This window comes from Ambystoma mexicanum, chromosome 7p (assembly GCF_040938575.1).
Source record: "Ambystoma mexicanum isolate Mex_15411 chromosome 7p, UKY_AmexF1_1, whole genome shotgun sequence".
NCBI classification, from domain to species: domain Eukaryota; kingdom Metazoa; phylum Chordata; class Amphibia; order Caudata; family Ambystomatidae; genus Ambystoma; species Ambystoma mexicanum.
The window spans coordinates 314,880,882-315,457,597 of NC_090939.1; positions in this window are offsets into that span (position 1 = coordinate 314,880,882).

Consider the following 576,716-nt stretch of genomic DNA (forward strand, 5'->3'; position numbering starts at 1 on the left):
AGGGGACTACCCTGCACCCCCGGACATGTCCCACAGGCAGCCCGTCCACCATGGCCATGCCCCCTAGCCAGGCCACGTGTCACGTTGCCCTAGTGATCACCAACTCATGTCCCCCTGCACCCCCCTCCCCATCAGTGAGGGGCACCTGCCAGCAGGCCCCCACACATGTCCCACTCATGTTCCCCTGCACCCCCACCCCCCATCAGTGAGGGGCACCTGCCAGCAGGCCCCCACATATGTCCCACTCATGTCCCCCTGCACCACCTCACCATCAGTGAGGGGCACCTGCCAGCAGGCCCCCACACATGTCCCCCTGCACCCCCACCCCCAATCAGTGAGGGGCACCTGCAAGCAGGCCCCCACACATGTCCCCCTGCACCCCCACCCCCCATCAGTGAGGGGCACCTGCCAGCAGGCCCCCACACATGTTTCCCTGCACCCCCAGCCCCCATCAGTGAGGGGCACCTGACAGCAGGCCCCCACACATGTCCCACTCATGTCCCCCTGCACCCACACCCAGATCAGTGAGGGGCACCTGCCAGCAGGCCCCCACACATGTCCCACTCATGTCCCCCTGTAACCCCACCCCCATCAGTGAGAGGCACCTGCCAGCAGGCCCCCACACATGTCCCCCCCTACATGAAATAAAGATGCACAATCATGGCCCACTTCTACACCAAAATACCACAGCACGGCACCCCATTACTGAGATGCAATGATTTCCCAATCAAACCCACACTGACATGCCCATCTCAAGACACAAACCAACAGTCAACTATGTACATCAACACATGTCCGTCACACACACACACTCGTTGGCATTGATTGTGTAAACCCACATTTTCACATGCATTCACCCAATGAGCAAATCCCACACATGGAACTAAAATATGAAAATGTATTATGTACAAAAATAAATCAATAAAATGAAAGCAAGCATAACAAAATAGCAAACATGAAATGAAAGGCATGTGCAAAAGAAGAGTAAATGAAAAGTATAACCAATACAAAGAAATCCTAAAGAAAAATAGTCCAAACTCTCCCTCCACCAACGCAAATCCAAAGGAAACGTTAAAAAAAATCCATTGATCCACAGTGAAATCAAAAGAAAAAGTTCAAAATAATCCATTGTCCAACTATGTACAATCTATTGTCCAAAAGAAAAATCCATTAATCCATGTCCAAAATCAAAATCAATCCAACGTCCAACTATGTACAATCAACTTTCCAAGGGTCCATGAGCCCAACGAAACACATGAAACCTGTCTAATAACCTACCTAACAAAAAAACTATTTACAAAAGTGTGGGGCATAGTCCAAAAGCCCCAAAATAAAGAAAAAAAAGGAAACCTAACACTATAAACTATTTACAATTGCGACGGGTAAGTCCTGCGGCTCACTCAGTGATGTTTTCGGCCAGGGCATCATCGAACTCCATGTCTATTTGCTGGAGACGAGCTTCTGTCCTGGCCCCGAGGTCTCGCAGGGAGGCACTCATGGCCTGTTCCAACCCCCACTCTGCCCGCCTTTATGCCCGACGCATGGAGAACTCCGCCCTGACCATGGTGAGCCGCGCCTCTTCTGCCCACCGCCACTCCGCACCTATACGCTGGCCCAAACGCAGCCACACAGAAGACACATCCATTCCAGGGTTCTCCTGCCCTCTGGCCGATGCCTGCCCCCCTGATGTCGATGGCCCCGAGCCATCATTGCTCCCACCGAGAGCCTCCTCCTGCTGCTGCTGCTGCTACTGCCCATGTGCCCTGTCCGATGATGCCTGCACATCCTCCATCAGCTGGTCTCCAGTTGTGGTGTCCACCCCTGCTGGACCGCCGACTCCCGACTGTGGCAGGGATGGGATCTCCACCAAGCTGGCTGTGTTGGTCAGGCCATGTCCACAGGTGGCCCTGATGGAATCTGGGCCGGAAGACAGCAGTGAGAACGACTGGCTCATATTCTCCACAGAGGAGGAGAGGTCCGCCAGAGTGCGCGTCACATGTAGGAACCCACCAACCAGGGCCCCACCCAACAATGCCACGTCGTGATGCTGCTGTTTGTGATGGTGTGCATTCTCTGCCCAGAAAGAACGCACGTCATCACGAATGTCACGCGTGCGCAACGCGACACCAATCAGGACGGAGCCCATGCGTTCATTGGACCCCTCTTCGCAGGTAGTGGAGAGGCAGATGACATGGCACTCTCCTCTACCTGCGGACGGGCCTGGGATGGGGCATTCCTGCTGGTGCATGGTGGTGCAGTCACAGGGCCAAGGACAGGGACATGCACAGGCCCCTCCGCGGTGACCTGTGCTGGCTCCTGACCCTGGCCCTGGACTGCACCACTTGCACCAGTGGTATTACCCCCACCAGGCCCCATGTGCGGCTCAGTAGCGAGCTCCTCCTCCTCTGTAGAGACCACCAACCTGGATGTCTCCGTACCGTCTTCCGACATTGCAAGCCCCTGTGGGGGCTCACCCGGCCCTTCCGCCACAGCCTTAGTGGCAGATGCGGCACCAGCCCCCTCGCTCTCAGATGATGGCAAGTCCTGGGAGGGTGGCTGGGCCTTCCGTCACCGCCCAGTGGAGGCATCCCCGCCACTTGGCTCCACAGCGCCGTCTCCGCCCTCTTCTTCACTTGACGCTGCGTAGAGGGAGACATAGAACACAAGCATCAGGGTACAGTACAATATTCACCTAGACAGGAAGCAATAATACATGAGTGGCAGTGTCTAATGTCACTTCCATCCTGTCCCTACACAACACATCGGTCAATGCACGCAACACACATGCATAAACAGGCACGGCGCCTGCAATTAACATCAGCATCCATGTACAAGGGCCTCTATTAATCCAAATGCTGCCTTCAAACTCACATGCACCATCGCTTACACTGATCCCATGCACACACATCACCGGAGGGTCATGCATCATACCTTGTACACCACAGACACATTGGATAGACACAGTGCATACAACGGTGACCGCACTGCATGAGTGAATGTACACATTATCACGGACATGTGTCATGAATCCATGGCATTTCAAAGTCACAGACACACTTCTCAGACACACACACATGTGCACCATACATGTACATGACAGCAGCACCCATCCCTCACACCTCCACCATGTGCAAGAACAGACAATGGCATGCTTTCATGTGTGCATTTGCCATACAGCTCCCCATGCTGCATTGGAACTCATGCACCAACCATGTGGTTCGCACATTACTGGTCTCACATGCATGAACATGATGTCCCTGCACACACACATCCATACATGGCCCATGTCACACATACAGGCAAGTATCAGACTACCAGCACACTGCAACATGCCTTGTCTCACACAACAATGCTTGTCCACTTACCGTTCAACTCCAGGTGGGTCTTCCTAAAAAGGATCTGGGCGTGGAGCGCTGGGCACACGCGCAGGGCATACGTGTTCCAGGGCCCTCATCTGGATGTCCCTCATACTGACCCGGCCCCCCTCCGTGAGGCGCCGGGCCTTGTGGGGGGTCCTGGACCTGAAGTCCTCCCAGCACTTCTTGACCTGCTTGATGGCAACCAATATGTCGTCCCAGATCCTCTCCCATCCTTCCTTGTTGGCGCATGATGTTCCGGAGAGGGCATCATACTGCCCCAGGACATGCTTCACCAGGACACCAACTTCCTTCACACTGAAGCTGGTGGCCCTCTGCCTCTCTGGCTGGGGGTCGCCAGTGGTCTCAGATGGTGTTTGCCCCGACATGGCGACCCCCGAGGCAGGCGTGGGTGGGCAACTGGCTCCTGGGTATGGGCTGTGGAGCAATGGTATCCCAGTCGGGAGTCTTCTGTTCCAGCAGGGATGGGCACAGCAACTGGAACCCTGGCTGATGTGCAGGCACCAAATACCAGGGCACGTGGGCAGCAGGCAGGCAGGCAGGCAGGCAGCAGCAGATGGCAGGTGGGAGCGTGCTCGGGGCTCTGGGGGGCAATAATTCGGCCTTCTGGCAGGAGCGTGGTCTTCCATGTGTTGTTGCGTGGCCAGCTTGATACGGAGTGATTTTGCAAGTGAAAATCTTGCACGTCAGCGTGTAATTCGAGGAAAGGCCCTTCGCGCGTAAGCGCGTCAGCACACGTACGCGGTTTCATTGGACCAAAGGCCCTTAGCGCGTAAGCGCTTCTGTGATGTGACTCGCACAGGCTTTTCCCTCGTGACGTGGGCATAGTGGTTTAGTGCGTGTGAAAAAAATGCACGTCCGCGTGTGAATGTGTGTAATCCGAGGAAAGGGCCTACACGCGTAAGTGACTTGACGCGCACGGGCGTTTCCATCAACACCGGTGCATGTTCATCGTACACGTCCAAAAATTGCACGTCCGAGTGTTAGCTTTTGTAATTGGAGGAAAGGGCCTTAGCGCGTACACGCGTAAGTGAAGCTGTACGTGTGGGCCGCTTTAAAAGGTACGTGTAGGACCCCATTCCCTTGTACGTGCTTTTCGATTGCGAGCAAGTGGGTGAATTCTGAACTTCTTGTCAGTCCACACACGATTACTTCACAGCGTTTCAAGTTCGTACTCCCTGTTACCTCTGACAGCGTTCTTTATTTTCTTTGGGCCTGTTTCCTCAAACAGCGTTCACTTCTTCTTTTGTCCTGTCTCCTCAGACAGAGTACAAATCTTCTTTTGGCGGGGGTGTTGCCTACGCGCACACGCACATTTTTTTCACGTTATTTTTCCAGGCAGACGGTGAGTCGCGCACGCATTTACCAACTGTGCTTGCCCTGTGTGTCGCGTACCCCTTCAGAGGTCATTGTAGGCTGCATGTAACATGCGTTTGCTTATTTTTGTGTTTCTGGGTGCCACAGCGTAGTGCGGGTTCATTTTTCCACACACATGGTCTACGAGGGGTTGTGTGCACGTTACGTTTTGTTTTCGGGGTGCCTGTGTGTTGCGTGACCCGTCATTTTCCCCCAGGGGTCACAGACAGCCTTGCTAGAGGACTAGTGTACGAATTCCATCTAGTATCCTACCCTTTTCACCCCCAATTGCCCAGGACAATTGTTTACTGCAACTCCCATTCACACAACAACAGTGCCATGGTTGGGAGGCGACCAAGCAGTGAGGGAGGCAAAGGTGGCCGACCTCCAAAAGGTGGTAGTGGTGGGTGCAGTAGGGGACGTGGCCAGGATTTACAGGGTGCCCCTAGAGCCCCATGTGTGGAGGACCAATCAGGGACACCCATGCTCCCCCCCATGGTTGAGGGAAACGTGGCTGACACCATCCAAGCTCAGCCCTTGTTGGACCAGCCCATTGTGGCAGCTGACCCGGCACAGGATGACTCCCAGGCTGACTTCCAGGTCAGCAAGTCTAAACCACGTGTGCCGGTGCAAGTTGGTGTCACCAGGCCACGTGGATCTGGGGCAGCGATGCCATCTGCTGCCCCAAGTAGGCAGGGTGGGGAGGCTACAGGGGCAGCTTCAGCTCTATCCATCCCAGCTCTGAGTCTCCCAGCCGGGACAGTGTCGGTCCTGGTCCATCAAACTTACGTTGCCCCTGCCAACATCACACTTCAGACAATGCCTGCACCAAGACCTATGGTCATTGTGCATTCGCACACTCCTGGTACCCAGTCCACCGGCGCTTCTGCCCCTACTGACCAGAGTGGCACAAGCCACTCAGGCTCTGCTCCACCTTTGAAGAAGAGGAAGAAGGGTGCTCTGGCACTACAGGCTGAGACCCCAGACACGGCTACACAGTCGGCACGTCAAGGAATCCTAGCTTTAATGACCCCGAACTTGATGCACTTGTGACCTATGTGTCAGCACATAGCCTGTAAGAGGATTCAATTCAACACTACAGCTAAGTCAACGCCTAGTCTATAATACTGAATGAAAACCCTTATTGATATATCTTTATGTCCAGTTCATGCGTTCTGGATGACTAGCCCTATCTAACACCCCTCTCTCAGAATCCCCCTGACCCTACTGAGCCAAGAAGTAGTTCTGTTTTGCAAGTTAAAAGGTTTATTTGAGAAGTAAAGCAATATATATCTATCACACTTTTTAATAATTAATAATTGAATATCACACTTAATCTGATATGATAAAGATTAACAACGGAGAATCTGGCACTAGCACACTTCTTTATAATCAATGATGAGTGGTTATAGGATCGATAAGATAGCAACAATACTTTTATGGTTTCCAATGGATGCAATGTGGAATGAAATGCAGTACAGAAAATAACTTGATAGGATTTCAGCAAAAGACAATGGGCCTCATTACGACCCTGGCGGAGTGGGTTTACACCAGCGTTATTCGCGGCGGACCCGTCCGCCCTACTACGAGTTCCCGTAGCGCCATGGAGCGTTTTCCGCCTGGTTTTTCCGGGCGGAGAAATCCATGGCGCTACGGGACCTTGTTGTTAATTACGCCACCATATTTTGAGGTGGCGTAATTAACGCCTTCCCCACTCCCATTATACCCTATGGGGCAAAAATGGGAATGGGGAAGGGTAAAATGGGGGATGGGGATTTACCGCCCCGCCAAGGTCGGAATGGGGCGGAAAATCCGCCAACCCCCATGGCGCTATCGGCAGCTTTCCGCCGTGCTCCATGGTGCATTTTGCACCGCGATTTCCGCCAGGGTCGTAATGAGGGCCAATGTAATCACTTTCTTGGACAATTCACCCCCCCCCTTTTATGCAATGCAAGGAAATGGAAGGAAGGCACACAGTTCTCAGAAATGCAATTAAATGTGATTCAGTTCACCCCAGCAAGCTTAGGTTACAGATCGGAGTTTTAAACACAAGCCCAAAATGCTTTTATATGTGCTGGCAATGAAGTGAAAAATATACTAAAATGCTTTTAATTCCCTCTAGGAGGTTCAGGGTGAGTGAAATCAAGTTAATATTAGTCCAGGCTCACCTTAGCAAGGATCTAGGAGTAACTAGCAGGTTAAATGAATTTTTGGCAAATGAAAGCAAGAAGCTTCTGTTTTCACACGTGGAGAAATTTTGCAAATCGTGGCAAAATTCGGGCGTGCGTTTTACGCGATTGCGGCAAAACTATAGCACAAACGGTCACGGAGATATGAGCGATTAAATAAAGGTCGTTTTTCAGATTTGAAATTTTAAAGTTCAAAAAGACAAGTGCAGCTTGCAACTAGAAAATGATAAGTGACAGCTTTACAAATGACAGGTGACAGTTAGGAGACAGTTCTACTTAGATTAAAATAGGATTGAATTATATTATTTTAACTAAGAGATTGGTTCTGCACAGTCGGCTAGGTACTCACAATATATTTTTTAAAATATACCTCGCCACGGATCTGGTCAGGTTTTGGACTGGACTCCGGTCTGGTCTGGGTCTCTTCACAGTGATCTGGGTCAGCTCTGCTCTGCTGGTCTGGTCTGGGTTTCTGGTTCTGGATATTGATAGATTTGAAGTCTGGATCTTTCTGCACAGCTTTCTCTAGAGATTGATGGAGGTAAAGTATGGATTTTCCAGCAGAGCGTCCCGCAGCAAATGGATTTGAAGGTCCCTATCTGTCCTGTCTGTCTGCTTTTATCTGTTTTTAAAATGGGTGTGTGTGCAGCATCACTAGACCCTACCCCTCTCCACTTATCATTGGCCAAGCTTTCATTTCTCCCCTGATTGGGGAAGCTAAGTTGTGTCAGAGTGATGTCATTTTACAGCCTGCAGAAAGTCCACTCCTCCTGTCAACTTGCACACAAATCTAGATTTGAACCAAATACATATTTGCAGAGGTACATATTGTTTTAAAATCATATGCACCCATCATGCATTACAGGAGGTATACCCTGTCCAAATCTGCTCTTCCTGAGAGCTTGCATTCAGAAATGGCAATATTTTGCACTTTTTAACTGGTTTGCAATACCGGACATTACCCCAAATTTACACACATGTGCGCAAGGAGTATGGACATTAGTTGATGAAGTGTCAGATTTTTCACATGCACACATTTTGAGTAATATCCTCTTTTCCGCTAAAACCCCCCTGAACATACCACCGGGTCCTAACACGTCTTAAAATGTGGGCAGAAAAATCACAAGAATTATGGTGTCATTTAAATAATTTTCACAAGTCCGTACTATGAGTTATTCATCTTTTTAGAGTTATGTTCTGGCCCCAAAGGGGTGTGGTTTCCCCCCAGCACAAGGTTGAATTTCTGGTTTTTCCAGTTCTGCCAAGCCAGCTTGCTCTCACAGGCAGTGCCCCTCCCCTGTCCTTCCAGGAGGAAGCTCCATTTACGACTCCCGCCAATAAAACATTTGCCTGAGTCAGGACAGGGCTTTGTTCAGAGCTCCTGTATTCTGTGGGGGCTCCCCTTAATTCAATTATCAGAGAGATGGCATATCCTTAGTGTGGCCAGCAAAAGGCAGATAGGCCTGGGAACACAGCAGTGACTCAAGTTTCACACCTGATGGGGGGTAGTTGCCAGACAAAATTGGAATCTCTTTAAGCCAGTTTTTAGCTACATGTCATTTCTGTTCCCCAGTTTTCTGCATTCAAATAAAACGAAACATTTTTACATATGCAGCTAGAATGCTGATTCTAAGTTTAAACTATGATATTTAAACAATTGCAACCTATGTGACACTCAGAAATAGGTCATTCATTTCTTTTAAACATTTAGATTTTTAGTGTCTTTCAGTCCACATTTACTTAAACTGCTGAAATCCACAGCTTAGCCAGTCTTGTTATTAACATTGTTTTGGGCTCTTCATCTTCCCAGATTTAGTATGCACACATACTTCATTCTGCCAGATGTCCGCTGGTGTTCAGTGAGATTTTTGGATGTGTTGCAATGTTTGAAAATAGGCATTTTGAGCTGGCATTCAGAGAAACAAAAGGTGATTTCTAAAGTGCTTTCTAGCGAACAGGCACTGCTGTTCTTCTCTTTGGCACCCCATTTCACTCATGGCTCTTCTGACCCAGCACACCCGCACCTGGGGTGGCAAGTCAGGCGACCATTTTGGTGTGCGCACAAGCTGCGCGGTTTTCGTGGATTCTGGCGCACATGTGGGCTTTTTCGGCCATCTTGGATTTCCTAAGCCCACAGCACCAAATGTTGTAGCCTAATAGTCCAAACGTGGGTCAGAACACCCAACAAACCCCCCCGCCCGACGGCACTTGGATTGAGTCGAGGGGATGTCGGGTGCACAAGGGTTTTGACCCACGCACTGGTATGTCTGCATAATCTTCTTCCAATAGATGGCACAGTTCAGCATCTTTTCCTCCATCCGGTACTGGTTGATCGGTTCTCCTCACCGGTCCTGATGGGAATATTGGGCGGTACCGCGGGCCCATTGGATCTTCATTCCCGTCTCCGGATCATCCTCCTTGGCCCGTCTCCAGGTTTTCTTTCTCCTAGGACGACAAAGGAAGAGCGGCAATACCTATTCATGGACATTTCCACCACTGTTGAGATAGTGGGGCAGCATATGCATTTCATCATAACGAAACATTACATTCTTATTTTTTAAAAAAACAGTATAACTAAGAGACAGTTTCATGCAAATCACAATATGTTAGAGACTAGATGTGGTATGTTTTATGATTGGAACTGAATTAGTCTGAGACAGTACCCGCTAGGATTCCAGAGGATTCCTCCAGTTGTTGCAGAGTGTGCCTGGGATGGCAACATTTCAACTGGTTTATGTGGACCCACTTGTCTTCCCCCGCTGCCAAAGGACCTTTGGGGATGTGGATTTTGTAGGCCACCGGGGAGATCTTGTCGATGATCTCAAAGGGTCCCTTCCATGTAGGCAAAAATTTTCCCTGTTTGGCCTGGTTCCTTTGGAAATTGTATAGATAGACCCGGTCCCCCACCTGATATTCCTTCCTGGAAGTCTTCAGGTCATAGAGGGTCTTCATGCTATCAGCTGATCTTTCTAGATTCCGCTGAGCATAAGCAAAAGCATGTTGGAGGTGTTTCCTTAAATTCTCCACATACTCATGAGTAGTGGAGGCATTTATCAGGGTCTGCTCTTGGGTCCTGTAGAGCAAATGCTGAGGAAGCACCATCTTGCGCCCAGTCATCAACTCAAATGGTGACATTTTGGTTGCAGATGAAGGGGTAGATCTGATGGCCATTAGGACCAGAGGTAATCGGATATCCCAACTTGGCCCAGAATCTGCCACAAACTTCTTTAATATGCTCACAATGGTTCGGTTATATCTCTCTACTGCCCCAGAAGAAGCTGGTCTATAAGCAATATGCAGCTTTCTCTTGACCCCCAGTATCTCCCACATCTTTGTCATCACTTCACTGGTGAAGTGGCTACCTCTGTCTGACTCAATCCTTTGAGGTAGACCAAAACGGGAAAAGATGTGGTTAATCATCAAGGCAGCTGCCGTTTCTGCCTTGCAATTTGGGGCTGGGAGACATTCCACCCACTTGGTAAACAAGCATGTCACAGTCAACATGTACTTATTCCCCCTAGCGGAGCGAATCACAGGGCCTACAAAGTCAATTTGTAAATCTGACCATGGCAGTGTCATCCCCCTCTTTTGGAGAGGTGCACGGTGCGTGAGGGATGATGGCTGAAATTGTGCACACACAAGACACCCCTTCAAGTATTGGTTGAGGTCCTGCCCCATGTGTGGCCAGTATGCAACCTCTCTTAAGATTTCCAATGTTATGTGAAACCCCCTATGACCGGCAGTAGCCGCATCATGGGCGTGACTTAACATCAGGCTTCGGAATGAGGTAGGAACCACCCACTGGTCATGGCCAGCTTTGGATTTCCTTACCAACAAACCGTCTTGGATCCGGAACATTTTTGGACATTTCATCAACACTCTTAGGTCCTCTTTCCCAGTGTAATCGGTATCCGTCAGGGGAAAGTTCTCAGGGTCCTCAAGGTGCTGGTAAAATTTACCAATTATTGGATCCCCCTTCTGAGCGGTAATCAAATCAGCATCAGGGGTTTCCTTACTCCATTGTGCAATTGAAAGGTCGTTGTGAGCATTTATCTGGGACCTAGTGATGGCAGTGACCTGGATTTCCCCCAACAGGGACTCAATCTCAATTAGATCCCCTTGGATGGCCCCGGTTTTGGCCAGCTGATCAGCTAAGTCATTTCCAGTTTTGTCTGGTCCCTCTACTTTGGAATGACCCTTGATCTTCTTCCAATAGATGGTCATTCCTTTCGAGGTGACCAGATCATCAATGTTTTGGATCAACTTCCCATGTTTCAAGGGTTTGTTGTTAGCACATAACATGCCTCTGGTTTTCCAATTACCAGGTGCTCCACGAACCCGTTCCGTACATAATCCGAATCTGTGATTATGACCAGTTCGTGGAGTTGATGCTGGACAGCAGTGAGGATGGCCTGATGCACAGCCATCAATTCTGCCACCTGACTACTTCGGGGACCAATTTTGTATCCAGCGGAGGGTTCTGGGGACTCATTCACCCATGCATTCCCTACGCCGGCCACCAGTTCTTTCTCCCCGTCGTTGTCAACATGGTAAGAGCATCCATCCACATACACAGTGGGCATTCCCTCACACTTGTCTTCTTCAAAGACTTTGTGTGGGGAATTAAGGTATGCCTCCGTGTTGTCCTTGATTTTTAGACTTTCGTCCTCGAGGCAGTTTTCTCTGGCACAATCATGCAAGTCAGCCAGACCTTGCGCGAGGGGACTCTTCTTGTTTTGGCCATATCTGACCTCCACAGGAAAGCCTTGCATTGACAGAATCCAGGAAGTAATTCGGGAATTACTCACATTTCCCGCCCGGATTCTGTCACTTTGGAGATATTGCAGAGGCTGGTGTGGAGTCTCCACTATGATGTGTTCCCCCTGGATAAACGGGCGATAATTCTTCAATGCCCACACCGTTGCCAGGAGTGCCTTCTCACAATCGTTGAATTTTTCCTCCACAGAGGATAAAGTTTTGCTCGCATAGGAGATTACTTTATTGACCTTGTCATGCTGTTGGTATAATACTGCCGTCAAGCACGTATTAGAGAACCCCGTCTCCAGAAAGAACTCCTTGTTTATGACAGGGTAAGCTAGGCAAGGCGCTTGTGAGAGGCTTCTTTTGAGTTGTCTTACTGCCTCCGCTTGTTCTGGACCCCATTCCCACTTGACCCCCCCCTTCAAGAGATGAATAAGGGGTCTGGTGATCTCTGCGTAGCCCTCAATGAACTTTCTGCTGTAATTAGTCAGTCCAAGGAGGCTCCTTAGTTCCCGCAGAGTTGTGGGGTCTTTCAATTTTTGAAGTGCTTCCACTTTCTTTTCCTGGGAACAGAGACCCTGAGGAGTAATCTCATGCCCCAAGAAATTAACACGGGTTCTGCACCACTGTGCTTTTTGAAAGGAAAGTTTTGCTCCGGCGGCCCTCAACTGTGTCAGAACATAACAGATCTCCGCTATGTGTTCCTCCACAGTTGAGCTTTTGATGAGGACATCATCTACATAAGCCAGGTTACCCCTCGCACCCAAGTCGGGCAAGGCCTTGTGTAGAAAAATGTTGAATTCATTGCCGGAGTTGAGGTATCCGAAGGGAGTCCGGGTCCATGTATACTGCTGGCCCCCAAAGGTAAAAGCCAGTTTGTATTGGTCCTCCCTACTGACCGGCACGGTCCAGGATCCATTGGTCAGGTCTATTGCAGTGAATACCTGTGACCCCTGAATCTGGGCCAGCCCTTGGTCAATGTAGGGAAGAGGCCATCGGGAAGTATCGACCCGTTTGTTGAGCTCCCTGAGGTCGGCGCAGAGTCTCCACTGGCCGTTTGGCTTTAATATTCCCAGCACCGGATTATTGAAGGTGCTGTGGACTGGACGGATTATTCCCCGGGACTCAAGGTTCTTAATTATTTCAGTAAGGGACTCCATTGATGCGAGAGGCAAGCGATATTGCTTCACAAACACGGGAGTCATGCCAGGGTCCGTGGGGATTGTTGTTGTGTGGATGTCAGTGCGACCACAGTCATATGAGTCTACCGCAAAGAGATCTTGGAAATCCAAGAAAACTTGTTTCAACTTTTGCTTTTGTTCCAGAGTCACACAGGCATCAGCTAGGTTGACTCTCTCTTCCACCATCTGCCTGAAGCCTGGAAAGACTTCTGGTTTGGCTATTTCAGCGGCCTCCTCCAGCTGGGTGGAGAAGTCCGTGGTCAGAGTGCTGATTTGGACTGGAGGCTTCAGGTGGGAAAGGCAGCCCTCATGGACCTGGAAAATCACCTCATCCCTCCTGAAGTCACAAGTCACATCTTCCTTACCATAGGGGCAGGAAGTGTACACCAGGAAGTTCCCCCCGTGCCGGGTAAAAATCCTGTCTGGTGTTGTATTGTCATCACTGTCACTGCCAAAGCAGTCCTTGGGGATTGGCCCTAACAGTTCATTAGGGGATTGTTGTTGTGTGGATGTCAGTGCGACCACAGTCATATGAGTCTACCGCAAAGAGATCTTGGAAATCCAAGAAAACTTGTTTCAACTTTTGCTTTTGTTCCAGAGTCACACAGGCATCAGCTAGGTTGACTCTCTCTTCCACCATCTGCCTGAAGCCTGGAAAGACTTCTGGTTTGGCTATTTCAGCGGCCTCCTCCAGCTGGGTGGAGAAGTCCGTGGTCAGAGTGCTGATTTGGACTGGAGGCTTCAGGTGGGAAAGGCAGCCCTCATGGACCTGGAAAATCACCTCATCCCTCCTGAAGTCACAAGTCACATCTTCCTTACCATAGGGGCAGGAAGTGTACACCAGGAAGTTCCCCCCGTGCCTGGTAAAAATCCTGTCTGGTGTTGTATTGTCATCACTGTCACTGCCAAAGCAGTCCTTGGGGATTGGCCCTAACAGTTCATTACCTAAATCTATGGAAAAATGTCGGTCATCAACTGCCATTCCAATAATGGTGCCTGCGGCTAGAGTAATACTCTTTAAGTCGCTGTTATCCACCTCTATTGGAATGGTGTCATGTTCTATGTTGACTAATGGAGTTGGGTTTACCCCCAACCCTTGCTGTTGGAGAGAAGCGTTTAGATGTATGTAAGCATCAGGGTTTTTCAAATGTTGTCCTCTTTTAACTTTCACTTCCAGGGAGAATTGTCGGGTCCTTTCTGGGATGGTGACTTCCTCTTTGATCTGAATTTCAACTGCATAAGGTAGCAATTGAGCTGACCTAAATGCTTTTTCTGGATCATCAAAGCCCATGGGATTATCCGCTAATCGGGACCAAGCTTTGAAGTTTATTAGGTCCAAACTAATGGCAAAGCGATTGAGAATGTCACTGCCTAAGTAAAATGCGGCAGGGACGTCTCGCACGACCCAACAATTGTGGACTATGCTCTTGTTGCCAATGGAGATTTTGAGCATACACCTGCTTGGCAGGAGATGTTTGGAATTAGGTGCTTCCAGGTCCATTTCCCATTTGTCTATCAGTTTGAATGTGGGAATGGCTGGATCTTTTGGGAGTTGGCGGAACATGGCTTCGCTGATGAAGCTCTTACCGTTGTTCACACACACTCGAGCGAGAACAGAGTCCTTCCCATCATTTAATTGGACAGGGATGAACAACTGCTCTCCAATTTGCTGAATATCAGCCAGGCTCTGATTGTGGATTAGTAAAGAATTTCAGAGTATTTCCTTCCAGCGTGGAATACCACCTTAAACTGGAAGGAAGGTTGATTTTCAGAAATAGAGAGGACCCTCCATCACCAGTCTGTTGTCCTACTGCTATTTCTGTCACATCTGGAATTTGGCTATTCTGGAAGTGAAATTCTACTTGGTCAGGTTTTTGTTCAACCATGTGGCAGGTGCCGTTTAAACTAACATGGTTGACACTCTGTTTTAATTTTATTGGTCGGCTAGTCTGGGTCCAGAGGACCTTGTTTACACAATCTATTAGGGGTGACAACCTTCTCAGGAGGTCATTCCCCAGTAAACAAGGGGTGCCCTCTGGAGTCACAACTATGACTGGGTGTTTCAACTTGTGTCGCCCAATTTTAATGTCCAAGTCTGCCGTCCCCTCGACGGGAATATCCTTCCCGTCAAAGTTCTGGAGTTGTCCAGGAAGTGAGGTGAGAGGAATTTGGTAATTCTCTCCCCTTCCTGCATTCAGTTCATCAAAGGCCCTTCTGGACAGAAGGGTAGCTTGAGATCCCGTGTCCACCAGTGCCAAAATTGTACCCTGCCCCTGTACTTGTACCGGGGCATAGTCTCTTCCCTCCTTCTCCTCAAGGGGGCACAGATAATGCACATTTTTGGACAACTGGTGGGCTAACTTTCTGGTTTTGTACATTGCAAGAAAAGAAATTTGGGCAGAATTCTGTGGAGAGCCATGGGAATCTGAAAGAAAAATTTGGCAACTGGAGATCAGAGCCATTGTGGGTTCCCCTGGCTCCAGTTCTGGGCCGCCCCCCCCTTTTTGGAGCAGACAACAGGATGGGTTTGAACCAGGGGATTTTCTTGCTGTTGGTTCTGGGATGAGATGGTGGGCGGCGGTAGCTCAGTCTCCACATCTCCCCAGTCTGGATTTGCATCCCTAGGGACCCATTTTTCTTTGGGAGGAGTTCCCCCCTCTCTGAAGGAGAAGATCCTTTTCCCAGGATCCTCTGAGGATCCCTCTCCCTCAAATAGGAAGATCTGTACCTCCTCCTCAAACTGAGTCTGTTTGGGTCTTTTGTTTCTCCTACCACCCCTCTGCTCCTTAGGAGGCAGACTTTCAGGGGCAGGAGATTTTGTTTCCGGTTCCTGGGTTTCCAGGGGCTGTTCACAAGTGAGGAAGGAAGCTTCCTCCAAGGCTTTACACCCCCCTTCCCTTTGTGCCTCCTCCCTGGGAACCGGTGAGTTATCGGGGTGCTGCCCCCGTCATTGTTCTGGAGCACCAGGTCCCGAGTTGGGTGCGTTCTGCGCCGGCACGCCCATCTGAGGGTTCTGCTGAGCCCTCAGTATGTGACCCAGATCCCGCGCCATGTTTTGAACCTGCCGCTCTAACTGGGAAACCCGCTCAGGCTGATACGGGGCCCTGTTTTCTCCCCTGGGCTGATCCCGGAAAGGGTAGCTATCCCTTCTTTGGTAGTACCCCTGGTTGGGAAGATTTGGGTACCCCTCCACCCTTGGCCTCCCCTCTCCCGGATTAGGTTGTCTGGGCTCAGGGAATTGGGGAAAGAAGGATGGATGATTTTGGGGCTGGAAATTGGGTGGATACCTGGGGAAAAAGTTCTGCCCAGGATTTGGAGAATTTCTGCCCTCCGGTGGGAAGTTAGGAGGGAAGTTCCCTGGGTTAGGTGCTTGGCTGGATCCCCCCCCTTGGGCTGGAGGAGTCCACACATAACCCAGGATGGGTCGATTTCCCTTGTAACAGGGACTTACATAATCAGGAGAGCGAGGGACCCCATTTGTGGGGCTGCCTCCTCGGCTCCCTGTCTGTGACTGACCCGAGGACCTCCTGGGCCTAGCATTATTAGGTGCAGGTAGGTTTTTAGGCCCCCCCATCTCCAAATCCAAAACGGGGGTGACCTTTACCTCTGCCACCTTGGCAGCAGCAGGGGTGCTGTTGGCTTTGGGGTTTTTCTGGGCATTACTTTTGCTATCTACCGGTTTCTGCACCTCATAGATCCGGGTAGCCTGTTCAATGACCCAGTCTAAAGATCTTTTCTCGTGAAAATCCCTCACGAGCTGGGTCATTATGTATTTGGGCAAGGCATGAAAAAATGTATTAATGAATTCTCTACTGTCTGTGCGCACCCTTCTGGTGGTCTGCGCAAAAGCACGTTTCAGTTCTTGCACAAATTCTTGTGGGGCCTGATCCTCCCCACATTGCAAATTGTAGGCTGCCTTGCGAGCCTCTTGAGGATTTCTATGAATGGAAAAATGTTTCAAGATGGCCGCCTTATAGGTGGACCATCTTAAATGATTTTGGTCCTCCAGCCCCGCAAAGAAACTGGAGTATTCCGGGGAGAAGTTCCACTTTACATATTGAATACAGCCTTGGCTGTCCTTCAAATGGAAAGTCTCAATCATTTGCTCAAACAACTCTAAGTGCTCCCAAACAGAATACTTAGCGTTCTTATGGTAAGGCGTGATGACGCTCCTGATCGCCTTAATCTGCTTTAAGGGGTCCTTAAGCAAGGCCCTTTTTGCCTTATTGGCCTTTTTGGTTCGGGTAACCCTTGTCCATTCATCCTCTGACTCAGAGGCACTGCTCCCAGAGGTTCCTGTCTGTTCTTCCAGGTTTTCCCGGATTCTGCGAGCCTGGGAATGGCTGGCAGAATGTGGGGACCTGGTCTCCTGTTTCCTGTGGTGCTCAGAGGAGTCCTCAGATCCCTCCTTGCTGCCAGGATTTGCTGGGTACCCCCCCACTGACCTAACTGGGCAGAGGTTTTCAGGATGCCCTTAAGGGGTCTACTCTCCTGGGGTTCCCCACTGAACTGTATTGTACTTGGGTGCCCATACCCGGATGCCCACCCCTCCATTCTTGAGTGGTACTGGCCTATGAGCCCCATACTTTTAGCTGGATAGTAATCTGCCATCCCTGTGGCCCTGTGCTCATGTGCGCCAGGGGACATGGGGGTGGTAGAGTCCAGGGACTGGGAGAGATGAAGGCCCCTGGTGTTAGGGCTCCTGAGGTTATGGTCAGGAGTCTCTCTTTCCCAGCTGACCTCATCTCTATCCGCCCCTGCTCCCTGTTGCAATGCAAGAGCCTGCATTTGTGCTTTCAGTTCCTCAGTCAAGGCCTTACTAGACTCTATCAGTCTCTCCTGCATCGCTACCTGTTGTTGGAGCCTATCATTGTGTTGACAGAGGGCCTCATTTTCCCTCTGTGCTTCCTGGTTGGTCCTGGAGAACTGGGCCAGTCTTTGCTGCAGGAGGTTTACCTCCTGAGTCCCATCCCTACTAGCCTGCTCCTTTCTTGCCAGAGCATCTTCCACCCTTCTGGTGTGCTCTACCAAGTTCTGGTTTTCTTTTTGGAGGTCACCCAGCCCCTGGAGGGCCAGGTGATTTTCTTCAATTTCCTTTTTTAAGTGGCAGACTTCCTGGCCTAAAGTGTCTCTTTCCTGACTGAGAGCCTGCATCTGTGCTGCCAGGTCGTCCCTCTGTCGTTGAAAGGCACCAGCTTTTTGGCGCTCCTCATCAAACTCTGCCTGGGTATCCAGGTCTTTCAGAATCAGTTTATTGCTCTCCTCTTTCTCTCTATCTAGCTGGCTTTGCAGGGTGACTACCTGCTCCGCGCATGCCCTGTTGAAATTGATCTGTTGCTCCAACTTTTTCTGGTTCTGCAGTAAGGAGTCCAAACTGTCTTGGTGTTCCTTCTGCAGGGCCAGAAATCTGGTATCCTGGTCTGTCTTTTCCTGTTGTAGGATGCCCATATCCTCTTTTATTTTAATGATATATTGCCTACTATCATTTTCTGACTCCTGGCTCCTCTGCAGCCTCTGCTCAGAAGAGGCCAGATCAGATCGGGCCTTCTCTACTGCCATCTGTTGCCTATTTGCCAGATCTTGGCTTTCAGTGCATTTATCCTGCATGTCTCCCATATATAGGTACAGGTATGCTGCTATCCTGGCAATCTTATTGTGTTCATCTTTGGCTTTAGGAGCCATATATAGTTCACTCAGGGCCACATGTAATGGACCCTGATCTCTCCATAGGTCTGACCCTGTTTCAGTGACCTGTCGCGTGATGGCCTGCAACCAGGCATCCTGGCCCTGTTCAGTCCATTCACCTCTCACAAATAGTTTATGTAAGAGGTGCTCTCTGGCTATTTTCATGTCTACTAAGGTCGTCATTCTAGAGATTGGTCTCTGTCCTGACTTAGAGAAGTTTGTATTTTATTTTTGCAAAACAGACCTTTTCCTAAGAGCGTTCCTTTGAGGAGTGCTTTACAGCGTAACACAGCGTGGTGATCCGACCGGATATGTGTATCTGGTCAGCTGGCACGCTGTATTAATCTGCACAAATGGTAGATCTAACCCAAACATCCCGGACGAGCCCCCAATTTGTAAGAGGATTCAATTCAACACTACAGCTAAGTCAACGCCTAGTCTATAATACTGAATGAAAACCCTTATTGATATATCTTTATGTCCAGTTCATGCGTTCTGGATGACTACCCCTATATAACACCCCTCTCTCAGAATCCCCCTGACCCTACTGAGCCAAGAAGTAGTTCTGTTTTTCAAGTTAAAAGGTTTATTTGAGAAGTAAAGCAATATATATCTATCACACTTTTTAATAATTAATAATTGAATATCACACTTAATCTGATATGATAAAGATTAACAACGGAGAATCTGGCACTAGCACACTTCTTTATAATCAATGATGAGTGGTTATAGGATGGATAAGATAGCAACAATACTTTTATGGTTTCCAATGGATGCAATGTGGAATGAAATGCAGTACAGAAAATAACTTGATAGGATTTCAGCAAAAGACAATGTAATCACTTTCTTGGACAATTCACCCCCCCCCCTTTTATGCAATGCAAAGAAATGGAAGGAAGGCACACAGTTCTCAGAAATGCAATTAAATGTGATTCAGTTCACCCCAGCAAGCTTAGGTTACAGATCGGAGTTTTAAACACAAGCCCAAAATGCTTTTATATGTGCTGGCAATGAAGTGAAAAATATACTAAAATGCTTTTAATTCCCTCTAGGAGGTTCAGGGTGATGAAATCAAGTTCATATTAGTCCAGGCTCACCTTAGCAAGGATCTAGGAGTAACTAGCAGGTTAAACAAATTTTTGGCAAATGAAAGCAAGAAGCTTCTGTTTTCACACGTGGAGAAATTTTGCAAATCGCGGCAAAATTCGCGCGTGCGTTTTACGCGATTGCGGCAAAACTATAGGGGGTAGGTTCGTAGGAAAGCCACGATTCTAAGCTTTCTGAGGAAAGTTACTGCAAGTCTCTAGCACAAACGGTCACGGAGATATGAGCGATTAAATAAAGGTCGTTTTTCAGATTTGAAATTTTAAAGTTCAAAAAGACAAGTGCAGCTTGCAACTAGAAAATGACAAGTGACAGCTTTACAAATGACAGGTGACAGTTAGGAGACAGTTCTACTTAGATTAAAATAGGATTGAATTATATTATTTTAACTAAGAGATTGGTTCTGCACAGTCGGCTAGGTACTCACAATATATTTTTTAAAATATACCTCGCCACGGATCTGGTCAGGTTTTGGACTGGACTCCGGTCTGGTCTGGGTCTCTTCACAGTGATCTGGGTCAGCTCTGCTCTGCTGGTCTGGTCTGGGTTTCTGGTTCTGGATATTGATAGATTTGAAGTCTGGATCTTTCTGCACAGCTTTCTCTAGAGATTGATGGAGGTAAAGTATGGATTTTCCAGCAGAGCGTCCCACAGAAAATGGATTCGAAGGTCCCTATCTGTCCTGTCTGTCTGCTTTTATCTGTTTTTAAAATGGGTGTGTGTGCAGCATCACTAGACCCTACCCCTCTCCACTTATCATTGGCCAAGCTTTCATTTCTCCCCTGATTGGGGAAGCTAAGTTGTGTCAGAGTGATGTCATTTTACAGCCTGCAGAAAGTCCACTCCTCCTGTCAACTTGCACACAAATCTAGATTTGAACCAAATACATATTTGCAGAGGTACATATTGTTTTAAAATCATATGCACCCATCATGCCTTACAGGAGCTATACCCTGTCCAAATCTGCTCTTCCTGAGAGCTTGCATTCAGAAATGGCAATATTTTGCACTTTTTAACTGGTTTGCAATACCGGACATTACCCCAAATTTACACACATGTGCGCAAGGAGTATGGACATTAGTTGATGAAGTGTCAGATTTTTCACATGCACACATTTTGAGTAATATCCTCTTTTCCGCTAAAACCCCCCTGAACATACCACCGGGTCCTAACACGTCTTAAAATGTGGGCAGAAAAATCACAAGAATTATGGTGTCATTTAAATAATTTTCACAAGTCCGTACTATGAGTTATTCATCTTTTTAGAGTTATGTTCTGGCCCCAAAGGGGTGTGGTTTCCCCCCAGCACAAGGTTGAATTTCTGGTTTTTCCAGTTCTGCCAAGCCAGCTTGCTCTCACAGGCAGTGCCCCTCCCCTGTCCTTCCAGGAGGAAGCTCCATTTACGACTCCCGCCAATAAAACATTTGCCTGAGTCAGGACAGGGCTTTGTTCAGAGCTCCTGTATTCTGTGGGGGCTCCCCTTAATTCAATTATCAGAGAGATGGCATATCCTTAGTGTGGCCAGCAAAAGGCAGATAGGCCTGGGAACACAGCTGTGACTCAAGTTTCACACCTGATGGGGGGTAGTTGCCAAACAAAATTGGAATCTCTTTAAGCCAGTTTTTAGCTACATGTCATTTCTGTTCCCCAGTTTTCTGCATTCAAATAAAACGAAACATTTTTACATATGCAGCTAGAATGCTGATTCTAAGTTTAAACTATGATATTTAAACAATTGCAACCTATGTGACACTCAGAAATAGGTCACTCATTTCTTTTAAACATTTAGATTTTTAGTGTCTTTCAGTCCACATTTACTTAAACTGCTGAAATCCACAGCTCAGCCAGTCTTGTTATAAACATTGTTTTGGGCTCTTCATCTTCCCAGATTTAGAATGCACACATACTTCATTCTGCCAGATGTCCGCTGGTGTTCAGTGAGATTTTTGGATGTGTTGCAATGTTTGAAAATAGGCATTTTGAGCTGGCATTCAGAGAAACAAAAGGTGATTTCTAAAGTGCTTTCTAGCGAACAGGCACTGCTGTTCTTCTCTTTGGCACCCCATTTCACTCATGGCTCTTCTGACCCAGCACACCCGCACCTGGGGTGGCAAGTCAGGCGACCATTTTGGTGTGCGCACAAGCTGCGCGGTTTTCGTGGATTCTGGCGCACATGTGGGCTTTTTCGGCCATCTTGGATTTCCTAAGCCCACAGCACCAAATGTTGTAGCCTAATAGTCCAAACGTGGGTCAGAACACCCAACAAGCCTCAAACTGGTGGTGACTGCGGGGTGCAAGACCACACCTGGTCAATGTAGGGCACACTGGCAGACCATCACGGACCACATAAGTGCCTTGGATTTGTGAGGCGTACAGCTGATGATTGCTACAAGCGGTGGAATGACCTGAAACTTAGAGCAAAGAACAAGCTGGCCTCAAATCATGCCGCTACTCTGGTGACTGGCAGTGGGTCTCTACCAGAGGACAACAAACTCACTGAACATGAGTCTGTTGCTGGGACCTTCGTCACAGAGGAACAGATCCAAGGTGTGGGAGAGCTACCTGATTACGAGGCATTGTCCGGTGAGTGCCCATGCATGTGTGTGTAATCCATGTGTATGTTGTTTGGGAGACGGGTTCTGATTGAGTGCCAGGTGAGGGTGTGTACTCCTGAGTGTTATGGGTCACCCATGTGCTTCCTCCAATACATTCACGTGCCTTTGATTTGGGTATGACAGTATCCCTTCTGCCCACAGTAGCCAATTAGCCCCACATTACTGCTGTTGCACTTGAACTATCATCTTGCAACAACATTGCTCTGTTTTTTTCTGTGTTCATACAGGCTGATTGTTTAGATCATCCAATTTCTCATATGCTTTTTTCATCCCTAATGCTACATATGTGACACGCTTCTGTCATTGTTTACACCCCACATTGTGCCACTTTAGTTACCTGGTCATGTGAATGATTAAACCATTCAGGGCGAGGGAGAATTGGCCTGCTGAAATTCATATTTAGGGCCTGTTTGCATGTGGAACATGATAGTTGTTTCCTGTCATGTTGAAGTGACCAACCATTGATGTGTACATCTGCCTAAAATCACTGTCTAATTGTACACTGGATGTGTTGCAGTGTGCGGCACATGCATATTTTGCAACACTATTCTGCATTAATCTTCTCATCATGTCCATGTGACATGGATGTGTGACAGTACTCATTCACTGACATATCGCTGTAGTTGTCTAATTTACCATGGCTATGCTACATGACATCTGTGTGCTGGCATGTGTCATGTATGTGTATTGGACATACCACTCACAGGCTGATGTGTGATGCCAGTGCTACACAACATGCTGCGAATGTATTGCTTTTCCATCTTGGTGTCCTCATTGTCTGCCTTTTTGACTCCCTTCAAAATCATTGACAGTGCATGCATGCCAGGGTTATAGTCATGTGGGACATGTGTAAACCATGTACAGGATCTCTGTCTTGTCAAGTCTATGTGTGTGCTATGGTGCTCATGCCTGTTTCCATTTCTTGTGTTTCATGTTTTTGCAGGTGACGATGCACTTGATGCTGGTGAGGTTCAGGAGATGGTGCAGACCCAGGAGGATTCTCAGCCACGACCAGGCACCAGTGGGGGACGTGGTGTGGTGGTGGGTGAAAACACTTTGGTACTGCAGACCATACTGTTGAAGGGTGCCTCTGGGTGCAGCTCCCCAGACCTCTATTCAGGTGCTGAGTCGGATGATGAGACTTATGTGCTGTCGCAGGTCAGTGCTTCTGGCAGGGATTCTGTTCTGTCCAACCCACCTGCACCATGGTTAAAGCCCTCTATGGGGATGTCAGTGTTGGTAGGTCCGCCTTTGGCGGTTACAGATGCAGGGTCACACTCCACAGAATCTGATCCTGTTCCTTGGCCAGCGGATCAGAGGGGGAATGCCGTCCTGCAGCCTCAGGCAGTGCCAGCACAGCAAGGTGCAGATCACCTTGCCCCGAACAGGTGTGGTGCCAGCCTACACGGTGGCCGTGTGCCACCAGGCAATACTGTATGGGAAAACTCCATGTACGGCATTGCAACCCAACAGGCAGCATCAGTAGAAATGATGGCTCAGACAATGGAGAGGGTGGCCACTTCCATTATCCCCCATAAAAATGCAGATGGAGCAACAACAGCAGGCAACAGACTCCATTTGCCAATCACACAGGGAAGACATGTTGGCGTCCAACAGGGACCGACGGCGGCACTGGAGACTCTGCGTGAATCCATATCAATAGAGTCACAGGGCCACAGGGAAGCCCTGAGGGTGGAACTCCACAACCTCAGACAGAGTCTGCTTGAACTTGAGGCTTCCCGAAATAGTTAGGGCAGAACAGCAGCTGGAGCAGCTCACATGCTCGCTCTCAGCTGAGCTGCAGGCAACACGTGAGGAGATCCGGGCATCCTGCGAGGCCATGCGTGCAGGAGTGCAGGCAACCCATGATGTGCTGCATGGGGATCTCCACACTTTAATCCTCCAGAATCAGACCTTCCAGACCTGCATGCTTGCTGCCATGGAAGAGCATACCAGGGCTTTGCGTGGGCTGCCTCCCATAGTGCCACCACCTCCTGATGCAGCAGCAGAGGGTGAAGAGAGCAACAGCAGTTCTCCCACAATGGCATAGCCGTGCAGGCCATGAGCCCATGGAGGTATTTTTTTTCTCGCAACATGAATGCAGGTGAGTGTTGGTGTGCATCCTGTCCTCGAACCTCCTGGGTGGCCCCCCCCGACCCCCACATGGCCATTTTTTTTTTTTTTACAGTGTGTTGCCTTGTGTGGCTCCCGTGGCATCCACTGTATTCCGGCTGGGCACATGCAGGCTTGTCCTGAGTTTGGGTTAGATGCTTGGGTTCGTGACACTCACACCCCTCCTGCTTCCCATTTCCATGGGCTTGCAAAGGGTATGACCAAGTGACAGTGACTTATACAGTGACATTGGGCTCCCATGAGCTGTGTGGGCAGTCTGTAGTCAATACTGTGTGTACATCCATAGTGGGTATTGTTGTTGTATTGTACAATGCATGGTGTATTGATATGTGCTTGTGCATCCATATCTTCCTCCTAATTTGCAGGTTCCTTCCTCATGTCTTTACAAGGCCGTCTCCTTTGCAGATGGAATTCATGTTGTATGCAGTACACTGACACATTTGCGTGGCAGCAACACTCTACAGTTGGAAGGGGTCGATGGGCTGCCTTATTCAGGTTGTAAGACTACCACTACTTTCACTTAGTACTGTCATGTTTTTGCAATGTTTCATGGTGTGTTGCTGTATTGTGTTGGTGGTAAGTATTTGTTCATGTGTGCTGTTTGTTATTGATTGGGAGCATATTGTTTGTGGGCAGTTTCCATTTGGGACAGTGCACTTTGTGACACTTGTGTCAGGTCTTGTGCATTGCTTTGTTTGCTTTCACATTGCATGGCATGCTATGGTGTGTTGGGTGGCGGAGCTGGGGAGGGGTTGGGTGATATGGTGCTATTTTCATGTTGTATTTTGCAAGGGGGTAGTCATTCATGCAGCATAAATGTGTGTATTTTTTGTGACAAAGCATTGGTTGTCTTTCGGCAGGTAGGGATACACACAATGTAACAATTCCAGGTGACAAATCTCAGGCTGGTATGGTTGTGACAGTTGACTGTCCCTTATGTCATCATCATTAATAGTCAGCTGGTATGTGCCAGGGCTGTGTGCACTCCACAGGGGTGTGATTTTAGGTGAAGTAATTAGCCACCAGCTGCGCACGGGCTGCCTCACCACGTGCCCTTTCCCCTCCCATGTGCAGCGGCCATGCTTGTGGTTGGGGAGGTGGGGGCACCACCAGAGCGTTCAAGGGAGCGAAAACATGATTTGAGCACTCCGAATGTGCGCTCCACCATGCCCCGGGTTGCAATATGGGCTGTGTTGTATCTTACCTCGGGTGGTGTGGTGGGGTTCCGAATTTGGCGTCATCATGTGGGTGCTCAGAGGGTAGGCACTGTCCCTTGGGGAGGTGATGATGGGTATCATTAGTGGGGTTGGGACATTACTCAGTACCTGACATGCATGCATGTGCAGGGGCATTTATACTCACCAAGCAGCCATGTATCGCCATGCCGCCCAGCTTCTAGGTCCCGGTTTAGGGTTGACATTCTGTAAATGAAACTATCATGGGTGGACCCTGGATAGTTGGCATATACTGAGGTGATGATTCCCTTGGCATCACATACTACCTGCACATTGATGGAATGCAAGTGCTTGCGGTTTCTGTAGATGTGCTCAGTTGCCCTGGGGGGACGAAGAGCCACATGGGTGCAGTCAATGGCACCTAGCACTTTGGGGAAGTGTGACACCCCGTAAAAATCCTGAACGACAGCCTGCCTTTCTGCAGGTGTTCTGGGCAGGTATATGTGCCTGCGGATGTGCAGTCATGATGGCCAACACCTGGTGCAGGCAGCGTGACTGCGTGGCCTGTGAGACCCCCCCCACTATGGCAGTTGTCTGCTGAAATGAACCAGTGGCCAAGAAGTGCAGCACATTGAGCACCTTTTCCAAGGGGCTCAGTGTTTGGGAGCACAGGGTGGGTGTTGTGAGATCATCCTCCCACTCACTCACCAGGTCGAGTATTATGTGAGTTGGAAACCTGTACCTCCCATACACCTGGTCATCAGGCATCCCAAAAAGGCTGGTTCTGGGTGTAAAAATTCTGGGCCTGTCTATCCTCCTCCTCCTCCTGCGGTATCCCACGACCACTGCTGCGAGGAACGGTATATTCATCTTGGTGTCTGAGCTTGTTTGTTGTTTGCGCGCACTTTTATGCTGCGCGAGTGCACATACGCCTGCTTCCTGCTGGCATACGTGTTTTCGGATTAGCACGTCTTTTTTGGCGCACGCGTTTGCCCCATTCGATTCCATGAATACGTGTTGTAGGCGCGCATGTGGGCGTTCCGCGCATTTGCCTCCTGTACTTCCCCCGTGACGCCCACATTTTCACGCGTTGTTCCCCATTCCGCGTGTTACGCCCCGTGTTATGCCTACTTTTTTTGTGTGCACTTCGCTATGTGCGCTTTTGCTGTGCGCGTAGCGCACGCTGTTTGAAGACGCGTGCGCCACGCATGATTTTAGCGCACATCCATGGATTTACACGCGCACGGACTTCCATGAATCGCTGTACGTGGGTTTTGCTGAGATTTTTGCACTTGCGCTGCGATTCGCACGCTTGCGCGGGAATTGTCAACGCACATTAATTCCATGAATCGGCCTCATTATATGATATTTTATTTATATCGCACTCGTAGACATGTGTTTCAGAGCGTGATCAGGCAAAGGGAGGGTAAACAGGGAAGAACAAAAACAACGATTTTACTAGGCCCATTGATATTGAGAACGTGCAAGTGCATGGGAAAGGGAGAAGGGGGAAAGTGCTTCGAAGGGGGGAGAGGTGGTAAGTGCGGAAACAGAGGGCAGAACAGAATAAATAAACAAATAAAATAAATAAATAAGGTGGAAGGGCAGCCAGCAAGTGGCAAGTGCTAGAGAAGCAGATAGGGTATATCTGATAAGTCTGATAAGTGCAGAAGAGAAGTGCGTGGGGGACCGTATGGGTAGAGATACAGACCCCAGTGCAAGGGGAGGCCCGGGGAAGTGCAGTAGAGTGGCAGGGTGAGCAGGTACCTGGGCCAGAAAGGACAGAGGGTGGACAGGTGCACAGTGCCGAGAAAGCTAACAGATCAGTAGGGGAGAAGACGAGCAAAGGCAGAAGCGAAGAGGAAAGTATTGAGGTGCTTCCAGAACAGAGATGGTTCTCCTCAAGTTTCAAGGTGGCAGGGAGGGAGGCCCCAGGTGAAGAACGAGATCTACCCCCATCTCGTTTCTTTGAAAAACGACTGACCATGTGGGAGTTAGAAGTAGAGGAGAGAAGAGCTCGAGAGGGGAGGTATTTAGGGAGGGATAGTTAAAGGTATTTTTGACCCAGGCCCCAGAAAGCCTTGTAGACAATGCAGAGGGTTTTAAATGTAATCCTTGCATCCATTGGGAGCAAATGAAGGGATTTCAGAGCTGGAGAAATCAGAGATGAGGGAAGGGGAGGAGGTGGCTGATGGAAGCCTGGAAATGAGTTGGGTGTCATAAGCATAGCAGTGGAAATTAGAGCAGAAAATGGAAATGCAGTAGGCAAGAGCTGCCAGGTATTGGTTGAAAAGCCAGGGTGAGAGGTTAGACCCTTGGGGAACACCAAAGGTAGAAAGGGAGATAGAAGATAGGAAGGACCCATGTTGTACCTGGGAGGCTCGATCAGAGAGGAACGTGGTCACCCAGGCCAAAGCCTGATTGGTGATAACCAGGTTGCCACGGAGACGGTTGAGCAGGTTGTTATGGTTGACCGTGTTGAAGGCGGAGGAGAGATCAAGTAGGATGAGGACAGACAAAATGTTAGAGTCAAGGTTGGAGAGCAGATCTTCACAGATGTTCAGGAGAGCAATTACCATGCTTCTGGCAGCTCTGAAGCCAGATTGGTGATCATGGAAAGAACTCACAGAATCGAAGTGAAAGTTAAGCTGAGAGATGGGCAGCTGTTCCAGGACTTTACCCAAAAAGGGAGTAATCAAAATTGGGCGATAGTTAGCCAGACAAGAAGGATCAGCTGTGGGTTTCTTAAGGAGAGGATGCACAAGGGAGTGCTTCAAAGGGGAGGGGAGAGATCCAGAGGCAAAGGAGAGGTTGCAGAAATTGGCAAGGGCCGGAGCAAGGGTGTCGATGTGGTCCTTAATGGTTTTAGAGGAACAGGGATGGGCCTGTTTTGATGAGGCTTTCATAGATCGGACTTGTCTAGCAACCTCATCAGGAGAGAAAAGAGGAAAGGAGGATAAAGGGGTTGGGGGGTGTAGCTGAAGGAGGATCAGCAGGTGGAGAAGGAGGGGGGATACTGGGGGAGCAGAGGAGAGGGTGGACAAGATGTCCTGGGTTTTAGAAATAAAGTGAGAGGCAAGGGCATTGCAAATATCCTGGGAGGCGAGAGGAGGGGTCGAGGCTGCAGCAGGGTTGGAAAGCTCCTTACAGATTTTAAAGAGTTTGGCTGAGTTGTTAGATGCTGCAGAGTCATGGGCTTGAATGTGGGCTCTTTTCTTGGTGTGGACAGAAAGTCGGTATTGCCTTTGGAGCAGGTGGCAGGTCAGATCAGTTTGTCAGAGGATGAACAAGAAGCCCTCCATTTTCTCTCAGCCGCCCTACACTTATGTTTAATTGTAGCTAGGTCAGAGTCATACCAAGAATTGCACTTGGCTTTGGACTTCAAGCGGATCCTCATGACAGGGGCAAGAGCATCAAAAGTAGCAGAAATAGAGCAGTACAGCAGGGACAGGGCTGTGTCAGGGTGTGAGTCAGCGCAGGGTGGAGGGGGGAGAAAGTGGCAGCAGAAACCTCAACTGACACATGCTTCATGGGCCGGATGTCTAAGAAGGTGGAAGGCAGTCTTGGGGTAGGCTTGGCAAGAGGGGAGGAGATGGTAATATGAGAGGAGAGGAGGCAGTTATCACTCCATGAAAGAGGAGTGGTAAGGGGAATAGAGAGAGGGAGACCGGAGGAGATCAAGACATCAAGTATGTGACCAGCAGAGTGAGTCGGGCCAGAGGGAAGGATAGAAAGGGAGAGTGATTCACAGAGGTGGCGAAAGAGCGCAGAAGAGGAACAGGGAAAATCAAGATGGATGTTGAGGTCACCAAGGAGGAGGAGTTGAGTGGTTGAGGCCAAAAGGGAGTAGGAGAGGTCTGCTCACTCTGAGAGAAAAGAGGTGTTTTGACCAGGGGGCCGGTAGAGAGTGGCAACAGTAAGAGAGTGGCTAGGAGAGAGACAGAGAGGCTACAGACAAGGCATTCGAAGGGGGAGTAAGTCTGAGTGGGGATGATAGGGACAGGAATCCACGCAGGGAAGATCAGGGCCACACCCCCTATGGGCCAGGAAGATCTGGGGGCAGAGAGGATCCTGTAGCCATCAGGAGGAGGGTGTCCAAGCTTGTGACAGAGCTGGCCGTAAACCATGTCTCAGTAAGACCGAGGACATCAAGGTCAAGTTCTTCCAGGAGGTGGCAGATGTCAGAGGAGTGTTTCACAGCAGAGCGAGAGATGAGAGTGGCAAGATGAAGAAGGTTGGGGTACAAATCAGGGGTATGCCTGCGGAGGTGAAGAGGGAGCTTGAGGTAAGGAAGAGGAGGAAGGAAAAGAGGGCAAGGTAGCAACGGGAGGACAGTAGCGGACAGCTGGAGATGAGAGAAAGTTGATGAGGTGAGGGAACCACCTATCAAAGAGGAGGAAATTGGCCTGAGGGCCTTGAACCATGACAGTACCATTTAGGTAGACATTAATGATGACTTCTAAGGAGTCAAAGGAATCCATGAGGACTTCCCAGTGGGTGCCACCATTAATGGGAGAGGAGGAGACATGACAGGAGATAGCATTGAGATCATATGAGGGGTCCAGAGATCTGGTGAAGGAACAACAAAGAGGATGTCAGTGAGGGTTTGTCTCGCAGAGGCGCTGGAATAAGTATCAGCAATGGGGAGACCTGGGTTGGAGGCCAGGATATCCTTTTTACATTTCTCTTACAAGACTTAATGAGAAGGGAAGGATAGTTGATAGAGAAGCAGTTGGAGTAGATCGGAGAAACAGATACCGTCATGCGCAGCTAGAGGAGGACGCAGGAGGAGGGTAGGGAATAGTCATTGGGCTAGCACGTTTTAATTTAGGGCCAACGTTAAATGAAAAACACGCCCAAATTTAACTTTAAAAAACACATCCAAATTTGACTTTCCCAAAACACACCCAATTTTGACTTTCCCAAACACACCGAAATATGACTTTCCCAAACACACCCAAATTTGACTTTCAAAAACACACCAAAATTTGACTTTCCCAAAACACAGCCAAATGCGACTTTGCCAAACACGCCCATGTTTGACTTTCAAAAACATACCCAAATTTGACTTTCAATAACACACACAAATTTGACTACCCCAAAACACACCCACATTTGACTTTCAAAAACACACCCAAGTTTGACTTTAGAAGGAAAATGCTAAGGCACATAGGTAAAAGAAATGTGGTATGAGTTAGAGGTAAGTCCTGGCACGAGATCAGTAGAGGGCATAACAGTGAGACCAGTTAGAACAGGTAGAGGGGAGAGTGAAGGACCATGAAGGGAAAAGAAAGGGTAATAGAAGGAAGGGAACTAACCCATGGAGAGGAAGGTAATAGAGTCTTGGTAGTCCAGTTGCATTGCCAAGTGAGCTGACAGCCCCTGGGAGGGCACAGGTTGTGGTAGTAGATGTAGATTCATGTAGCGCCCCAGTAGCGGACAGGGAGCACACAGTAGACTTAGAAATGGCCTTTGAACAAAGGGCCAGATCCTGCCTTCTGGTCTGACCAATTGTGGGATGAATGAGAGATAAGCCAATGGTCAGGGGGGCAGGTAAGGCTACAGAAACAGCTTGGAGCTGGTTGATGAGTGCTGTAGTGATGGCCAAAGGAACAGATGCCCAGCAGATTTAGAGGCAGGCGCAGTGATTGTTTGGCAAAATACAAGTGTTTCAACACACGTGCTTCTGCTGTGCAGGCAGCTGCATTTAGAAATGTGTGCACCAAAAACAAACAAATCTTGGCGCTAACACACAGAGAACAATGGTGAAATACACCTTGAGGAGTCTGAAGGTAAAATAAAGATTTAAAATGTGCCAGGCCCCTATTTCTTTTACAACAAATCATGGATGCACAGGCAGAGCTTTGTCAGGTAGGAACTTTCTGTTCTGGCAAGTGAATAAGAGGCAACCATACTCTGCACAGGCTACATATAATGCAGTCTACATAGTTATGTTGTTCACAGGTTAAAATGAGATGGGTGAAATTAGCTCATGGCAAAAAGTGGATAACGAAAAGGTAATGCAAGAAAAAGAAGCAGGTGTCTTAATTGTTTCGCAACCTTTAATTTGTTTAATAAAATTGGGCAAACTTACCTTGGCCATGGTAAAAGCTAGATTCAAGTCAGGGAAAAGAGCATCTTAGAGCATCTTTAAGAAACTCAATGGTGCATGCTACTAAATGCAGTGTTTTTGAGCGGAGAACTAAACACAACATGATCCATGAATAACAACACAAGCGTACAAGCATTTCATTTGAAATTAAGTACATACTACCTGGATTTGCACTTAATTAGGATACATCATTTCTGCAGAGATCTGCACAGTAGGACAAACACGTTCAATAAAAATGTCTGTTCTTAGAAAATTATCTTTTGTAAGCACCCACAAACTATAAAATGTTCGATTACAATGTCTGTGATAAATTGACTTCTATCCTGCAGGAGTACACAGATGAGATGAGGCTAAAGCGTCTACTCAGCCATCACACTTCTACAAAGCAAGAGCCAACACAATCATTAAGGTAATACAGGCATTGTTGGGAGATATGCCGCCTTCACCTTTAACGTGTGCCAAGAGAGGACTATACTCTCAAGAGGAGTGTGAATTTGGTTCAGTGACAAACCAAACAGCGAAGCATAACAGTCCAGAATAAAGGAAAATCCAATCAAGGATCTATACAAATATATGGTTTAATTAAATACACCTTGTACAATAATCACTAACTAAAAAACACTACAAAAAACTCACCGATGAGGGAAGAATACAGAATAAGCAAATTATAACAAGATGCAGCACTCTAAGTAATGAATAAGTGGTTTAAGGAAAGCAATAACCACAATTTTCCTTAAAAGCATATGTTCTGGTATAAAACAATCCAAACCAGTCCCTAGGGCCCACGAATTGATCAAGGGGGCAGTTAGCAGTCATTAGTACGGTGTTGCAGTTCGTGGTGGTCCGGCAGCACCAAACCAGACGTCTTGGTGCTGTGTGAGCAACATGCATATTGGGAGAATGCAAAAGGCAGCAAATGTGGGCCCGGGCAGTTCATATGTGTCGAATGGATCTTGAAACACAGCTCAAAGCCGTTCAACAATGAAAAACTCTAGGATCCCAGCTGCCTTGGAGCTCAGGGTGCTTTTGAGTTCCAATTCAAGTGTTCAGGGACAAGATGAGTGCTTTACTCAAGCTCCCAAACACAGGGGAGGCTACTACCCAATTGCGGGTGTCCTTTGACACTCTGAGGCCATGAGTACCAGTGTGGCAGTCCCGGAGGCAGGTCTTACTCCAGCGGCAGGTAACATCTCAAGTTCCTGTGAGCCCCACTCAAGTATCTCAGAAACTAGATGGATCCTTGTTCTAGGGCTCTAAAACACAGGGGTGGCTGGTATACAACTGGAGGGGGCTTCAACACTGTGAGGTCCTGGTTAGTGCTGTGGCTGGCACAGAGGAAGGTCTTGTTCCGGCAGCAGGTTCACCTTCAATGGTCCCTGCGTATGGTTAGGGGACTGAGCTCACCTATGCCTTGGAAGACCTGTCTTCACATCACAACTGGAGGTATCTCCCAGCAGGGTTCAAACTAAATCTTCTTCTACTTGAAGAATGAAAGATGATTAAAAAAAGAAAAGTGGTGTGAGAGCCCTTTTTTAAAGATAAAAGTCCACAGGTGATTGCACTAAAGTTAGCCTGCTTTAGGAGTCCAATCCCTGTTCTTGAAAGCAGTGGACGTTGCCCTTCTGACATCACACACAAACTACTTTGTGTAAGAATAAGTGGGAGGACTTGAAAGAAAGGCAGAGAGAGATAAGATGGTGGAATCTTCCCTCAACTGTACAGAGCTCTCGCTGTCTAAACTAACCCAACCCCTTCCATTGTCAATAGGATCAAAGGCCTTTAGATATGCAGCACCCTGTTGAGAGGCCAGGCCTTCTGTGTATGGGTGCACCTTTTTATTTGTGTTTGCCAGGGCACTTTCTGTGGAGTGGCTGTCCCTTGGAAAGGGTGTTACCTGCTCTTATAAAGGAGAATAAAAGGGAAAAGGGCCATTCAGTTTCCTGCCCTGTCACATGGCAGGATCAGCTTGTCTTGCTGGAATACACATCACTTTCCACAGCTGAGTTAGCTCAAAGGAGCTGATATATGTGTGATATGAAATTGGATGTGGCTGCAATGATGATGATGCCGTAGCTTTTTAAAGTTTACCCTGCCACCAGCAAGGGCTATTTATAATCATATTGTTGTGGATTACCATCTACACAGGCTGCGCTTGGTAACCATCTGAAAACCACTGAATGTGGTGGGTTTGAACAGAATGGATGGGGAAGTAGTCACAAATATGTTCAGCTGGTTTATTAGTTCAAAGAACAAGGTTGTACATTCACAGGTAAAGTATCTCACATTCAATGTGTTGATTAAATCAAAACTTAAATAAAGTAAACGTCTGTGTGTACAACGTTGTGTTTATACAATTGTAAAAGAAAGTGTTTATACTTAAGACACAGTATATTTCCATGTAATGTCAAAACACATTATTTGAAACAGGCTATCTGCCAGGTAGCAATAATCAACTTGTATACAATTGCGAAAAAGTGCTTTGTACTAAAGAAGTGCCATAATCGCATGTAAGTCCTGCCATGTGATGCCAAATGATACCAAGTATTTTATACTAAAGAAATGCCTGCCATGTAATGCCAAATGATAACAAGTATTTTATACTAAAGAAATGCCAACACGTGTTTCAACCAAAAAGGCCGTTCTCAGGGCATACAAATACATTTGCCGTTTGAACTGATATATAGTTATTGAACCTTGGCTATTATTAAATGAAAACAACCAAAGTAGGGGGGTAGTAGGTCAAAAAAGCACGAAGAAACAGGAGAGAGGTGAAAAATAGAAACATAACGTTAGAATGATACGTGCAGTTGGTTATTCTAATTACTGCTATATAGATAGATGAATCAATTCATACCTTGATTGTGATTGTGATTTACTAATTCTTGATTGTGCTTTTGATAGTTGGGGAATTTGTAATTCCTACATGCTTGGCTGGACAGGTCTGTAAGCTGTAAAGCCATAAAGTAAAATGGCGCATATTTAGCTTAAAATTCTGCACTGGTAGTTTATTGTGCAGTAATAACATATAATTTGTAAAAAGTATAGAGGTTATAATTACCAGTCTTGCAATCAAGTCGTAGTTGTTGCTCGACTGGTGTGCCGCTAAAGCAGTACAAATGAAGTATAACGTACGTATTTAACGTGCTTTCCCTTTAATACCGGCCGTGATCTACAAAATGAACATGACAGCGTGTTTAGACGATTGGAAATATAAAAATGCTGCATCAACTTCGCATGTGAGAAAAGTAAGGGGCAGCTCTGGCTTACCGACGTTTGCTCCAAATGTTAGTGTGCACAATGGCGGGTTGTTTCTCCAATACTGAAGGCATCGGCAAAGTCTGGGGGTTACTATAGTAACCTCCACGGATTAGGTCAGGTGATGTAATCACATGACCCAGTTGCTTGGAAACTCCTTCCAAGCCGGAAATACTAGAAATAGACATTTGTAGAGCGCTTGCTTTACAGAGATGCACTCATTTAGTAGAACTACATTCGCCAATAGTGTTTCAACAGCTTGATTAAGTACAGATATTTGGTGATTGGTGCTAAATACCAACACGGCATAAAAAATGGAAACGGACATTGTCCGCACAGTTTAGGTGCAGGAACTACGGTAATAAGGCTTAGTGTATGCCTTGCAGGGATGCACTCATTCAGTGAAACTACATTCGCCAATACTTATTCAAAAACTGTATTAGGTTCAGATATTTGGTTATTGGTACGAAATATCAACACGGCATAAAAAGTCAAAATGGATATTGTCCGCACAGTTAAAGTGCAGAAACTGCGATAATAAGGCTTGATGTATGCCTATATTTGAAAACCTTGGCGGTTCAATGTAGGAATATATGGTAATTTTACATGCAGCATATGAATGATTTAATGAGCGTATATTGATAATAGAGTAGTCAACATTTTTTTAGGCCATTGTGTAATGTGAGGTATGGGAAGGCAATTAATTGCCAGTTGAGAGATGATGGTCGGTGGAATCTCAAATAGGTTCACTAGACTATGTATAGGCACCTCGGGCATAGCCGGTAAACCCTCTCATTGTTCATGGGCTGAATAGCGTATGTTTAGCATTAAATTAAAAATGTTGTCAAAGTTGCCACTAGGTTCCCATGGTAACATGACCAATTAAGGCTGAAATAATGAAGCATGGCCACTGTGGCTAAATAATCGGAGCAAAAGCAAATGCAAAGGTCAAATTAATCAGGCTACATCTGAGTATTTTTGTTCCATGCTAAGCACTACTTGTCTGTGGTTAGACCCTGTTTAGCGAATATAGTTCGGTAGTTAGAAAGGAAAATTCATACACTTATGGGATAAGTAAAAGAGAGTATCATATGCGATGGGGTTGTTGAAACTACTGTAAAATGTAAGCCTATTGGAAGTAATGCTTGAGAGTTGGGACATTGAATGGTATACAACACAAATGAACGACAATATTGGAAAGAAATGGCAAAATATGCTTGCAATTGGTAAGTGATAGTTGTCGTGCAAATGATAATCACAACGTATGAGCTAAGCTTGTAACGGATATGCACATATGATCGTTGATGTCTGTTACCTATAGGAACCCATGGTATCCGAACAATATGTCAACAGTTGGATTTTCACAAATTATAGAAACACATTGAGTTCATGGTCTTGGTTCAAGCCAAGTGACAGACAACGTAGTTTACAAATTATTCTTGCTTCCTGCTGTCGTAGGGTCAATTCTCTGTTACCACCTCTCTGATGTTGTTTGATGTGTTTAAGTGCAATGAATTTGATATCTTTGATGTTATGCAGTTGATGATGCTTCTGCCAGTGGGAAGCCAATGGGAGTCTGATATCCTGACTGCTGAGGTTGTTAAGGTGTTCTCGAATCCTAAAGCGAACTTCTCTAATCGTACTGCCAATATAGATTTTCTGACATACACATAGAATACCATAGATGACATATTTTGTATGGCAATTGATAAAGTCAAGTATTTTGGTTTGAAGTCCATTATGACAGCTGAAAGTTTTTGTAGGTGCTAAGGCATGATGACAAATATTACATGTCCCACACTTATAGAAGCCTGCTGGTTTTGTACTTGTAGTGAGCCAATTATCCTGTCCAATTGGGTCAGGTTTAAGGAAAGAGGGACTAAGGATATTCCTCAGGGTATTTGCCTTGGTAAAAATAATACTTGGTCGATCAGTAATGTACGATGTCAAATCAGGATCTAAATGCAAAATGTGCCAATGTTTTTGCAGTATATACTGTATAAATTTGTGATCACTGGAATATTTGGTGATAAAGTTAACATGCTTAGGATATTGCTCACTGGGCAGTTTTATCTTCTCTGTCAGTAACTGCGGTCTTGGTATTTTCTTGACTGCATCAGTGGTTTTCCTAATTAGTTGAATTGGATACCCTCTTTCCCGAAATCTGGTTCCAATAGACTTACATTCTGATTGGAACGTTTCATCTTGACTGCAATTTCTCTTGGCTCTTAACATTTCACCTCTAGGTATGTTTTGAATAACACTGTGTCTGTGGCTACTGGTGGCATGCAATATAGAGTTCACTGCAGTGGCTTTCCTAAACGTGCAGGTTTCGATGTTATCAGACACAATATTGATTTTAAGATCTAGAAAAGTAATTTCTGCTCCGTCCATGTATCCTGTAAACTTAATATCAAAAGTGTTGTCATTGAGATACAGCATGAATGCTACAAAATCTTCTTTACTACCTTCCCAAATGGCCAGGACATCATCAATATACCTTTTCCACCTGATAATGTGGTGCTTGAAAGGGTTATTCTGAAAAATATCTTTCCTCAAAAAAGGCCATAAATAAGTTGGCCAAAGAGGGCGCATATTTTGCCCCCATTGCAATCCCTTTGATTTGCGAATAATAGTCACCATTGAAAAGAAACTGGTTGTGCGTAAGAGTGAATTCCAAAAAACTTTTAATCATCTGTACATGTGTATAATGGGAAGCAGAATAAGTTCTGAAACTGAAGTCAATCGTTTCCAGGGCCAGTTGGTGTTGGATTGAAGTATATAGTGCTGCCACATCTAAAGTCACTAAATAGTATGTGGGTTTCCAAGTAATCCCTTGTAGTATTTGCAACGTGTGCGTTGTGTCTTTTAGATATGCTGGGATCTCAGGTACCAAGTGTTTAATACTGCTGTCTATATAATCAGCAAGTGCTTCGGTAACTCCTCCCTGTCCACTCATAATTGGTCGAACTGTTGGGAGAGTCAGAAACGGTTTATGAACCTTGGGTAAGAAGTAGATCGTTGGCATAAGTGGTTTGGAAATCGATAGAAACGCCTTTTCATCATCTGAAAGTAATCCTTGGTTGTACCAGAATTGAAGTAAGGTTTGTCATTCTTGTAAAGTTAATAATGTAGGGTTAGTAGTGAGTTTCTCATAACATCCCGGCGTAGTTAGATGTTCCATTGCCATTTTAATGTAATCTGATTTATTGAGAATGACAATGTGTCCACCCTTGTCGGCTTATTTGATAATGATTGAACTGTCTTTACATATGTCTTGTAATGCCTGTCGTTCCATTTTGGTTAAATTCTGTTTCCTATTGCAGCAATTCTGTTGGAATCCATCTAAGTGTTTGTGAATTTCCTTGGTAATTGACTTGTAAAAGGTATCAATGACATTGTCTCCAGCGATAGGGGGCATGAATTTCGATCTGTTCTTGTGTTCCTTGATATCCATGTTTCGTTGATGGATACCGAGTTCTACTTGGATATCACTAACGGTTTTTTATTCCTCTCCCATGAGGTTGGAAAGTAAATGAATGTTTTCTATTTCTTGTATACTTTTGGAACTGGTGGCTGGGAGTTGTTCCAAAGGTCTGTACGTTTCAACTTTGTTATGAAAGACATTTTTCAATTTGAGTTTTCTTGAAAATTTGTAAAGATCAATTTGGAGTTCAGTCATATCAGATGTGGCATATGGTGCGAAAGAAAGCCCATGATTAAGTACAGATAGTTGTTGAGATGAGAGGTGTTTATCAGACAAATTGATGACTAGACTTTTAGTATGGACTTCGGTTTGGTTTTCTTGAAGCTGGATCTGGTGAGTCTTTTGTTTGTATCTCTCCCGTCCTCTCCTCCTTGCTCCTCTTCCTCTTCCTCCTCTGAGGTTGTTGGAGATGGAAGATTTTTGCGTCCTAAAGGGACATTTTTTTGGAATCAAACTTGTTTGTTTTGGAAATTGTATGTTGATTGGTTACCTTTCTTGTATCTTTTAATTTCTGCCAGGAAGCCTCGTCTAAGATGACGAGACCCTTCTGCAATTTTATAGAGACAAAAAGGACTACCTAAATGACAGAGTGTATACCTACCAACCTAAATATGATGGGGGTCTATCACAAATAGCCACGCCTACAACGTCACCTGTCACATCTGACACAGACTCAGAAATTGAAACTACTATCAACCCTAACAATGAGGAAGAACAGACAAATGCAGAAGGGTCTCGTCATCTTAGACGAGGCTTCCTAGCAGAAATTAAAAGATACAAGAAAGGTAACCAATCAACATACAATTTCCAAAACAAACAAGTTCGATTCCAAAAAAATGTAAGGCTATTGGACACAGATTTCGGGAAAGAGGGTATCCAATTCAACTAATTAGGAAAACCACTGATGCAGTCAAGAAAATACCGAGACCGCAGTTACTGACAGAGAAGATAAAACTGCCCAGTGAGCAATATCCTGAGCATGTTAACTTTATCACCAAATATTCCAGTGATCACAAATTTATACAGTATATACTGCAAAAACATTGGCACATTTTGCATTTAGATCCTGATTTGACATCGTACATTACTGATCGACCAAGTATTATTTTTACCAAGGCAAATACCCTGAGGAATATCCTTAGTCCCTCTTTCCTTAAACCTGACCCAATTGGACAGGATAATTGGCTCACTACAAGTACAAAACCAGCAGGCTTCTATAAGTGTGGGACATGTAATTTTTGTCATCATGCCTTAGCACCTACAAAAACTTTCAGCTGTCATAATGGACTTCAAACCAAAATACTTGACTTTATCAATTGCCGTACAAAATATGTCATCTATGGTATTCTATGTGTATGTCAGAAAATCTATATTGGCAGTACGATTAGTTCGCTTTAGGATTCGAGAACACCTTAACAACCTCAGCAGTCAGGATATCAGACTCCCATTGGCTTCCCACTGGCAGAAGCATCATCAACTGGATAACATCAAAGATATCAAATTCATTGGACTTAAACACATCAAACAACATCAGAGAGGTGGTAACAGAGAATTGACCCTACGACAGCAGGAAGCAAGAATGATTTGTAAACTACGTTGTCTGTCACTTGGCTTGAACCAAGACCATGAACTCAATGTGTTTCTATAATTTGTGAAAATCCAACTGTTGACATATTGTTCGGATACCATGGGTTCCTACAGGTAACAGACATCAACGATCATATGTGCATATCCGTTACAAGCTTAGCTCATACGTTGTGATTATCAGTTGCACGACAACTATCACTTAGCAATTGCAAGCATATTTTGCCATTTCTTTCCAATATTGTCGTTCATTTGTGTTGTATACCATTCAATGTCCCAACTCTCAAGCATTACTTCCAATAGGCTTACATTTTACAGTAGTTTCAACAACCCCATCGCATATGATACTCTCTTTTACTTATCCCATAAGTGTATGAATTTTCCTTTCTAACTACCGAACTATATTCGCTAAACAGGGTCTAACCACAGACAAGTAGTGCTTAGCATGGAACAAAAATACTCAGATATAGCCTGATTAATTTGACCTTTGCATTTGCTTTTGCTCCGATTATTTAGCCACAGTGGCCATGCTTCATTAGTTCAGCCTTAATTGGTCATGTTACCATGGGAACCTAGTGGCAACTTTGACAACATTTGTAATTTAATGCTAAACATACGCTATTCAGCCCATGAGCAATGAGAGGGTTTACCGGCTATGCCCGAGGTGCCTATACATAGTCTAGTGAACCTATTTGAGATTCCACCGACCATCATCTCTCAACTGGCAATTAATTGCCGTCCCACACCTCAAATTACACAATGGCCTAAAAAAATGTTGACTACTCTCGTATCAATATACGCTCATTAAATCATTCATATGCTGCATGTAAAATTACCATATATTCCTACATTGAACCGCCAGGTTTTCAAATATAGGCATACATCAAGCCTTATTATCGCAGTTTCTGCACTTTAACTGTGCGGACAATATCCATTTCGACTTTTTATGCCGTTTTGATATTTAGTACCAATAACCAAATATCTGAACCTAATACAGTTTTTGAATAAGTATTGGCGAATGTAGTTTCACTGAATGAGTGCATCCCTGCAAGGCATACACCAAGCCTTATTACTGTAGTTCCTGCACCTAAACTGTGCGGACAATGTCCGTTTCCATTTTTTATGCCGTGTTGGTATTTAGCACCAATCACCAAATATCTGTACTTAATCAAGCTGTTGAAACACTATTGGCGAATGAAGTTCTACTAAATGAGTGCATCTCTGTAAAGCAAGCGCTCTACAAATGTCTATTTCTAGTATTTCCGGCTTGGAAGGAGTTTCCAAGCAACTGGGTCATGTGAATACATCACCTGACCTAATCCGTGGAGGTTACTATAGTAACCCCCAGACTTTGCCGATGCCTTCAGTATTGGAGAAACAACCCGCCATTGTGCACACTAACATTTGGAGCAAACGCCGGTAAGCCAGAGCTGCCCCTTACTTTTCTCACATGCGAAGTTGATGCAGCATTTTTATATTTCCAATCGTCTAAACACGCTGTCATGTTCATTTTGTAGATCACGGCCGGTATTAAAGGGAAAGCACGTTAAATACGTGCGCTATACTTCATTTGTACTGCATTAGCGGCACACCAGTCGAGCAACAACTACGACTTGATTGCAAGACTGGTAATTATAACCTCTATACTTTTTACAAATTATATGTTATTACTGCACAATAAACTACCAGTGCAGAATTTTAAGCTAAATATGCGCCATTTTACTTTATGGCTTTACAGCTTACAGACCTGTCCAGCCAAGCATGTAGGAATTACAAATTCCCCAACTATCAAAAGCACAATCAAGAATTAGTAAATCACAATCACAATCAAGGTATGAATTGATTCATCTATCTATATATCAATAATTAGAATAACCAACTGCACATATCATTCTAACGTTATGTTTCTATTTTTCTCCTCTCTCCTGTTTCTTCGTGCTTTTTTGACCTACTACCCCCCTACTTTGGTTGTTTTCATTTAATAATAGCCAAAGTTCAATAACTATATATCAGTTCAAACGGCAAATGTATTTGTATGCCCTGAGGACGGCCTTTTTGGTTGAAACACGTGTTGGCATTTCTTTAGTATAACATACTTGTTATCATTTGGCATTACATGGCAGGCATTTCTTTAGTATAAAATACTTGGTATCATTTGGCATCACATGGCAGGGCTTACATGCGATTATGGCACTTCTTTAGTACAAAGCACTTTTTCGCAATTGTATACAAGTTGATTATTGCTACCTGGCAGATAGCCTGTTTCAAATAATGTGTTTTGACATTACATGGAAATATACTGTGTCTTAAGTATAAACACTTACTTTTACAATTGTATAAACACAATGGTGTACACACAGACGTTTACTTTATTTAAGTTTTGATTTAATCAACACATTGAATGTGAGATACTTTACCTGTGAATGTACAACCTTGTTCTTTGAACTAATAAACCAGCGGAACATATTTGTGACTACTTCCCCATCCATTCTGTTCAAACTCACCACATTCAGTGGTTTTCAGATGGTTACCAAGCGCAGCCTGTGTAGATGGTAATCCACAACAATTTGACTTACTTTAAGGTGATAGTGGTAGATCACCTTACCACCTACACGACAGCAGCTCAACCACTACTTAACTTCCTTTCACATAATTCCAGTTGTGCGCATTCCTGATTAGGGCTTTCCTTCCACATATCCTTTTTTCTATTTATAATCATTATAGTTTTAGTACATAGATGAAAACCCTAAATGCAGGTCCTGTGCTGCAGAGACGTGACTGTCACCTTCTCTGTGCCACTGGTAGATCGGGTGCTGCAGATCAGCATACTGATGCAGCAGGGCACAGATACACACTATGCTTTTTGATAAACAACAAAGGTGAGGCTTGATTTGCCCATGATCTAACTCAATAATCTCAGGTAGAATAACACATAGTTTTACAATGCACATGGCCTCTCCATGTTCCTTTTCACCCTTGTGCTGCCTCCCTAGCCCATCATCACTGGGAGTGTAGAGGAGTGCCACAAAGGAGTAGTATATAACATACCAAAATAACACGTTGCATCTTCTCTCACCCCACATCAACCCATAAAATAGACCAAAATAAATGTCTGCCAGAAAATATGTAGTGTCCTAAGGCTGTAATGTTAGAGCAGTTAATTGTGCATTTGATCATTTTCTAACATGGCATTATAGTGGGAGGAAACAACATTCAGAAATGGAAATAGTTGCTAATGGGTTTCAATGGAAATCCACATACACAACAAAATGGATGGAGGCTCTGGGGTTCACTGTGACAAAAAAGCCTTAGTTTAAAAGTCTATTCAGTTTGATAGCAGTAAAACACAGGAGATTTAATGTCTTTGCTGGTAATTTTATGTATTATATACCATTGTGTAAACCTCACCAACATAGAGCTCACACTTATGATAATGTCTCTTGGATTTTAAATTAAACTTTGGTTCTCACCAAGTCCATTCTAAACTCCTGCGGTTTGGCAAGTTTATATGACAGTTTATATGACACGAGAAAAGGTTTCCCAAAACGGCTTTGGTTAAAGTGAATATTGTCTTGAACACTGAATGCAGAGAAACAAAGAGGATTTGTACATTGATAAAGGCCTAAATTACATGTTAAGCGAATTGTAAATCAGTCATGTTATTAGAAACAATCTTACAGGGATTGGTGTTGAGTTGATTTATTCAAATGCTCCAAATAGCAGATCCCATCTACATATCATTGGAACACTAGAAAGTGCATTGCTGCAGCAGCCAAAATTGCCCTTGTATGTGCTATGTTGACTTTTTCCTTTAGGGAGGGCACATCAATTCTAGACTTTTCACACAATCCTGATGACTCAATAATTATTTCTAAAAGTCCAAGTTAAGCAAAGAAATTTGCTGCAGAAAACTAGAGAATCTGTTGGAGGTAGGTTCTGACTAATCATTTCTCTGGCTCGATGGGTTGTCAATACATTACACTCAGTAGTGATGTGTTATCTGGGATCATGTACTCCAGTTAAACAACCTATTTATAGTGAGACCACTCCCTAATAGCGCTGACAATTAATAACTGTATCCTCAGCCATTGGTCTGCACCAAGCCTTACACACAGTTGGGATGATCAATTTTTCCAATTTACCTTCAGGCTAATTTCTTGCAGTGAATTTGACTTTAAGCATTACCATGGTGTGCAAGTAAATGATCATAAAATGATGACTACAGAGTTTGACATGGTATTTACAAGGGTTAGCCAGTTTGAAACTTGTATCTTTGTCTTTGATCTTGATGAATGTATTTCTCCTAGTCTCATTGTCATGATGAGCGTTAGTTTAGACCAAAACTCCATGCTGTCAATGAGCCTTTCATCCATCTCTTTCACAATTATATCTGAGAACCTGGGATTCAATCCCTAGCAAGCCTTGCTCCTTTAGAACACCTTCTCAATATTGCCTCGGGTCTTAGACCTTACTTCCAAAAAAGCAATGGCTCTCCCATCATCCCCCTTATAAAAGGCAGCTGAATAATTAGGATCCATTCCCACAACATGCACTGCTCTTCCTTGCAGTATCTCTTGCATTTTGGTCTAGGTCTTTGGACTACAACACATCAGCATGCAACGTGTCTGCTGGGAGTATTTTACTAAACAATGTCTGTGAATTAGGATTGTAATTCCCAGTAGGCTCTGGTGTGCCTTTGAAACTCATCTATGAACTGTGAGGGTTATTACTTCATATTTCAATATACAGCTACTCTCTTCTCAGTCTCTTCATTAAGTATTTCTGCGATATTAGACTTCAGTTACCTGTTTGGACTTCTCTCAGTCTCATCATACCTGTACTTTGGGAGGTTGAACGTCAACTCCCAACATACAAGTTCCCTATCAGTCTCCTTTCCAATTGTGGCTGAGAACATGGATTTCAAGTTTCATGATTCTCTGGTGTCCCTATCCATCTGCAGAAATGCTGAAAGCATGGAATTCTTCCCCTAATAAGCACAGTGTTTTATTTCAGGTCATTCAATTATGACTGGAAACCTGGACTTAAATTATCAACAATGTCCAGTGTTCTTGTGACCTTCTTTCTCATTGTTTTACACTTGCTTTCGCAGTCATTCCAGTCTTTCTTTATACTTAATAGGAAACTTAGCTACCAGTTCTTGCCATTAGCACTTATACAAACCATAATTTGCTCAATACATATGTAGAACATTCACACCTAGTTTTTATAAGCATCTTTGCTTCTCCAATTCAATCTTCTCTGTTATAGTAGAATCAAGTTCCCGTTTTCCAGTTACTTAGAACACACTTTTGTCTCCACTTGAGGTTTGGGGGGCTCTCCACCTATGTTTGTCCTTTCAGAATGTTCTCACTTCTCTAGACTCTCCAGAAGTCTGCTATACTTGGTTATACCTACTCAATCCTCAACTTTTTAAGGTGTATTTCTTCATTTCTGATTATGAGTCATCTCCAAATACCCTTTTTTGAGGTTAGATTCTCACTCATTTTCTTCTTCTGAACTTGACTTCCTCAGAGAGTACCATATGCTCATTTGTTTTCGGTGAAGTCTTTCTCAATCGTGACTCTGTATCTTAAAATAATGCTTGCCATTTTGGAACATTTCTGATTTTGAAGCATTGGCCATTAAACAAATAAGCAAAACAGTGAAGATGTCCCAGCACATTACAATGTTGTGCCTTATGTATGAGCTACATGTGTTGCCCTAACTTGAAAACCTGCCTAAGTAATAATTATGATGCTGGAAATGCATCGGAGGGACAGGGCCTCCACACCCTTGTCCTTTACTGCCTTTTTATTGTGTGTTCTGTCGTGTTTTCCGTGCAGGAGTTCATGTGGGACTCCTGGCGGAGCAGCTCTCTCTTTTGGTTTTGGTGAACACACCCATGGGATATTTAAGAACTAGTTTGCTTCGATAAATTGCGCAAACATCAGAAATTGTTAGAGCTCTAACAATTTCTGATGCGTGTGCAATTTATGGAACCAAACAAGTTCTTAAAAATCCCATTAACGTAGACATCTGGCAGGGTGTCTACAAACTTGCTCCCAATTGCAGCCCCTATTTTAGTCTATCTTTTCCTGTCAGGGTGCCTAATCTCAATCATCCAATTCTGCCAACATTCTATAAAAACGCCCATGGGATACCCTTATGGCACCCATGGGTAGGGGTACAACCCTGTGCCCCTAGTGTATGTTTCTGGGCACCTCTGTGTGACCCACAGAGCAGGGTACTGGCTGGTGGCAGCTCCGTGCTGAGTTGACTGGTGCCCTGAGAGTCCTCCATGTTGGGATGCCCAGGCCCTGTCATTGGAATTGGTAGATTCCTGATGGAGACAAGATGGCCCCCATGGCCTCTTGCCTTCCATTGCCTGTTACCTTGATCTTCCCGAAGTCCCTGTAAACCTTGACTGTGTCCCTTCCCCCTGACTGGCTATTGGATGGAAGTTCCATATATGGTAGCGTGGGGAAGTGCTGGCCAGACTGGCTGGAGCCTTCCCAATGACCGTATGTTGTGAGTACGCCTATGGGTGGGACCTGGGTGAATGGAGTGTGTGACGAATACGCATTCTGTGTTGTGGGTGTCGAGTATCTGGTGTTTGACACAATGACTGAGACAGCCCTCCCGAAACTGGTATGAATGATGTGTGGAGTGTTGAATGGTTGTGTACTTGTCCCAATACACATAACTTGTTGTGAGTGTCTGGAGAGAAGTGAATGGCCTGAATGCACTGTGTGCCTGATTGGCTGCCTGCCTGCATGAATGCCCTTCGCCGTGATTTGATGCTTGAGTATGACCCAGCGGAATGAATGGGACATCAACAGTATATCTGGGGACCTCTCACTGCTAGGAATCGTGTTCAGAAGCTGAAGTCCACTGCGACGAGTAACTGGAGTAAACCTGAATCTTATCCTTGAAGCCCTGCTGGACAAGAAGAATTGCTGTTGCTCTTTTCACAATCTGAAAGCTGCTGTGTCTCCAAGGACTGACCCAGAGAGGACCTGGTAAGGCGCTGTCTTCCCGAGCTACAAGGGACCATCGTGCACCAGCTGATCTTTGCCAAAACTCCCTGGTAGACAGACCTTTGACAGGCTGCCGACCCGAGAAGGGGACTGCCGCGGAATCCCAAAGAGAAGCGCCCGGACTGTTGTCCGCCACTGTTGAAAACCGCCGTCGCCGACCGGAGCCGACGTGCTACCATTTGCCTAAGAACTTTCGAATCCAAGGACGCTCTCACCCGCATCATCGCTGCTGTATCCCGCTGGAGAAGGCCTTACCGTCGACGTGCCGAGGAGCATCCGCCAGTGGGTTTCACACCACCCAAAGACCACAGAGACGCCGAAGACTCGACGCCCTTGCTGGGCCACAGTTCTTCAAACTCTTTGCGGGCCAGATCTATCGACACCAAGTACCCCGCACTACTGTTCCTTGCAGGACGTTTACGCTTCCCTGTCAACGAGCACAACTAGGAACAAAGCTGCCACTTCACCACCGTAGTTCACTCTGTTCTCCGTCGGACGTTCAACGACCCGTAACTCCTGCCTTAAAGGGAGGACACTCAAGAAGGACCGTCGATTCCCCAACGAGGAACGCTACAACGCCAGGTACTTTGGTGTTGCAGAACTATTGGGAAGTCTCTTGTGAACAATATATGGACTGGGCTCGTATCTTTATTCTAGAGGTTGCCCAGGTGGGGGGATCTCCACAGAGAACTGTGTTTAATGGTAGTGACTAGCATTGTGCCATTTGTTCTCACCAACTGCTTTCCTCTTACCTCTATTGTTGATTTCCTTTACAAACGGATTGTGTGCCATTTAACTGTACAGTTGATGCACTTTAAAGAGATCTAATAGTAATTGTGGTACCATGTAGAACTGTATATTTGCCGTTATAGATAATCAAGCACAAAGTGCGTTATCGTTATATTGTATGTAACCTTGACTATTAATTATATAAAGACTGTGTTTTAACCAATACAGTGTGCAGACATTCCTTTGTGGGTGCTTGGGGACTACACTGTACTTAGGGACCAGCCTGTATCACCTCCTGAGGAGCTAGGCCTTGATTGCTTGACCACGTACCAAAAAAAAAAAAAATAATAGAGAATCTTGGCTGGGGTCCTCTGTGCCTCTCCTCTACCATGTAAGAGGATTCAATTCAACACTACAGCTAAGTCAATGCCTAGTCTGGGATACTGAATGGAAACCCTTATTGATATATCTTTATGTCCAGTTCATGCGTTCTGGATGACTACCCCTATATAACACCCCTCTCTTGGAATCCCCCTGACCCCCCTGAGCCAAGAAGCAGTTCTGTTTTGCAAGTTTAAAAGGTTTATTTGATAATTTAAACAATATATATATATATCACGCTTTATAATAAATTAATAATTGAATATCACACTGAATCTGAGCAGTAATCAATAATGGATAGTCTGGCACTAGCACACTTGTGAATAGGAACAGAAGAATAAGGTGGTAAAGCTTTATATAAGTTCAGATGGATGTAATGTTGAATGAAAATGCAATACAGAAAATACTCAATATGATTTCAACAAACAATGTAATCACTTTTCTCTGGCAATCCCCTCCCCCCTTTATGCAATGCAAGGAAATGGAAGGAAAGCACACAGTTCTCATAAATGCAATCAAATGTAATTCAGTTCACCCCAGCAAGCTTAGACTACAGAAGTTCGAAACACAGGCCAAAAATGCTTTTATATGTGCTGGCAATGAAGTGAAAAATATGCTAAAATGCTTTGAATTCCCTCTAGAGGTTCAGGTTGAGGATTAGTTGGTTTAAATTAGTTCAGGATTACTTTAGCAATGTTCTAGGAATGATTGGCAGGTTGCAAACGACTCTCTAACAGTTCTAGCAAGAAGCTGCTGTTTTCACACGTGGAGGAATTTTCAAATCGCGGTAAAATTCGCGCGTGCGTTTTTCGCGATTGCGGCAAAATTATCGGTGTTAGGAATGCGATTCTAGGTTCGTTGAAATGCCAAGATTCCCAGCTTTCAGAGGAAAGTTACTGCAAGTCTCTAGGACAAACGGTCACGGAGATATGTGCGATTAAATAAAGGTAGTTTTTCGGATTTGGAATGTTAAAATTCAAAGTTACAAGTGACAGCTAGCAACTAGAAAATGACAGGTGACAGTTAGGAGGCAGTTCTGGTTAGATTAAAATAGATTGAATTATATTATTTTAACTAAGAGATTGGTTCTACACAGTTCTGCTAGGTACTCACAATATATTTTTGAAATAAATGGGCCTCGCCACGGATCTGGTCAGGTTTTAGACTGGACTCTGGTCTGGTCTCGGCACTTCACAGTGATCTGGGTCAGCTCTCTGGTTCTGCTAACAGTGGTCTGGGTCAGCTCTGCTCTCTCTGGGTACAGCACTGCTTCTGGATCTTTCTGCACAGCTTTCTCTGGAGATTGATGGATTTGAAGTCTGGATCTCTGGATGTGGTATGGTCCGGCAGCATGCTCCGCAGCAAATGGAATTGAATGTCCCTCTCTGTCCTGACTGTCTGCTTTTATGTGTTTTGAAAATGGGTGTGTGTGCAGCATCACTAGGCTCTACCCCTCTCCACTTGTCATTGGCCACTTCATCCTCTTCCCCTTGATTGGGGGAATGAAATGAAGTGTCATCATGATGAGGTCTGTTTATGATACAGAGAACCCACCCCTGTCAAATTACACACAATCTATATTTTGACCAAAAAGACATATTTGCACAGGTACACATTTGTTTAAAATTACATGCACCCATCACATATCACAGGAGGTATACCCTGTCCAAATCTGCTCTTCCTGGGAGCTTGCATTCAGAAATGGCAACATTTGCACTTTTTAACTGGTTTCGTAATATCGGACATTACCCCAAATTTAGACACATGTGCGCAAGGAGTATGGACATTACTTGATGCAGTGTCAGATTTTTAACATGCATACATTTTAAGTAATACCCTCTTAACTGCTAGCTTGCCCCCAGATCATGCCACCGGTTCTAAAAACCTCTTAAAATGTGGGCAGAAAAATCACAAGAATTATGGTATCATTTAAATAATTTTCACAAGTCCGCACTATGAATGATCCATCTTTTTAGAGTTATGTTCTGGCCCCAAAGGGGTGTGGTTTCCCCCCAGCACAAGGTTGAATTTCTGGTTTTTCCAGTTCTGCCAAGCCAGCTTGCTCTCACAGGCAGTGCTCCTCCCCTTTCCTTCCAGGAGGAAGCCACTTTTACGCCCCCATAATAAAACATTTGCCTGAGTCAGGACAGGGCTTTGTTCAATTTCCTGCAGAGCCCAGGTAATTCAATCAGAGAAGTGTCATATCCCTTTTGGTGGGAGCAGCAAAAGGCAGATAGGCCTGGGAACACAGCTGTTGTGCAAGTCTCATCTCCTGTCGGGGGTAGCTGGTGGGCAGAATTCAGTTCCTTAAGCCAGGCCCCAGCTAATGTCACTTTTAGTTACCCAGTTTTCTGCATTCAAATAAAATTAACCATTTTTACATATGCAGCTAGAATGCTGATTCTAAGTTTAAAACTATGACATTTAAACAATTGCACCCTATGTGACACTCAAAAGTAGGTCACTCATTTCTTTTAAACATTTAGATTTTCAGTCCAAATTTACTTAAACTGCTGAAATCCATAGCTCAGCCAGTCTTGTTATAAACCTTCAAATCACTTCAGAATATAACTTTACATTGTATCCACCCCTCAGTAAGTTTTTCTTTGGCCTGCTTTGGGTTCATTTATTCAGTTTTACACAAAAAAAAAGTCTGGTGTTTAAACGCCGTTAAAACGCCGGCTTTCTGATAGTGGTGAGTACTGGTAATGCACCCATTTTTGGGATTTAAGAAAATGAATTCCCCAAAATTCTAGGTTGCTTTTGGCAATCAGCATTGCCATTCCCAATGGTTTCAGACTACGGTGTGGGTAGTCCAATGGTGGTTTTAGGCAGTGCCCTTCTGTGCCCATAACATCGGCAAAAATGAGCGGCAGCCTATTCTGCATGCATTTCCCTGTGCATTTTCTGGGAAGCTCTGGCCATCATGATGTTTTCCATGTCAGTATTGCACAGTTTTGAGGTAGGGCTTGGATGCATGGATAAAAACATCCCACAAGCCCCCCTCTTGCGATGGCCATTCTGTTTCACTGATGGGACTCGCAAGACCTGGGATGTTTCCTCATCTTCTTCCAACAGATGGCACAGTTCAGCATCTTTTCCTCCATCCAGTCGGATCGATCGGTTCTCCTCGCCGGTCCTGATGGGAATATTGGGCGGTACCCTGGGCCCCTCGGATCGTCCTCCCAGTCTCCGGATCATCCTCCTTGGCCAGTCTACAGGTTTTCTTTCTCCTAGGACGACAAAGGAAGAGCGGCAATACCTATTCATAGACATTTTTCCCCCACCATTGATATAGTGGGGTGGCATATAAATTTATAGTCAAAACATATGAACATGCACATTTCTTTTTGCATTCAAAAACCAAAACACCCACATTGAGAAACTCAGAATTTGATAGGTGATATGTAGGATATTTTAAGTTAGAACTGAATTAATCTGAGACAGTACCCTCTAGGATTCCAGAGGATTCCTCCAGTTGTTGCAGAGTGTGCCTGGGATGGCAACACTTCCACTGGTTAATGTGGACCCACTTGTCTTCCCCCTCTGCCGAACCGCCTTTGGGGATGCGGATCTTGTAGGCCACAGGGGAGATTTTGTCTATAATCTCAAAGGGTCCCTTCCACGTAGGCAAACATTTTCGCTGTTTTGCCTGGTTTCTTTGGAAGTTGTATAGATAGACCCGGTCCCCCACCTGATATTCCTTCCTGGAAGTCTTCAGGTCATAGTGGGTCTTCATGCTATCAGCTGATCTTTCTAGATTCCGCTGAGCATAGGCAAAAGCATGTTGAAGGTGTTTCCTTAAATTCTCCACATACTCATGAGTTGTGGAGGCATTTATTAGTGTCTGCTCTTGGGTCCTGTAGAGCAAATGCTGAGGAAGCATCATCTTGCGTCCAGTCATCAACTCGAATGGTGACATTTTGGTTGCAGATGAAGGGGTAGATCTGATGGCCATTAGGACCAGAGGTAATCGGATATCCCAACTTGGCCCAGAATCTGCCACAAACTTTTTTAGTATGCTCACAATGGTTCGGTTATATCTCTCTACTGCCCCAGAAGAAGCTGGCCGGTAAGCAATATGCAACTTCCTTTTGACCCCCAGTATCTCCCACATCTTTGTCATTACTTCACTGGTGAAGTGGCTACCCCTGTCTGACTCAATCCTTTGAGGTAGACCAAAACGGGAAAAGATGTGGTTAATCATCAGGGCAGCTGCAGTTTCTGCCTTGCAATTTGGGGCTGGGAGACATTCCACCCACTTGGTAAACAAGCATGTCACAGTCAACATGTACTTATTCCCCATAGCAGAGCGAATCACGGGGCCTACAAAGTCGATTTGTAAATCTGACCATGGCAGTGTCATCCCCCTCTTTTGGAGAGGCGCACGGTGCGTGAGGGATGATGGCTGAAATTGTGCACACACAAGACACCCCTTCAAGTATTGGTCGAGGTCCTGCCCCATGTGTGGCCAGTATGCAACCTCTCTTAAGATTTCCAATGTTGTGTGAAACCCCCTATGACCGGCGGTGGCCGCATCATGGGTGTGACTTAACATCATGCTTCGGAATGAGGTAGGAACCACCCACTGATCGTGGCCAGCTTTGGATTTCCTTACCAGCAAACCGTCTTGGATTCGGAACATTTTTGGACATTTCATCAACACTCTTAGGTCCTCTTTCCCAATGCAATCGGTATCCGTCAGGGGAAAGTTCTCAGGGTCCTCAATGTGCTGGTAAAATTTACCAATTATTGGATCCCCCTTCTGAGCGGTAATCAAATCAGCATCAGGGGTCTCCTTGCTCCATTGGGCAGTTGACAGATCATTGTGAGCATTTGTCTGGGACCTAGTGATAGCAGTGACCTGGATTTCCCGCAACAGGGACTCTATTTCTATTAGATCCCCTTGGATGGCCCCGGTTTTGGCCAGCTGATCAGGTAAGTCATTTCCAGTTTTGTCTGGTCCCTCTACTTTGGAATGACCCTTGATCTTTTTCCAATAGATGGTCATCTCATTCGAGGTCACCAGATCATCAATGTTTTGGATCAACTTCCCATGTTTCAAGGGTTTGTTATTAGCACATAACATGCCTCTGGTTTTCCAATTAACCAGGTGCTCCACGAACCCGTTCCGTACATAATCAGAATCTGTGATTATGACCAGTTCGTGGAGTTGATGTTGGACAGCAGTGAGGATGGCTTGATGCACAGCCATCAATTCTGCCACCTGACTACTTCGGGGACCAATTTTGTATCCAGCGGAGGGTTCTGGGAACTCCTTCACCCATGCATTCCCTACGCCAGCCACCAGTTCTTTCTCCCCGTCGTTGTCAACATGGTACGAGCATCCATCCACATAGACAGTGGGCATTCCCTCACACTTGTCTTCTTCGAAGACTTTGTGTGGGGAATTAAGGTATGCCTCCGTGTTGTCCTTGATTTTTAGACTTTCGTTCTCGAGACAGTTTTCTCTGCAACAATCATGCAATTCAGCCAGACCTTGCGCGAGGGGACTCTTCTTGTTTTGGCCATATCTGACCTCCACAGGAAAGCCTTGCATTGATAGAATCCAGGAAGTAATTCGGGAATTACTCACATTTCCGGCCCGGATTCTGTCACTTTGGAGATATTGCAGAGGCTGGTGTGGAGTCTCCACTATGATGTGTTCCCCATGGATAAACGGGCGGTAATTCTTCAATGCAGACACCGTCGCCAGGAGTGCCTTCTCACAATCGTTGAATTTTTCCTCCACAGAGGATAAAGTTTTGCTTGCATAGGAGATTACTTTATTGACCTTGTCATGCTTTTGGTATAATACTGCCGTCAAGCACGTATTAGAGAACCCCGTCTCCAGGAAGAACTCCTTGTTTCTGACAGGGTAAGCTAGGCAGGGCGCTTGTGAGAGGCTTCTTTTGAGTTGTTTTACTGCCTCGGCTTGTTCTGGACCCCATTCCCACTTGACCCCCCCTTCAGGAGATGAATCAGGGGTCTGGTGATCTCTGCGTAGCCCTCAATGAACTTTCTGCTGTAATTAGTCAGTCCAAGGAGGCTCCTTAGTTCCCGCAGAGTTGTGGGGTCTTTCAGTTTCTGAAGTGCTTCCACTTTCTTTTCCTGGGGACAGAGACCCTGAGGAGTAATCTCATGCCCCAAGAAATTAACACGGTTTCTACACCACTGTGCTTTCTGAAAGGAAAGTTTTGCTCCGGCGGCCCTCAACTGTGTCAGAACATAACGGATCTCCGCTATGTGTTCCTCCACAGATGAACTTTTGATGAGGACATCATCTACATAAACCAGGTTACCCCTCGCACCCAGGTCGGGCATGGCCTTATGTAGGAAAATATTGAACTCATTACCGGAGTTAAGGTATCCGAAAGGAGTCCGGGTCCATGTGTATTGCTGGCCCCCAAAGGTAAAAGCCAGCTTGTATTGGTCCTCCCTACTGACAGGCACAGTCCAGTATCCATTGGTCAGGGCTATTGCAGTGAATACCTGTGACCCCTGGATCTGGGCCAGCCCTTGGTCAATGTAGGGCAGAGGCCATTGGGAAGTATGGACCCGTTTGTTGAGCTCCCTGAGGTCGGCGCAGAGTCTCCACTGGCCGTTTGGCTTCAATATTCCCAGCACCGGATTATTGAAGGTGCTGTGGACTGGGCGGATTATTCCCCGGGACTCAAGGTTCTTAATTATTTCAGTAAGGGACTCCATTGATGCGAGAGGCAAGCAATATTGCTTCACAAACACAGGAGTCATGCCAGGGACCGTGGGGATTGTTGTTGTGTGGATGTCGGTGCGGCCACAGTCATCTGAGTCTACCGCAAAGAGATCTTGGAAATCCAAGAAAACTTGTTTCAACTTTTGCTTTTGTTCCAGAGTCACACAGGCATCAGCTAGGTTGACTCTCTCTTCCACCATCTGCCTGAAGCCTGGAAAGACTTCTGGTTTGGCTATTTCAGCGGCCTCCTCCAGCTGGGTGGAGAAGTCCCTGGTCAGAGTGCTGATTTGGACCGGAGGCTTCAGGTGGGAAAGGCAGCACTCATGGACCTGGAAAATCACCTCATCCCTCCTGAAGTCACAAGTCACATCTTCCTTACAATAAGGGCAAGAAGTGTACACCAGGAAGTTCCCCCCATGCCGGGTAAAAATCCTGTCTGGTGTTGTATTGTCATCACTGTCACTGTCAAAGCAGTCCTTGGGGATTGGCCCTAACAGTTCATTACCTAAATCTATGGAAAAATGTCGGTCATCAACCGCCATTCCAATAATGGTGCCTGCGGCTAGAGTAATACTCTTCAAGACCCTGTTATCAACCTCTATTAGAATGGTGTCATGTTCTATGTTGACTAATGGAGTTGGGTTTACCCCCAACCCTTGCTGTTGGAGAGAAGCGTTTAGATGTATGTAAGCATCAGGGCTTTGCAAATATTGTCCTCTTTTAACTTTCACTTCCAGGGAGAATTGTCGGGTCCTTTCTGGGATGGTGACTTCCTCTTTGATCTGAATTTCAACTGCATAAGGTAGCAATTGAGCAGACCTAAATGCTTTTTCTGTATCATTAAAGCCCATGGGATTATCCGCTAATCGGGACCAAGCTTTGAAGTTTATTAGGTCCAAACTAATGGCAAAGCGATTGAGAATGTCACTGCCTAAGTAAAAATCGGCAGTGACGTCTCGCACAACCCAACAATTGTGGACTATGCTCTTGTTGCCAATGGAGATTTTGAGCATACACCTGCTTGGCAGGAGATGTTTGGAATTGGGTGCTTCCAAGTCCATTTCCCATTTGTCTATCAGTTTGAATGTGGGAATGGCTGGATCTTTTGGGAGTTGGCGGAACATGGCTTCGCTGATGAAGCTCTTACCGTTGTTCACACACACTCGAGCGAGAACAGAGTCCTTCCCATCATTTAACTGAACAGGGATGAACAACTGCTCTCCAATTTGCTGAATATCAGCCAGGCTCTGAGCTGATTTCACATCTTTCTGGACTATAGGAGTGGGAGTTTCTGGTTGTGGATTAGTAAAGAATTTCAGGGTGTTTCCTTCCAGTGTGGAATACCACCTTAAACTGGAAGGAAGGTTGATTTTCAGAAATAGAGAGGACCCCCCATCACCAGTCTGTTGTCCTACTGCTATTACTGTCACGTCTGGAATTTGGTTGTTCTGGAAGTGAAATTCTACTTGGTCAGATTTTTGTTCAACCATGTGGCAGGTGCCGTTTAAACTAACATGGTTGACACTCTGTTTTAATTTTATTGGTCGGCTAGTCTGGGTCCAGAGGACCTTGTTTACACAATCTATTAGGGGTGACAACCTTCTCAGGAGGTCATTCCCCAGTAAACAAGGGGTGCCCTCTGGAGTCACAACTATGACTGGGTGTTTCAACTTGTGTCGCCCAATTTTAATGTCCAAGTCTGCCGTCCCCTCGACAGGAATTTCCTTCCCGTCAAAGTTCTTGAGTTGTCCAGGAAGTGAGGTGAGAGGAATTTGGTAATTCCCTCCCCTTCCTGCATTCAGTTCATCAAAGGCCCTTCTGGACAGAAGGGTAGCTTGAGATCCAGTGTCCACCAGTGCCAAAATTGTACTCTGCCCCTGTACTTGTACCGGGGCATAGTATCTTCCCTCCTTCTCCTCAAGGGGGCACAGATAATGCACATTTTTGGACAACTAGTGGGCTAACTTTCTGGTTTTGGACATCGCTAGCGAAAAGATTTGGGCAGAATTCTGTGGAGAGCCTTGGGAATCTGAAAGAAAAAGTTGGCAACTGGAGATCAGAGCCATTGTGGGTTCCCCTGGCTCCGGTTCCGGGCCGCCCCCCCCCCCTTTTTGGAGGCAGTCACCAAGATGGGTTTGAACCAGGGGATTTTCTTGCTGTTGGTTCTGGGATGAGATGGTGGGCGGCGGTAGCTCAGTTTCCACATCTCCCCAGTCTGGATTTGCATCCCTAGGGACCCATTTTTCTTTGGGAGGAGTTCCCCCCTCTCTGAAGGAGAAGATCCTTTTCCCAGGATCCTCTGAGGATCCCTCTCCCTCAAATTGGAAGATCTGTACCTCCTCCTCAAACTGTGTCTGTTTGGGTCTTTTGTTTCTCATACCCCCCCTCTGCCCCTTAGGAGGCAGACTTTCAGGGGCAAGAGATTTTGTTTCCGGTTCCTGGGTTTCCAGGGGCTGTTTACAAGTGAGGAAGGAAGCTTCCTCCAAGGCTTTACACCCCCCTTCCCTTTGTGCCTCCTCCCTGGGAACCGGTGAGTTATCGGGGTGCTGCCCCCGTCATTGTTCTGGGGCACCAGGTCCAGAGTTGGGTGCGTTCTGCGCCGGCATGCTGATCTGAGGGTTCTGCTGAGCCCTCAGTATGTGACCCAGATCCCGCGCCATGTTTTGAACCTGGCGCTCTAACTGGGAAACCCGCTCAGGCTGATACGGGGCCCTGTTTTCTGCCCTGGGCTGATCCCGGGAAGGGTAGCTATCCCATCTTTGGTAGTACCCCTGGTTGGGAAGATTTGGATACCCCTCCACCCTTGCCCTCCCCTCTCCCGTATTCGGTTGTCTGGGCTCAGGGAATTGGGGAAAGAAGGGTGGAGGATTTTGGGGCTGGAAGTTGGGTGGATACCTGGGGAAGAAGTTCTGCCCAGGGTTTGGTGAGTTTCTGCCCTCCTGTGAGAAGTTGGGAGGGAAGTTCTCTGGGTTAGGTGCTTGGCTGGATCCCCCCCCTTGGGCTGGAGGAGTCCACACATAACCCAGGATGGGTCTGTTTCCCTTGTAACGGGGGCTTACATAATCAGGAGAGCGAGGGACCCCATTTATGGGGCTGCCTCCCTGGCTCCCTGTCTGTGACTGGCCCGAGGACCTTCTGGGCCTAGCATTATTAGGTGCAGGTAGGTTTTTAGGCCCCCCCATCTCCAACTCTAAAACGGGGGTGACCTTTACCTCTGCCACCTTGGCAGCAGCAGGGGTGTTGTTGACTTTGGGGTTTTTGGGCGCATTATTTTTATTTTCTATTGGCTTCTGCACCTCAAAGATCCGGGTCGCCTGTTCAATGACCCAGTCTAAAGATCTTTTCTCGTGAAAATCCCTCACGAGCTGGGTCATTATGTATTTGGGCAAGGCATGGAAAAACGTATTAATAAATCCTCTGCTATACGTGCGCACCCTTCTTGTGGTCTGTGCAAAAGCACGCTTTAACTCCTGCACAAATTCTTGTGGGGCCTGATCCTCCCCACATTGTAAATTGTAGGCTGCCTTGCGAGCCTCTTGAGGATTTCTATGAGTAGAAAAATGTTTCAAGATGGCCACCTTTTAGGTGGACCATCTTAAATGATTTTGGTCCTCCAGCCCCGCAAAGAAACTGGAGTATTCCGGGGAGAAGGTCCACTTTACATATTGAATACAGCTTTGGCTGTCCTTCAAATGGAAAGTCTCCATCATTTGCTGAAACAACTCTAAGTGCTCCCAAACAGAATACTTGGCGTTCTTATGATAAGGCGTGATGACGCTCCTGATTGCCTTAATCTGCTTTAAGGGGTCCTTAAGCAAGGCCCTTTTTGTCTTATTGGCCCTTTTGGTCCGGGTAACCCTGGTCCATTCATCTTCTGACTCAGAGGCACTGCTCCCAGAGGTTCCCGTCTGTTCTTCCAGGTTTTCCCGGATTCTGCGAGCCTGGGAATGGCTGGCAGAATGTGGGGACCTGGTCTCCTGTGTCCTGTACCGCTCAGAGGAGTCTTCAGATCCCTCCTTGCTGCCAGGATTTGATGGGTACCCCACCACTGACCTAACTGGGCAGAGGTTTTCAGGATGCCCTTAATGGGCCTACTCTCCTGGGGTTCCCCATCAAATTGCACTGTGCTTGGGTGCCCATACCCGGATGCCCGCCCCTCCATTCCTGGGTGGTACTGGCCTATGAGCCCCATGCTTCTGGCTGGATAGTAATCTGCCATCCCTGTGGCCCTGTGCTCATGTGCGCCAGGGGACATGGGGGTGGCAGAGTCCAGGGACTGAGAGAGATAAAGGCCTCTGGTACTAGGGCTCCTGAGGTTATGCTCATGAGTCTCCCTCTCCCAGCGAACCTGGTCTCTATCCGCCCCTGCTCCCTGTTGCAATGCAAGAGCCTGCGCTATCAGTTCCTCAGTTAAGGCCTTACTCGACTCTATCAGTCTCTCCTGCATCACTACCTGTTGCTGGAGCCTATCATTGTGCTGGCAGAGGGCCTCATTCTCTCTCTGCGTTTCCTGATTGGTCCTGGAGCACTGGGCCAGTCTTTGCTGCAGGAGGATTACCTCCTGCGTCCCATCCCTACTGGCCTGCTCCTTTCTTGCCAGAGCATCCTCCACCCTCCTGGTGTGTTCTAACAAGTTCTGGTGTTCTTTTTGGAGGTCACCCAGCCCCTGGAGGGCCAAGTGATTTTCTTCTGTTTTTCTTTTTAATTGGCAGACTTCCTGGCCTAAGGCGTCTCTTTCCTGGCTAAGAGCCTGCATTTGTGCCGCCAGGTCGTCCCTCTGCCTTTGAAAGGCACCATCTTTCTGGCGTTCTTCATCAAACTCTGCCTGGGTATCCAGGTCTTTCAAAATCAGCTTGTTGCTCTCTGCCTTCATTCTATCTAGATGACTTTGCAGGGAGGCTACCTGCTCCATGCATGCCATGTTAAAGTCTAATTGTTGCTCCAGCTTTTTCTGGCTCTGCAGTAAGGAGTCCAAACTGTCTTGGTGCTCCTTCTGCAGGGCCAGAAATCTAGTATCCTGGTCAGCCTTTTCCAGTTGCAGTATATCCATGTCCTCTTTTATTTTAATGATATACTGCCTACTATCATTTTCTGACTCCTGTCTCCTCTGCAGCCTCTGCTCAGAAGAGTCCAGATCAGATTGGGCCTTCTGTAATGCCAGCAGTTGCCTACTCGCCAGATCTTGGCCTTCAGCACATTTGTCCTGCATGGCTCCCATATGTAAATATAAATATGCCGCTACCCTGGTAATCTTGTTGTGCTCATCCTTGGCCTTAGAGGACGTATATAGGGCCTCATTACGACCCAGGCGGTAAGTTACCGCCTGGGCCGTGACTTTACCACCATGGCGTAAACTACGTTTACGCCATGGTGGTTGGCGGACTTACCGCCCCATTCCGACCTAGGCGGGGCGGTAAGTCCCCAATCCCCATTTACCCTTCCCCATTCCCATTTTTGCCCCATAGGGCATAATGGGAGTGGGGAAGGCGTTAATTACGCCACCGTAAATTACGGTGGCGTAATTAACTCCATGGTCCCTTAGCGCCATGGATTTTAACACCTGCTAAAAGCAGGTGTTAAAAGCACCATGGCGCTAGGGGACCTCGTAATCAGGCGGTAAGGGTCGGCGCTGTTAACGCTGCCGTAAACCCCTTACCGCCTGAGTTGTAATGAGGCCCATAGTTCACTCAGGGCCACATGTAAGGGACCCTGGTCTCTCCATGTATCTGACCCTGTTTCCGTGATCTGGGGTGCGATTGCTTGCAACCAGACCGTCTGGTCCTGTTGAGTCCACTCACCTCTCACAAATAACTTATGTAAGAAGTGCTCTCTGGCTATTTTCATATCTACCAAGGACGTCATTCTGGAATTTGAGTTCCTTCCTGGCTTACAGAAGTTTGTATTTTATTTTTGCAAAACAGACCTTTTCCTTAGAGCGTTCCTTTGAGGAGTGCTTTACAGCGTAACACAGCGTGGTGATCCGACCGGATATGTGTATCTGGTCAGCTGGCACGCTGTATTAATCTGCACAAATGGTAGATCTAACCCAAATGTCCCGCTCGAGCCCCCAATTTGTAAGAGGATTCAATTCAACACTACAGCTAAGTCAATGCCTAGTCTGGGATACTGAATGGAAACCCTTATTGATATATCTTTATGTCCAGTTCATGCGTTCTGGATGACTACCCCTATATAACACCCCTCTCTTGGAATCCCCCTGACCCCCCTGAGCCAAGAAGCAGTTCTGTTTTGCAAGTTTAAAAGGTTTATTTGATAATTTAAACAATATATATATATCACGCTTTATAATAAATTAATAATTGAATATCACACTGAATCTGAGCAGTAATCAATAATGGATTGTCTGGCACTAGCACACTTGTGAATGGGAACAGAAGAATAAGGTGGTAGAGGATGCTTTATATAAGTTCAGATGGATGTAATGTTGAGTGAAAACGCAATACAGAAAATGCTCAATATGATTTCAACAAACAATGTAATCACTTTTCTCTGGCAATCCCCTCCCCCCTTTATGCAATCCAAGGAAATGGAAAGAAAGCACACAGTTCTCAGAAATGCAATCAAATGTAATTCAGTTCACCCCAGCAAGCTTAGACTACAGAAGTTCGAAACACAGGCCCAAAATGCTTTTATATGTGCTGGCAATGAAGTGAAAAATATGCTAAAATGCTTTGAATTCCCTCTAGAGGTTCAGGTTGAGGATTAGTTGGTTTAAATTAGTTCAGGCTTACTTTAGCAATGTTCTAGGAATGATTGGCAGGTTGCAAATGACTCTCTAACAGTTCTAGCAAGAAGCTGCTGTTTTCACACGTGGAGGAATTTTCAAATCGCGGTGAAATTCGCGCGTGCGTTTTTCACGATTGCGGCAAAATTATCGGGGTTAGGAATGCGACTCTAGGTTCATTGAAAAGCCAAGATTCCCAGCTTTCAGAGGAAAGTTACTGCAAGTCTCTAGGACGAACGGTCACGGAGATATGTGCGATTAAATAAAGGTAGTTTTTCGGATTTGGAATGTTAAAATTCAAAGTGACAAGTGACCGCTAGTCACTAGAAAATGACAGGTGACAGTTAGGAGGCAGTTCTGGTTAGATTAGAATAGATTGAATTATATTATTTTAACTAAGAGATTGGTTCTACACAGTTCTGCTAGGTACTCACAATATATTTTTGAAATAAATGGGCCTCGCCACGGATCTGGTCAGGTTTTAGACTGGACTCTGGTCTGGTCTCGGCACTTCACAGTGATCTGGGTCAGCTCTCTGGTTCTGCTAACAGTGGTCTGGGTCAGCTCTGCTCTCTCTGGGTACAGCACTGCTTCTGGATCTTTCTGCACAGCTTTCTCTGGAGATTGATGGATTTGAAGTCTGGATCTCTGGATGTGGTATGGTCCGGCAGCATGCTCCGCAGCAAATGGAATTGAATGTCCCTCTCTGTCCTGACTGTCTGCTTTTATGTGATTTGAAAATGGGTGTGTGTGCAGCATCACTAGGCTCTACCCCTCTCCACTTGTCATTGGCCACTTCATCCTCTTCCCCTTGATTGGGGGAATGAAATGAAGTGTCATCATGATGAGGTCTGTTTATGATACAGCGAACCCACCCCTGTCAAATTACACACAATCTATATTTTGACCCAAAAGACATATATGCACAGGTACACATTTGTTTAAAATTACATGCACCCATCACATATCACAGGAGGTATACCCTGTCCAAATCTGCTCTTCCTGGGAGCTTGCATTCAGAAATGGCAACATTTGCACTTTTTAACTGGTTTCGTAATATCAGACATTACCCCAAATTTATACACATGTGCGCAAGGAGTATGGACATTACTTGATGAAGTGTCAGATTTTTAACATGCATACATTTTAAGTAATACCCTCTTAACTGCTAGCTTGCCCCCAGATCATGCCACCGGTTCTAAAAACCTCTTAAAATGTGGGCAGAAAAATCACAAGAATTATGGTATCATTTAAATAATTTTCACAAGTCAGCTCTATGAATGATCCATCTTTTTAGAGTTATGTTCTGGCCCCAAAGGGGTGTGGTTTCTCCCCAGCACAAGGTTGAATTTCTGTTTTTTCCAGTTCTGCCAAGCCAGCTTGCTCTCACAGGCAGTGCTCCTCCCCTTTCCTTCCAGGAGGAAGCCACTTTTATGGCCCCCCATAATAAAACATTTGCCTGAGTCAGGACAGGGCTTTGTTCAATTTCCTGCAGAGCCCAGGTAATTCAATCAGAGAAGTGTCATATCCCTTTTGGTGGGAGCAGCAAAAGGCAGATAGGCCTGGGAACACAGCTGTTGTGCAAGTCTCATCTCCTGTCGGGGGTAGCTGGTGGGCAGGATTCAGTTCCTTAAGCCAGGCCCCAGCTAATGTCACTTTTAGTTACCCAGTTTTCTGCATTCAAATAAAATTAACCATTTTTACATATGCAGCTAGAATGCTGATTCTAAGTTTAAAACTATGACATTTAAACAATTGCAACCTATGTGACACTCAAAAGTAGGTCACTCATTTCTTTTAAACATTTAGATTTTCAGTCCAAATTTACTTAAACTGCTGAAATCCACAGCTCAGCCAGTCTTGTTATAAACCTTCAAATCACTTCAGAATATAACTTTACATTGTATCCACCCCTCAGTAAGTTTTTCTTTGGCCTGCTTTGGGTTCATTTATTCAGTTTTACACAAAAAAAAAAGTCTGGTGTTGTTTTAAAACGCCGGCTTTCTGATAGTGGTGAGTACTGGTAATGCACCCATTTTTGGGATTTAAGAAAATGAATTCCCCAAAATTCTAGGTTGCTTTTGGCAATCAGCATTGCCATTCCCAATGGTTTCAGACTACGGTGTGGGTAGTCCAATGGTGGTTTTAGGCAGTGCCCTTCTGTGCCCATAACATCGGCAAAAATGAGCGGCAGCCTATTCTGCATGCATTTCCCTGTGCATTTTCTGGGAAGCTCTGGCCATCATGATGTTTTCCATGTCAGTACTGCACAGTTTTGAGGTAGTTTGTAGAGATGTGGTCTTTGCTGCCTCTTAAAATTTGACAAAACCATGGCGTAAAATGAGTATTTTTATGAATCCCAAATTCACACTCTACTATGCCTGCTTCTTGTTTTACATCACAGTTCATTTATTTTTTAGCACTTTTTAATTGTTTCATGATATGGTTTGTACATTTTATTATATCTTACATAGATGATTGTTTTCTGATGATAAATGTTGTGGGATTCATGTTTGCTGCACATGCTTGTACATGGACGGTATTTGGGAGCAGCTAGGGGTTGCAGCTGCGACCCCTGCCCTGCCTTGCCTTGCCCTGAGCCCTGCCTTTTCCTGTTGAAAAGAACAAACTATTAAAAAAAAGCACATGCTCCATGCCTGAGTGGGTCCGGGGCACATCACCGGCATCACTGTGTCTCGTGCTTTTGAAGGTTTTGTAAGGGTTGCTTAGCAAACATGAGCTCATCCGTGATTTCTTTCACCCAGCCTGAGCCTCGCTAATTCTGAAGCTGGGGACGGAGCAGGTCTGCTGGAGCCCACCAACACGGTCCACCAAGGAAGTAGCTTCTATTGTCCTGCCCGATTTCTGTCTTTCCAAATAAGGCAATTATGTAAGTGTGTCGTTCATCAGTTGGATCAGTGCACCCAGATCTCGTACACACATACAGAAAGTAAGGTGAGAAAAAAAACACGGCATGAGCCACCCAAAGTGGGAGGGGCCGGGGGGGACTCACTTTACTTTGCAACAAATGCACAGGCACCGAGAACCAGCCTGAGCTCACACAAGCATGGAAATAGCCCTGTCCAGCCAACTCACAAATGGATGCTCCTGGGGTCATGCAGCTTGGCAGATGGTTCAGTAACTGCCAGGGATGAGCTGAACATGAATAGTTTTGTAATGGAAGGTAAGCATTTCCCTGTGTATTTACGTTTCCCTCATCGCAACTTCAGAAATGCGCAACAATTAAAAGAAGGTTTCCATTTGCCCAACAGGTTAGAAAACATAATTCTTTAAATGGCACACAACACAACTCAGTAGCACTGGACCACCATTTATAAACCTTGGTCGAATTAAAGGTACTCAAATTCAGCAGGGATTTAAATCTGAGAGATGGCTGGGTTCGATTTCACCGGCTCGGTATATGTGTATCCAATAATTTACTGAACAACTAGTATGCAATGTTTCGAACAAAGTGTATACACTAATTTTAACAACACAGCAAACGTTATTGAATGCAACTCCCTAATGTGCAGACAGTTCCGAAATAGTATGTAAGCACAGCATCAATTTCTGTTAGCCTTACTGGAAGTTATTGCACAGCGAGCAATCTTTTGCACTTTTCCACTCATAGGGCTTTTGTTTATTCAGTATCTTGACAGGGAGATCCGCTGGATTCAGCTCAACCCGAGAAGCCCAGCATTGCACTTTCATGAGTGTACGCATGATCCTGGTGTCACACTGGCCAGCCGATCAATGGCACTCGAAAGCAGTGTCACTTACTTTGAACCACGGAAGCGGCCGGGTGACCCCACTTCGCCTGAACGGCATCTCGTTGCCCAGAACCAGACCACGAAGTGAACATCAACTGGAAGCCCATGGTCCCCCACAGGGAAAGGCCAGTATCTCACCTACCACAGTAAGGTATTTGCTCCATGATCAAAAGACCTGCAATGCTGGGATGATGTTGTTGGAAGCATGTGAATGGGAGTGTGTGCCATGTGCTGCTGGGGAACAGTGCAGTCAATCATAGTTAACATATTATTATTTTTTTTATTTAGTGTGTTACAGTTTAAGAAAAACTTTCACATTTATCTAACATCAGTTACAGAAAAAAAAACATATTCCACAAGACCTTTAATTATCATTCTTTCAATATCAAATCTTAACATTTTATAACCATTTATTTAAAATAAACGACTCCAAAAGCTATAAATATACACTTCACATAAGCCTCCGTTATCTATTTTTCTATAAAGAGGATCTTTAAAAAAGTAGTTACTGCTAAAACAATGTTCATATATTTGCCACTAAAAATATAGGTTCCACCAAGCGTCTCAATCTATAGGTTTATATTGGTCTATAATTTTCCCCAACATCAATTTTCTTAATTCTTCTATCTTTTGACAGTGTAGTAGCATATGTCTTAGCATCTTTTGTGTCTACCTCCTCAAAATATCTAGTCACAGGTTTCTTTATCCAACTTTGCGTGTCAACCCAAAACATCCTTAGCAGTGTATAGATCAAAATGGACTCTCATAAATTAATGTCTAAAGTTTGCATTTGGGAATCTCCAAAATTAATTAGGTAACTGCTTCAGGGCTTTATTTACACATAAAAAGTTGTAGAAAACACTATATTAGGAAGATTGGTTTCTTGTACAAATCCATTACCATACCCAGGCTTTCCTTTTCACTGCATCTGGACTATTCAAAAGTAGATCTTTACTTATCCCTGCGTCAGGCATATAGTTCAAGGATTCTCTTAGTCCATTCAAAAGGAAGGAATCGCCTTTGGTTTTTAGAGCCTTCGCTAGTACCAGGTGGGCCTCATCACGAGTTTGGCGGTAACCCTTAAATCTGGCGGTAACACTATTACCGCCACATTTAAGGGTCCGCCAAATCACGGGCTTGGCGGACTTTCCCAGCTGGGGCAAATCGCAGTGATTTTGCCGATTTTTTGCGCTACTACCGCCAGTGGTAATACTGACAGCGATAATAGCGCCTATCATTCCCCATTGGGCCCAATAAGGAATGGGAAATTCCTGAATGGGCCCAATGGGGAATGGGGACTTACCGTTCTGCCAAACCTGTGATCCGGCGCTAATAGTTCCAGGGGGTTTGGCAATAGGGCTAATAGCACTGACGGTAATACCGCCAGGGTCAGCGCCCAACGCGTGATGAGGCCAATGTTTTTATCACCTATCAGGCATTTTCTGTTGAGCGAAGACACTCCATTTAATCATGCCATTTATAGATAGCAAACCTAAAGTATGATTTGTACTGGAGTACTTCTAGGAGGGCCTAACACCCTTTTCCAATGCATCCCCTCTAATATATTCCATAGTAGCGGAGGACCACTTAAATCTCTCCGCACCATAAACCAGACATGCGATCACCTTCTTTTTGTAAAAATGGATTAAGGCCACAATCGAGAATCTTCCATATTTTCTTAATAATCCTACTCGGTCAGCTGCCAACAAGTTTGACTTTCTTCTAAGATCCAATGTCATTGCACAGTTTCTTGCTTCGTCGCTCATATAAAACCCAAGTAGCAGTAGTTAGTTACAACTTGCAAAAGACCTTGAGCCAAGCTCCATGCTTGCACATGCTTTCTTTCAGCTTTAGATGATTTGAAAACCATGAAACTGAATTTAGAAATATTGTGCATATTTTTGCAGCAGGGCATTTAGTGATCTCTGTAATCCTATTGGAGTCTGATTGTCATCCGTGTATAGTAGTTATTGAATTGGGTGTCCTTGTACTGGTAAGATCCACCCACTCTTGGAGCCTCTTCAAAACCAAAGATGCAAATATCTTTCCCATAGCCTCTAGAAGGGTAATAGGACAATCTTTCTTAGGGTTTGTCCTATCGCCCTTCTTGCATATTGGCACAACTATGGCTGACTTTCAAGAAATAGGTATCAGATGATCTTTCTTTATCCATTCAAATATAGTATATAGCACACTTGCCCAAGCTTTTGGGGATACCAGTACTACATGAGAAGCCAGGAGGGCAAGGTGCCCTGGAGTTGCTACTTTTCTTTTTAGTACCATGTATGCTTTTTCTTGAATGTAAAAATGCTCATAATTGACTGCAAAGTGGGAGTTACCAGCCCTGGAATCCATTACTTCTGATGTCTCACGTCTGCAACTTTCTTCCCTTTTCCGCTCACTAGCATTTAATTTCCTTATGTAACCTACTCCATTTTCGATCTGCACTGAATGTGACTTTCGCTTCCTGCATTTCAATTCTTTCATTGTTGCCACAGCATAATTCAGCTGCTATCTTCATGTCGCAGAAAGTAAATGCTTTTATTCCAGATCATTGATACAGCTTTTCCGGATCCTCCTTTATTTCGTTTAATTTGTTTGGCACTCAAACCATGGAGGGGTGGCTAAATAACAGTGCCACTGAACAGAAGGCAGACAATGCTGCAAATCAGAGCACAGTAGGTCTTCTATTTCTAATAATGTGGCAACTGATTGTAAGAGACATTATAATGAGGGCAGAAACGAATTAGATTCCATTGAGTTCAACAAGGGTGAAGCCAAAACTCCATTTACTACCAAATGGACTGTGGAAACTTTCAACGGTTGGCTATTTAAAAAGGATATTCTCAGGATTTTGAAGCAGAATCTATTGCTACTTCAGCCAAGCTTGTCTGTCAGCTTTATACTGAAGTGTGTACAGTGTCAGGTACTGAGTACCAGTCACAAAGCCTGATTTCATTCCGGTCTGGCATCCACCAGCACCTCAATAGTCCTCTCTTTAGCCGCAAACTCAACATAATGCATAACAAGATTTCCTCACTGCTAATAATGTTTTTGTAAGCATTATTAAACTTCTGAAACGTGCCGGAAAAGACAGTGCTATGCATAAAGCACCAATTTCTCACAGTATCAGGTAATAAAATTGAGGCAAAAATGACTGCGGTAAAAAAAATTGCGGCAAAAATGCTGTGGTTTGACCCGGTAAAGGTGTACCCCATTATACCATTTAAGGGGAGCAGTGGTTGCAGAGGTGTCCCCCGCATCCTTTACATGATTGTGGCGCAAAAAAACTGGCATTTTTTCCACAATATTTTGTATTCACTGCCATTTTTGCAGTGATTTTAAGACATGTCACCATTTCTCACTATGATCTCTTAATTTGTGCTCTTCTGGAGTTAACATCAACTATCCTGATACTCTATAATTTAAAGTATGGTTCAATATTCAGATCCATTTTGCTCGTCGTGGCAGAGAAGTACTCGGACTGTTACCCGCCAACACATTCCAAGTCATTACTGATGAAAATGGCAAACAATATGCCAACCTCACCTTCAATGAATTAAGAAAAACATACCATTCAATTTTCGAAAGACACCACAGTGATCTTCATGCTATTCCACATCAAGCTGACTGTCCAGTATAATCTCTTATTCAATATATGTCGAATCCACCTCCAGATGCACCATGTTTCTTTGTGACACACCGTTGTCTTAAAAAAGACAAGCTTGCGGCAGAACAAATCTGGTACACAAATCGGGATTTAGGCAAAAATACTCCTGGAAACATCATGCCCAAAATAGGTCAATGTCCACACCTGAATGCCATAAATACTTATCAGTCTATTTGTGCAACAGCAATTCAGCTTCTTTCAAATGCCGGACTAGAAACCTAACAAAGTATGTCTGTTACTGGACAATGCAATGCTGCCTCCTTTGAAAGCTATTGACAATCACAAGCCAGCAAAAGAATGCATTGGTCATCCTTCCTGCACCATAGCAAAGTAAAACAAAAAAATCTCCTATCTGTCAATCTGCTTTGCCTTCTCCTTCCAACTTTGTACCCTGTCCCTCCTCTCCTTCGTCTGTCCCCTTTTCAAATTCCATTTCTGACACTAATAGCTGTCCTCAATTTGCAAATTGTTCCTTCACTTTTCTAGGAAATGTTCAATTAAAATCAAACTAAAAGACGTTGCTGTTGTACATCTTTCCATATGTCTATTTACTTTATATTTCCCTTATGTTCATATGGACCTTTTGTGAAAAGGAATAGCTGCATCATTTGTTCTCTGTTGTTTAATTTTACTTCCACATATTTAATACAGTATTTCCACATTGTTCACCTCTAAATCTTTGCAATATAATGTAACATTGTTTCCACTAGACAAATTGTTCCCTCCTTTTTTCTTACATATGCAATACATATTTTGTTCTTTAATTTAATTTCAAGCGTTCATGTTTAAAAAAGAAAAAAACAACTTGTACTTCTCTCATTTACATTGTATAGGAATACCATAGAAATGATTCAGCACATTTCCCATTGTATTCCCATACAATGTATGCAGTAGGCACTCACCCAACATGGAAGCTATTGTAAAACAGTGCTTATTGGAATTGCATCATTCCAGTGTGAAGAAAAAAACTCCAGCTTCCAAATGTGATGACAACGGAAGATCATACATGGTAAACTGATTTTCTCAATTACCACCACGATACACAAGCTATTAGTATCCCAGGAAATACACCAAGGACTCAGTAATGCCCACCTGGCTCGGGGTTTATTGCTTAATTACACTCCCTTCTAAATAAAAATCTATGGGCCATTCACTACCACCCCCCACCCCACAAATATCATTTGGTATAAAAATGACCTGGGATTGACTAAGAATCCTTATGAAATGTTCTATCCAGGCCAATTCTGCCACTGGATTTATTTGCAGTCCTTGCTCAGGAACACCGACTGCCTTAATCAACTTCCAGAAGTCACATGACCACTTTGTCTATAATGCCCTCAGCATCACTTACACATCATTCTGGGCTAAAGATGATTTATATCCTTCGAGCCAATGTCAGTGTTCTAACTTTAATTTTCTAGTTTCCTTACAGTATATAAATCCCCAGAGATCTTTCAATTTCCTAATACCTGCTCTCAATGTTCACTTGTGTTGTTGTACCATACGGTCAATTCTATGTGTTTGCTTAGAGTATGGTTTGACCAACCTGTCTTTTACAGGTGCAAATGTGTTCAATGTCTGGACAAAATCCCAAACAGCCTCCATTCCATGTTCATTTATACCGTGAATTTAGTTAGCAAAAAAAGTGTTCAATTTCACCACGTCTTCCTCTTTCCAAAAAAAAACATCTTCCTCCATTCATTCACTGCTAAAATATTTCATTCAAATCAGGGGCTTCGGACTGAAGTATCCTTATCAATGTAAATGTAGCTGGAGAGAAAGGAGGAGAGAGGGCCTGGGAATATGCTGAGTGAGGGGAATATTTCAGCAAAGAGGCCGAACCATGAATAACTTCCCAAGTGTTTCGAGTGAGGCAGAGACTGTGCACTGCATGAGACAGGTTGGGGCACTGGGCCCAAAGGAAGGAGGCATGCTGGGAGACATAGGGCAATGAGATTGGCAGGAGAGCCAGGCACAACTAACAGTCAAAGGCAGGCACTGAAAGGTCAGAGCGAGAGTGGTGGGGGATTTAAGTACACAGAGTGGTACTCCTGAGTGAGTGCAAGGTGGAAGTCACGGGGTGAGATGACTTTTGCCACATTACCTGTTGTTATGAGTGTTTATATCTTGAACGTACATTTTCAGAATCCACAGGTGATTTTTTTTTGCTGTTTGCTGAATTGCAAATTGGTGTTTGTCATCTTCCATTCAAGGTGGGGGTAATAATGCCACAATTGCACATTTTCTGGCTAGCATATTTCTATAAGCGTTTATATATTTGTGTGAGTACTTTACTATGGGTTGTGTATTTTTCAACTCTTTAAAAACAGAGTATTGTTGAAAGCCGAATGTGGGGATGAGAAGGGTAAGGAAGAGAGGACAAGTGAGTCATGACAATATGTGCAGGTTAATAATAATAATAATAATAATAATAATTAGGCTTTTATATAGCGCTACAAACCCTCAGGTATCTGAGCGCTGCTTATTATTACCCACGGTGTGTGGTGCTCATTTATCGACCTCGGAAGGATGAAAGGCTGAGTTTGGCCCCGCCGGGATTCGAACCTGCGTTAACAGGCTCTGCACGGGTGTCAAAGCGGGCGCTCTACTCGCTGTGCCACTTGACCGGCTTGTGGCAAGAGAGGTTAAAGTCCTGGAATGGAGGGGTCATTTTCTCTGGTTATGGCTCATTTTTAGGGCACAAATGGAGAATACATGTGGGTGGACAGTGTCCACCCACTTTTTTCAGAGGGTGAATCTAACCACAGGTATGTGTTTTTGAGGCCAGCATTAAAAAAATGGTGAGGCCAGCATTTAAAAAAATTGTGATCACTCAAATGTTTGTCTACTAGGATTTCACACCAGGTTCTCATGTTTCCAGTGCAGATGCTAACCCACAAGACCACATAAAAGTGTTATCAAAGCACACATCTCTTTTTTGGATTTTGTTTTCTTTTGAATATTTCCTTATGAATTGTTGGGTTTAAAAGGTGGGCACCTTCTATACTTTGCCTGCATAGTTATTGTAATTTGTCCTCTGTCAGTTTATTTTTCCAGTGTTGATTACTTTTTCTGAAAGGCAAATACTCATTTGTCTTGTGCACTTTCTTCTAAAGGGAAAAGTCAATTGAACTAAATTTGTGTATTTTACTTTAAGATAAGTTCACTTACTGTGCATATATTAATGGGTGGCAGCTTTTGATTTTTACTTCAGGGGCAGAGATTCCCACACTGAGTGATGCAAGGGAGCTGTACCCATCCCCAGGTCGAAACAACATATTTTACAAAACATTTTATAGCAGCAATAGAAACAAGTCATTTGATTTAAACCCTCTGACCCATCCAGTTGTGACACAATATGTTGTAGAATCAATTGTGCAGTTAAAAAGAAAGATTTATGAGGATATCTACCCACCAACCTCACAAGTTCTTTAAAAAATGTATATCACTACTGTTATCAGGTTGTAGAGGCGGTCCCAAGCACGACCAAGACTTAAAGCACCCATGTTGGAGTGCCAGGAATGCTCACACCGAGATACGTGACGTACGATAAGCAAAGAAACCAGCATAGAGCTGCAGTAGGCCTCTACCCGGTACCGATCAAACCTACAGCACCCGTTGAAATATCAACACCAAAGAAACCTTGGACAGTAAGGTACCCATTGAGAAAACCATATCGACATGTGAGACAAAATGACGATTGTCAAAACGTGATGCCTGAAGAAGCCACAAAAGTCCTAAAAGAGGATGAATGGTGCCATCACAAGAACTCGGACTGACTCGAAGATAAAGAAAACGACGACCTGTGACATCCTGAGTTGAAGTTAAAAGGACGATATCAAGTATAAGAAGCTTATGCCATAAAAGCGATGAATATATGCAACCAGTTTACACATGTACATATGCTTGGAAATGCAAGAAAGCTGAGGAAATTTTGCGGCTTGCTATGCTTAGTATGAAATTAGATGCGGCAAGTGCCACATATACATATGTACCTCAAAAGGAGCACTTTATATAACATATATGTCCACTTTTCAAAAAGGCAGAATCAACCGCAAGTTACCAGAGGCCCCAGGAGCGAAGGCCCTCAAACACGGGAATCGAAAGCCAAGGACAGAAACAAAATTCAAAGGCATAAGGCTCGTGCAAAGAAACCAAGGTCACCTTAAACTGTCACAGGCTAATACCATTTATGACACAAAGAGCGGAGTATCCTGTTCAAAGGAGTCGAGATAAGCAGCAGAAGGCATTTGGTGGACAGAAAGCTAAAATCAAATGCACAAATTACATGGAGACGGAGACGATTTCACGGTGCCTAAGACACATGACCTGCCAAGCAAGAAGAGTTGGGGCCTTCACACCTACACGCAGCCTTAAGCCATGCACAGATATCTGAGTTCTCCCAGACAGAGAGTCAGCATCGAGGCCTACACATTAGAAACTAATTGACACATGGCCAGTGGGTCAGTGATGGATGGTGGTAATGGTTGGTGGGTGGCTAGGGGAACTACAGGCACCCTCCACCTGCCCGTCCATTCTGCATGCTGCTAGTCAAAGTGGAAAAGTACAAGGTGACGTGGCATCAACCCAATCACAATGCATCAAGTAATCTAGGATCCTAAAGCCTGTAGAACCAATGAGCCGTTGTACTCTTTGTGACGTTTACAGTAGTCATTCTGAAGGAAGGGCTTAGAGGCCCCACCTGACGCTAGTTACCCAATCCTCTCTTCCCGTTACCATATACAGATATAGTACCTATAGTAAAGTTGCCTTGCTACAACAATAGAATTGCATACAACAATTTTAGCGTTTCACGTCAGTGATCACGAGTTTTTAGTATAAAGCATGTCATTTTTGTGAAGTTCTTTGGAGTTGAAGTGAGAAGGAAGATCGCACCACTGCTGATATTCATAACTCCCCATTTTTTGTACTTGTCATTAAACAGACTCCCTTTGCCAAACCATTGAGTTGTCATTATTGATTTTATGCTTGAGTATGAATCTGCATCCCCATCCATCTCACGGGTGCTGCTATTCCATCTTAAAGTGCTGTTTGGGAATCCCCCGTCCTATGGGCCGGCTGGGGTCCCTCCTGCACACTTGGTAGCAGAGACTGATGGTTATCGATTATCGATTAGATAAGACACCCATTGACCGTCGACATAAAGTAACTCTAGGTCCTCGGCAATATCACGAGTCCTTTGCCATCCGGCGAAGTAGACTGTGAAGTTCCCCGTAGATAGTGGGTAGAGTAAAGAACAAAACCGGCAGGTGTAGGCCTGAAGGGACCTGTACTTTCCCCGACAGACCCCTTCCCACTTCTACCGGCAGCTGAGCGGGCGAACGGCAGGAGAGGCGGTGACGAAGGCGGTGATCCCAAGCATCCAGAGAAGAAACATGCGAACAGTGTGTGAAAAAGACCAAATACTTTGGCAAAAGTGCATGCATTCGAACAAGTAAGGGAAGGTAACGGAGGGAGGTGGGAAAACAAAATTATAGTTAGAAGTAGAGTAGAATATATATATATATATATGGGGAAGGAAACAGAGACTCAAGGGGTGACCAAGTAGTGGATAAGAATCGGGGAGGACACCCGAGAAGAGGGGGATACCAGGAGGATACCTGCGAAAAGTGGATAAGAATACAGAGGAGGACACCTGAGAAGAGGGGGATACCAGGAGGATACCTGAGAAAAGAGGGGAATACCGGGGAGGACAACCGAGAAGAGAAAGTATAAGCCCAAATTCCTACGCTTAATATAGTGGTGAGAAGAAGCCTGCATCCATAGCCCTGAATAAAACGGGAATAAATAGGAGACCACAGCGGTTTAAGATGCTGTGAAAGGGATGGGCTTACACCACATGTCAGGGTAAGTTTAAGGGCAGAATTCTGTGTAGCCAGCTGGAGTTTGTCTAGTCCGTTAACGTCTGTCTGTTGTGTTTTGTGTTGTGACGTCATAGGATGACATTTTTCCTTTAAGCAACAAGCATAAAAAATTATTTGATTAAGTAACTGAGATATTGTGGAATACACATTGATATTTGTTGGTTGAAAAAAGAAGCATTATTTTTGTTGGAAAAAATGGGATTGGAGCTTGCGACAATTGGTGCTCGCTCATATTGTTGCAGTTGTTTAAGAAAACAGAAAGGCATAACAAGTGTTATATGAAGGAAAGGGGAACAGATTTAAGATTGGGGGATATGACTCAATTAGTACACCTGTGCATACAGTTGCCAAAACATGCACCCATAATGAAAAAGTACAGTGTGGAATAGGTCAAAGGAACCGCGAACAATATGTTTATGCATTGGCTCCAGGGTGGATTGTTGTCTAAAGCGGTCCTACAACACATGATGACATATTTGCACGACACATATAAAGGTAAAAAGTTAGATAAACGCCTAGCTAGTTTAGAGCTTTGGAAAATGTATCAAGAAGATCAAGAGGAAGAGCCACCGTTAGATTGGATACTTAACATATGTACAGAGGGGGGTGAGACGTCTTCTGCGCCACCTGCCCCTTCCGAACCAAAAATCTCCTGATACAGAGAGAGAAGGCAAGAGATGGAAAGGAAATGAGGATAGAACTGATGAGATAGCATTGGCACAGAACGAATGGATGGGAGGTCAGATTCTATAAAAACTCAATGGTAAAATCATTGATGACGCGAATCGAAAAGAGAAGTTAGACAATGTACAGATAACGGAGAAGGAACAGGAAAAAGGATTGAGAAAAAAAAAACTTGGGGAAAAACGATAGGTAGAGACGAGAGCAGCTATATTACGAAGAGCAAGAAAGACAACGAGATCATAAACAGAGAGCATCTAATGATCAAGGCAGGCATGAACAAAGGCGAATGACAACAAGATCATAAACAGAGAGCATCTAATGATCAAGACAGGCATGAACAAAGGCGAATAGTAGATGAGCAAAAGATACAGGAGATACGAATAAAGAGACAAAGGGATGAGGAAATACGAAGGGAAAATGAATGTAGAAATGCAAAGAAAGAGGAAGAGGATAGAGTTAGAGAAGAAGTGAGGAAGCGCAGAGAATTCAGTGACAACATAGAACGTAAGCAAAGACAGAGAGCACGCAACCTTCAATATCTGGAAAGAGAGGTTCAAAACCTGATCCAGTAGTAGACTGGGAAGACATTGAAGAATTTTTTCCTGAGTACGATTCAGTACCAGGCACGTCTAGGGCAGATATCGAGGATGACTTTGACACCAGAAGCATCGGAGAGACGATCGATAGAATATATGATGAGATGGGGCAAGAACAAGTACCCCAAGGGGGAGTGAAGGACGAGCGCCTGGAGAGCACTCAGCTTTATGATGCTGAGGACGTCTCCCTAAATAGTAAGAATAGAGAGCTATCCCTAGATAGGTTGGAAATCAGTAAGAACAAGTAGGATGTGAACTACAGGCACCCTCCACAAGTTGGGCACAGATAATGTCAGACGCAGAAAGAGAGGAATATGAGGAAAAGGAAAACGAGAGAAGACACGAAAGACGCTTTTCAAGGGGAAAGGGAATAAGCTGGTCGGATTCTAGTGTGTCTGCACTGAGGGCATCGGAATCAGCCACACAGTCAGGCCGACGCAAAGTAATATTGTATGGTCAGAGGGGGGTGTCTCCACCACCCTATGTGAGCAGACTGAGGATATTACCAGGTAGGAGGTGATGCGAGAATATCACTCCTGCAGTGGATAGAAAAACAATGAGAGAAGAGAGAGAGGACTATGCATCCCAATTTCTGATGATTGAGAAAGGAGGAGCGAGAACACAGTATATTCCATGGCCACAGATGGATTGGGAAAACCTGAAAATCAAGCTTCCAATGCTGACTTCGGGAGCCAGAAAATGGATACATGAGTTAGAGAAAATGACGGGAGGGAAAACGCTGGCTAATAGGGATATGAAGGGTCTTTTAATCGCCATACTTGGTGATCAAGCTGACGATGTGTGGACATGTGCAGGTTACCCTAGCGTGACTACAGTCAATACCGTACATGACAGGGCACCGTTTAACAATTGTAGAGCCGCAGTATGGAGAGCATTACGATCGCTCTATCCAGATACTTCTGACATAGGAGCTATAATGTCACGGAAAATGAAAGAGTCAGAAGACCCTTTGCTTTTCATTCAGAATTTCCAAAATGCTTGGGTATTTGAAACGCAGGAATCTTGGGGGAAATCTTTACCCATGTTCTACCATATATTATGCCAGGGCTGCCAGATCAGGTACAGAAGCAGCTCAAGAAATTAGTAGGAATCAAGACCAAACCATGGTCTGTAATACAGTTGACCATAGCTCACTACTGCAGGCTGCTGCAAGAGTAGAATCGCAAAAAAGAAGCTGCACGAAAAGGTGAAGAGGCGAAATTAGTGCAGAAGAAATTGTCAAAGTATGCCATGGAAGGGGCAATGATAACTAACAGAGACAGATCAAACATGCAGCAGGCCAATAATCAAACAGCAGGGGAATCAGGGCAATAATGGGTTTTACCCCAGAGGAAGAGGCTTTTGAGGAAGAGGATGGCAGAGCAGTCAGGGAGGTTTCCAAAACATGCAACATGGAAGCCAGGATATGTCAAATGGGCAAATGATCAGACAACCGCCAATATGTTGGGTGTGTGGGATGACAGGGCACCTAGCACGTACATGCAGAAGTCAAGGCATGGTACAACATGACCAAGGAACTAGAGCAGGTTTGGTGAACCCACCTGTGTTATTACAACAGGGAGGAAATGGATTTGCGAAGAATCACATGGTGCAACCTCAAACGCCAAGAGCACAGCAGAGCTCGCAACCTCAGAATTTGATAAGTTGTCCACAGGGACAGTCCCAACAGTCACCGATGCAAATGTCACAAACAACAAATATAGTTCAGGCTGTGAACAATGGAATGATAGTTAACACTGGTGATGGGGAAGACCATTCACACAAAATGGGACAAGATTGTGTATGGACTAGGACAGCTCACTGGGAGACCTGATGTGTTCTATCCTATCAGTGACACCTGACCCTCACCAGGAACCAAGGGTGGATGTTCTTATAGGGGGTAAAGAATATTCCTTCTTAGTTGACACGGGTGTGACACGCTCGTGTATATGTGAAGGCAAGTTTTCCTTGTCCGGCGATGCTATACACACTCAGGGCTTCACAGGAGCAACAAGTTGTGTTCCTTTTACAGACACACTTCCAGTCTCTATTGGAGAATGTGACATGAATGTGCCACTGTTATATTCAAGGCAAACCCAAATATATTGGTCCGAGACTTAATGACAAAGTTAAACATGACAATCTCGTTCACAGAGAAGGGCATAGTATTCTCGACTCCAGGAATGCACTGTTTGAACATATGCAAGATAATTAGAGCGTACGCAGGACACATAGCCATGAGAGCTATCCCATTGGAGCCAGAAATATTTGCATATGGAGTACTGGTGTTGATGGCATGCCTACGAGGCCTTGCAGACAAAATCATGAGGACCCCAGATGAGTTTTTATTTAGACCAAGAATACCTATGCACGAGGAGAAGGGACAAGTATTTCCCTTCATGATGCACACAGCCATAGTGCGAGGAAAAATGGCTTTGATCGATGGTTGTGATGATGAAGGCCGACAATGGTGCACAGTGATCGCCATTGAAGAAGGGTACAGGATGACTGACATCATGGATGACGATCTGTTCGACGAACAAACAGACGCTGAGGAAATAACAGTTGAAGTGAATCTCACTTTTTGGGTGAACATGATCAAAAGAGAAGTGTTACAGAGAATGATGTTGGCACAGAACCGTCCTGAATATTTTGAGGTCGATATGGCCCAGGTGCCTGTTTCCGGATGGACCACAGGCCCCTATGACATAGGCTTATTGAAAGGAGTAAGAAAAGCTCAAAATTAAACTGAAACTAGGAGCCATTTCAGCTATGACGGAACAGGGCATCTTAGTAACGTCAGAGTCATCATGCAATACCTCAGTTTACCCTGTCAAGAAATCAAAAGGAGGGTCCTGGAGGCTAATTCAAGATCTACGCCCAATAAATGACATTGTAGAAGCCAAGTTCCCTTTAGTCCCGAACCCGGCCACAATCCTATGTAATGTATCTGTTGAGGCAAAATATTTCACAGTGATTGACTTGAAAAATGCATTTTTCTCAATCCCATTGCATATAGACTCACAAGATCTGACATCATTTACCTTCAGGCAGATGCTTCTGAAAAGCACGAGGTTATCCCAGGGGTACTGTGAGTTTCCCTCAATGTTCACTAGAGTCCTACAGATGGACTCAAGCAATAACGCATTAGAGAGTGTTGTCTTGCAATATGTAGATGACATCTTAATTTGCAACACCACGGAGGAAAAGTGCAGACACGATTCCATTCAGCTATTGACTATATTGGCTGAGAAAGGATATAAAGTTGACAAAGAAAAGTTACAATATTGTCAGCAAGAAGTGCTGTATATAGCCCAATTGATCTCACATGTGGGGAAAAAAGTTACCCCGGAAAGGGGTGAAGCCACACTGAACACAGCCAAGCCACACACGATAAAGCAGATGCAGAGCTTCCTAGGTCTTTGCAATTATGTAAGAGCTTGGGTCTTTGACTACAGCTCATATACGAAGCCCTTGTTACAGGCCCTAAAGAAGGCACAGGTGATGAAAGAAAAATCGTATGGTCCAAGACCATGGAGAAAGGGTTTACTGAACTCAAGAAAGCCATTTGCTCGGCACCAGTTTTAGGGATTTACAACTATGCAGAGTAATTCTACCTGTTCTCACACATGAATGGAGCATCATGATGGCAGTACTCACACAGAGAACCACATTGGGGTACAGGTCCCTGGCATACTACAGTGGGAATTTGGACCCAGTGATGAGAGGCCACTTCCCGTGTGAACAAAGTTTAGCTTCTGCAGCGTTTGCCATAGATAAAGCGACAACCATTGTGATGGGATGCACAATGGCGTTGTGCGTCGAGCATGCAATATTTGCCATTCTAGAGAAGCCAAAGGGCTCGTTGACATCTCAGAGAGCTCCTGCTTATGAAGTAATCATATTGAATCCGTCAATTAAGATCGTTCGATGCAAGATAGTGAACCCAGCTATGTTTATAGCAGAACCAGTCACTGAAGGAGAGCCAATACATGACTGCGCAAACTATGAAGAATTTTATGATGAGATTCCCAGAGTGAAAGAAAATGCATTGGCAGGAGGAGAAATTGTCTTCGTTGACGGTTCCTCGTGGATCGATCAAAACGATGGGCAAAGATATACAGGCGCGGCTGTGATGAAGCACACAGCAGATGGAGAGTTTCAAGTGCTCCTTAGTGCATGATTACCATCTCATTATTCAGCACAAGCTGCAGAACTATCGGCGTTGATACTCACGATTGAGAATCATGCAGACCAGGAAGTGATGGTGTAAGTGATTCTGCCTATGTGACATCAATAATGCATGCAAGCCTAGCGTGCTGGAAGAGGAGGGGTTACCTCCGAGCGGACGGCACGCCAGTGCAGCACGCAACCTTATTGGACAGGCTGATTAAGGCACTACAGCTCCTAGTGGGCATAGCGGTCGTGAAGGGGACAGATTTTATCTCACGAGGAAATCAAGCAGCAGACACAGAGGCCAAGCGTATGGCGTCCAAGGGTTAACCCATAATGGCCATAGAAATAACTGATGTAAATGTGAAGATGATTGTTGCACAAAGTGAACCTGAAAGCTATAATAATATGGGACAGACCTAGTTAATGGAATTCCAAAGGGAGGCACCGCAGGAAGAGAAGAATCTCTGGAAACAGCAAGGCTGTTTTTTAAATCCCTCTGAAAGCTTGTGGTGACAAGACAGCAATGGTAAACCAGTAATGCCTATAGCCCTGTTAAAATTAGCACTGGAGCAGTTACACTATCCAGCACATATGACAAAAGAGAATCTTGCGACAACGCTCGCTAAAGACTGGTTTATACCAAATTTAGCAGAGCACGTTACATTTTTTACGATGAACTGTATGATCTGCCCGCAGTTCACGGCTGGGCACACACTAAAAATAATTAGAAGAGTCATCCCAAGTCCCAATGGACCTTTTCAGCACTTGCATGTCGATTACGTCAATATGATTCAAGTATGTAACGGGTATAGGTATCTAATTGTTGTGGTGTGTCCATTCTCTAGATGGATAGAAGCAGGTCCATGCACACACCCAGACTCTACCTGTGTGGCCACATTTCTAGTGAGAGAGGTATTTCCCAGGTGGGGAGTATGTAAAGTCCTGAGATCAGATAATGGGGCTCACTTTGTCAACAAAGTTTTTGAACAAATTAGCTTGTTGCTTGGTATAAAGCACAAGTTCTCGTCGGTGTATCATCCACAAGGTAATGGGATCTGAGAGAAGCTCAACTGCTTGCTAAAGGAAAACATAGCCAAGTTGAAGTTTACTCTAAAGAAAGGATGGCTGCACTGCCTCCCACTGGCACTGTATGCACTCAGAAACCAACCTGGTCCCGACCACCACCTTATGCCGCATGAAATAGCAACAGGAAGAAGGCTGCGCTCTCCTCCGAGACCCCGAAGCATAGCTAGGTGTGATGCTCAGCCGACAAGTGAAATCTTAGGGTCTGAAATGAAAAATTACTTGAACTGCATGACATCTTGTCTTACTGTAATTACAGGCCAGCTGCAGCAACGACGAAAAGGGTGCAGGGCAGCACAGAGCACAGAAGGAGATGCTACTGCAGACACAGCTCCGAATGTGTGTGTTCCTTCAATCTTCCCTGGAGACACCATCCTGGTGAGGAGTCACACAAGGAAAAAGTGGGACGAGCCAAGGTTCAATGGACCGTTCACAGTTGAAGACATTACTCCATCTGCAGTCAAGCTACAAGGAAGAAGAGCTTGTATCTTCCTGGGCGATATGAAGCCATACGTCAGAAAATTCCCCCTGACTGCACCCCACCGTGAAGAGGCTACAGACAACGGGGAAGAACCACTGCACATGCAGACAAGATCAATGACAAGGAAGAAGGCAGCATGACCAGCAGCAAAGTAGAGACAAAGAACTTTTGTTATGTTATGTTACGCAACTCATCCGCTCTACGCAACTCATCCGCTCAATGCAATTCATCCGCATTATGCATTCATGTGCTCTACGCACTCGTCATGTACTCTACGCACTCGTTTTGTGCACATTTCTGGCTTGAAAATGGACATTCCTCTGAGCAAAAAGAGAAGAGGATAAGGACATAAAAAATATGGACACTCTGTGTATCCTAGTTGCAGGGTGAAGGAGAGAAGTGCATATGCAAGCCACAACATAGGTTATTGACTTTGAACTTTAGACTGAGTCACACTGAAGCCCTGATAAGTAAAGAATATGTCAAATTTCAATCGCAGACACACGAGATGGAAGAAAATACAGTATGCAGACTCTTTCAAGACAGGAGCATTGTTTGGACTCAAAAATGGCGTCCCATAGTCGTGACATCACTAAAGACTTTTTGAACTAATTTCACCTAGTCTTGAGGTCACACCCATCACTAGTGGCAAGGCTCACTAGCATCCCGACATTTTTGCAAGATACTGAAAACAGCAAGATAATAAGAAGGCTGCTCACCGTGATTGCTGAGCAGTTCTTCTGACTACCAGAATAGAGAGAGGAAAAAACAAATGTCCCAAGCGGAAGAAGAAACGAATACACTCATCAACGTGATATTTTTTTGTCTAATTGAAGAGCACCCAAACTTTGTCGGATTTCTTCAAGATCTGGCAAACACAGAACGCTTGAGCATAATCTTGAATGGCATCATCACCCAGGTCACTTAATATAACATATATGTCCATTTTGCAAAAAGGCAGAACCAACCGCAAGTTACCAGAGGACGCAGGAGTAAAGGCCCTCAAACACGGGAATCGAAAGCCAAGGACAGAAATGAAACTCAGAGGCATGATGCCCATGCAAAGAAACCAAGGTCATCTTAAGCTGACACAGGCTAATACAATTTATGACACCAAGAGCAGAGTATTCTGTTCAAAGGAGTTGAGATAAGCAGCAGAAGGCATTTGGTGGACAGAAAGCTAAAATCAAATACACGAATTACATGGAGATGGAGACGATTTCATGGTGCCTAAGACACGTGACTTGCCAAGCAAGAAGAGTTGGGGCCTTCCACCTATGCGCAGCCTTGAGCCATGTAAGTGATTTCAATCCGGCACACACCCAAGTCTATGCCTAGCGCCCAACTGAAATCCTTATTTATTTTTGTCTAAAAGTTCTTTATTCTGAATGATGTACCACTCATATCACGCCCCTCTCCTGGAACCCCCCCCTGTCACACTGAACCAGGAATCAGGCTGGTTTGCAAAGTTAAAATATTTATTCACGTATTTACAATTTAATCACACTATGTTTTAATATGTACTCAACAATCACCAATGGGGTGATCTAACACTGAATAATCTTTTTCATATACCAGGAGTAATAGTGAGCAAAACAATTCAGCACAGACATAATACTTTTGTGTGTGTGTGTGTAGATCAAATAGCACTGTGGTAAAAGGTTCCCCTTGCACATCCCTCAACCCCCCAATAGGCAATGTAAAGAGATAGGAGGAGAGAGCAGGTATCCAGGAATGGCAGAATTCAAACAAAATAACAATCCCACTTTCCCCCAGCAAACACAAGAGAAAAAAGAATTGACTGTCAAGCTGTCTGAATGGCTTTTAAAGTTATCTTGAAAATGGATTGGGCAAAAACACTAATATGGTCAAAATTTCTAAAATTGCTATCAATTCTTATGGGAGCCACTTTGGATGGTTGCACACAAATGCAAGCAATGATGTAATACCAAGAAACAGTTTGAAATCTTAAAATTCAAGTCGGGAGCAATCAAAAGCTGTTTTACACGTGTCAGAATTTGAAATTCGTGGTAAATATTTCACTATGGAATAATAGCGATAACGGGAGAACCATATGGAATTAGGATACAGTTTTAGATGTGATTTACAGCTGTGAATGTTAGCTACAACCAAATTTTGTTTCTAGCATGAAAACCGAGGAAGTTATGGACGTTTTAGTGGAGGTCGTTTTTTTTTAGATGGGTGCAAGAATGGAAAACGGGAATGCGCTTTTAAAATGGCAAATGGGATTTCTTACACTAGAGGATGGCTATGAACAAAACAAATCCCCACAAGAACACAGGCACTTGATCAGAATGACTGCCTGCCCAGGACTCGCCTTCTTCAGATGAGAAAAGATCAGCACAAATATAGTTTTAGCAATACTAGTAAAGGAAGAAGATAGGAGGGATAGGATAGAGAGTTTATACAATTCAAAAGTACTCCTAACAATGCGGTTCTGAAGACACGATAGGATGGATTTAAGATAGGGATTAACTAGACAAGGTACATATGCTAGTGTCACAGTTCTATCTATAGATACTCACTAGATATGTTTTAAACAGAATCGTCAGGATTCTGGTCCATCAAGATCTGGTCATGGAAGGGAATCTGGTTCTGGGACAGACAGCTGGGCACACTGCACTGGACTAGGTCTGCAATCGGCAAGGTGCTCTGGTCACAGCACAGCACAGTACTGGATTGGATCTGCCCTTTTTGGTTCTAATGATAATTCTATTTGCAGGCAAGCAGTACAGCACAGCCCGGCTGTATTTTGATGCTTCCCCTTAGGTTTATGGGGTTGGTTCTGGTTCTGGAAATTGAGGCCTCTGCAGCAAGGTGCTCTGCCAGCATTCAGATAGTGGGTTAATCTGTTTGTCTTTATCTGCCCTCTGCTGTCTCTATTTATGCTATAATAAAGGGTGTGTGGGTGCTGGTTTAGCCTAAGCTCGCCCCTTTGACAGGGATTGGTCAGAATCTCCTCTCTGCCTTGATAGGAGGAGAAAAACCATGTGTCACCTCTATGGTGTGGGTTTATGAGGCTTAGAGTCCACCCATAGCCTCTTGAACACAAAATCTACTTTTGACACAATACATATTTACACATGTACAACCTCTATAACAACCACATACACAGATTACATATTTTGAACAGCAGTTACTCCTCCAAACCCCGTAGCTGTGGGATCTTGTGTCTGCTTTTCACATAATTTTGCCCTTTTCATCTGGAACACAATGTCCAATTTATCAGCAAATTTCTACAAGTGTGCACGCATAACATGGGCATACATGTATAAAGTTTCATACTTCTAGCAGAAATACATTTGCTGTAAAATCACATTTTCTGCTGTTTCCTTCCAAATTATGTCACTCGATCTTGCCACCTCTTGAAATGTGCAGCCACAATTTAGATTTACAATTCTGTTACTTTTGTGTTTTTGACAATTTTAAGTGGCAAGTTACAAGTCTTTAAACCAAATGTTCTTTGTGAATGTTCAGCCACAGATGGCTGTTTGGGTCCGCCTCTTTTTCTCTCCCTTTAGTCCAGAAGCATCTCCTCCCTGTTGGCTCTTGGCAGAGTCCATTTATGACGGTCCTCACACTTAGCATTTCCTGCATTGAAGCTGTTCATTGTTTCCTTCCCCACTGCAGACCGAATTCTTCCCCAGCACTAAAATTATCGCTTTATTGTGATTTCCTGGTGGAGGGAGCTGGAGGGAGAGGCCTTGCCTCTGTGAGGAAAGCTGTTATTCTGGTTTGGTAGCTTTAGCCAGCTTATATTAACTGTTAATTCTGTTGAATTTTCCCTTAACATACAACAAACTTGTGGGATCACATCACAGCTAAATACTTATTCAAGATTTTAAACCATGGAATCAAAACAATTACAAGATGGGTTACTCTCAATAATAGGCCTCTTAGATTGCAAACATTTGATTTCAGTTTATACATGTTTAAAGTTTAATCCGGCAGGCTACTGACAGCTGTCATTCAGGTGGCCCAGTGACACATTTCAGGAGTGAGGTCTCTGTTCCACCACTGACGACATGCATGGCAGATTGGGCAGCCATCTTTTTGAGCTTTTCAAAGTGCGATTATCAGAGGTTTGGCATGCAAAAGGGTTTTGCAGCCATTTTATTATTTTTGGCACCATCAGAACACAGTGATGCCGCATGGCAGAGCAAAAGTGGGTCAAAACATTCCACAGCCATGCACAGATATCCGAGTTCTCCCAGAGAGGCAGCATTGAGGCCTACAAATTAGAAACTAATTGACACATGGCCAGTGGGTCAGTGATAGATGGTGGTACTGGTTGGTGGGAGGCTAGGGGAACTGACAGGCACCCTGCACCTGGCCGACCATTCTGCATGCTGTTAGGCAAAGTGGAAAAGTACAAGGTGACCTGGTATCAACCCAATCACAATGCACCAAGTAATCTAGGATCCTATAGCCTGTAGAACCAATGAGACATCGTACTCTGTGTGACGTTTACAGTAGTCATTCTGAAGGAAGGGCTTAGATGGCCCATCTGATGCTAGTTACCCAATCCCCTCTCCCTGTTACCATATACAGATATAGTACCTATAGTAAAGTTAACTTCCTATAACCAATAGAATTGCATGCTTCATTTCTAGCGTTTCAGGTCAGTGATGATGAGTTTTTAGTATAAAGGATGTCATTTTTGTGAAGTTCGTTTGAGTAGAAGCGAGAAGGAAGATCGCGCCACTGCTGATATTCATAACTTCCCATTTTTTGTACTTGTCATTAAACAGACTCCCTTTGCCAAGCCATTCAGTTGTCATTATTGATTTGATGCTTGAGTACGAATCTGCATCCCCATCCATCTCATGGGTGCTGCTATTCCATCTTAAAGTGCTGTTTGGGAAAACCCCAGTCCTATCGGCCGGCTGGCGACCCTCCTGCCGAAGGTTTACTAGTGGTCCATGACATATCTCTGCTGCTTCTAAGTACAGTAATAATAAGTGTAATGTTAATAAGAAATGCAACCCCCATAGCCAACACATTACCAAATGCTGTGGTATGCACACTTAAGGATGCATAGTTGGCGGGATAGCTCAGTGAGTCAAGTGCTCCCTGCTGGGTCATATGTGTGTTCTTCCAGTCATAGGATTGAATCCTAGCATACTCTACTCAACCATATATGCCACTGACCATATGGCTCTGACATGTATGGTTAATAACATACAAAGTCAGTGGCAGATATGAGTATAATGTTGTTGTGTCAGCCTCTTTGGCGGCCTGATGATTAACCATGAATGTATTCCCTTTCAGTTTGTGTATGAACGTTTGATTTAAAATGTGATTGATTATATTGCCTCTACAAACTTGACCTTGATATTAGGATGAAAGTCTTTCTCTAAGCAAAAAAATAAATAAACGGTTATTTGTTACATAATACAGTGTGTGGGGTTGTGTATAAGTTGTCAGTTCCTCTGACTTTACCCCATAACATGTGTATGAGCCATTACCTGATATTGGGTGGCTTTTACTGCACATTTAAGTATTAAGGATGCACTTTGCATTTGAAAGAAGCACCTGGATAAATAAAGCTCTAACTTACATATTTTGACCATACATCGGCTGTAAGTCTATAACAGACATCGGGTGGCAGTACCCTCAAAGGCTACAACAGCCACTCTGTATTATGGTAGCACCACGGAAATGTGATGCTTTACTTGGTATATGATTACCTGACCTGCCATGTGCAGAATAATTGGTGTAAGTTGGCAATACATTGCCATGTAAGGCTAAAGTAGCATATGCATGGCAGTTCCTTGGCTTATGTTGGTTCTTCTGTGTCTACCCCTGTCATAACATGACCCCCCCAAGGCATAATAAGGCAGCTCCATTCTTAAAATATGGTTGGTATCTAAAAAGTCTTATGTCTGCTTTAGTACTTCTTTGGTATTTCAAGAAATGTAAGCTTGCATTTGCTTTTATAACCATCCGTCACTTTAGGTGCTAACAACGGGGTTACATGTCATGTGATGTCATTGAGATCAAAGTTCACATGACATCACTTTGTGTGATATCATCAGGTGTGTGATGTAACTTCCACTAGCCCTGACCACTGCACCTAGCAATGGTCTGACAGCAAAGTCTTAACCTGGAGAAAAAAAACTTTGTCAAAAGTCAATGCATAAAAAATAATAAATCAGGATTTTAAAGATGTATCTTATCATTGCAACTACATGAATCAGAGATCAAACCACAAGCCTGCCACTCATATATATTCCGAGGTCGGACGTTTAAGCTTCACAGTAACTGCAATGATCCATGCAAAATATTATCATCAAACTAAACATCCTTGGGTAAAATATGTAATGCAATTTGATATATTAAAATTGTAACTGAATCGGTAATTCCGCCCATGTGACATACAAATGTAGCTGATGACTTCTCAGGGGTACGTTTTCGGTAGGTTTAATTAGATTTATTCATTAGGTAAATGTCAAGGATTTATTGCATTTGTTTCCACTAAGTATGTCTCAAAGCACATTCATATTGCATTCCACTTGTAAAAATAGCTGTTTCATGCTGTGAGTGAGTCATTTATTTCTGGCTTCGGGCTTGGATGGAAAACAGATAATAAACAACTCTTTCGTAATTATTAAAAATCGGTCTTCAGCACAACAAAGAAATACCTTCTCCCAAATCAGCCTATTTTTCTTTCAGTATCAGGCCAGGATCTTTAAGTTTAAGCATTCACTTGTCAAATGGATTCTATTGCCTTTGAATGCCTGTGCTGTAACTTAACGTTAAACAACATCAGTACAGAGAAGCACGCGGTAGGGAGTTATTTAATGATCAATTTGCGACACCTTTATAGTTGAATAACTAAATAATTGGAGGCATTATCAGGGTTATGTAGCACTCAACACACCTATAGCACATATATTTTGCCAAGTGAAGTTTGTCTCAGACAGGTTCAGTCACAGAACAATTCATGAAATTAATTAACAATTTAAGAGGTTTTGAGGGGATTCATGGATATGAAAATGACGCGTTCGGAGAAGCATGAGCAGCAACTGGGAATGACCTCACGATTTAAAAAGCAACCAAGAAAATAGGGAAGCCCAGCAACCCTTGGGGGGGGTGTTAAAATAAGGAACATGGCCTGCGCCCAACCGAGGGAACATAGGTGTCTGCGCTACTATTCATGTGTAATGTAAAACACGCAAAGTCAGCATCCTCCCCCGAAAGTCTTGTCTGCACGAATTAACGAGAGCCAGTGGCAGAGGATAGCTTTGGTACCTCGAATTTGAGTATTGTTAGAACAGTTTGGTGCAAAGGAATGGATTCCTTGCACATCGACTGCACCCTGCAATTTAGACAGAGGAGAGGGCATGAGATGTTACATGAGACCATCCTACATGATATCAGAGTCGAGTTTTAGGTGGACCGCAGCCATCATAACAGTTCATCAGCAGCCAAAGTTCAGGGAGGAAGGCCTCTCACCCAACCAGCAGACAAAGCCAGCAGAGCAGCACCAACACTGCCAAAGGGCCACCACACTGCCACTCCCCACACTGACCAGGACACATACCTCCATCTTTACAGCATGGCCCACCATGCCACCAGACATTGGCGAGCCAAGGAACAGCAGCAGTCCCACCACAAGCTCCTCAAACTCCACACGGACACACACAGTTTCACTGAGGACCAGAAAGAGAGAAGGTGGCATCAAGTAGGCCCACAAGACCGCAAGCCTCTGGTACAAAGCCACACCAGGTGCAAAAGCTGTGATCAGAGCTCATATCCTTGCCTGACCAAAATGGGGTGGAAGAGCCAATGGCGATCCCCAAGCAGGTGCCAACACCGGTAACACCCGTCAATATTTCATAACATGACAGCTTCCTTTGGAAAGACCTGATAAGGGGAGGAAGTGTTATTCTCTTGCTGTCATACTGTGGCAGATATAGCTGGGCATTACATGGAAATAAAGAATATACCATTATGGTAAATTGATGAGTAGCAGAGAAAAAAGTTGACAGGAATGAGCAAATATTTAAAGTAGACGTGTCAAGACAAAACTGTCTGGTGATTTCTGTAGGATATTTCTCACCTATGTGAGAACTCTTAAGACTGGCAAAAAACATAAGGATTCACTGCACCATAGCACCCTGACAAGTTGCTCTATGATCTGTCTCCCCTTTATTATTCTTGGTTCCAATGGTGAATCCTCCAAGCTATCTATCTTCCATCTTTCATAACATTATTAAGCTTGATATACACTCGTTCCTCTCAGTCTTCTAATCTCCATCGACGTTTATGATTTTAAGCTAAGTAGCTAAGATTTGTTTTGGTTGTTTTGATAGTACCACTAAATTCTGCCTGCTAAAGATTAGCCATTAAATAACAGCAAAGAAGATGGCAAAAAGAAAAGGAGTATCTTTGAAAGAGCAATACTTTGAACTCCTTCAGTCATTTATGGTCACTTCTACTCCCACTCATTCATGAAACCCAGGAGAAAAAGCACCACTTGATTTTTGGTGTTATGTTCGTATAGCTTCAATAGGAAATCGTTATCAAGCATTAGCACATGTGGGAGAGATGCCAGCCAATCATCTGGCTAGGAACACTCGCTTTATTATGCAAGCCCGCAATATATGCCAGCTGCTTCTCCCACTTGCTGACATTCACCTTTGTCGGCTTGGTCCCCTCTGTAGTTGTCACGACCCCTGTACTCCTCCCCATTTTTCCTCAGATAGGCCCCTCACTTTCCAACTTCTGGGAACTACTTACCTGACCTCACCCACCATTGTGTCCGTATGTACCTCCATCTCCCCCATATACCAGCAGGTTAAGAGAAAGGAAACTCACCCTTGGGCTCCCTTCACATTTTCCCATGTGTCCATCTCATGTGTATTTTTTTTTGGGAGGGACTATCGCTTGGACGGTCTGTGCAGAGTTGTTCTCACTCTCTACAGCAAGCTATAAGCGCTCTGAACTTTTGGGCTGTAATGGCCCCAAGTCAATGGTGAAGGCCAGCACAATGTGGCTAATACTACTGAAATATCACTTGAAAAAGAATTTGTTTGGACCCTTTTGTGAGTAGTCCTTTCCACAGTCCTCCAATTGTGAGGTGAAGACAGATAGTCTAAGGCAGAGGCAAGCTCTCCTCCCGAAACATCCCCAGGGCACATTGGGGGTTACCTTCTGCTGGAGCAAGAACCATCTCTCTACTAAACACAATACATTGTAACCAGGACATCACTGTGGTGAAAAACCTCTATTGGTGTGTGCCAGTCTCCCCTGTGATTACGAGCCTGAAAATAAGGTCTGTTATGGCCCTTGAGAACCTGGATTGGAATCCACAGCTTCTGAGAGCCAAGACCGCCAGGATCGCTGCACTATTGATGTCAAACCACTGTGACCCGTGATTTGTGCATGTTCAGCCCTGTTCACACCTCCAGAGCTGCCTTTGGCACTCACTCACCCTGGAACTGCAGTCCGGCACATTTGAATATGTTTGCTGCTGCACCAAGCCAGCTGAAGCATGTGTTTTCCTCGGCTAGAAAAACAAAGCATTGATGCACCTACATCACTAGAACTGCTTGTTGATCCTCCAGCCTCTTCATCACCAATCCAGTTGACGTTCAAACTGACACTGGCCTTCTTCCCAAACTATATCCTCCGAACACTGCATTGAACCAACGGTGCACAGGAATCCCGTCAATAGCTCACCTTTTAAAAAACCTCAACTGTCAAACTGAACCTTATGGCCTTCACGATTCACCTAGCACTTTCCTGACTTCAAACTGCAAACAAACTTCAGTTTGACTCAGAATAAAAATCTGCTTGCTGTCTGGACAACTACACAGCTGCATCTGAGCATGAATTGAACCACCAGCACAATGCTAAGAAGCCTGGAGTGTAGTTTTGGAATTGCCAAGGACCACACAGGTGTTGTGGACTAATAGCTACTCCCTCGCCCCCGCCAATCCGGTCCATTTCTAGACCAAAGAGAGTTTCCAGGGCACATTACTCTCTTTCGCATACAAGATGATATCCTTTTTCAAGAACATTGTGTTTCTATCTGCCTGTGCCCCACTGTTTCCTTAACCAGAGTGTTGCATCTTTCTATCTCTGCATAGTCTGTGTTCTGTGTACAGGGGTTTTTTTTAGTTGTGTCTATGTGGTTGTAATTGCATATGGTGTGTTTAATTAAATTAAATATGTTTGTCTAGAATCTTTATTGGACACTCCTTTATTTTGGACTGTTGGACTTTGCTGTTTGGATTGCTAATATTTCACATTCAAAGCCCTCATGAGATTGTAGCTGTCCATTTTACCATAAAAGGCAAGGGAGGTATTACACTAAACTGTGAGTTTTTTACATTTATAATTGGGTTCACTCTTGGTTTGTAAACGTGTGAGTGCAGAATAGGCACGTTAGCCTCTTCTCATCCTTCTACCCTTGCAGGGAAGAAGTAAACTTGTCACAGTGTTCACGTGGTATTAGCCCTGCGAGGTGTATGGTCTGCTCACAGCTGTCACACCAATGTAAGTATTATGCTTTGTCTGAAGGAAGGGACCGCTTTTCTAATTTGAAACAGATTTGTTTCATTAATGTGATGTCGTTTTTAGAAAATAATGTCTTCATTTGTATTTTTTTGATTTAAGGTGATCCTTACATTGAATATTTTTTTAGCTTTGGCTATTAGATGGCACATTAGCACCATCTGTAATCCAAACCTGTTGGCATAGGAGAACAGTTGATGCAAAATGGGATTTGAGGATGTCACACAGCCTGTACATGTTTGTTGACATTAACCGATCATTGACCATTCATCACCACAGTATTTCCTATGTCCATTACCACCCACTACCAGCCAATTTTTGCCTCAAACATACACCCTGGGATTTCTTTGCACTAACAATGTTGCACAGTAACTTTACCCAAATTACATACCTCTGCCCATCATTATCAGAAATTACTTGAAAACTAACACACATTTCTTTGATTTAGTGTTTGTCTTTTTTTATAGATCAAATGCGGGAGTGATTCTTATGTCTTTAACTGGATTGTATAACCTATTAGGATCCTTCAGGAACTGTTGGCATATTCAAGTTTGAGTTAATGTTGCAATTTGTTAAAAGCTGTTGGTTTCAAATACTGTGCCAGTCTTTGGGAACCCAGAAGTGGCACATAGAATTCGGTAATGTTCTTTCAGAATAGAGACAGTCTTCACATTGCAGCAAAAACAAGTTTGTTTTTACTCAAAACCAGTTTTTATCAATTGAAAGCAGCCATGTGCAAACGGCATAAGTATTTTGTTTCCAATGACTGCCAGATGATGAATCTGATAGAGGGATTCCCTTCACCACTCCCAGGGGATTCATGGATTGAAGTTAAATTTGGTGATCTATGATTTGGGAGACACAAGCCAGCAACTTGCCAGCAGCCATGAAGTTTTGTGTGTTGGTGGTGGGCGGGATTGGGGCAAGCGGATCAACTAAATTACAAAATATAATCCACAGCAAATTGATCTCAAGGGCCACAAGCAACAAACATGTATTTAGCACATATAATTAAAAAGAGCCTACTTGAGGCTATAAAGGGTTTTTTAGCATGTGTCACCAAAATGCAAATAATGCAATTAATTATCTTGGTCCACCATGCTGACACATCATATTATACAATCATATCATGTTATTGCGGGGTGCTGAATACACAGTGAGAGGGTTAGTAGTTGAAAGTGACTTATAGTGTAGAATTCATTGCAATACACATATCAAGTCGACACATTTTGTGTTTCCAGCATGATCATAATCTCTACTGTTGTTGTAGTAGTTTTCATGCTTTCCTCAGGACTGGTAAAGAGGCAAGGGGTTCTTGGTGTTATCTTGCTCATCCAACCTTTTCTAAGCTAACAATCAAAGGATTTAAAAAATGAGAACTGGATGTATCTACATATGTGTCTTTATTCAGTAAAACATTGTAGATGTCATTCATACCTGTTTTTATTTAATCAGTGTCTCGGGCCAAAATTTCTTGCATAGGATGCCTTCTGTGCACCTTAAATTGCTTTCTTTTCCTCGTCAAGAATGAATCACAATGTTGTGATTAGGATAACTTGTGTTATTGACATCTTGCAGTAGGTCTGAAAAACATAATGGCAAAAGTTCAGGACCATAGAATCACCTATTTATTTTGTCCAAAACCTATCTGATTATCCACCATTTTGTTAAGCTGGTGTCTTATGGTGTCTGCTTTCTTAGTAACTGTCACTCGTTTTGTATTCGTCTAAAGTTGTTTATTAGCTCGATTTATCAAAGGTTGCTATTGCTTTCTTTTCCACGCTGTGCCTAACATAATATCTTCTCCTGGTGTGCGTGGTGAATATATCAATGTTGCTATGAGACAATAGCCATTATCGTTTTGCGTGTCTCACGGCTACAAAAAATCCTGTTGCTTGTGGATGTACTACAAGGTGGATTATTTTGCTTGTGCATGATTGCCCTAAGCTATGTTGGCCCTATCCAATTAAGTTATTTAATGAGGATATTGCGTGGACACTTAATATTTCTGTTGCTCGTATCTGGGAGGGAGTGAAGGCGCTGTGTAACACTATCCGGGTACCGCACATGCGTACTCGCGAGCAAGGGCTCAATATCATTACAGAAAACTGATTGGGTGCACGTACACGCTACGTGCCTTGCTAGGCTCCGTGTCGGAGCTAATTTGAGTACTGCTCATGCGTACTCGCAAACCGCTGCACGGTTTCTCTTTGATATCTAATTGGGTGCACGTACGCTGTATGTTGCTAAGCAGCGCTGCGTTGCTGTTTGAATATTTAATGACTAAAAGCCAGCTTTGGCGTTAGTGTTGCATTGCTAAATCCGCACAAGTGTGCTTGATGTCAACTGAGGGCTACTTGCATTGATGAAAGGGTTGCAACTAATGACGCTTATGATTTCATAATGTGATGACGAATTTACTGTTTTAACCAGCCTATGAGTTCAATATATAGCCCCATATGTCTAAATGCAGGGTAGATTGTACATGATTGACTAGCTTCAACAGTTCATTATATAAAAACCTTTATAGCCTCAAGTAGGCTATTTTTAATGATATGTGCTAAATACATTTTTGTGATTTTTGTGTAACAAAACAGTGGTGATCTTCTGATTGTAAAAGACAGATTAATTTGGTAATCTGTTGATGTAGTGGCCAATATCCTGTAAGTGTTAAAGGGAGGGGTAGCCTAGGTCCTTTCTATATACATTTTGTGTAAACCCTCATGACACAGGCTCCCCGTAAACAAAAAAAAGGGTCCCTCTACCCCATACCATAATCTCAGTTTTTTGGACAACCGTACGGTTGATGGGTGAAATTATATCTAACTGGGCAAATGGTGGATGTTAATGTGATATAATTCTCAGACGATTTATATCGCCAATTATAAAACAAGCCATCACCATTGGGACAAACTGCACCAACAGTGGCAGAAGTCAAAGACGCATCAACCTCAGATACAGACATACTATTACAAAAAAAGAAAAAAACTAGTATGCACAGAGTCCCACAAATTACTAATGCTTGAATACCTGAAAGCAGGGGTAATCCCAGAAGGACTACAAGTGAAGAATATACTGCATGTCTTCCTTGAAAATCCCAGACTCCAGACAAAATTCAGTGGAGTAGGGAATAAGTAATCCAGGGACGGGGTTTTCTAGTAATGGACACGGCGGAAGAAGAAGCAAAGAAACAAGCACAGGAACTGAAAGCACTTGAAGAAAAGATTATCAGCTAATCGATCATTCCAAACATAAAAATCCAACTGGAAAAAATAGAAGAAGAAATCAAAAAGTTCAAAGAGTTCACACTAGACAAGAAGATCTGGAAACTTAAGAAGGACATTCAAAATTATAAAGAGGAAAGAACTTACCCGTACTTTGTCCCAGGTTTTTACCAACAATAAAACCTCAGTAATAACAATAGAGGAGCAACACAAAACCAACAGAGATTCCCCAAGAAATTTGTTTCATTCTCAAATTCTTCCAACAGCAGTGACTTGGACTCTACGAACAGTGGTCCACAAACATCAACAGGAGGAAAACAGAGAGGTCAGTTTTTTCAAGGGCGAGTCAAACAAGGGAGAACACGCCACTAGGGATATCATGGAATTAGAACAAGACAGTGGGCACCTCCACCACAACAATAGACTTGGTGATACCCATCTTCATCACTGTATTAAGTAAAGGATTGAGTTTTGTATCCAAAAATAAAGCAGACCGCTATATCACTGAAGTTGAAGTAAGGACATTTTTTAGAATTATACACCTATGCTACTTTTTCTGTGATTCCACACAAGAAAAACCAAAGCATTTTACAACGACTGGACTAAAACCTAAATCGACCTTTACACCGGTAACATCAATGGTGTGCCCAGAGATCTTATGCTTCAAAACAAAATTTTAAAAGAAATTGATTCCATCTTTAAAACCAAGAATCATTACAGAGACAATCATACAAGACACAAAAGAAAGGCTTTGAACAATTTGGAAAATCATGAAGACTTCCTGGTGAAGCCAGCGGAAAAAGGAGGAGGAATAGTGCTAAGGGTTAAACAGCTGTATGAAGCTGAATTACAGAAACACCTTAATGACGTACGTTTCTATTACAAACTAGATGTGAGTCCAACAATACGCATAGCAGTGGAGATCAAAAGCCTGATGCTGTTTGCAGAGACACAAGGGTGGATAGATGAAGACGAAAGGTCTTTTCTCATCAAAGAACATCCTGTGACACCTACTTTTTATTGTATCCCAAAAATGCACAAACACGAGACCCTACCACCAGGGAGACCAATTGTATCAGGGATAGGCTCACTTCTAGAGCCCTTATCCGTGTACACAGATGTATTTTTACAGCCATTTGTAAGGAAAATGAAGTCCTACATTCAAGATACGACAGCGATGATACACCATCTCTAGCAACCATCAGTTGGAACACAACGACATTCTGGTCACCTTAGATGTCAAATCGATTTATACAAGCATTCCACAGGAGGAATGCATAGATGTACTGAACATCTACTTGGATAGAAGAATGGATCAGTCTATCCCCATATAATTGATCTTGGAGTGAATTCCCCTTGCACATACCAAAAACTTCTTCATGTACCAGGGACAATACTATCAACAAATACGTGGAACAAGCATGGGGTCAACATTCGCACCGGATGTAGGAAATGTATATATGGACAGCCTAGAAACTGTTCACATTTACAATGACAATAACAGGTGCAAAACACAGTTGGTCGGCTGGGTCCGGTACATTGATGATATTTTTACAGTATGGAGAGGAAAAGAAATTCAACTACAAGAGTTCCTAATATGGCTAAACAGTGTAGATCCATGCATCAAGTTCACTATGCACTGGTACAAGACTCATATACCATTCCTGGACCTGGATAGCCAGACAAAAGGGAACAGCATTTTTGCTACTACATTATACAGGAAACCAACAGATAAAAAGACATTGCTGAACTTCAATCGTTTCCATCCACAAGCATTGAACGAACTTGCCATTCGGACAATTTTTAAGGTTAAGGAGAAATTGTACAACATTACCAGAATATGACTGCAATGGAAAGGAACTAGAGAACCTCCTTAAAGCGCGTGCATATCCCTCGCAAATCATCCGAAAAGCACGCAAAACAGCGAGAAATACCAACAGAGACACATGCCTAACCAAAAACCAAAGGGAAGAACATAAAGAGAAAATGACGGGTGTAACCACTTTTAAACCATTCAGTAAAGACAGGAGAGTCATCCTCACTAACTGGAGTCTTTTACAAACAGACACCTTTCAACCAAAAAAACCTCGCTTTGCCTTTAAGTGTAGCCTAAATCTGAAAGACTGATTAGTCCATACATATCCAAGCACAGCAATAAAAAAAAGACACAAACCAATCAATGGAACCTCCCACCGGCAATAGGACACTTCAGATGTGGGAAGCGCTCGGTCTGCAGTTTGACACAGGACCAAAAAGAAATCCCCCTAAACGGGATAATGTGGAAATACAAAACCTTCAGGAATTGTCTAACGAAGTGGAACATTTACACCATAAAATGTTAGTGTAACTTGCTTTACATAGCAAAAAGCAAATGTGAAATAAGGCAACGTATTTGTGAGCACAGATTGTGTCCAAAGAACTCAATAGAGGACAAACCCAGGGTTGCACATTTTGTGAAAAAGAAACATAAATGCACAGAACTACGTTGGTTCATCATTCACACTGTCAGCGCAAAGGCAAGAGTAGGAGACCGCAATCTTGCTTTGAGGAAACTGGAACAAAAATGGATCCACCGGTTGGATACGGTAAAAAGTTGACTTAATGTTTCCATAGAGTGGAATTTGGTTTTTTAACAACTCGCAAAAGTATATTCAAATAATCACAGCATATTAGTACCGCATGTAATATCAAAAAATGGTAGTAGTGTACAATATTACATACTAAGTAACTACATGTACTATCACATATGACTTGACAATAAGAACAACATGAGTCGTTTGTCTGTCCACACCAAATCAACTTGTGATGTGTTGAAAGTGTAAAGTATAGTGTCTAGAACCACACAATTGTATGTATAAATACATGTCAAGCTCAATTAAGGTGACTGTGGACAAAAATGTACAAAGTACTTCTAAGCCAACTGTAGACCTAGCAGGGACCTCATTTGCTGTATTCTTGACGAAATTTGCATAACTAAATGTCTAACCGACACTAATATAATGAATTATTCAAATGACATCGACCTAAAAGGTGAAAACAGAGTTTATATTGTGGGTAAACAACTGAATAATGCTACAGTTTGCAATGCAACATGCATGTACAAAGATTAATTAAGTCAACTGTGAATGTAACAACAAAACGTATTCAATGTTTCGATCAAAATCTGTATAACTTCATGTTAAACTGGTTTCTAAAATCTATGCAACAAACCATCCCATGCGAGACATGGCTATGAGATGCATACAATGAACTGTTGAAGCTAGTTAATGAAGCACAATCTACCCTGCATTTAGACATATGGGGCCATTTATTCAACTCACAGGCTGGATTAAAACAGTAAATTCCGTCATCACATTACAAAATCATAAGAGTCATTAGTTGCAACCAGGTCATCAATACAAGTACCCCTCAGTTGACATTGAGCACACTTGTGCGGATTTAGCAATGCAACACTATCGCCGAAGATGGCTTTTGATCATTAAATATTCAAACAGCAACGCAGTGCTGCTTAGCGACATAGAGCGTACGTGCATCCGATTATATTTCAAAGAGAAACTGTGCAGCGTTTCGTGAGTACGCATGAGCAGTACTCAAATTAGCTACGACACGGTGCCTAGCAACAAACACAGCGTGTACGTACACCCAATCAGTTTTCTGGAATGCTCGCGAGTATGCATGCGTGGTACCCGGATAGTGTTACACGGTGCCTTCAAGTGGATAGGGCCAACATAGTTTAGGGCAATCATGCACAAGCAAAATAATCCACCTTGTAGTACATCCACAAGCAAGAGCATTTTTTGTAGCCACGAGACACGCAAAACGATAATGGCCATTGTCTCATAGCGACATTGATCTAGTCACCACATACACCAGGAGTAGATGTTTTATTAGGCACATCGTGGACAAGAAAGCAATAGCAATCTTTGATAAATCGAGCTAATAAACAACTTTAGACAAATATAAAACGAGTGTCAGTTACTAAGAGAGTGTCAGGAAACCATAAGACACCAGCTTGGAAAAAATAAATAGGTGATTCTATGGTCCTGAACTTTTGCCATTATGTTTTGCAGATCTACTGCAAGATGGCAATAATACGAGTTATCCTAATCACAACATTGTGATTCGTTCTTGACGAGGAATAGAAAGCAATTTAAGGTGCACAGAAGGCACCCTATGCAAGACATTTTGGCCCGAGACACTGATTAAATAAAAACAGGTATGAATGACACCCATGTTTTAGTGAATCAAGACACATATGTAGATACAACCAGTTCTAATTTTTAAAATCCTTATATATTTAGCTTAGAAAAGGTTGGATGAGCAAGTTAGCACCAAGAGCCCCTTGCCTCTTTATCAGTCGCGATTAAAGCATGAAAACTACTACAACAACATTAGAGATTATGATCATGCTGGAAACACAACATGAGTCGACTTGATATGTGTATTGCAATGAATTCTACGCTATAAGTCACTTTCAACTACTAACCCTCTCACTCTGTATTCAGCACCCTGCAGTAACATTATATGATTGTATAATATGATGTGTCAGCGTGGTGGACCAAGATAATTGATTGCATTTTGGTGATACATGCTAAAAAACCTTTATAGCCTCAAGCAGGCTCTTTTTAATGATATGTGCTAAATACATTTTTGTGATTTTTGTGTAACAAAACAGTGGTGATCTTCTGAATATAAAATACAGATTCATTTGGTAATCTGTTTGATGTGGTGGACAATATACCTCTAAGTGTTAAAGGGAGGGGTAGCTTAGTTCCTTTCTGTATACATTGTGTGTAAACCCTCATGACACAGGCTCCCCGTAAACAAAAAAGAGGGTCCCTCTAACCCATATTTTAATCTCAGCCATACAACAATGGTAAACATATTCTTTCAGTGGTTGCTAGCAAACTGCAAAATATTTCAGTGGTTGCTGGCAAACCGCAAAATCTGAAACCTGGTCTCCAATATGGATTTTGTAAATTGAATTTAAAAGGTTCTATTAAAAGTATAACTTGCGAATGGTTGCATAGTCCTCTTGTGGTATGTTTGTTGCTGTAGCCCAAATACAGCAAATGTTAAGCGCAGCGGTGTGTTGATCAGCAACAATCATCAAAACATATTTTAGGTTGTGCACCTTACAACCATCTTGTATTGTGAACGGGGATGTCCCAACTAAGGGCCTGATTTACAAAGCGTTTTCCAATGGTGATTTCACATTCAAAAACGCTTTAGTAAATTAGGCCCTATTTTCTAAGAGGAAAATGTAGAGAATAGCTTTACAATCCATGTAAACACATCTTAATGTGTTCGAAGTTGCTGGTGTGCATGCCAATCTTCAGAGGCTGCCGTCTACCTGCAGGAGCTACTTCCTAGATACCTTTGTGGTTAGTGGCCTGGTAAAGCCAAGTGGACATTGACTATATTATCATTGTCCAAGTGCTAGGTTGAAAAAAGCCTAAGAGCACCCAATAGTTAATTCAATCATGGGAATCAGTTTAGAAAACAGACTTTTATGTTTTGCAAACAAGAAGCAAGTTGCATTTGAGTGGAACTCGTGGGCAATGAATGCACTTCAGAGCAAAATCCTATAATAAATCATTGTGTTACTTTTTCTAGATGTTCCTTAGCTGTAGTGCACTGATTGATAGCTGTTGTTTCCTGTGCCCTGGAGACTGTGTGGTACTCTGGATTCTTTCTTTTCTGGTTCCCTGGCAAATAAAGGGGCATTGCACACTAAACAATTGGATTTTTAGACATTTTGCTTGTGCAAAGATAAGGGGTGCAGTCACTACAGACGTGGTTGTTTGAAGACCATCAAAAAACTGCTGTCTACGGCACTTGGGGCATCATTGTATGGTTCATAATGCTATTGTTAGCACTATTGTCCTAAAAATAGAACAATATTAATCCAAGGTGGCTCATGTATACTGTGTTTCCCTGCAGGCCTTTCTGGTCTTCTAGAACTACATTGTGCTGCCCATATGTATGCACTCTCTTCATCCGCATTTACTTTTTTGAATTTTTAGAGGCTCTCTGGGAATTTTAAAGATGTATCTAATATGTGGGGAAAGATCTAAAAAAAGGCATTTACAAGAAACTTATTGCTTGGGTTGCTTTATAGTTCTCTTGGGTGCAGCTTTGAAGGCCTTAAGACTTCCGCCCAAACCTCCAAGATGTAGTGCCAGGTAGTTTCTCTAGATATGTATGATTACTGTTGCTCATTATCATCTCACACATGAATGGAGCTAAGGAAACCAATTAGGAAAGGGGTAAGAACGAACACCGGAGCCGAGTACTTCAATTAGGGAAAAGGAAACACCTCAGTAGTATGAGGGAATCCTGTAGCATGTAGCATTGCCAGTGCTAGGGAAAGTAGAGAATTAGGACATCAGGGGTACACAAGTACAAGTATTACTTACTAATCAGAGTTATAAAAAATGCCTTATTTAAGAGTCGAAGTGAAGGCAGGGAATGCACATTCACAGTCAGGAAGGTGATCATTAGGAGAGAAGACATGATCAAGGAGACTGAGAAAGTTGCAAGCCTCTTGGTGGGAATATCCCAAATAGTAACATAGAATAGAAGCAAAAGAAAACAGATTGCTGCAAGCCTGTTGAGTGCTAATCCATACTCAAGCTGAGACCAGAGCCAAAGTCAAACGGTAGCATGCTTTCTAGGGGGGTATCTCACATTCTGCAAGGAGCCAGTAAGCCTGGGAGAAATCAAGAATCATTTAAGGCTGTATGCCGTGAGGAAACACTCAGCTGGAGGGTGATAAAACCAGAGCCTGACAAAAGCACTGAAAAGTGGGACAAACTGCTTGCTGGTACTTTCACGGTAAGGTCTAGCATGGGGAGATCCAGTACGTGTTGCTAGGAGTGTTGCTAGGAGTATCGTATCATTAGCACAGAGAAGAATTGTAAAACCTGAACAAAAATCAAAAAGTGTACTGGCCATTATATCACTGAGACTATGAGTTTGAACCAAGAGGTAGGTTTGGTGGTATGGCCCTGAGACTGTGTATATATCATTTTAGGGAAATCCTGACCAGGACAAGGGACCTTTTGATAGATCATTACATCCTGTTGAGTTATCCAACTTGATAGTTTCAAAACAGAGGTCCTTATTGAGTGTAAGAATACATCCCCTCTCTTACATTTCTGGAGATTGCAACCAGATGAACAAGCTAGGTAAACTAACAACACCATTAATTGGCAAACTGGGAAGCTGGGGGAATTCTCTGTGAATCTGTTAGGCTAGAAACTCTGCCACCTTCTTGTTGAAAGGCCTTCCTATCCTCTGTTCAATCAGACTGACACATAAATGCTTTCCTAATTTGTTTCAGAGACATTCCCTTACCTTGGTAGATGTTCTCCAAATCCAACCTATGGCATGTTGGTGATAAGGAAAAGTGTTCACTCGCATAGTGTGTCATTTGTCTTGTTGGTCTTAACTTGTCACAGAGCATAACTACTTTTCCTGAATCCCAACTACTGCAGCCAATTATCCTAAACTATTTAGTGGAGTCTAGCCACAGGAGCAGTGAGTGCCTTGCTGGGATTGTTTGTAGGTAATGGGTTGACATGCTGCATTTTACAGCAAATATTTCAAAATCATTGTCAAGCTAAAGGTATATCATTGGCAATCAGTTATGTTAGGGTGGGGGACACATGAGACATTCCAATGGATGTTACGTCACCAAATGTACAATGGAGCCTATAGCAATACAAACTAATGTTGTCTATATCCACAGACAAACCATGATTCCTGTCCCAAGAAACACTGTCAGCAATGCCCTCTAAAATGCATTGTAATTTTTCCATAGTATTGCCTTGTAAAGCAAATGATCATGCTACTAGTACCCGAAAATATATGTCAGCATTGCCCTGTAAATCACATTTTCATATTCCCAGTGGGGGTGTACCGAACTTTGGCTTCTTAAAAAATAGTTTCTTGCTATTCGGCTCTTGCCCGAATACTTTGACATTCTCATTTGAATACAATGCAACATGAACTCAGAAAGGCAAATATAGACTTCAGTTTGCAAAACTGAATAGAATTAGACTAGACACATTCAAAGTACACAGCTGAAAAATATCTGAAATTGTAATCTGCTCTTTAGGGCATGTTTTGTTACAGATTCTTAGACAAAAAATGTGCTTATCTTTTATACTTGGCCTGCAACAATACAGGAACATCTTTTCTTTTGGCGAATGTCTATATGCAATGTGCACTTTTTTCAGTTGGAAAAAACAAAATGAAAGAAATGTGCATAGATACTTTCAGTCCCTCTCCTGACACTTCCCGTTGCATACGTCATAGTCCCACCTTTTCTTTTTTTAAGGACTTGAGTCCTGAGTTTACCATTATCTGATATTTTATCAGGAAATTATAAGTTGCATATGTTTGTGTATTGACGAGAAAGAGTGGCTAGGATAAGTGAAAACTGAATAGCATTTGTTTGGTTGGGGTAAATCGTTGTGAGATGAGTTCTCGCATTTCAGATTTCCTCTTGACTTGTGACCTGCATGAGCCGACATTAACCATTTTATACATTTCTGTGTGCGCTGCAAAGAAGTTTCGAAACCCGACCACATCGACTTTGCAAATGAATAGAGAATGCAAAGCATCTGATTCACAAAGGCAGTCCTTTTGCATTTGTGAAGCCTCCTACTTTCACTGGCACTGAATATGCAACAATCTTCTGTACATATGGTCCCTTCATTTCGGTTAAATCTGCTTTATTTCTGGCTTTTATACTTTAAATAAAGATGCTACATAAATTACAATGAAGAGAAATAAAAATATAAAATGCATTTAAAATGGTGCTTTATTTGTTTTTTTAATAAGTGTGTTTTTTGAAGTGCCAAGGCCTTTTTTGGTGATTTCGGTATTTCACCATGCAAAGCCTTCTAACATTTTCTCCTTCATTAACCCCTTAAGTGCCAAGGACGAGCTATCTCGTCCTTGGCACTGGGGAGGTAATACCAAGGACGAGATACCTCGTCCTTGGCACTAAAGCAACTATTCGGCTTCATATTCGGCTTCAGCCGTATAGTTTTCAAACTATTCGGTATTCGGACGAATACTAAATATGCTATTCGGTACAGCCTTAAATCCCAGTCATACCTTCTGATTAGGGAGTATGAACCACATTTACTACATAAAAGAAGACAGATGCCTCCCTATCAAAATAACATAGTACAGTGTAAATTCTCAGAACAAGAAATAGGAAACAACAGACACAGAGGAGCCTGACCACTGTTTGCATTCATGCAGCTCAAAGGATATATTTGGATCAATTGTACCAGAAGAGCACAAAATGGAGCACCAATAGTTTAGTATATGGTCATAAGAGCAACATTAATGTACAAAGATATTTTTCAATGTGTATTAATTATATTAATTAGTAGGAAGAAGCATTACAAAAGGATACCAATTTTAGGATTAAAACATATGTTTACTCGCATAAAAATGCCTCCACTGGCATTGGGAATTCATGTTGTACGCCCTAAAAAGATTTACTGCTAAATTTAACAAATAGTGAGTAAAATATTTCCAGTTTAAAATATTTTCTGGAGCAATGCATGCTTCCTGTGCTCAATAATGATAACACGTGGCTGGCAAACTATTTTAATGTTGTCTGTGCCCACTATATGCTAGAATCTCACTATATAACACATTAACATGCAGGCTCTGACACATAGATGCCAGGACTGTCACTGTAAAATGTTATTCCTGTTCTTATTATTTCCAATGTGTTTTAGTTTTGCCACTCCAAGAGTACGTGTTCAACCTGGCTTTGGCCGATCTATGTCAATATACCACCATCAAAACTCATGCCCATATTGGCTATGCTCAAAATAAATGCCATTACTGCTATGCACAATGATTTTCAGATGGCCTTTGCCTAGTATATGCTAGTGTGCCATTGTAGAAAAACTGCCAAGCAGTATATGGCTAGCATATACTGAAATGCCATGATAAAACACATTTCCATGCTGTCAGCTGTCTCATTGATGAACTCCTCTGTAGTATTGCCTCACATAAGGTCACTGGTGAAGAGGCTAGTGAAAGCAAATCCAGGCCATCATACACTCTCACACATATGCATGCATACAAAGTAGTGCATACACACGCTGACACAGTAATGTACACTAATTGAAACTCCTCCTCTTTTGTTCTCCCTCTCTATATTTTTATTTTTTATTTGTATTTATTAATTTTTTAGAAAGCGCCACTTTTGTGCATAGGCATCAGAGCGCTACAGTGTAACAACAGTGATAAATAAAACATAAAAACAGACAAGAAAAAGATGAATCAATCAAATTACAAGCCTTAGATTTGTATTCTCATCTTGTTACAGATATTCAGAAAAGAAGGAAGATTGTTCTGACCACAACCAATAATAATGCATTCTGGGCCGTTAATTGAGGCCCTCGCCTTGATTTGGACTATTTGGAAAAATCTTATGTCCATAGTTCTAAAAGAACTTTTGCCGATTGTGGATCTTAACCATGCCAGGACTTTATTTAACAAAGCTTCTCTTGGCTCTGTTTTATCCAATTTGTGAACAATCACAATGGCCATATTTCATCGGCCGGTAGTCAGACCATTCAGGAATGGATCAGTAATGCGTAGGTTCCTAGTGGATGGGGCACATGGCAGGTTCTCTTGGTTTCCTCACTCCCTCCAGTTTGGTTGTGACTGCAGTTTTTGTTATTTTGCTTCTTTTATAATTTCTAACTCCATTTTGTTTGTTTGTTTGTTTGTTTGTTTGTTTTGTTTTATTTGCTTATAGCAGAACCCGAGGGTATCTGGGTACTCTACTTATAGAACAACATGGTTACAGAAATAGTGGGAAGTACAGTGACATTTACAGTACTAGACAAGATAATGTATAGAAATATACAAAATAAAGAGATCTACAGTGATATTTAAAGTAATAGGCATAACAGTATACCGGGATATACAAAGTAAAGAGAACTACTGTATGCACAATGTTCCTGAGATACATAGCTTAGAATAGTATAGCACTAAGCCACAAACGCAGTGGGCGAGGCAAACTTAATCCAAGGGCATAGTCAGAAAGGAAAAAAGGGTCCTGGAGTCGTGATTAGAGCATAGTGAGAGTTAGTTAGTTTGTGAGAACAGCCAGGTTTTTACTTTGTTCCAGAATAAGCAGAATATTGGGTCAGTCCTTAACACTGGAGGTAGCTTGTTCGCGGTCTTGGCTGCGAGCACCGGAATGCTGGAACCTCCTTCCTTGGACAGTTTGAATTTAGGAATGTTGAGACAGTGGGTGTAGCTGGCTGTGGTGGGTCTAGTGGATTCATTCCTGGAAAATGTTTCCGTCAGATACTTGGGGGCTGAGTTGTTTAGGCACTTGTGAGTGATCATGAGCGTTCTGAGGGTGATTCTATCTTGGATAGGGAGCCATTTAGTGCTGCATCGGATTTGTGAAATATGATTGGAGCACAGAATGTTTAGGGCAGTTTTGAGGGTATTATTTTGCAGTACTTGTAGTTTGTGCAGGTTCCTTTGGCTACTGCCAAGGTATAGAGTGTTGCAATAGTCCAATCTGGACAATAGCAGGGCTTTTGCAAGGGTGATGCAGCTGCTAGTGGGCAAGAAATGTCTGCATGCATTTATCAGGCTGCTGTGGATGAGGTGGTGTTAACTTTTCTTTGTAGGGTTAGTGCAGAATCTAGATAGGAGCCTAGGGTTTTGGCTTCCTTGTCGACTTTGATGAGACTACCATCAATATTGAAGGCAGCGTATTTGGGGCCAAGCTTGTTGAGTCTCAACTTCGATCCAATGAGAAGTAACTTGGTTTATTGTAAATGTTGTTTAGGAGAGTGGAATCTGTTTGATAGTCACCTGATAACGTGATGAGTATTTGCGTATCATCTGCGTAGTTTGTGTAGGATACACCAAGGTCATCTAGAAGGTTGAATAGGAGTTTAGTGAATATATTATAGAGGGAGGGGGAGACACATGAGCCTTGTGGGACTCCACATGTGATAGGGGCAGGGTCAGCTGAGACAGTAGGGAAGAAAATCCTCATGGATATGTCCGAGAGGGAGGAATTGACTCAAGCTGAAGCTTTGTTGTAGAAGGAGGCCACTGTTGTAAGATAATTGGTTAAGATATTGTGGTCGACTAAATCGAACACTGCCGACAGGTCCAGTAGGATGAGTAGAGCAGGCTTTCCATTGTCCCCAGCCTTGGCAATTTGGATTTTCAGAACCAAGAGAGATGTTTCTGTCCCGTGTCTAGGACAGAATCAAGATTGTCTGAGGCATAGGAGGTTATTAGTCTTGAGGTGATTCTGAATCTGGACGTATGCTGCCTTATTTAAGATTTTTAGGAGAAAAGCACTCTGGTGATTGGTCTTTAGTTGGTGGGAATGTTGGGGTCGAGGTTTGGTTTTTTGAGAAGGGGCATGACCCAGGCATCCTTGAAATCTTTGGCAACGGTGCAGGAGGCAAAAGAGGCATTTATAAAGGACGTGATGAAGGGGGCAAATTCTTTGGCTCCTTCTTTTATGATTGAAGCTGGACATATGTCTGCTTGGCACTTGGATGGCTTGATATTTCTAATGATGGACTCCACTTCTGAGGTAGTGACAGTGGAAAATGAAACACTTTGGATTTGATTAGTGGGCGAGGGGTGCTGGGGGCTCAGATCATGTAGTGTACTGACTGAGTTGCCAGCTTTGGCAGTGGTCAGCAGGCTTGATTTTTCTGCTTCAAATTTGGATTGAAGTAGTGCAATTTCATTAGGTAGGGCCTTTTGGATGTTTTCACACCAAAGGATGTCTTTTTTTCAGGAATCTGGCGGGGAGATTACAATTCTTTGAGGATAGTGAAGAACTCCTTGGTACTGGATTTGGTATTAAAGATTCTGTTGTTGAAATGTTCCCTTTTGGTTTCCAGAATAGCAGTTTTGTACGTAGTGGAAGCAGTTGTGAATGTATCCTTGTTCTGTGCTGAAGTAGTTTTTTTTTCCAGGACGCCTCTACATCTCTTTTAGATTTACGTAGGGTTTTCAGTTCAGCAGAAAACCATTTCTTAAGGTGTGCCAGAGGTTTGTCTTTCCTTAATTTGAGAGGGGTTAGTTGGTCTAGGGCCATAAGTAGATTCTGATTGTATAGTTCTACCATTGTTGTAGGGTCTAGGTCAGATGCCAGCTGTTGATGGATGATAGGTTGAAGTAGGGGGAGTATACTTTATAAGGAGATAAGGCAGTTATTTCTAGTTAAGGCTGGTGTGGCTTGGAAATCCTTAGGTGACAATTTTTGAGTCATGGATTTCGAAGGAAATTACTTTGTGATCAGACCATGTACATGACGTATTGGAGAGGATTTTGGTGTTGCAGTTAAGGTCTGCTACCCAATCTAAGATTCTGCCTTTGCTGTGTGTGGGGTCGGATATGTGCAGTGAGAAGCCTAGTTCTACGAAGGTATTTTGGATGACTAGGGCATTAGTATCTAGTTTGTCGTGTAAGCCGAGATTCAAGTCGCCTAGAAGCAGAATCTGTGATCCAGGTTTCGTGTTTTGAGTGAGGAGGCATGTTAGATATTCCTCAAAGGAGGATAGTTGCCCAGGCGGTCTGTATAGGATGTGGATGAGGAGTATCCGCTCTGATGAGAGGGAGTGTTTTACAGAGAGTAGTTCTCCTGAGGGGAGAGGTGTGGTGTCACTTTCCCTGATGGCCAGCTAGTTTTTGGCAATGATAGCTACCCGACCTCCTCTTTTGGTAGTTCTATCAGCTCTGATGATATTGTACTCGTCAGGGACTGGTTGCATAAGAGCAGGGCCTGCAGCTGGGTGTAGCCACATTTCTGTGACTGCTAAGAAGTCCTGTTTATTGGCGATGATGAGGTTTGAGAGGTCTAAGGCATGGGCAATTAGAGATCTAGCATTGATAAGGGCTCCTTTAATGGTGGTGGCTTCTGGTTGTGCTGGGGCTGAGGGAGCATTGGGCATAGGGATTTGTGGTACGTGAGGTGAGAGAGTGTGCAAGTCTTTACTGGTTGTATTAATGCTATTAAGCTGTGAAGCGCTGTTGAGCAAGAGGGTCTTATGTTGTGCGCTGGGTGTTGTAATGGAGCAGGAGCCTAGTATTTTGTTCCTGCGGGTGATGGAACAGGGTAGATTTGTGATGTTGTGTGCTAAGGTGTGTGTGCTTAGTGTGTGCTAAATAAACAAACAAACAAATATCAACTGTACATTAAGGGACTCACTACGAGTTAGATGGATTTTTGATCATGAAAACCATTCCACCGGTGGTAATCTATTAGAAATACATGACATCATCGGGGAGCTGCATTTCACCACTTCGGCTTCCCCATTGCATAACCCCAGGCCTTACTGCCTAAAGCATGCTGAGATTCTGGCAGAATTATGCGCAAACGTGGCAATATTCATCTCCTTGGCCCATCATTCCTCCAGCAGGTGAGATCTCTCGCAAATAAACAGCACTCTATAGGCTCAAGGGCATATGAATGTACTGGTTACCCAGACCTCTTACATGCTCCCTGATGCCCTCCTGCCATCTGGAAATTGCGTCCCCTCTCTATGCCTACCAATGCCAATGTCCCAGACAATTGCCATCCTAGCAGCAACATTACAGCCTCCTGGCATGGGTCTGAATCGGTCCCAGGCATTGTTATCCAGGACGTTAATTGGGCTCCCATGACATCTCTGGCAGCCTACTCCTCCCAGGCATGCCACTGCACTTCTGCCTACTTAACACACATTCTTTTCAGCAGCACGGGGTGGAAATTGCTTATCTTCTGACAGACATCACTCCTGAACTCCTTGCTGTAACAAAGTCATGGTTAAATGAAGCGACTCCCGCTGATGGCACGCTGGCCATCCCCCCGACTATTACATCTATCGAGCTGATCATCCTGTCCAGAGAGGCAGTGGATTAGCCATTGTGGGGCCAGATTACAGAAACTTTGCATAGATGCAAGTGCAAAGTTTGCACGGTATTAGCACTAGGGCAAAGATTTCCCTATTTTTTAAAACACTTGGACATATTAGAAAACTACTGCACCACGACAAGTGCAGTTTGTCATGGTATAAGCACCAGGGCAAAAAATTGCACTTGGGCAAAAAAGATACATTTTGACTCCATTATTGCACCAGGGCAAACTTTGCCCTGATTCTAATACAGAATGGTATTAGCACTAGGGCAAACTTTGACCTGGTGAAAAAACACATTGGACATGTATCTTTTTTGCACTAGGGCAATTTTTGCCCTGGTGCTTATACCATGCCAAACTGCATTTGTCATGGTCAAATAGTTTTCTAATATGTCAAAGTGTTTTTAGAAATAGGGCAAACTTTGCCCTAATGCTAATACCGTGCAAACTTTACACTTGTACCATGCAAAGTTTCTGTAATCTGGCCCCTGAAAAAGTTAAACTTCCACTTGATCTCTCACGAGTCCCCAGAAGGCTGTGAATATGGCAAAAATGAAAATCAATGAGAACATAACCCTAATCATATTAGTAATGTATACACCACCCAGAGTTATGCCTCTATTTGAGGAACAATTCCTCAGTCTGCTGAACAATGTCACCAAAGTTAACATCCCCATGATTGTTCTAGGAAACCTTAATTTATGGGTCGATGATCCACAAGGCAAGCAAGCGACCTCCCTCCTTGCTGCCTTGGGCATCATTGGATTCTCACAATGGGTGAAAGGGCATACTCATTCTGGGGGACACATGATTGACTGGGTATTGATACACCGCTTATCTATTACAAATGCCACCGTCCTCCACTCTCCCTAGTCCGACCATTGCATAGTGAACACCATAGTCCATCTTCCAGCTCACCCGATGAGACTGGACGCTGTACCCAGACACCTTAAGAAAACCAGAGATCTTAAAAACATTAGACCTCAGAAACTATCCAATGTGCTTATGGCTAGGTTATCCCCCCTTGTGTCCTTTAGTAACTCCACTGACCTTTCCTCGCATGTAACAACCACCCTGGACTTCGCCATCGAGTCCCTTGCGACAATGAGAACCAAGATGATGAAGTGTGAAACCGTTAGGAACTGCTGGTTTAACAAAATTATCCTAAAACTCAGACACTTGAAGAGGACTGCGGGAAGGGAATGATGGAAACACCCTTCCCCTCAAACGCTCCTTCTATACAATAAATCTGTTAAAAAATGTAAGGCAGCCATTGTTGATGCAAAATTCACCCGCTTTAACAACAGGTTAGCCAACGCAAAACGTAGCTCCAGGGAACACTTTACTCTCCTGAGAGAATTCAAAGGCAAACCTGTCAGAAAATCAGTCCTAACAAAAACTCAGCCTGATGCCAGGAAATTCATGATGAATTTTCTTCTAAAATCGTCGGACATCAACAAGCAATCCTTGCCCAAAAAGGGACTCTTATAAACACAGGGAATTCCCATTGTCCCCCTCCCATCTCCCCCTTTTCCCAAGGTAAGAACATCCATTAAATCTGGATTAAAACAATTCACTGAAGCAGAAATTCGGAAAATAATAGCAGGTATGAAACATACCTCCTGTCTTGGCGATAGCTGCCCTTCTAGCATTTACAATGGCTGCATGGATATGTTGGTCCCATGGGTTACCAAATTGGTTAATCTCTCTTTCTCCGAAGGCAATTTCCCCCTCCTACTAAAGGAGGTGTGGATTATGCTCTTACTGAAAAAGAGCAATCTAGATCCTTTGTTGGACAAAAACTACAACCCAATAACAAACGTGCCCTTCCTCTTAAAGATCATGAACCGTGTGGTATTTAAACAACTCCAAGAATGCACTGAATTTATTGAAGGCAGTAACATCGTTGTCCCACGGCAGTCAGGGTTAAGAGCCAGACATGGCACTGAGACTGCCATGCTAGATCTTAAGTCCAATCTCACCAGAGTTCTGGGCAGTGGTCAGCCTTCCCTCGTTATGCTGCTGGATCTCTCAGCTGCCGTTGATCTGGTCAACAACATCTGGAACAGGCTGCATGCTCTAGCACAACAGTGCAGTGGATTGAATCCTTCTAGGTCCCCGGAATGTGAGAGTTGCAATTGATGACATTAGTTCCTCCCCAACTGACTAAACTTGTGGGGTCCCACATGGGTTTTGTATCTCTCCCACATTATTCAATATTTGCATCACACCCTCTTGGATGACCTGGGTGTACAATATACCAACTATGCCAATGTCACTCAATGTCGTCCTCGAGCTCTCGGGCACCTACACACAGGGCTCTCTGGTCATTATTTCCATTTATGAGTCAATCAGTTTTTGATTGTCGCCCTAGGGTTACGATTGAAAAAGTGTGCCAACCACTACAAGAGTCTCACCATTGCTGGAGGCAGAATTACAGTGGCCAAGAGCATGAAGACGCTGGACATCCTTCTTGCTGCCGAGCTCACGATGAGACCTCAAGTCATAAATATTCAGGCCACCTGTGGGTACATCACCATATGCTCCACCACATTTGTCCTTACATCTCCTTTAGCAGCAGATCTCTGTTAGCCATCTGAAATCCTGTTTGTTCTACTGCTTGGCACCTCTCAAGCCACCTTCAAAGCACTTTGTTACCCAAAACGGTGCTGTCCATGTGATTCATGGTTTTTCGCGTCAAGACCACATTACCAATGAAAGGAGGGACCTTCATAGGCTCCCCATAAAGCATCAAATTGCACACATGCTCATGGACTACAAATGCTGGAATAACAAGGCACCCAAATACTGCACAGACCACCTCAAGGTTAGCCAACCAATTCATACACTATAGTCCCAAGACCAGTTCAAGCTGCCGCAACCTAGGTTCAAGTTGGCCAGATTTGGCAGTACTAGATTTGATCTCGACCTGGAATGGTCTCCACCCTGGACCTAGCTGCTCCATCCCCCGTGACCCCACCTCTGCTTCTGTTGTTTGTCTGGTCTTTGTTTTTTGTGTGCCCTGAAGCCCATGGGCATGCTGAAGCCCATGGGCATGTGGTGCATTATAAAAAATGTCATTTAAATAAATAAATAGGTATCAGTACTGCTGTCAGTAATTCTGGAAATCTGCCCTCTTTAGAGTTAGCAACATGTCCAGTGTTATGTTTTATTTTATTTTATCTTATTGTATTTAGCCGAAATGTAACTTTTAACGATTACATAAACAACAAATCAGGCAATACAGTTATACCTACATTTCATTCAACATATTACATCAACAAACTTCACTTAACTCTACTTCAGTTTCTAAAACAATTATACCCTAATAAAACCCAATTCATTCAACAATCTTAAAATTCCCAAGGATAATGAAGTTTCATTCCCTGCCGACAGTCTCCACCAAAGGTCCACAGTATCTAGCCAATCATTGTTTCACACAAAACGAGAAAGATGTTTTAATCTCGCAGACTTTGTAGCTACACAAACCATTAATAAGTGTTTCAGATCTTGCACCAACAATTTCTCACATAAATAAGAATTTCTGTCCAGAGACAATTCTTTTCTCTGAATTTCTGTATCTCTCTTCTTTCCACTAGACTTAAGCAAAATCTCAAAAATTCTGTTCTCCATTTCGCATTTGTGAATCGATGTAGATACGGTAATGCAAAGCCTCTTGGTATGTCTAGAACAGGGAAGGATCTATAAAATGCTGACCCACTGAATTTGCTTTGGTAGCTATCCAGGTCACCAAGTCCTTTTTTACTTTCATAGGATATTCAATTAAATCATCCTCAGAGTGCCCACATATGTTTAATATTTTAACGACATTATGTTGCAGAGTGGACAGAATGACACAATTTCCTCGGCCAAGATGAACCTCTATATCCATATACAGTGAGTTAATCTTTGGTTTCACAATCAATCTATAAAGTGACACCCTCCTCCAATTAAAATATGCTTGTAGTGATTGCAAACCTAGCTCATAGCGTAAATGCGTTGTTGAGAGTGGCATGGTGATATTCAGCGCATTCTTCCTTATACAACCCTCTATTGTTGACCAATTCACCTTCCTATCACACGGTTCAACATCTTACCATATAGTAGGATAGGTTTTACTTTCCTTTTATAGAACTTTATCAAACGAAGTAATGAACATCTACAATAGGAGAACACAATATTTTTCATCTGACATGTTGACTGTGATGCTTTTTTCCAATATCCATCTCTAAAGATTGTATCAATGGACTAGCTCTTAGATGGAAACCCAGATATAAGATGTCCTTATAAACTGATAATCTTTGATCCCTTAGCACCTGAATCTAGGAACTTTCTTTAGAGGGTTAGTAGCTGGAATTTTGCTAAGTTCACTTTTAGATAATTCAACACTACATAGTGTTCCAAAGCAGTCATTATGCGCTGGAGGCCTATCGGTGTATAATCCAATAACACCATATCATCAGCATAGGCCATCTAGTTGATTACACATGTACCAATTCTGGGACTAGCTAGAGAATGGGGTGCTAGGGTTTCTGTAAGATCAGATAAAAAAATGTTGAAGATACAGGGAACTAGACTACATCCCTGCCTCATGCCCTTCTCTATTTGTATCTGAGATGACAAATTCCCTTGCATATCGAGACTGACTTGAATGCTTGTGTTCTCATCAAGATGAATGATAATGGCGAGCAGGCCTTCCTGAACCCCAGCATTGCAATTTAGACCACAGTCCACCACTATTGACTATGTTAAATGCTTTAGATAACTCAATCCAGGCTCCATCTACTAAAGGACCATTCTATGACCAGGTTTTATCGGTAATGATGTTCAACATCAATCCATTTAATGTTGTGAATAGGCCCTTTTGAAACCCAATTTGGTGTTTTGATAAAATACAGTTTTTATCTGCCCAATCCTCCAGTTCTTTCAGGATTATGCCTGAGAAGATCTCACTCTCACCATCTAGGATGGCGATAGGGCAAATGGTGACTGTATCATCTTATCGCCCTTCTTATAAATAGGAATTATTAGAGCTTGTCTAGAAGAGTCTGGGCATCTTCTGGCCGTCAGGATACCCTTGTACAACTGAAGCAAAATGTGGGTCCATGTTGCTAAATGGTTCTTTAGGATCATATTGGACAAACCATTCGGCTCTGATGCCTTTGAGTTGGAAGAATGAACTATGAGGCTTTCAATAGTGTCCCACTCTACCGGTAGAGTCAACTGGACTGCATTGCATGATTTTACAGTCCCTGGATTAAATTCCCTGAACACTTTTCTAAAATAATTCACCCAGTTACTTTCTGATACCACATTACTCTCCATGCATCCCTGAGAGGACTGATGGCGATTAATTATACTCCTGAAGTTTTTCGCATTTCCAAGACACATGGCCTCCAGCATCAATTAGCCATCGCAAAGATTATGCCTAAATCCTTGAGATCTAGACCAGTTACTATATTTGTTTCTTAAATCCTTTTTTATTAAAAATGGAGGACGAGAGGTGTTGGTAACTAAGTGCCTGAATCACATTTCTCATTGCTCTTTTACAGATCACAGTCTCCTAATTGAAGCTGTGCATATCTGTGCTGGAATCTCTCCCCTTCCTTACTCCTGGGGGATCTAAATCCAAGAGAAACTCAACAAAGCCTGCTGTCCTACATAACTTTACCAGTTCAGGGTCAGGTGTAAACCTTAACAACTTAGATCATGTTGTATTCACATTAACCCCTTCTTTAGCAAAGCTAGACAATCTGTTCTTGCTGGAATTTTCCACTATCACTGTAAACCCACTTTGCTCTGCTTTTTCCATTTTAAATACAATGATAATGGATAATGGTCACTGGTTCCCATCTCTCTTATTCTCATTGTTTCACAGCAGTTAAAGATGTCTATAGAAAGTATTAGGTAATCCAGTATTGAACTAGCTTTGTCATTCTTCCACAAGCTCATAGGGACCAGATCTCCATCAACATTCCCATTAGCCAGTCGTAAAATCCAGTCAACAAAGAATTGTGCACATATTTCACCATTGCGTTTCCCTCGAGAATTGTTGTTAGTCCTGCCTGGATTTTGGAGACAATAAGAATTTAAATCCCCTGCCATCAGGATGCCATCCTTGCCAAATCTGGCATTCCCCTCTCTGAGTAATATACCTAGTTCTTCCAGAAACACAGACAGGTTTGAGTGTGCAGGGTTACAGTAAAGATTGAAAATTACTATTGAAATGGTTGCTTCCCCCACTTTAAAGGAGATGCTTACAACCGGAATTCCCTGTAAATGAATACTATTGATTTCAGATTTTAACATTGTTGAATTACGAATCCCTATCAAGAGGCCTCCTGACGGTCTACCACCATTTAGGCATGTGGCCAGTTGTGTTATTATCGTAAAACCATACACGTTAAAGTTTCCCTGCAACCAAGTCTCTTGAAAATGAATCAAGTCATGTTCCTGGAAAATAAACTCACTCATCATCTTACCCCTAAAAGAGCTGGAACCCTGCATATTCCAAATTATGAGGTCAAATTGCTCCTTTACTAAAGCAATTTCTCACTCACATTCAATTGATGAAATCCTTGAGTCAATATATCTGGTAGCAGAGGCCCAAATTTTCATTTTCTCCTCTACAGTTGAATTACCCCCCCTCCCCACCCAGATCTCACTTGCTATCACTGATAGCATTTTTACTGACAGTCCCTTTCCTCAAAATTGAGGCAGAACTCTCTCGACTTATCTCCACACCTTTTTGTATATAGAGTTCTGGTATAGAGGAAGAAACCACAATTCCCAGGTTTTTAAATTCCAATACACACTTCAACATTGCATTTGCACACATTCTAGTTTTCATGCCTAGTTCAACAATATGTGTAACATCGTCATATGGGAAGCAGATATAATCAATATCATAGGTACAGACCAGAAATAAATCAGGAATTTCCCTCACAATTGATAAAATAACAGCCCAATGTAATACTCTATGGCTTTGCTAATATTCAGTTGTTTTAGTCATACTGTTGGCATAGCAAAAGGCTTAGGATGAGAAGCCTTCCCATCCTCCACACTCTCTACACAAGCTTCTGTTAAAGAATTGTCATCTAATTTCCTTTGATCACAGCCCGTTTGTTGGATGCGGGTCTCAGATAACACTTCCACTCCTAGTGTATCTAGGTTAACCTCCAAGGATGGGGCCACGTGAACGTTCAAATAATTACTCAAGGGAGCTGGTGACACATTAGGGGACTTTGATGGCACGTTCTACTTTTCTCCTTATCCTTTCTCCTTTTCGGAGTCATTGTTGGAAATATATTTCAGGCTCTTACCTCCTCTACAAAAAATGGGGGCCCACCGGATTGGCTGGATTATCAGCAAGGAAGGCTTCTCTGTTTGCATGTCCACACTATTTTTTGTGACCAGTGGTAACTCAATCGTAGACCTGGAATACTGCCAACAATATTGTAGAAATGCTTCTTATTTCAATTCTTGAAACATATGTTTCTATCAATGTACACCACCATTATTGATAGTGGAAACTGATAATGTGCATTAGTGGTTAAAATTCACAACATTTTCATTCTAACCACTGAATATATTACCTGTTTGTGCCCTGCAACTCCTTAGAATAGACCAATATAAAAACATTTCACACTGCACTGAATAGATGCAGCTATTGGAAATAGAAATAAATGTGGGGCCCATTTGCAATTGTTTCTTCCATTTCCCTATGCCCCCCCACCACCTTCAAAATGCTTTGGTCAAATTAAGAGAAATGTCCACAACAGGGAAATGCCATGGATCCTTTATAATGTATACCTCCACCTTCAGAGGTAGAGGGTAAAATGTGGATTTCTTTTTAGGCCGTCCAACTGAAGATACCAGTGTAGGCTTGTCCCTGTTCTTCTCTGAATTGGCATGGCTGAAAAACTGCTTGTATTTGGCAAATACTGCCTTTCTTACCAGCACATTCCAAGTGATCAGCTAAAATTAATTGATGATTAGCTAGTATCGTATTCATATTATCTGAATCACAGTTGTATGTGAAAGCTGCACAGCTTCCTGAACCTCCCATGTACAATATATGGAGCTCACCATGGTCATACACAATGGGACTCATTATAAGGCTGGCAGCACCGGCCCCCTTCATTCCCGGAGCGCCGATTACAAGCTTCCCATCACGGGACCCGGATCGCACGCCTGGTAAAACCAGGCGTGCTTTCCGGGTCCCGCGAGGGGAAGAGGGAGGCAATAACGGGACACTTATAATGTGCCCGTTGTTACCTCCATCCCGATTCCCATTTGAGCCCTTAAAGGGCTCAAATGGGAATGGGGAATGTTTCCTGCAAGGAGGATTTACCGGGTCCTCCTATGTTGGAATGACCCGATAAGTCCCCATTGCAGGAACCCGGAAAAGGAGACCGGTTTGGAGCTCCATGGCTACCTCCAAACTCGTAATGAGGCCCAATGTTTCCTTTGCATGCATTTCAAAACGGTAACTTCACCTTCTTCGTTGGCAAGAATTTAACGTGCACGCCATGGAGTGCAAGATGAACCACAAGGATTGGGTATGCCTATCACCTTCATATAGTGACCACATATGTCGTGTTACCAAATGGTCTATTATCACATGCAGTGCCTGCAGGTACTTTTTTATGGCGTGCTTCTGCAAACAGCTTTTCACCCCAGTTTGTCAAAATACATATAAGTACAGTAAAATGAAACTATTATCCAGTATGATTGTACATATTGATCGCGTACAGCACTAAACTGTTCGTAAATTCATTAGATTATAAATATCATTCATTATTCAGTCTATAATTCATATTAATATCATATAAAATACAATTTGTATGTAATGTCACCTTGCCCTCAATGAGCACCGGGGTAATATGGATAGTATAGCTTCTCAAAATGTCATTAAGGCGATTGCAGGGAGTTCTGAAAAGTCTGGTCCTACTTATAATGTCTACACAATTACCTTTGAACTGGTGTTCCATCAACTGCACAGTTTCTGCCCTGATTACTAACACGCTATTGCTTTCTCAGATCATGCCTCACCTGGAGCTTTCCTAAACCCCTCGGTTCCTCTTCTGATCACTGAATAACTAACATTGTGTCGCCTCCTTCCATGCCACTTCTTTTCACGCACTACACTTGGCGACAATTGTCTTGGCATTCTTCACATTGTAACTGTTCTTCATTCTTGTAGTTCTGCCCACATTGCAAGCCACGGTCCACCTTGTTGTTAATAACCCCCAATTCAATAGAGTTCATAGTTTATTGAGTTGCAGGTAAACGTTATTTTGGTCGCTCTGTCGGGAAAAAATAAAAATGTAACTGGCAACAGAGGTATGCTTGTTCAAGCACATGATCCTCTAATATGCCATATTGTAAGACGGACACAAACATAAGCAGATTCGCTTTTCAATATATAATACAATGTTAGTCTGATCCCCAGCCACTTGACGTCCATATTCAACTTTCGCTTCTCTATTATTCTGATTGGACTGAATCTAGGACTGAATCTATTTTATTTATTTTATTTTATTTTATTTTGCAGTTACATTTATTAATTTATTGAACATTTGTAAGGCACCTATACAGCACAACGTGTTTCGAGGTGCCACAAGACAAGACAAGCAAGAGTGGGGGGGTAGGGGAGGAGAAATCAACAATAATGGTCCTACTAGGCCGTGTGACATGTGGATCGTGCAAGTGCAGCAAAAAGAGGTACAGGGGGAAGGGGAGGGATGATATAGGGAGAGCGAGAAGTGCAGGAAGGAGTGGGCGCAGCGGGCTGCGCAAGTGCTAAGGGGGGGTCCAAGAGAGCAAGTGCCAGGGGAAAGATGGGTGGGGGTCAACTAGTGCGAGGACAGGGGTGAACCAGACTCAGTAAGCCAGTTAGGGAAGGAAGGCCAAGGGCAAGTGCTGGTGAAGAGGGCAAGACTGGTCAAAGGAGGGATTGGCCACAGTAATACTCATAAGGGGCACATGAACCATTCACAGAAGCAGATGGAGTTAGCAAGGGAGGGGAGAAGGAAGGAGGAGGCGAAGAGGAAGGTCTTGAGAAGCTTTTGGAATTGAGCGAGATATGGCTCAAGACGGAGATGGGCAGGACGGCTGTTCCAGAGGGAGGCTCCTGCTGAAGAAAGACATTGACATCCCACTCTCTCATTAGAGAAACATCAGATCTGCAGGGAGTTGGAGCTAGAGATTCAAAAGGACTCTAATAGGGAGGTATTTAGGGAGAGAAAGTTGGATGTAGTGAGATCCCAGGCCCCATAAACAGGATCGGACTGGCCTATAGGGCAATAGGCCCATCGCTGAACCAAAAAACGCAAAATGCTGGATTTTTGTCATCAAAATGGGCCACTTTTATGGCCTATGTGGGCCAGTTTCATGAGTTACCTCACTATGCGGCTATTTGTTTTGACCAGTGTTGCTGAATAAATATTCTTTAAAATGCACAATTTGCTTCAGATTTGATCAAACTTCACCCCCCCCCCTTGGGTACTATTCAACCAGTGCCACAAAAGGAATGAATAGCGATTTGAAACTGTGACCACTTTTTCATTGGTGCCTGAGACAATTTTATGGCCCAATCCGGCTCTGCCCTGAAAGCCTTGTGGATGATGCAGAGTCTTGAATTTGATCCTTTCAACAACCGGGAGCCAGTGGAGAAATTGCAGTTCTATTCTGGATAAATTGAAGAGGGCGTAGAGAGGAAAGAAGAAGAATGAGGAAGAGGATGTTACAATAGTCCAGTCTGGAGAGAACCAGAGCTCTGGAGACATTAAGTTTCTGGAGGAAGGTGAGGATAGGGAGAATGCCTATGATGAGGTGAAGCTGATAGTGGGCCTTCTTGACAAGGTCAGCAATATGAGGTGAGAAGGAGATAGAGGAATTGAATATGACATCCAGATGTTTTGCCTCACAAAAGGGTGAAAGGAGGGGGCTAAATGAGGGCAGCCAGAGAGTAGAAGGAAAGGAGGGGGCATGAGTCTCAATGAGAAGGATCTCATTCTTACTGGTATTAAGGCCGTGATTGTTAGCAGCACACTGTGCCTGAATAGCAGCTCACAAAGCACGTGGGCATCTAGGCACTGTTGAATACAGTAGACAGAGTGGAGCTGTTACATACAGTGAATTTCAGAGTACAGCTATTCGTAGAGCAAAAGTGAGGGCAGTTAGTTAAACAGGTGGGTTTTGAGCTTTTTCCAGAAAAAATGAAAGGAAGGCTCCTCCCCGAGTGTAAGTGGGAGATTGTTCCAAAGTGTGGCAGAGCGGACAGTGAAACTCGAACCACCCACTCTCTTGCGTTTGAATCTCAGCATGCTGAGGCAGTGGTTAGAAGAAGATCGTAGGGGTCTGCTAGCCACGTATTTCTTGACATTCTTGGTGAAGTATGATGGTCCACTGCTGGAAAGGTATCAGTGAGTTATGGCAAGAATTTTGAAAGACATTCTTTCATGGACAGGAAGCCAGTGGACAGATCTTCTTGCCTCCAAGATATGATTGCGCTTGCGCAAGGTTAGGGTGGCACAAAGAGCATTGATTTGCAGAACTTTTAGTTTGGATAGATTTTCCTCAGAGGTGCCAAAGAGAAAGGCATTGCAGTAGTCGGGCTTTGACAGGACTAGGACCTGTGCGATTGTGGGATGATTTTCAGTGGAGAGGTAAGGTTTTATTGTGGTGATGTGTTTTGTGGTGTGGGATGAGTTTGAGGTGACGTGGTTGACGTGGCGTGTCATGGTGAGAGAAGCGTCAAGATAGACACCCATTGTTTTTACGAAGTGGCAACCGGGATATTGTGGCCATCAATGTTAAAGTGGGTGAAGGCTACGTCAAGCTTGGTGAGATGGGCAGGGGGTACAATGATCAGTAGTTTTCTCATCGTTCAGGCAAAGGTTATGTGAGGCCATCCAGATTTGAATATTTGCATATATGCTGTTTGCTTTGGCAGCGTCCTGAGTGTGATTCCCGGAAAGGGGAATGAGGATTTTTGTATCGTCAGCATAGTTAGTGTAGGTGATGCACAGAGAGTCAAGATGGTTGAATGTGGGCTTAGTATAAACATTATAGATGGTGGGATGAATAAAGGACCCTTGTGGGACACCACAGGAAATGGGAGTGGGTGGAGCAGCAGCATCCCCATCAAAGACTCTGGAGTATCTGTTAGCAAGGAAGGCTGAGATTCATTTGGCTATTTTGGGGGAGAAATAGGCGAACGAGGTGAGATGGAGGCAGAGGGCATGTTGGTCGGTGAGGTCAAAAGCGGCTGGGAGCTCAAGGAGGTAGAGGAGAGAGAGGTTTCCAGCATCCATGGCACCATCATATTGATTTTTAAGGCCAATGAGGGCTGTTTCAGTAGAATGTTTGGGTTGGAAACCGGATTGCCAGGGGCTCAGGATGTGATATGTTTTGAGGAAGTCCTGGATTTGAAGGTAGGCAGCTTTGTCCATGATTTACAGTAGAAAGGGGACAGTGGTAAAGGGCCGGTAAATGGTGGTGGCAGCTGGGTGTAAAATGAGTTTCTAGAGCAGAGGTTAGACCATTGATTCCGTCCATTTATTAGGTCTGACAAATATAGCTGTCCTCTTGCCCTCTTCTGCTCTCTTCCTCCATTTTCTCTTGTACCCCTTATGTATTTAGAGCATTCATTTTTCAGGCATTCAGGTCATTTCTCCCTCTAGTACATTACAATGATCAGAATTGCTGGAAAACCTATCCATCACTTTGGCTTTGTCTAAGATGGGCTATAGTTATGAGAAATGTGCCTAGTCAGTGGTGGCTGGGTATTTGCTTGCTGACATTGTCAGCTTGTTTGGTAGCATTTCATCAATCTACATTTTCCCTGTGTTTTGTAGAAAATTAATATCACTCGAGTTTGTTTTGTTATTTAATGTTCTGTTTGGGGGATTCTGCTGCTCTGAAGATCTGAAAGAGAAATGGGTGTCTTAGGATAGATACGGTAGAGAGGGAATATGTAAGTTAATGTTGCTGGTGTGTTTATGCTTTCAGCTGGCTCTGAGCTCTGTGTGCTGCTCTATTTCCAGGTGTTCTGTGTCGAGAGCATCAAGGCATTTGTGTACCAACGGGCACGTTGCATTTCCATGCTGTGATGAGGTATTGCCAGGACAGTGACATGTAAGTTGATTGTAGCGGTGCAGAGTTCTGCTGTTTGATGTCTGTTGGGTGGGTTATTTAATGGTCATGTGTGAGTGGCTTAATTTGTATATATGTAGTGTGTTTCTGCATAGAGGTTGACAAGATTAGTGCAGGGAAGTTAGAAGAGAGCTAGGTGGCCAACTGGGAGCATTTATCTGGTGTATCCAGAACAATGTCTCAGAAGTGGTGCATCTCAGTAAAGGTAGTTGTGAGGAGATGTATTGAGGCACCTTAGAGTAGGTTGGTATCTCTGGTAGAGGCTGGTCCTTTCACCGAGTGGAGGAATACAGGAAAGAGAGGGAAACATAGGGAGCATGCAGCAGCCAGTACTAAAAAGACAGCAGGTGAGAATAGTTACTAAGGACATTCAAAGAAGGGTTTCTAGAAATGGAAGGATCCTGATGGAGTTCATTAAAACATTCAGCATTTTATGAGGGCAATGTGTGATATCTAGGAGCAAGTCAGGTGATTTACATTTGGCAGAGGAGTGTAAAACACTCTAGGGCATTAATTACGTTGGGCACCAATGAGCAAAATCACAGTGCGGCACCAGGGAGCAAAACCCCAGCATGTAAAAATGCAGTGTGACACAGAGGAGCACAATTACAGTGGGACACAAGGGACCAAAACCAAGTAGGAAGAATCAGAGTGGGGTACCTGCGACCAGTATAGTATAGCAAAATAAGGGGGAGTGGGAAACCCATTTGCGAGGTTAGCGAGGGGCAGAAGCAAACAAGACATATATAGATAGGCATAGCATGACCTAGTAAAGGCATAAAGAGGCAAAATAAAACATTATAATTTGTGGCAAAGTACCTTTCGTATCCCCCTGTGCCTTCCTTCTGTCTGCCTCCTGCCCGACCACCCTCCCCTTCCCCTGAATGGGCTTCCCTCCACCTACCCACCCGCACCCCCTCTGGTGCTCTCTGTATCAACTATCTTTTCTAACTGCATTTCTATTGACTATCCTATGCCTCTCACTAGGTTTGGCAGAAGGAATCTCAAAAGGGACATCCTGGTCTCCAACCCAGTCTGCCCTATCACTGATACCTATACGAGTGCTTCCCCCAGACAGACCCTTACTGGCACTCTCTTTGTTGTTCCCTCTCAAGGCCTATGGACCCTGCCATAGGGTCTCTGTTCTCTCTCATTTTTCCTCTTCTCCCATTAATGGTGGCACCCAGTGGGAGACCCTCCTGGCTTCCTTCCACACCTTTAAGACCATAATTAATGTCTACTTAAATGACACTGTCTTGGTCCATGACCCTCAGGCCAATCTCCTTCTCTTTGATAGATGGTTCCTGTGCCTTATCAACTTCCTTTCCTCTCTTGCCCTTCTTACCCCTCTCTGTCTCCTCTGCTGCCTCCTTCCTCTGCCACTTCTTTGGCACCCCATGCTGCTTCTCCGGCCACCCTGTAGAACTCTCTTCTACCTCTTCTCCCTCTCTGACTATCCTGTCTTCTCTTCCTTCCTCCTCTGCCCATCCTCAGGCACCTCCAATACTTCCCCAGGGTATACCTCTGGCCTGCACCCCTCCCCCGGAAGTCCTTCAAATGTGGCAACCTGCTCCACATCGCTACTCTCAACTCTCGTTCAGCTGTCAAACACTCAACTGACATCTGCCTTTTCCAGGAAGAGCATGATTTGGATGTGCTCAGTCTCACCAAGACTTGGTTCATGGCCAGCTCTGTCACAAGTTTCAACACTCTCCTTCCCGATGGCTACAAAATCCTCTATATACCCAGAACCAACCGTCCCGGTGGTAGTGTAGCCTTGATTTACCCTGAGTGGATCCCTGCTTCTATAATTCCAATGCAGCACTCCTCCTCCTTTGAATGCCTGGTCTGCAGGCTCTCTATCTCTCATGACCTCTCTCTCACTGTGACCACTCTCTACAGGCCACCTGGTCAGGTTACCCTCTTCTTCTCTGAGTGGGCTGACCTCTACTCCTTGCCTCTACCTCTCAACTTCTCCTCCTTAGAGATTTGAACATCCACCTTGATGCTACCAGCCCTTGTTCAGGACCCTTTCACAACCTCTGTGATTCTTTCTCTCTCTCTGTTCTTCCCTCTGGCCCGACTAACTCTATAGGGCACACCCTGGATGTTCTGATCGCCTCAGACCTCCCTTTCTCTAACCTCTCACCACCCCTCTCTCTTGGAGTGATCACTGTCTCCTTTCTTCCCACCTCTCTCTCTCTCTCTCTTCCCCGCAGGTCTAGCCAACTTCGGCACTGCCACCTACCTTCTCGGTCATCCTCCCATAAAGTGTGTGGCAGTTGAGGCTTTGGCTGATATTTTCTCTCCTCCTCCTGCACCTTTGGCTGACTCACACCTTGACACAGCCCTCTCTAACCTTCACCACTTTATCGCTAACATTCTGAATGTTCTTGCCCCTGTCATGAGCATCCGCTTGAAGCCCAGAATTGTGTGTAAGTAAGCAGTACAGACACTCTGTCCTCTCTCCATCCAAGCCTAAATCTCTTTGGCATCTAACAAATCAGTCAAACTCTTCAAAATCTGCAAGTAGCTGGCCAATCCTATTGCAGTCTCTACCTCTCCTGTACCCTCCAAGGCCCTCTGCACAGCCTTGGCCTCTCCTATCACTACTAAAACTCAGGACATCCTTTCCACCCTCTCTTCCTCTACCTCCTCTTCCTCCTCCTCTGGCCCACATGAGGTCATTTCTACTCCTCCCTTTCTCTGTTTACCCCTGACAAAGTTTCTAGACAAGTCTGATTCATGAAAGTCTTGTCAAAGCAGGTTCTCCCCCTGCTCATCCAGAATCATCAACAACCACATCGACACCCTTGCTGCAGCTTTGGCCGATTTCTACAAACACTCCTTTGCCACTGGAGCAATTTCCCCTCCCATCTTGATGACTCTCTTGTGCACCCCTTCTAAAGAAGCCCTTATCCGATCCTTCCTCTACAGCTAACTATCGCTTGATCTCCATCACTCCTTTCCTGAGCAAACACTTGGAAAAGCTGGCCATTTTCCAGCCTAATCTACATACTGAATCTGTTTATTGCCTCCATGACCACTAGTCTGGCTTCAGAGCAGCTATAAGCATGGAAATTGCTCTGCTGAACACCTGGGAGGACTTGACTCTAATCTCCCTTCTGTCCTCATTCTTCTCGACCAATTCCCTGCTTTTGACACATTCAACCATGTCATCCTGCTCAATCGCCTTTGTGACAACCTTGGTACTACGGACCAGGCCCCGGCCTGGTTGACCTCCTTTCTCACCACTCAACCCTCAGATCCACTGAGGTCTTTCCTCTCTTGTATCACTCTCTCTACTTGTGGTGTTCCCCAGTAGTCTGACCTCTCTCCCTGACTTTTCAACCACTACCTGGCACCTCTTGCCCACCGCATTGCTACTTTCTGCTCCAATTTTCAATGATATGCAGATGACACTCAGCTCACTTTCAGGCTCTGCTCTGTCACCTCTGCTTCTTCTCTCATATCATACGGTCTGATTGCAATTCAGGAATGGTGTGCCACCAATTATCTCTGCCTTAATGCCACTAAGAGTGAGATCCTCCTCATTGGCACACCCGCTCCCTCCTTGTGTTGCTCTCTCTGGCCACCTACTCTGGGCCCTCTTCCTGCTCCTTCCTGTGAAGCTAAGAACCTTGGTGTCATCTTTGACTCCACACTCTCCTTCTCTCCTCACATCTCTGATGTCTCTAAGAAGTCAAACTGTCAGCTGCACCTGCTCAGAGGTATTCGCCCTTTTCTCCTTTCCCCCAGAAGCTCACTGTCTCCAGAGCTCTGGTCTTCTCTAGGCTGGACTGTTGCAATATCCTCTTTTTAAATCTTCCTACCTCTACTCTTCTAACTTTACAACTTATCCAGAACAGGACTTTGTGACTTGTCCTTGGTCTCAAGCCCAGGAATCGTATCTCTCCAGCTCTGAAATCTCTTCACTGGCTCTCCATGGCTACAAGGATCACGTTCAAAGCCATCTGCATCATCCACAAGGCTTTCTGGGTTCTGTGACCGCTCTACCTCCAACTTTATCTTGCAAAACATCTTCCTTTTCAAGCTCTTGGCTCATCCACCTCCAACTCTCTGAGGGTCAGATGCTTCTCTAAGCAGAGAGTTGGGGGCAGATATATCTCCTTGGGTGGGGCCTCCCTCTGGAACATCCTCCCTGCATCTCTTAAACTTGAGCAGGACCACCTCTGGTACCTGAAGCAACTCAAGACCTTCCTTTTTGCGTCCGCTTTCTCTCTTGATCTCCCCTGCTGATTCACCTGTCCGGTCTGCGCACTGGTCACCAGGTCACCCTCTTAACTTGGGCCCAGGCTCCTGCATGTCCAGTTGCAATCGCACTGCCTCCCAGCTCCCCAGCACTTAAGGGTCTGTATCTCCAACCCTAAAGTCCCTTCTCTCTGCAGTTATGAGTCACCCGCTGGCTGCACTTGTGAGTTAACTGCACTTACTCTTTCCGCTACCCCTGGCACTTCTCCCATTCCCTCTTCCCTGCTCTTGCACAATCTGAATGACACAAGGCCTAGCAAGATCGTTATTGTGTCCTCCCTTTGTTTCCCCCTCCCTGTCTTGTTGCACTTACAAACACTTGTGTACAGGCACGTTATAAATACCACATCATATCATATCATAGTTGCCAGTTCTGGTTCTTACAGTGCCACTGTTAATCTCTCTGAGTCTCTGTCTCTATCTCTGTCTCCATCACCCTCTCTTTCTCTCTTGTTTGGAATGTTATTAGAAGTATTTAATAGGACATCTTAGTAGCTCTTGACATAGCCATCTTCAGCATCTGCAGATTCTGACAATCACAACAGGTCTTTGGAATTTGAAAGTAGGTGGGTAACAGATTCTGTAGACCTGCTATTGTCTTTTTGATATCTTCTGTCGAGTGAGTAGCTGAAGAGTGACTCAGGTAAATGAAAACAAGACATCTTGGAACTTACAGCACCCAAACACAGCACATATCTTAATGGCCCGAGTCCATTCCATAGCGTGAACTGCTACCGCCCAGCCTACCTCTATTTCAGGAAGTGGGCTGCAAGTTACTAAGATCAGGGTGCAGCTGATGTTACTATATTCTGATTTTGCTCTGTCATGTTGTTAAGAAGAGTATGCTAGCCCTGTATATATATATTCTGAAGAAGACAAAAAATCCGTCTTCTAAGAAATGCGCTAGTGTAATCCACAACTTCCGCAATACCTGCACTTTAGTTTTTGATCTTGTCATGCTCATCAGAATCTCCACTCCTGGCCCTGAGAAATAAAGATTTAGGGCCTGATTCACAGAAGTGTTTTATTATGGTGTAGTAATAATATTATCCAAATAAAAAATAAAGAGTTATTACCCCCAAATTACCCAAAAAGCTACTTATCCTTCTCCAATCTGCTGTTTGTTGTCCCCTTTTAAACTACAAACATTAGTTTAGTTTAGTTTATTTGTTACGCGCGCCTAACCCTGTGGTAACTGGGCGCTTGAGCTTCAGTCAAAGTTCCAGATACATACATATAATACAGAAAGTTCCAGATACATACATATAATGCAGACAGCAGTGCTTGCCTACCATAGGTTACAGGTTAAGGAGACAAGCATATTTTATACAAGTATGTTCGAAGAGTAGTCGCCGGTGGTTACAATTTGGTTGATAGTGCAAGGAAAAAAAAACATTGAAGCTAAAAAAAGAAAACGTTGAAGCAGTGTGACTAGGATATCTAGTGGGATGATCAGGGATGGGCCCAGAGCTTGTTAGTGTTTCTTATCAAAGAGCCAGTTCTTCACTTTAGCTCTGAAAGACCAGAAGGAGTGTTCAGCTCTGATCAAAAGAGGGAGGGAGTTCCAACATTTGGAGGCCAAGACTGGGAATCTGGCTCCTCTCGCCATTTTTGGTTTGTACCATTTTGGATATTGAGGCAGTGGGAGTAGAAGGATCTAGTAGGTCTGGCCGGTTTGTTTCTAGAAAATTTGTCTGACAAGTATTTCGGGATGGAGTTGGTCAGACATTTATACGTGATAACTAGGGTGCAGAGCGTGATTCTGTAACGCACCGGAAGCCAAAGGGCATCCCGCCTTTGGCTTGAAATATGATTAGACCAAGGGATGTTTAACGCTGATCTCAAGGCGTTATTCTGTAGGACCTGTAGTCTATTGAGATTCCTCTCTGTGGAGCCTAAGATAAGAGTGTTACAGTAGTCTAGCTTTGATAGGACTAAAGCCCTGGCTAAAGTGATGCAGCTGTTGGGGGACAGGTAGGATTTACAGGCATTAGTCAGTTTGTTGGTATAGGCAGGTATTGAGGCAGTGGCACTCACTTGCTTTTTAAGTGAGCGAGCGGAGTCTAGATATACTCCTAAAGTTTTGACCTCCTTTGCAACTTTGATGGGGTTCCCGTCAATGCTGAAGGACATGTACTGAGTGTGTAGTTTGTTAAGACGTGCATGGGATACAATGATCAGGAGCTCAGTCGTCTCATTGTTAAGACACAAACTGTGCGCCGCCATCCATGCTTGAATTTCCAAGTAGATATCATTTATCAATTTGGAGTAATTTTCGTAGTCCCCGGACAGCGTGATGTGAACCTGGGTCTCGTCGTCTGCGTAGTTCGTATAGGTGACACCCATGTTGTCAAGACGATCGAAGAGAAGCTTTGTGAATATGTTATAGAGCGTTGGGGAGATGCAGGAGCCTTGAGGTACACCGCAGTAAATGGGGATTGGCTCTGATGATGGTGCGAAGACCCTAGTGGTTCGGTTAAAAAGGAAGGAGTGGATCCAGTCCAAAGCATTTGGGGAGAAGGCGGCAGCTGGGGATAGGTGTTCTGTGAGGATCTAGTGATTGACAAGATCAAATGCTGCAGAGAGGTCCAGCAGCAGAAGGATGACCAGTTTGCCCTTATCTTTGCCTTCATCCATTTGGATTGGAAGTCCAGGAAGGCTATTTCGGGACCATGTCTCGGTCTGAAGCCAGATTGACGGATACCTAGCAGATTATTGTCCTCCAGATGTTTTTGGATCTGGAGGTAGGCCACTCTGTCCAATGTTTTTAGGAGAAACGGGGCAGTGGGAATGGGCCTGTAATTGGTTGGTATGTTGGGGTCTAACTTCGTTTTTTTTAGGAGGGGCATGACCCAAGCCCCCTTGAGGTTGTTGGGGACCAAACTAGTGTTGAATGAGGCGTTGATCAAAGTGGCAATGAATGGGGCCAAGTCTTTGGCACCTTCCTTAATGATTGGGGCCGGTGACTGAGGAGAAGGGAGAACAAGTTGGGGGGTTAGGGTCCCTTGTGGTGTTTGTGTTAGATATATTGGCCAGACTAGATTTTTTTGTTTCTTTTTTTGTTTGTTGCATTGTCATTTTGTCAGAGAGGGACGTCTGAATTTTGCCACACAAGACTGCATCTTTGACGCATGTTTCTGTTGTTGGAGCTGGGGTTTATAGTTCCCTGAGGATGCTGAAAAGCTCTTTGGTGCCAGATTTGGCATTGTGGATTCTATTATTGTACGTCTCTTTTTTGGTGTTGAGGATGGGTGATTTGTAGGAGGTGGCTGCAAAGGCAAACGCTACCTTGTTAGAAATGATGAGCGATTTTCTCTGCAAGGTTTCAGCGGCTCTTTTGGCTTTGCAGAGGGTTTTTAGTTCAGTGGTGAACCTTTTATTATGGTGGGCTGCTGGTTTAGGTTTTTTTAGTTTGATTGGGACAGTGTTATTAATGGCAAGTTGTAGGGTATCATTGTATAAAACAACTAGTTTAGCTGGGTTTAGGTCATTGTAACTAGGAGGATCTAGGATAGCGTGGGGCAGAGGGTGTACGTTTTGAAGCGTTATGTTCCAGTTGTTTCTAGAGGGAATTTGAGGGGCAATGGTGTATCCAGAATTGGTGGGAGCATTTTCCTGAAAGGAGAATGAGATGCAGTGATGGTCTGACCATGCTGTAGGTTTGTTCTGGTTGATTGTGGTGGAGCAGTTAAGATCTGCCAGCCAGTCCGGTGCTCTGCCCTTGTTGTGCGTTGGTTCCAGAATACAGTGTTTGAAGCCCAGCTGGGGTATGGAGTTTTCTAGCAAGGTGGCATTAATGTCATTAGGGTCGTACAGGCCTAACTTGAAGTCTCCAAGCAGGATAATCGGAGAACCTGGTTTGGTGTTTAGGGTTAGGAGGTCTGTGATGTCTTCTTCAAAGGATGAGATGGGATACGCAGGACGATATATTGGATGCAGTAAGATTCTTTGAGTTGCTGAGATAGGGAGTTTAGCTGATAGGATTTCTGCTGATGGGAGGCAAGAATGGGAAGCAGCTCTGAGGCCAAGGTGGTTTTTGGCTATGAAGGCAACACCCCCTCCTTTGCCATTGTCTCTATCTGACCTAATGATAGTGTAACTCTCAGGGAGAGCTGGAGATAGGGCAGGGCATGTGGCCTGGTGCAACCAGGTTTCAGTAATGGCGAGGAAGTCTAGGTCGTTGGTGGAGATTAGATCATGAATGTCGAGTGCATGTGCAAACATCAACCGTGCATTGATGAGGGCTCCTTTGATGGTGGGAGAGATTAGATGAGAGGCTGCCGAGTGCTGGGGTGTGAGTGGCGATATCCTGGGGTTATCATTCGGTTCACTTGTTGCAGACATCCTGGTGTTGGGTATAGTGGGGGTGCTCATGGTAGGGGGGGCAAGTAGTAGGCCTAGTCTTGCGGTTAAGGAAGCAAGATACTAGTCTCTTGTTTCTAGAGCCTACTGGTCAAGGTATCAGTGGACTGGGAGGCAAAGCAAAGTGTTGGAACTTTCCACTGGATTAAGGAGGCTGCCGTTATTGTTCATGCAATAGGTAGTCGTAATGGCTTTGAATGATGTATGTGAGAGAAGGGGAGGTAAAAAGTTTGTAGGTGCGATGGAGTAGAACAGAGGGAGAAGAGAAGCCATAGTGAGTGTGACTCTGCGTAGAGAGGCCATGGAAGCATGTGAAGTTAAACTTGATAACACAGCTAAATTTCACAACTAGTTATCACAACAGTAGACTATCACGTTACGGCTGACTATCATAGTTGAGAAGCACTTGTTAAATGGCACTGCTAAAAGATATCTCAAATGGAAGGGTTGAATAACACTGCTAAATTACACAACTGTATATCACAGCTAAACAGCGCAGTTGTCACAGCCTAGTGACACTGCTAAATAACACAGTAGAAGGGTGTGGCTAGAATAGCACAGATGAAGGTTACAGTTGATTAACACTGTTAAATGACACAGCTAGATGGCACTATTAAAGATTTCACAAATGGAAGGGTTGAATAACACTGCTAAATATCACAATTGTAAATCCCAGCTAAACATCATGGTTGTCGCAGCCTAGTGACACTGCTAGATAACACTGCAACATGGCATTGCTCAATATCACAAACGGAATATGTTACTTTGAGGGGCAGATTGTAATTGAAAGGCACAATGTCTAAGCACGCAAGGCGTGTCAGGATAGGTGCGCTTGTTGAGGCATATTGCAAATAGAGAGCAGATCTCGGGTATTATAGAAAAGGCAGAGTTACAGTGTCAGGCTAGTTAGGCCTTGGGACATGTGGTGGTATCAAGATGATAGCTGAAGACAGTATGACTTGAAACGCGCCAATTTGCTAGAGGTGCAATGGTTGTTTTGTTGGCAGATTATACCTGAAGCGTCATACATGCAACATGTTGAGCCAGGCAATTTACGGGTCAACATAGCGCACTGTCTCTGGGAAAGTGAGTCAGGCCAAGTCAATCAGGGTGTACCCAGAGTACCAGGCGCAGTGCTTATGGTGCGGGGGGGGGGGGTGTTTAGTGATAATAGGTGAGAATGTAGTTATTCCTGGTGAGCTTTCCCTGAGGGATTGTAGACATGGCGCTGCGATCAAGCTCCAGGGCGGCCATGCAAGGGGCAGAGTTGGGGGTCCAGCGGCCGTGGGTCGGCCCGGACAGGCAAAGACAGGCTTGTGCCTTTAGTAGAGTGCCTTCAGTGGGTGGGCTGGCTTGCGCCTTCCGGCAGGGCCGTTCCACAAAACTTCTGCGGACGCACCAATGAGCAACTGGAGGGTTGTTAGGCAGCCATTTTAGGCAGATTTACATGATAATGCACATGGCTAATGGCGAAATGAAGCAAAGAAGGGGCAATCAATGCCTGTAGATCGTAGCAGCCAGAGTGAATGGCCTTTCTGGCGGCAAGGAACAGTGCGGAGCTGCATAGACAAACCGATACACACTCCCTTTGGCTTATCTGCTTACCCAGGTCTCAATGTCTTGCAGCAGCTGGAGATATCAGTGGTGGGGATGGGCTCCTGCCCACCCGAGGTTCGAGGGATGAAGACACAGACACAGACAGGCTTATGCCTTTAGTAGAGTGCCTTCAGTGGGAGGGCTGGCCTGCGCCTTCCGGCTGGGCCGTTCCACAGAAGTGCTGCGGTTGCACCTATGAGCAGCTGGAGGGTTGCTGGGCAAGGGATAAATTAAAAATGCCAGCAGCAATTTTAGGTGGCTTTACGTGATAATACACTTGGCTAATGGCAAAATGAAGCATAGCCTGTAGATTGTGGCAGAAGGAGTAAATGGCCTTCCTGGTGGTAAGGAACAGTGTGGAGCTGCGTATCCAAATTGATACACACTTGCTTCTGCTTATCTGCTTACCCAGGTCTCGATGTTGTGCAGCAGCTGGAGATATCAGTGGTGGGGATGGCTCCTGTCCACCCGAGGTTCGAGTGCGCTGCTTAGCTCCAGTGAATATACAAAATTGCCCGGATCTTCAACAAATGGCCCATACAACTCTTAGCCTGTCTCCGAGCATGTCATATCTTTGAGATTCACATATGTTCGTTTTTAATAGGTTCTGAGCTCAGATTAACCACAACCTCGTTTTGGGCTGGGGCAGCAGTTCTGGCAGATTGGGAGCTCAGCCTCAGGGACCATGAAAGTGGATGGACTGTGGATGTAGGCCTCTTCTCCCTCGAGTACGGATGGCACCACTACCTTAAATTCTGCAATAAAATCAACACTTGTCGGCAGTCCATGGACGATCGTGCAATACCTCACTAGGCCTCCACACCTCTGGACATGCGGAATACAAACCACCTTTCAAATACACTGTTTCTTCCTTCCTTCTTTTAATTAGATGTAAGTGGATGCTAGCATTCAGATAGCTGCATGTCAGACGGTGTGCTGGCTCTGAGTGCAGGCAGTATGATGTGACATCTCAAATGCCATACACTATTGCAGGTCAGTACAAGGCATGTTATTTTATGTGACAACTGTAAAGCATTTAACTGGCATCGCTAGGGCCTTGAAGCGTTGTGGGTTCTCTTGGAATATGGCGAACAGGTGTCTGAATATGACATGGTAATCTGTACATTGCGTAGCAGGCAAACACATAATAAGCTGTGTGTTATATTGAAGCAAAATAACCATTGCTTTGACAGTGATGACTAATTTATTATTATTATTATTATTATTATTAATATTATTATTATTATTATTATTATTATTATTATTATTATTTTTACTGTATGATCTAAAGAGCATTTGCGGTTTGTAAAAACAGATATACACTGTTAAAATAATGTCTTAAAACTTATAAATTGACAAAATGTCATCCAAAATTTCACATGTAAATACCATTCGAGCAAATCACCTGATCTAATGAAATGTCTTAGTATATGTAATAGTTCAAATGTCTTATTACAAACAAAGTGCAACATCGTGTATTTCCATAATTTAACAGCTTTTGGTAATAAGAATGCGCCCAAAAGAACTCAGTTGTCATCATAGTTCCCTTTGCCAAATACTGCCCCAATGTCATTTACCTGCCTTCATCCAATGAATCACAGTGCATGTCTAGATATTCTACAGTTCCGAATTCTTTCTCCGTTGTGCACTATCGCCAAAACCTAATCTGTTTTCCTAAATTCTTACTTGTGCCCACATCTTCACAGAATTTAACAGATTAAACCCCAATTGGATACAAATGCTTCTTTTTGTTTATCTGCAAAACAAATTAGATATGGCTGCAGACAACTTCCGATTAAAGGCCCCAATGCAGTCCTTTTTCTTAAGGCATCGAATTAATACTGTTAAAAGCAGAGACCAATCGACCACCCAAAAAACATCACTTTCTAGTATTGTAGCTTTATCATTAAACATATATATTTTGGGCAGGGAGTACTGTGTGTTTGATTATGCCAGTGAATTATATGACATTGCAGGAAATAACTAACTTATTTGGCAGAGATAGTGTAACGTTATCTATACCAGTTGTTATGCATCAGGTGGCGAGTACTATTTAATATACGAGATCCGGAAAAAGTCTAACAGTTTAATATGCAATAATTGTGTAATTGTACTTTTTGACACTTACACAGAAAATTATAAGAACAGTGTTTAATTGTTTTTGTATAACTATTGGAAGCTTCCATATGTTATATATTGTTTTAAGAGCTCCTTCGTGTATTTTTCAAGGATATTGCAAACTGCAAGGCGTTACATGGCTTTATTTTGCCAGGGAACTCAAAGGGGTCTAACAAAATGTGTTTTCCATACATTTCAGGATATTTCATTGCAATTATGCATCAGTGTTAGAGCTCCACCAATACGCAGATGCTGGTCTGTTTTAATTGCTTGCAGATTAGTCTCCTTTTATTTTTCAGTTCTTCTGTATTTTTCTACCACTTCTCACTTTGTGGCTTTCCTTTTATCCATTTGTACTGCATTTGTTTACCAGCATGTTTCGTTTCTTTGCAGTTTTTTGTCTCTATTGAATTTTAAATCTTTTTCGCCTATACTGGGCCTCTTCTCTCACTTCAATTATTTCAGTTCCTCTTTTCTTTTTCTATTACATTCTTTCAATAATGTTATTTAAATATCTACCTTTCCCCAAACAACAGATCCTCTTTTGCTAACAAACCCTGAGCCTTGAGAATGATCTCAATGAATCATTTTGTGAGAGATGGCAAATGCCAGTTTTGCGCATGCTGGAGCTTTGCTGGGGGCGTGCCACAATTGCTGGTGCGCTGCATAAGTTAAAGAGTGAGTAGTGGCTAAACAACCTACTCAACCCCCACACTTCTACAAACTGTTAGGTCTGATATCAGATTTCTGCACTCTAAAATAGCCCTTCCCCTAGAAGTGAATGCACGTTGTCAGTAAACCAGGTTCATTTCACAAAAGCTGCTGGATAGAGGTTAGACAACTCCTTAGAGTCAAACTAACCTCAGTCTCCCTGAACCATAGAACAGGTACAGTATATATATATATATATATATATATATATATATATACATTTCCAGAACAGTTAACACACTCCCACATTTCCCTCTTGTTCCCTTACAAGTCATCACCCAAAATCCAAATGGTTTAACCCTGTACAAAGACATATAATATCCACAATCTCATTGACTGCCTTCACTGTGGGACCATCCCATTTAGACATACAGTTTCATGACATTGCAAATACAAGCCCAAACCTCTTCTTGGGTTTCTTCCTGCAAGACACACAACCCTAACATGGCATTCAATACAGTTTTGCTTCCACTTGGACACAGGCCAGGAAGGCTAAATCTGAGGCACATGGTTAATGTATGGGCACTTCACTATATGAGGCTATAGAGAGGTAAAACAAAAGGCTCCTTTGATTTCTCCAAACATTGGGACACCCTGGATATGATAATGCACTGTTTCAATTCACCTGGCCTCTGGCCCCATTATACTCATCTTCCTGCTAATGTACTTGACCCTCTCATAGACCAGAGTTCATCTTAGCTTCCAATTACCCTTCTTCAGTTTTAGCCACTAACCCCAGATTGCTCCTGCCAGGTGGCAAATGCTTCTGTGCCCACTCAAATCAATTTTCAAGCTTTAAAACCCTGGGCCTATGCTCTATATTCTATTTTAGCTCCAAATAGCCACTCTCATGTTCTCACAGCTGATACTCTGTCAACCAATAATTTCTTCCTTGGACAGCCGTCTTACAAACAAGTATGTGTGCATGTTTATTTTTAGATATGTGGGTTTAAAACTATCACATCTCCCATTCAAGAACCTTTTCCAGTCTGTATGAAGCTCTAAGCTTTAAATCTCATCACGCTAAATTGCACAATGTGCTCCCATATTATGTTCACACAATCTTAATTTTGTTTCTACCTGTATGCAAATCTAAAATGTATCAAACTAGACACAAGAGTAACACTAAAAATAACCTTTAACAGCCCTTAATTAACTGTTCTAGGTACATGGAAAACGACAATGTGGTAACAATATTACATCCATTCTGAAAATAAATATGGTGCACAGAACATGAATCTCTCCTTCTTATTGAGATAGAATCCATCTACCCCAAAATTCCCCCCTTTAGTTAATTCATTAGCTAATACATTTCCTGGATCCAAATCTGAACCCCCAATTAATTCAACATTTACAGTTTGAGTACCCACATGACATGAAATGGCAGTGGCTCTAGTCTTGGATGGGTTGGTAGACTTTATATGAGCAGTTCTAGGCATGATAAAGGAACAGCATCTAGAAAATATTTGATAGACGCAAGAAATACATTGTACAAAAATGATGATTGGCATCAGGATCTTCATTGCAAGGCTGATCTATGATGAAATCCACGCGACCCAAGACTCAATCCACAAGTATGATTTGATGCCAGACTCACTTTCCATGGCCTGTTTCAGTTTTTTCTTGCAATGTGGTTGTGCTCTAGCACCTTGAAGCATCTCTTGAGCTAGATGGTATTACCAATACAGATCTCAGACCAAATAACCAAACAGACTCAAAGAATATGCCAAAATACTACTTTATTATCACTTCAATAAAGCAGTGGAAACTGGCAGACATCAGACTGATGTTCGCACACTCACACACACACACTTCATTATACAGAGGTTATATACCCCAATATGCGTCATTTATGACATCACCCTGTCGGGGGGAAATTTTCCCGGGGTCGGCTGGGCCGTCCGCGGACCTCCGGGCAGGGAGGCCCCAACTCCTCCCGTATATCCCAAAAAATGAGTATGAGGCACACGCAAGAAGCAAGGTGATTCTGCTGTTTATTAAACAAAACGGCAGGGATGGGTCAAGGATCGTACGCGTCCGTCCTGACACTCTCTCCTCAATCGTGGGGCTCGCAGGCCCTTTTTACCTTAGTATGACGCGCTACTTGCATCACCTGGGAAAGTTAGCAAAAAACCTATCGCCACTCTGGATTGGTTCCTCGAGTGGTAGGGTTAGTATAGCATACGTATAGAGAGCGTTGTTAGTGGTTGAGGGTCAGTCAGGTGGTATACTTGGGTTGTCCCTTCAATTTGATGAAAATTGTTACATGAAGACCCCTGAGGATTGGCTAATGTTAATGGCGTCAGTGATAAGAGCCCCATGTTCTGATTGGTCCACTCGCGAGCCCCCCAGTCTGGGACCATTGCTGTTCCCAGCTCGCGGTGCACCTGTCATTTGCAACAATGTATCACTATGGGTATGTGCAGACAATGTGAGGATTTATTCATATGCTGGAAGGTAGACTACTCCCACCGCCGCAGATGTCCATTGAGTCGCTTAATTGTATCTGCCTGTGTCTTGAAATGTGGGATCCAGGCACCTCCCTCCTCCTGGGCCTGGCAACCTGTCAGGTTTGGCTTGGTCACGTGAGGAGAGACCGTGGTTGAGGCAGAATTCTGCACATTTAATATTGCATTTACCACTGTGTGCCTGGCTTAATTTGCAGGTGTGACCTTGGCATCGGCTTGCGGCATGCGAGTTTGCAACATTGTGCCCTTGACTGTCTGCTCTCGCCGGGCTCATTCTGCAGGGTCAGCAACTGTACTCTTGCTCGTTCAATATTCAGGGAGGCTTTGCTTGCGGCCTACTTGGGCCTGGTGCATAGGTGGAGACGTTTGATGCACAGCGCTTTAGGTTATGGTATCATATTGCTTTATCCCCAGTATCATGTCTTCGTTATATTTCTCATTGCAATGCATGGGTTTAGAAGAAGCGTGAGCAAGCATTTTAGATGAGTTCATTGTGCGTCTTGCGTTTCTGCATTTTGAAAAACCTATGTGAAAAATAATAAAGATGCGCGTCAGTGGGTGTGTCCGTCACCTACGTCATAGCACTGAATATGTTCTTCGTGTGGATTGGTGTGGGAGTGTCCAGTGTGCATGTTTGCACGGGTCTGCTGACCATTGGCTAGGTTGTCATGGCATCTCTAGCGATGTGTTCATTTACTGTTGAATGGTTCAGTCGAGTTCATCCATGCCGCAGGTGTCGGCATGGGCAGGGCAGGCTGGTGGGCAGGCTGGTGGGCACATCCGTATGTTCCTGTACCAGGGTATCTGGTCATCTGGTAGATGGGCAAACTCCTCTCGTGGCGGGTGTCTGGGCCGCGATCCTCTAGGCCAGGGGTGTGAGGGGATTGGTGGGAGCCTTTTGTACCATTCTCCCACTTCAGTCCCCCCTCTGGTCGACTTGTTGACCACAAACATATCCTTTTCCTTATCTCCTTTCACTCTCCATATTTTAGTTACTCCTCCCAAATGTCCATAGTGGTTGACATGGTCTTCAAATGACCAATACATATATACACAGGTTCCTCCAGGTGTGCAGTATACCCATTTCCCTATGTAGCTCCTTGGGTTTCTTGGGTTTTCGAGCTTCACAGATGGTGGGTCCAGGTGGTTGGTGATGATCTGTTTGCGCAGTTTTTCTCTCTCTTTTATTATTGTGCCTGTGTGCTGGCCATCATCTGCCGGCATCAAGGGGTGCATACCAACCATTTCGATCATTTCATCTGTGTTGCGTGCCTTCCGGGCCTTCCAAAATCTAATTATGATCAGTGCAGCTCCAGCCAGTATTATGCATCCAACTATAATCTTCAGTCCGTCCGACAGCCAAGATGGCATCCATGACCATAATAGTGAAAACCAGCTGTCATCCTTCTTCACTCCTTTACTTTCATCCATCATTTTGGAGTGCATCTGGGCCAGTTGTGATACTGCTTCTGTCAGTGTACCATTGTCAGCATCGTTAGCAGGAATGAATGTGCAGCATGATTGTCCTATCTTTGCGCAAACTCCTCCTTCCATTGCTGTGAGGAGGTCCAGTACATATCTGTTCTGTAGTGCTACCATCCTCACTGCTCGCAGTTCCTCTTTTATTGCGTTGAATCCATTTACTGTAGAATTAATTGTCATCATTAGTTCCCATCGAGTTATCTGGAGCCATTTTGCGTTTGCGTAAGCTTGTAGTCCCGGATGTATTATTGAGGAAAAGAACATTGCTGCTCTGCTGAATAGTCTGTGTTCTGGTGGGATTGAAGTGAGTGCTGTTTCCGACCTTCCCCATAGGTAGTTTCCTGTCAGAGGTTCTCCTTGTCTTTTCTTTCTATTCAGGACAGTGTTGTTGCTGTTGTTTTGGTTCTCTGGCCCCTTCTGAGGTTGTAAAAATCTCTTCTTCCTCTTGTTTCCTTCATCCATTTTAGGGAAGTTCGCCACGTTCACATGTTTCTGGGGCACCACTAGTGATGGTACATTAACGTGTACCATTGTGCAAACACCATTCCACAGAGGGGGCAGTGTGTGGTATGCCTTGTCTCCGCAGGCCCAGTAATGGTCCATTAATACTGCTGTTCCTGCTCCCCCCTCAGGTAACTCCATCACGCTTGCACAGTTGGTGTTGTATCCCACGTCCACTTCTCCTCTATGTTGGTACCATACTTTAGGTGCAGACAACGGCAGTATTGTTATTGGGTCTTCATCCTTCTCTATCCACGTTAGCATGGGTACGTACTTGACCCAAGTCATCCAACATCTGTCATTGTGTTCAGCAATAGTTGTAATATTTTCTCTCGTTACCATGTTGCTGCCAACCACTCCTGTGTCCCATTTGTTGTCCAGGTACACCTTGCCTGTTATTGTTATCAGTGGTATTTCCCAACATCCATGTTTACCAGGAACTTCAGTGGCGTACCAATCACATGGTAGGTATTGTAGTGTTACTTTCCTTGTTTCTCCTTTTTCAGGGACACTTGTCATGTATCTGAATGCTTCAGAATGCAAACTGGGCTTGTGGTAACTCAAATAAGTCTTGAGGAAGTTGTTTTCGTATGGATATGTGTCTCGCGTTTTCCATACCAGGTGCACCACTGTCCCTTGAAATCTCCCTCTCGTTTGGAACAGTGCCAAGGATACTATACATTGTGCTGTCTTTTCATCTATTTCCGTGGCAACGAAAGTTCGAGAAGTGCTCATGGCGTATGGGATCAATGAGCAGACGTAGCAGCTGTCTTCTGTTGTCTGCTTACCTATTTGGGTCATGTGTTGGTACCACATGTTGTTCGAGACGTGTGCTGAATCTTGTATGTAGTTCTCAATACCTTTATTGTCTGAGTATGTGCTGCGTTTAACTCTATTTCCCTTGTGTGGAATTTTGCTAGTACCACCTGACGTAACACCTGTTGCAGCCGTGGGTGGGGGTATATTAGGTTTGGGTGCAGCCAAAATATTGATAGCATAACTTTTCTGCCATACAGAGGCAGCCAAAAACCTGGTGATCATCAAAATCCCTATCATCTTTATTACAGAGGCTAGTCTCACCGGCATTTTGCTCTTACCTTGCTGCAGTCCGGCAGCTTATTCTTGCAACGTTAAAGTTGCCCGCCTGAAAATTCTCAATATGCTTGTTATTAGTGTTAGTTGTTGTTTTCAAGCTCTCCCTATCAAGTAGTCATTCAGTGCCCAGGCGAAGAGCTGTTCCCACGCCAATCTAAGCGATCTATCTCTTAGGGCAGGCAAGTGTTGGTGAAGATGGGGCATTGATTGTTCTATGGCCAAGAGAAATGCTGTGTAGTAGACACGCACCCTCCTTCTTTTCAGGTACTTTGGCCTTTTTATGTGATAGACAAATTGGTGTGATAGCTCTTCAGGGTAGTTATCCTCTGGGGGTAGCATATACTCCTGGGCAATGAACTTTGTTAGTTATCTGTTTTCTTTAGCAATACAATAATATGCGGTACCTGCATGTGCGAGAAAGAAAAAAGAGTACATTCAAGTGTTTACATGTGTATATGTGCAAAACAATGTCCTTCAGTTGGGTTATTACTGCAGTGGGTAGGGGGTCGATGGACAGAGGTTTTGGGGCTCAACTGGCGGAAGTCTGTTTACTCTTTGATCGTGTGACCATGGGGTGGGCGGTATGGGAATTACCCCTTTCTATGTCAGTAGTTGTCTCTGGGGAATCTGGGGGGTGGTAGGGTATGGAGACACTTAGGTCATCAGCTGTGGTAGAAGTCTCTTCCTCCGTGGGTGACGCTGTTGCTGTGCTTCTAATGGCCCTGTCGGTGACGCTAGGGCGGGTCTGGAGTTTGCAGATCTTTACGTCGTGTAGGTGATTCCAAGGACGTTTGTCCTGCAACTTTACCGCTCTCGTAGATACCCCCTCTACCAGGTGGGGGCCAGTGAAGCGTGGGCTGTTCCACTTTCTATTGAAATTGCGGAGTAGCACGTGGTCACCTTTAGCAATTTTGCACAGTTTTTCCTTTTCCAATTCTTTATCCGCGTCTTCTTGTTGATCACTCTTAGACCCGCCTCGCGTGCGCTCGAGCTGTTGAGACACAAACACTACACTAGTAATCAAAGAAGACACATATTGGTACATTTCATCACCAAGAACAGTTGCAGTGTTTTCATAATCTGTGAATGCTCTTGATGTTGGCGTTAGAGGAAGGCGCATTTGACGTCCGGTCACCACCCCTTGAGGAGTGAGGTGGTGGTCGGAGCCTGGTCTATTCCTCAGCTCAAATAGAGCTAGCGGAAGGCAATACAACCAACTCTTCTTTGTAGTTTGCTGTATCTTTGCAATTGCCTCCTTCAGTAGGCCATTCAGGCATTCGCATAGACCGTTGGCCTGCGTGTGATATGCACATGCAAATGTATGCTTGATGTTCAGTAAGGATGTGATGTGCTGGAACATTTCATTAGCGAAATGCGGACCATTATCCGACCGCAGTACCTCGCACACTCCCCACCTGGGGAAAACCTCCCTCACTAGAAATTTAGCTGCTCTGAATGCATCTGGGTGTGAGCAGGGTCCTGCCTCAATCCACCTGGAGAATGGGCATACTACTACAATCATATACCTATTTCCTTGACATACGTTGATCATATCAACATAATCAATATGGATGTGTAGGAAGGGTCCCTCTGGCCGGGGTATAGTACCTTTTATCACTTTCAGCGTGTGACCGGCCATGAACTGTTGACATGTCAGACAATTGCTGATAAAATTTGTCACATGGGAATTTAACTCGGGACAGAACCAATCTTCCCTAATTCGTGCTGCAATAACTTCCTTGCCTGTGTGGGCTGGGTGGTGGAGTTGGCTCAGTGCGGTGTTCAATAGTGCCAATGGCATTACCATCTTTCCAGTGTTACCCTGGCGCCATAGTGCGTAAGTTGTTGACATTGTACATCCTCTTTTTACCCATATTTCTTTTTCTGCCATTGGTGCAGCCGCTTGTAGCTCCATTATCTGTGTGGCTGGGAGATGGGTGTACCCCTCTCTTATCAACATCTCCTTAGCTATCCCCCTCCCTCTCCCTCTCTCTAACTCTGGGGGGTTCCATATCTCACCAAAATATGCAGCATACTTCGCATGTGCGCCTGCTGCTGCATTTCCTTTTGAGATATGATCTTCTCCATTAGTGTGTGCGGTACATTTGACCAAAGCTAACTCTTGGGGGTCATTTATTACTTCAATTAGTTCAGCTAATAAGAGAGCATGTTGCACTGGGGTGTCGTCAGCTCTCCTAAACCCTCTTCTCCTCCATTTGGACAATCCTGAGTGGACAGTAGACGTGACATATGCGCTGTCAGAATATATAGTCACTCTTTTGTCAAAGCTTTCCTTCAATGCCAAGGTCAGTGCAACCAATTCAGCTGCTTGAGCGGAGTAATGCTGTGGTAATTGTACGCATTTCACCGCCACACACACTGGTTCCTCTGTCATTTTTACCACTGCTGCCCCAGTTCTCCTTATCCCATCACTTTGGTCTATTGTTGATGACCCATCAATGAAAAAGAGCTCTCCTCCATCTAGTGCGTCCTCTTCAACTTTTCTAGTACATGAGTACATTTCGGTAGTCTGTGTACAATCATGTGCATAGTTTCCTTCCTCAATTACTTCTGCTATAAAACTTGCAGGATTAACTGTGCTGCATCTAACAATTGATAATTCTGGTCTAGATAAGATGATCTCATAACCCAACGCCCTCTGAGTGGTTAGTGTGGACTTAGGCTTGTTCAATATTGCAAATAGTGCATGTTCCACAAATAGTGTGGTTGGGCACCCCATTGTTATTGATGATGCTTTCTCTACCGCAAAGGCAGCTGCGGCGAGACCTTGTTCGCAAGGGAAATGTCCTAACATCACAGGATCCAAGTGGCCACTGTAAAACGCTACTGGTTTGTAACCCATGCTTGTTTTTTGAGCCAACACTGCTTTCATTACTGCTGAGTCGCAATGTGAAAATATAAAGAATTGTCGTTCATAATCTGGGGTGGCCAGTACCGGAGCAGTTGATATTGCATCTTTTAGTTCATCAAAGGCCTCTTTCATTTCCATTGTCCACCCCAATTTTTTCTCCCCTTTGTTAGCTTCTTTTAATGCCTCAAGTAGGGGTCCTATGTATGAGCTGTAATCAAATACCCAGGCTCTACAGTAGTTGCACAGTCCCAGGAACTGCTGCAGTTCCCTCACTGTTTGGGGCAGCAGCGTTTTTGAAATGGCCTGTGCTCTTTGTGGTGCAATCTTTCTTCCGTATTGGGATATGAGCTGACCAATGTAAAGTACCTGTTCCTGACAGTACTGTAACTTTTCCTTGAATACCTTGTAACCCTTTTCAGCCAATATTGTCAGCATCTTCAATGAGTCCTCTCTGCATCTTTTTTCGCTTGTGCTGCAAATTATTATGTCATCAACATACTGCAACACTGTGCTTTCCACTTCAATGTTACCCAAGTCTATCTGTATTACTCTGTTGAAAATTGAGGGTGACTCGAAGTACCCTTGTGGCAATCTGGTGTGTTTCCATTTTGTGTTTCTGTACGTGAAGCTCATCAGATCTTGTGAGTCTGGGTGCAGGGGTATTGAGAAAAAGGCATTTTTGAGGTCTATCACTGTAAATCGTGATGCTTCTGCTGGAATGCCACACAATATTGTGGCCGGGTTTGCTGCTATGGGGTATTCTGCTTCCACTATGTTGTTCAAGGGCCTGAGGTCCTGGATGAAGCGCCAAGACCCCCCTTTAGCTTTGCGCACTGGGTATACAGCTGTGTTACATGGTGATTCTGATGGTACCAATATGCCATTATTTATAAGGGCCGTTATTGTTTCATATATGCCCTCATCTGCCTCTTTTGATAGTGGGTACTGCTTCACTCTGGGGAGTATTGCACCTTTTTTCAATTTTATTCTTACTCCCCCTATACTTTTTATGCACCCCACGTCATAGGGACTAGTAGTCCATAATGATGTTGGTACCTTTGCCATATCCTCCTCAAAGAAGGGAACTGGGGTGGATGTGGGTGCTTCAAGTGCCATCGCGATTTTCTGTGCCACTTGTTTGTATGTCACTCTTAGCCATATTTCTACACTCATCATAAATACCATTTCACCTTCTTCCTTTTCTTCTGAGAAGAGCTTCCCGTCTGACACCTGGGTGAGCCTACATCCCTCTGCTAGGGCTATCACTGCCCTCCATGCTCTTCCTTCTCTGTCTTGGGCATGTACTGCGATGTAATCAGTAGTTGCTATAATGCTCTCTATGTTCACTGAAATCACCTTTCCTTCTGGTTCATTGGCTGGTGTTTCTGGTCTAAACAAATAGGCTGCTGGCCTCCTCCAGATCTTTCCTCATATCCCTGGCATCCATGCAAATGCCATGTCTGTCCCGTACTGGAACAGTTCACCATCTACTGGCTCAGCCCTGATCACTGTCTGTCCACAGTATGCTTGCATAATTTGTCGTGCAGTGAGCATGTTTATTCCTGGAGTGGAGCAAATTATGCCATCCTCCGTAAAGGAGATTGTCATATTCAACCTGCTCATTATGTCTCTCTCCAGTATGTTTACTGGTGGGGCCCTAGAATATAAAAGCGGGACTGACATGTCATAATCCCCTATTGATAAGGGAATGTTATCAGTAAAGGGAACCAACCCCCTAGCCCCAGAGAATCCTTGGGTGTTCATGGCTTCACCTGACATCTTAAATTTACCTTCCCTTATGCAAGACCGGGTCGCCCCGGTGTCAACAAGGAATGATAATTTTTTGTCACCTATCGTTACCTCTATGCGTGGTTCCTCCGCACTATTAGGTGTTACCGACAGGATGGGACACACCAAGGCCGTCTGTGGGCTGTCCTATTGTGGGTATAATGACTGTCCACTTCCTGTGTAGGGGTTGTGTCCCAGGACCGTCACCCTTCCCAGTTGTGTTTGCTGTAGTTGTGTATTGGTAGAGGTTATGTTATTGTCTTGAATTTGGGAGGTTGCTGTACTTGCTGCACTTGGGGTTGTTGTGTTATCGCTACCTGTTGTTGTGGCAGTGAATATGCCTGTGGCTGTTGATGTGTTACTAGTTGTTGCTGCACATTTCCCGGTTGCAGTGCCTGCTGTTGTTGGATGTCCTGTTGTTCCCTTGTAGGCCCTTGTTGTCCTTGTTCTCCCCATGATGGTGTGCCTGTTTTCACTCTACATGTGCGTGACATGTGCCCTACTAATCCACAAATCCAACATACCGGTAGTTCCCTGTTCTGCCATGGAAAGCTTCCTGAATTGTCCTGGTATACTGGTTGCCCGGTGGGGTAGAAATTTCTGAATCCTCCCCCTTGCTGTTGTGTGTTATAGCCGTATCCCCTCCCCCTCATCATTCCTCCCCTTGCCCTGTTGTAATTATAATATCCAGCTCCTGGCGTTGAGTATCCTCCTCCCATGTTAGTCGTGTATGGTTGGGGTGGTGGCAGTTGTTGTGCTACAATCTGTGATGATTGTATTTTGGAGGGATCTTGTGCAGCCACTACTTGTGTGGGGTTTTGAGTCATTGTTGCAGGTGTAGTTATTAGTGCACCTTCCATCGTGTATTTAGTAAGTTTTTTCTGTACCAATTTAGCCTCTTCCGCTTTCTATCCTCTTCCTTTTGTTTCATCTTTTCTTGCCATGTCCTACAATGATGCACTATCGTCAGTTGTATTTCTGGCCATGCTTTTGCTTCCATCCCCACTACTTTCTTCAGTTGTTTCTGAACCGCTTCTGGGAGCCCTTGTACTAGTATATGATAGAATATTGCAGGTGTTTTGTCCCATTGTTCTCTAGTTTCCATACGCCACTTCTCTTGAATTTCCTGGATATAATCAACAGGATCTTCATTCTCACGCATCTTGCGTGAGGTTATTGCTCCTATGTCTGATGTGTCTGGGTACTGTACCCTCAGCGCTTCCATAATGCATGTCTGCAGTTTGCGAATGGTGCCCCATCGTGTGATGTGTTTGTTATTGTGACCCCGGGGAAGCCTGCTCTCTTCCAGATGTCATCTGCTGCATCCCCCAATATTGATATTAAAAGGCTCTTTACAGCCCCCACTGCCAGTTTCTGTCCTGAGGTGTGTTTTTCCATTTCATATATCCACTTTCCCGCACCTCCACTTAATGATGGGAGCCTGCACTTTATATTTTCCTTGTCTGCATGCTTCCAGGGGACGTATTGTGGTCTAACCCCTCCCCTCTCCAGAAGTGGCATTAAGTTGTGTCCTGGTTTGCCCCCTGGGTTCCACAGAATCGAATCCGTACACCCCTCCTCTTCTTCCCTGTCTTCTACATCGTCAATGGGGTCCATATTTCCCCTGCTCATAACTGTTTCTCCTCCATCTCTTCCCCTTCTTTTATCATTTCCTTTATTTAATGTGGGCGTGTGTATTCGTTCTCCCTGCCTGCGTCCAGGGAGGTCTCTAAGCCTGCCTGCATAGGGTGTCAGTTCGTGGGGGAAGGGTGCGAGTTTAGGTGGGCATGTTGCACGTAATGAGCGTGAGGTAGTGGAGCATGTTGGACGGGGTGGTGAGGGTGTAGCTGCACGTGCCTGCCTTTCCGCCATTCCGTGCTCTTCCTCCTCACTTCCCTCCAGTTCTTCCTGTCTCCTGCAGATCCATGGTGATTCTCTATTTGTCCGGGTGATGTATAATTTATCTAAACTTTCCCTTTCACTGTTTCTTCCTTCCTTCTCCATTCCCTCTCCTTCCTCACTGCAAAAGTCATTCAGGAATGGCAACCCCCAATCTGTCTTTTTCCCCCTAATCGTTACTGTTTTTAAGTCTATTAGATCCGCTCCTCCCTTTTCTTCTTTACCAATTGCTCCCCTTTGTGCTGACGTTGTTGCTACTTCTGTGTCTCTGTATATATACCTCCTTACTTCACTCTCCCCTCTCCTATCTTCTCTTTTCCCTTCATTTTTCTCTGCTATTTCTCTACCAATTTTCTCTCTTTTCTTTTTCAATTCCTCCATTACTTCACTACTCATCTTTTCCATCATCCTTTCTTCTTCTTTCTTCCTTTCCCATCTCGCTCTTTCCCGCTCTAATATACCCTCTATCATCCTCCCCTCTTCGTATTTCCTTGTTGTTTCTGATAGTAATCTCCTCTTCCATATTTCCATTTCTTTTTCTTTCTCTTCTTCCTCTCTTTTCTTGTCACACAGTGCTGCTCTGGATACCCTTTCTGCTACTGCCTTCACCCTTTCTGCTTCCCTCTTTTGCTCCTCAGTTCGTTCCCTCATTTTTTCCAACTCATTCTTGCTTTCTTTCCTTTCCCGTGCTCTCTCTCTTTCCTCTCTCTCGAGCTGCTTGATCAGTGCATTCTGCTCATCCCTTAATTCTGCTAATCGTTCCTCCAAAATCTCTTCCTTTTGTCGTAACAGCTCTTCCCCCTTTCTTTTCTCCTCTTCCCCTTTCCTTTCACTCTTCCTGGTGTTATCCTCGTCCATTTTCCTTACTACCTCCTCCTCTTCTTCTGTTAATGAACCTCGTAATTTTAATAATACCTGCGCAGCTACCCACTCATCCTGTCCTATTCCTGCGATCTGCTCTTCGCCAATCCCCCCTTCCCCTGCGGGCATTTTCGTACGAGCTGATCCCGTCGTACTAGTCTGCTCCCTTCCCGTGTGGCTACCTGTGGCTGTATATGGTGGCGGGCTGTATGCCGGGTTCGAGTACCCCTCAGCCGCCCTTAATTGAACCATGTCTCGTAGCTCTGTTAAAGGATGTAACCCCCTTCCTCCTTTTTCACTACCTTCGCTAGGGGTATATCGTCGCTCTGTTCCTTTTTTATTTCCTTTTCGTTTATGTTGTTACTCTTCTCTCCTCCCTCTTGTCCGTTCCCCGTGTTCTGTGTGCCTTCACTCTCTTTTTCCCCATTCTCTCCTTCCTCCTTAATCTTCTCCTCTTCCGTTTTTTCCCCCATAATGAACATTCCGTTTGGTCCTGGTCGGGACCCTTGGAACATCCTCCATAAATTAAACACCTCTACGTGGTGTATCAACTTCTTCCCCTTGTATGTGTTATGCAGGTGGGTTAATAGTGAATGTTGGGTATATGGATCGAAACTGCCATTAGGCGGCCATGGTGTCGTCATTTTGTTGTCCGTCCCCTGTGTCCATTCTATGTTGTACTTGATCAGTTTCTCCCTATGGGGTGACAGTGTTTTACATATGTGCTGTAGCGGGGTAGTGAGGGTGTTCCCCCACCCTCCCGATCCTGTCCCGTATGACATAGTAGCGCTTCACTTGTTATCCTTCCCCTATTTGGTAGCGGTTATCTTGCTAACAGTGTACACTATACAGTCTTAGATCTTTACCTGGCCCCGTAATTTTGGGGACTTGCGATTGTCAGCTAAGGAAAAATAGTAAAATATAGCATTTGCATTTGTATATTCTTTTCTTTCTTTTCTTCCTTTACCGAACACCTTTACGGCCCCCTGCGGCCGAGGCGCACGTAGCCCCCTGCGGCTGCGTGCCCCGTGTGACGTTCTTATACAGCCGTCCCACTTTCTCTTACCCCTCCTCCTCTTTCTTCACTTGCCGTGGCCAGCGTTCCCCGTGCGCAGCCACGTCCCCCTTTTCACCTTCCCCCCGATCAACTCGTTTCCGTTTATCTCCGTCGCCACTCCCTTACCATAATTCTCTTCCCCACCACTCTCCGAAAGAAAAATGCCTCGTGTTCGAGATATCCTATGAAAGCCCTACTGGTGACGTCACTGATCTCTTCAAAACTACTGGTAAGTTCTTCACATGTTTTTAAAAGTTCAAAATACGCTTGCAATCTACCCCCGTTAACCCCACAAGTGTCTTCCTGTCACGCCTGGAACAAGGTAGTCAACAATATAATCGAACTGCGCACACTGCGTCGCCTCGCGTGTGATACCCCCCTCATCAGGAGGGCTTAACCAGCCAATTATCTTCGTTATTAGGCAACCAGCTAGCTACCGCCTACAGGGAAACGTCATCTATCTATCGAGTTTCCTGCTCGATCAATAGGGATCCTCATCTACTCATTGATCAATAATCACCAAATCGTAGGAAACCGCACACACACACCTTTACACGTGGTCGCGACCTAGGCCAATCAGTGTCTACGAGCGGCCGCACGTGATGTTTTCGTGCCCCGCCCCCTCCTATTTCGTAACGTAGCGGACTGCTCTCGCACTTGTCCAGCTATCATTCACTTTACCGTCAACACTAATTTATCAAACCTTCGCCGCGCACCTGTGTAACACCTCCCGCCTCCCGTATTCAATTCCTCCCCCCTCCCTCACAATTTCACATTGCTTGTTGTGCGTGGCATACTCACCAAGTTCTCTTGATGCGTGGTCGCTCGACTGCGTGCACCCCTCCAAGCGGCTCGCCACCTCCCCTCGTCTGGACCACGTCTGGACACTCGCCAACCGCGGGCGGGATACTTCTCAATCGGCTCCCGAAGGCCAATATCCGGATTGCGCTGTCCGGTCTTCTCGCAGTTCCGCGATGGTCCTGTAGTCCTCAAAAGGGGGCAGCGGCAGAGGGGGCCGCGCCGCCGGGCCTCCTCGCAACGGGAGTACTCGGAAAAATAAAATAAAAGCAGATCTTAAACAGATCTCAGCAGTGCCTCCAACTTGTCGGGGGGAAATTCTCCCGGGGTCGGCTGGGCTGTCCGCGGACCTCCGGGCAGGGAGGCCCCAACTCCTCCCGTATATCCCAAAAAATGAGTATGAGGCACACGCAAGAAGCAAGGTGATTCTGCTGTTTATTAAACAAAACGGCAGGGATGGGTCAAGGATCGTACGCGTCCGTCCTGACACTCTCTCCTCAATCGTGGGGCTCGCAGGCCCTTTTTACCTTAGTATGACGCGCTACTTGCGTCACCTGGGAAAGTTAGCAAAAAACCTATCGCCACTCTGGATTGGTTCCTCGAGTGGTAGGGTTAGTATAGAATACGTATAGAGAGCGTTGTTAGTGGTTGAGGGTCAGTCAGGTGGTATACTTGGGTTGTCCCTTTAATTTGATATATGAAAATTGTTACATGAAGACCCCTGAGGATTGGCTAATGTTAATGGCGTCAGTGATAAGAGCCCCATGTTCTGATTGGTCCACTCGCGAGCCCCCCAGTCTGGGACCATCGCTGTTCCCAGCTCGCGGTGCACCTGTCATTTGCAACAATGTATCACTATGGGTATGTGCAGACAATGTGAGGATTTATTCATATGCTGGAAGGTAGTCTACTCCCACCGCCGCAGATGTCTATTGAGTCGCTTAATTGTATCTGCCTGTGTCTTGAAACGTGGGATCCAGGTGCCTCCCTCCTCCTGGGCCTGGCACCCTGTCAGGTTCGGCTTGGTCACGTGAGGAGAGACCGTGGTTGAGGCAGAATTCTGCACATTTAATATTGCATTTTCCACTGTGTGCCTGGCTTAATTTGCAGGTGTGACCTTGGCGTTGGCTTGCGGCATGCGAGTTTGCAACATTGTGCCCTTGACTGCCTGCTCTCGCCGGGCTCATTCTGCAGGGTCAGCAACTGTACTCTTGCTCGTTCAATGTTCAGGGAGGCTTTGCTTGCGGCCTACTTGGGCCTGGTGCATAGGTGGAGACGTTTGATGCACGGCGCTTTATGTAATGGTATCATATTGCTTTATCCCCAGTATCATGTCTTTGTTATATTTCTCATTGCAATGCATGGGTTTAGAAGAAGCGTGAGCAATCATTTTAGATGAGTTCATTGTGCGTCTTGCGTTTCTGCATTTTGAAAAACCTATGTGAAAAATAATAAAGATGCGCGCCAGTGGGTGTGTCCGTCACCTACGTCATAGCACTGAATATGTTCTTCGTGTGGATTGGTGTGGGAGTGTCCAGTGTGCATGTTTGCACAGGTGTGCTGACCATTGGCTAGGTTGTCATGGCATCTCTAGCGATGTGTTCATTTACTGTTGAATGGTTCAGTCGAGTTCATCCATGCCGCAGGTGTCGGCATAGGCAGGCCAGGCTGGTGGGCAGGCTGGTGGGCACATCCGTATGTTCCTGTACCAGGGTATCTGGTCATCTGGTAGATGGGCAAACTCCTCTCGTGGCGGGTGTCTGGGCCGCGATCCTCTAGGCCAGGGGTGTGAGGGGATTGGTGGGAGCCTTTTGTTCCATTCTCCCACTTCAACCCTATGGGGCAAACTGTAAAACCAATTGAAGGGAGGGATTGGTTAGGGGAACATATGTGCATATGGTATACCTAAGGGTTAGTTCATCATTGGTTGCCACTTATCTGTAAGGCACACCTTGAACTACCTCTAAATATGTATAATATTGATTATAGCAGAGAAAATTTGCAACAGATTGGCCTATGCAACATTGTATAGCAGGTTAACCCATAGACCTTCTGATTGGTTCATATTCTCACACAACCATAGACTTTCGGCCCGGTTAGAAGCACATGAATGAAACGAAACCCAGGTGCTCGAGTCATGTCAGATTACTCCCAACTAGTCCATCATCTTTTATCTCTTATGTCTTATCAGTCCAGCCATAAGCCAACGTTTCCCATCTGTAGTTGACTTTGTAGGCTGCTCTCTGTTTCTGGACATTCCAGGGAGTGTAAGCACATCACTATCTTCATTTGAAGCTTAATGAATACCTCTCATTTTGGACTTCTGATTCACATGTGAAGAGATCACAGATGTGTCCATTTCAACATTTTATTTACTGCTATTTGATTTAATTATACTGAGTGTTCCTGCTCCTTTTGGCCTCTAGAGACTTTCTCACTCCATCTTGTATAGACGTTATGTACTTTTAATTGTCCAGGGGTTTGCTCTTGCCCATGTTTTAATCTAAGAGAAACATGTCTTATGCAGATGGCTTATTCATCAACCTACCTTTATGTTGTGCAACAATTCCTCAACATAGCATCCTTAATCCCAGGCCAACATTGAGTCCTCTTTATTTTGCACACAAAATTGTTTCTCCAACATCTCCTGACTACTAATTTTGCTACAAACTCTGTGACCATAGTAGTGCGGAGGTCAAGGATGTAGTGAATCTGTAATTTCATAAGCCTCAAAGCACATATTTCTTTATTGGTGGCACCGAATGCCAACTCTGAAGAGTTTACCAATAAAAGCAGTTCAAATCGGGTAATCTGGAGCCATTTTGCATTTTGCACACGATTTGAGCATTTGACCCTAGTAGAAAGTTCCATCTACATAGGCTCAGAAAAATGTGATGTACTGTTCTCATCCAGAAAACCAAAGAATGCAAGCAGCAGATGGGGCCAGGTAGCTACAAATGCAGTTTGTTTATATTATTATTATAATAATAATTATTATTATCATACTTTCAAACATCAAGTTCTTTTCCGGAACCACATAGATGGGCATATGCAGTGTAGTCAAACTGCACATACCCCCCAGGCTGGAGGCAATTGTCCATACCAAACATTCTTGGCAACAAAGCCATGGGTGTTTACAACCTTATCAAAATTTGGTTTATTATATATTTCCACTTATTCTGTTTACACATCTCTTAGCGACCGTGACCATACTTCGTTAAACTCTATACCCCTATATCACTCATGAATATTTACATTAGTTATTTCTGATCCATTAGAACAGAAAACTAAAGAAAAAAGAAAGCCAAAACAAAAAATCCTAGTATACATTTTACACTTGATATTTCTCTTAACACTAATGAGGGGATATATTCAGAATTGTCATCTGTCTTGTACTGGTCGACTGGAGTGAAAGGACATTTCTTAGGTCATACTTAACTTACATTTGTACCCTTCTCTTGTGTCAGTGGAGGGATTCTGGTGTCTCGCCCCACGTCGCTTAGGTGGAGCCAACTCCGATGTCCCTCCGCTTTGACTGCCGTCCGAGTGGCAAAAATCCCTTTGTAGGGCTGGTGAAATCTCCTCTTACTCCATCGTCACACAAAAGTCTGAATTTTGTTGTAGTTGACTGTTGATGAATAAACTCAATCTGTAAAGATATATTTCTGACAGTTTTGGTTAAGAGCCTAAGGTACTCCCTAAACGTTTTGCCCATAATCTAAAATTATAATAACAATGATACCTGGTGTTATCTCTTGTGAATTTGCAGGCCAAAAGTGGTATTCACCATGTCCAGTCTTGAATCCCAGAGACCCATTCTGCGCAACCATAACTCCATAAAAGAACAGAGCTGCAAGCACAGAAGCACTGTTGTTTTTACTGGGTAGCACCCTGGAGTTGAGCATACAATGCTGTCCTCTGTGACTTCAATGGTCATATTTAGTTTGCATTGAATGTCTTTGCCCAAAAGATTCACTTGTGTATCCATACAATATAACAAGGGAGCATATACATTTTGATCACCCACCTCGATAGGTAGATCCTCCATGTATAGATTTGACAGGACTGTCCCAGAAAATCCCTGTGTGTCCATGATTTTATCTGACAAGGTAAACTCACCTTCCTTGATACAAGATTGTGTAGCCACCTTTCCATCTATTTATATATAAAAATGAAAATGTTTGGATTTGTGGGTGTGTGGCTTTGGATGTGTTCCCTATGCAATTCTGCACCTTTTTACCAATCTGCACCAAAGTTTGCACAGTCACCTATTACGATCCTCCGGACATTACTGGCTACATGGCATCTGGGCACCCCACCCCTTTACCCGGATTTCAGTAAAAGTGAACATGTGCGTGTGGGTGTCTGGGTTTTTGGCTTCCCGTTTGTTCCCTATACAATTCCACACTGTTTACCAATATGCACCCAATGTTGCATAGTTTTCTATTAGGATACTCTTGATAATATTGCTACATGACATTGTGACACCCTACCCCATTCTCTGGATTTCATCACAAGTCAAACATTTTTTGTGGGTTTGTGGCTTGGTAGAGCATTGTTCCTTATACAATTCCACACTGTTTCACCAATCTGCACCACATTGTGCATAGTTACCTATTAGGACCATCCAGACATTACTAGCTATATGACATTTGCACACCCCACCCCTTTCACTGGATTTCAGCAAAAGTCTAAATTTGTTTGTGGGTGTGTGGCCTGCCGACACAGCCATAAACCATGTTCACCGGGAAGTGAAACAAAAAATGTATGATAGTTGCATGGACTGAGAGATGAAGATGATGGCAGGTAGCATTCTAGAGGTTTCCAAATTTGTGCCCCATCAGGTGAAATTACTTTTCCAGAGGGTTTTCGCGGGATGATGCCTGCCAACGAAGCCATAAACCATGTTCACCGGGAAGGAAAGCAAAAATGTTTGCCACACCAGGTGAAATCACTTTTCCAGAGAATTTTTGCGAGATGGTATCTGCCGACAAAGGCGACAAAGCTGTAAAACCATATCCACTGGGAAGCGAAGCAAAACATTTAATTTCTAAACAAGCTTGACAATGAACATGTACTTTAGTAATATTGAAATTTAGGGCCATGGTTGGTTGCACCATCGCCATCATGTCACCCATTATGCTGCTCAGGAATCTCCATGTTGTTCTCACAGAATAATAACCCGGGCAACGCCAGTTGTATCAGCTAGCCCTAAATGAAAAAAGTTTGATCTCCTATTGTTACCCCTGTCTTGGGTTCCTTTTCCGGATCAGCAGTAACAGATAGGACTGAACACGCTAGAGATTGTTGTGGGCTTTCCTAATCTGGATACACATTGGCACCCGGGAGCGGGAAAAGATTCCCTTCCAAAACACTTGCTCCATAGTAGTGCACAATTGTTCTTCGAGGTAATTGATTCTTATCCCATGTCTGCACCAATGCCTGTGCTGGCATGAACAACTGAGGTATATAGTTCTGGGTAACGTCAGTCACTGGGTTCTGACCAACCTGAACCTGCTGTGGTGGCACAGATTCTGGGGCATATGGCATGGTTGAGTGCTGCATCTGTTGCAATGGATCTTATGGAAACCTACCTGCAAGGCACTTGGATTAGCACATGCTTGCTATAAATGCAAAGTAACATAACATAACATAACATGCATCGAACAAATACAGACGTCTTCCCCCCAACAATCTCTTGACAAATGTCTCATTTTTCTGAAAGAGCAATATAGTACTCCATGCAACATCTCATCGGCCCAATCAACTGAGGCCTCATCCAGCCAAACCTGCCAAATGCACCACCTCCTCTTGTAAATGTTCCTCTTCGCCTTATGATTTCTCCCATCTGCCTTAAATCAGGAGCATAGATTGTAAGAGGATTCAATTCAATAGTACAGCTAAGTCAATGCCTAGTCTGGGATACTGAATGGAAACCCTTATTGATATATCTATATGTCCAGTTCATGAGTTCTGGATGACTACCCCTATATAACACCCCTCTCTTAGAATCCCCCTGACTCCACTGAGCCAAGAAGTAGTTCGGTTTTGCAAGTTTAAAACGTTTATTTGAGAAATAAAACAAAATATAGATACCACGCTTTTATAATAAATTAATAATCGATATCGCCCTTATAAATATAATGTTAATCAACAATGGGTAATCTGACACTAGCACACTTCTTTACAATCAATGAGGAGTGGGTATAGGATGGATAAAGTAGCAAAAATACTTTTATGATTTCAAGGGAAAAGCAATGAGGAATAAAATGCAGTACAGAAATACTTGATATGATTTTAGCAAAAGATAAGATAATCACTTTTTCTCTGGCAATTCACCCCCCTCCCCTATGCAATGTAAGAAATGGAAGGAGATGGAAAGAGGAGCACACAATTCTCAGGAATGCAATCAAATACAATACGAAATTCAATTCCCACCCCAGCAAGCTTAGAGAAAACAGGTATGAGTTTTAAAACACAGGCCCAAGTGCTTTGAATGTGGTGGCAGTGAAGTGAGAAATATGCTGAAAATGCTTTTAGTTCCCTTTAGGAGGTTCAGGGTGAGTGAGACCTACTCGGGATGAGCTCAGGCACACTTTAGTAATGATTAAGGGATGGTTATTAAGAGGCAAACAAATTTTTAGCAAAGGAAAGCAAAAAGCTGCTATCTTTTTACAGGTAAAGAAATCAGGCCAAATCGCAAATCGCGGCAAAATTCGCAAGTGCGTGAATCGTGATTACGGCAAAAGTATAAGGAGTAGTTGGTTCTAGGTTCGTTTGAAAGCTGAGATTCTAAGCTTTCAGAGGAAAGTTGAACCAAGTTCCTAGGACAAACGGTTCCAGAGATATGAACGATTTTGTAAAGGTCGTTTTTCGGATTTAAAGTAAACTCAAAATGACAGGTGACAGCTTGCAGCTGCAGAATTGACAGGTGACAGTTGTGCAGCTTTAATAATGACAGATGACACGATTTCTAGGAGGCAGTTCTACTTAGGTTAAAATAGTTTGGATTAGATTATTTTAACTAAGAGATTGGTTCTGCACAGTTCTGCTAGGTACTCACAAGATATTTTGTGCAGGAATGGGCCTCGCCACGGATCTGGTCAGGTTTTGGACTGGACTCCGGTTCTGGTCTCAGCACTTCACAGTGATCTGGGTCAGCTCTCTGGTTCTGCTCACAGCGGTCTGGGTCACTCTGGATCTCTGGTCTGGTTTCTGGGTCTCTCTGCTTTCTCTGGGTACAGCACTGCTTCTGGATCTTTCTGGCGCAGGGTTTCAGGCCAGAATCAACAGCTCAGCCCGGCTGTGAATAGTGTGCAAATGATTTTGAGACCTGCTGACAAATACTTTTGCTTGCAGTGGGTCTTCTTGGTTCAAAGTTCTGTAGTCTCTGTTTAGCTTGGAAGTCTAAGTGTTGGATCTCTGGATGTGAAGTCGTCGGTCAGCATGCTCCGCAGCAAATGGAATTGAATGTGTCTACCTGTCCCAGCAGTCTCTTTTTATGTGTTTTGAAAATGGGTGTGTGCCTGGGCCTAGCTAAGCCTGCCCCTCTCTATTTGTCATTGGCCCAATTATCCCCTCTCCCATGATTGGGGGAAGGAAATATATTGTCAGCATGATGAAGTCTGTTTATGGGTCAGAGGATCCTCCCCTGGTCAGTTTGCCCACAAATCTATATTTGATTCAAATACATCCTTCCCAGATATACAATTTGTTGAAATTACATGTGCACATTATATATTCCTTATGGTCCATGCGTGTCCGCCTCTGATCTTCCTGGGGGCTTGCATTAAAAAATGACAACATTTTGCGCTTTTTAACTGGTTTTGCAATATCGGACATTTACCCAAAATTACACACATGTGCGCAAGGAGTATGGACATTAATTGATGAAGTGTCCGATTTTTAACATGCAGACATTTGGAGTGAGACCCTATTTTCCGCTAGCAACCCCCCAGAATACACCACAGGGTCCTAACGCCTCTCAAAATGTTCACAGAAAAATCACAAACATAATGATATTACTTGTATAATTCTGACAAGTCTGCACTATGAGTTATCTATCTTTTTAAAATTATGCTCTGGTCAAAAAGGGGTGTGGCTTCCCACATCACAGGGTGGAATAACTGGTTTATCCACTTCCCCCAAGCTCAGCTGCTAGCAGAGGCACTGCCCCTCCCAGTTTCCTCTAAGAGGAAGCCACTTTTACGACGCCCCCAATATAACATTTGCCTGAGTCCAGGACAGGCCTTTGTTCAACTCCCTGTAGTCCCCAGCTGCTCCACCCCTAATCTAATCAGAGAGGTGACAACTCCTTTTGGCCAGGGGCAGCAGGATGCAGCTAGGCCTCGGAAGAGTGGCTGAACAGGTTTCTCCTGTCGGGGGTAGTTGTCAAGCAGAATCCAGTTTCACTAAGCCAGGTTTCAGCTAAATGTCACTTTTTGTTCCCAGTTTAAATCACTTACAATTTTTACATATACATTAAATAATTAATTCCTTCAAGTCATTTCAGAATATAGGTGGGTTTTAGGCTCTAGGAGTGGAACCTGCCAGTGCTAAACTCCAAATGTGTTGTGATTGCGGTTTTGGGCAAGATCACAGGAGCGGTTTTGGGGTTTAGCCTAAGCCCCAGTTTGGTAAATTGGAAAGAAGAGGTTTGTTGCTCCCGGCTATCTTGCTTGTAGTTTGTGAAATAATTATTTCTGACACTTTGGTTAGTACGAATTAATTCGTTTATTGTTCGTTGTTTTTCTAGGTGATTTTTCCTTGAATACATGTGTTTATGAGAAACACTATTTGGAACTTGACGAGCAAGTTGGGTCAGCCGACACGTGTTTCGACCTTACGGTCGTTCTCAAGGCTGAACAATATTCAATTAGTGACAAGGTAGTGACATATTACATGATTTTCAGCAGTGGTGTTTAAGGTGATGTGCAAACATAGTGATGGGTAGTGACATGACATCGAAACACATTGATGTGTCAATATAAAGAAAGTTTGAAAACGGAAGAAAAGGAGGGAGGAAGAGACGAGAGAAGTAAGTAGCTGGTTAAAACTGTGCTAATGAGAAAATAGATTGAGGTGGTTGCCTCTTACCCAGTTGCGGTTTGCTGTGTGCCCTCAGTAGGGTTCTGTAATATAAACTGTCCTTTACGGCAGTCCTGGCTCCTGTTGGGCCCTGGGGGAGAAAGAATATGGGGGGGAGGGGTTGGTGGGAACTTGCAAAATGATCCCTCCAGGTGCATCAATGGTACCATTTGTCTAGTTTGAGAATTGTTAGCTGTGGTCATTGCACATGAACACGGTGGAAAACATCAAGGGCCTTTCTTGAAACGCCCTTGTGTGTTCCCACCGTGTATGCGTGTTGGCGGTGGTAATAGCAGTATCTTCAAAATATGTAAAAATCAAATGGTTGGCCCCAGGCAGTGAATTGCTGAGGTTGTTGAAATAGATGGTCCGGGATGTACATCAGGGGCTCTTTTAAGAAGTGCTCCTGTGTGTACCCCGCCATATAGAGCATTGGATTACATTTCCTAGTATTGGAAAGTGAGAAAGGAAATTTATTGAATTAGGCGCTTGTTGCTAACCATTGCCCATGGGTGGGCAAGGAAGCTTGCTGTCCCTGAGATGGGCTGGGAGGCTTACCTGTATATTCTGTCTGGCGTCCCAGGCGGCGCTCTGCTGCTTCTGCACACCGCGCTGGGTGCCGCCATTAAGAGCTGTTCATTTTCTGTTGACTCACATGGGTCTCGGGCCGCGCATGCGCAAAGGTATAGTGTCTTAGCGCTAGTCCCGGCGCATGCGCGTCGTATTGTGCGACTTGCGCATGCGCCGCGGATCAGCGAAAGACACTCACCGGGTAATTGCTTGTGACTTGGAATGAAGATCGGGGGTGGGTGGTCCTGGCCAATGGCTGCGAGGCAGAAAGGGATCTAAGGGGAACCTGAGTTAATGAAGCGGTTATGTGTTAAGTAGTCTGCGGGGGTCAAGGGAGTGCGAGCCCATATAGGGTCAATTAAAATAAAGGTGTAGGTGGCATGGTCTCATGTTGGGCCATGTTATACCCAACCTGAGGTCACGGTTCCCTGTGGGGATTGAAGATTAGGAGGAAAGGTAGAAAATGTAGAAAAAGGATGGAAGAGGAAGTTTACAGAAAGACATTTAAATCATGGTCTTTATTAAGGCCATTTTTCACACATCTGAAATGACAAATTAAACGTGCTTCCTCTTGTCTCAGTTTTCGGATTCTGTCTCCTCCTCTTGGGCCCAGTCGGACCGTCTTGAGTCCGATGAACCTTATGTCACTCTTGTTTTCCATTTGGTGGTTCCTCTGCCAGTGGTTTGCCAATGGCAGTTTGGGGTCTTGCGAATGTATGCTGTTCATGTGCTCTCTAATCCTGAAGCGTGTCTCACGGATGGTGCTGCCTATGTATATTTTATTGCAAACACAGATAATTGCATATATTACAAATTTGCTTCTACAATTAATGTGCTCAGTGATGTTGAAGATTGGGCAGCCTGAGAATTTTGCACATTTGGTCTGTGTCGCATGCTTACACATTGAGCATGTCCCGCATTTCGTGAAGCCAACTGGTGTCTTTTTACTGAGCCAGTCCTGTGCCACAATCTGTTTGTCTGCAAGAAAGGAGGGGCTCAGTAAGGTCCTTAGGGTTGGTGCTCTGCTGTATGACATGCTGGGATAAGTTTCTAGTTGCGGTTTGATATGTTCGTCCATGAGGAGTAGTCCCCAATGTTTCTTCAAAATTTTCTGTAATGCATAACTGTCTTTGTTGTATCTCGTTACGAATCTGATTGTTGGATTGTCATCATGTCTTCTGGGTTTGGGTGAGAGCAATGTTGATCTTTCTAGTTGGCAGGCTTGTTTTCTTGCTTCTGCTAGGTTCACATGGGAATAGCCCCGACTACTGAATCTTTGATCCAGCAGGTTGCATTTTTCTACGAACGATTTATCTGTGTTGCAGTTCCTTCTTGCCCGAATGTATTCTCCTTTCAGAATGTTGCGAATGACACTTTTTCTGTGGCAACTTTGTGCATGCAGGGTGGAATTTACTTCCGTTGGTTTGCGGTAAGTTCTGGTAATGATTTTGTTCTCTTCTATTTCAATCTTGAGGTCCAGGAAGTCAATTTGAACATTGCTGATGTGGCTGGTTAGTTCTATACCAAAGTCGTTGGTATTGAGATAGCCCATATATTCACTAAGTTCATCTTTAGTTCCCTTCCAAATTAAGATAATATCATCTATGAATCTGGCCCAATTGACAATGAGCCTGGTGAATTTGTCTTCTTTCATTGCATGTTTGAGTTCATAGGAGTGCATAAAGCAGTTTGCTAGCGCAGGAGCATAGCTGGCTCCCATTGCGATCCCTTTGATCTGCTTGAAATATTCTCCATTGAATATGAATATATTGTTCTTGAGAGAGAAGTTAAGGAAGGCTTTGGTCATTTCTACCTGGTCTAGGTGTGAGGCTGATTCATGTTTGAGTAGAAACCCCATGCTGGTTATTGCCAATTCATGGTCAATTGATGTGTACAGGGCTTTGACATCAAGCGTAGCCATTAGGAAATGCGGTTCCCATTTGATTTTGGCAAGGATCTCTAAGGTGTGCATAGTGTCTCTCAGGTAGCTCGGTATTTTTACGACCAGCGGTTGTATAACATTATTGATGTATCTGGCTAATGTTTCCGTAATTCCTCCTATACCACTCAGAATTGGTCTGCCCTCTGGAATAGCGTTGAAAGCTTTGTGGACTTTTGGCAGAAAATAGATGGTTGGCATAATGGGGTGGTCTGTCCTAAGGTAGTTGTATTCCTCATCTGTTATCAGCCCCGTTGTTTTGTAACTAGTTAGTAGTTCCTGGTGTTCTTTCAGAATTTTCGCCTGTGGGTTGTTTTCCAATTTGACATAATTGCCGGGTGTTTCCAGGTGGTTGAGTGCCATTTTGATGTAATCCGATTTATCCATTATTACTATATTTCCACCTTTATCGGCTTCCTTGATTATAATGTTAGTTTCCTCTCGTAGATTTTTGAGTATGATCTGTTCTTCCTTAGTTAGGTTGCCCTTGGTCTCTGTTTCATGGGTCCGTTGGTCTTCCAATTTGTGTAAATCCATGGTTACAGCTTGATGAAAAGTGTCGATATAGTTTTCTGCATAGAGTTGCGGCGTGAATCTAGATTTGGTTTTTAATTCCGGAATCTTCATTGCTATATTCTGGATGCCTAATTCTTGTAAGCATTCTTGCTTGCTTTTGTCGTTTTCAGCCAGTGTGCTGAGGAGATGAATGTCTTCAACATCCCCGATGGTGAGTGGGCTTGGTTTAGGTATTATTTCCGGTGGTTTGTATACCGATGTTTTAGTAGCAAAGAATTTCTTAAGTTTAAGGCGTCTCGTGAATTTAAATAGATCAATTTGTATGTCTACGAAGTTGTTCCTGCTGGATGGTGAAAATGAAAGGCCTTTGTTGAGCACTTTCTTTTCAGGATTTGTGAATTCTCTATTGGACAAGTTCATGATTAGATTTTGTTCTGTCTCTGTCCCACAGTTTTCTGTGACTGGGATCTGGTCTGTCTTTGCTCTATTTCTTCTTCCAGCTGTCTTGCGTCTTCTGACTCTTCTTCCTCCTCTGCTTCTTCTTGTCGGGTTCCTGTATTTATCAAAGGTTTTGCGAAGGATACCGTTTTTTTGTTGTTTTTGGGTTGTGGTTTCAGACGACTTGCTTTCTTGTGAAGTTTGATTTGATCTAAAAAACTACGTTTGGTTGGTGGTATCTCTGTTGTTTCCCCACACTGATCAGGTGTTTCATCTGGTTCACTGTCAATTTCGGAGCTAGCCCCTGAGCTGTTTGGGGTGCTTTCTTTGGATTTAGGTTGTTGTTGGTTCTGGTCGTATTTAGGTTGATAGGTGAAGACTCTGTCTTCTCTATAGTCTTTGTCATCCCTGAAAAATTTGTGGAGTTTTCTCATTTTTACTTCATCTTGGTGTGTTTTCAGAATTCTATACATAGTTTTGTAATTTTTCTCTTTGGTAGTTTTTGGAGCGTCATAATCTTCTATTTCTTTCTTTAGTTCTTCAAGTTGAATCACAACCCTATCATGTTTTCTTTTGGCGTGTTCTATTAGTAATTCTATCATTCTTGTTGATCCAAGTATCAGGTTCCGTTCCCATTCATCTGCTAGATCTGAGTCCAGTGGGTCGTCAAAGTCCGGGAAAATAAGGATCCTCAGGCCTCTCGGTATTCTCTTCTGTTCCGCGTATTCCTGCATTGTTGTTTTTTCCCAGAATTTGTTGATTTCCTTTTTTGATAGTTTCTCAAGCCTCATGAATTTTTGTTTGAGGTCCTCTTGTAGGTTGTTGTCTCTAAATGCGTTGTCTGTCGATCCTCGAGGGGCAAAGAGTGCCCTGATGTCCTCATTCCTTGACATCATGTATTCTGCCATTCCTTCGTTTTATTTTCCTGTTACAATTATTGGAAAATTCCAGGTGCTTGAGCATAGGCTGGTTCCCTAGTGTGAAGATGAGGTGGGTTTTAGGCTCTAGGAGTGGAACCTGCCAGTGCTAAACTCCAAATGTGTTGTGATTGCGGTTTTGGGCAAGATCACAGGAGCGGTTTTGGGGTTTAGCCTAAGCCCCAGTTTGGTAAATTGGAAAGAAGAGGTTTGTTGCTCCCGGCTATCTTGCTTGTAGTTTGTGAAATAATTATTTCTGACACTTTGGTTAGTACGAATTAATTCGTTTATTGTTCGTTGTTTTTCTAGGTGATTTTTCCTTGAATACATGTGTTTATGAGAAACACTATTTGGAACTTGACGAGCAAGTTGGGTCAGCCGACACGTGTTTCGACCTTACGGTCGTTCTCAAGGCTGAACAATATTCAATTAGTGACAAGGTAGTGACATATTACATGATTTTCAGCAGTGGTGTTTAAGGTGATGTGCAAACATAGTGATGGGTAGTGACATGACATCGAAACACATTGATGTGTCAATATAAAGAAAGTTTGAAAACGGAAGAAAAGGAGGGAGGAAGAGACGAGAGAAGTAAGTAGCTGGTTAAAACTGTGCTAATGAGAAAATAGATTGAGGTGGTTGCCTCTTACCCAGTTGCGGTTTGCTGTGTGCCCTCAGTAGGGTTCTGTAATATAAACTGTCCTTTACGGCAGTCCTGGCTCCTGTTGGGCCCTGGGGGAGAAAGAATATGGGGGGGAGGGGTTGGTGGGAACTTGCAAAATGATGCCTCCAGGTGCATCAATGGTACCATTTGTCTAGTTTGAGAATTGTTAGCTGTGGTCATTGCACATGAACACGGTGGAAAACATCAAGGGCCTTTCTTGAAACGCCCTTGTGTGTTCCCACCGTGTATGCGTGTTGGCGGTGGTAATAGCAGTATCTTCAAAATATGTAAAAATCAAATGGTTGGCCCCAGGCAGTGAATTGCTGAGGTTGTTGAAATAGATGGTCCGGGATGTACATCAGGGGCTCTTTTAAGAAGTGCTCCTGTGTGTACCCAGCCATATAGAGCATTGGATTACATTTCCTAGTATTGGAAAGTGAGAAAGGAAATTTATTGAATTAGGCGCTTGTTGCTAACCATTGCCCATGGGTGGGCAAGGAAGCTTGCTGTCCCTGAGATGGGCTGGGAGGCTTACCTGTATATTCTGTCTGGCGTCCCAGGCGGCGCTCTGCTGCTTCTGCACACCGCGCTGGGTGCCGCCATTAAGAGCTGTTCGTTTTCTGTTGACTCACATGGGTCTCGGGCCGCGCATGCGCAAAGGTATAGTGTCTTAGCGCTAGTCCCGGCGCATGCGCGCCGTATTGTGCGACTTGCGCATGCGCCGCGGATCAGCGAAAGACACTCACCGGGTAATTGCTTGTGACTTGGAATGAAGATCGGGGGTGGGTGGTCCTGGCCAATGGCTGCGAGGCAGAAAGGGATCTAAGGGGAACCTGAGTTAATGAAGCGGTTATGTGTTAAGTAGTCTGCGGGGGTCAAGGGAGTGCGAGCCCATATAGGGTCAATTAAAATAAAGGTGTAGGTGGCATGGTCTCATGTTGGGCCATGTTATACCCAACCTGAGGTCACGGTTCCCTGTGGGGATTGAAGATTAGGAGGAAAGGTAGAAAATGTAGAAAAAGGATGGAAGAGGAAGTTTACAGAAAGACATTTAAATCATGGTCTTTATTAAGGCCATTTTTCACACATCTGAAATGACAAATTAAACGTGCTTCCTCTTGTCTCAGTTTTCGGATTCTGTCTCCTCCTCTTGGGCCCAGTCGGACCGTCTTGAGTCCGATGAACCTTATGTCACTCTTGTTTTCCATTTGGTGGTTCCTCTGCCAGTGGTTTGCCAATGGCAGTTTGGGGTCTTGCGAATGTATGCTGTTCATGTGCTCTCTAATCCTGAAGCGTGTCTCACGGATGGTGCTGCCTATGTATATTTTATTGCAAACACAGATAATTGCATATATTACAAATTTGCTTCTACAATTAATGTGCTCAGTGATGTTGAAGATTGGGCAGCCTGAGAATTTTGCACATTTGGTCTGTGTCGCATGCTTACACATTGAGCATGTCCCGCATTTCGTGAAGCCAACTGGTGTCTTTTTACTGAGCCAGTCCTGTGCCACAATCTGTTTGTCTGCAAGAAAGGAGGGGCTCAGTAAGGTCCTTAGGGTTGGTGCTCTGCTGTATGACATGCTGGGATAAGTTTCTAGTTGCGGTTTGATATGTTCGTCCATGAGGAGTAGTCCCCAATGTTTCTTCAAAATTTTCTGTAATGCATAACTGTCTTTGTTGTATCTCGTTACGAATCTGATTGTTGGATTGTCATCATGTCTTCTGGGTTTGGGTGAGAGCAATGTTGATCTTTCTAGTTGGCAGGCTTGTTTTCTTGCTTCTGCTAGGTTCACATGGGAATAGCCCCGACTACTGAATCTTTGATCCAGCAGGTTGCATTCTTCTACGAACGATTTATCTGTGTTGCAGTTCCTTCTTGCCCGAATGTATTCTCCTTTCGGAATGTTGCGAATGACACTTTTTCTGTGGCAACTTTGTGCATGCAGGGTGGAATTTACTTCCGTTGGTTTGCGGTAAGTTCTGGTAATGATTTTGTTCTCTTCTATTTCAATCTTGAGGTCCAGGAAGTCAATTTGAACATTGCTGATGTGGCTGGTTAGTTCTATACCAAAGTCGTTGGTATTGAGATAGCCCATATATTCATTAAGTTCATCTTTAGTTCCCTTCCAAATTAAGATAATATCATCTATGAATCTGGCCCAATTGACAATGAGCCTGGTGAATTTGTCTTCTTTCATTGCATGTTTGAGTTCATAGGAGTGCATAAAGCAGTTTGCTAGCGCAGGAGCATAGCTGGCTCCCATTGCGATCCCTTTGATCTGCTTGAAATATTCTCCATTGAATATGAATATATTGTTCTTGAGAGAGAAGTTAAGGAAGGCTTTGGTCATTTCTACCTGGTCTAGGTGTGAGGCTGATTCATGTTTGAGTAGAAACCCCATGCTGGTTATTGCCAATTCATGGTCAATTGATGTGTACAGGGCTTTGACATCAAGCGTAGCCATTAGGAAATGCGGTTCCCATTTGATTTTGGCAAGGATCTCTAAGGTGTGCATAGTGTCTCTCAGGTAGCTCGGTATTTTTACGACCAGCGGTTGTATAACATTATTGATGTATCTGGCTAATGTTTCCGTAATTCCTCCTATACCACTCAGAATTGGTCTGCCCTCTGGAATAGCGTTGAAAGCTTTGTGGACTTTTGGCAGAAAATAGATGGTTGGCATAATGGGGTGGTCTGTCCTAAGGTAGTTGTATTCCTCATCTGTTATCAGCCCCGTTGTTTTGTAACTAGTTAGTAGTTCCTGGTGTTCTTTCAGAATTTTCGCCTGTGGGTTGTTTTCCAATTTGACATAATTGCCGGGTGTTTCCAGGTGGTTGAGTGCCATTTTGATGTAATCCGATTTATCCATTATTACTATATTTCCACCTTTATCGGCTTCCTTGATTATAATGTTAGTTTCCTCTCGTAGATTTTTGAGTATGATCTGTTCTTCCTTAGTTAGGTTGCCCTTGGTCTCTGTTTCATGGGTCCGTTGGTCTTCCAATTTGTGTAAATCCATGGTTACAGCTTGATGAAAAGTGTCGATATAGTTTTCTGCATAGAGTTGCGGCGTGAATCTAGATTTGGTTTTTAATTCCGGAATCTTCGTTGCTATATTCTGGATGCCTAATTCTTGTAAGCATTCTTGCTTGCTTTTGTCGTTTTCAGCCAGTGTGCTGAGGAGATGAATGTCTTCAACATCCCCGATGGTGAGTGGGCTTGGTTTAGGTATTATTTCCGGTGGTTTGTATACCGATGTTTTAGTAGCAAAGAATTTCTTAAGTTTAAGGCATCTCGTGAATTTAAATAGATCAATTTGTATGTCTACGAAGTTGTTCCTGCTGGATGGTGAAAATGAAAGGCCTTTGTTGAGCACTTTCTTTTCAGGATTTGTGAATTCTCTATTGGACAAGTTCATGATTAGATTTTGTTCTGTCTCTGTCCCACAGTTTTCTGTGACTGGGATCTGGTCTGTCTTTGCTCTATTTCTTCTTCCAGCTGTCTTGCGTCTTCTGACTCTTCTTCCTCCTCTGCTTCTTCTTGTCGGGTTCCTGTATTTATCAAAGGTTTTTCGAAGGATACCGTTTTTTTGTTGTTTTTGGGTTGTGGTTTCAGACGACTTGCTTTCTTGTGAAGTTTGATTTGATCTAAAAAACTACGTTTGGTTGGTGGTATCTCTGTTGTTTCCCCACACAGATCAGGTGTTTCATCTGGTTCACTGTCAATTTCGGAGCTAGCCCCTGAGCTGTTTGGGGTGCTTTCTTTGGATTTAGGTTGTTGTTGGTTCTGGTCGTATTTAGGTTGATAGGTGAAGACTCTGTCTTCTCTATAGTCTTTGTCATCCCTGAAAAATTTGTGGAGTTTTCTCATTTTTACTTCATCTTGGTGTGTTTTCAGAATTCTATACATAGTTTTGTAATTTTTCTCTTTGGTAGTTTTTGGAGCGTCATAATCTTCTATTTCTTTCTTTAGTTCTTCAAGTTGAATCACAACCCTATCATGTTTTCTTTTGGCGTGTTCTATTAGTAATTCTATCATTCTTGTTGATCCAAGTATCAGGTTCCGTTCCCATTCATCTGCTAGATCTGAGTCCAGTGGGTCGTCAAAGTCCGGGAAAATAAGGATCCTCAGGCCTCTCGGTATTCTCTTCTGTTCCGCGTATTCCTGCATTGTTGTTTTTTCCCAGAATTTGTTGATTTCCTTTTTTGATAGTTTCTCAAGCCTCATGAATTTTTGTTTGAGGTCCTCTTGTAGGTTGTTGTCTCTAAATGCGTTGTCTGTCGATCCTCGAGGGGCAAAGAGTGCCCTGATGTCCTCATTCCTTGACATCATGTATTCTGCCATTCCTTCGTTTTATTTTCCTGTTACAATTATTGGAAAATTCCAGGTGCTTGAGCATAGGCTGGTTCCCTAGTGTGAAGATGAGGTGGGTTTTAGGCTCTAGGAGTGGAACCTGCCAGTGCTAAACTCCAGATGTGTTGTGATTGCGGTTTTGGGCAAGATCACAGGAGCGGTTTTGGGGTTTAGCCTAAGCCCCAGTTTGGTAAATTGGAAAGAAGAGGTTTGTTGCTCCCGGCTATCTTGCTTGTAGTTTGTGAAATAATTATTTCTGACACTTTGGTTAGTACGAATTAATTCGTTTATTGTTCGTTGTTTTTCTAGGTGATTTTTCCTTGAATACATGTGTTTATGAGAAACACTATTTGGAACTTGACGAGCAAGTTGGGTCAGCCGACACGGGTTTCGACCTTACGGTCGTTCTCAAGGCTGAACAATATTCAATTAGTGACAAGGTAGTGACATATTACATGATTTTCAGCAGTGGTGTTTAAGGTGATGTGCAAACATAGTGATGGGTAGTGACATGACATCGAAACACATTGATGTGTCAATATAAAGAAAGTTTGAAAACGGAAGAAAAGGAGGGAGGAAGAGACGAGAGAAGTAAGTAGCTGGTTAAAACTGTGCTAATGAGAAAATAGATTGAGGTGGTTGCCTCTTACCCAGTTGCGGTTTGCTGTGTGCCCTCAGTAGGGTTCTGTAATATAAACTGTCCTTTACGGCAGTCCTGGCTCCTGTTGGGCCCTGGGGGAGAAAGACAACGCATTTAGAGACAACAACCTACAAGAGGACCTCAAACAAAAATTCATGAGGCTTGAGAAACTATCAAAAAAGGAAATCAACAAATTCTGGGAAAAAACAACAATGCAGGAATACGCGGAACAGAAGAGAATACCGAGAGGCCTCAGGATCCTTATTTTCCCGGACTTTGACGACCCACTGGACTCAGATCTAGCAGATGAATGGGAACGGAACCTGATACTTGGATCAACAAGAATGATAGAATTACTAATAGAACACGCCAAAAGAAAACATGATAGGGTTGTGATTCAACTTGAAGAACTAAAGAAAGAAATAGAAGATTATGACGCTCCAAAAACTACCAAAGAGAAAAATTACAAAACTATGTATAGAATTCTGAAAACACACCAAGATGAAGTAAAAATGAGAAAACTCCACAAATTTTTCAGGGATGACAAAGACTATAGAGAAGACAGAGTCTTCACCTATCAACCTAAATACGACCAGAACCAACAACAACCTAAATCCAAAGAAAGCACCCCAAACAGCTCAGGGGCTAGCTCCGAAATTGACAGTGAACCAGATGAAACACCTGATCTGTGTGGGGAAACAACAGAGATACCACCAACCAAACGTAGTTTTTTAGATCAAATCAAACTTCACAAGAAAGCAAGTCGTCTGAAACCACAACCCAAAAACAACAAAAAAAGGGTATCCTTCGCAAAACCTTTGATAAATACAGGAACCCGACAAGAAGAAGCAGAGGAGGAAGAAGAGTCAGAAGACGCAAGACAGCTGGAAGAAGAAATAGAGCAAAGACAGACCAGATCCCAGTCACAGAAAACTGTGGGACAGAGACAGAACAAAATCTAATCATGAACTTGTCCAATAGAGAATTCACAAATCCTGAAAAGAAAGTGCTCAACAAAGGCCTTTCATTTTCACCATCCAGCAGGAACAACTTCGTAGACATACAAATTGATCTATTTAAATTCACGAGACGCCTTAAACTTAAGAAATTCTTTGCTACTAAAACATCGGTATACAAACCACCGGAAATAATACCTAAACCAAGCCCACTCACCATCGGGGATGTTGAAGACATTCATCTCCTCAGCACACTGGCTGAAAACGACAAAAGCAAGCAAGAATGCTTACAAGAATTAGGCATCCAGAATATAGCAACGAAGATTCCGGAATTAAAAACCAAATCTAGATTCACGCCGCAACTCTATGCAGAAAACTATATCGACACTTTTCATCAAGCTGTAACCATGGATTTACACAAATTGGAAGACCAACGGACCCATGAAACAGAGACCAAGGGCAACCTAACTAAGGAAGAACAGATCATACTCAAAAATCTACGAGAGGAAACTAACATTATAATCAAGGAAGCCGATAAAGGTGGAAATATAGTAATAATGGATAAATCGGATTACATCAAAATGGCACTCAACCACCTGGAAACACCCGGCAATTATGTCAAATTGGAAAACAACCCACAGGTGAAAATTCTGAAAGAACACCAGGAACTACTAACTAGTTACAAAACAACGGGGCTGATAACAGATGAGGAATACAACTACCTTAGGACAGACCACCCCATTATGCCAACCATCTATTTTCTGCCAAAAGTCCACAAAGCTTTCAACGCTATTCCAGAGGGCAGACCAATTCTGAGTGGTATAGGAGGAATTACGGAAACATTAGCCAGATACATCAATAATGTTATACAACCGCTGGTCGTAAAAATACCGAGCTACCTGAGAGACACTATGCACACCTTAGAGATCCTTGCCAAAATCAAATGGGAACCGCATTTCCTAATGGCTACGCTTGATGTCAAAGCCCTGTACACATCAATTGACCATGAATTGGCAATAACCAGCATGGGGTTTCTACTCAAACATGAATCAGCCTCACACCTAGACCAGGTAGAAATGACCAAAGCCTTCCTTAACTTCTCTCTCAAGAACAATATATTCATATTCAATGGAGAATATTTCAAGCAGATCAAAGGGATCGCAATGGGAGCCAGCTATGCTCCTGCGCTAGCAAACTGCTTTATGCACTCCTATGAACTCAAACATGCAATGAAAGAAGACAAATTCACCAGGCTCATTGTCAATTGGGCCAGATTCATAGATGATATTATCTTAATTTGGAAGGGAACTAAAGATGAACTTAATGAATATATGGGCTATCTCAATACCAGCGACTTTGGTATAGAACTAACCAGCCACATCAGCAATGTTCAAATTGACTTCCTGGACCTCAAGATTGAAATAGAAGAGAACAAAATCATTACCAGAACTTACCGCAAACCAACGGAAGTAAATTCCACCCTGCATGCACAAAGTTGCCACAGAAAAAGTGTCATTCGCAACATTCCGAAAGGAGAATACATTCGGGCAAGAAGGAACTGCAACACAGATAAATCGTTCGTAGAAGAATGCAACCTGCTGGATCAAAGATTCAGTAGTCGGGGCTATTCCCATGTGAACCTAGCAGAAGCAAGAAAACAAGCCTGCCAACTAGAAAGATCAACATTGCTCTCACCCAAACCCAGAAGACATGATGACAATCCAACAATCAGATTCGTAACGAGATACAACAAAGACAGTTATGCATTACAGAAAATTTTGAAGAAACATTGGGGACTACTCCTCATGGACGAACATATCAAACCGCAACTAGAAACTTATCCCAGCATGTCATACAGCAGAGCACCAACCCTAAGGACCTTACTGAGCCCCTCCTTTCTTGCAGACAAACAGATTGTGGCACAGGACTGGCTCAGTAAAAAGACACCAGTTGGCTTCACGAAATGCGGGACATGCTCAATGTGTAAGCATGCGACACAGACCAAATGTGCAAAATTCTCAGGCTGCCCAATCTTCAACATCACTGAGCACATTAATTGTAGAAGCAAATTTGTAATATATGCAATTATCTGTGTTTGCAATAAAATATACATAGGCAGCACCATCCGTGAGACACGCTTCAGGATTAGAGAGCACATGAACAGCATACATTCGCAAGACCCCAAACTGCCATTGGCAAACCACTGGCAGAGGAACCACCAAATGGAAAACAAGAGTGACATAAGGTTCATCGGACTCAAGACGGTCCGACTGGGCCCAAGAGGAGGAGACAGAATCCGAAAACTGAGACAAGAGGAAGCACGTTTAATTTGTCATTTCAGATGTGTGAAAAATGGCCTTAATAAAGACCATGATTTAAATGTCTTTCTGTAAACTTCCTCTTCCATCCTTTTTCTACATTTTCTACCTTTCCTCCTAATCTTCAATCCCCACAGGGAACCGTGACCTCAGGTTGGGTATAACATGGCCCAACATGAGACCATGCCACCTACACCTTTATTTTAATTGACCCTATATGGGCTCGCACTCCCTTGACCCCCGCAGACTACTTAACACATAACCGCTTCATTAACTCAGGTTCCCCTTAGATCCCTTTCTGCCTCGCAGCCATTGGCCAGGACCACCCACCCCCGATCTTCATTCCAAGTCACAAGCAATTACCCGGTGAGTGTCTTTCGCTGATCCGCGGCGCATGCGCAAGTCGCACAATACGACGCGCATGCGCCGGGACTAGCGCTAAGACACTATACCTTTGCGCATGCGCGGCCCGAGACCCATGTGAGTCAACAGAAAACGAACAGCTCTTAATGGCGGCACCCAGCGCGGTGTGCAGAAGCAGCAGAGCGCCGCCTGGGACGCCAGACAGAATATACAGGTAAGCCTCCCAGCCCATCTCAGGGACAGCAAGCTTCCTTGCCCACCCATGGGCAATGGTTAGCAACAAGCGCCTAATTCAATAAATTTCCTTTCTCACTTTCCAATACTAGGAAATGTAATCCAATGCTCTATATGGCTGGGTACACACAGGAGCACTTCTTAAAAGAGCCCCTGATGTACATCCCGGACCATCTATTTCAACAACCTCAGCAATTCACTGCCTGGGGCCAACCATTTGATTTTTACATATTTTGAAGATACTGCTATTACCACCGCCAACACGCATACACGGTGGGAACACACAAGGGCGTTTCAAAAAAGGCCCTTGATGTTTTCCACCGTGTTCATGTGCAATGACCACAGCTAACAATTCTCAAACTAGACAAATGGTACCATTGATGCACCTGGAGGGATCATTTTGCAAGTTCCCACCAACCCCTCCCCCCCATATTCTTTCTCCCCCAGGGCCCAACAGGAGCCAGGACTGCCGTAAAGGACAGTTTATATTACAGAACCCTACTGAGGGCACACAGCAAACCGCAACTGGGTAAGAGGCAACCACCTCAATCTATTTTCTCATTAGCACAGTTTTAACCAGCTACTTACTTCTCTCGTCTCTTCCTCCCTCCTTTTCTTCCGTTTTCAAACTTTCTTTATATTGACACATCAATGTGTTTCGATGTCATGTCACTACCCATCACTATGTTTGCACATCACCTTAAACACCACTGCTGAAAATCATGTAATATGTCACTACCTTGTCACTAATTGAATATTGTTCAGCCTTGAGAACGACCGTAAGGTCGAAACCCGTGTCGGCTGACCCAACTTGCTCGTCAAGTTCCAAATAGTGTTTCTCATAAACACATGTATTCAAGGAAAAATCACCTAGAAAAACAACGAACAATAAACGAATTAATTCGTACTAACCAAAGTGTCAGAAATAATTATTTCACAAACTACAAGCAAGATAGCCGGGAGCAACAAACCTCTTCTTTCCAATTTACCAAACTGGGGCTTAGGCTAAACCCCAAAACCGCTCCTGTGATCTTGCCCAAAACCGCAATCACAACACATCTGGAGTTTAGCACTGGCAGGTTCCACTCCTAGAGCCTAAAACCCACCTCATCTTCACACTAGGGAACCAGCCTATGCTCAAGCACCTGGAATTTTCCAATAATTGTAACAGGAAAATAAAACGAAGGAATGGCAGAATACATGATGTCAAGGAATGAGGACATCAGGGCACTCTTTGCCCCTCGAGGATCGACAGACAACGCATTTAGAGACAACAACCTACAAGAGGACCTCAAACAAAAATTCATGAGGCTTGAGAAACTATCAAAAAAGGAAATCAACAAATTCTGGGAAAAAACAACAATGCAGGAATACGCGGAACAGAAGAGAATACCGAGAGGCCTGAGGATCCTTATTTTCCCGGACTTTGACGACCCACTGGACTCAGATCTAGCAGATGAATGGGAACGGAACCTGATACTTGGATCAACAAGAATGATAGAATTACTAATAGAACACGCCAAAAGAAAACATGATAGGGTTGTGATTCAACTTGAAGAACTAAAGAAAGAAATAGAAGATTATGACGCTCCAAAAACTACCAAAGAGAAAAATTACAAAACTATGTATAGAATTCTGAAAACACACCAAGATGAAGTAAAAATGAGAAAACTCCACAAATTTTTCAGGGATGACAAAGACTATAGAGAAGACAGAGTCTTCACCTATCAACCTAAATACGACCAGAACCAACAACAACCTAAATCCAAAGAAAGCACCCCAAACAGCTCAGGGGCTAGCTCCGAAATTGACAGTGAACCAGATGAAACACCTGATCTGTGTGGGGAAACAACAGAGATACCACCAACCAAACGTAGTTTTTTAGATCAAATCAAACTTCACAAGAAAGCAAGTCGTCTGAAACCACAACCCAAAAACAACAAAAAAACGGTATCCTTCGCAAAACCTTTGATAAATACAGGAACCCGACAAGAAGAAGCAGAGGAGGAAGAAGAGTCAGAAGACGCAAGACAGCTGGAAGAAGAAATAGAGCAAAGACAGACCAGATCCCAGTCACAGAAAACTGTGGGACAGAGACAGAACAAAATCTAATCATGAACTTGTCCAATAGAGAATTCACAAATCCTGAAAAGAAAGTGCTCAACAAAGGCCTTTCATTTTCACCATCCAGCAGGAACAACTTCGTAGACATACAAATTGATCTATTTAAATTCACGAGACGCCTTAAACTTAAGAAATTCTTTGCTACTAAAACATCGGTATACAAACCACCGGAAATAATACCTAAACCAAGCCCACTCACCATCGGGGATGTTGAAGACATTCATCTCCTCAGCACGCTGGCTGAAAACGACAAAAGCAAGCAAGAATGCTTACAAGAATTAGGCATCCAGAATATAGCAATGAAGATTCCGGAATTAAAAACCAAATCTAGATTCACGCCGCAACTCTATGCAGAAAACTATATCGGCACTTTTCATCAAGCTGTAACCATGGATTTACACAAATTGGAAGACCAACGGACCCATGAAACAGAGACCAAGGGCAACCTAACTAAGGAAGAACAGATCATACTCAAAAATCTACGAGAGGAAACTAACATTATAATCAAGGAAGCCGATAAAGGTGGAAATATAGTAATAATGGATAAATCGGATTACATCAAAATGGCACTCAACCACCTGGAAACACCCGGCAATTATGTCAAATTGGAAAACAACCCACAGGCGAAAATTCTGAAAGAACACCAGGAACTACTAACTAGTTACAAAACAACGGGGCTGATAACAGATGAGGAATACAACTACCTTAGGACAGACCACCCCATTATGCCAACCATCTATTTTCTGCCAAAAGTCCACAAAGCTTTCAACGCTATTCCAGAGGGCAGACCAATTCTGAGTGGTATAGGAGGAATTACGGAAACATTAGCCAGATACATCAATAATGTTATACAACCGCTGGTCGTAAAAATACCGAGCTACCTGAGAGACACTATGCACACCTTAGAGATCCTTGCCAAAATCAAATGGGAACCGCATTTCCTAATGGCTACGCTTGATGTCAAAGCCCTGTACACATCAATTGACCATGAATTGGCAATAACCAGCATGGGGTTTCTACTCAAACATGAATCAGCCTCACACCTAGACCAGGTAGAAATGACCAAAGCCTTCCTTAACTTCTCTCTCAAGAACAATATATTCATATTCAATGGAGAATATTTCAAGCAGATCAAAGGGATCGCAATGGGAGCCAGCTATGCTCCTGCGCTAGCAAACTGCTTTATGCACTCCTATGAACTCAAATATGCAATGAAAGAAGACAAATTCACCAGGCTCATTGTCAATTGGGCCAGATTCATAGATGATATTATCTTAATTTGGAAGGGAACTAAAGATGAACTTAATGAATATATGGGCTATCTCAATACCAACGACTTTGGTATAGAACTAACCAGCCACATCAGCAATGTTCAAATTGACTTCCTGGACCTCAAGATTGAAATAGAAGAGAACAAAATCATTACCAGAACTTACCGCAAACCAACGGAAGTAAATTCCACCCTGCATGCACAAAGTTGCCACAGAAAAAGTGTCATTCGCAACATTCCGAAAGGAGAATACATTCGGGCAAGAAGGAACTGCAACACAGATAAATCGTTCGTAGAAGAATGCAACCTGCTGGATCAAAGATTCAGTAGTCAGGGCTATTCCCATGTGAACCTAACAGAAGCAAGAAAACAAGCCTGCCAACTAGAAAGATCAACATTGCTCTCACCCAAACCCAGAAGACATGATGACAATCCAACAATCAGATTCGTAACGAGATACAACAAAGACAGTTATGCATTACAGAAAATTTTGAAGAAACATTGGGGACTACTCCTCATGGACGAACATATCAAACCGCAACTAGAAACTTATCCCAGCATGTCATACAGCAGAGCACCAACCCTAAGGACCTTACTGAGCCCCTCCTTTCTTGCAGACAAACAGATTGTGGCACAGGACTGGCTCAGTAAAAAGACACCAGTTGGCTTCACGAAATGCGGGACATGCTCAATGTGTAAGCATGCGACACAGACCAAATGTGCAAAATTCTCAGGCTGCCCAATCTTCAACATCACTGAGCACATTAATTGTAGAAGCAAATTTGTAATATATGCAATTATCTGTGTTTGCAATAAAATATACATAGGCAGCACCATCCGTGAGACACGCTTCAGGATTAGAGAGCACATGAACAGCATACATTCGCAAGACCCCAAACTGCCATTGGCAAACCACTGGCAGAGGAACCACCAAATGGAAAACAAGAGTGACATAAGGTTCATCGGACTCAAGACGGTCCGACTGGGCCCAAGAGCAGGAGACAGAATCCGAAAACTGAGACAAGAGGAAGCACGTTTAATTTGTCATTTCAGATGTGTGAAAAATGGCCTTAATAAAGACCATGATTTAAATGTCTTTCTGTAAACTTCCTCTTCCCTCCTTTTTCTACATTTTCTACCTTTCCTCCTAATCTTCAATCCCCACAGGGAACCGTGACCTCGGGTTGGGTATAACATGGCCCAACATGAGACCATGCCACCTACACCTTTATTTTAATTGACCCTATATGGGCTCGCACTCCCTTGACCCCCGCAGACTACTTAACACATAACCGCTTCATTAACTCAGGTTCCCCTTAGATCCCTTTCTGCCTCGCAGCCATTGGCCAGGACCACCCACCCCCGATCTTCATTCCAAGTCACAAGCAATTACCCGGTGAGTGTCTTTCGCTGATCCGCGGCGCATGCGCAAGTCGCACAATACGACGCGCATGCGCCGGGACTAGCGCTAAGACACTATACCTTTGCGCATGCGCGGCCCGAGACCCATGTGAGTCAACAGAAAACGAACAGCTCTTAATGGCGGCACCCAGCGCGGTGTGCAGAAGCAGCAGAGCGCCACCTGGGACGCCAGACAGAATATACAGGTAAGCCTCCCAGCCCATCTCAGGGACAGCAAGCTTCCTTGCCCACCCATGGGCAATGGTTAGCAACAAGCGCCTAATTCAATACATTTCCTTTCTCACTTTCCAATACTAGGAAATGTAATCCAATGCTCTATATGGCTGGGTACACACAGGAGCACTTCTTAAAAGAGCCCCTGATGTACATCCCGGACCATCTATTTCAACAACCTCAGCAATTCACTGCCTGGGGCCAACCATTTGATTTTTACATATTTTGAAGATACTGCTATTACCACCGCCAACACGCATACACGGTGGGAACACACAAGGGCGTTTCAAGAAAGGCCCTTGATGTTTTCCACCGTGTTCATGTGCAATGACCACAGCTAACAATTCTCAAACTAGACAAATGGTACCATTGATGCACCTGGAGGGATCATTTTGCAAGTTCCCACCAACCCCTCCCCCCCATATTCTTTCTCCCCCAGGGCCCAACAGGAGCCAGGACTGCCGTAAAGGACAGTTTATATTACAGAACCCTACTGAGGGCACACAGCAAACCGCAACTGGGTAAGAGGCAACCACCTCAATCTATTTTCTCATTAGCACAGTTTTAACCAGCTACTTACTTCTCTCGTCTCTTCCTCCCTCCTTTTCTTCCGTTTTCAAACTTTCTTTATATTGACACATCAATGTGTTTCGATGTCATGTCACTACCCATCACTATGTTTGCACATCACCTTAAACACCACTGCTGAAAATCATGTAATATGTCACTACCTTGTCACTAATTGAATATTGTTCAGCCTTGAGAACGACCGTAAGGTCGAAACACGTGTCGGCTGACCCAACTTGCTCGTCAAGTTCCAAATAGTGTTTCTCATAAACACATGTATTCAAGGAAAAATCACCTAGAAAAACAACAAACAATAAACGAATTAATTCGTACTAACCAAAGTGTCAGAAATAATTATTTCACAAACTACAAGCAAGATAGCCGGGAGCAACAAACCTCTTCTTTCCCATTTCAGAATATAGTTTTACATTGTATCCACCTCTTAGCAAGTCTTTCCTTTGTCTGGTTTTGTTTCATTTGTTCAGTTTTACACAAAAGTCTGGTGGTTTTAAAACGCCGGCTCTCTGATAGTGGTGAGTACTGGTAATGCAACCATTTTTGGGATTAAGAAAATGAATTCCCCACAGTTCTGAGTTGCTTTTTTTGGCAATCAGCATTGCCATTCCCAATGGTTTCAGGCTACTGTGTGTGTAGCCCAATGGTGGTTTTAGGCAGTGCCCTCCTGTGCTCACAACATAGGCAAAAATGGGTGGCAGCCTATTCTTAATGTTTTCCCTGTGCACTCTCTGGGGAGTTCTGGCCATCATGATTTTTTCCATGCCAGTACTGCACAGTTTTATTGTAAGGCTTGGATGCATGGGTAAAAACATCCCATAAGATACACAACCCTGCTGTCCCTCCACAGAGCCAATAATCATCGCTCCTTCCAGATGAATTATAGCTAATTTCTTTTGGACAAGCTAAGCTTCCACTTTTGTGCCTGTTCAGCATTCTCCTTTTCTTTTTCCAATCTTCTTTTATGATAATGAATAATATGCACATGTATTTCCAGCCACCCCTTGACCTCTATCTCTACAACATTATCCAAATCATGCTAAACCTCTTTAGAAAACCTCTGTTTCAACATTACTATGTTCTTATCCCATGCTTCTCCTGTTTCTGCACTCCACAATTCTTGAATGTCTGAATATTCATGGTAGGAGCATCTTCCAATTTCGTGGTTCTAGCTAAAATGGAATTAATGTCGGGCATATCAGGGTACATCACCCATAGTGCCTTCCACTCATCCACCATCCAATTATTTAAAGACAATGCATTATATTCATTTGATTCCAGTTTAATTCAGGGGTACCCTGCTTGTCTCCACAGAATTTCTGATTGTTCCCCAATTAAAGCTGAAAATAAACTTGTTATGTCCCCAATAGCTATCATGACCCCAGCAGTATTTTTTCGAAATCATGAATCCACTTACCTGCTCTGGCAGTGAGAGAGGGCAGTGTCTTCTTAAACTATCCCAGTCCATGAAGCAACAGAAATTGAGTTGCTCCTATTTTTCCTGTTGTTCCACTTTTACTTAAAACTGCCATGCAGCGACCACGGCATGTCCTAAGAGCCCATGGTGTGGATTCTGTGACAGCTGCTTCAGGGAATACCAGGCTGCTGTGCCTTGAGCTCCTTCTCCAGTCACATCTTCACAATCCTCATATTCTTCCACTATTGCTGCATCCCTCTCTCTTCTTTCTTCAAATCCTAGACCTAACGGTGCACTATTCTCATCACAGTCAACCTGAACACTGTTGATGGAAGATGTATGAAGTCTTGTCCGTACCTCCATTTCTCCAATCCAACCTCTCCTTCCTATCAATTCCCTTTTTCGCTGCCTTGCTGTTGTAGTCACAGTACCTCCTCCACTCTTTTTGGCTCTGTTTCCTCTAAAGTTCTTCATCTCGGTGTTTCAAGTTCCCTTCTCAACACATCTTCTATTCCCGCAGTTGCAGTTGAAGGCCCTTCCATTCCTCTTTCATGGGTCCTACACATCGAGAATGTTGATCTTCTCTCTACTTCCACTCTTAGTCTTTCGACTAAACTTTCAGTTGGTGGCATATCCCCTTGCCATTTTCTTCAATCTGTCTTATCTTTAATCCCCCTGACCCCCATTTGGGGCATAACCTTCTCCTTTTGTTCTAGCTGTAACCTCTCAGCTAACTGGGCTAAGGTGTCATTCATCCTCTATCCCCTACTCTGAATATTTGAAGAAGTTGGGTCTTGCCTTCATCTATCCATAGCCACTGGAGTAGTTGCTGGGGCCTCATATTCTGGACTGGCGTTTCCTTCAGCGGGCGCCTAGGGATAACACCCAAATGTTTGTGGTGTGTAGGGACCTCAGTGCCAACCATGGTGAACCTCATTTCCATATCCCATGGGTCATCTTTTTCTGATCATATAGGTTCCATAACTCTAAAATATTACATTGCTTTTCTAATTTAGAACTATTATACTGTGTAGCTAAAAAGGTATGCATATTTTCTAACACCTCTTTATGAAATGTCCCTTTGTCTGGCCATGATTTAACCATGTTCTCTCTAGTTTCTTGTGCCCATTCCCTGTGGTACTTTAGAATTGTATTTGTATGCCCTGGAAGCACCTGGCTTAAGTGATCGAGCAGAGTCTCCATAAATGAATCTGGATACAACAATCATTTTCTACCAAACCTTGACATCTGAACTTGCAGCACAATACCTCTAATCAAAACCCCCCAGCACAAAGCCAATTCTTTCCTCCCAATTGCTTTAAATACCCCCACAATCATTATATTATTTTAGCCCCACAACATTTTTTCCACTAACCTTTCCAATTCCTTTACAAGATAATCATACACAAAAGACAGGATGTTACTACACCACCATGACCTAACCATTCTCTTTATCTCTTCATCTCTTTTCAAGTCCTCCCCAGTACAGCACTGTTGTTTTCTGACTATAATAAGATTCCCATAACTACTGACTATACCAAGAAAAGAAAATAATAAACAAAGAAAAGGTCAAAAGAATGGAAAAAAAGACTTATGACATATAACAATTCATTCACTGCAACCAAACACTCCTCTCACAAAACCACCATATCTGACTCCATACATGCACATCCCCAATTATCATTTCACAAAAAAAAACAATACATAACCCTATCAAAACCCAACTTGGTTTCCCACCAAAGAGCACTCATATAAACTAGATGCCCTCCAAAGTTCTCCCAAAGTGATTCTCCTCTCAATCGTCTTGCACAGCTGGGCCACAACACTACACATTAGGGAGCATACAGGCTTTTAATCAATATGATGCCTGAAAAACACTCCTCTTAGTGTGCACAATAACTGGTCCCCTCAGAAAAGTGGTGCAGCCAATATGTGCATCCAGGAAACTCCCAACCTCTTGGGGGTGGGGGCGACAGATCACTTCAGGCTGTTCACCAAATGTCAGGGCTGACTTCAGATAGCCCACCTCTCAAGATGTGAATGCACGATGTCATTAAACAAAGTTTATTTCACAATGGCTGATGGGGAGAGTCTAGCCAACTCTTTGGAGTTGAACTAACCCGAGAGTCCCTGAACCATGAAATTGACACAGTATATAGATATTTCCAGAACAGTTAACATACTCCCACATTTCCCTTATGTTGCCTAACAAGTCATCATCAAATTACAAATGGTTCAGCCCTCTGCAAGGAAACCTAATGCTCACAATATCATTGGCTGCCTTCACTGTGGACCATCCCTGTTAGACATACAATGTCATGAGATTGCAAATACAAGCCCAAACCTCTTTGTGGGTTTCTACCTGCAAGATACACAACCATACAATGGCATACAATACAGTTTTGCTTCCACTTGGTCATAGACCTGTAGCTAAATCTGGCATGCATGATTTCTGTAAGGGCACTTCACTTTATTTGGCTAAAAAGAACTAACAAAATGATCATTTAATTGAGTCCTAACTCATTTCTCCAAACACCCTGACACCCTGGATACGTATTCTTGGTGTCCTTTCACAACCTTTAATTATGTGTGACCACCATTTCAATTCTTCTGGCCTCTGGTCCCATCATACTCTTTTTCCTGCTAGCCTACTTGACACCCTCATAGCCCACCGGTCATCTTAGCTTCATTAGCTTCCAATTACCTGCTACAGTTTTAGCCACTAACCCCAGATTGATCCTACAAGGTGGCAGATACTTCTCCTGCCACTCAAAACTATTTCTGAGCTTCAGAACCCTGGGCCTATGTTCTTCATTCTATTTCAGCTCCAAACAGCCCCTCTCATTTTGTCATAGCTGTCCACCTGTCAACCGATACTTTCCTCCTTGGGCAGCCAGTCTTCCAAACAAGCATGTGTGTATGTTTATTTTTACATATGTGTGTTCAAAACTACTGCAAGTCCCATTCAAGAGCCTTTTCCACTTCGTGTGCATTAAATCTCATCCTGCTAAGTTGCACGATGTGCTCCCATATTAAGTTCACACAATCTTTATTATGTTGCTACATGTGTACACATCTAAAATGTATCTCACTAAACAAAAAAATAACACTAAAAGTAACCATTAAGAACCCTTAGTTAGCTATTAAAGATACATGCAAAACTACAATGTTGTAACAATATTCCATCCATCGTTAACATTAATGTGGTGCACACAATATGAATCTACCATTCTTATTGAGATAAAATTCATCTACCCCAACAAAATCAACAGAGATCCCAATCTTAAAGGTAAAACAGTCACAGCTAAGAGATATACCCCTTTGCATTTTGTGGTAGCGTGGGCCGAGGAAAGGCTGTAATCCCCGAAGTTTTGCGAATATTATCTAGTAGCAGCCCAAAGAGCAAAATAACCTGGTCCAAAATAAAAGGAATGTGCAATCAAGGTTCTATAAAAATATATTTACTTTAATCAAACAGAATGATGTACAAATAACTTTAAACACAATATAAAAACCTGCCCCTGTAAGAGAACACAGAATTTGAAATAGACAGAAAGATTTAGCAATCTGGGTAATGAAAGTGGGGTGACAAGGCAATAAGGGACCACAGTGAAATTAAAAGCATTTGACTTCCAATGGAAAATGGTGTAAAGTGACCTAACCAGTCTCTAGGGCCAAAGATGAACCAGGGGCAGTTATGGGTCGATAGTACATTTCTGCTACTCCAAGGAGGTTCAAAATCACTGAACCAGGCATCAAGCTGTTGTACTGACTGATCAAACCAAGCTTGGGAGCATTGAGTCATGTTGGTCCAAGCAGCGAGCTGGCACTGAGTCGGTTCAAATGAGGTAGCTCAGAGCAATTTGAAGGCAGCGTTCAATCGATGCAGATCAGAACGCTCACCAGCTTCAGTTTGTGCTGGTTCGAGATGTTAGCCGCTGTTTGGGGTCAGTGAGGGATGCTCCAGGATTATGAGTCGAAGTCCAGTGAATTTTTTGAAACTGTGATCCTGATTTTCTGGTGTGCGGTTCAATGAAGCAGAGATTTGAGGTCGAGCCAGATTGAGTCGTTTGGTCACTACTAGTTAGGATCAGTGATTGACACTCCAGAAGTCCAGCAGTGAGTAGTTGATTCGATCTGAGCATGTGCTGGCTCTGCAGGGTACAATGTAACATCAAGCTGGTTCAAAGATGCATGCATGCTTGTTCACAGGGTTTGGTTGAGTGCAGAAGGTTGCACCGGTGCATATTGTAGTTTGAATGTGGCAAACAATGTTTAAAAGCGATTTGATCAATTGCAGGTGGTCAAAAACAGGGGTCCCTGCCATCTTGGCTCTCATGATGCTTTAAGAATTTATCCAGGGGCTCAAGGTCAAGAGACGTCCTTGATTTAATTGCTCACAAACAGAGGGAAGGGTGGCAAAAATCAGCAGAAGTACTTTAGCTCAAGTAAAGTCCTGGGTACCGATGTAGCTGCCAGAGAGGAAGGCTTTGATACAGCAGCGTTTCACTCCTAATATGCCTTGGGGATGGTTGGGGAGCAGAGCTTGCCTCTTCATTGGACACTCAAACTTCACCTCACTTTTGGAGAGCTTGGAAAGGTCAAATCTCCCAAAGAGGTTCATTGAATTATTCCTTTATTCTTGAAGCACAATAGTGAATGAAAGAAAGAGTGTGGGACTTCATCTTTAGTAGGTGAACATCCACAGGTGATTTGGCTAAAGGAAGCCTGCTTTAAGATGTGCAGTTCCTGTGCTTGATGCAAATGTTCTTCACCTTCTGACATTTCCAAAGTGCTTTGTGCTAATCTAAGTGGGGGAGACAAGACGCAAAGAGGGATAAAGAGAGATGCAAAATGGTGGAATCTTTCTCCAACTACGCCAAGCTCCTTCTAACTACACTAACTGTACCCCCTTAACTGGTCCATTGCAACAAATGCCATTTTGGTTTGGTGGTCCCTGTTGTGAAGTTAGTGCTTTTGGGATGGTGCTCTTTAATTCCTGTTTCCCAGGACAGCTCCTGCTGGGAGGCTGCCCTGCTTGAGAGAGGTGTTACTAGACCTCAAAAAGGTACAAAAGGGGTGCACTGCAATTCAGTCTCTTGTTCTGGGTGTTGGCAGGGCACGGCTGTCTGAACAGAAAACACACAATCCTTTTAAAGATGGCCTTGGCTCACATGTATGATATCAATCCACCATACCCTAAACTCAGGTATGTCTTTATGTTTAAAGATGAAACTTCCGCCAGAATAGTAATTCCTCATAACTATGTGGTTTTGGAAAAGCGGTGCAGACTTTAAATGCACATGGATGTTCTCACCTATTAGATATTTATGACTTATGGTCTGAATACAATTTTATAAGTCTTCAGGAGACATGGATAATGGATCTAACAATAGTGGACAACTTCTCTATATGCCCCAACAGGTTGAGGACACAAGCCCCACCCATTTGGTGGTTTATTATGTGCAATAATACATAATAAGGCTATAACAATTAAAAAGGTGAATGTTGAAATAAATTATGTTCTTGGTGTGAAATTGTCAAGGCAGGATGAACAAACCATGCATACTAGGTTTTGGTTTGGTTAATGTTTATTTTAACCAAGGGGACACACAAGTGGGTAGTTTCTTGACTGCAGTATCTGTGGTTCCAACTTCTTTTATACCTGATGAGGGAGGCTATTTTATTATACTAGGTGACATGAATAGTAGTAGTATAATAATAGGGGCTGGAGTAATCAGAGAAAGAGGGTTATTGATCATGGATGAGTTGGAATGCTGGGACATGAAGATGGTTAATGGGAACATCAGGGGTGTAATTTCCCCCAGCCATACACAGTGAAATAAAAAGATGACTTCAACATTAGATCATATATTCATTTCAGAAGATATGTTTGATCTATGTATGTCCTTTCAAGTCTTACATGAGCATGAGTGCCATGATCGTAGTCCATTCGCATTGCAGTTCTCTTGGTCCACTCGGAAATCTGAAAGTAATCCATTACCTTGTAGTGTGGACATAAGAGAATGGGATCTTGCTGTTATGTGGAAGCCATCATGCCCTATGTGATTCAATTAGCTTGTTGATATGTATTATACTGGAGGCTGGCTTGAAAAGGCCTCCCTGTTAGATTTTGTTCCGCAGTTACAAATGTTTTTGAAAAACATTTGGGTCTAGTTTAAATATCTTCAAAGACAAGGGGTACTAGTTAGCCCCCGTGCATACATTTGATAAACTGACGCAACTAAAGAAAATTGAACTGAAGAAAACAATGAAGGCTTTGAAAAAAAAATGATGGTAAAGAAGTGTGGATTTTTATTAAAAAATGTAAACAACAGTATAGAAACTGGTCTAAAGCCCATCAACACTTGAAATTGCGCAAAGATGCTGATGCCATGTTATGTACACTATAACAACGTACTGGTGCACAGTTCTGGTCTTTAATTAAATGATTAACTCCCCAAATATCCTTGCAATCCCAACCAATCTCTCAGGATGTCTGGGAAAGTTATTTTACAAAGCAATATTTATCTATAGACACATTGAATCAGACCTATTCGCAGAATTTAGTTGCTGTGAAAGATAATTAGGCATGGTTTTGCTTGGAAATCAACAGTGACACCATTGATAATGCTATTAGGAAATGAAAAATCTCTAAAGCCCCGGGGCCTGATGGATTATTAAATGCCGCCTTAAAGTCATTGCCTGAATTGTGGGTGAAAGTTTTATACTAATTATTTTATAATATTATGCACTCAGACTTTATACCTTCATCGTGGAAAGGCACTCTCATAGTATTAATTCATAAAAAGGGATACAGAGCAATATTTGCGACATTCCTTTTAAAACAAATACAGAATTGGGTCTCAGCCACGCAAGTTATGGATATTCATCAGTTTGGTTTTAAGAAGGGGTAAGCACCCCCTTGAATTGCTTTACAATCCAGCTGCTGGCGAAACAAGCCAACATAGCTAAGAGGCAATTATATATAGCTTTCTTAGATATTTCAAATGCATTTAATTGCTGAAAGAGACCAGTCCTTTTGGAGAAAAAAAAAATCGAAATTGGAGTTTCCGGGGGCTCTTTTAAATATGTTGAAAGATTTACATACAAATACGAGACAAAAATAAGATTAGGCCAGGGGGCGATAGTTCACATTTGGGTTAAGTACCAATATGGGCCTACGTCAAGCTGTGTTTTTCCCCCTTAATTATTAGTTTACATATCTCAGATTTGACAATGGTTTTAAAGTCTATTTGTATGCATCCCTCTAAAAAAGGTACGGTGGACATCCGTTATCTGCTATATCCAGATGACATTGTGTTATTTGATTAAATGCCAATAGGATTACAACATTCACGAACAGCTGTCTGCAAGTACTGCAAGGGACTTGACCTGTTCCTGAACATTGATACATCTAAAATGATGATCTTGAATAGCAGGGTGACAAAAAAGGGTTGAGAACAAATGGTTCCAAGTCATTTATAAATGGGCAAGCTCTGGAGAAGGTTGAGAGTTTCAAATACCTGGTGGTGTTGTTTATTGCTAACAATACAATACAGATTTTAGCTACCTCTACCAAGACATTAATAGGGTCAACCATACTTCATATCTATCAAGTGGATCGCAATTCTGGGTGTTTCTCTTTGATCCCAGTTCATAGATATTATCAGCAGAAAATAACTTCTAAACGATTGTATGGTGTGGAGACAGCATGAACATCAGGCGATTGGAATAAGGTGGAGGCAAACGTTTGGAAAAAGGTGTTGGGCCTCCCACAGGTGGTCCCCCTACCGGCAAATACACATATAGTAGGCCTTTTGTCACTTCACTCATAGGTGGACTGGAGTAGATTACAATTATATAGAAGCGTATTAGCTCCTCCGGCTGACTCCTTATATATGGCTTTGAATGGAGTACTAAAGAGTAAAACAGGTACTGTATTGAATTTATGGAGAGAAACATGTTTATCAATCTTGAGGGATATTTGGTCAACAGAGGAAGAGCTGATATTTCGCCCACCTTGCACTAAGGCCAAACTTTTTAATTACGATTTGATCAATAACAGAGAGCTTTGATCTAATGTTAACATTTATAAGCACTGTGAGTATGATATTAAACCTTTTAATGTTTTACAATTGTTTTTAGCCAAATATCGCTCTAAAAGTCTTAGACATATGATCTTGTGGGTGAAGCTGAACTTATTTCCAACCAATGCTATTAGAGGTGCTACACTACAAATTCACACACAAGATAGACTTTGTTGCTTCGGCCAAAATGCAGTGTAAACATTGGAGCATTTATTTTCTGACTGCAACAAATTGGCTGAAATTCAAACATATGTGTTTTGTAAGTTTAACTTGACTTGCCAAGAAATATGTTGAGCACTTACAGGACTACCTGGGGTTATTCCAATATTGGGATTATAAGCAGCAGGCCAAACACCAGACCTGGTGCGCACTAGGGTACAATTTCTCTAGTTTAGCCGTATTTCATCGGTGGTATTCTATTGGTGGTATTTCTCCCTAGTTTTGTACACGACAACTAGAACACACAATAAATAGAGCAAAGCTGATCTATTTATCTTTCTGATTTAAGAATGGAAGCGCAGATTTCAAATCCTTGTTTCCCTTTGCAGTGATAACAGATTCTATTCTTCAGGCTAAAACATAACTAGGAGCACATTTCACAGCAACTGTGTCCCCCAAAATAAAGCCCTTTCTTCCACAATAGATTTCAAATACACTTCTAGTGTTGCAGTTCAAAACACTGTTATCTAATGGCCTTTAATTGTAAACAAGTTACACACACCTCACTTGTACTTTATTCTCACCTAAAGAATGCTTGAAATATTTACACCACTGGATTTAGCAAGGAATAGGTTCAGCCATGCCCTTGGACTCAGAAGAGCTGTCTCCCCATCAGCGCACCCTCTTTCCTCTGCAGCCAGACAAACCTAGCAAAACCCCCACCAGATCCTCAGTCAGTAAGGGCAGCAGGTCCTCTGAGAAACATCCTACCAACTCTCTCTAAACTTCCCTTTTAAGACCTCTCTCTGTGATCTGCCCCTTGATGTATGTTTTTCTATAGGAAGTGCAAGAATTACCTACCCCTGACTGTGATGTCACATGCCAATCAGACACCACTTCCTCTGACCAAACCTCTAGAATCTTCCAGAGAACACATGTTGTGCCTGTTACGTTTGCACAGAGATTCAGGTCAGCAAATAAATGCCAAAGACAACATTTTTCTATGCTGGCTTCCTGCAGCAGAACATTAACAAAGGAGCTACTTTGAGCAACGTGGCTTTTCACATTCCTCAGTCCACACCTTCATCGTAGAAGCAGATTTAGTCTTGCATTTTTCAAGCAACGCCACACAGCCTATGCTTGCAATCTCATGCAATGGGCCAATTTGTAGCAATAATGTGCATCAATGTTTTGCATCAATAAACTATGAACTGAGTTGCCTTCAATATCAGTAAGGAATTAGTAGGTTAGGGTATTAATGGTCAGTAATTATTAGTCATATGCTTCATTGCAACTCAGTCCATGCTATACCATGGTGTGGTACTGTGCTATGGTATGGCCACCATGCAAATCTAGGTTCAAACCCCCTTTTTTATTGTCGTATATGTAATCACAGTGCTGACTCACACCACATGCACATCAGAGTCTCACACCAGAGTCTCACACTTCTTGCTGTCAGAGTCTGAGTTTTAGATAAAATTCTTACCCAGCTAAAATTCAGAGCCCCATTTCCCTACACATGGCACAGTTTAATCTGTAATTCAAAAACGTGGCTATGCATTGCTGAAACAAGATTTAGAAAATTGGTATTTAATGATAATGTAAAATGTTAACTATGAAGGATGATAATTGTCACTGATTTTTATATGTGTGAAAAGTTTACAATAAGCTGTAACACACTAAATAAATAAATGATTAAATGCTGCCTCAGCTGAACTGACTTGGTTGTCACAGCAGCTGTCAAAAAGGCTTCTGTGACCTCTGAATGGGTTCTGTGCCACTGAAGAGCAGTGCTGCATATCAGGACATTGATGCACCAGAGCACTTGTCTCTCTGCTTTTAGCATGGAGCTTATGATAGAGAGAGATCTGGTTAGCAGATCACCCTTTTTCAGATTGAATACTTGCATAATTGTATTAATTAATACAAATAAAAAAGCCAGGGATTCTGCATCCTGGCCAGATTGGCAAGTCCTTAAATGGGGCATTTTGATGTCAAAAAGCATCTATAGTTAAGCATTAGCACTCCCGTCAGACTGCCATGTTAGGCATTAAGTATGCCAGTAAGATACTTCAGTGAGTTTAGCACTTGCCGCTGCGGTCTGCGTGTGATTGGCAGGCCACAGGTTCAAATCATGACAAGGACAGTACAGCCTTTCTTCCTTCTGAGGTTGATAAATGAGTACCAACTTTGTTTGTGTGATAATTGAATGTAAATATGTTCAATATACAGCACTTTGGCAAAAGTGCAATATAAATAACAAATCATTATGATTAAGTACCCAGAAGCCGAATTTAAATGTCCCTATGTGAAGCAATGGCTTTTATGATCGGTTTTGGGCACCTAATGGCAAACATTACCCCCCTGCCAGTAGTGGTAAGCTTTTTAGCCCCTTCTCCCATCCCCTCCCCGTTGCTGATGGGCATCTCAGAAAAGAAACACAGACAGAAAAGAGGAAACGCCTCTCAATGTGCCATGTTACTATGGGATGCCTCTGCCAAGTCAGACAATGGATGGCCAGAGACACCCACCATTGTGTCGAGGCACCGAGACAGAATTGTGCAAGCGTCTGCCCGAAAGAAAAAGGGGCAGTCACCGGCGCTGCATGAAGGCTTTGAAGATGCTAGGCCAAAGGGTGTGTGAAGAGTGAGGGTGTTGGGTTAGGCTTGTAGGCACAGGACGAGTTCTGGGTTGCATAACCAAGTGAGTGAAACATTCTGTCTACACTAATAGAGATTATTGCCTAGAATTTCTTGAACTTGATTGGGTCAGCAACTACGTACTTTTGGAAAAGAGAGCTAATATGTTAATCCTGCTAATAGTTGGGTGGGTTTGATTTTAAAAGCTAGATCTAAGGATACATATATTGAGTAATAGGCTACAAACCACAAGAGGGTAATTACTGTGTCCCGTGAGTTATAAGTGTGCAATAATTTAGTAATCAGGTGCATTGACGCTTATTCTCGGTATTATTCTGATATATGACAGCACAGTTATTGTCCATGTGGACAGCAGGTGACTGTGAAGAGCTTGGAATTAATAGGAGAGCTTTAATAGCACGATTCGGTGGAGGCTGTGTCCAGTGTCCCTACTTTGCTTAGACAATCACGCTACTTTCACGCCTGTGGTGCACTGTGTTTTAATGGTCTGTATATTGTGCTTGATATTGGATTGGCAATGTAGTATAAGAACAATATACATCCCTCTCATACATATCCTTTTGAGAATGTTCTTGATCTTGATCATTGGATTGGTTCCTATTTTGCATCTAGGCATCACGTATAATCGCAAAATCACCACTCAGAGTGAACTAAACCATGCCAAGTAACTGCAGAGAAGCCAGTTGTAATATCTATTTGCTTTGACACTCAATGTTATGATACGCTAAGGTGACACATTTCCATTAATATATGCAGCAAAACAATAATTTATACAGGCACATTTTTCATGAAAATGACTAAAACGCACACAGAAAATCGGATGGTCTCACGGTTTGCTTGCAAACCTCACCGGTGTATGTATAATTGGCCTACTTCTCTTAGAATTCCAAAAAATAATATTACACATTTTGAGGGATTTGTATAGAAAACTAACAACTCTTGCAATATTATCAAACCCCCAAAACATGCGTTCCTTTGTAATGCATGACCACACGTATACCATAATATGACACATATGTGTGTGGCCTGTGTTCCAATTCAACAAGAACGAGAATTCAAAATTGGCAAAAGAACATTGCAAACTATATTATATGCATGAATGGCAAGGATGATAGAATGTGAGCACCATATTGTATTGGCTTGTTTCCAATGATAAATCTTTCTATTATAAGGATTAAGAATGGATATTTTAATGAGCATCACAAGATCAAAATGTCATGTTCAGATATGGTGGAAGTTATGTATTAGACTCATGCATTACTAAGAATAGGGATATTTAGAATCAGTCTCTGTTGTTTTCTGTAGCCTTTCTATGAAGGGCCAGGACGCCATCCTTAAAAACATGATAGAGACATGCTAGAATATGGTAGAATGTCTTTTAATGGTACATAGCAGATTGGTAATCCTGCCCTTCAGCTTTAACGTGCATGGTTGGGATGTAGTGTGTGATTGTTTTTTTCCAGTCTCTAGTGAGTGGTGAATGCCTCCCAAAGCAAATAATTACCTCAGATAAAAGTGTGTGGCACTGGAGCTGCAATTTCTGTAAAGTGGCTGCAAACATTTGGAAGGAAGGCCAACTGAATGCACATTTTGCGAAGTGTGTCTGCGCCGTGGTATACTCTGACATGACATAGCATGATCTGGTTTAATATTGTATAATAAAGCCTAAAAGGGCATAAGTCACAACAGAGCATAAAAAGAGATCTAAAAGGGCACATGGTGCTTTCCGACACACCTCCCAGGACCCTCTGCAGACCGTTACCATGGTCATCCTCTCACTCAGCATGTGTCTGAAATAGTCCAAAGGTGTATGTGGACCTTAGATGGAACCAGCCACCTGTTAGTCCATGGAAGGAATGTTTTGCTCTCATATGTTATGGCATTTTGGAATCTTGACTGATTTGATTGGCCAGTGAAAATTGGAACCTTTGTGTGTGTCTGTGTGTGATAGTGGATGACTTCAGGCCATGAAAGACTCTGATCCAGCTATTACATGTAGTTGGCTGTATTCCTATTGTAAGGGAGAGCAGGTATTTGGTAGGAAGGTTGACAGAGGTAAGGCATGGACTGCAGGAAAACCAGGAATCCTAAACCCAGGGATAGAAAGACTAACAGACTTACCTGAGGCACATAGATCACTAGGAGGGGTCACAGACACAGGCACTCTACAGCATCACACACATAATTTAATCACTCAGGGCACAACTCACTACCAAGCAGATAGGGAAAACAGGGCTTGTTCCTAAACAGAAAAGAAGTGTGTCAGGCCAGGAGAATTGAGCAAGAAGCATAGTGGTCAGACTGCCATGAATGTGATTGTGGGATATAATGACCCGCTCAGCTGTGCTTTACCACATCGCTATGCTGCATTTTGTGCAAGAAACAGCAAATGGCTGTGCTGACTCATGTGCATGCCAGGATCTCAAAATTGCGTTTTTACACCACCAAAATAATGGCTGCATCACTCTGCCACACACATTTCAGGCAGGGTGGAACAGAGTACACACTAAAGGAATGTGCCAGCGTGCTCTGCAACATTTAACATGGAATTAAGTGAAATAGGCAGCATTCCCTTTAAAATTACACCTTTTTCAACCTTTAAAAGTGCTGCTTGACGCTAAACTCATCTATTCCTTATGAAACCACTGTGATTTAAAAGGCCCTGCAATGCCTAGAATCATCCGTTGTGTCTCAGCAAAACCAGGCCTAATTCCTGAACTACAGCCCCTGTCAAAAGTAACTTTGAAAAATTAACCAAAGGCTCTGCTTCACTCGCACGGGAAAGTGCATGCATTTCTCCACAATGTATCAAACATTAGCTGTCTTCAAAAGAACTTCAACTATCTGAACCTGGTCAGTTTCATGTATCATTTTCAGATAAAAATCATGCTTCCAGGAAATTGACTTTGGCTGCAAGGCAGTATTGCAAAGGCAGATGGGGCTGCCAAAACTGAAAGAAATGTTACCAGTTTTGAACACATGTGGTAAAATGGGTTTTGCTGACTGAAGAAAAAATTGCTTATTTAAAAGTAAATTGTTAATGAAAGCCTGCTTACTTAGCAATGTAAGGGGATTATGTTTCTGGCTGGTGATAATATACACATAGGCTATTTTTATTCCACAGGTTTGTTAAATCAAGACTCAGAAATCAGGCAATAAAGACTTTTAAATCAACAGGGCTGAGTTGGCAACTCTAAAAACCTGTCCTTCCAGTTGATAGCCCTGTAACTTCCTTTAGAATTACAGGCACACCATAAACTTCCAGCACAGGAAACAAACTAATTGCCAGCTTTTAAAAACATTGAATGGACCAGGACAAAGGAAGTTCACATGCTGATCAGACATTCATCTGTGCACCAGGCTGGGACAATAGCAGGCTGGGACACTCACCTGTCAAGTGTGAAGGGGCCATAAAATCTTCAATTAAGACTGGAAATCCCACTTTGCCATGGAGGAAGTGACAGTTGGTGTCAATTGGAGGAAAGCAAATAAATGATCAAGTGACAATGGACTTCCTTTTTGTTTCAAAGGCTATTTTATAAGTGCACTTTAAAGCCTTTTAACTCTGCAGCAAGAATTAGTAAAAATGTGAAAACTTTGTAGTTTTAAATCTAATTTTATGTTGTTTCTGTTAAAACTGGGTACAACTCAGTACAGCATGGGGAACAGAAGTTATAAAATATGACAGATTACGAGGATAGTATTAATGTTGCAAATACCAAATTTTGTACATGCATCCCTGGGGACAATTCACATCTGTGTATAAAATTGGGGAATTTTAGGCCAAAACTTTCATGTTTAAAATTACCAAAATGTATCAGAAAGGTGAAGCGATGTCCCACAGGCTTGAGGGTTGGATTGATATTTGACGCACAATATATGTAATCTGTTTATCTGATTTACTAAGAGGTTGCAACTGCATAAATATGTGTTTGTGGCAAAATTAGATTGTGGTTCTAGTAGCTAGGGGAGGTTTCTAGATACTTTAAAAATCACCTCATAAACATGACATCCTGTTCCTGAAATCCAATCAGCGAAGAGCTAGGCAGAGACTTATACTCTTGCCCAATCCTGTTATTAGAGGTAGGCGTAGTGAATCCTGTCCCTGTCATATACTGTAATGATGTCATCTGGCATTATAAATAAGGGCCCCTGATGAGGCTCAAGACTGATTCCTGACTCTCTTCCTGAATTTATGTGTGGCGTCCAGTTCCTGTTTCCTTCATCCTGTTTTGATCCTTATTCCAGATTTTCTTTGCAAAGCCAAGGCCTATGCATTGCTAACACCATTCTCAGCAAGGCCTCAATCTGAAACCTTCATTCTAAAATCCCATTACCCAAATTGTGGGAAGCTTCCTAATCCAGCTTAGCTTGGTGCCACTACATGCATGCCTGCTGCGAACCTGCCATCCCGCTAATTTGTAGTATCCAGTAACCAGATGTGCCAGTCCAGTGAAGTCCGGTGACCAGAATTGCCCACTAAAGTGGACTGTAAGTATCAATAGTAACTATATAAAACCATAGCATACCTTGCCTTGCCTTGTCCTATCCCAATCTCTAAACCATCCTATCTTTAACGTAATAACTTGTAACATTGTCAGAATCCTTAGCAACCCTGTCATTGATTTCTAGTGCAAGCGCTATCTATTTAGTAATTCTTGTGATTTAAATCCTAAGCTATCAATCCTATTTCGAGTGATCGGACTGGTTCCACCAGGGAGCGGGGTGGGGAACTATGGTTGAACTCATCGAACAACCCTGGAGCTAACTATATCCCTCTTTGGTATTCTAGCCTGAATGTTCTAGAATAGAGTAAAACTGTTCTTGTCCAAACTGATTTTCTTTTCTGTTTCACTACCCGATTTTTCTAAAAAAGCCTCTTATTCTACATTACCTATCTCCCTCAGTTTAATAGCTAGAGACTTCATTTCACTTCCAGATTGTACCTAAGATCTATTGCTACACCCCAACCAAATAACCGCACACCAAACCCTTTGGTTAATTTCAGGCGGGAATTACAAAAATGTGCTAAATTTCCAACGTTTCTTTTTGATTGCAAACTGTTTTAAATCTGCCATTCAATTTCAAATGATGTGCTTATGCACAAACTATTGCTTGTGATTGTTAGTAACTTTCCAGTGTGGCTCCCGTAAAGATTTGTACTGATTTAAGGATTTTTGCACACATTCATTGTTTTATTCAGCCATTTCCGAGGGTCATTTTAACATTGCAAGAGTTGAAATCTGTTTTTCTCTCTTGTTTGGGGAGGGAAGGTTGGATTTGAATTCTGTTTCTTATTCCTCATTCCTGACTATACGCTGCTTCTTTATATCTATTTAGAATTGGTTATTTGTGGGTTGAGGAATAATGCAGGGGGAAATTCTAACTTGAGTGCTATCTTTCCAAAAATTCTAAAGTATCTCTATTTTCTGGTGTTTTCTATCTGTGTTGCTAAAGGGTTAATTTAAATGCATTGTTCACATTCCTATTTGTTATTGTCACCCCATTGGTGATTGCTGCCCCATATATTAAAAAGTATATGATTTTCTTGAATTTCTAAATAAATAAATAAATAAATATTGCCTTTACCAACCAGCTAGGTTCCTGATCCATCGTGACCTGGGGTATTTGAATAAGGGGGATGATATGAATGGTGTATCTCTCAAATATTGAACCTATGTATATATATGTATAACAAAATAGGCAATTCAGTTGTGCGCTGCATACTAAGCTGAGACCAGGGTGTATCGCCTGATTGAAATACTTAACATGATGCACAAATAGGAGGGTGTGGCTGGACGGGAGGAGAGACAAGCCAAGCCCAATCTCTGTTCTGTTCCTCAACCAGGAAAGAAGGACGGTGCAGGGAAATGACGTGAAGAATGTGCCTATAGATAGTACCATAAAAATGAGAACCTTCATCATTTTGGCCAGAGAATGATGAGGAAGATTACACGAGACAATGAGCTTGGAAAGCATCACACAAGGAGAAGCAGGTGTTCACAAAGAGAGAAATAACAACATGATAAGCGGTGGGAGAGAGGGAGTAAGAAATGCACGTTCCCTCTATGGATAAAACGCAGTGGGATAAATGCAGATGACAATGCATAATAAATAGGAAGCACATGAAGGTCATTTCCTAGATCAGTGCAATATGTATGTTAATTGAATGTGCAAAACATGATTGTTAAACAGGAACATCATTTCACCAAAATGCAGGAGTTAGCGGAAGTGACATCACACAATGCTTGACCTCTGATGACATCACAGGAAGTGATGGAGCACAAACTTTCGCCCCTTTACAAAACTGGAAGTGGCATCACATAACATTGGTTCTCAGTTCACTATGAAAAACATGGTTACAGTATCACTGTAAAGTGATTCACATGCATACAATAATGGATCATTAATGTCAGTGCTTATAGTCCCATGTTACCAAATTACAGTGAATGCAAGCAGACGTCCAAGGCCAAACAATAACGATGTGTTATTACATTGCACTTAAGTTCAAGAACTTCATATAGATCAAATATGCATACAATATCAACCACCCTGTTGTGGTACTCATTTATCAACCTCAGTAGGAAGAAAGGCTGAGTTCACCTTGCCGGTAGTCAAACCTGCAACCTGCAGGTCACGCACACATTGTAGCAGCGAGCGCTCATCCCACTGAGCTATCTTACCGGCTACAGTTACCAGAAAACCAGACACTCCAGAAACAAAGAGCCACATGCTGCTGAACACAGCCGAGGAGTACTTTTTTTTGCATTTCTTTTTAGGGGTAGCAAGGGAGGCCCCAATGGTAGCAAGGGAGACTTCAGGGGTTGCAGTTTCAACCCCTGGTGACCCCAAAATATCGTCCTTGTTGTTAAATAATGCAGATAAAATGAATTTGTCTGAACCGGTGGCATGTGACAGAACATGTCAGCAATGGTGCGGGGAGAGCACTTGCCTGCAAGATGGATGTTGGTGTGAACGACTAATGGAGCGAGCAAACTTCTTTTGGGAGGGTTTTGGTGGGAACCGGAATGCCTGTTGTGGTAGGGACAAAAAAGGTGTTTAAAAATGCTGGAAAATAAACTGTTCATTCAATGATTATTGTACGGTGTTGGCACGGTGTAAATAGTACCATGAGAGGTTTAAGTCAAAGAAAAACGGCCACTGCAATGCTAAACTCAAAGTACTCATTTCCGAACAGTGTTGTTTTAAGATGTAGCAAACATTAAATACTTGCTTTTCAATTAGATTACATATTTCCGTTTAGTGTGGACGGGCTGTGCCATCCACACATGAAAGCAGCCATGGCCGACTAACCTTTTATATATTTATTTTTAAAAGCGGTCTTCTAATGATTTATAGCCGGCTAGACTTAGCATGATAATTTCTTTAACACCTCTGTGGCTCTGATTCATACTCTCCAGGACTATAGTGCAATTCGCACTTGTAATGAGCCAAATCTGCTTCCCTAAAATGCCCCCAAACTATTTCCTTTAAAAAGTACTTTATTGTACGTTTTCTTTTTGCTGTCCACTCTTGGGCACTCCATTGAACTGATGTTACACAAGAAATGGCTTACATAGTTGATTCCCAAGGAAAGCGTTTTTACTCATGCAAGCTACAGAACTGTTTTACCCCGGGGTTCATGTCTAACTTCAAGACAATATGGGATGCAATCATTTGTATTCATTCTTATCATCGCATTAATCCTCACTCTGAGGTCAGTAGAATTCAAACTTTCACATTTTTTAAAACCTAGTGTGTCCTAATTGTTTTTTTTTCCCCAGTCACTTTATGTCTAGGTTGCTTTGTTCACCACGTCATTGTTGTTTTTCTCCTAAAGAAGACGCCAAACCTATCAAAGAAATTGTAACATGCATATACGCAATTACCACTCCTATGACCACCTAGCCAGTCACCAATGGGGTCCACATGCTTGAAATCACAGTGGTGACACCTGGGGCTACTCCCTTGGCTCTTAGGGGGAACCGTTTATCCGAAGTTCGGGCATCAAGTTAATGCCAGAGGAAAAGGTTGTGTACGGAGAGTGCGGATTTGTCCCATGATATTGGCGATGCTAATTTAACAACAGTTGAGGTTGCTAACTTTGAAAACTTACTAATAAATACAAAGGAAATGTATGTGCCTTCCCTTGCCATAACATCCCTCCCTGATACTAAGGGGACTGAGATTAACCCAGAGTCCCGCATTTTTTCTACAGCATCACTGTCCCTCGACCCGGAGGGTAACCCACAGAAGCAGAGCACCACTGAACAATGGTTGTTGGTTAAGGCCAATATAATTAAAGAACTGAACCAGTGCAATAACTTCTCTGAGTTTTATACTTGGATGGACTCGCTGGATAAATGCGTAGAGAATGAATTATTAATTATGGATAAATTATGCTAAACAGATCCTTTAATCACACCAACGACGCATCGGCATCCAGATCTATTGAATATCTGTGGTCAGTTAGTTTTCCAACCGGGGAAATTGGACCGGGACTCACAAACCATACAGTCAACATCTTATGGCTTGGGCTCTGTTATTGGCTCCCATTCAATGGATGGGCCTTTTGTCCCTCCCTCTGATGTAGTTGAGAAGTTGGGCGGCTGTAATTCTCTACCATTGGCGGATGTAAGGAAGTTCAAGCCAGGCCCAACGTTTTTGTGTTGTTCTGTGAAAGTTTGTACTCTTTCATCTATCTATAAACATGTATGAGTAAGGAAATCATCAATGCCAGTACTTAAGGATAAGATTTTAAGGATAGAATCCACAATTGTGTCCTCCTTTTTTTTTTCATGAATCGCGTCACCTTTAGAGGAACCACATTACAATGTAATTTTTACTACATTTTTTTCTCACGTTACCTTAAGACCAGAATTGGCACTCAGGTCCATATGTACAATTAGGTAAGCTTCATCATTTACCTCTTTGAAATCCAACATTAACTTATTCAACTACTCTCACACTGACGCACGCACGCATGACGTCACCATGTTTACATGAGTGATGTCATGTCACGTTAGAACGTAATGACGTCACAACGCAGCGCCGCTATTTAGCCGGCATTTTTTGTGAGCCATATCCACACACGGATACGGCAGCTGCAGGATCTTCTTCCACTTTACTCATCCTCTAGAGGTTAGCATGAATCCATTATAGACCTGGATACCCTCTAATTATGCCCTTTTTACTCTAGGCAACTAGTTACACTTCCACATACGCTAACATTATTATTTGTGATTCTCTTAGATCACTAGTGGCTGAGTTGACAGCCACAGACACACGAGACATACTGCTTATTCTACCTGCCTTTCAGATGATCCCTTACCTTCATTTAACCACCTTCTGGGTTCTAACTAACCCACACAAAGGGTAAGATGTGATAACCTCCTCCCAACTTTTTTTAACACAACGAAACCCGTCTCTATACATAGATGTTTTATCGTATGTTATATGTCAAACATCAAAATGAGGACTCTCACTACAATGTACAATCTAGAGCAATGAACAATGAGTATGTATACATTTAATTTGGTTCAATATAACAGTGAACGCTGTGCAGTACCCCCAACTTTTGACTAAATCCAAGGACACAAGTAATGATCATGACGCCCGCTAGATAGGGGTTTCAATTGAGGTTTAATTGTTTATTAGTTTAGGAAATGAATCCAATATATGTATTTATGACACTAAGGTACTTTAAAACTCTGTAACCAATGAGATGGCATTATTTTTACTTTAAGAAATGTAAATTATTTGGACACACCACCACATTATAAGTAATTATATGTTTTTCTGTAATCTTTATTTAGATGTGATTAACTGAACAATTGAATGCCCCTGAAGAAGAGATGTTTTTCTCGAAACGGCCCCTTGCAAAATAAAAACTACACTTGAAGAAAAACTGTTTTCTAAAGAAGAATTATTATCCAAAATCAAGTTTTGATGTTTACTATCTCTGACCAAAATCTGTTGGTTTGAACAAAAAAGACTACATGCCTAGAGTATGCTCATAAGCAAACCTTAACTGTTTGGCTCACCTATTGAGCTTGTGAAAGTGTGCAGGGGATGGGAGTTCCTTCATTTAGGAACTTATTTCATTCTAAGATTTTAAGGATGACAGGACGTTTATTTTTACCAACATTGAGAAGCAATGTGTGAAAGAACAGAGCGAAGCACTGAGGAATAATGGCTTGGCTTTATCAAAGAACTGAGCTGGGAGTGATTAGACTTTCAGACTTGAAAATCTTACGCAGGCTTGAGATTGATGAGTGGTGCACTCAGGAAAACAGGGACTGTGTTTTGGTAGGATGCAGGGCCAGCCACCTGCCAGTTTTCCGAGTAATTGCAAATACTTGCACAGGGTTTCCTTGAATTTAAGCCTCACAGTGGATTAGCCTTGGGCAATAAATTCCCTGTTAGGAACGATTGGTATTACGATGAATTGGGACTGCACTGGTATTCCTTGTATGCATTGTTTAAGAAATTCTACATTGTAAGCTGTGTCTTGTTATAGCACTCTGATCCCTGCGGGACACAGCGCTTTATAAATAAATACATTATATAATAAATAAAAGCTCTGAGCAGCATTTCATTTTGTCAAAGCTACTTAAAGGTGTGACTTGATATTTGTTTGTATTTAAAAAGAGAGACTATTCTGTGTCAACATAGCTGATGTTATGCAATGTCCACATTTTCTGTTGATATATGTACATATATGTTTTATGTTTGCAAAAAATGGCCATATTGGGCCTTCCTTTAGTTGAGTTATAACTGACACCAACTGCTAGAGTTACCTTTCTCGTTTAAACCACATTGGTACTTGCTAGAAACACACATTATACCGGAATTTGCAGACAGTTTCCCTAACAGGCTGTGGAAGCAGTTAAAGAAGAGCTTTTGGGGCTACTGAAGAGCTGAAACGAAACAACAGCTACACAGGCGGCTGGAAGAGATGGACAACATGATGAACCCGAGTGCGGTAGATAAAGAAGCCCACTTCCACTTTTCATGTCGTCCTTTGTACTGTCTTCTCTGTTTTCTTGTTATTTGTCTGCACCCTTTAGCCTCCGGGTCACGTGGTGCACAATATAAATTGATTAAAGTAAAGTAAAGTTCAATGCCACAAAAGATATAATAGTCCATTTTGATAGTTACTAGGCTGAGTTAGCGGAAATTACTTTAAATCTAAGGAGGCAGACGTGCAAGAGGCACATGAGTGCACTGCTTGCTGGGTATCCAGAGGAAAGTACATTTTATTGAATGTGGGTTGGGCTTTTGAAAATGTCTAGGGAAAGGTCGCCCTGCAGCACTTGGATAGCGGGACAAAAAGCATGCCAGTTGGCTGGAGGAAGGGAACTAGGTATTTTGAGTGAGCCTCTACAGCTAGCAACAAGAAGCAGGTAGGGCACCATAGTTCAGTGCAACATGAAGGTAAGGGGATTGTGTGAGTGACATGCCAAGTTGCTAGAGCCATCCGGTGGTCAATGCGGTGAATCTCCCATTTATTGTAGATATTAGATGCAAGATAGATTGAATGGGCAGCCAAAAGGCTGCTGCAGTTTATCGCCTTGGGCCTTCTAGTCACTGTGCCCAGTTTAGAGGGACTGGCTTCTTTGTCTGGCTTGTAAAGAGTTGGGAAGAAGCTCTTCAGGTAAAGGGAAGGGATCGGATAGAGGCAGGAGGTTCTCAGTGGACATTAGAGGTGCTGATAGTTGCTGAGTCCCCATTTGCCTGGAGGCAGTTGATTGGCTGGTGGGATGAAGGTTGTAATGACTCTACCATCTCTTAGTTGCCTCCCTTTGTAGATGGCATGACTTTGTTCAGATAACAGTTAGCATACATATCAAATCATTAATTTATATTTTGATGTGTTTTACATTGTTGAAAGCCAATACAAAGAGAAACACTCCTGCTTCGCTCTCATTGTCTATCAGATGCCCGTGGGAAACATTTGATGGACTATATCCCTGTAGTTGATACCTAATTATCTATAATTCTATAGATCTCCATCATCTATGTGACTGGATTTGTAGAAACATGGCTTTGATAGATGCAACAGTGACTCTAACTAAAGTATGCCGGGATAACGTTCAACAAAGTGGGTAATCATATGTGGAAATGAGTCTGGCAACAATATAAACACCTATGTTCTTAATCACTTAGACTGAGGCAGGGCAAACACAGAGTCCAGGGATAAATCTGAGAATGCCAGGCAGTACCACTTTGCCCCTTCAAACCGGAACTCCATCGTAAAAGCATTTGTCTTGAAGCTATTTATGCCATTAAAAAGTTAATGGCCAACGTATGTTTGTTAAACCTGGATTTGGATGCATCCGTTTGTAAGACCACAAAATGAGGCTTACTACAAAGAAATGGAAAATAGCCAGTCACGAGGTCCAAAAATGCATTTATTCACAAAACGTGCTGGGGTCTCAATGCCCCACGAAGCATGCGTACAGACACTGTGGCAGGAGAGAGCCCTGAACAACCAAAAGTACACACATATATACAAGACAGAATTACATTTGCATACTTGACCAGCCCACTCCTGTGACAGGGTCCATAGGGTTCATAACCTTTCCACATTGGTGATATTACTAAAGCAACAAGACAGCATTTTCCCTGTACTTCTATTGACAATTTACTGTCTGGGAGCAGGGCAAAAACAGTCCGTGGGGGCATATCGTGTTCCCTGGCACAAGGTAACGTTTGCTGTACAGTTTATCTGTATTGTTCCAGGGGCCTAAGGTCAGTCTGCCCTGAAGCCTGTGAATAGGGTTTTTCTCTAAAGGAGCAAATAGCAGCTGCACATTAGTACTATTTATAGGACAGTGGGGGAAACATGGTTGATACAGACAGGCACCTAACTTATGAATTAGCAATGCTTCTTCAGACACTTCAAGGTTCTACAGTGTAAGACAAACAAAACGGCTCAGCAGAATGTGCAGTACTTGTTGCCAATTAGCACAGGGTTCATGCTGTGGCCTTCCACCACATCCAAGTGGAAAAGGCAGAATGAACAGGGATTTGAACTAAACATTGTACCCAAGAATGAAACAAAATGGCAGCGTGGCCACCATTAGAGTGGCAGTAAGTATGTAACATGATGCGAATGTGCTTAGGCCAACAAGCATACGAGTAAGGCACTGAAACTAAATACATTTTCACAAACCCTCCTTTTGGCCTAAGCCAAGAGCATCATGCAAACATGGCATCCTCAGACAACCATGCCGCTGAATCGTCATCAGAGCACCCTGAGTCATCACTATAAAAGACATTGATGGCCATAAACTCTTTTATAGCAACCTCCTGCATGGCCAGTGCATTGATGACATGTTTTGGTAACTCTGGGTTTGGTTTCAATTTGACCAATGAACGTGCACAGCAATCCACTTTCATGGATCCCAGGACAGGTAGACATTGAATGCAGCAGCAACAGAATAGAACTATACCAAGGATAATAGCCAGGACAGAGAATATCTTCCGACCCCAAGTTCGTAGTAGACTCCCAAACCATGTACTAAGGTCCCAATCCCCTCAGGGAAGTGTGTACCTCTGAACCCAAAATGTGCAATCTCTTTATCTCTTGGAAAATGTTGAGGGCGGAATCAGGTGCATAAACGCAACACACGGACCCAACCATTTTGCATACACCACCACGGTCAGCCAGGATGACATCCAACACATCCTGTTCTGAAGGGCTACTAGTCTTATCGCCTTTTGCTCTAAGGTCATATTGAACATAATGTCGATAGTTTCATTGATAGTTTTCTCCAAAATCCTAGCTAGCTTTCTAATGTCTTGGGAGTTAATTATTTGTCCCCAGAATGAAATTAAAGATTTTGCCACGTCCCCCAGTATCTGCAGGCGGGTGTCACCTTCAATTTCCCTTCTAGGACAAGTTTTCAGGATGTCAGCAGTGGAAGTCAGAAAAACCCAAGGCAAGAGTATTCAAAGATAACATGTACCCTGCCAATCTTTTGGCAACCAAGGATAAGCTTCACTGTCACAGACAAAATAGATTGAGCTCCCTTCATACAGAGGCCTTTCCTCCTTTACTAGAACAGCTGTTTTCATGCATCTGTCAAATGAGCACCTAGGTCAGGAACTTTCTTTTCATATACAGAATGGGACAGAATCAGGGTCATGATTAATGGTATATGATGGTGCAGCAACTTACTTATTGCCCACTGGAGTCATTTTAAAAGAGATCAGGTAAGGTTTGGAATATTTGTCAGAGTGTTTGATGCTGGCAGTATTCAGTGTACTTTTGTTTGCAAATACCAAACATCCAAGAGGCAATAATACTAATCGGTCAAATTCATTTATGTTTGTTTGTTTGTTTGTTTTATTATTTATAATGCACACCAGAACCAGGGGTATCACGGTGCAAGAGTTACAAGGGTATGCAAAGCTTAGTTACAGTATGTCATAAGGTGAATTACATTGCATACAAAAATAGGCAAGTCTAGTTACATAGGGTCATAAAGTAAAATACAATACAATACTTGTAAAGAAAGATATACAGATATTTACAGATATTACACAGGTATTATACACAGGATAGGGTTTCAGTCATGGGCTAGCATATAAGGAATATTAGTTACATTTCACTTGCAGAAACATATGTCATCACAAGGTGGTGGATGCAACGCAAGTTAGTGGTCATTAGATTTTATTCACAAGATCCTATTCGATCTGAAATTCTGGTAAGATTGGTCTTCTCTCAGTGTGGGGGGCAAGGAATTCCAGAGTTTAGCCGCTTAAACAGGGAACCTGTTGCCTCCAATCGTGGATAGTTTGAATCTGGGGATAGACAAGCAATCCCTGTTGGCTGATCTGGTTGGTCTCAGATATGTTCGTTTGTGGAATCTCTCAGTCAGGATGATAGATGAAGCATTGTTGAGTGATTTGTGGGTGAGTGACACAGTTTTTAGTAGAATTTTGTCCTTGGTCCGAAGCCAGTTCTGTTGTTGTTTACTCACTGAGATACGCTCTCTTCTAGAAATGCCTAAGACCGCTCTAAGGGCATTGTTTTGTAGGGTTTGTATTCTACTAATGATACATTTGTTAGATCCTATGTATAGGGCATTGAAGTAATCCAAACGGGACAAAATCAGGGCTCTAGCCAGGATAGTACAGCAGTTGTTGGAGAGAAATGGCTTGTCCGTTCTTATATTTACACGTGTATGCGGTGGAGGATGCTAACGTGTTGACTTGTTTAGAAAATGACAAGGTGGAGTCGAGGTAAAAACCTCATGTTTTTTACCTCCTGGGCTACCCTGATAAGATTGCCGTCAACTATGAAGGAGGAATAGTCAGGATTTAATTTTTTAGGTTAGTGGGGATAACCAAGATGATGAGTTCTGTTTTGTCATCATTCAGGCATAGACCGTGCGTAGCCATCCATGCCTGGATGATGAGGTATACTCTATTAACCAAGGCCAAATCTTTGTCATAATCCCCAGAAAGTGGGAGGAGGATCTGAGTATCATCTGCATAATTAGTGTAGGTGATACTAAGATGGTCCAGATCATCGAAAAGGGGCTTGGTAAAAATATCGTACTATGTGGGTGAGACGCAGGATCCCTGGTGCACACCGCAGGTAATAGGTATGGGAGCTGCCGCTGATGATGGCGAGAAGACCCTCATTGTTCTGCCACTTGGGAAGGGTCTAATCCAGGTTATGGCATCTTTGGAGAAATGTGCTGCTGTGTCAAGATGGCTACATAAGACCGTATGGTCCACCAAATCGAAGGCAGCTGAGAGGTCAAGGAGGAGAAGCAGAGCTGATTTCCCCTTATCTCTAAGCTCATCGATTTGGGTCTTGAGATCGATGAGGGCAGTCTCCGTTCCATGTTGTGGGTGGAAACGCGACTGTCTAGCTACTAGCCGGTGATGAGATTCCAAGTATTTTTGTATTTGCGTATAAACCACTTTGTCTAAAACTTTTAGAAGAAATGGGACTATGGTGATTGGCCTATAGTTTATTGGTATCAAGGGATCTAGGGTAGGTTTTTTTTTAATAGTGGGAGTACCCAGTACTCTTTGAAGTTAGCGGGAATGGTACCAGTGGTAAAGGAGGCGTTGATAAGCTTGGAGATGAAGGGTGATAGGTCTCGAGCCGCATCCTTGATAAGCTGGGCTGGGCAGAGGTCACCCTGGCAGTTGTATGGTTTAAGAGACAGAATCATTCTTTCCACCTCGATGATCGATACTTTAGCAAAGTTCAATCAGGTTGGTTGGACTTCAGCGGTGTTAGCAACTATTTTGGATGGGAGTGGGAAATTTAAGGATGCTTTTTTTGGGATATTTTGTTTTGAAGGGTGGATGCTTTGTTAGCAAGTTTGTGTTGGATATCTGAGCTCCATTATTTATCTTTAGTGCATGTGTCCGGTATGGCGATGGGAGTCTCTAATTCTTTGAGAATAATGAATAATTCTTTCATGTTCGAGTTAGCTTGAGAGATACGAGTGTCATAGGATTCCCTTTTAGTAAGGCAGATTTCTTTTTTATAAAGGGATGAAAGCTTGGCGAGTTTAAGTTTGTTGGCTTCTGATGGTATTAGTTTCCATGAAGCCTCACTGTTACTTTTTTGTTGCCTTAAGTGTTTTAGGAATGGTGTGAACCAATTGTTTAAGTGGTTTTTAGGTTTGCTTGGTCTAAGTTTGAGGGTAGTGATTTGGTCTAGGGAGGAAGCCATAATTTTATTGTATTCTTCGACCAAGGCTTCAGGGTCTGTCCATCAGGGAGTGAGTTAAGGGTGGGGAGAATAGCAGGGATAAGCCTGTCCACTGTGATACACTTTTTATTTCTAGTTAGTGTGGGTGGAACCATGGGGGCAGGTGTGGAGAGAGGTCTGTTGGTAGAGAGCGTAAATGAGATTAAGTAATGGTCAGTCCAGGCGAAAGGTGAGATGGAGAATATATTGGCCTAGCAGTTGTAATCCGCCACCCAATTCTGCCTTTGTTGTGGGTAGGGGATTTGCTTCTTTGGGTTAGGCCAAGTTCTGTTAAGATGTTCGTCGTTGCCTAGGCAGGATAATCTGTGGGATCAGTGAATCTCAAGTTGAGGTTGCCTAGTAATAGCACTTGCATTGTACTTTTAAGGTTATTAGCAAGTATAGTATGGATATCTTCCTCAAATGTCCCAATTGGACCTGGAGAGCGGTAGATCAGGTGTATATTAAGGGTCTGGGAGTTGATGATAGGTACTTTGACTGAAAGAGCTTCACACAATTGTATGTCATGATGGGGGGCCAGTCTCATAGAGAGCCTGCATTTGCAGATAATGGCAATACCTCTGCCTCTAGTCCCTAGTCTGTCTTGTCTTAAAATGGTATAGCCATCAGGAACTGCTAGCATGAGAATGGGGCCTGCTGCAGCATGCAGCCATGTCTCAGTGATGGCAAGGAAGTCTAAGTTGTAACTCTAGATCAGATCAGCAATCTCTGTGGCATGTGCTACTAAAGACCTGGAATTTAATAGAGCTCCTTTAATAAATGGGCTCGTGAGAGTTGTAGTAAATTGGTGGGTAGTTGAATGGTCTTTACGTTTGGTGTGCTGGACCGTGCACATTTTAGTGTTGGGGGGATGTTTATTGCTAACTTGGTACTTGTGGGAGTTAGGCCCGGCAGGATCTTCGGGGTCCTCTTCCCTATAGGGGTGGGCAGCGAGCTGATGGGGGGGCTCATATATTTTGGCTAGTGTAGCTCTGAGATGAGCATTCCCAGACTCTGTTGTGCAAGGATAACTCTGGTTACGGTATTGGAGGTCATTCAAAGCTGTGGTGTTATTGGACTTTGTATGGTAAGTCATGATTGATGGGTCCCCAAGGGCCAGTGTGGGTAGTCTAACAGAGCACAGTTTAAAGGTCAATGGCCCTCATTACGACCCTGGCGGAATTCGGAAAACGATGGCGGAAATGCAATACCGCCATCGAATAGCGCTCGGTGCGACTATGACCCGTCACCGCAAAGTACGATGCCATTAGCGACACCGTAGTGAACGCCAACGCTAACTGCACCAAGCACGCGCGCGCCATGCCAAACCGTAAACACCACCATGGCGCAACGGTACGCCAATTCCGACCCTAGCGGACATGTACCTAACGCCATCAAGCATGGCGGAATGCACCATTCCGCCATGGTGAGAAGTACGGCATCGCGAATCAACCGTAAACGGCCCCACTGAGTGCCCGTACACCGCTCCCTGCCCACAAAGTACAACTCCCCGTAGGTGCAACGAAGCCACAATGCCACCAGTGAAATGTACAAGTCACCCATGCATGCCAACGAACAATAGAAACACAACAGGGGCCAATGGGAGCTGCAGGGCACAGATGGCACGAATACAGAAGCCATCCCAATGGACATGACCACAGTCCCCCACCAAGAAACGCACGCAAACACAGGCACCTGTGACCAGCAATATTCCGAAAATCACATCATTCCACCAGTCCACCTGGCTGACCGGCATCTGTTACACAAAACCCAATCCCCCGCCCCTGAGCATGACAACATTCAAACTGTCATATTGGCAGCCCCCATCCCTGACCTCACGGGCTTCGTAGGCAAACGCGCCCAGTTCAGTACCACGCAACTAAACTCCGAAGCTGGAACCCAGTGCAGATCTCCTCACAATACATCGCCCCCCAAATAGGCATATGCCACATCACTTGCAAAGAAGAACGCTACACGGGCCAAATCAGAATAGAAATTTAATGCACATCAAAATCACCAAGCCCATACAGCCATCAGGCCATGAACTCCAAAACACATTTCACCATTGTGGGCTGCATCCGCAAGAAATGACCAGCCACTACTTGTGTGACGCCCTGTTCCCTCATGGTACACAGAGCCACATTCACGTACGAAAAGGCAACATGGAAGCGCACAGAACCGCAGGGCCGTCCCAATGGGGAGGCACTAGTCCAGCTGAAAGGCCGAAATGTTGCTCCGAGCCACCAGTACTGCGTAAGGGCATGTGGCCCATTGGCGATCGTCCCATAAGATCGTAATGCTGCTCCACTGATTAACACGAAGCAGCAGGTGTCGGGAGTAAAACCCATCTGCAGGAGTGGCATACAGATGGCAGTGGCAAAAGGGGAGGAGATACCTGTCAACCAAAAGAAAAGAAAAAGAACAGAATGGCCATCAGTACTACATTCCAACAACTCACTGCAATGATCACACTAAATCCACAGCCACATGCATGCTAGCCCACTCCAAAGGTCCATCACCACCCAAAAACCACTTGCGACTCATAACTATCTATATCGAGGTGTAAACACCATCACAAACGAGTGTACCTGTGCATGCGCCTGTGAAAACAGAATCCATCTGATGGGATTGGTAACGTGCATGGACACAAGTGTCTGAGGGCGCGTCGAGACAGGGAGGGCTCAACAAGGCCAGATAGACGATGGTCCCACTATGGCAGCCCTGCATCACATAGCGTAGGGGAGGCGGATAGATCCCAAGAAGCCCTGTACATGGCAAACTCTGTATCAAATCACCTGCCCATGCATCCATTCATCATTCCCTCATCCCGGGATTAAAACGCCTGAATATTTACTCACATAACATTAGAAATATCCATTGAGTCTGTGCGTTATGCAGCCTGCAAAATCCACAGTGCCCCAGCCCGTAATTCCAGTGTAGTGAAGTAACATGTATTTGGGAACGTCCTGCCTTATCGTCCACTACGCTATTGCGCATCCCATACTATTCATATCAATCATTGCATTCTCGCCATGGCCCCTGTCCCAAGGACATTGAACAATAGAACGTTATATTTGCAGTCAGACCTGTGGGCATCTCCTCGCCGCTAGCTGAAAACCGAAAGCGCCGCCCTTCGAATTCCTCATTTGCAACATCACGTCGAAGAGGCATCTGTGGCCGTTTGAAAACACTAATTAATCCATCGAGTGCGGCTGTGTGTGAAAATGGCAACTGCCTTCACCCACGAATGGGACGCCCCGCCCGTCGTTGCAACTCGGTACAGTGATGAATGAGGGCCCACCGTTACTCGAGTACTACGTTCCACTGACCCTTCACAACTCTGTTCGCGACTGCACAGATAGTATGTGAAACAATGGGACCACAGCAGAATGAACATATCAACCAATGTTACACGGCCATCGGGTACAAATATATGATTGCAATAGCAAGATGCCATTCCACGAATTGCAGCGTTGTGCGCGGGACGTGCTCGGCCAAAGGGGAGAGCAGTTTGCACAGGTGGAATGAATCACCACAGGTGGAGGCCATTGAGCCTGAAAACACATAAATTGCACAGCCAGTCTCCTCCCACAACCACACCGAAATGCTACCGGCAGGACTCGCGATGTTGGCCCTGGGGGACCTGATAGCACTGCAAGTACTCCAACTCCAAGAAGAAGACGAACACCAACTACAACCGGCCGCACGGAGGAGACGCAGGAGGAGGAGGAGGCCAAGGCAGGGCCAGCAAGGGCCGCCAGCACAGCCACTACCACCACGCAGGCAGCCCGCAATCCCACGCCTCCGAGCACATCCGTTCAACCTCACTGATGAGCAGATCCACACCCTCTACCGTCTGGACCGGGACACCATAGCCGCCATTGTGGACATGACACAGGCTGACCTTGTCAACATGATAGATAGCCCAACCGCCATCCCACCCCTACTGAAGGTGGTGTCTGTACTCCACTTCCTGGCCACAGGCACCTACCAGCACACAGTCGGACAGTTGCATGGCATTTCTCAGCCACTGTTCTCACGGACACTATTGCAAGTGCTCGATGCCCTCCTGCAGCACGCAGACGACTACATCTCCCTACCATGCTCAGAGCAGGAAATTACCAACACAAAAGTGGGATTCCATGCACTTGCCGGCATACCGGGTTGCATTGGTGCCATCGACTGCACCCATGTGGAATTGGTCGTCCCACATGCCATGGAGGCCCAGTACCGCAACCGAAAACAATTTCATTCTCTGAATGTACAAATGGTGTGTGACTCCAACAGGATCATTACACATTGTTGTGCCCGATTCCCTGGATCAACCCATGATTCTATGGTCTTGAGGAACTCTACAATACCACGCTACATGGAGCGACACGCAGGGAACAGATCCTGGCTACTCGGTGAGTCTCATTACATGCATGATAATGTGGGGTATGTGATTCGGCAATGACCTGGCAGGAAGGGGGGGGGGTGTGCGTACGTAGCAATGGCATTCCACATCATACGTTTCTCGTCCACATACAGGTGATGCTGGATATCCACTGAAGAGATGGCTCCTCACACCAGTCCGGAACCCACGGGACCAGCATGAGGAGGACTACAACCATGCCCACTCACGTACCCGTGTAGTCATTGAACAGCCATTCGGCCTACTGAAGGGTCGTTTCCGCTGCCTCAGCAGGTCTGGTGGGGCACTCCTGTACCGCCATGAGAAGGTTGCAAAGATGGTGATGGCATGTGTCATGCTCCACAACATGTGCGTACGTAGAAATGTGCCCATGCCCCCTGACGCAGAACTGCAAGCACCTGATGATGGTCATGATGAGGGTGGGGATGTGGCAGCACCTCAAGGAGTCTGCGAGGCACCAGAGGCCCGTGACATTCGTCAGCATCTCATTGATGTATGCTTCTAGCACTCACGCCTGGTGGCTGATACATGGACACGGGACTCGTGGCACTGTGTGTGTCTGGGACATGCACAATATGGACTGTACGCCTATGATGGCCTAGTACACAAAGATCAATGTCCACACATCTCATTGGTTGATCGTGCACTTTTTATGGCATATGTGATATCATGTTGTACACCCTATCGACCCGCCACCCAAGTGAGCCCAACACACCCCCTCCACCCTCCCACCTCCCCCCCGAACACCAGTGTCCAAAGATGCTCATTGTCAGTGGGCAGTCGCTATTGCAAGCCCCCTCTGCGGGTATCAGGGGCACCCCTGCCTGTGGAGTGCAGGTTCCTCCCAGATCTACGTTGGGGGCTGCCCTGGACGGAACTTGCAACGGATGATGTCTCTGCCTGCTCACGTCCATGCATGTCCCTAAGGGTTTGCGAGAGCTCAGTGAGCACACGGCGCACTGCGGCAAGTTCGGCACATACCTCCTTGGACGTCGCATGCAGTTCCCCCCTCAGGCTCTCGGTGCTTCTCTCCATTTGTGCCCTTAGTGTCTCTGTACCTCTCTCCATTTCTGCCCTAAGTGTCTCAGTTGATGTTTCTATGTCTGCCTTAGTGCCCCCACATTCATCGGCATGGTCCTTGAGGAGCGTGGCCAGTTGCTGCTGTTGCACGATTAACTGGTCGAGGGACTGTTGCCTCTGCTGGGCCATGGCCATTTGCGGGGGTGTCACAGAGGGGCTGTTGTCCTCATGTTGCCTTGCCACAGGGCTTGTGGGGGATGGCCAGTCGTCGTCTTGTGGGTGCCCCTGCGTGGTATCCTCATGTTGTACGGGATGGGACAGACAGGGGGATTGGGACAGGTCATGGATGGATCTGACTTCGACATCCCCGTCTTCTGTGTCGGAGCATGCTGCCATCAATGGGGTGTCACCTATGGTGCTGCTGCCACCGGAGGCAGTGCCTTCTGTGGCATCCGTTGGGGGGACCTGTGGTGGTGGTGTTGTGGGCATGCTGGCTGCTGGGGTGCCTGTTGATGTTCCCTCCTCTGTGCTGCCACCTGATTTGTGCTGCTGCCGTGTCTTGATGCGTGCAGCTGAGGTGGAGGGTCTTTGGCCGTTGGTCTTGGCCCTCTTTGCAGGTGTGCTGGTAGGGGTGTCCTGAAGCTCGTCGTTTGGATCGGACCCTGTGGTGGAGTAAAGGAGGGCGAGGGTTATTGATGGGTCTGTGGGAATTGGAATGGCATTGTATCACATGCATTGGGGTGGTACCTGAGGGTGATTTGGGTCGGGGCCTTGGAGGTGCTTTCATTTGTGTGTGGAGTGAGGGTGCAGTTGTTTGGCAGCCTGCAGTTAGGGTGTGCCTGCTGCACGTGTAGTGCGTGTTTTAGGGGTTTTTAATTATTTATGTATTTATTGTGGGTTTTGACGTGCGCTATCAGGCCGATGTGTGTGGCCGTTCTCCTGGACATGTGTTTCTGTTGCACTATGTGGACGCATGGTACTTCACATGGATGGACTTTGTGGATTTGGCATTGTTTTATTTGGCCCACCTACCTGAATCTTCGGATGTCTGCACTCCTTTCTCCATCCCTCCGACTCCCTCTATGCTCTCCATTCCGATGGTGGAGGCACAGATTTCTTCCCAGGGGGTCAACTTGATGGGTGATTCAGGACCTCCCCCGGTGGCTGTGGCAATGTTGCGGTTGGCAGAGAGTATGCTGCGGACGCGTATCCGCAGGTCGTCCCATCGCTTACGGCATTGCTGTGGGGTGCGGGGTGCGGTCCCCACCGCACTTACCCGCTGTGCCACCAGAGCCCATATGGCCTTCTTGTTTGCAAGTGCCGTCCTGGTCATTTGCGTGCAGAAGACGACGGCAGCATTCTCCTGGAGGGTCTCTGTTAGCACGGTGAGTTCCTCACGGGAGAAGTGGACCTGCCGCTTGCGGTCGCACGCTTTCTTCGCTACTTTTCCCATTTTTCTTGGTTTCGCTAGGGTGGATGACGGGTTGGGGTGTGTCTCAGGGTAGTGATTTTAGTGGTTGTGTGGTTTTAGTGGTTTTATAGGTGTACGGCGGGATGTTTCCCGTTCCGGGCCCATGTTTTAACTTCCGTTTCCGTATATTTCCGGTCACCGTACTTTCCGGTAGGCGCACACTGCGGTGTCCGCTGTGATGGGTGGCGGTATTGCACCTAGGGCGCCGTACGGCGGCGGTGTGGGCCGTTTTGGGTTCATTTCCGCCATCGCGGACTTTGCACTTCCGTCATGCCGTGGTGCTCGTGCCCGATGGGTCGGAATGGGCCGCACTTTGCTCCTTCGTGCAATGGCGGAAACGCTATTTACGCTGTGGCGGTCCGGTCAGTCACTTTCCGCCAGGGTCGTAATGAGGGCCAATGTGATTAGTGTATTGCAAACTATGTTGTTGGTAGCAATAGTGGGCATGCTGAGGCTAAGTGAGAGTGTCCAGTTTCAGAGTACTCTAAGTCATGCTTCTGGGGTGGCCTAGTGGATGTACAGATTTGGTAAATCTATAGTTATCATAGCTGCATGACTGGACTAGATAGATGTTCACAAGGGCAGACAGAGTGGTGTAGCTAAGTGGTGGAGCAAATAGATGTATTCAGGTGGTCACAATCATGGTGAGCATGCAGTAATGGGCGTAGGGTGGTGATGGACAGTGAAGCGCAAAGATAGCAAATATTTGTACAATTGTAGGATAAATGCCATAGTTTCAAGTGGGAGACTGTTTCATGTACTTCATAAATGGGAGTGGTAATAGGCAGACTGTTGAAGTTAAGGACGCAGGCAGCATTTGCAGTAGTACGGTCTCGACTCGTAGCTAGTAGTCTTTGTGCATTAAGAGTTTAGAGTAAATGCTTGAACAAGGTATACAGACACAATGGTGATATTGGAGTACTGAGCTGAACCCGATCAGATAGCACAGGTAATGTGAGCGGCAATTGAGGTTGGGCTACAAGCAATGAGCCAGTTTGGATGGCATGGGCAGGTAATTTGGACACAATCAAACGGGTGGAGAATAGGCAATAGACAGCAAGTAGATTCACGCAGATAGTAACTGCTCATTCAAGAGGCAGGTAGGAACCGTTCGGATGGGAGATAAGGTAGTGAGTAACAGCGAGGTGCAAGTGGGCACAGAGTGCTGGATGAGTGTGCATGAGGCACTATGATCACATTAGAGTGGCGTTGTCTCCCAAACATACGATGCATATATAGGCGTTCAACAGTGTTTTGTAGATCAATGTTACTGGCTAGTCAGCTTTACATTTAGCACTAAACGGCTGGCATGTAATACAAGGAAATGCAATTTGAGTAGTGTTAGAGCATTTAGTTTGAGATTGTATGGTGTCTTACCGTGCAGAAAGTTGAGGCCAAGGTTCAGGGACCTATGAGGTCTGCCTGGTCCACTGGCATGTGGCTATGGAACTGAATTTCGTCATGGTGTCGGGCCGTAGCCATCTGTCCATCCCTGGACAGGCCCAGCACAGGCGCCTTGTATGTGGTGACTTTGGTGGGTGCTGGCTTCCACCTGCCGGTCCACCCTACTGGCAGAAATAACTGCTGCCATCTGATTGGGTTGACGTGACTATTGTGAGGCCGAGCCATGTGTCGGCCATTTTAGAAATGGTCTTCGCCTTTGTGTGCCGGGGGAGACGATGGGCCAAAATGCATGAATATGTGTGCGCCGGCAGATAGTAATATATTTCTACTCTTGCAATGAAATAAGGGGCAGGGAGAGCCCTTGATCGGCGATGGCTGCTTGAGCATTGCACGTGCTTGAGATGCCACAAATGGGCTTCCCTGGCGTTGGTGATATGCGTCAGATGATCAGGGTGAGCTGCTCCTGTGGCTCAACTGCTGAGAGGAGCCTTCCTGGCTAGCAGGGCTGGATAGTGAGGCCAGGACAGGCACCTTGTATGTGGTAGCTTTATATTAGTTCCATCAAAATTACTGGTGGCACTGTCATTCCATTGTCAAAAGAACAGTGCCCTAAATACAGCATAACAGGCAGTAGACAGAGGGAGAGGATGGATATACCAACCTATCTCCTTCTCACCATGCTGTGGCAAGTATGTGCAGACCCAGCAATTTGTTTCATTCAGAATGGCATGAGTTTGCATTCATAATCATTGTGAGGTTGTTGTTATGATAACCCTCTCTATGTTTCAGATCACGTGGACGAAGAGTGTTTGCGTACACATGTAAGGGAGACATTGTAGATGCACTGACAGTTGGCCACAGAGTATTAAGTGGATGAGCACCAGTATCAATGTGACCATAATACAGGTTACCACCAAAATGATTATCCATTTTGTCCTCCGGGACGATGGATCTCGATATACAGGCCCATCAAACTGTAAATGTACCATGTCCTCAATTAAGCGAGCAGCCTCAAATGCGGGCATAGTTCTTCAACATCTGTTAAGAAGCTTCACTGGTAGGCTTGTAAGTTTGTCTGTTGGTGGCACCACGCCATGTGGCCAATCTTGATTGTAGTCTTCTTGCTGCTCCCTGCCCCTTAACTTGTCCAGAGGGGAATGATGAGGGAATGGTGTTGGTATCTTCGTTGGTGCAGCAATCTTACCACACTGTCCTAATCTATTACAAAACGTAATGTCAATCCCTGAACTAAATCCGGTTTCGTGGTCAAAGTTTGTACCTCAAAGCTCCAGGTACTGAATGGTCAATAAACAAAGGTGCATCTGAAGAAACAATGTTAGACAATTCAGAAGAAGAGGAAAGATCTTTTCCCCAGGCCCCACGGACTCAGGAAGTGGTTTTGTATACACTTGACATTGATCAAAACAGGCACATGATGATAAGTATCCTTCTTGTCGCTCTGATCGAGAAGCAAAGGCAGTGGCACTCATTTCACGTGTGTTCCGTGTATCCAATGTTTCTTGCAAAACACACAAACCGCTTTCTGCGTAGCCAGAATCACTTCATAGGGCCCCTTCCAGTGTGGGGCAAGGCACGTTATCCTCTCAAAATTCTTCAATGAAACATACTCTCCAGGCTGAATTCGATGGCCTGGGTCTGAGTATTTCTCAGGAAGGGCAGCTCGAACCTGTTGGTGAATCAAACGAATGTTTTGAGTGAACTGTTCACAATAATCAGACATTATAGACAGGATACTCAATGGCAGCCAACTTTCTAGGTCTTGGTGCATTCCCTACATTTGCAGGCCTTCCCATAACGATTTTGTATGGGGAAAGTTCTGTCTTTGACTGTGCAGATGTCTGCATTGAAAGCAAATCTATTGGTAAAGTGTCAGGCCACTATAATGTACTGTGCGCACACACTTTCGCTAGTTTGTTCTTCAAAATTTAGATACAGCATTCCACCAGACCGCCACTCTGAGGATGTATCGCTGAGTGGAAACGTTTATTGATCTATAATCCCGCACAGATTTCTAGAATGACATCAGCGATAAAGTGCGATCCATTGTCAGACCAAATGACTCTCGGCAGCCCAAACCTAGGAACATATTCCTTTAACATGGCTTTGGCCTTCGACAGGGCCGTATTGTCTTTCAGGGGGAAGGCTTCAACCCACTTGCTAAAGGTGAAAATCACAACCAAAACATATTGGTAATTTTGGCAGCGTTCCATCTTAATAAAATCAAAATGAATCACTTTGAATGGCATAGAGGAAGGGCCAAAACTACCCTTTGGTGTTGCTGTGCCCTTCCCAATGTTGTGTCGCAGACATATCATACAATTCTGTACTAAATGCTCAGCAATGTTCGGGATGTTTTTATTATACCAAACATGGTCTAAATGCTGGCATACCTTTTTCGCACATAGGTGTGCTGGACCATGAGCCATAGAGACTACAGCAGTAATATAAGCATTGGTCAACATCCATCTTTGCTTTGCATTGTCCGTCCAACACCCTTCAACATCCAATCCCACCAGACCATTTCCCCATTGTTTGATCTCTTCTGCTGTAGCTTCAGTCTGAATTTCTTCCACACTATTTACCCCTTCTTCTATCGAATTAATCTCAGTAACCCATTTAGCCGCATCCAGCACATACATTCCTGAGTGTGGATCGGTAGCGGTCTGTTTGGCAATTCTGTCATCAAAAGTGTTTCATTTTCCTACATCGTCCGTCACTTTTCAATGTGCAGCATTTCATTATCACTAACTGTGTAGGAAGCGCTAGTGCTGACAAGAATTGTACTATCAGAGTACTATGTTGAATTTTGGTCCCATGCGATGTTAAAAATCCCCTTTCCACCCATAACCAGCCAATACCCCGAAAGCGTACTGGCTATCGGTATAGATGTTTACATTAGGTCCCTCAGTGAGCTTGCATGCTTTAGTCACTGCAACAATCTCCACCACTTGGGCTGAATTATGCGATATCCATCTGCTCTCAACAATAGCGTCTAGTGTGGTAATTGCATAAGCTGGAGTGGAGGTACCATCAGGTAGTTTAAAACAGGAACCATCGCAAAACAGTTCTCCATTCGGAGACTTCAAAGGTGTATCGCTCAAATCAATTCTGCCTTTTGTTTCTTGTTCTGTAACATATAGCCAATCATGGGACATGTCATTGGTGTGGTCATCCTCTTGTGGAGACAGCAAAAGTTCAGCCGGATTCAAAGTACAGCATCTCTTAATTTGGATGTGCGGGGCAAAAAGAATCAACTCGTATCACGTTAATCGAGCAGAAGTGAGATGCTGTGTTTGTGTTCTATTTAATAGAACATCAATAGAGTGAGTTACCATCACGGTTAAAGAGTGACCATACCCTCACTTTGTTTTACTGACGCAGCAGCAGCAGCCGCAGCTCACAAACATTTCAGCAAAGTGCATGCAACATGGTCTAACGTGGAGGAAAAATAGCCGCATGGTCTGCTCTTTCCCCCATGTTCCTGTTTCAATACAGCCAAAGCACAACCCTCCCGTTCATGCACACACAAAACAAAATTATTCTCATAATTTGGTGTGCCCAAAACTGGCGCTGAACACAACACAGCCTTAAGCAGATCAAAAGCGTTCTGGCAATCCATGTCCCATGGCAAAGGCAAAGGAACATCCTTCTTTGTCAATGCCAACATAGGTTTAATCAAAAGCGATAAATTAGGGATCCAATGACTACAGTAAGAAGCCATGCCAATCAGGGCTCTGACTTCCTTCTCTGTGTTTGGAGCAGACATGTAAGAGATGCTCTGTATGCTATGATATGATATGACATATACGTTCAGGTGTCAGTCTTCTTCCCTCCTTTGACAGGAGATAGCCTAAATAGGCAACCTCCTGTCTACAATACTGACACTTCTTTAACAACGCTTTGTGTCCATGTGTAGCTAAATGATTAAGCAATAAAACAGTACCCTCCTTGCAAGCGTCCTCAGAATCTGCGGCAATAAGCACATTGTCAATGTATTGCAGCAATGTGCAAGTTGATGGCAGCTCAAGCATATCAAGCTGTTCTTTCAATGCCCTCCTGTATATGCTTGGACTTTCAGTGTACGCCTGAGGAACACGTGTGAATATGAAAGAGCATCCACCTAAAGTAAACACAAACAAATACCTATGATCTTTGTGCAGAGGAATGCTAAAGAAAGCATTCTTCAAATCAATAACGCTAAAGTGTGTGGCCATAGCCAAAATCATAGTCAAGATAGTCGTAACATCGGGGACAATCGAAAACTGTGGTGCGACAATCTTGTTAATTGCGCGCAAATCAATAAATTAAACGGTAGGGTAGAACATTATCCCCTTTCTTATACACAGGAAGAATCAGGCCATTACACACACTCCCAGAAATCTCTTCAATCACACCTTGGTGTATAAAGTCTGAAACAATAATTTTCAATGCACGCTCACCCTATACTGAAATTTTGTTCTTTGGAATGTGGGGCAGTGTAATACCTTGTTTCAAAATAATTTGTACTGGTTCAACATTCAAGATTCCAAAATGATTGTCATTCACTTCCCATAGATGTGTTGGGACCTCACTTAATTCACTTGGCAAAGGCATAGACAAACGTTGTGAAGCAGAACTTTGTTTAGGAAAAATCGTCAAGTACACTCCATTCAGAGAACAATAAATCACAGCGTTCAATTTCTTTATCAAATTTAATCCCAACAATTTTTCCCCGCAACAAGAATGGACAAGAATCAGTAAATGGCCCCAATGCAATCGGTACTGGCCGAGAGACCGGACTAACTACTGGCGTACCGGAGAACCCTACTGAAACGTTGTTCTGCCCTGACAGTGGGAGATCTGGAACCCACATATGATCAATGGAGCACTTCTGTGCCCCGGTATTCACTAAAAAGACATGCTCCCTATTCCCTACATTCATTTCAACGTAGGACCCCTTTTGATATGGAATAGGTATTGGTTTCAGACTCTGCTTCCGGCTGTCCTAGCGAAACAGTACATCATCAGATGTAAAATCTTCTGAAAAACATGCGTGAGTCGGATTATCAAAAACATTCCCACTATTCGCATTCTGTGGCTGTCCCTCTCCCTGACTTCCCATGTTTGTATCCTGTCATTGGCTTTGCTGATTCTGTGCAAATAGGTATCTACCAGGACCCATAATTCCAGTTTGACCCCTCGATCGCCTGCTCATAGTGCCATGTGGGTTATTAGCTCAATGTTGGAGGGACGGACACTGTGCTCTCCAATGGTCCTTCTGTCTACAATATACACACTGATTCATGTGTGGAGGACCCAAAGGTGCTCCCATCTGTGGCACAAACTGACCTCTCAGTTGCTTGCTCACACCCCTTGAACCTTGTGCTATTTGCTGTAAAAGGACTCTAGTCTTCAGATCACCTTTCTTCTTCTCCACCTTTTCTTTCTCCGTGTTTACTCTGTTCACATAATACTGGACCATATGAACACTATGCGATTTTGCTTGCGATTTTTGCTTGCCATGCACTCTCGGACATCACGATCTGAGTTTGAATGTCAGGCAACAATCCTCACACAAATTTGTCAACAAATAGTCTTTTACCTGGTTCCGTACCCAAATCTGCCCCACTAAAATCTGAGAAAACTTTTTTGAATTTATTGAAAAATTGGTTGCACCTTCGGTTTTACCTTGCATGCATGCTGTCAACTTGTCCCATATCATTCTCTTCTTGGGCACTAAAGTTTTCAGTTTCGTTACTATATTATTTACCAACATCAATATGGACTGAGGCAGTTTCTCGCCTGCATTCCTACCCGCATCAGCTTGTGTCAAAGCGTCCCAAGTATCACCCATACCCGCTTGATCATCTACAGTTCTAATTTGCTTCCATAAAACTGCATGTAGGATCACAGGAAATAATAAGTCAATATCCCCCTAGGTGAAAACTGACAAATTCTAAACTGATTTGATCTCTTTATAGAACCCTGTGGGATTTTTCCTAATGTCTGGGATAGACTGCTTAATCATATTCACTTCCTGTCTCGAAAATGGAACGTGAAAAAACTGTGAGATGTAGTGTGCAGCGATAGCGGAGGCAGGGACATTACCTACCGCTGGAATCTTTACTTTCAGGACTAGTGTCGGAGGAACCTTTCTCATAGTTAGTTGTAGAGTAGGGAGTTCTGAATGCTTACTAAGCAATAGGGCCAAAATGAGTGGCAAGAAAGCTATTGTGGTGTCAGGTGAAACTGCTCTCTTGTAAATCATCATGTCTGCAGGACAACACAACTTCTTTTTCATGCATTCATCCTGTAAATATTCAACCATCACTTGCAACACCTTCTGTTGCATGTCCGTAGTATACTTACTAAATGTATCATGCACTTCAATTGGGGGAATAGAGGCATCTGAAATCCATCTAAGCACATCCCTCGTGCAAATGCGTATTTCTTTACTAACAGGGTTCAATGGAGGCAAAAATCTCTTTGTACATACGATGTGTGTTGCTTATCCGTATTCAATTAATCTCTATGCAAACGATCAAGTTCCCTCTTATACACAAACACTTTCGCAACATGCTTGAGAATTTTAGCCGTGGTGTCTTTTGAACAAGACAAAAAATTCAAATCCTGCAAGTCTTGTCAGTCAAATCACTCCATACTTCAGCAAGATATACTCCCATTTGTTCTATCAACACTTTCTTTTCAGGAATACCCCCATGGTCAGACATTGCACTTAGGGCAGCAGTTTCATCACCCCCCTCCAAATACGTTTTAACCAATTCACGCAGCTCATTCTTTTTCTCTGCAGATATCGTACTACGTGTCAATATTCTCGATTCTGTATCGATCACTGATAGGTGAGTGGATGTGGAGGTAGACGGCAAAGAAAGTAAGAATAAGTCATGTGCACTCTGCGGTGGAGGAAATATCGGTGCAGTGGGAACAATGGGTGTAGCAGCAGCTGTTGCAGCTGGGCTCGGTGCAGATGCAGGGGGAGGTACATAAGGAGGTGGTGCAGTTGAATTGGCTCCTGAATCAGATTGCCTCTCATTCAATAACTTATTCAACAACTCATCTGATACATTCAAATCTTGTGATGGATATATTTTCTGCACATCTAATTGAAAGGCCCTATCCATGCTCCTAATGGCCTCACTCTGTTTCTGCTGATCAAGTACTTAAGCCTTCTTGGCATTCGTCATGTGTCTACGTGCATGCTTTCCTCTACTTTTGAGACATTTATTTGCTTCCTTCTTCGAATGTCTAATTGCGTCAAATGCAGCTGGTCTAGCTTTCTTACGTAACAATACAGATTTCAAATATTCTATTCACGCTAACTCAAAACAACCCAAGACTGGCCAGTGAAGTTCGGGTGCGTGTCTGGTTTGTCGATGCCAAACATCATTGAATTCAATCGCGCCTAGGCCATACGATACGTACATGTCATATGCTGCCAACCCCGCGGGTGGTGCAGGTTGACTATGTTTCAAATTCTTATATTGTTTTCCTCGGCACCAAAGCATTGCAAAACAGGATGACAACATACCAGGCATACTAAAATCACAGTCTTGGCCGTTCAACAATATTTGCGTGCAAATATACTATTAATCAAACGCAAATCACCGGGTTGTTTCCTTACTGAAACAAGCTCACCTGATTTCCAAACAAGTTCAATCGAACCATTGTTGTGGCTGGTGATTTCTTCAAGCGGCAGAAGAAGCCTCGATTCCGGAACCCTCACCACAATGTCCCGTCGGCACTGCAATCGTCCAGAGATCAATTGTAGCAGTCTGTGAGGAAACAAGTCACTTGTGCAGGGGCCCCTATTACTCACTGATCCCGATCCGACAGCTTTGTCTTCGTCCAACACGAATGGAACATCAACGAGAAGGGTACCTGTTCAGGCGCCATCTGAAAGACCACAAAATGAGGCTTACTGCAAAGAAATGGAAAATAGCCAGTCACGAGGTCCAAAAATGCATTTATTCACAACATGTGATGAGGATTTAGCGCCCCACGATGCAAATGTACAGACACTGTGGCGGGAGAGAGACCCAAACAACCAAAAGTACATTGTCTTCCTATTGACAATTTACTGTCTGGGAGCAGGGCAAAAACAGTGCTTGGGGGCATATCATGTTCCCTGGTACAAGGTAACATTTGCTGTACAGTTTATCTGTATTGTTCCAGGGGCCTAAGGTACGTCTGCCCTAAAGCCTGGGAATAGGGTTTTTCTCTAAAGGCGCACATAGCAGCTGCACATTAGCACAATTTATAGGACAGTGGGGGAAACATGGTTGAGACAGGCGGGCACCTAACTTATAGATTAGCGATGCGTCTTCAGACACTTCAAGGTTCTACAGTGTAAGACAAACAAAACGGCTCAGCAGAATGTGCATTCTTTCTTGGCAATTAGCACAGGGTTCATGCTGCAGTCTTCCACCGCGTTCAGAGTGGAAAAGGCAGAATGAGCAGGGATTTGAACTGAACATTGTACCCAAGATAGAGAATGAAACAAAATGGCAGCGTGGCCACCATTAGTGTGGCAGTAAGTTTGTAACGTGATGCAAATGTGCTTAGGCCAATATGCATACCTTTAAGGCACTGAAACTAAATACATTTTCACTAGTTGACGGATTTGTCTTAAACAAGAGTCGTATGTCATACAGGTGCAATTCAAGAAATGAATCAATAGGAAGTGAAACGCTGGACCATTGTGTGGAGGTGCCGAGCACTGTGGCAGTGGGCAATACATCAGTAAAAGGATTGTTGTTTACGCCCACATAGTGTTGTCAAATACATTTTATCCAGAAAAGATCTAATCCAACACAGAGTGAGATGCTGGATGATTTATATATGAAATGGAAGTGAGGCTGCAATAGAGCTAGGAGCTATAGGTGCAGGAATAATCCAATTATTAGCTAATGACAAGATGCCCTTAGAAAAGTAGAGTCCACATGTGTACTGGAATATCCCATAGTGTTGGTGCATGGGGAATTTATTTTCTTGTTATTTTCTCTTCGAATTTAATTTTGACCATGGTGCCAATATCAAGGCTTACTGTTATGCTACTAACTACTATGCTATTAACTGCAGATTGGGAGGTTTTTTTTTTACCAGGTAGCACTGACTTGTGTTATGCTATTTTGAAGGTAACAGAGGCCTTCAGAATGAACCTACTGAAAGCTAATGTCGGGTACATTTATTGTCGCCTTTGCTGGGACACGCTGTTGCATGTTGTGTGGCTGTTAGTGGGTCTTTGGGGGAAGCTGAAACTTTTGTAGGGAAGACTTTGCCACTGTCGAGGGCTTAGACCACAACCCGGAAGATGAGACTGAATTTAGTAGGGAATCATCATCAATTGTGAAGAATGTCACCTACAGATTGAAAAGAGTGAGAGATCCCAAACTGCAGGAATCTTCCTCATTGCTCGGCTCATGAAGAATAGCAATGACAGCAGACTCAGTCCATCACTGAGGCCATCATTTCGCCTATGCCAGGTCTGAAAGTTTATTCTGTTCCGCAAATGTAACTGGTTTGAAAACGTGAGATACTCATGTCAAAATATGGAAAATGATGTGATCACAAAGTCAGATAATGAACAATCATTTTAAAGGTGTGAGTGCTTGGCCATTTTTTCTGGTCATTATTTTCAAATATGTGAAAACATGAACAAATGATGGAAAAACATGGAACATGTTGTCAGTAGCTGGCATATGTTAGTGCTTGCCAAATTGCAAGTTCACCTGAGCATTTAAAGGTAACCCTTCACATGTGATGTGACTATCTGAGTATGTGCCTGCAAAACCTGGCACATTATGTGATTAGTTTTACAAACTATGGGATTATGTGTGAAATTGGGCAGGAACTTAGAACTTTGATTGTAAAGACTGAGAATTTGTTGGACCACATGGGCATAAAATAACTAGAACTGGCATACACTTTCACTACCTGCAAAATATGCCTGCAAATGTCATATTGTGTCCAAACCTGGACGTTTGGGTAACACACATGGGATATGGAGCAGGTACTAAGTATATGATGTGAACTCTGTACACGCAATTTGAGTACAAAAGCATGTCTTGGCCTAACCCTGTAGTAGCAGTACCTGGCAAATTATCCTAATAGCTGCATCAAACGGCAATACATGCAAGTGATTTAATAACAACAAATGGCAAATGATGTGAGTACCTGGGCATGTGATGCCCAATACTTAGCAAACAGGATGGGTAACAGGGCATATGATGGTAATATCTGACCTATGGACTCTACATATGGTCTCTGTGCTCTCTACTGGCCTCCTTCCACTCATCTAAGGTCATCATCAATGTTTACTTGAATGGCACTGTCTTGGTCCAAGGCCCTCACGCCAACCTGCTCCTCTTTGATAGACACTTCCCGTGCCTCATAAATTTCCTTTCTCAACGGCATCCTCACCTCCCCCTGCTGTCTCCTCCTTGGCTAACTTGACCTCTCCTTCTTCCTCTTCTGCCCCCCCCTCGGGCCTCTTCTACACCTCTGCAGGGCATACCTCTAACTTGTACCCCTCCCCGGAAGTCTTTCCAGGATGGAAACCTTCTCCATATTGCCACTCTAAACTCTTGCTGTGCTTTCAAAAACTCCTCTGACATCTGGCACCTCCTTGAGGAACTTGACATCAATGTCCTCAGTCTCACTGAGACATGGTTCACGGCCGGCTCTGTCATGAGCTTTGACACTCTTATCCCTGATGGCTACAAGATCTTCTCTGTGCCTAGATCCAACCATTCCGGAAGGGGTATAGCCCTGACCCTTCCTGAGTGGATTCCTGCCTCTGTCATTCAAACGCAGGCCTACTCATCTTTGTAATGCCTCATCTGAAGGCTCTCTCTCTCTCTCCTGGCCATTCCCTTACGATGGCTACCATCTATCGCCCACCTGCTCAGATCACCCCCTTCCTCTCTGAGTGGGGCGACCTCTGCTCTTCCCTCCTGGTCTCAACCACTCAACTCCTCCTCCACCTGGATGCTTCCTGTTCTTCGTCCTCTGCAACTCTCTTTCACTCACTATTCTCCCCTCTGGCCCGACTCACTCTGGAGGGCACATTCTGGATGTACTGATCTCTTCAGACCTTCCCCTTTCAATCCCTCTCACCACTCCTCTCTCCAGGAGTGATCACATTCTCATTTCCTCCGAGCTCACCCTCTCTACTGCTCAGGCTAAGCCAACTGCAGCACTGCCACCTACCTTCTCGGTTATCCGACCCATGAAGCATGTGTCAGTTGAGGCTTTTGTGGCACATTCTCACCCCACTTCCCCCTTCAGCTGACTCACATCCTGACACAATCCTCTCTATGGTCCACTCTGCTATATCTGATACTCTGGATGTTCTTGCCCCTATCATGAGGATCTGCTTGAAGCCCAAAGCCAAGTGCAATTCCTGGTACGACTCAGACCGTGTCACCCTCAAACGCAAGTGCAGGGATGCTGAGAGGAAGTGGCATGCTTCCTGTTCACCCTCTGACAAACTGGCCTGCCGCCTGCTCCAAAGGCAATACCGGCTCTCTCATGCCCAGAGGAGAGCCCTCATCCAAGCCTGCATCTCTGCGGTATCCAACAACTCGGCCGAACTCTTTAAAATCTGCAAGGAGCTGCCAATCCTGCTGCAGTCTCTACCTCTCCTGTCCCCTCCCAGGTCCTCTGCATGGCACTTGCTTCCCATTTCATCTCTAAACCTCAGGACATCCTGTCCTCTCCTCCACCTCCCTCTACTCCCCGCTCCTCATCTGGCCCTTCCTTGGCCAACCCTCCTCCCCCCTTCTCTGCCTTTCCCCTGTTCTCCCCAGACAAGGTTTGTAGACAAGTCTGATCTATGAAAATCTCATCAAATCAGGTACTCCCCTGCACTTCTAAAACCACCAAGGACCATATTGACACCCTGGCTCCTGCTTTGGCCGATTTATGCAACCACTCTTTTGCCACTGGAGTCTTCCCTTCCCCTCTGAAGCGCTCCCTTGTGCACGCTCTTCTTAAGAAACCATCTGTCAACCCTGCCTGCCGGCTAACTATTGCCCAATCTCCATCACTCCTTTCCTGGGCAAACTACTGGAAAAGCTGGCCATCTCCCAGCTTAAGCTTCACACATAATCTGTTGGTTGTCTCCATGATCATCAGTTTGGCTTCAAAACTTCCAGAAGCACAGAAAGTGCTCTCCGGAACATCTGCAAATACCTGCTCTCCAACCTCGATCCAAACACCCCCTGTGTTCTCATCTTACTTGATCTCTCTTCTGCCTTTAACACGGTCAACCATGCCATCCTGCTCAACCGTCTCCGTGATAACCTATGTATCACCGATCAGGCCCTGGCTTGGCCGACTTCCTTCCTCTCTAATTGACCCTCTCAGGCCCAACTTGGGTCCTTCCTCTCCTCTATCTCTATATCTACTTGTGGTGCTCCTCCCCCAGGGGTCTAACATCTCTCCCTGGCTGTTGAACCAATACTTGGCACTTCTTGCCCACCGCATTGCCTCTCTCTGCTCCAAATTTCACTGCTATGCAGATAAACTCAGCTCATTTTCAGTCCCCCTTCAGGCACCTCTTCTCCTTCTCTCATCTCTCACTGTCTGTCTGCTATCCTGGAAAGGTGTGCCGCCAATGATCTCTGCCTTAATGCCAGTAACACTGAGATTCTCCTCTTTGGCGCACCTGCTCCCTCCTTTCCTTTCACTCTCTGGTCGGCTTCTCTTGGCCCTCTTCCTGCTCCCACCTGTGAGGCTAAAAACCGCGGGGTCATCTTCGACTCCACACTATCTCCTTCTCTCCTCACATCTCTGACGTCTCTAAGAAGTCACACTATCAGCTGCACCTCCTCAGATGTATTCTTCCTTTCCTCTCCTTCCTCCAGAAGCTCACTCTCTCCAGAGCTCTGCCTGCCTCTACTCTCTGCCCTCTGAAACTCATCCAAAACAGGACTGTGAGACTTGTCCTTGGCCTCAAGCCCAGGAATCGTATCTCCCCAGGGCTGAAATCTCTTCATTGGCTCCCAGTGGCTGCGAGGATTAAGTTCAAAACCCTCTGGATTGTCCACACAGCCTTTTGGGGCCTGGGCCCAAATACCTTCAACTCTCTATTCCTAAATAGCTTCCTTCTCGAGCCCCTTCACTCATCCACCTCCAACTCCCTCAGGGTCAGTCACTTCTACAAGCAATGAATTGGTGGTAAGTCTCTTTTTCTGGCTGAGGCCTCGCTCTGGAACAGCCTACCTGCCTCTCTGAAACATGAGGAGAACCATCTCCGGTTCCGCAACCACCTCAAGACCTTCTTCTTTGCTTCTGCTTTCTCTCCTCCTCTCCCCTGCTGAACTCCTGGCTGAATCGGAAATTGCACTGGTCACCTGGCTGCCCTCTGTTCTCGGGCCCAGGTCCCCTCTCCACCAGTTGCACACCTGCTCTGCCCCCCCTGGGAACACAACTGATGCCTGATGCACTTAGCCATGCACTGGCTACCACTTGGCTTCACTTCTTATTTATTGGATTCACTGTTTTTAATTGCTATCCTATGTACTGCACTGCCCCCTCCCCTGCCCATTCACACGTTACCCTCTCCGCCTCCCCTGCACTTGTGCGATCTCAATGTCACCTGGCCTAGTAGGATCGCTGTCTTTGTCTTCCATCTGTTCCCCCTCCCTTGCTTCACCGCTCCTTGAAACACTTGTGTATGGGCGTGTTATAAATGCCATATCATATCATATCAAATGGTGGACCTGGGTAATGTTGCCAATTCCTGTCAAATAGTGTGGGCGTTGTGCGCTAAAAACCTCAAATTAGCGGCATGGCGCTATTAACGTGTCTGCCCTCGCAAGAGGGCGCTAATGGCGTACCATTACGAGTACGCGGACACAAGCATAGCGCCATGCCGTTAATGACCCTACCGCCATGCCGCTAAAGTCCCCAAAAAGTCATTTACTGCCTTCTGCGAAAGTGCAGAAAGCACCTCTGCCCTCGCGCCATTAGCGGTCACCGCTATTAGCGGTGACTGTTAAATTGCGGAACCGGAAATAGCGTCATCGCACAGGAACGGGAAAGAGCACGGCGGCCATCACAATCCATTGCCATCCTCTGCACCCTGGACCTGTTTTGAGTTGGGAGCTGTGAAAATTCATCTGGGACACCTGCATCATGCCCAAGGCTTTGAAGAAAACCAGTGACAGGCAGGCAGGGCAAGGAAAAATATACCAATGAGGAATTGGTCATGTTAACACAGAACCTTGCAGAGCATGCAGAGGTAGTCTTTGCAAATGACATGCGCCGGCCAACCTTGCTGAAGAAAAAAGCCATCTGGGAGGAGGTAGCTCTCAAAGTCAGTGCTGTGGGCACCAGCACGCGCACTGTGCGCGAATGCAAGAAGAGGTGGGACGACCTCAGGCTGCGGGTGAGGGGCATCCTGGCTAAGAACCACCGCATTGCCAGTGCCGGTGGAGATGGCTCACCAATCCGGATGAAGGAATGGGAGGAGACATGCGCAAACATGATTGCCGTTGAATCCATTGAGGGAGTGGGCAGCATGGAGATCGGCGTGGGTACCACTTCAGATGGAGGTGAGTGTACACATGATAGGATGCGGTGTGAATGTACTGTTACCCCCATATGTGATTACAGACTCCTCTCATGCATGGACACACATCCACACATGCATCCATTCCTCACCATGTCAGTGTCAGACCCAAACACACACACATGCACACATCACCAGAGACAAGTCCCAAACACAACCATGTATGGATGAGGCACTGAACTGGCACATCACCTGCATCCACAACCACTGAGTCCCAATGGCCACAACTGCATCATTCATGTAAACTTCATTAAGTAAATTGAATCGCAACCAATGACATCCCCCTTCTCGTCCCTGACAGGCTCACATACAGATGGGGAGGATGCCGCTGATGCATCAAAGGCACCAGCTACATGCAAGAGGCCAAGGGCACAGGAGCCGGAGGATACCCCAACAACATCCAGGGGCAAGGGGGCAAGGCCACACCTGACGAGTAGGAAACATCGTCATAGTGCCACTGCCAGGGCAGTAGTAGCTGCACCACCAACTGCGGCGCCACCACCGGAGGTGAACCCACTGGCACCAATGCCAGCCACCTAGGGCCCACCATCAGCTGCGGCTAGCTCCGCTGGTGAGGCAGCCGCCACTGCCCCCCTATCCGATCCGGAGGACACCCTAGGACAGCACATGGAGATGCACACCCCAAGCCCCCCTGGAACTCCAGCGCCTGTGCCATTCCAGACCCCTGGGTCTGATGGGACTGTTGAGGACACCAACCCTGCAATCATGTCCCCCATGTTACCATCACCTGCTGCAGTGGATGCATCGGAGGGCACAGCATCCAGTGCACGGTCACCCAGCACTGCCCCCCAACTGACCACCATCCTGCAGCGCCAAAACGAGCTGACTGTGCTGGTTGGCCAGCATGTTGAGGAGGCTGCCAATCTCAGAGAGAACATTGTCGAGACAGCGAGGCACTGCACTGAGCGGATGGACGCCAACACCGACAGGCTATGCAATGAGATAGCAAGGCTCAGGGAGGTCCTTGTTCGCATGGCTGACACTATGGACCGCCACTTTTCCCAACAAGGCCAGTCTGCCCCGTCCTCATCTTCCGGGTCGAGACAAACAAGCCCCCTCCGGCGCTCATCGCGCACCACCAGGCGCACGTCTGGCAACCCTCAAGATCCTTTCAAGGACAATGGAAAATAGGGGGTTGATGGAGATTCCTCTGTGTGCATTGTCCAGGGAAAACATGGCAGACACATGAGGGACTGTTGTGGGGGGTAGTGGGAAGGGTGTTATGGGTCTGTTGTGGGGGGTGGTGGGAAGGGTGTTATGGGTCTGTTGTGTGGGGTGGTGGGAAGGGTGTTATGGGTCTGTTGTGGGGGGTGATGGGAAGGGTGTTATGGGTCTGTTGTGGGGGGTGGTGGGAAGGGTGGTGGGATGTTTTGGGGCTTGCACTTCTACACCTTTATGTCACTCAATACACTGGTTTCTGATCAAAACACAGGCTTGGACATCTTCATTGTGTGTGTGTACTTTATTGGTGACAGGGTCCATTGCGTGCTTCAAAACATACACCAGTATGTGACAGTACGAAAACATGTTCCTCAGAATATTTGGTTGATCAGATGCTGTCTCACAGCACGTCCCTCCTGGACACCCCCTCTTGCAACACCTGCATCCCCTTCACCTCCGTCCTCATCACCATCATCATCCTCATCAGGTGCTTCTATTTCAACGTCAGGGGGCAGTGGCACATTCCGTCTGATACACATATTGTGCAGCATGACACATGCCATGGTGATCTTGCCCACCTTCTCATGTCCATACAGGAGAGCACCACCAGACCTGCTAAAACGTGACTTCAAAAGTCCAAAAGTCTGCTCCATCACGATGCGGGTACGGGTATGTGCACGATTGTATTCCTCCTCGTGCCTGTTCTGTGGGTTCCGTACAGGTGTGAGGAGCCAGGTATTCAGGGGATAGCCCGCATCACCTGTATGGGGGAATGAACGGGGTCCTGTTACTGTTCACCTCAAGAGCGGCCTGTTCACATCACACAAATTGACATTGCATTGTGATTCAAGTACTAAATTGACAGCATACATGCAGATGGTCTGTGTGACAGCAACCTGCAAGGGGGAGGTCGACCCTGCAAGTAGAAATGCCACATTAATGCCTCCAACAGTAATTGACATGTCCTGGGTGAGGCCAGGTCTTAGGTGTCCATGGCCCAGCCAAATTTGGTACCACACTGCTAGTGTACTGACATCCTGACACCGATGTTGCCATGCTGTGAAGCATCACTTCAGTGGTGCCATAGGTGTGTGGTTCAGTGCTATGTCTAGGGGTGATCCCTTTGCATGCATTCAAGTGCGCATTGCTGGATTGATGTTGTGCTGCACTGATTCTGTATTACTGTCTTGACGCCATGTTGCTGATTTGTGTAATATGTGGCGTGGCATGATGTGCAATGTGGATGGATGTGTAATATTTTGCAACCTGCATTGTTCTCAATGTTGTGCACCTTCGAATTGCATGTGGGTTCTTCTCAAGTACATCATGGCCTTCCCTGATGGACATTGGCGTACATCTGTATGTCCATTTTCCCTACGGATGCCAGTCAACACCCAGTTGGAGTATGTATCCCCCCCCATTCACACCCAGTTGGAGTATGTATCTCTCCCCCCCATTCACACCCAGTTGGAGTATGTATCTCCCCCCCATTCACACCCAGTTGGAGTATGTATCTCCCCCCGCCCCATTCACACCCAGTTGGAGTATGTATCTCTCCCCCCCCATTCGCACCCAGTTGGAGTATGTATCTCTCCCCCCCATTCACACCCAGTTGGAGTATGTACCCCCCCCCATTCACACCCAGTTGGAGTATGTATCTCCCCCCCCATTCACACCCAGTGGAGTATGTATCCCCCCCCCATTCACACCCAGTTGGAGTATGTATCTCTCCCCCCCATTCACACCCAGTTGGAGTATGTATCCCCCCCCCCCATTAAACCCAGTTGGTGTACGTATCTCTCCCCCCCAAATCACGTTGCCATGTGCTTTCCCTGCTACTCACCAAGTAGCCACAAACGTTGTCCGGTGTGTCGCACCATGTAGCGTGGGATAGTTGAGTTCCGCAGAACCATGGAATCATGTGTTGATCCTGGAAATCTGGCACAGCAATGTGTGATTATCTTGTTGACGTCACATACCATTTGGACATTGATAGAGTGGAATTGCTTCCTGTTTTGGTACACTACTTCATTGTGATGTGGGACCACCAATTCCACATGGGTACAGTCGATGGCCCTGATGCAACTTGGAATGCCTGCCAGTGAATAGAAGCCAACTTTTGTGTTTGCAATCTCCTGGGCAGTCTGTGGCATGGATATGTGTTCAGGTGCATGCTTCAGGAGTGCATCGAGTACCTGGTTCAGCGTGCATGAGAATACTGGTTGTGAGATGCCATGCATCTGTCCCACTGTATGCTGATAGGTGCCTGTGGCCAGGAAGTGGAGCACACTCACCACCTTCAGTAGCGGGGGGATGGCAGTTCTGAGGTCTATAAGGCTCACAATGTTGTTGTGGATCATGTCCACGATGTTGGTGATGGTAACCCTATCCAGACGGTACAGGGTGTGTATCTGCTCAGGGGTCAGGTTGAATGGACTGGCTCTGATCCTGGGTATTGGTGGGTGCCTCTGTGGTATGATTAGGTGCCGTTGTGGTGCTTGCTGTGCCTGTCTTGCCCTCCTCCTCCTCCTCCTCCTCCTCCTGCGTCTCCTTTGTGCTGCCTGTTGTTGTAGCAGCTGCGCTGCAATGAGGTCCTCCAGGCCATGTAATGCTGCCAGTATTGGAACCATCTTGGTGTGGGAAGGGGTCTGGGAAGGGGTGTGGTGTGCTCCTTTTGAGCTGCCACAGTCTCCATTGCCTCCACCTGTGCTGATTTGGTCCACCTGTGGCAGGTGGGAACACTGCTCATTTCCCTTAACGGGTGGTCCGCGATGCCGGTATTAGCACCATGGCGGTAAGGGGTTTGGGGGGATTTACCATGCCGCTATTAGCATGTGCACTGGCCTTGTGATGCTGTGCTAATAGCGGCATAGCGTAATTTACGGGATGGAGGGTCGCGCGCACGCGGCCTGCCCGCTATTAGTGGCACCGTAATTAGCGGTGCCGCTAATAGCGGTGTGCCGGATCGTGATCCACATGGGGATTTAACGTTACCGGTAATACATTACCGGTAACGTTAAATCCCTACCGCCATCCGTGTAATGAGGCCCACAGTTTTTTATATTCATAGCTTACAGCTGAAACACAGCATCTAATCGTCCAAAATACTCTCTGGGAATGTGATGGCACATCTTGTCATTACCTTCCAACGAGATCAATAATAATGGATTCTCAATATTGATGTTGCATCTATACAGGCTCCACTGCTATTATAATTGCTGATAATATGCAAAGTTCGGATGGAGGGTCGGTTCATATACCTCAGGGCTTGGAGGCCAAACGAATGGCGTTTCTGTGCTTTGCAACTGCTATATTACATAATATGGTGTGTGGTCAGAGAACTTTTAAAATGATAGCACTACGTTGCATATCTTGTCAGTTACTGGACACCCAGGGCCAAAAAAAGGTTATGAGTGTCATACCATCTGAATATATGAGCATGCCATGACAACAGCTGACAAAGCATGGTAGTAATTGCCACGATCTGGCAAATGGCTACAGTACCTGAGCATATGGCGCCGATACCTAGTAGAACAACAAATATCTTCATCATACAAAAGTAACATCTTGCTTTTTGCTTGTTTATATTTCTGAAAATGAACCACCAGGCCCCCTAATATTTTCACATCATTGCATGCGAACCGTAGATCAGGAAAAAAACATGATCATATTTTCATGTACATGAATAAAATGGGAATGACTTCAACGTGGCATGAGTGTGACTTGAGCAAGTGAAACGAATTCAGTCTAGAGCACGAATCAATTACCAAGCTATGCCCTCAGAGCAGATGTGAGGGGCTAGCACATTTGCCAGCTGTCTTCAATGGCTCCCACAACGGATCAGGGTGTTTATTTCTGAGATTCTGTATGGTGACCTCATGTGTTTCTGACCATGTCCTAATCACAGACGGAGGAACATGCCAACATATGTGGCAATGTAACAGCTGCACATAAGAGCTGTACAGCTCTCTGTTTATCACAAAACAAGAATGAGGCATGCTGCTGGCCACTCGCTCCTGTTATGATCATAAAATGGTGTACCAACTAGAGACTCTTTACTTAAAATACATTTTAATTTGATCAGAAACTTGTGCACGGCTTCGAGCTGATTCGGGCTCTTGTTGGTGTTGGTGCTCTTCCGACATCATCCTTAACAAATGCATTGCCCTTACTGTAGTCCAATTCGCATCACTTAAAAAATGCAAACTGTTAGTCTCACGGTCAATGGTTTGGTCAAATGCAGTAATACCAGCTGTGAAACATTTTTCTGTGCATCATATGCTAAACTACAGCTCTGCATCTCTCTCTCTCTCTCTCTCTCTCTCTCTCTCTCTCTCTCTCTCTCTCTCTCTTCCTCCCTCTCTCTCTCTCTCTCTCTCTCTCTCCCTCCCTCTCTCTTTATCTCTTTCTCTTGGCTCTCCCTCACACTGGTTCTCCCTTTCTCTCTCTCTCCCTCCCTCTCTCTTTATCTCTTTCTCTTGGCTCTCCCTCACACTGGTTCTCCCTTTCTCTACTCTCACTTCCTCTCTCTCACTCTTTTAATCTGTCTCTACAGGGCACGATTTGAGTTCGCAGGTGCATATTTGCTGCGCGACCAGAGATAAATATTATGTTAAACTCCTACTGTACTCTTTTGAAATTAAGAAGAGGACAACTGGAACCAATGGGGATTTCTGGCTGCTTTGGAATAACATTTTGGGTCTATAAACCTGACCCCAGATATGTATTTTTGATAAATATGTTCATAATAAATGTATGCTTGTATCAGTATGTACATTATGCCCACTAGGCTTGGTCATTTCACTTTTTCACAAAACTCACTTTAGAATTACATAGTTTGTAATCATGAACAATATATACTTATTCAGACAGTCTGAACATCTCGATACGAAGATAAAATCACTGTGACAGCTGGCAGCAAATTACTGAAATGCACATTGCGTAGTAGCTCTAGGTCAAACTTTGCCCTGGTGCAAACATACTGTACTTCATACAGACTAACGGGAATATGCCCTTTGATTTCAGCCAACCAAAGCTGCAAGTCATCTGTTGTTGCCCGCTGGGAAGCAGGCACTTGGGATGTATCATCATGGCGACCAGGGTAAACTCCTTCTTCCCAAGATTCTGGATCTGCAGCAGAGAAGCAATATCAGTCTACTTTTGGGCCTTGCCAGCTTTTGCCATGATTTTCAACCAGCCTTAAATGGAGGAAGACACTCTAGTGCCAAGAAGCAGGACACCAAGTGTGAGGGTGTGATCAGACTTAAAAGTAGGGAAAAGCAGTGAGCTTGCAAAGATATTTGAGCCATTCTGCAGCTCATGCACAGCCCACAACAGAAACATTAGGGGCGCTGTTTACCCACAAGCTGAGTGTCCAGGTTGGCCCCACTCTGGGATGGGGCCATCATGCAGCCATCAAAGGCTCCCAGTTGCTCTGTGGCCTCCTTGTCACAGATTAGGCATTCGAATCTGCTAGGAACCGGATCGGAACACCCATGCGGCCACCCGGAGCTGCACTCACCAATGTGTGGGCTGGAGGAGCTGGGCGTGCCGCGCTCAAGGGAACATCAGGATAGACTGTGCGGACAAGCCCGCTGGGCCGCCCCGCAATATATAGGCTGATGCGGTGGAAACTCCAAGGGCTTCCACCGGAGTCAGGTCTTCAAGCCGCAGGGCATAGGAGCCATGGGGTAGCAGTCTCCCCCACCAAGGCAAACATCTGTCTGCAGGCTACCCCCGGGAATCTCTCCACTGTCTCAGCTAAGGACGGACGGGATGGCGACAGTCGTCCCGGAGTGCCCCACAGCGCGGACACCATGCTGCTGGGAGCTGTCACGTGGTCTCAAGACAGACCTGCAGGCCAGAGACCCGGCCCGTAGCCGCAATTCCCCATTATCAAGCATGATGGTTTCTCATCAGCAGGATCTGCAGGCATTCCTCTTCATCCTGCAGGGGAGTGGAAGGCAGACAAGGGCATCTGAAGGGGTTTTACTAAGCTGCTTCTCACTGATGTCACAGGAGATGCTTAAGTTGGCACGACTTCATATTGCACACCAAGGCACGCCCATGAACACAATCTTAAATGGTGTCTGGTGTCCATTTGAGAAGAAATGGGTGAAAGGCTAATGCTTGAAAACAAATGTTTGCAAATACAAACCAAAAGAGAGAAAAGGTGAGAAAAATGGAAGCAACCATAAAAATCGTTTATGTAGGGGTATATTAAACGATCACAACTCGTATTAATGTTACAAGAAAAGCTTTGTTTTTTAAAGAATAAAATGACACATTATTTCTAGGATTAGATACAGTCTGTAGAGAAAATGAGGGTAGGAGGAGGCTTTCTAGGCCTGACCCAGGAGCTTGTTTTAGGTGGAGGGGCATGGCCTCCTGTAATAAAAGACAACAATGTGTAAGCTCCTCCCTATAACATTCTTGCACGTATATTGACAATACTGCATGTCAAAGCGCATTTCCAACTATATCAGCTATACAATCACAGGTAAAAGAAACGGTTTTGTGCTGCACTCCTAAAGCAACCCACTACTATAGTACTGGCCACTGCTGAGTTACAATGTTGTTTCACTGAAGCAGAAAATAAACGTATTCTCTTGTGAGAAACAGTTTCTGCTCAGTATACACAATAGGTTTACATTAGGGTATTCATTTATAGAGTGTCAAATACCATTCAGAGGTAGTGGAGAAACCACATGAGAAATCATTCCCACCTGAAAAATCAGGAAGGGGGAGGGATTTCAAGGCGGGGAATGGAGAAGGAGAGATTTAAGGGAAGTGCGGAATGAGGTGAAGGTGGGGGAAGAACGGATATCAAGAGGAAGGGAATTCTAATGTAAGGGTGCTAAGAGTTGGAAGGAGCGAAAACGGGAGGAGGCACAGGGGTGTGGGGGTGAAGTGAGGAGGAAATGGTCAGCGGAACGAAGGGAACGGGGGGGGGAGTAGAAGGAGAGAAGGGAGGAGAGATAAGGGGGGCAACACCATGAGAGATTTGAAGACAAGACATAGGAATTGGAATTTAAGTTGGGAGTGAAAGGGAAGCCAGCCAAGGTAGGAGAGAGAGGTAGATATGGAGTCACGGGGGGTGAGGAGACAGAGGGTGCGAACAGCAGAGTGGTAGATGGATTTATGAGGGGCAAGGTGAGAAGTAGAAAGTCCAAAGAGTAAGGAAGAGCAGTAGAAAAGGCGGGAGAAGATAAGGGGGGAGATTAAGAGTTTAGTGGTGTGGAAAGTGAGAGAGGGACGGATTTTGTGAACGTTGAAGAGGTGGAAGCGACAGGTGCGAGAAGTGAGGGAGATGTGCTGGGAGAAGGAGAGGGAGGAGTCAAAGAGGACACCTAAGTTACGAGCTTGAAGAGAGATAGGAAGGTTGGAGGGTGGGAAGTGAATGAAAGGAGGAGGAGAGGGAGGGGGAAGAGAGTTAGAGGGAAAGAATAGCACTTCTGTCTTGTCTGTATTGAGAGAGAGAAAGCGGGAAGACATCCAGTTCTTAATGGCAGTAAGGCAGTAAGAGAGTTGTAGGTGGAGGTCAGTAGAGAAGGAGTAGAAAGAGAGGAAGAGTTGAGTGTCGTCGGCGTAGAAGTGGTGGGAGATGCCAAACGAGGAGATAACAGGAGCAATGAGGGAGGTGTAGAGAGAGAAGAGGAAAGGGCCTAGAACAGAGCCTTGGGGTATGCCATATTTAAGAGGATAGTTGGGAGAGGACCGGCCACCCCAGGAGACTGTAAAGGAGCGGGAAGAGAGGTAGGAGGATAACCAGTTGAGAACGGAGCCTTTGAAGCCAAAGGAGGAAAGAGTATGAAGGAGAAGGGGGTGATCAACAGTGTCAAAGGGTGCAGAGAGATCAAGGAGAATGAGGATAGAGGATTGTTTGGCATGGCGAGCAATAAGAAGGGAGTTAAGAATAGAGATGAGAGCAGTTTCAGTTCAGTGTTTGGGACGAAAGCCTGATTGGAAGGGTAGTAAGAGGGAGGAATTAGTGACAAAGGATGAAAGTTGAGAGTAGACAAGGCGTTCGAGAAGCTTGGAGAGGAATGGGAGAAGAGAGATAGGTCTGAAATTGGAGGTGAGACGTGGGTCAGCAGAAGGTTTCTTTAGAATGGGGATGATAGTGGCATGTTTAAAGGCAGTGGGAAAGGTAGCTGAAGAGAGACAGATGTTGAAGAAGGAGGTGAGGTAGGGGATAAGAAGAGGGTAAATCTTAGGGATGAGAAGGGAAGGGAGAGGGTCAGTAGGGGCAGACGTGGGGTGGGCTTTAGATAAGAGGGTGGAAACTTCAGATGGGGAGACGGGAGAGAAGATGGTCAAGCAGGAAGGGGGGCGGGGGGATGAGAAGAAGGGAAATCAGAGGGAGGGGTGTGCATTTTTTGCCGAAGGGAAACAATCCTAGAAGAGAAGAAGTTAGCAAAGTCAGAGGGAGAGAGAGAGGAACTGGAGGAGGGATTAGGAGTAGGGGGAGAGAGGAGTTGAGAGAGTTTGGAAGATATGGCAGGGATGAGTGGCTTGAGATTGGAGTAGATTGGAGTAGTAGGAGGATTTAGCAGAGGTCAAACAAGAGTCGTAGATGGAGTGGTAAGAGAAGTAGGAGGTTTTGTTAAAAATGGAGGGAGTTTTGAGCCATAGTCTCTCGAGACATCTGAGTAGGCGCCTCATAGAGAGGAGTTCAGGAGTGAGCCAAGGTTGAGAGAGTTTCCGGGTTGGGCGGAAGAAAGTAAGGGGGTAGAGTTGATCAAGGGAGGATGAAATAGCAGAGGAAAGGGAGGAAAGAGCCTCATTCACCGATAATGAGGAAAAGTCATGGAGAGATGGGAGGAGAGAAGAGCAAGAGCCAGTAAAGACGAGGGGGTCATAGTTGCGGAAGTCACGCCGTGAGTAGATTGGAGGGGAGGAGTTAGGAGAGGAGAAGTGCGGGAGAAGAGAAAGGGAAAAGGAGAGTAATGCGTGATCAGAGAGATAGACAGGAAGGGTAGAGACAGAGGAAGGGGAGTAGGAAGAGTTGAAGATGAGGTCAAGGGTGGAGCCAGAGGACTGCGTAGGAGAGGAAGGGAGGGGGGAAAGGAGGTAGGAATCAAGGATAGAGAAGAGGGGAGAGGATTGAGGGGGAGAAGGAAGATGAAGATTAAAATCACCAAGCACAGACAGAGGAGAGGGGGAGGGAGAGATGAGCGAGAGGAGATGATCCGGGTCATCGTAGAAGGAGGAAAGAGGGCCGGGGGACGGTAGATGATCAGGAGAGAGATAGGGTAGGGAGAGGAGAAAGATTTGTAGAGGAATTCAAAGGAAGGGAAAGAAGGGAGAGATGGGGAAGAGGGGGAGGAGATGAACTTGGGGTGGTGGAGGAGGCCGACTCCTCCACCACGGCCAGTAGTGCGGGGGGTATGAGAAAAGGGGGAGGAGGAGGTTGTTAAGGAGGCGAGGACAGAAGTTTTGTGAGGGGGGATCCAGGTTTCAGTTAAGCATAGAAAGTGGAGGTTGAGGCGAAAGAATAGGTCAAGAATTGCTGCGGTTTTGTTGCAGATGGATCTGGCATTCCAGAGTGACATGTTCATGTGGCTGGAGTGATGGGTGGTAGGAGGGTAAAGAAGATTAGGGCGGAGAGAGAGGGAAGGAATGCGGCAAGAGGAGTGGTGAGGGGGATAAGGGAGAGGACTGGGCATTAGGAGGGAAAAGGAGAGAAGGAGGGAAAGGAGAAGGTGGGAGTGGTGAGAGGGGGGGAGAAAGGGTGGCGAAAAGGAGGTTTGGTAGGTTGCATAACAGGGCTAGGAAGTAGGACGAGTTAGGAGGCGGCGTGGCTTTGGAGACTTGTAATGGAGAGGACAGAGACCAGTGAAGTAGTAACTAGATGGGACAGTAAATAGAGGGCTGGGCAGAGGTATCAGGGGCAGTGTAGAGGTTGAAGAGGAAGGATGAGGGTGATTATGGAAAGTGGGCAGGAACGGTAATCTTGGACAGTTACTTAGTTGGGAGGAGGAGATCATATGATCGTGGGAGGCAGGGGCAGGTGATTACAGACGCGGAGGTGACAGCAGAGGAATTGAGACAATAAAGTAAATTAACCAAGAAATGTGGGCACAAGGTGAGGAACAAGGACAGACAAGAAGCATGAGTTGAGTCCGCAGTGTTCCGTGGGAGGACCGTAGGTAGCTGGCTGAGTCCACAGTGTTCTGAGGGAGGACCGGAGCCAAAGGAGAGGGTTGCAGTCTGTGGGGAGGGGCTGCATCTAGGATCTTGTGCAGGTATACTGGCTGGAATTCAGCAGCAAAGGCGGAGAGGTGCCAAAGGGAAATCTGCAGTTATCTGTAGGAGGACCGGACTAGAGTGGGGAGAGTCTAGACAGTCCACTCCACAGAGACCCGGAACAGTCATGTTTGTTTCCGACGGATGAGGACCGCCTGTGGGTACCAAGGATGGATCAGGGATAGAACGGGGGAGACTTGACAGTCCACTCCACAGACCCAGAATAGTTACGCTTGCTTCCGACGGATGAGGACCGCCAGGGGTACCAAGGGTGGAATAGGTACACAGAGATGGATAAGTGGTTGAGGACGCACCAAATTGAATGTAGGCTGCAGGCAGTGGGGTGGAGTCGAGATGGTGGCACCCTGGGTGGACACAACTCAGAGTTGAGGTTGGTGCAAGGTCGAGCTCATGCGTTGGGGGGCGCACACTGGTGGTCGTAGGAGCTGGGTAGATGTCAGCCGAAGATGGTTGATGACTGCAAAGCTAAGAGTGTGGACTCACCAGCATACGCAACCTGATGATACCAGGGTAGAATGCAGGCATCAGTTATAACTCACTGTGGGTCCCCAGAGCGCCGGGGGAGTCAGGCTCCCGCTGGTGGGTGATGTCAGGTGAAGGTGGCTGGTGTAGGCCGACGGTTAGAGCATAGATGGTGTAATCTCGTGTATAGGCAGTCTGCAGGGTCTCGGAGTGCCGGAGGAGACAGGTTGCCGCTGGTGGGTGATGTCGGCTGAAGGTGGTAGGAGACGACCAATGCCAAGATGGAGGACCCGCAAGCAGACGCAACCCTGTTGCAGGTAGGGTCCAGGTCAGAGTTAGAGCTCTAGGACAGACTCGCCACAGGCCCACTGAGCATAGGAGGAGTCAGGCAGACACCGGCGGGTGCAGGCCGAGGAGTACGCACCCAACTGGGGGGGGTCATCGGAGGTGCTGGGGAATCAAGATGGTGGTGGACTGCCAAAACCCAGTCGGGACCCTAAGATCCGGGATGGAGACGGCCCAGAGATGACAGGAGGATGGGTGATGTCGCAGTTCCAGGGCCGCCGCGGGCGCTTGGCGACACCCAGAGGTAAGCAGTTCACTGGGCAGATCAGGTGGATCGTAGGTTGTAGGGGAGCCAAGATGGTGGCGGACAGCCACAGCCCAGATGGGACCTGGAATGGAGACGGCCGGAGATGACGAGGAGGGATCTAGCCGGCCGTTAGCCAACCAAGTCTCAGGATGGGTGATATTGCAGGTCCAGAGCTGCTGCAGGCGCTGGGTGGCACCAGGAGGCGAACTGCAGACAGCGCTGACTTGTTCGACCGCAACACGGGAGGCGAAGGAAGAATTACCGCCGAGCCAGGCAGAAGACAGAGCAGGAGCAGGCCTCTCCAGTAGCCAAAGCAGTAGCAGCTGAAAGCGGGGCCGATGCCGGCCGAAGTCCGAAATCTCAGTGTGGGGGGTTTTCGCAGGGCCAGGGCTGCTGCAGGCGCTGGGCGGCACCCGGAGGTGAACTGTGGACAGCGTCGTCCTGGTCAACCGCAACGCGGGAGGGGCGGGAAGGATCACCGCCGAGCCAGGCAGAAGATGAGCAGGCCTCTCCAGAAGCCGAAGCAGTAGCAGCTGAAATCGGGTCCGATTCCGGCCGAAGTCGCAGCCGGAGGGACCCCAGGAGTAGGGCAGTAGAAACGGATAAATGTAGGTAGCAGAATTGCTTTTGAGATTGTTTTATTTCAGGAAAGATTCAGCCTGAGTAGAGGAGACGCCGGCACAGGCAGCCGAGCTTCTGCGCCCCCTGGTGGAACAGCAAGCCAGGATTGTGTATTCTTGCCCACTGTTCCAGCAACCTGATTGGCTGATGGACCTTCCTCGAGTGGGAATACCCATTATAACTCATGTACCTCGGGAACAACATCCATCATCCCTCCTGACATAAGAATAAAACATGCAATTTAATATATCAATCAGAACTAATGTATTAGTAGACTATGGGCCTCATCACGAGTTTGCCGGTAATGCAGCGGTTTTCCCATCGAACGTAAATAGTGCTATCGCCAAGCCCCCCGGCGGATAATCCGCCAGATCACGAGTTTTCGTGCACGCGCACAGGGACATGGCGGTAGCGCAAATAGCGCGGAACGGGTTGAACCTGTAAATCCGGCGCACTGTGCGCTATCGCCATATTGCGCTAATAGCGTGTGGGAAACGCGTCACTGCCGGAAAGGGAAACAAAGCGGCGGCCATCTTGGAAATCACAATCCGTCGGATACCACAGCCCCTGGAAGCCAATCACCCCATTGAACACCGAATCATGTCACAGAAGCGCACTAGGGGCAAGTCTGCTCTGGACAGTGTGAGGAAGCCCAAATTTAGCGACCAGGAGCTGACTGTACTGGTAGAGGAGGCTGAAATCCATCATGAAGAGCTGCATCAGCGCAAAACCAGTGGCCAGCGCAGAGCACAGATGTGGCGCAACACCAGCCAAAGGTTCACTGCTGTGGGACTCGTGCCCTGGGATAGGGAGAATTGCCACAAGCGCTTCAACGACCTGCGTGTGAGAGTCCACGGCATCCTCTCACAGCACAGGAGTGCAAGCAGGGGCACTGGAGGAGGGCCACCACCACTCCCACCCGAACTCACACCTTGGGAGGAGAAGATGAGTGCCCTGATTGAAATCAGCACCATCGAGGGAATTGGTGGAGCGGAGGGAGGCAATGGCATTGATCTGACTGCAGGTGAGTCCCACCCCAAATGCATGCAACTGAAAGTACCACACATGCAGACCCTGAGTAAATGAATGCAAAGAAATGTGTGTGAGGCACTGCAGACACCCATAGGTGACCCCTTGATCCATTGAACCGTAGTGCTGCCTAGACTACACTGCACGTGCAGTGCATCAGTAGAAGGGGCAGGAGACAGACATCCATAGCCATGGGACAGCTACGTAGAGTGTGAGTGTGCAAGAATACACCCCCAGGACCTTGAGCGCACTGCACCACAACCCTGCATGTAATCTTGTCACACAAACATTCACATGCAGTGTACCTCCACACTCAAACCAAGTACCACATGGCGACTGAACAAAATGCAAGTTGAATGCATGATTGATACTGTCTTCAATCCCACTTGATGGCATGAACTGCTTGATACTAATGTAGGTTGCCTTGAACTCAAACCACACCCTATGTGCCCCACAGGCACACGGCAAACCCCACGGGATGAAGATGATGGGGAGGAGCCCATCACGGCACCCGAGACAACGAGCCTCCACCAGCACCACCACCCCACAAAGGGGCCGCACGGAAGTGAACCGACGCAGGCCACCTCCCACTTCACCACAACGCAGCCCTACCAGACCGCTGCAGCACACACATGCCCACAGGGGGTCCATGACCAGCTCGCCCAAAGCCACCAGGCATAGCCCCGATGCAGAGGGACCCACCTGTGGATTGGAGCCCAACGTGGGAGTGACACCTCCACGTGCGCATCAGGCAGGACATCTGCATTCACCCAGAAGCAGTGACGCTGAAGGGATGGTGACACCACAGGGGACCCCAGGGCCAGGCACACAGCTAGCACAAACCCCACCTGTGCATGTGCGTCGTGTCCGCACACGACAGCCAGACGAAGACACACCATCATATGGCAGCCCTGAAGACCGGCACTCAGAGCCCGGCAGTCCAATCCCACCCGGCAGCATGTCCCCATGCAGCCCCCCCAACAGCGCACAAGTGGCAGGCCGGCACCTGCTACACCACGGGTACCCTTCATCAAGGGGGCAGCAGTGATGGTCCGACTGGACGTGATCCAGGCCAAACAGGCCAAAGTTGAATCCATGGCAAAGGTGCACAGCCGGCACATCAAGGCCATCAGTGCATCCATATGCCATGGATGCAAGTACACAGCACGTGACAATGCGGGCACACGCAGAGTGGTGGAGCAATGCACCGCAGCCCTGACAGGGTTTGGACAAAGGGTGAAGGTGTTGTGCGAGACAGTATCAGCACTTGCTGAGCAGACAAGGGAGTGGAACAACCTTCTCCGACAGCACATGCAAACAACCGGCTCAGTCCCATCAACCTCCACTACACCCAGGGAGGCATCCCTTGAGCCGTCTCCTAGGCGCTGTTCTATGCGCTACCTGAGGTCACACACACCAGAGGGGCCTGGACAAGGAAAGCGCCCACGACCATCCTAGTCGGACATGGCATTGTTGTGGGTACCCTGATAACAAATATGCACCTACCTGCACTGTTGTGGGGAGTTCACTGTGGAGGGGGGATTGTGTGCTGGGTGTTCACTGGGGGGAGTGGGGATTGTGTGCTGGGTGTTCACTGTGGGGAGGGGGGATAGTTAAACTAAGAATAAATCACGTTTCTAAAATCACGAAGCATGGACAGTAGTGATTGTGATAAAGTGCTCTTCAATTTTGAAGTGGCAAGTGTTAAATGTAGCCTTCACCTGTATCAAAAAAAACATCAATCAATCCCTGTCTGGCCAACCTCCCCTCCCTCAGCCCAACCCTTTGTGCACGTGCAACACCTTCAGGCACATCATCATCTTCACTCCCATCCTCAGGTGGCTGCACATGAGCATCAGGGGGCAGCGGCACATTCCTGAGACAGCAGATGTTGTGCAGCATGGCACACATCAGTACAATTTTTCCTACTTTTTCGGGTGCATACATCAATGCCCCCCCATATGGTCTAGGCACCGGAAGCATGCCTTCAGTAGTCCAAATGCCCTCTCCACGCAGATCCGTGTACGTGCATGGCCAATGTTGTATGCCCGCTCTGCTGCAGTGTGTGGATGATGCAAAGGGGTCATGAGCCATGTGTACTGGGGATATCCAGAATCACCTGTAGGGGAGAGAAAGCAGGTTTGGGGACAAGGTAAGTTCAGTGGGTGTACAGGGCTCATTCATCAGTGTCATTTTGCCATACTTGTCATTTGGACACTAACATTGTGGAGTGTGCTGTGCTACGAGCAGCATTGATTCCATGAGGCACTCACAACTTGGTACGCCTCTGTTTCAGTATGTAACAGTACTCATTCACTTGTCACTGGGGAAGTGGGCCCTTCAATCTTATTGTGCATGCGAGAAGTGACTACTTCATGTGTCAATGCCATTTGGCTCCTGTTGCATTTGCTGGTTGTCACTGTTGTGTACTGTTCTCCAGGCATTTCATTGGACATTCAGGGGACAGGGTTTGTGGGATGTACATTGGCATTACTCAGTCTGCTCATTTGTGGTACATTTGTGGATGTGGAGACTTTTGTGTTACATTTGCATGACTGTCGGGTGGGCAGGGTTGGATGTCTGTACTGTGTCAGTGTTGGAAGCCATTGTGCTACTCACACAGGATGCTTTGTGGTGGTAGGCCTTCCATATGTCACTATGCTGCCACATGTCTTTTACATCCTGAATGGGTGTCTTCTGCTGTGTTGGACATGTCCAAGGTTTCTCGTGCAAGGTGCTTGATTGGAAATGCTGTACTGCTGGTGCTGCCTATTGACATTTAGGGATTTCATTGTGTCTGACCAGCCCCATCAGATGTGGATTAACATGCATTATGGTATACATTTGTACTCACCCAGCAGCCATGTGTTTTGCCCTCTGTGCCTTTCCATGTACGCTGGCAGGGTACTGTTGCGCAGGACCATGGAGTCGTGGGTGGATCCTGGGTAGCGGGCACAGCAGTGGCTGAAGGTGAGGTCAGGGCCACATGTCATCTGCACATTCAGGGAATGGTAATGTTTCCGGTTTCTGTAGGCTGCCTCATGTGTCTGGGGTGGTACGAGTGGTACGAGTGGTACATGTGTGCATTCCAGGGCTGCTATTACATTCGGAACTTGGGCAATGGCATGAAATTGACCCTTCAGCTGGTTCACCTGTGCGGCTGGCAATGCAATGTTCTGATTGACATGGATCAACAGTGCATCCAGCACCTGTCCCAGCGTGGCACTGAATGTGGACTGGGCCATGCCATGCATCATGGCAACGGTGTGTTGGTAGCTGCCAGTCCCGAGGAATTGTAGCACAGACACGAGCTTCACTAGCAGAGGTACTACTGTGCTAATGGCTATACGGCTGCCGATGTCAGCCTGGATTGTGTCCAGCAAATGGGTGTTGGTTGCCCTGTCCAGCCGATATTCAGTCACCAACTGGCCATCAGTTAGGGCCCAGGGTGTTGGCCTGACCCTGGGGATGGCTGACCGCCTTGCTGGTGCTGCTCTCCTCCTTCTCCTCATCCCCACCACCCCCTGCACTCCCAGGGCCCTGGCCTGGTTGGCTGGCCTCTGTAGCTCCAAGCGCAGCAGGTAGAAGTCCACATCAAGGCTCCCTTCTCCAAATGGCAGCATGGTCTTGGGGAGGGTGTGTTGTGCATGGGTGGTTCCTTTGTAGGCCTCTGATTTGCATTGGTTTCACCTGGGCCCTTTTTGTTGTCTCCTCCCTGCTCCTATTGGTGGAATGGTGTTGGGGAGGGTGTGATGTGCATGGGTGGGTCCTTTGTAGGCCTCTGATTTGCATTGGTTTCACCTGGGCCCTTATTGCTGTGGCCTGTGTTCTTTTACCTCCAGCTTTTTGCTGGGGGTATTTTCGACGGATTGTCCACAGCTTTTCTGGTGCTAATTGCGCCTACGCCAGACTTGTGATTGCAATGTTTTAGTGCAATGGTTACTGCTGCTTTTACAGCCAACGCTTGTACAGCTGGCTGTACTTTCGCCAGCTGTAATGGCGCCGGCGGTATTTGGACTCGTGATCCGATGGACCCTTAAAATCGGCGCTGATAGCGTTACCGCCGATTTTAAGGGTTACCGCCCAACTCGTGATGAGGCCCTATGTTTACTTGAAACCATTTGACAGAAGACAAGCCCATTAGGATTCCTGCACAAAGGACATAGGAAATCAGATTTCCTAAACTACCTTTAGTCACATCTGAATTATTGGTGACACAACTTCCTAAACATATGTGTTATGTGTAACAATATCGATACCTGTATATAACCCAAAGTATAACCCTCCATCTACTACTCCATCGCCAAATGCCTCCCTAACAGTTACTTTTCTAGATATGTATACCAATGTCTATGCGTGCAACAAAATGTTGTCAGTTACTGCGCTGCAGAATGTGTAGTCAAAAAATTGTAAACACAGAGGGGCAGGTACATTTCATCACTTGCACCTAAAGTGGGTGCCCTATTCTCAAAGGGCATCTCATTGACATTCGAATGCTCTTTCCCACCGTCATTTCAACGCGCTTCATGAATTTCCAAATGTAATGTGCTACGATACGCGCAAAAATTAGACACATTCGCCTGCACCTGTAGGGAATGTGTAGCAGATGAAGGGGTCATTTCTGACCCTGCCATGCTTTTTCCTTTGAGTATGTTTGGAGGTGGCTGAGCAACAGCTGTTAAACGTCATCTCTCATACAGGAATAATATGCTTTTATTTATTTTTTTGTTTGCGTTTTACAATGATGGGCACTTTAAGGGCCCATCATTGTGAAGTGCGCTCGCCGCCCCCACTTGGGTGATGGAATCCTGTAATGCATTTTTGACAGTCGAGCGCTCCAAACTCTAATATGTGCAAGAGGGCATGCTATTGCATCTTTTCTGCTGCGACACACACCACCAAACATGTGCAGGTCATCTTTGTGAAAAAAGTGATCTGTGCGTTTCCTAAGGTAGTGCAAGTAAAAGAAAAGTGCATCCTCTGTGCTTTTGCAACATGCACCACATTATGAGGACCTGGCCCAGAAGTTCTACCCTTCAATTATTATAAGAAAGAAAGTCATTTCATCGTTCAAGTACCACACAATTCCTGTCTTTGAGTTATAGTAAATGTGCATACATTATCTGCCAATATGTTACTGAGTTGCAATATGCCTGTTCATTAGTTATTACAGCCATATATTCCATGCAGACACCATGCACCGCATCTCTAGCCCATTAGCATGCCACAGAAGACATGTCCATCACATACTATACCACACAATGCATATCAGTTATTAATGCCACTAAATGTTTCTTTGTCTGTCACCGTGTATGTGTGCCGACCAGTTTGTGTGCATACATGTACTAGACATCAAATACAGTTACAGTGGCTGCAATGCTTTGCTATTGGAGAATGTCCATGACAATGCTTGCTCACTGGTCTCTGCGCAGATCATACTTGGTAACGGTTACAATGCCTTCCCCAGAATGCATGCTCTTTTGTTATTTTGCCGAAACCACCTGCCCATAACGTATTACGTCGCAGAATGTCTTATTCCAACACGTACAATGCATGTTACTTATGTCACTGAGTTACTCTGCCACAAATGGCGTGTCCATACATTAATTTGCAAACAATTCCTTTCCATTAGTCACTGGGCCACATGACTCCTGTTCACCAATAACTGTGCACAGATTTCCTACCAATTAATACATCTCAGTGAAGATAAAACAGCTTTCAGAATCAACAGGTATTGTCATTAATGGCATTTCACGTGTTCTTTCTGTGTTTAGGCTGTCTCCAACTCGTGTTTACATGTTCCTCTCCTTCTCAGTCACAGACACAAAGATGCCATAGCTGGTGCTGATGGTTGGGGGATGCCACATTTAATGACCCAAAAGCCAAATGATAAAAACAATCCCAAATAGGTCAAATAATCGATGCACCGTTTGCAAGGAAAACAACATTTTATTACATGCAAAAGTATCAGATGGTCCCGTAGAATTGACTAACCAACAGCTCACCCGACCCAAAGGAGTTACATTGTTTATAGCAGAGATGAAGGGAACTATGCATAATAAAGATTACAACAAGATCCCACACTTCCCATTGGCTGACAGATATAGACAATTCTAATTATCCTCTATGGTCCATTACCCTATTGGTCACACATATATAAACACATTCTCCTAAAAACATGATCTGCTACATCGTCACTAGGAAACTTAAGAGTTTACCAGGTATAATGTTACCATAAGACATTTCTTTAATGAGTTGAACATTCTCAACCATCACGTGATGTGCGGCCCTTCGTAGGATCCTGAACAAAATGTGAATAGGGAGTTCAACTCTGCATTGATAATAAATTATACCAGACACTGCAGCACATACAAACATGTACGAACAGCACCCTAACCTTGTGAATACATTTACTGCCATCAACCTCGCATCCCAAACCGCGGTTAAGCCCTAGCATGTCTTCCCACTTATCTATTCATAAACATGTGCACTCATTAGATAAGAACATCCTCTCTGGGAGAACTGTCTTGCTGGATGGATTTCTACATACAGTACCGTAATCTCATTAAGTGAACGTGTGTTTGTGTGTGTGTGTGAACTGTGGGAATCCTGTTGTATGACTCTCATACCATGGATAACATTTTAATTCATTGTGTGTTTACCACTATGAGCACATTCACACACAATGGATGAGTGGCCCACCTCTCAGATAACAGTCCAACTCATTGGAATGAGTCTCAAACCTTGAAGCACAGTCTTTCTTATTAAGTGTAATCCTCAGACCAGGAAGCACATTCTTGCTCCTTCGTTATGAAACAGGATACTAAGAGAATGGTTTGATTTATACTGGGTGTCATATCTTGGAGCACAATCTTTCTCTTAACCCATTTCTGTCTCTTTTCTTACCATCTACAGGGTCCCCAGTCCACTGTGATAAATCGGAGATATTCATCCAAAGAACCGTGTCCCGGGACACTTCTCGTGTGGCCAGGGAAAGGCACATGCTTCCTGATCCTGACCTTGGGGGTAGTTTTCTGTAGGAGAATCACACGGTAGGGGACACAGGTCAGAATTGGGAAAATATAAATACCTCCCCGGTGATCCCATTGTCGTAATGGCCTATTACAAGATTGAAACATTTGATCAAAAAATGTTCTAGGAAATTAGGGACTTCAAGTCCCATAATGCTCCTGGCTCTGGGACAAGGATGGGGAGCTCTGAGGTGCGGAACTGTGAGATGCAGACTTATGGTTCTAATGAGCCACAACTGAGCAGGACCTTTGCATATGTAAGGCCCCTTCAGGTGCAGGCCATTAGAAGGAGAAATGGACAGCAGCAGTGGAAGGAAGCAGAAAGAAGATGCTGGGGCTGATAATGTGATTTCAGTGGAATGAGTTACTGAGAGATTCATAGAAGCTGGGAGCTTGAATTGCAGAGGGTGCGCAGTGGGAAGTGGTGTGGTTGCTGCCTGTCCTGTGGGAGAGAGGAGCTCTCCCTGTCCAGTGTCCTACTCTGGTGATTGGTCTTTACCAGAGCATGCAAGGAAAGTGACAAGCTCCTGTTGCAGTAAACGCTGGCCGCAGGAGTATGACTGGAGCTGTCAAATATCCAGGACCTGATGCGAGAACAAGAGAAGAATAGAGGCAATGGGTCGAGAAAACACACAAAGGAAGACCGGTGAGTTGGCCTTCATTGGGTGAGCCCGGGGCGCTCTGAACTAGACTGCTGTCTGCTAACAGTCATTTTGAATTCTGAACAAATGGATTAAAGTATTTGTTGACTAATATACAAAATGAAGCAAAGCGAGCAGAGAATGATTGTAACTACTAGTGCCAAAGTAAAGCAGGGCCAATATTTCAACATGATTGCAGTCATTTGTTACCAAATTAAAGGAGGGGTAATATATAATCAAATGCGCAACAACCATTGCCAAAGTAAAGAAGGGGCAATTTTTGAGCAGATTACAACAAACATTGCCAAAGTAAAGAACAGGCAATATTTAAGATAGATTACAACACTTATTACCCAAGGAAAGAGAAGGTAGTATTGGAAAATAATAATGACCAGCATCCCCTAAGAAGGCAATTTTTATGAAAGTGGGGAATTTGTTTTCGTAAGGAGAGAAATGTGAATAAGAAATATTACCAAAAGTTAACTGGTGTGCGAGCAGACACCTAAGGGTCACAGTGAAAGATTAAACAAATATCAAGGCTTAATACCACCAAAATGAAATACACCAGTCACGAGTTCAAAAGTACATGTACAGTTTATTTGGCAGATAGCTATCTGGCTCTCAATGCCTCGCAGTGTGTACCAGCAGACACTGTGAGGCTGGACATTAAAAAGACATAGGTTTTTATACTTTTTGTCACAATCCTGGTAACATTGTCCAGCCCCTCTCCTGTTACTCATTCATTTTATGGTTAGTAGCCAGTTCACATAACTAATACAGTTTCAAACAACTATACATTGTTCAATGTTTTCCTCAAACACTAGACATGTTGTTCTGTACATACGACACAATTGTAACAATCTTTGCTTTACTCAGTCATGTTGTATTTTCGTCTGTTCTCAAGCTTAATGTTATTCCAGTTTCAAGGAAGGACCACAAAGATTTCTGCAAAGGCACACAGTTTCAGCTATTCAACATTCTGTTGCACTGTTTGAACGAGGATGACGCTACTGATACAGACAACATCTAAATTACTCTTTAGTTCATCTCTAGTTTAACTCCAAGATTTCTTAGTGCAGGACAAACAATCCACTTTTAGCAGCCTCGACATGTTTATCTACGTTGACACAGTACAAAGTTCATTTTGCTCTGCTGGAGCCGAAAACACAAAGTTTCACATGAGACAGAAAGCAGGAGTTAATCAAAATGGCAGATGGTTTTAAAATGGCAGCGTAGTCAGCCTTCTTCGGGTTCATTTAAATGTAATTTTCAGTGTGATGCGAATGCGCTTAGGCCAATGTTCGTTATTTGGCGGTATTATGTGAATTATACTTTAACAAACCCTCCTTTTGGCCTAAGCCAAGAGCATTTATTCAAACATCAGCATTATCCAAAAACCATGTATCATTGTCAGAAAATCCTGAAAGGCTGTCGTCGAAGACATTAATCTTCATTAACTCCTTGATGGTAATATCCTGCATTACTAAGGCATTAGTAATTTTCCCGGACATATGTCTCTTAGGTTCAAGTGTACCTATTGCCTGTGCACAACTCTCTCCTATCATAGAACAAATGAATGGCAGACATTGTATGCAACCAAGTAGAACAGTATAATGACAAGGACTACCATTAAGACTGCAAAAATGTTCTAACTCCAAGATTGCAACAAGTCCTAGAACCATGTACTAATATACCAATTTCCCTCTGAAATGTGTACTTCAGTACTTAAGACATGTAATTTCTTAATTGCCTTAAATATGGTGGGGGAGGAATCAGGTCAAAAATGCAACACGCAGATCCCACCATTTTGCATACCCCACCACGCTCAGCTAGAATGATGTCCAGCACCATGCTATTTTGGAGAGCCACTAATCTAATAGCTTTTTGCTCTCGCGTCATGTTATACAGGATATCAGTGGTTTCATTGATGGTTTTCTCAAACACCCTTGCCATTTTTCTAACATCTTGGGAGTTTATTATTTGTCCCCAGAATGGCACGAAGGATTTTGCAACATCACCCAGAATTTGTGAAGGAGTGTCACCATTCTCATCCTGCCTAGGATGAGTTTTTGAGACTTCAGCAGTGGTGGTGACGTATAATCCTGGCAACAATATACCCAAAGAACAAGTACCCTCCCAATCTCTGGGTAACCACGGATATGCCTCATCACCGCAGACAAAATAAACAGGATCTCCTATGTACAGAGGTCTGTCCTCACTGGTTAGGACTGCAGTATTCATACATCTCTCAAATGTACCAATTTGTTGGGAACCCTCTCTTTGTATGCAGAATGGAACGGAGTTTGGACAATGGTTGATGGTATAGGAAGGAGGCATGGCATCCCTATTACCTACGGGAGCCATTTTAAAGGTAATCAATGATTGGAAAGATCTAGAGAGTCTGTCAGAAGGCCTAATAGAAGCAATATTTAGCTTACTCCTATTCGCAAAAAAAAAGAACATCCTAGATATGTTAAAACTCGCTTTTCAAATTTGTTAAGATTAGTCCCATCAAAATTCCCAGTGACACTATCATTCCATCGGCCAAAGAATAATGCCCTAAGTGAGGCATAACATGCAGTAGTTAGAGGAAGAGGATGTATATACCAGCTCAGTCCCTTTTCCCCATATTGTGGCAAATGCAAACACACCCAGCAATTTGTCTTATTTAGAATGGCATGGGTTGTGATCACAATCATCAAAAGAGTGTAATAATGTTAACCCCCTCTGTGTCGGAGGACTCGGGGATGAAGAGTGTGCAAATGAACATGAGGTGTAGACACAGTGGGAATACTTGCAGTCGGTAACAAGACATCAAGCGGATGCACATTTTCCAGATACCAAAACCCTAATGTCATTGTAATTATAAAACACGCTGTTATTGTGACCAGTGTCCATTTGGTCAAAGGGGACCATGATCCTTGACGAGCAGACTTACCATCAGAAAAGTGACCAGCATTCTTTTTTGTACAAGTGGCATGTAAAATAGGCCTAGTTTCTCAGCGTCCACAAAGAAACCTCACTGTTACGCTTTTTTAGTTCATCCGTGGGTGGCACCTGACCACATGGCCTATATTGATTGAAGGTAATTTTGCTGGTACCTGCCTCTTAGTTATATGCAGCAGAGGAATGACAAGGGACTGGCTCAATGGTGTTTTCTTGTGGGCACAGCCTAGATGCACTTTCCTCCCCTATTTACATTAATGTAATGTCAGCAACTCTAAATCTAAATCCGATTCCTTGGTTGCAGATCGTACCTTGAAGCTCCAGGTATGGAATGATCAGTGAACAAAGTGTTGTTGTTTCCTGATGAAAATTAAGAAGCAGAAGCAAGATCGATCAATGGTGAAGAAGAAATTGAAGAAGAAGCAACAATCTCCCCAGGCCCCATGGGCTCAGGAATGATTTCCGTGACATCCTCGGTGTCGATCAGAGCAGTCTCGTTATGAGCGTCAAGATCACCAATTCCCTTCTCCTCCCCTTTCTCGTAGGGCAGAGGAAAAGGAATCCTCTTCACATCTGTCGCATGGATCCAGTGCTTTTTTTCCAGTTACTCATACAGTGGGATGCGTTGGCAAAAGGATTTGATGTAGTCCCCTCGAACGAGGTGCAAGACAGGAGCCCATCACAAAATTCTTCAGTAAGACCCACTGGTCAGGTCGGAGTCGATGACCTGGACCCTTCTATTTTACAGGGAGGGCTGCTTGTACCTGTTGATGAATCAAACACAAGTTTTGAGTCAACTGGTCACAATAATCAGATAAAAGTGGATACTCAATTTCCTTCAACTTTTTGGGTTTTGGAACATTCCACACATTTTCTGGTCTTCCCATTATGATTTCATATGGGGAGAGCCCTGTCTTTGATTGTGCAGTCATCCGCATTGATAATAAGGCTATTGGTAAAGTGTCAGGACATTTCAAATTAATATGTGCGCACACTTTGGCAAATTTGTTTTTAAGATTCTGTTATGACGTTCCACAAGACCGGCACTCTGAGCATGTCTGGCCAATTGGAACCGTTCATCTATCTCTAATCTCGCACAAACTTGCAGGATGACAACAGCGATAAAATGTGGTCCATTATCGGACCAAATGACTCTCGGCAAGCCAAACCTTGAAAAAATTCCTTCAGCATGGTCTTTGATGTGCCATCTTTTAGAGGAAAAGCCTCAACCCATTACTGAAAGCACAGATGATGACTTAAAGGGGAGGGACCAAAACTACCCTTTGGTGTTGGTGTTCCTTTCCCAATATGATGTTGCAAGCATATCATGCAACTCTGGACGAAACGATCAGCAGTTTTCTGAATATTAGTATTATACCAGAAAGGCTCTAAATGTTTGCAAATCTTTTTAGCACATATATGTTTTTGGTAATGTTAGGCAATGAGCCATTGTAACCATAGCAGTGACATAGGCATTGGGTAGCATCCATCTTTGCTTTACATTATCTACCCAACAACCCTCATCATCTAGACCCACTGGACCCTCAGCCCACTGTTTGATTTGTTCTGGAGTAGCTTCAGCCTGAATTTATTTAATACAGCTAATCCCTTTGTTTGTTATACAAGTGTTAGTGACCCCTTTTGTAGGATCTAATGCATACATGTATGAATGCAAATCAGTGGTGGTCTGTTTGGCTATACTGTCAGCAAAAGCATTTCCTTTTCCCACTTCGTCCATCACTTTCTGGTGTGCAGCACACTTCATTATTGCTAACTGTGTAGGATGCGCAAGTGCTGAAAGCAACCAGACTATTAAAGCATCATGCTGGATCTTTGTTCCATGCAAGGTCAAGAAACCTATCTCAGCCCATAGTCGACCAAAGTTGTGAACTACCCCGAATGCATTTTGGCTATCTATGTTTATATTTACACTAAGCCCTTCAGAAAGTTCACAGGCTCTGGTTAACACAATAATCTCAGTGGCTTGTGCAGAATCGTGCAGAATTAGTTTGGTTTCCACACTTGTGCTTAATGTGGTGATTGCGTAAGCAGCAGTGGATGTACCATCCAGAAGTTTAAAGCAGGAGCCATCACAAAACTGCTCCGCTTGTGGATTCTTTAAGGGTGTATCACTTAAATCAATTCTGCCCTTAGTTTCTTGTTCTGTGGTAAAGAGGAAGTCATGTGACAGTTTGTCACAACAGTCTGTTTCTTGCGGAAGAAGCAATAGTTCAGCGGGATTTAATGAGCAACATCCCTTAATTTGAATATGCGGAGCAAATAGAATCAGCTCGTATCTTGTCAATCGAGCCGATGTGAGATGTTGCCGTTGCATTCTGTTTAATAGAATGTCTTTGGAGTGGGGTACCATCACAGTTAAGGAATGACCTAAAACCATGCCCTCACTTTGTTTTACGGATGCAGTAGAAGCAGCTACAGCTCTCAAACATCTCAGCAAAGCGCATGCAAGAGATCTAACGTGGAGGAAAAATAGCCGCACAGACTATTCTTACCCCCATGTTCCTGCGTTAAAATGGCCAAAGCACATCCATCACATTCATGCTCATACAACACAAAGATCTTTTTGTAATTTGGTATGCCCAAAACCAGTGCTGAACACAACACAGCCTTGAGCGGATCAAAAGTGTTCTGGCAATCCATGTTCCACACTAAAGGCAAAGAAATGCCCTTCTTTGTCAGTGCCAACTGTTACGCTCACCTGGTCTCTGTGGGGGCGTTGGGGCACAGTTGGAGCCCTCCCTCGACTTGGCTCCCCTGTATCGGCTGTCTTCCCCAGCTGCTGCAGAGTATGTTGCTCTGGATGCTGGTATCGCCCTTGGGAGAGGAGGAGAGGTAATGAGGATGGTTCAGAGGTATTACAAATTCCCTTGCCCCTTTCATGCCAAAACGGAATGCATAAGAGCCTTCCCATGCAAGCTCACCTGTTATTTTGTAATGCTGGGCTCTCTGTCCTGCTTCCTTCAGCAGGGGGGTGTAGAACGGTACTAGTTGCTTCACTGGCCCGCAAAGTGGTGATCCAGACCGGCTGTGACCAATCCACATGGAGGGTAAGTCTTTGGTTATACTTAATGTTCGTTTTTCAATAATGTCTTTAACAATGAGTCTTGATTTGATGGTAAGTAATAATTATGTCTTGTAATGTCTCTGCTCTTCTCTAGGTGTAAAGATGATATATATCGGAAGCGTGGAATGGAACCTGGGATTCTCCTAAGGATGATGGACTCTTAAGGTCAACAGGTAACTGGCCGTTATAATGGAAGTCAAGACTCAGGTATGATGCAGCCAAGAGTTTGTTATTATGAGGTTCTAACCTGTTGTGTTCTTTTCCCCTTGTAGGATGGTCCGACGGCGTGGAGCAGAGTCCGGATGCTTGAAGATAGTTCAATAGCTCCGGAGGAAGATACCGCGTTGAAGCGAAGAAGAAGCGAAGACTCCCGTGTTGCTGGAAGTCCGAATCGGGTGAGAAAAGGCCCCGACTCCGATGGAATGCAGGTAGGGTGTGTGCACACCGATGGAGTGGCTGGGATCAGGTAAGCGCACCTTCAGCAATGGAGCAGCTGGAATCAGGTAGGTGCGCCTTCAGCAATGGAGCGGCTGGGATCAGGTAAGCGCACCTTCAGCGATGGAGCGGCTAGAATCAGGTAATCGCGCCTTAAGCGATTGAGCAGCTGGAATCAGGTAGGTGCGCTTCAGTGGTGGAGTGGCTGGAATCAGGTAGGTGAGATGATCTTTAGAGGATGGAGTACCGGAATCAAGGTGAAGAACAGCGGTAAGTGTCACGCTGCTAAGAAGAGTAACGCGAAGCGAGAGCAAGTGGTTGGGCTGGCCTTAAATAGGTTGGCTCCTGCCTCTCCCTTTAGCCACGCCTTGTGGCTCCACCTTGCCCCACCCAAGGACTCCAGCACGTGCCTCCCAATGCTGTTCTATGGCCACGCATTGCCATGATGCACGTGCCTTAGGCACAGAGTGTGCAAAGCACACATTTCCATGAGCCTGGCGCCAAAAGCACCAGGACTGGGTCCATGTGGACCCTGGGGATGAAGAAGGCCTGGGCCCTTGCCCAATGGCCATGATACCAACATAGGTTTTATCATCAATGAAAAATGTGGGATCCACTGTCTACATTATGAAGCCATGCCTATTAAAGCTCTGATCTCTTTCTGTGCATTTGGGACAGACATACCAGAGATGCTTTGTATCTGTTCAGGTGTCAGCCTTCTTCCCTCCTTCGAAAGGAGATAGCCTAAATAGGCGACCTCCTGTTGACAATATTGAAACTTCTTCAACAAAGCCTTATGCCCATGGTCTGCTAAATGAATAAGCAGCAACAGGGTGTCCTCTTTGCAAGCAACATCAGAATCAGTAGCTAGAAGTAGATCATCAATGTATTGCAACAACGTACAAGTGGAAGGTAACTCAAGCTTATCAAGCTGTTCTTTCAACACTCTACTGTAGATGCTTGGACTCTCAGTCTACCTTTGTGGCACACGAGTGAATGTAAACGAGCATCCCCCTAGGGTGAACGCGAACAAATATCTGCTTTTAACATGTACAGGAATTTGGAAAAAGGCATTTTTCAAATCCACAGCTCTAAAATATGTAGCCATAGCTGGAATCATAGTCAGAATTGTGGTAACATCAGGCACAGTGGGAAACTGTTGTGCAACAACCTTATTAATTGCGTGTAAGTCAATAATAAAACTAAAAGGAATCACATTATCCCCTTTCTTATAAACTGGTAAAATCAGACTATTACACAGGTTCCCCGCAATTTCCTCAATTACGCCTCGATTCACAAAATCAGAGACAATACTTTTCAAAGCCTGTTCACCTTCAACCAAAATCTTATACTGCGGAATACGTGGCTATTTAACACCTGGTTTCAACACAATTTTAACTGGTTTAATTTGTAAAATTCCAACGTCATTATCATTAACCGCCCATAAACATGTCAGAACTTTATTCAATTCAGTTGGTAAAGGCCTAGAAAAAAATTGCGGAACAGAAGTTTGTTAGTGCGAAATCGTTAAGTATAATCCAACTGGAGAACAGTAAATCACAGTATTCAATTTCTTTAATGAATTCAATCCCAACAATTTTTCACCACAATTTCTCGCCAAAAGAAATGGTCATGAATCAGTGAATGGTCCCAGAGAAATTGGTACCGGCCGAGAGACGGGACTAACCACTGATGTACCAGAGAACCCTACAGAAATGTTGCTCTGCCCTGACAGTGTAATATCTGGAACCCATGCATGATCAAAAGGACACTTCTGTGCTCCTGTATCTATCAAGAAGAGTTGCTCCCTATTCCCCAGCTTCATTTCAATGTAGGGGCCTTTCGGATCAATGGGAATAGGTACTGGTTCCAGAGCTGGCTTCAGGCTGTCCTAATGGAACAGTATATCACCAAATGCAAGATCCACAGACAAATAGACAGTCAAAGGATTATCAAACATGTTCCCACTATTAACATTCTGTTGCTGACTATCTTGTGAAGATGTCTGTTGATTTTGTGCAAACTGACTTCTACCAGGACCCCCTATCCCAGGACGGCCTCTGGATCATCTAGCCATGACACCATATGTGCTATTTGATCTCTGCTTTAGGATTGGGCATCGCCTTCCTGTCTACAATATGAACATTTGTTCATGTGTACAAGACCCGGGTGTGCATTACACTGTGGTGTAAATTGGCCTTTAAACTGTGTGTTTCCACTTCTGGCTCTTCTAGCTATTTGCTGCAATAGTACTCTAGCTTTCAAGTCTCCCTTCTTCTTTTTCACCTTCTCCTTCTTTGTATTAACCCTATTCTCATAGTACTGAGCCATATGTAATACTTCAGTTTGTGATTTCGCTTGCCAAGCACTCTCAGAAGTCATAACTTGTGATTGGATTTCAGGCAATAATCTGTGGAAAAATGTGTCTACAAACACCCTTTTTCCTGACTCTGTACTTAAGTCTTGACCACTAAAATCTGAAAATACTTGCTCGAACCTGTTAAAATACTCAGGTGCACCCTCTGACTTCAATTGTATGCAAGCCGTACGTTTATCCTATATGATTCTTTTTTTCAGGAACCAGAGTTTTGAATTTAGTCACTATTCTGTCTGGCAACACAGGTATCACATGTGGAGGTTTCTCACCAGCATTCCTTTCCCTATCTATTCATACTAAAGCATCCCATGTATCACCCATCCCTGCCTGACCGTCTACAGTTCTAATCTGCTTTCACAAATCAGCTCGAACGATTACGGGAAACAACAAATTTATATCACCCTGTATGAAAACTGACGAATGCAAGACAGATATAAATCCTGTTGGATTTTTCCTAATATCTAGAATTGTGTGTCTAATAGTATTCACTTCCTGTCTAGAAAATGGGACATGAACAAACTGTGAAACATAATGTGCTTCAATAGTAGTGGCAGGTGTTTCTGCTGCAGCAATAGCTGGACTGTCTACTTTCGGAACAAATGTCGGAGCAACCTCCCTCATCCGCAATTGTAAAGTAGGCAAATCTGAGCGTCTATTAAGCAACAAAGCTAGATCAAGCAACAAAGTAGTCAAAGCAGTATTGGATTAAAATGCTATTTTATAAATGACCATCAAATCTGCGGGACAACCAACCTTTCTCTTCATAAATTCTTCTTGTAGATACCATCTACCATTACCTGTAACTCTTTCCTTTGCATTGCCGGAGCATACTGACTAAACGTGTCATGCACTTCAATGGGAGGAATTGAAACATCCGAAATTCATCTTAGAGCGTCTCTTGTGCAAACACGCATTTCTTAATTCATTGGTTTCAATGGAGGAAGAAATTGTTTCTGCACATATGAAGCTTATCGTTCATTACCATCCATCTAATCTTTCTGTAACCTATCTAGCACCCTTTTAAACTCAAATATCTTCTCTGTATGCTCATACACTTTCTCTGCAGTGTCCCTTGAGTGGGCAAGGACATTCAAATCTCTCACCCATGTGGGACAGTCCTGTCCGTCAAATCACTCCATATATCAACTAAATGCATTCCCATCGTTCTATCAAAATAGTCTGTTCAGGAATACCCCCTTGGACAGAAATCGCAAATAAAACAGCCGATTCATTGCCCTCTTCTGTGTACTTTTTAACCCATGTATACAATTCTCTCTTTCTGTCTTTAGATACTGTAACATGAGTCACTATTCTTAAATCAGCTCCACCCCCTTCAACCATTACAGGTTGAGCAGAACCATATGGTAAAGAATCAATAGGTAGCAGAGGTAATACCACTGGCGGTGCAGACGGAATTATGGGGACGGCAACCGTCGGTAAGGGTGGAGGTGCAGGAGGAGGAACAACAACAGGAAGAGGAGAAACAATGGGAAGAGGAGGAACTACAATGGCAGGAGGCACATAAGGAGGTGGTGCAGTAGAAACAGTTCTACGTTCATTGAACAATTTATTAATTAACTCATCAGGAGTATGAAAATCCTGAGAGAGATATATCTTTTGCACATCAAGTTGGAAAGCCCTATAGATACCTCTAATAGATTCTGACTGTCTCTGCTGATCGTGCAATAGTACTTTCTCAGCATTTGTCATGTGTCTACGTGCATACTTTTCTTTACTTCTGAGTTGCTGCATAACTTCCTTTCTCCAATCTTTAACTGCATCAACTGCTGCAGGCCTAGCCTTTTTTCTCAACAATGCACATTCTAAATGCTCTAGGTGGGCAATTTCAAAACTGCCATAGACTGGCCACTGAAGTTCGGAAACATGTCTAGTCTGTCTGTGCCAAATATTATTAAATACGAAAACTCCTAGGCCGTACTGACAATACATCAAAACAGCCGCCGGATGGCCTTGTCCCAAAAATTGTCTATCTCTGGGGAATAATACCCTAAAACAGTATGACAATTTCCCAGGCATACCAGATGACTGGTATTACCTGGCGTTGTTTGTATTTGCAATTACAAATCTGCAACCAATATTAGGATTCTTAGGAATCGGGGCATGACTCACCTGATTTCAAAACAAAAGGATACGATCGTATTTTAAAGGACCGTCGTGGCTGGTGATTTAAAAAAACAGCCCTCTATATGGGGACCCTTGTCAAGATGTCCTCCTAAATGCTGCTCACCGTCCAGTGATCGGGTCATGCAGTACTGCAGAGGAATCACGTCTCACTTTGCAGGGGCCCACGTCACTCTCCGATCCCGGTTCGGTAGCCTCGTCTTCATCTAGCGATGTGATATCAATCTTGAGGGTCCCTATTCAGGCACCATCTGAAAGATTAAAGAAATATTGAGGCTTAATACCACCAAAAATGAAATACGCCAGTCACGAGTTCGAAAGTACATATACAGTTTATTTGGCAGATAGCTATGTGGCTCTCAGCGCCTCCTAGTGTGTACAAGCAGACACTGTGAGGGGGAGAGTGCTGGACATTACAAAGACACATGTTTTTATACTTTTTGTCACAATCCCGGTTAAATCGTCCAGCCCCTCTCCTGATATGCATTCATTTTAGGGTTCATAGCCGGTTAACATAACTAATACAGTTTCAAACAACTATACATTGTTCAATGTTTTCCTCAAACACTAGACATGTTTTTCTGTACATAACACAGAATGGTAACAATCTTTGCTTTACTTAGTCATGTCGGTTTTTCGTTTGTTGTCAAGCTTAAAGTTAGTCCAGTTTCAAGGAAGGAACACAAAGATTTCTGCAAAGGCACACAGTTTCATCTATTCGACATTCTGTTCCACTGTTTTAACAAGGATGATGCTATTGATACAGACAACATCGAAATTACTGTTCAGTTTAACTCCAAGGTTTCTTAGTGCAGGACAAACTATCCACTTTTAGAAGCCTCAACATGTTTATCTATGTTGACATAGTACAAAGTTCATTTTGCTCTGCTGGAGCCGAAAACACAATGTTTAACATAAGACAGAAAGCATGAGTTAATCAAAATGGCAGATGATTTTAAAATGGCGGCATAGTCAGCCTTATTCAGCTTCATTCAAATGCGATTTTCAGTGTGATGCGAATGCGCTTAGCCAATGTTCGTTATTAGCCAGTTTTATGTGAATTATACTTTAACAACTGGTCAGAAGCCCTCCTTGTAGAAAGCCTCAAGGGGGAGAGGAATTTAACCTGCTCTGCATTTGGGAAACATACCAGTGGACAAACAGCCTCAATGTGTATTGAATACTTATGAAGGAAGTTGTGATTTTCAAAGTTGGTGAACGTCAAAAACTCTCTTTGATATTTGAAGCAAGCCATATGGCAAAGTATAGGTGTTTTATCCTGGCAGGCAAGTGTACCAGGAAAAGGACTGTTACTTGTTACCCCTGGCAGGTTAATGGACCAGGAAGAAAATATTGAAGTACTGCATTTTGGTGCAAAGTGGTTGTGACACGAAAGTGGAAAGTCCACTGTGTTTGATTAACTGTGGTAAAACCATTCTGACAAAAATTGTTCATGAAAGAGAAAGGTGAAATGTATTTAAAAGCAGAGTATATCTATTGAAGTATTGACCGGCAGTGTGAAGAAAAAGTGTCTTTATTAAGCAAGAGTTTGTGGAAACTTAACAATTATTCTGAAGAATGATGAGCTGTGTCTGACATGAGGATAATCCAAGTGCTAAGTGAAAAACCCATGGAGTGAAGCGATATTGTGTCGGAATATATATATATATATATATATATATATATATATTTGAAACAGAACTGGATTATTACAAAGAACTTTATTGACTGAAACTTGAGTTGGAAAATCCTGCTTTAATCCTGGGTAAGGGAAACCGATCCTGGTTACAATGATATATCATTGTGGGTTTATATTTGAATTTAACTGTTATGTTGTTGTATTTGAACACCATATGATTCAAGTATTAATTTGTTGTATTTATTAGTATGAGAGGCAGATACCTTTTTATATTAGAGTGTTTATCTTTAGTCTTACTTTCATATGCAGGGAAATCCTTTTTAGGTTGGGAAAGTAATGTGTTTATCACACCTATATATAATTTAATAAAACGGCTTCTTGTGAAAAAACTTGATCCAGTTGTCCACCTCACATTTCTGACCACTCATATATGGTGTCAGTGGTGGGATTTAAATCAATTGAAACACATTGCGGAACCATTACATATGAGAACCTTAGTAAAAGTTCCTCAGATCCTACCATTTCTACTGAGCAGTCTATAGGAGTTGACATTTATAGTAGTAGAAGAGAAATAATTCAACCTGGAGACAGAGCATTAGTATCCACAGTTCTAATTATTATTACTTCCACTGGTACCTATATCATGCTCGACTCTAGGTCAGGCCTAAATAATGGGAAGAAAGCATTTCAAGTTAAAGCAGGAGAAAGTATAGCTCAAGGGATATTGGAGAAGGCACTTTTTCCAAAACCACAAGAAATTAAGGACAGCAATCAAACAGAGAGAGTAACTCTGGGTTTTCGAGAAGAAGATATAGAACCTCCTGTGGAGCCCATAATGAAACCCAATGTTGATGAAGAGGAAGACATTATCCCTGACCTACATTTTGCTCAGAGAAATGATACTTTGTTAGCAGAATCCTTCATTCATGTAATATCAGAGGATGAAGTTAGAGAAAAGAAACCAACTCTATCCAGTTGTCTGCCTCATGTTTCAGACCCCTTAGACCACCCATTGATTTACTTGACCATCTTGATTCTCTACTATCATTTCTTCCTCCCTCTTTTTCTGCTTGGTAACTTTAGCCTCCCTTTTTTACAGCTCCTGCACAATCTCCTCTCTTATCTCTCCCTGATTCTGATTATGTGTACCTTCTCCCATCTCCTCCCTCCCACTAATCTGGATCCTGCATTGATCTCATCTATTCTCACTTTCCTCCAGTGGTACGTTTCTGCTGATTCTATTCATTCATCAGATCATCTCCTCCTCTCTTTCTCCCTTCCTTCATCCTCTATTTCCCCATCCTCAATCCCTAACTTCAATCCTCATAAAGGTTGCTCTTTTAATCCTTCCTCTCTCTCTCCTTCTCTTCCCTTCATTTTTCCCTTTCTGATCTCCTTGTTTTCTCTTCTCTCTCCCGATGAAAATGATAACTCATTTCACTCCTCTCTTCTATATACTCTTGACTCTCGCAAGAACCATAAACCCATATTTACTCCCTGCATTTTTTACTCTTTGCTCCAGTCTTCACAATGCTAAACGGCTCCAGAAGAAGTCCCAGTCCCCTTCTGATACCTCTGTTGCACTCTTCTTTCAATCAATCTCTGCAAATAAACTATACATTTCTCTCTTCCATCACATGTTGTCTTATTCAGCTCCTCCAAACTCTCCTCTCGCCTTGTTCTCCTGACACAATCTTTCATTTCTTTCTTCCTCTGACTGATTACTACTTTACCTGTACGGTTGTTCCTCTCCGCTCTTCCTCCCAACATGATACAGCCTCTCCTCTCTCTCAACTGTTGAGTTCCCCTTCCTACTCACTATCATATTTCTCCTCTCTGTGAGAAACCTGAAGGTGTCTCACTTACTAGTCCCCGGGGATCTGTCATCCAGGTGGCCAGGACACAGCCATCGCTATTGGATCCAGTCCGTGGGGGGTGGACCAGTGAAGGAGGATCACCTGGATGGGCACCTAAAGGTGAGATGCGGTATCCCCTTCCTTTTGACACCTTTTCCTGATCCTGTCCAGCAGGACACCAAGAAAATCTACCTCCCCACGATTTCCTACACAAACATTTTCTCACCCTGTGAGCAACCACAGACTAATATCAGAGCCAATTAGCTGACATGTCCCAACACAAGGGTCAGGAAGAGGCAGCCAATTACCTACAACTACACACACCTGACTGCCCTTTCCCTTCCCAACTGGGATAAAAGGCAGATCATAAGAGTACATACTGAGCAAGGCGGAATGCATGAGTAGCAGCTATTCCAGGATAGAAGTTCAAACGAAGGAGAAATGTGGCAAGACCTGAAAGGAGGGAGTTACCCTTGCCCTTTTCAACCATGACCAGCAAAGCCTCCGACAAAAGAAGCATAAGACCGGGAATCACAGCTGGCGAATGGTTTGACAAATGTCAGCGGTAGAAGGAACACTCCCACACTTGCCGGGGAGACACTGTTGCCATCATGGTACTGTCCTTGACCCCAGAGGCAAAAGAAACACCAACCAGATCAGCACAGCCAATGAGTCAGACGAACCTGATAGTGGGCTGGACTGTGTCAGACTCAAGCTTGAAGAGGCAACATTAAGAAGATTAAGAGACAGAGTCCTGCTTTGTCCCATGCTAAAATCATGGGAAGTGAGAGCCCGGCCATAACATCCTGCCGTATCAGTTGGTGAACACATCTTTCTTTTATTGTGAAACATTTCCCCACACTATCTTGTAGCATAGCAGTGAGGATTGGCAATAGGTTTTTTAGTGTAGGGCCTCTTTGTTTGACTAGACTCCACTAGGACTGTATTATTATTATTTGATGGTCATAGCTTGCTCCGATCTTAGATTTGGAGTTAGATTAGGCCTTTATCTCACCCATTTCACAGCTTAATAGACACCCATGAACTGTGATCACTTGCGTCTGTCTTGCTGTGATACCATGCCTTCCTTACATATGGTGTCAGTAATTGGATTTGATTCAACTGATAAAATTTGAAACCCATGCTGATAATTGTTGTACCACCAGAAGCGGAAAATAGAATAATTGAAATCCTTGACTCTGACCCTGGATCCACCCTAAAAGAGGTGTTGTTCTCCCAACTTCGGGTCCCGACTGATCAACAAGATCTGTTCTTTAAGATTTAAGTATTGTTGGGCAACTTCCTCTCTCACAATATAATATACAATAGTGGGATTGAATTATACTAAAGGTTTTGCCCATCTTTACTTTTATTAGACCTAGTGCTCTGAACCCCGTGGGTTTTGAACCATTTTGTTTTTGTACCAAATCATCATCCATCATGGGGCCATCGGGGTAGAAATTAACTTACCAAGACCCATTCCCTCGGCAGACTCAGAATCAGAGGAATTAGAGGACTTCGAGACCTTGTCCGAGGGAGTCAAGAGTTATTTCTTTTCTGATTCACAACCCTCTATTGAGGGAACCCTTAGACCCCAAGAATAAATAGCCAACCTAGCCAATACCATCGCCCAGTTAGCGGCCCATCAGATGCAGGCGAAGCTAGACTCCAAGAAAATATTACAAAATTAGATGAATTACAAGCGAGACCCCGACTACCACAAGGGTTACTTCAGCAATATCTTGAATTTGAAGATTTAAGAACTGTTTTCTTGAACTTCAAACGCCTAGCTGACCAACTAGGATGGGAAGAGAACCTCAAAACATGCTATTTGGGCCCTTTGTTGAAAGGGGAACTACAAACCTCCTATCAACTACTTAATCTTGCACACAGTGCCACCTTTCTATCCATTAAAGAGGGGCTATTAAAAAGAGTGGGGCAAACTTGCAATTTTTATCGACAGAAGTTGAGAGCCATTAGATTAAACCTAGGAGAAACCCCCTAAGAAATGGGTGATAGTGTCAAAAGCATTGTAGCCCCGTGGATCAATAACAAATCCTTAGAAGAACTGATGGAGATATTAACCCTGGAACAATTCACTAATTCCTTTCTCCCCTTTTTGCAGAACACTGTTCTACAGTTAAATCGACCTACTTTAGCCACGGCCATTGAGACTGCACAAAACCACTCAGTTGCAGCTAAACAATTCCACTCAGCCCATCGTTGGGAGGAATGCAAGGATCATAATCCTACCCACCAACCTCAACCTCAGGGATTATATAAACAAGGGGGGGTCATATAGAACTAAAGGCGGAATGCCACAAGACAAAGCAGAAATCAGAATAATTTACCCTAAAAGCAAAGATGAAAGCTAAAGGGAAGAAATAAAAGCAGACCACCTCCTCCTGTCTGTTTTTCTTTCTAGTACAGAAACGGGGCATGTAGCTCAACACTGTTCAAAGAATCTAAGTGATAAACCTATGGAAATAGGTTGTCTAAAGGGCAAAGAATGGGAAGAACCCAAAGAAGAGCTAGAGACCTTTAGTATCTGTTCATATCAAACTTCTACTGACTGTACATATGAAAAGGCATGGGTAAATGGGAGGCAAGTAAGGGCACACATTAATTAAAACAAAGGACGAGAAAAATGTAGCCCTAGTTAGAGTTACATGTGTACACAGGGACAATGAAGTGTACCCCAAAATACCTGTACAGATTAATATACAGGGGTGAAATATAGTCAGCCATAATTCCGGGACTCCCTGAAGAAGTTATTCTGGGCCGGAATTTCCCTACCTTCTCGACTCTCTTACAGGAAACTCCACCTCCATCTGGAGATTTTCTACCCCAAAGTTGTTGACAAACAGACTACTACTCCCAAAACTCTGCAATACGGGACTGGGAGAACTCTTAGCCAAGGAGACCCGAAACAGCCGTTAAAAACCAATGAATAGGCTACTGTAGAGAGACCAGTGAAATCACTTCACCTCTACCAACAACAGTCACAACAAACCAATTAAATATGCAAGAGTTCTTGGACAGGTCTCGTCCTTGTTCTCTTCCCGGTCCTAACAAAGTAGAACCTGGACAGGGAACAGGCATATTCACCTTGCATAGGCGAATGGTATGTGAGAAACCTGAAGGTGGCTCTCTTACTAGTCCTCCGGCATCTATCATCCAGGTGGCCAGGACAAGGCCATCGCTATTGGATCCATTTTCTGGGGGTGGACAAGTACCGGAGGATCACCTGGTTAGGGAATCTTCAGCCAGTGTAAGTGGGACACTGAAAGGTGAGACACAGTATCCCTTTGGCACATTTTCTCAAAACTTTCAGCAGGATACATAGAAACTTTACCCCCCCCCCACACTTTTCCTACATGAACACTTTCTCACCCTGTGAGTGACAATGGACTAATATCATAGCCGTTTACCTGACATGTCCCAATACAAGGGTTAGGCAGAGTCAGGCAATTACAAACAAGTACACACACCTGACTGCCCTTTTTCTCACCCAATGGGATAAAAGGCAGAGCACAAGAGCACACACTGAGCAAGTCCAAACACATGAGCAAGCAGTTATTCCAGGCGGCAGTTCAAATGGAGGAGAAAGGCGGCGACACCTGAAAGGACATCAAGGAGGGAGTTACCCTGGCCCTTTTTAACCCAGACCCACGAAGCCTCCGACAAAGGAAGCATAGGACCAGAAATCGCATCTGGTGGATGGTGCGACAGATGTCAGCAGTGCCTGGAACCCTCCTGCACTGATAGCCAGGGTGGAAAGACACGTTTGCCATCGTGGTACCGTTCTTCACTTCAGAGGCAAAAGAAACGCCAACAAAGTTCAGCACAGCCAGTGAGTGAGAAGAACCTGACAGTGAGCCGGACTGTGTTAGTCTCAAAGTTGCAGTGGCAACATTAAGAATATTAAGAGGCAGAGGTCTTTGTGAATGAACGTGGTACCAGAGATATAGTGATCCGGTGCCATGTGGGCGCTCATTAGAAGATCTCTGGCTGGTACCCCTCTCTTGAACAAGGAAAGTATTGAACAGTAAAATAGTGGAAATACAAGTACCAAGAAGCCATGGAGAAGGCTGGCGTGAGGTGTCAAGGTGGTCATACAAGGGTCAATCTAATCCCCTTGTACAATCAAAAGTCCCTGCCACGTTATAGAAATTGTGAACTGTGGGAATGCAAACTGGTTATTGTACATAAACACACCCTTGCCATAGACTAACAAAGTGACCCAGCGAGAAGTGATCGCCCTTCGGAAGTCTTGTGTTTAAAGTTGGCAAGTGCACTGGATGGTCTGAGCCCGGAAGAAGGGGGCTTTAAAAAAGTTGGTCATTTAAAAAGACATTGAGACTTCTGAAAATTACAAATAAGAAACTTGAATGAAAGACGTTAGTGAACCTGACTGAGGGACGTCAAGAGAAATGTGCAAAGAAGCTACCTGAGCAACATTGCGATGACAAGTATAAACCCGACTGACGGATGTCATCACTGAATGGGTGGTCTGAGTCCAATTTAGGGAGGCTATCCTCTAAGAGGAGAATCGGAGACCCTCTGAGGTGGATCCAAGGATGAATGGTAATCACCCTACGTGAAGGTTAACAGAAGGAACTTTTATTTTGTTGTTTTGGCTATAGACTAATCACTCGACGTGAAGCTTATCAGAGAGGCCTGTTTGTTCTGTCGGTTTTGGAATACCAGGCCCCTCTGAAGCAAGAGACTTTGCATGAGAAGGGACTTGGGTGCAGTAGGCCTTGATATAGAGAAAAGGAACTGTAAGCTTGTGCCAGAAGACCAGGAGTGTGCTGTGCTCAAGAGTCCCACCTTGTCCCATGCTAAAAACGTGGGAAAGGGGGACCCCGGCCATAACATCCTGAGATCCCATTTGGTGAATACTTATTTCTTCTCTTGTGAAACATTAAACCACACTATTTTGTATCATAGTTGTAAGGATTGGCAATAGGTTTTTTAGTATAGGCCCTTTTTGTTCGACTAGACTCCACTAGGACTGTATTATTATTATTTGATGGTCGTAACTTGCTCCCATCTGATATTTAGGGTTAGATTAGGCGTTTGCCTCACCTATTGACAAGTTTAATAAACACCATTGAACACATTTGTGTCTGTCTTGCTTTGTTACCATGACTTCCTTACACCTTACCCTGACGGCAGTGGTGTTCAGGTCGGTAAGAGGTGTAAGGACCTGGCTTCCTGACCTGACACAGAAAATATTAAGAATACCTGATGAATTTCTGTTTTGACCAGAAACACATTTGGATGATGAGGAGGGACAGGTCATTCCCATAGAGTTGGAGGCAGCAGCGCTAAGTCAAGAGAGGGTGGTTGTTTATTGGACATATGATGAGGGAAGAGCATGGAGAACAGCAATAGCCCTAAAGGAAAAATACATACTGACCGTTTTAACCATCAAAGACTTGTTTGGAGATGAATAATTGGACAATGAATTAGTATTTTTTATAAGTCACATTTATAGGATGAAAATTGAGAATAGAGTAATGATTTAGTAATTTCGAAATCTTCCTGCTTCTACTCTCCACCCTCTGTAACTCATCCAGAACAGGACTGCGAGACTTGTCCTTGACGTGAAGCCCAGGGATGGTATCTCTCTAGGACTGAAATCTCTGCACTGGCTCCGAGTGGCTGCGAGGATTATGTTCCAAACCCTCTGCATTATCCACACAGCCTTCTGGGGCCTCAATACCTTCAACTCTCACTTCCTAAATACCTCCCTTCTCGAGCTCTTCGCTCATCCGCTTCCAACGACCTGAGGGTCAGTCGCTTCTCCAAGTAACGAGTTGGTGGTAGATCTCTTTCTTTGGCTGGGGCGTTCCTCTGGAACTGAATTAAAACTGATGCCCACAGTGTAGCAAAAACATTAGTTAATGAGATGCATGATTAATTAACAAATATGACCAATAGTGTTTCTTTTATTTTTCAACAGTTCAGACATTGAAGGGAAGGGTCAAAGAAGACTGATGAAGACAGCCAAACAACAGATTTATTGACACACTTAAACAGCCTAGTTTGTGCCCAGGGGACCAACTACTAGTAAAGAGCTGTGTACATACTTGGAACAAACCCTGCTTTGAGGGACAGTACCTAGTAGTGGAGGTCACTCTCAGTGCTGTGAAATTTCAAGACAGAAGAACATGTTGGTATATGAATGACGTAAAGCTCTACAAATAAGAGACCCCAAGCCCTCTGGCAACCACTGAGAGTGAAGCAAGAGAAGAAGTTCCACACATGCAGACCAGATTGGCTACCACGGGCAAAAACAAAGAACCAGTGGACTAAAAACATTTTGGAACAAATTGACATTCCCTAAGTTTAATAGGAAACAAATTGACTTACTGCACTTCCAGAACGTTTCAATTCAAACTAAATAAACAGACTAGACCTCAGAAAAAAGGCACGAAGATTGCACAGCACACTTTATGCTGCCTAAAAAGTGGCAAACATTTCTACATGCTATTTTCTTATACATTATACATACTCTGAACATATCCAGCTCTAGTGTGATGAAACGTGGACATTGTATTTTTGAGAAATCCTAAAAATAGTTACATCATTCGCAGAGTTATTATTGAAGTCATTATTTAGTTCCTGTTATAACAAAGTGCACATTTTGAAAAGCGATTGAAGGTGTTTAATTGAATTAAAAATGGGAATTTTTCATTATATAAAACACAGCTAGCAATGCTACTACTTCTCGACCTTTCGGCCGCTTTTGATTTGGTTAATCACCAGATCCTTTGCAAGCACCTCCACACAGCTGCCAACTTCTCATCCTCGGCTGCAGCATGGATCAAATCCTTTTTGAGCAACAGATCCATGTGAGTCTTTGCCCCATCCGCAGCTGCCAACCCTTCCCCAATTCACTGCGGCGTACCCCAGGGCTCGTGTGTGTCACCCACACTCTATAACATCTTCACAAAACCACTCTTTGATGTGCTTGACTATTTGGGTGTCTCCTACACTAATTATGCGGATGACACCCAGATACTCATCCCCATTACTGGTGATTATCTGGCTGACACCAAGGCCCTTAACGATGTCTACCTAGTTATACAAGCTTGGATGGCCCAACACCAGCTGTGCCTAAATGAGGATAAGACAGAGCTTCTCATTTTGGGCACTGCACAACGCCTGAGCAGACTTGAACCGGCATATCAATCTTTCACTATAGATGGCAATAGCATTCAAGTCTCAAAAGACACTAAAACATTAGGGTTCTACCTTGACGCTACTCTATCATTAACCCGACAAACGAATGCTGTCAGATCTGCGTCGGCATACACATGCAAACTCATTGCAGCCTGCACACCTTTCCTCACCACCTCCAACAGTGTAACACTAGCGAGAACCCTCATCATGGCTAAAATCGACTACTGGCTATACGTAGGCACTAGTCAAGAGAACTTAAATAAACTCCAAACTACCCAAAACAATGCCATTCGTGCCGCCTTAAACATCCCTCGTAACCACCACATCTCAGAAACTAGATCAAAGTTAAAGTGGCTACCTGTCAAGCAAAGAATCTCACTCAAAGCACTTGCCATTACGCACAAATGTCTGGCCAACAAGGCCCCCATCTATTTCGGCAGTCTACTGTCGCAACACTCGACCTCCCGTCCACTAAGAACTGCCCAGTCCCATTGCTTAGCTATCCCTAGATTTAAACTGCAAAAAGCAGGGGTTCAAGCTTCCCGGTCCTAGCGTCCAAGCTCTGGAATTCCCTCCCTGCCGCAATCAGAGCGGAACAGTCTTTTCACACTTTCAAAGCCAATACCAGATCCTGTCTTTTCGACCTGCCTTAAGTCCCGCACAGCGCCTCTGCCTTCTTTCTCTGACCTGCTGACTGTTTTACTTGTACTTAATGTCCTGTTCATATCATGTAATGTCATTCCTTTGTAAATTCATGCATTGTGACTCCTGTATCTATGCATTTCTGTAACCTTACAAATTGCGCTCTGATGCCCCCGGCCTGTGGGTTGCGCGTTATAAATAAATAAAATACAAATACAATACAAATACAAATACATTGCAAACAAGAAGACCAGCTACTCCAAAAAAGATACTGTCACATCTAAATACTATGGAAATACTTCTTGTAACTACATTTTGCTTCACGTGCTGTCTTTATTTTTTTATGCTCTTCACATTTCGTGATATAATATTTTATCATTCAAATGAAGTATCCCCAGGTCAGATATCTATTCTTATCCCCAACAAAGACAATGAAGATGTAAAAGCATATTTTGATCATTCAGGCCATTTAAAGAATAACATGTGGTATCAACAAATGAAGAAATTGGGGAGAAGAACGTCAGATGAAAGCTGTGACATATGTTCCCTTATCCCCTATTCTATGGGAGCATATCAAATATTCATATCAACAGAAGTACCAGCAAAAAAAAGCACACTGCCTGCGCACCTTGCACTTTAACTAACCAGAGGACAATTTGAAGGCAAGACAGCATCATTAGCATGGGTTAATAAAGTGACATCCCAAATGGATTTTCTGCTTCTGGTGGTACAACAATTATCAGCATGGGTTTCAAATTTTATCAGTTGAATCAAATCCAATTACTGACACCATATGTAAGGAAGGCATGGTATCACAGCATGTATAAGAAATTAAGTCAGGAGCAAAGCAAGAGACAACTAACTGAATAATAAAATACAAGCAGCCTGGAGGAGACAATGGAGCAGTAATCAGATCCGATGAAAATCAGATGTTACAATGCAAGGATAAGAAAGGGAAAGAAGTACCAGAATGCTGGGGAAGAGGTCAACTAGGAATCGAAGGAACAGTACTTACTCCTAAGGGATCAGCTGGTGGACTGATCATGTGCAAGGCAATGATATTGTTAACACAATGGGAAACAGTTGTAGTTGAATGTAGAAAAAGAATTCAAGGACCAATGGCCTTAGATAACAAGGTTGTTAACGTGGGTCAACGATTGGGGGGACCATTACAGATACTAACCCTGAAGAATGCATCCATATGCTTCAGAAATAATGTCACAATAAAAGTTAGAGAAAACCTCAAGTGTGATTGTGTTTCGGACATACCAGGCATGAAGGCAGGAGCAGCAGTTCTGATGAACCACTACTGGGCCTGTGCATCAAGAGAATATATGAAGTTGCTACCAGAATGAGGAGGAGTTTCTTCAGTAGTACTGATGAATGTACCAGCCCTAGCAGTACCACAAAGTGACCCAACAAATTGATACACACCAGAGGAAGAAATGATTGCTTAACCTTATTCGACAAAAGAGGGAAAATTAATTCTCAACAAAATAAATAGAAGCCCATCATGGCATTCCTGATAAGCATAAATTGTTCAGCAGAATGACAATGAAATTTACAGCTATTTTCATCTAGGAATTCAAACTGCTGTAAACGCCAAGTGGTTACAAATCACTAGCTATGTGCTGCATTAGACAATCAACACAACAATAAAAGGATTTAATGTGATCAAAGGAGAACTGGGGGTCATCAGACACATGGCCCTCCAGAACAGGTATGTCCTGGACTTAATTACAGCAATGGAAGGAGGCATGTGTGCCAACATAGGAACCTATTGCTGTACATTTAACCCTGCCAACTATGGAAAAAATGCAACCCTGACAGAAGCGTTAACTATGCTGTCAACACTGCATATGAAGATGATGGACGAAGTAGACTAGACCAAGGATGAAGATTGTGTTTTGTCACTAATGTCATGGGTTCCCACCTGGTTGAGGAATACCTACACACTACTTGGAGCAATACTAGTGTTAGTGTTGCTGGGATTCTGTCTTATATGTATAATCATAGGGAAATGCAAGAAAACAGCAAAGAAAGCATTTGGGTTGCAGATAATAATCAATGTGAATGCTGTGTCTGCCAAACTGTCATGATGCCTACCTCCAAGGAGCCAGGTCCGACCCAGCAACCCCAGAGGCAGGCATCATTCCCCCAGGGAAGTGCCAGCGGGCCCAAGCTGGGGCCCTTTGGACACAGTCCTGGCGCCTTAAGAGCCAGGCTCATTTTAGACCCCTCTCCTGGCGCCTTAGGCGCCAGGCTCATAAAGCTAGACATGTGTTCAAGTGTTTTAATGTGCACTTACCTGATGCAGACCATGCTGCTACATCCAGGCCCTCTTGAGGCCTGAATGGAACTACTTTACCTGTGGGACTACTTTCCACCTGGGTGTGGTCAGGGAAGGATACATACCTGATCGGTGGAAGGATACATATCTGGAACTTCTTCCAAAGCTATTTAAACCACGCCCGATCAGCAACTCACGCTTCGCATTGTTCTGCTCCTTGCAGCTGGATGCTCACCATGTCAGCTCCTGCATCTGGACTTCAGCCACGCCTGTCAGCATCCTGGGTCGCCTGCAAGGGGAGATAAGAGAGAATTGGGGAGAAAGAAGACCTTACCTGCTAAAGCTGCATCACAGACACATCACACCGACGATCCTGAAAGGGAAGTCATCATTTTAAAAGCATTTCGCTTCGATCGCTGCAGCGCTGCATTTCACTCACCTTTCCTGGGCGCCTCCATCTTCAGCAGCGATCATCCGAAGCCGCACCCACTTCCCTGAGCCTAGAGAGAAAAAGACAAGAAAACAAGGTGAGAGAAGGAAGGGAATAGGAAAGGCTCAGTTTCCTTCTAAGACTTACTTGTTGGGTCATTCCCATTTCATTTCGGGTCCTGCCGCTTCCTGGCATTCCGGACCCCGGCCCCTATGGGGAAAAAAGACAAAGACATTGAATGAGCGAATGCAAAGACATTACCTGAACGCTCATCCAGAACTTACCTGTCATTTACTGGAACTGCACGTTTCACTTCGGGTCGGCGCCATATCTCCGGCATTCCGAACCCCGGCCCCTAAGGGGAAAAAGACATAAGCATTAGCGCTTGCTGCAAAAAGACAATGAACATTATTATTAAGCTTGAACTTTTGAACTTGCAACAGAACTCTTACAACGCCTCACCTGAATAGTCAAGCTTATTTTGAACTCCCATCAAACCTCAATCCAGTGAAGTAACTGGGTTTCAACGCGCCCCTGCATCAGAAGCAGGATGGAGAACTCATCCTTCCAGACCCTAAGGTGAGACTTCACGGGGAATCGTGGAAGGGTATCGTGGAGGGTTGGAAGGGAGTGGGAGGCTTGAGCATTACTCCGTCAGTAGATAATACTCCCTTTTCATGCACAGGGGAATATTCCTGCGAGCCAGGAAAGCCAGAGTAGAGGGGCCCTTCCTGTCCATCTTCAGAGTCCTGCGCTTCACCATTGAAGAAGCATCAGCACTCGAAGCCAGACCTGCGCCTCCGTTGGAATCAGGTGAGCGTGACACAAGCATCCACAGCCTGAAAACCCCACCCATGAGCACCTGAGAGAAAGTCCTCTGGCACCCCCAGGAACAAAGTTTTACTACCCCGAGACTCATAAGAACTATGTAGGCTGTTGGGTGTTCTGTGAACCAACTGGGGAGTTCTCCCATATGACCTGGAGTGTTGATGAACACATAAAGAATACAGGTGTCCTGAGGGAGGTGACAAATATATGGATCCAAAAGAAAACATTCTCTGGAGGATAATCGAAGAAAATAGAGGCGTTGGTGGTCAAAGACTCAATCACAGGGGGAAATCTAGAGATACAGACATGTATGTCTTCGATAGAATCCATCCCCTCACCTCTGATTTACTGGTTTAGGGACAAGAAGACACTGTACATGACACCAGGTTTTATTCCAATACCGCATCGGGTATATGAGAGACGTTATGCACTCAGACAACTGCACTGAATGTACCCTCAAAATGAAGTGGCAGTAGGAGATTTGCAGACACTGCTGAACATCAAAGAACTCTAAAGGAGATTTGACAGACGCAAAGTGATGGCATAAGGAGAAGGTATGATGACACACTGAAACAATATAAGAATACTTTAAGAATGAATATGTAATTAAAGAAGCAAAGTGTGCATATATATGAGGGTGAAGAAACCATATATGCACAGAAGATAATAAGTATATATGCAGAAACTCAAGGTAAATGAGCCACACAGAAGCTTGCTGCAGAAGAAAATATAAAATCTGTAAATTAGCCATGTTGAAAAGATGTACATCGGCTCTGAATAAAAGTAAACAAGAAGCTTGAAAGAGAGAGACCAGGTTTGCAGAGCTGACAGATGCTGGATTTGCACACCAATAGCTGTTGGCCAGGGATCAAGGATGCCACAGCAAGAAGTAACTGCAGGTTACAAAGGAAATCAACAAGGATAAGCAATATACACAGGACATATTTCTCTTAGACTAAGTAAATGAGCAAACATTTGTGAACGCAAAGTATTGAACAATTAAATATGCAGAAAGCATATGTGAGACGGAGCAACCAAGTCTCCAGAGGCCAAAGAGCGTCATGACAACCAGAATTGTTAAATCAAATAGCACTAAATAGAAAGGCGAGATGGACAAAATCATGGTGCAAGACCTGAAAACTAGGCCTATTAATTAACTCTAGGTGAAGACAACAGTGTACCTTAACTCCTCATAAAGTTCCAGAGAAGAGAACATTGAGCAAGGTCAAGTTCAAAGAAGAAGCCTTGGCGCAAGGCTTCGCTGATGAGAGATGGAAGGCTAATTGGGCAAGTGGGTAGTCATCTGACATTGTTCTCTGCACTTGGGCTTTGTTTTGCTTATGTGCTGCTAATGAGCCGAATGTTCAAGGTTGGGAGAGAATGCGAACCAACCATGAGGGCGTACGCAATGGGGAACATTGCAATGGTGAACATACATTGTTAAAGGGGCCAATCCACTGCTGTTATGCTGCTATAATCTGTATTACACGTAGTTAGAGGGAAGTTCAAGGCATGTGTGCCAGAAGAGGGGCAGCCAATGATGTTACTAACACTTATAGAAACTATAAGTAGATATGCTCCCCTAACCAATCCCTCCGTCCAGTAGGTTTTATTGTTTGCCACGTAGGATGACTTCATAACTGACGCACATCAAGGTAGAAAGCCCTTGTGTAACCAAAATGTAATTGAGAGTGTGTGGGCTACGATTTGTTGTTCTCAAAGTTTCCCTTCTTTATTGAACTGATAATAAAGTCGAATTTTGCCATATCCTTTGAGTCTGTCCAGTTATGTGGGTCCAGGATCATTTATCTTGTTAATACTATTCTGTGCAGAAGAATGCCCAAAGTTGCTACTGCACACTGGTATTCAGTATTACAAACCCCCCTATCCCTTTATCGGTTGTTTAAAACACTATTTCTGAGTTGGCTGCAAGCGGTTTTAAAACATCACTTTGATATACGACTTAAGTTACACCTGTTGTTAGGTTTAAAGTTAATTCTCCCCAAGTCGACAATTACTATTTGTTCAAACGTATCCATAGCTCGATTGGAGACTGATGGGTGAAAATGACTTTTGGGTTTAAATTCCAGAAATTGAAGGATTTCCTCTTCTGAGTGCAAGTGCAGCTCAGTTGTAGTGTATGTATCCTTTTTTGCAGGAATTTGTGGCAATCAATCAGTTCTTGTCGTAGTCATATGTATGCACAAATGACAAACCTGACGCCAATGTGTGTCATGTACAAGTCATTTATTATGAGGATAGCAAAATTCACAATCAAGTCTTGTGTGACACTTGTTTTTGTGGGGGTGGTTTTATTCCTCCCTCATCTTTTCTGAGTCACCCCTCTAAAAAAGAGGTTGACGAGTCTGAGATCATGTAACTGTTGCAACTAGTCTATGACAAGACTGGAGGCGAGCATTATGCTTTAACTTCTTTAATTTATCACTCTTTAGCAGTTTCAACAAACTCAAAAAACCACAACAAAACACTGAAAATAGTCTGAACAGACTTTTCTTCTTTTTGAACTACAATCCCCAAAGTCTCTGTAGTCCATTTCACTCCATGCTCAGCAATGACCACATCCTGTCCCTGAGCTCCTCCTCTCTTCTTTTACTGCTCTTCAAGCAGATAAGTACTATACTAGTTGTCCTCTTGCTAAATAGTGAGAGTGTGTTGGTTTGTGTGTATTCTAATTAACATGGGATGTTAATTGTAGCAAGCATGCACTATTGTGCTAGTGCAGAGCGCTAAATTCAGAGGTGTAGGATAAGCGTTTATGCGTTTTTAGGCGGCGTCTGGCAGACGTCCGCACCGACAGCTCACGCGAGCGGGCAGGCGGCCCCCCATCGGGTCCGCCCTGTGCCGCATTCTCGGCACACTAGAGGTGCAGACCCGGCAACGAGGAGCGCGCCGCGGCTCAGTGGAGCCGTTCGGAAGTTAACGCCCCTGACCTTTCTATTGCGGAGAAGAGACAGCAGGGCTTTCGCGCATCAGCGGCCTCCTTCTTCGGGGAGGCGGGTTTAGCGGCTCTCGAGTCAGCCAGAGCCCGGAAGCCCCTGCCGTTGTAGAGGCGGGGCTGGGATTAGGTCCCGCTTCCGTGTGAGCATTATTGCAGCAGAGCGGAGCAGTGCAGGACAGCCGGGCCCGGCGGTGACTTTCGCATAGTGAAGCTACGCGGTAGCCTTTAAGACTCGTATCGAGTCCTGAACAGCAGCTCGGTCAGCCACATGCGCCGAAGCGCGGATAAAGCAGCAGGCAGCTGCCGAGTGTTTATGGCCGCTGAGATTAGCAATAGAGCTGATTGGAGAGCTCAAGGCCTACACGGATAACGTCCTTACAAGGCGGATGAAAATATACCCTGAGTCCGGTGCAGCCACTTGAAAGAGTATATATAAAAGAAAATATTCTCTTTATAAAAAAAAAAAGAAAATATATAATAAAATATATATATACATATAAAGAGAAGAAAGTTAATAAAAGGATTATTGTGAAAGATCCTAAGCACCTACAGTGACAGGGCATGCATTGACACCCTCACAGGTATTTTCAGGCACACAGCATCCTCCTATCATGTCAGACTTTGAGTGGAGCAAAGAGGAGCAGCCGTCAGATCTCGCTGACAGCTTCAAGTAGGTGCTGGGGAGTTCACTGGTAGATGCAGTGGCACAGGGGGTTAGACCCCTCCAGGAGAGGCTGGAGTCCCTTGAGGCTAGGCTGATCAGCCCCCAGACAACACCGGACGAAAAGAGCGCACGCCTGCAGAACCCTCAGAAGCAGGGTCATTGGGGAGTACTAAGGCCTGAAAGAGGAGAGCTCCTCTAGACCCCAGGGCCCTTCGGATGGGGCAAGAGACGAGGCCCCGGAGGTCGTTGATGCTTTTGCTAAGCTCCGAGAGGCATACATCCAGCGTCAGACTGTGCCAGATCTCACGACCCCCACTCCAGGGGAGGAAGGTGATGGAGAAGAGAACCCAGGCTCGGAAGAGGAGCTGGAAGAAGGTGAGCCTCCCTCCCATGACGAGGAGGATCGGAATGAGGAGGACGACATCATACCCAGCAGAGGCAAAAGGCTCTGCAAGGAGAAACACCTCGAAGAGGAGGAAGAGGAAGGCATGTTTGATCCGGATAGCATCCAGAATCCGAGGTCCTCCGACTGGCAGCCCTCACCAAGAGTGGTGCAGTATATGACCAAAAGGTTAAGGAAAGCGCTGGACAAGGAAGTCCGCCAAAGACTTCGAGCGGAATGCCCAAGACCGGACCTTCCAGGAAAGGTGGCCGAAACGCCAGAACTAGATCCTAAAATGCTGACATTTGTTTCGAAAATGAGCAAAGATCCCCGGAAGGGCATTGATAGGTCCTGGAGGAGTTGCCAGGAGAAGGTGTTGGATCTAGCAGGGCCACTTGCAAAGATCATGGATCTGGCAGAGAGAGCTAGAGATACAGGGGAAGAAGTCTATCCCGACACCCTAGCAGGCTGGGCGCAGAGAGCAGTGTGCCTTTTGGGAAACGCGAACTGCGCCATCGACTCAGAATGGCGAAACGGACTATTATTGAAAATCGACGAGAAGCTCAGTGATTTAGCTTCATACGAAGCAGGTGAAGCAGCTCAAGGGCTCCTATTTGGTGAAACGTTCGGCAAAGAGATGGGTCACTTCGTGGGCACTTATACATCTTTGGAGAAAGCTCAAGCTTCCATCCGGAAGATTTTTCCTAACCAAGTTTTTGGAGGGATCATTCGCTACAGGGGTCGCTCGACTGGTCGGAACCGTGGAGGACGAAGATCCCAGAATCCCAGAGCGCAATACTGGGAAAATAGACAACAGGACTCCTTCTTCCCGTTCAGAGGACGCTTCCCAGGAGGTCGCAGAGGAAGAGGAGGAGGCCGTGGACAAGGATTCACACAAGGTGAGAGCAGCGTACTATCCCCCAGTGGGGGGGAGAATTGGCAGATTCTGGAGAAGCTGGCGTGAGCTTTCCAGTGACGCCTGGGTGTTACAAACGATTATGGGCATGCGATTAGAGTTCATTCAGACACCCATACAAGAGCGCAGGACTCACCAGCAGCGATTAGAGCGCGCAACGCAGAAACTGCTAGATCAGGAAATAGACCAGTTAGCGGCGAAGAGCGCCATAGAAGAGTGCCCAAGGGACCCCGATTTTAGAAATATGTTCCTGGTGCACAGAAAAGAGAAAGTGTGGCCAGTGATAAACTTAAAGGAACTGAACAGTTGGATAGTCTACCGACATTTCAAGATGGAGGGTATCCACCAACTCCGGGACTCGCTCAGAGAAGGAGATTGGCTGACGAGACTGGACTTGAAGGATGCCTACCTGACGATACCAATATCGGAAGAGTTCAGACCTTTTCTAGCTTTTCACTGGAGAGGGCGAGCATGGCAGTTCAAGAACATGCCATTCGGACTTGCCTCAGCACCTTGGGCTTTTACCAAGGTGATGAAGCCAGTGGCGGCCGCAATAAGAGAGAAAGGGATAAGACTAATCATTTATCTAGATGATCTGCTACTCTTAGCCGCAGATCGAGAGACCCTCAAGTACCAAACAAGTTGGGTTCAGAATCTACTAGCGTCCCTAGGGTTCCTAGTGAACATAGAAAAGTCAGACACAGAGCCATCTCAAAGGCTAGACTTCCTAGGCTTTATCCTGGATACCAGGAAGGCGACGCTCGAACTTCCAGCTCGGAAGATTCGCGACATCAAGAGGGAATTGAGGGGATGCCTACAAAGAGAGGTAGTCTCCCTCAGAACGCTAGCGAGAATCATGGGGCTACTCGCAGCCTCCATCCAGGCCATATTTCCAGGGCAGTTGCACTATCGAGCGCTACAGAGGCTGAAGATAAGACATCTGCAGCAAGGGCTAAAATACCACCAATCGGTGATGTTGGATCAGGAATCCAAGACAGAACTGGAATGGTGGTTGAAGAATATGGACGCCTGGAATGGACGTGCCATTTTCGGAGACAGGCCAGACTTGATCATAGAATCGGACTCCAGCCAACAGGGCTGGGGTGCTCAGTGTGAAAACCTGCAAACAGGGGGGAAATGGAGCGAGGAAGAGCTCCGTTTACACATAAACTGCCTAGAGCTACTGGCAGGGTCCTTCGCGATCAGAGCCTTCACGAAAGGTAGGTTGAGATCGCGCGTACTGCTGAAGATGGACAACATATCGGCAGTGTGATACATCAACCATCTAGGTGGCACCAAATCCAGGATGCTAGCCGAACTAGCGAAAGATTTTTGGCACTTCTGCCTACAGTCAGAGACATCGGTCACAGCGGATTACCTTCCCGGGATGCTGAACGTAGTAGCGGACTGGAACTCTCGCTACCTCACGGAATCCAGCGATTGGAGGCTGGATCCAGCAGTGTTTCAGAGGATGACCGACATATGGGGCCCAGTACACATAGACATGTTAGCATCCCGACTAAAAGCTCAAACAGCGGAATACTTCAGCTGGAGGTTAGACCCGGGAGCGCAGGGGACAGATGCGTTCCTGCAGGAATCGAGCGGAGGCCCACACTACGCATTTCCCCCATTCATGATGCTGAGCAGAGTTCTAGCGAAGTGTCGGAGGGAAACTGCGGAATCGCTATTAGTATCACCATGCTGGAAGTGTCAAGTATGGTTTCCGACGCTCATGGAAGTGACGGTGGACTACCCGAGGCTGCTCCCGGAAGGGGAGCACCTGCTCACGGACCCAGCTGAGTCGTATCACCCTCTGAGAGTGAGGGGACACTCCCGATCATCGCATGCAGGATATCAGGAGATGCTGGGCGCTGCCAGGCATTTCGGATCAGGCTGCGCAACTCATTGCGGACTCCTGGGCTCCATCCACTAGGAGGAGCTACGACGCGGCTTGGGCCAAGTGGACTGGCTGGTGCAGAAGGAGAGGTGTTCATCCCATTTCTGCACCTGTAGTGATGATCTTGAACATTTTAGCCCATTTATTGCAAGATGGTAAGGCATTCCGCACTATAGGAGTGTACAGGCCAGCCATTTCCGCGGGACACCTCCCTATAGAGGGCATGCCAGCAGGAGAGCATCCAACAGTAGTTCGACTTATTAAAGGAGCCAAATTGAAGGTACCGCAATTAGTGCTTAAGCTGCTGGAGAGTTGGCTGGGAAACAGATACTTATCGCTGAAGCGGCTATCAGGGAAGTTAGTGATGCTGCTGTGCTTAGTATTGTGTAAACGCGTATCAGACGTGAGAGCCCTGGAAGTAGATAGGAAAGTTTACGGTCCGGAGGGCATGACGTTTACAATCGTGGGAAGAACTAAGACGGGGACATCCTCAGTTCACTACCCATATTTCCCGGGTAGACCCAAATGGTGTATGGCAAGCTGCGTGAAAGAGTATGAGTACAGGACAGCAGAAGTTAGAGCAGCGAACGTTACACAGTTGCTTATAGCGCGTAGGAAGCCCTTTAAGGGAGTAGCTACAGCATCTATCACCAGATGGCTTAAAGAGATCATGCAGGCAGCACGGATAGATGTGGAGAAGTATGGAGCTCATTCTGTGTGGGGAGCTATGGCATGTAAGGGATTCAGAACGGGAGTATCTCTTAGAGACATCATGATGACAGCTGATTGGTTGAATGATCAAACTTTTAAAGAATTTTATTTTAAGCCGACCGAGAATTTAGCGGTCGCAGTGTTGGGAAGCATTGAACAAGCATAATGCTCACCTCCAGTCTTGTCATAGAATAAAGATTACCCCTGCTATCTGCGCAGGGAGTATTAATTCTATTAAATAATAGGAGGCGAGCATTAAATTCCCACCCGAGTTATGTATTGTGCATGATATTGGATGATCGTATGTGATAATAATATGATGGTATGGTCAATACATGGACACCACCCTGACTTTCTGCTTTCTATTATCCCTTGGATAAGAGCAGAAGTACAATTGATGTAAGAGACTAGCAGAGGTAGTCGTCTGGGTCTAGGAAGTTCGACATTCGTTTGGAGTGATTCGAGTCGTTGCCAGTTGCAGGACTTAGTGTGGAGTTATCAGTGTGACTTTCAGAGCGAGTAAAATAGAGGAGGAGCTTTGGGACAGGATGTGGTCATTGCTGAGCATGGAGTGAAATGGACTACAGAGACTTTGGGGATTGTAGTTCAAAAAGAAGAAAAGTCTGGTCAGACTATTTTCAGTGTTTTGTTGTGGTTTTTTGAGTTTTATGAAACTGCTGAAGAGTGGTAAATTAAAGACGTTGAAGCATAATGCTCGCCTCCTAGTCTTTAATAGAATTAACACTCCCTGCGCAGCTAGCAGGGGTAATCTTTATTATCATTGGAGTTACTGTGTTGACAATCTTAGGACTAGTTCTAAGGGGCCATTAATTGTCACGTTATTAGTTGGAACTATATCAGAGTTACTGTCACTAGATGGAATATCTGATGAAATGATCCACTCTTAGAGCGATTCTATTGTGGTTTTTGGTGATAAGCTTCCGGCCACGTGTAAACCATGTCATATTCATAATCCAGGTTATCTCTGCAAAATATTCTATGCTTCCTAGCTTCTAGATCCTTACCCCCAAGTAAAGAATAGACAACATTCTGACAATTGCCAGCACTTGCCTATCAGAAATAAATATGCACAAAAAAAAAATAAATAAACAAATAAATAAATAAATATGCACTGCTGAGAAGGGTCATTTTATTCCATTGCTATGTGAAAGCAACATCAAGGGCCTAATTCACCGAGCGTTTTCCAGTTCTGTGAATTAGACCCTAAGCGTTGTCACTGTCCTATTAAAAAACACAAACGACTACGGAGAAGGGTCGTTACTGTGCTGTCAGACATGCAGAATACTTGGCATTTAGCAGAACAGAAACTCCGCTTAGAAGTGCAGCTATGTAAAGGAATGTCACTTGATAGCTGTATGATGCCTTTTCGCCATTGTGGGTATTGTCAACTGACCGTAGTTCAAACATGCCGAAAAACACAACATTACTTGCATTTGTCAATTACATGTGCATATCCATTTATTATCAGTGATGAGTAGTGTGGTGGTATTATATTAGCTGTGATAGGTAGAGTGTACAGGCATGGAGTTGATTGCTTTGTCAGTGAAAGTAGCGCATCCCTGCTGAGAAGTGGCACATTGTACCTTTACAGCGATAGCAGCCCTGTTGAGAGGTGTTATGAATGTGTCCTTAGGAGGATAGCTGGATACCACTCTACTTAGCTAGATTGCCAGCTCTAATAATACGTGCTGATCAGTTTCCTTTTTACAGTAGCCCTTCGGGTGCTGTAAGCAATGTCCCGTTATTTGAATCGCACTTCAGCTGCGACTGCTGGTAGTTTCTTCCACTTCACGCCCCTATTATTTCTACTAAGCAATGTCAACGGTGACGTCCGATTGGCTGTTCAGTGTTCCCTTGGCCTCTCTGCTGAGAATACAACCAAGTGACAGCAGTTCCTTGCATACACTTAGTTGAAAAACAATATGCAGACAGCAATACAACAGGTCAGGTTTTCACAGCTTAAATAGACAGACTTCTTTGATTTATACACCCTCTGCTCTTCAGTCAATTCGTCTTCAGCTTCTCCAGCTCACACTACTGTACTTACTCTTCCTTTCTCAATGTGCCCCTTCTGCTGTCTCTCTGTCCCGTTTTTGCACATTGTCCCCATCTTCCATATGCTTGTCTCTCGCCCTCTCGCTCTCTCTCTCTACCTCTCTCTCTGTACTCACTCATTCAATCGCTCTCTCGAAGCCCATTATATTATGTGCTCGATTTTAGTAATTGATATGTGTGCCCATTTAATCACCCTCTGCCTGCGTCTGTGTGTGTGTGTGAGTGACATGGGCCTAATTTTAGGGGGGAACAGGGGTGTTTGCCCCCCCCCAACTTTCATGGCACACCATTTTCTCCCCATTCATTTCGCTGGGGCACCTTTTCTTCAGATGTCATGTCCCCCTTGCCAACATTTTCAGCAAAGTTACTCCACTGGTGAGTGAGATGGTGGTGTTCGAAGACAAACGTGAGTTGGCGTGGCCCCTTAGGCCTCTCTGTAGCTACATCCCTGCATCACAGTAAAATTAAATATATTACTGAAAGGAGGAGATCATTAATTCGAGTATAGGAAAGAGCAGCAGTGAAGTCCTAAAAAATAAAGTGGGGGGGGGACTATTTAACATACACTGTGGTGTGTGACGTCACCGGTGTGTGACGTCACCAGACATTAGTCAAGGTAGCATATGCACATTTCATTCAATTTGCTTTACATAATCATACAAAATGCACAGGTTGTATGGCATTTACCTTTCTTAAAAACACCCACCAAAAACGAACAGCGGATATTTCCTACTAATAGTGTTTGAAAATGTTAAAAGGTGTATGTTCTAAACTCCAAAAATCAATACCAATGTTTGCTCTGGAACATGCAGTCCCGAAATATGTAATTTCAACTACAATTGTAGTTTACCTTTCCAGGTTAAATGATGCAGTGGTGAAGTGGCTGGCCTGGGAACCTGGTGACTGTGGTTGAACCCCGATCGGCATCAATTCAGAGAAGACCTCTAAAATACCCAGGGGGACTGTGTCCAGCCTCTGAAAAAAGTGAGTGGACTGCATACAGGAAGGTAAAGTACTTTAAGCTTAACGTAAACAAATAAAAGAAACCAGGAAGAAAAATATGTTTGACTCTATATTTTTAGCCCTAATGGCATATCAATGCAAACTAAATAAAAGTATGTATTTTCAACATTTACCTTTCTGTTTTTATTTTTCAAATTGTGTTGGTTTAAAGTGAACTTGAATTTGTAAACTAAAGACCTAAAAACATTTCATTACTCAACTCTGCAGACTGATTTCTTAAAAGTAGCCACTCCAATTCCAGAATGAAGGATCTTAAAAAAAACTAAAGTAAAACAATATGCGAGGCTCTTCCAGAGAAGTATTGTTCAGATGTTTATTAGCAGATGTGCACATGTAGGAAATTCTAATTGTATGCAGGGGGCGGCCTGACGTTCTGTTGTGGCTCCTGCATGCAATTTTAAATAGTTGTCGTCGTGGCGTGTAAACATCAAGGGTAAAACAAGGCAAAATCTCCTTTATTCTTAAATTGTTTGTTCTGTTTTATAAAAAAGTGAACCAGGCCTGCAACGTTTGCTAATGAATTCCTATGGACTTCACCTGTTCATTAGAAAGTATAAATGCAAAGCTGATTGCATGGGACTCTACTGGTTTTGCACCTGCATGAAAATCTTATGCAGGCGTGAAACCAAGTGCTCTTCCAAGACAGAGGAAAGCAAAGCAGAGATACAAAGTACACTTCGTGCCCCTCCTATGCCTTTAAAGGGTGCACCAATGAGCTGGAGCGGAAAATGAAAGCCTAACATCATTTAAACTATAATTTCACACTCCACACAAATGGCCCCCAAAGTGTTATTTTGTCTGTGACATAGAAAAGTAGAAGTTGAATTAGAACCTGTGGACAGTCGGCAACCAATAAGGTTGCTCAGAATAAGACAGAGTTCCACGTGTTCCATACAGCCTCTCGCAATTAATTCCGAGCCTTTGTTTCCTTCTACACATCCATCCCATCAGCTCCTGCTCCTCGGGTCCAAGCGCTGGAATGGATTTTGAAGAGGAACTCCTACTGGGGCCACGACCACAATTTAAATGGTGGATATTTTAATTGTTGTATTTCCCCTCAAAATAGTGGCCATTAACACCACAGATGTTACCCCAGGATCCTAATGGCAATAAAGACCTCAAGGACTGGCATGTCAGCTGGTACTGACCCATTGTCAGCCTCACTTTACTCCAGTTGTTACCTCAAGCTGATGGGTTGTTATCATCCATTAAGTACTGCCACTAAACTCTTAATCATTATGCATTCTTACAGTCTGTTTAATGTGCCTGCATGCTGCAAATGATATGCCATTTATAACGCACCTGTACACAAGTACTTCCATGTGGATCCATGTTCACTGCATATGGCAAGCAAAGAATGCAATGACTGCATAATCTTGGTTGTCTGCATTTAGAACATGGATGGAGGAAGGATGGCCCATTTGCACCCAGGGAAGGGAGCTCAGCCAATCAGGTAGCAGGAAAAACGGGCCAGAACACAGAGTACTGCACTCATTTTCCAGCCACAGGAATGCCTTCAACAGGCGCAGCCATCTTGACTTTGGGGAAGCAACAGAAAGGCTCTCCCTGTTGCTTCCCAACGTCCAACCCTCCCTTCCACCCCGAAAGGCATCCTGCACCCTTTCACACCCCCTCCATCCTAGCGCGCCTTCCTGTTAACGTCCCTGTTTGCCCCCGCCTCAGCAGGGGTGATTGATTCAATGATATGGGTTCTTGTCCTTGGTTACCTTTCAAATGCACTGTATTAACAGGGCCACAGACTGATTATCATGTTCAGCACTACAGGGCCTGCGGTAGCGGCCCTCTAGTTATGGTTAAGTTTCTCAACTCATAGGAAGCACACTTTTTGGGCGGCTTATAACTTCGCTCCCTCTGGAAGGATCCTTACACAACTTTGCCAATAAAGTATATGGCCCCGTCTGAATTTTTATGGCAAGTTCAGTGAGGTTTCATTACATTTGTGATGTCATCTTTGATGTCGTGGGTGTTAGTCTTAGCAGTGCACGGTGGTGGGGTGAGTTATGGTCGCTTAGCTTACCATAATTGGAGAATTTCTGAGATTTTTCGGTTTTACTTGTAAAAATAACGTACCTTTAACAACGTTTATTCATTGAATTTCATAGGTTTTTATTAGTGCAACTTAACCATAACGTCCCTTTACCAAAGATTTTTCAGTGAATTTTACAGTTTTATTTTAGTGCAACTTAACCATAACGTCCCTTTATTAAAGTTTTTTCAGTTTATATAGATAGTTATACAAAGAGGCTGCAGACACAGGCAATATTTGATGTTTGGTGCACTTGTATTTAAATGATGAATAGTTGATAGAAATGTACTGTGTTTTTACCACAATGGTCTTAAAAACATAATGTCAGCTCGCATATTACAGCATTTATTTAAAACAAAGATCCACCAAATGTGAATGTTGTCATAACATATGGGCCTTGCCTAAAAGAATAGTGCATTTAACAAAAACCACGGCTATCGCTGCGATCTTGTTCACTACAAGAAAGTTGCATACAACAAGAACAATTACAGTATTCAATGTTCTTTCTTGATCACAAAGGTATGTCAAATAACAAGTGCAAACAGATAATACAGCAAGGCAGGTTGGTCTGTGACAGTAACTTGTGGTCTTTGATTGCCACATGGGCCCTCTAAATATGGTGTAGAATGGCTGCACATTAGGCTTGTTCTGGATGGCAAACACAAACAAGTGCACAGGCCCTGGCTGTGTTGACCACGTAATTTATTTTATTTTATTGAGCATTTTTTAGGTGCCTATACAAATGAATGGTGTTTCGAGGCTCCACAAAACTAAATGGGGAGGGAACAGGGGAGAAATTAACAGTGGTAAAATACAGTAAATGTACAATCGTGGTCCTACTAGGCCTTGTGACATTCGGACTTGCAAGTGCAGTGAAGAGAAGTGTCGGGGATAGGGAGGGGACGGGGTGCCAGAAGCAGGGTAAGGACAAGTGCTGGTGGGAGCCAAGGAGGGATGTTCCTAGGGGTGCCAGGATAGAGGCCACTGGCTATGTGCTAGGGCGGAGGAGTCCCATGGCTGGGATGTAAAGCCACCATGCATGGGGCCTGTAAGGGCAGTGCTGAGGAAGGGAGGTGCCGCCGTTGACTGGGAAGAGGGCCTAGAACCTATGAGATTCTTAAAGGACCAGACCGCCAGTCTCAGTGGCATTGGGGTGATTAGCAGGGAAGGGAAAGAGGGAAAGAGGTAGAGAAAAGCAGGGGTTAGAGAAGTTTCTGGAACCTAAGAAGGTCCGGCTCAAGTCTGAGAGGGGAAGGGAGGCTGTTTCTAGTAGCGGCACCAGCTGAGGAGAGAGGCCTGCCCCCCACTCTCTGCTAGGAGAAGTGCTTGACAAGCAGAGAGCTGGAGTTAGAGGAGCAGAGGGCTCTAGCAACGTGGTACTTAGGGAGGGATAGTTGGAGATAGCATGGTCTCAGGCACCAGAAGGCCTTATGGATGATGCAGAGGATCTTGAATTTGATTCTTGCTTCCACAGGGAGCCAGTGGAGATATTTTAGGTCTGGAGAGATACGGTTCATGGACTTGAGGCCAAGGATAAGTCTTGCAGCCCTATTCTGAATTAGTTGGAGTGGGCAATTAGAGGAAAGGGGGAGATTGAGGAAGAAGTTGTTGCAGTATTTCAGCCTAGAGAGGACCAGTGTTTTGGAGACATTGATCTTCAGGGGGAGACTGCCTCTAAGGAGGTGTAGCTGGAAGTCAGCTTTCTTGGAAAGGTCCAAGATGTGAGGCATGAAGGAGAGAGCAGAGTCAAAGAAGAACCCAAGGCTTTTGGCATCACATGATGTGGAGTGAAGAGGACCCAAGTGGGGCAGCCAGAGGGTAGGAGAGAAACAGGGTGCAGGTGACCCAATGAGAAGGATCTCCATCTTATTGGCATTACGACAGAGATTATTGGCCACACACCAAGCCTGGATGGTGGTCAGACAGTCAGGGATGAGAAAAGAGAAAGAGACGGAGGGGGTGGAGGGAAGTTTGAAGGAAAGCTTTTTGTAATCAGCATAACACTGGAAATGAGAAGAGAAGGAGGGGATCCGGTGAACAAGAGGGACAAGGTAGGTATGGAAGAGCCACAATGAAAGGATAGAGCCCTAGGGGAATCCAGAGAGTGATGTGGAGGATGAGAAAGGGCCCAGTTGCAGTTGGGTAGGGCGGTTAGTGAGGAAAGAGGTCAGCCAATCCAGTGCCCGGTCCATGATGCAGAGGGTGTTGTGGAGCCAATTTATGAGGATGGAATGGTTGACAGTATCAAAGGCAGAGGAGAGATTGAGGAGAATGAGAAAAGCGGGGGAGTTAGAGACAAGATTTGTGAGCATGTCTTCATGGGTGTTCAGGAGAGCAGTTTGTGTGCCTCTGGATGCCTCTGGATGCTCGTAATCCAGATTGGTGGTCATGGAGGCAGCCAATAAGTTCAGTGTGAAGGTTCAGTTGGGGAGGACCAAGTTCTCCAAGAGCATTTCTCAGAAGGGGATAATGGAGATAGGCTGATAGTTAGCCGGGCAGGAGGGGTCCGGAGATGGCTTTTTTAAGAGAGAGTGCGTAGGGGAGTGCTTGAGGGAAAGAGGGAAAGATCCAGTGGTGAGGGAGTGGTTGCAGAAATCAGTAAAAGCTGGGGTGAGAGACGAGATGTTGTCCTTAATAGTTCCAGAAGGGGAAGGGTGCACCTGTTTGGAAGAGACCTTCATAGAGCGAACTATTTTAGAGGCCTCATTAGGTTTTATAGGTAGGACATAGGAAAGTGCGGGGTGGAGGGAGGGGAGCCAGGGGAGGCTGGTGAGCTAGTGAGGAATTGGAGGTAGGGGTGATGGGGAGAAAGGACAGGACATCCAGGGTTTTAGATGAGAAGTGGGTGGACAGAGTGGTGCAGAAAGCATGGGAATGAAGGAAAGCAGTGAAGACTGCGGATGGATTGGCGAGTTCTTTGCAGATTTTGAAAAGTTCAGCCGTGTTGTTAGTAGCTCCAGGGATGCAGGCTTCAATGTGGGCCTGCTTCTTGGAGCAGATAGAGAACTTAGATATCCTTTGTAACAGGCGACAGGCCAGTTTGTCAGAGGGTGAACCCGCGGTCTGCCACTTCCATTCAGCAACTCTGCACTTGCATTTGGGGATGCTAGAATTTAGTCAAGCCTGCTGTTGCACTTGGAGGCAGGTGTCAGGAAGATCCTCATGACAGGGGCAAGGATGTCAAGGGTGTTCGAGATGAAGAGGTGAAGGTTAGCAAGGACAGACTGAGAGGGGGATTCAGAAGCAGTGGATGGAGGGGGGATGAAGGTGGAAGCAAAGGCAGCAACTGATACCCACTTCATCAGTCGAATGATGGCAAAGGAAGATAGCAGTGCAGGGGACAGCTTGTACAAAGGGCCAAAGAGCTCCAAGTGGGAGGAGAGGAGCTAGTGGTCAGACCAGTAGAGGGGGTGGTGACAGGGATTTGCATGCAACTGGTCTCCTGGTCAGTCCACAATGAGAGCCCCAGCAGACCTCTGCAGGCACCCACACATCAAGTGAATTGAAAGCTAGCGAATCCCATATTGAATGGTACAGTAAGGAGGTATTTGCACCAGTACATTAAATCTTGGCTGCAATAATAGTCAGAAAGTTTGAGACAGAGGTGGATGGCCAAGGTGGTGGTTAGACATCAGGTGTACCTGTGAGACATGAAGAAGAATGGGAGACGTAGCTGGTACAAAAGAGTATTTAAATATCCACAGGTCAGTGGGACCAATGGCTGATCACAGGTGGAGCCTAGTCAACCAGCATTAGTATTCAGACCAGCAAGAGAAGAGATGAATGCACAAGGATGACCCAGGAACATGTATCTAAGTCAGGCTTGTGGTATGAAAATGTGGAGGAAAAGAGGAAAATACCAAGAAGCCAAGATGAAGGCATCCAAAGGATTCTAGAAGTAGAGTATCAGAGTTGCAGGCAAAAGGAGTCAGGAATGCATATCAGGAAAAAATGAGACATAAATGCCAACATCTTCATGGAGGAGAAACGCAAGGTAGCAATTGGAAGGAAGGAGTTCAAAAAAAGAGAAAAGCTCATGTGTAGCACAAAAAGTAACACAAGACAGGCAGAGACCAACCATTTAGAGGATGTCCAGAGTAGGAAATCAATAATATCAGTAAACAAGAAAGCAAGACAGCATGAGGCTTGGAGGCAGACAATATACTCAAAGGCCAAAGGAAGAAGACAAGTAGTGGTCCAGTGGGTGGCTGAAGTGAGACACTGGAAAATATAATAATTTGTGATGTAGGAAAAGTTCTTGAAAAAACAGCGAGAATCATTCAAGAGCTTTATGCTGTTTGAGCTTCATGGCTAAAAACTTTGGATCTCACAAGATGACATGAGCTGAAAGGTCCACATATATGAGTGACAGTGAGATGCCAGGAGCTAACAAGTGCATTGACAGGTTCCATTCCTATGATGTGTATAGTGTTTTAGAAGCAAGGACATGAGAGGACCATGTTAGGTATGTAGTGGATGCTGTCCTGTAACTGCATGCCAGAGACTGACCAATGCTTGTTTGCAAACACATATCTTTGAAAATGTAGACATTTGTTGTGTGATTGTTATGGGGTTATTTAAGACTAGGGGTGTATTCAAGGTTGAGATGGATAGATGGATGGCAGAGTTAAATCTAGCAAAGCCAGCTATTCTAGCACTCCAGTATTAAACGCTATTCTCATCTCAATTGCCAGATGGGCAGAAACAGTTCTTCTGTAAAGACCTTTCTGTTTTTGTAATTTAAAATTCTAGAAAAACACAGTAAATTAATGACTTGTTAGACTATCTTGGAGAAAAAGAAATTGTGCGAACGAGGCTCATTCCCACAGATGATATATTAATTCTGGAGAGGGGTAGATGTGATGCCTGTTTTCATCGATCAATGGCTTCATGCAATTTCACATATCTTTAAGAAAATCCAGATCCTTTTGTGGTCCATTGCTCTACTTTTATTTGTCCTTTCACTTTAAACTACCCTGTTTTCTTAATCCTCCTTCAAGTTTTGGCCGTTTATTGGACAGGTGTCTTTTTCAGGTTGTTTCTCTTTTAATTCTGTACAATTTGTGTCTTGTTAGCATTTTATTAATTGTGCACATGTCAATTTTGACCATTACACATGTGTTCACTATTATTGAATGATTTGCAAAAGATTATGTCAACTGGTGTGAATTCAATATGCACCTTGCTATTAGTTTGTATAAGAGGATTAGCAAATGAAACAGAAAAGCTGTACGAATAAATAACAGACGCCAGAGAAATCTCTGTTCAGGGTGCTTGTTGATATGCCGTGGATGAAGGTAAAAGTAAGTTAAAAACACATTGAACGTACAGACAACTACAATAAAGCAACAGAACGCGAGCAGGAGAGAAATCACTGGTCAGGTAATGCCCCTGGGGCTATAGAAGCCTGAGCGAATCAAGGGCTTTAATGTAACCCTCGAGACATTACCCAACCAGTAATGCCCCCCTCCGTGGGTTCTATTGCTATTAGTACCCCTGTACGTTGTACCAAGGTACTAATAGTATTTTTACTCGAGCTGAGAAACAGTGTGTGAAGTGTTTCTCGACTTGAGCAGCAAAACAAAAATGGCCACCATGGATTTGAGTGAAGCAACCACATGTAGTCCTTTCTCACTTTCCGAGATGGCCATTGACGAGATTAAACAAGAGAAAAAAAAGAAAATGGGTGCCATGGAATGAGGTGATGGGACTATACGTAGTCCCTTCTCCCTTTACATTACGACAGGTGAAGAAAGGGAAGGAACTTCGCAGGATGCGGCGCTCTGATCAGAGCGCAGCAGGTATGTTTTTGTTGACAGGGTAATGACATGGCGAGGGCCAATCAAATTGTGTATAAGAATCTGATTTTCCCTCACCAGGTACTAATTATGAATAGTAATTACAGGTTTTTGGATAAGTACGTATAGTCAAATGTGCAGCATTTACATTATTCAGAGATAGGGAGTGGACATCAGAGGAGACCTAGGATCAGGATAAATGGCACAAATGTATCTAAGAATTATTTCTCCATTATCCATCACTGTAAGAAAGAGGGTTGTTTTAATTTGAATGCAGGGATAGTGGTAATATTTTTGGACTTCAAAAGGAACAGAGGTCCTCTGGAAGCTCTGTAAGATTTGTCATCCTCACAATGGCAACTGTATTCACTAAGCATTAACAAGCATTATTATACTCAGTATGATGTAGAACTTAGGTCTTAATTTTACCTTTACTAGTGTCAGCTATGGAATGTGCTTACCAAACTGGCTTCTGCTGATTTCTAAGGCACAGAAGATTTACCTTGTAATTGGGTGGAATATCCTATGTAGAAAGTCAGTCAATGCGTCAGACTACGCAGGAAAATAGATCAAAAAATTCCACCCAACCGGAAACGCATCATTCTGTTTCTGGTATAAAGTGCACATTTGACACCATGGGGCAATGATGGCGTCAAATGTGAAAACAATCTGTACATTTGTAGCATTTCAATGGGCCCATGTATAAAAAGCATTGAGTAACATCCCACAATTGTTACCCCATGAAAAAAAATAGAACCCTTGCAAGCTGGACAACAGATTATACAGGATGTTTGCAATGTAAAGAAATGTGATGTACTGAGACTTACTGGAAATAACAGAGTATTTCTGCCCCTCGTGAGACATCAGAAAATCGTGTTTATCACAGGTCTTAGAGAAGCAGCAAAACCTACCCACCCTACTGAACAGGTAAGTACATAGACAGCCACAGTGCAAGCTTCAGACATTCAGAAAAGATATGGGAGTTTCAGCGGCAGTGCAAACATTTCTCTTAAAAAAAGTATAAGGCAAAAGTAGTGCAAACAAGTATCATACTGAATAAGCATAAGCAGTGGAAGCAATAGTGAGAACAAGCAGCACTTATATTGTAAGTCTGACTCACACACAGTGCATTGTTAAGTGACTTCAATTCAGCACTCCAACTAAGTCAATGCCTAGTCTGGGATGCCCAAGGAAAGCCCTTATTTATATATTTTTATGACAAGTTCATAGATCTGGATGATAAACCCTTGTATAACGCCCCTCTCTTTGAATCCCCCTGACCTCACTGAGCCGAGAAGTAGGTTTGTTTTGCAAATTAAAAGATTTATTTCAAAAATTAAACAATATATATATATATATATCAAACCTTTTATGAATAAATTAATATTTGATAGCACACTTATGAATATAATGTTGATCAACAATGGGTAATGTTACAATTGCACACTCTTTTCAATCAGTGAGGAGTTAGTATAGAAAGGCAAGCTGAGGTTCTTAGCTTTAAAATGAAAGTTAAATCTCGCTCCTAGGACATGCGGTTCAAAAGATACGGACGATTTAGTGTAGGTAGATTCTCCGAAATAAAGTAAGAGTCAAATGACAAATAACACTTTCACAGGTTTGAAATCACAGAATGGACACACGATTTCTTTGCAGTTCTAAATAGGTTGAAATGAATGGGATGAGATTATTTTAGACTAAGAGATTGGTTCTGCACAGTTCTGGCCGGATACTCACTCCTAATTTTGGAAGGAATGGGCCTCGTCACAGATCTGGTCAACAGGCTTAGCTGTGGTTCTCTCTGCTCTGCTGGTCTGGATCTCTGGTTCTGGCAAATGTTCTTGGCACTGCACAGCGGTCTGGTCTGCGGTTCTGGATACAGCACTGCTCTCTGGGCCTGGTTCTGGCAAAAGTTCTTGGCTAGAATCAAACAGCACAACCTGGCTGTTTTATTCTGATGTTCCCCTTGGAAGTCTGGGGTAAATCAGTTTGCAAAATTGTAAGGCCAGCTGAGAATACTTTTAGCTTGCAGTAGGCCTTCTGCTTCAAAGTTCTGGAATCTGGAGTCTGGTTTTCTAAGTTCTGGTCTCTGAATGTTGCCTGAATTTGAAGTCGTCCGTCAAAGTGCTTCGCAAGAAAGTGGAAAGAGCCGTCCCCACCTAGGTCTCAGTGGCTCTTTTTATGTCTTTTGAAAATGGGTGGGAAGGCTAACTTTCTATGCCCAAACCACTAAGGATCATGATAGGCTAGAGGATTTTCTGTCCTTTAACTGGATAACTGAGTTGTGAGTCAGAGTGATGCTACCCTTTTACAATCTATTGAAGAAACGCCCCTTTGCTTTTACTTAGAAAATGAATTTTTCATAAGAAACAGGTTTCCCAGATACACACGTGGTTTATAATACATATACACATCACAGATGAATTAAGACAGGTCTCTGTTCAAGCCTGGTCTTTCTAAGAGCTTGGGTTCAGAAACAACAACAATTTGCGCTTTTAGTGGGTTTTTCCATGGTCGGTTCGGCATCAAATTTAACGCATACCTGCAACCCCTCCTTGAGCACATTAAAATGTGTTTTCAATTCTCTAGTGTAAGCACATTGTCTGTAGTATTAATAATCGTGGGGTTCGGTCTCAGAACATCACACAGAGTTGAGCTTAGTCTCAAATTGTGGGAAACATTTCTCATATTAAGAATCCCCAAATTGTACATTTCTGTCAGCTTAATACAATATTCTATAAGCAATTTAATAAAACATACATTTGCTCTCAATTCATTACACCCCTTTGTTTGCCCCCGCCCCCGGGAACTTGGCTTGACTCAGAGATCATGTGTCTTGCCTTCCCCAGAGCAACGGTTGACAATTACACCTCAAATCAGCATATCCCATTCAGCTGAAGCCATCCTTTGTCTGTTTTTTTCTGCTAGCAGGGCATCAGTCCAGGGTGCCACTCTCCATTTGATTAACATAAACTTGTGATTTCCTGCCTTCTGGTGTGGAGTTCTGAGGTGTGACAGCTTCCCATAGACAGAGGCCTCTTGAACTTTTAATTAACTCAGACTGCCTTCTAGTATAGGGCCCGGGAACAGTAGGTGTTAAGAATTCTCATTAACCAGCAAGGCTTTGAAGTCCCAGCTGGCTTAGGTTCCTTTTTAGCGCCTGAAATACCGGTCTTCTGTCAGAGTTTAGATCACTAGCGCCGGTTAGTGTCAAGCGCCAGTACTGCACCCATTTTTGGGAGTTGTATTGAATTAATACATTTCAAAAAAAGGATTTTACTTGATAGCACATGATCCTTGCTAACATGGTATTGATGTGGATTCTGCAGTAGAGTAATTTTGTGCCCATGAATTTAGCAATTTTTGACATTAATTAAAACGGATTTTGACAGCACCATATTCCTTAGCACTGGTTTTGCTCTGTGTGTAGCTGAAGGATAGGGCCTGGCAAGGGTCTCTTGTATTAACATTGACATAGGCAAACATGGATGGCAACCTATTTTTCATGTTTTCCCTGTGCATTTTCTGGTGATTTCTGGCCATCATGATGTTTTCAATGCCAGTAATGCACAGTTCTGTTGTAGGGCTTGGATGCGTGGGTAAAAACATCCCACAGAATGTACAGCACATGAAGTTCTCCTTTTTAGCTTCATAATGAGCAATAGGCGTGGGTAATAATCTGCTTCAATGGGGGAGTTGTTAACAAAACCCAACTTGAAAGGTGTTAGCCATACCCAGCATGCCACACTATCTACTGTCCTGCACAGCAGGCACTGAATGCTATCCCGAGATGGTGCCAAGTGCATGGTGAAGAATCAACCTGTTCTTAAGCCTATACATGTCTTGACTGTAATCATAATCAAAAAATCAGTGGTGTAGAGATGTCAACAATTGACTTGGGCAAAGCATCCTGGGAACTGAGTTCAACTCTGTCTATACATTTTTTTAGTGGCCGTTAATGGGCAAACGTTAAAACATAATACTGATAGTGTTCTGACTAGTTGCATTAAGTTCTCCATCTTAAACAAACAGACGCTCCACTCGATACTTGAAGCTGAGCATGATAGGTCACAAAGGAGCAGCATCTGAACACCCTTGTAGTTATGTTTTGTTTTAAGGAAGCAATGAGCCTTAAGACAATGATATGTGAAGCGATATGCCATTATGTTTGTGCTGGAAATGTGGCGCTAGGTCATTCGGGGATGAAAGTACCTACATGTGCAATTCCTAGCTCATCAATGCTATATTTTATTAATGTTGGTGTCCTTTCCTTCGAACAGAAGTGTACATCTTAATTACTACAATTAAAAGGCACTGCTTGATTGCAAAGTGTGCAACTGTTTAAAGAGCACATCTGCTGGGAAGGACACAATTCAAGTCCAACCAGCTGAAATGTCTGTCATATGATTTATTTAGGTCTATATGTTCCATAATACAGAGAGCCCGGGCTACTGTACAGTAACAATGGTTGGTCATGGTTCTGGCGATCCACACGTTAGCATCGGCCCGAAGATGATTATCTCACAAAACTGGATGGGATATTTGTTTTGTTGAAGTGGGTGCTATTGTAAAACAAAACAAAAAAAGAAATACATACATCAAATAAGGCGTCAGTTACAAAGAAGAGCTAAAACAGAGGGGCAGAAGCGACCACCTACTTAATGGCCTACGATTAACCATTGGGGCTGTGAACCAACCCCATTCTGACTCCCTGGGCTTATATTCATACAACCAATCCAGACCTCATGCCATTTTTATTGTTGTCACCCCTAATGATTAGCAGTTAGGCCCCTTGACACATTTGTCTTTCTCTTTTCATTGCCCACTTTCACAGTGTTTTTTAAAACATTCGTGTTTATCAGTGTTTTTGTCACAAACTGCATTTCCCTGCATTACTGGTGATGGGATATGTTACAGCTTCAATCACAAAACTGTCAGACTCAAAATCCTGTTTGAGCCTGGATAAGCCTGTTCAAGGCTAGTTCAAAAGTTCGATAAGAGACTTTGCTTCTAGCTTGCTGTGATTGCACTGCTAATACTCATTGGAACCTTGCTTCTTCTTTTGTGCCTCTTGGTGTTATGTTTTATCTAGCATTTAGTATTATTTTCTTGTTACAATTCTCAACATGAGATATGCCAAAGCTTTTTTATTTTTTATTAATACTTAATAATGGAACAGGTCCTGTCCCCTTCAATTGAAGAAGATATTAGAAACAGAGGGGCTGATTCATGGAATTATTTGCGTGGGAAATCAGGGATTTGTGCACCATTCTGTGTGCGAAAGCCTATCCGTCGATTCATGGAATGGACTGCGCAGCACTTTTTCCTGACTCGTGTGAACTCTGCGCAGGCTCAGCACGTCTCGGAGGGTGGAGTCAGAACTCAGAAAATGGGGAAGAACAAGGGAAAAAGTGGGCGTTACGAGGGATGGGCCGCAGACAGTTCATAGCATGCCCACAAATGTGCACAACAATGCGTATTCATGGATGTGACCACGCAACCTTTCACCTGCAAAATGCCCATGGAAATCCCTCCATCTCACCCCGACCCGCTGGCAGGCATAAGTAAACTTGCGATATGAGTTAGGGGTGTATGTACACAGTGTAGTGTGGTGCAGGAACGGTTTAGGGGGTTCGCATGCAGATTTTCTGAGTTTTTCCAGAGTTATGATACATCGCACGCATGCTGGCGGGGATGCCGGTAACAGTTACGGGGGACCCCACAGAGGGTCCCTGAGGTGCAGGGACGCTTGCGGAAGACCACACGCACTTTGGACGGATGCGTGTATTCGCACCCGGGGAAGCATGCAAAGGTAGCTGTTCAGGCTGTTTTGCTTTTCGTGGGGACGTTTCGGTGGCATTCTGGCATAGACTTGGGTGTACGGTTACTTTACACATGGGAATTTCATGAATACCAGAGGCACACATTTTGTATTCTGAGCGCAGGCTCGTGCAGTGTTGTTCTCAGCGCATGGAATTTGCAGGAAAAATGCACACGTGTCTATGAAAAAATCAATTTTTTTTTAAATGTACTTAGATTAATTCCAAATCCACCATCACCAATGCTGTCTCTATCAATGAATGATTTCTGGAGAGTCAATCAGATGTATTATTTATTATTGAATACCTGTACTGATCGCACTAATTGTAGACACTTTTACTGGATGTACCTTATAAGGTATTTGTACTAAAAGAGTTACAACAGTGGGCAGAGGAAGCTAACCTTTTTACTGCTTTCAAGACTGGCTTTCAGGTTGGTTCAGCTATGACCGATCGGATATTGACGTTCAACACCTTAATTCGCTCACTCGAAATGAACTAACCTCTCTTTGTGTGCTTTCCATGTTGATTTTATGGCTGGTTCCGAATGTGTGGATAGGCAACGCCTATTGGCAAAGCTAAGAAGATGGAATATACCTTGAGGGCTGCTTACCCTCATAAAGCAACTGCACACAAGAAAGTGTGTTCAGGTGAGATTAAGCAGCATGGGTAATTGCACTAAAGAAATCCTAACATAGAAAGGAATGAAACAAGGATGCTTGCTTGCACACATACTGTTCAATCTGTACCTGTCTGTTCTACCTCGATATTTGGCTAGCATTAAGAACATACCGCCGAAGATAGGGCTGGACCATATAACGTGGTCCACCAATACAACACATCATTGCACAGGCACTCCACAAAATTGCACCATTCAAATTACAAAAACCCACATCAACAACCACAAGCAATGATTCAACAGTTTCCTCCTCTCTATCAAACAGAATGCCAGACACCTAGAAAGAGCCTGGCATAATAACCCATGCCCTTCAACTAGGACAACCCTCAGACACTGCTGCAACAAATATAAAACATCCATACGTAGTGGCAAAGCCACCCATTACTTAAAAGATCTCCTCTCCTGCACTAATCGTTCCCAGAAACTATTCGACATTGTGAAGTCCCTCTCTAAATGACCATTCACACCTTCCACACCCCCATCCACTGCAGTATGCAACTCCCTCATGAACTACTTCAACTCCAAAATATACATCAGGACAGGTCTCCCCTCACCCCTCCCACTCACACCCCTCACTCCCAAACATCCCAACACCTGGGACACCTTCCACCTCATCGACACATAGACCCTCATCACCCTCACTGCCAAAATAAAATCTGCCAATTTCCTGGATGATGCATGCCCACCTCAAGCAGCATCCAGTTGCATCACCACCCTTGCTCTCCACAGACGCAACATAATCAACTTCTGTCTCACATGGTACTATTTCCATTGCACGCACAATGGGACAAATCTCACGCCTCCTTAAAAAACATCCTTCAACCCCATACTCCCTGAAAACTACTACCCCATTACTATCCTACCATACCTAGCCAGAATTATGGAATGTTTTGTAACTGCCCAACTGCAACAACACATCACCACAAACAACCTACTCAACCCCTTCCAATCTGGCATTCAGCCTGTACACAGCACTGAGACTGAAACTCACATCCTCAATGACCTCCACAGCATCACAGAGAAAGGACAGACAACTCTACTCATAGTCCTCGACCTCTCTGCAGCCTTTCACAACATCAACTACACCATTCTACTAGGCATACTAGCTCACGGGATGAATCTCTCGGGCACTGTACTCAACTAGTTCATCTCCTTTCTCACTGACAGGACATACTTTATCTCCATGTCCTCTTTTTGATCTGATCCCACCCCTACCAAGTTTGGGGTCCTGCAAGGCTCCTCTATATCTCCACTCCTCTTCAACCTATATGTTGAATCCATCGTACAGACCCTTACCAAACACAACACACATTTGCACCAATATGCAGATGAAACACAATTATACTTCTAAATGCTATCCCCTTCACAACTCTGCACCATCTAAACCTGTCTCTCCTTCATCACCAACTGGATGGCCACCCACTTCCTCAAATACTGCCCTTCAAAAACAGAATACCTCCTCATCTGCCCGCCACGGCGGCACAAACCCTACCTCACCCCTGGATCCAAGAACTCACCACAGATAACCAACACATTTCCCTCTCCACACCTTTTAAATCTCTTGGCTTCACCATCAATCCCCCACCTTTCCTTCACACACCACATAGCCTCTGTCACCAAAACATGCAATCTACAACTAAACCTCCTATGCAAAATCAGACATATCATGCATCTTATATCCTTCTGCACTACTATCCAAGCTCTGGTGCACTCTAAGCTGGACTATGGAAATGCTCTCCTCATTGAACTCCCCAACAACACCCTTGCTCCCCTACAAACTATACAAAACGCAGCAGCTAGACTCATCTTCCATCTAACCAAACATTCACACATCACCCCCACTCTTGCCCAACTGGCTCACCATACACCAGAGATTTGCCTTCAAATGACTCTGTTTTGTATGCAAAGCCATCCACATCAAAACACAATCCAACCTTCATGACCAACTCAAACCCATCACTCACACAAACACCAAACAAGCCATTCAACACTGACTACACATCCCACTCTTCAAACTCACATGCACACAAAAACAAGCTGTTACACTCTGGATACCCTAGCGCTCCACATATGCACTGCATCCTCTATCACCACTTACAGAAAGAGCCTCAAAATAAACCTGTTTCCCAACATATAACCCCACCCTCCTCCACTGCTATCACATCTCTGTCCTAATCTTCCTATCCTTTCCTGAAAACATTGTGAAACTTCTTTTTTTCAACTCCCACTTTTTCGTTATTTAAACTATGTAAGGAACTCCAAGAACCTCCGGGTAGGGCAAGCAATAAACACAAATTCAAATAAATACATTATGTAAAGAAATATTTCTCTGCACTGCCATACAATTGTTTACACATTAGTTCCAGAGGATTACTTCATAATATGATATAACAGGTTTGAATGTTAGGGGTCTGGCGTGGAGTGTGTAATAGCATTTATTTTTTAACAAGTTTGGTCTCCCAGATTTTACCCCTTCGCTCGGGGTTAGCTCATCCTAACTTAGAGCTGCTCATTTTATTTTGTTTCTAATTGTCTATGTTTTAGCTCAGTTCTCTTTTGCCAGCCACCTGGCCCAGCCAAGGTGTTTCTTAAAACACATTTTGCATTACTTGTACGCCTCTCATGTGTTTACTTTTGATCACATGATCATTTTAGGGTTTTTAGATTTGTATGCAGACTGTTCAGCGAATCTGCATAACACCAGGCTATTTAGCCACATTAATGCCCTTGATTTGGCCATGGTCGCTACTAGAACATATCATGCAGTAGGTCATTGCTTAGAGGTCATTCTTGCCATATCTATTAGAACCAAGATGCTTGATATCAAAGTTGTCCCCTGGTCAGATATCTTTTCAGAAATTCTTGCCACTTCTAACCAAGGACAGTTGTCTCAAAATTAATATAAACTATTATCTATTGAGACAAATGAGGTATTAGAGTTTTACAATTCTTCTGATTACCATTCATGTGTTGAGCTCTTTAATTGTTGTCAAAGCACATTCGGGGGTTGGCATGACTCTCAGAATCGTTTTTGGTTGGTGAAGTCCAAGAAATCGTCCCAGCCACGATTTTCTACCCAGTTTAAATCTTCAAAAGCATTCTAGAGTAGAAAATAAAATAATATGGAGAAAAACAGATGGCACGCCATTAATGGTAATTTTGTAACAGCACAAGTTATAAACAGGTGTTTTCATAGCAAGAGATTGTTCCATTAGGAACGGATTTCCCAAGGTACAACCAAACGGGAATAACCTTTCAGGGTGGATGAGAATTGTCTTAATCCCTGTTGTGTCCCAGGGGTTGTGAAACCATTTTTGGATTATGCTAATGTGTTTTCACTTCTTTTTCTTTGCCAATGTCTATGAAATCCAGCCAATAATTGAAGAGCAACTACTTGCTCTTTTGGGCCAATGCCATGTCTCACACCTGTCATGTTTCAGTGAAAGATATAATGCCATTAATACTGGTACATAAGCCAAGCTGTAACACGCTAGACACTTTATATGTGTTTTTAGCTTGAGAAAAAACTGCTTATCTATTGTTGTGTATCTCTAAATATATTACTTTCTCTTTCTCTCTCTCTCTCTCTCTCTTTCTCTCTCTCTCTCTCTCTCTCTCTCTTTTTCTCTCTTTCTCTCGTTCGCTCTCAGTGAGTGGTCCCTGTGCTGATGCTTAAGGACGTTATTATAACCAAATTATTAATTAAACCAAAGTTCTCAAGACCAGCCACTCCATTGTCGGTTTACCTTGGCCCACAAAAATATTTGCAAATCATGGAAGTCAAGCTCCCATCAGATGATGAAAACTACAATGTATTAGATGCCTTGCAGTCTGCTTTCCATCCCTTACATTGGACCAGGTCTGCCCTGGCCACTGTCTGGGATGACATTCTTCTAAATGCTGATGAGTGGCACATCGCGTGTTTGGTGATGTTACATCATTTGATGCCATGGATTTCGAGACCTTGATTTCATGTTTGATTTACACATTGGGGGCTTTTTTTTGGAAAGCCCTTACATAGTTTCAGACCTTCTTAACCGATAGAAAACAGTGGGTAAAACTGACATTATTTTCATCAAACATCCAACTCTGCCCTTATCAAATGTGGTGCTCCACATGTTTCTTCCATGTCTCCCCATGTATTAAAACATTATATTCATTCTCCTTTCTCTCCTTTTGAGATGTGTGTGGTGCAGTATCATTCCTATCCAGATGATACACAATTTACATTAAAGGTTCTGGTTCAACTACCAATCCCTCTCACTTGATTGACTGCCTTTTTATAGTTAATGTGCGGATTGCACATAATCGTCTGCAACTTACTCCCTCCAGCAGCCCCCCCATAAAAAAACTGATGCTTGGTTCAAAATGCGGCATGATTAGTTAGACCAAATTCCCCCATCACTTCAACATCTCTGGTTTGGACATGGGATACATCAGGTCTGTAAAAAGTGTGGGCATCCACTGGAAAGGCTATCTGACCTTTAATTGACAAGTAGGGGAGATTGGGTAAGCAACATAGTTTAAGCTTTGACAACTATGGAGGACTCACTCTTCTCTAGCAAAAACTGACTTCACGTCAGTCATCAAAACTCTGACTAACTGCAAACTAGATGGTGATATTGACTAATATTTTGGGATCCCAGAATATCAAATTGGTAGGCTACAATCTGCTCAAAACACTGGAGTATGCCTTATCCAAGCACTCTCCAAGTTTCACTCTGTATTCATGAACTGACTCTCTCCCTGTAGTTACCAAAAGTAAACCAGACCTTATGAGCCCAAACAGCCCTTACGGTCTCTCATCAAAGGCTTGTTAATCAAAGGCTTGTTAATAATCCCCAAGATAAGATGTTGGACTAGATGACACCGAAGGTTCAGGGTAGCCAAGCACCCACTGAAGAACGCATTTCCAATGCATGTTTGGAATCTCCTTTCCCATTTAACGTTCCAGAAAGCCCTACACTACTTCCTTTGTGTGTTGTTTTTCTTTTTTCGTTTTGGCTACGCAGATGCTGTATTGAGGATGCAAGCACTGCTTAGTAATTCCTTGATCTGCTCCTAGATGCAGTCGTGTTCTGCTTGGTTCAGTGGTGCAAATCAATCATAATCAAAATTAAATCAAATTCATGTCGTGAGAGATGGGGTTTAGTCTGTGTTGCCTTGTTTTCCTGTAGTGATGTCTTTCTTGCATGTTTTTCTAAGGATGACTGGGTTCGGGCGTATACGGTATTACATATTAACCTCCTACTTAGCACCCTATACTGCCTCTGCAAGGAGATGATTTGCACCTTTACAGGTAGTCCATTTCTGTCCCCTAGAATGCAAAGCCCAATTGGCTCGGATTATTAATGTGACAAGCTGATAGGTGTGCATATTCCTGTACTTCATCAAAGAATTGCCTATCCTTCTGGACTTTAGAGGAACCTTTTTGATGGCTGCTTTCATTCTTTGTCCATTACAGTTTGGAAGGACAAGATACCCATGATTCCAAACGGATCCATTAAAGCCTTGCAATACCTTAAAATGCACAGGACTGAGAAAGAGAGGCCATACAAGTTCAGACATAGCAGTGGGAGAAAGGGACATTGAGAACAAGAAATAGGGGGTTCGATGAAACAATACATCTTTGTTCACATATGTTTCAGAGACACTAACATTACATCTATGCTATGGCCCCCAAAGCCAATTTAAAGTGATGTTACTTTGCTTAGGCACAGATGCAACTAAAATAGTTTCCTTTAAGAAATAGCATATAAAATACATTTGTGTACTCTGCACTGGACTATTACTTGCATGCAATGGTTTGTTGCTTAAAGTGTTGTGTTGTCCCTTCCTTTGTGCTTCGGTATTTATGAGCTGGTGTCATCTAACCCTCTTTTTTGCTTTGATGTTAGATACTGATAGCACTAAGTTGCAAATATCCCTTGGCATGATGCTCTGTATCATCATGATCTCTTATCTTATAACAGTTGATAGCACTCGTTCAAAATGGAATGACGTTACCATTCTCCCAAAATGTAGTGCATTTCAAACTTCTCTTCAATGTATATAATTATAGTACAGTATAGATCACCCTTTTACAGAAAACGCATATGGGTTTTGAACTTTTTCTTGACATGCACTCCCATTATGCCAATGCAGCAGAATTGTTATGCTAAATGGTGGATTGTACAGCTTGATTTTACATGTGAAGCTGCCGATAGAACACACTTTGTCACTCATCACCGTGTAAGTGAAAGTACACATCTGTACAAGAGCCAATCTCACCATAAGCGAGGCTCTTGTTCTGCCACTGTAACCAGACAATGTGCATTATAGCCAGTAGGCGCAAAGTCCTTCTCATTTAGCTGTTTTAGGGAGGCAGGGTGCAGTTGTAGGGCTATATCTGCACAATAGGTTGACTTTCTTTGTGTAGTTATTCGGCCGCTGTGAACAGTTGTTTTACTCAACGTGGGCTTTCCTGATAGTTTAGCCTACAATCCCAACATCCCTCACTATTGGAGATACTGGTTGATGCTGATGGGAGTTGTGCATCGTATTTAATCATTGGGGAAGGATGGCCAGTTAATATTAGTGAAAAGGGGATGAGTAGTGTAGGGCCCTGTAGCCCCTATATCATCATTTTATCTTCAGATTCCCCAGTCTACCCCGGATGTTTAGTAATATCAAGTTATGTTACCTTTTTTTCATTTCCCATGGGTCTTCAGATCTGACAGACAAGAAAAGAACACAGACACATAGTTTACTCTGTATTCGGTGTTTTTCTTGTGTTTCCATATTGATTTAACCTTAATATCCTTCTCTCATAGGTGAACACATAATTGGTGGTCACAAATACAGAAGATAGATTCATCAACTTAATCAACAGCTGTACCCATGGAAACCTAAGATATGGAAATGCAGTTTGAAAAGGAAACCCGCAATTATTAACTTCAGAAATGATTGCAAACAAAAAAAAGATGTAAAAAACACAAGAGTCAAAGATATCAAGAGGCCGATTCATGGAATTAATGTGCGCTGAAATTTTCAACGCAAGCGTGCGAAAGCGTGCGATCCGCAGTGCCAGTGCGAAAATTGCAGCGAAACCCGCGCGCAGCGATTCATGGAAGTCCGTGCGCATGTAAATCCCAGGATGTGTGCCAAAATTCTGCGTGGCGCACGCTGGCGCACACGTCTCCAAACAGCATGCGGTACGCGCACAGCGATATCGCACATAGCGCGGCGCACACAACAAAAGTAGGAGGAACAGGGGGCATGACACGTGGAATGGGGAACAACTCGTGAAAATGTGGGCGTCACGGGGGAAGTACAGGAGGCAAGTGCGCGGAACACCCACACGCACGTTCAAAACACGTATTCATGGAATCGAACGGGGCTAACGTGTGCGCCAAAAAAGACGCGCTAATCAGGAAACACGTACGCCAGCAGGAAGCAGGCGTACGTGGACCCGTGCAGCTTAAAAGTGCGCGCATACAACAAACAAGCACAGAATCCAGGTAGAATATACCGTTCCTAGCAGCAGTGGTCGTGGGATACCGCAGGAGGAGGAGGAGGATAGTCAGGCCCAGAATTTTTACACCTAGAACCAGCCTTTTTGTGATGCTTGATGACCAGGTGTATGGGAGGTACAGGTTTCCACCTCACATAATACTCAACCTGGTCAGTGAGTGGGAGGATGACCTCACATCACCCACCCTGTGCTCCCAAGCACTCCACTCAGCCCCCTGCATAAGGTCCTCAATGTACTGCACTTCTTGGCCACTGGATCATTTCAGTGGACAACTGCTATAGTGGGGGGGGTGTCACAGGCCATGCAGTCACGCTGCCTACACCAGGTCTTGGCCAACATGACTGCATGCCCATCAGTCCGCAGGCACATATACCTGCCCAGAACACCTGCAGAAAGGCAGACTGTCATCCAGGGTTTTTACGGGGTGGCACACTTCCCCAAAGTGCTAGGTGCCATTGACTGCACCCATGTGGCTCTACGTCCTCCCAGGGCATCTGAGCACATCTATAGAAACCGCAAGCACTGGCATTCCATCAACGTCCAGGTAGTATGTGATGCCAAGGGAATCATCACCTCAGTATATGCCAACTATCCAGGGTCCACCCACAACAGTTTTATTTACAGAATGTCAACCCTAAACAGGGACCTAGAAGCTGGTCGGCATGGCGATACATGGCTGCTCGGTGAGTATAAATGCCACAGCACATTCATGCATGTCAGATACTGAGCAATGTCACAACCCCACTAATGATACCCTTCACCACCTCCCCAGGGGACAGTGCCTACCCTCTGAGCACTCACATGATGACGCCAATTTGGAACCCCACCATGCCACCCGAGGTAAGATACAACACAGCCCACATTGCAACCCGGGGCATAGTGGAGCGCACATTCGGAGTGCTCAAGTCACACTTTCGCTCCCTTGACCGCTCTGCCGGGCAGCTGTTATACGCTCACCCAGTAGTGTGCAGGATCATAGTCGCAGCATTTGTCCTGCACAACGTTGCAACAAGCTGGGGCCTGCCCGTGGACATGGTGGTACCCCCACATCCCCAACCACATGCATGCCCACTGCGCATGGGAGGGGAAAGGGCACAGGCTGAGGCAGCCCTTACGCAGCTGGTGGCTAATTACTTCACCTAAAATCACACCCCTGTGGAGTGCACACAGGCCTGGCACATACCAGCTGACAATCAATGATGATGACATAAGGGACAGTCAACTGTCACAACCATACCAGCCTGAGATTGGTCACCTAGAAGTGTTACATTGTGTGCATCCCTACCTACACAAACACCACCAATGCTGTGTCATCAAAAGACACACTTCTATGCTGCTAAACTCATTACCCCCTTGCAAAATACAACATGACAACAATGCCATGTCACCCAACCCCTCCCCAGCACCGCCACCCAACACACCATGGCATGTCATGCTATGTGAGATCAAACAAAGCAATCCCCAAAACATGACACAAGTGTCAAAATACAGTGTCCCTAATGGAAACTGCCCACACACAATATGCTCCCAGTAATGTAGAACTAACAACACATATGACCAAATACTTACAACAATACAATGCAGCTACACAACCTCAAACATAGCATAAACATGACAGTACTAAGTTAAAGTAGTGGTAGTCTTACAACCTGATCATGCCAGCACATCGGCCACTTCCAACTGTACAGTGCTGCTGCCACGCAAATGTCTAAGTGCACTGCTTACAACATGAACTCCATCTCCAAAGTAGACGGCCTTGTGAAGACATGAGGAATTAACCTGCAAATTAGGAGAAAGACATGGATGCACAAGCACATAGCAATACACCATGCAGTGTACAATACAGCAACAATATCCACTAGGAATGTATACACAGTATTGACTGCAGACTGCCCACACAGCTCATGGGAGTCCTATGTCACCGTGTAAGTCACTGTCACTTGGGCACACCCTTTGCAAGCCCATGGAAACGGGAAGCAGGAGGGGTGTGTGTCTCACGAACCCAAGCATCTAACCCAAACTCAGGACAAGCCTGCATGTGCCCAGCCGGAATACAGTGAATGCCCACGGGAGCCACACAAGGCAACGCACTGTAAAAAAAAATAAAAAATAAAAAATAAAAAATGGCCATGTGGGGGTTGGGGGGGAGTCCACCCAGGAGGTCCGAGGACAGGGTGCGCACCAACACCCACCTGTGTGGATGTTGGGGAAAAAAACACCTCCATGGGCTCATGGCCTGCACAGCTATGCCAATGTGGGAGAACTGCTGCTGTCGCTCTTATCACCCTCTGCTGCTGCCACAGGAGGTGGTGGTGCTATGGGAGGCAGCCCACGCAAAGCCCTGGTATGGTCCTCCATGGCAGCAAGCATGCCGGTATGGAAGGTCTCGTTCTGGAGGATTATAGTGCGGAGATCCCCATGCAGCACCTGACGTGATGCCCAGATCTCCTCCCGAGTTGCCTGCATCTCAGCTGAGAGCGAACGTGTGAGCCGCTCCAGCTGCTGTTCTGTCCTCAAGTTAGTGGAAGCCTCAAGGGCAATAAGAGTCTCCCTGAGGTGATGGAGTTCTACCCTCAGGGCTTCCCTGTGACCCTGGGACTCTATTGAGTTCGAATGGCGTAGAGTCTCCAGTGCCGCCCGTCTGTCCCTGATGGACACCAACATATCCTCCCTGTGTGATTGGCAAATGGAGTCTGTTGCCTGCTGTAGTTGCTCCATCTGCCCTTCAGGGGGGACAATGGAAGTGACCACCCTCTCCATTGCTTGAGCCATCATCTCAACTGATGCTGCCTGTTGGGTTGCCATACCGTACATGGATTGTTCCCATGCGGTATTGCCTGGTGGCGTACGGCCACTGCGTCGGCGGGCATCACACCTGTTTTGGGCAAGGCGATCTGCGCCTTACTGTGCCGGCACTGCCTGAGGCTGCAGGACTTCATTACCCCTCTGATCTGCTGGCCCAGGAACAGGATCAGATGTTGTGGAGTGTGACCCTGCATCCGTAACCACCAAAAGTGGACTTACCAACACTGACATTCCCATAGAGGGTTCTACCCCTGGTGCAGGTGGGTTGGACAGAACAGAATCCCTGCCAGAAACACTTACCTGTGACGGCACATAGGTCTCATCATCCGAATCAGCACCTGAATAGAGGGCTGGGGAGGTGCACCCAGAGGCACCCCTCGACAGAATGGTCTGCAGCAAGATTGGGTTCTCACCCACTACCACACCACGTCCCCCACTGGTGCCCGGTCGTGCCTGAGATTCCTCCTGGGTCTGCACCATCTCCTCAACCTCAACAGCATCAAGTGCGTCATCCCCTGCAAAAACATGAAAGACAAAAAAATGGAAATAGGCATTAGCACCATAGCACACAAATAGGCCTGACAAGCTACAGAACCAGTACATGATTTACACATGTCCCACATGACTGAAGTGGGAGAATGGAAGAACAAGCTCCCGCCAATCCCCTCTCGCGCTTGGCCTAGAGGATCACGACCTAGACACCCGCCACAAGAGGAGTTTGCCTATCTACCAGTCGACCAAATACCCTGGTACAGGAACATACGGATGTGCCCACCCACCTGCCCAGCAGCCCGACCTGCCCATGCCGACACCTGCGGCATAGATCAACTCGACTAAACCAACACATCGTTAGAGATGCCATGACGACCTAGCCAACGGTCAGCACACCTGTGCAAAACATACACACCGGACACTCCCACACCAATCCACACGAAGAACACACTCAGTGCTATGACGTAGGCGACGGACACACCCACGGACGTGCATCTTTATTATTTTCCACATAGGCTCTCAAAATGCAGAAACGCAAGACGCATAATGAACTTATCTAAAAAGGCTTGCTCACGATTCTTCTAAAACCATGTACCATAATGAAGAATATAACGAAGACACGATACTGGGGATAGAGCAATATGATACCGTAACCTAAAGCGCAGTGCACCAATGGTTCCACCTATGCACTAGGCCCAAGTAGGCCGCAAGCAAAAGCTTCCATGAACATTAAATGAGCAAGAGCTCAGTTGCTGACCCTGCAGAATGAGCCCGGCGAAAGCACACAGCCAAGGGTACAATGTTGCAATCTCGCACACCGCAAGCCGACGTCAAGGTCGCACCTGCAAACTAAACCAGGCACACAGGGGGAAAAACAATATTAATTGTGCAGAATTCTGTCTCAAACACGGTCCCACCTCACGTGACCAAGCCAAACCTGACAGGATGCCAAAGCTAGGGGAAAGAGACGCCTGAATCCCACGGTTCAAGACACAGGCAGATACAATTAAAAGACTCAATGGACATCTGCGACAGTGGGAGTAGTCGGCCTTCCAGCATATGAATAAATCCTCACATTGTCTGCACCTACCCATAGTGAAACATTGTTGCAAATGACAGGTACACCGCAAGCTGGGAACAGCGATGGTCCCAGACTGGGAGGCTCGCGAGCAGACCAATCAGAACATGGGGCTTTTATCACTGACGCCATTAGCATTGACCAATCCCCAGGGGTCTTCATGTAACAATTTTCATGTATCGAACTGAAGGGACAACCCAAGTATATCACCTGATTAACCCTCAACCACTAATACCGTTCTCTATACGTATGCTATACTAACCCTACCACTCGAGTAACCAATCCAGAGTGGAGATAGGTTTTTTGCTAACTTTCTAAGGTGACGCAAGTAGCGCGTCATACTAAGGTAAAAAGGGCCTGCGAGCCCCACGATTGTGTGTGTGTCAGGACGGACGCGTACGATCCTTGACCCATCCCTGCTGTTTTGTCTAATAAACAGCAGAATCACCTTGCTTCTTGCGTGTGTCTCATACTCTATCTCTTTTGGGATATACGGGAGGAGTTGGGGCCTCCCTGCCCGGAGGTCTGCGGACGGCCCGGCCGACCCCGGCAGAATTTCCCCCCGACAAGTTGGAGGCACTGCTGAGATCTGTTTAAGATCTGCTTTTTATTTTTTATTTTTCCAGGTACTCCAGTTGCGAGGAGGTCCGGCGGCACGGCCCCCTCTGCCGCTGCCCCCTTCTGAGGACTACAGGACCATTGCGGAACTGCGAGAAGACCGGACAGCGCAATCCGGATATTGGCCGTCGGGAGCCGGTTGAGAAGTATCCCGCCCGCGGTTGGCGAGTGTCCAGACGTGGTCCAGACGAGGGGAGGTGGCGAGCCGCTTGGAGGGGTGCACGCAGTCGAGCGGCCCCGCATCAAGAGAACTTGGTGAGCATGCCATGCACAACAAGCAATGTGAAATTGTGAGGGAGGGGGGAGGAATTAAATATGGGAGGTGTTGCACAGGTGCGCAGCGAAGGTTTGACAATTTAGTGTTGGCAATGAAATGAATGGTAGCCGAACGAGTGCGAGAGCAGTCGGCTACATTACGCGAGAGAGGGGGGCGGAGCACGAAAACATCACGTGCGGCCGCTCGTAGACACTGATTGGCCTAGGTCGCGACTACGTGTAAGGGTGTGTGAGTGTGGTTTCCTACGATTTGGCATTTATTGATCAATGAGTAGATGAGGATCCCTATTGTTCGAGCAAGAAACTCGATAGGTAGATGACGTTTCCCTGTAGGCGGTAGCTAGTTAGTTGCCCAATACGGAAGATAATTGGCTGGTTAAGCCCTCCTGTCGAGGGGCGTATCACACGCGAGGCGACGCAGCGTGCGCAGTCCGATTATATATTGTTGATTACCTTGTTCCAGGCGTGACAGGAAGACAGCTGTGGGGTTAACGGGGGTAGAGTGCAAGTGTATTAAGAACTTACTAGTAATTTGAAGAGATCGGTGACGTCACCAGTAGGGCTTTCATAGGATATCCCGAGCACAAGGCATCTTTCTTTCTGAAAGTGGTGGGGATGAGAATTGTGGTAAGGGTGTGGAAACGGAGATAAACGGTAATGAGTTGATCGGGGAAGGCGAAACGGGGGACGTGGCTGCGCACGGAGAACGCCGGCCACGGCAAGTGTAGAAGAGGGAGGAGGAGCAAATGAAAATAGGACGGCTATATAAGAACATCACAAGGGGTACGCAGCCGCAGGGGGCTACGTGCGCCTCGGCCGCAGGGGGCCGTAAGGGTGTTCTATAAAGGAAGAAAAGAAAGAAAAGAATATTCAAATGTAAATACTATATTTTAATAATTTTCCTCAGCGGACTATCGCAAGTCCCCAAACTTACGGGGCCAGGTAAAGGTATAAAGCTGTGTATCGTAAGTATTAGTAAAGTAATAGCTACCAGATAGGGGAAAGATAACAAGTGGAGCGCTACTATGTCATACGGGGCAGGATCGGGAGGGTGGGGGAACACCCTCACTACCCCACTACAACACATATGTAAAACACTGTCACTCCATAGGGAGAAACTGATCAAATATAGCATAGAATGGACACAGGGGACGGACAACAAAATGACAACACCATGGCCGCCTAACGGTAGATTTGATCCATATACCCAACATTCACTATTAAACGATCTGCATAACACATACAAGGGGAAGAAGTTGACACACCACGTGGAGGTGTTTAACTTATGGAGGATGTTCCAGGGGTCCCGACCAGGACCAAATGGAATGTTCACTGTGGGGGAAACACCGGAAGAAAAAGAGATCAAGGAGGAAGGAGAGAATGGGGAAAAGGAGAGTGAAGGCCCAAAGAACACGGGGAACGGACAAGAGGGAGGAGAAAAGAATAACAACCCAAAAGAAAATGAAATAAAAAAGGAACAGAATGACGATATAACCCTAGCAAAGGTAGTGAAAACAGAAGAAGGGGGGTTGTACCCTTTAAGAGAACTAGGAGAAATAGGAAGAGAACAACTAAGGGCGGCTGAGGGGTACTCGAACCCGACATACAGCCCGCCACCATATGCAGTGACAGGTGTCCACAAGGGAGGGGAGCGGACTAGTACGACGGGATCAGCCTATATGAAGATGCCAGAGGGGGAGGGGAGGACTGGAGAAGAACAAACTGAGGAAATAGGACATGAGTGGGTAGCTGTGCAGATACTATTAAAATTACAAGGTACATTAACAGGAGAAGAGAGGGAGGTAGTGAGGAAAATGGACGAGGATAATACCAGGGAGAGTGAAATGAGGGGGGAAGAGCTGATACGACAAAAGGAAGAGATTTTGGAGGAACGACTAGCAGAGCTAAGGGATGAGCAGAATGAACTGATCAAACAGCTCGAGAGGGAGGAAAGAGAGAGAGCAAGGGAAAGTAAAGAAGGTAAGAACGAGTTGGAAAGAATAAGGGAACGAACTGAGGAGCAAAGGAGAGAAGCCGAAAGGGTAAAAGCAGCAGCAGAAAGGGTATCAAGAGCAGTACTACGAGAGAGGAAAAAGGAAGAAGAAGAGAAAGAAAAAGAAATGGCAATGTGGAAGAAGAGATTACTGTCAGAATCGACTAGGAAATACGAAGAAGGAAGGGTGATAGAGAGTATATTAGAACGGGAGAGGGTGAGATGGGAAAGGAAGAAAGAGGATGAAAGGGTATTGGGAAATATGAGTAGTGAAGTAATGGAGGAATTAAAAAGGAAAAGGGAGGAAATTGGTAGAGAGATGGAGGGGAGAAATGAAGGAGAAAGAGAAGATAGGAGAGGGGAGAGTGAAGTAAGGAGGTATGTATATAGAGATACAGAAGTAGCCACAACATCAGCACAAAGGGGTGCGGTTGGTAAAGGAGAAAAGGGAGACACAGACCTAATAGACTTAAAAACAGTAACGATCAAGGGGAGAAAGACAGAGTGGGGGCCGCCACATACAGATGACTTTTGTAGTGAGGAAGAAGAAGGAATGGAGAAGGAAGGAAGAAATAGTGACAGGGAAAGCCTAGATAAACTATACACCACCCGGACCAATACAGACTCACCATGGATCTGTATGAGAAGGGATGAACTGGAGAGAAGTGGGGAGGAAGAGCGGGGAATAGCGGAAAGACAGACACTTGAAGCCACACCGCCACCATCCCACCCTACATGGTCAACCACCTCACGCTCACTACGTACAACCAAACTCGCGCCCTTCACAAACGAAATGACACCCTATGTAGGTAGGCTTAGAGACCTCCCTAGACGCAGGCAGGAAGAACGAATACACACGCCCACATTAAATACAGGAAATGATGACAGAAGGGGAAAAGATGGAGAAGAAAGAGTTACGAGCAGGGGAACTACGAACGACATTGACGATGTAAGAGAGACGGAAGAAGAGGAGGGGTGTGGGGACTCAATTTTATGGAACCCAAGGGATATAACGAGACACAACTTAATGCCACTTCTGGAGAGGGGAGGGGTCAAACCACAATACGTCTTGGAAGCATACAGACAAAGAAAATATAAAGTGCAGGCTCCCATCATTAAGTGGAGGTGCGGGTAAATGGATATATGAAATGGAAAAACACACCGCAGGACAGAAACTGGCAGTCGGGGATGTAAAGGGCCTTCTAATATCTATATTAGGGGATGCAGCGGATGACATTTGGAAGAGAGCGGGATTCACTGGGGTAACCATAACCAACACTTCGCACGATGGGGCACCATTCGCAAACTTCAGACATGCACTATGGCAGGCACTAAGGGTACAGTACCCAGACACATCAGACATAGGAGCAATTCCCTCACGCAAGATGCGTGAGAATGAAGATCCTGTTGATTATATCCAGGAAATTCAAGAGAAGTGGCGCATGGAAACTAGAGAACAATGGGACAAAACACCAGCAATTTCTATCATATACTAGTACAAGGGCTCCCAGAAGGAGTTCAAAAACAACTGAAGAAAGTGGTGGGAATGGAAGCAAAAGCATGGCCAGAAATACAACTGACAATAGTACATCATTGTAGGACATGGCAAGAAAAAATGAAACAAAAGGAAGAGGACAGGAAAACGGAAGAGGCTAAACTAGTACAGAAAAAACTTACTAAATACACAATGGAAGGGGCACTAATAACTACACCTACAACAATGACCCAAAGCCCCACACAAGTAGTGGCTGCACAAGATCCCTCCCAAGTACCATCCACACAGACTATAACACCACAGGTGCCGCCACTCCAACCATACACGACCAACATGGGAGGAGGATACTCAATGCCAGGAGCTGGGTATTATAATTACAACAGGGGAAGAGGAGGAATAATGAGAGGGAGAGGATACGGATATAACACACAACAGCAGGTGGGAGGACTTAGAAATTCCTACCCCACCGGTCAACCAGTATACCAGGACAACACATGAGGCTTCCCATGGCAGAGTAGGGAACCACCGGTGTGTTGGAGTTGTGGATTAGTAGGGCACATGTCATGCACGTGTAGGTAAGACCAGGAACACCATCATGGAGCGAACAGGGACAATTAAGGCCAACACAGGAACAGCCGGGCTTACAGCAACAGCAGACGTTGCAACAGGGAAATGAACAGCAACAGTTAGTAACACAACAACAGCCACAGACATATTCACTGCCACAACAACAGGTAGCGATAACACAACAACCCCAAACACAACAAACACAACTGGGTAGGGTGACGGTCCTGGGACATAACCCTTACACAGGAAACGGTCAATCGTTGTACCCTCAATAGGACAGCCCACAGACGGCCTTGGTGTGTCCCATCCTGTCAGTAACCCCTAATAGTGCGGAGGAACCACACATAGAGGTAACGATAGGTGAAAAAAAATTATCATTCCTTGTTGACACCGGGGCGACCCGGTCTTGCATAAGGGAAGGTAAATTTAAGATGTCAGGCGAAGTCATGAACACCCAAGGATTCTCTGGGGCTAGGGGGTTGGTTCCCTTTACTGATAACATTCCCTTATCAATAGGGGATTATGACATGTCAGTCCCACTTTTATATTCTAGTGCCTCACCAGTAAATATACTGGGGAGAGACATCATGAACAGGTTGAATATGACGATCTCCTTTACGGAGGACGGCATAATTTGCTCTACTCCAGGAATTAACATGCTCACAGCACGACAGATTATGCAAGCATATTGCGGACAGACAGCGATTAGGGCTGAGCCAGTAGATGGTGAACTATTCCAGTACGGGACAGACATGGCATTTGCATGGATGCCAGGGATAGAAGGGAAAATCTGGAGGAGGCCAGCAGCCTATTTGTTCAGACAAGAAACACCAGCAAATGAACAAGAAGGAAAGGTGATTTTAGTGGACATAGAAAGCATTATAGCAACAGCTGATTACATTGCGGTGCATGCCCAGGACAGAGAAGGAAGAGCATGGAGGGCAGTGATAGCCCTAGCAGAGGGATGTAGACTCACCCAGGTGTCAGATGAGGAACTGTTCTCAGAAGAAAAGGAGGAAGGTGAAATGATGTTTATGATGAGTGTGGAAATATGGCTAAGAGTAGCGTACAAGCAAGTGGCACAGAAAATGGCAATGGCGCTTGGGGCACCCACATCCACCCCAGTTCCCTTCTTTAAGGAGGATATGTCAAAAGTACCCACATCATTATGGACTACCAGCCCCTACGACGTGGGGTGCATAAAAAGCATAGGGGGAGTAAGGATAAAATTGAAAAAAGGTGCAATACTCCCCAGAGTGAAACAGTACCCAATATCAAAAGAGGCGATGAAGGTATATATGAAACAATAACGGCCCTTATAAATAATGGCATATTGGTCCCCTCAGAATCACCATGTAACACGGCTGTATACCCAGTGCGCAAGGCTAAGGGAGGGTCTTGGCGCTTCATACAGGACCTCAGGCCCTTAAACAACATAGTGGAAGCAGAATACCCCATAGCTGCAAAACCGGCCACAATATTGTGTGGCATTCCAGCAGAAGCATCACGATTTACAGTGATCGACCTTAAAAATGCTTTTTTCTCAATACCATTGCACCCAAACTCACAAGATCTGACAAGCTTTACTTACAGAAACACAAAGTGGAAACACACCAGATTGCCTTAAGGGTACTGCGAATCACCCTCAATATTCAACAGAGTAATACAGATGGATTTGGGTAACATTGCAGTAGAAAGCACAGTGTTGCAGTATGTCGACGACATAATGATTTGCAGCACAAACGAAAGAACATGCATAGAGGACTCATTAAAGATGCTGACAATATTGGCTGAAAAAGGTTACAAGGTAGACATGGAAAAGTTACAGTACTGTCAGGAACAGGTACTTTACATTGGTCAGCTGATATCCCAACATGGAAGAAAGATTGCACCACAAAGGGCAAAGGCCATTTCAAAAACACCAGTGCCACAAACAGTGAGGGAGCTGCAACAATTCCTAGGTTTGTGTAACTACTGTAGAGCATGGGTATTTGATTACAGCTCATACATAGGACCCCTGCTTGAGGCGTTAAAGGAAGCTAACAAAGGGGAGAAAAAGTTGGGGTGGACCATGGAAATGGATGAGGCTTTCGATGAACTAAAAGATGCGATATCAACTGCTCCGGTACTGGCAACCCCAGACTATGAGCGACAATTCTTTATATTTTCACATTGCGACTCAGCAGTAATGAAAGCAGTGTTGGCTCAAAAAACAAGCATGGGCTACAAACCAGTTGCATTTTACAGTGGCCACTTAGATCCTGCGTTGTTAGGTCATTTCCCTTGTGAACAAGGTCTCGCCGCAGCTGCTTTTGCGGTAGAGAAAGCGTCAGCAATCACCATGGGGTGCCCAACCACGCTATTTGTGGAACATGCACTATTTGCTATATTGAATAAACCTAAGTCCACCCTAATCACGCAGAGGGCATCAGGCTATGAGATCATCTTATCTAGAGCTGAACTATCAATTGTTAGATGTAGCACGGTCAACCCTGCAAGGTTCTTAGCAGAAGTAATTGAGGAAGGAGATTATGCACACGATTGTACACAAATCACTGAAATGTACTCATGTACTAGAAAGGTTGAAGAGTACGCACTAGAGGGTGGTGAGCTACTGTTCATTGATGGGTCATCAACAATTGACCAAAGGGATGGCATAAGGAGGACTGGGGAAGCGGTGGTAAAAATGATGGAGGTACCGGTGTGTGTGGCAATGAAATGTGTACAACTACCACAGCATTACTCTGCCCAAGCAGCGGAGTTGGTCGCACTGATCTTGGCATTAAAGGAAAGCTTTGACAAACGAGTGACCATATATTCTGACAGCGCATATGTTACGTCCACTGTCCACTCAGGGCTGTCGAAATGGAGAAGAAGAGGGTTTAGGAGAGCTGACGGCTCTCCAGTGCAACATGCTCTCTTATTGGCTGAACTAATTGAAGTAATAAATGACCCCCAAGAATTAGCTTTGGTCAAATGTACCGCACACACTAATGGTGAAGACCACATTTCGAGAGGGAATGCAGCAGCAGACGCACATGCGAAGTATGCTGCATATTTTGGTGAGATATGGAACCCCCCAGAGACAGAGAGAGGGAGAGGGAGGGGAATGGCTAAGGAGATGTTGATGAGAGAAGGGTACACCCATCTCCCAGCTACACAGATAATGGAGCTACAAGCAGCTACACCAATGGCAGAAAAAGAAACATGGGTAAAAAGAGGATGCACAATGTCACCAACTGATGCACTATGGCGCCAGGGTAACACTGGAAAGATTGTAATGCCACTAGCACTATTGAACACCGCCCTGAGCCAACTACACCACCCAGCTCACACAGGCAAAGAAGTAATTGCAGCACGAATTAGAGAAGATTGGTTCTGCCCCGAATTAAATTCCCATGTGTCAAATTTTATCAGCAATTGTCTCACATGCCAACAGTTCACGGCGGTCACACGCTGAAGGTGATAAAAGGTACTATACCCCGGCCAGAGGGACCCTTCCGACATCTCCATATTGACTATGTTGATATGATCAACGTATGTCAAGGAAATAGGTATATGATTGTAGTAGTATGCCCATTCTCAAGGTGGATTGAAGCAGGGCCCTGTTCACACCCAGATGCATTCAGAGCAGCTAAATTCCTAGTAAGGGAGGTCTTCCCCAGGTGGGGAGTGTGCGAGGTACTGCGGTCAGATAATGGCCCTCATTTCGCAAACGAAATGTTCCAGCACATCACATCCTTACTGAACATCAAACATAAATTTGCATGTGCATATCACCCACAGGCCAACGGTATATGCGAACGCCTGAATGGCCTACTAAAGGAGGCAATTGCAAAAATACAGCAAACAACAAAGAAGAGTTGGTTGTATTGCCTCCCGCTAGCCCTATTTGAGCTAAGGAATAGACCAGGTTCCGACCACCACCTCACTCCTCACGAGGTGATTACCGGACGTCAAATGCGCCTTCCCCTAACGCCAACATCAAGAGCATTCACAGATCACGAGAATACTGCAACTGTTCTTGGTGATGAAATGTACCAATATGTGTCTTCTTTGATTACTAGTGTAGTGTTTGTGTCTCAACAGCTCGAGCGCACGCGGGGCGGGTCTAACAGCGATCAACAGGCAGACGCGGACAAAGAACTGGAAAAGGAAAGACTGTGCAAAATTGGTAAAGGTGACCACGTACTACTACGCAATTTCAACAGAAAGTGGAACAGCCCACGCTTCACTGGCCCTCATCTGGTAGAGGAGGTATCAAAAAGAGCAGTAAAACTACAAGACAAACGTGCCTGGAATCACCTACATGATGTAAAGATCTACAAACCCCAGACCCGCCCCAGCGCCACCGACAGGGCTACTGGAAGAACAACAACAACGTCACCAACGGAGGAAGAGACTTCTAGCACAACTAACGGCCAAAGTGTCCCCATACCCTGCCACCCCCCAGATTCCCCAGAGACAACTACCAGAAAAGAAAGGGGTGATCCCCATACCGCCCACCCCATGGTCACATGATCAAAGAGTAAAGAGACTTCCGCCATTTGAGCCCAAACCCTCTGCCCATTGACCCCCTACCCACTGCAGTAATAACTGAACTGAAGGACACTGTCTTGCACATATACACATGTAAACACTTGAATGTTCTCTTTCTTTTCTCTCGCACATGCAGGTACAGCGTATTATTGTACTGCTAAGAAGGTAGATAAATAACAAATTCACTGCCCAGGAGTAGATGGTACCCTCAGATGATAACTACCCAGAAGAATTGTCACACCAATTTGTATATGAAATAAAAAGGCCAACGTACCTGAAAAGAAGGAGGGTACCTGTCTACTACACAACATTCCTCTTGGCCATAGAACATTCAATGCCCCACCTCCAACCATACTTGCCTGCCCTAAGAGATAGATCGCTTAGATTGGCGTGGGAACAGCTCTTCGCCTGGGCACTGAATGACTATTTGATAGGGAGAGCTTAATAAACAACAACTAACAATAATAACAAGCATATTGAGAATTTTCAGGCGGGCAACTTTAACGTCGCAAGAATAAGCTGCCGGACTGCAGCAAGGTAAGAGCAAAATGCCGGTGAAATTAGCATATGTAATAAAGTTGATAGGGATTTTAATGATCAACGGTTTCTTGGCTGCCTCTGTATGGCAGTACAGCTATGCTATCAATATTATTGCTGTACCCAAACCTAATGCACCCCCACCCCCAGCTGCAACAGGTGTTACGTCAGGTGATACTAGTAAAATCCCACACAAGGGAAGTAGAGTTAAACGCAGCTCATACTCAGATAATAAAGGTATTGATAACTACATACAAGATTCAGCACACATCTCAAACAACATATGGTACCAACACATGACCCACATAGGTAAGCAGACAACAGAAGACAGCTGCTACGTTTGCTCATTGATCCCATACGCCATGAGCGCTTCTCGAACATTCGTTGCCACGGAAATAGATGAAAAGGTAGCACAATGTATAATATACCTGGCACTGTTCCAGACGAAAGGAAGGTTTCAAGGGACAGTGGTGCAGCTGGTGTGGAAAACACGAGATAAATACCCATATGAAAACAACTTCCTCAAGACTTATTTGAGTTACCACAAGAGCAGTTTACATGCTGAAGCATTCAGATACATAACAAGTGGTCCTGAAAAAGGAGAAACAAAGAAAGTAACACTACAGTACCTACCATGTGATTGGTACGCCACTGAAGTTCCTGGTAAACAAGGATGTTGGGAAAGACCACTGGTGACAATAACAGGGAAGGTGTATATGGACAACAAATGGGACATAGGAGTGGTTGGCAGCAACATGATAACAAGAGAAAATATTTCAACTATTGATAGACACAACCATAGGTGTTGGATGACTTGGGTCAAGTACGTACCCATGCTCACATGGATAGAGAAGGATGAAGACCCAATAACAATACTGCCGCTAACTGCGCCTAAGGTGTGCTACCAACATAAAGGAGAGGTGGACGTAGGATACAACACCAACTGTGCAAGCGTGATGGAGTTACCTGAGGGGGGAGCAGGAACAGCAGTAATAATGGACCATTACTGGGCCTGTGGAGAAAAAGCATACCACACGCTGCCCCCTCTGTGGAATGGTATATGCACAATGGTGCATATTAATGTACCATCACTAGTGGTACTTAAGAAACATGTCAATGTGGCGAACTTCCCCAAAATGGATGAAGGGAACAAGAGGAAGAAGAGATCTGTACAACCTCAGAAGGGGCCAGAGAACAAAAACAATGGCAATAATACTGTCCTGAATAGAAAGAAAAGACAAAGAGAACCTCTGACAGGAAATTACCTATGGGGAAGGTCGGAAACAGCACTCACTTCAATTCCGCCAGAACACAGACTATTCAGCAGAGCAGCAATGTTCTTCTCCTCAATAATACATCCAGGACTGCAGGCTTACGCAAACGCAAAGTGGCTCCAGATAACTCGATGGGAACTAATGATGACTATTAATTGTACAGTAAACGGATTCAACGCAATAAAAGAGGAACTGCGAGCTGTGAGGATGGTAGCACTTCAGAACAGATATGTACTGGACCTCCTCACAGCAATGGAAGGAGGAGTTTGCGCAAAGATAGGACAATCATGCTGCACATTCATCCCTGCCAACAATGCTGACAATGGTACACTGACAGAAGCAGTTTCACAATTGGCCCAGATGCACTCCAAAATGATGGATGAAAGTAAAGGTGTGAAAAAGGATGAGAGCTGGTTTTCAATATTATGGTCATGGATGCCATCTTGGCTGTCGGATGGACTGAAGATTATAGTTGGATGTACTATTTTGGCTGGAGCTACACTGATCATTATAAGATTTTGGAAGGCCCGGAAAGCACGCACCACAGACGAGATGATCGAAATGGTTGATATGCACCCCTTGATGCCAACAGATGACGGCCAACACACAGGCACAACCATAAAAGAAAGAGAGAAGTTGCGCAACCAGATCATCACCAACCACCTGGACCCACCATCTGTAAAGCTCGAAAACCCAAGAAACCCAAGGAGCTACATAGGGAAATGGGTATACTGCACTCCTGGAGGAACCTGTGCATATATGTATTGGTCATTTGAAGACCATGTTAACCACTATGGACATTTGGGAGGAATAACTAAAATATGGAGAGTGAGAGGAGATAAAGAAAAGGATATGTTTGTGGTCGACAAGTCGACCAGAGGGGGGACTGAAGTGGGAGAATGGAAGAACAAGCTCCCGCAATCCCCTCTCGCGCTTGGCCTAGAGGATCACGACCTAGACACCCACCACGAGAGGAGTTTGCCTATCTACCAGACGACCAAATACCCTGGTACAGGAACATACGGATGTGCCCACCCACCTGCCCAGCAGCCCGACCTGCCCATGCCGACACCTGCGGCATAGATCAACTCGACTAAACCAACACATCGTTAGAGATGCCATGACGACCTAGCCAACGGTCAGCACACCTGTGCAAAACATACACACCGGACACCCCCACACCAATCCACACGAAGAACACACTCAGTGCTATGACGTTGGCGACGGACACACCCACGGACGTACATCTTTATTATTTTCCACATAGGCTCTCAAAATGCAGAAACGCAAGACGCATAATGAACTTATCTAAAAAGGCTTGCTCACGCTTCTTCTAAAACCATGTACCATAATGAAGAATATAACGAAGACACGATACTGAGGATAGAGCAATATGATACCGTAACCTAAAGCGCAGTGCACCAACGGTTCCACCTATGCACTAGGCCCAAGTAGGCTGCAAGCAAAAGCTTCCATGAACATTAAATGAGCAAGAGCTCAGTTGCTGACCCTGCAGAATGAGCCCGGAGAAAGCACACAGCCAAGGGTACAATGTTGCAATCTCGCACACCGCAAGCCGACGTCAAGGTCGCACCTGCAAACTAAACCAGGCACACAGTGGGAAAAACAATATTAATTGTGCAGAATTCTGTCTCAAACACGGTCCCACCTCACGTGACCAAGCCAAACCTGACACGATGCCAAAGCTAGGGGAAAGAGACGCCTGAATCCCACGGTTCAAGACATAGGCAGATACAATTAAAAGACTCAATGGACATCTGCGACAGTGGGAGTAGTCGGCCTTCCAGCATATGAATAAATCTTCACATTGTCTGCACCTACCCATAGTGAAACATTGTTGCAAATGACAGGTACACCGCGAGCTGGGAACAGCGATGGTCCCAGACTGGGAGGCTCGCGAGCAGACCAATCAGAACATGGGGCTTTTATCACTGACGCCATTAGCATTGACCAATCCCCAGGGGTCTTCATGTAACAATTTTCATGTATCGAACTGAAGGGACAACCCAAGTATATCACCTGACTAACCCTCAACCACTAATACCGTTCTCTATACGTATGCTATACTAACCCTACCACTCGAGTAACCAATCCAGAGTGGAGATAGGTTTTTTGCTAACTTTCTAAGGTGACGCAAGTAGCGCGTCATACTAAGGTAAAAAGGGCCTGCGAGCCCCACGATTGTGTGTGTGTCAGGACGGACGCGTACGATCCTTGACCCATCCCTGCCGTTTTGTCTAATAAACAGCAGAATCACCTTGCTTCTTGCGTGTGTCTCATACTCTATCTCTTTTGGGATATACGGGAGGAGTTGGGGCCTCCCTGCCCGGAGGTCTGCGGACGGCCCGGCCGACCCCGGCAGAATTTCCCCCCGACAAGTCTATAACCCTCCCATGCATGCACTGTCACTGAGTTGGAAGGGGAGACAAAAGGCAGACACTGATGACACCAAGATGGAAGAGCAACACATTTGCTGCATGCTGGGTAGCACTGCCATCACACATTGGCCTGTGAGTGGCATGTCCAATACACATACATGACACATACCATCACACAGATGGCATGTACCATAGCCATGGTACATTCCACAAGTACATCCATATGTCACTGAATGAATACTGTCAGCCATCCATGTGAGATGGACATGATGAGATGAAAAATGCTACACAGTGTGACAAAATAGGCATGTGCCACAGACTGCAACACATCCAGTGCACAAAAATACAGTGATTGCAGGCCGATGTACACATCAATGGTTGTGCACTTCAACATGACAGGAAACAACTATCATGTTCCACATTCAAACACGCCCCAAACATTTCTGTGATCAGGCCAACACTCAATCAGCCTGAATGGTCTAATCATTCACCTAACAAGGTAACACATGTGGGCCAATGTGGGGTTCATCAATGACAGAAGCATGTCACAAATGTGACAATAGGGCTGAGGAATGCGTAGCAAAAGTGGTAGAATTGAAACAAACAGCCTGAACAAAAACTGAAAAATACAAACAATGTTGTTGCAAGATGCCACTTCAAGGGCAACTGCTATAATGTTGCGCAAAATTACTAATGTGGACAGAAGAGATACTGTCACACCCAAATCCAAGGCTGCTGAATGTTTTGGATGAAGCACATGGGTGACCCATACCACTCAGGCACACACACCCTCACCTGGCACTCAATCAGGACCCGTCACCCAAACAACATACACATGCATTACACACACATGCATGGGCACTCACCGGACAATGCATCATAATCAGGTAGTCCTCCCACACCTTGGATCTGTTCCTCTGTGACGAAGGCCCCAGCAACAGACTCATCTTCAGTGAGTTCGTTGTCCTCTTGTAGAGACCCACCGCCAGCCACCAGAGTAGCGGCATGATTTGAGGCCAGCTTGTTCTTTGCTCTGCGTTTCAGGTCATTCCACCGCTTGTAGCAATCATCAGCTGTGCGCCTCACAAATCCAAGGGCACTTATGCGGTCGGCGATGGTCTGCCAGTGTGCCTTACGTTGACGAGGTGTGGTCTTGCACCCTGCAGTCACCAGCATTTCGTGGCTATGTGCCTACACATAGGCCACAAGTGCATCAAGTTCCGGATCATTAAAGCAAGGCTTCCTTGAGGTACCAGAGTGTGTAGCCGTGTCTGGGGTCTCAGCCTGTCGTGCCAGAGCACCCTTCTTCCTCTTCTTTAAAGGTGGAGCAGAGCCAGAGTGGCTTACGCTGCTCTGGTCAGTAGGGGCAGAATCACAAGTGGACTGGGTAGTAAGAGTGTGGGAATGCACAATGACCATAGGTCTTGATGCAGGCATTGGTTGCAGGGTAATGTTGGTAGGGAGAACGTCAGTTTGATGGACCGGGACTGACACTGTCCTGGCTGGGAGAGTCAGAGCTGGGGCGGATGGAGCTGCAGCTCCCCCTGCAGCCTCCCCACCCTGCATACTTGGGGCAGCAGATGACATAGCTGCCCCAGATCCACGTGGCTTGGTGACAACAACTTGCACCGCCACACGTGGCCTAGACTTGCTGACCTGGAAGTCAGCCAGGGAGTCATCCTGTGCCAGGTCAGGTGCCACAATGGGCTTGTCCAACAGGGGCTGAGCTTGGATGGTGTCAGCCAGGTTTCCCTCAACCATGGGGGGGGGGCATGGGTGTCCCTGATTGTTCCTCCACACATGGGGGTATAGGGGCACCCTGCAAATCCTGGCCACGTCCCCTACCGCGCCCACCACAACCACCTTTTGAGGGTCGGCCACCTTTGCCTCCCTTACCGCTTGGTCGCCTCCCAACCACGGCACTGATGTTGTTGTGCGTGTGGGAGTGGCAGTAAACTATTGTCCTGGGCAATTGGGGGTCAAAGGGGTAGGATACAAGATGGAATTCGTACCCTAGTGCTCTAACAAGGCTGTCTGTGACCCCTGGGGGAAGATGACGGGTCATGCAACGCACAGGCAGCCCAAAATCAAAAAATTAACATGCACTCAACCCCTCGTAGACCACGTGCATGAAAAAATGAACCCGCACTACGCTGTGGCACCCAGAATTAAAAAATAAGTGTACGCGTAATACACGCAGCCTACAATGATCTCTGAAGGGGAACGTGACACACGGGGCAAGCACAGTTGCTAAGTACGTGCGGAACTCACCGTCTGCCTGGAAAAAGAATGTGAAAAATACGCGCGTGTGCATGTTGGCAACACCCCCGCCAAAAGAAGAATTGTAGGCTGTCTGAGGAGACAGGACAAAAGAAGAAGTGAACTCTGTTTGAGGAAGCAGGCCCATTAATTTTCACCCACTTGCTCTCCACGAAAAGCACATACAAGAAAATGGCGTCCTACACGTAGCTTTTAATCCGGCCCACACGTACACGTCAGATACGCGTGTATGCGGGCGCTTTCCTCCAATTACACGCGATGACACTCGGACGTGCAGTTTTTCCACGTGTGCTCTGTCATCACGTGCTATGAGGGAAATGCCTGCGCGCGTAATGTAACTTACGCGCTTACGCGCTAAGGGCCTTTGGTCCAATGGAATCACGTGCGTGTGCTGACGCACTTACGCGCTAAGGCCCTTTCCTCGAATTGCACGCTGACGTGCAATTTTATCACGTGCGAAATCACTCCGTATCAAGCTGGCCACGCGAAAAACACAGGAAGACCACGCTCCTGCCCAGAAGGCTGAATTACTGCCCCCCAGAGCCCCGAGCACGCTCCCACCTGCCATCTGCTGCTGCCTGACTGCTTGCTGGCCACGTGCCCTGCCATTTGCTGCCTGCACGTCAGCCAGGGGTGTAGTTGCTGTGACCACCCCTGCTGGAACCGAAAACTCCCGACTGGGATTCCATTGCTCCAGAGCCAAGCCCCAGGACCCAGTTGCCCACCCACTCCTGCCTCTGGGGTTGCCATGTCCGGCACAACACCATCTGGTAGCACTAGCAACCCCCAGCCAGAGAGGCTTAGGGCCACCAGTTTCACTGCCACCGAAGTTGGTGTCCTAGTGGAGCAAGTCCTGGGGCAGTATGATGCCCTCTTTGGAAGTTTGCGTGCCGACAATGAAGGACGGACCAGGATCTGGATGGACATCGTGACTGCCATCAACGCAGAGGAGGTGGCAGTCCGTGACTTACATCATGTCAAGAAGCGCTGGGAGGACTTCAGGTCCAGGACCCTCAACAAGGCCCGGCGCATCGCTAAGGCAGCGGATGCCAAGGGGTGCCGCGGCCAGCTGTCGAACCATCAAATGAGGGTCCTGGAACGCATATGCCCAGCGCTCTACATCAAGATCTTTGAGAGGCAGACCCGTCTGGAGTCGAGCGGTAAGTGTACATGCATGTTGATAGTACGCTGTGCGTGTCGTGGTGTGCCAGTAGTGTGCAGGTTGCACATGTGTTTATGTAAGGCCATATAGGGATGTGTATGAACATGGGTGTGAGGCTGCCATATGTGAGTCCTCTCAGTTGTGAGACATATTGATGGTGTATGTGTTGGTAAGCATGCTGGGCAAATGCAGGTGTGGGAGCACACATGTTTGAATTTCTGTGTATGTACATTGGCATGGTAGTGGCATGGATGGTGGTTCATAATGCATGTATCTGCACTGTGTACATGTGCATGTATGTGTATCTGACAAGTGTGCCACTGTGATGCAACGTGGATGCACGTGACACTGATATGTAGAAGGATGAATGGCAGATGTGACATGTATGGCGATCTCATCACTGCAACTGTTGGAGGAGATGTAGACATGCATGTAAGTGTGGTGGCGTGTGTGCATGTCTAGTGCACTCCTTGTGTTTCATGTGATGTCAGGCTCACCTTTGGCTGTTCATGCTGCTGTATGTGTATGGATGGTGCTGCCTGGTGCAATGTTGCTGTTGAAATGTTCATGTGTGTGAGTCAAAATGACATGTGTGTCGTGGAGTGTGATGCCGTGTCTGTAGTTAAAAAATGCCACTCATGTGCAACTGTCATGTGTGTATCAGTCCATTGTACAGTGCCCTGATGCCTGTGTTTTATCTCTCCCTGTCTGCAGCGTCAACTGAAGAAGAGGGCGAAGAGGGTGCTGTGGAGCACAGCGGCGGGGATCATCCCGCCAGCCGGAGACACAAGGCCCGGCTCCCCTCCCAGGTTGTCATCTTGTCGGGGAGTGAGGAGTCCGGTGCCGCGTCCCTGGCTGCAGCTGCCGAGGGAAGGTCCAAGAGGCAGAGGTCGGAGTTGGACTCCTTGTTAGCAGAAGGGGCAGCTGAGACCCCACAGGGTCCGACGGAGGAAGATGGCACAGAGTCATCCAGGTTGGTGGGGGGTTTGGTGGAGGAGGAGGCCATGCAAGGGACAGACACGGGGTCTGCAGGTGGGGATTCCACTGGTGCTAGTGGTGCAGTGCAGGGGCAGGGACAGAAGGCAGCACAGGCCACCGCTGAGGTGCCTGTTTGTAATTCTGTCCCTGATCCTGTGACTGCATCATCCCGCACCAGCAGGGATACCTACATCCAGACCCGTTTTCAAGGAGGGGATCCGCTTACAACAACTGGCCTTCCTCTCCCTGCGTATGTGGCTATCCGGGACCGGGTTGAGCCTGTCCTGAGTGGGATGGCGTTGCGTCAACGGGGCATGCGAGGTGACCTGCAGTGTTTTCGTGAGGACACTGCACGTCATCTCGAATGCCTCGATGACCGCGTCGACCTACTGGGACAGCTCACCAGGGCTGGATTCCTCAATTTGCTGGACCTTGTTTTGACCCCCTCCTCACCTGAACCCCCTATTCGCCAGTCGTCCTCCATGCCATCTTCCCACCCATGTATCACCTGGGTACTCTGTGGAGCTGCCTCTGACCCTGCAGCCAGGCTGGTGGATGACACATCCCTGCCACAGTCGGGAGTCGGACGTCCAGCAAGGGTGGCCACATCAACAACTACACCCCAGCCGGAGGAGGATGTGCAGGCAGCAAGAGCCAGGGCACAGGCAGAGGCACAGCAGCAGCAACAACAAGGCGGGAGCCATGATGGCTCAGGTCCTTCAACATCGGAGGGGCAGGCATCGGCCAGAGGGCAGGAGGACCCAGGACTGGAAGTGTCTTCCCTGTGGCAGCGGTTAGGCCATGCTATAGATGCGGAGCGGCAGCGGGCAGAAGAGGCACGGCTCACGATGGTCAGGGCGGAGAACTCCATGTGGAGGGCTCTGAGGCGGGCGGAGTGCCTCGAGGCAATTCGCAGGGACCTGGAGGTCCAGATGTCATCGTCCCTGTGAACCCTCGGGGCCATGGAAGAGGACCACTTCCGGGACATCGAGCAGGAGTTCGATGATGCCCTGGCCCGGGACATCCAAAAGTGAACCATCGCACTAGCCCGCTGCCCTTGTAAATAGTTTTTAGAGTTAGGTTTCCTTTTCGTTTTCCTTTTATTTGTGGTCAATGGACAATGCCACCCAAATTTGTATATAGTTATATTTTTAGGTAGTTAGGTAGGTAGGTTTCATTTGTTTGGTTGGGATCATGGACCCTTTACATCCTTGGAATGTATATAGTTTCATCATGTATTCCTTTTTATTTTTTTTTGCATTATGGACATGGAGCAATGGATTTATTTTTTCTGGACAATGGATTGTAAATAGTTGGACTATGGATTGATTTCTCTTATTTTTTCATTATGAACATGAAGCAATGGAGATTGAACATCCAAAGCATCTGTGTACTAGGTGGATGAGGTATTTACTTCAATAAAGAAGTAGGAATTCTGCCATGGTAGAAGGTGTAAGCAGTGGTGGCCAGGCATGAACTTGCTCCATCAGCAAGAATTATTTAATCTTGTCCTCGCATCCCTGCGTTGTGTCACCTACGAATCTTGGTTGGACAAAGGAAAGAGTAGTGCTCCTCAGGTTCAGAGTCATGCATGCCTTGTTGATTTACCCATCAAAGTGAACCTTTCAACTTATTACTGACGTGGTTGTAAACTGTCCAAATGAGTGAACATAATGCAGACTATCTCGTGTAGAGGGTGTTTGAAGATATAAACAATGACCTGCTCATTCTGTGTAGTAATGACTTCTAAAGTGTAATCGGGTAACAGGGCATCCTTGCATTTCCTCCTTGGGACCATTGCACAGGTAAGAAGGATATGTGTTACCACAGGGATCATATGTCTCACAGGGCATGCAGGAAGAGATTGGGGTGGCTGGGTTGCCCATGTACCATACACAGACAAAGGGTGCTGTGGCAGAAGCTGTTATGGGTGAGTTTGTCAACGAAAGATGAGTCATGGGGTTTAACAGTCAATTTGAGTAGGCAGGTTGTAGAGGGGAGGAGTGGGCACTTGGTGAATGTTAAAGGTTTGGCAGACAATACAGTACAGGAAGTTGTATAACTGATGTTTAGGGTACTGGGGTGGAAGATGTGGAAGGCTGGAGTAGAAGGTAAGTGTTATTTCTCCTGTGGTTGTTCCATGATGACACAATATACCAGTATATATAATAATAGGTAAACACTTCCAGTGCCGTATGGGTTGCTACCTGCAGCCTGCCCTATGCAGCATGCTTCAAATCTTCTTTTTGTACAGTCTCTCGTATAAGGCATGCCCTGTTGCTTAGGCAGCACACATTTCACTTGAGGCTGCACAATTCAGTGAACACACTCAGAAATGAGGACTCTAGGGCGACAGCCCACACATTGCCAGTCTTTTTTTGTGGGCAGTAGAACACCCTTGTTTGTCATTTGAAGGGCTTCCTGCAGCTCCTGTACCTCTGTTCCAGCATCAATATCATAGGAAGGTGTTGCTTCCTGCTTCCTGCTTCCCATATAGATTTTGCAGATTGGCATTGTGTGCACCACTTCATCCTATTGCATTATTTGAACCTATAATCCATCACCAATATTGAAGGCAGCTTGTTCTGACCTATGCCTCTACAAATACTCCCTTTATGGTGTCACCCAATGAAAATGCTCCCTCCCTGATGCAGCCCATAACAGTTATGGGCAGCAGAGGGGTGCATGCTAAAAAAGCACATATAGCTTGCTAATATTGCCGAACCCACAGAAAATAAATGGAAATACACAACATAGAATAGTGTGTTTTGTTTTTTTTTTATATCAGAAAACGAATAACAATTTACACAAGGGAAGAATGCAAAACAGAGTACTTACCCACATATTGAACTCTTACAATGAGGGTGCAAAATGTGATGCTTTATATTTGGAGAAGAGACAGGCAAAGCATATTGTCAGAAACCAAGGGGTATTCTCCCATGTAGACCCTGAGAATCTTCTATTCAGGTGGCCAGGGGAGGGCCATCTCTTTTGGATCCCGATCCAGGGGGTGGACAAGCGAGGGAAAATCTCCTGAATAGGGGAGGCCAGGGTTGCCCTCAGGAGAATACTCTAGGAGAGACGTGGTATTCCAATGGGACGACAGGTCTAGAGATCCCAGAAGTCTTAATGGGTTATGCAGGTCCATTAACCCTAACCCTAGAGAGAGACAACCTGATTATCCTAGAACTATCCCGGGAAAGGGGAAAACAAGGGGAGACAAAGATGTAATCTTAATTCCAATGCTTCTTTGTTTTTCCCCAGTTCAGATCATGGGAAGGGTTATACAGGGCCAGGATTGCATGACTGGGTGGTTAGGAAAGGTAGTAAGTTAACAGAAATAGAATCACCTTTCGACCACCAAACTAAACCCACAGGGTCTCCCCCTATCCTTTACCAATCACCTTATGATGAGACAGCCTATAAATGTCAATTACCATCTCCCCCTCCCCATTTCCAACAAATACTGAGACAAGGAAGAGGCAACTAAGATCAGGAAAGATCACCCATAGGAATGACATGGGGAAGTAAGGGCAACCTACCCTAACAACAACTCGAGTTGTCCCACTAATAGAGTCAGGCAGAGTCAGGCAGTTAATAGTGACCATTTACACCTAACTTCACTTGACTGTTTTTTTCACTATAAAAGGTGTGGTTTTATACAGAGGGATGAGCGAGCTGAAGAGGCATTTTGACCCAGAGAAGCTACGAAGCTCGGAGCTGCAAGAAGGAGGATCTGGAAGAGAGCAGCATGATGCAACACTGGCCCGGTGTATGAGGAGAGCTTCAGCGTGGCTGGGGAGCCGTATCTCCAGAGAGTCGGAGTGAGGCAGCTGTGACCCTGCTGGCAGAGTCTGTGCAATTGCTTGTTCACTTGGGCCATGTGCTGGGCCCAAGGGTGTCTGAGGTGCAGGTGGTGAGACACCCAAAGCATCCTGAAGAGACCTTTCACCAGAGCTACGCTACCCGGTGAGTTTTGCATGACAGAGAAAGACACAGAGAGAAACTCAGGAACGTGCAGGTGGATGGAGCGGGGAAGAGAAGTAAAGCAAGATTGACAAAACGGCACGAAGTGGAAAGCAAGAAGTAGAACAATGAAAGAGAGAAGGCAGGTAAGATAAAGTAACAGAAGTGAAAGGGTGCACTCAAGTTGCACAGACATAAGAGGACAGAAAGTAGATAGTTTGCAAGTAAAGGGCAAGTGGCCCGGATATAAAGTTAACATCAGACAACAAGTAAGAGGAAAGTGCGTGGGTGCACAAGAAAGTCAAGAGAGGGCATGCTGCCCAAAAGGAAAGTAAGGAAAAGTTGCAAGTGAGCACAGAGAACGAAAGTATTTCAAGGTGCAAGGAGACATGACAAAGGAAAAGAAGTACAAGTGTGCATAGTGCATAGTGAAAGACGAAAGAGGAGGGTGCAAGAAGCACAATAAAGCAGGAAGGTGCAGGAAACACAGAAGAAGTATAGAGTCAATAATAACATTGCAAGTGTGCACCACAAAGTAAAAGGAATAAAAGACAAAATGTGCACGATAAACACATGAGTATAAAAGATACCAAGGAAAGTGCAAGTAAGGAATAAAGAGAGAGGAAAAGGAATAGAGTGGTCACGCTAAGGAAAAGTAAAGAGCCATGCATTTTCAAAAGCCTCTGATTCTAACGCCATGGGAAAGTTGGATGTGACAAAAGTTGTAAATAAGGAAAAGGCATATCCTGACCATCTGAATTTGTGTTTGGAATTAGAGGGGTCTAAGCATGGGTATTATCCCTAAGGCGAAGGTCTTGCAGTAAAACAGCCCTGTTTAATTTAACAAATTTTTAGTAAACTTAAAACCACACCTGGCAAGAAAGCTGCTGGTAACCAACCCGGGTTTCCCAGTTTTTTCTGTTGAACCACTACTTTTTATATTAAAAAAAAATCCCCTGAACACATTTTTGTATAGAGTGAAGGCAAGCAGAGGTTTAGACACAGACAGACTTTTGGTTTGGACTTTCAGACATTGATGGCCCTTAGAAACATCATTTCATGGAAATATCCCTTTAGAGTTAGGGCTAGTTAGGTATTACACCAACCTTGAAACTTTAAATAAAGGTTTTAAAATATTACTTTCTGAGTCTGTGTCTCTGTTGTCACCATGCTTGTTTCACAATGCACAATGACATAGCATTAACCTGTCCCGCCACAGAAAACTCCCCTCAGCATTGAAGAGGATATTATTCATACGATTTGTCTTGATTTTTGAGGGTACATTCTCCTTCTTCTTCTGAGGGATTTACATTTTAATGGCTGGAATGCAACTTCCCTTAATGGGTGTATTGCCAAACTTGATCTGATTGCCTGGCATGGTCCTATTATCACTCACAGTTTAGAGATTGGTGGCATTAAGATATTATGCCCAGCCAAATACTGTGTAAAGACATGAAATGGTGTCACTCAGAATGTATGCCTTGGTTTTAACGACTGCAGAGATCATTGTCAGATCAGTAAAAATCGTATCATGTACATTTCTTATTTATTTTTGTTTTATGTTTTGCCTGCTATGGGAGTGGGTCGCCTTGAGTGCATTGGATCCCGCTGTCACAGTGTGCCTGATCCAAAATACTGTATTTTTGTGAATTCCCTCTGGTGTGAGTGGAAAAGAGGCGCTTAATGTGAACAACAATTTTACGGAAGGTGCTGCTGTTTCCCTTCCAATGGCAGATGTTGGAAAGAGGGGAGAGTTCCCTGAAAAGGGCAACCCCTCAGTGGGGACATTCCTCTACACAACCCAATAAAAACAGCATAACCCATATATAAAGAATTATCATTATGTATTGTGGGCAAAGAAAGAAGGGATGCTTGAAAGAAAAGGAAAGGTGCTTCGGTCATCTAGGGGGGGAGACCATTCTTATACATGGAGAAATTACATCACCTGCAGCCAGCAGTGGTCATCTGGGAGGTATCAATTGGGTAGTGGAGATATAATAGTTTAGTGCAATTAGTGAAGTAAAAAGGTCTAATTGAACATCCTTCAATGTTTACATTAAACAATAGTAATCTAAGACAACAATAGATGCAAACAATATAGGATTACATTGATGTGGGGATTGATGCCTGCTACAGGCACCTGCAAGTGTGAAAACAGTTCAGCTTGTGAATTCACAGACAGCATTCATAATTTTGACTATACAAATTATCTTTGGAATCGAATAAACATATGGCTTGTTCCAGCAGCAATGTTAATTAAGTAATCAAATGTGTCTGCAATTTAGAATAAAATAAAATAAACAGTCAGCCAAAAAATTATTGTGGCAATAAGCCACAAGACGGTGGGCCAATACCGCCCCAGGTAATGCCCCCGGGGCCCATAGTTACTTAACGAGGCCCCAGGGGCATTACCGTGGGCGGTATTGGGCTGCCATCGAGGGGCTTATTGCCATTAGTACCGCGGCCCGTTAGACCGGTTTACTAATGGCATGTTTTTCTGTTCTGAAAGGTTCCAATAAAATGGCCACTGGGAAAGGGAAAACGTAGTCCATTTTCCCTTTCCATAGCGGCCATCGGTTCGCTCCTGAGAAAAGAAGAAAAAAGAAGGCAAGTGGGGTCGGGAGGGCGGGGAGGGGATAGTTTGCAGGGGAGTGGTGGAGGAAAAAAAAACCTACCTAAGTCCCCGGCGGGGGACAAAGGCAGCCTCCAGCCATTGGGAGGCTCAGAGTGGGGATTGCCCTGTTTCGCCTCCTCATTGGCTAAAGGGTGCCACGCCCCCGACAGGTACAAACCTAGGCAAGTACTTGCGTCCACGAGATTACACCATGGTATGGCTCGGAAACAAGCCAATCATGTTAAGTGTATCCCATGGACGTACGTCCGCCGGGTACTAATTAAGAATATGGACCCTGTTTACTGTATTCAATAACATGAGAAATTACGAGTTGATCCTTTTCTAAAAAGAATCCATATATCAGACCTAATATTCTGGTTTGTATTGCAGCAACTTTATAAAAGCCCTTTTGATGGGGATATTGAACAGCAAGTTGTGAGGCTAGAACAACACTGGATGTACTGTTTAATTATGTTTAGCATGGCTTTTATCTGGCTGGAATGGAATAATGTAATGGTCTAATTTAGAGAATCAAGGGAATCGTCAGCATAGTCAGCTTCATATGTATACATATAACAGGTGTAAAGGATTTGTAAAATAAATATAAAACCAGCATCTTTTAATAAAGCATGTTGGGCAGCAAATTAAGAATAGTTTTTATTATGAATATGAAAAGTAACAGCACACTGCAGAGATCATTGTAACATCAGTAAAAATCATATCATGTACATTTCTTATTTCTTTTTGTTTGATGTTTTGCCTGCTATGGGAGTGGGTCGCCTTGAGAGCATTGGATCCCGCTGTCACAGTGTGGAAAAGGGCAACCGCTCAGTATAGACATTCCTCTACACGACCCAGTAAAAACAGCATAACCCATATATAAAGAATTATCATTATATATTCTGGGCAAAGAAAGAAGGGATGCTTGAAAGAAAAGGAAAAGTGCTTCGGTCATCCGGGAGGAGGCCATTCTTATACATGGAGAAATTACATCACCTACAGCCAGCAGTGGTCGTCTGGGAGGTATCAATTGGGTAGTGGAGATATAATAGTTTAGTGCAAAGAGTGAAGTAAAAAGGTCTAATTAAACATCCTTCGATGTTTAAAATAATTGTGGCAATAAACCATGAGACGGTGGGCCAATACCGCCTGAGGAAATGCCCTCGGGGCCCATAGTTACTTAACGAAGCCCTGGGGGCATTCCCGTGGGTGGGATTGGGCCGCTGTCGAGGGGCTTAATGCCATTAGTACCCCGGCCCATTAGACCGGGGTACTAATGGCATTTTTTTCTGTTCTGAAAGGTTCCAATAAAAATTGCCACCGGGAAAGATAAAACGTAGTCCGTTTTCCCTTTCCATGGCGACCATCGGTTCGCTCCCGAGAAAAGAAGAAAAAAGAAGTTATGTGGGGTTGGGAGGTTGGGGAGGGGATAGTTTGTAGGGGAGGGGTGGAGGAAAAAAAACTTACCTGAGTCCCCGGTGGGGGACAAAGGCAGCCTCCAGCCATGGGAGGTGTAGGGGAGGACTGGTCCAAGAGACCCCCCTCGCCTATGTCTTCTCCCCAGGTGAGGGCTATGGCTTGTTAGGCGTCCCCTCATGCCACCCGGGCCCAGGTGGCGGAGGGTTCACCTGTTGAAGACATTGCCCACACGTATCGATGCCCACATATATTGAATTTAGCTAGGCCCAGAAACCATTTTGTCCATCAAAGATGGTGTGAGCTCAGCGCACTGTAGCGTGGCCCCCACCTTTGGAAAGTTTCAATTGTCTCTGTTGCCGCAGCTCCCTGGCAGATCCGCTGTAAGCACGTTCCCACGAGCAGGACGGACATGAGCTAGCATAAAATACTAACACTGTAACATTTCACCGTCCGCAGCGTATAACTGCTCCCAGAATGACCCGGTCGGCAAGGCCTGGGTGGTGGGAAGGTCTGTAGTATGATCATCCGATGAAAGCAGAAAGGTACCCAAATATAAATGTAAAAACTACTTGGTGTATCCTCTCCATACAAACCACTCATACTAAAGAAACCTGTAGAATCGTCCTGTTGGTGCACACAACACCAGCCATGAAGGACCCGCACCCCTGCAGGGGTGTGCAAATGACAAAAGCATTCCGGGGGAATGGTCCTTAGATGTATCATTAGAAACCGTACACCCCGCGGTCCCGCGCCATAACTGAACTAATGCTGCTAGAGTACACAAGAAAACGAGTGTAACCATACAGGGGGCACATGTGAAAGGTGTGCGAGAAGACACTTGTCACGCATGTATGTTTAAAACCCGTTGCGTGCCGCCACCGTCACATACGGTGGCGGTTCATTTTTTGTGTGCTTCACCAATCGTAATGCTACCTCACTTACTGCAAGATATATATGCATATGTTAAATACTGTAATTGTTGAAATATAGTGTACTAATAAGGTGCTCAGATTGAATATAATTGAAATGCCTTCAGCGAAGTGAAATGTGTGTTCTCAAGTGATTCAAACAAATATTATAAAGTGTTCTAATGAGTGCGATGTTTTCACCTCCAAAAACCGGCAACACGCGAGGAAGATACCTTTGCAAATATGTGCAAGGCCATTCCCCTCCCACCCTGCGAAGACTGCCAAAAATATGAGAACAGAGGCCCGCGCCGCGCTGCCCCACCTCCCCCAACTAGACTGGAGCCGCTTCATAGATGCGTAGCCCCCCTTCTGCAGCACCCAAGGCCACGGGCCGCCACCTGCATTATTTACAGCACAGCAGTAAACCTCTGCCTGAACCCACACTTCCAAAGGCGCCCCCTCGTAAACCCCACAACCCACCAGATCATCCTAGACTTATGGCCCTGTGCAATCAGGACACCCAACACTGTGGCAACACACAGTGGCACATTTATAACCACATCTAACAAGACAGAGAGGCTTGTACCGCCCGTCCCATGCCCCGAAGCTTAGCCCCTCAACCTATGGCTCCGGTCAACAGGACGCTGGTAACCATGCCCTGATGAATGACCATTAGACCCCTCACAAGGTGCATTCCTCCAGTGTTGCATTAACCTGTAGAATAACCTATTGGAATATTTACTAAAAGAAGATAATATTGCAATGACTGAATGACTGCGGTGTGCATGGCCTAGGGCAAATAAGTCAGGAAAAGACATTCATCTCTGACACTGGCCGCGATGGCACAACAACACCGCCCGGATGAACTCTGCCAACCTGCCAGGCCCAGCCCAACCCACGAGGCTGACCAGTGACGTTCTTCAGCCACGGCCAACCACATCGAAGCAGCACCTATAGCTAGTCATCGCCACCCAATCCCATTGAACTTGCGCCCCCTATAGTATGTAGGTTCTTATGACGTTTTTTGTAAATATATACGCCTGTCTTTGCTATTGTCAGACAGAGTGCTCTCGGAGGTTGCAGAGTTCTTTGCATGCCATATTCTGATTGATAAACTCCCATTTAAGCTCACCCGCACTCTGTCTTGGCCTTATTCCCTACTGGGGAGAGTCCTTCATTGTCTCTCATTGCGGGGAGGATCGTGCTGGCTGGGGGACGCTTGCCTTCAGTGGTGACCCCGAAAGCGTGATTATTACTATTATTTTTTCCTGATCTAACGTTACCGTCCCCTTTTGGCACGAGAATCTCCGGTCGAAAAGGGATACGCAGGGTGAGCCGGCTCCGGGAGGCTGGCCGCCAACGGCGACCGGTACACTAAGAAGTGCGCACTCAAAAGAGAGGGGGTACGGGATCCCAGTTGAAAAATCCCCTTTGAGTACCGCTCGCCGGAGCCGGGGCTGACTGTTGAGCTGACGGCGACACTACCTGGACGGACCCAGTTTCGGAGACTATCGGTTCAAGATTGGCACGTGAGTACTGAGTGCGAGCGATTGTAAAGGGAGTGGGGTAAGAAGTGTAGGACAGGGAACGAAGAGGGGGCACGCAGATCTAGTAAGGATCATTCTAAAATTTCCTTGCTTTTTCTTTGCATATGGCCATTAGGATTAAGAGGTGAATAAGAGATAAAAGTGACGGGAACCTAGCTCCGAAAGGGGGTGGAAGGCGGCGCCGCATAGTGCTATCTTGACTAGTACTGGGAATATATGAATAAGTGGAATATAAGATAAAAAGTGTCCAGCAAAAGGGGGCACTGAGAATATATTAGAGACCGCTATTACTTCTTTTCTTTTCTTTAGGGTTAGGGGGAAAATATAAGTGAGATTAGTACAAAACTCAGGGGGAAGGTAAAAGGGAGAGAGTTCTACTACATGAGGGAAGAGCAGACCAATACACATACATGTATATACGCATCCATATATCGGAATAAGAAGGATAGGGACAGCCAGCTAGGGAGGAAAGGGAGGGCAGCTTGAATTGTGAACAAGAGTGTTACTGGGAGGTGTGTGCACCTCGTATGTGTCAGACGACAAGTTGACGTTGTAAATGTGTAAAATGGCTATAACTGTATAAAAATGGAATGGTCGTGGTAAGTGTGACCGGATAAGACCTTTTTCGAAGAGAAAACGACAAGGGGGAGTGAGTGTGTGTCTATTTGATTTCCGGGTTGATGTGGTCAACATAACTGATGGTTTGCTCTTGTATGTGCCCCCCAAAGAGAAGAGAATAGCGACTGTGTACAGCCAGTGTGTATTGCGCAGGGAGGGAGTACACACACAGATAGAAACAAGCATTAGGAGAACACACAAGATGGGGGCCGAAACACCCTTATCGCACATTTGTAAGAACTTACCAGGCTACGCGGAGCGAATTAAGAAATATCATGACCAATGGGTAACCGAGTTAAAGGGAGAGGGGTTACCTCAGATTTGGCCCGAGGGAGGGTCATTTGATAAAAGTGTTCTGGATACGGTGGCCACATGTATTTTTCTAAAGTACAAGGGGAAGCAGTTGCAAAATAGAAGAGAAGTATTAGATCTTTGGAGGTTATTTGAGGAGATACCACCACCTAAAGCGCCAGCGTTAAATCCTGACCTCCCGTCCACCACCGACAATCCACTGATGATACAGAAAGATGTTAACGAATTATCAAGTGTAACGCCACCAATAGAGGTAATAAGTTTGTACCCGATATTAAACAATCCTGTACCCGCAGAAGGGTACAGTGACCCTGCTTACGTACCTCCCCCGACAACTACTACACCCCACCGGCCCACGGCACCCCCGCCATATGAAAGCACAAGGGAGCGAGCCCAGTCAGGTACACAAAGGGTGGACAGAGAGAAGCTCACAGATGATTTACAATCAAGACTTTCCATAGCAAAAGATGAGCTCTCAAGGATAAAAGATATATGCGAGCAAACAGCATTGAGTGCCATTAGATCAGGGCGCACGTCTAGAGCGCAAGGTGAAAACAGAAAAGCCGAAGAGGGGTGGAAAAAGGGCGAGATCCTGTTCAGAATTGAAGAAGAGCCGACACGAATAATAGAAGTAGGGACACGAGAGGGAGATGTTGATAATGAAGAAAGGCTTGTGGGGGACAGAGAGGAATTACTATGTGATATAAGGGATGATTTAGAAGAAAGCGACAGGTTGAGTATGGTAATGGGAGGGGGAAGCGAAGGGGGGGAGGGTACAGGTTCAATGAGAACATTGGACGATGAGTGGATGGGGCGATTAAGGAACAGGGTGGGGAAGATGGCATCGCTGGGAACATCAGCAGCTAAAACGGGTCCAGATGGAACAACAAAAGGAAGGCTACAGCTCCCATTGATACATAGGGGAGGAGGGAGGCCTAACTATATCCCATGGGCCCAAATGGATAAAGCCAATTTATTAAAGCTATTGCCCCCGTTGTCAGGAGGAGCGAGTAAGTGGATATACGCCTTTGAGAAGCACACTGCCGGGATACCCCTAGCAATAGGAAACGTGAAGAGCTTGCTCGTATCAGCAGTGGGGGATCAGGCCGAGAGAGTATGGGTCAAGGCCGGTTTCCCGGGAGTAACATTAGTCTGCGACCGCCATGACGGAGCCTCCTTTAACACAGTGCGTGCAAGGGTGGGGGATGCTTTGCGGGAAACATTTCCAGATACGCCAGACTTACAGTCAGTAATGCAGTGTACAATGAATGATGGGGAGGAGGCTATGGATTACATTTTTCGGGTTCACGAGATGTGGAGAGCAGAAACGGGCACACCCTGGTACCAATCGACGTCTTTATTTTATTTTATTATAAAAAGAGGGCTCCCCAAAGAAGTGCAAAAGGCGCTCGATAAGATAGCTGGTATTGAAGCAAAGGGGTGGCCTGAGATCCAAAGCATAATAGTACCGCCATTGTAAGAGAATAAAAGAACAGGAGAAGGAGGTGGCGCAGAAGAGATTGGCAGACGAAGCAAAACTAGTGCAGACCAAGTTGGTGAAGGTCGCAGCGGCTGTAGCCGCACTCCCCCACAGCCGGGAGGGAGATGAGGAAGAGGAGGGGCTGACGGCAATACAAGGAAGAGTGGCAACTAATTGGGTAGGAACAGGACAGCGGCAGTGGAACGAGCAGGAACAAGGTGGAGGTCCGCAGTGGCAAGAGTGGACCCCTCGAGGGGGACGAGGTGGGTACAGGGGCCGAAGAGGAGGTGGACCGGGATACGGAGGAATGGGGGGAAATGGATGGCAGGGCCCTAGAGGTGCACAAGGGAGTTGCTGGAACTGCAGAAGATGGGGGCATTACTCTAGGGAGTGCAGAGCCAGGCCCAACAATGGGTTCCAAGAGGCAGAGCAATACGGGCACCCCCACCCGGGGAGCCCATATGGTCTTCCAATGGGACAGCAACAACAGAGAAACCCAGGCCAAGGTAATAATGAGCAGCAGCAGGGGCATCAGTATAGAACACAGACCCACCCACAAAATAATGACAATATACAGTACACGCCAGGCAACCCTTTCGCTACAACAACGAACGGGGCCCCCGCACCAGCACCCTACAATGGCATGTCAGTAGTTTCCGGAAGTGTCTTTACTCAGGGGGGGGTGATGAGACACCCCGCATAGGACAGCCCACAGAGAAAACTTGCGTGTCCAGTTCTATCTACAACCTACAATGCAGCAGAGGAACCATTGGTAGGGGCGCAGATAGGAGACAAGCAGTTCATATTCATGGTTGATTCGGGAGCGGAGAAATCATGTATCAGGGAGGGCCGGTTCCCATTATCTAACAGGAAGTTAGAGACGCAGGGGTTCTCTGGGGCTGTAATTGAAGTTCCTTACACAGAAGCATTGGATGTAACAGTGGGGGGTAAAACTGTAAAGACACCCTTACTGTATTATGAACACTCACCAATACATTTATTAGGGAGGGATCTCCTGAGTAAACTTAACATGACCATATAATTTACCGAGAGAGGAATAGTGTGCTCTACACCCGGGATATGCCCCTTGCGTGCAATGTTGGTAGTGCAAGCCTACACAACCACACTGGAAGTACGAGGATTGCCAGTAGATGAGGAAATGTTCATCGAAGGGCTAAAGACATTGGCCCTCATAATCCCAGAGCTAAGAAGAATGGACTGGAGGATTCCAGCGGAGTTCCTCTTCCGCCCCATAGTGTGCCCCGACACCGCACCAGGATCAGTGGTATCATTAGACTTGCACGCTGTACAGGTATCAGCGAAAAGGATCGCGGTGATTGGAGTGGATAGGGAAGGATGTGAGTGGCGTACAGTACTGTGTACAAATGCCAACATCGCCCTACGAGAGGTAACAGATGCGGATCTGTTTTCAGACACAGAAGGGGATGGTGAGATAGTAATGGAAATATCGATGCCCTGTGACATTTCGATTCAAGCCAGGGAAACCCCCGTCCAACTGATGGCAGTGGTAGGAGCACCGCCGTCATTCTTTGATGACGACATGAGGCTCGTACCAAATACTTTGTGGACAACAGGCCCCCATGATGTAGGGCTGTTGCATGGAGTACAACCTGTGGTAATAAAACTAAAGCAAGGAGCGATTTTGCCCCGAGTGAAACAGTATCCATTGTCCCGTGAGGCTGAAGAAGGGATAAAAGAGACCATCGATGCACTACTAGCACAAGGGATAATAGTGCCTTCAACCTCCCCATGTAACACATGTATTTATCCAATCAAAAAGCAAAAGGAGGGTCTTGGAGGATGATACCGGACTTACGCCCCCTAAACGATGTAATTCAGAAAGAGTTCCCTTTGGTCCCGAACCCTGCATCCATATTATGCAGCATCCCGAAACTGGCATCACATTTCACAGTAGTAGACTTGAAAAACGCTTTTTTCTCAATACCCCTGGCTGAAGAGAGTAGATACCTTACAGCATTCACACTGGGGGGTAAAAGGTGTGAACACTGCAGACTACCACAGGGATACTGTGAGAGCCCGAGCATATTCAACCGCATATTGCATGAAGACTTGGGAAACCTATCAGTTGAGAGTACGATTATTCAGTACGTAGACGATTTGCTAGTGTGTGCACAAGACGAAGAAACATGCAGAAGGGATTCAACAACACTCCTGACTCTATTGGCCAACAAGGGGTACAAGGTAGACAAAGGGAAGCTACAGTACTGCATGACAGAGGTCTTATACTTGGGACAACTAATATCAAAAGATGGAAAGAGAATAATTCCTGACACGGTAGAAGCTATAAAATCAGTAGGAGAACCCGCAACAGTGAAAGACATGCAGAAATTCTTGGGGATGTGCAATTATTGCCGCGCATGGATATTAGACTATGCAGCATACACAAGACCCCTCCTACAAGCACTCAAGGAAGCACAACAGGAGAACAAAAAAATAGAATGGTCAGAAGAAATGAGCACATCATTTCAAGCATTAAAAGAGCTAATTTCAAGCGCTCCAGTGCTAGCAAACCCTGATTACGGACGCGAATTTTACCTATTCTCACACTGCAAGGGAACACTGATGACAGCTGTACTGACACAAAAGACGTCCCTAGGACACAAGCCATTGGCTTACTATAGTGGTACTTTGGATGCCGTAATGCAAGGTCATTTCGCGTGCGAGCAATCACTCGCTGCAGCCGCGTTCGCGATTGAGAAAAGTGCCACAATAGTAATGGGTTGCCCTGTGACATTGTTTGTGGAACATTCATTATTTGCAATACTTGAAAGGTCAAAAAGCACACTGACAACACAGCGGGCGACAGCCTACGAGATTATATTGTCTAGCGCCAACATCCATGTGGTAAGATGCAAGACAGTGAACCCAGCCACATTCATTACAGAAGCATGCACATTAGAGGACATGCAGGACCACGATTGCGCGACCTACACAGGAGAAAGAGGGGAGGACACAGTGGTGTGTGAGAATGCTCTGAGCGAGGGGGAAGTGTACTTCGTGGATGGGTCTGCATTGATTGACGTGGACACGGGAGAAAAACATGTCGGCATGGCAGTGGTGAGGCTAGAAGACGGTGAGTATGAGACATTAGTGCAGTACCGCCTCCCATCACATTACTCCGCACAAGCAGCAGAACTGATTGCGCTCATAGAAACACTACATGCAGCAAAGGGTTGCGCAGTGACAATATACACAGACTCAGCTTACATGACGACGACGGTACATGGAGGTCTAGCAAGATGGGGGCGGAGGGGATTTCGGCGGGCAGACGGAACACCAGTACAGCATGCAGAACTGTTGAAAGAGTTAATTGAGGCCCTACAAAACCCTACTGCAGTAGCAATAGTTAAGTGCCAAGCACATACAACCAACACAGACGTTGTGTCTTTAGGGAACGCGGCAGCGGACGCTGCCGCCAAGGAGGCTTCCTATTTTCAGAAATATGAAGCAGGTGAGTACATGGTACAGCACAAGACAAACGAAGAGCCCCCAGAAGGGTACAACATGATGCCCATATCTCAAATACTAGAATTGCAGGACGAGGCTAGTGAAGACGAAAAATTGATGTGGACAAAACGTGGGTGCAGCAAGTCGGGAACAGACTTACTGTGGCGGCAAAATAACTCAGGGAAGGTAGTAATGCCAATGAAGTTACTAGAAATTGCGTTCCAACAACTACACTTCCCTTCACATAATACCAAACAGCACATTGCAGCCGAAATACAAGAAGAATGGTACGTGCCCTGTCTTCAGGAGCACATATCTCGATTAGCAATGGAATGCACAACATGTCAGATCTACAATTCAGGAATGACATTACGCACAATCCGGGGAACAATTCCAAAACCAATTGGCCCATTCAGGGAGCTGCATATTGATTATGCGGAGATGGGGGAAAGGTGTAATGGCGCACGGTACATGATCGTGGTTGTGTGCCCATTCTCAAGGTGGGTGGACGCAGGTCCGTGTGCACGACCTGATGCCAAAAGCGCTGCAAAGTTCCTAGTGAGGGAAGTGTTCCCGCGCTGGGGAATCTGTGACGTGATTCGCTCAGACAACGGCACACACTTCGTGAATGAACTTTTCAAAGAAGTGACAACATTATTGGGAATAAAACATAAATTGTGTTCGATTTACCATCCCCAAAGTAATGGCGTAGTAGAAAAGATGAACGGACTGTTAAAGGGCAGGTTATCAAAACTATGCTTTTCATTGAAGAAGAATTGGATTTACTGTCTGTCCCTTGCACTATTTGAACTAAGAAATCAGCCAAGTAAAGATCACCATTTGTCCCCGCACGAAATAGAGACTGGGAGACGAATGCACACAGCACACTCTCCACTGCGCGAACACTCAGATGGCCAAAGGAGCGCCGCGATATTGGGAGAAGAATTCACAGACTATTTGAAAAAATTGACCAGGGCAGCGCGCGCAATAGCAAAGCAGCTCTCCCCACCTTTCACTAGGGAGGAGGGGAACATAACAGGGTCTGTCACAGAGCCTGAGCAACAGCTACAGCTAATGCCGGGCGAGCTGATTTATGTCAGGAGTTTTGTGCATCGATGGAATGCACCACGGTTCCACGGCCCATACGAAGTAGTGTTCTGCACGCCCACAGCTGTAAAAGTGAAGGGCTTAAGGTACTGGATACACTTGACAGATGTGCGAAGAGCATATAGCAATGTGCGAGAGGAGACAGATGAGGAGGCACAGACAACAGCAACAGATGCAATTGAACAGAATGTATGAAAATTAACTTGTACATGTGCGTCAGCGATGAACATAAATGGGGAAGAAACTGATAAAAGTATACCTGTATATTATTTTTATATATTGCGAAAAAAAAAAAAAGGGGTTTTTGTTTAGAGTTATATGTGATTAATAAAGTGATCAAATTATGACATGTCGACACCCTTATCTGTGAATACCCTTCCCTGCAACCCTCCCCGCTTCCATTACCCGTCAATATATATAGTGGCACTGATGGTGCCAACAACAATGTTTACATACATGCACTTAATGCGCTTTTATATCTCAAACAGGAACTACCATGGCATCTAACGGGCAGCCTGCAACGGATAGAATTAGTAGAATGAGAGAATTAGTAACCAAGAGATGCATATATTCGTATGAATGCAGATTATCTGTGTGCATTACGCTGTTTTTTATGCTAATGTTTGGTCTAGTTACATATTGGTTTGTAGCGTTCATCTCTATCGAGATGAACGAGGGGGGAGGGATCAACAGCACTGGCATTAACAGCACCACTGGGACCAATGTAACTGCAAGTGCCAATATGAGGGAAGGTGACTTTCTGGTATGGGATGGAACTAAACTTGTATGGGGTTACCACACCACACCATCCAATGCTGTCATATCTGAAAAGAAGGAGCCATACGGTGGATGCAAAATGACACAGGGTCTCCACCAGTGATATATAGATATAATGCTCGCAGTTTAAATGACCGAAACCCATCTGCTATATCATGGTTGTACGATACCCCTACCAGTCAACCAGCCCCCGCCTTAAAAAACAACCTGCAAGATAAACTCAGGGACGAAAAAGAAGAAATGCTAGCAGCACACGAAATATTATACGATGATTGGGCCAAGGGGGGCGGGGAGGAGAAAGGGGGGTCGATTGTTTCCCTCGCCCAGGAGGTTGGGGAATACCTGAGGAATAAGAATAACAGACGGAGAAGGGACACCAGGAGGAAAAGATATGATGAGTACTATGGATTGGGATTAGATAAAATGGAAGACCCACGACACCCCCACCAGGCAAATAAGTGGTATGCAGACATGAGTGCCACCGCAAAACAAACAACAAATGAGAGCTGCTATGTTTGCTCCCTCATTCCCCATGCTTCAGGTACACCAAAAGTATTGCTACCCAAAGAGTTGCCAATTATAGATGCCCAATGTCTCCTTTATCTCACGCTATGCAGGATTAAGAACACCTTCCAGGCACATGAAGTCACTTTTAAAATGCTGCAGAACGAAAAAACTTGCTACCCAAAACCGGTAGGGGTGGTATGTCTGGAGGAACCATTTTTTGTAATACAAGGGACACTTTTTTCAGACAATAAATGGAAGGATGAAGAAGTAATGTGTAAAGCTGAAGCACTGAGAGGTGTGGCGCCAGAGAAACTACAGTGGATCGAAGAGACGTGCACACCAGTATGGAAGGAACACATTTCAAAACTAACTTGGGTAACGGCCATTGAAAAACCCTTCAAACTACAGAGCGAAATAGACTATGAACTATGTTTCAAAGGAGAGGGGAAAACCGCCATGGGAACAAACAAAAACTGTAACAAAAGCCTCACCATCCCAGATCTGAGAAAAGGGACAGCGGCCCTAATGGACACGTACTGGGTATGTGGCAATCAAGCATACCTGCACCTTCCCCCGTCATGGAGTGGTAGCTGCTCAATGGCCACTCTACATTCAGCCCTAATGGTAATACCAGAAAGCCACATCGATGGAAGCAAAAGGACACAGGAACGCATGCAACAGAGTGCAGCCCAGCAAACTGCGGAGTCACAAATGTGTGTCCTGTCTCCCGGAAACAAGGGAGAGGTGCTGACCCGTACCAGAAGAGCATCAAATTACATATCAAAGGCCTCATCAGAACTGTTGGCTCAGATCCCAGACAGATATCAATTATTCAGCTCAGCAGAAACGTTTTTTGCTTCACTCATCTCAAGTGTCCAAGCAAGGGCAAACTCAAAATGGCTCCAGATAACACGGTGGGAACTGATTCAGCTGGCCAATGACACTGAAGAAGGGTTCAACGTGATCAAGGTAGAACTAAGGGCTTTACGGATGATGACAATGCAAAACAGGTATGTCTTGGACCTGTTGACGGCGATGGATGGAGGTGTTTGCCGAAAAATCGGAAGTGCCTGCTGCACTTTCGTACCTTCCGAAGATGCCGAAAACGGCTCCCTGTCCCATGTGATCGAAGCAGTACACAACCTAGGAGAAAAAATGAAGATGGAAGGTGGAGCAGAGGCCAGCACATGGTTCGTTAACATTTTCTCCTGGGTCCCCTCATGGCTTGGATCAACTGTGAAATTTTTGATGCCAGCTGTGGTGTTCCTCCTCTTTATTTTTTGCCTGTGCCTGGTGGGTCTTCGATGTTGTGCTAACGCAGTGCCTAATGGTGCAATGATGATGGTGACAATGGGCAACACCCGGGGTACAATACAAACTATGCAGGAAGTACAGGTGCAAACAGGAACTGATGACACACCCAGGTATCAACTAGTGCCTAGGTACCACGACAAGGATATTGTAGACAAATTATGGCACACCACCATTAGAGAACCACGCATACTAGAATGGTATGAGGAGGTATGGGTAGACTTGGAAGGAGACAGCGGATGTATATACCTGACCTGTACCCCAGATGAATATGCCAGGAGGGGTGAGAGCTTAAGGGGGGTGTGCAGAGCCTGGATGCCCATAAAAGGCACACCAGCATGGGATGAGGCAGTTATGGACGAAGAAGAATGTAGGAGGTTGAATGAGTTAAAGAATTTGTTACTTAAGTAACGAAAGGGGGGAAATGTAGGGGAGGACTGGTCCAAGAGACCCCCCTCGCCTATGTCTTCTCCCCAGGTGAGGGCTATGGCTCGTTAGGCGTCCCCTCATGCCACCCGGGCCCAGGTGGCAGAGGGTTCACCTGTTGAAGACATTGCCCACACGTATCGATGCCCACATATATTGAATTTAGCTAGACCCAGAAACCATTTTGTCCATCAAAGATGGTGTGAGCTCAGCGCACTGTAGCGCGGCCCCCACCTTTGGAAAGTTTCAATTATCTCTGTTTCCGCAGCTCCCTGGCAGATCCGCTGTAAGCACGTTCCCACAAGCAGGACGGACATGAGCTAGCATAAAATACTAACACTGTAACATTTCACCGTCCGCAGCGTATAACTGCTCCCAGAATGACCCGGTCGGCAAGGCCTGGGTGGTGGGAAGGTCTGTAGTATGATCATCCGATGAAAGCAGAAAGGTACCCAACTATAAATGTAAAAACTACTTGGTGTATCCTCTCCATACAAACCACTCATACTAAAGAAACCTGTAGAATCGTCCTGTTGGTGCACACAACACCAGCCATGAAGGACCCGCACCCCTGCAGGGGTGTGCAAATGACAAAAGCATTCCGGGGGAATGGTCCTTAGATGTATCATTAGAAACCGTACACCCCGCGGTCCCGCGCCATAACTGAACTAATGCTGCTAGAGTACACAAGAAAACGAGTGTAACCATACAGGGGGCACATGTGAAGGATGTGCGAGAAGGCACTCGTCACGCGTGTATGTTTAAAGCCCCTTGCGTGCCGCCACCGTCACATACGGTGGCGGTTCATTTTTTGTGTGCTTCACCAACCGTAATGCTACCTCACTTACTGCAAGATATATATGCATATGTTAAATACTGTAATTGTTGAAATATAGTGTACTAATAAGGTGCTCAGACTGAATATAATTGAAATGCCTTCAGCGAAGTGAAATGTGTGTTCTCAAGTGATTCAAACAAATATTATAAAGTGTTCTAATGAGTGCGATGTTTTCACCTCCAAAAACCGGCAACACGCGAGGAAGATACCTTTGCAAATATGTGCAAGGCCATTCCCCTCCCACCCTGCGAAGACTGCCAAAAATATGAGAACAGAGGCCCGCGCCGCGCTGCCCCACCTCCCCCAACTAGACTGGAGCCGCTTTATAGATGCGTAGCCCCCCTTCTGCAGCACCCAAGGCCACGGGCCGCCACCTGCATTATTTACAGCACAGCAGTAAACCTCTGCCTGAACCCACACTTCCAAAGGCGCCCCCTCGTAAACCCCACAACCCACCAGATCATCCTAGACTTATGGCCCTGTGCAATCAGGACACCCAACCCTGTGGCAACACACAGTGGCACATTTATAACCACATCTAACAAGACAGAGAGGCTTGTACCGCCCGTCCCATGCCCTGAAGCTTAGCCCCTCAACCTATGGCTCCGGTCAACAGGACGCTGGTAACCATGCCCTGATGAATGACCATTAGATCCCTCACAAGGTGCATTCCTCCAGTGTTGCATTAACCTGTAGAATAACCTATTGGAAGATTTACTAAAAGAAGATAATATTGCAATGACTGAATGACTGCGGTGTGCATGGCCTAGGGCAAATAAGTCAGGAAAAGACATTCATCTCTGACACTGGCCGCGATGGCACAACAACACCGCCCGGATGAACTCTGCCAACCTGCCAGGCTCAGCCCAACCCACGAGGCTGACCAGTGACGTTCTTCAGCCACGGCCAACCACATCGCAGCAGCACCTATAGCTAGTCATCGCCACCCAATCCCATTGAACTTGTGCCCCCTATAGTATGTAGGTTCTTATGACGTTTTTTGTAAATATATACGCCTGTCTTTGCTATTGTCAGACAGAGCGCTCTCGGAGGTTGCAGAGTTCTTTGCATGCCATATTCTGATTTATAAACTCCCATTTAAGCTCACCCGCACTCTGTCTTGGCCTTATTCCCTACTGGGGAGAGTCCTTCATTGTCTCTCATTGCGGGGAGGATCGTGCTGGCTGGGGGACGCTTGCCTTCAGAGGCTCAGAGTGGGGATTGCCCGTTTCGAGCCTCCTCATTGGCTAAGGGGTGCCATGCCCCCGCCGGGTACAAACCTAGGCATGTACATGCATCCACGAGATTACACCATGGTATGGCTCGGAAACGAGCCAATCAAGTTAAGTGTATCCCATGGACGTACATCCGCCGGGTACTAATTAAGAATATAGAACCTGTTTCTATAAAGAATCCATACATCAGATCTAATATTCTGGTTTGCATTGCAGCAACTTTATAAAAGCAAGTTGTGAGGCTAGAACAACACTGGATGTATTGTTTGATTATGTTTAGCATGGCTTGTATCTGGCTGGAATGGAATAATGTGATGGTCTAATTTAGAGAATCAAGGGAATCGTCAGCATAGTCAGCTTCATCTCTATACATATAACAGGTGTAAAGGATTTGTAAAATAAATATAAAACCAGCATCTTTTAATAAAGCATGTTGGGCAGCAAATTAAGAATAGTTTGTATTATGAATATGAAAAGTAACGATAATCAGTAGGGTTGACTTCATCGATTCTAAAATTAATGCTTAAAATGATTTCTGAATATTGGAACGGTTTACAATTTAAACATTTTTGGATAAATAAAGTGTTCTCTGTAATAGATAAAATAGTTAATATGGGTAAAGATAATCCCAACAGTGGCGTGCATTGAGCATGTAAATATCAACCATATGGACACAAAAGAATATGCTCTTGCAGATTGACTGGGACACTTTAGAAGGAAACAGGCTTTGCCGGCAGCGAATCTACACTCCGCACAGGCGTCCGAAATTTTTTTTGTGAAATATCGATGCTGGGCAGTAACAAATCAGAGGATGATACCATTCCAATAGAATATGGAAGAGGCAAAAAAATATTTTCTTCAATAAACACTGACCCCGGCAGGAGCCACTAAAATGTTCCCTCACGAGTTTCTCCGATTAATGGCATTTGAAGAGTGTGAAAGTATAGTCCACTCCCAGAATCTCTGGTCCCTATGTTATGAGGGTACCAGATTTTATACGAAGACTGTCCTGATGAAACTGTCCTTATCAATAATTGTCCCACTGAAACCGGCAGACGGCGGTTGCTACATCTAGGAGGCTACAAATGACCTTCCTATCTTTTTGAGCAAACTTTTCCACTCCTCACTCCCTGCTAAAATATATTACTATAAAACAGAGTGAGGATTTGGTGTATGTCTTTTCCTCATTCCCAGTAGGTGTTGTCCCTCTCTAGACACACTTCCTTGTATGGGCTTTTCTTTGTGTGTTTTAACCTAAGTTTTCCTTTGGTTAACCAGATAGTCTATGGGCTATTAAATTATTGTGTATCCATAATAGACTACTGACCATATGCCTAGGTGTTTCTTTTTTAACATCTTTTCTCTTCCTTGACATTCCTTCATTTGGAAGAGTGTGGCCGATTAAGGACAAGGTCGAATGTTGTAATATTGAGTAAGGGACAAACATCCCTTTACTTTCCTTATACTATCCCTTTTAGATGAGCAGCACATCAGCACAATCTAGTTGTAGACACGGGTTAGGCAGTACTAGAAAGAAAATCGCTCCATCCTTCTGTCTTCTTTGGATACCTTGTCCTATTCGTACCACTTTAAGACTGAGCAAAAACTCGATGTTGTAGATGAAAATTTCGTTACAGACGTGTCTTGCCCGTGTTGTGTTAAATTACTGAGTATTTAGGGCATTACCCTGTTCACTTAAATCTCAGTGCCCCAATGTGTGTTTTGAACACTTTAGAGGTGTCCATTAATTAAGCAAATATATGTGTATTGGAATAGACACTATTATGGCAATAGTTAGTCAATTGAAAGAGGTTAACGGGGTTATTCATGGAATGATTGTGCGCAGAAATGTGTGGCGCAAGCCTGAAAAACGCAGCGCATGCATGCAAAAAGCACACTTGCGCCCGTTTCCTGTTTCATGGAAGGCACTGCGCCTGGCTTACCTGGGACCTGCGGCGAATCCGCGCATGGCACTCACGTCACTGTGACATCCCGAAAGCTGTGCGCAAGTTGCCCAGTGAAGGTGCACAACATCCAGCACACACACCTAAAAACACTTGCGCTAACAACATGGATTCATGGAATTGAACAGGGCAAACCTACGCACGCCAAAAACCACGCAAAGCTGGAAATACGCCCGCCACGCAAAAGCAGGCGGAAGCGCCCCTGCGCAGCATAAAAGTGCGCGCAAACAAAAAACAAGCAAATACCGCTACAATGAATGTCCCATTTCTCAAGCAGTGATTGTCGGACACCGCAGGAGGAGGAGGATAGTCAGGCTCCACATTTTCTTACCCAAGACCAGCCTTTTTAGGATGCCTGATGACCAGGTCTATGGCAGGTATAGGTTTTCATCTCATATCATCCTAGACCTGGTCACTGAGTGGGAAGATGACCTCACATCACCCACCTTGTGCTCCCAAGCACTGAGCCCCTTGAAAAAGGTGTTCAATGTCCTGCATTTTTTGGCCACTGGGTCATTTCAGTGGACAATTGCCATAGTTGGCGGCGTCTCACAGGCCACACAGTCACGCTGCCTACACCAGGTATTGGCAATCATGACTGCACGCTCCTCAGTCCGCAGGCACATATACATGCACAGAACAACCGCAGAAAGGCAGGCCTTGGTCCAGGACTTTTACAGGGTGGCACACTTCCCAAAAGTGCTAGGTGCCATTGATTGCACCCATGTGGCCCTATGTCCACCTAGGGCCAATGAGCACAGCTATCGCAACCACAAGCACTGGCATTTCATCAATGTGCAGGTTGTATGCAACGCCAATGGAATCATCACCTCTGTCTATGCAAGCTATCTCGGGTCCACCCATGATAGTTTCATATTCTGAATGTCAGCCCTACATTGGGAACTGGAAGCTGGGAGGCATGGAAACACATGGCTCATTGGTGAGTACAAATGCCTGTGCTCATGCATGCATGTCACACACAGACAAATACACATACCCAACTAATGAAAACCATTATCACCTCCCCAGGGGACAGTGCAAGATACAATGCAGCCCAAATTGCAACCCGGGGCATAGTGGAGCACACATTCGGAGTGCTGAAGTCCAGCCCAGTAGTGTGCAGGATCACTGCGGCAGCATGTGTCCTGCAAAACATTACAACCCCGAGGGGCATACCGGTGTACATGGTGGGGCCCCCACATCCCCAAACACATGCACGGCCACTGCACATGGAAGTGGAAAGGGCACATGGCGAAGCAGCCCATACCCAGCTTGTGGCTACATTTTTCACCTAAACTCTCCCCCTGCGGAGTGCACACAGGCCTGGCACATTCCAGATGACAATCGATGATGACAAAGGGACAGTCAACTGTCACAACCTTAACACCCTGAGAATGTGTCCTTGGAATTACAGCATTGTGTGCATTCCTATCCACTTAAACAAACACAATTCTGTGTGACCAAAAGGCACACATGCAAGCTACAGATTCCACTCCCCCTTGCAAAATCACACATCCAAATGCTGGCATGTCACCTAAACCTCCTTCAACCCCATGTCACCCACCCGACACACCATGCCATGGCATGCAATGTGAAAACTACAATAAAAATATCAACACACATGAAACAACTGTCACAAAGTGCAGGGTCACAAATGGAAACAGGCCACAGACAATCCACACAGACATGGACTCTGAAGATAAGAGTGAGCAAAAATATCCAACCTATACTAAAAGTATGTAAATGCATGCCACCAAAGGTGTGAACACCATAACCTCGAACCTTTGATGACATGCATTTCAGGGAATCCAAAAATGAAAATGAAACGCGGGTGCTGCAGGGTTGTCCCCCGCAACACCCCGCTCACAACACAACACAGTACAGTGAGTGGTGTTTGTAGCCTGGCAACCCCTGCAGCTGCATGAAAAAATCAAATAAAAAAAAATGAGCCTGTGGTGCCAGTTAACGATCACGAAAGTCAACGTGAACTTGTGCAGCAGGGACACAGCATATCTCAGAAGGCAAGTAGTGTGTGAGTGGGTGGATGTTGGGGTTGTGTTAGGGGTCGGGGTGGCGGTGGGATGTGAGGGTGTGTTTTCAGGGCTATTCAATGCATGTTAGAATGGGAAATGCATGAACCTTCAGTGTTGCGAACATTTCCCATTTGAACCACACTCTGCACCCGTAACCACCACAGGCAGATATTCCAACATTGACTGGCCCCTTGAGGGCTCAACTCCCACTGCAGGTGTGTCGGACAGCACAGAGTCCACTGCGGAATCACCCACCATCGATGGCACGGTTTGATGAGTATCCGATTCAACATCAGAGTCAAAGAGATCCTCAGAGCCATACCCAGAGGCAGGCCTGGACAGAATGGCCTGCAGCACCTCTGGATGTTCGCGGCCTACCACCCCACGAACACCACTGGTGCATTGTTGTTGACCTGAACACTCCACCCTTTCTGCCATCTCCTCCTCCTCTGCTTCCGATGCCTCATCACCTGTAACAAAATAAAAAAAACACATGAGCAGACATGTCAGCAGCACATACCACACACACAGACAACACAATATTGACAGCCAACACATGAAGCAGCCATGTCACACAAGACACAAACCCCGGCATGCATGCAGTGGCAATTAAATAGAAGGGGAACCAGAAATCAGACATGGATGCATGGCAAATGTGAAGGGCACACATGTACTACATGTTGCATATCACCTGCATCACACACAACCTACTGGCAGGCATAGATACTAGCCAACAATGACAGATGGCAACAAAGAGTTGGCATGTAGCATAGCCATGGCACAATTCACAAATAGTCACAGCAGTAAGTCTAATAGAACTGTCCATGACACATTTAAAATGCATGTCAACATGCACTACAAGAAAATACATATTAACAAAAGTACACGTGTCACAGGATGGAACCATGTGCATTGAAATACAGTGAAGAGAGGCACATGGATACATACATGGCAGGTCACTTTGACATCACACAATGAATAGGCATTTTGAAAGGTGGAACATGGCTCAAAAGTGCGTGGGTGCAGTGCAGCACATGTGTACGCCCTCAACTATCAAAAGAACCAAAACCTTAGTGATGTCAATGTCGTGACATGACGGCACTGCAAGGGCAAGTGCAGTCATCATGTGCAAAGTGTTGGTACTGGGTTGCAGGGATGCACTGAACCCCCTCCACCCCCAAGGGAATGGCAGGGAGGCAGTGCATGGCTCTGAATGGCTGACCACAGTACTGTGAAGTTGCAGACAGTGTTGGCAGGTGTCAAGTGCATCATCCCAGTCAACTGAGACTCCAGCAGATGAGGGGGGACAGAAAGCAGGGAGGCAGGGTGGCTGTAACAGAGGGAGGTCTGTGCTCGACACAGACAAGGACACCCTAAACATGTGCATGATGAGGAAGTGACCCTGAGTGAGCATGATATGGATGACCAAATACCATGAAATGGATAAAATACCGGAGATGTGGTACAATGAGTAGCCTGCCACGGACCCACAGGGGCATTCAGGGAATGCAATGGTCCATGAATGAACACTCATGTCCACTCTGAGCCTGTGCCATCTACACGGTCCAAGTGAGACACCCTGCATCAAGGACAAAGGATGTACCCCACAGTACAGGTTTGGCAGGGTTGCACAGGGAAGTGGGAACAGGGCATTGCAGTAGTCCAGCACGGAAATCACCAGTACCATGGAGACAGTGAGCAGCAGGGTGGTGGAGAAGCAAGGAAGCATGCCTGTGAGGAGGAGTAGCTTGCAGGGTGACCTCACATAGCCGTGAGTCATGTGACGACATAGGCCGAGTGTTGGGTGGAATTACACGACAGGCTATATGCAAACATTATCAGTGAGCTTGTACATGGACAGGAGAGGCTGCCGAGTGACATGCATGTAAGTAGGCTGCATGTGTGGTGATGAGGACTGCCCCTTTGTGCAGCACATGGCTTGCATGCAGACTGCATCATGACAAGCACGCATCAGTCAAGCATTGCACGTGTCCCACATGGCACTCATTAAAACATAGCCTGAACTGGCAATCAATCACAACACATCACACAAGCAAAACACACATGGGCTGGACACACACACATCAAGACTCACCGGACATTTTGTCATAATCCACCATCTCTCCCACTCCCTCGATTTGTCCCTGGTCGATGAACTCTGCAGCGATTTCCTGAGTTCATCCTCCTCTACTGGTGTCCCACTGCCAGTCACCAGAGTCAAGGTGTAATTAGAGGCCCGCTTATGTTTTGCAGAAAGTCGGAGGTCAGTCCAACGCTTGTAGCAATCATGAGCTGTGCGCCTCTTAAATCCCATGCCATCTTCCGGGAACAAGGGGACTGGTGCCGCGCCCATGGCCGCAGCTGCCAAGGGGATGCCCAAGAGGTAGGGGCAGGTGAGCCCCCACAGGGGCAATCCAATGCAGAAGACAGTGCAGAGGCATCCAAGTTGGTGTGGGTGAGGAGGAGGCCGCATCAGACCCACACATGGGGCCTGGAGATAGTGATGCCACCGGTGCAAGTAGTGCAGTAGAGGGGCAGGGGCAGGAAGCAGCACAGGTCGCCGCGGAGGGGCCTGTGCCTAATCCTGTCCCTAATACTGAGACTGCATCACCGTGCACCGACAGGGTTGCCTCGGCCCAGGCCCATCCGCCGGTAGGGGAAGTGTCCATTTTAACTGACATTCCTCTACCCTCGGACGAGACAATCCGTGACAGGGTTGACCCCATCCTAGTCGGCATCCCTATGCGCACACGCATAATTGTGATGATGTGCGTGCTTCCTGGCAGGACCACGCATCTCATCACGAACAGGCATTTGCCATCCTGAACTGGCTAGGACGGCTCATTCTCGGGGGTTTCCTGCATGTGCTGGGTACTCTTACGACCCCCTCCTCCTCTTCACCCACTTTGCGCCAGTCATTCTCCATGCCGTCTTCCGGCCCAGATGTCACCAGGCCCCCTGTGGACCTGCCCCAGCCACCACGGCCAGGCTGGTGGAGATCCCATCCCTGCCACAGTCAGAAGTCGGAGGTCCAGCAGAGGTGGTCACCCGAGCAACAGGACCCCTGGCAATGAAGGTTGTGTATGCACCATCGAGCAGGGCACGTGCACGATGGCCACGGGGGTTAGCATCTTCTTGGAGGCAGTCGTGGTGGCACAGGCAGATGGCATCAAGGTGGCAGAAGTCTTGATGTGGGAGGCGTCAGGACTCGGGGCCGAGTACATCAGGGGTCAGGCATCGGCCCAATGGCAGAAGGACCCTGGACAAAGTGTGTCTTCCTTGTGGCACCGGATGGGCCGGTGAATAGATGCAGAGCGGTCACCATGGTTTTGGCGGAGAACTCTGTGTGGCGAGCCTTGAGGTGGACAGGGTTCCTCGAGGAGACTCGCAGGGAGTTGGTGGAGAGCATGGCTGCGTCCCTGCGAGCCCTTGAGGATAGAGTGCAGTCCCGCCTCTGGGCCATAGACTCTGAGTTTGATGATGCTCTGGCCAATACTCTTGGACTACCCCGCCGCCATTGTAAATAGTTCTTTAGGTTTAGGTTTCCTTTCTTTTGCTTTTTTCTTTGGAGTCCACAGACATTGCTCCATATTTTGTATATAGTTGTGGGATCATGGACCCTTTAGACTTTCCTTGTAAATAGTTGGAGTACTGTGGATTTTGTGGTTTTTTTTTTACCCATGAAAGAATGTTTTTTTTTTTTTTTTTTTGGTTTACCCTTTGGACATGGACCAGTTTGAGGATTTGCACTTTTTTTGGATTTCATGTTTTTTTGGGATTTTGCATTTCATTTCAGTATACATTCATTTTTTTTCAATGTCATTTCATTTTTTCCTTTTGTCAATGTAATTTTTTAAATACATTTTCATGCAGTCATATATTTGTGTTGTCTGCTCTCATTTGTTTGGTGCATTTGTCAATCGTCATTGCCTCAGTCATGTGTCACTGCTGTGTGGCCATGTTTGCCATATCTTTGGGTGCATGCGTGTGTGTTTCTGTGAATGACATGCCATGGGGCCTGTGCTGGGTAGTGGGGACAATGGATGGGTGTGGAGTTGCACTGTGGGGGGGCAGCGTGGGGTGGCATTTGGGTGGACATTTGATACATGAATGTATGTTGTGACAATGGCCCTCATTCCGAGTAGGGCGGTAAGAGATACCGGACACCGGTAAGGAGACCGGTGCTAGTAATCCCTTACCGCCTTACTACGAGGTCCCATAAGCGGGTCCCTTCCTGGTCAGACCAGTTGTTAAGGACGGGACCTGTTAAGGGACCTGGGCGCAAATAACGGGCTTGGCATACGCCGGCCCATTATTTGCGCCCTCCCCATTCCCATTGAGCCCTATGGGGGCTCAAATTGGAATGGGAAATGGTTTGGTGAATGGGGACCTACCGGTCCCGCCAAGGTCTGACTAGACCGGTAAGTCCCCATTGCACCAAACCAGACACGGTACCGATATTGGTGGAAGTCATGGCGCAAATAGTGCCATGACTACAACCAAGCTCGGAATGAGGGCCAATGTGTTGGTTCGGGGGACATGAGTTGGGGCCTGCTTGCAGGTGCCTGCCACTGGTGTGGGTCATGAGTCGGGGCCTGCAATGCAGTGTGTGGTGCCATGTGGGCTGCCTGCGGCCATGGTGAGGGGTGATGGGGGATACCTTGTGGTATGGGCTGCCTGCGGCCATGGTGACAGGTGATGGGAGCCCCTTGTGGTGTGGGCTGCCTGCGGCCATGGTGATGGATGATGGGGGGTCCTTTGTGGTGTGGGCTTCCTGCGGCCATGGTCAGGGTTGATGGGGGGTCCCTTGTGGCGTGTTTTACCTGTGGCCATGGTCAGCGGTTTTGGGGGTTCTTTGTGGTGTCGGCTGCCTGCGGCCATGTTCAGGGGTGATGGGGGTCCCCTATGGTGTGGGCTACCTGCGGAGCATGGGGATGGGCCACTGCACAGGCAAATCGCATGTAAAATGCACTCTCGTCCCCCTGAATACACGTACCCCGCTCACTCCAGCCAAATTGCGTGATTAGCGCACTCGCGTACCCCTGAATACACGTACCCCACTCGCACCAGCAAAATCGCGTGATTAGCGCAAACGCATTCCCCTGAATACACGTACCCTGCTTGCGCCAGCCAAATTGTGCGATTAGCGCACTTGCGTACCCATGAATACACGTACCCCGCTCGTGCCAGCCAAATCACCTGTAAAACACACTTGCATACCTCTGAATACACATACCCCGCTCGCGCCAGCCAAATCGCATGTAAAATGCATTTGCGTACCCTAAATACACGTGCCCAGCTCGTGCCATCCAAATCGAGAGATAAGCGCATTCGCGTACCCCTGAATATACTTACCCCGTTTGCGCCAGCCAAATCACGTGTAAAACGCACTTGCGTACCCCCTGGACTCGGGAACCGCGTGGTGAGGCCCTCGCGTGCTGCCATCAGCCGCTTGCACCCCCTGCAGGCACCCAACACCACAGGGGACCCCCCAACACCCCTGACCATGCCCCGCAGGCAGCCCATCACCCGTGACCATGCCCCGCAGGCAACTCATGCCACAGGGGGCCACCCAACATCCCTGAACATGCCCCGCAGGCAGCCCACGCCCCAGGGGGCCACCCAACACCCCTGACCATGCCCCATAGGCAGCCCATCACCCGTGACCATGCCCCACAGGCAGCCCATGCCACAGGGATCACCTAACACCCCTGACCATGCCCTGCAGGTAGCCCATCACTCCTGGCCATGCCCCGCAGGCAGCCCATCACCCGTGACCATGCCCCACAGGCAGCCTACGCCACAGGAAGCCACACAACACCCCTGACTATGCCCCGCAGGCAGCCCATGCCACAGGGAGCCACCCAACACCCCTAACCATGCCCCGCAGGCAGCCCATCACCCGTGACCATGCCCCGCAGGCAGCCCACACCACAGGGGGCCACCCAACACCCTTGACCTTGTCCCACAAGCAGCCCATCACCCGTGACCATGCCCCGAGGGCCCACGACACAGGGGGCCACCCAACACCCCTAATCATGCCCCGCAGGCAGCCCATCAACCATGTCCATGCCCTACAGGCAGCCCACGCCACAGGGGTGCACCCAACACCCCTGACCATGCCCCGCAGGCAGCCCATCACCCTTGACCATGCCCCGCAGGCAGCCCACGACACAGGGGACCACCCAACACCCCTGATCATGCCCTGCAGGCAGCCCATCACCCATGACCATTCCCCCACAGGCAGCCCACACCACAGGGGACAACCCTACACCCATGGCCATGCCCTGTAGGCAGCCCATCACCCGTGACCATGCCCCGCAGGCACCCCACACCACAGGGGCCACCCAACACCCCTGACCATGCCGGGCAGGCAGCCCATGCCACAGGGGGCCACCCAACACCCTGCAGGCAACCCATCACCCGTAACCATGCCCTGCAGGCAGCCCATCACCCGTACCCATGCCCCGCAGGCAGCCCATGCCACAGGGGTCCACCCTAAACCCATGGCCATGCCCCGCAGGCAGCCCATCACCCATGACCATGCCCTGCAGGCAGCCCATGGCACAGGGGGCCAGCCAACACCCCTGACCATGTCCCGCAGGGAGCCCATCACCCGTGACCATGCCCGCAGGCTGCACACAACACAGGGGACATGCCCACACCCATGGTCATGCCCCGCAGGCAGCCCACACCACAGGGGGGACCCCCAAACACCTGTCACCACACGTGCATCCCTTTCCATTTGATTTGGCTGGCAGGAGTGGGGTATGTGTATTCATGGGGGTGGCAAGGAGATTTTCACGCAATTTGGCTAGCCGAGTGAGATATGCGTATTCGCGGGGTTACGTTAGGCCTTTTTCACGTGATTTGGATGGCGCGAGCAGGGTACGCTTCTTCAAGGGCAGTACAGGGAGATTTTCACACGTTTTGGCTGGCGCAAACGGGGTACGTGTGTTCAAGGGGTTGCGCAAGTAGATTTTCATGCATTTTGGCTTCCGCGAGCGGGGTACACATAGTTTTTCATGCAATTACGGTGTAAGGGGGCTGTATGCTGGTCCAGGGTTAGCGCAGCCCTTTGCGCCGTATTGGGGATATGTATGTCTTTTTCTGGTGCAAAGGACGTTCTTGGGGGCGTAACTGGCGCTGCTAGATGTTCTCTGCGCCATGGCTGCAAATGACTAGGGAAATCCATGAATATGCGGTGCGCCTAAACGCTGTTTTGCGCTGCGCCTTGTGCATACGTGGCACACGCTCGCTCTCTGCGCCTGGCGTGTGTGCTACTTCTGCACTGAATTCTATGAATTGACCCGCTTATGTCATGTTTAAGAGAGAGAAGGCATAATGGTGTCCATGTTGGGAAGACAAATGTCCACCATATGTTTGAACATATGAAGGAATTTGCCCATGCAGAATAACTGGCACACTCCAGAGGCTTACAGCAATTAACACTGTAGAGACGTTTGAAGGATCGATCTATTTACGGCCCCTCCTGATTCTGGAGAAAATCTAGTGTAAGACATATATTAGGGAAGTTAGAAAATGGCTGTACATAAACAGGGATGCTGTACATCAGTGCACATTGTATAACGAACATATGCTGTCCCAATGCTGTCACAATGGCAACGTGTGTAAGCTTAATTTGCCATAACATTTACTGATTGGCTTGAATTATGACACTAAAATTATGCAAGTTCACTTCAATTGTTCATAATTATGTTTACACTTATTTCAGCGATGGTATAACTGTGATGTCCATACGGCACAGTGGGCAATTTTATTTTAAAAGAACGGAAGTGGCTCGATGAAAGTCCCTAAACATACCACATGTCAGAAATAACAGTAAATAAAATAATGATGCTTTACAACATTCCGATATTGAGATCTTGGGATTATTAATTAGAGTCCTTTTTTGCAGCCATAGAGGCTTTTTGGCATCGGAAACATCAAGGATCAGAGTGGCAATTTTATGTTAAAATTATCCCTGGACGAAATAGGAAGAAGTAAACGATCTTACTCTCACTGGGACTTATGAGGTGAGTGGTACATTTCAGTCATTATATAATTAGAGATGTGAATGAATACGTCATTTATGATATGATAATTGTACTAATAGATGTTTTCCAAGTGTCCAATTTTGGCTTGGCTGAGATTACCTTTCACTGATGAGATCATCTTTCAAGAAGCATCCAATTTAGAGACCATCACACATGGATGCTGCACAGGTCACCGGATGTGGATGCTAAGTCACACATATTATGGTGTTTGTAATGCTTGTTCTGGGGAAGGCCCTAAAATACTAAATATAAATGATGCAAAGGGTTGAAAGGACAAATGGGTGGAGACGGAGAAATGTAGGGGGTGCAACATGCATTTTCTGGTGTGCGTGATCCCAGAGACATTAGAGTGTGCAAGCACATTTCCTGGAATGCTGTGTGCCATAGATATGTTGGGCATACAACATGCATTTCCTGGCATGCGCAGGTATAGAGGTTATTAGGGGGTGCCATACAGAGTTTGCACCCACATTTATGAGTATCTTGCACTAAACACACCATGAGTGGGAGAGCTCTGTGAAGAGGGAGAGGACACAGATGGGGAAGAAGAAGGGTCCACATGCTAAAAGTGGTGGTGTGCCTACAGGTTCCCCTGTACCACCAAGGTACACTAGAGGGAAGAGTGGCCAGTTTGCAAAAACAGGAAGTGACAGCACCCCATGAAGAGGCAGTCAAGAAGAAGGGGCCATCAAGGAAGAAGCGCTTTTCAGATGAGGAGCTGACAATTCTCACTGATAATGTCGATGAATATCGGGTTGCGCTGTGCACTTGGGCTGGCAGTACCCATCCTGTGACCCAACAGTGGAGGATTTAGCAGGAGGTCACAGACTATATCAATACCTTTGGTGTGGAGAGGTGCACTGCAGAAGAGGTCCACAGGAGAATATGGAACCTCATGCAATGGACCAAGGAGAGGCGTGGCAACAATGTGGCTACTACCCAGGCTACTGGAAGAGAATGTCCCCATGTGGATGAGATGACTCCATTTGAAGAGGTTGCCAGTGCACTCATAAGCAGTGAGCAGGTGGTTGGAGTGGGAGGCATCGATACCTATGCAGCCACATCAGGAAAGTGCCATGTGTGTATGTCAAATGTGCTTCCATCTATGCATGATATGCTGTCAAATGTTGTGGTACATTTGGCTGGGGTCCTCCTCATCCATCCATGAGTACTGCAGTAATGCTACCATGGTCACCTCCATCACATGTTGTGCATTCCAAGAGGTGGATGCTTGATGTCCGTTTGTGGTTGACATTGGTCTCACAGTACACATCACTATATAAAGAATGTTACTGCTTCATCAATCCATCTATGTGTGGAAATGGCATGCAAAATACATCGCATTGAACACGCACACATTATAATACTTGTGGATAGTGCATTGTGAATGCAAATTATGTCTCACAGGGAAATACTCAAAGGTGTGGATGATGTCACAGTCATCCATTCACTGGCCTGGTCGCCAGTGGGCGTGGATGATTGACAATGTCATTGCAAAGACGCACAAGGGTGTGTTCCAGTCAGGAGTTGCAGTGGCTGACCAAGAGATGTTTGAGGGATGTTCTTTCCACATTTAGAGTGTCAGTGATTCAGTGGCCATGTAAGTGCATACTGATCATGTTCACACAGGGTTGAGATTCATGTGAGCGCTGCTAACCATGTATCTGGCATGGGGTAATGTGGTGTAGGGGGTACTGTGGATTATGGCAACAGATATGCGTGCTTGAATGTTTCATTAGCAGTAGAGGTGAAACTTTCACAAGCTGCAAGTAGACAGGGTTGAAGTAGAGTATGGGTTCAGCAATGATGCACAGGCCTCCAGCCGCAAACTTGTAGAACTTCCACCCTCATACCTGTCTGTCTGTATATATTTATGTTTTCCTACTCCTCCAAACCATGGCATTAAGCCGGGCCTAATCTGGATAACATGATTGCACAGGTTATTGAATATAAGCCACCTGTGCCTTTCAAGTTTAAGTGCTTTTTTAATTATGTTCTTTAAATTTAATTATATTGCTCCAAAGCCCACAAGTATCAGGGCTCAGAACACAAGCAGCAGGACACAAACAGTTTGGCAATGCAGACAATAGAGCCAGGAGAACATCCTAGAGTGATCTGTTTATTTAAACAGCCAGGTCCTCAGCTGTTTCTTAAATGCAAGGTGACATCTCTCTAGGCGTAATTTCTGGGGTAGTGCTTTCCATGAGATAGCTGTAATGACGTCTAATGATCGTCCACTTCCTTCAGCTTTTTTTAACGTGGAACTGTCAGTTGTCCTTGGGTGCATGATCGAAGATCTCCTGAAGGAATGTAGGGTGGTATGCATTTTTGAGGTAGATGGGTACCTTCCCGTGTATATAACCGTGGGCAAGCAATAGGGCTTCTAGCTGAAATCGGCAGCCAGTGCAATTTCTTCCTGGTCCTGGAGATATGCTCCCTCTTGGGAATGTCAAATATGATCCGGCCCAATTTTGTTTAATCTGCAGATTGGTTCTGCATTGTTTGTTGGCTCCTATGAGAAGAACATCACAGTAATCCAACTGGCGCATAATGATGGCTCACACCCAGACTTTGTGATTTTTTGGGGGAGAAGAAGGGATTAGCATATCTCAATACCCTCAGATGATATTGTGAATTGGTAACCACTCCATCAACGTGCCTTTTGGAGCTGGGAGAAGCCTCTATATGGACTCCCAGTGTTTTGACCTTCTCTAAAGTGCCGATGTCATTTCCATCCAGAAAAAGTGGATTTGTATTTCGGACTCAGTTTTGCTCTTGTCATCTTGGGGCCGAAAATCATAAACTCAGTTTTAGAGGGATTTAAGCACATCCAGTTACTGGACATACACTCTTTCATTGAGTCATAGAACGAGTTTAGCCTAGATGTATCGCTCTCGTAGTCTCCACTCAGCTCAATCACAAGCTGGGTGTAATCAGCAGAATTAGCAAAGTAGACACCCCAGTTGGTTGGTAGGTCTCAGAAAGGCTTCATGTATATATTAAAGAAAGCTGGACATACGCAGGCTCCCTGGGGGACTCCGCAGAATATTTTATCCCCGTCTGATGAGGCATCACCCCAAAATATTTGCGAAAACCTGTTGCTCATAAAGAAACAAGTGAATCCAGTTTTCTGTGTCCCTCAAGCACTCCCGCTGGTGTGCAGGACGTTTAAAAAATGCCCGTGGTCTAACAGATCAAAAATGGCTGACAAATCTAGGAGTATTAGAAGCAAGCTTTTTCCAGTTCCAGAAAGTTGGGCATATGTTCCCCGTTTAAATATATGATGTATGTGTGGCTTGACCTATTGTGCCTGCGTGCATTGTAATTTGCATATGCATGTTCAGCCAGGTCATTATGTATATTATTGTCTGCCTTTGTCATTTGATGATGCAGTTGATGAGAAAGAAGAGGAGGACAAAGAGGTGGAGGAAGTGGAGGAGGATGAGATATGTAGGAGGAGGCACAACCATCACCAGTGCAGCCCATGGTACGGTAGAAGATCAGCATGCCTGACAACTCTTCCGATGATGATACTGAATATGATGTGGAAGATATACTGAGGTACATGGTAAAGGGTCCACCACTGAGTAGTCCAGATGCCATGGAGATTCTTGAGTTCCTTGAGGTTTCTGAGTCTGAGGGGGAGAGCAAAGAGACCCAGGGCCCGGTAGCAGGAAGCTCTGCAGCAAAGGTGGATTCAGTGTCTGCCAGATTATCTTCCCACATTATGGAACCACCAGCGGAGGCTGGTGTCAATCAGAGGGTTTAGGCCATCAGCCAATGACATTGCACTCACTGCAAAGGGACCAGGCTTCGGCATTCTGGCTTGGTGTGCCCCATACCTGTGGTGGGCGCTTGTCTGTCGGGCACTCAGAGTAGGAGGAGGAGTTGCTTTGTGCAAGTGACAAACGGGGTGAGGTCCTGCAGGAGATGACCAGGGACATCTATCGCCTGGCTGAACATGTCATTTTCCTGAACTACTGCATGAACTAACAAACAATGCCTGTTGCACCAGGAGGGGAGAGAGGACATGTAACAACTGAGGAAGGTGATTCACGAGAATAGTTTGGGTCTCAGGCAATCCCTGCATGGTGAGTTTTTGGCTTCCAGGGACCTCCAGTGGCTGGTGATGGACACCTTGAGTGTAACACTGCAAGTGGAGATGTTGGGCTCAAGGGTCTCCCACTGTCAGGATGCAGAATCCCACAGTAAATTCCTACAGGCAAAGATGTTGGATTCAAGGGATTCCAAACATCAAGACGTGGAAGCTTGAGTAAATGCCTGCAGACAGGGATGTTGTCTTTAAGACAGACCCGCATCATGACACTGATACTTGTTTCAATCTCTGCATGATGAAATCATTGCCACAAGGGTCATCCACCACCAAGAGATGTCTTCCTTGAGACAATTTTTACAACATGCACTTGGAGACATCAATGGTCAGCATGCATAATGACTCTATGTCCACTCGCGATGTACATCACCAGGATCTTGTAGTGATTGGGACCCTCATGCATTCATCTCATGAGTGGCTGTAGCCATTGAGGACCAGGCTTTGGTACTGCATGGTCAGGATGCATCATCCAAGGATCCACCACAGGATGGTGGTTCCAGTTGAACCATGCAGGTGTTTCCATTGGCCATGTCCACACACACCCCTCTCCACTTGCCACTGCCACCTCTTTTTCCTGCACCCTGGCGTCCATGAGCCTGTGACCCATTTTAGTTTCTCTATTTGGATTATTTCCCCCATCCAAGGAGGACTATTTTTCATTTTTGCCCTTGTCCAGGCTGGACTGTATGTTTTTTTACCCCGTCCATGGTTGACTATTTTTTATTTCTGTCCTTGTCCATAGAGGACTGTGTAATCATTATTTTTCCCTCATGTCAGGTGAATTGCCCTCTAGAGGGCATTTCAAGCTGGAGGACTGGACATGAGGCCCTGATCAGTGGCATCAACTGACGTGGTGTGGACTGCTACAGCCTCCCACATACAGGGCCACATTCTATTCCACATTGATGTGTATATGTGCAGTCTGTATGACTGGCTCCTTTAGCTGGTCCAAACATATATCCTAGGTATCTTGACTCATCCACTACCCACACTCAAGGAGAGGACAACTCAACACCATATTTGCCGCCAAGTCCCTATTCTCTCTGCTGGACACTTGCGCTCCTAGCACCAATGTGGAGGGCCAGTGTTAGGTGGAGGTCATGAGGGATTCACAGCACCACAGCTGTGCTAGCAGGTAAGGTTAGACACTGTCAAACTTGTTTATGGCTTGTGAATGATGACCCCAATAGTGGCATGATGTGGCAAACGTAGGGTTTAAATGGAAGATGTGATTTGGTGTTGTTTGGGTGAAGATCACTGTCACTGAAGATGTGATTTGGCCGACATGATTGTGTGTGTGCATGTCTCCTTGATTAGCTATGCATGTGATTTGTGTTGCTTGGGGCATGACTTGCTGCTTGGAAACAGTCTCCTCAGGATGTTCCTGTGTGCATGCTTTTGGTGAGGACTGACGTAGCAGCTTCATTATTTGTGTGGCTTTCCATCTGCGCTCCTGACATCATAAGGGTGGCAGTCACGTGAGACCTTTCTTGCACTAGCTGCATGCCACTCAGGGGAGCACATGATATGGTAACATTGTGCCTGGGGACGGATTCACTCTGTTTAAGATCTGTGCTTGTGATAAGAATAGCTTTTTTGTTCCACTTGCTATGACTGTGCTATGTTGTAGTTTGCCTCACCTACGGTGGCTGGATTCCTGATGGGTGTCAACTCGAATGGTGAGAGTTGGTGTGCACTGTACCATGCAAGGCAGGACATGGTTATTGTTTGCATTTATTGTCATTACTCATATTCATAAGTGTCATGTGACTGCTCGTGTGTGCGTTATGGTTGATACTCGCCCACTAGCCAGGTGTTACCAAATGTTCCCGATGGAAGGGCCTGGTATATAGGGGAATGACAGTAAATTTAGCTATCATGTGTGCATCGCAGGTAATTGGCATTGGCATGCATTATGTGTCCCTTGGCAATACCGATCACCTGTGCATTAATGGAATGACAATGTTTCTTGTTGTGATAGATATGCTCAGTCTCTCGGTGGGGCTGCAGTGCTACATGTGCGCAGTTGATGGCTTCCAGTACCAGTGGAAAGTGTGCAACTCTATTTGTATTTTGTATTTTTGTGTTTATGTGGGACTTACACAGTGCCTTAATCCAAAGCGCTGTATATAGTGTGTGGGAGGAGAGGGTCTTGGAACCCCCCCTCCATTCTTCAGACTTCCTGGGTAGGCCCAGCGGCGGCTGCTTTGGGTCCACGGCCCCAGCCCGGAGCACTTGTGTGGGAATACCCCTAGGAACTGTGACCGCCTCAAAACAGCATGAAACCAGCGTTGAACGAGACTCCATTTTGTAAGTTACTGAATCCATTTTGTAATGACAAAACAGTCATGAAATTAAAATGCAGGTCTGCAGTTCTCCCAGCCAGGCGCGCACAGTGAGCAAGCTACTCCCCCCACCTCCTCCCCTCTGCCGTCTTTGCAGTTGTTCGGTTCTCATGAGAGACGGCCCAGAACAGGGGACAGCAGAGAAGTCATTCATCTCTATAAATCTGCCCCCACCCAGCAGACCCTGACCATAAAGAATACCCTGCCCAATGCTCCTTAAAGCAGGATCAAACAGTTAGAAATGATCTGTAAGAGTACTCCATTATTCGTGCCTTAATAGAAGAAAACCAAAGTGTTTCACTGCTCGCTATCCGAATAAGCTGCTTATTTCATGTAGAATAATGAAAGGATATTAACATAACGCACGACATAAGTGTAACAGAAGTCCTAACTTTAGAAATTGGTCTTGAAAGCAGGACGTATATTAACATATGAAATGATGCTGCTAAGAGAAATGACATGCATAACCAGCATAATACTGTACACACCATCACTAAGCTACCTCATCTTTTAGTTAGAATGTAAATACATGCATAATACTAAGTAAAACCAATGCAGTAGTTAGTCATCCTGACCAGAATGGTCGTACTGTGACAACATGTGTTAAGGCTGTAAGCACAGACCTCGAGCTATGAACTGTTTTAATGAAGGACGAGCACTAATTCAAGTACACGTTTAATTCCTTTATGAGTTCTTGTCGCAAAGAGAATGTTTGGCTTGCTGGAAATATAGTATATTCTTAAATTTGTATAACCTGAATGTAACACAGCAAGCAATGTATAAAGGCCCTGTTTCTTTGTGCAATGCAGAATCACAACGCAAAGAGGTTTCGATTCTTCTCTAACCCTCATGGTGTCAAGGTGGATTAGCAGCGATGAAATGATGTTTGGACAACCCACCATTAAACCCCTACAATGAAATATATGCCCATGATGGTATGTGCTTCTTGTGACCTTTTTTTCTAGTCATACATTTAGAGCCCTCTTTCGTTGTTTATCAGGTGAACATCTCAGATCACACTGTGACCTAAAGAGCTATGCCTCTTTAGCCATTACTCTCTGAACTGTTTGAATAGATCAAGCGCTGCATTTATTGGATGAATCTTAACCTTTGCCCAATGATAAATTAACCTGAATTTGAACTAACGTTTTCATAGGTGATTAAGCCATAAGTCTTTGGGCTTGCCGAACAAGCAGATTATGGTAGTGAATAAATGGAAATGTGTGGTCACAAGGGCAAATGTCAAATGGTTATTTATCAAAGAAACAACATCAAAAGTTGCAGTTCTCACATGCCAGTCTGATGAGCCCAGCTGACCGACTCACCCAAGACGCGTCATCGCTGTACCACATGCTCCCAGCCAACCAAGCGTCTCTAACCCTATGGCATCTATAGGTGTTCGCCCCTAGTAACCAATCCCAATCGATTATGTGCTCCTTAGACCTTCCCCCTGTTTGATGACGATATTGTTGTATAAAAACAGTTTGTAATATGTTTCCTGCAGAGCACTCTCGGCGTGAGCACAGTAGATTCTGCTTGCCTTATTTAGATAAAAAAAAAAAGTTTTAACATCAGCACTTGGTCTTAGTCTCATTCCCTTCTGGGATGCGTCTTGATTGACCTATTGAGCAAACTGATTGTATTTTTGGAGGCCTCTCAATTACATTGGTGACCCTGATGCAATAGCATTATTTCCGTCCTTCTTGCATGAGACATCCCCCTGTTTATGACCCGCAGCACGCACCTTCAAGAGCTACCCGCCACCAGCAACTGGTACACCTAGATGTGTGCACGCAATAGGGTGAAAGTGTATGGGATCCCCCTTTACAAAACCCACTGTACCACTCAGCGGAGCCGGGCGTGGTCTTTGAGCGAGGATCGGCGCACAGACCGGTCGTGTCCAGTCAGTCTCTGATCAAGACGGACACGTGAGTACCAAGTGCGGGTGGAATTAAAAGGAGGTGGGAGTCATATTAGAAGGGTTCGGGACAAAATAGCATAATTCTGGATGAACAGGTGTTGAGATAGTAGTATAGAGGGGAACCTGGAGGGTCTGGGTCTTTTCTGTCTTTCCAATCTACTTTTATCTAATGCATATGGCCATTAGGACGGTAACAGTGAACAAGGTGAAAAGAGGTTGAGGGATCCTATCTCTGTTGGGCGGTGGAAAGCGGCGCTGCATAGTGCTATCTCGACTAGTACAGGATAAGTGGATATGGGAAAACTGAGGAAAAAGAAGAAAATGTAGGGGTCTCAGAGGAAGACCCAGAGTAGTATTTAGAAACACTTTTTTCTGACTTTATCTCTCGCTCTTTCTCTCTTGGGAGGTTTGAAATAAAGTAGAGGGGAGAGAACTTTTAAGCAAGGGTAGAAGGGCCAGTAGGGAAGGTGAAGTAAATCTTTTACATCTACATTTCCCAAACTTATACAAAAAAAAGTGTACATACTGATCCTATAAATGCACATATGAATTGTGCAGTGACAGAAGTTCATAAAGAAATGGGGCAGTACGGATTGACAAGCGCTCATGGGAGCCCAGGAGGGAAGTGCCAAGGTATGCCAAGGTGGGAGACCACTAGCTAACTGCTGGGGCAGAGAAGTTTCAAGGGTCGGGTAAATCGTAACCGTAACGTCTGTAAGAAAGGCATGGCATCAAAGTACGACAGACACAAGTGATTGCAGTTCAAGGGTGTTTATTAAACTATAAAATGGGTGAGATAAACATCTAATCTAAACTTAAATTAAGATGGGAGCAAGCTACGACCATCAAATAATAATTATACAGTCCTAGTGGAATCTAGCCAAATAAACAGGGCCTATACTATAAAAACCATTTGCCAATACTTACAGCTATGCTACAAAATAGTCTGGGATAATGTTCACAAAAAGGAAAAACATATTCACAGAATGATAAGTCGGGATGTTATGGCCGGGGTCTCCCTCACATTTCTTCTGCACGGGTCATGGCGGGACTCTCATGCATAGCACAATCAAGGGTCTCTCCGGCACAAGCTAACAGTTTCTTTTTTTCTATATCAGGGCATCCTGCATTCAAGTCTCTTCTCATGCAAAGTCTCTTGCTTCAGAGGGCCTGATATGTCAAAACAACAAAACAAATGTTCTTCTTATAACCTTCACGTCGGATGATTACTCTTTACCCTTGGATCCCCCTCAGTCGAGCTCTGATCCTCGTCTTGGTGGTTAGCCTCCCGCAGCCAGGCTCAGACTAATCATTCACTGTGGACATCCCTCAGTCGGGTTCATACTTGTCATCACAATGTTGTTCACTTAGCTTCTTCACACTTTACGCTTGTCGTCCCTCAGTCAGGTTCACTACCGTCTTTCACTCAAGTTCCTTATTTGTAATATTCAAAAGTCTCAATGTCTTTTTAAACAACCACATTTTAGTTAGGTCCCCTCATCCGGGCTCAGACCTTCCACAGCACTTGCCAACTTTAAACAAAGACTTCCAAAGGGCGACCATTGCTCGCTGGATCACTTTGTAAGCCTATGGCAAGGATGTCTTTATTCACAATAACCAGTTCGCACAGCGTTCCCCTCCGCCGGGTGCAAATGCCTGTCTAAAAATTCCCTCAGTCAGGTTCACAATCCTACAATCATCAAAACCTTTGCAACGTGTCAAGAATTTTCGATTGTACAAGGGGTTTTGCTTGACCCGTGTCTGACCACCTTGACACCTCATGTCGGCTTTCCTAAGGGCTCTTGTTACTGTTTTTTATTTTTTTATTTTACCCTTTTTGTTCAATATTCTCTCTTTGTTCAGGAGAGGGGTACCAGTTAGAGACCTCCGAACAAGAGTCCACGTGGTGCCGGATCACTCCATCTCTGGTACCAAGTTTGTTCACAAAAGACCTCTTTCTCTCAATTTTCTTAATTTTGCCACTGCAACTTTGAATCTAACACAGTCCGGCCCTTGATCAGATTCTTCGGACTCACCAGTTGTGCTGAACTCATTGCCATTTCTTTTGCCGCTGGAGTCAAGGATGGTACCACGGTGGCAACTGCTTCTCCCTGCCCTGGCTATCAGTGCAGGAGGGTTCCAAGTACTGCTGATCTCCATCACACCATCCACTAGCTGTGATTCCCGTTCTTATGTATCTTTTGTCAGAGGCTTCACAGGTCTGGACTGAAAAGGACAAGGGCAACTCTCTCCTTGATATCCTTTCAGGTCTCGGCGCCTTTCTCCTCCATTTGAACTGCCGTCCTGGAATAGCTGTTTCCTCGTGCATTCGGCCATTCCTTGGAGTGTGCTCTTGTGCTCTGCCTTTTATTCCAGTGGGGAAGGGAAAGGGCAGTCAGGTGTGTGTAGTTGTTAGCAATTACCTGGCTCTGCCTGACCCTTGTGTTGGGACATGTCAGGTAAACAGCTCTGATATTAGTCTGTTGTCGCTCATGGGGTAAGAAAGTGTTTGTGTTGGAAAAGTGGTGGGGGTAGAGTTTCTGAGTATCCTACTGATTGGGGAAAATGTGTCATAAGGAAGGGTATACCACGTCTCTCCCTTTGGTGCCCCAGTTCCACTCCCCAAAGACCCATCATCCAAGATATCCTCCTGCACTGGTACACCCCCAGGAACTGGACCCAACAGCGATGGCCGTGTCCTGGTCACCTGGATGACAGATCCCTGGGGACTAGTAAGTGAGACAGCTTCAGGTTTCTCAAATGTCCATTTAACAAAGGTTTTTTCTGTCAAATGAACACATTTTCATAAGTGAAAATGTTTTATAATGTTATATCACTTTATATAAGTTATGAATAATCCCTCTTTAACATATATGAAACAACTATAAAACAACCTCCTTTAAAAAACATACTTTTTGCAATGCATACTTATGTGAGTCGTAATCAGCAGTGCTTACCCCAATAGGCAACTCAGAGTAGACATTTGTCCTTGCCAAATGCCAGGCCCTCTGCCATGGCACAAAAGTGATAGCACTATTGTGTGTACTTACGTTTTGACAATTCCAAAAAAGTAAAACACAGGACAGATTTCCAAAAGCAGCCTTTCGGGTCCTTGCTGCTGCTCATCGCACAACTTTGCTGTAATCCTGTCCAGCATTTCGGCTGCAGCCATAAGTAGATTCTTTTTCCCCATTTAAACCTACAGCTTTGGCCATGCTGCATGCCCCAATAAGTAAATCAGAGTGGGGATTCATCCTTCCCGAGAGCCAGGGCCATTGTTCATTCACCAAACTTATAACACTATTTTTTGTGCCACTGGACATGGGAGAAAAGTGACATCACTATTTTTTGTACTTGCGTTTCCACACTTTAAAAAAAATAAAACACAGGACACATTTGCAAAAGTGTCCTTTCAGGTCCTTTTTTATACTCCTCATTCAAGTTTGCTGCAATCCCATCCAGCCACAAGCAGAATTTCTTTTCCCATTTCAACCTAGACCTTAAGCCATGCCACATGCCCCAATAAATCAATCAGAGTAGGCATTGGCCTTGCCGAGGGCCGGGCCCATTGTCCATGCACCAAAGTTATATCACAATTCTTTGTGCTTACATTTGGACACTTTGGAAAAATAAAACACAAAACAGATTTGAAAAACATTGCTTTCAGGTCCATCCAGATGCTCCTCACGCAGGTTTGTTTTCATTCAGTGCCACACCTATGGCTGTAGCAGCAAGCAGAATATTTCTTCCCCTTCAAACCTAGAGTTCGGCCATCCTGCATGGCCCAATAATCAAATCAGAGTACACAATTATCAAGTAATTGCAGGGCGGTAGAATGGGTAGATCACTGTGCTTCATCTAGTACTTTAAACAGATTACCCTGCTGCTGGTGATGGGGTTCTTTTATCAATGTGCCCTTCCTTTTTCAAGTCTTAGGTTTCAAATAGGAGAGTGAGCTCTGTTCACCTCACGACTGGGTTAATCAATAAGTAACTATTGTAATGAAGCAGTCTTCAAAACCATTCTTGATGCTATATTTATTGTTAGAAGTCTGCCAACATGTAATTCGACTCTCTACAGTCTCTATGAAGGCATGTGGATTGTTGGCAGTGATTGCTGTGAGTTTGTGGAAATGAGCCTGCATCCAATTCCAATATTTTGTCCTATTATGGTTGCAAATAATGGTGGGTAATGATTTCAAGGGGTGGTGTCGTGACCACGTGGGCACCAGGTTCGGCTTGCTTGGTAATTTTCTGCTGATTAGCATTGTCTTGGACTGTATGCAGCAATTGTCACAGCGATCTATTGATGCAATCCTGTGCAGCACTTTGGACTGTAGCCACAGACAGAATTTTAGCCATGGACAGAATTTATTTTCCCATTCAACCCTATCCCAATTTTGAAATACTTCACCACATAGCCATGTGCCATGCACCCAAGACCGAAGTGATAAGCACTGAAGTTATAAGCCAGCATCGGTGTGATATGTGGTGGTGGTTGTGGGTGTGGCATGCTGCAGAGGTTGTGGCCAGGGCCTAGAGTCTTGGGTGCATGGCCAAAGGACAAAGGCCATGCACCCAAGACAGAAGTTATATGCACTGAAGTTATAAGCCACCCTGTGTGGCTTATAACTTCGCTCTCCCTCGATGAATTCTCACCAAACTTTGCAGAAAGTGTGATATGGGTGGGCCCATATAGACAGTTAAAATGTTTGATTTTATGGGTGTGATTTGCTGCGGTGGTTGTGGCCAGGCCTAGAGTCTTGGGTGCATGGCCGCAGGCCGTAGGCCGTAAGCCATACACCGAAAACTCTAGGAGTGAATGGGGAAAATACTTTGCGCACGCGTACAGCCCAAACCGCTGGATGGATTTTCACCAAATTTGCGGCAGGAGCAGCGGCTTGGTGGGGAGTAAGAGATGGATCTAATAGTATGTTTAGGTGGCAGGTGCTACTCATGTATTCGCTATGCCCGCGCTGACCGGGATGTTTGTAATTAGTGAAAATGAGGGGTGTCCTAAGGATAGTATTCCCATCCGTGCTGTCCTCAGTCACATTGAAACTGTTCTAAGGACACACGCGGTGTCAGCGGACATAAAAATTGACCATTTGCCGCAGTTAAAATGCTTGATTCTATGGGTGTGATATGCTGCAGTGGTTGTGGCCAGGGCCTAGAGTCTTGGGTGCATGGTCGAAGGCCATGCACCCAAGACCGAAGTTATAAGCACTGAAGTTATAAGCCAGCATGGGTGTGATATGCTGCAGTGGTTGTGGGTGTGATATGCTGCGGTGGTTGTGACCAGGGCCTAGTGTCTTGGGTACATGGCCAAAGGGGGAGAAACTGTTTGTATGTTGTATGTATGTTTAAAAATTAACCAATAAAATATGTTATTAAAAAATATATATATATTGTAGAGTTTGGTAACAAGCACTGTAGCATAACATATCCATGGAAGTGAACATTTTGTATTGTGGTGTATGGTTAGATGTTTGCTACAATGGTTCTGTTATGCAGCAGTATTTATGTGTTCTATTAGAATATACTTATTGTTTGATTTTTTGAGATTGGATATATTTTTTTTTCATGAGTTTGGTAACTGGAGTGCATATTCTTTTTCAATTTCTGTGATAAAAGAAAAGAGCATGTTAGTGTATGTATTTTATAAAGACTTATTACATTGCATAATAGACATCTCAGCTTTTTTTTTACCCTCATATTTAGTAGTTTACAAACCAGTGTACTGTGCAATTTGCTCAGTTTCTGTGTTTGTTTTTCAAATCATTGGGTCTGTGGGAAGAAAAATCCATGTCAGATTAAAAAAAAACCTTGTTTTGTTATGCTACATTCTATTTGTTTGTTTTCAGGGTTCACTTGTTTTTTATGGCTAATGTTCTTTCTGTTGGCTTGTTGCAGATTTCTGGAGCAGTTAGATACCTGTTGGCAATTTCTAACTGTCTATTTTTTGTTATAATTTAGTGGTATTGATTTATCTGTTTTGTTGTTGCAAAATCTTGGGGCAGTTAGATACCTGTTGATGTATACTAACAGTTTATTTCTTGTTATATTTTAGTGGTATTCATTTATCTGTTTGGTTGTTATAGAATCTTGTGGCAGTTAGATGTAACGCTCACCTGATTCCCACGGAGGCGCAGGTCTGGCTTCGAGTGCTGATGCTTCTTCAATGGTGAAGCGCAGGACTCTGAAGATGGACAGGAAGGGCCCCTCTACTGTGGCTTCTCCGGCTCACAGGAATATTCCCCTGTGCGTGAAAAGGGAGTATTACCTACTGACTGAGTTATGCTCAAGCCTCCCACTCTCTTCCAACCCTCCACGATACCCTTCCACGATTCCCCGTGAAGTCTCACCTTAGGGTCAGGAAGGATGAGCTCTCCATCCTGCTTCTGATGCAGGGGCGCGTTGAAACCCAGTTACCTCACTGGATTGAGGATTATGGGAGTTCAGGTAAGCTTGACTATTCAGGTAAGGCTCTGTAAAAGTTCTGATGCAAGTTCAAAAGTCCAAGCTTAAAGGATAGTTCCGGGACTTTTTTTTTATTGTCCCTACGGGTCGGCCATGTGTTTGTAAGCATAAATCGGTAGATCGTAGGAAACTTTCCTATGGACCTTACCCGACTTTTCGCCCATTATCGCACTCGAAATCAGCCGCCATTTTGTGATAATCCTATCATTCCGCCGCATCGCCCTGGCTCACCAGCCTTTGCGGCACTAAATCAAATCCCCCGCCCCTGAGCCTGACATCAGCAGACGCGTACTGCCCATTTCAAGCACGTCTCGTGTCAACAATCGCTGCGCCTCAGCTATTGACGTGTTGCCATGGAAATGGCAGGACGCCTCTTTCCCCAATAAGTATAAACAGACCGTTTCACAACATACAGCAGCAGATTTTCGATTCCATTCCTCTCTCTGTGTTACTTTGAGTATTCTGTGACTCGTTTCAGTGCTCTGGTCAGCTACCTTCGCCGCTTGTAGCCCGTGTGAACACCTGTACCATCTCTGTAAATTATTTTACTATCTTTACCGCACAATGGCCACAATAATGCCGTATATGTACGAGCCCGAGTACACCGAGGAGGAACTACTGGAAAGGCAAGCACGCGAAAACGATGGGGATTCGGACGGCAGTTGGGAGGACCAGTCAACGGATGAAGAGCCTGGACCATGTCGCATGGACGGCGTCTCCACCTGGTGCACGTGCAATCGGTGCGAGCTAATGCCAACTGAGGAGGAGAACTGCTGCTGCCGTGAAAATTCCGGGTGCTTGGCCTACATTTCGGAAAGCGAGCAAAGTCTGCAGGAAGGCGAGCAAAGTCCGCAATGCATCACCGAGCTGCCAGAGTTCAGGGAAGCCTGCCTCTCACGGACAGTGTTGAGGATGATGATGGTGCTTATGCACGAACTTCGTGGCACTGTTCGTCCGCGTAATCCGAGTAACGAGTAAGTATACTCTGTTTGTGATGTCAGTGATGCCACCACTATTTCATGGTCGTCTCCCACATATAAAATTACATTTACATATCATTCGAACGCATGTAAATTGGTTCCATATAGTGCATTTTCTAGATATAATTTTTTTATAAGAAAAATGACATGTGTTACCTGAATCGACATTGATAAGAAAGTTTGGTCAGTTTAATACAGTTTGCATCTTTTTTTTTCACAGGTGGTACAGGCTGGTGGCCTATCGTTGCTTCACTTGGTGGCTTCACGGGAGGCTCGGACACCGCGTTCGGAGAGTAATACCTGCCTGTGCGGTACTTGCCATTAGACAACATTTCCCCAGTGACAGTGGACAATACCGCGGATTTTCCCTCGATGTGCTGCAACCTCAACTTTACAATGTGTAATGTTTATTATTTATGTTTAACTAAAATCTAAAATAAAGCCCAACATATATTTTAACAATGGTTGTTTTGATTTTTTAAATGAATCTAGTGTATATTCTCCTGGGAGGGTGAGGTATTTATAAACTCACCCCCCTGCCTTCCATGTAGTAGATCCTGCAGCCATCCTCTTACATTCAGTTAGATGGCCTCTCCTTGGTGAGGCCCTGCGGCAAACGGGTCTTGTCTGCACGACCACCGCCCCGATCCACCCCCCCCGCCCTATCAAAGGCAGTTCGCAACAGGGTACTTGCGCTGCTGGCAAGTGGAGCTGTCAGGGAGCGATAAAGGCCAAGAGGTGCCAAAGACCATGTACACTTCAAAGTGGTCTATAGAGCATGGGTTGTTGTTCCCATGTCTACCTCCAGACCCCGTGTCTCCTGCCAAGCATCCCCCCTCACGCTGGACGCCCCCCTGCAATCCACATAAGTGTGTCTCCATTCACGAGTCTTCCTGTGTCTTGTCTGCACGACCACCGCCCCGATCCACCCCCCCCCCGCCCTATCAAAGGCAGTTCGCACCAGGGTACTTGCGCTGCTGGCAAGTGGAGCTGTCAGGGAGCGATAAAGGCCAAGAGGTGCCAAAGACCATGTACACTTCAAAGTGGTCTATAGAGCATGGGTTGTTGTTCCCATGTCTACCTCCAGACCCCGTGTCTCCTGCCAAGCATCCCCCCTCACGCTGGACGCCCCCCTGCAATCCACATGAGTGTGTCTCCATTCACGAGTCTTCCTGTGTCTTGTCTGCACGACCACCGCCCCGATCCACCCCCCCCCGCCCTATCAAAGGCAGTTCGCACCAGGGTACTTGCGCTGCTGGCAAGTGGAGCTGTCAGGGAGCGATAAAGGCCAAGAGGTGCCAAAGACCATGTACACTTCAAAGTGGTCTATAGAGCATGGGTTGTTGTTCCCATGTCTACCTCCAGACCCCGTGTCTCCTGCCAAGCATCCCCCCTCACGCTGGACGCCCCCCTGCAATCCACATAAGTGTGTCTCCATTCACGAGTCTTCCTGTGTCTTGTCTGCACGACCACCGCCCCGATCCACCCCCCCCCGCCCTATCAAAGGCAGTTCGCACCAGGGTACTTGCGCTGCTGGCAAGTGGAGCTGTCAGGGAGCGATAAAGGCCAAGAGGTGCCAAAGACCATGTACACTTCAAAGTGGTCTATAGGGCATGGGTTGTTGTTCCCATGTCTACCTCCAGACCCCGTGTCTCCTGCCAAGCATCCCCCCTCACGCTGGACGCCCCCCTGCAATCCGCATAATGCCACGACATATACACGTCATTCATTCACAAACACACCCCTGTTTCGAATTCTTTATAACCCACTTCATATTTCTAATGAGAACTTCTTTGCGCTTTGCTAGTCAACCCGTGAAGGTGCTGGTTATCTGCTCTTCGTCTCTGTGAACTTCCGTGACCACTTTGAGCAAACTCGTCAGTTTGCAACCTGTGAACTGCTCCCTGTTCTACGACAAGAAACTACTCTGATCCCTGCATCTAACTGTTTGTTCGTCAAGGTAAGTCCATGTACCATAATCATTTTGCGTCCAATTTTTTAATTTATATCTATTTGCTAGTAGTCATCAAATTGCATCCATGTTTTCTTTTCGTTCACGACAGTACATGCAAGGAACTAGTCACATGTTCTGAGTTTAGTCAAATTACTTTTTCTATTTTTTGAAAGTTATTGAAATACTTATCCGCATGTGAATAACGTGTATAGTTCCAAGAACCAAAACGGACCTTGCATTGAACCTTTTATGTGTCATTTAATGTTTTAACACATTGGTATTCATAGAGAATTGTTGATCTTTACTTTTCAGAACTTTCCATAATGCCTGCCTGTTCCATTGGCGGTTGCCCTTCGAAGACTCATAACAAATCTGAAGGTACTATAATGCATGTTTTCCCTAAGACAATAGATCAGATAAGAGAATGGGTCCGATATTGCGGATATCCAGCCTCTGAGCTAGAAAGTAGAGTCCTAGAAGTCTTTGCGGACAAGAGGGGTGATCGATACCGCATCTGCAGCAGGCACTTTAGCCCAGACATGTACTCCACATCATTGCTAATAAAGAAGAAAACACCGCGAGCGAGGCGAAAATTGCTCTCAACCGCTATTCCCACTCTATTCGTCCACATCCCTCCACTGGTGAGTCAAGTTTACGTATTTGTCTCTCGGCCTTGCGGTAGTGTGTAGCATTAGCTAACAATAATTTCCCCATTTATGTATCCACTCAATATGAAGGCGGAAGATTCTCCATCCGTGTCGTTATTGCAGTCATCAGCCACTTCAAGCGCCTATCGGGTAATCTTACTTAGCTATTCTGACACTGACTTGTTTTAGGCATGTAAATCAATAGTTTTAATTGATCGTGTAATTATTTTACCTAATGGTACACCACAGTACTCGTCCTCTAGTCTTTGTTTTCAGTTATAATTATTGTTATCCAAAATAATGCAAGTACTGTCTTTCAGGGAGATGCTGAGGAGTCCAACGCATTGACGACAACCGTAGATGTCACTCAGATGCTCGAGGTACGTTTCCGGACAGTTCCATCGATGGAGATCATCAGATCTTGCATTCTTGTAGCGTGATTGTTACACACAATGTTTCTTTCGTTTTTAGCCATTGGTATGTCCTTCTGTCGTCGCCCTCCTATGTGTCTTCTTTTTTCAATATTGTGTTCATTACTAATGAAAGTCCTATGTTTCAGGGAGTCGATGGAGCATTAGTCCAAGAAGAAGGGGGAGCATGCAGTTACGGGTCGGCGCAACAGCTTGCAGAAGTGTGCACCGCAGTTACAGCGTCCCTTGATGTTCTTATGCATTTCGAGGTATGGATACTGACAGATCAATCATGCGAGATCAAATGACGTGATTACATCCGCTATACTTCCTTCTTTATTAACGCAAGTACTATGTTTCAGGGAGCTGACGGAGCTTCTTCAACAAGAACATCACCCCTAGTAGTTGATGCAGATCTCTGGGTGGTGACACTTCCAACGATGGAGCAAATCGAATCATATTTAGATATCCATTATTTATTTTAGACAACTGATCATTTGTGCAGGTCTATTTAGATGAGCCGTTGACGCCTGCAGAAAGTTTATGTTCTTTTAAACAAAATAGAAAACCATACTAATGCAATTACTGTGTTTCAGGGAGTTGCTGAAGCGTCATCTTCAATAATATCATCAATGGAAGTCTATGCGGAGCCCGAGGTATGGATCTTGACAGTTCAATCTAACTAGATCAACAATGCGTGAACTATTGTCGTTTGAATGTTCTACACAATGCGTTCATTCGTGTTTTGCTATTGAGATGTACGTATGGGTATTGGTCCCCAAGTACATTTTGTGTTTTCAATATTATTATACATACTAATGAAAGTTCTATGTTTCAGGGAGTCGATGGAGCCTCAGTGAGTGATGGATGTGCTTATCATGAAAATATAGTCGTTGCAGCGCGAGAGGAAGTGGAGACATGCACACACGAGTCGGAGCAACAGCGTCCAGATGTTGAAGTTCGAGGCAAGAAAGTTTCAAAGAAAAGAAAGCAAAAGAAGGTTAGTGTCCTGTTCACTATATTATGTTGTCTTTCACTGTCAATAGTTCAATACTGTAAGTTGTGTTTAAACTGAACATCCCTTTTCTAATCTGTCCTCTAGTTGCGAGTGGGTGTAAGAACTAGATCTACACAGACAGTGAAGCGAACGAGAGATGTTGCTTGTCAAACCTTTTGGCAGGGACTTGAGACTGGAGATGCATCGTGCCAATGGGAAGAATATGAAGTGATTGACAACGGAGCTATACCACCACCAGCCATTGATAGTGAATGTCCTCCTGGTAGTTTGGATGCAGTCGGAGATCAATTCACAGAATCCACACCCGCAAAAAATAAGAGCGCGCGAAAGTTGAAGACATTGTTTTTTTCTCCCATCTCCGGACAAGGAACAGATGTTGCAATGGAAGAGAATGAAGTGGACGACAATGAAACACCATCAATATCACTCAGCATAGCGGAAGACGATATCAGAGATTGTACCTTTCATGCGAGTGACATGTCCTCAACGTTACAGGCCGAACCAGCTGGGATGCAGAGTGACAGTATAAGGAAAGAGGCCAAATTCATTGTATTCGATAGCTGTTTGATGGATATTATTATGATGATGAAATGTGGGCATTGGGTTGGTGGGGAAGTATGTGGGGAGCCATTGATTAATGTGACTCGTGCAATTCGAGGCACTAACCTTAAAATACATGCCACCTGTACACAATATCATCCGTTCGCATGGTCTGCACAACCCATGCTGGGGCAACTGCCAGCAGGCAATCTACTTTGTGCAGCGGCTGCACTTTTTAGTGGTTCAAGTTTTAAAAAGTTAGAGTCTTTCTTTCAGTTTGTGGGAATCCATTTCATTGCGAAAACTCAGTTCTACAAATACCAAACCGATTATCTATTTCCAGCCATTAGCGAAGCTTGGAGAATGGAAAAAATGTCTATTGATAGTACATTCGCGGGCAAACGGTTCAGGCTAGCCGGTGATGGACAGTGCGACAGCCCAGGATTTTCAGCCAAGTACTGCAACTACCACTTTCAGGACATGGAAAGTAAGAAAATTGTGAGTTCGGTGGTCGTGCAGGTGTCACAAAGTACATCCTCAGTGGCCATGGAGAAAGTTGGCTTTGTAGCATCATTGCAAGAACTACAATCGCGGGGAATGGTGATCGACCTGATAGCCACGGACAGACACGTTTCAATTGCCAAGACAATGAGAGAAGAGTACAAAAATATAAATCACCTTTTTTAACGTATGGCATCTTGCAAAAACAATCAATAAAAAATTGTCGGCTGCAGGAAAAAAAAAAGATATGCAAGGTATTTCACAGTGGTCCAAGTCAATCAGCAACCATCTTTGGTGGAGCTCAAAAACATGTGAAGGGTCGTTGGAAATTCTACTGGAAAAATGGCGGTCAGTAATGTTGCACTGTAGCAACGTTCATCGATGGTCGACAAATGAGCATTTCCACAAATGTGAACATGGCCATTTGTCCACAGAGGAGGCACGGAAGAAGAAGTGGTTGATTCCTTCATCACCCACTCACAAGGCCATTGAAAAGATTGTATTTGATAAAACTATAACAAGAGATTTGAGGGGACTCACGGAATTCTGCCACACAGGAGATTTGGAGGTGTTCCACAATATGTGCCTAAAGTACAGGCCCAAAAGATTGCATTTTGGCATGGAAGGCATGATAAATCGGACTCTTCTAGCGGTCTTGGCACATAACCATAATGTTGGCCGTCAACAAAGTAGGACGACCGGAACTTTAGGGACGCTTCGCTACAATAAGGCCTTCACTAAAAGAAGTAAACAATGGGTGATCAAACCAGTGTTTGAGGATATGCAATATGAGTTTATTGAGAGACTTATCGTAGATGTCCTCGATAGGCACATACATGGAGTGGTGAACGAACCTATGCAGGGGACAACTGCATTGCCACCCAACATTGCCTCTGTTCCATGTCCACCTAAAGCAGAGCTCATTGAGAAATACACATCACGGTTTAAATGATTGTAATTTGATTGTCTGTTCTCTCGAGTCTCCTCATGTTGCAGGCCCATTGCAATTAAACCAAACAGTAATATAAATCATTTTTACAAAAATTATAGAATGTTTCCGTATTACAAACACATGGCCGACCCATAGGGACAATAAAAAAAAAGGCACGCAGACAAGATGCCCTTACACTAACTGCAGCTAACTAGAAATGTGTGCTCGCTCAAAGTGAAGGTCAGCTGCTTTGATGTTTTGCTCGGGTGGCGGAACGGCCCACGACCCAGTATAAGGTTCTATTGTGATTTGACCTTGACAGGCCGGGACCATCCTGAAAAAAAAAGATAATGAATAAAATTTCAGAAACGAAACGATGAGCCACGTTCATTAGAAGAAGTAACGTCGGCAAAGAAGGAGTGGTGTTTCGGGTCTGCCCTACACAGAGACACAATGGAAAATGCAAATATAATGTAAGTAACTTTTGATGAGTTTATACCGCAATTTCATTACTATACAGTGGCTTTAAAGACGGGTTCAGTTGTACTTGTTCGTTCTATGTGGCATATTGTTTTCTACCGCGCACTAACTTGAGGAGAAACATCTGCTTTTACTGAAGCACCTCAAAACCTTCCTCTTTGCTTCTGCTTTCTCTCTCCCTCTCCCCTGCTACAACTGGTCCACTGTCTGCGACCTCGGTCCTGGGCCCTTCCACTCTCCACCTGCACTGCCTCCCTGTCAACCCCTGCACTGGGGGACTGTCTCAGTATCCTACAGCCCCCCCTTCCCAGCACTTGTTCTGCACTTACCTTGCACTTGCCACCAGCTGGCCCTATTTATTTATTATTTTATGCTACTTACCTTGTACTCCACTCCCCCCCCTCCCTGCCTCGCCACGCCTTTAAACACTTGTGTACACCCAGTAGCGCTGTCCTCGCTATGATTTTAATAAGGATCTGATGGTGAGACTAATTTCATTTTTTATGTTTTTAGGTACATCATTCACTACTGTCTGTGTCACGAGTACCGGACACCGGCGGACGGCTTCTACAGCCGCCAGTTGCTTCTCAGCGTGAACAACGTTACCACCCTGACCATTTTATGGGACGATCGCCAAGTACAAGTATGCCCTTACGCGGTACTAACGGTTAGATGCAACATACCTACCGTTGTGGTGGCCTAGTGCCTCGTTGTTGGAACAGCCATGCGATTATCAGTGCGACCGAAGAGCTTATTTTTATCGTAAAACAACACCCTGTGTACTGCACACGAACATCGCTTCCCTCAAGACGAACTAATTTGGATCGAGAGCAAAGAAAAATGCAAATCGCTGAATATTCTCTAAACATTTGATGTCCAATAAACGTACTTTGCCAAATGTACAATCTTGCCGTTTGCTTTTAAACCACGGTTTCACATTCCGAATTGTGGCGCTGTATTGTGAGATGCTCTAAGACCCTGTGTACAGCAAAGGACCATCGCGTTCCTCAATACGAACTTTTTGGAACATGAGCAAATAAAAATGCAAATCGCTGAATATTCTCTAAACATTTGATGTCAAATAAATGTACTTTACCACATTTACAATCTTGCGGTTTGATTTCAAAGTACAGTTTCATATTCCGAATTGTGGTGCGCTGTATTGTGAGCTGATCTGTGTTGATTTCCGGGGTCTGTGTGGAGTCGCGTAGAAGACGCCTGGGCGCGTTTGCCTACGCAGCACAGTAACGTCACGGAGAGAGGCGGGGAATATGAATGTTTTGATAATGTCTGTTTCAGGGGCGGGGGATTTGATTTAGTGCCGCAAAGGCAGGTGAGCCAGGGCGATGCGGCGGAATGATAGGATTATCACAAAATGGCGGCTGATTTCGAGTGCGATAATGGGCGAAAAGTCGGGTAAGGTCCATAGGAAAGTTTCCTACGATCTACCGATTTATGCTTACAAACACATGGCCGACCCGTAGGGACAATAAAAAAAAAGTCCCGGAACTATCCTTTAATAATAATGTTCATTGTCTTTTTCCCCTTAGGGGCTGGGGTTCGGAATGCCGGAGATATGGCGCCGACCCGAAGTGAAACGTGCAGTTCCAGTAAATGACAGGTAAGTTCTGGATGAGCGCTCGGGTAATGTCTTTGCATTCGCTCATTCAATGTCTTTGTCTTTTTTCCCCATAGGGGCCGGGGTCCGGATGCCTGGAAGCAAGAAGACCCGAAATGAAATGGGAATGACCCAACAGGTAAGACTTAGAAGGAAACTGAGCTTTTCCTATTCCCTTCCTTCTCTCACCTTGTTCTTGTCTTTCTCTCTAGGTTCTGGGAAGTGGCTGTGGATCCGGATGATCGCTGCTGAAGATGGTGGCGTCCAGGAAAGGTGAGTGAAATGCAGCGCTGCAGCGATCGTAGCGAAATGCTTTTAAAATGATGTCTTCCTTTTCAGGATCGTCGGTGTGATGTCTCTGTGGTGCTGATTTAGCAGGTAAGGTATTTTGTCTCCCTTTGCAGGTGACCCAGGATACTGACAGGCGTGGCTGAGGTCCAGATGCAGGAGCTGACACGGTGAGCGTCCAGCTGCGAGGAGCAGAACAACGCGAAGCGTGAGTTGCTTATCGGGTGTGGTTTAAATAGCTTTGGAAGAAGTTCCAAGTGTGTATCCTTCCACCGATCATGTATGTATCCTTCCCCGACCACACCCGGGTGGAAAGTAATCCCACAGGTATAGTAGTTCCATTCAGGCCTCAAGAGGGCCTGAATGTGGCAGCATGGTCTGCATCAGGTAAGTGCACATTAAAACACTTGAACACATATCTAGCTTTATGAGCCTGGCGCTTAAGGCGCCAGGACAGGGGTCCAACATGAGCCTGGCGCAGGACTGTGTCCAAAGGGCCCCAGCTTGGGCCCGCTGGCACTCCCCTGGGGGAAATGATGCCTGCCTCTGGGGTTGCTGGGTCGGACCTGGCTCCTTAGAGGTAGGCATCATGACAGTTAGATACCTGTTGGCATATTCTAACAGTTTATAGTTTTTGAATTGAAGTTTTGTTAATGTTTAAGTACAGATAAGTTATTAAACTTTGGTTTTAAGAAGATTAAATAAGTGTTTGTAAGATTTGCTGGTAATCTATGCTTTAGAGTAATGGTACTATCATTACATTGGAACCATCCACATTTCTTTTTTATATGCAGTGTAGTGACCTGCATTGGTTGTGGCTCCTGCGTGGTAGATTATACCATTTGTTGTGAAGGTTTTCTTACCAAGTGATACTTGACCATGTGTGAATCCAGTCAGCTTGCAGTCAGTTGTTGTTGGTACCATCTGCATTGTAATGTAGAAACATTAGTATTACGTATTTACTGTGCGTTTGTATTAGTAAGGTGGAGCGATTATCTGAATTGCAGGTAGTACATAATCTACCACTGTTTGCATTTTGTACAAGTTGCTGAAATGGAACAGATTCAGAATTAGGTATGGATACATACACAAAGCGCTCATTAGGGATTTGTTCCCGTGTCACATTGTTGCAGAGAGTGCATGTATGTTTCCACATGTATGCAATCTGGAAGATTTCATTTATAGGTATGTTTTTGTTTTCCAGTACTTGTAGTAAGTACATTAGAAATTCTTGTGGATCTTCTTGTGAGTTTATAGTGAATTTCAACATTCCAGCACAGTAGTCCAATTCTTGTCTTATTCCATGAACACTATACGTGTAGTCAGGATTGTTTGTTGCGTTTCTATGGAGTACCAACATTTGCAAACACAATTGGTCTGCACTGTGTAAGTAAATGTTGTCAACAATTGGTGGCAATTGAAATAGAATATTCATTGCTACATTTGCGTAGCAACTTACACCAAATATATTTGAAAATTTGAATGTACCAGATAGTTCTGTGTCCAAGTCATTTTTTTGGAGTATGTGTTGCTTCTTTGAAGAAGTACCTGAGTTACTTTGAGTAATAGGTTTTTCTTTAGTTGTGGAAATTGATGAAGTATTAGCTTATTTTCCTCTCTTTGGATGATTTGCAGTCAGATCCTATTGCATTTCTGTTTGAATTAGTTTTCTTTTACAATGTTTTCCTTTTTGTGGAACAGGATATGTTTTTAGATGGGGTGTATAGTGAACGTAGTCTATTGTATTCTAAAATGCAAGGAATATCAGCGTTCACTTTACTTGCATCAAAGTTGATTAGAAATAGACCGTCAAGTGTAAGTAAGTATGATAGCGCTACATAGCTCATGCCTTCTTTAAAGACTGTGTTACCAATATCTATCAATGCTTTGTCTAGGGTAAGACCTTGTGATTTATGAATGGTGACTGTATATGCTAGAGTTAGAGAAAAATGTTCTCTGCGTACATACATGTCTTTGAAGAGAAGGAATCGAGCTGTTGAGCGCCCTATCCTTTTTACTTCTGAAAGTTTGTCAAAGAGAATATTGACAAATTGAATGTTGTTGTCACGTGGGTATGTTTGAAAGCCAACAACTGTACCCAGTGCTCCATTAAGTAGTCCTTGCTCCACGTCAAGGTTAAGTTTAAGCATTATTCTACAGTTTAAGGATAATTTTAATATTTTCTGCAAACCAGCTGTGTTGGAGATAGAATTTTCTAAGGTATTTAATCTTGTTGTGGCTTGTTGACACATGGGTAGTATCATACCATGTATGTCCAGTTTGTCTGTGGAACAAATTTCAATTATTGGTTGCATTTCTTTTTTCAACATCGTTTCATTGAATTTGGAACAGCTTTCAAGAGTTGGCATTAAGAACATACAATTGACATTTTTGTGTGCTAATTGTTCCATACCATCAGTATCACATGTGTTATGGCCATAAAGTGCATGGATGTGCCAGGTTTTTAATATTGCTTGTGCTTCATGAGATAGTACACAAACTCTAATACTTTTTAAAATGTTGGCATAAGTGAGGTCTGCAGATTGGCACATGTTTTCTGTTAATTCTCTGTATTGGAAATGTTGCCAAAGGTTGACATTTCCTATGCTGCCAACAGTTTTACAGCAGAGTTTGTGTCCTAAGGTTTTAAAAACAGGTTCTCCTTTCACCGGTGTCAATTGAAGAAGATCTCCAAAAACAATAATGGGTTTTCCTCCAAAGAGCTCTTTGTAGTTTCTTTTAAGTACTTCTTGCAATCTGAAGTGAATCAAAGCCAACATTAGGTTGGAGACCATGCTCACTTCATCTATTAGTAGTATTTTCATTTGTTTTAACACTGTGTGTAGTTCCATTGCAGCTTCTGTAGAAAGTTTGTAATAGTCTAATTTGTTTTGGTGTTCTACTGGAAGGATTAGTAATCGGTGAAAAGTGACACCGCCTTTGTTGTAGGCAGCTAAACCTGTGGGGGCAGTTACAACAGCTGACAGTTTGTTGTTTGTCAGTTGTTGAAGGAACTTGCTGATGATTTTGATTAAGAATGTTTTGCCTGAACCAGCTTCACCACTGACGTATAGTAGTATACGTTTGTAATTTTGGCAGGTACATTCTTTATTTGCATGGTGTACACCATGCCCAATTTCTTTTGTTACTTCTTGAAAAATGGTGTGCTGCTCTTTGTTCAGTTTTGATTGTAGTACAGTTATGTCTTCTGTATCTTCTTCATAGTGACACATGGTGTTCACTACTTCTGTCATAGCTAATTCTGCCTCATTTGCTATTAGTGGGTGCCCCAGTGGTTCTTGTCTGCCTGTTACAGAAGGTTGACTACTGTCAGGAGTGTCCTTATCTAGTTGGGCCTGGAGTTCTTTGTGTTGCTGTTCATTGTGCAACATTGTTTTGTACTGCGTAAAGTTTATATTGATGATAGTGCTTTCATTTGCCTTGAAAACGTCTTCATAGGAGCCATAGTTTTCTAGTATCTTTTCTTCTTTTCTCCATTGTTTAAAAATTGTAGCAGGTACATGTAATATAGTTCTTTCTGTTGAGGAGTTTTTAATGACAATTTGATATGATTAATTAAGCTACGTTTGGTAAGTTTCACTAAGCTGCCTTCACAATCTGTCACTCTATATCTACCTTTTTTTTCATCAGGTTTTATATTATTTTTGTATGTGAAGTTTTGGGCTATGTGGTATAGACACATGGTTTCCAAAGTGGTACTCCTGTTCGGGTAGTAAACGTCTAGTAAATTGTTTTTCAAAACGTCTTAGCTGTTGGGATCATTTTTGGCTATGGTTTCTATGTCCTCATATGATTTGAGAACTATTTTTCTAGATTTAGCAGGACCAAGACTTAGCCATACTATATTTTCAGATTTTCCATACAAAGCAGTACCGGTTAAACGATCTGCAGCTTCCTAGTAGCCATATTCTCTATGAGAGAGCATTTTCATGCCTAAACTGGACAATTTCTGAGATAGCGTTTTGTCTGATGATAGGTCATTCCAGAGGTCTTGAAGCTCTGTTCTTTCTGCTTTTGTTAAGTAGGCTGTAACATATCTTGCAACTACAGTGGAATTGTCTGCAATGTACTGCACATCTATGTTTCCATTCCATAAGAGGGCAATGATTGTATTGTAATCATTGATATATTTTGATTCTTCTGTTCTTTTTATGTAATATGTGTTCTTGGGTGATATACCTTTAACACTATGTCTAACTGAAGATATGAAGTTGTTCACTTCACCTGTTTCTGTAACTGATCTAGGGAAACCAAAGCTGCATTTGGTGTAGTATTTCCCTCTGTTTTTGTATTTGCAACGACAATATTTGGCACATTTGTGTTTTTGAAATTGTACAATTTGTGCATGAAGATCACTATTTGCTGCTTTCGATGGAATTTCACAAGTGACATATTTTTCGATAAACTGTAAAACAGTGGAATCACTGTCTTGATCAAATTTAGGAGCATCTTTAATCCATAAAAGCATGTGGATATGTGGTGCTTCTCTGGCTTGGTATTCCTTTCTCCAAAAGAAGTGTTGCACTTCTACGAGGGGAGGAACAGTTTTATTACAAATAAAGTTTAGCATATCAATGAAACGATGATGGAAATATCTTGAAACATTAACAGGATCTATAGAGCAAAGTTCTCCAGGTGTTAGTATATCTATGTTTGTTTTGTTTTTGTTTGATATGCTTAGGAAATCATGTAAATCTTCCCATGCATATTCTGCACAGATTAATGTAACAAACCAAGTGGGTGGGCCAAGGTTTCTTATCATACAACATACATCTCTGTGACGTCAGAAACAGTACTCTTTCGTACCACGCATGTTTGCTAACAGATTTGTAATGCTTGATTTTAAAACCTCATCTTTTTCTTGCACTTTTTGCATTAATTGCGTAGCTGATATATTTTGAAAGTGGGTTCCTGATTTCAATATGTGTGCAACTCCGTAACATAGAGTTGCTAGTTCACTTAACAAAGAGTATGTGGAATATGTATTCCACATTTTGTCTAAATCTGGGATCTTCAGAATACATTCGTAATGAGCAGTATTCTGATGCTGTTATCTGAGTTGGTCTATCATCGTACCTTCCTCCTTTGCCAGTAGGAAAGAGTAGAGGAAAATGATGTGCTTCTATGCTTTTTTCCCATATGCTGATTGGTGATCCTTTGGTTTGACACATTTGGTACGTTTCTAGTGCATCATCTACGGTGTCATTAGAGTGTAATGGATAAATTGTATAATGGTCTAAAATATTGGATACTGTAGCAGGATCTAGAAGTTCAAATGGACCAGTTTCTGGTGACTCTTGAATTATTTAAGTTGTTTCCCTTAGGTTTTCTTGAATATTTATTTCCTTGTAGTATTCAATTATTGTGTTTTAGATATTGCAAAGCTTGTCTAAATTTATGTAAAACCAAGAATTGTTGCCACATTTTTTTGTCTTTTTTTGGTACACCATTTACTAAGGCAATTAAAGATTGCTATATTGGACGTTGCACTCCCAGAGTGTGCACATTTTCTTTCAGATCTAATGGTAAATAAACTACTTTGCCACAAATGCCTTTCACCAATTTAGAGGGAGGTAATTTTGCTGTTTTTGGTTGAAGGCGTATTATTGATTGAAATGGGTGCACTGTTTGAATTATTATGCTCTCATATAAATTCCATTTTTGCAGGGGTTTTGGTAGTGGGAATAATTCCAAGTTATTTGTGATAGCAGGTGAAAGAGTTTGGTTGTTGTCAAGTTTTGTAGTGTAGTAAATGCAAAGTATTAAGAGGTCAGTTATTTCGTATTTGTTTTTTACTACAAGGTAGAGAGCTAATTCAAACCATTTTGAATCTTCATTGTCTACTATTTTGTATGTTATGTCTATAGGTTTTGTGTTACTTTTATAAAAAGTTATGCGGTAACCCACACACACATGGTTTGGTACTTCAGAGGATGTACTTTTAAATGTTAGTATTTCTTTTTTGTATGTATGTAGTAGAAGTTTGCCATGTGCAGAATTGTTGCTAGTCTGTTGTAAAGCTATTGAATTTTGTAAGTGGCTTTCACTTCCAAAATATTTTCTCTGTATATGGTCGATTTCTTCGAGTAGGTCTTTGGGTGTACCATGTAGAAGAGTGTTATTTAAATTGGCTAGTGCAAAAGCAGGACTTTTAGCATAGTACAGCTTATAGACTAGATTACTTATAATTCAATGATGTGTTGATATCATTTTGATATGATGGAAGGTGCTTTTGCAAATAGGCCCTGAAATGCAGGCTAATGAATGTCCTTGTATTCCTGTGTATTTGCGCACTGAACAGGTATCCATATTTTGCAGCACTTTCATTTTGATTTTGTCTTTGCCTTTCACATACTGATTGAGGAACTTGCGTAAAGATTTAAAAGATTTTTGGGAATGTTACACAATGACGTGCATGGCCATTTGTATACTGGACATTCTGGTTCAGTCGAATAGAGAGGTAATTCTGAGTTTTCTGGGGATATTTTTGTAAGCAGTTTTTCTTGGTCCATTATGGTATTATTAGTTTTTTCATAACCTGGTCCACTGCAATGGATGGCAATTGTGTTTGTTTGGTTTCGTTTGTATGCTTCTTCATTGAAATATGGTTCTGTGCTTGTGGTGTGACTCCATTCACCTCCACAGATATTTAAGAAGTTATTTTTGTTGACATTCCGTTTATTGAGAAGTTTTTTTGTAATTTAGTAGTTAGTTTTGTTAGTGCTTTCATTCTGTTTAACACTAAAATGAATAACTTTCTTTTGAGAAGGATTGCACTGTTTATTAAAGCTTCTAAGACTAATTTTCTATGGTAGGTTTGAAGGGTTGTGCATGATTTGTCTCCTGTTTTTATAAGATTCTGATGGACTGTGTGGCGGAACATTTTTACTAAAATAATTTTTTTGGTATGGTTTTGCTAGTATATCAAGATTTATAGGAGCAGTTTTAGCAGTGGTGGTAGCCAAATTCTTGTTAAGCATTTTTTGTTTCGTTTTACATTTTGATAGAGGAGGCTAAGTTTCTGTACTAGAAGCTTGTTTTGTTTGGCTAAATAACTGCATTAGCTGTTTTGTTTGAACGTTTTGTACAAACTCTGGTAGAGATGGATGGTTATTATGGACACTTTTATTTTCATTTGCTCTCTTTCTGCGTTGCTTTCTATGAACTTGCTTTTTGGTAGGCATTCTTTGAGGTTTGTTGAAAAAAAAAGAAGGTATGGGTTGGGCCGTTCTGCAATGTATATGTGTTGTGTGCATGAGTGTCTGAGTATGATGGGAAAGATTATGTGGTGGTGTGTGATTGTGCATTGGGCAGTTACAATTAGTTGGGAAGGCTATTCTTCTATTTGTGTGTTACTAAACTGCGGTTCAGATGAGAGTAGAAAGTGAGCTAGTGGTGAGGAGAAGCATTGATAGTAAATCTAATGGTATAAAATTAAAACAGTTCTTTGTTTTGTAGTACTAACATTCTAAGGGTTGAGTATGTTGTTTGTGTTCCAGAAAACCAGGGATTTGTGTGCCATTCTGCCTGCTAATCTCTGTTTAATAAATGGGGGTTTGTGGGCAGAATGGTTCAGAAATCACTGTTTTTTTTGGTGCGCAAATTACATGAATGAACCACACAGTGTGTTTGAGGAACAGTAAGAATATTAAGGTAGTATTGTACTTACTCTTTTTTTGTGAAATGAGCAGGTTTCTTCAGATATGTTGTTTGTAGTTCAGATGCTGCTGATTTCCAGGAGAGTGGTCTTCACTGCAATTGTAAAGAAAAGAAGTTAGTAACTTTGTGTGTTTATAGCACTGATGTTAATGTAGATGTTGATATTTATGTTTTTGTGGTAGTATTCTTGTTTGATATCTGAACATAGTGTATGCATGCATTTCATTTGACTATGTGCAGCCTTTATATTTTATTTACAATGTCCCTTATTACAACCCAGACGGTAAGTGTTTAACGGCGCCGTAAACAGCGTCGGCGCCGTTAAACACTTACCGCCTGATTACAAGGTCCCTTAGCGGGATGGTGACTTTAACGCCTGCTTTTTGCAGGCGTTAAAAACCAACCCGCTAAGGGACCTTGGCGATAATTACGGCAACCGTAATTTACGGTGCCGTAATTATCGCCTTCCCCATTCCCATTCTGCCCTATGGGGCAAAAATGGGAATGGGGAAGGGTCCATTGGTGAATGGGGAATTACCGCCCCACTCACCTTGTAATGGGGCGGTAATTCAGCCATCCACCATGGTGGAATCGTAACCTTAGCGGCATGGACCATGGTGCTAATAGCACCATGGTCCTCCGCCAAGGTTGTAATGAAGGCCAATATGTTAGTTCAACATGCTTTGCAAATGAGTAGAATTTTAAGTGCATGAAATTCACTTGGTTTGTTAAAGGTGTGTTGTAGATAACAGACAGGTTTGGAAGTGACAGTTGATTATAGTAGATGGGAAAAATGTTAATAAGTTCATTTTACAGATAGACATGCCAACAATAGGGAGCCCCTGAGAGGGAGATTTCACAACAGCAATCGGGAACATTTATTTTTCCTATAGGAGTGCATTGGGATTAGCATTAATTTAGGCGGGAGAGAGTAAAAAATAGTGTGATTTTTCAATGAAAAATCGGGAGTCTCGTGCCTAAATGGGGAGGGTTGGCATGTATGTATAGGTTATGCGGGAGACAGTAAAAAATTAATTTTTCAATGAAAAATCTGGAGTCTCACGCTTAAATTGGGTTGGTTGGCATGTATGTATAGGCTACACAGGTTTCTTGGCATTACTCTGTATATATGCATTCATAAGAGTTGTACATGTACTCTGAATAAAATATGCATACCTGTAGTTTGTATTCATACATGTGGATATACATGGAGCTGTAAGTAGAAATCTTGGAGACTTGTACAGTAGTTGTTGTAGTAGGTGCTTTCCAATTATATGAGACTTGTACTCAGAGTGATCAACAGTACATTTGAAGTGCGGAACTCTGATGATGGAGTTAGATGTAGAGGTCTTGGAAGTGATTGGTGGATGGTTGTTGACTGCTTAGCTGTATCCGATGAGGGAATGGCAACAAGAGTGATGTGGAAAGGATAGAAGGGTTGGCTAAGAGTTACGTGCCGTGCGGACACCGCGGCTGTCCGTGAATAGGGCGTGCCACATCCAGGGTTTTCCAGCAAATCCATTATGGAAAGGGGACTGTAGGAATCAGCCAATTAGGTGTTGACATTGTGGATTTGTGTAGAGAGTGTTTGTAGTGAAGATGGCAGAGGTGGAGAAAGTCAGGGTGTTGGTGCTCGGAGATATGTTTGTCCATGGTTTACAGCAGTATGCTCAATGCAGGCATGCGGCAAACTATTTTGATGTTAAAGGAGTGATGTTGTTTGGAGTGCTGTGCCTGATTGCAATGTAGATGGAATTCTACAAGTTTGTGAAGATAAACGTAGGATGAACAGTCCCCATCGGGTAGTTTTGCACTATGGTGCTTTCATTTGGCCTACGTCAGTGCCCCTACTTTGTTGGCAGATTTGGAACAGTTGGTTCAAGCAGTAATGAACATCCTTCCAAATGCGAAAGTCATTTTTCTGGATTACTACCTAGGGCAATATGAGACAATAGTTCTGTTTTTTGTCCTCAGCAAAACATTGCTAGGTGTATAATCAATCGAGGCATGTGTGCTTTCATGCTTAGAGCTGGTATGTTTTTTTGTAATGATGAGAATATTGATTCAAGTAATGCTGTTTATTTTGAAGAGGATGGCATTTCTTTATCTTTTTTGGGAAATGCGATGCTGTTTTGGAATGTAAGGGTTGCTTTTGTGAAGGTTATGTGAAGATGTTAGTTGTAAAGTAAGAATAAAACCCCCCCAAAAAAATACAAAATAATAGGTGTCTGTCAGGCATCTGCAAACAAACCAAAAAAAACGGCTCTTTTCAGAGCCCACCTCAAAGGGGAAATGGGGCACACTATTTAAATGTACATTCACCACGGTCAGATTTTTGATATGTCCGCGAACATGGCGGTAGTCTGTGGACAGCGCATATTAGATACAGGGATTCTGGGGTGGAGAGGCATGCAAATGAAAATGAGCGGAGCTAGGGATTGGTCAGTAAAGTTTACTGGGTGTGTTGTGTAACGAGAGATTTTGAGGCCGATTCATGGAATAATTAGCGCGGCGCAAGTGGGCAAAAACGTGCGAATCGCAGTGGAATAGCGAAAATCGCAGTGAACGTGCGAAAATCGCACGAAAAGCAGCGCACGTCGATTCATGGAAGTCCGTGCGCGAGAAAACCAGCGGATGTGCGATAAAAAGTGCGCGGCGCACGTTAGCGCACAGGCCATCTAACAGCGTGCGCCAGGTCACAGCGAAAATCGCACAGGCCACAGCGAAAATCGCACATAGCGCGGCGCACGCAATAAAAGTAGGCGGAACACGGGCGTAACACTCGGAATGGGGAACAACTTGCCAAAACGTGGGCGTCACGGGGGAAGTACAGGGCACAAGTGCGCGGAACGCCCACACGCTCGCCTACAACACGTATTCATGGAATAGAATAGGGGAAAAAAGCGCACGCTCAAACCAGCGCACAGGCACAAACACGACCGCCACAAGAAAGGAGGCGGTAGCGTCTCTGCGGCTGTAAGAAATGTGCGCCAAAAGGTGCGCCAACAAATAGCACCTATATACTGCCATGATGAATGTCCCATACTGTGGCCCTCCAGGAAAAATGACGTGCAAAGGGGTACCCACAAACACGGACACCCGCTGACAAAAAATACGTGTGCATGTATACCGGGGTGCGCGGGAAGTGTCACACGCGATTTGCAGGGTACGTGCATCACAGGGGTTCGCGTGAAGTTATTCACGCGATCGGGCCTGGGGGAGCGGGCTACGTGTATTACAGGGGTTCGCGTGACGTTCCACACGCGATCGGGCCTGGGGGAGCGGGCTTCGTGTATTACAGGGGTTCGCGTGAAGTTCCTCACGCGATCGGGCCTGGGGGAGCGGGCTACGTGTATAACAGGGGTTCGCGTGAAGTTCCTCACGCGATCGGGCCTGGGGGAGCGGGCTTCGTGTATTACAGGGGTTCGCGTGAAGTTCCACACGCGATCGGGCCTGGGGGAGCGTGCTACGTATATTTCAGGGGTTCGCGTGAAGTTTCACACGCGAATAGCCTGGGCGCGTGAATTTGAGGGGTGCGCGGGAAGTTCCTCACGCGATCGGGCCTGGGGGAGCGGGCTACGTGTATTACAGGGGTTCGCGGGAAGTTCCTCACGCGATCGGGCCTGGGGGAGCGGGCTACGTGTATTACAGGGGTTCGCGTGAAGTTCCTCACGCGATCGGGCCTGGGGGAGCGGGCTTCGTGTATTACAGGGGTTCGCGTGAAGTTCCACACGCGATCGGGCCTGGGGGAGCGTGCTACGTATATTTCAGGGGTTCGCGTGAAGTTTCACACGCGAATAGCCTGGGCGCGTGAATTTGAGGGGTGCGCGGGAAGTTCCTCACGCGATCGGGCCTGGGGGAGCGGGCTACGTGTATTACAGGGGTTCGCGTGAAGTTCCTCACGCGATCGGGCCTAGGGGAGCGGGCTTCGTGTATTACAGGGGTTCGCGTGAAGTTCCACACGCGATCGGGCCTGGGGGAGCGTGCTACGTATATTTCAGGGGTTCGCGTGAAGTTTCACACGCGAATAGCCTGGGCGCGTGAATTTGAGGGGTGCGCGGGAAGTTCCTCACGCGATCGGGCCTGGGGGAGCGGGCTACGTGTATTACAGGGGTTCGCGTGAAGTTCCTCACGCGATCGGGCCTGGGGGAGCGGGCTTCGTGTATTACAGGGGTTCGCGTGAAGTTCCACACGCGATCGGGCCTGGGGGAGCGTGCTACGTATATTTCAGGGGTTCGCGTGAAGTTTCACACGCGAATAGCCTGGGCGCGTGAATTTGAGGGGTGCGCGGGAAGTTCCTCACGCGATCGGGCCTGGGGGAGCGGGCTACGTGTATTACAGGGGTTCGCGTGAAGTTCCTCACGCGATCGGGCCTGGGGGAGCGGGCTTCGTGTATTACAGGGGTTCGCGTGAAGTTCCACACGCGATCGGGCCTGGGGGAGCGTGCTACGTATATTTCAGGGGTTCGCGTGAAGTTTCACACGCGAATAGCCTGGGCGCGTGAATTTGAGGGGTGCGCGGGAAGTTCCTCACGCGATCGGGCCTGGGGGAGCGGGCTACGTGTATTACAGGGGTTCGCGGGAAGTTCCACACGCGAATAGGCTGGGCGCGTGTATTTCAGGGGTGCGCGGGAAGTTCCACACGCGAATAGCCTGGGCGCGTGAATTTGAGGGGTGCGCGGGAAGTTCCACACGCGAATAGCCTGGGCGCGTGTATGTCAGGGGTGCGCGGGAAGTTCCACACGCGAATAGCCTGGGCGCGTGTATGTCAGGGGTGCGCGGGAAGTCCCACACGCGAATAGCCTGGGCGCGTGTATTTCAGGGGTGCGCGGGAAGTTCCACATGTGATTTGACAGTGTGGCTCCTCCCAGGTGTACCCTGTACACCCTCCACGGCCCCTGCAGGCAGCCCACACCACAGGGGACTACCCTGCATCCCTGGTCATGTCCCGCAGGCAGCCCACCCAACATGGGCATGCCCCCCAGCAAAGGCACATGTCTCCTTGAACTAATGAACACCAACACATGTCCCCTTGCACCCCCACCCCCCAGCACTGTGGGGCACCTGCCAGCAGGCCCCCACCCATGTCCAACTCATGTCTCCCACCACCCCCAAACCCCAGCCACCAGGGTCACCCTCCACCAGGGCCCCACTCATGTCTCCCACCACCCCCACCCCCCAGCACTGTGGGGCACCTGCCAGCAGGCCCCCACCCATGTCCAACTCATGTCACCCACCACCCCCAAACCCCAGCCACCAGGGTCACCCTCCACCAGGGCCCCACTCATGTCTCCCACCACCCCCACCCCCCAGCACTGTGGGGCACCTGCCAGCAGGCCCCCACCCATGTCCAACTCATGTCTCCCACCACCCCCAAACCCCAGCCACCAGGGTCACCCTCCACCAGGGCCCCACTCATGTCTCCCACCACCCCCACCCCCCAGCACTGTGGGGCACCTGCCAGCAGGCCCCCACCCATGTCCAACTCATGTCACCCACCACCCCCAAACCCCAGCCACCAGGGTCACCCTCCACCAGGGCCCCACTCATGTCTCCCACCACCCCCACCCCCCAGCACTGTGGGGCACCTGCCAGCAGGCCCCCACCCATGTCCAACTCATGTCTCCCACCACCCCCAAACCCCAGCCACCAGGGTCACCCTCCACCAGGGCCCCACTCATGTCTCCCACCACCCCCACCCCCCAGCACTGTGGGGCACCTGCCAGCAGGCCCCCACCCATGTCCAACTCATGTCTCCCACCACCCCCAAACCCCAGCCACCAGGGTCACCCTCCACCAGGGCCCCACTCATGTCTCCCACCACCCCCACCCCCCAGCACTGTGGGGCACCTGCCAGCAGGCCCCCACCCATGTCCAACTCATGTCACCCACCACCCCCAAACCCCAGCCACCAGGGTCACCCTCCACCAGGGCCCCACTCATGTCTCCCACCACCCCCACCCCCCAGCACTGTGGGGCACCTGCCAGCAGGCCCCCACCCATGTCCAACTCATGTCTCCCACCACCCCCAAACCCCAGCCACCAGGGTCACCCTCCACCAGGGCCCCACTCATGTCTCCCACCACCCCCACCCCCCAGCACTGTGGGGCACCTGCCAGCAGGCCCCCACCCATGTCCAACTCATGTCACCCACCACCCCCAAACCCCAGCCACCAGGGTCACCCTCCACCAGGGCCCCACTCATGTCTCCCACCACCCCCACCCCCCAGCACTGTGGGGCACCTGCCAGCAGGCCCCCACCCATGTCCAACTCATGTCTCCCACCACCCCCAAACCCCAGCCACCAGGGTCACCCTCCACCAGGGCCCCACTCATGTCTCCCACCACCCCCACCCCCCAGCACTGTGGGGCACCTGCCAGCAGGCCCCCACCCATGTCCAACTCATGTCACCCACCACCCCCAAACCCCAGCCACCAGGGTCACCCTCCACCAGGGCCCCACTCATGTCTCCCACCACCCCCACCCCCCAGCACTGTGGGGCACCTGCCAGCAGGCCCCCACCCATGTCCAACTCATGTCTCCCACCACCCCCAAACCCCAGCCACCAGGGTCACCCTCCACCAGGGCCCCACTCATGTCTCCCACCACCCCCACCCCCCAGCACTGTGGGGCACCTGCCAGCAGGCCCCCACCCACGTCCAACTCATGTCTCCCACCACCCCCAAACCCCAGCCACCAGGGTCACCCTCCACCAGGGCCCCACTCATGTCTCCCACCACCCCCACCCCCCAGCACTGTGGGGCACCTGCCAGCAGGCCCCCACCCATGTCCAACTCATGTCTCTCACCACCCCCACCCCCCAGCACTGTGGGGCACCTGCCAGCAGGCCCCCACCCATGTCCAATCCATGCCCCCCTGCACCTGGGTCCCAACATTCCCCAATCATGTCCGTAATGCCCATCCTCCCCTGCCAAAAGGCCCAACCAACTATCACACCCACCCACATATCAAAGGCAATTACATGTTACACCCCCAATGTAAATAATGCAATTTAACACATGTCTGTCACACACAATGGCTGCAAGTGAATGACAAAACACCCAACATGACATGCCTGAAAGCAATGAGATGATACGACACATTGAAGATTAAAAAAATAATATGTATTGAACAGCAAATAAGAAAAAACACAAAGCAAATCAAACAAAACAAGATGAATGTCCATGAAAAAATTATGAAAAAATAAAATAAGCCAATCAAGAAGATAATCCTGGGTCCATGAGCCCTACCAAATTAAACCTAACTGACTACTAACTAAAAAGGGAACTATATACAAAAAAGTGGTGCATTGTCCAATCGCAACCCAAAAAAAATTCTAAAAAACAAAGGAAACCTAACCCTAACTATACAACTATATACAAAGGCAGCGGGCTATTCGGACGGCTCACTGGTTGTTGTCATGGGCCAGGGCATCCTCGAACTCCTGCTCAATGGCTTGGAGGCGGGCATGTTCCCTGGCCCCGAGGTCCCGCAGGGATAACGCAGTGTCAAGCTCAAACTCCCTGCGAAGACCCTCGAGGCACTCAGCCCGCCTCAGCGCCCTCCGCATGGAGTCCTCCGCCCTGACCATCGTGAGCCGTTCCTCCTCTGCCCGCTGCCGCTCCGCACCTATCCGCTGGCACAACCTCTCCCACACGGAAGCCACTCCCATTCCAGGGTTCTCCTGCCCTCCGGCCGATGCCTGCACCCCTGATGTTGATGGCCCCGAGCCATGATGCCTCCCACGTTGAGCCTGCTGCTGCCTCCGACGCAACTGCCTGTGCCAGCACGACGGCATCCAGGCTGATGGAAACCACCGACGCCGTCGTGCACGTGCCCTGCCCGATGATGCCGTCACATCCTCCATCTGCTGGGGTCCAGTTGCTCTGGTGTCCACCCCTGCTGGATCTCTGACTCCCGACTGTGGCAGGGATGGGATCCCCACCGAGCTGGCTGCATTGGTCGGGGCAGGTCCACAGGGGGCCCTGGTGGCATCTGGGCTGGAAGACGGCAAGGAGAACGACTGGTGGATAGCCTGCACAGAGGAGGAGAGGGCCGCCACATTGGCCAACACATGCAGGAAACCCCCGAACATGGCCGATCCCAATTGGGCCACGTCGGCACGGTGCACTTCGTGATGACGTGCGTGCTCCTCCCGGGAAGCACGCACGGCATCACGAATCGCAGCCGTGCGCAACGCAACCCCAATCAGGACCTTCTCCGCACGGCCAGGGGTTCCCACGTCCGCAGGTGGAGGGGAGTCAGGTGACATGGACATCCCCTCTACCTGCGGACAGGCCTGGGACGGGGCATCCCTGCTGGTGCATGGTGGTGCACTCACAGGGTCAGGGACAGCGACATGCACAGGCCCCTCCACGGTGACCTGTGCTGCCTCCTGCCCCTGGCCCTGGACTGCACCACTTGCACCAGCAGGGATGCCCCCACCAGGCCCCATGTGTGCCCCAGTGGCGGCCTCCTCCTCCTCTGTGCAAACCACCAACCTGGATGGCTCCTCACCGTCTCCCACCGTAGCAGGCCCCTGTGGGGGCTCACCCACCCCTTCCGCTGCAGCCGTGGGGGCATCCCCGCCGCCTTGCTCCACAGCGCCGTCTCCGCCCTCTTCTTCACTAGCCGCTGCGTAGAGGGAGACAAAGAACACAAGCATCAGGGCACTGTACAATGGTCCCCTAGACAGGAAGCAATAGCAGATGAGCACCACTGTCAAAGTACACTTCCATCATGTCCCTCCACAACACATGGGCCAGTCCAGGCAAAACACACACAGTAACAGGCATGGTGCATGCCATGGACATTTCCATGCATGTCCAATGGACTCTTGAAACATTCAATGATATGTAACTCACATGCATCATGGCTCATGCCCATCACATGCACACACATCACCTCAGTCACATCCATCTGGCCCCAAACACACCAAACACAGCGGATACAAGGGTCATTTTGCTGCTTTACTGAATCTCTGCATTGTCACACACATGTGTCATGCATCCATGGCATGCACAAGTCACAGACACGCAGGTCAGGCACACAGACATGGCTACCATATATGTACCTGGCATCAGCACCCATCCCTCACCCCCACCCATGTTCAGGTACAGAGACTGGCATGCTCTCATGTTCATAATCTGATTAGGGCTCCCCATGCGGCATTTCAACACATGCAACAACCATGTGCATCACACATCACTGGTCGCACATGCATTACCATGATGTCCCTGCACACATACATGCATACATGGGCTATGGCACACATACAGGCAAGTATCATAGAACCAGCACACCGCAACATGCCCTGTCTCACACAGTAATGCATGGACACTTACCGCTCAACTCCAGACGGGCCTCCCTCTCAAGGATCTGGGCGTGGAGCGCTGGGCGTACGCGTTCCAGGACCCTCATCTGGATGGTACTCATGCGGCCCCGGCCCCCCTCCACGAGGCGCCGGGCCTTCACAAGGGTCCTGGACCTCAAGTCCTCCCAGCGCTTCTTGATCTTCAGGACGTCGCGGGTTGCCACCCCCTCCGCGTTGATGGCAACCACACAGTCGGCCCAGATCCTCTGCCGTCCTTCCTTGCTGGCGCGGGACGATCCAAAGAGGGCATCATACTGCCCCAGGACATGCTCCACCAGGACACCAACTTCGGTGACAGTGAAGCTGGTGCCCCTCTGCCCCTCTGGCCTGGGGTTGCCACTGGTGCCAGATGTGGAAGTGCCCGACATGGCAACCCCAGAGGCAGGTGTGGGTGGGCAACTGGGTCCTGGGGCTGGGCTGTGGAGCGATGTAATACCAGTCGGGAGTCTTCAGTTCCAGCAGGGGTGGACACAGCAACTGGACCCCTGCAGATGGCTGATGTGCAGGCACCAAATGGCAGGGCACGGTGGCAGCAGGCAGGCAGGCAGGCAGGCAGCAGCAGATGGCACGTGGGAGGCTGCTCGGGGCACTGGGGGGCAGTAACTCGGCCTTCTGGGCAGGAGCGTGGGCTTCCGTGTGTTTTCGCGTGGCCAGCTTGATACGGAGTGATTTGGCACGTGAAAATCCTGCACGTCAGCGTGAAATCCGAGGAAAGGCCCTTAGCGCGTAAGCGCGTCAGCACGCATACGCGATTCTATTGGACCAGAGTCCCTCAGCGCGTAAGCGCGTCTGTGACGTGACCCGCACGGGTGTTCCCCACTCAGGACGTGATGACGGGGCACACGTGGAGATACTGCACGTCAGAGTGTCATCGCGTGTAATTGGACAAAAGTGCGCGTACACGCGATTGGCCTATGTACGTGTATTTAATGGGTGCGCGGCCACTTACACACGCAAGTACGTCAGCGAACCTGTATCCCGTGGTGCGTGTGAATTTCCACACGCTATTGGACTGGGAACTGGATTCCAGGGCTGCGCGGGTCACACGCTGTATCCCGTGGTGCGTGTGAATTTCCACACGCTATTGGACTGGGAACTGGATTCCAGGGCTGCGCGGGTCACACGCTGTATCCCGTGGTGCGTGTGAATTTCCACACGCTATTGGACTGGGAACTGGATTCCAGGGCTGCGCGGGTCACACGCTCGCCTAGAACACGCGCTAAGCATAAATTGCGGACTTTAACAATAACAAGCTCAGACGCCAGGATGAACATACCGTTCCTAGCAGCAGTGGCAGTGGGCTACCAAAGGAGGAGGAGGATAGTCAGGGCCAGAATATTCACACCCAGAACCAGCCTTTTCGGGATGCCTGATGACCAGGTGTATGGGAGGTACAGGTTTCCACCACACATCATACTGGACCTGGTGAGTGAGTGGGAGGATGACCTCACATCACCCACCCTGTGCTCCCAAGCACTCAGCCCCCTGGAGAAGGTCCTCAATGTACTGCACTTCTTAGCCACTGGATCATTTCAGCGGACAAGTGCCATAGTGGGCGGGGTGTCACAGGCCACCCAGTCACGCTGCCTACACCAGGTCTTGAACATCATGACTGCACGCCCATCAGTCCGCAGGCACATATACCTGCCCAGAACACCTGCAGAAAGGCATGCTGCCGCCCTGGATTTTTACGCAGTGGCACGATTCCCCAAAGTGCTAGGTGCCATCGACTGCACCCATGTGGCTCTACGTCCCCCCAGGGCATCTGAGCACATCTATAGGAACCGCAAGCACTGGCATTCCATCAACGTGCAGGTAGCATGTAATGCCAAGGGAATCATCACCTCAGTATATGCCAACTATCCCGGCTCCACCCACGACAGCTTCATTTACCGAATGTCCACCCTAAGCCGGGACCTAGAAGCTGGGCGGCATGGCGATACATGGCTGCTTGGTGAGTATGTATGCCACTGCACATGCATGCATGTTGGATACTGAGCAAGGTCACAACCTCACCAATGATACCAATCCCCACCTCCACAGGGGACAGTGCCTACCCTCTCAGCCCCCACATGATGACGCCAATTCGGAACCCCACCACGCCACCCCAGGTAAGATTTAACACAGCCCACATTACAACCAGGGGCATAGTGGAGCGCACATTCGGAGTGCTGAAGTCACGCTTTCGCTCCCTTGACCGTTCTGGCGGGCAGCTGTTATACGCTCCCCCAGTAGTGTGCAGGATCATAGTGGCAGCATGTGTCCTGCACAACGTTGCAACACGCCGGGGCCTGGCCGTGGACATGGTGGTGGCCCCACATCCCCAACCACATGCACAGCCGCTGCGCATGGGAGGGGAAAGGGCACGGGGGGAGGCAGCCCGTACACAGCTAGTGGCTAATTACTTCACATAGAAATCACACCCCTGTGGAGTGCACACTGCCCTGGCACATTCCATCTGACAATCAATGATGACTCAACCTGACACTGATCCTGAATGTCTGGAGAATGAACGGGGAATTCCATGTCAGCCTGAGATTGTTCACCTGGAAGTGTCACAATGTGTGCATCCCTACCCACACAGACACCACCAATGCAGTTTTGTGAAGTTACACATTGAAGCAGCTAAAATGAATACCCACTTGCAAAATGCAACAAGAGGACAGTGCCATGTCAGCCAACCCAACCCCAGCACTGCCACACGACACACCGTGCCATGTCATGCTAATTGCAGGTAAACAAAGTAATCCCCACAACATGACATCACTCTCACTATGTACAGTGGCACTATTAGAAACCTGCAACACCTGAAATGCTCACAGCAATGCCGGACCAACAACATACTTGAGCACGTAGTACCATTAACATGACATCAAAAATGTAACATATTAGTAGTCTCACCACCTGGAAATGCCTGCACTCCCACCACTACCAACTGTGCAGTGTTGGCGCCATGTAGAGTTGTAGGTGCACTGCTGCCAACATGGTCCCCATCGCCAGACTAGAGGTCCTTGTGTGGACTTGAGGAAGGGACCTGCAAATTGGGAGGTAGACACAGAAGAAGAGTTACACATCAATGCAACATGCAGTGTACAACACAACAGCAATATGCACTAGGAATGTATACACAGTATTGACTACAGACTGGCCACACAGGTCATGGGAGTCCAACGTCACTGTGTAATTCACTGTCACTTGGCCACACCCTTTGCAAGCCCATGGAAACGGGAAGCAGGAGGGGTGTGTGTGACTCAAACCCAAGCATCTGAACCAAATACATTACAAGCCTGCATGTGCCCAGCCACAATGCAGCGTATGCCCACAGGAACCACGGAAGCCAACAGATCGGAGCCAACAGATCGGAGCCAACAGATCGGAGCCAACAGATCGGAGCCAACAGATCGGAGCCAACAGATCGGAGCCAACAGATCGGAGCCAACAGATCGGAGCCAACAGATCGGAGCCAACTGATCGGAGCCAACTGATCGGAGCCAACAGATCGGAGCCAACAGATCGGAGCCAACAGATCGGAGCCAACAGATCGGAGCCAACAGATCCTCCCAAAAAAATTGGGAATAAAAGAAATCAAAATAAAAATAAAAATAAGAAAAAATCAAAAATGGCCATTGATGGGCCCGGGGGGGTTGGGGAGGCCACCCAGGAGGTCCGAGGACAGGATGCACACCAGAACCCACCTGCGTGGATCCTGGGAAAATAAAACACCTCCATGGGCTCATGGCCCACACGGCTACCCTATTGTGGGAGTGTCACTGCTGTCGCTATTATCACCCTGTGCAGCTGCATCCGGAGGTGGTTGCACTATGGGAGGCAGCCCACGCAAGGCCCTAGTCTGCTCCTCCATGGCTGCAAGCATACGGGTGTGGTAGGTCTGGTTCTGGAGGATGAGTGTGCGGAGGTCCCCATGCAACAACTCACGGGATGCCCGGACCTCCGCCCTCGTTGCCTGCATCTCAGCTGAGAGCGTACGGGTGAGACGCTCCAGCTGCTGTTCTGTCCTTTGGTGTGTTGAAGCCTCAAGCTCAACAAGAGTCGTCCTGAGGTGTAGGAGCTCCTGCCTCAGGGCTTCCCTGTGGCCCTGGGACTCAATGGAGATGGCCTCCTGCAGAGTCGCCAGTGCCGCCCGCCTGTCCCTGTTGGACCCCAACATGTCCTCCCTGTGTGACTGGCAGATGGAGTCAGTTGCCTGCTCTAGTCGCTCCATCAGCCTTTCTGGGGGGACAATGGAAGTGGCCACCCTATCCATGGCCTGAGCCATCATCTCGGATGATGCAGCCTGTTGGGTAGCCATACCGTAAATGGATTGCTCCCATGCGGTATTGCCAGGTGGCGTACGGCCACCACGTCGGCGGGCACCACACCTGTCTGGGGCAAGGCGAACTGCGCCTTGCTGTGCCGGCACTGCCTGAGGCTGCAGGACTGCATTCCCCCTCTGATCTGCTGGCCCAGGAACAGGATCAGATGTCGCGGAGTGTGACCCTGCATCCGTAACCACCAAAGGCGTAGCTGCCAACACTGACATCCCCATGGAGGGTACTGACCCTGGTGCAGGTGGGTGAGACAGAACAGAATCCCTCCCTGGAACACTCACCAGCGACGGCACGTAGGTCTCATCCGAATCAACACCTGAGTACAGCTCGGGGGAGGTGCAGCCAGAGACACCCCTTGAGAGCACGACCTGCAGCACTTGTGGGTTCTCCCCCACCACCACACCACGTCCCTCACTGGTGGTTGGTCGGCCCTGGGACACCTCCTGGGTCTGCACCATCTCCACAACCCCAGCAGTATCAGGTGCGTCTTCCCCTGCAAAGACATGAAAACAAAGTAATGGAAACAGGCATTAGCACCATGGCACACATTGAGGGCTGAGAAGCAAGAGAACCAGTACTTGATTGACATGTCCCACATGACTAGAACCCTCCCATGCATGCACCCTCACTGCGTATGAAGTGCAGGCAAACGGCACACACTGATGACACCAAGATGGAAGATGAACAAATTTTCTGCATGCTGCCTGGCAGTGGCATCACACATTGGCCTGTGATTGGCAGGTGAAACACACATGCCATCACACAGATGGCATGTACCATTGCTATTGAGTGAAGATGGAGAGGAGGGCAGCACCTATTCATTCAGTCCAGTTCCCGCATGTAATAGCTTTTCTGATTCTAACAGGTCAGATTTTTCACCTGGAGCTGCCAGTCTGTAATGGTCAAATTGCACAGGGACATGTGTGTACAAATGATATCCAGGTAACAAAGTCACTCCCCTTTACCATACCCATGTCAGACATGTGACTAGTGGACAGCGACATGCCTAGTGAAAGTGGTGGAATGCAAACAAACTGACTGAATGAACAGTGAAAAATAAGCAAATCTGTTGTGTCAAGGTGACACTTCAAGGGCAACTGGCGTGCAGTTGTGCTAGATGTCTACTGTTGGCAGAAGGGATACTGCTATGGCCAAATGCAGCTGCGCAGGAAGTATTGCATGAAGCACATGGCTGACCCATACGACTGAGGCGCACACACTCTCTCCTGGCACCCAAACAGAAGCCCTCACACACACACCATGCACATGTATGACACACACATGCATGTGCACTCACCGGACAATGCCTCGTAATCAGCAAGATCTCCCACGCCTTGGATCTGTTCCTCCGTGACGTAGGTCCCAGCGACTGACTCATGTGGAGTGAGTTCCATGTCTACTACTGGAGACCCACCTCCAGTCACTAGAGTTGCGGCATGACTTGAGGCCAGCTTACTCTTTGCCCTGCGCTTTAGGTCATTCCAGCGCTTATAGCAATCATTGGCTGTGCGCCTCACGATTCCAAGGGCACTTACGATGTCCGCAACGGTCTGCCAGTGTGCCTGGCGTTGTGCAGGTGTGGTCTTGGATCCTGCAACAATGACCATCTCGTTGTCATGTCCGGACACATACTCGACAAGTGCATTCAGTTCGTCATCCGTGAAGCTGGGCTTCCTGGACGGGCCGGACTGTGTAGCCGTGTCTGGGGCATCAGCCTGTGCCGGACGAGCACTCTTCCTCTTCCGCTTGGAAGGTGGTGGTGATCCTGAGTGTCCTGCGCCGCTCTGGACACTAGGGGCAGGAGCCCTGGTGGACTCTGTATCAGGAGTGTGGGATTGCACACTCAGCATGGGAGTTGGTGCAGGCATTGGCTCGAGTGTGATGGTGTCAGGGGGAATCTCAGCAGCATGGACTAGGACCGACACTGTCCTGGCTGGGTGTGTGAGGGCTGGGGTGGATGGAGCCGCAGCTGCCCCTGCAGCCACTCCGCCCTGCCTCCTTGGTGCAGTAGATGACCTTGCTGCCCCAGATCCACGTGGCATGATGGCATCAACGTGCACCAGCGCACGTGTCGTAGCCCTGCTGACCTGGAAGTCAGCCATGGAGTCAGCCAGGTCTGGTGCCACAATGGGCTGGTCCAACAAGGGCTGAGCATGGATGGTGTCAGCCACTTCAGCCTCAACGGGAGGGGGGGAGGGGGGGAGGGGGGGGGATGATGGGTGCCCTTGACTGGTCCTCCACACATGGGGGGACAGGCTCACCCTGCAAGTTACGACCACGTCCCCTACTGGATCCACCACGGCCACCACTTGTGGCTCTTCCACCTTTGCCACCCTTACGGAATCCTCGCCTCCCAGCCATGGCACTGATATTAATGTGCGTATGGGAGTGGCTGTAGACAATTGTCCTGGGCAATTGGGGGTCAAAGGGGTTGGGTACCAGATGGTAATTGTACCCTAGTGCTCTAGCACGGCTGATTGTAACCCCTGGGGAAAGATGACGGGTCACGCAACGCACAGGAGGCCCAAAAAAGGGAGATGACGTGCACGCAACCCCTCCTAGACCACGTGTGCAGAAAGAAAAACCTGCACTACGCTGTGGCACCCAGTAACACAAGAATGAACGTATGCGTGTCACACGCAGCCTAGTATGACCTCTGAAGGGGTAGGCAACACACGGGGCAAGCACAGAAGTTGGATACGTGCGTGACTCACCGTCTGCCAGGTAAAAGAGCGTGAAGAATGAGCGCGTTTGGCTGGCTAAACCCCCGCCAAAAGAAGATGTGTACGCTGTCTGAGAAGACAGGACAACAGTAGAAGGGGACACTGTTTGAGGGAACAGGCCCAGGTAAACCAGTAAAAGAGAAAAAAGAGAAAAAGCTGTCAGAGGTAACAGGGAATACGAACTGGAAACGCCGTGAAGTAAATCGCGTGTGAAACGACAAGAAGTACAGATTTCACCCACTCGCTCTCCACGAAAAGCACGTACAAGGAAATGGTGTTCTACATGTACCTTATATACAGGCCCACACGTACAGCGTCACTTACGCGGCGTGTACGTTCACCAATCACACGCTTTGTCACTCCTGCGTGTAGATCCATTTTCACCAATCACACGCTTTGTCACTTCTACGTGTACATCCATTTTCACCAATCACACGCTTTGACACTGGGACGTGTCACGCAACAATTTCCTGCACGTGCAGGTGACTATAGGCGCGCATATGCTGTTGACGGGTTTACGCGCTAAGGGCCTTTGCTGACGTGTGGGATTTCACTACCTATCAGGCTGTCCACGCGTTCACACACGAGAGACCACGCTCCTGGCCAGGAGGCGAAATTACTGCCCCCCAGAGCCCTGAGCACGCTCCCACCTGCCATCTGCTGCTGCCTGACTGCCTGCTGGCCACGTGCCCCACAGTGCTGGTGGGTGGGGGTGTTGGGAGACATGGGTGGGGGCCTGGTGGAGGGTGCCCCTGCACTGGTGGGGGTGGTGGGAGACATGGGTGGGGGCTTGGTGGAGAGTGCCCCTGGTGGCGGGGGGTGGTGGGAGACATGGGTGGGGGCCTGGTGGAGGCTGCCCCTGGTGGCGGGAGGGTGGGGGTGGTGGGAGACATGAGTGGGGGCCTGGTGGAGGCTGCCCCTGCACTGCTGGGGGGGTGGGGGTGCAGGGGGACATGAGCAGGTGTGCAGGGTAGTCCCCTGTTTTGTAGACTGCCTGCAGGGGCCGTGGAGGGTGTACAGGGAACACCTGTGAGGACCCACCCAGCCTAATCGCGTGTGATGATTCCCACGCACCCCTGTAATACACGTACCCTGGCTAATCGCGTGTATAACTTCCCGCGTACCCCTGTAATACACGTACCCTGGCTAATCGCGTGTTAAACTTCCCGCGTACCCCTGTAATACACGTACCCTGGCTAATTGCGTGTTGAACTTCCCGCGTACCCCTGTAATACACTTACCCTGGCTAATCGCGTGTTAAACTTCCCGCGTACCCCTGTAATACACGTACCCTGGCTAATCGCGTGTTAAACTTCCCGCGTACCCCTGTAATACACGTACCCTGGCCAATCGCGTGTTGAACTTCCCGCGTACCCCTGTAATACACGTACCCTGGCCAATCGCGTTTTAAACTTCCCGCGTACCCCTGTAATACACGTACCCTGGCTAATCGCCTGTTAAACTTCCCGCATACCCCTGTAATACACGTACCCTGGCCAATCGCGTGTTGAACTTCCCGCGTACCCATGTAATACACGTACCCTGGCTAATCGCGTGTATGACTTCCCGCGTACCCCTGTAATACACGTACCCTGGCTAATTGCGTGTTGAACTTCCCGCGTACCCCTGTAATACACTTACCCTGGCTAATCGCGTGTTAAAGTTCCCGCGTACCCCTGTAATACACGTACCCTGGCTAATCGCGTGTTAAACTTCCCGCGTACCCCTGTAATACACGTACCCTGGCCAATCGCGTTTTAAACTTCCCGCGTACCCCTGTAATACACGTACCCTGGCTAATCGCCTGTTAAACTTCCCGCGTACCCCTGTAATACACGTACCCTGGCCAATCGCGTGTTAAACTTCCCGCGTACCCATGTAATACACGTACCCTGGCTAATCGCGTGTATGACTTCACGCGTACCCCTGTAATACACTTACCCTGGCTAATCGCGTGTTGAACTTCACGCGTACCCCTGTAATACACGTACCGTACCCTGGCCAATCGCGTGTTAAACTTCCCGCGTACCCCTGTAATACACGTACCCTGGCTAATCGCGTGTATGACTTCACGTGTACCCCTGATATGCACGTTACCCGCTTTGCGTTCCTTGTTTGGCTGCCCTGTAAACTGGTCCAGAGTTAGCGCAGCCCTTTGCGATGATTTAGCGATTTTGCTGGCTTTTCCTTGCGAGAGGGCGTTCTTGGGGGCGTTACTGGCGCTGCTGCAGGGTCGCTGCGATACTCTGCGCCACGGCTGGTTTGGGAGCATGTAATCCATGAATACGCTGTGCGCGGAAATCGGTTTTATCGCACGTGCCTGGCGCAGTCAATCGCACGCGGACACTCTGCGCCAGCCGATTGCGACACTTTTCTGCGAAATTCTATGAATTACCCTGTTTGTTAGAACGTCTTTTTCCTGAGAGAAGAACAGATAGCCATGGTTGTGTGTTTCCGAAAACAGATTATCTGGATTTTGGGAGACTCATGGATACATTGGTTGGAGGTGCATGCAGAATGTTGTGGAGTAGCTGCAGATCTTGGATTCCCCCATGTGGAAGTGCACTGGCATGGAGTGCGTGGCATGAAGTGGCTGGACTTGATACCTCTCTGTGCTACTTTAGAGACAGAGCATCCATACAGACATAATTATAATTCATTGTATAGGGAACAGTTTAGGACATGTGTCTGGAATTTCTTTGCAATTTGCAATGAAAGAAGGACTTGGGAAGGTCATGGACATGTTTCCAAATTCCCAAGTAATTCTTTCTCGTATTGCGCAAAGACAAATGTGGCTGCGTTCTTCTTTATTTGGTCCACAAATGGAGAAATCGGTGCGCAATGTAAATAAGGCTGTTTATGCCTTTCTAAGAGATGTCGGCATGTCCTCTTTTCACAATGAAAATATTATGTTTCATAGCACATACATTTTTTCGCAGAGATGGAGTCCATCTTACTTATGCTGGCAATCAGTTTTTTCTGAGGAATGTACAAAATTCATTGCAACCTTTTTTGGAATTAGAGTCACCTATTTTGCAGTAGATGTTGTCGATTTCAGGTTTTTCAAACACAGAAAAACACCACCAAAAGGCTCTTTTGAGCGCCACCACTTGCTCGTAGAGAAAAGTGCATTGGTTTTGCTAGTGAAGCATCCTAAAATGTTACATGTCCTAAGACTGTCCGCGGACTTCCAGAAAATGCACAGGGCCCTGAACTGTTTATTTGCCACTTTTATTTTTAAACTGTGAAATGCGGCTCTGAAAAGGGCCTTTTTTTGGATTTTTGTTGTTTTATATTTTTTTTGGTTTTTTTACACACGACACACTAGGAGCGGATGGGAAAGCGGGGTAAGAAAGGCACATCAAGCACAGGGATAAGAAAGAACAAGTGGAGAGAGTAAGATGTAGGGTGGGCCTTACTTAGGTAAGTAGCAGCTCTTCTGGTGCTCCTTGACCGTAGTCTTGAAAGCCCTTCGAAGACTCTCCCCCTGCAGAGTACTGCATCGCAGTACATACAGAATATTGTGACCCTCGAAAGGTAAGGGTCAACAGCATTCTGAATGGCCTATGAAGCAGCTGGAGGGATGTGCTCTCCCAAAGGAGTGTTTCTTGTGGTGAGAGGAGCAGAAACGGAGGATGCTGTAGAGGAACTCAACCTACTACGTTTATCACAAGGTACAACCTTGCGAATGTCCGCACTATGGAACGATGTTAGGTGTTGCTTCATGGATGTCGTACCAAAGCTGTACGAACCACGTCTCCCATGACTCAGCACCATGTTGCACTGGTGGCAGGTGACCTTGTTTGCACATGCTTTTGGTACGTTACCATGAATGGTAAACAACCGCTACACCCAAGACTCCCGGCGAGTGCTGGTAGTAGGAAATTCCTCGACCTCATTCTCTTCATTCTCTTCATCCTTGTTCTCTACATCCTCACACCTGTTCCCCTCTGCAGTCCCTTGGGGAGCTGGTGGTGGTGGAGGGTTTGGGGCTGGTGCTGAGGCAGATGTAGCAACAGCAGCCATGGATGCCATCAGGGCTGATGAGATAATCTCAGCAAGAGCAGCAAAGGCAGCAAATGTCAATCTGCAATAGGCAGAAGTACAATGAAGATCAGCTCTGGGGTGTGGCCTTTTATAGGGGTGGAGGGGTGTGCTTTGCAAACAGATCAAACACCCAAAAAGGTTAGAAAAGTGCCAAAAAGTATGTGGAAAGCCAGGGTCATTGTCTGGGACATGTGCAATGGTGAATTTTTACTGTAAAATAATTTGGATTGTCTGAATAAGTTCTTTTAAAATGTTGGGGAACCGGACAATGTTCGCAAATTAGGATACACGCTCAGCGTGGGTGCGGTCACATGATGATGTCGGGAACATGTCCGCAAAGGGAACGGGTGTCCGCAGGACACCAAATGCACGGGAACTTTGTGCGCATTCGTGCGGGTGTTCTACGGACAGTGTTAGGGTCCTCAAACAAATTAAATGTGCGACACAAGTGAGACGGACAGTTACGGACAGGTGCGATATTCGCAGGATTTACGGGTGTGATGCGCATGTGCGTAGATGTTCTGCAGACTGTAAGGACAGGTATAGTGTCCTTAGGACACCTCCAGTTTGTTCGACTACAGACATCCCGGGCACCGCGTGTGTACGGACAGGTATAGTGTCCTTAAGATTCCTGCATTTTGTTCAGTTATGGATATGTCAGACACCGGGTGTGTTCTAAGAACAGTTCCATCTTTGCTGCGAATGGTACGGACAGGTATAGTGTCCTTAGGACATCCCCATTTTCTTAATTACGGACAGCCCGGACAGGCGCGCTGTCCGTGGGCATTTTAACTGCTTTTATAAAAAAAATAAGACACAAAGAATTTCATTAAAAGAAAAATAATATTTTTTTTATTATATACATATACACAATTTATGAAAGAGAGGGGGAAGCAGAAACTGATACAAATACAGGGGATTTAGGGGTTTGGAGAGGATGGAGGGATGGAAATCTCATCAGAACGTTTTCCTTGGTGTTGACGGTTTGGGGATAGTTCACTGGGACATGGATAGGTGGAACAGGTACATGTGGGGCAATGGTATTTAATTTTTTCTTTTATGTGGTCCTCCACAAGCTGTTTCAAACCAATGAAATTTTCCTTGAGCATGTCTATGTTCTGTTCCACGTGTTGCAGGGTCTTTTCCAATGTGTCTTTTGGTATATTTTTTTCAATGTTTGTATGGTCTGTTAAAAATAAATATATATATGTTAAGTACACATAAAGTAATGATTATTAATTTGCTTATATAGAGAAGTGTCTACCATTATTATCACTGTCTTCAGACATTTCCTCACGTGGAAAATGTTGCTCAAGCCACTCCAAAGTACTGCACATTTCTGTGTGAAAAACAAAAATATATTAATTGTAGTGTACCTTATGCAAAAAGTTTAGAAATATATAAGAGAAATTAATTTTACTTACTAGTTTCTGGTAAGTTGTATTCGTAGTGTTGTGTACGTCTACTGTTGCTTCTAGCTCTGCAGTTTCTGTGAGCTAATTATGTTGGAGGCATATCTTCTTTGTTTTGGTATATTCCATTTTATTACATATGGTATTTAAATGGATGGTTAATGTGTTAGATATGTAGGTTCCACTGCTTATTTATTATTACATATAATGTGTTTATGTGCTGCTTTTTGAACTTGTGCAGTGTTTATATGGTATGAGAGAAACATTTAAGATACCCCCTGAGTTCTTGGGTAGTGTTGATGTCGTCCGCGACCATTCGTGGATGTACGCATAGTCCACAGTCATCAAAATCATTAGCGGGGGGTTCAGTATGTTCTATGTTACATGTATATAAAGTAAGGGAATCCTAGTAAACATCTATCAAATTCACACTATGAAAATGTATATATAGTAAAAAAAAAGTTGTTAAAGGGACGTTATGGTTAAGTTGTGCTACTAAAAACCTATGAAATTCAGTAAAAAAACTTTGTTAAAGGGACATTATGGTTAAGTTACGCTACTAAAAACCTATGAAATTCAGTAAACAAAACTTTGTTAAAGAGACCTTATGGTTCCAAGTAAAACCGAAAACCCCCTGAAATTCGCCAGTTATGGTAAGCTAAGCAACCATAACTCGCGCCACCACCGTGCACTGCTAAGACTAACACACAGGACATCAAAGATGACATCACAAATGTCATTGATGACATCACTGATAACATCACATGTGCATTTACTTCTATGAAAACTCTGTACAAGGGATTCTTATTATAATGTTGACAGAAAAAGTGTCAAGGATAATTGGAATAGATATCTTGAGCTGTGTAGTACATTAGGCAATGCATTGATATAAATAGCATTCTGTTATGAAGTTCTTTACACTATACTAAGCTACTCAATTATAAATTTTAGCATTGTGTGCAGCATACATGATGGAGGTGCAATATTCATAATTTACCATGTGGAATAGTGAAATGAAAAATGCTTTTTTATTAGAGTTTTCTGTACTGTGCAACATGCAATAAGTAGCTAATAAAACCACTTACTACATAATTTCATTATTACATACAAAACACAAAGACACAACAACACATACAAATAAGAGTATATATAGAGAAAGTGAAGTATGCAAAAAAGCAGCAGTAGATGCAGAAGGTGTTCACAACCTAACTGATTATCTTTATGCACAGAAAGGTTTGCTCTGCTTCAAACCTACTACTTCCCATGTACAAATGTCACGTGATGTTACTGCACCCTAAAGAAACTAATGCAAATACAAATATGAGCACATCCAGAGAAAGTACAGTAATAAAAAAAAACAGCAAAGCCATTAGAAAGTGTTGATAACCTTACTGATTGTGTATTTTTCCTATGTATATGTTTTATATGCTGTGAGTGGACCCTAAGATAATTATTGTAAGAAAATATTTAAAGTATAAGTCTACAAATATAGTACTTTTTGATTTTTTTGTTCCTAGCTATTACTGTCTAAGATATATCTCTAAAGGAAAAAACAGCGAGTCAGACATGTGATGTTATCAGTGATGTCATCAATGACATTTGTGATGTCTTCTTTGATGTCCTGTGCGTTAGTCTTAGCAGTGCACAGTGGTGGCACGAGTTATGGTTGCTTAGCCATAATCCCATTTCAGGGATTTTTCAGTTTCACTTGGAACCATAACGTCCCTTTACCAAAGATTTTTTACTGAATATATATATATATATATATATATATATATATATATATATATATATATATATATATATATATATATATATATGAGAGAGAGAGAGAGAGAGAGAGAGAGAGAGAGAGAGAGAGAGAGAGAGAGAGAGCACCTTTTCAATTTATTTATTTCTCATTGTCAGCAAAAATAAAAACTAGGCTAAACATGTCAGTGAACAAAAACAAGTGGCCCAGATATCGAAAGTTATCAGTGATGTTATGAATGGAATTTCTGATGTCATTTTTCATGTACTGGGTGTTTGTCTTAGCAGTGCATGGTGGTGGCACGAATTATGGTTGCTTAGTTTACCATAACTGGTGGCGAATTTCATTTTTTTTTTCTCGGTTTTACTTGTAACCATAACATTCCGTTAACAACGTTTTTTCATTGAATATATATATATATATATATATATATATATATATATATATATATATATATATATATATATACACACATATTTTTAATTCTCATGTAAGAAGGCACACCTATACCCTTGATCATCGTTGTGTGTCATGACAAAAAGCTGTATAATTTGTTGGGACACATTTTCCTCACTTAACCTTCAAAACATAACAGTTTTTGTTCACTAACAAACAGGCAGTTGGTGAGCAAGTGCAAGTGGATTTAGGTCACCAGGACTAAGCCCCGCCCACCTGTCAATTACTACAAACAGTTGGTGTCTTCCTGGTATGCCACTCTTTTTGCATACTTAAGCAGCCCTCGAGTCTCTTTTCATTTGCAGTTGGTGAGCAGGTGCAAGTGGATCTATGTCAACTGGCCTAACCCCGCAAACCTTCTTTGCTGTGCCTCTTCCTTTCTGTTCTTAACTCTTAGATAAAGGGTGTCTCTTGCCTGGGTGTCCGAAGCAAAGTTTAGTAAAAAAAGAAGGCAATTCCTGTTGGGGCCTGTTCGGATCAGGAGGACCCAAGGCCTGAATCCCTGCTCAGACAACAGGTAAGCATGTGCCTACATGTGTTTGCTCGCTCTCTCCCCACAGGCCATCCATTCCATAACCAGTCAACGCCAACTTCTCCGATAATGGGGTGAGGACAGGTGCTCCTTGGCACAGTAAATTGTGTTCTCTGACCTATTGCTGTCGCCCCCTGTGCTTACTGTTCCCTGCTCATTCCACTGTTTGTTTCGATACTGTACCTTTGCCTGCATGCCTTACTTCTAGGTTGCTTCTGTTGTTTACTGTGCCTGGTGGGTTGGAATTCTGCTTTGTACTTTGACAATGCTGTTGCTTTCTTCCCTAATATATTGACATTATGGTGTTCTCTATGTTTTTTGCATTACTTGCATTGCCTGCATTCTTTACTTCTAGGTTCCTTGTGGAGCCTTTGTTCTCTGGCGACTGTTTTTGGTTGTGCTCTTGGTTATGGCATTACTTTGCATTCTCTGCACTCTTCCTTGCTGTGTTTTGTATTTTGTTGATGGTCATCTGATTTCATTGGCCTGTTGTTTCTTGTTCTGTGCTGTTTCTCCTCCTGTTGTTCCTTACCTTGTGCTTCCCTACTGTGTTCCCCCAGCGCTTCCCCCCCACCTGCTTTGGTCTCCCCCACACCTCCTCCCCTCTTTCCTCTGGTACTCTCTATGGTGCTCTCTGTCTCACCTATCCCCTCTAACTGCTATTCCATCAACTATCCTATCCATCCCACTAAGTCTGGCAGGAAGATGCTCCAAAGGGACATCCTGGTTTCCAACCCAGGCCACCCTCTTGCTGATACCTACACCACTACTTCCTACAGACAGACCCTCACCAACATCTTCTTTGTCGTACCCTCTCCAGGCCTATGGACCCCCCATATGGTCTCTGTTCTCTCTCCTTTTTCATCTTCTCCCACTAATGGTGGCAGCCAGTGGGAGGCCCTCCTGGCCCCGTTCCATTCCTCTAAGACCATCATTAATTTCTACCTAAATGGCACTGTCTTGGTCCAGGTCCCTCAATCCAATACACTCCTTTTTGATAGATGCTTCCCACGCCTTATCAACTTTGTTTCTTCTCCTGCTATGCCTACTTACACCTCTCTGACTCCTCAGCCACCTCCTTCCTCCTCCACCTCTCTGGCACCTCTGCTGCTTCTCGGGCCACCCTGTTGACACCTTCCTCAGCTACCTCTCAGGCACTCTCTTCTTCCTCTCTGATTACCCTGCCTTCTCTTCCTTCCTCCTCTGCCCATCCTCAGACACTTCCAACACTTCCACAGGGCGGACCTCTACCCTGTACCCTTCCAGGGAAGTCCTTCAAAGATGGTAACCTGTTCCACATTGCTACTCTCAATTCTCGCTCTGCTGTCAAACACTCCTCTGACATCTTCTTTCTCTTGGAAGAGCTTGACTTGGATGTACTTGGTCTCACCGAGACTTGGTTCACGGCCAGCCATGTCACGAGTTTTGACGCTCTCCTTCTTGATGGCTATAAGATCCACTCCAAACCCATAACTAACTGTCCCGGCAGGGGTGTAGCCTTGATTTCCCAGAGTGGATCCCTGCTTCTGTCATTCCTGTGCAGTACTTCTCCTCCTTTGAATGCCTGGTCTGCAGGCTCTCTATCTCTCCTGGTCTCTCTCACACTGGGGCCACTATCCACAGGCCACCTGGCCAAGTCGCCCTCTTCCTCTTTGAGTGGACTGACCTTTCCTACTCCATCCTTGCCTATACCTCTCAACTTCTCCTCCTCAGAGACCTGAACATCCAGGATGCCACCAACCCCTCCTTGGGGCTTTTTCACAACCTCTTTGACTCTCTCCATCGATTCTTCCCTCTGGCCCGACTCACTCTGCAGGGCACACCATGGATGTTTTGATCCCCTCAGACCTCCACCTCTCAAACCCTCTCACCACTCCTATCTCTTGGAGTGACCACTTCCCCCTCTCCTCCCAACTCTCTCTCTCTCTTCCCCTCAGGTAAAGCCGTCCCCAGCACTGCCATCTACCCTCTCGGTCATCCGACCCATGAAGTGCGTGTCAGTGGAGGCTTTTACTGCTACTTTCTCTCCTCCTACACCTTGGGCTGAATAACAGTTTGACACAGTCCTCCCTAACCTTCATCTCTCTATCTCTAACCCTCTTGATGTCCTTGCCCCTGTTGTGAGGATCCGCTTGAAGGGCACTTCCAAATGCAAGTATTGGTACATTTCCGACCTCGCCACCTTTAAACGTAAGTGTAGGGTGGCTGAGAGGAAGTGGAGGGAATCATGTGCACCTTCTGACAAAATGGCCTGCTGACTGCTCCAAATGCAATGCAGACTCTCTGTCCTATCTAAGAAGAGAGCCTACACCCAAGCCCACTTCTCTGCAGCATCTAACAACTCAGCCAAACTTTTCAAAATCTGCAAAGAGCTGGCCAATCCTGCTGTATTCTCTACCTCTCCTGTTCCCTCCCAGGCCCTCTGTTCACTCTCTCTTCCTCCACCTCTTCATCCTCCTTCTCTACCACCTCTGGCCCATCTTTGGCTGCTTCCCCTCCTCTTTTCTCCTCCTTTTCCCTGTTCACCCCTAACAATGTTACCAGACAAGTCCGATCTATGAAATTCTTGACAAACCAGGTTCTCTCCTGATAATTCAGAACCATCAAGGACCACATTGACACCCTGGCTCCAGCCTTGCCCGATTTCTGCAATCACTCATGTACCACTGGAACATCCCCTTTTGCCTAAAGCACTCCTTTGTGCACCCACTTCTTAAGAAGCCCTCTGCTGATCCTTCTCCTCTGGCTATCACCTGAGCTCCATCATTCCTTTCCCGGGCAAACTTCTGGAAAAGCTGGCCATCTCGCAGCTTAATCAGTATACTGAATCTGTTGGTTATCTCCATGACCACCAGTATGGCTTAAGAGCTGCCAGAATCACAGAAACTGCTCTCCTGAACACCTATGAAGACTTGCTCTGTAATCTTGACTCTAATCGTCCTACTGTCCTCATTTTCCTCACTCCATCCTCTGCTTTTGACACTGTCAAACAAGCCATCCGGCTCAATTGTCTCTGTGACAACCTGGGTATCACTGGTCAGGCCCTGTCCCATTTGACCTCCTTTCTCACTGACTGACCCTCACAGGTCTAACTGGGGTCCTTCCTCTCTCTACTTGTAGTGTTCCACAGGGGTCTAACTTTTCTCCCTGGCTATTCAACCACTACCTGGCACCTCTGGCCCACTGCATTGCTACATGCTATTCTAACTTTCAGTGCTATGTGGATAACACCCAGTTCTCCTTCAAGCTCCCCTCAGCCACCTCTGCTCCTTCCCTCATTCCAGATTGTCTGGACGCAATTCAGGAATGGTGTGCTGCCAATGATCTCTGCCAGTTAGACCAAGATCCTCCTCACCGGAACACCTGCTTCCTTCTTTTCTCTTTGGCCGCCCACCCTGGGCCCTCTTCCTGCTTCTTTCTGTGAGGCTAAGTACCTTGGTGTGAGCTTCGACTCCAACCTCTCCTTCTCTCTTCAAATCTCTGACGTCTCTTAGAAGTCAAACTTTCAGCTGCACCTCCTCAGAGGTATTCTGCCTTTTCTCACTTTCCCCCAGAAGCTCACTGTCTCTAGAGCCCTTGTCCTCAACAGGCTGGACTATTGTAACAACCTCTTTCTAAATCTACCTGTCTCTAATCTTCGACCTTTACACCTCATCCAGAACAGGGCTGCAAGACTTGTCCTTGGCCTCAAGCTCAGGGATAGTGTCTCTCCAGATCTGGAATCTCTGCACTGGCTCCCTGTGGCTGCAAGGATCAAATTCAAGACCCTTTGCATCGTCCACAAGGCTTTCTGGGAACTGGGACCACACTACCTCCAACTTTCTCTTCCTAAACCTCTTCCTTCTCGAGCTCTCCGCTCATCCACCTCCAATGCTCTGATGGTCAGACGTGTAAGAATATATATAGCGTTTTACCAAATTGTAATGGCATACTTTTTATTGCAAAGTGCAGTGGCATTTGATTGCCAGCAGTAATGTGGAACATACATATATTTTTGTGATGCCAGTATAACATGTGAATATGTTTTTGGTGGCATGCAAGGTACAGAATTCATAACACACTTACGCCCAATGTGAAACTGCAGAGAATGAAGTGCACCAATTTTTTTTTTTCTCTGCGATGCCTTATACATGAGACCACATTAATCATATAACTGACTAACTTAATTAACTTTACTAAAGACTAATTCTAACTTTCTTAACATTATAATGTAGTCTCTTGTGCAAAATAAGGTGAAAATACATATTTTGGTGGCACTGCTGAAATGCATTTTACATTTGTTTCTTCCTTTCTGTGTTAGCTTGTGGAGAGCAGAAAGTATGCGCAGCAGGAAATAAATGAAACAGTTGCTCAGAGAGCAAGGATTTCATTGTTCTAAAAATGAAGGGCAGCACAGAAAACATTATTTCGACCTGATTGAAAAAAAGTGTCTGCAGACATGCCGCGTAAATGAAGTAGGAAGGCTCTGAGTTTTGCTAATGGCAAAACTTGCAGAGAGGAGTTAGTGAAAACTGGGCTGTGAAGACCGACGGAAGTCAAAGGGGTCACTGAGTGCTGGCTTGAGACGATATCTCACCGGCACTTCCCACACACACACACACACACACAAGATTACAGGAGCCGTCCATGCTGATACTGGGCCTCCACTTGCGAGAGTAGCGAGGTCATGCTCGGACCTTCAAAGAAACACTTTTGGTAGGATATGTACGAGTGAGGACACTGTGAAATGCCACATGAATGACTGAGCTTTAGTACAGGGCAGAAAGGCAGGGAAGTCAATGCATGTTTATTTTAAAAGATCTGCTTGTTCTATTTTGTTTTCTCTTTGTTTAGTTTAGATTAGTTTTAGTTTTAGTTTGTTTATTTATAAAGCGCGTCCGAACCCTCAGGTAGCTAGGCGCATAATCATGTGCACAGCAGAGTTACATATCGTTACACAAACACCTTAATACACCAGTCAGAGCATACATTAGTCCAGGCTCTGATTAGTTACATACAAGAATAAAGTATACAGAGAACAGGGTACCATATAGTTACAGTGGAGAGTGAGGACCAGGTTACAGGGTGGTCCTGAATCGGATAAAGCCAGGGTGAACATTACTACATGGTGGTGAACTGTGGCTGGCCAAACGTGTTATTGAGAGATTGGATGTTTAGGCTAGTAACCATGATTTCACCATGGCTCTGAATAGCCAGAATGCGCTTCCGATCTAATTGCAAGAGGGAGGGTATTCCAGCATTGTGCTGCAAGCACTGGGAAGCTTGAACCTCCTGCTGTTTTTAGGTTACAGTTGGGGATCTTTAGTTGGTGCAGGTAAAGGGTTCTGATGGGTCTAGTGGATCAATGTCCAGCGAATTTGTCTGAGAGGTAGCGAGGGGCGGTGCGTGACAGGCACTTATGGGTGATGACCAGGGTTCTTAGCTTGATTCTGTCGCGGATCGGGAGCCAATGGACTTCTTTGATGTCTGTGGATATGTGAGTCTTGCACAGGAGGTTAAGGGCACATCTTAGTGCATTATTTTTCAGGATCTGGAGCCTGTTCAAGTTGTTTTGTGGTAGTGCCTAGGTAGAGTGTGTTGCAATAGTCTAATTTAGACAATATCAACGCTCTTGATAAGGTGAGGCAACTAGAGGTGGAGAGAAAAGGCCTACAGGCATTGATCAATTTATTGGTGTAGGTGGTGGCTAAGATGGTGGAGTTTATTTGTTTTATTAGTGACAAGGTGGAGTCGAGGTACACGCCTAGTGTTTTGACCTCTTTGGAAACTTTTATGATGTTGCCGTCAATGGTAAAGGATTGATACCTTTGGTCTAGTTTGTTGAGGCGAGCCTGGGAGACTACGATAAGCAGTTCTGTCTTATCGTCGTTGAGGCAAAGACTGTGTGTGGCCATCCAGGCTTGGATTTCTAAGTAGATTTCATTAAGCTTTGCGATATCCTCTTCATAGCTGCCAGTGAGAGTGATAAGGACCTGGGTGTCGTCTGCATAATTAGTGTAGCTGACACCCAGATTGTCAAGACGGTCAAAGAGGAGCTTCATGAAGATATTGTAAAGTGTGGGGGGAAATGCAGGAGCCTTGGGGCACTCCACATGTGATTGGGATAGGGTCCGCAGCCACGGTGGGGGCGAAGACCCTAGTCGACCTGTCAGACAAAAATGACTGGATCCACTTAGTGGCATTCTGAGAGAATGCAGCAGCCGAGGAGAGGTGTTGAGTGAGGATCTGGTGGTCAACCAGATCGAAGGCAGCAGATAGATCCAACAAGAGCAAAATGGCCAGTTTGCCCTTATCTTTGGCATCATCCATTTGGATTTGTATTCCAGATGACGATGCAATGTACTCATGGTAAGAATGAATGATTGTGAATTATATTTGTATATAATATAATGCGAGTATATAAAAGCAAATGGGACTTTGGTGTCATTTATGCATCTGTGAACTTATTTAAATACATATAAAGTATACAGTACAGGGGAGGTTAATTTCTCTTCAGTAGTGCATTTGTCAATTTACTATTGCAGGTAAAATAACAACCCAGAAGGAGCCAATACTATTCAGTGAAAAAAAAAGGTGTGTGTGTGAATGTGTACCTTCCTTGCATGCTGGTTGGAAGGAATCGGATATAATATATAGATTGCTGGACATCCATAAGCCAGTGATACCTAAGGGCACATAGATTGCTGGATGTATATAAGCCAGTGATACCAACCACAAACTGTAGGTAGCGCTCTGAATAACATTATTGGGTTCCAACAGTGCATAGTTCTGGGGCTCTCTACAGACAACTAAGAGGTATCATAATAGAAAGTAAGGTTTTGTTTTATGATGAGGTTATAATGCAGAAAACCATGCTCACCACCAAATACCGTAAAATAGCACACCACTAAAATTACCACCAATGTAAGCTAACAAAGTATGGTCACTAAAATAATATGAGGCCAAACCCAATCTAAATGCAAGACAACATTTACCACCAAATTACTGCCAATATTTCTACGGTCAGAAAATACCACCAAACCCCAAATTTACCCCAATAAGACAAAATATCTTACAGACGCTTATCCGAGAAGAGAATGGGGGGCATATCTCTTTCCTTGGCTGGGGCCTCCCTCTGGAACAGCCTCCCTGCCTCTCTCAAATTTGAGCAGAACCACCTTTGGTTCTGGAAGCAACTCAAGACCTTCCTTTTCGCTTTCGATTCTCTCTTCCTCTCCCCTGCTAATGTCCCTGATAGCTCCGCACACTGGTCAACTGGCCACCCCTGATCTCGGGTCCAGGCTCCTGAATGTCCAGACTCCGGGCTCCCTCAGTACTTAAAGGTCTGTATCTTTAACCCTACAATCCCTTCCCTTTGCACTTAAGAGCTATCCTGTGCCAGCACTTACTGAGTCACCTGCACTTCTCCTCACCCCCAAATCACCCTTGGCACTTCTCTCCTCCCCTCTTCCCCGCACTTGCGCGATCGGCATGACACAAGGCCTAGTAAGATCACTGCTAATCCTCCTTCTGTTTCCTCCTCCTTGTCTTGTCACGCCTAGAAACAATTGTGTACAGGCACGTTATAAATAACGTATTATATCATATCATATCATAACAACACTTTGTGCCTTTTTACAGAGCGTTTTCCTATGGGCTTGCACCATTATAATCTGCTTCTGTGAAGCAGGCCCTCTAACACAACTGGATATTTATGATGCCAAGTATTTTATAAAAAAAGAAAGCTGCCGATATTTAAATTATTGTATCCAAAAATAGATAAGAGAGATCGTGACTACAATGGGAAGCTGAAAAGTTTATATTCGATACTTTTAATGAACATGTATATAAAGTCTTCAATTAGGTCTCTTATATTTCTGTGCCTGGTCCGATTGTTATCCTCTAGTGAAAGGTGCTCCTGTCATTCTAAACTGGGTTGATAGGGCCTCATTACACGGTAGGTGGTAAGGGTTTACCGGTACTTGTATTTTACCGGTACCGGTAAATCCTTACCGTCTTACTACGAGGTCCCTTTGCGGTTTGGGGTATTTAATGCCTGCTTTTTGCAGGCGTTAAAAACCAACCCGCAAAGGGACCCAGGGAGCTAATTACGGTACCGCAATTTGCAGTACCGTAATTAGCGCCTTCCCCATTCCCATTATGCCCTATGGGGCAAAAATGGGAATGGGGAAGGGCAATGGTGGAAGGGGGAATTACCGCCCCACCAACCTTGGAATGGGGGGTAATTCCCCTCTCCACCAAGGCGGTGCCTGTATTTTACCGGCATGAACCATGGCGCTAATAGCGCCATGGTTCTCCGCCTACCGTGTAATGAGGCCCATAGTCTCATAATTTATTTCAGAACCCATACAGCGAAACTGTGGACATGTTCTAAATTGCTGTTTTTCTCCATTGCCATTGTGTGTGACTATTACATGGAGCAACTTTAGATTTAACACTAGACCGGTATTCTTCTCTTTGTCTCATTATTATGTTCAATGTCTTAAAAGTAATAACTTTTATATCAAAATCTGCAATTGACATTAAGAAAACAGCATGGTGGAATTGATTCTGACCCTGTATTTCAGATCATTAGAATTGACTGGTCCACAATCCGCTTCTTACACGGTGGAACATATGATGCAGATCCGGTGTGCATGGAACGAATGTGAAATGGAGTGCGCAGATTTGAGTTAGTTTCGATTAATTAAATGTATCTACATATTTCAAACATGTATTTGGATTTGTCATAAACATATAGACTTCATTTTTGACACTTTTAGCCATGCTTTATATTTTCTTGTGCGCCCCCTCTGTTATTCACTCACTTGCTGCCTATCCCCGTCTTCTTTGCAGCTGCTAGTAAGTTGCTGAAAATGATTACATTTGAATTCCCTTGCTATGTTGCTTTTTTTTATTTCATGTTACTGCTTGTCACGCACGGTACTTGAGTGCATCCTCAGACACACCTATTCCATCATTGCAGTGCATGCCAAAACCCAGAATCCTATAACTTTCCATCACAGATAAACTAATAGGGATACAAGACTATGGCCCTCATTACGACCCTGGCGGAAAGTGACTGACCGGAGCGCCACAGCGTAAATAGCGTTTCCGCCATTGCACGAAGGAGCAAAGTGCGGCCCATTCCGACCCATCGGGCACGAGCACCACGCCACGGCGGAAGTGCAAAGTCCGCGATGGCGGAAATGACCCCAAAACGGCCCACACCGCCGCCGTACGGCGCCCTAGGTGCAATACCGCCACCCCTCTTAGCGGTCACCGCAGTGTGCGCCTACCGGAAAGTACGGTGACCGGAAATATACGGAAACGGAAGTTAAAACATGGGCCCGGAACGGGAAACATCCCGGCGTACACCTATAAAAACACTAAAACCACACAACCACTAAAATCACTACCCTGAAACACACCCCAACCCGTCACCCACCCTAGCGAAACCAAGAAAAATGGGAAAAGTAGCGAAGAAAGCGTGCGACCGCAAGCGGCAGGTCCACTTCTCCCGTGAGGAACTCACCGTGCTAACAGAGACCCTCCAGGAGAATGCTGCCGTCGTCTTCTCCACGCAAATGACCAGAACGGCACTTGCAAACAAGAAGACCATATGGGCTCTTGTGGCACAGCGGGTAAGTGCGGTGGGGACCGCACCCCGCACCCCACAGCAATGCCGCAAGCGATGGGACGACCTGCGGATACGCGTCCGCAGCATACTGTCTGCCAACCGCAACATTGCCACAGCCACCGGGGGAGGTCCTGAATCACCCATCAAGTTGACCCCCTGGGAAGAAATCTGTGCCTCCACCATCGGAATGGAGAGCATAGAGGGAGTCGGAGGGATGGAGAAAGGAGTGCAGACATCCGAAGATTCAGGTAGGTGGCCCAGATAAAACAATGCCAAATCCACACAGTCCATCCATGTGAAGTACCATGCGTCCACATAGTGCAACAGAAACACATGTCCAGGAGAACGTCCACACACATCGGCCTGATAGCGCACGTTAAAACCCACAATAAATACATAAATAATTAAAAACCCCTAATACACGCACTACACGTGCAGCAGGCACACCCAAACTGCAGGCTGCCAAACAACTGCACCCTCACTCCACACACAAATGAAAGCACCTCCAAGGCCCCGACCCAAATCACCCTCAGGTACCACCCCAAAGCATGTGATACAATGCCATTCCAATTCCCACAGACCCATCAATAACCCTCGCCCTCCTTTACTCCACCACAGGGTCCGATCCAAACGACGAGCTACAGGACACCCCTACCAGCACACCTGCAAAGAGGGCCAAGACCAACGGCCAGAGACCCTCCACCTCAGCTGCACGCATCAAGACACGGCAGCAGCACAAATCAGGTGGCAGCACAGAGGAGGGAACATCAACAGGCACCCCAGCAGCCAGCATGGCCACAACACCACCACCACAGGTCCCCCCAATGGATGCCACAGAAGGCACTGCCTCTGGTGGCAGCAGCACCATAGGTGACACCCCATTGATGGCAGCATGCTCGGACACAGAAAACGGGGATGTCGAGGTCAGATCCATCCATGACCTGTCCCAATCCCCCTGTCTGTCCCATCCCGTACAACATGAGGATACCACGCAGGTGCAGCCACAAGACGACGACTGGCCATCCCCCACAAGCCCTGTGGCAAGGCAACATGAGGACAACAGCCCCTCTGTGACACCCCCGCAAATGGCCATGGCCCAGCAGAGGCAACAGTCCCTCGACAAGTTAATCGTCCAACAGCAGCAAATGGCCACACTCCTCAAGGACCATGCCGATGAATGTGGGGGCACTAAGGCAGACATAGAAACATCAACTGAGACACTTAGGGCAGAAATGGAGAGAGGTACAGAGACGCTAAGGGCACAAATCGAGAGTAGCACCGAAAGCCTGAGAGTCCAAATGGAGAGTAGCACCGAGAGCCTGAGAGTCCAAATGGAGAGTAGCACCGAGAGCCTGAGAGTCCAAATGGAGAGTAGCACCGAGAGCCTGAGAGTCCAAATGGAGAGAAGCACCGAGAGCCTGAGGGGGGAACTGCATGCGACGTCCAAAGACGTATGTGCCGAACTTGCCGCAGTGCGCCGTGTGCTCACTGAGCTCTCGCAAACCCTTAGGGACATGCATGGACGTGAGCAGGCAGACACATCATCCGTTGCAAGTTCCGTCCAGGGCAGCCCCCAACGTAGATCTGGAAGGAACCTGCGCTTCACAGGCAGGGGTGCCCCTGATACCCGCAGAGGGGGCTTGCAATAGCGACAGCCCACTGACAATGAGCATCTTTGGACACTGGTGTTCGGGGAGGAGGTAGGAGGGTGGAGGGGGTGTGTTGGGCTCACTTGGGTGGCGGGTCGATAGGGTGTTCAACATGATATCACATATGCCATAAAAAGTGCACGATCAACCAATGAGATGTGTGGACATTGATCTTAGTGTACTAGGCCATCATAGGCGTACAGTCCATATTGTGCATGTCCCAGACACACGCAGTGCCACGAGTCCCGTGTCCATGTATCAGCCACCAGGCGTGAGTGCTAGAAGCATACATCAATGAGATTCTGACGAATGTCACGGGCCTCCGGTGCCTCGCAGACTCCATGAGGTGCTGCCACATCCCCACCCTCATCATGACCATCATCAGGTGCTTGCAGTTCTGCGTCAGGGGGCATGGGCACATTTCTACGTACGCACATGTTGTGGAGCATGACACATGCCATGACCATCTTTGCAACCTTCTCATGGCGGTACAGGAGTGCCCCGCCAGACCTGCTGAGGCAGCGGAAACGAGTCTTCAGTAGGCCGAATGCCTGTTCTATGACTACACGGGTACGTGAGTGGGCATGGTTGTAGTCCTCCTCATGCTGGTCCCGTGGGTTCCGGACTGGTGTGAGGAGCCATCTCTTCAGTGGATATCCAGCATCACCTGTATGTGGACGAGAAACGTATGATGTGGAATGCCATTGATACGTACGCACACCCCCCCCCCCCTTCCTGCCAGGTCATTGCCAATTCACATACCCCACATCATCATGCATGTAATGAGACTCACCGAGTAGCCATGATCTGTTCCCTGCGTGTCGCTCCATGTAGCGTGGTATTGTAGAGTTCCTCAAGACCATAGAATCATGGGTTGATCCAGGGAATCGGGCACAACAATGTGTAATGATCCTGTTGGAGTCACACACCATTTGTACATTCAGGGAATGAAATTGTTTCCGGTTGCGGTACTGGGCCTCCATGGTATGTGGGACGACCAATTCAACATGGGTGCAGTCGATGGCACCAATGCAACCCGGTATGCCGGCTAGTGCATGGAATCCCACTTTTGTGTTGGTAATTTCCTGCTCCGAGCGTGGTAGAGAGATGTAGTCGTCTGCGTGCTGCAGGAGGGCATCGAGCACTTGCAATAGTGTCCGTGAGAACAGTGGCTGAGAAATGCCGTGCAACTGTCCGACTGTGTGCTGGTAGGTGCCTGTGGCCAGGAAGTGGAGTACAGACACCACCTTCAGTAGGGGTGGGATGGCGGTTGGGCTATCAATCATGCTGACAAGGTCAGCCTGTGTCATGTCCACAATGGCGGCTATGGTGTCCCGGTCCAAACGGTAGAGGGTGTGGATCTGCTCATCAGTGAGGTTGAATGGATGTGCTCGGAGGCGTGGGATTGCGGGCTGCCTGCGTGGTGGTAGTGGCTGTGCTGGCGGCCCTTGCTGGCCCTGCCTTGGCCTCCTCCTCCTGCGTCTCCTCCGTGTGCGGCTGGATGTAGATGGTGTTCGTCTTCTTCTTGGAGTCGGAGTACTTGCAGTGCTATCAGGTCCCCCAGGGCCAACATCGCGAGTCCTGCCGGTAGCATTTCGGTGTGGTTGTGGGAGGAGGCTGGCTGTGCAATTTATGTGTATTCAGGCTGTATGGCCTCCACCTGTGGTGATTAATTCCACCTGTGCAAACTGCTCTCCCCTTTGGCCGAGCACGTCCCGCGCACAACGCTGCAATTCGGGGAATGGTATCTTGCTATTGCAATCATGTATTTGTACCCGATGGCCGTGTAAGATTGGTTGATATGTTCATTCTGCTGTGGTCCCATTGTTTCCCATACTATCTGTGCAGTCGCGAACAGACTTGTGAAGGGTCAGTGGAACGTAGTACTCGAGTAACGGTGGGCCCTCATACATCACTGTACCGAGTTGCACCGACGGGCGGGGCGTCCCATTTGTGGGTGAAGGCAGTTGCCATTTTCACACACAGCCGCACTCGATTGAATAATTAGTGATTTCAAACGGCCACAGATGCCTTTTCGACGTGATGTTGCAAATGAGGAATTCGAAGCGCGGCGCTTTCGGTTTCCAGCTAGCGGCGAGGAGATGCCCACAGGTCTGACTGAAAATATAACGTTCTATTGTTCAGTGTCCTTGAGACAGGGCCCATGGCGAGGGAGCAATGATTGATATGAATAGTTTGGGATGCGCAATAGCTACGTGGGCGATGAGGCCGGCCGTTCCCAGATACATGTTACTTCACAACACTGGAATTACGGCCTGGGGCACTGTGGATTTAGCAGGCTGCATAACGCACAGACTCAATGGATGTTTCTAATGTCATGTGAGTAAATAATCAGGCGTTTTGGTCCCGGGATGGGGGAATGATGAATGGATGCATGGGCAGGTGATTTGATACAGAGTTTGCCATGTACAGGGCTTCTTGGGATCTTTCCGCCTCCCCTACGCTATGTGATGCAGGGCTGCCTTAGTGGGACCATCGTCTATCTGGCCTTGTTGAGCCCTCCCTGTCTCGAGGCGCACTCAGACACTTGTGTCCATGCACGTTGACATTCCCATCTGATGGAATCTGTTTTGACAGACGCATGCACAGGTACACTCGTTTGTGATGGTGTTTGCACCTCGATATAGATGGTTATGAGTCGCAAGTGGTTTTGGGGTGGTGATGATCCTTTTGAGTGGGCTAGCATGCATATGGCTGTGGATTTCGTGTGATCATTGAAGTGAGTTGTTTGAATGTAGTTCTGATGGCCATTCTGTTCTTTTTCTGTTCTTTTGGTTGACAGGTATCTCCTCCCCTTTTGCCACTGCCATCTGTATGCCACTCCTGCAGATGGGGTTTACTCCCGACACCTGCTGCTTCGTGTTAATCAGTGGAGCAGCATTACGATCTTATGGGACGATCGCCAATGGCCCACATGCCCTTACGCAGTACTGGTGGCTCGGAGCAACATTTCGGCCTTTCAGCTGGACTAGTGCCTCCCCATTGGGACGGCCCTGCGGTTCTGTGCGCTTCCATGTTGCCTTTTCGTACGTGAATGTGGCTCTGTGTACCATGGGGGAACAGGGCGACACACAGGTAGTGGCTGGTCATTTCTTGCGGATGCAGCCCACGATGGTGATTGGTGTTTTGGAGTTCATGGCCTGATGGCTGTATGGGCTTGGTGACTTTGATGTGCATTAAATTTCTATTCTGATTTGGCCCGTGTAGCGTTTTTCTTTGCAAGTGATGTGGCATATGCCGATTTGGGGGGCGATGTGTTGTGAGGAGATCTGCATTGGGTTCCAACTTCGGGGTTTAGTTGCGTGGTACTGTGCTGGGCGCGTTTGCCTACGAAGCCCAGTGAGGTCAGGGATGGGGGCTGCCAATATGACTGTTTGAATGTTGTCATGCTCAGGGGCGGGGGATTGGGTTTTGTGTAACAGATGCCGGTCAGCCAGGTGGACTGGTGGATTGATGTGATTTTCGGGATATTGCTGGTCTCAGGTGCCTGTGTTAGCATGCGTTTCTTTGTGGGGGTCTGTGGTCATGTCCATTGGGATGGCTTCTGTATTCGTGCCATCTGTGCCCTGCAGCTCCCATTGGCCCCTCTTGTGTTTCTTTTGTTCGTTGCCATGCATGGGTGACTTGTACATTTCAATGGTTGCATTGTGACTTCATTGCACCTACGGGGAGTTGTACTTTGTGGGCAGGGAGCGGTGTACAGGCACTCAGTGGGGCCGTTTACGGTTGATTCGCGATGCCGTACTTCTCGCCATGGCGGAATGGTACATTACGCCATGCCTGATGGCGTTAGGTACATGTCCGCTAGGGTCGGAATTGGCGTACCCTTGCGCCATGGTGGTGTTTGCGGTTTGGCATGGCGCGCGCGCGCGTGCTTGGTGCAGTTAGCGTTGGCGTTCACTACGGTGTCGCTAATGGCTTCGTACTTTGCGGTGACGGGTCATAGTCGCACCGAGCGCTATTCGATGGCGGTATTGCATTTCCGCCATCGTTTTTCGATTTCCGCAAGGGTCGTAATGAGGGCCGATATTGTAATATTATATATTAGTTTGGGCTATTAGGTTTCGCGTGGGACACCTATAAGCCGAAACTATTGCATACGATTAGGGATAGGGAGAAATGGCATATGAGGAGGGACACAAAGCTTGTAGGTGTTGTTTGGTCATTTTCTCACCCATTCACTGCACATGGCCATGCTAATCCCTACGGGCATTACCACCCAGTTCCTGCCCCACCTGCCCAAATCAACTCCTCATGGGAACTCTTTGAGCTTGCTTCAAACAAGCCTTAGCATCAAACATTTCTCTTAAAATGCCTTCCAGTGTTTTTCAAAGCATCCTTCTGAGAGTTAATTACATAATTGAAGCTGTAAACCTGCAACGGGTGTAATAAAAATTACTTAACCAGGTCTCCCTTCAGCCACTCAATTTATAAGCACTATGTGTGTCCTTCACTGAAGTTCTGGTAAAAACAAGCATTGAATTAGCACACAGTTTTAACTTGTGTCTAAGTATCAGGCATTTGACAGGCACTGCTATTAGATACCCAGGTACTCACACCATTTTGCACTTGATACCATCAAGGGCCACTTTTTACCACTATGGCTGAGCCTGGCAAGTGCTGTTCCCATTCCTACACAAAAGCCCAAACGTTTGGCATTGCCAAGGTTTGTTTTTTATATACAGCATACCACACATTAATATTATGTTGACCCTTAATAATATATGTTATTATAATCTACCACAATGGAAGTCAATGTATTAATCACAAAATGGTAAATGGATGAGTTGGGATTTGAACCTGTGTCTGGATTTTCTCTAGTATGTGTTGCTAATAGTTATCAGAGAAAAACACTTACATCATTGTGCAAATGCAAAATAAAGGGACATTTTTATAAACAAGTGTTTGCTTCATTGACACATATTGCTGCTGCTATGTCTCAAATACCCACTTGAAAAGTGGGCGGTGCTGCTGCAGAATACACAGTAAATTGTTGCACCAATAGGTTTCTCCTTGTCATTCAAAGGAGATGCCTACGCTAGCATGCTCTGCTACAGTGCACACAGACACACTGATTGCAAGCACTTAAGTGCTCCAGTGCACATTATGGCCACAGGATCCGTGCTGTGGAGGTTAAAACTTTGGCTCACTGAAATTACTATCCGTGAGTGCTGGGTTTGAGCCTCTCCACCGATGTTGTTCTTTGACTCATTTTATATGTATGTTGTTCATGTTCAGTCAGTTAAGGAGATATAACAACAAAGGGTCCTTTAAAGGGAAGCAATATATGTAAAATGCCCTTTTATGGCTATAAACAATAGCAATACAGTAGGCACTTAAAAACCTGAAATTCACCCAGATCATTGATAGCCTTTCCAATCTTCTTGAGGATGTACAATTTCAGTAGTGATCTTAGCTCATACATTTACCCAGTTTGATCCCTACTACAAAACCAACACACATAGGCTTTCGCCATAGCGCTGAGCAGAAAATCAATTAAAAAAATGGTACAGTCAAAATGGTAAATCAAAGAGGAACATGAAAAGTAAAATCAATCAATAGCGAGAGCAGATAGAAAATGTTTTTTCAGCTTGCGATGAAAGATTTTCGCAGGGAACAGGATGAAAGGCTGGATAGAGGAAGAGAGTTCCAATGCTTTGGGGCAAGCAAAGCAGGATTTGGGATAAGAGAGAAGGAACTGGCTCTGAGAGTTCAGGACACAGGAGGGAGAGTAGATTGTGATTAAGGAAGAAAGATAAAGAGGAGTGAGACCATGAATACCCTTGAAAACAATAGAGAGGAAAGGGTAAAGGTGGCAAGACTCGAAAGAAAGAAGAGATATAGAAAGCAAGGAGGGTGTAATGGCAGAATGAGGAGCGAAAGAGAAAATGAGACAAATGGAGGAATTATAGACAGAGGGAAGAGGGGCTTGATGAGAGGCAGGAAGACCAAGAAAAAGAGCTGAACAGTACTCAATACGAAAGAGAACTAAGCCTAAAATAAGAAGCTGAGCAGTGAGTAAGGAAAGATAAGGACTGGCGCCACAAATATTAAAACGAGCATAGCTGCTGGAGTGAGCAGTAGAAGAGATGTGAAGGGAAAACGAGAAGGAAGGGTCAAAGATTTCACCTATGCTAAGTGCTGAGGGAGAGAGAGGAAGAGAGGAAGAGAGGAAGGGGGAAGAGATGGAAGGAGGAGGAATATCATGGTCTTAGTAGATGGAAAGAAAATGACCTTTGTTTTGGAGGGGTTGATGTGAAGAAAATAGGAGAACATCCAGCTTTTAACTACATTGCGGCCATCAGAAAAAGAAGTGACACAGGGAAAGATTTGGATGTCATCAGCATAAAGATGAAAAGAAAGATTGAAAGTGGAAATAAGGGTAGAATGCAGAATTGTGTAAAGTGAGAGGAAGAGGGGATAAAGGACAGACTCTTGAGGGACCTCATAAAGAAAGGGACAAGGAGGCTAGGGTTGGTTAACTCAGGTCACCGAGTAAGAATTATTAGAAACATTAGAGTGAAACCATTAAAGAAGAGCCCCGAAAAAACCAAGGGAAAAGTGGGTGGAAAGAAGAAGTGGGTGATCAACTGTATTGAATGCTGTACAAAGACCAAGACGAATAAGAACAGAGGGTTGTTTCGAATGTCGGGCCATGACAAGAGTGTTTGAGACATGCAGAAGTCAGTTTCAGTTCAGTGGGAAGATGGAATCCAGAATCAAGTGGATGCAAGAGCAAGTGAAGATTGAGGTAGGAAGCAACCTGAGAGTAAACTGCCTCAAACATGAAAAACGTAAAAACTAGGAGGTTCCTATAGCAAGGGAAGACTGACGTTTCAGGGATGCCTAAATGGTTAACAATTGCCTGCAAGATTATTTTCCCTACTCTTCTTTTTCAATCTATTTGTTTTGTTTCTGTAAGCTATACGTGCCTGCTTTGCTAAATCGAAATCCCATGGAAGTAGAATAATGACCCTGCAGTAAGGGCAAGTATTGCCACTCTCCTTTGCAAAAATTGGCAAACACAAACTGATGAGTGGGATAGTAAGATGGAGCATAAGATGGTGAAGAAAGAACAGCCTCTTGGTCTCCCAGGTACTCTTTGGTCCCTTCCTCCAGATCCAGAGAACTATCTAGAGTGATATGTCTATTCAACAGCAGATAGAGACTGTACATTTTTGGGGTGTACATTGTGGGACTATACAAGAGGTGGAGGGAACTTGTGTAATGTATGCAAAGAGTGGGTGCCAAAAGATGAATATGATTGGGAAAGAGAACAGGAACAGGAGAAGAAGAAAGCAGCTGAAAGATGTGTTAAAGGATTAACGAAAAGGTGGAATGTTGGGATGCAACACTAGTGCACCAAACATGGGAGAAAGTACAAACTAAGGAAGTTCCTATAGCACTGGAAGATAGCTGTTTTAGTGTCAGCATTCTTCTCATGTGCAGCATTCATGCCACGTGTAAACTGTATTTAGTCCAGATGCTGTATAACACAGTTTAGGGTGTAGGACTGTGTGGTATAAGGGGCATTTGCTTGTGAACATTACGTGATTTGGATGGGGAGACATATGCAGTTAGGCAGAGGTTTGTAGCAGGCACCCTTTTGTATTGGGGAACGCTTCATTAGTTGCTAAGGCCCAAATCGTTCAAGTATTAAGGAAGATGCATTAAGGGGTTAGCGGTAGGCCCTTGGTTATATCAGTTAAGTGTTGTCATTTTTTAATTAGGACATATTAGAAGTTATAGATTTTTGTTGACCCAGATTGCCAGACATGTTTAGCGTTGGCTTTCTTTTATTAAATTAGATTTCCTTTCTGCTCCCACCAGTCAGTGGACAGACATCGCCAATGTCTGTGGGGGTGGTGTAAAATGTTGTTCATTGGTTGTTTTATGTTGTAGGACCTAGTAGTATCCCTGGCTTCGAAAAAAGGACATTATAATTGTTTGTGTTCCAGACATTGGCTTAGCACTTTAGTGGCAATGGATATATCTCAGTGAGAACAGGGTGGTGTTGATCTGTGGCCCGAGGGACTTGATCAGGTTGTAGTTGTCCAGTCCCCAGGGCAGTGTGGTCACTCAATTGCAACTGCAGTTAGCAGGGCCAATGACGTCCATACATTAGAGAAATTAATTTCCAAAAGTGTGGTGTCCTAGTTGCAGTTTTTATAAGGCCACACACTTTCATACGAGGAAGGGAAGGATGTGTCCCAGAGATGCAACCTGCTTCCAAACAGGAATCACAACAGGAGCTGCCCATTGGCCAGCCACAAGGATGGGAGACATCAGAGGGTGCAAACCTTCTGGTCGCATGTGAATGGGATGAGGTGTCTGTCTACACCTCACATGGATTGGTCAATTCTGACGGGGAAAACACACAATGAGATACTCCAGGGTGGGTTGACCAATGGGGAAAAAGTCTAAACTGAACAGATGTATCCAAAGCTACCAGCCAATGAGGATGGAGAATTATAGCTGTCTAAGACATTTGGCCACCGTTAGAGGGGTTGTACTTGTTGGGTCACAATGGTAGAATTGTGGTGTAAGTCTTTCTTTAGGGGACTAATAATATTAGCCAATGGGATTGTAGGAATGTACATGTGTCATGTAATAGTTTCAATGTTATTCTTGTGGTTTCCTCCTATATATAGAACCATTTAATGTAGGTGTGTGAATGAAGCTTACTTTTCTCGCAGCCAAATTTGCACATAATAAAATTAGTTTTTCTTGCAATTTGTGCACTCTTTATTGCTTCTTGGATTGTTTTTGCTCATTTGGGTTTTGGGTCTACCCTAAATTGTGGAGATCCTGACGTGATTTCCAGGCACCCTCTAGGAGCTAGAAGTTCCCCATCCACATAGCCTGGGCTTCAGCGCCTATCAGCTGAGACCGGTACCTATGCACACAAAGAAGAGGCTAGCAGGTACCTGGGTTACATTAAGGCCTGCCTGATCACTGGGGTTGTGAACTGTGCCCAGCTGTGCTGGCCTTAGCTGGAGATGCCACATCAGAGGACCTCAGACAACACATAGACATGAGTTCACTATTGAAGGAACAACACACGAGGGGGTGGTTTTTGGGGGGGATGAATGGAGAGAGTGTGATAAGGGGAGCCACGTTGTATTTTATCTTTGAGTAGTAGAACAAAAATGGGTGCTCCTACAGAGGGGAGCAGTGACATCACAGTAGTCAAATCATAGAGGGAAATTGAAGTACAGATTCCCTTGAAAAAAAGGAAGGCAGCATTGCATAGAGAAGAGTGTAGTAGAAAGGAAAAGGAAGCCCTCTGCCCCGAGGTTACGGAAAAATAAACCATTTTGTAGATAAGTGTTTTGGTGATTACGTTGTATATATTGAATGTACGAGTGTTTGGAGTGGGCCGATAGTAGCCCGGTGTGCAGGAAATATTTTGGGGAAGGGTCTTTTATGGGATTGTTGTGCAAAGCCGCACAGGGTTGTGGTGTTGTGTTGATTTTATTGGAAGTCAGAGGTTTTGGAGAGGGGACAGCAGAAGGGCAGGTTATGGTGGTTTGATTATTAGTGTTTTTTGTGGGTCGGTTTGGCATTTTGGTTTTGTGTTAGTGTTGTTATTGAGAAAGAATTAGCACATTGGTAGAACGCGGAATATATAAATCGCAATATTTGCCCCAATCTTAACCCAGATCAAATACATCAAGGGATTGCACAGACAAAACATGACACCCACTTATAATGGAGATAGAGAGCAAAGCGTACAGGGACCTGGAAGCATACTTGCAGAGGAGAAGTGAAGGAGAAGGCCAGTGTCTGGTAATAGATACCGATACATGGAATGCAGGTCAGATACTTATCAAAATGGACAGTACAGTTATTAAGGATGTCAAAGTAGAGACAGGTGAAGGGTTCCTCTGCAAGGGGGAATTGAGAGAGCCAACTGCAGAGGGAGGGATGATGTCAGATTGTAGACTATGATTCAATATTTTCCAAGGGGGAGGGCAATAGGCAGAGGAGGAGCAGGAGTAGGAGACAGATGTGTAACAGTGGGAAATGACACCATGGGGTATCAGGTTTGGACAGAGTCTCAGAAGAATGGCAGTTGCCACCGTATAGAAACTGTTTCCCTTACTACAGAAGGGAATAGGAAGAGTGCATTATGTGCCCTGGCCACACTTTTACAGCACCAATCTAATGAAGTAATCGCCGTCTCTCACACCTGGAGCAGGTAAATGGATATATACCCTTGAGAAACAGAGAGCAGGAGTTGTGTTAGCAGTGGGTGACATGAAGATTCTGCTTGCCACAATACTAGGCATACAGAAGAATACCATTTCAAAGAAAGCAGAGTATGCAGGGGTATGACTAGAAAGTGAAAAACTAAATTAAGCTCCATTTAACAACTGTTTGGCATGTGTGTGAAAGGCATTGCAGGACGCCCATCCAGACAAATCTGACGTAGGTTTGATTATGGCATGCAGAATGCAGCAAGACGAGGACCCAGCACTTTACATTTAATCAATTCAGAAAATGTGGCATGAAGAGACAGTGGAAGCATGGCATAAGCATAACCAGCATTTTATCATATGTTGTACAGGGGGCTCTGCACCACAGTACAGACACTTTGGGCAAGGTAGTGGGCATGGACTGAAATATATGCACTTATAGTGCACTTCTCTAGAAGAAGGCGAGAGAAGGAAAGGAAAAAGGTGACAAAGCGCAACGAGCAGAAGCAAAACTGGTGCAGAAAAACTAGCTAAAGTGAGCTTGGAAGGAGAAGTGATTACTAACATTGCAGATGAGCAGTCTGAACAGGAACATCCATGAGGATGGGTAGGGGGGACAAGAAGATGGAAGAAGAGACTTGGGAGGATTTCATAGAAGAAAAAGCACTTCTCATAAGGTAGGGGAATAGGATTTTAAGCACTGAGACCCATGTTCAGGGTGCCATTCTGTAGTTGTGGAAGAATGAGGCATTTTGTGCGTGATTGCCAGAGCAGCCCATTATTCTTTTTTACCCCAATACTCCATCCAATCACTATCCTACCTACCACCTTCCAGGGGGTCCTCTACACCCCAGGACAAGAACAGGCATCATATTTGTGATGTTATTGCTTCTTTAAAAAGCAAAAGGCAGTAAAACAATACATTCATGTAAGCTGTCTGTTAGAAAATGCCCTTCATGAATGAGGAATAGTTACAGCAGTCACTAGATCAAAAGAGTGGCAAGCAGCCAGAGAAGAGGCACTTGAGGGCCTAGGCCCTTAAGCTCTTCTGCTGGAGAGTGTGATATACTGGTGACAGTGTTACCTTCATGTCCGTATCCCAAGTTCACTAGTTCACCTGCTCCTCTCAGGAGAAGCACAAGCGTATATTAAGTCCCTACTGAGATAGAAAAAAGGCTTAGTGATCTCAAGGTTCCCTACTGGTATAGAAAATAAACCTGAGCTACAGCACACAGAGGCATCAGACCTCAGTGGCCTGTCAGAACTGAGTGAGTTTCCATCAGCTGGAGGCCTTTGTTATGTGACTTTTGCCAGACCTGTAGATATGTTCCTACTTGGTGGTGGGTCTAATGAAGCAGGCAGAAGAGTATGATTAGGATGAGGCCAATAGCTTGTTCAAAGCATACAGGGAGAATGGTCTCCTGGACAGTGAGATGAACAATTCTGAGCCTGGGTGCAACCAGCGATGATTTGTTGTAATTGTAAATGGTTATTTATAAGGCACTTAATACCCAGAGGTTTCTAAGGACAGACCCGGGAATTGAACCTGTGTTGCTCCGGGTCATCTTGCTTCCAAGGCGAGCACGTTTCCCCTGAGCTATCCTCCCGAGACCAGCCAGTGCAATAGGAGGTTTCCACTGAACTTTGCTTATGACATACTTTTTGCACATCACTTCGTAAGGACCAAGAAATCTGAGAGGTTGTCAGTGCATATTTTCGTGCCCATATGTTTGTAAAAATAAAGGAATCTGGGGACTCCTGCCAGACTTATCATATTGCTGGAAAGTCATGCAGTGCAAAGGAGGCCCCCTTAATTCAATTAAGATTCTTCAGGCAGCATCTCGAGAGAGTTGGAATGGTTATTGTGGATCCTTTGGATTCACAAATACCTCAGGTAACTTGTACATTTTATTGGCATCAGGTCATGCCACACCATACTCTGAAGCAGTCCCCCTGATCAAAAACAAAGCCCCTGTGGTTTTTAAGGCTTTCATTTGGGATATTTTTTCATGCTGGGTTCCCAAAGGAAAACATTTCTGAAAGGGGATCCAACTTTATATCTGCATATATGTAGGCAAGGAGGGGGGTGTTTAAAGTGACTTACAAGTTCTCTACAGCTTTCTATCCTCAAAAGAATGGGCTAGAATGGGGATAAATCATCAAGATCATGGGTGGCATGATAGGTGGATTGGCAGAGCACCTAAAGAGAAAGTGGGATGTCCTACTGCCATGCCAAAGGTTCGCCTATAGATGCCACAGAACATATTATGTTCTTGCAATGAGTTCAAAATGGCCCAATTAATGTAACAGTCCAATAGAAATGTAAAGGTGAATCAGGAATTGATGAAATACTATCATGACCAGATGTCAGCCATGACAAAGTACCCTCAAGGACAGCTAGTCTGGCTAGTGGGACCAATCAAGTCCAGCCCATTTCAGGATTGGTGGACTGAATGCTAGTTGATACTGCAAAAGCTCAGTGAGGTTAGCTGTCTCATTGACAGAAAGGATCCTAGTCAACTGGCTAAATCCTCACTACAGCATGGATGAATTGGTGGTGGTTGTGGTGACAGACAAGGATTCTGAGGAGGAGAGTGGTCCCCTACCAGACTTGCTGCATCCAGAAGCCACAGATGTGTCAATAGAGGGAATGCATACCTCCTCTAACTTGACAGAACAGCAACCGCAAAACAATTACTGGTCCTAGATCCGTTTGTAGTTTCCAGGTCACACAGACTCTTGTGTGCATTACCTCAGCACAGGAGACAGCACAGCCCATGTACAAGCACTGTTGTGCTGGTACCTAAAATGTCTCAATTTGCGTGAACTATAAACGGATCAGCTTTGTGACAAAGACAGAAGCTCACCCCAAGACACAGCATATGAGCTTATGGATAACTCTGGAGCTGACATGTGAATGAGTACCTTTGATTTTGTGGCTGAAAACTGATATGCCAGTCTGGCAAAGCAGAAGTGGTCAGAATTTTACTGTTGTGCCCTTTGGCTTCAAAAGTGCCCCTGCCATCTTATAGATGATAGTAAACCAGGTCCTATCTTACTTAGATGTTTTCAACATTGCTATCTAGATGATCAAGTATTCAGTCACACCCAGAAATACATCTCTCCCATCCTTAACACACGATGCAGGCCATGACGAATGCTAACTTCACTACCAAGGCAACCAAGTGCCAGATAGAATAGGGTATTTGAAGTACCTAGGACACCAGGTGGGTGGCATTAGGAAACAGCATCGCCAGACACAACGGCAAGTGCTGCAGGTTTGTGACATTTCTGCCACTCAGACTCATGTGCTGCCATTCCTTGGCTACACAGGGAATTAACAATCTTTTGTCAAGGGTATGGCACCCTTGCCCTACCTTAAATGACCTTGAAGATACCAAAGAAAGTAACTTGGACTCCTGTCAGCCACACAAGTTCTGATAACCTAAAAGATGGTATGTGCAGTTCCCCCGTTTCGAAGATCCAAGACAATGGCCGAAATTCATAAATCCGAAATATGACTGTGTATTTGAATTGGAGCAGTTTTTGCAATGATAAACCAAGAAGGTGTATGAAGTCACCTACATTAGCAGGTGGCTAACAAAAAGAGAAAGAAACTATGAAACATTTGTGAAAGAGGAATTTGCAGTGGTGTGGGCTAAAAGCAAGTTGCATGCTCACATTTTTGGGTCTCGCTCTGCTGTCCAGACTCACCACAGATCTCTACGGTTATTTATGTCTATGCAAGTGGAAAAACCAAAGCTTTCACAATGGGGCAAACCTCTACAGGGATTCCAAATGGATATACAGCATAAGCCTGACTCCCAAAATGTTCTTCTGTTCCACTGGCCTTAAATTATTGGCAGTAGAGACATTTAATTCCTGTAAAGGTGTAGATGAACAAGTCTGAATAGGAGGTGACATCTTTGGGCTATATAATTTTATTTCACAAGAAGAAAAGCTACCCATCCCTCTCGCTATGACGGGTTTCCCATCCTGTGGCGTATGTTGAAAGTCCTCCTTCAAATGTTATAAAAAAGCTCTTGCGCCCGTGTAAAAGACTCCCTTCCCCTGGCGTGTTGGTTTATGCAATACCACAATGTCCCAATCTTGATGGAGAAGGAAAATGTCTCCTTTCTCCTGTCTGACTTTACTGAGATCCTCTCTCCAAGACAGGGGGAATGGCTCCCTCCCCCTAGCATACTATCCAATCTGTATCTTCCCTACCAGGAGAATGACTCTCTCCTGCTGGTATCTATGATCCTTTCACAATGTCCAAATGATCTGGCCAGTTCTGCATTTCATCTGGCCTCTTTACATGTACCATCAATGTCCCAAATCTCTCGCTGAGACTCAGTGGTTCTCTTATGGCCACTGGGGTGAGGATGTCCTCCTTGAGTCCTTATTTCATATTGCTTATGGTTCCCGACCTTCTATGGTTGTCAGTGGTGTTATTGTGGCCGCTGGAATGAGGATGCTCTACTCTGATGTTTGCAATGCTTTTCTTAGGGCCCAGGCTATTTTTGATTTGTTTTTCCTTATCCACAATGACTCTTGGTTTATCACTGCTATGAGGGAAACCACTCTCAATGCATAACTTTACATATTTATCCCCAATGACTCTTTTGTCTTAACACTGGTATGAAGGAGATCACCCCTGATGCATGACTTTACTTCTTTACCCCAATGACTCTTGGCTTGCACTGGGACGAGGAAAAGGAGGTTTGCTGCACTTTAGACCTCTTGATGTTCCCATATGGATAAGGCTACCAAGGGGCTGAGAGAAGACTGCTTCAGCCTGCTCTGCTCACGGCCCGGGGCACCTCTGGGTCTCCTCCACCACCCGTTACCTTGCTGATGGTGTTGGTGCATCTGAGAAGCTTCCAGGGATGGAGATCCTTTGACTTGGTTTCATGGCCTTCTCCCACCAGGTTTTGCTGTCAGGCAGCATCTCTGCTGAATTTTTCTTTTTCAGCTCACCTTTGCTCTGGTCTCATGTGCTGGACCGCTTCAGCAAGGCCACTGGAGAACGTGTGCGGCTAACCTCTAGTGTTCCCCGATGTGTGCCTCTCCTCTGGTCTGCCTGCACAACTTGAATCTCCCGTGTCAGACATGCTTTCCAGTTGCATCCTGTCTTGCAGTGCTTGACCCGGCTAGGCTTGACATTTGCCTGGATCTGCTCTTGGTTTTTATGCTCCCATGTTGAACACTCCTCCTTGGAAGGCTAGACAGTTGCTCCAATTTCCATGAAGCATTTGTCATGTCTCTGTGCATCCTCTTTGTGTCAGTATTTGGACCATGAGCATTCTTCATGCTTTTCACCCTCCTCTTCATGTCAGTAGATGTCACGGGTACCGGTTAACAACAACAGATGTACGTTCTAGGTAGAGAGGTTTTATAAGAAGGTGTTAGAGGTCTTTGGAGTGTTAGGTTCTGCTGTTCTGCCGACTGTTACACAGGTGTTCGTACTTATCCCCAGGAGGGGAGTTCCTCACCATGAGGTCCTCCCACATTAAACCACCCCTAGTAGGACTACTTAGTTGTGGCCTCACCTTCCTAGCCACATGGGAAGGGGCTCCTTCCTGGGGAGGAGTGACAACATCTAGTGAATCATCACAGACCCCACTCTTTATGAGATTGCCCCATTACAAGTGTGGTGGTAATGGTAAATCTTTGGCTAAATAATACTACGAGATGATCTACCTATTTTCAAGCCAAATACAGCATGTGGACCTATTGGACGAACAGCATCTGCAGTTAACTCATCTGGTTTAAGTACATGCCTGCATGCGTTACATACCGGATAAAGGCACATACATGATTGACAGATTTGTAAAACACCACATGATTAATGCTATGCATATCACCTAAAAGAGGACATGGGAAATGGTTGGTGATTACCGGCTGTCAAAGTCAGGCATTCATTAGCAACAGGTGAGGAATATTCACACCCAGATGCCTGCAATAACCACCCAGTATACAAATCCCATTCCCCAGTCAATCCCAACACACAAACAACCATGCAAGCTTGAGTTGCACTGCCACTGTACTTGAGTGAGCTCTACATGCAGGTTTCAGGCAACATGTGGCATAGGTTCCTACAGGCTCAAAGGAGAAGACCCAGGACCAGGCTCTCCCCATGGGCCCTAACAAATATGGATATCATGCAAACATATTACTTTTGGCAGGTTGCCATTGTGTACATCCTGCAGCTCATACAGAATGACATTTAGAGTAGCATACACTTGCACTCATCCATCACCCTTCTCCTGACATTCGTTGCAGTCCTCCATTTCCTACCCATCGGCAGCGTACAAAACACAGTTTGTATGGTACATGGAATGGCACAGCCCACATTTTGTTAAATCCTGAAACAGGTCCTTATAACCCTATTATGCAGTGCTGCATCACTCTTAAACTTCTCAACATACTGCCAAGCAATGTATGCAAAAGACATTTCAATGATATTGTCAAATTCACTAATATCATTGGTGCCCTGGACTGCATGTATACGCAGTTGAGGCTACCGAACACCACGGGGCAATTGTACCGTAACAGGGAATGGCAGCACACACTGAATGCGCACAAAATATCTTTGACATGGTCATAACAATGCCAAGCTGTTGTGCATGGTTCCACGACTGCAGTAACTTACCAGCTTACATGGCTACACACTAGGGACAAGTGTCATGATTGTTAGGTAAGCAAACATTGAGGGGAGGGAGGAGAGAGGGCTGATCCTCATTTCAGCAGGGATTATTGGCAAGTCTATCTAGGGACGATATGGGAATAATCTGCTACATCATGCATGCTGTAATAACAAGAGCTACAAATCATAACATTAGCAAAGTGTATATTGTAACATGATATGACCCATCAGCATGCTAACTCAGATATGTCACAACATCCATACAGGTAATGTAGAATAGCCAGTAGTGCCATAACTGATGATCCATAACACCCCCTCCACTGTGGCGCCGCCCGATGACGGGCGCGCACGCGGCGGCGTGACATTGCACGCCGTCGCGTGCAGTACAAATAAACGGGGCGTTTCCCGGCTGCATTAGAGTGACCGGGAAGCCCGAACCAAGACAGACGTGTGCGTCTCAGTCCTTGGTGCCGGGGCTTGTGGCGATGCGCACGGGGGGCGCCAGTCACCCTCAACAGTGGCGACGAGTGGGGGAAACGATGCCCGGGCCCGGCGGTGATCATCGGAACAATTTTTCACCGAAACGAGGTCGGAAGACAGACTTCGTTTCACGCCGCGGGTAGTGCGTTGCCCACGCGGCTGGTGGCCATTTTGTGCAACGGGCTGTGGGACTTCAGGAGGCTCCGGTTTGGGCCCTGAAGCGACCCCAGGCCTAATTTTTGGATATTCTAGTAGCTGACAGCTACATCTACACAGAGTTATGCCCAAATAGTGCATCGACTCAATTTTGGGTTTTCTACGTCGAGTGGAAGCTAGGAGAAGGCCTATTTTGGCTGGGCCTGCTGAATCTATTTGTCCTTTGCCACAAATTTTTGGAACAGCTAAAGGCAGAATGCTTTTTTCATCCCCTTCATCATCATCCTGGTGACTCCACCAGCCTTCATCCTCTTCATCATCACAGAGGTGTTGGGAGTCACTGCATCCAGAGGTGGTCCATGCTGAGGGTCAATTTGGACTGGGTGTTTGAGTTGCGGCCCCTGATCAACATTCTGGGGGTGCCTGTGCGTTCAAACTCATGAGTGACACCGAGGATCAGGACGGAGCACACGGTGTGGCAGCGCAGATTCATCCTCGTGCACCAGTGGCCCCGCAGGGTCGACAACCTCCAATGCAGCAACCGGCAGCTCCAGCAGATGGTCAGGCAGCGGTTCCGGCTCTCCAACCCCCAGTTCAACCAGCTGCTGTACCTGGTGTCCAACAAGCGGCGCCTGCCATGGCCCAGGTACGTGCACAGGCTGCCCTGCAGCCCATCCCCGAATTCGATGTGTCGGGCCCGCCATCCAGCTTGGGACCCAGATGGAGAAGGTGGGTGGACCGCCTGGACATGTATTTCAGGGCTGCACAAGTGGTCGATGACGACACCAGGCTGGCCACGATGTTATACTCGGCAGGGCCCTCTGTCCAGGAGACTTTTGAATCTCTGCCACAAGGGAATGGAACCTATGATCATGCAAAGGCCGCCCTCCAAGCATACTTTCTGCCCCTTGCCAACGCGGACTATGAGGGATTAGTGATGCTCTCTGCCAAACAAAAAGATGACGAGACTTTGGACACGTTCTATGGGCGCCTGAGGTCTGTCGCTCGCCTGTGCCTGGGGCGATGCAGAGGACATGATTAGGACCATGCTTATCCAGGCGTGCTCGTCAGGCAAGCTCAGGCGCCAAGTGCTGAGGGAGCCTGGGATAACGCTCCAGCGCATCCTTGAGCTAGGAAGGTGCCACGAGGTGTCAGAGGCGAGAGCCGCAAGAATGGAGGCCGGGTCGTGCCCTATCAAAACTGAAGAGATCTGCGCGATGTGGCGAGGGGGGAGGGGTGCCCGGAGATCTGGTGGCGGCACCCGAGACAGAGCCGGGAGGGCAGGCGAAATTTGCCAAAAATGCGGATACGACCTGCCCCACCCAGCGGAATGCCCTGCAGCTGGAAAGACCTGTGGACGGTGCGGGTTGCCAGACCACTTCTAAAGGGTGTGTAGGGCGACTTTGCCCGTATTGGTGCCAAGGGGTCAGGGCCGAACTGTTTCCACTCGCCAAGGTCGGCCGTCCAACGTCGCTCAAGTGGACCAGAGCGAGGAGGAGGTCCAGGTGGAAGAAGCAGAGGAAGAAGACGAAGAGAACATATTCTTTGTCTCAAGTGTGGAGCTTCTAAGAAGTAGGAACCGACGACAACCAAGGTGCGTGGTTGAAGTGAACCAGTCTCCAGTCCCTGTCCTCGTGGACACAGGGGCGTCGGTAAACGTCATGGCCCGAGAACATTACAACGCCATGGATCAGCCGCCCAGGCTAGTCACACCAAGGGCCCGCATCTTTGTGTTCGGTGGTGTGGAACCCATCCCTCTGGACGGGGCCTTTGTAGCAAAAGTGGAACACGATGGCTCTCACATCACAGCACGTTTCTACGTGACCCCAGTGAGTAAGAACACTTTGTTGAGTTGTGCAGCGGCGGAGGCTTTCGGCATCGTCAGCTTCGCATACTCCGTCTACCTGGAAGACATTAATGACTTGCTGGAGAAGCATCGTGCCCTGTTCAAGGGGATCGGGCAGATGGCCGGGGAGCCGGTGCAGCTGCACATTGATGATTCGGTACAGCCGGTGGCCCTCAAACATCGGAGGGTACCTTTCCACCTCCGTGAGCAGGTCAACAAAGAACTGGACAGCCTCGTCGATCTAGACATCATAGAAAAGGTGGAGGGCCCGACTCCCTGGGTGTCCCCCATAGTGGTGGCAAGGAAACTCAAACAACCAGGCGCAGTCCGGATCTGCGTGGACATGAGGATCCCCAACAAAGCCCTCAAGAGGGAGAGGCACCTCACACCGACGCTGGATGACATCATTGCGGAGGCGCAGGGCGCTCGCTTCTTCTCGAAACTCGACTTCCGGGCCGGCTATCACCAGGTCGTCCTCCACCCCGAGTCAAGGTACATTACCACCTTCACCACACACTGGGGACTATATCGCTACAAGAGGCTGAGCTTTGGGGTGTCCTCGGCGGCGAAAGTATTTCAGAACATCATTCGGGGTGCCCTAGCTGACCTCGAGGGCGTCCTAAACATAAGCGACGACATTCTGGTGTTCGCAAGGACGGAGGTGGACCACTTGAGGCGTTTGGCAAAAACATTCGAGAGGCTGCAGTCGTTGGGACTCACCCTCCACAAGGAGAAGTGCGAGTTTCTGCGCACCTCCCTGGAGTTCTTCGGGTTCGTGTTCAAGGAGGGGGGGTGTCTCCTGACCCTAAGAAGGTACTGGACATACAGAAGGCACAACCACCGGAATCTGTGTCGGAAGTGCGAAGCTTTTTGGGCATGGTCACGTACTGTGGGCGGTTCATCAAGAACCTGGCATCCAGGTCTGAGCCTCTCCGGGCCCTGACAAGAAAAGACACCATCTGGAATTGGGGTCCACTGGAGCAGGCGGCTTTTGATGTTATTAGAAGTGCCCTCACGGCCGAGGACACAATGTCGTTCTTTGATCCTGCACTACCATCGGAAATCATCGTCGACGCCAGCCCATTTGGCCTGGGTGCTGTGTTGACACAGGTTGACCGTGACGGCGGCGTCCGGCCAGTCACGTATGCCAGCAAAGCGCTGTCAGACGCCGGATAACGTTACTCGCAGATTCAGCGCGAGGCGCTGGTGGTGCTGTGGGGATGCCGCCACTTCCGGCTCTATGTACTCGGACGCCCGGTGACGGTGGTTACTGACCATAAACCACTGCTGCCCATCCTAGCAGGGTCGTCATCCAAGCCGCCGGCACGCATTGAGAGGTGGATGCTGGCTCTTTTGGAGTATGGGTTGACCCTGGTTTACCGGCCAGGGGCAAATAACGCAGCTGACTACCTATCCAGACACCCCGGAGCGCCTGGTGAAGGAGAACGTGACACCTGTGAGCAAGAAGCTGACGAGCATATCCAAGTCGTGGTGGAGGCAGCCACGCCGAATGCCATGCCTCTCCAGGAGTTGGAGGCTGCGGCGGCACAGGATGAGTGCTTCAAGGTGCTGAGGCAGTCCATGCAGCAAGGCTCCTGGAAGTCAGCGCTCGAGGCCCTGGCGGGGCGCACTCAGGAGGCCCGGACTGGTTTAGAACAACTATGGAAGGTCCGCGAAGAACTGTCTTTCTCTGCATCGGGCCTGCTACTTCGGGGTGATCGGATTGTAGTTCCCCAGTCAAAGGTGGGTGAGGTGATCGCACTGGCACACCGGGGCCATCAAGGGGCAGCCAAGACCAAGGCCCGCCTCCGGATGAAGGTGTGGTTCCCCGAGCTGGAACGCAAGGTGGATGACTTTGTGGCGGCTTGTGTCTGGTGCCAGGCAGCATCGCCCTTACAGCGGGAGCCGGTCATCGAGGCGATGCCATGGGGGACCCATCCGTGGGAGGTGGTTCATGCCGACTTTGGGTCCACCACCATGAGCACCCACTTCCTGGTCCTGGTGGACGAGTACTCCAGGTACCCCGAGGTGGAGTTCGTGGAGTCCGTGGCGTTTGAGCACGTGGTGGTGGCTGTGGAAAAGTTGTTTGCGGCTCACGGGTTTCCACACACGCTGTGCTCGGACAACGGTGCGCCATTCCAGGGTGAACGGTTTGCCGAACTGATGGTGAGCTGCGGGGTGGTGCACCGGAAGATCATGCCTCTCTGGCCTCGAGCGAATGGGGAGGCGGAACGTCTGATGAGGACCCTCAATAAGACATTTAGGATTGCCCAAGGACAGGGGCAGTCCCTACAGAGAGCCCTGTACCAATTCTTGAGGGTATACCGCACCACGCCCCATGCGTCCACGGGGGTGGCCCCGGCGGAGGCGATGTTCAGAAGGTGTCCGCGAGGATTGTTGCCAGAGGTCGGAGAACGAGAGCCTGCGGTGATCGACGACCAACGAGTCGAAATGGACCGGCGAGTGAGAATTGAGCAAGAGAACGTGCGGAGGGGGCTTCGCCCACAACAGCTGGAGCCGGGCGATGAGGTTCTCATTCGCAATCGACATCCGCATGGGAAGCTCTCCCTGCCGTATGAGCCTGAGCCACTGGACGTCGTGGCGGTCCGGGGCTCCATGGTGACTGCGTCAGATGGACGGTCGGAAGTAACTCGCAATGTAAGCTTCTTCAAAAAGCTCAGAGATCCTAGAACTGACCCACCTCGTGATCCGGACCTGGGAGGAGTCCTGGAGGATGAGGGAGACCCACCCTGCATGCCGGAGTCCCCAGCTCGGAGCCCGTCGGTGGACAGATCACCCGTGCCGGAGGCGAGCCGGAGGTACCCCCAGAGTGCTGGGCGAGGGAAACCTGCTCGCCTCACCGATTACGTGCTGGGACAATTGGCTGATGATCCGGAGGGTGAGAAATGCTAGCTAAGGGGACCCGGGTGGATGCCAATAAAGGGGTGTTCATGGCATAGGGGTTTGTGACTTGTTCTAGTTGCAGTGTTGTTTGGTTTGCAGTGCATAGTTGAATGGTAATTGTTGGTTCTCCCCAAAAAAGGAGGAGTGTGGCGCCGCCCGATGACGGGCGCGCACGCGGCGGCGTGACGTTGCACACCGTCGCGTGCAGTACAAATAAACGGGGAGTTTCCCGGCCGCATTAGAGCGACCGGGAAGCCCGAACCAAGACGGACGTGTGCGTCTCAGTCCTTGGTGCCGGGGCTTGCGGCGATGCGCGCGGGGGGCGCCAGTCACCCTCAACATCCACCACCCCACCCCTCGGGGAGAGAAGCTACAATTCTATGCACATAAACACATGGGCCATCATTGAAGGAGCCCTTTGAATGATGAAAGACAAGGGTACTAGTGGGGACCTTATGTTTATCCCTCAGAAGGTTAGTCATATCAGCTTTGCAACAATGTGCCCATAACATTGTCATACATCCTGGCAGTAGTGATGATGATGATGAGGATGGACATTAAGCCACATGGCAAGAATGGGTAGTGTGAAAACGCTAATTATGAGGCAGCATGTAGTGGCAGTGATCTTCTGACATAAGTATGGCATCATCCACACCACCTATGGACATTGAAGTGTATGAGAATATTTTGCACGTACAATGCATGGTATTGCCACTAACATATGTGTACATGCTGCTTCCTGTCGGGCCCTGTCTGCTATTCCACAATCCAGCACCCGCCATACTAGCAGCGGTGGTTGTGTGTGTAGCACACCTCCCTGAAAAGAATGCAGAAAGAAAGAACCGGGATGCAACTTCGGTGACCCTTGCCATGCTGGGCTGCTCACAACATGCAACTACCAACACCCAAGAAGGCACTAACTATGAGATGCAAAATAAATACCGTAAGGAAGTGGGGAGGGGAACATGTGTTAAAATGGCCGCCGCTGTAGCTCACATACCCCTGCTTCCCAGGCTGCCAGCATTTATCATCTGTGATTGGTCCCAGCAACCTGCAAGTGGTCTAATGGAGGTGCGCCAGCAGGCAAAGCTGGCCCCCTCCAAATGCCCACACACAAGGCTGCTACCTGTCTGTCCCTGTATGGCCCTGTCTGGCCATGGGAGACACGAAGGCCTCATACATGCTGCCCAAGCCACAATATGCCACCCTGCCCCATCCTGCTATGCACAGGAGCACATTGCAGCAGACAAACAGGCTCAAACTCCTGATAACCGAGCCACACCCGGAACAGCGTTCGCTGCCCGATCGGAATTCACATCTGGCACTAAAAACAGTAAGTGTCTACCCCAGAACTTGTATCCACACACTGGTCACAGCCGAAGCAAGATAGCCTCACTTAAGAGGCCTCCCACTAAGCCTGTCACCCTTGTCGATATGCCCTCTGCGCGGCACCTCACGATAATGCTTACTTCCACCAACGGGCCGACTGAGCAAAACCCCTCCACATAGGCTGAGCATGCTGTGAATAACATACTCGCGCCACACAAGCGCTTTAGGTTTCAGACCGAGTCAATGCTCATTCATATACGATTCACAAAATAAACAGTGACACTCTGCCAGAGAACCCAAATATGAACACTCACTTGAGCAGCCATGACAAAACACCCAAAGCCGCCTTCAGCACGCACAGCGCTGCGACCGTCGCCACAGAAAAACCCTGCACAACATGCTTGATTGCCGCCATTCTGAAAACAAAACACACACCACCACTCTGCATGGACCACCCACTGCAATAACCTAATGTATACAAATCCAAAAGAGCCTGACAACCGTTGCCGATTCTCACAGAACCCAACTGTGCTGCATGATCATGTCCAAACTGAGATGATTATTACAGGTAACCACAATGTCAATATCTCAATGTATTCAAGCCTAATCTTAGCTTATGCTTCTAATTTACCACATACCTGGATGTATAATGCTGCACCGATTACAGCTCCTACTGAGCATCATATTTCTAATGTACCATGCACTAGTAATGCTCATACCTCAGCCGAGCACTGTGATTCTAACATGCCATGTACTATGAGCATTAATGCCTCTGTGCCTTGTACTGATAACACTCATACCGCAGCCGAGCATTATGATTCTAACATGCCTTGTATTATTAATACTGATGCCGTAGCCAAGCATTACGACTCCATTGTGCCTTGCACTGTTAATGCCCATACCGCAGCCGACCACTGTGATTCTAACATGCCTTGTATTATTAATACTGATGCCGTAGCCAAGCATTACAACTCCATAGTGCCTTGCACTGTTAACTCCCATAACGCAGTCGAGCACTGCAATTCTAACATGCCATGTACTATGAACATTCATGCCCCTGTGCATTGTACTGTTAACGCTCATACCGTAGCCGAGTATTGTGAAAACTGTTCATTTTATACATGCATGCTCTTTAAATCACAGATTGATTCAGGCATTTTTATAAGAGGCAGAGGAGGATTATGGTGATGTCCTATATCACACTGATGTTGTATTGCTTCGTCGTGGCAATGTTCTGAACCGGTTCTTTGCTTTACGGCAGGAAATAAAAGCATTCCTTGATGGAAAGGGAATTGATACTTTTTCATGCATGATATTTACTGGGTAGATAACTTTCATTTTCTGACTGACCTGACAGGCCATTGGAATGATTCAAATTTAAAGTTGCAAGGAAGCCAAAATATAATATTTGATCTGTTTGAGGCAGTTTGTGCCTTTGAAATAAAGTTAAGACTTCTGACAGCCCAACTGGAGAAAGGGATGCTGGTACACTTCTCTGCATGTGCAGATGTTTTCCCCCATGACAAGTATATATTATGGCATCGGCATGTGAAGGTCCTGAATGAACTGCAAAATGTTTTTGAGAATCGTTTCACAAAATTCAAATTACAGCTAGCCTCTTTTAAACTTTTTGCAGACCTTTTCTATGCTGATGTTGGCAATGTGCCACCTGAACTTCAACTGGAGTGATTGAACTTCAGTGCTGTAGTGTACTCAAATATGAGCACAGAGAAATGCCTTAATTAGCCTTTTATCAGTCTCTGAACACTGCTCAATTCCCCAATCTGTCACAGGAAACATTAAAGACGTTATCTATGTTTGGCAGTACTTACATTTGTGAGCAAGTTTTTTCGCAAATGAAACTACATAAATCCAGTCTAAGGACAAGACTTATTGACACACATCTCCATGCTATCCCGAGAGTAGGAACAACATCACTGGACCCTGAGATCCAGAAATTGACAATTGAGAAACTCTGCAATGTTTCTCACTGATTAAGTATGTCTGGTTCACTGGACTTCTCCCAAATACATATTGTTCATTGCTCACATACAGCCATGTCAGTTGCTGTGCAAAATGGCAGAGCTTGTGCCTTGCAAATCTAAACCAACATAACTTGTGAAATATTTTAGTGTAGTCTTTTCATCCTGTATGATTTGCATGTTTATTCTACTGCCAATATGCCCTTTGCAAAGAAAGAAATGCTAAAAGTGGAATGGAAAATGAGTACTACAAAATGTAAGTTTGAAATACAAATAAAGACCGGTACACCTCCAAAAAGGTATTTTTTTCCATGTGTTTAATACAAATTGGGTGTTGAAAAGGAATCCCACCCACCCCGCTTCACGCCCCTCCCACATTTACTTTGTGCCCCACTCTAGGCAAAATTTAAAGTACATTCGGCCCTCTGGCAAAATCAGTTGTGCAGTCTTGATTTAAACAATTGGTGTGGCTATCAGTCTTAAGAATTAGATGTTGCTCACAACGTTCTAGCTTTGCTGTATATTAGGTCCCTGCATTTGTAGAAGTACTGTCCATTTCAGATAATCTTCTGTGTGATTATACAAAAGACAATGAGGCATTAACATTAGCTGTCCTTATGCCTCTGCGATATTCCACTATTCTCATGTGAATTTTGCATGTGGTCATCCCAATTTATCTCAAGTGACATGAACAGGTGATCAAGTACATCGCCATGGCAAAGTTGCAGCTGGTAACCAATTTCAATTCCCAGAATCGTGACAACCGCAAATCCACTTGTGTGGATTTCTTAGTGAGATGGCAAATGCTGCATTAGCAACATGGTGTGTGTCAAATGATTTTAGGTAAACCCCATGGATCAGTGATGGTTTGAGGACGATGGTTTTTAACACTTGTGGAATCAGTTTTGACTAAAATATTTGTGATGTTATTGCTTCTTTAAAAAGCAAAAAGCAGTAAAACACTACATTCATGTAAGCTGTCGGTTAGAAAGTGCCCTTCATGAATGAGGAATAGTTACAGCAGTCACTAGATCAAAGGTGTGACAAGCAGCCAGAGAAGAGGCACTTGATGGCCTAAGCCCTTAGGCTCTTTCTGCTGGAGAGTGTTATATAATGGTGACAGTGTTTGCTTCATGTCCAGATCCCAAGTTCACTGGGTCACCTGCTCCTGTCAGGAGAAGCACGAGTGTCCATTACGTCCCTGCTGAGATAGAAAAAAGGCTTAGTGATCTCAAGGTTCCCTACTGGTATAGAAAATAAACCAGAGCTATTGGACACAGTGGCATCAGACCTCAGTGGCCTGTCAGAACTGAGCGAGTTTCCATTAGCTGGAGGCCTACGTTATGTGACTTTTGCCAGACCTGTAGATATGTTCCTACTTGGTGGTGGGTCTAATGAAGCCGGCAGAAGAATATGTTTAGGATGAGGCCAATGGCTTGTTCAAAGCATACAGGGAGAATGGTCTTCTGGACAGTGAGATGAACAATTCTGAGCCTGGGTGCAACCAGCGATGATTTGTTGTAATTGTAAATGGTTATTTATAAGGCACTTAATACCCAGAGGTTTCTAAGCACAGACCCGGGAATTGAACCTGTGTTGCTCCGGGTCATCTTGCTTCCAAGGCGAGCACGTTGCCCCTGAGCTGTCCTCCCGAGACCAGCCAGTGCAATAGGAGGTTTCCACTGAACTTTGCTTATGACATACTTTTTGCACATCACTTCGTAAGGACCAAGAAATCTGAGAGGTTGTCAGTGCATATTTTCGTGCCCATATGGTTGTAAAAATAAAGGCATCTGGGCACTCCTGCCAGACTTATCATATTGCTGGAAGGTCAGGCAGGGCAAAGGAGCCCCCCTTAATTCCACTAAAATTCTTCAGGCAGCCTTTCGAGAGAGTTGGAATGGTCATTGTGGATCCTTTGGATTCACAGATACCTCAGGTAACTTGTACATTTTATTGGCAGCAGGTCATGCCACACCATACCCTGAGGCAGTCCCCCCTGATCAAAACCAAAGCCCCTGTGGATTTGAAGGCATTGATTGGGATATTTCTTCATGCTGGGTTCCCAAAGGAAGCTATTACTGAAAGGGGAACCAACTGTTTATCTGCATATATGAAGGCAAGGAGGGGGATGTTTAGAGTGACTTACAAGTTCTCTACAGCATTCTATCCTCAAAAGAGTGGGCTAAAATGAGGAAAGATCAACAAGATCCTGGGTGGCATGATAGGTGGATTGGCAGAGCACCTGAAGAGAAAGTGGGATGTCCTCCTGCCATGGCAACTGTTCGCCTACTGATGCCACAGAAGAGATTATGTTCTTGCGGAGAGGTCAAAAATCACCCAGTTAATGGAACAGTCCCATAAAAATGTAAAGGTCATTCAGGAATTGATGAAATACTGGTATGACCAGATGGCAGCCATGAGAAAGTACCCTCCAGGATTGCTAGTCTGGGTAGTGGAACCAATCAAGCCCAGCCCATTTCAGGATAGGTGGACTAAATGGTAGTTGATACTGCAAAGGCACAGTGGGTTTAGCTGTATCATTGACACAAAGAATCCTAGTCAACTGGCTAAATCTAAACTACAGCATGGATGAATTGGTGCTGGTTGGGGTGACAGACTATGATTCTGAGGGGGAGAGTGGTCCCCTACCAGACTTGCTGCATGCAGAAGCCACAGATGTGTCAATAGAGGGAATGCAAATCTCCTATAACTTGACAGAACAGCAATCACAAAACAGTTCCTGGTCCTGGATCAGTTTGTATTTTCCAGGTCACACAGACTGGTGTGTGGATTACTTCAGCACAGGAGACAGTGTAGCCCATGTGCTAGCCCTGTTGTGCTGGTACCTAAAATGTCTGCTTTTGTGTGAACTATAAAGGGATCATCTTTGTGACACAGACAGAAGCTCACCACAAGACTAGAGCATATGAGCTTATGGATAACTCTGGAGCTGACATGTGAATTAGTACCTTTGATTTCAGAGCTGAACACTGATATGCCAGTCTGGCAAAGCAGAAGTGGTCAGAATGTTATTGTCATGCCCTTTGGCTTCAAAAGTGCCCCTGCCACCTTTAAGAGGATGGAAAACCATGTCCTATCTTCCTTAGAGGTTTTCAACATTGCCTAATTAGATGATCAAGTATTCAGTCACACCCAGAAATACATCTTTCCTATCCTAAACACTTGATGCAAGCCATGACGAATGCTGACTTCACTACCAAGGCAACCAAGTTCCAGATAAAACAGGGTATATGACTTACCTAGAACACCAGGTGGGTGGATTTAAGAAACAGAATCTCCAGACAAAATGGCAAGTGCTGCAGGTTTGTGACATTTCTGCCACTCAGGCTCATGTGCTGCCATTCCTTGGCTACACAGGGAATTAACAATCTTTTGTCAAGGGGTATCGCACCCTGGCCCTACCTTAAATGACCTTGAAGATGCCAAAGAATGTAACCTGGACTCCTGTCGGCCAAAAAAGTTTTGATAACCTAAACGATTGTATGTGCAGTGCCCCAGTTTTGAAGATCCAAGACAATGGACAGAAATTCATAAATCCGAAAGATGACTGTGTATTTGAAATGGAGCAGCTTTTGGATTGATAAGCTCTTAAGGTGTATGAAGTCACCTACATTAGCAGGTGGCTAACAAAAAGAGTAAGAAACTATGAAACATTTGTGAAAGAGGTATTTGCAGTGGTGTGGGCTAAAAGCACGTTGCATTCTCACAGTTTTGGGTCTCGCTTTGCTGTCCAGACTGACCACAGGTCTCTATGGTTATTAATGCACATGCACGTGGAAAACCAAAGCTTTCACAATGGGCCAAACCTCTACAGGGATTCCAAATGGATATAGAGCATATGTCTGATTCCCAAAATGTTCTTCTGTTCCACTGGCCTTAAATAATTAGCAGTAGAGACATGTAATTCCTGTAAAGCTGTAGAAGAACAAGTCTGAATAGGAGGTGACATCTTTGGGCTATAGACTTTTATTTCACAAGAAGAAAAGTTACCTATCCCTCTCGCTATGAGGGGTTTCCCATCCTGTTGCGTGTGTTGAAAGTTCTCCTTCAAATGTTATAAAAAAGCTCTTGAGCCTGTGAGAATGACTCCCTTCCCCTGGCGTGTTGGTTGATGCAATACCACAATGTCCCAATCTTGATGGACAAGGAGAATTTCTCCTTTCTCCTGTCTGACTTTACTGAGATCCTCTCTCCAAGCCAGAGGAATGGCTCCCTCCCCCTGGCATACTATTGTATCCACTAAGTATCTTCCCTACCAGGAGAATGACTCTCTCCTGCTGATATCTGTGACCCTTTCATAATGTCCACATGATCTGGACCAGGGGGAATGCTTCCCTTACCCTGGTTCCTGGTACTGTTTTTGTACCTATTGTTTTTCTTGTCAGTTCTGTACTTCACCTGGCCTCTCTTTACATCATCAATGTCCCAAATCTCTTGCTGAGTCTCAGTGGTTTTCTTATGGCCACTGAGGTGAGGATGTCCTCCTTGAGTCCTTATTTCATATGGCTTATGGTCCCAGACCATCTATGGTGGTCAGTGGTTGTATTGCTCCCGCTGGGATGAGGATGATCTCCTCAGATATTTGCTATGCTTTACTTAGGGCCCAGTCTCTTTTTGATTCCTTTTTCTTTATCCCCAATGACCCTTGGCTTATCACTGCTATGAGGGAAATCACTCTTCATTCATAGCTTTACTTATTTATCCCCAATGACTCTTGGCTTAACACTGGTATGAGGGAGATCACTCCTGATGCATGACTTTACTTCTTTAATCCCAATGACTCTTGGCTTGCCACTGTGACGAGGAAGAGGAGGTTTGCTGCACTTTAGACCTCTCAATGTTCCCCTAGGGATAGGCCTACCAAGGGGCTGAGAGAAGACTGCTTCAGCCTGCTCTGCTCGTGGGCCAGGGCCTCTCTGGGTCTTCTGCCCCACCCGTTACCTTGCTGAGGGTGTTGGTGCATCTCAGAGGCTTCCAGGGACAGATGTACTTCGACTTGGTTTCACAGTCTTCTCCCACCGGCTTTTGCTGTCAGGCCGAATTTTTCTTTTTCAACGCACCTTTGCTCTGGTCCCGTGTGCTGGACCACTTCAGCAAGGCCACTGGCGAACATGTGCCGCTGATCTCTAGTGTTCCCCATTATGTGCCTCTCCTCTGGTCTTCCTGCAATACTTGAATCTCCTGCGTCAGACATGCTTTCTGGTTGTATCCTGTCTTGCTTGGCTCGACCCGGCTGAGCTTGACATTTGCCTGGATCTGCTCTTGGTTTTTATGCTCCCATGTTGAACACTCCTCCATGGAAGGCTAGAAAGTTGTTCCATTTCCATGAAACATTCTTCATGTCTCTGTGCATCTTCTTCGTGTCAGTATTTGGACCATGAGCATTCTTCATGCTTTTCACCCTCCTCTTCATTTCAGTAGATGTCACGGTTACCGGTTAACAACAACAAATGTAAGTACAAGGTAGAGAGGTTTTGTAAGAAGGTGTCAGAGGTCTTCGTAGGTTTGGCTGTTGTGCCGACTGTTACCCAGGTGGTCGTACTGATCCCCAAGAGGGGAGTTCCTCACCATGAGGTCCTCCCGCTTTATACCACCCCATGAAGCATTCTTCATGTCTCTGTGCATCCTCTTCATGTCAGTATTTGGACCATCAGCATTCTTCATGCTTTTCACCCTCCTCTTCATTTCAGTAGATGTCACGGTTACCGGTTAACAGTGCTTAATTTGTGGGGGTGGTTGCCGGTGCCCAATACCGGCGCTCTTTTTTGGGCACCGGAAATTATGCGGACCAGCGCACGTACAATTGCTTTGTTTGTTCTTCCACTTCACTTTGCTTCGATTATAAATCATTGGGATTTGTCATTGTGTTCTCGATCTCTCTCGTGCTTGCAGGTTGCAGGCCATGGCTGTTGTTACTATGCTGTTGTTACTAAGCATTATTTGATACATTCTGGATAGTAACACAGAATGTGCAGTTTTCATTGGCTGTTCTTCTGAGCCAGTGAAATTACATGGTGACGTGTTGTTGTTGCCACAGGATGCAGTGCGGCGCCACCTTCATTTCACGAGTTACTGTGAAGCGAAGGTGTCCGGCCGTGGCATCGTCAGTCCTGACTTGTGAGAGAGCTTGCCCTGCTGCACTGCGTGGTGCGGCCTAGTTGCTTCCTGGGGCCCCCTCTTCCAGCTTTTTCATTTGTGCGGGTGCCAGTGTGCGCACCTGGCCTCCCCCACCCTGAGGCCGGACAGGAGAGCAAGTCCCAGCCGGCAAAGCAGGTAAGTCACTTGTTGTTGCGTGCGGTGCAGCCTGTCACAGTCAAGTGATCAGGCAAGGAAGGCCCAGGTCGGGGGCCCGTGCGGTGGCACAGTCCCCTGGTGCTATCCTGACTGCCCAGGAGTCAGGACCCCACCAGGAGCCCGTCCGCGCCCAGGCTTCTATCTGTGTGATCTGTGTGCAGTGTGCTGCTGACTGCAGTCAGTGCCAGGCCCAGGCCAATTTCTGTGACCAGGGGTTGCCGAATGCCACAGACTGAGTCAGATGACTATGCCGCGGACAGCCGATCCCGTGGATTGTGCCCAAAAGTATGATATTTTATATTTTTTTTAAAAACCTGACCTTCCAGGGGGCCGGTGGCCGGGGCCCCGCCTCACAGAAGGTAGGTTTTAAAAGAAATAACTTATTTTGAGTGGCGGCTGTGGCCCATCACTTCGAAAGTGATGGGCCCCAGTCGCCCAAATATACGTTTTTTTCTTTTAAAATCTTACCTTCCGTGGGGCCGCTGCGCCACGCACCGATTTTTGTCATCATCAGGCTCAGCCTTGCTGTGGCGGTGGTGACCCCACGGAAGGAAGCCTAAGTGATTGGGGCAAGGTAGGGCAAACCCCAGGACCGGGCGGGGCACGGGCAGCAACATGGTCCCACTAGTGTCTGTCACAAAAGGAATGAATTTTCGTTTGCAACTTTGGCCACTTTTTCATTGGTGCCGAGCCCGACTCGAGACAATTGTATGCCCCAGTCCGACCCTGGATGGCATTCATCTAAGCGAAACATGAACTGTGAATTTTTGCCTGGGTGTTTCTGTTCTTCCTTTTATTGTTATCAGCCTCATTAGTTCACAAACAAGCTTCAGCGAGGGGACCCGGAACGGTGCACGTATTGGGCCGGACCCGAACCGGTTGCACTTTGCAAGAAAAGCCCATGCAAAGACGAACTTCTGAAATGCCATTTCAGGCTTAAAGATACACAAATGGAAACTAGACGGGGATAAACATGGTGCACATGCCCACTAATCCGTCGTCCTAAATAAAAGCACTAGTTGAGTATTCGTATATAATTCTCGACCGTATTTTGCTGTCCTTTTTTTACATAATTCCAGCACATGTTTTCTAGCCTGATGTGTGGTTTATACACCAGATGTGGCCCCTTAACCTGGGTACAATACGCTCCGAGCATGTGCACCGAATGAGAGCAGATGCAATCCTCAGATAGGAATCCTCAGATAGGGAGGTGGGTGTCTGTTACACCCCGCAGTTTAGTGAAATATGTCAAGAACATGTCAAGAACATGTCAGTGGGAAGGAGATATCCGAATATGCATTCTCCTCTGGCTCCCGAATATTGGGTGACAAAACATATTTAGTTTTTTAATATGTGTTAAGGTGGAAAGAGGCCCTAAAGCAGAAGTAGCACAGGCCGTTGATTTCACAACAATGTCTTGCAGAAATTACTTTTTCCAAGTTATACAACACCATGCTCATGCTTAAAGGAAGGGTGCATTTATGAGATGTGATGACTGATAAGGGCTTGACAGTAAATTGATTACACAAAACACCTGGATGAGGTGGAGGGTGCTCTTCCTGGAGGTAACCGATTAACAATACTTGGTGTACTTTAACAGACTGTCAGATGGGGCAGAAGGGGTAGAGACAAATACAGTGCAACAGTGACTGAAACAGAATGCTTTTTTATTTATTTGCATTTTTAAAGTGCTCATGCAGCCCGGGGGCATCGAGGCGCAGTTACAGGAGGAGCATGTCTTAGTTGCGTATTTACTACTAGCCTGTGCCTGCAGTTGCTGCAGCGCCAAACATATGACATTCGGTATACCTTTTCTCATACCAACATCCGCTGCTCACTCCACATCATTCTAAGTAAACACTGCTGGTTACACACCCCCCAGCCATGCGTTCTCCTCAGGCCTGACGCAGCCAGATTCGGTCTGGATAAATCCTGCCAGAACGAACACATACTACTGATCTCTCAACCACCACACCTACCGCTAAAAAGCAGCTATTACATTAATACCGCACCAGCTGCACACATACCCGGTGCTCACAGGCACCTTGACTCTCTCTACTCTCTCTACTGACCTGAACTTCGGTTCCCCAGGGCGTTCAACCTACCAGCGCCTTCAGACCATACCAATGGTATATAAGCCGCTATATAAATGCAAAATAACATAACATAACATAACATGGAGCAGCAGTAGTGATGGGCTGGTGGTGGGCCGATCTAGGTATGTCTAGCACTGAACTGGCGCGGCCGGTGCACCTATGCTGCAGGTGGCGCCACGCCCACGCCAAGGGCAGCACCCGTCATTATGTGGCCAATATTTTTTGGGCACTGGCACTTATTTTTTTACAAATAAAGCACTGCCGGTTAACAACAACACATGTACGTACAAGGTAGAGAGGTTTTGTAAGAAGGTGTTAGAGGTCTTCGTAGGTTCGGCTGTTTTGCCGACTGTTACCCAGGTGGTCGTACTGATCCCCAAGAGGGGAGTTCCTCACCATGAGGTCCTCTGGCTTTATATCACCCCTAGTGGGATTACTGCGTTGTGGCCTCACCTCCCTAGCCTTATGGCAATCGACTCCTCCCTGGGGAGTGAATCATCACACACCCCACTCTTTGTCAGATTGCCCCACCACAAGTTGTTGGGTGTTCTGACCCACGTTTGGACTATTATGCTACAACATTTGGTGCTGTGGGCTTAGGAAATCCAAGATGGCCGAAAAAGCCCACATGTGCGCCAGAATCTATGAAAACTGCGCAGTTTGTGCGCACACCAAAATGGTCGCCTGACTTGCCACCCCCCGGTGCGGGTGTGCTGGGTCAGAAGAGCCACGAGTGAAATGGGGTGCCAAAGAGAAAAACAGCAGTGCCTGTTCGCTAGAAAGCACTTTAAAAATCACCCTTTTTTTCTCTGAAGGCAAGCTCAGAATGCCCATTTCAAACATTGCAGAATATCCAACAATCTCACTGAACACCAGCAGACATTTGACAGAATAAAATCTTGTGGGCATACAAAATCTGGAAAGAGGATGAGTCTAAAATAATGTTCATAGCAAAACTGGCTGAGCTGTGGATTTCAGCAGTTTAAGTAAATTTGGACTGAAAGACACTAAAAATCTAAATGTTTAAAAGAAATGAGTGACCTACTTTTGAGTGTCACATAGGTTGCAATTGTTTAAATGTCATAGTTTTAAACTTAGAATCAGCATTCTAGCTGCATGCGTAAAAATTGGAAGTTTGATTTGGACAGGAAAACTGGCAGCCAAAGAGACATTTAGCTGAGGCCTGGCTTAAAAAGAGAGGGAATTTTGCCCACCAGCTACCCCCGACAGGAGTTGAGACTTGCACAACAGCTGTGTTCCCAGGCCTAGCTGCCTTTTGCTGTTCCCACCAAAAGGGATATGACACTTCTCTGATTGAATTACCTGGGCTCTGCAGGAAATTGAACAAAGCCCTGTCCTGACTCAGGCAAATGTTTCATTGGGGGGGGGGTCATAAAAGTGGCTTCCTCCTGGAAGGAAAGGGGAGGAGCACTGCCTGTGAGAGCAAGCTGGCTTGGCAGAACTGGAAAAACCAGAAAATCAACCTTGTGCTGGGGGGAAACCACACCCCTTTGGGGCCAGAACATAAATCTAAAAAGATGGATCATTCATAGAGCGGACTTGTGAAAATTTTATAAGTGATATCATTATTCTTGTGATTTTTCTGTGCACATTTGAAGACGTGTTAGGACCCGGTGGTATGTTCAGGGAGGTTTTTAGCGGAAAAGAGGATATTACTCTAAATGTATGTATGTTAAAAATCTGACACTCCACCACCTAATGCCCACATGCTTTGCGAACATTTGTGTAAATGCGGGGACAAATCCAATATTGGTAACCCGACCAAAAAGTGAAATATGTTGCCATTTTTGAACCCAAGCTCCTAGAAACGACAGAATTGGAACAGGGGCTACCATCAGTAAATGCATGATGTGTGTATGCAAACAACTGTCTATCGGGGAAGTATGTATATGGATCAGATATAGATTTGGGTGTAAAGTTGACAGGGGTGGGTTCTCTGTATCATAAACAGACCTCATCATGATGACACTTCATTTCATTCCCCCAATCAAGGGGAAGAGGAGGAAGTGGCCAATGACAAGTGGAGAGGGGTAGGGCCTAGAAAGCTAGCCTCTCCACCCACTTTCAAAACACATAAAAGCAGACAGTCAGGACAGATAGAGACATTCAATTCCATTTGCTGCGGAGCATGCTGATCGACGACTTCACATCCAGAGATCCAGACTGCAAATCCATCAATCTCCAGAACCTGTAGCAGTACCTAGAAAGCAGAGCAGTATCCAGAATCCAGAGAGGCTAGACCAGCAGAGCAGAGCTGACCCAGACCGCTGTTAGCAGAACCAGAGAGCTGACCCAGATCACTGTGAAGTGCAGAGACCAGACCGGAGTCCAGTCCAAAACCTGACCAGATCCGTGGCGAGGCCTATTTTTAAAATTATATTGTGAGTACCTAGCAGAATTGTGCAGAACCAATCTCTTAGTTAAAATAATATAATTCAATCTATTTTAATCTAACCAGAACTGCCTCCTAACTGTCACCTGTCATTTGCAAAGCTGTCACTTGTCATTTTCTAGCTGCAAGCTGTAACCTGTCGCTTTGAACTTTTAAAATTTCAAATCCTAAAAACGACCTTTATTTAATCGTCCGTATCTATGGAACCGTTTGGGCTAGGAACTTGGTTTAACTTTCCTTCCTTTTGCCGTAAAAATCCAGCCACGTGTGAAAACAGCAGCCTCATTGCTTTCCTTTGCCAAAAATCTGTTTAACCTGCTAGTTACTCCTAGATCCTTGCTAAAGTGAGCCTGAACTCATCCCAAGTATATTTCACTCACCCTGAACCTCCTAAAGGGAACTAAAACAATTTTCAGCATATTTCTCACTGCATTGTCACCATATTCAAAGCATTTTGCCTGTGTTTCAAAACTCCTTTCTGTTGTATAAGCTGCTGGGGGGGAATTGAACTGAATTCTATTTGATTGCATTCCTAAGAACTGTGTCATCTTCATCTCCTTACAGTGCATAAAAGGGGGGGGTGAATTGTCCAAGAAAGTGATTACATTGTCTTTTGCTGAAATCCTATCAAGTTATTTTCTGTACTGCATTTCATTCCACATTGCATCCATTTGAAACCATAAAAGTATTGTTGCTATCGTATCCATCCTATAACCACTCATCATTGATTATAAAGAAGTGTGCTAGTGCCGGACTATCCATTATTGATTACTGCTCAGATTAAGTGTGATATTCAATTATTAATTTATTATAAAGTGTGATATATATAGATATTGTTTAAATTATCAAATAAACCGTTTAAACTTGCAAAACAGAACTACTTCGTGGCTCAGTGGGGTCAGGGGGATTCCAAGAGAGGGTTGTTATATAGGTGTAGTCATGCAGAATGCATGAACTGGACGTACAGATATATCAATAAGGGTTTCCATTCAGTATCCCAGACTAGGCATTGACTTAGCTGTAGTGTTGAATTGAATCCTCTTACAAATTGGGGGCTCGTCCGGGATGTTTGGGTTAGATCTATGACTTGTGCAGATTAATACAGCGTGCCAGCTGACCACATACACATATCCGGTCGGATCACCACGCTGTGTTACGCTGTAAAGCACTCCTCAAAGGAACGCTCTAAGGAAAAGGTCTGTTTTGCAAAAATAAAATACAAACTTCTGTAAGTCAGGACAGATACCAATCTCTATAATGACAACCTAGGTAGATATGAAAATAGCCAGAGAACACTTCTTACATAAGCTATTTGTGAGAGGTGAGTGGACTCATCAGGACCAAACGCATAAAACGGTCTGGTTGCAGGCAATCGCGCAACAGGTCACTGAAACAGGGTCAGATAAATGGGGAGATCAGGGTCCCCTACATGTGGCCCTGAGTGAACTATACATGGCCCCGAAGGCCAAGTATGAGCACCACAGGATTGCCAGGGTAGCGACATAATTGTATTTACATATGGGAGCCATGCAGGACAAATGTGCTGAAGGCCAAGATCTGGCGAGGAGGCAACTGCTGGCATTACAGAAGGCCCAATCTGATCTGGACTCTTCTGAGGAGAGGCTGCTCAGGAGCCAGGAGTCAGTAAATGACAGCAGACGGTACATCACTAAAATAAAGGAGGATATGGATGTGCTGCAACAGGAAAAGGCGGACCAGGATACCAGATTTCTGGCCTTGCAGAAGGAGTACCAAGAAGGTTTGGACTCCCTACTGCAGAGCCAGAAAAAGCTGGAGCAACAGTTAGACTTCAATAGGGCATGTGCTGAGCAGGTAGTCACCCTGCAAAGCCACCTAGATAGGGAGAAGGCAGAGAGCAATAAACTGATTTTGAAAGACCTGGATACCCAGGCAGAGTTTGACCAGGAGCGCCAGAAAACTGGTGCCTTCCAAAGGCAAAGGGACGACCTGGCGGCACAGATGCAGGCTCTTAGTCAGGAAAGGGATACCTTAGGCCAGGAAGTCTGCCACTTAAAAGGAAAATGGATGAAAATCACCTGGCCCTCCAGGGACTGGGTGACCTCCAAAAGGAACACCAGAACTTGTTAGAGCACACCAGGAAGGTGGAGGATGCTCTGGCAAGAAAGGAGCAAGCCAATAGGGACACAGCTCAGGAGGTAACCCTCCTGCAGCAAAGACTGGCCCAGTGCTCCAGGACCAATCTGGAAACGCAGAGAGAGAATGAGGCTCTCTGCCAGCACAATGATAGGCTCCAACAACAGGTAGCGATGCAGGAGAGACTGATAGAGTCTAGTAAGGCCTTAACTGAGGAACTGAAGGCGCAGGCTCTTGCATTGCAACAGGGAGCAGGGGCGGATAGAGACCAAGTTCGCTGGGAAAGGGAAACTCCTGAGCATAACCTCAGGAGCCCTAGTACCAGAGGCATTTATCTCTCTCAGTCCCTGGACTCTGCCACCCCCCTGTCCCCTGGCGCACATGAGCACTGGGCCACAGGGATGGCAGATTACTATCCAGCCAGAAGCATGGGGCTCATAGGCCAGTACCTCCCAGGAATGGATGGGCGGTCTTCCGGGTATGGGCACCCAAGCACAGTGCAATTTAGTGGGGAACCCCAGGAGAATAGGCCCATTAAGGGCATCCTGAAAACTTCTGCCCAGTTAGGTCAGTGGGGGGGGGGGTACCCATCAAATCCTGGCAGCAAAGAGGAATCTGAAGACTCCTCTGAACGGCGCAGGACACAGGAGACCAGGTCCCCACATTCTGCCAGCCATTCCCAGGCTCGCAGAATCCGGGAAAACCTGGAAGATCAGACAGGAACCTCTGGGAGCAGTGCCTCTGAGTCAGAGGATGAATGGACAAGGGTTACCCGAACCAAAAAGGCCAATAAGGCAAAAAGGGCCTTGCTTAAGGACCCATTGAAACAGATTAAGGCAATCAGGAGTGTCATCACGCCTTATCATAAGAACGCCAAGTACTCTGTTTGGGAACTCTTGGAGCTCTATGAGCAAATGATGGAGACTTTCCATTTGAAGGACAGCAGTCGCTGCATCCAGTACGTCAAATGGACATTCTCCCCAGAATACTCCAGTTTCTTTGCGGGCTGGAGGACCAAAATCATTTAAGATGGTCCACCTATAAGGCGGCCATCTTGAAACATTTTTCTGTTCACAGAAATCCTCAAGAGGCTCGCAAGGCAGCCTACAATTTGCAATGTGGGGAGGATCAGGCCCCACAAGAATTCGTGCAAGAACTGAAACAGACCACCAGAAGGGTGCGCACAGACAGCAGAGAATTTGTCAATACATTTTTCCATGCCTTGCCCAAATATATAATGACCCAGCTCGTGAGAGATTTTCATGAGAAAAGATCTTTAGACTGGGTCATTGAACAGGCTACCCAGATCTATGAGGTGCAGAAGCCCATAGAAAATAAAAGCAATACCCAGAAAAATCCCAAAACCAACAGCACCCCTGCTGCTGCCAAGGTGGCAGAGTTAAAGGTCACCCCCGTTTTGGATTTGGAGATGGGGGGGGCTAAAAACCTACCTGCACCTAATAATTCACAGCCCAGAAGGCCCTCGGGCCAGTCACAGACAGGGAGTCGAGGGGGTAGTCCCACAAATGGGGTCCCCCGCTCCCCTGACTATGTAAGTCCCCGCTACAAGGGAAACCGACCAATCCTGGGTTATGTGTGGACTCCTGCAGCCCAAGGGGCGGGTCCAGCCAAGCACCTGACCCGGGGAACTTCCCTCCTAACTTCCCCTCGGAGGGCAGAAATTCTCCAAATCCTGGGCAGAACTTTTTCCCCAGGTATCCGCCCAATTTCCAGCTCCAAAATCATCCATCCTTCTTTCCCCAATTCCCTGAGCCCAGACAACCTAATCCAGGAGAGGGGAGGCCAAGGGTGGAGGGGTACCAAAATCTTCCCAACCAGGGGTACTACCAGAGAAGGGATAGCTACCCTTCCCGGGATCAGCCCAGGGAGAAAATAGAGCCCCGTATCAGCCTGAGCGGGTTTCACAACTTGAGCGCCAGGTCCAAAATATGGCAGGAGATCTGGGTCACATACTGAGGGCTCAACAGAACCCTCAGATGAGCATGCCACCGCAGAATGCCCCAAACTCTGGACCTGGTGCTCCAGAACAATGACGGGGGCAGCACCCCGATAACACACCGCTTCCCAGGGAGGAGGCACAAGGGGAAGGGGGGTGTAAAGCCTTGGAGGAAGCTTCCTTCTCAACTTGTAAACAGCCCCTGGAAAACCAGGAACCGGAAACAAGATCTCCTGCCCCTGAAAGCCTGCCTCCCAAGGAGCAGAGGGGGGGTAGGAGAAACAAAGGACCCAAACAGACCCACTTTGTGGAGGAGGTACAGGTCTTCCAATTTGAGGGAGAGGGATCCTCAGAGGATCCTGGGGAAAGGACCTTCTCCTTCAGAGATGGGGGAACTCCTCCCAAGGAAAAATGGGTCCCAAGGGATGCCATGTTCAGACTGGGAAGATATGGAGACTGAGCTACCGCCGCCCATCATCTCATCCCAGAACCCACAATACCAAAATCCCCTGGTTCAAACCCATCCTGATGACTGCCTCCAAAAAGGGGTGGGCGGCCCAGAACCGGAACCAGGGGAACCCACAATGGCTCTGATCTCCAGTTGCCAACTTTTTCTTTCAGATTCCCAAGGCTCTCCACAGAATTCTGCCCAAATTTCTTCTCTTGCAATGTCCAAAACCAGAAAGTTAGCCCACCAGTTGTCCAAAAATGTGCATTATCTGTGCCCCCTTGAGGAGAATGAGGGAAGATATTATGCCCCGGTACAAGTACAGGGGCAGGGTACGATTTCAGCGCTGGTGGACACGGGATCTCAAGCTACCCTTCTGTCCAGAAGGGTCTTTCATGAACTGAATGCAGGAAGGGGAGGGAATTACCAAATTCCTCTCACCTCGCTTCCTGGACAACTCCAGAACTTTGACGGGAAGGAAATTCCCGTCGAGGGGACGGCAGATTTGGACATTAAAATTGGGCGACACAAGTTGAAACACCTGGTCATAGTTGTGACTCCAGAGGGCACCCCTTGTTTACTAGGGAATGACCTCCTGAGAAGGTTGTCACCCCTAATAGATTGCGTAAACAAGGTCAACCATGTTAGTTTAAACGGCACATGCCACATGGTTGAACAAAATTCTGACCAAGTAGAATTCCACTTCCAGAATAACCAAATTCCAGACGTGACAGTAATAGCAGTAGGACAACAGACTGGTGATGGGGGGTCCTCTCTATTTCTGAAAATCAACCTTCCTTCCAGTCTAAAGTGGTATTCCACGCTGGAAGGAAACACTCTGAAATTCTATACTAATCCACAATCAGAAACTCCCACTCCTATAGTCCAGAAAGATGTGAAATCAGCTCAGAGCCTGGCTGATATTCAGCAAATTGGAGAGCAGTTGGTCATCCCTGTTCAGTTAAACGATGGGAAGGACTCTGTTCTCGCCCGAGTGTGTGTGAGCAACGGTAAGAGCTTCATCAGCGAAGCCATGTTCCGCCAACTCCCAAAAGATCCAGCCATTCCCACATTCAAACTGATAGACAAATGGGAAATGGACCTGGAAGCGCCTAATTCCAAACATCTCCTGCCAAGCAGGTGTATGCTCAAAATGTCCATTGGCAACAAGAGCATAGTCCATAATTGTTGGGTCGTGCGAGACGTCACTGCCGCCTTTTACTTAGGCAGTGACATTCTCAATCGCTTTGCCATTAGTTTGGACCTAATAAACTTCAAAGCTTGGTCCCGATTAGCGGATAATCCCATGGGCTTTGATGATCCAGAAAAAACATTTAGGTCAGCTCAATTGCTACCTTATGCAGTTGAAATTCAGATTAAAGAGGAAGTCACCATCCCAGAAAGGACCCGACAATTCTCCCTGGAAGTGAAAGTTAAAAGAGGACAAAATTTGAAAAACCCTGATGCTTATATACATCTAAATGCTTGTCTCCAACTGCAAGGGTTGGGGGTAAACCCAACTCCATTAGTCAACATAGAACATGACACCATTCTAATAGAGGTGGATAACAGCGACTTAAAGAGTATTACTCTAGCCGCAGGCACCATTATTGGAATGGCGGTTGATGACCGACATTTTTCCATCGATTTAGGAAATGAACTGTTAGGACCAATCCCCAAGGACTGTTTTGACAGTGACAGTGAGGACAATACAACACCAGACAGGATTTTTACCCGCCATGGGGGGAACTTCCTGGTGTACACTTCTTGCCCTTATGGTAAGGAAGATGTGACTTGTGACTTCAGGAGGGATGAGGTGATTTTCCAGGTCCATGAGGGCTGCCTTTCCCACCTGAAGCCTCCAGTCCAAATCAGCACTCTGACCAGGGATTTCTCCACCCAGCTGGAGGAGGCCGCTGAGATAGCCAAACCAGAAGTCTTTCCAGGCTTCAGGCAGATGGTGGAAGAGAGAGTCAACCTAGCTGATGCCTGTGTGACTCTGGAACAGAAGCAAAAGTTGAAACAAGTCTTCTTGGATTTCCAAGATCTCTTTTCGGTAGACTCGTATGACTGTGGTCGCACCGACATCCACACAACAACAATCCCCACGGACCCTGGCATGACTCCAGTGTTTGTGAAGCAATATCGCTTGCCTCTCGCATCAATGGAGTCCCTTACTGAAATAATTAAGAACCTTGAGTCCAGAGGAATAATCCGTCCCGTCCACAGCACCTTCAATAATCCGGTGCTGGGAATATTAAAGCCAAACGGCCAGTGGAGACTCTGCGCTGACCTTAGGGAGCTCAACAAACGGGTCCATACTTCCCGATGGCCTCTGCCCTACATTGACCAAGGGCTGGCCCAGATCCAGGGGCCACAGGTGTTCACTGTAATAGACCTGACCAATGGATACTGGACTGTGCCTGTCAGTAGGGAGGACCAATACAAGCTGGCTTTTACCTTTGGGGGCCAGCAGTACACATGGACCCGGACTCCCTTCGGATACCTCAACTCCGGAAATGAATTCAATATTTTCCTACATAAGGCCATGCCCGACCTGGGTGCGAGGGGTAACCTGGCTTATGTAGATGATGTCCTCATCAAAAGTTCATCTGTGGAGGAACACATAGCGGAGATCCGTTATGTTCTGACCCAGTTGAGGGCCGCCGGAGCAAAACTTTCCTTTCAGAAAGCACAGTGGTGTAGAACCCGTGTTAATTTCTTGGGGCATGAGATTACTCCTCAGGGTCTCTGTCCCCAGGAAAAGAAAGTGGAAGCACTTCAGAAACTGAAAGACCCCGCAACTCTGCGGGAACTAAGGAGCCTCCTTGGACTGACTAATTACAGCAGAAAGTTCATTGAGGGCTACGCAGAGATCACCAGACCCCTGATTCATCTCCTGAAGGGGGGGGTCAAGTGGGAATGGGGTCCAGAACAAGCCGAGGCGGTAAAACAACTTAAGAGAAGCCTCTCACAAGCGCCTTGCCTAGCTTACCCTGTCAGAAACAAGGAGTTCTTCCTGGAGACGGGGTTCTCTAATACGTGCTTGACGGCAGTATTATACCAAAAGCATGACAAGGTCAATAAAGTAATCTCCTATGCAAGCAAAACTTTATCCTCTGTGGAGGAAAAATTCAACGATTGTGAGAAGGCACTGCTGGGAACGGTGTGGGCATTGAAGAATTACCGCCCGTTTATCCATGGGGAACACATCATAGTGGAGACTCCACACCAGCCTCTGCAATATCTCCAAAGTGACAGAATCCGGGCCGGAAATGTGAGTAATTCCCGAATTACTTCCTGGATTCTGTCAATGCAAGGCTTTCCTGTGGTGGTCAGATATGGCCAAAACAAGAAGAGTCCCCTCGCTCAAGGTCTGGCTGACTTGCATGATTGTGCCAGAGAAAACTGTCTCGAGGACGAAAGTCTAAAAATCAAGGACAACACGGAGGCATACCTTAATTCCCCACACAAAGTCTTTGAAGAGGACAAGTGTGAGGGAATGCCCACTGTCTATGTGGATGGATGCTCGTACCATGTTGACAACGACGGGGAGAAAGAACTGGTGGCTGGCGTAGGGAATGCATGGGTGAAGGAGTTCCCAGAACCCTCCGCTGGATACAAAATTGGTCCCCGAAGTAGTCAGGTGGCAGAATTGATGGCTGTGCATCAGGCCATCCTCACTGCTGTCCAGCATCAACTCCACGAACTGGTCATAATCACAGATTCGGATTATGTACGGAACGGGTTCGTGGAGCACCTGGTTAATTGGAAAACCAGAGGCATGTTATGTGCTAATAACAAACCCTTGAAACATGGGAAGTTGATCCAAAACATTGATGATCTGGTCACCTCGAATGAGATGACCATCTATTGGAAAAAGATCAAGGGTCATTCCAAAGTACAGGGACCAGACAAAACTGGAAATGACTTAGCTGATCAGCTGGCCACAACCAGGGCCATCCAAGGGGATCTAATAGAAATAGAGTCCCTGTTGGGGGAAATCCAGGTCACTGCTATCACTAGGTCCCAGACAAATGCTCACAATGATCTGTCAACTGCCCAATGGAGCAAGGAGACCCCTGATGCTGATTTGATTACCGCTCAGAAGGGGGATACAATAATTGGTAAATTTTACCAACACATTGAGGACCCTGAGAACTTTCCCCTGACGGATACCGATTACAACGGGAAAGAGGACCTTAGAGTGTTGATGAAATGTCCAAAAATGTTCCAGATCCAAGACGGTTTGTTGGTAAGGGAATCCAAAGCTGGCCACGATCAGTGGGTGGTTCCTACCTCATTCCGAAGCCTGATGTTAAGTCACGCCCATGATGCAGCCACTGCCGGTCATAGGGGGTTTCACACAACACTGGAAATCTTAAGAGAGGTTGCATACTGGCCACACATGGGGCAGGACCTTGACCAATACTTGAAGGGGTGTCTTGTGTGTGCACAATTTCAGCCATCATCCCTCACGCACCGTGCACCCCTCCAAAAGAGGGGGATGACACTGCCATGGTCAGATTTGCAAATCGACTTTGTAGGCCCTGTGATTCGCTCGACTAGAGGAAACAAGTACATGTTGACCGTTACATGCTTGTTTACCAAGTGGGTGGAATGTCTCCCAGCCCCAAATTGCAAGGCAGAAACTGCAGCTGCCCTGATGATTAACCACATCTTTTCCCGTTTCGATCTACATCAAAGGATTGAGTCAGACAGGGGTAGCCACTTCACCAGTGAAGTAATGACAAAGATGTGGGAGATACTGGGGGTTAAAAGGAAGCTACACATTGCTTACAGGCCAGCTTCTTCTGGAGTAGTAGAGAGATACAACCGAACCATTGTGAGCATATTAAAGAAGTTTGTGGCAGATTCTGGGCCAAGTTGGGATATCCGATTACCTCTGGTCCTAATGGCCATCAGATCTACCCCTTCATCTGCAACCAAAATGTCACCATTTGAGTTGATGACTGGACGCAAGATGGTGCTTCCTCAGCATTTTCTCTACAGAACCCAAGAGCAAACGTTGATAAATGCCTCCACAACTCATGAGTATGTGGAGAATTTAAGGAAACACCTTCAGCATGCTTTTGCCTATGCTCAGCGGAATCTAGAAAGATCAGCTGAGAGTATGAAGACCCACTATGACCTCAAAACTTCCAGGAAGGAATATCAGGTGGGGGACCGGGTCTATCTATACAATTTCCAAAGGAACCAGGCCAAGCAGCGAACATTTTTGCCTACATGGAAGGGACCCTATGAGATTATAGACAAGATCTCCCCTGTGGCCTACAAGATCCGCATCCCCAAAGGCGGTTTGGCAGAGGGGGAAGACAAGTGGGTCCACATAAACCAGTTGAAGTGTTGCCATCCCAGGCACACTTTGCAGCAACTGGAGGAGTCCTCAGTAATCCCAGAGGGTACCGCTCCAGAGTAATTCAATTCCAACCCTAAAAGATCCTACCTATAGCCTATCAAATTCTGTGTTTCTCAAGTTTATGTGTTCCTGTCTCTTAATTTTAAAAAAAATGTGCATGTTCATATCTGTTGAGTTCTAAAATATATATGCCACCCCACTATATCAATGGTGGGGAGAAATGTCCATGAATAGGTATTGCCGCTCTTCCTTTGTCGTCCTAGGAGAAAGAAAACCTGGAGACTGGCCAAGGAGGACGATCCGGAGACCGGGAGCAGAGACGCAAGGGGCCCAGTGTACCGCCCAATACTCCCATCAGGACCGGCGAGGAGAACCGACTGATCCACCCCTGATGGAGGAAAGGATGCTGAACTTTGTCATCTGCGGAATTGGAAGAAGATGATGCAGACCTCCCAGCACGTGGGTCAACATCCTTAGCACCCGAAATCCCCTCGACTCAATCCAAGTGCAGTCGGGCGGGGGGGTTTGTTGGGTGTTCTGACCCACGTTTGGACTATTATGCTACAACATTTGGTGCTGTGGGCTTAGGAAATCCAAGATGGCCGAAAAAGACCACATGTGCGCCAGAATCTATGAAAACCGCGCAGTTTGTGCGCACACCAAAATGGTCGCCTGACTTGCCTCCCCCCGGTGCGGGTGTGCTGGGTCAGAAGAGCCACGAGTGAAATGGGGTGCCAAAGAGAAAAACAGCAGTGCCTGTTCGCTAGAAAGCACTTTAAAAATCACCCTTTGTTTCTCTGAAGGCAAGCTCAGAATGCCCATTTCAAACATTGCAGAATATCCAACAATCTCACTGAACACCAGCAGACATTTGACAGAATAAAGTCTTGTGGGCATACAAAATCTGGAAAGAGGATGAGCCTAAAATAATGTTCATAGCAAAACTGGCTGAGCTGTGGATTTCAGCTGTTTAAGTAAATTTGGACTGGAAGACACTAAAAATCTAAATGTTTAAAAGAAATGAGTGACCTACTTTTGAGTGTCACATAGGTTGCAATTGTTTAAATGTCATAGTTTTTAACTTAGAATCAGCATTCTAGCTGCATGCGTAAAAATTGGAAGTTTGATTTGGACAGGAAAACTGGCAGCCAAAGAGACATTTAGCTGAGGCCTGGCTTAAAAAGAGAGGGAATTTTGCCCACCAGCTACCCCCGACAGGAGTTGAGACTTGCACAACAGCTGTGTTCCCAGGGCTAGCTGCCTTTTGCTGTTCCCACCAAAAGGGATATGACACTTCTCTGATTGAAATACCTGGGCTCTGCAGGAAATTGAACAAAGACCTGTCCTGACTCAGGCAAATGTTTCATTGGGGGGGTCGTAAAAGTGGCTTCCTCCTGGAAGGAAAGGGGAGGAGCACTGCCTGTGAGAGCAAGCTGGCTTGGCAGAACTGGAAAAACCAGAAAATCAACCTTGTGCTGGGGGGAAACCACACCCCTTTGGGGCCAGAACATAAATCTAAAAAGATGGATCATTCATAGAGCGGACTTGTGAAAATGTTATAAGTGATATCATTATGCTTGTGATTTTTCTGTGCACATTTGAAGACGTGTTAGGACCCGGTGGTATGTTCAGGGGGGTTTTTAGCGGAAAAGAGGATATTACTCTAAATGTATGTATGTTAAAAATCTGACACTCCACCACCTAATGCCCACATGCTTTGCGAACATTTGTGTAAATGCGGGGACAAATCCAATATTGGTAACCCGACCAAAAAGTGAAATATGTTGCCATTTTTGAACCCAAGCTCCTAGAAACGACAGAATTGGAACAGGGGCTACCATCAGTAAATGCATGATGTGTGTATGCAATGCCAAACAACTGTCTATAGGGGAAGTATGTATTTGGATCAGATATAGATTTGGGTGTAAAGTTGACAGGGGTGGGTTCTCTGTATCATAAACAGACCTCATCATGATGACACTTCATTTCATTCCCCCAATCAAGGGGAAGAGGAGGAAGTGGCCAAGGACAAGTGGAGAGGGGTAGGGCCTAGAAAGCTAGCCTCTCCACCCACTTTCAAAACACATAAAAGCAGACAGTCAGGACAGATAGAGACATTCAATTCCATTTGCTGCGGAGCATGCTGATCGATGACTTCACATCCAGAGATCCAGACTTCAAATCCATCAATCTCCAGAACCTGTAGCAGTACCTAGAAAGCAGAGCAGTATCCAGAATCCAGAGAGGCTAGACCAGCAGAGCAGAGCTGACCCAGACCGCTGTTAGCAGAACCAGAGAGCTGACCCAGATCACTATGAAGTGCCGAGACCAGACCGGAGTCCAGTCCAAAACCTGACCAGATCCGTGGCAAGGCCTATTTTTAAAATTATATTGTGAGTACCTAGCAGAACTGTGCAGAACCAATCTCTTATTTAAAATAATATAATTCAATCTATTTTAATCTAACCAGAACTGCCTCCTAACTGTCACCTGTCATTTGCAAAGCTGTCACTTGTCATTTTCTAGCTGCAAGCTGTAACCTGTCGCTTTGAACTTTTAAAATTTCAAATCCGAAAAACTACCTTTATTTAATCGTCCGTATCTCTGGAACCGTTTGGTCTAGGAACTTGGTTTAACTTTCCTCTGAAAGCTTAGAATCTCAGCTTTTCAACAACCGACTTGCAATTTGGTTAAAAATCCAGCCACGTGTGAAAATAGCAGCTTCATTGCTTTCCTTTGCCAGAAATTCGTTTAACCTGCTAGTTACTCCTAGATCCTTGCTAAAGTGAGCCTGAACTCATCCCAAGTATATTTCACTCACCCTGAACCTCCTAAAGGGAATTAAAACCATTTTCAGCATATTTCTCACTGCATTGTCACCATATTCAAAGCATTTTGCCTGTGTTTCAAAACTCCTATCTGTTGTATAAGCTGCTGGGGGGGAATTGAACTGAATTCTATTTGATTGCATTCCTAAGAACTGTGTCATCTTCATCTCCTTACAGTGCATAAAAGGGGGGGGGTGAATTGTCCAAGAAAGTGATTACATTGTCTTTTGCTGAAATCCTATCAAGTTATTTTCTGTACTGCATTTCATTCCACATTGCATCCATTTGAAACCATAAAAGTATTGTTGCTATCGTATCCATCCTATAACCACTCATCATTGATTATAAAGAAGTGTGCTAGTGCCGGACTATCCATTATTGATTACTGCTCAGATTAAGTGTGATATTCAATTATTAATTTATTATAAAGTGTGATATATATAGATATTGTTTAAATTATCAAATAAACCGTTTAAACTTGCAAAACAGAACTACTTCGTGGCTCAGTGGGGTCAGGGGGATTCCAAGAGAGGGGTGTTATATAGGTGCAGTCATCCAGAACGCATGAACTGGACGTACAGATATATCAATAAGGGTTTCCATTCAGTATCCCAGACTAGGCATTGACTTAGCTGTAGTGTTGAATTGAATCCTCTTACAAAGTGTAGTGGTATTGGTAAATCTTTGGGTAAATAAAACTACGAGATGATGTACCTATTTGTGAGTCAAATACAGCATGTGGACCTATTAGACAAACAGCATCTGCAGTTAACGCATGTGGTATAAGTACATGTCTGCATACATTAAATACTGGATGAAGGCACATACGTGATTAACAGATGTGTAAAACACAACATGATTAATACTATTCATTTAACATAAAACAGGTCATGGGAAAGGCCTGGTGATTACCAGAAGCCAAAGTCAGGCATATATAAGCAACAGGTGATGAAGATCAACACCCAGGTGCCTGCAATAACCACCCAGGATACAGATCCCATTCCCCAGCCAATCCCAACACACAAACAACCATGCAAGCTGGGGTAGCACTGCCACTGTACCTGAGGGAGCTGTACATGCAGGTGTCCGTTCATAGAAATTCAGGCAACATGTGGCAGAGGGTCCTACTCAAAGGAGAAGACCCAGGACCAGGCTCTACCCATGGCCCTAACAAATATGGATATCATGTAAACATATTGCTTTGGCAGGGTCGCCATCTTGTACATCCTGGAGCTCATACAGAATGACATTTAGAGAAGCATACACTTGCACTCATCCATCACCCCTCTCCTGACATTCATTGTAGTCCTGCATTTCCTAGGAATAGGCAGCGTACAAAACACAGTTTGTATGGTACATGGAATGGCACAGCCCACATTTTGTTAAATCCTGAAACAGGTCCTGATAGCCCTATTATGCAGTGCTGCATCACTCTTAAGCTTGTCAACATACTATCTGCAATCAATGCCTGCAAAATACATTTCAATGTTATTGTCAAATTCTCCAATATCATTGGTGCCCTGGACTGCATGTATACGCAGTGGAGGCTGCCGAACACCAGTGAGCAATTGTACCATAACAGGAAATGGGAGCACACACTGAATGCGCACAAATGATATTTGGCATGGTCATAACAATACCATGCTTTTGAGCATGGTTCCTAGGCTCAACACACGACTGCAGTAACTTACCAACTTACATGGCTACACACAAGGGTCAAGTGTCATGATTGTTAGGTAGGCAAAAATTGAGAGTGGAGAGGAGAGGGGGCGGATCCACATTTCAGCAGGGATTACCAGCAAGTCTATCTAGGGACGATATGGGAATAATCTGCTACATCATGTATGCGCAATGACAAGAGCTACAAATCATAACATTATCAAAGTGTATATTGTAACATGATATGACCCATCAGCATTGTAATTCAGATATGTTACTGCATCCATACTGGTAATGTAGAATAGCCAGTCGTGTCATAGCTGATGAGTTCATACCCAGTCCCACCCCTCCACCCCCGCTGGTGGCCGATGAGAGAAGCTACAATTCTATGCCTGTAAGAACTTGGGCCATCATTGAAGGAGCCCTTGGAATGATGAAGGCCAAGTTCAAATACCTACATGGTACTGGTGGGGATCTTATGTTTAGCCCTCAGAAGGTTAGTCATATCAGCATTACATGTTGCATACCGCACAACCTGTGAACTTGCAACAATGTGCCCACAACATTGTCATATAACCTGGCAGTGATGATGATGTGGATGGACAGCAAGTCACATGGCACGAATGGGTGGTGTGAAAATGGCTAATTATGAGGCAGAATGTAGTCGCAGTGATCTTCTGACAGAGGTGCGGCACCATCCACACCACCTATGGACATTGAAGTGTATGACAATATTTTGCATGCACAATGCATGGTATTGCCACTAATATATGTGTACATGCATTTCGCACTTCAACATTGGCATTGACAGAATTATGCCAGACCACAAGGTTCACTGACTTTGGAGAGGAATAATGTTATACATGTTGATTAAATGTCAGTGCATTGTTTTTACGAGGACATCCAACCTCCTGGGCCTTGCTGTGTGCAGACGCCAGTGAGGATAAAGACGTCAGGGCAGGAGCCACAGGTAAGGTCTATTGAAGGTATGTGTGCTTGTATGACTGTTTGTTAGAGCTAGACGGAAAGTGCATGTGCACGTGCTAGTGTGACTGTGTGTGCATGTAGATCTGAATGTAGATGTGTGGGATTGTGGGACAGTAATGGCCTTCAGCTACATCCCTACATCACATGGTAATCGCATTTAGAGGTGGGGACCCAATGGCTAACCTGCAGCCCATTTGACTAAACCACCACTCCTGGTAACTTCATTGTCAGTCTGTCCCGGAATAATCTCGGTTACTACATATTTGTGAATCCACTCCTATGATTTTAACTACACGAAGAAAAGTTACCTAAGGTAGTCATTCAAATTATAAATAATATCTCTTCCAGATTTTCCTATGGACATTACATCCAGAGGTTGTGCATTCTATTAAGTAGTGCTCTGTGTGTGTGTTGGTTGCAAATTGTTCCATACCATTCAGTGGATGTGGCAGGGCAGCCCGCCACAAATAACCACTCCAACACTGTCAGACAGTCCAATGGTGTTTATTGGTGATTTGTACAATGAATACGTGGTTGAGGGTTCTTAAGAATGGTCTTTAGGGTCTACTGGTTTCTAGGGCCGACCCTTCCTCGCTATTGCTTCCCGGGCCTTCTACCCAGCTCCCTAACCCAGGCATCCTTAAATGGATATTCATTGCTGGCCAAAAGTGACCCCTATCTGTCTTATGTTCTGACTAAGGCTGATAGCCGTTTCCCATATTTTATGGCCAACTGACCCCCAAGTGGTCTTATCCCGCCACATCTGCAGCCGCAACGGGAGATGCACCTGCGTGAACAAATCAGGTAGGCAGGTCAGGCTGCTGTGACTGACGGAAGTGCCAGCCAGCCACAGCATTGTGTTGCAGGTTGCATGCCTCTGTGGCTGGCTGGCACTTCTTTAGTCACAGCAACCCCTCGGGAGACTTACGAGAGGAAGTTGGGGGAAGTGTACAGTTGGACAGATATTAGACACTCTAGCCATGAAAGAGTTGCGTTTTTGTGATTCCATTCTTTTAGGGGCAGTGGGACTGCACCCGCATGGCATTGATTAATGGCAGGCAAAGGCCATGTGGTGACCTTCACTTTATGCGTGGACGGTCTCGGGGGGATAGCTCAGGGGCAAGGTACTCGCCTTGGAAGCAAGACGACACAGAGCAACACAGGTTCAATCCCTGGGTACGCGCTTAGAAACCTCTGGGTATTAAGCGCGTTATAAATAACCTATCATATCATATCAGGCTGGAGCAGGCGGGATGTAAAGAAAGGGGCAGTGTTTGGGGGTTATGGAGGGAGGTTGTTGGTGCAGCAACATGACATTGATTAGCTGGCAGGGAGCATAAATCGAATACTATGCTGCTTCAGGACTATACTGAGCCCCCAACGTGCCACACCTTTAAATCATGGCATTTGCAAGTGTGATGCTTGAAACGTCTGCCTCTTGGGAACGGGAGGTCTATCAGCTGCCTGTCTGGGGAGGGTAAGAGTGGGGCTGGTTCCTCTTCATCCAAACACATTGGAAGACCTTCTAATTATGAATTCACAATAACAAAACAAAAAATCTATAGCTTACTACAATTCAAATCACCGTTTTTTACATTGGGGTATTTCGTTATTTATTTTAAAATGGTGCATTAGAATAAGGATGTGCGATTTCTCTAACACTTTACTGGCACCAGAAGCTTGGCAGGTCTCCTATCCGGAGCATGTACGGCCAGTTGAAAGGTCACTTTCTACGTGAGACCTCCTTCCTGCCCCACATCCGCTGCCTCTCCCACTGCTGGTCCTTCTTGGCACCCTTGTGTGGCTGCGCATTTGTGGCATCACTAGCCAACTCGGCTGTACTCATTTTACCTATCACTGAATGAGTCGCGCCTCCAGAACTCATGCGAGGCACAGATCTCTACAGTGTGGGAAGACACCCATTCAGCTATTTTACCATAAAGGTCCTTTCCAGCGGGGACTTTTGAGATGGAACTGCCTTTGATTTAATTCTGCTGAACACGGTTTTTCATGCCATCATTAAGTGTCAAATCAGAGTCCTCTGGCAACGATACAATGTTGCCAAGAGCTGTCCATTATTTTTAAATCCATACCTTAAACGTGGCCTTTTCCAGAGCTAGCGGGTCCGGGTCCAGTCTCACTGAATGGGGATTTATCGGGACATTCTGACCTATGCGGACCCGGTAAGTCCCCATTCAACCAACCATTCCCCATTCCCATTTGAGCCCGTATAGGCCTCAATGGAAATGGGGAAGGAGCTAATAATGGGCCCGCAAATTGCGGGCACGTTATTAGCTCAAGGTCCCTTAACGGGTCCTGCAAAGAACGGCTGGTCAGACCAGCCGTACCTGCTGGGACCCACTAAGGGACCTCAGAATAGGGTGGTAAGGGTTTAAACCCTTACCGCCCAACTCGTAATGACCCCCATAGAGTAGGAAATACCCAATGACATGGTATGTATGGTATGTTGTGTATTTGTATAGTGCTTAAATGCTATTGCCATGGTCTCAAAACACTTTATGTTCTCTGGGAGCTACGTTGGATACGTGGCAAACTACATTGTTTCACAGGAGAAGATTTGCAATTTTTGTCGGAAGTGACTACAACTGTGATGATGATATGTTTAGCAGTTGTGTGTGTCGGGTGCAGGTTGCTGTTGGATTTTCTATATCAGTGAATGTGTTGCAGATAAGATTGCTGCCTTTAGCTTATGTTGTAATGCTCCAACCGGACACCGTTACATGCGTTGTTAGAGTGTATGAGCCAGTGGGGAAACACACAGGTCATATGTATGGATGTTTGCCACCTCTTGGCAAGTGGAATGTTGATGCCATGGTGAAGTTGCTGGCAATTTTATGACACCAATGCCTGCTTGGAGTATTTGATACGGCATATAGTTGCCTCCTGGTATCAGCAGAGTGCTTTAGCGTAACTGCAGCAGAACACGGCTGCCTCTGTACCTTGAATACAAAGGTGTGAGATTAGATTATAGAGACCATATTTATTGAGTGAAATCATGACCATGGTCACGGGGAGCCCAACAACAAACATGAGAAACAAAGACAGGGTGTGAAATTAAGAGGTCTGCCTTCATTGCTTGGATCCTGTAGGCAGGGTCCTCACCGCACCGCATTGCTTGAAGTGGGCCGGAGCAGAGCCCGCCCACCCCCCACAGTTTCCCAAAAGTTTGCAAAAGAAGCAGCATTAAAGAAATTACACCATATTTAAACTATTAGTTTGAACATTTCCTTTGAGCGGAGTTCCACTGCCAGCTCTGCCCCTTCTGAACTCCACCTCCTACTTCTGTAGGCCACGCCCATCAAGTATTGGGCCAAGCCCATCATGCAAGCCACGCCTTAAATGAGCCCCACCCGCCCCGCCCCCCGCATCCCCAGCCAATTCCTTACCCCACTTAAAGCACTGGGTATTTATTAAGCGCAGACCTTGTTTCGGGAAGCAACAGAGACTTTTACAATCACAGTGGAAGAACCCTGAGAGGGAAGTACATAAACATGGGTAGGGGCGCTAACAACAGGGATGGGGAGGACAGGCAATTTGGCAGCAAGGGATCTACAAGTAACCGAGCGAGAAAACGGTGGAGAGCAGATCATCCAGTCGCGGGTAGTGTGGGGAGTGCAGGGTCTGTGGACTGTGTTTCCCAAGCCTGTTATTACATGGCAGGTGAACAAAACAAAACAAAAAAATAAGAATAATACATGCAAACGTTGGAACTGCAAGATGTAAGATTGTTGTAAACCCTTAGTCTAAACAAACGCAATCGTACAACAAATTAAACTGTAACGCACACTAGACCAATCCAGCACTAGATACACCTTAACCAGTGCTATAAGCTACCTACGGCATTCTGTGACTGTTGACGAATTGTGGTGTGAGATGTGTTTACATTTGGAGCGGGAAGAATTTCGTTTAGGCTTTGACTTTGCTTTTTGGTAAATTTGGAGTTTGGACAGTATCCTTAACATTGGCATTTTAATTTGTACAGTTCACCTTTTTAATTAGTAATTAACTGTTAATAAGAGTTCTTGAGACATATCTCCACCACATAGCTTCTAAAAAATGTGTAGTGCCTTGTATATGGAGTGTTGGCGCTTGTGTTTGCACACAGCAAAATGTTGCAAAGTTCACTGGGTTCAGCGACTGCTTTTTTTGTGCCTGCCCTTTTCCGTCCTTGTTTATTTTCTGTGGCTGTCAAACACGTTGCCGATTTACTGTAGTGAGAGATTGAGGTCATCCACGCTGTTTTCAGCTGTAGACATTTCACAAGAAAAGGGAGACCAACGGAAAGATCTCCCGCGTTTTTGGATTATTGCAACTAGAAAAACAACGCGTCTGAATCAGGCATACGCACTCATTCCCAGACGGCAGGAAACGTTGGGCTGTTTTGTGAATGCAAAGTTTCCAACGCAGCTGCAATTTCCTTTAATTCAGCCCAGTCATGCTATTACATTCATAATAGCATGCCGCCTACACCGATAGGATCCAACAAGGTCTCGCGTCGCACGTGCTTTACCTTTACCCTTTCAAGTGGTCGCGCGCAGCTGGGGTGCAACGCACTCACTTCCACACCTCAAGAATGTTTTCATGTCTTTTAAGCTTGGTGGTGCCGTCTGATGCCATGCCTACCGGCAGCACCATTTCCACAGCGCGGATTGTAGTTTGAAAGACCCCCAGCCTGGCAGGATGGCAGGAATGATTTCATTTTGTGGAAATGCAGACATTAATTAGACCTGCGAATAAACACCTCGATGGGTTCTACAGGGCATATTAAATGAATGTATCTATAGCCGAGCCATAACACGCGTCGTTTAATGCTTTTAATGCTTTTATGACACAGAGGTTTACATTTGAATAACATTATTTTTTCTTCTCAGCCATATAACAAATGCTAGGCCAATGCAGTGGCTACATGTCTCGTTATATTATGTGGCAAGTGTATCAAATCACTAGGCAGTAATCGCAGAGCACCTGGCTCGTCGAGAAGTTGTCTTGTTTTGCCCCATCCCGGAGTATTTAGACGGTCATATCAGGGTGGGAAAGACGGTTCAGATGACACAGGCGCAGGAAGGTGATGCGCTAGATGGGGGAAATAAATGTCTTCTGATAGGTTTGGATAATGTGCAGAGGAGTTGCTAGGTCTGGAAAAGACCCGGGCTAAGCTGATGTCGGAACTGTTGGGACTGGGGGCTAGCTAGCCTTTTGGCTGTAGCTCCTGAGATTCTATCCGGGGCTACAACCAAAAGATCAGGGGCTATAGCCCCCTTACCCCCCCCCTTAGCAACGCCCCTGATCATGTGGACCATTAAGGTGGACCAAACATGCGATTGAAGAAAGGAAGTTACGTTGTGACATGTTTGGAATCAAACAGAATTTCTATGTAGCTCAGTTTCGAAGAGTAATATGTACTGGTCATTTTAAATAGAGCGCAGTGCAACATGAAAATGTGGCAGTCAGGTGTAATGCCGTGCCTTCATGTTGCACTCCTCGTCATTTCGGTTCACTTCCAAGGTGCAAGAGAGGCATGAGGCAGGGTTTGCATTGTTTCATCTCCTCTGTATGTTTCTTCTTGCAAGAGTAACACGTTCTACGCTTGCATGAGATTTTCATGCAGGTTTCAGGTTAAAACAAAAAAAAAATTAGATTCCTTTGGAATCCATTAGCAAATGCTGCCTGCAAAGTATAAAATTCAGGCAGTGTTTACTTATTTACCAATTGGAGAGAAACACTGAAGTGTAAAGGTTATTATTCCCATTTTTTCTCTTTGATTTGACACTGCTATGTAAATATGTAACATTGCGTGCCGGGGTCCAGCATCATGTGAATGCTAAAGTTGGTGGTCCACGGTTTGCAACTACCATTTTTTATGAACTAACCTCATAGTGTTTGGCTGAATAATAAAGTACGTGACCAATCATTTTGATAACATGCATACATTTAGGGATTAAAAGGGAATTAGGGCCCCTGTTACATTGTTTCACAGATATGAGAGGAGACTGGTTAACCAAAGCAGATTTCGAAAATGTTGACAAACCAGTCTGATACGCATTGACAGAATGGAAGTGATGGAGTGGGGCCTTTGGCAGGTAAGGGCGAATTTTCCAATAAAAGGTTTACCGGACCATCATACTTTCTCCCCATGGCTCATTCCAAAGGCTTGAGATAGTTAAGGAGGATTTAAGTGCCATTCTGACTATTCTCAAATCTCTATGAATCTCGCTCCTGCAAGCCTCAAACGCCAAGGGAATTTCAGGGCCTCTGGAGAAATTCAAGGTGATTCTAGGTCCAAAAAAGGGCCATTCACTGCACTTTGCACACCCCTTTATCACAGTAAGGTAGCTGAGTGGAGAACGGACCTGCAGCAGGCAGCTATGTGCTGCCCTGTTGATCACAGGTTTGAACACAGACAGGGCTGAATGTCATGGAATGAGTATCATTGTGCCAAGAAATAACATATATCCAGCCCATCATGGGTTGTGAGTGTCTGTTCTAGCAGTTGAACATGAGTAATCATGTTTTTACGACATTTTGGGCCTCATTACATGGTAGGCGGTAACCATGACGCTATTAGCGCCTTGGTTGCCGCCGGTATTTCACCGTGTCCGCCTTGGTGGATGGCGGAATTACCACCCTACTCCAAGGTGAGCGGGGGCGTTAATTCCCCATTCACCAAGGCAGTTCCCCATTCCCATTTTTGCCCCCATTGGGCTCAATGGGAATGGGGAAGGCGCTAATTGCGGTACCGCAAATTGCGGTACCGTAATTAGCACCAAGGTCCCTTTGCTGCACCCTACTTTAATGGCTGGTAAAACCAGCCGTTAAGGTCGGGTCCCGCAAAGGGAACTCGTAGTAAGGCGGTAAGGGTTTACCGGTACCGGTGCCCTTACCGGTACCGGTAAACCCTTACCGCCTAACGTGTAATGAGGCCCTTTGTCATAAAATAATGATTTTTCACTGGTCAGAGATATTTCTGAATTTCAAATGATGACATCACTCATCACTGCAATTTTTTCATATACTACTTAAATGACAGGTACCACAATTGATCCAACTTGCGCTTATTCAGTTATACTATTGTATTTCACAATTGTCTGCTTTCTAAACATAAAGCACCAAGCAGCAACGGGTATGTCTGGCACCAACTTGAAAGTGTCGGGAAAAAAATAATTCCTTACACTGCACGCCAATGTTGAAGTTACTGAACAGTGTTAGAAATAGTACATGAGTAGTGATGAAACTTCAGTTGTGCCGGAGAAAAGACAATGAGCAAAGAAAAAATACCCTAACAGGATACTCCTGTCCCCTGCACTCTATCAAGGGCTAAGCAAGGCAATCAATACAATGTACATTTTTTGATGGTTTATGCTAAAATTAGGATGACAAAATAAACAAATAGAACTTTACAATATTTAACACATTATTGGGGTAATTCATAGAATTCAGCGCACAAGTGGCGCACGTGAATGGTTCACAGAGTGCGCGTGCGGCAGTCTGCACCAGCCGTGTGTGCCAAAACCCATTTAGGCGCGCAGCGTATTCATGGATTAATACATCCATAAGCAGCCGTGGCGCAGAGTGGCGCAGCGACCCTGCAGCAGTGCCAGTTACGCCCCCAACCCGCCCCATGCGCCAAAAACATTGCACAAATCCAGTACATGGCGCAAAGGCCAGTGGACCAGCATACAGCCCCCCAACCACGAAAAACGCATGTAAAACTCCCCGCACACGTGCCAGAATACACATACCCAGCTCGCGCCAGGCCCATCGTGTGTAAAACTCCCCGCGCACCCCTCGGAACACACGTACCCCGCTCACGCCAGGCCTATCGTGTGTAAAACTCCCTGCACACCCCTTGGAATACACGTACCCCGCTCGCGCTAGGTAAATTGCATGGAAAAAGTCCCCCCTGTGGTGTAGGCTGTCGGTGGGGCATGGCCTGGGTGAATGGGCTGCCTGCAGGGCATGGGGAGGGTGGATGGGCTGCCTTTGCATATTTCGGGGGTGCGCAGGAAGTTTCACACACGATACTCCAGGTGAGAGCGGGGTACATGTATTTGGGGTGTACGCGGGGAATTTCACATGCGATAGGCCCTGTGCAAGCGGGATACGTGTTTTGGGGGTACGCGGGGAGTTTCACACACGATAGGCCCTGTGCGAGTGGGTTTACGTGTATTTGGGGGGGTACACGGGGAGTTTCACATGCGATAGGCCTTGTGCGAGCAGTCTGCACCAGCCGCGTGCGCCAAAACCCATTTAGGCGCACAGCGTATTCATGGATTAATACATCCATAAGCAGCCATGGCGCAGAGTGGCGCAGCGACCCTGCAGCAGTGCCAGTTATGCCCCCAACCCCACCCCATGCGCCAAAAACATCGCACAAATCCAATACATGGCGCAAAGGCCAGTGGACCAGCATACAGCCCCCCAACCACGAAAACGCATGTAAACTCCCCGCACACGCCCCAGAATACACATACCCAGCTCGCGCCAGGCCCATCGCGTGTCAAACTCCCCGTGCACCCCTCGGAATACACGTACCCCGCTCGCGCCAGGCCTATTGTGTGTAAAACTCCCTGCACACCCCTTGGAATACACGTATGCCGCTCGCGCTAGGTAAATTGCATGGAAAAAGTCCCCCCTGTGGTGTGGGCTGCCTGTGGGACATGGCCAGGGTGAATGGGCTGCCTGCAGGGCATGAGGAGGGTGGACGGGCTGCCTGTGCATATTTCGGGGTTGCGCAGGAAGTTTCACACACGATACTCCAGGCGAGAGTGGGGTACGTGTATTTGGGGTGTATGTGGGGAGTTTTACACGCGATAGGCCCTGTGCGAGCGGGGTACGTGTATTTGGGGGGTACGCAGGGAGTTTTACACGCAATAGGCCCTGTGCGAGTGGGGTATGTGTATTTGGGGGGGTACGCAGGGAGTTTCACACGCGATAGGCCCTGTGCTAGCAGTCTGCACCAGCCGCGTGCACCAAAACCCATTTAGGCGCACAGCGTATTCATGGATTAATACATCCATAAGCAGCCGTGGCGCAGAGCGGCGCAGTGACCCTGCAGCAGTGCCAGTTACGCCCCCAACACCGCCCCATGCGCCAAAAACATTGCACAAATCAAGTACACGGCGCAAAGGCCAGTGGACCAGCATACAGCCTCCCAACCACGAAAACGCATATAAAACTCCCCGCACACGCCCCAGAATACACATACCCAGCTCGCGCCAGGGCCATCGCATATAAAACTCCCCGCGCACCCCTCGGATTACATGTACCCCGCTTGCACCAGGCCTATCGTGTGTAAAACTTCCTGCAGACCCCTTGGAATACACGTACCCCGCTCGCACTAGTTAAATTGCGTGGAAAAAGTCCCCCCTGTGGTGTGGGCTGCCTGTGGGGCATGGCCAGCAGGCCCCGACTCATGTCCCCACACCGATCCACACTCATGGCCCTTATGGCCACCCAAATCCCACCCCACGCCACCACAGTCCGAACACTGAATCAAGCATTCCATCCTCTCCATATTGAAATCCCCATGTCATGATAGATCCCAAATGTCAAGTATGCACATCAATGTATGTCCAGACACACACAATGGGGGCACGTGAATGAGAAAAACCACATCGTGACATGCACAAAACCATTGAGAGAATACCACACAAATAAAGTATGAAAAAAAATGTACTATATACAAAATTGAAGGAATGAAAGAAAATCACACAAGAAAAGAAATAATAAACAAAAGCCTGGATGTCCAAAATGAATGAAAAAATGTGAATGCTGAATCCAAATAAATCCAAATAAAAATGGCTCCAAAGCATTCGTCCATTAAACCAAATCCAAAGTTTAAAAAATAAAGAAAACCATTGCTTCATGGTAAAAAAAATTCAAAGAAGTCAAATCCAGTCCAGAACTATATACAATGTAAAAATCCACGGTCCATGAGCCTAACAATCCAAAGGAAACCTACCAAAAAGCCTACCTAATAAATAACTATATACACAGCACAGCACCGTCTCCGTCCTCTTCATCAGTTGATGCTGCAGACAGGGAGAGACAGAACACCGGCATCAGGACACTGAACAATGGTCTGATATACACATGACAGTTGCACATGAGTGGCAGTCTCAAACTTCACACATGGCATCATACTCCCCAACACACATATCATTTGAACCCACACACATGTGCAAATTAACAGGAATGTTGCAGCTGGCAGCACCATCCATGCACATACAACAGCATGAGCATCCGAAGGTTAGCCTGATGTCACATGCAACACGGGGAGTGCCAAAAACATGCACACACGCCACCAGACATACATGCATCTGTACATCTCCGCCACCTGTTGCAGTGAAATCATCGCCATCCATGTCACATCTGTCAATCAGCTTCCTACATGTCGGTGTCACATGCATCCATGGTATATCACAGTGGCACACATGTCAAATACACACACACGCACATGTACATTGTGCACATACATGAAGGTGGAACCAGCATCCATGTGTCACACCACAAACATGCCACAGTACATACACAGAAATCTAAACATGTGTGCACCCACACATGCATTTGAACACATACACCATTGATGTTCCTCACACATGACTGGACTCACATGCGGCAGGCTCATGCCCCTGTACATACACATCCATACATGGGCCTACCAAGACATATGTCTAACTGCACACTCCTGCCACACCTCAACATGCACAGTGTCCAATCAGTACGCATGTACACTTACCACTCGACTATAGGCAGATCTGCCTCTGAAGGATCTGGAGGTGGAGCGCTGTGGCTCTATGCATTCCAGGACCCTCATCTGGATGTTGGTAAGGCGGACCCGGCACCCCTCTGCATGCTCTGCCTTCAAGAGGCGCCGGGCCTTGCTGAGGATCCTGGACCTAAAGTCCTCCCAGCGCTTCGGGACGTGTTGCATGTAGCGGGCTGCCACCCCCTCCACGTAGATGGCAGCCAGATGTCCTTCCAGATCCTCGTCCGTCCTTCACTGTCAGCGCGTGAACTTCCAAAGAGGGCATCATAATGTCCCAGGACTTGCTCCACCAGGATGCCAACTTCATTGGCAGTGAAGCTCGCAGCTCTCTACCTCTATGCTAGGAGGTTGCCACTGGTGCCAGATGGTGTTGTGTCGGACATGGCAACCCCCGTTGCAGGTGTGGATGGGCAACTGGGTCCTGGGGCTGGGCTGTGGAGCGATGGAATACCAGTCGGAAGTCTTCTGTTCCAGCAGGGTTGGTCACAGCAACTGGACCTCTGCAGATGGCTGACGTGCAGGCACCAAATAGCAGGGCACGTGGCCAGCAGGCAGGCAGCAGCAGATGGCAGGTGGGAGTGTGCTCAGGGATCTGGGGGGCAGGAAAATGGCCTTCTGGGCAGGAGTGTGGTCTACAGTGTGTTATTGCCTGGCCAGCTTGATACAGAGTGATTTGGCACATGAAAAAAACTGCACGTCAGCGTGTAATTTGAGAAAAGACCCTTAGCGTGTAAGCGCGTCTGTGATGTAACACTTTCCCCTCCACACGGGTGCATGTTGATTGTACACGTGCAAAAACTGCACGTCTGGGTGTCACTGCGTGTAATTCGAGGAAAGGTCCTTAGCGCATAAGTGAAGTGACGTGCGCTGGCGTTTCCCTCGTCACGGGTTAAAGGTGAGCGGGGCCAGCAGTTAGCTGTATGTGCCTTTTGTGGAGACCGACGTGTGTGTTGCTACTTCGTGTTGTTTCACGCACCATCACAACTTCACAGCGGATCAAGGACGTATCTCTTCTTTTGGCGTGGGTATTAGCTACGTGTGTTTTTCATTATCACGCTAGTATGACAGTGAGTCGCGCACGCTATTTTTCCCACTGCGGGTGCTCCTGTGTATCACGTACCCATTTTCGAGGTCATAGTAGCATGCGTGTCCCACGCGTACTTGTACTTTTCATGTCCCTGGGTGCCACCGCGTACTGCGGGAGGTTAATTCCACACACGTGGGCTACCGGGGGTTGCGTACACGGTTTGACTGCAGTTTTGGGGTGCCTGAGCATTGCGTGACCCGTCACTTTATCACCAGGGTCACATACAGCCTTGCAGGTGCCTTTAACATCTTGTATCCCACCCCCTTCACCCCAATTGCCCAGGGCAATTGTGTACACCTCCTAGTGGCACTACTACATCTGTGCCGGCACTACTACATCTGTGCCATGGCTGGGAGGCCACGAAAGGTGAGGGGCACCTCAGCTGGGTGTATTCCACATGGCGGGTGTGGTCAGGGTCATGGCTGGGGTGACCAGGGAGTAGGGGGACTCCAGGGTGTCCAGGGTGGCTGCAGAGGGGGAAGAGGCAGGGGTGCGCTAGTTCGGCAAGATGTTGTGCCACGTGTTGATGTAGTCATGACACCACTCCCTGCGGCTCCAGGAGATGTGGTTCTTGCATCTGGCACTGGCGGCCATGTGACCCGGCTGTCCGTTTGATCGACTGTCACAGACCCAAGGGTAGTGGCAGCTGCAGGTGCAGCTGTGGACACCACCACCCAGGCTCAGGGTCTGCCAGCACAGGCTGCGTTGGCACCTCAAGAGTCCCAGGAAGATTTCCAGGAGGTCAGGAGGCACACCGTAAGTGCACACAGGGCTGCCCTGAACAAGGCACGTGTCCCTGGGGCAGTAATGTCATCTGCTGCCCCGACCAGCCGGGTGTTGGCAAGTGCATGGGCAGAGGCCGCCAACACCACCCCGGTTGAGAGTCTACCATCCAGGACAGTCCCGGTCTGCTGTGCAGGATGCTGGACATGTAGAGCAGACAGGGACTGTCCTCATCACCACACTTGCACCCTATTCACATGCTACTCACCCGGCTGCCCTTCCCATCCATGTTCCAGCTCACTGGCCCTCCTGCCTGTAGCCTGGGGTGTCTTTCCTCTCAGCACTGGGACTATGTAATTGCATGACTGACGTGCATGTGTGTTCTGCCTCCATGCGGCTACTCCACATAGGCATGCTCCCTTGTCCCTCCACCCCCTGCACCCCAATTTCACCATTGCACTGGTGTGTATCATGTTGGAGTACTGCAATGACCTGTTGAAGGCTCCTGTGTACATGCAAACTTCCACCAGCTATCCTGCCAGACACATACAGTGGTGTACATCCTCTGTCCTTGATGCAGGGTGTCTCACTGGGACTGTGCAGATGGCAGATGCTCCGCAGGGACATGAGTGCCCATTCATGCTCCATGTGCATTCCATGCATGCCCCTATGTGTCCTTGACTGGATGATCATTATAGTACGTGTCCAGGATGACCTACATTTCATGGCATTTGATCATCCATTCCATGCCCACTCTGGCTCAGTCCTGCATCACACACATGTTTAGGGTGTCACAGTCTGTGTGGGGTACAGGACTCCCCCTGTTTCAGGCCCACTGACTCTGTTCAACTGGTGTAGTGGCTTCTGCACACATGGGTGTACTACTGAGGGTTCATCATGTGTCCTGCTTACTGTCCCATTATCATCTGCTGTGTTGTCAGTTGACTCAGATGATGCAATTGATGCTAGTCAACCCTGTCTGCCAATACACAGGTCTCTGGTCCCCCTTTCGCTGGCATGCAATACCTCTCTGCATTTTCACTTAGTGGGGGGGGGTTTGCTTGTAGCCATGCAACCCACTGCATGCATATTGCACGTGATGCCTGAACTTGCCCTTGCAGTGCCTTCACGTTTATTGCAACGCCTCTCTGCATTTTCACTTAGTGGGGTGGGGGTTTGCTTGTAGCCATGCAACCCATTGCATGCATATTGCACGTGATGCCTGAACTTGCCCTTGCAGTGCCTTCACGTTTATTGCAATGCCTCTCTGCATTTTCACTTAGTGGGGGGGGGGGGTTGCTTGTAGCCATGCAACCCATTGCATGCATATTGCACGTGATGCCTGAACATGCCCTTGCAGTGCCTTCACGTTTATTGATAGACATCATAATGACCTTGTTCATGAAGATAGTGGGTAACGTACACATGTTCTGCACTGCATCAACCCACTTCTGAGCTGTGTTACACCGTTCTACATGCCTACTCACTGATGCAATATCAAAGTGACCTGGCATGTATGGTCAGTTTTTCACCCCTTCTCTGTCATGAATGCGACGGGCACAGGTGCATCCTGTGACACATGTAGTCAGTGTTGGAACTCTCTAGTGGTTGTTTAGATGAGTTGATTGGTCAATCTGCGGCCTAACCAACTGGCATAGGGCGCTGATTGAATGTAGCCTGCCAATCAGGTTATAATGACTGTGGAGCTTCCTTCACGTGTGTATGTGTGCACTTCCACATACATCAAAGCAAGCAGCGTTGTAGCTGCTTGCTTTGGTGTATTGGATGCTGCTCATGTTCACAATACAGGTGTATGGGGAAATGAGTGTTTTTGAATGCTTTCACATGTACATATGCAAGCAGCTTCAACGTTGTGTAGTGCAACATTGCAAGTACTCACTTATGTGTTTGTGAAAGTGTTCATTTACACATGTGTCTTCCGCAGCTTTTTTGTTGACTGACTAATATGTAGTTGATGGACGTATATGCTGGTGAGATTTCGGCATTGCGCACGTTATGTGGAACTGGCATGATCCAGGAGGTTCACTGTTGTGCAGTATGTGTATGCCCAGGCCCACTTAGCTAATATGGTGGGTCCTGGGCATGGAGATTTCCACAAGGAATGATGTAATAGGGCACATTCATAGCCCAATGTGCTCAATTAGACCCTGAGGTGTGTTGTGGAGGCATCATGTCCTGCAGCGTGGACAGTACTTGGCGTTATGGTCCCTCATGCCTGGTTGCAGGCCCTTGCTTTGCTTGGGACATTCACTATATCTGCATGGCCAAGCCACCGGGTACGGGACAAACTGCAGATAGATGGAGCTATATTGCTGATGATGCTTTAGTGATGCATGTCTATATGCATGTTACCTGTGTCATTGTGTGTATGGATTCACTTGCAGCAGAGTTAATTTGCAGTTCAGAAATGCTTATGGTGTGTTGCATCTCTTAGTTGCCATCTGTCTTTTCTGCCTGTGACATGTGCCTGACAGAGGTGGTGTCTGATGGAGTTCATATACTACATTTTGAACTTGTGTAGGCTTTGCTATTTAGACACATCCATTTCTACTTTTGGGATGTGTTTGCATATCAAGGCCACTGGATGCATGCCAGGTTCTCATTGGTGTGTGACATGTCTGCTTCATGTGCTGGCTGTCCATTTTGATGTCTATGTGTGTGTGTGTTATGTGCTTCTGACATGTGTACTAATGTACATTTTTCTCCACTTTTCAGATGATGACGCAATGGAGCCAGAGGATGGTGTTGTCATGCCAGGCACAGGGTTGCTATCACACCAGCAACCCAGCACAAGTGGGGGTAGTGGGGTGGTAGACTACGAGAACCCACTTGTGTTACACTTGTGTTACAGACCATCTTGTCTACGGCTGGCAATGAGTCTAGCCCGGACGATCACTCTGACGACAATGTCGAGTAGGATGTGCAAAGGGTCCATTCGTCAGGGGTGAATGATTCTGATGTGGACGCTCCTCTGTCCGTGACACCTGTACTGAAGGGCCAGATGGTGGAGGGACCTCCGTCTGTGGTGGATCGGGATGCAGGGTCACCCTCCACACCAGTTACTGATGTGCCTGGGGCATCACGTCAATGGAGGAATGTAGTCCTGCAGCCGCGGGCGGTGCCAACCCAACAAGGACGTCGGCTCCTTGGGCCCCGCAGGTGTCAAGCCCAGCAACATGGTGGCCGCGCACCACTGGTGTATACTGAGTAGGAGCAAGCTATGGTTGCCAATTCATAATACCAGGGGGCAGCAATTGATAACATCGCTGAGAGCATGGAACGTGTGGCCCAATCCGTGCTCCCCCCTTCTAGGCAGGTGGAACTCCAGCAGCGGGCAGCACAGTCCATGGCCCGCTTGCTCAGGCTGGGCATGGCGGCCTCAGACAGGGCACACTGGGCTGAAATGGTGTCTTTACGTCAAGCAATTGCTGCTCATGCAGAGGCACACATGTAGGCCATGAGGGTTGACTATGAATCCCTCAGATCTACTGTGGTTGTGCTTTTGATTTCCCAGAGGGCGCGGTCACAGGAGAGGTTGGATCAGCTAGAGAATACCATCTCGGCTGAGCTACGTGCTTGCCGGGAGGTGTACCAGTTGTCCAGACAGGCCATGCAGGAAGAACTCAGTGTTACACGTGTTACCTTGGAAGAGGAAGCACGCGTATCACGCGAGGTTCAACATGCTGACCTACGTGTCATCACCGCACAGAACCAGGCTCACCCGTCCCGCAGACTTGCTGCGGATGAGGGGCAAGCTGTGCCTAGGCGTGGTCAGGGTACTGTGCCACGTCAACCTTTTCAGCCAGAGGGTTATGAGGACCACAAGTTATCTCCCATACAGGTCGGGCTGTGCAGGCGTTGAGCCCATGGAGGTTTTTTTTTTGTCTCAACATCATCGCATGTGGGTGTTGAGGTGCACCCTGTACCTTCACCCTCCTGGGTTCCTTCCCCCGGGTCGTATGTGGCCATTTTTGATTTTTATAGTTAGTTTAATTAGCTAAGATGTTTTTTATAGTTAGTTTAATTAGGTAATATAGGTTTTTTATAGTTAGTTTAATTAGTTAATATAGTTTAAAATTGCTTGTCTATTGTGCATTCATGTGACAGTGTGGTGCTTTATGGCTTTTGAAAGCATCCACTGTCTGTTCCAGCTGGGCCCTTCAAGCTTGTCTCGTGTATGTGTCTGCAGCTTGGGGTCCTGACTCACATAGGCCACTCCTGCTTCCCTTATCCATGGGCTTGCAAGGATGGTTCAGTGTAACAACCATTTATATAAGGGCATTGAACTTTCGTCATATCTGTGGCCTGTCTGCTGCTGTACTACTTGTGTTAACCCCCCTCGTGGGGATTTAGTGGGTTTTCTCCACGGCATGTCTGCAATCAATTTGGGTGAGTAAACGATTGATATCTCCATAAATGATGTGGATTGTGATGTATGTTCTTTTCTTGCCTGTATATGTGCTTGATGCACTTCATGCTGTAGATAGTAGCCTGCACCCTTTGGCAGTCCAAGTCACACTGATGGTGGGAGGAGTTCGGATGTAGGTCTCAAACATGGCCCAGTGACAACCAGCATGAAGACACACACACAGGGAACTTTCCAGCCTTATTAATATCTTTTATGCCCTTTCTGCAGGAAAATGATCCTCCAGACTACCTTTCCCAACAGACACAGGGCCAAGTACTACTGAAACCTTGCCAGATTCGGTGGTGCACAGAAGCACAGGGCTTGTGTTCAGACGTCCGAAAGAAGCAGGCGTTTTTCCAGGAGCGCCAAGCAAGTTGAGCAGCACAAGGGGCCACACCGCAGCCAACCTTCCACCAGGCCACTTGCACATGCATGCTAAGTAGTGCCAGTGCTGGGGAGCTTGGCCAGGCATTTTTGTAGAAGCGCACAGTACAGCTAAGATGTGTTGAGGAACAAATGCCATGTAGCTTTACCAGTTGTCAGTGGCACACGCAGGGGCCGTCGCACATATCCTCGAGTCCCCCCTGCTCCATAGAAGCTGAGTTATTAGCGCAGTACCGTTCCTACCCAGAAACTAATACAGCCACAGGGACACACAGCGAGGCACAGACTCGAGTGCCGTGCATATCATTTGAATGTGCAAATTGCCACGTACTACCTATTGAAATCCGCGGCTGCCAGAACGTGACTTGTACTGAAGTCGCACCTCGCTATACCCGTCTAGCAGCTCACCCAGGGACCATTCTATCATGTGTGATTCTGGACACATTGGTCTTCCATTTACCACGAGCCCACGTGCACCTGCCTTACTGCATTGACAGTGTATGAACCATCACGGTGGCAAGCTAACGTATACGTACAAAGCAGCAGACAAGAGTTTTGGTTTGTGGAGAAGTGACATAGTTTGGGGCATGAATGGTGTTGTGTGTGTGTTGTAGACACAAACAGATTAGTAACTCACGCTCTCTTTGCAGCATTGAACTGCTCCTGTTACCGGACCTGAGAGTGTGCAGGCAGGAGGACAGCACTCACCCCAGAGATAAGTATCTCTTTGGCTTGCATTTGACTCATTTAGTACAATGTGCATGAAGAACATGGTTTCTCTGATTGAGTATGTGTTATTGTCAATAGTTGTATTTTGTATTTTGCCTGCTTTCCCTTGCCAATCCAATTCCCCTCTCCTGCCCCTCTTTCCGGTTATCCTGAATACCAATCCCTGTCCAAACAACAGATCCCTGACCCTCTTTCCCCACCGGGGTCTCGGAGGCCTGTGTAAGTTTTACCTTGCAGGCGCCCAGACCACAGAGGGGGTGGTTGGTTCATGCCACTCCTGTGCTTGGAGACTGGAGCTGTGACACTACCCATCAGCTGTTGCATCCTCATAGTATATTGTGTCCTGAAAATCGTACCCATCCTGTTGAACCATTGTTGAACTGTGCTACCTTGGTTGTTCTAGCATTCTGCTTGGACATTTTCTGCAACTTCAAGTCATCTACTGCAGACTCTTCCAGCGTTTTTTTGTGCCTAGGGGCTTTGTCCCTGGTTTGGGGGTTTGGCTCCTTGTAGTTTTCTGCGATTTGGTATTTTTAACAGTCAAGGTGGCCTCTGAGGGGGCTGGACTCCATTTACACGCAAGATTGAACATGAACACCAAGGGGTAGGGGGATCCTGTAGCCAGGTAGACCAGAAGGAAGAAGGCTACATACCCCAGACACAGTTGTTCAGAAGGTCATGGTGATGTGTAAATGAGGGGGGCCTTTTGTTGTTGGACAGTAAGCTTTGGCAACAGTGTTTGGGCACTCTCTGACATTGTCATTGTGGGGTACTATGTACATGATGTGTTCTGCTGGTCAATGGCTGTTCCTGTGTTTTATTTACTTTTCAGGTGTTAGGGGATTGTTGTGGTTTCACATGCTGGGGTGTACACATGGGCAATGTTTGCATGTGATGTGTACAGGACAGTGAGGGTCACTTGATTTCACATGCATATATTGAGTGCATGTCCCTACTGACACACACAGTTACACAATGCTCCACCATAAGTACAACCACCCTTCTATGCCCACAGGTGCACACAGATTGCCTTCTCGGGCACGCTGTGTCCCTGCAGCGCATGATCAATTGCCATTTGGGGATTGTGTACATGTGTCAATCGTTTGTTTATATTGTTTGTCCTTTTGATCTGATGCTCAACGTGTATCCCCAACACAATGGCTGCTCACTGTGCTGTGTGCTGAGCAGTGTGTTGGAGGAGACACACACAGCACATGGGTTAGGGAGTTGCGATTTTGGCTTGCCCAATGTGCATGTGAACAGGCATTCAGTCTTTTGTTCATGCTACCACTGGTGGAAATCATTTGTATATGACTTGGTATGTGTGGGAGGTTGTTGATCAGTCATTTAATCTAATTCCATATCAGGCGTCACTATCTTGGGCCACTTTCCATTTATCACATGTCACTTTGTATCTTATTGGTCATGTATCGGGCTTTTGCTGTTGCATGCCATGTCATGGTGTGGCAGACAAGGGTGATGTGGGTTGGGAGGGTTTGGGTGACATACCAGTGATTGTCATGGCCTGTTTTGCAGGGGGTGGTGTGATACACACCTTGCATGTGTTCCTTTTGGTCACACAGGATTGGTTATCTTTAAGTAGCTAGGGATGCACACAATGTAGCACTGTATTCACGTACTGGACCATAAGGGTGGTCAAATACCCAAATCTTCCCTTGGATATTGTGTCTTCACGTTAGGATTTGGGCAATTTTATTTATAATAGTTCCTTAAAAAACAAAAAGGTTTTGGAAACACTTCTGTTGTTTTGTCATAAAAGGCTGTCCTCAAAATGAAGCAACATTGACTTTATTAGGTTTTCCCTTGAGGGCAGGTTCTTTCTTTAAAAGACCCCCACTTATCCCTGATTAATGTATTTTCTGGGAGGTGGGTATATTTCGTATATCTGGGACCTACAGTGCTCGCGTCAGCTTCTTTTTTTATTTCTGTTTTGTTTTTTTCTTTTGTCTTGCTGTTGAAGGATCTGGAGGTGGAGTGCTGTGGCTCTATGCATTCCAGGACCCTCATCTGGATGTTGGTAAGGCGGACCCGGCACCCCTCTGCATGCTCTGCCTTCAAGAGGCGCCGGGCCTTGCTGAGGATCCTGGACCTAAAGTCCTCCCAGCGCTTCGGGACGTGTTGCATGTAGCGGGCTGCCACCCCCTCCACGTAGATGGCAGCCAGATGTCCTTCCAGATCCTCTTCCGTCCTTCACTGTCAGCGCGTGAACTTCCAAAGAGGGCATCATAATGTCCCAGGACTTGCTCCACCAGGATGCCAACTTCATTGGCAGTGAAGCTCGCAGCTCTCTACCTCTATGCTAGGAGGTTGCCACTGGTGCCAGATGGTGTTGTGTCGGACATGGCAACCCCCGTTGCAGGTGTGGATGGGCAACTGGGTCCTGGGGCTGGGCTGTGGAGCGATGGAATACGAGTCGGAAGTCTTCTGTTCCAGCAGGGTTGGTCACAGCAACTGGACCTCTGCAGATGGCTGACGTGCAGGCACCAAATAGCAGGGCACGTGGCCAGCAGGCAGGCAGGCAGCAGCAGATGGCAGGTGGGAGTGTGCTCAGGGATCTGGGGGGCAGGAAAATGGCCTTCTGGGCAGGAGTGTGGTCTACAGTGTGTTATTGCCTGGCCAGCTTGATACGGAGTGATTTGGCACATGAAAAAAACTGCACGTCAGCGTGTAATTTGAGAAAAGACCCTTAGCGTGTAAGCGCGTCTGTGATGTAACACTTTCCCCTCCACACGGGTGCATGTTGATTGTACACGTGCAAAAACTGCACGTCTGGGTGTCACTGCGTGTAATTCGAGGAAAGGTCCTTAGCGCATAAGTGAAGTGACGTGCGCTGGCGTTTCCCTCGTCACGGGTTAAAGGTGAGCGGGGCCAGCAGTTAGCTGTATGTGCCTTTTGTGGAGACCGACGTGTGTGTTGCTACTTCGTGTTGTTTCACGCACCATCACAACTTCACAGCGGATCAAGGACGTATCTCTTCTTTTGGCGTGGGTATTAGCTACGTGTGTTTTTCATTATCACGCTAGTATGACAGTGAGTCGCGCACTCTATTTTTCCCACTGCGGGTGCTCCTGTGTATCACGTACCAATTTTCGAGGTCATAGTAGCATGCGTGTCCCACGCGTACTTGTACTTTTCATGTCCCTGGGTGCCACCGCGTACTGCGGGAGGTTAATTTCACACACGTGGGCTACCGGGGTTGCGTACACGGTTTGACTGCAGTTTTGGGGTGCCTGAGCATTGCGTGACCCGTCACTTTATCACCAGGGTCACATACAGCCTTGCTGGTGCCTTTAACATCTTGTATCCCACCCCCTTCACCCCAATTGCCCAGGGCAATTGTGTACACCTCCTAGTGGCACTACTACATCTGTGCCGGCACTACTACATCTGTGCCATGGCTGGGAGGCCACGAAAGGTGAGGGGCACCTCAGCTGGGTGTATTCCACATGGCGGGTGTGGTCAGGGTCATGGCTGGGGTGACCAGGGAGTAGGGGGACTCCAGGGTGTCCAGGGTGGCTGCAGAGGGGGAAGAGGCAGGGGTGCGCTAGTTCGGCAAGATGTTGTGCCACGTGTTGATGTAGTCATGACACCACTCCCTGCGGCTCCAGGAGATGTGGTTCTTGCATCTGGCACTGGCGGCCATGTGACCCGGCTGTCCGTTTGATCGACTGTCACAGACCCAAGGGTAGTGGCAGCTGCAGGTGCAGCTGTGGACACCACCACCCAGGCTCAGGGTCTGCCAGCACAGGCTGCGTTGGCACCTCAAGAGTCCCAGGAAGATTTCCAGGAGGTCAGGAGGCACACCGTAAGTGCACACAGGGCTGCCCTGAACAAGGCACGTGTCCCTGGGGCAGTAATGTCATCTGCTGCCCCGACCAGCCGGGTGTTGGCAAGTGCATGGGCAGAGGCCGCCAACACCACCCCGGTTGAGAGTCTACCATCCAGGACAGTCCCGGTCTGCTGTGCAGGATGCTGGACATGTAGAGCAGACAGGGACTGTCCTCATCACCACACTTGCACCCTATTCACATGCTACTCACCCGGCTGCCCTTCCCATCCATGTTCCAGCTCACTGGCCCTCCTGCATGTAGCCTGGGGTGTCTTTCCTCTCAGCACTGGGACTATGTAATTGCATGACTGACGTGCATGTGTGTTCTGCCTCCATGCGGCTACTCCACATAGGCATGCTCCCTTGTCCCTCCACCCCCTGCATCCCAATTTCACCATTGCACTGGTGTGTATCATGTTGGAGTACTGCAATGACCTGATGAAGGATCCTGTGTACATGCAAACTTCCACCAGCTATCCTGCCAGACACATACAGTGGTGTACATCCTCTGTCCTTGATGCAGGGTGTCTCACTGGGACTGTGCAGATGGCAGATGCTCCGCAGGGACATGAGTGCCCATTCATGCTCCATGTGCATTCCATGCATGCCCCTATGTGTCCTTGACTGGATGATCATTATAGTACGTGTCCAGGATGACCTACATTTCATGGCATTTGATCATCCATTCCATGCCCACTCTGGCTCAGTCCTGCATCACACACATGTTTAGGGTGTCACAGTCTGTGTGGGGTACAGGACTCCCCCTGTTTCAGGCCCACTGACTCTGTTCAACTGGTGTAGTGGCTTCTGCACACATGGGTGTACTACTGAGGGTTCATCATGTGTCCTGCTTACTGTCCCATTATCATCTGCTGTGTTGTCAGTTGACTCAGATGATGCAATTGATGCTAGTCAACACTGTCTGCCAATACACAGGTCTCTGGTCCCCCTTTCGCTGGCATGCAATACCTCTCTGCATTTTCACTTAGTGGGGGGGGGGTTTGCTTGTAGCCATGCAACCCACTGCATGCATATTGCACGTGATGCCTGAACTTGCCCTTGCAGTGCCTTCACGTTTATTGCAATGCCTCTCTGCATTTTCACTTAGTGGGGTGGGGGTTTGCTTGTAGCCATGCAACCCATTGCATGCATATTGCACGTGATGCCTGAACTTGCCCTTGCAGTGCCTTCACGTTTATTGCAATGCCTCTCTGCATTTTCACTTAGTGGGGTGGGGGGGTTGCTTGTAGCCATGCAACCCATTGCATGCATATTGCACGTGATGCCTGAACATGCCCTTGCAGTGCCTTCACGTTTATTGATAGACATCATAATGACCTTGTTCATGAAGATAGTGGGTAACGTACACATGTTCTGCACTGCATCAACCCACTTCTGAGCTGTGTTACACCGTTCTACATGCCTACTCACTGATGCAATATCAAAGTGACCTGGCATGTATGGTCAGTTTTTCACCCCTTCTCTGTCATGAATGCGACGGGCACAGGTGCATCCTGTGACACATGTAGTCAGTGTTGGAACTCCCTAGTGGTTGTTTAGATGAGTTGATTGGTCAATCTGCGGCCTAACCAACTGGCATAGGGCGCTGATTGAATGTAGCCTGCCAATCAGGTTATAATGACTGTGGAGCTTCCTTCACGTGTGTATGTGTGCACTTCCACATACATCAAAGCAAGCAGCGTTGTAGCTACTTGCTTTGGTGTATTGGATGCTGCTCATGTTCACAATACAGGTGTATGGGGAAATGAGTGTTTTTGAATGCTTTCACATGTACATATGCAAGCAGCTTCAACGTTGTGTAGTGCAACATTGCAAGTACTCACTTATGTGTTTGTGAAAGTGTTCATTTACACATGTGTCTTCCGCAGCTTTTTTGTTGACTGACTAATATGTAGTTGATGGACGTATATGCTGGTGAGATTTCGGCATTGCGCACGTTATGTGGAACTGGCATGATCCAGGAGGTTCACTGTTGTGCAGTATGTGTATGCCCAGGCCCACTTAGCTAATATGGTGGGTCCTGGGCGTGGAGATTTCCACAAGGAATGATGTAATAGGGCACATTCATAGCCCAATGTGCTCAATTAGACCCTGAGGTGTGTTGTGGAGGCCTCATGTCCTGCAGCGTGGACGGTACTTGGCGTTATGGTCCCTAATGCCTGGTTGCAGGCCCTTGCTTTGCTTGGGACATTCACTATATCTGCATGGCCAAGCCACCGGGTACGGGACAAACTGCAGATAGATGGAGCTATATTGCTGATGATGCTTTAGTGATGCATGTCTATATGCATGTTACCTGTGTCATTGTGTGTATGGATTCACTTGCAGCAGAGTTAATTTGCAGTTCAGAAATGCTTATGGTGTGTTGCATCTCTTAGTTGCCATCTGTCTTTTCTGCCTGTGACATGTGCCTGACAGAGGTGGTGTCTGATGGAGTTCATATACTACATTTTGAACTTGTGTAGGCTTTGCTATTTAGACACATCCATTTCTACTTTTGGGATGTGTTTGCATATCAAGGCCACTGGATGCATGCCAGGTTCTCATTGGTGTGTGACATGTCTGCTTCATGTGCTGGCTGTCCATTTTGATGTCTATGTGTGTGTGTGTTATGTGCTTCTGACATGTGTACTAATGTACATTTTTCTCCACTTTTCAGATGATGACGCAATGGAGCCAGAGGATGGTGTTGTCATGCCAGGCACAGGGTTGCTATCACACCAGCAACCCAGCACAAGTGGGGGTAGTGGGGTGGTAGACTACGAGAACCCACTTGTGTTACACTTGTGTTACAGACCATCTTGTCTAGGGCTGGCAATGAGTCTAGCCCGGACGATCACTCTGACGACAATGTCGAGTAGGATGTGCATCGGGTCCATTCGTCAGGGGTGAATGATTCTGATGTGGACGCTCCTCTGTCCGTGACACCTGTACTGAAGGGCCAGACGGTGGAGGGACCTCCGTCTGTGGTGGATCGGGATGCAGGGTCACCCTCCACACCAGTTACTGATGTGCCTGGGGCATCACGTCAATGGAGGAATGTAGTCCTGCAGCCGCGGGCGGTGCCAACCCAACAAGGACGTCGGCTCCTTGGGCCCCGCAGGTGTCAAGCCCAGCAACATGGTGGCCGCGCACCACTGGTGTATACTGAGTAGGAGCAAGCTATGGTTGCCAATTCATAATACCAGGGGGCAGCAATTGATAACATCGCTGAGAGCATGGAACGTGTGGCCCAATCCGTGCTCCCCCCTTCTAGGCAGGTGGAACTCCAGCAACGGGCAGCACAGTCCATGGTCCGCTTGCTCAGGCTGGGCATGGCGGCCTCAGACAGGGCACACTGGGCTGAAATGGTGTCTTTACGTCAAGCAATTGCTGCTCATGCAGAGGCACACATGTAGGCCATGAGGGTTGACTATGAATCCCTCAGATCTACTGTGGTTGTGCTTTTGATTTCCCAGAGGGCGCGGTCACAGGAGAGGTTGGATCAGCTAGAGAATACCATCTCGGCTGAGCTACGTGCTTGCCGGGAGGTGTACCAGTTGTCCAGACAGGCCATGCAGGAAGAACTCAGTGTTACACGTGTTACCTTGGAAGAGGAAGCACGCGTATCACGCGAGGTTCAACATGCTGACCTACGTGTCATCACTGCACAGAACCAGGCTCACCCGTCCCGCAGACTTGCTGCGGATGAGGGGCAAGCTGTGCCTAGGCGTGGTCAGGGTACTGTGCCACGTCAACCTTTTCAGCCAGAGGGTTATGAGGACCACAAGTTATCTCCCATACAGGTCGGGCTGTGCAGGCGTTGAGCCCATGGAGGTTTTTTTTTGTCTCAACATCATCGCATGTGGGTGTTGAGGTGCACCCTGTACCTTCACCCTCCTGGGTTCCTTCCCCCGGGTCGTATGTGGCCATTTTTGATTTTTATAGTTAGTTTAATTAGCTAAGATGTTTTTTATAGTTAGTTTAATTAGGTAATATAGGTTTTTTATAGTTAGTTTAATTAGTTAATATAGTTTAAAATTGCTTGTCTATTGTGCATTCATGTGACAGTGTGGTGCTTTATGGCTTTTGAAAGCATCCACTGTCTGTTCCAGCTGGGCCCTTCAAGCTTGTCTCGTGTATGTGTCTGCAGCTTGGGGTCCTGACTCACATAGGCCACTCCTGCTTCCCTTATCCATGGGCTTGCAAGGATGGTTCAGTGTAACAACCATTTATATAAGGGCATTGAACTTTCGTCATATCTGTGGCCTGTCTGCTGCTGTACTACTTGTGTTAACCCCCCTCGTGGGGATTTAGTGGGTTTTCTCCACGGCATGTCTGCAATCAATTTGGGTGAGTAAACGATTGATATCTCCATAAATGATGTGGATTGTGATGTATGTTCTTTTCTTGCCTGTATATGTGCTTGATGCACTTCATGCTGTAGATAGTAGCCTGCACCCTTTGGCAGTCCAAGTCACACTGATGGTGGGAGGAGTTCGGATGTAGGTCTCAAACATGGCCCAGTGACAACCAGCATGAAGACACACACACAGGGAACTTTCCAGCCTTATTAATATCTTTTATGCCCTTTCTGCAGGAAAATGATCCTCCAGACTACCTTTCCCAACAGACACAGGGCCAAGTACTACTGAAACCTTGCCAGATTCGGTGGTGCACAGAAGCACAGGGCTTGTGTTCAGACGTCCGAAAGAAGCAGGCGTTTTTCCAGGAGCGCCAAGCAAGTTGAGCAGCACAAGGGGCCACACCGCAGCCAACCTTCCACCAGGCCACTTGCACATGCATGCTAAGTAGTGCCAGTGCTGGGGAGCTTGGCCAGGCATTTTTGTAGAAGCGCACAGTACAGCTAGGATGTGTTGAGGAACAAATGCCATGTAGCTTTACCAGTTGTCAGTGGCACACGCAGGGGCCGTCGCACATATCCTCGAGTCCCACCTGCTCCATAGAAGCTGAGTTATTAGCGCAGTACCGTTCCTACCCAGAAACTAATACAGCCACAGGGACACACAGCGAGGCACAGACTCGAGTGCCGTGCATATAATTTGAATGTGCAAATTGCCACGTACTACCTATTGAAATCCGCGGCTGCCAGAACGTGACTTGTATTGAAGTCGCACCTCGCTATACCCGTCTAGCAGCTCACCCAGGGACCATTCTATCATGTGTGATTCTGGACACATTGGTCTTCCATTTACCACGAGCCCACGTGCACCTGCCTTACTGCATTGACAGTGTATGAACCATCACGGTGGCAAGCTAACGTATACGTACAAAGCAGCAGACAAGAGTTTTGGTTTGTGGAGAAGTCACATAGTTTGGGGCATGAATGGTGTTGTGTGTGTGTTGTAGACACACACAGATTAGTAACTCACGCTCTCTTTGCAGCATTGAACTGCTCCTGTTACCGGACCTGAGAGTGTGCAGGCAGGAGGACAGCACTCACCCCAGAGATAAGTATCTCTTTGGCTTGCATTTGACTCATTTAGTACAATGTGCATGAAGAACATGGTTTCTCTGATTGAGTATGTGTTATTGTCAATAGTTGTATTTTGTATTTTGCCTGCTTTCCCTTGCCAATCCAATTCCCCTCTCCTGCCCCTCTTTCCGGTTATCCTGAATACCAATCCCTGTCCAAACAACAGATCCCTGACCCTCTTTCCCCGCCGCGGTCTCGGAGGCCTGTGTAAGTTTTACCTTGCAGGCGCCCAGACTACAGAGGGGGTGGTTGGTTCATGCCACTCCTTTGCTTGGAGACTGGAGCTGTGACACTACCCATCAGCTGTTGCATCCTCATAGTATATTGTGTCCTGAAAATCGTACCCATCCTGTTGAACCATTGTTGAACTGTGCTACCTTGGTTGTTCTAGCATTCTGCTTGGACATTTTCTGCAACTTCAAGTCATCTACTGCAGACTCTTCCAGCGTTTTTTTGTGCCTAGGGGCTTTGTCCCTGGTTTGGGGGTTTGGCTCCTTGGAGTTTTCTGCGATTTGGTATTTTTAACAGTCAAGGTGGCCTCTGAGGGGGCTGGACTCCATTTACACGCAAGATTGAACATGAACACCAAGGGGTAGGGGGATCCTGTAGCCAGGTAGACCAGAAGGAAGAAGGCTACATACCCCAGACACAGTTGTTCAGAAGGTCATGGTGATGTGTAAATGAGGGGGGCCTTTTGTTGTTGGACAGTAAGCTTGGGCAACAGTGTTTGGGCACTCTCTGACATTGTCATTGTGGGGTACTATGTACATGATGTGTTCTGCTGGTCAATGGCTGTTCCTGTGTTTTATTTACTTTTCAGGTGTTAGGGGATTGTTGTGGTTTCACATGCTGGGGTGTACACATGGGCAATGTTTGCATGTGATGTGTACAGGACAGTGAGGGTCACTTGATTTCACATGCATATATTGAGTGCATGTCCCTACTGACACACACAGTTACACAATGCTCCACCATAAGTACAACCACCCTTCTATGCCCACAGGTGCACACAGATTGCCTTCTCGGGCACGCTGTGTCCCTGCAGCGCATGATCAATTGCCATTTGGGGATTGTGTACATGTGTCAATCGTTTGTTTATATTGTTTGCCCTTTTGATCTGATGCTCAACGTGTATCCCCAACACAATGGCTGCTCACTGTGCTGTGTGCTGAGCAGTGTGTTGGAGGAGACACACACAGCACATGGGTTAGGGAGTTGCGATTTTGGCTTGCCCAATGTGCATGTGAACAGGCATTCAGTCTTTTGTTCATGCTACCACTGGTGGAAATCATTTGTATATGACTTGGTATGTGTGGGAGGTTGTTGATCAGTCATTTAATCTAATTCCATGTCAGGCGTCACTATCTTGGGCCACTTTCCATTTATCACATGTCACTTTGTATCTTATTGGTCATGTATTGGGCTTTTGCTGTTGCATGCCATGTCATGGTGTGGCAGACAAGGGTGATGTGGGTTGGGAGGGTTTGGGTGACATACCAGTGATTGTCATGGCCTGTTTTGCAGGGGGTGGTGTGATACACACCTTGCATGTGTTCCTTTTGGTCACACAGGATTGGTTATCTTTAAGTAGCTAGGGATGCACACAATGTAGCACTGTATTCACGTACTGGACCATAAGGGTGGTCAAATACCCAAATCTTCCCTTGGATATTGTGTCTTCACGTTAGGATTTGGGCAATTTTATTTATAATAGTTCCTTAAAAAACAAAAAGGTTTTGGAAACACTTCTGTTGTTTTGTCATAAAAGGCTGTCCTCAAAATGAAGCAACATTGACTTTATTAGGTTTTCCCTTGAGGGCAGGTTCTTTCTTTAAAAGACCCCCACTTATCCCTGATTAATGTATTTTCTGGGAGGTGGGTATATTTCGTATATCTGGGACCTACAGTGCTCGCGTCAGCTTCTTTTTTTATTTCTGTTTTGTTTTTTTCTTTTGTCTTGCTGTTGTTAATATAGAAAGTTTTTCCTATATTTCTGTGTGTTTTATACACAGTAATGATCCTTGAACAGTCCTTATCTTCATTAGGGTTGATCGTACTGTATTCTGACATATTGCGTTCAATTATGCAGGTACAGTGTTGTGATGAGCTGACCGGTTTCAGTGGTAGGAGACCACTTTCATCAGGGCTGAAAACAGCTTAACCATTTATGTTGCTGTTGGTGTTTTTAGGGCTAGAAATAGCTTCCTTACATGCATGCGGACCAGTCCCCCAATTATTTGGTGTCTTCTCTTCTTGGGAGGGTCCTAGATGTATGGATGTAGGCTTCAGTCCTACTGCAGATGCCACTGTGAATCAGACTTCTGTACAGGGTACCAGGTTGGGTCGACTCATCCCTTCATCCTTCCGAGGTCAAAAGAGTGCATTAAAGGTGACGCGAATCATTACAGCGCTTGAAAACTGGAAGAATCAGTTTGGCGCACGCTACAATTGGTATCAAGAAATTTCTTGAGATACTCTAATTTCTATCAGTCCCCAAGTGAGTGCTTAACGTTTTCCAAGTCGGGCAGCAATAATAGCAACTTGGTTAATTGTAGTGTGCTCCAAACTGATTCTTCCAGTTTTCAAGCGCTGTAATGATTTGCATCACCTTTAATGCACTCTTTTGACCTCAGAAGGATGAAATGATGAGTCGACCCAACCAGGTACCCTGTGCAGAATACATGTTGTTCATGTGCGTGTGGGCGTTCTGTGTATTTCCCTGCAGTACTTCCCCAGTTATACTTTGTTACGCCCCGTGTCCTGCCCCCTTTTTGGCTTGTGCACTGACTTTGTGTGCTTTTGCTGTGTGCGTCTCGCACGGCGTTCGGATGTTGCTGTGGCGTGTGTGCCCATGCGTGCCACGCTCGGATTTGGCACACGTCCCGCAGTAAACACGCGCAGGCCCTTCCACGATTCGCACACGTTCGCGTGCGCTTGCTTTTTCACGTTTGCACCGGCTTGCGCCAAGATTTTCAGCACACATATGTTCCATGAATCGGCCCCTAAATCAGCACCTAAATTCGGCAGGAAAATTTAAGTAGAGAGTGTCTCATTAGAATGTCCAATTCTCATTTTCTTCATCCAAGTTTTTTATTGGTGATAAGCAATTAAATCCAGCTCGCAGCATTTCAGGCCATATGCATCCCTTCTTCAGGAGTCAACAATATCAAATCTGTAGAATCAATAAAATAGAGAGCTATCAGGAATGTAATCTTATGATTGAATTCTGTGTGTAGAAGATATGCAAAGTTTGATTTACCTTGTAATTCATGAAATTCTAGAGGAAATGTCTCTCAATCGTGAACATAATAATGCATCAAGTAGTCCTTAGCTGTCCAAACTGAGGTACAGCGAAGACCGCTTACATGATTGTTCAATCCGTTTTGAGAAAGTAAGTTTTAAAAAAGGAATCCTACCATTAATCTCAGAATTGGCGCAATCTCTTTCAGGACCCTTTCAAAAGTGGTGTAACTTTAACTTACATTAAACATATTAGTACAACATTGATAATCAGATACGTTTGTTTGCTAATCAAGAAAATTGTAATTAGCAATCTCTTCTAATCAATAAAAAATTGTTGTATGCTTTGTATACCTATGCCATATTCCATGTTGTTTATATTGCTGTCTGCATGTCCACTTTCATGTACATACTCAACTTTAAAACCTTTGACAACTTCAAGCACATTCTCCTGAATATTGTAAACATTTCTCTAGTGCCAGAATAATCATTAATGAAGGAATTGCCAAAATGCTATATATTTAGCTCAACTTGCTAGGTATTTTTGTTCTTGTTTGACTTGTTATTTCAATTTTGCCCTCTACTTTTGGATTTAGATTTAGATTCCCGGATGACTCATAGAAAGGGTTGGACCAGAGACTTAACATTTTTAAGTTTTGAAAATGATCCAGAGCCTGACAGATAATTCTCAAAGAGATCATATATTACCAGTTCTCAGGGTCCTTTACTGGTTTGTAGTGGAGCACTCCATAAAGTTCCTACTTGTTCTGCATAGGCCACAGCCTGTTCTTTCAAGGCACACATTACTTGGATTTAAATGAGCTTTTTGCAATCCATCATAATCGTTTAGATCAGACCACACTTATTATCTGTCAAATTCTTATGCATTTCCGTTTTGCATATGTTGGCCATTAGGAATGTATTGGGAACTAAAGACTGGAAAGTATTCACAAATTTCACGCATGTGTTATAGCAGTATACAGATCACTTTCACTGTCTTAAGTGGTGGTTATGGGCATCATGTTATAGGAATGATGTAGTCAAATGACAAAGCATGTGTGATAGTTATCTGTAATTACATTTTATGGCTGTATGTCGTCTTTACAAAACAATAAAGCACATCTTTAAATAACTATACACTAGGAATGTGCACTGCATCACACTGCAGAGGTTTCTCCCTGTATGACAGGGAAGTTTGCAATAAAATCTTACTAACTATTTCACCAGGTTTATTCGAAATCTATTCATGATAATTGCAAGGATTGAAAATTATCACATCTCCTCTGTTCCACTGAAAGTATTGGGAGGCATGTGCATGCTAGAACCTTGCATAAGGGTTTTACGCCTTTAATTCACGTCATGCTCGATTTTCATTCATGTGTATGGCGGAGAGGAGGGGCAGATTGTAATGTAAGATTCCACTGCTTCCTCCCTCTCCACCATACAAATACGCTAGCATGTGTGCTAGCATTCATTTTCATGCTGGCACCAATGCCGGAGATTCCTATGGAGTCTGCTGGCTTTTTGCACCTGCAGAAAGCAGGCAGACTCCTTAGGAATCCTGTGTAAACGTTAGCTGCCATTCCCACACGGTGTAGTGCAAAAGGGCAGGATCCAAACGTTTACGCCACCTTTTTACACTCCTCGTTTATGGTCCGCTATGCAAATGAGGAAAACACATCACACTGTTTTACGGGGACTTCGAATATGAGCCCCCGTCTGTCATTGAAAAAGTTCATATAAACCCCAAAAAGGGATGGAGTCAATTATTTAAATTAATCATAACTACTGGTAATCCCCTAGTCAGTTTACATTCCATTGTGTTTATTCAATATGGGCCATTATCGAAGGAAACCAGCCATATGCCATGCCAGCCATGTGAGCTGGCTGTACCGGAGGGTTACACTATCTACACTGAGAATAGACAGCAGGGAAGGGGAGGTGGGGTGGCAATTATTGCCAAGGATAGCCTTAAACTCTTTAAGATGTCCCTTTGCTGCAGTGGGTGTGAAGCCTTGCATCTGAAATTGGGGTTCGCCCCTAACAACTGTCTTAACTTAATAGCCATTTATAGACCACCGGCGTTGTTCTCGGATTTCTCCTTGGAACTTTGCTCACACCTAAATACCCTAAGATCTGCTAATGTGTCCATGGTCATTATGGGAGACTTTAATTTTTGGCGAAGGAATAAGAACGACAAAGGAGCCATCGCCCTGGAAAAAGCTCTTAACAATCTTGATTTTAACGTCCTAAATGAGGAACCCACCACCCCCCAGGGAAACCAACTGGACTGGCTGTGTGGATTTTATATATTCCTCCAAGATTGCAGTACCATGCCCTGTATTTGGAGCGATCACTACCTGGTATCTGCAAATATAAAACTGCCAATACATTTACACCAACATAACCCTCATATTCGAGTAGTCAACAGAAACTTCACAAATTTAAATAAGGCACAACTTAAGTCTTGCACTGATAAAATACTGTGTTCTTTCCAGGATCATGATAATTGTGCGACTCTCCTAGACAGATATAATAAGCACGTTTTAGAGTTGGTGGAGTCAGAGGCCCCTTTCACAACCAAATTAGCAAGGAAAAACAACAATAGTAGCTCCATACATTAAAGAAGGAAAAACGGACACTGGAGAGAAAATGGATCCTAGACAAATCAGAGGATAACAAAAATAACTGGAAAACAAAGGACAAGGAATATAGAGATAAAATCAAAGGCTAACTTTTTTAACTTAGAAATTGAAAACGCAGACAACAAGACAAGCAAACTTTTCGATATACTGAAGAGTATTGAAAAACCCAAGAATCTTACTCCCCCGTTTACGCCTACAAAGGAGGATTGTAATGTTGTTTTAAATACATTTCAAGCCAAGACGGAAAAAGCCAGACAAAATATCATTAATGCTAGAACCTCCGCTAAACAGGACACACCACCAATAGAAGTGGATGTTACTACTAGAGAACAGCTCTTCAAATTCGACACCATCTCAGAAGCAGAACTGCTAGAGGTGTTGAATAACATGAAACCCACCACTTGTGCAGAAAATATTCTACCACCTAGCATTATTCTCCAAAATAAAAACATCTTTGCTCCTATTCTCTTGAGAATTGTCAATGCCTCGTTTCAGGAAGGCTAAGTGCCTAAGGAACTTAAGAAGTTCACTATCACCCTGGCCTGGATCCTAAGGACCCAGCGAATCTACATCCAATAACTAACTCCAACTTTGTCCTTAAATTACTGGATAAGGTAGCCACACAGCAATTACAACGCTTTGTAGAGAACCATGAGGCCCTGCATCAGCAACAATCAGGTTTTAGAGCATCTCACAGCACTGAGACAGCCATGCTTGATCTGCAGAACCAGATGCTGCGTTTGAAAAATAAGAACAAGTTAGGGTTGCTGATGCTCCTAGACCTGAGTGCCGCTTTTGATCTTGTGGATCATCAACTTCTCATTAAGGCACTCAGAGAGAATGTGGGCTGCTCCGAAGGGGCAATTGATTGGCTACTATCTTTTCTATCGGACCGCCAAGCTAGAGTCCATTGGGGCAGTAATTTTTCTAACCCTTGCCATATTCTTTTTGGAGTGCCCCAAGGGGCCAGCCTGTCACTGATGCTTTTCAATATATATGCGTACATTGTGCAGCATCTTGGTGAAGGCTGGGGTGTCATTTACGAACTATGCAGATGACACCCAGCTCATTTTGGAGCTGGGGTGTAGCCATCACGCCGCAGATAGTGAATTGATTGGAAAGGTTTACAAGATAATAGATGACTGGATGCAGACAAATTGGATGTGTCTGAATGACACAAAGACAGAACTGATGTTGTTCGGTTCCAGTCGACAGTTGGCCAACTTGGGGGCTGAGTATAAATCTTTTCAAATCAAGGAAGCCATCATCTCAGTGGCCTCTAAAGTGAAAACCCTGGGCATGATGGTTAATTCTGCGGTCAACTTCAACGCCCAGACCAGTTACCTCCAAAAAAACACGGCGTATTATCTCAGGCTAATGAAATCGATTACGCTGTTCCTTAATAAATGCAATCCTGCGACCATAGCCAGAGACATTATTCTATCTCGGCTCGACTATGGCAATGCTCTGTTGATTGGGGCCTCATCTAAGGACTTATCCAGATGCCAGGTGATTCAGAACAAAGCGGTTAGGCTAGTCAGAAACTTGAAGAAGAATGACCATATCATATTTTATAAAGGGTGTTACTTCATTGGCTTAGAGTGGAGGAAGGTATAAAGTTCAAGGCTCTTTATCTGGTGCACAAGTGCCTTTATGGCAAAGCACTGGATTACTTGAAGAATAGTTAAGTGCTCTACTCACCCATGAGACTACTGCGATCGGAAGGAAAGTGCCTTCTGGTTGTTCCCAAGTTTAAGTTGAAATCTGGGTTGGGTAGATCTTTTCTGGTGCTGGCACCACAAATGTGGAACAGCCTCCCCGAATCTCTGAGATCAGAAGTCAGTCACCTGGCTTTTAGGAAACGGTTGAAGACACACCTTTTCAGATAAAGAACCAAGGTGTAAGTGTGCTCTTGGTCATTCTAGTCCTTGTATAGGTCATTCTTCTGCCCATTTTGGTAGATTCTGTATTGTATTGTTTAGGCGCCCTGATGCCTTCGGGCTACCGGCGCTGTACAAGCTCCAATACATACATACATACATGCATACATACATACATACATACATTTGTAATTCATTCTTGGTGCTGCCAGCAATGGGAGCAGTCTTGCCAAGCTGTCAGGGCGTGCATGGGCAAGATGCAGCACCAACACACATTTTCGCTTTGTTATGTATCATCCATGAGGTGCAAGTTGCTTTTTTAGGTATCACAAGAGAAGGACCTCCATCTAGGCATACTCTTTCTTACTTTGCGAGACACACTCTAAGAGCCAAACTACAATGCAATGAATGGAAAGCTTTCAATTAATCAACTCAGAATAAAAGTTCGCTTTTCAGCTTCAATTCTGTCAGTTGTAGCCTGTGCCATCTCAGCATAATGTATAGCATCGCACAGTAAAGTAAGCACAAGCTGATGCTTCTCCCAATAGAAAGACATCTGTGGCACCAAATAGTTATCCACAAAGCCAAATATCACACTTTCTAATTATTTTCTAGTATTGGTAGCAGTGCTGTAACTTACTAAACTTCTGAGTTTCCTCTCATCAGTCCCCAGTCAATGCAACACAATCTGAGTAGTTAAGGGTTCACCTGCACTGACTGGTAAGTAACACAAAGCCTCCTGCAGCAGCGTGCTGTCACTGCTATGCTCCCAACATTGCCCTCTCTGTGAATATGTCTCAATCAGTTTGAGCATCTTCCGATCAGTGCCCTATCAGTGAGACTTGACTCCATGTGTGTGAAACTACTGCCTTAGTGCACCAGCAAATACCTAAGCAGAGTGAGCTTCGGCCCTTCAAATCCCTATCCGTGATATAGGACTATGTTAAATGTTAAATGTTAAAGGTATTTGTACCGCACACTGTCACCAACGGAATTGGTCCCCAGGCGCTCTGGCGGATCTGTAAATGATAAGGTGGGGGTGGGTTAGTAAGGTGAAGAGGGAGTAGGATAGTGAGAGGAGTGGTGTTCTGTTGGCAGCTTCAACTCGGTATACACCAGATGCTGAGCTTTGGTGCGGGTATCGGGCCTGTGATAGGCCGCGTGTGCTGTTGGTCCAGCTTATGTGTTGTTGCAGTGTTGTGAAATGCTTGTGGCTTGTTGTGCGAGAGATGGTTGTGAGAGTTTGAGTGAGATAAGCATGCAGAGTTTGAGCTTATATTGGTTAGTGGGTTACCTGACCTTTGGCATGCTAGCATTTGCAGTTCTGTCCCAGTGTGGCACCAGTTGACCCCCACAACTCTATCTGGATGCGGCGCGGGCCAATGTCTAGAATTCTAGATGTGGCCTGTGCTAGTCTTCAGGTTTCGCATAGGTGTGGGCATGCTAATGCTCGAAGTCCTATCTAGATGCGACGCATGCTTATATTTCACTAATCTATCTAGGTGTGGGTATGTTGGCATTCAGATTTCACCTAGGTGCGGGCATGCCAACACTCACGGTCCTATCTAGATGCGATGTAGGCTGACATTCTCAATTCCGTCCAAATGTAGACATGTTAATATTCACAACTCCATCCAAGGGCGGGCATGCTAGCATGCTATAGCAGTCTAAACTCCCTTCAGCAATGCACAGCCCGTGCTTTAGGAAACCAGCAGTGTAAGCATGTACACATCACTACTCTGACATGGCTATTCGAATAATGCAGACGGACCTTTCTTAAGCAGTACCCTATCAGATGGAAAATGGGAACATTACCCTCGCAGAGTATTCTGAAAATATCTCAGCCTTGAAATCTTTCTCACAGGATTGCACCGTCAGCAGTACAGTACTTCAGCTGATTCATGTTCCTAGACTATTAGCCAGAATAATTGGTGGTAAAATTGCTGGTAATTCTGGAACCAGCAATTTTTCCGGACCAGCAAAACGGATGTTTGATGGTGCGGGCACTGACTTATCTCCAGGCCTGACCTGCGTGTAAATCAGGCCCCCACCAGCAAAATGAGACTCCATGGAATAGGGACTTACCTCTGTTTCAGCCTCCTGAAATTTCCCGGTAATACGGGAGATCAGACAGCGGAAACGGAACAAGCAGTTTACCGGCGGGTTAGCAGCAAACTCAAAATGACCTGCTATGTCTTGGTAGTATTAAAGGCTTTTGGCAGTATAAGCTTCCTTCAAGCAATACCCTGTCAGTACTACAAGACTAGAGCATGTGCATTTTCTCTAGAAGTGTACTGCCACATCTGTATGAGTCAAAAATGTTAGCTTCTCAAAAGACTGCCATTTCTCTGTTATGGGACCCCAGAAGTACAAGCCCTTTGCAGCACTGAATGTTCTCTCCAATGAGCCTACATCAGTTAACCTTTCTTAAATGCTGACCTTCCACAGCTATTTTTTCCAACCAGCTATGTGATTCACACTCCCAATGGGCTCCTACACTATAAGCTGGGGACAGGGAGAATCAGCACTGAGCGAACGTATGGCAACAAGCATGAAGGTCCATTAGAGGAAGGAACCTCAGCAATTGTACGACAACGTGCTTGATAACACGGAAGGCGTTGTGTTGGTTTTAGTTTCTGCATTCCCATTGCCACAGTTACCTGGAATGCCCAGATTCCAGCGCTTGATCGTGGAGAGCGCATTTTAAGCGAATAGAAGATCTGGACAGCATCTCACAAGTTCTTCCAACGCAGATTGTTGGTTGAAGGCTGATCAAACTACAAAAAATACTAAGGAGAAGAATAAAGACCACACATTTCTTTTTTCTTTCTTTTGCTGCTACCAGTGCTGGAATAGAAACAATAATAAAGATTCATCATGGCTGGCATACCAGCACTGGCTTTCTTCCTTGTGCTCCATGGTGAGCCATTCATCAATTCAAAAGAGTGGAAGGAAGACTTTTTGATGTTCATGCTGGCAGTTTATGGGCCAAATTATTCCATTGCGATAAAAGATGTTCTCTTGTACCATTGTCTTGGGAGTGCAGGACAGGATGTGTTTCAGAGACTTCCCGAACCCATGCACCCAAGTGATGTCATCTCTTGGAATAGCTTTGACATGAGCATAGCTAAACTTGACAAGCACTACGAGATCAAGTAAACAACGTTTTGGCTAGGTACCATTGTGGGACAAGAGAACAGAAAAGTGGAGAGACAATTGAGGACTTTGTTACAGCTTTACCTGGTCTTACGATTCAGTCATTGCCATGAAGAGCACATTTGCGATCAATTAATGATCAAATGCACTGACCACAAAATCAGGCAAGAACTTTGGAATGAACTTGATCCAAATCTGGAAAGAGCAATTTAAATTGCTAAACAAGTAAAGTTTACAGTGCAGTGCATCAAACAGCTCAGTGCAGAAACTGCGAAGAGATCAGCATTGAGAAGGGGCATGCAGCAGTATGTGCAGTCTCTACAGGAAGAAGCAATCAATGGAGAAAAAATAAGATTTAGTGAGTCTAAGGGAGGAGACTTTAGGAAACCCAAGAACATGGGAGGAAAAACAGAATACAGGGATTTCGGGGGAGTGAGGGACATGGGAGAGTGTGCAGTATCTTGCAGATTCTCAAGAATGCACTGCAGTGTATGTTGAATGTCGTGTGTGTGGGGTGTGGGGTTATTTGGAAAACTGCTGCAGAATGGCACCCACAGGTGGGAGTGTGCATGAGAATGAGGGTGACAATGACAATTCAGATGGTGAATTTGTGGGCGGAGTGCAAGTGATTCAAGTCATAAATGCTGTCACTGGGGTGAGATTGGAGAAACCCAGGTCTTTGATCAGATTTGATGGGCAAGAAGTCCTCATGTTGTTTGACAGTGGGGCTGACTATGACCTCATAGGCAGGGATACATGGGAGAAGGTTTTCCGGAAGTGTGTGCTGAAGGAGGCATCTCTCAAAGCCAATGTGTATGGGAAGAGTCCCATCCATATCATTGGACTGATGCAAGTACAACTGGACTTTCAGGGAAAATGGGCGATCGAAAGGTGTATGAAAAAAAAATGTGGGTGGGGACATACTCTCATGGAGCAGTCAAGCTGCCTTAGGAATAAAACCTGATCCCAACACCAGGCAGCCTGTATATACAGGAGTTATCAGTGGTGAGGATGTAATGGGTATATGTCCCTCTGCAAGTGTGTCTAGTATGACTTGTGAAGATACTTCCACCTGGGCGCAAACATGTTTTACAAGATAGAGTGGGCTGTATGTCTAAGTTCATGCACAAGATCAAGCTCAATCCAGGCTCAGTTTCTTTGGCTTTGAAGAAGGAGGTAGAAAGTGAACTGCAGCGGATGGCGGAAGCAGGAGTCATTGAGCCACATGAAGTGTCGGGGTGGGTGAGTCTCATTGTAGTAGCATGCAAAGGCTGCGGGGCTGTTATATTATGTATATCTCTTAAGAGGCTCAATAGATGTGTGATTGCCAAGCAGGTCCCTTTACCTAAAATCGATGAACTCATAAGTGATTTGTGAGGGGCTAAGATATTTTTGTTGCTAGATTTAAAATTGGCCTATCATCAAATACCGTTAGACCCAGATTCTCATGATCTGACAACCTTTATTACCATGTCAGAATGTTCAGATGTACATGCATGCCATCTGGATTGGTTTTGGCTGTAAGCATGTTCCAAAGGGTCATGCACACCTTACTTGGTAGTATGGCAGGAGTTAAATTCTACCAGGATGACATTTTGAAGCTGGACTCACTTTGACATTGGAGAAGTGTTGTTTCGGGTAGAAGGAGGTGGAATATCTAGGTTACAAGTTGACAGGAGAGGGGATGATGCCCAAAGTCAGTGCTGTGGAAGGGATTTTGGAGATGCCGGCTCCCAAGTTCAAGAGGGAGGTTTTCTCCTTCTTGGGTCTTGTTGAGTACTATGCTCAATTTATCAATGGGTTGGCGAGTAGAATTAATGAGTTGAGGAAGCACACCAGGAAGGGGACAATGTTTTAGTGGCCTAGTGAGTGCGACAAGGAATGTCAGAATATTAAGGAGAGTATAATGCATTCACACGTATTAAAGGGGTTCAGAGAAGGACTCAAAACTATAGCACACACCAATGCCAGTGACCTTGGGTTATGAGGAGTATAGTAGTGGCAATGAAGCCACCGTGGCCTTTGCCTCAAGAGCTTTGAAGGATGTAGAAAGAAGGTATTTAGTGATTGAGCAGGAAGCATTGGCTGTGATTTGGGCAATTGAAAAGTAAAATGTATTTGTATGGTAGGTGTTTTGTGGTGAAGACAGATCACAAGCCTTTGGTGAACATCTTCAATAAAGGCAGGGTTGATGGTGTGTATCAGCGCATCATAAAATCATGACAAGTGTTCAGGGACTCATTTTTGTTGTTGAGCATGTGGAATGAAGGAATAATACCATTGTTGATGCATTATTGCGCAATCCTGTCAGGAGTGATGGGAAGGTGATGAATGATGAACTGGGTGAGGAGGTGAAAGATATTTTTTCCCTGGATGCATTACCAGAGGAAGAGTGGGTGAAAGCCTGTGAGGATGATGATGTATAGAAAGCTGTAAAACACAATGTTGTGGAACGTTTGAGAGTTGGAGACTCTCCAGTTTTGAGGAGATTTAAGCACATAAAAAATGAGTTGTATGTTCAGAAGAGGATGGTGTACAGAGTAGATTGAAACAACAAACAGAGGGACTATAGGGCTGGACTCCTGAACCTCTCCATGCCCCAATCAAATGTGAAAACACTTGAAGACAGGAACTCTACTTGAATGGGATAAAGCTAACACATCGCTATCTGTCCCTGCAAAAACTCTAACTTTCCTTAAATGTGTGGGTGTGCTATCCGTAGTAAGTGCTGGAGAGCTGCTTATCTAGGCTCTATCGGATCACAACTGGTCACTTCTAATGTGTTATTCTGTACGGTTGTGTCCACTTGTAGTAAAAACGTTCAACATAAAAATTGTTTCTTGTGTTTATGAAAGGAAAAGAGAAAAGACATTAGTAAAAGCATGGGGTTACAGCATAGAAGATGGAGCACTCAGTCTTAATTCTCAATTTGTTTGCTGCAACACTCTCCTCCTGAGACCTTTAGTAACCTCTGTTCCATTCTGCACATGTGCGTAGGGGATTTTCACTCATCTATAAAGTGCTTTTTGAGGTATATATATATATATATATATAGTTGGTGCTTGCTGCAATCTATTTTACTACTAAGCATAAGCAAGCTTCACGATTTCTATGCTTCTTGCGGTTTCCTGCATCTGTACACGTTTAAACTAACTGAATATATTTAGTATGCATATGGCATAAGTTTCTTCATCTTGACATGAACTGTTTTACCTTAGGCTCAAGATGTCACTTATCCATGGTATTTCATCTCATTGTCAGTATTCTCAGGTCATTATATATTCTATATGTGTGTCAGTCCGATTTCTCATGACATCACCAATCGTCTTCCTTTAGTATATTCTTTGCTTCTTCGGTTATTACATTCTGACAAACGTCATTTTGTCTTGCCTGTAGATATGGTTTTCTCAATGGGTACCTTAGTGTCCAGGTTTTCTTAAGTGTCGGAGTGTGGATGGTGATTAGCATTTACTCTTCACTCCCTCCTCTGGGCGAATCATTGACCACTCTCACTTCTTTCTTTGCATTCACTTTTCTTTCATCCTCTGGATCTAGATATCTAGGTCTGCAGAAATGCACCTTTGGGGTCCATATCTTTATGACTCCATTCAAACATCCTGCTGTTCTTACGAACGCATCTTTGATCCATGTCATTAGTTGACTTTCTCCACTTGGAGTGCAATAGATCAATTTTCCCACATATTTTCTATGTTTCTTTTGATACCAAAACTTTGTTCCTTCTGGTGCGTAAATGTTGGCCTTTACAAAGTCTCTTATTTCTTCATCAGTAATGTCCTTAGGCTTCCATCCTGACTCGACTTCAATCAAGATTTTCATCCCTATAGCCTTTTTTGCAGTTTACTGGCATATAGAGATTATTAGCTTGATAACGCAGAATCCAAGCAATATCATCACCAACAGAGCTCCTAGGATCTTGAATGCATCTTACATCCATTGAGGAACCCATGAAAACAGTGATCCAAACCAACTGTCATCGTCAACTTCATCAACTTCATCTATCATCTGATTCTGTAGTTTTGTCAGCATACCTATGGCTTCTGTTAAGGTTCCATTTTCGTCATCGTGAGATGGTATAAATGTGCAACATGATTCTCCGGTTTTTACACAAACACCTCCATCCATAGCTGTGATCATGTCAAGGACATATCTGTTCTGGAGTGTCATTAGTCTGATTGCTCTTAATTCTTCTTTAATTTAATTAAATACTTTTATGGGAGTGTTGATGGTCTGTAGTAACTCCCATCTGGTTATCTGCAACCATTTAGTATTTGCTCCAACCTGAACTCTTGGCATCAAGATCAGGGTGAGTACTGAAGAAGTCTGACTGAACAGTCTATGCTCGTATGGGATAGCATCGAAAGCTTATATGGATTTTGCAGAGAAATAATTTTCCCTCTTCGTTCTCTTTATGAGCTCCATAGATCTCTTCTTTCTTAGGCGAGCATCTGCTTTCGGGAAACTGTGAATATTCAGATAACTTTTTGGAATCACCAACGCTGGAACATGGACATTCACCAATGTGCATATACCTCCCCAATTCTTCGGCAATGTCATGTATGCTTTGTATCCACATGCCCAATAATTGATCCATGATCACTACAGGACCATGTACCATTCCTGGAACGTCAAAGACTCAACCACAATTCTGATTCTCTCCTATTTTTCTTGTGCCATTATTTCTGAAGCAGAATTTTGGACTCTCCAATGGTATTATCAGCAAGGGTCCTCCTCTGTCCTCGACCAATATCAATAGTTTAGCAAGCTTTGGCCATAATGGTTTGCATCCATTTTGCACTATGTCAATGATAGCCTGGTAACAATCAATCACTACCCATGATCTGCAAATTACTACTGCTTTCTCCCATCCGAACATCCATATTGATTCTGTCATTATCTATGCATGTGATTGTATTTCAGGATTTAAACTTGACCCTTTCATCACTGGCTCAGGCGTGCTCATCGTTGCCGTCTCTGTTCATGCATTCTCTAGAGACTTTTGTCTCCTTAACAGTTTCTTTTCCTTGTGTATTATAGCACCCTTTGGTAAAAACGTTTTGTTGAGCTCTCTCCAAACTCTCCCAATTTTCTGGAATATGATTCTGCAGTCATTGACACAAGACAAGGTGTGTATGTACTCATTATCTGTGTACATGTACCTTTCATCAACCCTTTCTCAGGTTTACTTTGCCGACCCTTTCTCCAGCTTTTCAAATTATCTGTTATCACACTTGTTGCGTGTGTGTCATTGTTTAACACATCCATCTCAAGTTCAGTCACTCTATCATTCTTTCTAGGAACTGGAATGACTATGTAAGGTCTGGGTACCTTTGTAGGTTTCATGCGTACATCATTAGGTGGGTGCACAAGGACCTGAATGCTTTGTGCACCAATGAAAAGTGCAGTTCTAATCATTAATGACAGTAATATGATAATGCATGTGTAAATAATACATTTGTATGTTAATTTGCAGTATTTGTTCCTGGGCCAATATGAATGTCTCTCCTCCTGAGGGAGGACAACGTTGCTGCTCTGGTTTCCCATCTCAATCATCTAAGGAAGCAACACTAACTCTTTAATACATGCTAAACATTGCCACTTTATCTGGATTCTGCTTCCTCTGCTTGCAGGTCACGAGTGCTGAACTGATTTTCCACTTTGTCTGACTAATAGACTATCTCTGGAAACAGTTGTTTTTATATTAACGAAAGTTCCAAATGAGGCAATAAATTCAGTAATTTTTTAATTTGAATGTACCATGTAAACCAATTCCCAATCTATACCTCTAATCTGTTTCACTCCAGATGACATGTTGGTTCCTTGTCAGCATAAACAAACGTAAAATCCTTGGCAACACCTTCACGACCTGTCCCTCGAAGGAAAGTTTACACACTTCTCCTGTGATTCTGATGCTGACTAGAAAGTTCGACCTGCATCACGATTCCATGCAGGAGCATAATCAGCTGTGTAGTGTTCGCTGGGTCTCTGATGAAAGTGAGGACATCGACATTGGCCTGTTTCCCCACAAGTTCTGGAAAATCTTCAATTAAGCAAAAAAATAAATTACTGGCTAGTCTGCTATTCTCTTGTCATGGGGACATTTGTCTTGTCATCTCTGTACTCCAGGAGCAAAAGAAACTGCTCTGCAATCACTGTGAGCAGCCTCCTTCTTGTCTTCTCGTTTTCAGGATCTTGAAGAAACTCTGTTATGCTTGTGAGCCTTCCCACCAATGACGGGTATGACCTCAATACTAACTCGAAATGGAGCAGAATATTTTTGGTGAGGTCACTACTCCGTGACACCATAAGCAAGTCCAAATAGGGATTATGTATCTAAAGAGGCAGGATACTGTATTCTCTTCCAATTTATGTATCCTCAATCAGAATGTGGCATATCTTTCCTTATCAAGGCTTCAGTGTGCTTCAGTCCAAAGTTCAAAGTCAACAAGCTACTTTGTGGCTTATACGTGTAATTCTTCTTCTTCACCCTGCAACTAAAATGAACAGAGTGTCTGTGTTTTTATGTCCGTCTTCCTTTATTTTGCTCAAAGGAAGTGTCCAGAACTAAGCCACAATTTTGCACAAAAGTTCTTTGTCTTTTACTTGGCTGATCATGTGTCTTTCTTCCTCGTCATGGACCTTGTCTACACATGCTGTGGTTCTTCCCCGTTGTCTGTAACCTCTTCACGGTGGGGTATGGGCAGAGGGATTTCTCCGATGTATGGCCTGATCTCACCCAAGAAGATCCAAGCTCTTCTTCCCTGTAGCTTGACTGCAGAGGGTGTGACATACTACACTCTAAAAGAGCCGTTGACCCTTGGCTCATCCCAATTTTTTCTTGTGTGATTTCTCACCAGGACCGTGTCCCCAGGGAATATTGGAGGAGCACGTATTTCTGGAATTTTGTCATCTGTTGCAGCATCTCCTTCTGTGTTCTGTACTGCCCTACACCCTTCTTGTCGTCACTGCAGCTGTCCTGAAATTACAGTAAGACAAGATGTCATGAAATTCTAGTACTTTTGCATTTCCAATCCTAACACTTCTCCTGTGGACTGAGCATCACATCTAGCTCTATTTTGAGTTGTTAATGGCGTTCACATCCTTCTGCCCGTCATGATTTTGTGCGGCGTAAAATGATGGTCAGAACCAGGCTGGTTTCTGATTGTATAAAGTGCCAGTGGAAGACAGTGCAGCCATCCCTTCTTCAGAGTAAGCTTCAACTTGGCTATCCTTTCCTTTAACAAGCCGTTGAGCTACTTACATATCCCATTCCCTTGAGGATGATAAGCCGAAGAAATCATGTGCTTTATACCAAGCAACAAGTGTTAAGGAGATTTCTCACCCAAGTGCTAAATTCCCTCTACCTTAGAGCCCTCCAGCACTTTTGCTAATTTTGGGACTTTGAACTTTTCAATTTCAGCGTGTTTACTTTTGTGTTGTTTGTGTATGGAGTTTTTATACAATTCCATAGGCATCATCTTTTTCTTATGTGTCACACAGCACCTCTAGTACAGTGGCATAGGGCGGATCTTTTAAACTCCCCAAGATTTAAATACCTTCTCTGAGCCTGACTACTGTCTCCCAGAGCATGTAAAGTTAAATTGACTTTACTAGTCTTTTTAAATGTACAGACCCAGCACAATCTATCTTACTATAGAGTGCTGGAGGGGTTGCCTAGCATCCCCTGAGTCTGAACACCCATGTAACAGTCAGATGTTACCCTTTCCTACTTGAAATGGCTGGTGGCAGTGGTTTTAAAGAAACTACCAAGATATTTCCCGACCGCGAACACTGGTAGCTAAAAATCGGGTCAGCCATGTTTTCCAATATGGCACCCAAGATCTATCTGTACAAACAGGGTCTGGTCATCTTTTTTTGCAGTTCTTTTAGGAAAGTTCCTTCTAGTGTCCAACTCTGTGCGCCAAACCAGGTTTGGTCCCTTTGTTTGTTGGCCTTTGGTGGGCTTCAGTGCTAAAGTTCTCTTCTGGCGCTTGAGTATCTGGTGTGGACAGGATGTGATGGAAGTGCCCGAAACTACCTGTGCTTAGTCTCCTAGGAGACCTGAATACACTCTGGCATGATTGGTCCACTGGTGAAGCCCTGCTGCAGGTCCGAATTGCCTGAAACTCCATCGACAGAGAAGCACTTCATGGTTAACTTCTTTCCTTGAGTTTGGTGGGAACAACCAACTCGTAAGCCGCCTGGACACCGTCCCCATACTGGTCAAATTTTCTGCAGAGTGCTGTGGAAAATTGGATAGCCAGTGGGAAAGATACCAGTTTGCAGCCTTTGAGGCACTCACACCTTAAACTGACATTTTGCCAAGCTTGTGTTCTCTTCCCTGGGCAGTGCAGTAACCTCCCGACGTCTTCCTTCTTGTCCCCATGACTGAAGCTCAGGAACAGCGAGATCTGCAGGAACTGCCAAGAACAACTGCCTCAGCTACAGTTCTTCTTCACTTTAAAGGTACTGTGCAAATGCGGTCAGGAAATCTTTTTGGCTGCGGTGAAAGTTTGTGAAACTTTCCCAACTTTGAAGGCTTGTCCTTTCCTTTCCTAAACCAACATCGAACATTTCACCTAACCAAATTCTTCTAAGATCCGTGGCAAAGCCTAAACCATTTACTACCAGAAATGTTCTATCCTATACAAGACTCTGAACTTTGACTTTGGCCCAGGCCTATTGAATTGAATTGCTGGTTATGAAACTATTTGTGCCTTGATTTCCCTTAACCTTGTCTTTTTACCTCCTTTTAAAGTAATTGCAGTGCCATTGTTCTCCCACTTCAGGGGAGCTGAATTTGTTCAGTAACTTATTGGTGGTGTATCTGTAGTATATCAGTATATGATATTGAGCTGCTCTTGCTAGTGTAATGATTTCCAAACGACTGTGTAAATAAATGTATATTCTTTTACCAAGAAACCTTGAGAAAATGGTTATTTGAATCACTATGATAGTTGGCTGCTTGTGTAACCCCTTGTACTGCTCACTTTACTCTTGAGATAAGTCTGGCTGCTCAGCCTCTGCTACCAAAATACTGTGTAGTACAGGTGTGTACCAATGGTGAAATTGTATTGACACTTGTAGTCTTAATTACATGTAGTGGTCCCAAAGGGTACTGCATGTGATTCTGCCTACCACTGGTGTACAGTGGTGAGGATAAAGTATAGTTATTACATTCAGAGTGCTACTCTTACCTTTTTATGAATAATCCTCGCAAGGCTAAACAACACTAGAGAAGCATGATTGATATGGAAAGCTACAGACAGGAGACCTAGTCATTTTAACAGTTGATCAATTGAGAGAAATGTGTAAAGCTAGGAATCTCACTGTAAAAGGCAAAAAGGTTGAATTTATAGAAAAGTTCTTGGAATGCCAAAGTCTGAGGAGTGGGTCTGAAACCCCTTCCCCTGCAGCAACTGTGGAAAATGATGATGAGGATGATAATATGTCTGAGCCAAACTCTAATGCTATTGATGAATTAGATGAGGCAGAAGAGTCTCGCAATGTAGGCCCTGTTTTACCTCTTCCTGCTCATAGGCCTCAACCTTTGACCACAGGGACCCCATCAGGTCCAACACTAAGAACTGGATTCGTCTTACTAGAAATAATGAGACTTGAATTGGAATTTAAAAGTATCCAAGCCCAAATTGAAAGCAAACATCAAGAACTTAAACTTAGAGAAATGGAATTGAATCATGAACTTGAAATGAAAAGGTTGGCTCTAGAGAATGGTTATCTCCCAGAATCTTCTAGGTCTTCCAGTCCTAAGAGGCCTTGCATGCCTAAAGAAGCAGTTGGTATGTATGAGGTTAAGCTTGATATTTTGGATTGAGTGGCTAATTTTGAGTATAACCATGGGATTCAGAACATTTCAGGGAATCAGCTGATTCCTTGGCTCTTTTCTAGGCTCCTCCCTGTTGCATCTGCTCTTGTAATGGAATTGGGTGAAGTAGAGAGAATGGAGTATGAAAGTGTGAAACTAGCTTTGATAGCTAGGTTTGGAAAGACACCTTCCCAGTATCTTAAGAGGTTTAGAACCTTCAAAAAGCATGATGGTACTCCTTGGGCTACCTGGGTGTGTGACTGTTTGAAGAACTTAGATGGTTCGGTTAAGGGTTAGAAAGTTGACACTTATGAAGGTTTGAGAAATCTGTTTATGTTATAAACTATCTATTATGCCTGCTCTCCTGAGCTGACACAGCACTTGGCTGACTCAAATGAGATTGATCCCAAAATGATTGCTAGAGCAGCTGACTCATGGGTAGCCAACAGGACCACTCATAAGGATTTTGGGGTCACTCACAAAAAGGATGAGGGGAAGCAGCACAAAGGTGAGAATACAGATAAATCTAATTCCAACCAACCAGAAGTGGCCCCCAAACAACAGAAGGGTAGACCCCATGGGAAACCTGGTAGGTCTAATGAATCCTCTGGTGTCCAACCAGAGGGAGGTCAGCAGAAATCCCCATTCCAGAGTGCATTTGGTAAATGCTATGTCTGTGGGTCAACTGACCATGTGAAAGGGGATCCGAGATGCACAGGTAAACCTGCAGGGGTCAGCACTGCCTCCTTAGCCTTCTCCCCAGAGGAATAAGTACAAATGGCTAGTGCCCACTTTCAACTATTTGCTGAAGCACCCTTGGGTCTTCAAGCTACTGTATCCTTAGAGTCCATGGGTCTGGGTAAGAAACAAAATATGGTGTGACTCCATTCCGGAAACTCCAAAAGGTATTATATGGACGGTGTTCTTGAAAATGGCCAGGACAGCCCTGCCATGAGAGACAATGGGGCCAGCAGAACAATAGTGGATGAAAGCTTTTTCAAACCTGAGCATGTTGCTAAGGCACCCAAAGGTCCCACTACATTTTCTGGAGGCCCTGTCCAGTTGGTTCCCATTCTAACAGCTATCATTCAGTGTAATAATATGACAGTGAGGATGTAAAGACCGGAGGGGGGGTCTGCACTTCCGCTCTCTATATGGTAGAGGGGAGACACAGAGACCCCTGCCAAGATTCTCTATTATGGTAACGTAGTCGAGCAATCAAGGCCTAGCTTCTCGGGAGGTGATGCAAGCTGGTTCTTAAGTACAGTGTAGTCCCCGAGCACCCACGAAGGAATGTCCACACACTGTATCAGTTAAAACACAGTCTTTATATAATTAATATTCAAAGTCATATACACGATCACGATAACTCACTTTGTACTCCGAAAATCAACAATGGTAAATATGTTCAGTTCTAAAGTGGTACCACTAACGTTACTCGATCTTATTAAAGTGCATATGGTCAGAATGACACACAGATCAGAATAAAGAGGTAACAAGCAGTAGAGAGAGGGAGGAAAGCAGGATAGTTGAGCAATAGGCAGAATACTGGTAACTACCATTAAACACAGCTCTGTGTGGAGATCCCCCCACCTGGGCAACCTGTAGAAGAAAGATACAAGCCCAGTCCATATATATTTCACCCTTAGTCTTCCCAATAGTTCTGCAACCCCAAAGTACCTTGGCGTTGTAGCGTTCCACATCAGGGAAATCGACAACCCTTCTTGAGTGTCCTCCCTTTCAGGCAGGAGTATCGGGTCATCGAATGTCCGAGGGAGAACAGGTCGAGCTACGACGATGAAGTGGCCTCGTCGTTCCTAGTGGTGCTCATTGACGGGGAAGCGTGAACGTCCTGCAAGGAAGAGGCGTGCGGGGCACCTCGGTGTCGATAGTTCTGGACCGCAGAGTTGAAGAACTGTGGCCCAGCAAGGGCATCGAGTCGTTGGTGTCTCTGTGGTCTTTGGGTGGCGGGAAACCCACCGGTGGATGCTCCTCAGCACGTTGACGGTCCGGCCTTCTCCAGCAGGATACTGCAGCGACGATGCGGCCGAGAGCGTCCTTGGATCAATGCAGTTCTTAGGCAACAGGAGCACGGCGGATCCAGTCGGCAATGGCGGTCTGCGACAGTGGCGGACAACAGTCCGGGTGCTTCTCCTTGGAGTTCCGCAGCAGTCACCGTATCGGGTCGGCAGCCTGTCGAAGGTCTGTCTACCAGGGAGCTTGGGCAAAGATCAGCTGTGCACGATGGTCCCTCAGCTCGGGAAGAGGGCACCTTACCAGGTCCTCTCTGGGTCAGTTATTGAAGCACAGGAGCTTTCAGATTGCGAAGGAGAGCAACAGCAATTCTTCTCGTCCAGCAGGGCTCAAGGTTAAGCTTCACTCCAGTTACTCATCGTAGTGGACTTGAGCTTCTTAACACGATTCCTAGCAGTGAGAGGTCCCCAGATTTACTATTGATCTCCCATTCATTCCACTGAGTCGCACTCAAGCATCCAATCATGACTACGGGCATTCATGCAGGCAGGCAACCAATCAGGCAAACAAGGTATTCAGGCCATTCACTTCTCTCCAGACACTCACAACAAGTTATGTGTATTGGGACAAGTACCGAGCCATTCAACACTCCAAACTGCGTTCATACCGGTTTCGGGCAGGGCTGTCTCAATCATTGTGTCAAACACCAGATACTAGACAGTCACAACATAGAATGTATATTCGTCACACACTCCATTCACCCAGGTCCCACCCACAGGCGTACCCACAACATACGGTCGTTGAGAAGGCTCCAGTCAGTCTGGTCGGCACTTCCCCACACTACCATATACGGAACTTCCACCCAACAGCCAGTCAGGGGGAAGGGACAGAGGCAGGGCTTCCTGGGACTTCGGGAAGATCAGGGTAACAGGTGATGGAAGGCAGGAGGACATGGGGGCCATTTTGTCTCCATCAGGAATCTACCGATTCCAATGACAGGGCCTGGGCATCCCAAAATGGAGGACGCTCAAGGCACCAGTCATTTCAGCACAGAGCTGCCACCAGCCCGTACCCTGCTCTGTGGGTCACACACAGGTGCCCAAAACATACACTAGGGGCACAGGGTTGTACCCCTACCCATGGGTGCCATAAGGGTATGCCATGGGTCTGTTCACCAAACCAAAAGAGAGAGAGCTGCACCACCAGGAGTCCCACATGAACTCTTGTGCGGAAAACACGACAGAACACACGATAAAAAGCAGTAAAGGACAAGGATACGGAGGCCCTGTCCCTCCGATGCCTTTCCAGCATCACAGAGGATTCCTGTCAGTGTCCAGAATGAGGTGCATGGGAGAGTCATGTTGGGGAATGATCTAAAAACACTAGGAGTAGTATCCAGTACCACCAGGCCTCATAGTGAGAGAAAACAGAACCAAACCAAGTTGGCTAGAGAGGCAACCTTAAGAGACCCCTCTGAGCTTGTGGAAACCTCTACAGAGACCCCCACTGCAAGCCCTGGTGTTAGTAAGTTGACCTCTATTCCCAGGCAAATTTGAGGCTAGAATAGTAGGGAAATGGGAGCCCCAACCAAGCTCCATTATTGCCCATCCAATTTTAAATTATTTGAACGCCCTGCTTCTGAGGAAGAGGTGGATAGACAACTTGGGCCCCTCTCTAGGCCTGTGAGAATTGGTCATTCTCAAAGCGGGTGGAAAACCAGGAAAAATAGGTCCAAGGCTAAACACATTAAGACTGTTGGATCGTCTAATGAAGACTCCAGTGTAAATCCTAGTGTTAGGAGGGAAACTTCTAAACCAGGTAAAACAAGATCTCAGAGGAAGTAGACGCATGTACCTTGCTTGACCACAGCCCCTCCAACCAAGATACCTGAGACCCAACCTGCTATTGTGAGAGAGGTGGTGAGGAACCATGGAGGCCCCTCTAGATCAAAGGGATCCCTTCCCAAGGACCCCTTGAAAAAGCCTATTGCAGGTTCAGAGGTTGTCACAATTTCTGAGGGACTGTTAGATCAGATCCCGTATGCCGTAAATAAGAGAGGTGTACCGCCAAAGCTTTGTAGGTCATATAGCTTACAACTGAAAACCTCAGCTAAAAAGTGTCATAGCAAGGGTTACAAAAGATTTCTGGTGTACTCCGCAGGTCATTTTACCGACTTGCAAAAGGAGATCCATCCTGGTGGGGATTAGATCCTCCTGTCCCTTTGTCTGAGGGGGCGAGTGTTAGGGAGATTTCTCACCCAAGTGCTAAATTCCCTCTACCTTAGAGCCCTCCAGCGCTTTTGCTATATTTTGAGAATTTGAACTTTTCAATTTCATTGTGTTTTACTTTTGTGTTCTTTGGTTATGGAGTTTTTAAACAACTCCATAGGCATCATCTTTTTCTTATGTGTCACACAGCACCTTTAGTGCAATGGCACAGGGGGGTATTTTAAACTCCCCAAGGTTTAAATACCTTCTCTGGGACTGACTACTGTCTCCCAGAGCATGTAAAGTTAAATTGACTTTACTAGTCTTTTTACATTTACAGACCAAGCACACCCTATCTTACTATAGAGTGCTGGAGGGGTTGCCTAGCATCCCCTGTGTCTCAACACTCATGTAACAGTCAGATGTTACCCTTTCCTACTTGAAATGGCTGGTGGCAGTTGTTTTAAACAAACTACCATGATTTTTCCCAACTGCGAGCACCAGTAGCTAAAAATCAGGTCATCCATGTTTTCCAATATGGCGCCCAAGACCTATCTGTAAAAACAGACTGCGATCATCTTTTTTCGCTGTTTCTTTCAGGAAAGGTCCCTCTAGTGTACAAGTCTGCGTGCCAAACCAGGTTTGGTCCCTTTGTTTGTTGGCCTTTGGTGGGCTTCAGTGCTGAAGTCCTCCTTTGGCGCCTGAGTATCTGGGGTATCTGGAGTGGACAGGATGTGAGGGTGGTGCCCGAAACTCCCTGTGCCTAGTCTCCTAGGAGACCTGAATGCACTCTGGTATGATTGGCCAGCCGGCTGTCCGGCAAGGACAGCCACCCTGCTATGTGAGTGACAGCTGGGCTGGAATGAATGGGGGGAAAATGTTTAAAAACAGGTTTCTGCGACTTGGTAAACAGAGTCGACCACTGGAACAAAAGAACCAAAGACGAGCTGAAGGAAGCTGACTGCTGCAACTCCTGGTCCACCGGTGAAGCCCTGCTGCAGGTCCGAATTTCCTGAAACTCCATCGACAGAGAAGCCCTTCAAGGTTAACTTCTTCCCTGAGGTCAGGAAATCTTTTCGGCCACAGTGAAAGTTTGTGAAACTTTCCCAACTTTGAAGGCTTGTCCTTCCCTAAACCAACATCTAACTTTTCGTCTGACCTAATTCTTCTAAGATCTGTGGCAAAGCCTTAACCGTTTACTACCAGAACTTTGCTATCCTATACAAGACTCTGAACCATTGACTTTGGCCCAGGCCTATTGAATTGAATTGCTGGTTGTAGTGAACAGAAACCCTTTACCCTGCCTATGAAAGTATTTGTGCCTTTATTTCTCTTAACCTTGTCTTTTTACCCCTTTTTGAAGTAATTGAAGTGTCATTTTGCTCCCACTTCAGGGGAGTTGAACTTGTTCAGTAACTTATTGGTGGTGTATCTGTAGTATATTAGTATATGATATTCATCTGCTCTTGCTAGTGTAATGTTTTGAAAATGACTGTGTAAATAAATGTATATTCTTTTACCAAGAAACCTTGAGTAAATGGTTATTTGAATCACTGTGATTGTTGGCCCCTTGTGTAATCCCATGTACTGCTCACTTTACTCTTGAGATAAGTCTCGCTGCTCAGCCACTGCTACCACAATACTGTGTAGTACACGCTTGTACCAAAAGTGAAATTGTACTGACACCTGTAGTCTTAATTGCATGTAGTGGTCCCAAAGGGTACTGCATGTGATTCTGCCTAGCAACAAGCTAATCTGTTCAAATACTTCATTAACAAAATGAGGACCATTGTCTGACCTCATTATTTCACACACTCCCCATATGGGGAAACACCTCACTCACCAGGAATTTTACTGCACAGGTAGAGTCTGGGTGTGTACATGGACCTGCTTCTGTCCATATAGAGAATGGACACACCACAACAATTAGATACCTGTACCCGTTACATACTTGAATCATATCAACATAAACAAGTGCTGAAAAGGCCCATTAGGCCTTGGGATAACTCCTCTAATCACATGTAGTGTATGGCCAGCCGTGAACTGCTGACAAATTATACAGTTTACCATAAAAAATGCGACGTGTTCTGCCAAGTTCATTATGAACCGGTCTTCGGCAATTGCTGCTGCTAGATTCTCCTTTGTCATGTGCACTGGATAGTGTAACTGTGCCAGTGCTATCTTCAATAAGGCTATAGGCATCACCGGTTTACCAGTGCTGTCTTGTCGCCACAAGCTCTCGGAGGGGTTTAAAGAACACCCTTGTTGCTTCCATAAATTCTTCTCTTCCTATGGTGCTTCTCCTTGGAACTCCATTAACTGAGTTTTTGGCATATTGCTATAGTCTTCGGCTCACTTCGTGCAACAATCATTCTCTCATACACATCAATTATTTCCACACACTCATGATTATTTCGTCTTTGGTTGCCATACGCTTGGCTTCAGTATCTGCTGCTTGATTTTCACGTGAGATAAAATCATTTCACGACTGCTATGCCCACTCGGAGTATTAGTGCCTTAATGAGCCGCTACAATAAGGCTGCGTGCTGCACTGGCGTACCGTCCGCTTGGAGGTAAACCCTCCTTTTCCAACGTGCTAGGCCTGCATGCACTGTTGATGTCACATAGGCAGAGTCACTGTACACCTTCACTTCCTGGTCTGCGTGATTCTCAATGGCGAGTATCACTGCCAATAATTCTGCAGCTTGTGCCGAATAATGTGAGGGTAATTGAGGGTAATCGTGCGCTAATAAGTACTCAAAATTCCCCATTTGCCTTGTGTTTCACCACAGCGGCACCTCTATATCTCTGTCCATCATTTTGATTGATACTCAAAGACCCATCAATGAAGAATGTCTCCCTCAGCCAATGCATTTTCCTTCACTTTAGGAATCTCATCATAAAATTCTTCATAGTTCACGCAATCATGTATTGGGCCTCCTTCAGTGATTGGCTCTGCTATAAACATAGCTTGGTTCACTATTTTGCATCAAACTATTTTAATAGTTGGATTTAATATGACCACTTCATAAGCAGAAGCTCTCTGAAATGTCAATGTGCCTTTTGGTTTCTCTAAAATGTCAAATATTGCATGCTCGACAAATAATGTAATTGGGCATTCCATCACAATGGTTGTAGCCTTCTCTATGGTGAACGCTGTGACAGCCAAACTTTGTTCTCATGGGAAGTGACCCCTCATTGCTGGGCCTAAATTCCTGCAGTACTATGCAAGGGGCTTGTAACCCAACATGGTTTTCTGCGTGAATACTGCTGTCATAACACTGCCATTTGTGTGTGAAAACAGGTAAAATTCCTCTGCATAATTGGGAATCCCTAAAACTCGTGCCGAAGGCCTTTTTTAGTTCAACAAACCCTTCTTCCATTGTCTCGCTACACACAATGTATTCTTTCATTGCCTGTGCTTTCATTAAGGCTTGTAACAAGGGCATGGTATAAGAACTGTAGTCAAAGACCCATGCCCTGACATAATTACATAATCCTAGAAAACTTTGCATTTTGTTTATTGTGTGTGGCTTGGCTGTTTTCAAAATGGCTTCAGCTCTTTCAGGGGTAACCTTTTTCCCTTCATGTGAGATCAGCCAGCCTATGCACAACACTTCTTGTTGACAATATTGTAACTTTTCTTTGTCAACTTTATATCCTTTCTCTGCCAGTATAGTTAATAGCTGAATAGAATGCTGTCTGCACTTTTCCTCTGTCATGCTGCAAATTGGAATGTCATCCACATATTGCAAGACAACACTCTCTAATGCAATATTGCTTAAGTCCATCTGCAGGACCCTGTTGAAAATCGAAGGAGACTCACAGTACCCTTGATGCAGCCTTATGCTTTTCAGATGAACTTGTCTGAACGTAAACAAGGTCAAATCTTGTGAATCTTTATGCAATGGGATTGAGAAAAATGCATTTTTCAAGGATCGTGGACGGGTTCGGGACTAGAGGGAACTCAGCCTCGACTATCTGGTTTATTGGTCGTAAACCTTGGATTAAACGCCAAGACCCTCCCTGTGATTTTTTAATCGGATAAACCAAAGTATTGCATGACGACTCTGAGGTCACTAAGATGCCCTGCTCCATCATGGCAGAAATTGTCTTAAAAATCCCTTCATCTGCTTCCCTACACATGGGATACTGTCTTGCTTTTGGTAATTTTGCTCCTGGTTTCAATTTAATCTTCACTTCTCCGACTCCTTTCAGTAATCCTACGTCACAAGGGCCTATAGTCCATACTGAGACAGGCACCTTTGCCATGTTGTCATAAAAATTCAGGGCGTTTCTGTGCCAGCATCATTCTTTGAGGCTCCTTTCTTTTGTTCATTTTTGCCCAATAAATGTGATTGACCTCAACTGTCATCTCATCTTCACCTATTTGCTCTTCACATAGATCATCATCAGTGACGTCAGTCAATCTGTAACCTTCCCCAATGGCAATTACTGCGCACCATTGTCTGCCTTCATCATGACAACCATCAAGCAAAGCCATCTCTTCTCACACTATGCTTGCTTATATTGTTAAGGGAAACACTTGTCCCTTTTCCTCATGCATAGGTATTCTTGGTCTGAACAGAAACTCATCTGGGGTTCTCATTATTTTGTCTGCAACGCCTGGTAGCCATGACATTAATATACGCACTTCATAAGCAAATATTTCTGGTTCCAATGGATTAGCTCTCATGGCCATTTGTCCTGCATATGCTCTAATCATTTTGCACACGTTTCAATAATGCATTTCTGGAGTTGAACATACTATGCCTTTTTCAGTGAACGAGATTGTCATGTTTAACTTTGTCATTAGGTCTCATCCCACTGGTGTCTGCCTCGAATATAGCAGTGGCACTTTCATGCCACATTCTCCTATGGAGACTGGAAGTTCTTTTGTAAAAGGAACACAACTTGTTGCTCCTGTAAAGCCCTGAGTATTTATGGCATCGCCGGACAAAGAAAACTTGCCCTCACGTATACACAAGTGTGTCGCACCTGTGTCAACTAATAAATAATTTTCTTTATCCCATAAACAGACATCTACCTTTGGTTCCTCGTGTGGGTTCGTTGTCACGATAGGATAGACCACATCAGGTTCTCCCAGTGAGCTGGCCTAGTCCATATATAATCTTGTCCCATTCTGAGTGAATGGATTTCCCCCGTCACTTGTGGCATCTCGTATTCCAGAATTCAGTATCTGTCCTGTACCAGGTTGTCTGTGACAGCTGATTTGGGGTATGTTGAGACTGTTCCTGGGGAAAATGTGTTACAATGTGCTGCGGCTGCAAGCTTTGCTCTATTCTTGGTGCTTACTGCTGCACCGTGTGATTCTGTGCAACTCCATTTCCACCCTGCTGTAAGAACGCAGATGGATTCACCATCCATCCTCTTGTGAATTGGTCATTTTGAACCATTCCTTGACTTCTGCATGTGCGTGCTAGATGCCCTGTCATTCCACACATCCAACATATTGGCAGTGGTCCTGGTTTCCATCTTGCATATTTTGAAATCCTCCATGATTACTCTGAAAACCTCTGTGATTACTCTGCCATCCTCTTCCTCGAAAGCATCTTCCTCTTGGTTAAAACCCATTATTGCTTTGATCAAGTTGTCTTTGGCTATTGGTTTGCTGCACGTTTGATCCTTCTGTATTGGTTATCATTGCCCCTTCAATGGCATACTTCAATATTTTTTTCTGCACTAATTTAGCCCCTTCACCTTTTCATGCAGCATCCTTTTTGTGATTCTTTTCTTGCAGCAGCCTGCAATACTGTGCGATGGTCAGCTGTTTTTCAGACCATGGTTTAGCCTCAATACCTACCAATTTCTTGGGCTACTTCTGTACCTGTTCTGGCAGCCCCAGGCATAATATATGGTAAAACACATGTATAGATTTCCCCAAAAATTCCAGCACCCAGGCCTCTTGGAAATTCTGAATGTAAAGCAAAGGATCATTTGACTCCTTCATCTTGTGTGTCATTGTAGCTCCCATATAAGAAGTATTTGGGTATAGCACTCGAAGCACTTTCCATGCCGCAGTTCTGCAATTATTGAACGGTGCTCCATCATTCGTGGTATTAACTATCGTCACTCCAGTGTAACCTGCACGTGTCCTCACATTGTCAGCTCTATCACCAAGTATGGTGATTAAAAGACCCTTAATATCTCCTATAGCTAATGTGTTCCCTCCTGTCATTTTTTCTAGCTCATGTATCCATTTTCCGGCTCCCGATGTCAACATTGGGAGTTTATTTGTCAGGTTTGTTCTATCCATCTGTGGGCAGGTATATATTGTGGCCTCGTTCCTCCTTTTTCTATTAAGAGGAACTGTGACACATGGCACTTCTTTTCCTCTCTCATCATTTTTCTGTCCACCGCAGGGGTGATATTCCTGCATCGCCGTCTACCTGGCAATGTCCATAACCTGCTCACATAGGGTGGCAGAGATACCGCCCTTCTGACCATATGATACTCCTTCATGCCAATCTGATTGTTTGGCTAACTCTGATGCCTTAGGTGCAGACCCACTAGAATCTGACCATCGTATTCCCTTTCCCCTAGAGAAGCATCTTTCGCATCTTCTCTCATCTTCTCTTTCTTCATGTTCATCTCTTTCTGCGTCCGATATTGTCTGTGCCCACCTTGTGCATCTTCTCTCCTCCTCCTCATTTCTAGTTAGAGTCAGTCTATCTAAGGACAGTTCTCCATTTCTGCTACTTTGGGAGGTGTCCTCAGTATTGTACAACTGAGTGCTCTCAAGACGCTCATCCTCTCCTTCCCTTTGGGGTACCTTTTCTAGCCATCTCAATTGTATATTTTATCGATCGTCTCTCTGATGCTTCTGGTTTCGAATTCATCTTCTATATTTGCTCTAGACATGCCTGGTACTGAATCCGACTCAGGAAATAATTCTTCTATATCTTTCCAGTCTACTACTAGATCAGGTTTTTTAACATCTCTTTCCAGATATTCGAGATCCCGTACTCTCGTTCTTCGCTTGCTTTCTATGTTGTCATCAAACTCTCTACGCTTCTTTGCTTCCTCTCTGACCCTGTTTTCTTCTTGCTTCCTTGTATCTCTTCGTTCATTTGCCCTTTGCATTTCCTCATCTCTTCGTCTTTTTATTCTCTTCTCATGTATTTTTTGTTCTTCTTCTATTCTCCTTTGTTCTTGTCTATCCTGATCATCAGCTGTTTTCTGCTTGTGATTGCATTTTCTTTTTTCCTCTGCCTTTTCCTGTTTTCTGACCTGCTCATCACGATATAACTGCTCTCATTTCTGCCTATCTTTCTTCTTAGTCCCTTTGTCTCTCAATTGTTTTTCCTTTTCCTTCTGTTTCCTTACCAATTCATCTTGTTCTCTCCTTTGTCTCATATCCTCAATGCCTTTACCATTGAGTTTCAATAAAATCTGACCTCCCATCCATTTGTTCTGTGCAAATGCCATCTCATTAGTCCTATCCTCGTCTCCTTTCCATCTCTTTACCTCTCTTTCCGTACTTCAAGATGCATTTGCTTGTGCTTGAACTCCTTTTTCTTTCTCGTGCCTGTCCTTGTCCTTCAGGACTTTGGAGGTAATAGCACTTTCTCTGTCTTTCTCTGGGCATTTGTCACTACTTTGCGTAGGTGACTCATATGACTGGTTGCTATATCCCGTGGCTGCTTTAAGTTCCCTCAACAGGTATAATCCTTCATCTTTACTAGCTTTGCTTCTATTTCAGACGGGGCGGGTGGCACAGAAGGCTCTTCACCCCCTTCTGTGCATATATTCAGTATCCAATCTAACAGTGGCTCCTCCTCTCTTTCTTGTTGGTACATTTTCCAAAGTTTTAAACTAGCTAGGTGTTTGTCTAACAGTTTGCCCGTATACATGGCGTGCAAATATGTCATCATGTGCTGCAGGACAGTTTTAGGTAGCGATCCGCCCTGGGGCCATGGCATAAACATTTTGTCTGCTGTCCCTTTAACCCGTTCTGCACTGTACTGTTTAAGCTTAGGTGCATGCTTTGGCAGCTGTTTGCACTTGTGTATCAGTGCGGTAATGTCTTCCATGCTTAACCTGTTTATCTTATCTTTGTATAACACTTTATTATGCTTTATGTTTTGCAAACAAGATCAACAATATGAGCGAGCACCAATTGTTGCAAGCTCCAATCCCGTTTTTCAACAATAATTTCACTTTTACTTTTGTTAACTAAAACCATCAATCCATGCCATGCAACATCATGTCATTACAATCGCACACTTTGCATGCTATTTTAAAAAGTGTTTTACTTTATGATACCATAGATTTATCTAAACACATAAAACAGACAGATTTCGGCCAGCCAGATGAATATCATGCCATCTGCTTCTTCAGATGCATTCTACCCCTAATTAGTACTCCGACATGGAATTTAAGCCCATTTCTTTCAGATCATCTTTAATCGATCTGGTCGTCTATGTCATCCTATCAATTCAGGACCTTAAATGAAGGCTTCTTCTAGTGCTCTTTAAAACCTATGAAAATTGGCGTATACTATTATCTCGGTCACTACCGGTATCTCTCTATATTGCTTGACCATCTTCAAGTCAATAATTTACGCTTATATATAGAATATACTCTGACGCTATTTTTGTCCCACCTCACTCCGTTACCTTCCCTTTACTTGTTTTTTTACGGCATGCTACATTTTGCCAAAGCATTCAATCTTTTTCTCTTAGCGTTCCCATGTTTTTCCTCTCCGGACGCTCAGGATCACCGCCTTCGTTACAGCCTTTCCATGCTGCTCGTCCGATGCGCTGCTCTTAGATGTTGGAAGGGTTTCTTGGGGGAAAGCAAAGGTCCCTTCACACCTAACCTGCAATGTTTTTAATTAGACTAACCACTAACTACGGGGAGCTTTTCGCTCTTTTAGCCGGATGGCAAAGTACTTGTGAAATTGCAGAGGACCCAAAGTTACTTATGTCGTCGGTCAATGGGTGTCTTATCTAATCAAACCATGTATATCTGCTACCAAGTGAACTGGATGGACCCCAGCTGGCCCATGTGACTGGGGGTCTCCAAACAGCCTTTTAAGATGAGTAGCAGCACCATCATGATAGATGGGGATGCAGATTCATACTCTTGCACCAAATAATAATGACAACTCAATAGTTTGGCAAAGGGAGTCCGTTTAATGACAAAAAAATGAGGAGTTCAATGAACATCAGCAACCGGTCGATCTTCCTTCTCGCTTAAACTCCACTTAATTTCACAAAAAACACAGTATTTATATAAAAATTCCTCATCACTGATGCAAAATCTTAAAAACCTAACATGCAACGTAATTGCTTATAGGAAGCTAACTTTAAAATAGGTACTAGGACTGTATGTGGTAACGGGGAGAGGGATTGGATAATCAATGTCAGATAGGGCAACTAAGCCCTTCCTTCAAAATGGCTACTGTAAACATCATTAAAAGTACGATGTCTCATTGGTTCTACTTACTATAGGACCCTAGATTACACGGTCCACTATGATTGGGTTGGCATCAACCACACTCATACTTTCCCACTCACGTCTAGCTGCATGCAGAACAACCAGCCAGGTGCAGGGAGTTTGTCTGCACCCCAGCTTCCCTCCAATTATGTTAAAATCAATCATCACCTCAGTAGTCATATGTCAATTACTTCTTTGCAGTTTGGCCTCAAGTCTGCTTCTTGGTCTGAGAAAGTTAAGGAGTATGGGTATGGCATGGATCCATGCGTAGGTGTGAAAGTCTCATCCTTTCCGGCCTGCCTTGTCATGTGATTAGGACACCCTGAAACCAACCTCTTCGTCATGCAATTCTGTGTATTTGGTTTAATTCTGCCAGTCTTCTACCATCCGTGGCTTATCTTGACCTTTCTGAACACTGAACAGGATCCTCTGTTCATTTTCTTTTAATTGTATACACTGTTGGCCTTTTCCAGCCCAATATGACCTTGGGTTCTTGGCATGGTTACCTTCAGCTGGGTTTCTCTCTGTCTTAATTCTCAATTTGTTTGCTGCAACACTCTCCTCTTGAGACCTTTAGTAACCTCTGTTGCATTCTGCTCATGTGCGTAGTGGATTTTCACTCATATATAAAGTGCTTTTTGTATATATATGTATAGTTTGCGCTTGCCGCAATCTATTTTACTAAGCATAAGCAAGCTTCCCGATTTCTTTGCTTCTTGCGGTTTCCTGCATCTGTACATGTTTAAACTAACTGAATATCTTCATCGTGCACATGGCATAAGTTTCTTCATCTTGACATCAACTGTTTTACCTTAAGCGCAAGATGTCACTTATCCATGGTATTTCATCTCTTTGTCAGTATTCTCAGGTCATTATATCTTCTGTATGTGCGTCAGTCCAATTTCTCATGACGTCACCATTCGTCTTCCTTTAGTATCTTCTTGGCTTTTTCGGGTATTTCATTCTGACCAGGTTTGCTTAGGTGTCGGTACTTCAATAGGTGCTGTTACTCTGATAGGCACTGGGCAGAGCCCAACTGTGTCTGTCTGGTGGTTTATCTGTTCTCCATATGTCACAAATTTTGGCGTGAACGTACCTGGTACTTCGAAGGGGGCAGCTGGCGTGTGGATGGTGCTTTGCACTTCCTCTTCAATGGAATAAATGACGTTGTTAAAGTGCATCACACGAGCAAATTATGGCATTAAATAAGATGTTTCAGAGTTTCCACTTTGGACTTGTTATTAGATTATCTTCAAAACTCAGCACATTCTTGTATGGCCCTTCTTCTTAGCACAACTTCACCAGTATGTAAGAGATTCCATCTGAATCTATAAAAATCCCAGCATGCCACTGGGCTGTGACATAGTCTTAGGTAAGGGGCCATTAGGTCAAGTTGTGTATGTTGGAGCACACAATATTTAAGAGAGAAATGCTGATGGCACCTCTTCACAGTTCTGACCCAATCATACCAATATAAGGAACGCTTCACCCTATTTGGATCGCTCTTCAACTCCACACCAGTAAATGGAATTTCTTTTAAAATATCTTGACAGATGTTCAACAAAATCATCACAGAGGAGTCTTTTCACTTAATTCCTGTGGAAGCTAAATCACCATATAATGAGTCAGGAGGGGACTGAATCTGTATAAATGCAATACTGTGCCCACACTGAGTTAAGACCTAATTCATACCTTATGGAGGCCAGGCCAGGGGCGTATGAGACCCATAAAATCTGGAGGGGACAGGGGCCACCTTGAGACTTTTCTTTTTTATTTATTTATTGTTTTTTAGTTAAAGAACTCGCCTTTTCGCAACATTAAAATAGCAGTACAAATTAAATCACATATATCATCACTGTAGGCTTTTAACCCAAGGCGCTTTGCATTCTGTGTTAGATTTCCCGTTATAAGTACAGAACAACACGTCCCAGCATGAAAAGTGATGTGGACAAAAAAGCCGGGGCCCAGGTAAGGTGGCTGGCCGATGACAAAAGGGGCTAATTGTTAACTAGTTTAGGAGGGCAAGCCAAGATCTCCAGCCTACCTGCACTGGATTTTCAAGCAAACTCCATGTTCCACCTTTTAAAATACAACGTATATTTCAGACAAACACAATGCAGTAATGACGATGGCTGAAATGACAGTGTGAACAAATGAAAGAATGGCAACCACATCGGTAGTACTGATTCAAAATACCTTTAGAGGGTACACGTGTATTTTGTGTAGCACAAATGGGCGGTGGGAAAGGCACCCACCCACAACGTCTTAATCTGTTACATCACAACCATAGAATATCAAGGCTTAGGGCCTGAGTAAATCACTTATCAATAGCATCAATCAGTTTCTGCAATCTTCATTCATAAATGACAGGTCCTTCTAAGCACGACATCAATAAACCTCCCGGCAGGGGCAAGGGATACAAAGTGTAATGATTGAATAAATACTTTTGATCTTTAATAATGAAGTATAACAGATTGGAAACAAAATATAATGGCCTCTACTTTTGCTTTTTCTTTGCTACTCACAATAACTGGAAATCAAAGCTCCTTGAAGGCAATGCCTTAAAAGCGACGTTTGCAGCCTCAGGAGGATTCAACTCACCAAATGCTGTGCACCCCTCCTCTGTGACCCTCTGTATCTAACCCTGCCCCCACCCCACAGGAGCTACTACTTCCATGTCCCTTTCAGTGGCGAGCAGTTCAGCGTGTGGCAGGAAGGACCTACCGGTCTTTTGCTCTATCTAACATAAAAGCCGCTCTGTGGACTATGAATGCACCTGAAAGAGCTCCCCCGTGGCAGTGAGAAGACGCGGGCCAAGGCCAAGGGCCAAGGGACTTTTCATATTCAGGCTGGAGGAGCAGGGCCTCTGCGACCCTATGCATATGCGCTTTCCTCTCCACTACTGCAACCCTCGCTTTGCACGCCCACCTGGTTGCATCCATCTCCGAAACAAAACGTTGTGCACCAAGAAAACAGCACTACTCTGTGCCTATGCACCCAGAGCAGACCGCACGGAAAAATACCTTGTTGGACCTGGTCACAGTAGTCTCTCTAAGCACATGGGTTTCAATCACTTTGATGGACTTCTGCCCTTTGAGCTGGGCATCTCCTGGTGCACATGTATTTTGTATTTTTTGTCTCTTGCCTCCTCCTTGCCCCACCCCTCCTCCCCCCGAGCTTATTTGTTCTCCTCCTCTATGGCTTACAATTATCTGCTCCTTTCCTCCTTCCCTCTTGGCTTGCCTTCTTCCGACCTCATTTCCAGTCTGCTTGCTACCCCCAACAGTTCTGCTACTGTCCTTGAGGTTCTTGCCACCACCTTTCTGGCATCCTCTTTACCACAAAGGCAAGAGACCATGTATGAATACAGGGTCACACAGCCGCTCCCAAAATGGCCACGAATGGGGCGTCAGGTTATTAAGTTCAAAAACCTTCTTATATCCACAGGTATATCAATGTTTAAAAAAAAGTCAAAGAAATGATGACTGCATGGAGTGATTCTGTTGGTTTTCCAAAATATAAGTTTATCCACAAAATCAAACTGTCACTAATAAAAAGCTTAGTGAGAGGAAGGTTGCCGCAACACATATATATACAAAGACTATAGCCAATGCATTTCGGAAAGATTTCCTTCTTCAGGGCAAGTCTATGTGGTTACAGACAAAAAAGTAAGTAAAAAAAACACGTAAAGAAACAAAATGCACCAATAATAGTATTGCCATTACATGTACATCATGAAGAGTAACAAAAACATACACATACCAGTTGGTGGACAGTCCAATGGACAGAGCAGAATATAGAAAAAAAGGGTAAAAAAAGGAAATAATGAGTGGATTGAAAAAGCAACGCAGAAAGAATGAAAGGGAGACCAAAGGTAAGGTTACCTAATTGTGTTGCATAGATACAAACAAGCGTTGAATAGCCCACAAGAAAAACGGGGCGCAACGTTATAGCGTGCATATAGCCGCGATGCAATTGTAAACGATCCCGTGATCTGGTGAGGAAATAAGGATCAGGGTAAGTATCAGGGTAAGTATGATGTGGAGAGGTGAAAACCTCTATTCAATGTAACGGGACGCGAGCGCGTCTCTTACCTGGATTCGCACGGAGCGAGTGGATGCTCCTGCAAAGAGTAGCCGGTTACCGACAGCGAAATGCCGAGTTAGGCGGTCGCCCTGGTAACCACATGTTTAATGTGCACGTGACCATCGCCACGCCCTCGATTGGCTGATGGTCAAGTACTGCCACTGGCATTTTTACCAAATAGGGGAAACCCTGGTTTGCCGGTGGGGGCTCTGATCTGCCAGCAGGTCAGGCTCCTACTGCCAAAGAAATACCAGAATCACTGGGACCAGCACTAATCGTGTCGGACTCCATGGAATGGGAATTTACCACTGTCTCTGCCACTTGTAGTGTCCCTTTAATACCGCGCTATCAGGCGGCATGGACTGTAGGGGCAGTTTCCTGATCTCCAGCTGAAATTACAGACAGGAAACCAGGTAATTTGTAATGCGCCATATTTATTTTTACAATGCCTTTATCAAAAGTGGACAACGCAAAAGCATTGCCAGGCAGTCGCCTCACTAGTCCACAGTCAGGCGCGCACCCAGTAGGCCCAGCAACCCTGGCAGTCCACAGAGAATTCTCCAGACGTTCCGATGACCCGATTCACCTCAAGGCAATACGTGCTCTCGTCTTTAACCCTAGCCCATTACGTGGAACATGTTATCACTATTTCTACTGGAGAAACAAAGACATGTGTCACTCCAGAAGCGTTTGAACGTGCTTTATATGTAGCCCAATGCCATTTTCTGCACAATCACAAAGGATAACATGTCATCATGTACTGTTACGTTGATTAACAAAACGTGACATGCAATCCTCTCACCCATTATTCATTGATGGTCGACTCATCAAGGCTAAACAATACGCTTTGCAGAATTCAAGGAAGAAGGGGACGTGTGGGCTTCTCTTAAATTGTACAAGGCATTCAGACGATTCTGGGAGATTTACGAGTTCTCCAACAGTGTGCCTCAGTTCTTTGTTTGTTTTATTTGGTTAGCATGGCTGATAGCGTTCATGTCCCGTGTAGAGAGGACGTATGGTGTCTGCGAGCGTCATTGCATAAAACCACACTGTTATTAGAATTCTCGGTGGGCAACTTGCCGAAACGCAGTGCTGTTTGACCTTTCTGTGATGCGTGAATAACTGTCAATGAATGCAGAGGGAAACACCTCTCCTCCCTGCTTGTTGGGCAGATGGATAGCAGAGCGTCTTTATGAAACATAGGGACAGATGTAGACGGGCGGCGAAGGAGAGTAGCGGGAACCATGGGCTTAATTTTAGGGGGGGACAGGGATGTTTGCCCCCCCAACATTTATGGCACACTATTTTGTCACCATTAATTTGGCTGGGGCTCCTTTTCTTCAGATGTCATGTCCCCCCCAACATTTTCAGCAAGGTTACTCCACTGGCGGGAACTGCCTACTGTAAGAAGAGAAAGTCGAAACCAAGTGAAACGACCTTTATAGCTTGTGTCGGTCGAAGAATGCAAAAATACACTGTGCACTGTTCCATGAATCAGAGTTTGTGTCAGCAGTGCAAAGTCACTTGTGAGCAGTGCAAAGTCACTTTGAACCCTGCAAAACATTCCATGAATCGTCCCCATAGTGTTTATAAATCAAATGACTGAAGGCAGGCCTGTAAAATATATTAGACCAGTAGCACATTTACAACTCCAATTAGTCATTAACTGTCAGAAGTCTGCTTTTAAAAACACTGGTAGGCACTTCGAGCACAAAGTTTGAAGGTAAAACCTGGCAAAGTTAGCTCAAAGAGATCCTAGGAGGATGTGTTTTAGGCACGGAGGGGCAGGAAGTGGGTGGGAATGGCCATAGGGATTAGTATGGTAATGGGCAGTCAACGTGTGGGTAAATTACCACAACACCTACTCATATGCCATTTCTCTCTAACTGCTCTCTGGTAAAGGTTCGGTTTATAGGTGGCACATTAGCGCCCTCTAATAGCCAAAACTAAAAAAGAGTCATGCTGTGTCTTTTTTCTTATCTAATGCTGTCAGAGCAACAGAGCACTCATGAGGGTGAACACCTGAGTACCTTTTTGAAACAGAGAGGGCGTGCAGGATTAAACTTTCCCCCAACCAATGGCGTTGACCCTCTGAGCACTTTTATACTCAGGTGTTTCATTCGCGCTGGGCCTGGTTTCCCCAGTGAGAACTTTGATACACATAGCATGTACACAAGAAATCAGATTCCTTCAGCATCTTTGAATTGCATGTGGCACACCCAAGGGATATTCTCCTGCAGAGTGAATGCCAGCAAAGTTTTCTGCCACATATTTGATATCACAGGAATAGCCCTGCAGCCCATATAGTTATACATAGTGTGTTTCTGCAGTACAAGAGTCACAATATGCGTCATTTGTAGAGCGGCAAACATTAGTTAGCAAGGCCCCTGATATATTAGCCAGTACACAGCACAATCAATAGTAAGATACTAACATCAGAGCACACATTTAAAATACAACCAGTTTTTGGCAGCTCCCACCTCTTTAAATCAGAGTAAAATTCAAATGGAATTCATGGCCCAAAGAAATCAACACTCTTTTAAATAAGACACAAAATGTATTTGTACTTTCACCATGCAGGATCTTAACCTCTTACCAAATGCATAAGACTTAAGACATTTTGATATCCTTTGACACAGTCTCCTCTGATAATTTTGTTCATCTAAAAATAGAAATATACTTTGTTTAAAGTAGGGCTTGCCTGTTATCTGACATTCCTGAGTCTTTAAGGTATACAAAACAGAGAATGTTAACAATGCGGACATGCATTTTGCAAAGGCTATTGTCAAAATGTTCCAGACCACATGCATAGAAGCTCAATGATGTTCACGGAGCCATTCAGCTTAAACACACCCAAAATGGCACTTAGCAGATATAGTATGATAGTTATGATATGATAAGCATATTTATATAGCGCCTATACACAATCTGCCCGATTCATGGAATAATCTGTGTCTAAAAAGGGGTACTATTGCTCGAAAACATGCGCAAGCGCATGTTTACAGATTCATGGAACACATTGCGCGTGGCAACCCTGAGACGTGTGTGGAATCGGCGCAGGCCCAATACGTCACAGCGACACCGCAAATGCCTTGCAGGAGACGCCCAGCAAATGCGCATACTGCCTAGCACAGTACCCTAAAAAGGGGGCGGCTCACATGGAATGGAGAACAACAAGCGTAAATGTGGGTGTTCCGTGGGAAGTACCACAGTAAAATACTTGCAACGCCCACACGTGGGCTTACAACACATATTCATGGAATCAAACAGGGCTCACTGGCACGCGGGAAAAGACACACTAATCCGGAAACATGTCCACCAAGCGAAAGCTGCCGTAAGTATCACCGCGTACAAATACAATGTATAAATAGACACGCAAAACACAAACGCACGTCTAGAGCTACGATGAATGTGCCATTTCTCGCAGCAGTGATCGTGGGACTCTGCAGGGGGAGGAGGATAACCAGGGCCTGAATTATTTTAACCAGGACCAGCTTCTTTGGGATGACTGATGATCAGGTCTATGGCAGGTATAGGTTTCCACCTCATATCATCCTAGACCTGGTCAAGGAGTGGGAAGATTACCTCACATCACCCACCCTGTGCTCCCAAGCGCTGAGCCCCTTGGAAAAGGTGCTCAATGTACTGACAGTCAACAATCAGAATACCATAAGTGCCTCAATGTGCCCTAACAAACACATGGCACCCTTCAAATAGTAGTGTTGGCCTGACAAATAAAGGTGGCATGGAAGCGCATACATCAGAAAGTCCAACAACAATGGAGAGGGGCAAGCAAATACATGAAGAAGCAACATGAACAAAGGATGTATCTCTATGTCAAAACAAAAATGCATTCCAACCATGCACTGGATAAACAATCATGAATCCCGCTAGGGGTGTATATGCAGATCGGACTTGGGACTGCCCACAGATGAAACAGAACCCCAATGCCTCTGTGTAAGTTACTTTCACATGCTGCACTCCTTGCAAGCCCATGGAAACGGGAAGCAGGAGTCGCATATGTGTCTGAACCCTAAGGCACAAACAAGGAGTTCACTAACACGAGACAAGCCTGTATGGGCCCAGCAGGAACCTACAGTGGATGTCCACGGATGCCACACAAAGCAACACACTGTAACATAAATGCACAATAGACAAAATAATATGAAAATAAATCAAAAATGCCCATGGTGGACCAGGGGAGAGGGGGAACTACCCAGGACAGTGGAGGGGCAGGGTGCACCTCAACACCCACATGTGTTGATGTTGAGAAAAAAAAAAACTCCATGGGTTCATGGTCTGCACGGCCATCAAGGATTGGGAGAGCTGTTGCTGCTGTCACGATCCTCTGGTGTAGCTATAGAAGGTGGCTGTGGTAAGGGAGGCATACCATGTGTAGCCCTGGCCTACTCCTCCATGGCAGCGGCCATCCGGGACTGAAATGTGTGCATATGTAACATGATGGCATGGAGGTCTGCATGCAACACCTCACAGGATGCATGCAGTTCTGCTTTCAACACCTAATGGGTTGCTCACATTTCCTCTGAGATGGTGCGTGTCAACTGTTGCATGTGCTCTTCAGCATGTCTACTGCGTGCGGCCTTGAGTGCAGTCAGTGTAAGTTGCAGTCACCTAGCCTCATCTGACAGGGCAGCCCTGTGGGCCCGACCTCTGCAGCCATGGCTGAATGCAGAGACCACATTTATACCCATTGGCAACTGTTGCTGACCTCCATGTGGAGCCTATGTGAGCGGCATTGGGAGCGCAATGCCTGCAGCTGGAGCTCAATATGTCTTTCGGGGGGGGAATGGAATTGGCCACACTATCCATGCCCTGAGCCAACATCTTATATGCAGCCCCCCGCTGTTGTGCAACAGAATATATGGACTGCTCCCACACATTATCACCTGTTGGCACATGGCCACCACGTTGGTGGGCCCCATGCCTGCTTGGCCCAAGGAAACCTGGCCCTTGATGTGATGGCGCTGTCTGTGGGTGCAGGACTGCATCCCTCCTTGAGCAGCTGTCCCAGAAACAGGAGCCAATACTGGGGAGCAAGGCCGTGCACCCGTAACTACCACAGACTGATGTTCCGGCACCAACTGGCCTTGTGAGGGTTCTTCCCCCACTACAGATGTTTGGGATAGGCCAGCACCCACAGTTGAATCACTCACCTGCGACTGTTGCAAGGAATCCATGTCTGATATGTCACCAGAGCCATAGGCTTCCTCAGAGGCAGAGTCAGAGTCAGAGTAAGTGATGCCCAGGTTGGACTGTAGCACCAGTGGATCTTCCTGGGCTAACACACCGTGTCCTCCACTGGTGCCTGGTTGCGTCCCACTCTCCTCTACCTCCTCCACCTCCTCCTCTGCATCCTGTGCCTCATCATCTACAGAATGACAGAAAAATGCATGAAGACACTTTTAAATAGCCTATCCCACACACATAGGTATCACAAAGTAGTCATGCAACACTTTAACCTGCCATGTCAATGAGGTCACAAACACTGGCACATACACTGTGTCATTGGAAGGCAATGGTATCATGAAAGTGGATGTGTGTTAAAGGGCACAACATCACATGTAGTGTATGGTGCATATCACCTCCTTCACACACACACACCACCAGACTGGCATAGTAGAGTCACCAGCATCACTGATGAACACAATCAGATGCCACTAGCATGGCCATGCCTGAACCGTCAGACAGCATGACATGGAAATACCAATTACCAAAAACACAAGTGTCACAAGGTGCTACAATGCTAGGGTGGTGGAACATTGTGAAGGCAGGCACACCGAATCCATGAGTCCAGGTCACACTGACATCACGCAAGTGGATAGGCATGTAGAAGGGGAGACCTGGGTTTGGACGTGTGAGGGGGCATTGCCGTACATGTGAACGTGCTCAATGTAGAATATAACTACATAACTGGGAAATGCAAAATTGCGGGATGACTGCAGTGGAAGGGCAAGTGCATGAATCCAGAGTGAAGCGTTGCCAGTGGGTTGTACGGATATAGTAAATACACCCCAAGTGTGGGTGGTATCTGGGAGCCAGTGCCATCATTACAGTCCTAAGGTCATACCTGGCCCGAAAACAAAAGGACCATTTACACAGTCCAGTCCTGGGTGAGTTGCAGAGGGAAGAGAGTAGAAGCACAGAAATATATGTATAGTCTGTTGCAGTAGGCTAGTATAGGAATGACCAGTTCACGGGAGACCGTGAGCTGCTGGGGGAATGAGATGAAAGGTAGGATACCTCTGAGGATGTGCAGCTGGCAGGGTGACATCTCACAGATGTCAAGAGATGAGACAAGACAATGCAAATGTGCATAGGAAGAACATCACAGGGAATATGCCATAAAAGGTTGTAGCTGGAAAAGGGGCAAGTGAGGCTGGACAGAGAGTGACATGGAATGAGTGAGCAGGAGTGGTGATGAGCATTGACTCGGTGTGCAGCACATTATCTGTATGCAGTCTGCATGACAACAAGCACATATCACTCTACCATGACACGGTCAAAACATGGCAGTCATGTAAACCTAGACATAACTGCAAAACAATCACAACACTTCATCAAAGCAACATACACATGTCCCAGACACACACTCCTCAACACTCATCGGATGATCCCTCATAAATTGGCAGGTCTCCCATGCCTTGGATCTGCCCCACATCAATGATATCACGAACAATCTCTTCATGTGGAGTGAGTTTCACCTCCTCTGGCTGTGTCCCACCTCCAGTCACCAGAGTAGTTGGCACCCAACTTATCCTTGGCTCTCCGTTTGAGGTAATTCCAATGCTTGATCACCTCCTGAGCTGTGCACCTCTCATGACCCATGGCTTTTATATGATCCATTATGTGCTGCATTGTGCCATACACTGAGCATGCGTATGTGTGCTCCCTGCATGCACAAGCATGCCACGTCCATGCTCCAACATGTAGTCCACGAAGATATTGAGTTCCTCTTTACAGAAGCTCTTCTTCCTCGACATGTGGAGCTCCTGTGCCGTGCCTTGGGTTGGAGCCTGTACCCCTTCTGCACGCTTTTGCTTCTTGCAAGGTGGTGCAGACACGAAGTGTCTGGGACCACTTGGGTCAGTAGGGGGTGGAGGAGTGGTGTACTGGGCCATGGCATCAGCCACTGATAGAACGAAAGTAGGCTGGCTTGCAGGTATCCGTACCAGGGTTCTGGTGCCAGTAGCTTTCTCTGCTTGTCCCTTGCCCTTACGGACCGGAACATCTACACCTGAGTCACTCTGGGCCTGGGCTTGGACCACTACAGTCCGGGCTGGGTGACTGAGCCTGGGTGGTGGTAGCCACAGCTGCCCCTGCAGCTTCCACACGCTGGCAGCTCTGGAGAGCAGATGACACTGCTGGTGTGTGACCCCAGGTGCTGGTGCCAATAGCTTTCACCGCACGTCCCTTGTCCTTAGGGAGATGGAAAGCTGCACCTGAGTCACAAAGGTCCTGGGTTGGGACCACTACAGTCCGGACTGGATGTCCCTGAGCCTGGTTGCCGCAGCGGTCCGTCAAGCTTCCACACCCTGGCAGCTATGGACAGCAGATGACACTGCTGGTCCGGGACCCTGGGTGCTGTGGAATATTTTTACCCATGTCAATGCACCCGACTGCACCCCTTTGCCATTGGGGAAAATAAACTGCCAAAAATGGAGGTGATAACTCTTGTGCACGCCAAATCTGAAAAACTGTGCAGGGTTCATAAACTACAAAAGAGCTGCACACCCTGACACACACAGGCAACGTTGGTGTAAAAACAGGAATCGCTGCTGTCACCTGTCTCCTGAAGCAAGGCCACAGAAGGGCTAAAATCTGAATATGCCCTTAAAAATTCAGTCATTTTCCCAGTGAATTATGAAATGAAAAGTGTCTGAAATCATAGATTCTCCAGGCAGTCAGAGTAATCCAGGCCTCACTGCTTGACAGCTGCTTAAGGAAATTAGCTGTCAAACCTAGTTTAAAGGTGTTCTTTTCCTGGACGAAATTGCAAAATGTGCCTATTTACAGCATGTTGGTGAAGGGCTTAGTTCTTTTAAATGCCCAAATCCCTTATAAACTGTCCTTATTTTTATATGTCTTTAAGAAAAGACTTTATTGTAAATCTTACAGTAACCCAGTGGAAGTAAGTGCTTAATTCTGATTGGGCAGTGCCTGGCCTGGGAAAGTTGACATCTCAGCTTGGCACTCCCTTGAAAACAGGAAGCCTAATGGTTCCTGCATATTGACAACAAAGAGAGTATCAGACATTCGCCTCTGGCTGAGCCAAGAACAAAGGAGAGGCTGAGCATTGACCTCTGCTGGGAGGGGCAGGAGCTTCCCTCTCCTGGAAGAGGGCACACCTCCCTGATTAAAGGGATCTGACAGCTGTTGTTTGTTGAAAGGAGAGAAAAAAAAACTGCTCAAAGCAATCTTGTTTAAAAAGCATAATTGTGATTAAGTTTGAAACTCTTTAACTGAGCAACCTAAAGAGGGAGACATCTGAAAATTGGTAGACTAATATCAGGCTTTTGATTTGAAGACATTGATGAAACCTGTACCATTTAAGAAATCAAAGTTATGAAAAAAATTCTCATTGTAGCAGAACGATTAATGTTGCAAACCTAAGATTGTATGTACATGATCCACTGATAAGCAGCCAGAGAAGTACCGAATTAGAAATGATTAATCCAAACTGTTATGTTTAAAATTGACAAAAATCCATAGAATGACAAAGACAGCTCTCATGAAGATGGGGATTGAATGTGAATATAGACAATCAAATATGAAATGTAGGTGTCTGATTTTATTAGGGTACATAAATTTAGAAATGTACATTTGTATAAAAGTTATGATTTGGTAAAAATCAATGTGGGAGTTCCTAAATCGCATCATAAAGATAACAGCTCTGTTCAGACCACCAACTAGGACAAGGCAAGTGCCTTTGGCCACTCGCTGCCGTGGGGGCGTGTTTTGAAATTCTGCCCACACCATAAACTTGGGGTTGGCCTTTGATAGGATAAATATAGGAACTTCACAACACATAGGACACACTACTTCCAGAACACATCCAGATTTCAGCGCAGCACCTTGTTCCAGAACTCTTCATCTTGTAGGTGACTCCAGACTTCTTTGAAGATCCAGATTTCTTTGCAGACTTCAGACTTCAGCATTGCACTGATTTTCTCTCATTTGTATTACAAAAATCATAAGTCCTTAGAGATTCTCAGTAACTAAAGTAAATCCCAGAAATCTAGAATCCACCACGGGAAGGGTTACGCTAGCCACGTAGCTGTGAAGATTCATGTGTGGCATTCTCTTTTTCATAGCCATAATATAGTGTAATCAAACCGATCTGTCATTTGTAAAACCACACTCCTGTTTTCATTTTTGCGCCTATTTTGCAAAAACGCCTCCCACTAAAACCTCTATACCTTCTTCAATTTGAAAGATAGAAATGAAATTTCAACTCTCACTGATACCTATGACTGTTAGCTACATCCACGTTTTTCTCCAATATCGCATATTAAAAGTTTGCTGCGAATTGACATTTTAGCAAAAAGTTTCCTGCGTGTCTTTTCCCATCCAAAGGTTTCTTCAATCTCATCCTGATCTAAAGGGTGTACTGTTGTTTATATTACAGCTCATGTGTGTTAGGACCTGTTTAGTGTTGCTTTCCTTAGAATTACTATCCATTTAAGAATTTGTGCACCCTTTTGCATTGTTTCACATAGCAATTTTCACCTGGCAGTTTAAAAGTGTAATTTTCCCAAAATGTTTGTTTCTTTTGTTTGGGGAGGGAAGATTGCATTTAAGCTCTAGACCTCATCACGAGTTTGGCGGTAACCCTTAAATCCGGTGGTAGCACTGTTACCGGTGGATTTAAGGGTCCGCCAAATCATGGCTTTGGCTGATTTCCCCCGAGCTCTTAGCTGGGGTGAAATATGCCGAAATTTCGCGCTCTTACCGCCGGCGGGAAATCCACCGGTGTAAAGAGCTTGAAATTTCCCCATTGAGCCCAATGGGGAATGGGGCATTCCCGAATGGGCTCAATGGGGAATGGGGATTTCCCGTTCTGCCAAACCCGTGATCTGGTGCTATTAGCGCCGGTGGGTTTGGAGGTAGGGCAGATAACGCCAGCGCTATAAGCGCTGGCGTTACCGCCCAACTCGTGATGAGGCCCATTGTCTTTAATTCCTGGACACCTGCTTATTACTTACATCTGTGTAGGATTGCTCATTTGTATTTAAGCAAAACTTGAATATTAACCTAAAAGCTATCTGCTCACAACCCAAAACTGTCAGGATCCGAGTCTTCAGACTTGCAGCTCCCCTGATTGTTTCTTGTGGATCTCTTCTTGGGGTTCACAGGTTTCTTTTTCCTGGATGAGCGAGCCTTGTAGAGGTAAGGTCTAGAGTCCTCTGAATCCAGTCTGTTGGGCTACAGCGAGCACACAGGTTCTGATTCCCAGCCGCGGCGGCTCTGGGACGTTCAATGTTCCTGGGAGGATCCGGGACTGACCAGGACCAGGACTGGAAGGGCTAAGGGAACGAGGCTCTGAATCCGGAGGTCACGAAGGGGAGAGGAAGGAGACCCAAAAGGAAAAGCGAACAGGCACCAAGGATAATGGAGTAAGGGCTGGGAAACTTAGAACAACACTTGTCAGGACGAAGGTGCAGGCAAGCAAGCTTTGAGACGCTCAGACGCGTGTCTGTTTTCAAGGAAACATGTGCATGAATACAGAAAGACTAGACCATGCCGTTTCCTGGTGTCGGCCATGTTGAAGAGAGCGGATTAATGGTTATTGACTGAGGGACCAGGCAGACCAAAAGGGTCGATATTGCCGATTCATGACAAAAAATGTTCTTTTTCCTGTGTTTTCTATTCTGCATCATTATAAGTGAATTCAATTGCTTTGCTTAATTTCTGAATTGTATTGTCACCGTGAGGTGATGGCTGTCCCATATATATATATATATATATATATATATATATATATATATATATATATATATATATATATATATATATATATTAAACTTATGTGTGATTTGAATATTAATAAATAAAATCAATATTTACCTTTACAAACTAGCCTGATTCCTGGTTCAGTGTGACCTGATATGAGTGGTATATCATTCAGAATATTGAATTTATGAACACAAATAAATAAGGACATTGCACACTACATGCTAGGCGAGACCTAGGCGTGAGCTTGATTGAAATCCTTAACAGTGCTGAGGACGTGAGCATCAGCTGCATCTCCCTGACCCTGTTGGGTCGGGGGCATAGCTCTCCCTGCACAGGCCGGGACACCTTGGACACCTTGCCCACCTCCTCCACCTCGTCCACCTCATCCACCTTGGCCAACTTGGACACCTCGGCCACCTCGCCCACCTTGGCCACCTCTGCCAGGTCACCCATCTTTGCCTCCGTTCCCACTTGTTGCACTCTCAGTCATGGCACTGATGGACTAGCGCAATGGGAGTTGTAGCAAAAAATTGTCCTGGGAAATTGCAGTGAAGGGACAGGGTATGTGCTTGAAAAGGTACCACTGTGCTCCAGCAAGGCTCTATGCAACCCCAGGGGAAAAAATTACAGGTCACGTAACACTCAGGAACACCAAAAACAAAAATTAACAGGCACGCGACCCCTGGGTAGCCCATGTGTGAAGAAAAAATGTCACACAGTAAGCTGTGGCAACCAGCAACACAAAAAAATGCATATGTGAGGAACTCATAGAGTATTATGACCTCAAAAATTGGGTACATGACACATAGGGGCAACCACAGTATGAAAAAAGTGTGTGCAACTCACTGTCTCACTCGTAGAAAGAAAAAGAAATGCACGCACATGTGCACGTAGGCAACCCCCCACCAAAAGAAGAAGTATGCACTCAAACAGTAGTGAAGAATTTGTGTGGGACCCCAAAATACTCCGAAGTCCACACGTCCGTCCACAACGAAATGCACATACATTGTAATGTTTTCCTACGCACACCTTTAACCCAATAATGGATGGCAACACCCAACGTTCAGCGCGTGCCACGTAACGTACACGCTTAGGGCTTTTCCTCTGATTACACACTAATGTGCTGTTTCCGCATGTGGAAAGTCACTCTGTTTCCGACTGGCCACACGAAGAACATGGAAGACCCACACACCTGCCTACCAGCCAATTTACCTGCCTCCAGCTGCCCAAGCTGCCTCCTACGAGCCATCTGCTGCTGCCAGCCCACTCTGTGTGCCTGCTGCCCACATGCCCTGAATTTTTGTGGCTGCTCATCAGCCATTGCCAGTTATCCTGTCGTTGTGACCATCTCTGCTGATCCTGAAGACTCCCGACTGCCATACCACTGCTCCACAGCCCAGCCCCAGGACCACCTTGCCTACCAATACCTGCCTTGGTAGTTGCCATGTCTGACCCAACACCATCTGAGGCAAGTGGCGACCCCCCGGCAGAGAGGCAGAGGATGGAAGAAGATCTGGGCGGACATTGTGGGTGCCATCAACGCGGAGGGGGTGGCACCCCCACGACTACCGGCATGTCCATAAGTGTAAGTGATGAAGACCAAAGGGGGCGCTGGGGCCGGTTAACCACTGACGAGAGGTGGGTCCTGGAGCACATCAACCCATCGCTGCACGCCCAGGTCTTGGAGTCGGTGCTCTGTCTGGAGTCGACTGGTAAGTGTCCATGTGTTCTTGTCCACAATAGTGCATTTGCATGTTGACATGTGGTTGGAGTATGCACCTTGGCCTTATGTCTGGCATGCCTCCTGTACAGATGTCTGTGTGCATGTCCCAGTCACAGCTGCATATGAGTCCATTGAAGCATGTGCAACATCAATGCTCTCTGTGTTGCAATGCATGATGTGTGCCATCATGTTACGACGTACACATGTTTGCATCCCTGAGTCTGGACTGGGGCATGCCAGACGAGTGACACATGGGTGCTTTGGGTGACATCATGGACATGCATGGTGTACATGTGCATGTGTCTGAGTAGTGAATGTGTGACTGGACAACACTCTGTGATGTATGCTACCAGGGCTTTGGATTGTGTGATTGCCTCATGCTGCCAATTTGACCTCGAGTGCACTCTGATGTGATAGGTCCATGGCCTGCCTCAAGACTGTCAGGTGATGTGTGTGAATGATATGTGTATTTCCCATGATGCGTGTGAGCTGAATTCACAATTCTGATTAGCTGGCAGTGCCTTATCCAAGGATGAGAGTGTCTGGTGTGATTGACAGACATGATTGTGCATGTGTGTGAATGGCACTTCCCTGTTTGTTGTGGACGATGATGATGGTTGTGACCTTTGACAGTGCCACTGATGTACATTTGCATTGTGACAAACACACATATGTCAATTATCCTGATGTGTGTGTTGTATGTTTCCCTATCCACAACTATGATGGAAGGAGAAGACAGAGAAGGCACTGTGGAACAAGGCAGCAGGATGCCTCCACCAGGCGTAGACGCAAGGCCCAATCATCCTCCCATGGACTGTCATCGTCCGGGAGCGACAAGACTGGTGCCGCATCAGAGTCAACGGCTGCAGCTGCTGAGGGTTAGTCCAAGAGGGTGATGGTGGTGAGGACTCCTCAGCAGTGGGACGAACAGGTCAGCCCACACAGGGGCAAGACACTGTGGAAGAAAGTGGGGAGGCATCCAGGTTGACGGGGAGAGGAGGAGGAGTCCACATCAGCCCAGCCCATGGGGCCCGGTGGGGGTGATGATGTAAGTGTGACTGCTGCAGTTCAGGGGCCAGAGGCAGTGCAGTTCAGTGTGGAGTGGCCTGTGCCTAATCCTGTCGCAGGCATGCCCCAGGCTGAACCCATTTACCGGTGGCTGTCGTTTCCACCCAGACACAAAGACCAATGCCTGTGGATGTCGCCATTTGGTACAGGGTGGAACCTGCGCTAGCCAGTATCATGGGGCAAGTAGACTCCATTCGTGATGATGTGCAGGCTTCCAATCAGGCGCTTGCATTGCACGTCATCACGAGGAGGTCTGCCATCTCGTGAACTGGCAGGCACATTTCCTGGTATCGCAATGGGTGCGTGGGCTGGCCACTTATGTGACCCTCTCCTCGTCTGCCTACTATGTGCACCAGTCATTCTCCCTGCCTTTTTCTGGGCCAGATACCTCCAGGGCCTCCTGTCCACCTGTCCTAACCCCGGTGGCCAGTCTGTTGGAGACTACATCCCTGCCAGGATCGGGAGTCGACGGAGGATCAGCAGAGGTGCCTACTGCTTTCATCTTGGAATGCATCAGGATGGCCATGTCTGAGAACTTCTTCCTCTTTCAAGACAAAATTTATAAACAAATCAAGGGACTGAGCATGGGGGCAACTTTTGCCCCTGACATCGCTAACCTCTTCATGGCTGAATACGAGAAAAAGAATGTGGCAATGGAAGCGAACCCCTTCCATGAGCACGTTGCCCTTTGGAAACGCTACATCGACGACGTCTTGATCATCTGGGATGGTACCCCCAACGAACTCCAGGCATTCCACCTTTGGCTGAATGCACGTAGCCCGCACATAAAGTTCACCATCCATTGGGACCATCACCAGATTGATTTTCTGGATTTACACATATACAGAACGGGGAGGGAACCAAGTCAAAACAGAACTTTTTCGAAAACCGACAGATCCTAACACCCTACTCCACTACAGCAGTTACCATCCCATGGGGTTAAAGTATAATCTACCATATGGACAGGTCCTACGTATCCGTAGAAACTGCACCGATGTCGAAAGATACAGGGAACATGCAGAAGACCTACAAGGACGTCTAATTGAGAGAGGATACCCACGGAAATCAATAAAGCAAGCTAACAAGAGAGCAAGGAACACACCGAGGGAGATCTGCCTTGAAAATAAGCCCAAAAAGGAATTAGGAAGACTAATATGTGTGACCACCTTTGGACCATTGAGCCATTTGATGCAGAAAACCGTGAAGAAAAATTGGCACTTGGTCAAACAACCAGGTATTTTGAGTAAAACACCATGTTTCGCCTTTAAGAAAAACAAAAACCTGAAGGATTCCCTAGTCCATACATTCATTGGCACACCGGAAAGAAGCGAAAACACTCTCTGGGATCTACCACCCACCAAGGGACATTTCAAATGTGGGAACTGTGTAGCATGCCCGCTCACCCTGCATAAGAAATCTTTTGAACCTAAAACAATCAAATGGACGATGAAAGAGCACACGATTTGTAACACCAAAGGTGTGGTATACATCATACAGTGCCCCTGTAGATTACAATAAAAATGCGCATCTCTGAGCACCGATCATGCATAAGGAACATGATAGCAGATAAACCCCTGGTGGAACATTTCAATAAAGCGAAACACAAAGATACAGACCTTCGATGGTTTATACTGCAGAAGGTGACCGCAGCCAAACGGAGAGGGGACTTGAATAAGACCCTGACCCAACTTGAGCAAAGATGGGTCCATAAACTAGATACAGTGCAAGCAGGACTCAACATTTCACTTGTGTGGAGGTCTTTCTTATAAACACAAACATGCTGCTTAGCCCAGGTGGTAGTCTGTTCTTCCATCAAATGTCTGCCCCCACCCAGGTTATATGCAGAGGGCTCTGGGTCACAGACTATACTAGACCACATAGTGATTTGTTACACTTCAGGGAGCGCCGACTTTTGGGTCACCAACATGTTAGGTTGCATTCTAGAAATGGACAACACACGCAGGATTCTGCTTACATGCACTGTGGTTAGGAATTTAATACTGTGTATTTTCATGTATTCAAACTATGCCTAGCCGTATATGTCTAGTGAATTTTGCTCGCTCCTCTATAATGATAATTTTTTACTGCTACAGCACGTCTCACTTGTCACCATGACAACCGTTATCACCATTCGGTATTTTCATGTATTCAAGCTATGCCTAGCCATATATGTCCAGTGAATTATGCTCGCTCCTCTATAATGATTTTTTACTGCTACAGGACGTCTGATTTGTTACCATGACAACTGTTATCACCATTCGGTCAGCAATTGATTACTGAACCTATTACTGTATTTTCCATGTATTCAAGCGATGTCTAGCCATATATGTCTAGTTAAATTATGCTCGTTTTTGTATAATTTTTTTTGCTGCTACAGCACGTCTGACTTGTTACCATGACAACCGTTATCAACATACACCTTTGGTCACTCCATAATCCCGTATAAGTACCTTACAGTCACCTGTTTCATTGCCCACACGGTTTGGACCCCCTTGTCCACACCTTTGTAGATGATTGAGTTACCCCCGGGTGAAACGTGGTATCCCGGCGCCATTAAACCATTCCAACATGGCCGCCGGTATATAATAATCGGCTGCTTAGCGACGGCGTCCATTACGCCGCGTCTTTCGCTTTCTTTCTGTCTTGGAGTGACTCAGCAGTCCTTGCAGACCCCTGCAGAACACAGCCTGCACAGAGCATCGCTCGCGCTTTGCCACCAGGTACTCTTACGGCGCTGCAAACTTTTGGTCCACCTAGATAATGGTTCTCGTATTAACAACAAGGTACTGACTTAGTGACCTCTTGCAGGACTGTGCATCACACGAAATCCTTGCGGATCCCAGTCCTGCACGTGAGGTAAGATTTTATTTCACTAATATAACAAGCTGCACAATCACTCAGTGCTGCATGTGTCGATTTTTCACACATGATCTTATCTGAGGAGACTAATACCTCCTTTTTCTTGCTCTAGGAGCCCCGACTGACGGCCCCACACACGAATACCTGGTGGAATTTCTTCCACCCAGGTAAGCTGTCTTCCTTCCATGATATTATATACATGGTACAGCCAACCATAAATTGACTTTTAAATCATTTCACTTGAACTCTCTCCTAAACAATATTCCCTTTCCCTGTCTACAGCACCCCCACACAGACCACGTCCTGATGAATGCCGTAGTAGACACGAGGCCCATCTAGTCCCCTGAGATGGCAGAAACACCTTGGTGTAGACGCACCGCTTACCTACAGTGTAACATCACTGTTTGTATCAAGAACACTATGTTTTTTTCGTTTTGTTTTGTACTTGTTATTGTGCTGTTCACTATGTTGTGTCGATTACTGAATTGTCCTCGGTTCTGTTACACAAGCATTCACCGGCATCACTGGTGTCTGCGTCCATGGTCTAGATGTGTGGTATAGAAAGCAATGTTTGGTGAAAAGAAATGTTGACACATCAATCAATCCCATTCACGATGTATAATACAGTCCAAACAATCTTTTGAGTAAAATACCATTACTTGAGTGTCTGCGTTTATTTATTTTAGACAACAGGGTACACAGGAGAGTGTGAAGGTGTTCCTTCTTTTGACCTGTTCAATTGTATCCGTGTTTAGAAGTAGCCTTCCTGGGCAGAATAGGTCCCCCTACAGGAGCCCTAATTTAGAAATCTGTGTTTGGGTGACTTGGCCAGCAGATCGGAGCAGAGCAGCAGCAGGCACAGGAGGCACAATTCACCATCTCCAGGGCAGAGAATAGCCTGCGTCGGGCAGAGAGGCAGGCAGAGTTCCTCGAGGAGACTTGCCGGGAGTTTGAGAGGAGCACGTTGGAGTCCCTACGAGCCCTCGAGGGGAGAGCACAGGCCAGCCTAGGGGAAATCGACGCAGAGTTCGATGATGCCCTGGCCGAGACTTTGAGGGGAAATGGTGAGTCACAGGACTAGCCCGCTGCCACTGTACACAGTTCTTTAGGTTTAAGTTTCCTTTTGATATTTTTTTCTCTGAGATTTTGGACTTTCCTCCACGTATTTTATATAGTTCTTCGTTGTTTGTCTTCTTCTCCATATTTGGACATGGTTTTGGACAATGCACCTTGGATTTTTGTAAATAGTTCTCTTTTTGACGTATATTTTTAATTTCACCATGGAGCAATGGTTTAATTTTTATTTGTGATTTCATTTTGAGTCACTTTATGGACATGGACAACATCTTTGTTTCATCTTAATTTGTTTGCCTATATTTTATTTATTTGCTCATTTGATGATTTACTTATTTTGTTTCCTATGAGTATGACTTGAATACTGTTATTCATATATTTTTTTTTTAATTCAAAATCAAAGTAGGGTCTGGTCTCAATGGTTTAGGGCAAGCTTCACTCTTGCTTACTCTGTTCTATGTCCATGATGCTGGCCTATGTTGTTCATGTGTGTGCACACATGCATACATGTGCCATGTTTCACTTCCAATGACATGTGTGATGTTGTGCTGTGATGAACAATGGATGGGTGTTTAAGGTGCACTTGCAGTGTGCAGCGTGTGGTGGCATTTTATTTTGCATCTCTGGAATTGATGTCTATCAGTCCACAGTGTGTTGGGGGTTGGGTGTGTCCCATGAGGTGGGGCCTGCCTGCAGGGTGCCGTCACTGGTGGTGGTGAGGGACATTAGGTGGAGCCTGTATGCAGGTTGCTGTCACAGGTGGTGTTGGGAGACATGAGGCTGGGCCTGCCTACAGGTTGCCGTGACTGGTGGTGGTGGTGGACATGAAGCGGGGCCAGCCTGCAGGTTGCTGTCACAGGTGGGGGGTGGGGACATGAGGCGGAACATTCCTGCGGGGTATGGTCACGGGTGATGGGGGATCCCATGTGGTGTGGGCGGCCTGTGGGGTATGGTCACGGGTGATGGGGGGTCCCATGTTTTGTGGGCTGCCTGTGGGGTATGGTCATGAGTGATGGGGGATCCCATGTGGTATGGGCTGCCTGCGGGGTATGGTCATGGGTGATGGGGGGTCCCATGTGATGTGGGCTGCCTGCGGGGTATGGTCATGGGTGATGGGGGGTCCCATGTGGTGTGGGCTGCCTGCGGGGTATGGTCCACTGCTGACCCGGGGAGTTGTGCGTGTATCGCAGGGTACGTGTGGGCCTTTCCACGCTATTTGGCTGTTGCGAGCAGGTTACACAATTTTGCTGGGGTGCAGACGGGGTAAGCGTGAGCCTTTCCACGCGATTTCGCTGTTGCGAGCAGGGCATGCAATTTTGCTGGGGTGCAGACGGGGTACGCACTGGCCTTTCCATGCGGTTTCGCTGGTGTGAGTTGGGTACATGATTCCGCTGGGGTGCGGACGGAGTATGCGCAGGCCTTTACACAAGATTTGGCTGGTGTAAGCGGGGTACGTGATTCCGCTGGGGTGCAGACGGGGCACACAAAGGCCTTTCCATGCGATTTGGCTGGTGCGAGTGGGGTACGCGATTCCGCTGTGGTGCGGACGGGGTACACGCGGACCTTTCCACACGATTTGGCTGGTGCAAGCAGGGTATGCAATTCCACTGGGGTGCAGATGTGGTACGAGCGGGGCCTTTCCACGTGATATGGCTGGTGCGAGTGGGGTACACGATGATTTTTCATGGAATTACAATGCGTTGGCTGTGTGCTGTCCCACGGATGGCACGGGGCTTTGCGCCATGGTAGCCATTTCAATGGCTTTTTCTTGCGTACAGGGGCATTACTGGCGCTGCTTTATGTGCATTGCGCGACGACTACTGATGCCTCTGAAAATCCATGAATACAAGTGCCACGCAATTGCTGGTTTGCGCCACGGCTGGCGCACATGTGGTGCATGCTCCTTCACAGCACGCAGCGCTTGTGCTACTTCTGCACTCGATTCTATGAATTGGGCCCAATGTGCTTCAAAGAGCTTGAAGGCAAGTGAGGGAACAAGGGAAAATACAATGACATTCTTACAGGCCATGAACAGTAAGGATGTGAAATTATTTTTTTTACTCGGCCTGACGACATTTCAGATGGTGCAAGCACTAAGACATAGATAATGAAGGGAGGGGGAGTGCGGGAAGGAAATAGAAACAGACAGGTGACTACCTTACAAGGCCTTGCAACATTTCTGGTAGAGCCGAAGAAAACAAAAGGCGAGGGAGAGGCGTGCAGAAAGGGAGGAGAGGAACAAAACAAGTGACTATAGTACTAGGCCTGACATTTCAGATAGTGCTAGGGGGGTAGCAAGTAAGGGGAAGGATTCTCATGACATCAGAAATGATAGATGTACATAGACCCAATAGACTTAAATGTTAGTAGTTGCAGTTAAACAGCTGCTTAATTGCATAGTTGGCACTAGGCACCAGAGCCCTTCACTTGCTACCCTTTAGAAGGAGACAATAGACAAACCCATCCTGCCTTGAATATAAATTAAGAGATATTTTGAACTCGTGCACATGAACAGTAACTAAAATGTGCCACTTATCTTGGGAGCGGGTCATGCCCTCTGACCTGGCGGTGTACGCTTTTGATTACTATTCCGTCACCGTCACTAATTGGTTGATGTTTCCTCTTCATTGCACCACCCTACTATTGTAAATAATCTTGAATCGGTATTGCTCTGCTTATTAATATATGTCTTGTATAGTATGTTTATTCCAAAAACTATATTGTATCCAACAAATACACGCAAATAAAATGAAAGCAATCACTGTGATCCTACAACCAGCAGCTACATTGTGCTGTGCACTACCACCTGTGTTTTCCTTTTGTTACCTTTGGTGAACGAAATCCTCGATGTTGTTGGCGCTGAATCTGAGAGTGGGGCATTGTGAGAATAAATATACAAAAATCCTGTCAGTGGCTGATCCGTACTGTGGCTGGGACAACATCTTATGATTCAGCGGTGTGGGTGTGTGGAATGTTGTAACTCTGCTTCCACACATCTTATGATATAAATTATAAAGTATTGCGAATTTCACAAAGCCGTGAAGTTTTTCATTTGGGGCATATAATCCACATGACCAATCAAGTTTTGCACATTTATATGCATGCATATGTTGCATTAGCATGATAAAAGGTGTAGGGCTTCGCTTTTTTTTCCACCAGAAACAGCTTCAACTAAACAATAGGTCTGCTAACATATGGCGAATTTGCTAAACAGGTTGTCTGAGCGGGGAATCATTCATGCAAAACATGCATTGCTGGACATATTTCTAACACATTATTTTCTATTATTTGCAGGTAAACAAAAATGAAAAAGACAAGAAAGCCACGCGCCAGTGAGAAGAACATCACTTCCAGTGGAATAATCTGGATTATCATCTGTACGCCTCAGATTTGTGTGACTAAAAATGCAGGCACTTTGTTTTGGATGATTTCATGTTTATCTCTTTTACTCTTTATTTGGAGCATGAGGTGATGCAGCATAACTTTGTATATTTATTTTTAACCTAATCTATCCACTAATTGAGTTTTTGGATGGAGAACTGCACACTACATACACAGCACAACTGAAGGGACGTTATGGTTACAACTAAAACCGAAAATCCCCAGAAATGTGCCAGTTATGGTAGGCTAAGCAACTAGAACTCGCACCACCACCGTGCACTACTATGAGTAACACCCAGGAAATGAAAGATCACATCATGCATGTAATTGATGACATCACATATCTGGGCCACTTGTTTTTTGTATACTGACATGATTAGGCCAGTTTTAGTTTTTACTGACAATGAGAATTTCCAAAATGTAAAAAGTGCTATGTATCTACACAGTAACGATCATGCCAGGTTTGATTATTAATACTGTACGTTTTTAGGAAACACCTTATTGTTAGCCGGTGCAGCATCTGCTTGCTATAATCTCAA